General features: G+C 37.3%; 21 protein-coding genes, 3 long non-coding RNA genes and 1 pseudogene across 46 annotated transcripts in view; 14 read left to right on the top strand and 11 right to left on the bottom strand.

Moving 5' to 3' along the window:
• Positions 1-7,187, top strand: part of LOC139975567 (endothelin-converting enzyme 1-like) — a 45,116-nt gene extending 37,929 nt beyond the window's left edge. For both annotated transcript variants that reach the window (XM_071983577.1, XM_071983576.1), the window contains 2 exons: positions 1,739-1,803; positions 4,456-7,187. In XM_071983577.1, the coding sequence (XP_071839678.1) occupies positions 1,739-1,803; positions 4,456-4,579 (189 nt within the window). In that variant the 3' untranslated portion in view covers positions 4,580-7,187. The remainder of the gene's footprint in view (positions 1-1,738; positions 1,804-4,455) is intronic.
• Positions 7,188-8,467: 1,280 nt separating this feature from the next.
• LOC139976014 (neuronal acetylcholine receptor subunit alpha-10-like) lies at positions 8,468-142,866 on the top strand. 3 transcript variants are annotated; one of them, XM_071984390.1, is made up of 7 exons: positions 8,468-8,608; positions 41,041-41,418; positions 133,077-133,213; positions 135,011-135,055; positions 137,227-137,336; positions 139,610-140,157; positions 140,949-142,866. In XM_071984390.1, the coding sequence occupies exons 2-7, from the start codon at positions 41,178-41,180 to the stop codon at positions 141,593-141,595; spliced, it is 1,728 nt and encodes a 575-aa protein (XP_071840491.1). In that variant the 5' UTR covers positions 8,468-8,608; positions 41,041-41,177; the 3' UTR covers positions 141,596-142,866. The 3 variants fall into 3 exon arrangements, with proteins under 3 accessions (XP_071840491.1, XP_071840490.1, XP_071840492.1); XM_071984389.1 differs by lacking the exon at positions 8,468-8,608 and adding an exon at positions 19,789-21,186; XM_071984391.1 differs by lacking the exons at positions 8,468-8,608; positions 41,041-41,418 and adding an exon at positions 80,742-82,347.
• LOC139976015 (uncharacterized) lies at positions 141,902-165,580 on the bottom strand. Of its 6 annotated transcripts, none has more exons than XM_071984396.1 (16): positions 165,314-165,580; positions 164,288-164,372; positions 163,434-163,490; positions 161,991-162,117; positions 160,422-160,511; positions 159,536-159,738; positions 157,379-157,421; positions 154,840-154,945; positions 154,224-154,315; positions 152,622-152,805; positions 150,384-150,464; positions 149,716-149,821; positions 148,746-148,981; positions 148,104-148,169; positions 146,993-147,053; positions 141,902-145,859 (listed from the first exon to the last, which is right to left on the bottom strand). In XM_071984396.1, the coding sequence occupies exons 2-16, from the start codon at positions 164,358-164,360 to the stop codon at positions 145,687-145,689; spliced, it is 1,698 nt and encodes a 565-aa protein (XP_071840497.1). In that variant the 5' UTR covers positions 164,361-164,372; positions 165,314-165,580; the 3' UTR covers positions 141,902-145,686. The 6 variants fall into 6 exon arrangements, with proteins under 6 accessions (XP_071840497.1, XP_071840496.1, XP_071840495.1 ...); XM_071984395.1 differs by lacking the exon at positions 165,314-165,580 and adding an exon at positions 165,129-165,286; XM_071984394.1 differs by lacking the exon at positions 165,314-165,580 and adding an exon at positions 165,101-165,257.
• LOC139976017 (uncharacterized) lies at positions 151,849-152,614 on the bottom strand. Its single transcript, XR_011795976.1, has 2 exons — positions 152,103-152,614; positions 151,849-151,895 (listed from the first exon to the last, which is right to left on the bottom strand). It is a non-coding gene; the product is annotated as an uncharacterized lncRNA (long non-coding RNA).
• A 4,050-nt stretch (positions 165,581-169,630) lies between the features above and the next one.
• LOC139975946 (forkhead-associated domain-containing protein 1-like) lies at positions 169,631-198,649 on the top strand. 4 transcript variants are annotated; one of them, XM_071984247.1, is made up of 28 exons: positions 169,631-169,811; positions 170,552-170,702; positions 171,181-171,387; positions 172,643-173,003; positions 173,709-173,827; positions 176,410-176,646; positions 177,321-177,593; positions 178,370-178,447; positions 179,524-179,604; positions 181,093-181,197; positions 182,517-182,624; positions 183,432-183,680; positions 184,312-184,510; positions 184,979-185,167; positions 185,892-186,019; positions 187,026-187,115; positions 187,847-188,084; positions 189,310-189,451; positions 190,275-190,381; positions 191,012-191,171; positions 191,892-192,024; positions 192,555-192,693; positions 193,533-193,771; positions 194,371-194,643; positions 195,169-195,282; positions 196,166-196,249; positions 196,646-196,792; positions 198,332-198,649. In XM_071984247.1, the coding sequence occupies exons 2-28, from the start codon at positions 170,607-170,609 to the stop codon at positions 198,344-198,346; spliced, it is 4,311 nt and encodes a 1,436-aa protein (XP_071840348.1). In that variant the 5' UTR covers positions 169,631-169,811; positions 170,552-170,606; the 3' UTR covers positions 198,347-198,649. The 4 variants fall into 4 exon arrangements, with proteins under 4 accessions (XP_071840348.1, XP_071840349.1, XP_071840350.1 ...); XM_071984248.1 differs by lacking the exon at positions 178,370-178,447 and having other exon boundaries at positions 198,332-198,648; XM_071984249.1 differs by lacking the exon at positions 179,524-179,604 and having other exon boundaries at positions 198,332-198,648.
• Positions 198,650-210,265: 11,616 nt separating this feature from the next.
• Positions 210,266-223,158, top strand: LOC139975749 (EF-hand domain-containing protein D2-like). The gene is made up of 4 exons (XM_071983881.1): positions 210,266-210,698; positions 215,138-215,285; positions 216,823-216,957; positions 222,717-223,158. Exons 1-4 carry the CDS (start codon positions 210,538-210,540, stop codon positions 222,852-222,854), a joined length of 582 nt encoding a protein of 193 aa, XP_071839982.1. The 5' UTR covers positions 210,266-210,537; the 3' UTR covers positions 222,855-223,158.
• A 6,120-nt stretch (positions 223,159-229,278) lies between these two features.
• LOC139975662 (solute carrier family 25 member 36-A-like) lies at positions 229,279-251,401 on the bottom strand. 2 transcript variants are annotated; one of them, XM_071983754.1, is made up of 8 exons: positions 251,153-251,401; positions 249,928-250,020; positions 249,214-249,381; positions 247,668-247,745; positions 240,698-240,798; positions 239,822-239,888; positions 237,784-238,052; positions 229,279-236,340 (listed from the first exon to the last, which is right to left on the bottom strand). In XM_071983754.1, the coding sequence occupies exons 2-8, from the start codon at positions 249,975-249,977 to the stop codon at positions 236,144-236,146; spliced, it is 930 nt and encodes a 309-aa protein (XP_071839855.1). In that variant the 5' UTR covers positions 249,978-250,020; positions 251,153-251,401; the 3' UTR covers positions 229,279-236,143. The 2 variants fall into 2 exon arrangements, with proteins under 2 accessions (XP_071839855.1, XP_071839856.1); XM_071983755.1 differs by having other exon boundaries at positions 249,928-250,017.
• A 3,197-nt stretch (positions 251,402-254,598) lies between these two features.
• LOC139976189 (protein C3orf33-like) lies at positions 254,599-260,010 on the top strand. Its single transcript, XM_071984699.1, has 5 exons — positions 254,599-255,054; positions 256,319-256,378; positions 256,802-256,958; positions 257,873-258,033; positions 259,330-260,010. The coding sequence occupies exons 1-5, from the start codon at positions 254,935-254,937 to the stop codon at positions 259,636-259,638; spliced, it is 807 nt and encodes a 268-aa protein (XP_071840800.1). The 5' UTR covers positions 254,599-254,934; the 3' UTR covers positions 259,639-260,010.
• A 535-nt stretch (positions 260,011-260,545) lies between these two features.
• Positions 260,546-286,365, top strand: LOC139976088 (uncharacterized). The gene is made up of 3 exons (XM_071984524.1): positions 260,546-262,757; positions 277,729-279,043; positions 283,283-286,365. The coding sequence occupies exons 2-3, from the start codon at positions 277,782-277,784 to the stop codon at positions 283,443-283,445; spliced, it is 1,425 nt and encodes a 474-aa protein (XP_071840625.1). The 5' UTR covers positions 260,546-262,757; positions 277,729-277,781; the 3' UTR covers positions 283,446-286,365.
• A 2,621-nt stretch (positions 286,366-288,986) lies between these two features.
• Positions 288,987-299,048, top strand: LOC139976087 (alkaline phosphatase-like). The gene is made up of 9 exons (XM_071984523.1): positions 288,987-289,142; positions 290,575-290,810; positions 292,566-292,743; positions 294,084-294,259; positions 294,600-294,807; positions 295,928-296,068; positions 296,440-296,631; positions 297,202-297,339; positions 298,610-299,048. Exons 1-9 carry the CDS (start codon positions 289,064-289,066, stop codon positions 298,879-298,881), a joined length of 1,620 nt encoding a protein of 539 aa, XP_071840624.1. The 5' UTR covers positions 288,987-289,063; the 3' UTR covers positions 298,882-299,048.
• LOC139976575 (U2 spliceosomal RNA) lies at positions 293,681-293,757 on the top strand (annotated as a pseudogene).
• Positions 299,049-301,716: 2,668 nt separating the features above from the next.
• LOC139975958 (uncharacterized) lies at positions 301,717-307,257 on the top strand. The gene has a single exon (XM_071984267.1). The coding sequence runs from the start codon at positions 302,119-302,121 to the stop codon at positions 304,333-304,335; it is 2,217 nt and encodes a 738-aa protein (XP_071840368.1). The 5' UTR covers positions 301,717-302,118; the 3' UTR covers positions 304,336-307,257.
• A 10,679-nt stretch (positions 307,258-317,936) lies between these two features.
• On the bottom strand, positions 317,937-324,815 carry LOC139976109 (uncharacterized). 2 transcript variants are annotated; one of them, XR_011795995.1, is made up of 3 exons: positions 324,275-324,815; positions 323,107-323,245; positions 317,937-322,047 (listed from the first exon to the last, which is right to left on the bottom strand). It is a non-coding gene; the product is annotated as an uncharacterized lncRNA (long non-coding RNA). The 2 variants fall into 2 exon arrangements; XR_011795996.1 differs by having other exon boundaries at positions 324,338-324,810.
• Positions 324,816-330,363: 5,548 nt separating this feature from the next.
• Positions 330,364-337,340, bottom strand: LOC139975954 (uncharacterized). Its single transcript, XR_011795965.1, has 3 exons — positions 337,216-337,340; positions 331,589-333,943; positions 330,364-330,738 (listed from the first exon to the last, which is right to left on the bottom strand). It is a non-coding gene; the product is annotated as an uncharacterized lncRNA (long non-coding RNA).
• Positions 337,341-349,710: 12,370 nt separating this feature from the next.
• LOC139976150 (uncharacterized) lies at positions 349,711-359,705 on the bottom strand. Of its 2 annotated transcripts, none has more exons than XM_071984614.1 (7): positions 359,458-359,705; positions 358,359-358,456; positions 355,015-355,080; positions 354,456-354,521; positions 353,879-353,953; positions 353,303-353,377; positions 349,711-349,959 (listed from the first exon to the last, which is right to left on the bottom strand). In XM_071984614.1, exons 2-7 carry the CDS (start codon positions 358,450-358,452, stop codon positions 349,775-349,777), a joined length of 561 nt encoding a protein of 186 aa, XP_071840715.1. In that variant the 5' UTR covers positions 358,453-358,456; positions 359,458-359,705; the 3' UTR covers positions 349,711-349,774. The 2 variants fall into 2 exon arrangements, with proteins under 2 accessions (XP_071840715.1, XP_071840716.1); XM_071984615.1 differs by having other exon boundaries at positions 353,879-353,919; positions 354,488-354,521; positions 359,458-359,695.
• Positions 359,706-361,402: 1,697 nt separating this feature from the next.
• Positions 361,403-362,302, bottom strand: LOC139976413 (uncharacterized). The gene has a single exon (XM_071985124.1). It carries the CDS (start codon positions 362,300-362,302, stop codon positions 361,403-361,405), a length of 900 nt encoding a protein of 299 aa, XP_071841225.1.
• A 4,981-nt stretch (positions 362,303-367,283) lies between these two features.
• LOC139976144 (uncharacterized) lies at positions 367,284-401,642 on the top strand. Of its 3 annotated transcripts, none has more exons than XM_071984600.1 (17): positions 367,284-367,404; positions 375,365-376,081; positions 378,536-378,690; positions 379,051-379,170; positions 382,145-382,365; positions 383,231-383,332; positions 385,135-385,308; positions 386,555-390,177; positions 391,121-391,275; positions 392,562-392,684; positions 394,367-394,587; positions 394,968-395,069; positions 396,644-396,817; positions 398,024-398,353; positions 398,891-398,985; positions 399,535-399,724; positions 400,515-401,642. In XM_071984600.1, the coding sequence occupies exons 2-17, from the start codon at positions 375,588-375,590 to the stop codon at positions 400,803-400,805; spliced, it is 6,570 nt and encodes a 2,189-aa protein (XP_071840701.1). In that variant the 5' UTR covers positions 367,284-367,404; positions 375,365-375,587; the 3' UTR covers positions 400,806-401,642. The 3 variants fall into 3 exon arrangements, with proteins under 3 accessions (XP_071840701.1, XP_071840700.1, XP_071840699.1); XM_071984599.1 differs by lacking the exon at positions 367,284-367,404 and adding an exon at positions 368,978-369,188; XM_071984598.1 differs by lacking the exon at positions 367,284-367,404 and having other exon boundaries at positions 375,153-376,081.
• Positions 401,643-406,858: 5,216 nt separating this feature from the next.
• Positions 406,859-470,794, top strand: LOC139976147 (uncharacterized). 3 transcript variants are annotated; one of them, XM_071984609.1, is made up of 18 exons: positions 406,859-407,866; positions 409,854-409,988; positions 411,576-411,677; positions 412,495-412,668; positions 413,642-415,548; positions 415,953-416,107; positions 417,778-417,897; positions 418,328-418,548; positions 419,469-419,570; positions 421,870-422,043; positions 423,186-423,554; positions 424,635-424,729; positions 426,918-427,119; positions 429,364-429,650; positions 431,302-431,503; positions 431,768-431,896; positions 461,427-462,846; positions 468,566-470,794. In XM_071984609.1, the coding sequence occupies exons 2-15, from the start codon at positions 409,929-409,931 to the stop codon at positions 431,408-431,410; spliced, it is 4,077 nt and encodes a 1,358-aa protein (XP_071840710.1). In that variant the 5' UTR covers positions 406,859-407,866; positions 409,854-409,928; the 3' UTR covers positions 431,411-431,503; positions 431,768-431,896; positions 461,427-462,846; positions 468,566-470,794. The 3 variants fall into 3 exon arrangements, with proteins under 3 accessions (XP_071840710.1, XP_071840708.1, XP_071840711.1); XM_071984607.1 differs by lacking the exons at positions 461,427-462,846; positions 468,566-470,794 and having other exon boundaries at positions 431,768-433,133; XM_071984610.1 differs by lacking the exons at positions 431,302-431,503; positions 431,768-431,896; positions 461,427-462,846; positions 468,566-470,794 and having other exon boundaries at positions 406,864-407,866; positions 429,364-431,244.
• Positions 433,278-451,722, top strand: LOC139976145 (uncharacterized). Of its 4 annotated transcripts, none has more exons than XM_071984606.1 (14): positions 433,278-434,642; positions 436,022-436,123; positions 436,512-436,610; positions 437,093-437,266; positions 438,131-440,253; positions 441,006-441,160; positions 441,768-441,887; positions 442,333-442,553; positions 443,988-444,089; positions 444,569-444,742; positions 446,650-447,006; positions 448,058-448,158; positions 448,930-449,119; positions 449,808-451,722. In XM_071984606.1, the coding sequence occupies exons 2-14, from the start codon at positions 436,064-436,066 to the stop codon at positions 450,093-450,095; spliced, it is 4,164 nt and encodes a 1,387-aa protein (XP_071840707.1). In that variant the 5' UTR covers positions 433,278-434,642; positions 436,022-436,063; the 3' UTR covers positions 450,096-451,722. The 4 variants fall into 4 exon arrangements, with proteins under 4 accessions (XP_071840707.1, XP_071840705.1, XP_071840706.1 ...); XM_071984604.1 differs by having other exon boundaries at positions 436,509-436,610; XM_071984605.1 differs by lacking the exon at positions 433,278-434,642 and having other exon boundaries at positions 434,656-436,123.
• An 813-nt stretch (positions 470,795-471,607) lies between the features above and the next one.
• On the bottom strand, positions 471,608-491,744 carry LOC139976148 (DNA repair protein REV1-like). 2 transcript variants are annotated; one of them, XM_071984611.1, is made up of 15 exons: positions 491,518-491,744; positions 489,725-489,857; positions 488,728-488,896; positions 486,531-487,736; positions 484,846-485,000; positions 484,017-484,136; positions 483,005-483,225; positions 481,832-481,933; positions 481,279-481,452; positions 480,051-480,428; positions 479,652-479,752; positions 478,353-478,554; positions 477,283-477,814; positions 474,460-474,562; positions 471,608-473,174 (listed from the first exon to the last, which is right to left on the bottom strand). In XM_071984611.1, exons 1-15 carry the CDS (start codon positions 491,572-491,574, stop codon positions 473,060-473,062), a joined length of 3,768 nt encoding a protein of 1,255 aa, XP_071840712.1. In that variant the 5' UTR covers positions 491,575-491,744; the 3' UTR covers positions 471,608-473,059. The 2 variants fall into 2 exon arrangements, with proteins under 2 accessions (XP_071840712.1, XP_071840713.1); XM_071984612.1 differs by lacking the exon at positions 491,518-491,744 and adding an exon at positions 490,767-490,788.
• Positions 491,745-493,579: 1,835 nt separating this feature from the next.
• Positions 493,580-510,550, bottom strand: LOC139976149 (solute carrier family 22 member 13-like). The gene is made up of 10 exons (XM_071984613.1): positions 509,989-510,550; positions 504,272-504,375; positions 503,597-503,751; positions 502,511-502,679; positions 501,748-501,895; positions 499,417-499,499; positions 498,167-498,375; positions 497,818-497,926; positions 496,803-497,012; positions 493,580-495,781 (listed from the first exon to the last, which is right to left on the bottom strand). The coding sequence occupies exons 1-10, from the start codon at positions 510,409-510,411 to the stop codon at positions 495,697-495,699; spliced, it is 1,695 nt and encodes a 564-aa protein (XP_071840714.1). The 5' UTR covers positions 510,412-510,550; the 3' UTR covers positions 493,580-495,696.
• A 3,572-nt stretch (positions 510,551-514,122) lies between these two features.
• Positions 514,123-525,298, bottom strand: LOC139976437 (uncharacterized). The gene is made up of 9 exons (XM_071985160.1): positions 524,652-525,298; positions 523,625-523,751; positions 522,713-522,818; positions 521,489-521,715; positions 520,674-520,804; positions 519,853-520,036; positions 519,103-519,378; positions 517,090-517,322; positions 514,123-514,937 (listed from the first exon to the last, which is right to left on the bottom strand). The coding sequence occupies exons 1-9, from the start codon at positions 524,991-524,993 to the stop codon at positions 514,677-514,679; spliced, it is 1,887 nt and encodes a 628-aa protein (XP_071841261.1). The 5' UTR covers positions 524,994-525,298; the 3' UTR covers positions 514,123-514,676.
• Positions 525,299-527,193: 1,895 nt separating this feature from the next.
• Positions 527,194-544,043, top strand: LOC139975644 (uncharacterized). The gene is made up of 9 exons (XM_071983725.1): positions 527,194-527,448; positions 528,396-528,567; positions 530,202-530,359; positions 533,526-533,652; positions 534,389-534,447; positions 534,898-535,014; positions 535,595-535,681; positions 538,357-538,501; positions 540,266-544,043. Exons 1-9 carry the CDS (start codon positions 527,347-527,349, stop codon positions 540,334-540,336), a joined length of 1,038 nt encoding a protein of 345 aa, XP_071839826.1. The 5' UTR covers positions 527,194-527,346; the 3' UTR covers positions 540,337-544,043.
• Positions 543,257-574,171, bottom strand: LOC139975642 (solute carrier family 22 member 6-B-like). The gene is made up of 11 exons (XM_071983722.1): positions 574,077-574,171; positions 572,048-572,471; positions 570,963-571,066; positions 569,821-569,975; positions 569,054-569,222; positions 566,048-566,192; positions 565,229-565,320; positions 564,034-564,242; positions 546,505-546,613; positions 545,843-546,052; positions 543,257-545,064 (listed from the first exon to the last, which is right to left on the bottom strand). Exons 1-11 carry the CDS (start codon positions 574,157-574,159, stop codon positions 544,983-544,985), a joined length of 1,782 nt encoding a protein of 593 aa, XP_071839823.1. The 5' UTR covers positions 574,160-574,171; the 3' UTR covers positions 543,257-544,982.
• On the top strand, positions 550,890-562,501 carry LOC139975643 (sterile alpha motif domain-containing protein 3-like). Its single transcript, XM_071983724.1, has 9 exons — positions 550,890-551,048; positions 554,015-554,244; positions 554,885-554,993; positions 555,647-555,814; positions 556,833-556,926; positions 557,843-558,187; positions 558,863-559,043; positions 559,569-559,654; positions 560,498-562,501. Exons 1-9 carry the CDS (start codon positions 551,038-551,040, stop codon positions 560,780-560,782), a joined length of 1,509 nt encoding a protein of 502 aa, XP_071839825.1. The 5' UTR covers positions 550,890-551,037; the 3' UTR covers positions 560,783-562,501.
• Positions 574,172-576,716: the final 2,545 nt, after the last annotated feature.

The following is a 576,716-nucleotide window of genomic DNA, read 5'->3' as shown; positions in this document are numbered from 1 at the left end:
GCCCAGAGGTCCAAATCCGGTGAGGAATGTATAGCCACTCCACTGTATAGGCCTTGTGGTCTGTATCTTCTAAAGTTCATTACGCGTTGTTTCATCTCTTACCTTTTCACAGATCATCTACCCCCCCCCCCCCTCCTCTTCGTCTAAAAACAGAAGAAAAGTACAAATACAACTAACAAGAGACAAGGGAAAGATAAAAGAGACTTTGTGGCGTGGTGTTATAGCGTGAAGGACGAAAACCTGAATTTATCTTAAGGGATATCGTTTAAGGCATTTGCCCAATAAAATGATTTTTTAGAGGCCTATGAAAGGAAGGGAACTCGTAGATTATCGCCAGACTTTTGCTATCGGCATTTCAGTTGCGCAAGGTACTTAGATTTATCACTATCATAATCCTGCTGAATCGACGGGTGACTTGCCCCAATATGTTTTGTGGAAAACTTCACAGTGCCCATTTTTTTCATAAATTGTAAGTGCTCAGTTTGTAATAAATGGTCCCCTGTTTTTGTTTAAGTAAGAGGTCATTTTTGTTATTTACAAAATGCCATTTTGTTCGAGGAAAAAATGAAGAATATTGCCTAATTGAAAAGTGCCCTGTTTCTTTGGAAAATTAAATATTAAAATGCCATTAAAACGAAAATAATGAAAGTGTCCTTTTATTGAAAAGATTCAAATACTTGAAGCTTTGATACGGAATGCACACAAGATCTATTTTTTGGGACAGTTTGGTAGTAACTTTATTTAGTTTGCACCCTCACATCAAAGTGAGATGTCCCACTGTCCCTGGAAGGAAGTGTCCCCCGATTGGGCCCTCTTCCCCTGTCTCCTGGTCTTAACTTAACCGGTTGGCTTTACGCTAATACCGTTTACATGTGACGGGGGCTTTTCAAATGAATGTTTGCAAATTTGATATAAAAGAAAGGGTTCATCCATAGATGTCATGCACAGACAGATCTCTCTTAATTCCCCTTTTCGCAAAGATTGCAAGGCGTTACTTTCAGACGCTTGGTCACCTCAAAAAGGCCCTTGGAACCCGTAAGTTAAATTGAAAGAGGACAAAGATATGCGCATTGTGTACGAGTATAGGGAATGGAAATGCATAACCGTGACCATGAATGTTTTGTGTATGTAAACATTGACTGCATGTATATGTATGTTGTCATTGAGATGAATTTCATGCAAAAAAATCTCAATAGATCAGTAACGTCTGGTCCCAAATCTAGTAATGTAATTTGTATGCGTCCTTCTGTATAGTGTCAAGAAGAGGGTACGTGATGTTAAAGATGAAGAAGAAGATGAAGTAGTAAAGAAGAAATAACGGAGACAATATTATACACGACAACTACTTATCCGCATGTGTACGGCATAACTATACTTATTGCCATGCTCCGCGTTTCATGTCGATGAATAAACTATGTGTATAGTGTTGTATAGTACTCTGTATATTTGCTATGGAGGCTATACTGCATCACGCATCATGTTAACAGTGAACCTCAATAGTATTAATGCGGCGTTTTCCTAACTTTTTTGGGGGGGGGGCGGGGGGGGGGGGCAAAGTTTTATTACTCAAATGCCTATAGCAATGCAGTCAGTGATTAGATTGGAGTTATGGAACTATAAAAGTAGAGCACAAACAACTCCTCCTCAAACTCAAAGACTGCAGCTGGTATTTCATAGGATATCTAGTTATTAAATATCCTCTCTTATGAGGCTATTCTGATTTTGTATTTCTTTGCAGACGATGTGCGGTAACATGGCGGATCGGTATCTTGTTACAATATTGTACCCCCCTCCTAAATATAGGTATGTATTTGTATTTGTATGTATTTTAGATCCTCCTGCAAGCAGGAACTCGCGAACAAGCCATCCATCATTGGCTTATCAATGCCGCAAGCTGACCGAAGTCAGTCTCTTAGATTCATATTTAACGTCCATGATTATGAATTGTCAATTGTCAACGACTCTGTAACTGGACGACATACATTAATCTTGGAGTGACTCGAACTGGGGAACTGGGGACTCGAACTGGGTATGCCATTTGCTGGACACAGTTATTCTATTTGCTTGACAATGGTGTGCTATTTACTTTGGCATGGGTGTGCTATTTCCATGAAACGGGTGTGTTATTTGACTGACACAGTTGTGTTATTTGGTTCACGCAGTTATGCTATTCGCTTAACACGGGTCTGGTATATGCTTGACATAACTGTGCTATCTTCTTGACACGGGTGTGCTATTTGCTTGACACGGGTTTGCCATTTGCTTGGCACGGGTGTGCTATTTGCTTGACACGGGTGTGCTATTTGCCTGACACGGGTGTGCTATTAACTAGACACGGGTGTGCTATTTACTTGACACGGGTGTGCTATTTACTTGACACGGGTGTGCTATTTACTTGACACGGGTGTGGTATTTACTTGACACGGGTTTGCTATTTGCTTGGCACGGGTCTGGTATATGCTTGACGTAACTGTGCTATCTTCTTGACATGGGTGTGCTATTTACGTCACACGGATGTGCTATTTGCTTGACACGGGTTTGTCATTTGCTTGACACGGGTGTGCTATTTACTTGACACGGGTGTGCTATTTACTTGACACGGGTGTGCTATTTACCTGACACGGGTGTGGTATTTGCTTGACACGGGTGTGCTATTTACATGACACGGGTGTGCTATTTACTTGACATGTACGGGTGTGCTAGTTGCTTGACACGGGTGTGCTATTTGCTTGACACGGGTGTGCTATTTACTTGACACGGGGTGTGCTATTTACTTGACACGGGTGTGCTATTTACTTGACACGGGTGTGCTATTTGCAGGACACGGGTTTGCCATTTGCTTGGCACGGGTGTGCTATTTGTTTGGCACGGGTGTGCTATTTACTTGACACGGGTGTGCTATTTGCCTGACACGGGTGTTCTATTTACTTGACACGGGTGTGCTATTTACTTGACACGGGTGTGCTATTTGCTTGACACGGGTGTGGTATTTGCTTGACACGGGTGTGATATTTACCTGACACGGGTGTGCTATTTACTTGACACGGGTGTGCTATTTACTTGACACGGATGTGCTTTTTGCTTGACACGGGTTTGCCATTTGCTTGGCACGGGTGTGCTATTTGCTTGACACGGGTCTGCTATTTACTTGACACGGGTGTGATATTTGCTTGACACGGGTGTGCTATTTGCTGTCCACGGGGTTTGCTATTTACTTGACACGGGTGTTCTATTTGCTTGACACGGGTCTGGTATATGCTTGACATAGCTGTGCTATTTGCTTGACACGGGTGTGCTATTTGCTGTCCACGGGTTTGCTATTTGCTTGACACGGGTGTGCTATTTACTTGACACGGGTGTGCTGTTTGCTTGAAACGGGTGTGGTATATGCTTGACATAGCTGTGCTATTTGCCGTCCACGGGGTTTGCTATTTACTCGACACGGGTGTGCTATATGCTTGACACTGGCGTGCTATTTGCTTGACACATATGGGCTATTTACGTGAAATGGGTGTGTTTTATTTTGGACACGGGTTTGCTATTTATTTTACACGGACGTGTGATATGCTTGACTCAGGTGTGTAATTTCGGTTGACACAGTTATGTTTGTTACTTGACACGGGTATATATGCTCTTTACTTGACCCAGTTATGTTATAACTACTGGATGCAGGTATGTTATTTAGTTGGTACTGGTTTGTTATTTACTAGAGCGCTTATGATGTTTGTTTTGCCCAGTTACGCTATATATTTATTTGACAAATGCATGCTATGGTCATTAACACAGGTATGTTATATGCTTGACATGTAAGCTATGCTATTCATCGAAACAATATGAATACAGATCTGAGTAATCTGAAGTTTGTCGATGTTTACAACTTAAAAGAGAAGCAAGTCACTCCATCGTCCATAGTTAATATTATGTAGATACTAATGATGAACAATTTCCAAAAAGAGCTATGATTAATTTTGGTATCTGATTTGCTTTTTAATTTGATGATTTGGTATTCTAATGTACAAACTACTAGATAACAACAAGTGTTATCTTGTACAAATATCACAGTTATTCTATTTCATTTCACGATTTTCGAGGAAAGAAAAAAAATTCAACTTTGACTTTTCTATGTGATAACTTACACTAAAGTGAACAAAAATTGTCTGATATTGTCTGATTATTTCTTAAATTCTGTTAAATCAGTACTTAATCACTAATTGAAGATTTTTGTTTTAGTGAAAAGAAAGTCTTAAAGCCCGTTCGACTTACTTTCATTTAATTGTAATCTTACTTGTAGGTAGCTCGACATAGCCTGACCATTTTTGCATTTGTCAAATTTGCCAAAAACTTGAAGAAAAAAAATGGCCATCAGCAACATACAGCTGCGTTAAAGGCAGCTCATGTTTTGATATTAAAACTTCGACCTCAGTTCATATTTTTTAAATCTTTTTGCTTCCTTAGAGTCGACACCTCACTACGTAATTTGAAAGGGTTCGCCGACGCTTTTAGTTGTCCAGTTGGATCACCGATGAACCCGTCAAAGAAATGCACAATGTGGAATCAGGTGGCAATCGATATTAATTAATTACCGATTGAGCGGAATCTCTTTCCAAATATATTGTAGTCACCTTACAGGAATGTGAGAGCATTTCCTATGGAACGCCGTCGGATACATAGAAAAAAATGAAGGAAATTTATCGACTTCCTTTATTCTTTCAAAAATGAACGAAAGACAGAAATAAAAAACAAATCGAGGGCAACCGTGAATAATATACCACCAGCCCAAAAATGAACTTAGCGATCGTTTGGCTTACTTTATGCAGCAATCGTGTTTGCCAGAATTTTTTTCCAAATGTTTAATTACGGAGATAAAAAGAACTTGACATACCGTGGTTTGCGCCTGGATACGACTTGAGGGGCAAAAATGTCAATCGATGTGTCAGGTAAATTGGGGTCATTAGTATGGAGAGTGTGTGAGCTGTAAATGTCCTCTAATACAAAGCTTTCATTCAGTCTCGTATATATAACAAGTCAACCCCCCCAACCCCCACCCCACCCCCCAAAGTAAAGAGCTCATATACACTCATAGTTTAACTGATGTGATCACTTGACGTTATATACCAAATATTTCAGTTCGCATGTAGTATAAAAATGTAATTTATATTATCTTCCAGACTCGTAGAAAGCGCGTACTCATATTCATAAGTTAGCGTATATAGTTTCATGTGGTCGCCATTTTGGATTTGTACTCGGACTACAACCCAGGGCATTTTTGTACGTAGTCGTGGCCTACGTGTTTAGAGCCTTGTACTCTTATTCATATACCAAGAGAAATTCAACTGGTACTCTTACTCTTGCCGATGTACTGGCACTCAGGACGAAGCTAAACTTTACAAAAGTGAAGCTGATTTTATCTTATGTTAGAAATATCCTTATTTTTGTAACACAAAAATAGAGGATTGATAGTGTTAGGTTTCTTTTTCAATAAAATTTAGAAATTCTACTAATTTCGACAGGAATATCAGAAGTAATAAGTTTGAAAGCCAGAATAATGTACATTTTTATTTCCTTTCTTTGTTACAAGTTGACAGAATTTCCAACGTTAGAATTTTTACATGCACATTTCCAACTTTTGGATATTGTTTCCCAAGATTGGTGGCGGAGGGAAGGGGGGGGGGAGATTGGAATCGATGCTGTGTCAAACGAAAAAAACGTAATTGCAACATATTGGTAAATTGAACCAGAAAAAAAGAAGATACAATACCACACACGGCATTGAAATGAAACAGATAAAGGTTCAGTTTGCCTGTGGTTGTTGGGCCCAGATACTCGCCTGCAAGACTGTTCGTCTGATCGAAATCACTACCCCAGCAGATCTACGCCATTTCCCCCCCAGGAGTATGTTCTGAGCAGTCATATATATTGAACCCTGGAGAGCAAACTTGCATGAGATTTTTGATGTCAATATGAACACATTCATGGCGCCCTTTAATCATTTATACGTGTTTTAACTAATGTACAAGAACAGAACGGTTATCTACATAAAAATTAGTCGATCTGGTTAAATTGCAGCTTTTGAAAATCGTTTAAATTTTTTGATGTGAATATCATTGAGTTTATATGTTCTGTTTGTTACTGGCCGCCATCTTATTCCTGAAGATTAAGCATTGTTTTTTTGTTTTTTTTTAAATGATGAAATGATGACGTAACTCGGTATGTGGTGTAACTACAATGTATATAAATTTACACCAAATTTGGATTGGAAAAGGGTAAACAATGTCACAATCAATGAATTATAAACCATTCTTCCAGTATTGGATGCCTACATTGATTTAAAGGCCCACTTCGCCACAATGTATTGTAATGGCGATGTACAGGACCCTACAATGAAAAATAGGTATACATCTGCTTACACAATCTGTTACTCTATTCCACGAAACAGGACTACGGTAAAAAGAGGCAAGAAAATTTGAGCTATAAAATCTTTACTTTAGACTGTTGTGACACAACATTTTCTTTAATAAGCTGAATGAGGGAGCATATCTAGTGGTTAATTATAGAGATAACTTCGTTATATTGAGGGGGTCTCCAGTAAGGTTGGAATACCGGTATTATACACTAAACAAAGAAATACACCAACTCAAAATATCTTCTATTCAATATCTGGGAATAATTTTGGAGGAGCAAAACCTCGTAAGTCTATATTTGTAAAACGTTGAGCATGTATAGATTTGAAGCAATGGAGATAACCTGTACGCGTGTATTTCAGTCGTACGCATGCGCTGTATCTCTATAGCAACGTATAAGTGTGTATATATATATATACTGTATTTGAATTTCGTACTATGTGTAAGTATGTATGTACCATTTACACACCATAACTGATGTAAATATGTCAAAACACGTGCACCATATTTTCTACTTTCGTCTATACACGTAAAATCTTGCATGTTGAGAGTAATTACTCACCTATTTAATGTAAAGGAATTTGTGACAAAAGGTATAAACATATTGGAAATCGTCACACGTGCTTTTGTATGCTTGTATTTTTACCTATTAGGCTTCTCTTGTTTCATATTAACAGTATGCATATAATTTATAGGTTTTCCTAAGCCGGAAGTTATTTTTTATTTTGTTTTATTTTCAAATGCATTGTAAAGGAAATACAACATGTGAAAGATTTTTCTTCAAAAGACTTCTATGTTGTAATTTGTAGTTTCATTAGTAAATTGCACTTAAGATGTAGGTTGATTATTAAATGCACGGTGTCATGATATGGTGACAAATTAAAACTCATCAATGGACAGAGATATGAAAAAAAAAGAGATTTGAGATTATTTAACATTTCTACTGGCTCCGTAGTCGTTGTGGGTGGCATGTTATATATGTTCGTAGACACTGGGGAAATACAGTTAGAGACAATTCGGCATAAGATAAAGGTTTGCACAGGTTTGTAGACGTATTTTCAGAGAAGATAAAATATTCATAGTGTGGAGTGGAGGATGGGCGGAGGATGGGAAGCGTTCTGGTGGTGTGGGTATAAACCCCCTACCCTTCCCCACCCTCACCCTCTCACCATGTATTGAGACGCAACAGATGGCACACATATACCAACTGAGAGAAGATGTTAAGCATTACGGTACGGATAACTATGTAAAATGTCTGTGCCCAAGATTACCCACTCGCCCTCCTTTAATTCTTCCTCATCTGCTCCCCATCCCACCCCTTCAACAAAGTTTCGGAAACCTCGATGTTACCGGCGGCAATTGTTAACATTCAAGCTTTTTGTTTTTCCCTTTTTTAACACAGTAGGTGTTCTTCAAATTTAATTGGAATTAAAACTCAATCAATCTTGAGGTAGGCTATACGTGTAACTCTAAGTTTGTACTAGAAACACATTAGATAAAAAGAAATATGGAGGGTCGGGGGCCCGAACCCCGGGGGGGGGGTGGGGGTGCTGTGCCGTTGAGAAGAGGCCGGATGAATGCCTGGAGCCATAAACATGCATAACAATCTCTGTATTTCTAACAGCTGGTTGCTGAGGCAACGTTTCTCGTCATGCGACTTGCCTAAACTCGATATCTATAACACAAGGAATTCTTCAAAACCTATTGAATAATTCAATAGATATTACACATGTCCTATAGGCTATCATCGGTACGGTATACTTAAAGGGGGTGAAAACTTATTAGGCGAGCCGAAATCCTGCATAGTGTGTGCTTATGTAACAATGTAGTATATAGTAAGTTGCCTACATGTACAGGTGTTAAGTGCGATGGTATGTGAAATATGGATGTGTTAATTTAACCCCTAACAGAACGAAGTTTACGTACTTCGCTATACACTGTAACCGTATTTCAAGGCCCTAGTGTACGTAACGCCGTCACTTTGGCGTTACACCGTCGTGATCACATTTTTACAGTCTCAATGTAAGGGGACAGGGTGGAGGAGGGGGGGGTGACAGGGTTGAACGTGGATCAAATTTATTTGGTTTTTGTGCCCGGACTCTATCGTGGATGATTTTTCTAAGGCCCAGACCGCCGCATTAGAGGTAATGGTACCGGTACAGGCATTCGTCAGGTCAAATGTGGGCCATACAAATCCAGTGTACAAGGTTAGTTTCATTTCCACATGTGAGTAAACTACATCTTTCCTATCATCATATCGCAGGTGATGCAATTAGTTTTGGAAAGGGGGAGGGGAAGTGGAGGGTATGGAGGGAAAGAAGGTAGGGAGGGAGGGGAGCGAAAGGAGGTGGGGGAGGGAAATAAGTATATATGGAAGGTATTAATAATTTTACTGTAGATATTCTATAGAACAACGTTAATGTTAATGTTCCACAGATTTGTTCCCGGTATTAAGACGATTTATCAAATACGTCGTAATGAAGCGGTTGTACATGGATATTACAGGCATTTGCAATTGGCAAGCTAGTCGACATTTCTTTGTGTAAGCCTCCTGTTAGCGATATAAGTATAAATTGTATTGTACTCGGCATTGAATGCCGTGCCTACTTGCAACAATTTGAGAAATAAATAAAAATTACCGTTATTTTAGACAACCCGAGGCGGCTAAGCAAGACTAATTTCGGGGGCCAGTACTGAAGGTTCAAAGGAAATGATCGCTTCTGGAGATTAAAATCATATGCACTTAATTGGTTGAATTTTGCATGATACCCCTTTCGATTATAACTAAAGGAGCCGAGGGAATACTTTTTAATGGAATTAATATTCGTGTGATTAATCATAAAGTCTATAATGAACGGTACCTGGTTAGATTTAGGACTTTGCCCCTCTTATATCTAATATTTACGTTATATTTGGATAATCCTATATCAACGTAAGAGCTTAACTATGATTAAAGAATACAACAAAAGTTAAATATTGGTCTGTCGTACATTAACCCACCACATAAACTTAGACTGTTATCCATTCTACTCAAGCCCACTTATTCCAACCCACTTGAACGCGCTATACTTGCGCAACCCACGGAGCCAGCTTACGCATTGTCAATCAACCCACTATATCATTATAATATTGTTTTAAGTAATTCTCTTCAAGCCCACTTATTTCAACCCACTTTAAAGTCGCTATAATTAGCTCAATCATGCAGCCCTTTCACACATGATACTTCAACCCGCCATAAGTTATAATTACTGCTGTATTCCATAGGTTACTCAAACCCACTTATTCGAACCCACCCCAGCCCACTGTAACTCGCTATACTTACTCATACAGTATATGCACACACATCATACTTCTACACACCATAACTTGTAATTAATACTTTACTCCATAGGCTACCCATATTCGAACCCACCCCTAACCCACTGTAACTCGCTACAATTAACTAAACTCATACAGTATGCACATACATCATACTTCAACCCGCTATGAGTTATAATTTCAATTCAATTTCAATTTTTTCCTGATATGTTTGTTCAAGGTAAATACAATATAACATTACAGTAGGAAGGTTAACATATGAAGGACACTATAGAAAAACAGCTAGGCTGTTATCTCAGCTAGAGACCAAGAATAAATACTTTACCCTAAACTTCACAAATTTGCTTTCTCCGACCCACTTTCAGCCCACGTATTTGACTATAATGACCTGAGCCCATGTGCTCAATTCCTATCCCATACTTCAATCAACCTTATCAAACAATTTTTCGAATATAAATAATTTACTGTTAGAGCCTATATAGACATGTCACATACACTTGCTTATAGGTTGTGTAATGTCATGGCATTCGCCAGTACCATTTACACATGAAGCAACCACACACGACAACTAACACTTTGGCAGCGAAGGCAAAAAACATTAAAGTTTTTATATTTATTAGCAAAAAAACAATCTGAGCCGGAGGACACAATCGTGGCAGACTGCATTGAAGTAAGTCAATCCATCTGTTCTTGTAAAATAATGAATTTGATAGGAAACGAATGTTATGGCTAGAACCCTACAGCGTCAGAGTAGATTTACACAGGACGGTTCAAGAACCGCTATAGCCACGGTATAGTGATGTCAAAAACAAAAATGCAATTTACTTGTCAAACGTGATAACGACTGATATAGTCTTGTTTCATTGGTTATCTTTGCGTATAAATCTGTCTTGGTTTTGCAGGGTTGTACTGTGTATTGCTTTATTTACATTATCGAAGCTTCAATTATGTAGTTCTTTTCAGTGTACTCAAAATTCTTAATCGGATGAGAACGAGATGATAAAAAAAAAATTAAAAAAAATGAACAGGAAAGAAATATTTTGTTCTGATATCCTACGAACGATGCTTTTAGCTGCATAGCTCTTGAAATACTAACGCACTTTAAGTATCAACGAGTTGAAGATGTGATCTGAACCACAAATGCTCAACCCCCCCCCCTCTCCTAGATAGGAAATAACTAGAAATAACTAGTCTTTGACAATTGATCATATGAATATTTTGGTGGCAGAAGGAAGTTGTTTCACAAAATTGCTGGAAATTGTATTGCATCTTTAGATCAAAACTACATCCTTATAACATTTTATGTGGCAAAATATATATTATGTTTCTCTTTAATTTTGGTGACATTTTGTGATTGCATCTGGCAACAATATAGGATGAATGACGTCACCTTAATTGACAATTGAACTGAAACGAATTTTGTTGTTTATGATATTGAGATCAAATTATGTAACGATATATAAGATAATACTACTAGGCCTTGAAATTCTTAAAACAAAGGAAGTAAATATTGTAAAAGTAACAAATTTCAAGAAACATCTGCATCATAATTAAAAATTATAAAACTTTTGAATAATATTACATAATGCACCATCGAAACATCCGTTTAAAAATCAAGCTTGGGACACCTCTGAGTAAAGCTATTACCGTTGTGTTGGAAAATGTTTCGAAACACAACACGCTGCTGGAATACTCGGGAACTATCGAGAGGAACTCTAGATTTGCTAGAAATACTAAAAACAGAGGACATGTTTTAGTATCGTATATATATATATATATATATAAAGAGTATATATATATATATATATACGATACTAAAACATGCTCTGTGTCTGGACGACCGCAAAGTACCTTTAAGTTTAAATTTTACTCATTTGTTCAAGAAACATAATATCATTTCGTTAAGCTTAAGTTTAGGTAATACCTCAGGGCTGACTGAAGTGATCGCGTCTTCACACTAATTGCGGCGGCAACTTTTTATAATAATATATACTTTTCTTTTCCTCAAAAGAAATATAGAACTGCCCAAAGAGACTTGCAAATTGGCCTTATACTCTCTTGACAGGAATGAGAAGTAAAATGGCATCGTTTTCGAATCACAAGAGAGAAAAAAGGCAAATATATTTTTATAAAAAAATATGAAAATAGGTAGGTTCGTAAATCCCTGCAGTACGCGACCAAAGCAATTCATATTTGAATGATTGAACTGAGCAGCATATAGTATAATATAAGAATTATATACTTCATATTCTCATTTGTGAAAACGAAATACATAGAACTGTGTGACATGATTTTTATTTTGAATAATAACATTTTTTGTTTTAGTAATATTCAAGGGCAAGCTACGAGCTGTAGTCTCAGAGATTTTACTAATGCATTCGTTGGCTGAACAAAAACATCCTCCCTGAAAAATATACAATATTTCGGCAAGCTTTAACATGTGAAATAGTACAGGAAAACGTCGTCGTTCACTCAAATTATTAACGTTTTATCCTCTAAATATTGTCGATAAGGTAACTAAGTTTTGAATTTACTTAAATTCTTCTGATATTTTGCTTCAAGAATTGAAGAAAAAAATACATTTGGCAAAACAAAAATGCAATTGAATGACGTAATAATGAATTTTCTTACGTGACATATGAAATCAGTGTAAGACATGATTTATTCATGTCATAATGTTGCATTAATTATTATCTTGGTAATCATTTCATCGAGTATAAAACAATTGTCTTTGTTTTTTTAGAGAATATGGGCAATCTGTATTTTATCTCTAGTACTATATCTATAGTACTATACGTTTAGAGCAGGGTTGTCCAACCTACGGCCTGCGGGCCACAGTGCGGCCCGCCGCAAGGTCCCGTCCGGCCCGCCAACCTCATTAATTTACAAATGTACTTTTACCCAGGAATTCTTTTTTGATAAATTTCAGAGATCATTATATCTCAATATGAAGATTGTTTTGATACAGATCAGAAGGCTTGCGAAGTGTCATTTCCTGCAATCTGGGGGTCTTTTGGGCAATTTTTTTTTCTTGCACGCCACGCGCCAACCTACGGTGGCGCTCCGCTTGTATAGTAACTTCATTTCCCATACAGACCCCTAGCGGGGCCACTGAAATTTGCCGCTCTGGCACGAAACCCTGGATATGCCACAGGAGCTTGTAGGTTCATGCGGCCCCTCCTTTATCATAATCATTCGAGGTGGCCCTCCTCATCAAAAGGTTGGACAACCCTGGTTTAGAGTAAAGGCGTGTGTATGATAACAGTATTACATGTCATATAAAAAAAAATCAGACATTATTTTCTTTAAAGCTGCCTTTTTGTTATCTTTGGTCAACTTTTGATATCACTTGAATTCTAGTATAATTGAATTTGATATCATTTGATATTACTTGAATTCTAGAATCCCATTACAATACAGGTTATTAAATCCTCGAGTCAAGTTTCATTTCAAACAATGCAAGACAAAAGTTGCCCCCCCCCCCTTCCCGAAATTTGTGAGTTTCTCGGGGTAAAGTTTGAATATGGTGCTTGTGTGTGATTTACTATATTACAAAAATAAAGAAAAATATCCGGAAGATTCAGGATCGGATACAATAGTTGATTTAAGCTTCTTGGGAGTCCTTTACCTTGTTAAGCCTGAATTGGCTTTTTAGAGGACTTCCCTCCACATGTATATATTTATTATCTGTGGAAAATCAAAATAAATCAAATCAAAGCTAATTTACATTCTCTTACCCCGAGAATTCCAATTTGGTATTTTTCGTATTTTTTTCCCGAGTTCTCAACTCGTTTATTATCCGTTTGTTCATTTCATACAACAATATTTACATATCTCTTACTGTGACATAATGAACATAATATTTCTCGCATAATTATACAAACATGTATGTATGCAGTTTAGATCCTCCTGCAAGCAGGAACTCGCGAAGAAGCCTCATTGGCTTATCAAAGCCGCAAGCTGACCGAAGTCAGTCTCTTACATTCATATTTGACGTCCGTGATTATGAATTGTCAACAACTATGTAACTCGACGACATACATTAATCTTGGAGTGACTCGAACCGGAGACCTTATGATTGGAAGGCACCGGCGTTAACCACTGAGCTTACACCCCACAAGTGACAAATGTGACAGACATAGTAGTCTTTTTCTTCTTACTTCAACACACAATACATATAATCTGTGTCTTAATGTAATGAACTTATAGTTGAATGGAATAGGAGAAGCAAATTAATTAAACAGAAAGGGACTGTTCTTAAAAGATATCTAATAGTCATTGGAAGAAAACTGCTTACTGCTACCACCGCTAGCGATGCTCTTTTCAACTTGCAGGAGGAACTTGAACTTGTACAGAAACTCATATAAACTAGGAGGCTCTTATAGGTCAAATTTTTACTGAAGATATAATACTTCAGATGCAAGATTAAGAAATAATATGGTTATCAAACATTCCAAAGGTGTCAGGTCTCAAGGATAAATCAAGAATTAGAAGATTATAATTACAGCCCAAGTACAGCTTTTGAAGATCATTTACCCTCAAGCTGATGGAATAATTAAAATAATTTAAGGTTTAGCCAGTCCCAATATGTTACATTTATAAATCACCCATTTCTCGAGTTAGGGGCAAGATGTTGAATAGTGATTTTCATGTGATATATGTTTACAACATTTTTCTCCGCAAAATAAGTTTTGTATTGACTGCCACGAGAATTTTTATTTAAACCTTCTCCATTGAACAATTTTAACTTACACTTTGAGAGCAAGAGCCGTGCACTGAAATTGTTTCCTGTAATAGTATAATAACTATTAAACCTGCTTTAGAAAATATCTTTTAAAAATAAAATGTCATCGTTATAGGCCATTCAAAGACCCGATTGGCTGGTTATGTGTTATCGTCAGGTATATTTAATACATGCAATGGCATGGCAGTTCATGGCATGTACAAATAAGTAAATCTGAAAATTCGATAAAATTATCAACTGATGAGAAGCTAGTTTCTTCGAATAGTTATATCCCGGGGCGGAAATTAAATTGTCTTTATTGACACCGAAGTTCAATATAAGTAAAGATATTAGAGCCACTGACGAAACATGCTCAAGGTTAAGATTTTCAAGCACGTTTTGACCTTTAAAATAATTATTTCCGTTATTAAGGTTAACATTAATGTGTATATGCAGTCATGTACTATGTATAAACTGCATTAACAGCAAATTTGATGTATTAAAGAGTCATATCATATATGCATGGTTATGACTAATGCACGGTTATGAATAATGAAAAATATTGTCATAAACATATTTCGATAATTCTTACTTAAATATGCATTTTGAAAACATTTTACAACAGACGGGCTTCTGTATAGAAGATCACCAGTCACACACCATAGGATACCAACTCATGGTAAAAGATAATTAATCGTTTTAAGTGATGTTTGAAATGAACATGAAAATTGTAATTATGAGCAAAAAGAGATATTCTATCACTGACAGAGAAATTTACGCATCGTTTCAGGTAAACATTTTCTGAAGTAAATCAATCTCTTGTGCAGTTGGAATCGTTAGCGACTTCATATATCTGGGACTTTGCTGAAATTCCTCCTTGTGTATCGTTATGTCAACTATGATAAGTTTTTGAATTGAGACAATTGATGGACGTACGCAAATCAAGCTTGTGGACTGTAAACAAATATTCCAACACACTTAAAATAAAATAAATACTCCGACCTTCAAGCTTCTCCCATCCGAAACCACCCCCCCTCTCCTTCCCCTCCCCTAACCCAACGTATTTAATGATGTTACGCAATACGACGATGCGAAACAAGATCATGTCGAAGCAAAAATAGGCTTTATAGAGCTAAGCATATTTTATAGTTATAACTGGCTATCATCCTTCTTCTGTGTGTTATAAAGAAATGCTTATGAATGGTATACACTATGACATCATCAGGTGGTAGACAAACATATATTTTTAAGTTAAATCATCAGCCAAAATAAATGAGAAAAAAAAAGCAGGTCTGATTAAAGATCAAGTTATCTTGAAAAGAGAGGCGAATAGAAGAAACCGTGTCATTTCAATCCACCCAAAGAATACTCTTTTATACAGTTCTTTTTTGTCAGGGACAATTGCAAATTACAATTAAAATATAGGTCCGCTTGCATATCCGGAGCGTTCATGTCATATATAGGGATGATGTATAACTGTGCAATTATCATGATGTTTTAACCTAAGACATATGTAGGTAACAGGTATTTGACGAGGGTTGTGCAACTGATGAATAGGGTATATAGTGACTTAAAGTACATGTGAATAGGAGGGGGAGTGGGGGGGGGTGGGTACGACGGCTAAATACGAGGTGACAGATGTCACAGAATTAGAGAGGAATCATAGAAGTGGGAGGGGTGTGGATTGTGGTGAAGCATGTTAAGGGAACACGGCGGGGGGGGGGGGGTGGGGGTTGTAGAACAGAAACAGTTGCAAAAAATGTAAGGATTAAGGATCCTAGCAGGATCTTCTTCAGAGGTTAACTAAAACGGGAGACGAGGAAACAAGTTAATCAGACTGACAGACGAGGCATACGTTTGATTTAGAAACTGGAACAAATGAATTATATTGAACTATAGAAAGAAACAGGAATGGACAGTGACTAGTTCAAAGCCGATAGACGAAATCCTTTATTGAACAGAACTATATAAATATATTTTAGACAGAGAGTGAGAGAGGATGTTGATACAGAAAAAGAGGATGGGGGAGTGTAACAGGTATTAACGACAGAAAGCTTAGTACAGCAGAGACAGGGGAGAGAGGAAGGGGGTGAAAACTGTACACGAAGAGGGAAAATACTGTAATGCATTTGGATGTTATCAGTTTCATCCAAATCAACCTTTCAAGATTTTTATCACGTTATATTTATGGACAAGGCGTACAATTCTTCCATTGATTGCGTTTCACTCCGTTCCTGCATATATGTTAAACATCAGATACCATTGAAGTTATGCATGCTGATATATCCGCATGATAAACACGGGTCTATCAGCATCCGACATACCAAGACCAGTCAAAGAATGCCTACGTCTATCATCCTCCCCTCTTCCTAATATATTTAACTTCGGAAGCACTTTTAGTTATATTTTATTCTTTTAAAGATTCTCAGCAGTAAACTTTTAGAAAAGTTTGAGGAAGATAAAGTTGGTTTATTTGTGGCATATTCATTCAAATTTTCACTTAATTCAAATATTCCAATGATATTCTGATCATTGTTTTCTTTATCACCTTATTTGTTTATATTATTATTATTATTTTATTCTTCTTAATTGCACAACGACTCAAACTTGTAAGCTGTCAAATGATCGATTCAGTTAATTTGCATATCAATTTATTTTTGTATTCAATGAAAATTGTTTTTCATGATCACCTGCCAGTATCGTTCGCCACGTCAATATGATGGGTATCCCAACTGAGCGAATTACCCTAAAGTAATTAACCTATAGATGAATTAGAGTTTACCAAGAGTTTGAAAGTTTATTTTCCGTCTTTCTCTTTCGTTTCTGTTTTTCATTACCTTTTGTTTTTACCTTTCTTCACTAATTTATCTTGACCTATAGATAAGTTGTGAGAACTGTTTTTGTGCACCAAAAAAAAAGAAGAAAATTACAACAACCAGAAACAACAACAAAAAACGACAACTTACATTACTATATCATACGTTGCTGGTCCTTATAGTGAGTTCAATAGCCCTACTCAAACGTTTTTGTATTAGAATGAACCATCCATAAGCCCAAATTTATCGGAATAAATGCATTTATTTTCAACTTCCAGACACCTTTCACGATTTATGATGTATTGAAAATCTTTTAGGAAAAATATGATTGTTATTAAAGGTGTTAAAAAGTCCATACAAGGGTTTCTTTGGGTCCTAAGGAATTCATGTTGTCGTAAGGGAAATATATTCGGTAGGAAAATGTCACCGAATTTTGACATTTTCGACACCTGGTTTTGTGAAAAAATTGTCGCCGAGAAGAGTGAATGGCCTCTTCGTCTATGGCAATTAAAGGTTTTCAAAAACTTGCATTGAAAATAATGCTTTATCGTGTATCTTTATTTATATATGTCGGTACACTGTCACGGTACACATCAGGAGGAGGATTCATGACAGAAAACTCTCAATGACTTCTGGTCACAGTCGCTGGTTTACATCTATTATATTATAACAAACGTCCATTATAACACCAATGAGGCCAATGAGCCAATGAGGCTTGAGCCAATGAGCCAATGAGCAATGAGGCTTCTTCGCGAGTCCCTGCTTGCAGGAGGATCTAATATACATACATACATTCATACATACACACATACATACATACATACATAACAAGAGATTTATGTGAAGATTAAATTTGATATATATTTGATTATATATATATATATATATATATATATATATATATATATATATATATATATATATATTTATATATATATCAAATGCTTTCAGCGAAACATAGGTAGCCTTCCTTTTTTTTAAAAGGCATTGCCTTTATTCGGTTGTATTTGTTTTTAAAGAAAACCACCCTTTACTTGTACTTTTCTGCCTTTTATTCGTAATCCTAATCTATCCATATAACATCTCTAAACAAAGTACATCTATTTTTGTCAATAATATCAAGTAAGGACTCGGTGAGATTAAGATGAATGAATCTTCCACCTAGCTAGCCAATTATTTGAAGAGTTTTAACCTTTAAAAGAGCTGACATTATGTCCAAACCATCTGGCAAAGACATAAATCAAGAAGATCTCGTAATCTGTAAATCCATCCCTCCCCCTCCCTTCTTCTCTTCTCTTTCTCTGACAAAAGATTAAGCCATGTTCGAGACGGTAAAAGTATCTTTCTGTCTCTAAGTGAATGTTTCTTCAAATCATGACTTTCCCCTGCCTCTTTTTTCCTCTCTTTCTAGTTTTCACCTGACAGTAATTTACAGAAATTTCTCTCTCTATATATCTCATGTTAAGACCAAGATTCCTTTTCCTTACTTATCTTTGTCCGAGGTCTTCTATCTTTTGATTACTTTCTATTTTGTTCAGGCCTTTTTTTTCTCTCTCTTTTACATCCGGCAGTGAATCGTAAAACTGGCCTTAACCCTGACATAAAGATTGCCTTCACGCCCAGTGTTAGATATACGATGCAAAAAACACAGACAAATGCGAAATGAAAGTTAGAAAGAAGCCTTCTCTAGTCTGCCCATCGTGTTCGTACCGGCTCTGTGTGTAATTTCAATCAAAACTATAAACAACTTTACATACACACACACACACACACACACATATATATATATATATATATATATATATATACTGAAAATATGAGAAATAATATATATATATATATATATATATGTATATATATATACATATATATGTATATATATATATGTATATATATATATATATAAATATATATATATATATATATATATATATATGTAAGAATCCGATCAATATCCAGTGGTGTTGTGCAACCTATGGTCGAGGCCATGATCGCCGTTCCCCAACCACGGGGCCCTGCTACTACTAAATTGATACAATTTGTTTTATATATAAATGACTAAATCAAATAATTCTATTCCAAAAGAATGGGCAAATTTTGTGTTCCATGATGTCTCAAGAAATGTTTTTCAAACCATTGCAAAAGAAGCATCCAAAATCGACAGCTATGTACAAAATGAATTATTTCAACAGTATATATATATACACTATTCATTGTTCGCAATTGTTCTTTCTTGAGGCGTTGTTATACCATTGTTTTTTCGTCTCAAATGTCACTTTCCTTGCGTATATATATATATATATATATAATATATATATATATATATATATATATATATATATAAATATATATATATATATATATTTAGGCATGTATCGTGTCTTCAAGAACACCAATGACTTTCATTGTCGGTTCTAGCACAGCGCATGCGTATATCCTTTTCACCACCTGTATTGAAAATCGAAGCAAATACAAATTTCACGTTATTAACTGAAACAGTGACTTTTATTGTATCCTCTTTGTGAAGTCTTCACCGCGTTGACATCTGCCACGGAATGGAAGCGAAATTTTCAGCTCACAACTGGAAAAAAAAAATTCCCCATGAAGCCGTCAGTTGAACAGATCAATAGCGCGCATAATGAAGCCGGACACGATTATAATTGGTGCACGAACGCTGATCTTGGTTCGTGCTACACTCTGTTGCCTTTTTCTTGAGGTTTCTTTATAGTTTATAGTTTAAAAGCCATTGGTCGCTACCAGGGAGACTCAATCGTTGTGGAGCTACGAGTTCGTGGATAACCAATCCATCTATAAGGGATATTGTCTATACATACAGAGGGAGCAATCAACTAACAGGATTCCCCTTTGAGGAATGAAGCTAAGCGACGACGAGACAAATAAATTAATTTGCATCGAATAGGTGTCTTTATGGGGACACGTTAAATGAATATTTTCAACGAATTTTGAATTGATGAAAAGGGCAAGAACGACTAGAGACCATTCCTAGTCCACACGTCGGGATACACGTGTATAGTAAATAGGGTATTAGATATTGGTCGTAACGTAGTGACGCATTGACGCAACTCAATGGTGTGACAAATCTTAATGACCATACTATATGAAAGGTTAAAGGACCTGTAGTTAAAACTTTAAGATCATAATGTTCTTATGTGATAAAGAAGATGTTAACTTAAAGTGACGCTCGTCAAAAACCGAACAGGAATACAGAAGGGATATTCTGTGGCTCAACTCATCTCCTTCTTTATCATCGGATTCTGTCTCCTCTTGGTTGTTTATTTTGTAAAAGAAGTCAATTGGAAAAGAAAAGTTCGGAGCAAAATGAGATACAGAGCGAAAGAAAAGAATATTACTTCTAAGCCGAGAAACTGACCAAAAAGGATGCTCGTTATTTGAAAGGAAAAAAAAAAAAAACGAATCGAGCGTGTCAGAAAGAGAGAGAGAAAGAGAGGTGGAGAAAGATGATGATTCTGGTCTATTTCGCAAGTTGATTTTTACGTTTCTTCTCAAGAAAGAAGCTTCATCGTAAACTGAAGACAAGATTTAGCCTTTCCCCCTTGCTGTTCTCATGTTTATCAAGCTACGACCTTGCGAGCTTTTAATTACTTAGGCGTTTTCTGTGCCGTACAAGCCGAATCATTCATTTATTTTGGTGCTACTTACATCATGTAGATTATAACACGTGCTGCAGTGTGAGATTCATCCACATGTGATAATTACAAGCACACACACACACACAGAAACGGAAATCATCGGGAACGCACTTGTTTTCTGGAAATCGGATTTACGTTATTTTATAATTTACCGGATTTTTGTGTAAAAAAGAAATAAATAAACATGGGAACGACAAGGATTATCTGTTTTTTAGGGGTTTTTCCGTTCCTGTTGGGAATTTATTCTGATGCTTCAGGTAAGTTTACGTTTAAAGGAAGTGAAAACGTTTCGATTTTGACTTTTTAATTTTCAATCATTGTGTTTTAATTCCTCTCTGGCAGCATTGCCATTACATAAGTTTGTTTGGTTTAATTTTTATAAAAGCGTTCATCAAAATTGAACTATATTCAATTCAATATTTGATTATAATATTTTTGGTAATTCTCTTCATGAGTCAAGTTAAGCGTTGTCTCAGTCAGGTTCTGTTTCGTTTTTGAACGAAGATCTGCAAAAGTATTTAGGCTGCACAGAAACATTGTTTTAAGTATAGCAATGTATGAATGTGAAGTATAGGATTTGGTTGTGAGATGCCATCGGTTAATCAATTGATTGACTTAAAGCAGCCTTCCGAGTTAAAATTGATAAATATTTCAACGCTAATCCAGACAAGAATCTGATAATCAACTAACTCAAAATAGTCTGTAAAGTCTAATTTTCATTCCAAGTAAGTGCAGAAACAAGCCAAAATTTTTGAAATTGACCTTAACATGTATTTTTTCTATAATATTATGAAGTGTCCGACCGACAAAAATGTAAAGGATTGAAACAGAATTCATTAATTACTCACTCAAGTTACATTCATTGTGGATGACAAAAAAAAAAATATATTCTAGACAAATTTTTTTGTTTAGTAAATTGCAAATCTTATTTTAAGAAATGCTTAGATGCTTGGAAATATTTCCCACCAAACTCAAAAAGCTGCTTTAATTAAATCGTACGACCACCCACAGTGGCATTACAATAGTCAATGATTATCGTGTACTATATAAAGAAGCACAACTAACGTGAGTGCCAGTATAAAAGACGTTATAACTTAGTGACACGTTTAGTGATATGTATTGACTGAACGCATTCGTTCTTTCCTGTTTTTCCGGGGGCGGGGTGTCCAGGGGGAGACCCATCCAGGGGTCCATCTTCTGATGTTTTACCTAATTACCTTCGAACATTACTTTATTCAAATAAACACCCTGTTGCGGCAAATACTGTATATTTCACGTCCTGCTTTAAAGCACATGCTGATTGACAGTGATCAGAATTAAGATCACGATTCTATCAGATAACATGTTAGGAATTGTCATGTTGTCAGTACGAGTGGTCTGAAGCATGATATGAGAGGACAGTATAGAGTGGTACTATAGCATTAGAATCAGATAGAGGGTAGGAACTGTTCATACTGTCATTACGAGTGCTTTAAAGCATGATATGAGATGACAGTATATAGTGGTATTAGCATCAGAATGAGATCAAGGCTAGGAACTGTCCATACTGTCAGTACGAGTGTTTTAAAGCATGATATGCGAGGACAGTATAGAGTGGTATTAGCATTAGAAACTGCTCAACGTTGGCGATTACAATCAACTAGCAACTTTAATGTCGTTTCGTCTTCCTTGGGGTGAAGGTTGAGGGTGGGGTGGGGTGAAGTGGGTAGTGGGTAGTGCTGTGAAATATATATCAAACATCTGGCATAGGACAGTCCATGAACTAAGTCATAACTGAAACAATGCGTCATTTTATTGCCATTGTTACCGCACTATTTAAAAAAAAGTAGAGGTTTACGACTTTTTTGAGGCCAAGGCCCCCCTCACACGAGTTTGCAACTTAACCCCTGGTCATTGGTAACTTGTCACACCCACGCATCAAGGTTGATTATTGAATATTGTTGTAGATATCCGAATTACAGACAACATCTAAAAACAATTGACAGATATTGGAAGTGCCAGGGGAATCAAGCGAAACAGGAAACAGAGATATGAAGGGGGGGGGGGGTAGGCGGGGGGGGGGGGGGGGCATAGAACTATTGTTCAGTGCGTAAGCATTAAACATGTTATTTGTAGATAGATAACTTTAATCTTCAAACTACGTCTGAACATCCTCTTGGCCTGTTTCATTCACTTAAACAATAGATCCATTCTTCAGTGGGTAAACATTAAATATATCACTCACCCCCGCCCCCACCCCCCAAAGCTTAAATCGTTAAAACGACGTCTTACCATCTCCTTGGCCAGTATCATTCACTTAAACAATAGATCTATTGTCCAGTGCGTAAAAGTTTAATATATTATTCATAAAAAGATTACTTTAATATTCAAACGACGTCAAATGAAAACATTTTTCTCAATTACCTTTTAGAGCCGATTAAACAGTCTAATTTCTTTAGACTGTTTAATCGGCTTTGACTTTGCAAATTTAAGTAAAGCGAGTGCCTCTTATTTGCATATCATAAAAAAGTAGGAAATTATTATAAATACCGATGTTCTCAAAATTCTTGATCATCAACTTTGATAACCAATTCTGATTATTTATGATATCTATCTCAGCTAAGAACATTATGATTTTCTTTTAGCGTCTCCGATCTGTGTCAATTTACGACGCTTTATAACCGGAAAGAACCTTATTAACGGGCACTTGAAAGCACACAACATCAGTAACTTTTTGATTTTTTTTACGAGATACAAGGTATAAAAAAACAACCCTCAGTCATGTAGAGAACATACAGTTGATAGAATGTGTCATTTTAAAGTATTTTTTTTTTCGTCTTCACGAATTTTATTCTGTCATCTCGTATCATGGAAATTACACTCATTTGCAAGTCAAAGTTATGGGTCTGCAACGTCTGTTTCATAACAGCTACACAAAAAAAAAAAAAACATTTTTCTATAAATGACACGGGAAAAATGCCCGTCTCTGGAGTATTGGTGTGATATACACATTTATTTGAGGCTCTCGCTTTAACCTCAATCTTGCTCAGATTTATTCCAAATTTAAAAAATAAAGTGGGTGTATTTATATAAAAAAATTAAGTTTTCATCTTATTCTTTGACGTCACAACCGATAATGTTGCCTAATTTGCCTTCTATATATATAGATTGCGAAAATCATAAATATAGCAATTGTTTACCCCATGAAAGCTTTCTTAAACGAACTTTCATATTTCCACTTGTTATACATGGGATTCACTGACAAGTGATGTAAACACCTTTTTATTTTTGTCTAGTTCAATGCATGCAGTTATTCCAAAGGTTAGAATTGAGAAGCAGAAAATAATAGTTTGTTATAAATATGACATCTGTCACTATTTTTTTTTGTATTGCGTGTTTCATTAATGTGCATTTACTTACTTTTATTTAAAAATTAACAATTTAAAACAGAACTATTTCCAGATTTTCCCAAATCAATATTACTGTAATAATAGCCTACATGACGGAGGACAAAAGTATACCTTATATGTACGCATGCGTACTCAAGTATATCTTTCCCTTTAATGTTTTACCTCTAGTATCGCAAGTTTTGTGTTCCCTACCACGTGTAATCCCTTAGGCTTTATAACGTGAGGGCCTAACTCTCTAAGATGATACAATACACGACTTGCTTTTAGAGAGCACAACATAAAACCCCTGTCCTTCCCCAGCATACTTTCTCGTTGAACCTTGGAAAATTGTGGCTGGACTCTCAAAAAGTTTATTTAAATCTATTTCCTGCAACTAAAGGAATCTAATCCACAATGCGTAGTGTTTAAGCTGACAAAGAGCTTAAGGTTACTGAATTTAAGTCCTTAAAGTAAATAAAAGGACCTTGGGCGACCGTCAATGGGCTATTCAGGGCAAATGGGAGTGGGAAGAGGTGGGGAGGGGGGGGGGGGTGATAGAAGGGTGACATGATGGCCAATTGCTATAAGGGAACATGGACTGGATTTAGTGACATTTTAACCTCTCTCAGTATTTGCGGATCGTGAAATGGCGGTTCGGGATCAGGAATGGGATCTGAAAGGAACAATCTTGCCTCGAAAGTCATTGAATACTGATCCCTGAAAGGCCCACCAGTATTGTCGTAAATATGCTAGCAAGTCAGAAAATGGTCACCCAAGCTCAAATTTCGACACGCCACTTTAATGCCACGCTAGAAGCAGATACTCACAATGAGATTAATTATCTATTTTAACAATCCTTAATTTCTTGATAGAACCAGACCCTTCATGGAAGTATTTTCAAGACTTATGGCAGTTTTAAGCCTTCTGAAAATTTGAGGCCTATATCTGTTTATACTATATAAGGAATCCAATACAATTAAAGGTCGGGAGAAGGCTTGATAATGAGCCCGTGTTCTGCCACGATCATCTGTATATACTATATAAGGAATTCAATAACTGTTAAACGTCTGAAGAAGGCTTGATAATGGGCTCGTGTTCTGCCCCGATCATCTGCATGTATACATACTATATAAGGTATCCAATAAACGTTAAATTTATAATCAAAGAGTATAATAAATAAAGAATAATTCAATCTTGACCCATTTGGGATAATGAACAGTGACGTCACTACATTCTAACATTCATGAATCTCTAGACTGTGTATATAGGTTGAAATTTTCACTCTTATATTCGATTGAACGTTTCCTGTGACCTAACAGATAAAACATTTGGAAGACGAACCGACTTGAAGATGAAACCAATTTGTCTGCCGATATGATAATCCTCTACTAATAATAAAATCGATATCTGCTAGCAATGAAATTCGTCTTTCCAATCAATCAAATTAGATTGATTACAAAACACCTTTAACCGATACCAACATGGACTAAAATCATCAACGTATAGCTGTCTTCACACTGCATATGTTTTATATGTTCAAATGTTAGAATAAACCGTCGTAAAAGTCTATAATTCTGCTTTGAGATTCGTAATATCTGATTTCTTCATTAGGTTCCCTGCTGTCTCATTCTTCAAGAAGGAACGCTAAAGGTTTTACATTGTAAGCCTCGTTAATATATGTCTCACCAAGGACACTCTCCGACTTTGAGACCATATACAGCATAGATAAGAAAAAGTAAAGAGGAATGACAAAGTTATGCCTTCCTCGTGCATATATAACCATGAATATCTGTACCTCCGAGCGTTTTCTAGCTTCGAATAACGTTCCATGTCTGTAACTTTACATTACACAGAGGCCCTGAACATAAATACATATATATACATATATATATATATATATGTATATATATATGTATATCGGGTTCAAACAATCAAGTAATTTTGATAAGATCTAACTATTCTGAATTGTATGTGACAGGATCTTGATAAAATATACACAATTTGACTGATTCGTTTGAAACCGAACACTAAGACAATTTGAGGACCAGAAGGTAAAACATCAGTCGGTATATATTCATGCATAGAATCCGAGTTTGGTTTCTACATTCTAGAAAATTAGATTGGAAAAGGTAAAATTATTTACATCAGTCTTTATTTAATATTTATTTGTTGAAATATTGCGGATGGGAAACAATTCTACAGCCTGGGTCAGTGACCATTGCCCGGCATCCTTGAATAGTGTTTGATGGTGATCTTCTCATGCATATTAATTAGCTTCAGTTGAATATATAATTATTTCATTTGGATGAATCTAGTCAAGGGTTAATAGCCTTTATTATTTATCAATTTGACTTGTTTGATTCTTAAACTTTCTTGTAGAAAATAAATTAACGAAGTTCCTTAATATAAACTTGAACAATATTTGTAAATAAATAGATATAAAAATGCATTTTCAGTACTGTGTTTTAATAGGTCAAAATATGACTGACAGCATTATCGGATATTCCAAGAGGTAAAAAGCCCATAGTTATTTGCAATTACTGTAATTGTGAAGTATGTGATTTGTATGGTTTAGAGTGGCTAGGTTTTCGTACTTAACTGTCTTGTGCATGTCACGTGGTTCATTCTTCTTCTTTTTTTAATTATCTTTGAAACAATATTCTACGTGTGCACTTTACTATTTCCCTTACGCAACTAGTGCACTGTGAAAAGAAATACTATTTACGTTATGGAGTGAAACAAATTGCCCATAATAACGAATGATGTAATCAGTGCTCTCCGCGTATTACCACTACCAGTCAAACGTTTTATACATCTTTCTCTCCCCATCCAACTACCCCCCCCCCTCTCCCATCCCTTTCCTCTCACCATCACTTTAAATTGTCCCTATCCCAACTTCGCGGACTTACCTTGAGCACAATTACCAAACGCAAACAACATTCTTTTTTCTTGTTCTTTCTTTCCTCTCAACGTCACAATTTTTGGGAGAAAATGAAGTACTTCATGTGGTTCTTTATTGTTGTAAAAACTAATTTTATCAAATTGATTTCCAAGTGTGATGATATCATTTAAAGACATCACGCTTATTTAAATGAATCAAAACTGCATGAAAGATAAATCTTTACTCGTAGGAACTATGTATCATGGGCGGATAAAGAATTTAAAAAAGGAGGGCCGTGGAACTGGGTTCATTGATGCAAAGAGGGAGAGGAGGACCCGGGGGGGGTAGGGGTGGTCCTCCTCCCCCTAAAGATAATTCATTTTAGACGTCATATGGTTATGAGGCATGTTTAGACGGTGAATTAGGTCTATAATTAAATCTATAAGCAAGGTTGTGCAAAAACTGATTTGAATCTTGTGTTGAAATGGGGTCTGAAGGGGGGGGGGGTAGCCCGTACCCCTGGATCTCCGCACCTGTGTATTATAGCGGAAGATCAGCCATAGCATGTAATAGAATGTTGTTTATAGTTGTCCGTGGTCTGTGCAAAACAACTTGAAATAAGTGCGTGTACAAACTGAAAATTATGTCATGAACTCTTCAATCCTTAAATACGGTAAAATTCTTTCTATTTTTGACAGTCTTTGTATTACTTATTAACGTTTCTTTATACAACAATAAAAAATATCAAAAGTGGTTTATGTAATACACAAAACTGAAAACCATAGCTTGTGGTTTTGTAACGTATAACCATATAAGGTCTATACTTTCATTAGACTATGCCATCGACAGCGATAATTTTAATATTCAACGACATTACTGCAACGGATCGGAGATTAGACCATATGTCTTCGCCGTGATTTATTACGAGGCAGCTATAATTTGTCTCAATTTCACTAAGGCCTACTTGTTCTCATTTTTTATTAATTTCGTTATTTTTTTTTTTTTTTTGTTCTTTCTGGTGGTTCACCTTACATACTAAGCCCTAGATATTTCGTGACGACACAAAACTTAAATGGCATTCGGAAACGTTTACAAATCTCCATTAAAGAATCCTACTTTGTTTTTTATCACTCTAGCAGAAAGACTCCTGCATGATGGGGGACAACAGATTGAATTAAACAACTATAGTTTCCTCTCACGATTGGGTGTTGTAAAAAAATAATAAAGCACGTGATGAAATATTCTGATTAATTTCGTTAAGACCAACCCGTAAATTACCGTTCTCTGACAATATATGACTGAAGAAATAACCACAATTTTCTTTTTTATCGTAAATTGGTAAAAAAAAATCAAACTGCTTCTAAATTGGGTTTGCGAGAGAATAGGTAGATATAGATAAGAAACTGTTATTTGAAACAGGCCGCGAGACAGTGAGAGAGAGATGTGTGTTTAATATTGAAAAGAGAATGACAGAATCCGTTTCCTCTGAAATGAAGTGGTTGGATAAGTTTTCGTTCACAATTTAAACTACTCATGGCTACATGTCCTTAAGAAAGAAATCCCACCATCCTCTTATCTGTTGTGAATAAAATGTTTAAGCTATAAGTTATATCAAAATGTTCTCATTTCCCATGTCACATATCAGACTGCAGTTGAGTACCTCTCGAGTACCCTTCAGGACTGTACACTTAAGTTTTCAAGAATAATATTAACATCGACACGGAGTAGCTAGAAGTGCTTTAAATGTCATGTTGGTTAATATTAAGAGTCTTTAAGAGATACGGCTGTCGTATACGGTGTAAATCATACCCAAACGAAATAATTGCTCATCGATAAACCACATTTGCTATCGGATTGACTTCAAAAAGATGCGGTTTCAAAATCCTCTATATTTAATATGTGTGAAAACATGAACACATTATTGTGAATCATTAACATGCACATGCGAATAACAAGAAAAGGTTTAAATTGTGGCCCAAAAAAAAAGACTTTAGTAATTATAAAATTAGAATTTAATAGATATAGATAACAATTATTCAGAATGTATGATATTTTAAGTTTATAGATGAAAACAATTTACTTTTGGATACTGTTATATTACAGACTTACTACTTTCCATTTACTTCCAGGAACCCAAAAGTGTGTTTATCTGGCAAAGTATATAGCTCAAAATTCTTGGTTAGCATCATGATTGATCTCTACAGAAAAACAAAATATGTCACTAAAACAGGGCTAGCATTGTTCGATACAGGCGTCAAATGCCTATACAGTGGTATTACGACCTTCCTTACCGTTTTCGAACCTCTGGACATACAATCACCATCCATAGCCTAGCCTAGTAGTTAGGGTGCACGCATATACGACGCCGGAGGCTAGGGTTATATATATATATATATTTATATATATATATATATATATATATATATATATATATATATATTTATATATATATATATATATTTATATATATATATATATTTATATATATATATATATATATATATATATATATATATATATATATATATATATATGTGTGTGTTTTATATATACCATGTCGTAACATGCATTATATATAATTCAAATGCTTTGGATCAAGTTCTACTTTGCACTCGCTTTACGCTATGCACAAACAGTAAACTTTAATTAGCATATTAATGAATGGAGTATTCTGCTTTGCTTCTGTGCTCTTGGCTAAGTGTATAAAATATACAATAAAGTGAGTGTAGGGCAAGTACTTGATTTTTTTCAAAAGTTAATTTAATATTGCCTTGAGACAAAAGAGACCTTAAGACACATTCCGGAAAATTAAAGATAAATTGGGTCTACATTATCTTAGACTGCTAGCTTGATATTTGACAGACAGACAGACAGACAGACTTTTGTATGCACTTGATACTAAAATGGATATACTCGCAGAACGGAATAACTGCAGTATAATCGAATGGTTTTTGCATGCATGTTAAGATCATGTTTAGTATCTTGTCTCCGTAGTACCTACACAGAGATATTGTTGCACTTCTGGGAATGCTGCGCGTCATAAGACATTATAGATACAACAGCCTGATAATCACCTGCCTAAAGGGTCTTGGGATTTCGATGTAAAGAATTGGGGATATAGATACTATAAGTAATAACATGTTATATCACTAGTTTGTCTTGTTTTACCTTGACTGCGTCTTCATTGTTTGTTTGTGGGGTTCTTTTAGGAGGGGGCGGGGGAGGGGGAAATGTATTTTCATTTGTTTTTTCCTTTGAAATGCGTTCTGGTTTTAGGGTCTTTACGGATTTTTATAAATATCACGCATTATGTCGTTAGGTGGACACTACAATGTCTGTTTGCACTGTGAAAAGCCTTTCCATCCCAGCCTATAGAAGCGTCATCTAACTATCTGTCAACTTTGCCATAACTTAATCGTTGCATTGCCGTACTCAATTGCCCTATTCATGTTTTTGATCTTGTTTGTTTTTCTTGTTTTTTATTTTTATTTTTAAATAATACAGGACAAAGCTATCTTCTCCTCTCCTCTCCTCTCCTCTCCTCTCCTCTCCTCTCCTCTCCTCTCCTCTCCTCTCCTCTCCTCTCCTCTCCTCTCCTCTCCTCTCCTCTCCTCTCCTCTCCTCTCCTCTCCTCTCCTCTCCTCTCCTCTCCTCTCCTCTCCTCTCCTCTCCTCTCCTCTCCTCTCCTCTCCTCTCCTCTCCTCTCCTCTCCTCTCCTCTCCTCTCCTCTCCTCTCCTCTCCTCTCCTCTCCTCTCCTCTCCTCTCCTCTCCTCTCCTCTCCTCTCCTCTCCTCTCCTCTCCTCTCCTCTCCTCTCCTCTCCTCTCCTCTCCTCTCCTCTCCTCTCCTCTCCTCTCCTCTCCTCTCCTCTCCTCTCCTCTCCTCTCCTCTCCTCTCCTCTCCTCTCCTCTCCTCTCCTCTCCTCTCCTCTCCTCTCCTCTCCTCTCCTCTCCTCTCCTCTCCTCTCCTCTCCTCTCCTCTCCTCTCCTCTCCTCTCCTCTCCTCTCCTCTCCTCTCCTCTCCTCTCCTCTCCTCTCCTCTCCTCTCCTCTCCTCTCCTCTCCTCTCCTCTCCTCTCCTCTCCTCTCCTCTCCTCTCCTCTCCTCTCCTCTCCTCTCCTCTCCTCTCCTCTCCTCTCCTCTCCTCCCCTCCCCTCCCCTCCCCTCCCCTCCCCTCCCCTCCCCTCCCCTCCCCTCCCCTCCCCTCCCCTCCCCTCCCTTCCCCTCCCCTCCCCTCCCCTCCCCTCCCCTCCCTTCCCCTCCCCTCCCCTCCCCTCCCTTCCCCTCCCCTCACCTCCCCTCCCTTCCCCTCCCCTCACCTCCCCTCCCCTCCCCTCCCCTCCCCTCCCCTCTCCACTCCTCTCCTGCTCCTCCAAAGCTGTGCATGTTAATGAAACAGAATTAAAGCCGCTTATGTGCTCACTTCTAATCAAAAAATAACACAAGGCGCGTGTTGTTGGGCTTTTCTTCACTTCATTTTTTGTCCTATATGTTGAATATTCATCTACAAGACAAACAACATGCAAATGAGGGTTACAATCAATAGTTTTGAGAAACCCTTTTACTTTGTCTTTGAAGATTTGTTTATACACAAGTTTACGTGTGAAAATAGTTTTTGCAATCAATTTTCTGTGAAAATGTCAAGAGATTCTAACAGATATCAATGAAACTTTCTGTGAAAGATACAGGGCCACGCTTTCCAAGAAATCGACAGTTTACTTAGTAAAGTCCGTTAAATTGTTATTTTCTTTTAGCAGTACTTTTTTTCAGTACTTTCTTTATAATTATACTATTGCAGAATTGATCGACAACTTTTCGAGAAAATAGCGATCTCAACTGGGCTTTGCAGGGGAATTTTCACTTAAAAATAGATCTGTATAAACGGATGTGTAGAGGGGGGGGGGGGGGGGGTGGTAGGCAGTAGGGAGTCCGTGGACCTCTAAAATATAATAATGGATGCATATTCTACATGCACCATTCATATTACACCCAGTTTCGAAACCAGTTGGTCGAACTTTGCATGGAAAGGTTACATACACGCAGTCAATATCCCCCCAAAAACATCGTCAATCCACCCGATGGCTGAAAAGCAATAAACGCATGCATGGATACAACTTAAGCTACGTTATCAACCTAAGATACTGTTCTTTCTGGCTTTGATGTTAATATGCATAACTCGGGTATATGTGGTGCGAAAATTGAATCAGACTGGGCCAAATTTAGACCCTTTTGTGACTTTGGAGAGGCGAGTAAGGGACCAAACTTTTTTTCAAAATCTCTGAAAGCTTCAAGTTATTCGGGTCGTGATGTGGGAAATTGAAGGGAGTGATATGTCTGGTCAATGCGACAGCTATCAGTGAGGGGTAGGTTGTACCTAATGAAAACATTTTAGATTCAACATGCAAGTGTTGAGTGTGTACTGTGTAAGGTAATTTAGAATCATGGAGTATGTCACCTTGGAGTTACCAACACGATCAACACAATTGTGTTTATATTGAAGTCCAGGTCAGCAAATTGACTAAATAGAATGATGTTATGGTTCATTAACTACGGAGCTGTAATGAAAAGATAAATGAAAGAAACCAGAAATAAACACTAGGTTACAATAGACAACCTTACACACGTTTGTGCGTTGTTCATAAGGTATATATATATCTGAATATCTATCTATATATATATATATATATATATAGATATATATATATATATATATATTCAGATATATATATATATATATCTGAATATCTATCTATATATATATATATATATATATATATATATATATATAGATAGATAGATAGATATTCAGATATATATATATATATATGTATGTATATATATATATATATATATATATACCATGTTCTGTTCTATTTTCTCGAACCACCTTTCTCTGTCTTTCCATCTCTCGACATCAATTCCACCGAGTCGCTTCAGAACGGAACCTCACGGGGGTTACCCAACTCACTTAAATCAATAATCAAATGCACGGATCGACACATTTAATCCCCAAATCAAACTGGAGTTCACTAAAATAAATATAGCCTTTGGTTGAATGCGAGAAGAATTTGACGGGAAACAATCTTGTCAAACGGAAAGGAAAAGATCTCCTTACGAAGATCCGTTTAAGGAATAGGCAGAGGACGACTTCGCCGTAAAAGAAGAAGAAAAAATAGAAGACAAGCCATTGCACTTTCATTAGTTTTTCTTCGTTCCAAAACATCTGGGAATTTCTAGAGTCCTTCAATTTAGATTATAACGTGTTTTTTAAATAGAGTTGTAGGCTATACAAGATCTTCCCTAGTAACGGTATAATACGTAAGGTTATGATACTACATCAATAGTATATAGCCTACAACAAAATACGTTAGGCGTATACATCGCAAGTAAAACATATACAACATATTACGTTAGGGTATAATAGCCTACATCACAAGTAAAGCAAATACAACATAATACGATAGGCTATAATAGCCTACATCAAAAGTATAGTATATACAACAAAGTACGTTAGGCTATAATAGTACAACACAAGTAAAGCATATGCAACATAATGAGTTAGCCTATAATACTATATCACTGAAAGTCAGCATACAAAATTGATGATACAGCCGCCGGAAATAACACTAGGCTATGCAGTGACCCTCACATTTCCGTACATTCCACACGTGCTGGTGTTTTGAGGGCACTACAGTAAGTATATGTTTATTCATGAATTCATAGGCGTGTATCCATAAACATGTAGCCTACTTGTGACGTCATTGAATCATTAAAAATAACATTTAAACCCAAATTGAGCTAATATAAGAAGCGGTATTAAATGAATGATAAGATATGAAAAACATATTAGGTCTTACTGTGTCCCTATTCACTATACCCGGAAAATTCAAACAACGTGTGCCGACAATATTTTGCATTTTTGAATGACTGTTTCAATATTTATCTCTCTTCAGAATATTAGACCCTGCAGTTAGAGAAAATATGTCGGTAGCTTGCATTACCCTATGTATTATACTTTTTATTTTCTTAAATTGTATATTTGTTATTACTATTTGTACAATAAATATTAAATATTGTCAAGGAGCTTTCTTTTCTCGCACTTCAATAGTTTTGACTGTAACACAAGCTTGTAATAACTTATTGTTATAAATAATTATGCAGTCATAATGGCAAAGCAATAAAAAGGTAATATTTTCAACAACAAATATCTTAAATCTTATAATCTTCGAAAAAAGAGCAACTTAATAGCTTAAACGCTTAATTTCCATATTTTTTTTGTCTTGCACAAAACAATACACTCCACGTCATCGCCATATGTTCAGACAACCCTCAATTAATTAAGAGTGTAAAATGTATTGTGAATTTTGATTTAGCTAAAAAGATTGCAAAACAATCGGAAATTTTTCATAGAAAACACACATTTAGTCTTAGCTTATACGGATGTATGTCGCCCAATTCTTTTCTCTTTTATCGTACATACCTAATTAAGATAAAATAATGATTTATTTAAAACACGACGTATCAAATATTTGCTTGTCACGGTTGGCATAATTTGTCATTAATGAATATTAATGACTTATGTATAAATCATTGTGCTTAACAAGACTACAAGAGTATTCCTATAGAACAAATTTCAACAAAATAGCATATCATTTTCTGAGAAACTTCGGTTAGTTGTCAGCCCTCCGGGAATTACGAGGTGCCAAGTCTGTTTGTTTAAGATATCAACTCGAACTACTATGTCTTAAAATATTGATTAGCTCATTTTCAGACAAATTGGACAGCATATGGAACGTGTTATATGTACATGTTTATTGCAAAAAAAGGATTCCTAAAATATCTCATACAAATGACTATATATAAGAACGTAGATAACTTTGTAAACGCTTGTTCGTTACGTTGAGCTGACAGTGTAAAATAATGATTTTAAACGTATACATGGGACCATCGCCAAGTTTTACTTGGCTGATACTGATATTACTAATATATAAATTGAATTATTTTGGTCGGTCGATTTCATCACTAACTGCAATACAAACTCATTCTAAACTTCGCAATGTTTGTTGGACTTTTTTCTTCTTTATCGCATGCTAGGTCAAATAAAATAAGTATGATTTTGATAAATGGATTTATTTAAAAAATTAAAAAATAGGCTTAATATGTTTGTCATGTAGCTTTTGGTGACTTTTAATATTGTTTTTGTTTCATTTTCCCATGTGTTCAATCAATGGCTAAAATATTAAGACATTCTTGAGGTTCCATATCAGATTCTCTTGAAGATTATATCTAACTTTTAAACGGATAAAAATGTGAATGATTTAAAGAAGATGTTTATAATCGAAAACCTTCTGAAAATGGAATGGATCCAATTGCAGCTTCATAACTTGATAAAAATATATTGCAGTTTACTCGCATCATTTTGGAAGAGTACATTGCGCAATATTGTGTGACGTCACACATGGATAACAATAAAAATTGAAATAATTACATAACATTGAAATGTAATTGAAATATGCAAAAAAATTAAGTCTTTGTTTTTAAAGTCTAATCAATCTACGTCCTCAAACTTATAAAAGTGATATATATTGTGGACAGGTTCTAACCACATCAAGGGAACATAAAATTAAAGGCAGTTCATGTGTTGGTGCAAAAAGCTGTCAGACTTTGGTGGTATTCTTTGCAGCATTGTGCTGTATTTTCTTAGGATGTTAGACAAATATGTTACATTCCTCTCATATTATGAAGAGCACAATCAGAAGACACTCGACACTTGTAGCGAGCTATCACCGTCATTTATGAATAATTCATTTGGGGCGGAACTTGGATTTTAAGAAGGAGGAGGTGTGGCCGTGGGATGGTTGAAGCCAACTCCCATATATGTGGTATGTGGAGGTCCCCCCCCCCCCCCAAGAAAGGGACAGACGTCAAATGGTTCATCTTGATGGAATATTTACACGATAAAATTAGGTTTATAATTAGGTCTAAGTTAATGATTGTGCTACCTACTACTTTTGAGATTTGTGTGTGATTGAATTGGGGGGGGGGGGGGGGCGGGTGAGGAAGACACCCCAGCGCCCTGGGTCCGCGGCTGTTTCATGCTCGAACTTTTCTTTCCTCTGGTGGAGTATAATGATCGTAGCCTATATAGAGCTATTAATAGAAGCGTCACGTGTCTCATGTCGTATACGATCCTCAATTTTGGCGGGTAATTTTAGCTAATATGTCTGTCGAGTACGAGTCAAACTTAGATCACAATTGATAATGCAATAAAGCAGAAGTAGCCTACATACCAGTGGCGTAGGAAGGTACTTTTGAGTGGGGGGGGGGGCTGAAGACTGATGGCCGGCCTGGGGGAGGGGTCTAAGGGGAGGGGGTGTCCCCCTCCCCTTTGGAATTTTTTTGCATTTCCAGGTAGCCTCAGATGCAATTTGGTGCAATATAGCACACTTCAACACCCACTCCATTTTGTAAACTTAATTTTGTATTTTCACCAGGCCTTAGATGCAATTTGGTGCTCCAAATGAGATTTTTTTCTCATTTGGAAATGAAAAAGGGGTTTTCTGACTTGCGAAGCGGGGGGGGGGCGGAATGATACTTCGCCCCTCCACATTTTTCACTGGGGGGCTGGCGCCCCCCCCCCCCAGCCCCCGGTTCCTACGCCCTTGCTACATACTACATATCACCTAATAAACATCAATTAGCAAATAATTAAGAAATAATGAAGACAGAGTAATTAAGAAATAAAATTGAATTAAGAAATAGAAAAAAATGCTACTTGGGCATAACTCTCTAATCATTTACGTTTTATTATCCTGGAGTAACGAAGATTTTATCTGACAAGTCGTCGCACAGAAGCTGAAAATGTCGATAAGCGATGTTGCTTTATTGTAATTGTGTTTGATTTATTCTGCTAAAAAGGTATGTTTATTCGTTTCTGAATAACATGCTAGCTTTATTATGTTGTTTTTACGTTCCTTTAATTGGTAGTATGTATAGTTTAAATGCCAGTCCCGACTGGCTTCTCCAGCTCTTGATATCAAGTTCGTATCAATGTGTTCTTCGTTTGATGCCTTGTGTGTCATGGCGCAGTCACAAGTTCGCCCGAGAACATTATTCTCTATTATTCTCTGGGATGTAGTTCTAAATGTTTGAATTCCTGCAACGTTTGCTGTTGTCAGTAGCTATGGGAACTGTATCCATTCGTGGAACTGTTTTCCTCTCTGATATGTATGACAATATCTACATATCGAACCCGCTTTATAAACTGTCCGAAATTTGACCAATAGGTCGGAAGTATTCTTCAAAAAGCGTGAGATATAAAACCTAAATAAAATGATTGCATGTTCTCTGATGGTCTTTATTTATACCCATAGATGCAGTTAGGCTGTACAATCAAATCAATGCCAACCAAATAAAAGTTGACATCAAAGTAACATGGTCGGTCTTGTCAAATTCAAAACATCGAGATCATGACGCAGATGCTGGATGGCATTTCCTAAACAAATGTGAAATCACCCTCGGATGACGTCATTACTCACACAAATGTTTCAATTGGTCAAACAAGCGTATAAGTCAGGAAAATAAATACGTCATCACGTGACTTCTTAACCTCAATGAAAAATTACGTGTGTATTCCATCAACACACGCGCAGCTGTTTCCCGCGCTTATATATATATATAGTTGCCCCGCTCGTGTGTCGTCTGCTATCTCCGAAACTATTTAACAGAATTCTGTTTACGAATTGATGTTGCCAGAAAACGTGATACATTATTGACATTCTCCAACTCAATAACGAGGTCACGTGGGACAATATGAAATGGACGTATGGTCCTAAAAGGCAGTCCATTCCAGTTGAACGATTATAAAATACTATACTCGTCCTAGTTTTGTAGGTTAATTGCCCAAATGAAATTATGTAAAAGTGAAGCTACTATGCTGTTACTATTTCAGAAAGAAAAAAAATTGTGATACAGAGAGTTGGAGAGAGTGCAAAAAGTGACTTTGAAAATCAATATATTGACAACAGGATTTATTGGACTGAATGGTTTAAACTATCGAAATCTTAAAGGGCCGTCAAATATGGAAGTATATGTGACTCTTGCATTTCTCACTTGTTGAAGACTTGTATAATTTTTTTAATTTTTGGTTTTGATGATCAAGTTAAACATGTTTGCTAACTTCAACACAACTACTTCTGGTTATTGTGTAAACAAGACGAATCGTTGTTAATTGACGTTCGTAACTTGTAAATTAAGCGTATGTAGAAATCTTATATATTTATTCCATAACTGAGTTTTTATCTTTTATAAAGTCATGTATCCGCCCCTGTAAGAGGCAATAGAATAATTTTGAAACATCCTCACCTCCACCTCTCCCTCTCCCACCCTCACTCCCCACCCCCCCCCCCCCCATCCACACCACTTAACTTTAAAACAGTGTTACGTAATTGAATAAATTCAATCAAAATTTCTCGAAAATAATTTACTATTATGTTTTTGAATGAACTACTGTACGGTTGAACAATATAAAGTGTGGTAGTTACAAATTTGTCTATAATACAAAAAGAATGTCAAAATCATTACCTGAAAATATTTTATAATAACAGTGAGATGACTAAAAGGTGTAATCAACTAAGTATAGCCTTTACATATTTTTGATCGGTTTCAATTCAAAACGTTTCCGAACTTTTGAAGGACTACTTGCGCAGTAAAACATATACTTGTTCTAAAATATTCTTGCGCGCATCCTGGGAGGAAAGTTGTTAAAAGATATAGGCCTACCTCATGTTTAGATTCTTGCCTAATTTATATGGATGAAATTTAGGCCCGATTCACAGAAAAGGGGTGAAAATCGATACTTTCCCTGTGAAAGAGCAACTGTACTATCGTACTAATGTCATTTACAAACGAATTTCCCATGGGTATATGAAGCCGGATAACAGCAACAGTGCTAGCCGCAGCAACAACAACGATAACAACAACACTAACAGAACAATAGGAACTTCAAGCAGCAACACTATAACAAGAACAGTAGGAACAAGAGCAGAATTATACACAAATAACAATAGCAATAGCAAAGACAATTACCATAACCGTAGGAACAGCACTAGCAACAATAATACCAACAGTAGAAACACTAGCAAGAACAATATGAACAAGAGCGGAACGAACAGAAGTAACAACAACAATAGCAGTAGCAAAAACAATAACAAGAACATTGTAAAAAACAGTATCAACAATAACACCATCATCAGAAATTATCGCAAGGACAATAGGGACAACAGTAGCAACGACAGAAGTAACAATAATATTCACAGCAGCAACAACAGCAACAATAGCAATTACGTCAGCAACCATTACACCAACAGTAGCAACAGCAACGATAACAATAAGAACAACACCAGTAATAAGAAGACAGTCATAGCAATAACTTCAATACGAGCAATAACAACATCAAACAACATCAACAACAACAGCAATAACGTCAATCAACAACAACAACATAATGACAAACAGCAACAACATTAGCAACAGCAACAGCAATAGCCACAAAAGAGAAGAAGAACAACAATCGTAACACGGCCATTACTCTCATCTTTCATCGCGAACAATCGCAAGCAAAAACAGGCACTTCTCGTGTCCCTTCCCTCCCCTCGATTTTGAAAAGACAACTCTTCCAGAAGTTGACCTTCAAATAGTCATTTGTTTTTTGGTCCATGTAATAAATCCTAATTTTCTAGTTTTAAAAACTTATTTTGTAATGATCGAGGAATTCAATCGTCAATAAAAACATTTTGCTTGAAGTGACGCTTGGCTAACTTGAAAAGTCAAAACATATTTATATCATTTTTCCATTGGAATTTGTATACTCATAAGAAATCTTCGTCGAATATTTTCGATTAATAAATTCAGTCGCTCTATGATTACAAAAGCAGGTCTAAAAAGTACTGACAGGAGTACTGAAAATGCTTTCAAATTTTCACATTTTAAAACTTACACTTTTCTCCTTTAAATGTCAAATAGTGTGATATTAACTTATGCACCTCCAGTGACAAAAATTTAAATAATAGCGGTTTTTCTCAGTAGAAAGCTTTTGTGTTTTTAATTTCAAGCGGCTGCGGTATGGTGTAAAAACTGTCCCTGTAGACTATATCAAGGGGTGACTAGACTCCCTTGCCTTCTGCATAATCAATTTAGCCCATACCAAAGAGACAACGTTGTGATGTGTTCCTGTAATGAAACCGATAAGCCATTACAGTCCAGTTCTCTTTGATGGAAAAGAAAACGCAACTTCCAGAAAAATATGTAAAATTCAGATAGAACACTACAGAAAAGGAAAACTTGTGAAAGGGTTGCAATATTTTATTTATCGTGTTATATCTTGCAATCTTAAAGAGAATTTGTTCATCAATAGCTGTAAAATGTGTCATGTGTAGTAAAAAACGATTTTCATGATTAAACGAAAGTATATATGAAGGTAACGTGCACCCATGGAAATAGTCAGAAAAAGCGACTTGAGGATTTAAACGCACGTTGTGCCAAAAAAAAGCAACCTCATGTTATACATGTGTAAAGAAATGTGTTCATAAATAAAGTAAGATTGTAATACTGAAGAATATATAATTAATACTATATGAAAGCTATTGCACATGTTTATCCCCTCCTCCACCCATCTCCATCCCCCCCACGCGATCTGCTCCTGTTTACAATATAAAATGTACTCGTTCGGGGGATGTAATAATGTTATACAACTAACGAATAAAATGACTGCATTGTTCGTTCTGATTTGATTTTTTTTTTGTTTTGTTTCGTTTTGGATATTAATTGTTTTGTTTTTCTTTGTTTCTCCAAATTTCTTTCATCAGATGTCAAATGTAACGTCTCTAGATTATCAGCTACTGACCAGGTGTCTCTAACAAAACTCAATCTCACAGAGAAGCATCTCCCTCCAAGTTTGCCGTCTGACCTGGTCAGCTTTCAGATCGATACGAAAGGTGACATCATGAGGTTAAAGATCATTTCTCTGCCGGTGAACATCTACATCGCCTATAAGCGGAAAGACACAGACCTTATTCGTACGATAGATCATCAAGGTTTGCCTATGTTATATTCTAAGGATTACAACCACACAGTGGATTTTTGTGGTGACGAAGTAACAACGGTTATTGTGCTGACGTCACCGCATAGAGGTGAGGGCGCCATTGAAACAATTTTGAAGGAAAACATCGTAGCTACAGTCCAAGGTAAGTACTTATTTATAGTAATAAATTCGTTATAAACGTCTTGTTGTTGTAGTTTTGTCTCTCGAAATTATTCAATTTCGTTTGATATGAAGAAAGTTATAAATATGAATAATTATGGTAATGTATATTAAATTGTGTACTATAAATATCCCAATTTGAGATTAGCTATCATCGGTTGAATTGAAATTCTAGGAAACTAAACCTCACGTGACCTCTAAGGAACCACATCAAAAGATGGATTACATTGTAACATTCGATGATATATATATATATATATTTATATTCTGACTTTTTGTGGGAGTTATTTTGAAAACCTCATAATGACATAGAACTGAATTACCGTATATGAGAAATATGAATACCTTAATACATAGGGTGTAAAATACTTCAATACGTAGTATGATGGAAACCTCGCATTTGAGGTAGGCTAAATCATTGTGAGGTATAGCAAAATATACCGCATTTAGTGATGTTTATTGGGTCCTCTTAAAAAGAAAGATTGAGAAAAAAAGGATTTTCTCATCATAATGAATGAGGTATATGAAACATACCTCAAAGTAAGATTGTCAACCTCCAAGTTAACTGTGCATGTTTTAATCCCGTAAAGTTTCTATGATTTTTGTTTTGTTTCTAACCTGGATATCGACAATGTGGCTGAAATTATTAAATTATATTAACATGTACGGTCGGGACAATGTAAACGATTAATAATTTACCAACCAGTGTAATACATATGCACTTCTATTGCACTATCCTTCATAATTATCAACAAAAAAAAATTCATATTGTCATATTTTCTCACGAAATAAACTTTCTTCATATGTTTTGCCTTAATTAAAAAATGTTCGTCGTAAAGTAAAATATTTCTTTTCAACAGCTGGAAGTATGTAATTTATGTATATATGAGTCAATAAGAAAAAAGTTGCCTTGATATGTTTGGTATATACACTGCTCCTTTAAGTATATAAAAACCTTTGTTTTTGCAGAATTAAAACTTATGCTTTCACATTTTCATGATCTAATCACCCGTTTGATATAAAGTACGAATATCGCTAACAATATCCGAACCGAAATAAATAAGTAAGCGAGTTACACGAAAATACCTGATAACAAGGAATAACATAACTGAATGTGATATTTCTATAAACCTTAAAGTGGATCCCCGAAAAGTAATCACATTTTACAATTTAGCCGCGGCGACATGGACAAGATGGTTTTACTGGATTAAAGGGCTAATTCAATATTGTTGTTATGGTCAAGTTTATATCCACATCTGGTGCACAAACTCACATGAACTTTTCACAGTGTGTAACTTGTTTAACTTAATATATGGATGGAGCAAGCATGGTGCGCAACCACCTCATTGGGAGGGGAGGCCTATATATGATGTTAATTTGTCTCGGAAAGGTGTCTAAGTGGAGGAGCGCACCCTACCCCTACCCCTCCCCACCACCCACCCCCTTGATAAAGTTTGGTAAAATGTAGGGAGCTTGAATGCAAAGTGATGTTATATTTTGCAACTTTGGAAATTTGTTCGAATGGTTAGTTTGTATCGCAAATACATCTTATACATTTATGTACTTTACAGTAGAAATTGTTGTCTACCAGAAGTGGGAGGCGGGGTGTGGTATTGGTGGGGCTTGGGGTGGTGGTGGTAGTGGTGGGGGTGTTTGTGGGCGAGTCCCGTTGATTCTTTCTATGCGGGCCAAAGCTCCCCCCCCCCCGAAAATATACGTGATTGCACCCCAAGGGGTACGTTGCCAATCATAAATCATAATAGAAATAATAGAAAAGAGATAATATAAAACATGTCAATATCTTCAATAAGAAGATTTGATATTTCTTTGGTGAAAATTGTGATATTTGTGTAATAGAAATGTGCCCTGCAAATGGAAGTAACTATATAGATGTAAATTGCACCTATTGTACAGATTATGTCTGTAAGACATGCACTAAAGAGATGATATTTTGATGGATTGAACATATTGATGGATGAAGAAACTGATTGATCGATTGATATGAAAATGTTTAGTATAGAAGCAAAGCCGTGTAATAAAAAATGAAAAACAAAAATCTCAAGAGTATGTGGTCGATATGATTGGTTGATTGATTGGCTGATCAGTCTAATTGGTTTACTGACGTCAGAAACTCACCATAAGTTGAACGCTCTAATTTTTACAATTTATGAAGTAATGAATACTGGATCTGAAGACTAACCGTTAAATAAATTTAAATTTGATTGATTGATTAAGTTCCTCTATAAGTTTAGTAACTCCACAGAAATGCCAGGGGCGGATCCAGGGGGGGGGGCCGACCCGGCCCCCCCCCCCTTTTTGGAAATCAGTTGCGTTTTTTTTATATGGGAGTACTTCAAATTCCTAATAGGCATAACTTGGTGAAAGAAAAGCCTAATATATATTCAGCTGCTCTTCCCTGAAACGCGATAGTTTTTATTCCAAATGTGATACTAAGGCAATTATCAGGCCTACGCGACAATTAGATACGGCTCAGTACTATAGTGCTGACTATTACTGTCAGGGAAAATCAATGCACAGTTAGCAAGTATATCATAATTATCTGAATGAAAGGGGTGTAGGCGGTTTTACACTATCTAACGCAACGTAGTCGCCAAGAACCTGAAGTATTTTTAAGGGAGGGCCCGAGGAACATGAACTTATAGCATGCTCCTCGTGGTGAAACATAATTGCACCTATTAGGTGAATTGAGTGTACTGTTACTAGTAGGAGAGACTAGTGTAGGTTTTATGACCAACTAGACCGGTTTCTGCTCTCAAACTTTATAGGAGGAACTTCATCAGTGGTAGCCTCTGAATATTTTATATTCGGCCTGGGCGTCTCGTTCTCAAAATGCATCTATTTTCTGTGCAGGAGTTTTTATGGACTCATAGTGCAGCTATAAGAGCATCTATAAGAGCTTCGTGTGAACCTTGAGAGTCAGCTGATTCTTCGTTAGTATGAAACCTTGAGTTAACAAGTAAATCTTTGGGATTTTGGGCCCTTTTGTAGGCTAGAATCGGTTCTTTTGGAAACAGTTTGGATAATTCCGCGTGCAGGGGCGTAGCGAGCGGGGGGGGGGTGGGGGTGTCACACCCCCCAATAATTTGGTCGCTGTCGGCAAATTTTGTTTGGTCGCTGTCGGCAAATTTTGGGTGTGTCGGCAAAAGGAGAAAAGGTGAAGAGAGCGGAAGGGGAAGAAAGAAGGAAAGCTGAATAGAGAAAAGGAGAACGGGAGCTTTTTTATCGGTTATTTCGATTTTCCAGTTCTTCATCTGATAAAGTCATTCACCAATCCAATCACCCGACGCCTGCAAGTTAAAAACCTCTCGGCAAATAACTGATAATGTCATGACCGTCAGTATAGCTACTGTAGCCAGGCTCAGTTAGACGAGTGCCAGAATCGCCGGCAACTCAGTGAAAGAAATGGAATTAAAGGCTTCCGTACAGGCCGCAGCCCATGAGTCGTGCTATCGTGTGACAACGTGTTGTTATTAGCCTCTGTTCAGAATGACGTCATCGCAGATGTCATTCGTTCTCCGTGGAAAACTTAAGGACACGGCTCACGAATTGTACACAATTTTTAACGTTTCTCGCTTGTATATCAATGAATGTTGTTATTTCTCATTACCGGAAAGTTTTCTGAACATTTTCATCACGAAGTTTCACTATTTCAACGATCGGTGAAAGAGAAAACACAGTTCGATAATTGGTCCCAATTAATTCTTCTTCTGTCGCCTGCCATAAAAATCATATCGAAATGGAAATTCTACGGTGCCAAATTTGACTTAAAATATGCACCAGATTGCATCTAAGGATGTTTCAAAACTAAAAATTTTCCAAAGGGAAGGGGGACACCCCCTCCCCTTAGACCCCTCCCCCATTTCAGTCACCACTTCCAGATCCGTCGGCAAATCAAATCCTCCACCCCCCCCCCCAACCAAACAATAAAACCTTCGCTACGCCCCTGTCCGCGTGTTGCGAGATTAAGCGCCAGTGATTCAAAAGTATATTTTTCATATGCGTGGTTTTGATATGGGGTGTATAGGTAAGCTTGAATACCATTGGTGGTTCCTTTTGTTTAGGTTTGGTTGTGAGGTATTGCCCACGGTTTTCAAATTTTATGCCTTTCGTGACTGAGGCAATTTCCTCTTTCTTATAGTTACGGAGTAACAGTTTCTCTGTGAACGCATTCTTTTTCTTGAAGAAATCAGTCTCATTGTTACATAGACGTGCGTATCGTAAGACTTCCCTTTAATGAAGCCTTTAAAAGTGGCAAGTGGGTGTGCAGAGTTTGTGTCGAGGTATTGGAAGGTTTCCGTGGGTTTGGTGTAGACTTTGGTGTCTAATAACCCATTGGTTTCAAACCTTGGACCTTTGAAGATTTTCAAATCTAGGTATGTTACCTCGGTGTGTAATATTTCTACCGTAAACTTTAAGAAGCGGTGAATTTCATTCAACCTGTTTACTAGTTGTTCAAGTTCCTGAGGTGAACCGTCGTAAAGCAATAGAATTTCATCTCTATAGCGGAGCCATTTTAAGATTTTATTATCTGTCGGTAAAATCTGGTTTTCCAGTCTATGCATGACGATATCACAGATTTCCGGAGAGGCTTGGCTACCCATGGCGCAACCGATCTTTTGTAGATAGAATTGGTTATTGAACTCGAAACAGTTTCTTGTTAAAAATAAGTTCAATTAGTTTGCGCATGGATATGGATTTCATAGATCTTGACATATATCTAATGCCTCCTCTTGGGGAGTATTGGTATACATGGCGACGACATCGAGTGTAGCAAGTACTACTGCTTTTGGTAACGGTGTGGCTTCCACAATTTTCAGAATGTGATTTGTGTCTTTCACATAGGTGCTTTGTTTTAATACAATAGGAAGCAAGAAATAGTCCACAAATTCCGATATTTTTTCTGTCGGTGATCCGTTTCCGCTTATTATCGGGCCCTCCCTTAAAAATACTTCAGGATCATGGCGACTACGTTGCGTTAGATAGTGTAAAACCGCCTACTACCCCTTTCATTAATAAGTATATCATAATTATCTCATTGAATATATCTTGTTTTATGTTTTTTTCTTGGGGTGAATCTGGTGTCATAATTTTCGCGCAAAAGAAAAAACGAATCGACGCAATAATAGTGTATCCATTGTACATGCACTGTTGAGCGTTGTTAAATATGTGTCTATCGAGAAAAAATATGTGCACAAAAAAGCGTGTCTGCAACGTTTCTGGTTTTTCTAGTTTTTGGCGAAATGTTTCACCATTTTGCATCTAAGCACTCACAATTAACCAAAAATTTCCAAGGGGGGGGGGGGAACAACCCCTCCCCTAGACCCCTCCCCCAGGACGCAGATCACTAAAGTGCTACCATCGGGATGTCGGCCCCCCCTTTCTCAAAATCCTGGATCCGCCCCTGAATGCACATATAGGATTGAATATGTCAAGTTATGCAATCTAGTAGGTAATTGATGCATGATGTGGTGAGTTTGTGATTGTATGATAGATTGGGATTGATTGATGGATAAAATAGATGTATTGATAAAAAATATAAACTTTGCAGATTAAAGAAAGTTGGGAAAATGAGGTAAAAATTTAAAAAAGTAAAGAAACCTTAATATGAATATCAATTTGTTTGTGTCCGATCGAAAATTGAATGATGTGTTAATGGATATGTGGATTGATTGATATGCTCAGCTGTTTTAAAGTAGTGACGTCAGAGAACGGTGGGCGGAGTCAAAACCTAATGGTCCAAGTGGACTGCTGCAAAAAGATGTCAATTGCACTGGTACGATGAACAGTCCATTATGATAGGATGTTTAAAATGCAGAAGTTATGATTTGTTTTAATATGGTGAAGTTTAATGACTGCATCTGGCAACAATCACGTGATCATGGTAAATGAGTTGAACATGTCGAAAAGAACATACGGCATAATGACATCACAAACCTCCCAATGTGTTTCAATTCTGTTGAAAGGAGGGATAATACATCCGGCAAATATAAGAATTTTTTTTTTGTCTTTTGTCCATGTACAAGTGTGACAGAGTCTGCTCCTAGAATATCCCTTAAACATGTTAACGTAAACTATATAAACAATTACAAAAATTCACGTTATCTAACTCAAGCATGCCAACAAACCTCACGAAAAATCACGAATAGTAAGATAATAATTATTATTTTATCTGTGCCCCCCAAAGAGAAAACAAACTATGACATCAAATTGATTGAAATTGATTGAAATTTGAACATTATCGCGAGAATGCCGGCATTGATTTATAATTGACATATTCTAGTTTGATATCAGCAGGGACTAATCTAAAACTATACTTTGGTTTTCTTGCAAGGAAATTGAACATCGTGCAAGCAAACGCCGATTTTCTCTCTCAGTGAACACACAGTGCCTCTATATTTCTTATCTGCTTCGTTACTTCTTTCATAATTGGAAGAAGAAGCTAAAAAAAAAATGGACTTGATATTAATTTTTTCATATTCTCATTATAACTCTGCAGTATATAACGATAATAATAATAATGACAAAAAAAAATTAATTCAATATATGCCTAGATATTTATACAGGGCTCTCTTCACTGTAAAATGTAGGTTAAACCTACGAATGCGTAAATATTCGTAACATATCGCATTGCCGTTCCGTCATTTTCTTCTACTAATTGAATTTTATAGCCTTAAATTGATTTGACTTGTTTAAAGACGTTTTCCTATAGCAAACAGCACTCGATCGATACGGTCAATAAAACGTCTTACAAATTGTTCAATAATTTTTTTTTTAATTTGGTCTTGGGCCAAAAAAACAGGCTGACTTTGTAAAACTTGCGAGAAGATTTTGTTCTTATGTTTGGTAGAAAAAGTAAATCAATATCCAGTTACGCATTTTGCCTTTTTTTAAAATTCTTTCTCAGTTGTAGTCATTTATGGTGGAAAACTGTACAATTCTATCAGGTTGGGTATAGTACTGTACGATGTACGCTTATGTGTATGTCGTAAAGAAATTGTGCCAGAGAAGTCTTGCCATTTAAATTAACAATAAACCGATATATGATGTAATCATGTAACTATATCAGATAATAACATAGCCTTAACATGTAATGACATATCAGTTAGAGTAAAACCTAATCATATAATTATATCACTAAATAAGGTAATAACATAACTTTAAAATGTAATGACATATTAGTGAATATGAAACTAATCATGGAAATAATATCACTAAATAAGGTAATAGCATAACCTTAAAACGTTATAACAGATCAGTTACAATAAAACCTTTTCATGTAATTATGTCACTATGGTTAAAACATAACCTTAAAATGTAATGACATATCAGTTACATAACCATATAGAGTAAACACAAACAACACTTATAAGTGATTACCGTACATTATATGGTAACAACAATAGCGTAAGATAGCCCATACATATATGTACAATTTTGCCCTTACAGTGTAATGATGCAACCTTATAAGACAATACTAGTACATTATATGATAACATATAAGTTTGTTCACAAGAAGGTTCATGTATAAGTATTACATTGACAATATATACACGGTGGACCTGCAGGGAAGTCTGGATCCATTACAATAGAGGGGGGAGGGGTGGGTGTGGAGGCGGGGGATGGGGACGTGTACGTATCCACCGACCCCTTGCGCACTGCTCTGATACTTCGCAACAAACAGTACATCAAACTTGCCATCAACGCAACATTGTTTGGTTCAAGTTGTTACATATAAGCAAAGAGCAACCGTTTTTGTTTGAACCGAAACGTCGCTATATGTGATCATTGCATACAAACAGGGGGGGGGGGGTGAGGTTGAGGGATGAACTAACGGTGTGGTCGAATTGTAATAAATATTGAACTCGACCATCATGACACGGAGTCACTACTTGTTACTTGACCTCAGTTTCCGTCCAAATTTTTCCATCACACCATTTTTTGTGCTTTATATTTTTATTTCATTATAATCTGCAAAGTAGTATTTTCAGTAAAATCTAAAGTTTATTTTTAGACAAGAAAAAAGAAAGAAGAGAATAGCAATTCGAAAATACGTGACATAGAAAGAGACATGTATTGCCTCAAAATAGTTCGTGCTGACGTCATTGGAGGTAATATCACAATAGTTATCTTGACAGTTGGGTGCAGGGTGCTGAATCTACATTGTAAATTTGTACAACCTAAGTGAGTTGTCAGTTGCTTTTATTGTTTTTATGTGCTATATATTGGTAACATGTTGCAACGTGAGGTTATTTCGAGCGAAAATTACAAAAATGTTATGCCCCTCAGTATATATCTGTGCAAGTTAAACGTTTTTCATAATGTAAACTATACTGTAACTGATATGAGGTTCATGGAAGACGTATTATAAGCAAAGTTACCCCCAAGATAGAGCATGCGCACGAAAACCAAATAACTTGATCCACTCTTAACCCCTAGTCCAGATACACCGAGACTGTAAACGTGCTTATATATCAAGTGGTGTATCGCGAATAATGATGAGGTAACCTATTGCAAAAATGAGGTATTTCCGAAGGAGGTTCTTCGATTTCTCCCACCATATACCGACATGTACAATTTGTGTCAGTCACGTAATCAATGTTATGAGGTGAACAATGTACGGTAGCTTCACACAACCATCCATCACCAGCAAAATTGTAGTGTATATACCAACGATCGTAATGAACGGTATACGGATATATCAACCTACTGCAGGGTAAACCACAACAGTGTATTGTTCCTTAGATCAGTGACGTAGTAACACCCTCTGGAGTCCTAAGGCTCCAAGATGCATTCCCCTTCCTAATTAGGTTTCGCAGGGTACAACCTGAAAAAGAAGATTATTTTGTAATGCCTGGAAGCATTCACAGAGAACCATTTGACATTGGTGGCCCTTGACATTGGGGCACTTATACACCCTGGGCAACACGTGACTCGGGGTAAAAAAGGGGGGGGCTGGGTTACTGGCCTCACCTGTCATTCAAAAATGTTTAAGATCACTGGTTAGAATTCTTTTCTATAGCTAAACAAATTCTTTAATTGTACTATTGATATAACGGAGTTTTGCACAATTTTCTTAACATCTGAGATAGTTTCACATCTACGTCATTTCTAGCAGTAAATGTAATGATGGACTATTTTTGAGAACGCAAAACCAACTCGAGTCACAATTGCTAGCAGAACCTCAATCCATTCTGTGAAGCTGCAGTGAATGTTCTTCTTCTTCTTTTTTTGTCTCAAGCAAATACAACATGCACCCCGTTTATCACATGTAAAGTGTTTTTTTTTTTTGGAACAAAATAAAAATATTAGTTACTGTTATCTACAACTCTGTGACAGACAAACATACAAATGTTAAAAAGCCTCGCAAAAAATCTTTTAGGGAAACTCAAATGAAGTCACTGTTATCAATCGTATTTTATCAAAAGAAAGAAAGAAAGCGAGCGAGAGTCAAAATAATGAAGGACTAAATTTCCATATTTATGTAATTTGTATGTAAATTTATTTCGTATAATGGTACTGGTAACCGGGTGAAATTAATATAATGCTATAGAAAGCTATTTAATCAGAAATCAATCAGGTGTATGTAAAATAAAAAATATGATCATATTGTCAAAACATATCATTCTTACAAAATGGCGCTAAAGGGTGCAGTTTTCATGATTTAAATGTGACCTTGGATATAAATAATACGACGGTTGTTAAATCTGATATTTAGAATGCAGCATATGGACTTATCAGGGCGCAATCACAGTACTTATGTCAGCTGGAGAGCAGCTTTATGTCCCATACCGAGCTACGTTTGATTTATTGTGGCAAAGAAAATGTTATGACAGTTTGGCAGTGTTTAGTATGATACGACTGCATGCCGTTAAGGTCACGTGATGTGGTTGGGATACAGTGTAGTTTAAATATATATATATATATAGGCCTATATATATTGTAAAATTTCCCGAAACGTAAATGAAGCGTTAATTTAGTTGGATGTAATGATTTTGAATATAATTACTATGTTTCTCAACGTAAATACTATGTTTCTCGTACTATGTTTCTCGTACAATGTTTTCGTACAACATAATACTGTTACTCAACATAAATGTTTCTCAACGTAAATGAAGCGTTTATTTAGTTGGATGTAATGATTTTGAATATAAATACTATTTTTTCAACGTAAATACTATGTTTCTCGTACTATGTTTCTCGTACAATGTTTTCGTACAACATAATACTGTTACTCAACGTAAATGTTTCTCAACGTAAATGAAGCGTTACTTTATTAGGATGTAATGATTTTGATGTAAATACTATGTTTCTCACCGATACAGAAATATGACTGGTACAGAAGCCCCCTTTTGGGGAAATTAATTTTGGTAATTGGAATCATCCTTAGGTATCTGGCAACACTGTCTGTGTTCTGATATGTGTATATATTTTCATTAATATCATGATGGAATAGAAATTCTTGGACAATAATGTTTTAGAGATTGCACTTGTTAAAATTGGATTTCAACGAAAATCAGCTTACAATGTGTTTGAATATCTATTTACTTTAATTCCCAAGTGTATACATGACCTTGGTTTATAACTTCATGTTTATTTTTATTTTTGGTCTTAATATTATGTCTGCAGATCAATAACGATCAATTTAAAACCTGTTTGTCTTTTGGAACAAACCCTTGAAATATTGTTTTCAGTTTTTCCTAAATTATCCCGTTGAGCTCTGAATCAATATAAAAAAGAGGTTCGATGTCTTCGTGAAGTTAATCCAATAAATTCACGTAGAACAATATAAAAGTTCAAAATATGGTTTCATGCAAATGAGAAGAGAACTAAACATGAGGCTTGACAGTTATCCCACATTTTGTTGTAAGTCCGTCTACATGAGCAAACATAGGGGATAGGCAAGCTATATCAAATATGAACATTAAGTGGAAGTGTTTCGGTTCATAGTTTCTCAGAAGTTAAACTTATAGTTTTATTATTATAAGTTTCAGGTAATTACACTGGGCCAACATTAACCATGACAACGACCAGAGAATTGATGACGTCATAAGTAGTAGAAAAATATGACCTGTCAGTACACAACTGGTCTAGAAACGAAAAGAAAACGGTCAACATTGGTTCTGCGTATACTGTCAAACAATATTGATTAGCTTCTCATCTTTGCCTCACCTTTGCAACCAATAAAGCCAAAGATTTAATTTGTGAGTACCCTGGTTTGAGTCTACCGTTCCACTAACAGCCATCGATGAGATAAAAACCTAATAAAATTAGCGAATAAAAGGTTACTATTAAACCTTTAATCCTAAAAGGATTCTATATGAATTGCATTTCGTATCAGACTCTAGTTTAATTTTAACTTCACCTATTTTTTTTCCGGTCATTTGATCTGACCTTCCAGTTCATCCGGTGGTCACTACCACTTAGTAACCAGCCTTGTAGTGTTTGCTTCAAATAAACCGCCCTTGACTCTCGGTTTAATTAAGAACGGAGACTTAAATTCATTTTCTATTTTACCTTCCTTTTTTCTTGACCACTGAAGATTTGTAGGTCGTTTTGTTTTCAGGTGAGGTAATCTCACATATAGAGATTTATTTTCCACGACTAATCTTGAGGACAAAATGTGTTCTACCTTGAGCTATATATATATATATATATATATATATATATATATATATATATATATATATATATATATATATATATAAGTAAATGCCTTGGTAAGTACAGCTGTTACTCGGAGTTTCACGCCCTTAGGGTGGCGATCGTCAGACAACTGAACAAATACTCTCTGCGCGGATATATTCTATGGGGAACACGAACCCTATTTCTTACGTGCACGGTTCATTGGTTTGAGCCTATTGTGGCGACACTTGGAGATGAATTCAGATCTCTTATTGAGTAAATGCGGGTTTTTGGACAGGAGGATACAAAGCTTTTCATCAATACAGAGGTTACATTGACCGGATCTACGCATGCTGGTATTGGAATGCTTAAGTACGCTCCACTCAATAACGAAGGGGGCACCTTTACGCTTCAGGTCCCATATATGTTTGGAAAGCTCTGTTTCTTTCTCGTAACGCTCATGTCGGAATGACTTACTGTGGTTACTGTACCTTTGCTTAAAGGGGCCACTCGATAGCCCTATGTATGATTTGGTGTCATCACCAGTAGTAACATCGGCCCTATATATTACACTATATATATATATATATATATATATAAAACAATACGTTCTGTACACTTAATAGTACTTATAGTCGATTCATTCTATGCATCGGCAATGTGCGGTTCATCCGTTCTCATGGTCACATATCATTCTCAAAAAACAAAACTTGCTGTTAAAGTAGTCACAGATAACAAGGAATGGAGGCAACCTGAGGCCAACGCAGGGTGTCTTAAAAAATGCACGGGTGTTTTGGTTTCATCGTACAATTTTGCCACTATAGATATTCATGCCTACGGGTTTATAACATTTATCGTACAGGCTGTATGACAGACTGAAGTTATTACGGTAATGTATTTTAATTCCAAGCAATACCTTAAGTTAAGATCTGCTTTATTGGCTCCAATTATATCACCCTATGGCTAGGAAAGTTTTCTGATTATGTAATCGATCTGCCACGGTCGTAAATCGACCTCAGGCTCTACAGTTAGCCTGCATAACTTCTTAACAGCATTAGGCTCCTTGTGTAAACACTGTGTGGAAATATATTCATGTCTAAAGTGTAGTTAATCATACAGCGTTCACACAAGGACCCTCATGCAAAAAAAAAAATGTGACAGGCGTTGCAGACTAATTGGTAAAAAGAGGTCATTTCACGACCAAGACAGGTAGATTACATAATGTCAAGAAACTTTTTCATGATAGCGTGCTATAGTTGGGGTCTATACAGCAGACCTTTAAGTTTGGCCCTCCCCCATTGAGAAATGTAAGTGAAATGGGAGGTGTTGAAGGTTGCTTGTTGATGCAAAACGGTGGAAATGTAAACAATGTTGAAGAATTTTCGACTATGTAGGTTGTACCGGTTGTTAAACGGACGGACGAACGGACGCATGGATGGATGGGTGGATGGATGGAGGGATGGAATGATGGATGGATGGATGAATGGATGGATGGTTGGATGGATGGATGGATGGATGAATGGATGCATGGATGGATGGATGGGTGAATGGATGAATGTTTGGATGGATGGATGGGTGGATGGATACATGGATGGATGGATAAATGGATGAATAGATGCATGGATGAATGGATGGATGGATGTGGATAGATGGATGGATGGATGGATGGATGGATGGATGGATGGATGGATGCATGGATGCATGGATGCATGGATGGATGGATGGATGGATGGATGGATGGATGGATGGATGGATGGATGGATGGATGGATGGATGGATGGATGGATGCATGGATGCATGGATGGATGGATGGATGCATGGATGGATGGATGCATGGATGGATGGATGGATGGATGGATGGATGGATGGATGGATGGATGGATGGATGGATGCATGGATGCATGGATGCATGGATGGATGGATGGATGGATGGATGGATGGATGGATGGATGGATGGATGGATGGATGGATGGATGGATGGATGGATGGATGGATGGATGGATGGATGGATGGATGGATGGATGGATGGATGGATGGATGGATGGATGGATGGATGGATGGATGGATGGATGGATGGATGGATGGATGGATGGATGGATGGATGGATGGATGGATGGATGGATGGATGGATGGATGGATGGATGGATGGATGGATGGATGCATGGATGCATGGATGCATGGATGCATGGATGCATGGATGCATGGATGCATGGATGCATGGATGGATGGATGGATGGATGGATGGATGGATGGATGGATGGATGGATGGATGGATGGATGGATGGATGGATGGATGCATGGATGCATGGATGCATGGATGGATGGATGGATGGATGGATGGATGGATGGATGCATGGATGCATGGATGCATGGATGGATGCATGGATGGATGCATGGATGGATGCATGGATGGATGCATGGATGGATGCATGGATGGATGGATGCATGGATGGATGGTCTAAAGACAAACTTGTATCTTTACGTCGTTGTAGTTTTGATTCACTTAAACCTCCTTCTGAAGTAATCACAATAGTATACATTAAAATTAATTCTTTTTTAAGTGTTAAGTTAATAGGTTTGTGAAAATCAGGCCAAGACGAGGGCCATTTTTTTTTTATTTCCCGTCACTACATATGCCCTTTAATCATTGTGATCAACACACAGGAGAAAACCTCGTTGAATTGAAAAACGCTAGAAGATCAAGCTGAATGTTTGACGAAATAATGATCACCTCCGCAACCCCAGGGAAATCACAATCTGTCATATATTTTGGCTTTGAAGGTAACCATTTTTTGTATGATATCTGTTCGTATCCCATGTCAAAATGAATATTCATTTCATTTTATGACGTCATGGAACGCCAATCCATAGCATTGCTGATAGAAGTATAGTCAATACAAGGTGGGTCAGTTCAAAAGAGATCTTTTCGCTTTTTACAATAAAAATTGAAATGATTTCTTTTCGGTATTAACATTTTGAAATTATCATTGTGTTCTACATTTATGCATAAGTTGTTTTCTGCTGTTAAAAATAATGAAATAATTTCATCAGATTCTTTTTCAGTTTATGGTTCTGTGTCACGTGGTTCGTGATTGATGGAATTATGATATCATTAATTATTGAAGAAAAATCAGATCCATATTCCACCATGTGATCAGATCAGATTTCACTGCGTTTTTTTTTTCTTTTCTTAAAACTTACGAACCTTTTGATGATCTGATAACGATGTGTTATATATACATAATATGCTAAACTAATATATGATATATTAATACAATAAGAAATAATGTAATATATATTATATTATAATATTTTGTAAAATAACCAGGAATTTTCCAATAATAGGTACAAAATGACCAAGCGTCACAAAGTAAAGTAATACAATTCGCGATATATGGTCGGTACCCTATTTGCATGAATGGAATTTCATTGCATTGTTTACAATTACAGTAGTAACCATATGTTGTAGTTGAAATGCATTTTCTTAGATATGTTTCTAAATGGAACTAGATTATTTCATACATTATCGACATGAAATATTTTGTAGATTATCACCCCACAACCCTCCTACAAATCACCCCTTAATTCTACCTTACATCGTTACATAATATAGAACATCGCATCTTGTTATGTTGTGATTTAGTAAAATTTCTTTAGTATATCTATTAAGTTAAGAACTTAAACTATAAGTTTTCACAGTTCACTTCATTTGCACATATTGGCGCAGATTATCATCAAATTGAACTTTCAAACACACGTGTACTCAGATCAGATTTCATAGAAGGATTCTCAATGCGACCTTTTATAACCTCTAATATGCTTCAAATTTCTCGATTTTTTTTTTCCTTTTCGATTGCAGCGAGATAAAAATCGTGCAATATATAACAACAATATTTTATTGGATTTCGAGTTTGAATGCACTCGATTTCATTTTCAAATCAAATATATATATATATATATATATATATATATATATATATATATATATATATATATATAAAGGAAAGTGACATTTGAGACGAAAAAACAATGGTATAACAACGCCTCAAGAAACAATGTTTAACAGATACATATAAGAACAATGTAAATATGTTCAAACAATAACAATTACGCCTAAAAATTAAAGGAAGTTTCTAATAATTGAATGACACCAAAAGAGTACTGCAATTAAAATATTTAAAGAAAGGGAAAATGATACTACAATAGAGAGTGCTCTTAATCAATAACCTGTGAAGTAAGCCTCTTTAAAACATCGTTGCTACAACTGACCTATTTTAACTCTAGAGTCCATAAATGACGTTAGAGACAGGAGAGCCCTAGATAAAGTTGTTTCGCCTCGAGGGGTAAAGGAATAAATTTAATTTCGTACAGTTTGATAAGCATTCAAGATTGAACGGTGAAACTCAAAGATAAATATGTTTTACTTGGTAAAAGGTGAATGGTGACAGAAGCGTGCATTAGCCTGTATGAATGTAACGATAGGTGAATGTTATGTGTATATACGTGTGGCTCCCACCGCCAATCATACTGATATAGTTAGGCTTAAGCTATAGCATAGCCCCAAGACAGCTGGTTCTCTTAGCAAAGTTAAAGTCCCTGTTAATAAAATACACATGTACAAAATTTAATAATTAACCTTGTTTTCTTAGTAATGGTACAATAGACGCGTACCACCATCTGTAACTACATTACTACCTCATACAGGTATGACGAGGGGGTCGGGGAGGGGGAGGGGGTTACAGCAGCGGGGTCCGGGTAAAGTAAAGGGCCTCATGAAATATGGGATAGTGGATGGTGAATTATCATTTTCATATAAGATAAGCCCACGTAGGGAATATTTAAGATTTTACAAATGAGGTCACGGTGAAGTCATTCGTTCCGGCTCTCGACATCACTGACAGTATCGTACCAACACCTTGCCTAGGCCTAAAATTACTTTCAATATCAGAGGTAGCTAGTTATGAAATATTAATTGCATTATATAGATTAGGGGAAGATGTCGTTAATGCTCCACCGTAGGATTTTTATTCATACATAAAGGTTCTTTAACTATGGATCTGACATGTCAGATATATGACATGTTTAAATGCTTCAACTATAACTGCAAATGTTATAACTGCAAATCCAAAACCTGGCCGTATAGCTTTCCGGCAGTATGAAAACAAAATAATGCAATCACCCAAACAAGAAGAAGCCAAACAATATTCAATTTCATATCTATTATATATTTGCTTTATCACAACATTCAGGTGATAATAAAAGCACATATATAAGTAACAAAAATACAAAGAGTTGTGAAAAGGAAGTGCTTAGAAAACCCTTTACGAGCACTCCCTACATATACTTAACAGTTGAAAAAAATAGTGTGAATGGAATATCATTTCAGTTTCAGAAAATATATCAGTATATTATTTTATGATAACCTACAATTGAGAAACAGATGCCTTTGCGCCTAAATGTCTAATGGAGTAATTTTGAGTGTAAGAACCTTCATGAAGGTATTGTTAAGGAACTATATCTTGAATTATGTTCTTAATGTTTCTAAGATTTTTCTTTGACATATTTTGTCACACAATCCGTACCACCACCACCTCCCCACACCCTCCCCCACCCCATCCCCCACCCATCCCCACTCCCGCGATCACTCTGTACAGCGTGAGTCTATATTTTGTTTCCTTCTTCTTCTTCTTCTTTTTTCTTCTTTTCTTCGCAAAAACTCAAAAAGTCAATGGAAAGTCTTGAAGAATAGGTCTTCTTTGCTGCATAAAAGTTGGATAAAATCCCACAAGCAATCGAGATCAAACCTAATTTGACATCACATACGAACACATCGCAACGTTTCCGCCAAATTTTATTCATATGTAGTTCGAAACCAAATTGGCTTTTGACATCTTGACTCCGTGGGGGACTAGGAAACGGTTACCTCAGAATAATAATAATAATATAATTGCAAGTGTTATGTGGCACAGGAAAAATAACGAATAAGTTTAGGCTCTATCGACCTACCGCATTAAATATTAATCTAATGCACAGCCTTGTTAATCGAGTTTTTATATATATATAATTCAACGTGTAGTCTCAGCAGTATAAACAAACTGCATGGCTGGGCGTATATATATATATATATATATATATATATATATATATATATATATATATATATATATATAGTGAAACTGCTACATAAGTAAAATTGCACCATTTAATAATACAGAATAACGTCCAAATTATTCCTAAACCATCTCCAGCGTCACGTAGGTTATTTCTAACCGCTACTCAACCCCCCACTCCACCCAACCCCACCCCATGGCATGGAAAAGTAATGAAGTTTCTTACATATCATGCAAGTATATTATTACATGGTGCTTAAGTGAATTTGAAGTAAAATTGCCTCTGGAAATAATTTCTTTTGGTTAAATTTTAGTGTTAGTAGTGGAACAGATGAGGTTTGCAATCCTTCGGGTTGATATATAGAAAAGTTATATGTAATTTGTTAAGACTTGAGACACCAAGGGCGGCGGAACCGGGGAGGGCACAGGGGGCACGTGCCCCCCCCCACTTTTCCTCAGGTTAAAAATGTGCCCTTTTTCTACATAAAAATTGAGGTGTCTCAAGTTAGCAAGAGGCCAGGGAACCAGATGAACACTCAGGAAGGGCCGTTTCCGGCCATCTGAGGGGTTTGTAAAACCAAAAAATTTCTTGTACGCTCCGCGCCAACTGATGGTGGCGCTCCGCTCAGATAGTCGTGCATACAACTTTGCAAATCCTGGCTACGCCCCTGACTTTTAATGAATTTCTGTGGGTCAAACTCAAAGCTATTTCGAATGGAAAAAATTGGTTAAGATATTAACAAGAAATAAACTCTAATTCGGAAGATTCCTACATTAGCAACTAGCATGATTTCACCTCATTTTGTCTCAAAAGAAAACTTGTTCCTTGTTTCCCAATTTGCACATTGGATATTGCAGTGCTAGTATGCATTTTTCTTTGAGGGGGGGGGGGGGGGCGTTGATGGAGTGATGTGTATACGCAAATAAGATAATACAATAAGAGTTATAAAGGGTACTAAATATCAGGCTGCATCAGTTCAATCGAGTTTCTGCAAAGTGCCCTTTGATGTCGGTGCCCCCCCAGACAAGGGCGGCGGAACCGGGGGGGGCACAGGGGGCACATGCCCCCCCCACTTTTCCTCAGGTTAAAAATGTGCCCTTTTTCTACATAAAAATTGAGGTGTCTCAAGTTAGCAAGAGGCCAGGGAACCAGAATAAACACTCGGGAAGGGCCGTTTCCGGCCATCTGAGGGGTTTGTAAAACCAAAAATTTTCTTCTACGCTCCGCGCCAACTGATGGTGGCGCTCCGCTCAGATAGTCGTGCATACAACTTTGCCAATCCTGGCTACGCCCCTGACTTTTAATGAATTTCTGTGGGTCAAACTCAAAGCTATTTCGAATGGAAAAAAATTGTTAAGATATTAACAAGAAATAAAGTCTAATTCGGAAGATTCCTACATTAGCAACTAGCATGTTTTCACCTCATTTTGTCTCAAAAGAAAACTTGTTCCTTGTTTCCCAATTTGCACATTGGATATTGCAGTGCTAGTATGCATAATTACCTTGACGGGGGGGGGGGGGGGCGTTGGTGGAGTGATGTGTATACGCAAATAAGATCATACAATAAGAGTTAAAAAGGGTACTAAATATAAGGCTGCATCAGTCCAATCGAATTTCTGCAAAGTGCCCTTTGATGTCGGTGCCCCCCCCCCAGATTTAAAGTGCTTCCGCCGCCCTTGCCCCCAGATTAAAAGTGCTTCCGCCGCCCTTGTGAGACACTGTCAATTAAGTTAGACTTTGTATTATACTCTCATTCTCGTATATGTCTTTCACTTACTTCAGATTGAAAATTTCAGTCTAACCTTCGATTGAAAAATGTTTCAAGTCAATATTTTTAATTGACGGCGTATAGTATTTGCGAGAGAGTATATACCCGCTCCATTCTCATCTCTAGTTTCGCGGATCCCATCCCCAGCAGTGTTGTTGGGTGGGGTCTTCCGTGTACTCGGTATTTATAGTTGTGAAGAAGGGACATGTTCTGTTTGGTTCTGTTATTTGGTTTGATTCTATTGAACAACATCGTTCCACGAGGCTGTATACGCCAGTGTTGATGAATACATTGGATGCATCCTTCTAAGTCAGTATTTCAGGAAGACTTAGTGACCAGGATTCTGGGGTACACACTCCTCCGTGGTCGGATGGTGACGTTACTAGGCCGTGGTACATCCCTTGATTTCGTTTCATTCCGTGCAACTCAAAGAGGGAGGGGATAATATGTGAATGATAAATATGAAAATATTATTCTGAATGGATATTCAGTTGTCCCCACTTGCGATGCTGGTATATATGCTTAAATATTGGTAAAAATCTAACAGAAATCGGGTCCTTTTGCGTTATTGTACGAGGCTATGTTCTACCAATCAGAAATGTCGTACGAGAGACATTCTTGCGGCATACACGAAATTTCGGCGAATCAACCAATCACAACGTTTGTTAATATTGACAGAACAATTGTTCCGAAAACAAAAATGGCCGCGTTCAGTAGTGGAGGTGTTACACGAAAGTCGCTTCGAGAAAACTGTATTATACACGTTAAAGATTGCTCTAAATCAAAATTTATTGAACTGACAAGTAATTCATAAGAGAGATTTAAGAAATTTGCCTTGGAGTGGACACAATTTGATTGCAAGGAGGCAGAAATAGCCAGAAATTCCGCGACGGCGATCGGCCTAACGTTAACAATTCCAGAATGTGTTGGGGAAGTTTTACTACATCGAGACATATATGATGATACTGTACCACATTGAATGTTACAAACGGTTTTGCGACATAACTAAAGTCAAAAGGCAGGCAAAACTCGCTGAAAAACGCGCTGCAGGTATGTACTAGTATTTTTGTCAAAAGTGTGTAAGATTCTGTATTAATCCATTTTTTTCCCCAACCAGCCCCTTAATTTTAGTTAGGCCTAGGCGGCTAGGCCCTACCACTGTTTCCAAATTGCCCACTTGGAAAAGAAATGTATGTTCGGCGTAGAGCTCAGCCAATTTGACTAAACTTGGCGAATTTTAACGTACACAATATAACCACTATGCAAAGGTAATATAGCGATAGAAATATCTTGCTGGTGCAAGGCATAATATCTACTAGTAGTGGGCCTATGTAAATTTTACCCTAATTCAAATCTGGCTTTTCAAATTCAATCTGGACAGAAAAGATATGCTCACACACAGTATAAGGTCTATTAGTAAACAGTTTGACTGTGATGTAAACAACACCATTGACCAGCATATTTCTTTCAAATGTCTCAACTTGTGGGTTACACCAGGCTGACAAAGCAAATTACAGGTTTGATCAAAAACACTGCATATAGCCTACTGCATATAGCCTACATAGAGCATATTTTATCAGCAAAATTTAATTTTCTTGTTGTAATTTTCTTGTCATCGTTCAAACATGAGTCAATATACGTACTGTAGTCCTGATACACTGATGGTATGCATGTACTTCTTAGTTCATTATGACTTATGGGAATGGGCCCTCAATAGGAAGAAGACATATATAGATTAATTTTTTTGTTACAGCAAATACAGTAAACAAAATAAAAACAGTATTTACAAGAGTATATGCATTTTGAATTTGGAAATGTAACCTTTTCTGTCAACTTGTGTTAAGATTGCGAGGTACAGTAACTTTAAATGCCTTTAAGAAATTCAAAGATTTTGCTAGAGCATGTTGCTGAACATTGGCAATTTATTCTTCCTTCAAATTTTTAAACATAAAAGTTAAACTCTAAATATTATTTTCCTTTTTGATTATTGAATGATCCTAATGATTAGGGAGTGAAAGTTGGGGGCGAAATGCTTTGAATCTTAAGTAACAAAAACTGGAGGCAAATAATCCTTGCTCAAAATTTTAAAACTTACCTTCTTGTTGCAAAACATTATTTAACAGCTATTTTTTTTTTAAATTTTACTCATATAGAAACGGATGTAAACAAGCTGAATGATGACGCAGATGAAAACGAACCGCCGAGGAAACGCGCCCTCTGGTCCGACAATACAAGTGGTCCAAGAGAGTGGAGGGAACGCCACATGTTTCCGAATGAATGCTTCATTTGTCATTCCGTCAAAATGAAACCTTATAAGTTCACAGCGAAAAGACTGGTAGTGACACTTACAGTATGAGGTGTGAGATTGTTAATGGTGGAAAGGATATAAGAATTGTATACCCAGTTGGTTGCTCTACGGGGCCAAGCGGGCATGAAACCCATGAAATGGATATCAAACTCAAAGACGCTTTTAGAAGGGATTCCAAAGGAACATAGGGCTAAGTCAGTTCATAAAACTAGACAGAGGTTGCCGTCAACAAAGACCTTAGGATTGACTTGGCATGCAGAGTCAGACAAATTTCAACTTAAGAAGCCAGTAATGGTTAGTAATGTTGAAACCTTAACCAAGCAAATTGTTTTAAGCAAGCTATCATCAGTGTTTGACCCTCTTGGAATTATTGGGCCTATTATAGTAGTAGCTAATATTTGAATGCAAAATAATTGGGGAAAAAGGACTTGATTGGGATGATCCTAATGTAGGGGGTCTAGAATCTGAAATCAGAAGGTGGTTGGAAAATTTAGTTAATTTAGACAAAATTGATATTGGAATATGCTTGTGCCCAAAGGGTAACGCAGACCAAAGAATGCATGTGTTTTGTAATGCTTCGAGTGATGCATATGCAGCTGTGGTTTATTTAACAACCATGGGGGTAAATGGAATCAGGGTGCAGCTAGTAGCTTTAAAAGCAAAGGTGGCTCCTGTAAAAGCTATAAGCATGCCTATTTAGTTTAGAGTTGTTTATTTGAGAAACATTACAAAGATTTGTCGTGTGGAAATCCTAGATTAAGTTAAGTTTTTGTGGTAAAGTAAATTTTACTTAGAAGCGGTTATAAATTCCCTTCAGACTGTACACAGTCCAAGATCTATTGCATTTGTATCAGTGAATTTTGGTATAAGAACATACCATATAAGCATACATGTTTAATTTAAAAAAGTGTTTCCATGTGTTTGTGTCGAATGTAGACAGAAAGTGTTATATATAAGTTCAATATTATGTGATATAAATACTCCAAAAATATTTTACTGTACATAGATTTGCAGTAATGAAGAAAGATTCTTGATGGTTAATGTATGAGTAAAATGTATTAATTTTGTTTTGTTTTTTATACTTGAGGTAGAGTACCTCATGGAAGGGGAGAATGTTCTAGAGAGTAAAGTAGTCTAACAATTTTGCACCTGCTATGTTATGAAAATAGGCAAATGCTTTCAAAATGCCATCTATTGTTTGCCCAACCATTCTGTTTTTGTTTATGTAAAATTAGCATGTATTGTATTGAGTTACTGAATAGTGTGTTTTTAGAGACAGTGGTCAGTTGTAAACTGTTCTTCAGAGAGAAAGGTTGAGTGAGAAATGAGAATAAGACAAAACACAACTTGTAAAAGACTGAGTAAAAGAGAAAGAGAAAAAGAGAGAGATGAGCAACGAAATAAATTAGAGAACAAGCAAATTTCCTTTTGAGTATTATTTCACTTTGTCTGGTAAACAATCAGCCTTGGCAGTCATCAGGATGGGTAAGGATTTAATTTTTCCGAATGAACGAAATGCTCATGATCAAAGATTGGAAGTTTTTTGTTGTTGTAAATTACTAGAAAAAAATTGTATTTGGGATGATGTGGCCATATTTCAGGAAAATTGAGTATTTTACTTGGAGTGCTGTATCAGTCCCCACCCGGAAGTGTGGTACTTTTTTTTGTTTGTTTTGTATTTAATAGTGAATATTGTATTTGGAAGGATGTAAGCATTCTTTCAGGAAAATTGATGAAAGGGAGTCTTATTTTAGCAAAGCTTGGACTTAACTAGGAATGGTATCGTGTCGTCCAGCGGAGGTAGTATCTCTCATCTTCTTGCACCTCGAATAGAGTGGATAAGCATCTGTCTTTTGAGTCATCAGGCTTGGTAAAGTATTTCACTTTTGAATGAATAAAGTGCTCATAGTTTGAGTTGTAGTCAAATTTGGTTTGGGAGGGTATAGCATTCTTTCAAGGCGATTGAGAAAATCTTTATGTAAAGGAAGTCCATGTTACAACCTACTCAGTCCAACTTCTCTATATACAAACAAAGATGTGGATGAAGTTTTGAAGATTATTTGAAATTTCCTTCCTTTTTGTTTTCTACCATATATAATCAATCCTTTCAACTGATTAAAATGGCCTTAATTAACTGGCTAATAAATTAGTAGGATTTTTAATAATTAATGCATTAAGATAATTAACTAGTTAACAATGTTTTTTAACTAATTAATCTAATTAACCAATTGGTTAATTAGCTAACATATTTTAGCAGTCATAATTCATTTATGATTTCATGCAAGGTCTGAAATAAAAAAAAAATTGAGTGAACTCCCATGAAACTTGCAGTGTTAGTGTACTTTCTCACTTCAGTAAAACAGTAGTAGTGGAACTGGTATATGGGTTTTAAGTATGGTAATGTAACTCCCTTTTCCATGAATTTTCTTCTCGCTTAACCACAACCATACGTGGGGATAAAGCAATTTGTGATTAGCAACTCCGAATTCATCATTCTGTGATAAATTTAGCCCCTCCCTCGATCAGTTGCACGGAAATTGAAAACAGAGCACATAAATGCCCTATGTACCATGGCCTATACGTGTCTGTCCTACATGTGATCAAAAATGGAGATTGCATGTTACACGCCTGCCTCGTACTTCTTTCAACAACTCATCGAAGGCTTGATATAAAACACCTTTGTGTTTTTTTTTGAGTTTGTCTGTTATTACAGCGTATTGGTAGCTAAGTTGTTTCCCTTTAAGCCTCTCACCGTACATGTTACGTTGTCTTATATTTCTCCCAGTTCCTAACCATGAATTGTATAGCAAAAAAGGGGAAAAAATACATTAATCTGTTGGTTGCTTACAGCTATAAGCTATCAATCAAAGTTTAAAACCTCAGGTTGCAAATGTGTCTCGTATCACATAACGCATCCTCTCAAATACATCTTTGTAAAATTTGATACAAGCGTCTGTTTTCCTGTCTTATAGATATGTAGGAAGAAAATCTTAGATGACCTGCCCAGCAGCTTTTCTATCTTGTTTTCTTATCTTGTTGATGGTATTCTCTCTTTCAACCACACGTTGAATCTCATTTACATTGCTCTATCATAAACGACGTGTGCAGGAGAGATAAACTCTACTGAACCTTTACTAAAATTACATTAGTTTCTGCTTTGATTATATTTATCGAATCGGAATTTGATATTATAACAATTTTAAACGTACACGTATGTTTATATTTTCCAAAAGAAAATTCAAACAATAAAAAATAAATAAAAAAGACAAAATGATTGACAGAGTGAGTGAGAGTAGTATACGGGATATCAAAAATAGTCAAGGTTACTCCTGACGAGTTCTGACACCATGGATTTTGTTACTTTTGTGTATATCATGGACATAAATATTCAAAACCACACGTCACAATATGGGTGGATCTTCCTGCATTGATATTCACGCCAACCAGAATAGAAGTATGATCAGTATGAATATCATATGAATATCATATATATATATATATATAGAATATAAAAAGTAATAATAATAATCCTTCCGAAGATGGTTCCGGGACTCTTTGTACAGTTTATATTTTTCAATGCGTGCCAAACAGATAACGTAAGAGGCCCAAAGTGTTGTCTGGGTTTTTTTACCAGAAAAGAAGCGTCTTCTGCGCCTCTAGCAAGGATTGATGGTCTCCGCTCAAGAAATCTCTAAAAGCCGTAAAAACATTTCAACGCCAATTAACTTTCCTGTCAAAATTATCGAAACATCATATCTTTCAGAATGCTTCCGATGTCGGGAGAATTAAAATGCGCTCGAAGTTTCTAAAACACAAATTGCTTGTAGTTCTATATCTAAAACCTGCAAATGTCGATTCTATCTTTCGCTTCAGTTTTATCTGGAGGAAATACCAGCGGAGGTTTCGTAAGAGGCAAAAATGCCAATAACTAACAATTTTATAGTCTTTTTGAAAATCATTTCATGTTTCCTTTTTCTTCTTTTACCATCAGTTCATCATAAAGATATAAATCATTTTTTTCAAAAGCCCCGATAAAACCCTATAGCTAAACTTGGCTAGATACATTTTAATGTCATAGAAAGTGTAAAGAGTGATTTGATTTTCGTTTGGTATAGAATCAATCATGATTTTATAGCTGATAAACATGTAATACCTCTCGCATATATGGTTTTAAATGATTCATAGAACATTACTATAAAAATTTAAAATGCAGTTTCATTTTTTCCATTATGCCAGGTGCATACCAATTAGGATACACTAAATTAAGCTCCTTGCAGGGTTACAACTTAGAAAAATCATTTTGCATTCAGTTCAATATTGAAAAAAAAAATCGATATTATTATATACTCAAAATCCAATGGCAATGCAAATATATATGCTGTAAAATATCTAAATTTATCACTCAAATATAATGAAACAATAAAACAAGGTAGACATTTTGAAACATTTTTTCTCTTTCTTTTTGTTTTAGCCTAAGAAGTTTTTTTTTCAGGAAAGAAATAAAGAAACAACATTGCATCCACAGAGGCCCCAAAACAAATATTATGACATATCTGTAATGTCTCATTTACACATAGGCTTTTCATTCATATTGTAAAATTGTTCTAGTCAAAAGCACCATGTTTTATTTGATATTTGATATTTTCTGAATTCTTTTTGCAGCCTCTTTGGCTTTCTTCACTCCTAAAGTCACACCTTAACACTCTTGCTTTAATTTGTCGTCCAATTTAAAGATGTAACAGTTGACTTGACTCGTTCTGTACAACATACTTTTTTTTTCTTTTACCATTTTCTCTTATATGACACATATAGGTCATATCTATACTTCGTTATGCATGAAACATCCATAATGTCTGAAGGTGGTGAACGTTAACTAACTCCAGCCAAGCATTTAATCAGTTTTTGGGACGCTACAGCATAGCAATGTCTGTATACATATGCGAACGTAAATGCTCCGACAATCTCCACAACTTCAAACTATATATCACATGTGTATGGAACGCATAAAGAGTAAGAAAGGAGACTTTGGCTGTTTTCATTTGCCAAAATCGATAAGATTAGTGGAATGTCATCTTCTCGGGAGAGATGCCCTAGATTTGGAGATGTTTTCTCTGTAAACATATAGGGTATAAGCATATTGTATATATGTTAGTACCTTGAAGCACCTAACAGTGTTAAGTACAACCCTAAGCTGAAACCAGGTATATTTTAATAGCTGAAAATCGGATGGGGGTTTCTTACGTTCTTAATTTATTTTTTTCGTATTCGAATATTGTAAAAGAATATAGCCTGCAAGGATACAAATCCAGTGTTTAAAATCAGAGGATTGGGATGTAACACTCTTTTTTAGTATATTTAATTCAGTATGGCAAATTTTGCCAGCCAATACTGAGAATAATTTTAATGTACCACATACCGATAAATGTAACAAGGCCTATATTAAAGAGCTATTGATAACATTTATATAAAGATAATTAAATATCATGTCTGAAATTGCTTTGCTTCCAATTTCCCAAATTTTAATCAGAAAAATAATAGCGCAAGAATTTGAATTAACTTTCATCAATCAAAAGCTAAATTATTGTTTAACTTGAATATTGAAGTTACTTGTTATAGCTGTGATATATTAGTACAGAGACGAGCTACGTAGGTAATTCTTGGACAGGATTAACACAATAGTTACATTGTAGTACAGAGATGAGCTACGCATGCAACTCTTGGACAGGATTAACACAATATTTACATTGTAGTACAGAGACGAGCTACGCAGGCAACTCTTGGACAGGATTAACACAATAGTTACATTGTAGTACAGAGACGAGATACGCAGGCAATTCTTGGACAGAATGAACAACAGAACACTGTATCTACATTGTAGTACAGAGACGAGATACGCAGGCAATTCTTGGACAGCACTAACACAGTAGTTACATTGTAGTACAGAGACCAGTTACGCAGGCAATTGTTGGACAGAATTAACACAATAGTTACATTGCATAAATATTAGAGGGCCTGGTTGGTCCACATTATCATGATTCTACAACGTTGTTGAGTAAATCTGGCAGTAAGCTGACATTATTTAGTATTTATTTTCCCCTCGTAACATGTTACAATTCTTCTTTTTGTCATTGCATTATAGTTAAAATCATACGTTTTTACTACATTTAAGGAAGACTTAGGAAGTCAATTTGGCAGTGTGAAGAGGGAGGTGAGAGGGTGTGTGAAAACTCGCAAAGTTATGTTACGTTTGGGTTGGTTTCGATAAGAATATCAGAATTCTGTACGGTACTTCAAATCGTCTATCTGGAACATCGTTCATATCTATGTATGACTCTAAGTAAAATATCAAGGAACTGTAAGCGAGCAGACGGCTTTAGCTACAGAAAATATGGCAATAGAAAGATTGCAATATTCATATAGCCTATTTCGAACATAGTTCGGAAAGTAGGTACAACACTACACGAAAGCGTGAACGAGGGCTATGCAAGGTTCCCTTATACGCTGCTTCAAACGTTAAGGTATAAATAGAGGACGCTATCTTGAATTGTAAGATGATACTACAATAGTAAAACGCACTGGTTAACTGGAAACTGCATTTACAAGCAAACATAATGAAGCCTCGTGGATGGTTAGGGGAATACAAACTTAAAACTGTGAGGAACATATATGAAGGACTGCTGGTGACCAGTTAAAATATAAAGTATTTAATCTCATTATAGCAATGATTGATTGATCGTGGAGTTTTGATACTACATACAGATTTACATACCACGCTTTAAAGTATATTGGTATTTTAACTATTGTCAATCGTTAGATATTTGATTACTCTCCAACAATTAATGAAAGTTATATTAATTCTATTAAACTGGTCTGTAATATTTGTCGTTAACTTACCTTTTGCTTTGCATCTCGTCAGACAGATTATTGCGCGCAAATTATGGATGGCTATCATTACAGAATATTCCGTAGCACATGCAGCCACGTCTTTATATATTGCTCTGTTTCGCAATGCGTACTCCTCATGGTTATTTCTGTCTTGTCCGCCCTTTATGTGCGCTTGCTTCAAACAGGTACGGTTCCAGGATGCTACATATAGACAAGAGAAAGTGGCGCTACACAAATTTGGTGGCGACAAACAAATTCCAGATATAAAGTTGTTTTTCTGTTGCAATGTTGAAGAGGTACGAAAGTTAAAAATGCAAATTTCTAAAATGTAGGATAGTGTTTACTCAATACTCGCAAATCTTGTAAAGTTATTTTGGTATTGTAGACAATTAAACAATACTTACATCAGTGGAAAAAATATTCAGTCTAATGTACAGGAAAGCGGATTTTTGGTTACAAGAAAAAGTAGTCATTTGAACGAAATTATCATTACTTTTATGAAATAATGAAACAGGTATCGCAGAAGCACATTTTGGTCTTACTGGAAAGAGATTTCACAGCACCGTAGGTAATCAAACCGTGACTGTTTCCTTGAAATCGAAGTACTTAAAACTTCAATAATCTGCGTTACTCATGTCGCTACCTTAAAGGTAACATACTCCAGACACTTATCACATATTACTCACTAAATCGTTAACCTGATGTGGTATCAAAGGCCTAGAATACGTTTCATTAGGTTAAACCTCTATATATGCTCGTTGGCTATACATGGAATCTTAAATTTTCAGTATCAAAATTTCATTCAGTTCAAACGTTTGGCTCACAAAATCCAAATCTAATGTAGTTGCCTCCTCAAAGATGAAATATTCTTAAAGCAGCTTCCCAAAATTATCAAGAGGTCAACATGTGTGTTTTAATATCCCTCATATTTCGCACCATATTTACCGATTCTCTAAGCACTATATGGTAACAAAATAATAGGCACAAAAAGCCTAATATTGTTGAGGGCGCATGTCTTAAACATAAACGTAAATTCGAGTGAGGTATATGTATAGTACAGTACAGTAGCAGTTACCCTGAAAATGACAAGCACGTATAATTGTAGAGCGCCATCTATTAGTTATCATTATCGAACATGAACGTCCGTAACAACTATTGCACAATGAATGTCGGTGTGTATATATATATATATATATATATATATACATATATATATATATATATATATATATATATATATATATATATATATATATATATATATATATATATATATATATATATATACATATATATATAAATATAATATAAATCGTAATGAGTTGGAAAATCAAGAACAGTGAAAAATATATACATATATATATATATACATATATATTTATTTATATATCTATATATGTATACATATATACATACATATATAGTATATTATTCATACCGCGATGAATACAGAAAAGTTCACTGTATCATTAACTGGATACCTCTCTCAAGGCAGTTGCAACAGTGAACGGTTGGCTTTATATATTTGCAGCGTTCTATATAAATTGTCCCCTTCCCCCCCCCCCCCCCCCTCCCTAAACCAAGAATTCGATTTATCATCCTCAAAGCAAATATGTTTCCAATCTAAGGATGTTTGCTGAGACGCCGTGAAGCAAACATGATGCCTTGTAGCTACGTTGTGTGAAAGCCTTTTCGCGCATTTGAAATTTAGTTTGACAGTAATTAGGTCGAAATCCTTGCATAAGATGATCATGCAAATGCTTGAAATTCCCTCATCTCTCTCTAGTGAAAACCTGTCTACATCATTAATGGATGTTTTTTGTTTTTTCAGTGTTATTTTCCCTCTTTCCAATGTATCCATTTGATGATATTTTTGGCTTCTAAACTTCTCCGAGGGAATACAGAGCAGCGCGTACTTCATATTATATAAAACCAAAAGTACAAGTTTATTACTTGATAAGTAAAACAACAAAACCTAGCTTCCTGATAGCGAGACATTTGAAATTGACAGTAAAAGGCTCAGAGGCATTGAAGCAGATAGACAGAAGTACATGTGATGATAAACTTATAAACTTTGCTTACATGAATAAAGCTGAAGAAAACTACATTGAAATATAGGTTTAGGTGAAAATTGTCTTCAAAATAATTATAATTAACATTAAATCTACAAATTGGAATAGCGAATATAGAATCCAGGAATATTGATGAGAAAAAAAAAGGTTTGTAATCACCCAACCCATCACCACCCTTAAGAGCGTTAATGTTTTGATAAAAACAAACCTCTCAAAAGATAAAGGGATAAAAAGAGTTAAGTTTATCTGGCAAATTGCTTAGTTGAAATACATAGAAAGAAAGCAAAGTCGACTATAAAAAGTTAGCACTGCCTAGATTATATTCCCATTAAAATGGCTATATTGCTATATAACAACAGGGCTTTCTGACATATCTATAACGTAAGCATCCTTGACTCAGCGAATTTGTAAACAGTTTTTACATGGTGTTTTTTTTAAATAGTTTTTATTTTGCTGTTTCTCTCTCACTCTCTCTGCATTTCCTTTTTAACGTTAACCAAAACTTTCGGTTGTTTTTTTAGTTTCTTCTGTATTTTATAATACTACGTTTAATATAACACCCAATCACGTGACCTTCTTCAATTTCTACAAAGATAGTAAGCTTCAACAAGAGGATTTAACCAATTCATTTTGTAACCTTTATCTGAACCCTGCAGTTTAAGCGCCGAAAAAAAAAGAAGAAAATCTCTTGAAAATCCCTCAAAACTTCATTCAAGTGTGAAATTATCATTCGTATCGTAAACCCACAAAAATTAAGAAAAAACTCGTCTATCCTATTTAAGCTTTCCTCTTTTCATGTCAAAGTAACGATAAGATCCTATTAGTAAGGCACACTTAAATGAAGAGACCGTTTACAAGAATCCATTGCAAGGTTATACTTGAAGTATAAGTACAAGGTGAAACTATTGTTGTTCCATCGTAAAGATCTGTTTATAGAAAACTGTGACACCATTGTTTAAATTAAAAAAGAAAATATTGCACCAGAGTTTTTCTGTCAAATACAGTATAACAGTCAATAACATTATTTGGTACTTAGTTTTAAAGCTTGGTTCATATCTGAGTCAGAGTTAAAGACCCCAGGGCCACACCCCTTCCATTGTTAAATCCTTCATCGCCCTGACCCTTCCACAATGACTTAATCAAATCACCTCCAACCCCCTCCGCCCCCAAACAAAAACCCTCTCCTGCCCAACCACCCCACCGTCCCACCTTTGTAATCCTGCGCACGCCACTGTATCAAATAATACCGAATAATAAATGTATCAAATTTATGCTGCGTTAAATGGTCTAGATCAGATAACGTTATTCTTTTTAGTAGAATATATTTTGTCAGTTAAGATAAATTACCCAACGCTTATCGGAAATTAGCTTCACTGAATGATCGATACACAATCTCACAAGTTGATTTACTTAATCAATCTATATCGGCACCGAAAGAGATAACAATATTACACATGTGGTTTTTATTAGAAACAGCAAGAATCAAGAATATGCATAATTAGTTTTGCCTAAATTTAAAGAACAACCATTTAACTCAACCATCATCTTTAGCCTATATGTTAGAGAATCTTATGGTGACGATTTCCCCGACTGTATAAGGAAATTAATTGCTCCTTTATTTAAGAGAAATCCTGGTTGAAAAGTGACTTTTAGGGGGATACCCATTTCGTCAGTGTATGACGTCATAGTATCACCAAGAGTTTAAACAATTTACATTTCCCTGTGAAATTTCAATGAATGTAAACAGCAACGTTGTTGCAGCTGAAATTACATGCCAGTATCATGCACTGTTAGGAAATCCAAAAGTTATAATATTTGCATTTGCAAACTCACCCACCCACCCCTCTAAATGAAATACAAATATTGTAATAGATAAAGAAAACAAACCATTAAAATTGAATTATATGTGGTTTGACGATGTCATATTTAAACTTGCTAAACTGAAATACGGTATTTCAACAACAAAAGGACAGTCGATAAATTCTACAATTTTGTATCAAAAGTTGCAAAATACAGCACCATTTCCACCCTCCATTTTAGAACCCTCCCCCCTCCCGCCTTCCTTGCTATCAAAACCATACTATTGTATCCCCGGCACAATAATGGTGGTCGTGTCCCTGTTACATGCCATTTTGGGTATATGATTGAATACGCCCACGTTTTCGAACTAAACGAGATTTTACAAAGTGACTTCTAAACGTTGGCATAAGATGTTGGAGTTGGTTTTTATACTCCATTTGCTAACCAGAGAGCTTAGTTCCTTTATTGGTTCCAAATTTAAACCATAATATTAATAGACTCACCATATAAGTAGACCGACAATATTAATGGACCCACCATATTAATAGACCCATCATATTAATAGACCCACAATATTAAAAGACCCACAATATTAATATACCCACCATATTAAGAGACCCACAATATTAAAAGACCCACAATATTAATAGACCAACAATATTAATAGACCCAAATTATTAACAGACCCACGATATTAATAGACCCACAATATTAATAGACCCATAATATTAATAGACCCACAATATTAATAGACCCACAATATTAATAGACCCACAATATTAATAGACCCACAATATTAACAGACCCAAACTATCAAAAGACCCACAATATTAATAAACCCACAATATTAACAGACCCACAATATTAATAGACCCAAACTATTAACAGACCCACAATATTAACAGACAGCAATATAAATAGACCCACAATATTAATAGACCCAATATTAATAGACCCACAATATTAATATACCCACCATATTAATAGACCCAAACTATCAAAAGACCCACAATATTAATAAACCCACAATATTAACAGACAGCAATATAAATAGACCCACAATATTAATAAACCCACAATATTAACAGACCCACAATATTAATAGACCCAAACTATTAACAGACCCACAATATTAACAGACAGCAATATAAATAGACCCACAATATTAATAAACCCACAATATTAACAGACCCACAATATTAATAGACCCAAACTATTAACAGACCCACAATATTAACAGAAAGCAATATAAATAGACCCACAATATTAATAGACCCAATATTAATAGACCCACAATATTAATAGACGATAAGATTGGACACTTTACTTTTTACCCATCGTATTAACAGTCAAATGTCAGAATGGATTTACTACTAACATTTGACTTCATACAGTTGTTCAGTAGAATGACAAGAGTCGGTGATTGCTCAACAAAACGCACATCTAATTGGCATTTACAATACAACAGAACTGCACTGAATGCACCTTTCAGACGGTCGCTTGAGAAATAAAAACTTATAATGTTTACTAATGGAATGATTCCCTAACGGTTTTTTCTCCCCCATCTCTTGTATTTTTCTTTGTCTCAATTCATCGGGTATGGCTCTTTCATTGCCCATAGAATTGTGTTAGTATCTTCATGTAGTGTGAAGAAGATTGTTACTTTGAGTCACAATCCGATTAGCATGTCCACCCATTGGTCATTCCGACAGTCCACCCATTGGTCATTCCGACCGTCTTTGTACTGTGTATTATTTGATCAGTACCCCGATCGATAACTGAAGGACCATGTATTGTGTAAGTGAAGAGCGTAGTTAGCCCACTATACTCAACAACAAAATCAATCTATCCGTTATAACTTTGAATGGTTAGAATAGGGCAAAGAAAGGATGCTCGATGTGTTTATCGATTTTGTTGCCGCGTCAAATCAACGTGAGGGACAACGGCTGAGTGTACAGTGATAATGTCCGGATACGATACCATATTTTCATGATATTTGGAGTCAATTTTATAGTTTGACATTTAATGAAACGTATCATTAAACCAGTACTGTCACCAATCATCCGGTCCTGATGGACGGGTTGATTACAATCATCGTAACCACAACTCAATTTAATATTATTTTCTGTTCATTCCTTAAACTTGAGTCAGAATTTCATAACGCATGACTTTAGTATGCTAAATAGAAAGAGGAAAAAAAAGAAAAAAAAAAGGTGATTTGTAATTGATCTTGAGCTTTAATTTTTTTCATAAATGGCCCATCTAACAACTTTCTTCTAGGAACAACCAAAAGAAATGACTTCCGCACTGTCTGCGCCATGTGTAACTGGTTTCGTGCTAAAAACACTCAATATTTGTATTTGTATATTTATTTGTTTCATCACATTTTACAGTGTGAAGGGAAGTCTCCTATAAAGCCTGCAAGGCTTAACAAAGTAGGAGACTCCCCAAAAAGAAAAAAAGAGAGAAAAACTTAAGAAAAGAAAAAGAAAAGTTAATAGTAGCATCTACAATGATGAAAAATCGAATTGACGCTAATTGAAATTAATAATCTTAATAAACAATTCTAACAATCTTTATAATGATCTTAATCACAAACACACACAAGAATAAATCCATCAATAGTGAGAAATAATTTCAGTTTGGAGATTCCTTTTGAATACAGAGTAAGAAGGCTTATTCTTAACATTATCTTGGAGATTATTCCACGTTTTTATGGCACGAATACGAGGGCTTAAAGAACCCATAGTACTGCGATACACTTAAAGGTATTGAAGACTCTCCCCCAAACCGTGTGTCGCCCTCTGAAAAAGCTAACTTTCCGTTGCTTGCAAGTGAAGTTTTTTTCTTGTCGTTAAAAATGCAGACAGTAATGAAACGGGATATCTTGTAATCTTTTATCTAGACCTGAGATGTCCATCGCTGCTATGTACACTGTGTTGTGGGCATTGACCGTAGCTGCATGTATTGACTGAACACTAGCGTCTAATTACCGACGGTAGCAAGCTGTGTGTTTATTTTCTGGGATTGATGGTGGTATCTAACACTTGGGTTACACCTCATTCGAAACTAGGTCAGAATACCGGCATCAAACGTTTCTATGTGCGCGAGTCTTCACACCCTTTAAGACCCTGTAGCCACTTCCTGGTTGCTTCAGTGATATATTATACTGTTGTAGTCGTATACACATTGTAGTATAAATTTAGTCTCATGTTCTCGTACCGTCACTATTTGCGTTCAGGACTGGTAGACCGGGGGACCGGGCGACCGGGGACGGGGGGGGGGGCTAGGGAATGTAGCCATCTGGCCCAAGGACAATTAGGGAGCCTAGGAAAAAATGGGGGTCGAGAAAGGATACGATAAAGAAAAGGCTTAATGAAGAATGCGTAAAGGGGAACTGGTGACATAATAGCCGCTAGGTCGCTCATTGAACAATAGACAATAGTGATATGCCCACACCTAGTAACATATGTAGTCTTTTATGAAAGTCTTGTGATTCCGCGAGTGCTCAATTAACCGGTCATTCACATCACTTATTTGACATAACTCGCAAAAATCTTGCAATAACTGTCATTGTTGTTAATGTTTTGGTAAGTATCTGGAAAGCAATAAATACAAAGTTTTAGATGCCCTTAATGCATCACCATGCCCTTAATGCATCATGCACCAACGTCGCCCCCCCCCCACCTAACTCTCCACATGGCTACCCCCTTCTGATCTTCTGCTTCCATGGCCAGAGTTCTGATTGACAAAAATTATATCCGATGAAGTCGGGGTTCCTCTTTGCTAGATAAGCATAAGAAGATTTTTAAAGGGTGTATTGTAAGTCCGAAAGGAGCAGTATGAGTAAATTCAAAGACTATGTTGCAACTGCAATTCTGTGCTATGCGGATATTTAGTCTCTTGTGACTCTTACCAAATTAAATACTACTTACAAATTGCTGGATAATACCCCTCATTCTAACAAGGAAAAACACTTAGCTGGTTACTATTAAATAAGTGTTAACGTTTTGAATCCGATACAGAATATTCCAAAGTTTCTCAGAAATATAACAATATCGTTGTTTCATTTGTAAACTATTTTTGTTCAGTTGCATCTTTCCTTCTGAGATGTTAGTGGACTAAAATGACGCAATAAATCGTCAAACAGACCGGTAGTTGGAGTACAACAGCATGAGTACAAGTAAACAAATGAGTACATGCCTCATAATTCATCTGAGGACAAACAGACTGGTAGTTGGAGTACAACAACATGAGTACAAGTAAACGAATGAATACATGCCTTATAATTCTTCTGAGTACAAACAGACTGGTAGTTGGAGTACAGCAACATGAGTACAAGTAAACGAATGAGTACATAATTCATCTGAGGACAAACAGACTGGTAGTTGGAGTACAACAACATGAATACAAATAAACGAATGAGTACATGCCTTATAATTCATCTGAGGACAAAAAGACTGGTAGTTGGAGTACAACAACATGAGTACAGGTAAATAAATGAGTACATGCCTTATAATTCTTCTGAGTACAAACAGACTGGTAGTTGGAGTACAACAACATGAGTACAAGTAAACGAATGAGTACATGCCTTATAATTCATCTGAGGACAAAAAGACTGGTAGCTGGAGTACAACAACATGAATACAAGTAAACGAATGAGTACATGCCTTATAATTCATCTGAGGACAAAAAGACTGGTAGTTGGAGTACAACAACATAGGTACAAGTAAACGAATGAGTACATGCCTTATAATTCTTGTGAGTACAAACAGACTGGTAGTTGGAGTACAACAACATTAGTACAAGTAAACGAATGAGTATTAGCAGTATAATTCATCTGAGGACAAACAGACTGGTAGCTGGAGAACAACAACATGAGTACAAGTAAATAAATGAGTACTAGCCTTAGAACTCATCTCATTACATGCAGACCGGTAGCTGGAGTACAACGTACAACATGAGTACAAGTAAACGAATGAGTACAAGCCTTAGAATGCATCTGATTACAAGCATACTGGTAGCTGGAGAACAACAACATTAGTACAAGTAAACAAATGAGTACAAGCCTTGTAATTCATCTGAGTACAAACAGACTGGTAGCTGGAGTACAACAACATTAGTACAAGTAAACAAATGAGTACAAGCCTTGTAATTCATCTGAGGACAAACAGACTGGTAGTTGGAGTACAACAACATGAGTACAAGTAAACAAATGAGTACATGCCTTATAATTCTTCTGAGTACAAACAGACTGGTAGCTGATGTACAACAACATGAGTATAAGTAAACAAATGAGTATAAGCAATAGCATTCATCTTGGTGTGAGTAAACGTGCGAGTACATAAAACTTCAGGGTTACATTGCGCGTGTTGGCCTGCGAGTACTACGATACTAAATTCAACCGGCCCCAGTACAAAAACGAGTACAAATGAAAGAGTACTCATACTAGGACAGAGACTGTACAAGTATCTCATCGGGTACATTAGCTTCTCTTTAATCGTCGAATATCCGATCAGAAGATTTTTGTCAAGATTCAAGTCATATTGCCTCTTTAAAGAAATCATGCGTTGTTATAGGTTACCTGAAAGTAACTACCGGATGTTACTTGTCAAAGAGTAATGGAATGTATTTTTTTTTTTTTTTTTTTGCAAACAAAATAATTAAACTTTGGCATTTCAAACATATGAATATGATAACCCATGGACCATCGAATAATGCCCCATTCGAGGCTTGCTTTTCCGAGAAAATTATCTCCTAAACTATGCATCAAAATTAACCAATGAGAGGATAGTTTGCCACGTGACCCTTCGCGTGAACGTATCACACATCTACCATTCGTTTAGGGGGAAAATTCTGTCTAATCTATTCATGTGATCTGATCTATTTAAAATAAATGTTCTTGGAAATTGGCGTGAAAGATAATTGAAGTTCCATCAACACTCGTTAACTATTGTGAATTATGATATTGTTGACTCATAAAGGGTTAACCGATGATCTTTCATAATGTAACTTATCAACCACCGTAGTAATATGTGGTCTTAAAATCACTCACCAGGCAACCTTTTATCATAATCAAAATCGTTATTGATTTACGATACATTCGCTATCATTACCTTGTTATTATCTTCACGCATATAAACATCATCCGTTCACCCTATTGACGGCGCATCAGATAAGTTGTATTATCTGTTCCGTTTTACACGCCAAAAGAGCCAAAAAAAAAAAAAAATTAAAAAAATACAAACTTAGTTATCTTTTTCTCTGAAAGAGTGAGTTATTATTTACAAAATTCAATCATTGTAAAAGTGATACAAATCAATGAAATTTGCAACGCTTACTCCACAATCTGTCTTATTCTTCTTCTTTTTTTCGTAAAAAGAAAATCAACGACATAATTTACCTCTAAAAAGGGTAAAGCTAAAGGAAATATATATCCTTAGCTTCAATTATGCCGACGTTGATTTGACCTCAGAAAAACTTAATTGAAGACGATTTCTATTGTAAAGTCCATCCGAGTGTATCAATTTCATTTAGTTTAATAACATTATTTGGCGTCGAACAAATAAGCCCCGTCATTTCGCTTGACATCACCGAGGCCACCGCGTCGGTATAAACATATGTAGTAAGATAAGATAATTTGTCTAACAAGGCTCGAGCTACCTACCTTTGCATATAATATGGTTTCACGGCTTTAACTTTCCATATACATTGGCGGTGTGTGTGTGTGTGAGGCTGTATAACATATGAAAAGGAGTAGGTTAAAACGTCGATGGATATTAATTTTCTAACGGGAGCAGATTTAGGCACCTCCAGAGTTTTGGAATAATTACGTTTTTCTTCTTAAAAATTGTTGATTTGGCTTTATTGGAGATGTGTCAAAAGATGGTTTTCTTAGAAAAAACTTTGTAGCTGTCATTTGGAACGCGATTGGCTTTTTTTAGGGGGGGTTTGAAAATTGTCTGTTTTTCTCTTTGGAATAGTTTTGTCTAGAAAGGAAACCAGTGGTTATCAGTACCTCTGTTTACTTTCGGAACAGCCACTAAGCCTTCGAATTTTAATTAAATAATAAAAACAAAGAAACTGTACACTGGACTTACCTGCATAATTACTTCAGGCTTAGTAGCTACTCCGACGTTTTACTTTGCATAATCTTGAAGGTAGTAATCCTTCACATTTGGACGACAGATGATCCTTGTTTAGACTTTGTTTTATAAAGAAGAGAAAGGTGCTTTTATACGACGGGTGATCTGTTAAGGTTAAGTTTCATTATTTTGTTATTTCCACGGAAAAAATCTCTTGTGAAGAGATATATAATTTTCTTTTGGAGTTGTTTCTTGTTTTTGTCACTGGATCTTCGGAAACATAGCAGAGCAAAGTTTTCAACGGAAAAGGATTAGCATACCCCCCACTCCCGCTCCCTTTTTTGTAGTTTACCCCCCCCCCCCCCACTTCATTTCGTCACGGGATAAATCTTAAGGAATATAACTTTCTCTTAAACTTTTAGCAGAATTGCTACACAGTGACAAACCTAACACAACTGCGAGCTTTGTGGAACAATTTATCTTTCTCTTGTTTAGATATATTAATATTTAAGAAAGTGGGTGCGCAAATGATTAATTTATTATTATAATTAATTACCCCATAGTTTATCTGTGTTTACATAACATGACGTGACTACGTCGTTTGGAAACATGGGTATGTATGCCGGTATAGTCAACATTGCGTAACTATTTTCATATACGCACAAACAGTACAAAGACCTGTATATATAAATATATATATATATAAATATATATATATATAAATATATATGTATATATTGTACCTACACGCAACGCGGAATGTTTACAACACCTTATCTTGTAAAGATGTTCTTAGATTGGCGATCACATTTCGTAAACAGCGAGCAGCGGAAGAATGTTTTTAACCAAAGCTAGTGGAAAATATTTTAAAAAAGAGAGATTTGCCTAAGTTATTTATTCTCTTCCGCCCCCCCCCATTTTTCATTGAAAAAGATCAACTTGCATCGGTTTGGTTGGAGTCATCTTACAGAATAAAAAAAATTCCACAGGAGCGTGACAACTCTTGTTTTTATGATGGCAATGGTTAGTAATTGGACGAAACTTAATATTTACGGAGTTTTTATGATGTCTGTGATTTCAGTACTGTTGTGTAGAACGGTAAATAGTTCTTGCCAACAAGGTGAGGTCTTTGATCCTAACATTAAAAAGTGTGTTGACTGTACTCAAATATGTGAATTCGCGCCTGAGGATACGCTATGTTCAGATTGTAGAAAAGATGGGAACGCTCATACTGATTGGGGTAAGTCAAGAATTTTGCTCTAAACTTTTATATATGTTAAAGTCCGAAATGTTAAACATTTCAATTCAATCACGTTATAAGTTCCTCTAATCGCACGTTTGAACCAGTCCAATGTTAAATTATAGATCGTATCTGTCTTATATCTATGCGTGATACTATTCTAAAAGATAAGTATATTTTGGTCGTGTTGAATGTGTTATGTAATACCGGGTTCTTAGCCAGGCTGTGGCACGAATGTGTGGGTGATACCCGCATACAGACTAATGGAGCCCCCCTTCTCTCTCATTTGTTCCACCACCATTACATTGATCGTGCTCCAGCTGAGAATTCCTGACAACGAGCATTGTTATGCTTAACTTACACCTGAAAACAGTATAAATATTCTTGGCAGTCCAGTACGTATATAGAAGTGGATTTTGGAGGGTGGGGGTGGGTGGAGGGATGGACATGTCCCCCACTTCTGTTAAAAAGAGGACGCCAATCTACTTTACCCAAAGGCCTGGCTTGCGTTCATCGAAGAAGACATTGAAGAGAAATCGAATCACTGCTATAAGTAAATAATCTCCTAATATCATCGCCCACCCCCCCCCCCCCTGATATTGATACTATAAAGTACCCGTACTGGCGTTAGTGCCAGTGTATACTCGTACCCATGGGCCTACCAGGGCAAATTGTACTTACACTGGCACACATTTCGTTGTGTTAGTACCACAAGTATGAATTGTACTAACTCAAGGATCTACAAACGTTTAGGACTTAAAATAATTTCTTTGCAACTTGCTATGATCATGTCACTGTAACCGTATCAACTGCAATATGCACTGTTTACATTCCCGTACAGTTACTGTCGATGGTTCTACGAATTGATATCTAAATAGCCTAAATTATATTATAAATATATATATATATAAAAAATATATATATATATATATATGTTGAGACTAGTTGAACACTAGTAGTTGTAACTCGGAGTTTCACGCGTTGAGCGATCATCAGACAACTCTAAATATATATATATTTAGCCTTTACGTTTACAAAATCGCAGCGTTTGAAACCCTACAACACTTAAAAAGTGTCCCCTGGACACTGTGATTACCCCAAGGGGTGAGGACACAAGTTACCCGTTACCAATGTAACAAATGTGGATAGCAGCCTTTTGTATGTCCTATGACTTCAACGTATGTGTGTTATCTTAATAATGAATACTCTTCAGATCAGCTTCCCTTAACCCACCTCACCCCTTTCAGTATAAAGATAACTGAAACAGTAGATATATCATTGAGAAACCAGTCAGCTATTTACCTTTTCATTGTTATAATGTGGATAATGTTGGCCTATATGCTAATTACCAATTTAAAATTCACACACTATGTTATAAAGAAGGTATAACATTTAACCACCCTAATATATTTCATAAATATGTGATTTCTTATAAATTGTAATATTTCTCCCAATTCATGTCCAACCTATTGAACTATTTCCCTATACGGCTGTTTGTGATGTAGCTAAAATACAATGAATCATCGATAAATTGACAAAAATTAGCGACTGATAACTGAAGACGTCTTCCACTCTATAGTTTATTTAAATCCTGGTAAGAATAAGCTGCAAAAGAAGAAACCCACTTTGTTTATCGATGACGTATATGGAAACAAATTTCACGAGATATTTAAGCACAATTAGTTAAGGCAATGCTCCCAAATTTACAAGTTCATCATACTAAACTCTACCGCTGCAAGTCAAGCCAGAGCGTTCTTGAGACAAACTAATTAAGCAATTTTCTCCCATAAAAATGAATTCATTTTTACGATTTTGTTTTCCGAATGCTTTATGTTGTAGGCTTACAGTTACAAAGAACTCAATGAGAAGAATAAAACGCGGAAAAAATAAATAAAAATCTGACATCAAATCGGTAGCAGCAGTTTATCAAATTTTACGTCCAGAAATTTAAAACCTCAAATAGTTTACTCCACGATGTCATTGAGTTTATGGCAAATCTCAGATTACGTCTCGTAATTCGTTATATGACTGCTGTAAACTCTTCAGGCGATTACCGTATATGGTATTTTATGTATTACAACAACCCTTGCATACAAACAAGTTATATGTTGTATGTATTACAACAATCCCTGCATACAAACAAGATGTATGATTTATGTATAACGGCAATACCTGCATACAAACAAGTTATACGATTTATGTCTTACGTCAATCCCTGCATACAAACAAATTATATGAGTTATGTATTACGACAATTCCTGCGTAAAAACCAAGTTATACGATTTATGTATTACAAAAATTCCTGCAATACAAACAAGTTACATGATTTCATGCATTACGACAGTCCCTGCATACAAACAAGTAATATGATTTATGTATTACGACAATCCCTGCATACAAACAAGTTATATGATTTATGTATTACGACAATTCCTGTTATAACTGTATTCGTATAGCTCTATTTCCACACACGCACACATTAAAAATGCATCATTACTTTCCATATATAACTTCAGTTATTGTCATCTCATAACAATAAAGTCATTTAGCCTGACAAGTCAAAATTTAATTTCAAAAGATGAGAACAAAATGTTTAAAATCTTGGAAATTTCTGTGTTGATTGTTTTTTTTTTCATGTATATTAATAACTGTCTGGTTGAGAATCTGTTGGAATTCAGTTGGAAATGATCAATTTCTCCCTTAAGAAACGAACAATTTAGTGAAGAAGAAAAAAAAAGCAGCCGAAGGTGAAAGTTTAGATTAATATTCTCACATTATTGTCAAGTTTGATCGATCACCCTCTATCGTATATTGTACATCATAAATCGTATATATCGTACGTACATAGTATATTTATACTATATATGCTATATGTATATAGTATATATCGTATATATGGTATACATATAATATATATAGTATATATGCTAAATATAATATATATGGTATACATATGGTATATATAGTATATATCGTATACCGTATATCGTATATATATAATATATATAGTATATATACTAAATATAGTATATATGGTATATATATAGTATACATCGTATATATCGTAAATATGGTATACATATAATATATATATATAAACTATATATAATATATATCGTATATAGAATATATAATACATATATAGGATATATCTTACAACTTATCAATTACTGAATTGATTAATTTACACAGTAAACATCTGAATTGAAGGAAACCTTGAACAAATGTAAAAATTTTTGACTCATTATGCTTGTATTTTTGTTTTGTATCCGTCTTTTTTGGAGGAGGGTGCACTGGTAGTGCTTCTTTTCTTATGTGTGTTTTGGTTTACTGTTGCTTTCTATGTGTGCATTTATTTCATATATATATATATATATATATATATATATATAAGTCTGTTCAAAGTATCTCTTTCGAGATCCGGCTTTAGGAATCACAAATGATTTTCGAGTTGGTTAGCATCATGTTTGATCTCTAGAGTAAGGCAAAATATGTCACCAAAAACAGAACTAGTATTGTTCGATACAGGTGACAAACGCCTACAGTGGAATTACGATCTTCCTTACCGGTTTCGAACCTCTGGACATACAATCAGCGTCCATAGCCTAGTGGTTAGGGTGTCCGCGTACAGAGCGGGAGGCCCGTGGTTCGAATCCCGGTGGAGGCTGAAAGTTTTTCACTGTTCTTGATTTTCCAACTCATTACGATTTTCATTTATATCTATTCATTTGCCTTTGTCGTTTACCTCCATTGCATTATATATATATATATATATATATATATATATATATGGGACAAAGGATTAAGGTATTCAAAAATTTCAAAAAACTAATCAAAGGGAAAAAAAAAATAATAGTGTTTCACTTTCTTTAAGAGGTAATGACGTCACATATCATTACCCAATCTCATGTGCTCATAATTGTAGAACAGTGCATGCTATATTGTGAGCATGGGTGACCATAATTAGCCTTTCTAGCACATTGAAGTGACCAATAGTCATCCTCATTACTTCATAAGCTATAGTTTGTGTTGTAGCTTGAACTTACAAATATCTCTACTACTACTCCTCCCGGGCGCTATAATCTGTGTTTTCCGCTTTGTGACGTCATAGGTTCTTTCCGATATGACGTTAAAAATACTTTTAGTGTATTTTCAGTCGGGCGAAAATCAAATGGCGTTGCTAGGGTTACTTGATCCATCTATAGTTCAGCTGTCATAAGATAGTTCACCCATGCAGTATACGTGCCGTTATAGGCTGAATAACAGTGTGGGCCCCATGGTGTAGAATCCTGAGTCAGTTGTGCACTTTCTTCTCCACCCAGTTCTAATTTTTGTTCTCTTTCTCTCCACTCCTCCCCCCCCCCCTCGACCTGTCCCTCTACAATTTAATTGAAAGTAAGATGCCTTACATTACACCTACAACGAGACTCTGAAAACCGTGTAAAATTTATGACAATGCCCTGAGAGAGAAAGAACTAGAGGGTAATACAACATGAAAAAGAAGAAAAAAATCTGTCTATTTTAGAGTTCCTTAAATAGTCCGTTTTTTAAGCTTGAAAGTTTGATTCCGCAGTAAATTTTGAGCAGGATGGATGACAGTTTCTCTCGCGCTTCTCTCATGGTGTTGAATAAGTGTGACTGTGTCTTTCGAGAAGGGTGGGATTGCTTGGCAAGTAATAAACAAGAAAGGTCTTCTTCGGTTGTTTTGTTCCCCAGCCCAAAGGAGGCCATAAAAGGGACATTTTTCGTTCAAAATAATCCCCAGAGAATTTTTCAGCTTTTTGGTTTATGAGCTCAATGTGGAAAGCGAAGCAGACATTCAAGCGGTCTTCATTATTGCGGTGTCATTAATAGCGGTGCTTATACCCTCCCGATGATAAATGCATTATTAATTGCGGACAGGATGAAATACATGGAGGGAAAAATGTAAAATAAATCAACCAGCTTATACCGTTTATAGGTTTGTTTGTAAATGGACACTGTACAATGGACTATACATTAAGACAATCTACGGTATATATCTAATCAAGATGAATACACTCGGAATATAGTGAACTGGAATTAGGCAATGTTTTCAACAACTGTTGGTACTTAAATGAGAATAATCAATGGTACTAAAGATTAAACGTTTCCTTTCAAACAAATGTATGAAACCCCCCATTAAAATGCCCGAAGCGAATAGGAGGTAGAACTAAGTAGCAACCTTAAATGAAATGTCTGTTTGTGATAAGCTAAAACATTAGTATCTTATCTTATATACTGCACGGGATAAATTGTTAGAAAATTTCTTAGAAAAGAGGTTAGTTCTCATCTGGTATATTTATACTTCGGGACTAATACTGGAACCCCCCCCCCGTCCCTCCTGACGGTTCGCAGATGCATCGGAATAGTATCATGTGGAAGTGCTAACTGAGTCTCCTATAACAATGGAACCCTTTGTCCTTGGGCACTATTGGATAAATCCGATACTACGTCCATGACGTCATACTAGGACCCGAATTCGCGACAAAAATATAGACTCATGCTTGAATGTTGCCGAGTAGCAACATGTTATCTGGCATGGTTTGTTAACTGTAGAAGTAATCTGATATCTGGGTTGTGCGTTACTTTGGACACTATGTTATCTTGGTGCGTTATTGGCCGTGGTAGTTTGTTATTTTTCTCCTATCTGCTTTAGTGTGTTATTGGTATGTGTGTTTGCTGGGGAGGGGGTGGGGTCGGAGGGAGAGCGATTTTTACTTTACATTTTACGTATTTCGTGCAACATACATTTAGGCTATATTATAGCATTTTCGAGACGGGAAGGTGCATTTATTCAATACTGTGATATACTTGCCAAGTCTAATAAAAATTTGACTGCATCATACAGATTCATTTCTGTCTCCCTTTTAAAGTTGCTATCCAATCTCTTCAGTAATTATTTCTCGACGCCAATTTTACCGGTAACTTATATATTTTTCGAGAATTTGCCTCACAACCATCAATCCTAGTATTTACAAGTAATTTTGTCTTATTTACCACAATAATTCCAGATCATGATTAGCTGCACGATGCGTTATAACTCACAACAGTGGTATGACGTCATCAACTGAAGAAACTCAACAAATATTTGCGTTCTAACACGCAAACTATAATTTTCTACTGTTCCCTCTTGTTGACATCTGCATGTGCAAATTCGAAATTTACGCATGAAAAATTCTGAAACTCATTACATTTTTGCCTTTATTATTTGGTTTGTTTCACATATATTGTTTTATTGATGTGCATGATAACAACGAGATTTCACAGAGCATATGCCGACTTTATGATATAGATTAACCCAATATCTATTAATAGAAACGTAAGATCACATTTTCGACTTGCCACAAGTCGAATATATATGTATATATATATATATATATATATATATATATAAACCTTTCAAATCATGACAGACCGCGTTCTCTTCTAAATTACTCTTTTCCCGTTAAGAAATTGCTTCATTTCGAAGTCATTTTGTCAACATACCCCCCTTTTCTTTTTCTTTTTTTACTTTCCCTGTATCGATCTAAATTTTGATCTTCAGTTGCCAGTGCCATCCCTCACATACTCAAGTAATCATCATTTTAGTGTGAATTCTTCATCATTACAACTACTGCCCGGCAGGTCGTTAATTTATAGCGACCTGATCTTTTAGAGCAACACTCCCCGTACGCTATTAAAAACTCTCATCTTTCCTCTAAGAAGCACTTAAAACCCCTCAGAGGGGGAACCGATCGCTCTTAAAGATTTCCTGAGTGACATGAAAGCTGTCTGACGTGATATTAGCGTCAATTTAGTGATAATTTTTTAAGAATCTGATCTTAAAATTCCCGAAGGCTTGGTGGTACAATATACCTCTCTACAGTTTGTACTAGTAGATTTAAAACATTGCCAAGTGTAATTATATATTAGAAACCAAAAAAAAAAAAAAAAAAGAGTACAAAACTTTTTCTTCTTCGAAGGCATTCTAGAAAAAAACAAAATCAACTTACAAATAAATTGATTGAGCTTTCCCGGAATTGGATTTGTAGATAAATAAGTCGTTTCCCGTACATTTAAATCTAGCCATGGATTTGGGTCGCAGAAGTTGACAAAATCCATACGGGTCTATGATAGCCATCTTGGAATATACTTCGTGCATGGTTCTTGGAATGGAGTTATTCATTTTGTCAACAAAGGAGAGAAAATTATCTTACTTATCGTTTATTATGAATATTCCAGATGCTCCAAACGGTGCCCCATTTTCGTTCTTATAAGGCCGCCGTTTTACATCCATTATTCTATGACACACATACCCTGTCTCTCTCAGAACTTGAACCATTTTAGCTCTATCAGATCAAAACACTTGTTATTGGTTCACATGACATTCAAGTGTGTTTTCGAATTGTTTCATTTTTGTTGTTGTCAACAACAACATTTACTCCCTTCCAAGAAATCTCAACAACCATGTCAAGTAAAGGATCTAATTCTGACATTATTTTGTAACAAACAAGTTCTTTTTTATTATGACTATAGCACAGAACATTAATTTCGATATGGCCAAGAAAAAGCAATCTTTATACATATATATATATATATATATATATATATATATATATATATATATATATATATATATATATATATATATATATATATATATATATATATATATATATATATATTGAGGTTTCAAGATGTTTATCCTTCAAATACGCTAAATCTTTGGAACGTTCCTTTAAGGATTAAATTATGACGAACTGTAGGTTCCTCGGCGCAGTACAAATGTTAATGTTAATTCACTATCCTAACAAATGCTCATTCAAAACATGTTCTTTTAACTTCATATCAACAACGGAGCATCCTTGGATGATTATCAAAACTATTATACGGTACTTTTCCAATAGTTAATGCATTTTTTAACATGTTATTTGAGACCATATTAAATGCTGAGATTGATTGAATTATGTGTTGCCAACGGTGTTTGTAGACTAGGTATAGTCCAGTCACTTAAATTGATGAACCTCATCTGTTTAAAGGGACATTTATAAAAAGTGTTATAAAAATACAACCTACACTGACAGCAGTATTTATTTATTACTATGATCATTATTATTCTGAGGTGTACACCATATCAAAATTATTTGGTGCCCAAGTTATTGTTTAAACCCCTCCCCCCCCCAGTTTTACTGGTAATTTTTCTTACTCAATCTTTGTGCAGCAACGTACCGCAGCCTGATCATCATTATCCTATATCATATATATCTATTAATATCTTATACATTGCACTGACAATATAATAAGCTAACTATATACTCTTAAACATTCTATGTGCATCTCATCTGATTTATTTCATATCAATTAAGCAAACAAACATCCCCCAAAAATGCCATAATTGACCTTCTCACTGTTTTTTAATAATTTAGCCTTTTCCCCCTCTCCTTTTAATTATGAAATTGCAGAGATGAGTTATGATTAAATATGTTTGTTTAAAGTTCAACCATAATAGAAGACACACATGCACACACGCATAGTCAATATATAAATAACAAGCTCTGGGTCTTTCGTATATAGGCTTGGCCTATATGCGTTAAACATATAACATACTATACGTGGCAGTGATTTGTTTCTATATTTAGCTCGTATATAGCTAATCCTCCCTGCTACGGGAGACGGGGCAGCTGTGAATGAGCACACGTTTAGTTTGGGTCTAGTCATTAACAGTTTATTATTCACGCAACACATGATGGAGTAGAAGATGAAGATCACGAGGGTGTTGATGAAGATGAAGATGATGATGATTATAATGATGGAGGGAGAGAGGTAGCCACGGAAAAATAACTTTACATTGGTGGATTTATCATTTTGTTTTTCTCGTAGGTTTGGATATAGTCTGTTGGCATAAATCCAACGGTCGTTTTATTACGTGGAAACGGATTATGTAGATTGCAAAGTGAAGATTGTAAAATAAAAAAGTGCAATACAAAAAAGTGTACTACAAAAAAAAAAGGACAAATGAAGGAAAGAGATGAATATTAATCAGAATGGACCAGTGTTTTACCATGATTTTTTAAATAATATGCTATAATTAATTAATCATCGACTTTTAAGGGCAGGTCAAAATACGTCAAAGTACAATTTGTTAGTTCATATACATTACATATGTACTCACGTACACGAATGAACATAATTACAAATAGGAACGGGGTTAATAACATACCGTAAATTTATGATAAATATTGCAATTATTAGTATTTTTTTGTTGGGGGGGGGGGTATCCTTGTTGTTGTTGTTAAATTTTTTCTTCTTATTATTCTTGTTTATGTTACTGTTAGTGCTCTGCGATTACGGATGGCAGAGGTACCAAAGAGTTGGATTAAAAAAGTAAACAATTAAATTTCAGTTTTAAAGAAATAACCATAGTTTGATCCAACAAACAGCTACTGAATTGATCTATTTTAACATGCTTTAAAAGTATCTGACATTTTTTCTTAGATACCAAGTCTTAAAGTTGTATCACTCAACGTCAATCACAGTCAACGAATCGCTATAAATAGGGCCTCTGTACCCTTCCCTAGAAATATCTAAAAATACATACATGTGTGAAAGACATGGAGATGATTTAGGTTATTGTTTACTCTAAGATTACACCTTGGTCTTATTTTGTATGACTCATTCTTTCTTTGTCAATCCCCTATCATTTATTTCCAAGTTTCGATAATGTCAAAATGTAAATATTCCTTGAAATTCGACTCCTTACTACACGAGGACTTTGCCAACGGTGAGTATAAGACATAAATCACTCCTATTTTCCCTAAAAGACTCCTCCATCAGAAATCGAAAACAAATCTTCTTCCTTTCTCGCCAGTCCAAAATAACTTCTTAGCTCTTCAGAAATACGTGTGAAATTTTGCACTTATAAAATGTACTAATTTAAACTGCATACAGTATGTGTAATTTTAACAGCGAGGTAGTGACGTTTGTGTTCTAACGTGTAGTATATTACAAAAGTCAATATTGAAGCTTGGTCTGTTGTCAACATAAATGTATAGGCTTCATAGACTAACGAAGTAGTAACTAACGGCGGTGTAGTAATGTTTGTGTTCTAACGTGTAGTAGGCTATATTACAAAAGTCAATATTGAAGCTCGATCTATTGTCAACGTAAAGGCTTAATAGACTAATTAAGTAGAAACTAACAGCGGTGTAGTAACATTTTTGTTCTAACGTGTAGTATAATAAAAAAAAGTCAATATTGAAGCTTGGTCTGTTGTCAACGTGAATGTATAGGCTGTATAGACTAACGAAGTAGAAACTAAGAGCGGTGTAGTAACATTTGTGTTCTATACGTGTAGTATATTATACAAAAGTCAATATTGAAGCTTGGTCTGTTGTCAACATAAATGTAGGCTGCATAGACTAACAAATGGGGAAATCTGCATCATTTTGTCTGTGACAATTAGCTCTTTATTTGCTTACGTATATTTGTCTTGTACTAAATACTACTTCAATCCGATTAAGGCAAAACAGAATAAACTATATCCAGAATATTCATATTCCATATACATTATGACTCCAGAGGAATTGACGATCAGTCAGTTGACGACCCTGATGAAACCATATTCAATGCTGAATGCTCATTTTAATCCCGCATAGTTGCGATAAAATGTGTCGATATGAAACAATAAAATTGAATAATTTTTGCTCGATATAGCAAGTCAACTTCTCTTCACTTTTTCTCCGGATATTCTTTTAATTATATGCCTTGGGATATCAACTGATCATACTTATATCTGTTTATTTTCATTGAGTTGAGCCGAGAAAATTTTCAAGTATCTTAATTTCACGCGCCACTTACAGGCTATGGGACCAGACTTAAAGTAATGTAGCCGGCCTGTTGGGCTTGGCAACATTATTCTCCACTACTTAAAATAGTCTAATCCAATGTTTCAAACAATATTTTAGTGTAAAATGTGTTTCATTTCGTCAAACTTGTGTTATATATATGTATATCGATGACGTCAACGGTTACTGATATGAGCAATTTTATATTCTAGATTATTTTATGCAAAGCAGGCTAGATACCTCGTACCATGAGGAGTGACAGATCGATGATAAGTACTAGTGATTGACTTCAAATCTGTGCAAAAGGTCTCAGAAAGATAGCGTTTGTAAGATCTTCTCATGAGGATTAAAATGAAGCATGCTATTGAAATAAATAAAGTAATATATGCATTATATTAAGAAGATATGCCCCCGTGAAAAACTCAATATGGCATCCTAATTTGCATTCTTGCGTAAATAATTACAATAAACCTAAAACAAAAGCATATAAATTTGAAATTTACAATGTTTTACCTTTCTGTCAGTTAGTTTACAAGAAAGGATGCCCTGCACTAAACTCCATTTTTATTTATGAATAAGTCACCAAGCTAAAATGTTCCTGCCATAACTGTTTGTTCTCCGTTCGTTTATTTATTAAGTTAAAATCTTAGCGGTAGTTGTTTATAGATTTAGTGAGACTGTTGGAGTAAAATTTTGTTTGATATAAAGTGCTATCTGCAGATTGTAATATTCTATCCAACTTTTATTTACCAGTATTATTTCCATAAAGAAATATCAATAATGTAGATATACCGTCTCGATTAATCTCTCTATTTGTTACTTAAGAGTAATCACTCCCTTATCTCCGAAATTGTAAAAATGGATCATGAATAACGGAAAACCTATACTTTGAAGAATAAAGAAATGCGTACACGATGTATGCATATTGTAGTAATAAACGTCACATATAGCCTACGTTTTCTGTACAACATATTTCTCGAAATGTTTATTTCAATACGGATATTTACCAGAACAAATCATTTCGAATTTCTCTATGGCTGTGATTCATCTTATTTTTGAAAACAAGAGCATCTTTTCGTTATTTTATTACCGTTCTTCATTTGCACTTTCCCCCTGTATTTCTTCCTTTTTTTGTCCCTTTGATACCAAACAGACGGTAAGTCATTATCCTCAGTCGATAAGTAAGTTTTTGTGTCAAATGAAAAGGCCACATTTAAATGAATTTCCGGCGGTATAGCCTAAGGATATGTCATTGCATTGACATATCACGATAGGCTACGCGCACTCATCTTAGCATAGCCAACTCATTAATCTCGCTACGGAGAGTTGCCAATTATATATTTCTATACCAACAGCACGGAACTCCAACGGAGCACTTGAAACAATATTGTAATGAAAATCCCTACGTGATTGGTACCTCTCGTAACCACTCAAGCACCATTTCGGGTTTTATTAGATCGAGACGGAATTTTTCGCTTCTTAAGGATCTGATCTAGATACCGTTTATAGGAATCGTCGGTTCTGACCGCCCGAGGCAACTTGCCTCTCACGAACATTAAAGGAGAAGTCCAAAGATAAGTCGATCGAGTGTCTCATATTTTGCTTTTGGCCTTACTAATATTCTTGTCTTGTGTTGTCTCAAGTGGAGGTAAACGCTTTAGTTTCAATATTATAGTTATAGCAAGGTTATCAATAATTTAGGGATGTCTGTTCTCAAATGCTGTGAGTTGAAATATTATATGATCTGTAAAGTCACTGTTTGTCTCCGTTTTATGACGAAATAACTTATACTTTGCCTTATACACATACTTAGTAGCCACACATAGTATACACATGACAAACATAGTAAAACACATACTAAGCTTACATAGTAGACACACATAGTAGACACACATAGTACACAAACATAGTAAGACACATGCTAGACACACATAGTAGCCACACGTAGTAGCCACAGATAGTAGACACGTGCAGTAGACACATATAGTGAAACATATGCGAGCCATACACAGTGGACACCTACTAGACACACATAGTAGACAATCAGCACACTATACGTATATACTTTTTGTTCATATTGAATTAACATTTCTACTTTACTAATACTATCTTTGAACAACCACTTGTCTCCACATACCCAATTTCCCTTGTAGACTAGTTCATATATTCCTAGAGTCTGTTCGTTCTTAAAGAACTATGTTAAACATGATACATGACAGATATGCAAATTACTCTCAAAGTAATAGACAGTCTCCCCGTCATCCGGTAATCCTGAATCGTAATACTTCAACACTGGATTAAAATTTGATATTATATTAATTTCGAAGAATAAAAACGCATTTATGAAAATTCAAATATATTTTAAATTAAAACGGCTACTTCAAAATTACCATCCTTGTCAGACATTGGACAGCGGAAAATGTAACTGAAGATTGATACGACATTTCAATTTGTTATTTTGATTAAAAATATGTATTTATATTTCTATGAGGCCACAATTAGGGAGGATTTCTGATAAGATCTAAAAGCTATTTGTCTGTCTGACAATATTTTTTTTTTTATAGTTGTCATGTATATCTACAGTCGTTTCTTTTCAAGGTTGTTTGATCTGTAAAATATTGGATTAGCAACACTAATAGATAGATTGCTACTTTCCTGTCGTAAAGTTTTGTTCATCCCAAATGAAATACAGGAGTATAATGTTTCCCCTTTACTTTCGTAAGAAAGCGTTCTATTAAATTGGCGAATATTTTAGATAATAACGGAAGGTCAAAAATTCTGCAATGACAAACTCAAAAATATTTCTCCGTTATACAAATACTGAATACTTGAACCAAAACTGTCATTCTTTCATCTGCTTCATCTTCATCTTCATCATCATCTTCTTCTTCATCTTCTTCTTCTTTTCCCTTTTTGTATGTAACCTAGATCAACAGCTGTTTTTCTTGTTTTCGCTTCGCCAGTTTTTTTCAAGAAAAGATTAGATCTCGTTGTTCAACTTTGTCCTTGTCGTTATAAAATTGAACATAGCCTTTAAATTGCCCTCGTTTCGGTTACAACCGTCTCCATCAGATACATCTTATTACACCCTTGCGTCAAAACTGCCAACTTGCATGTTAGTTGGGGCTTTGTTCTGGGTTGAGATTTGAAAAGAATGCTCTCGGCGGTTATCTCTTGGATTGAAGGGATTCAAATCATGTCATACGAGACATCACGTCATTATATCTCCAGCCATCATCCCTACCCTTTTGAGGATTACATACATCAGAAAAAAGTTTTTCCTTTTCCTTTCTTTTCTTTCTTTCTTCCTTTCTTTAATCCACCCCTCCCCCCCCCACTCCCTAATTACCTAATTATTAACATTACCTAATTAAAAACTTTAAGAAAAGACGCTTTAACACCAGTGTTTATGTTTACCGACATCTAGGCCCCAACACTAAGAGTAATTTAATCTAAGTTAAATGATTTTGAATCGATTCCATGAATTGCCCAATAAGTTCCCCTTTATTGGTAACTAGGTTTTACTCTATATATATATCACGTGGTTTAAAAAAAATTATGTAACGAGGCTTTGATAGGTAGCTAATAAAAACCCGAATCCACAGCTTTTATATAAGGAAGAGGTTATGTTATGTCTGTGTACGGAAGATTGTAGTGTTCCTATATAAACGTTACAGTTTATCTGTATCGGACATTCTTTTTTAATGTGGTTCTTAATCTGATATCATTACTGCAAAACCTGCCAAGAGAAACGAGTATGAAAAATCAGTATATATTGTGAGCAATATTAATACGATATTTAATCGAATGATACGATACATGGACGCCACGATATAATTCGAAGATGAAGCGGTTCTATGGTGTCTAAAGTTTGAATACAGCTTGGTAAATTCCTTAATCAATTTCATATATAGCAATCACTCGGGTGGCAAACAGGGCTACTCGGGCTATACCTTATACCCATCCCCTTCCGTCCCTTGTATAACGTCCTCTTCTATCTATTTCTATACAAATTAACGATCGTGCTTATAGAATGATTTTCCAAGAAATTATAAGCGATAAAGTATTTCAGGTGATACAAATGTCATAAGAATGGAAGATAGTAATGTCAATCTAACAAATGAATGCAACTAATCTTTTCAATCATTTTAGATTACAAAGTCTTCACATTTACAACAATGTCACTCGCAGTACAGTTGAGATGGATAACCATGGGTAAAGATTTACCCTTAAACTTGGTGTGTCATCTAGTGACGTCACCCCGGCACCACCCCCCCCCACCCCCGCCCAGCTCTCTCACACAAACACACATATACCCCTTGAGTTAATTTGGCATCCGTTTTGAACATTAAATAGAGTAAGAACATTAAATAGTAAGAACGATCGGATCCAATTCGAGCTGTTTTTAACGGAAAGATATCAATGTTAAGGAAGTTTCACTACTAGCTAAACCGTAAATAGGGTCATTGGAAGTTTCAAGATGACGAGATGAAAGATGTTTATTGGAAAGGTCTTATGAGTCCTTGGATGTGACTTCTCTGTAAAAGCATTTTACAAGCTCCTGTTTAGTCAAAGTTGTTTCATTTCATTTGAAATATGAGCTTTTGAAATCTACCATTCAAGGGCAGACCTCATAAAATTCCAGAGGCCAAAGTTGTTCATGAAAAGAACATTTTGATGAGTTTTCTCTCTCTCCCTCTCCCCCGCTCTTCAATTTTTGTAAGTCTCTTTACAACATCGTAACCTACACCGTCTATATGAAGGGTTGCTGTTTTGTCCTGTAGATTAGCTCGTGTTGTAGCTGCCCATATTGCCGACAATTCTGTTAGGTAGGTAAAAAAAGGAACCAACTAATTGCAGATATGACACGTTGGTTGCGATTGTAAACCTGCATGTGAGTACTATACTCTGTTCAACCTGCGCATAGTTATTCTCATGTTATGCAAAGGTTTAGTCAATTGGAACAAGCGGTGATCATCTCCAGTAGATATAGCTTATACAGTGTATTTCTCGTTCTTACCTCCGTCAGACTTTAAAAAAAATGTGAAGCACAACCCTTGATTTCTTGATATCTATAATCATTTGATTTATTCAACAACACAAATATCAATGTGTGACGTCACTACACAACCAACGTACATATAAAGTCAGATTTGAAGTGAGTCCAATACCTGTACTATAGTATTTTAGCACATTAGTATGTACTCGTCCTTATGGACTTGAATTGGTATACTCATGGCATATAGTATATATAAGATACTAGTACAAGATTTAGTACTCGCCCGCCCCCTCTCCCCCACCCCACCCAACTTAGAGACTTTTACTCGTACTCGTACCAAGGAGGGGGGGGGGGCTCTACTTGTACTCGGTGTACTCATGTTGTACTTGCAACTAACAGTCAAGTTCAACAGTCGCTGGCGTGAGCGCTTGCAGTTAGAAGCAGTCTTTTGCTTGTGTATGACGTTGCTATGGGAAAGAAAATCCTTGCTTTCTTGTTGTTTTGACATTGGAGTACACGCAACATCTGAAAATGGAACTGTTTGTCAATTTTAAAGAACATTTTTCTTGTCATCGATATCATTATGACGTCGAAAAATCGACTCTTACATCTTAGGTGAACTAATAGAGTATATATTCCCATGCTCTCAGTATAGCCTATGTCCCATATAACGCACTAATAATACACGCGCGCATATATACACAATCAAATGTGTATGGTTAGTGTTATTTCAACGATAAAATGACAAAATGTGTTCTCTGTGCTCTGGGACAACATATCATCAATAAACCCGTTTCAGAAGAAGCTTGACTATTTCGCACTCTTTTCGCTCTAAGTATTCATTTGATGGAGAGTAAATCTTGTTACTTCGACTCAGGAATTGACAAAAATTCCTCGCACTTTGAGAATCGGTGTTGCAATTTGACATATCGGTCTTACTCAAAAGGTAGCAGCAATCTCTTGTCGTAAATGTTTTTGAGTCTAATGTGAAATTGGAAGTAGCGATTGTAAACGTCCAAGTATAAGAGACAATTTGGATGTTTGAATCTTTAATGCATTCCTTGGCTAAAGTGTATGTTCAGTTCACTCTCGACTGAATTATGCATAACGTATTAGTCGTAATACGGCAAAATCGGATTACAAGTAATCAACTCGTACAGTTTAAGTTACATTTACACCCTATATCTCTCTCTATCTCTGCAATTAAAGACTTAAGTTACAAAATATAATTTAGACTGATGACAAGCGAAATCACAAACGATGGTTCTATGTAAGCTAATGATATATGCCTAAATGCAACACAAAATGCACCCGGTATTGCTGTTATAATTGCACCGGGACAAATGCACACGTTATCAATTAGGTAAACTCACATTAATCAAGCACTTGTAGCAGTATCATGGTTAACACCCTCTGAAGCCATAGAAACCCATATGCTTGTCCCGCACCCGCACCGACCCCCACACACACACTTCCCGCCCAATATTTTGCAGGCTTATATCGGGGATGAAAGCTATTACGGTACGCTTCGGCTGGAAGTATTCACAGAGAAACTTAAACCTTGACCTTGAGGACCGTATAGGCAAGTTACATTATATGCATGCCTATTGGGTAATCCCACAGTGACTTAAAGTGTTAGTAAATTGTTGAACAATGCAGTAAAGCCAACATCTTACGAGATTCACGTTAGTAATTTTTTACAAGATAAAACCTGCATATAAAGTATCACGTGCGCCCTGACCATACTTACGGATTATCTTTGTTTTTCTTTTCCATTATAAACGTGTCTATATTAAATGTCATAAAAATTTCTATATAAAAAGGGGTAACTTTTCATGCTATTAGTAGGCATAATCTCTGGGGGTTTTCTTCATGAAAAAAAGGGTTTAAAAATAAAGGCTACACCTAATATCACTATTACATAGGCTACCTGACAGGCCTAAGTCTTGCTGTGTTCACTGTTCTTCTTCCTCTATATGATCAAACCCAACAAAAATCCCAACTATTATATTACGTCTTGTATCTAACCATTGCAAGAGTGTATGCACACTTTCCAATTGGTATCTATATACTGACATCCTTACGGCGTTCTATAGTTTACGTCTGTTTACATTCTACTCATAGTACTAATTGTTAGGACGTTTGGTCTTGCGGAAGTAACATTTTAAACTCTCATTATGTCCTCTAGTTAGACGTATATACACGCAGAAGCGAAGGTCATGTCCGTATCATTGATTTCTGGTTAGGTGTGATTTTCAGACATGAGGTTTATTAACCTACCACATTCGTTTCTACATAATAATTGAAGTGAAGGATACCTATATAGACCTTTTTGCATACCGGTAGCTGATAGCATAATATAATATACTTCAATGTATCTATATGTATATATATATACATATATTTATATATATATATATATGTTTTTATATATGTTTATATATATATATAAATATATATATATATATATATATATATATATATATATATATATATATATATATATATATGAACGAACAATTTGCCGTAAGCACATCATAATTTTCAATGTAGTAAATGTAGATTTATAACCATTTAATAAATTCTTTATTAATAACAATGATATAACCTTACTAAAAACCAGTAAACAAAATCGTTACAATTAGCTTACAAGGCCACATAGAACATGAGATTTTAAGCTGGCTTATTGGCGGGAAATATGTAACCTTTTCACCAGAATTAAGGCCATAAAATTGTATTAAAAAAGGCAGACGAAGATTGTATACGGAAATTGTGCAGCTTGTCCTTTTGCAAATTATCGAAATCATTTTATACACGAAGGCCAAAAAAAAACATTATCATTTGAATACTGAATTATAGCTCTATCAGCAGGAAACGTCGTTCGCAATATAAGATCATCATAAAAAAATATGACCAATTAAAAGAAAAATTATTTCACAGGAGATACCAATGACTTCTAAATGACGCTATTTTGTTCCACATTTCACTTATTTTCAAGCGACCTAGCCTATAAATAAGATACAGCCGAGATTTTTGGCATTAATATTCTCGATCTGGGCATGCGTACTTCAGTTTATCATTCATTATTCGTCTGTCCAATTAACTTTAAATACATACAAGTTACTTCTTTGTTTTTTGACGGGCCCCTGATTGTCAGGGTTATATGTATACTCTGTAGAATTTCCCTCTCTGGAAGCAACTAAACTAACCCTTTCAGGACCAGAGTTGGAAACACGTTGATGAAAACAATTTATTAGAATTGCCATGAGAAATAACCGTTCATATTACTTATGTATTTAAAGCCAGTTGAAAGAATCTCACACATCTGTCATTAATAGCATCTCCTTAATTTAACAGAATTAAAGGCCAAGGTTAATTCAATAGAGTCAGTATGAAGTCCCGTGGGTACATCAGTCTCTTAAAGTTATTTATTGGAACGATACGGCCATTCTAATTCACCTGTAAGATATGACAAAATTCGCGACTTTCGAAAAATATGAAATTGGTCGGTATACAAGATTCAAACACAAGAGACGTGAATTGATAGCACTCATGCATGTTGGCTTGTCATTTTCGAGTTCGTTTCCATGTGTATTAATGGAAATTAAATCAAAACGATTTGGATGGGAATTTCAAATAGGTGAAGAATTTATTTCCTTTCATATAAGTTTTATTAGAATAAAAAATGAATATGAAAAAATGCTATTTGCTGTATAACAAGAATTAATTCTTTTTTCTGCGATGAAATTGTCACGTAATATTTAAATCTTTAAAAAGCTAAAGTTTCATAGTTGCTTATATCACATTATTTTGATGATATTGTGTAATACGATGAATAACATTTTCGTTCGATTGGAAAATTTATTCCCCTCTGAAAGAGGTATAGTCTTGTAGTTTCTTCCAGAATGTACTTACGTAAACGCGTAGGAACACTATGATTGGTTAAAGTACGGTATTGAAACATGACGTCATATATAGTATGTGCTTCTAACATGTACAAGCGTAAATCTTTTTGTGAATAATTGGATCATCACATGCTACAAATGTCCTACATAGAAACAGAGTTTGGGAGAATTTTAGGTAGAAAATTTTGTCGGTCATGCATGGTAATATAGTCAGGCGTAACGAGAAGGTGCATGGTGAAGAGGGATGAGGTTCGGGGCCAATTAAGGGCCTCGGAAAATATGGGATAAAGAATATATATATTCTCATTTTTCATCACATATTTTTTTAAATTCAAAATGAAATCTTCAAAAGTGTCCCTAGCCCGTCCTGGCTAATGACGTCACTGAAAATAGTTAGGTCTGAAAAGCAATAAATTTAACACCATGCAATAGAAGGATTTACGGGGAAACTCTCTGTGAATCAGACGTCAGTTACATGGTGACGAATAATGATTAGATCTTTATGTATCTTTTTTTTTCCATCTCTTTTATTGTCCAATTCATCATTTGTAGAAACGGTAATCATATATACATTGCATTAATGAGCTTAATCAGAGAAAACAAAACAAATATTCATACGTTTTAATTTCAATTCCTGCATGCAGGTCTACTGATTTTGATTTATCAATATATCTATTTGATTAGTTTGAGTTAAAGAGTAAAACCTTTCCGTAAAATTACAAGGACACGTAGTGTAGTCTTTATATGTTATCATTGTAGTCTACGAACATATTAGTTAACAATGATCACCGAATGATATTGAGATAAATGTTCTTACTATAATACCGTTTATTTGCTCTTCTCAAAATCATGATTTTTTAACTTTGGACGGAATTCATGGAATAAGTCAAAATTATAAGGATAACTGATAGGTTTTTCCAATTATTAATAAACCTACCGTATTCCAAAACCCATCATACCCAGAATTATGAAACAAAGTTATCAATATGTATCCAATCCGAGGTTGATACCTTTCGAATCTACCAGCCGGGGTTCATCAATTCTCAGTTACATCAAGGTTTTGAGATCTAATTACATTGCTCACTAAAGTTGCTAGTTGGCTGAGCTAAAAACAAAGAATAACATTAAAGAACTATCAGAAGCAACATACAAATTCTAAAAGCGATTTGAGAATCTCTTAAAAGGAATGATGGATTAATTTCATATGTGTAGTATAGTTCGGAGTATAACATAATCTTCTATCAATGAAAACATTACGTATACTACATAGCGAGCTCCCTGGTTGAAGCAAACAAATTTGAGGGTTTTTTTTTCTTTTAAGTTTTACTATGTGGTTTATGTTTTGCTATGTTAAAGCATGACAATGGTTATATCAAGACAATTTCTATTTACACGGCAGTTCCCTGGATACATAGGAATCGCTACCAACTAAGGACTCAGTTGGTAAAACAATGACTTGTAATAGTGAGGCCAAATTAGGTCGAAATTGACCAACAATAAAAGCGATGTCGTTAAGCAGTTTTCTTTAAACTTCTAAGAGTTTTGCTCTTTTCACTACTTATTAGGTGAGGGCATGTATGATTGGGGGGTGGGGTGGGGGTGGGGAAGGGGCGTTCACCACAGACATCTCTATGATGTAAGGCAAAGATTAATATGGTAAGTCGAATCAGAAGTGTGACCGCGCCTAAGTATTTAACAAAGAGCTGAAGTAAAATTAACCCCCAAAAAATGCAATGCTCTACGTATAAATATCTTCATGTGAATGTAATCCATAAAGTATACAAGTATTTTCTTCTCTCAGTTCATCCTCCTTTGCAAACCGCTTTAATGCATAAATGGCCAGCCATAAAGTCTCCCCCCCCCCCCCCCCCAAGTTGCGTGCTATCGCATAATGCGTCAAGTAAATGCAAAATTTGGGTTTCCCCGGAGTAAATTGAAAAATCCATATCTCTCGAACATAGAGCGGTATGACCCAAGTGTCACCAACGGGATTCCTCTCTATAATAGTATTCCTGACAATATAACAATAGCTAATCTAACTGAACTATTGTCATCTCGTACTAACTTGACATTTATCACGTAGACCCCCTTAATGTTCCTCCATTAATCAATACAGGTAGCAGATTGGCCACTCAAATGTTTTTTCTCTCCCTAACTTTCCTTTCACGCCCTTTAAACAGCCGTTTTCATCTATTATTCTCCTATATGAAGGAGAATAGACGTCTCTGCAATATGTTTGCTTTGTTGGTATTCATGACCATAGATACGTTAAATCCTTGAAACTCTTCTTATCGATCCCTTAGAAGTAGACTTTCCATCTCGTCACGGATTCAAACTAAGGTGGACCAAAGTGGTTAGTTCCCCTTATACCAAATGGGCCATTGAGAAATCGATCAAAACCGTTCCGTTGCATTGTGAGAAACACATAACATAAACATAAAACACGTATGTACATTGTTAGTACTTACTACCTTATACCGTATGCATTATTTAAAAGAAATTGTCAGATGGCCATGCAATAAAATTATGGGAAAACTAACAGGGATGATAAATATTGAAAAAAAAAGAAAGAGAAATTTAATTTCACCTTAAATGGACATACAACTTGTGGAAATACGGGTAATTTAACAGTTTTACTTCTGTAACGATGTTGTTAATGTTATAGTATATCTACTGTATGCAATTACAATGATAGGATACTAAAGCCTACACGGTCATTCTACAGTGAAATATAACAATGATTACACGATCACTCATTATAATAATAAGCCTATAATATGCCTCCCTGTTTAGTTTGCCTCTTTCCTTTTCCATTTCTTGTATCTTACTTTGTAAATATCCTTTCGTTGAACTTCTTTGATTTTTTTTTTGATTTTTCGTTATGGTCACTAGTGCCCTTCATATTATGATGGTATTTTTATTCCTACTGTACTCAGTGTTATTTTTGTCTTCCTTTACAATAATATGATGATGTAATAGTACAGTAAAGCTATACAGTAACAATGTAGTAATACTGTAATCACGTTACCATACTATTACAGTGAACTACCGTATGCAGTAGTAATACAGTAATAATACAGTAATAATACAACATTGCTATACAATACTATACTGAAGTAACATGATTATAGTCATAACAGTAACATGTGAGGTAATGTAGAAATATTGCTTCTAAACTACGGTTGAATACTAATACTATAAAGATAATGTAAAGTTGCATGGTTGTATTGTATACAGATACCGGTACGTATACACTGTAGTAATACAATGATACTACATATTGAAGTTACTTTACATTCATAACAGTATGTGATAATAATAATAATAATAATAATTATATACGTTGTATGATTGTATTGTAGACAGATACCGGTACGTATACACTGTAGTAACACAATGATACTACATACTGAAGTTACTTTACATTCATAACAGTAATATCTGAGGTAATGTGGAAATACTGCATCTAAACTACGGTTTAATACTAACACTAGAATGATAATAATAACAATAATAATAATAATAATATACGTTGTATGATTGTATTGTAGACAGATACCGGTACGTATTCACTGTAGATACTACAGTACCTCTGAAGTTACTTTACATTCATAGCAGTAATGTATCTGAGGTAATGTAGACATATTGCCTTTGAACTATACCGTTTAATCCTTCCAAATTGCATCTAGGGGAATAGGGGTCTGGCGGGGGTTTCGTAAACTTTATATAATGGAATTTAGGTGCATATTTTTGTATTACGAGCTTTATATTATAAAAAAATTTGGTGAGAAATTGGGGATTTCAAATTGTCTGGCTTTATGATATATTATGCTAATTATGAATGCAAATATGTTAATGTCCTTAGGATTAGTTTTGCTGATATTGATGCAGGTATGACGTCAGTATAATTTACGGAACCCAAAGTGACGTCATCATACTTCATGCCTCACCGTTGTACGCTTTTAGTAGCCAGGACTTATGAATCACATTTCATAAAAGGTTAAAACCTTCTAGCGTTTGAACAATAACATGGAATAAATTATCCAAACAACTCCAACAGTTGACCTATAGAAAGTCATTAACTTTTGACTTCTTTATAAAAATGTGTTGAGTTGAAGGTAAAGTATTTAACACGTTCAACTCTTCAGATATTTCAAACGAACTAATATTTACACATCAAAATAGATAAAAGGTATAGAATTTGGACTGGGAGAGGAGGGTTTACACCCGGTCAGTAAAATAAGGCTCACTTGTTATACACATGCTTATCTTCAGTGATATATTCTGTGAAGACTTCCCCCTGAAGCACATTTTAACAGATCTATGCCTTAATATTGAAAATATTTCGTTCGAAAAGCTCTAAAGTTGATTTCGTCAGCTCGGTTCAGTACGGTATTCTATAAAAAAAAATATTTGAATTCTCATTATTATCATTTTCTATGTTTATTTCAACCTCATTCACGTATAGGCAATTTATGCGTATGTCCGACCTCCTCATGGGGTTACTTGAGAAATTGCTGGCACAAATATCTAACGCGTACACCACCCTTGTGGATTCCTCACTGTCAACGCTTACTACTTTAGTGCCACACTATTCAACCGTAAGAACAGGGAATAAATAAGAATCTTGACTTAGAAATAACAACAAATGTAACAAAGAATGGAAGAATAGTATAACAACTGTTGATGATGCTAACGTTTAATGGAGAGAAAATTTTAACATGTTTTGTTGTGTCCTTTGGGTTAGGTTTTGTTGTTAGGATAACAGTGTGTTATTTTTTCCTCGCTGCAGAATTCACTGATTAGAGATTCATATCATTGTAGCGTTGTTACAAACGTGAATAAAGTTACCTACTGTGTGGAAATTAGATTAATTCGTGTAATGACATCAACATACGCCATCGTGGATTATGTTTAGTAAGTTTTAAAAAGTAGGATTTCCTCTGTGTCGTAGAGTTTAATCTATCAAAAGAAAATAACTGTAAGATGTATTCTCGATTAACTTCATACATTATGCAGGAGTCGTCTTCAAGCTACATGGCTTCCATGAATACCATGTGATCTGTGTAGTGACTTTTTTGTGTGTAAAAATTTGATGAGAATCAGCTAAACTAGTAATCAGTATAAATTCTATTTATAATTCTCGCAAAATGGGAGTACTAAGATTAATTGATTTAACATACTTCACTCACCCTATAGTAACGGATAAGTAAATCTTTTTGTTTGTACAATGTATGCCGTGTCGGTCTGTTTGACCTGCAGGTCACAGGGCGCCTCCTCACTAAACAACTGTTAAGAGCATAGTAAAGGGTCAGGCCTCATGAAAGGATGGCCAGGGGAGCTAAAGTCACCGGTTCCAGGGTCCCGAATGTGGGGTCCAGCGAAAATGTGGTGGGGGCACACGGGAAAACATGGGATAAAGAATCATGTGTTCTTGTTTTCATAATATACTAAAAGGGATCCAGATGTCATAATTGTACCGGGCCCGACTAAGCTCTCGATGTCGCTGTTGATTGGTAATGTTCTACGTTTAAGAATACCGCCCTCTTCCCGTCTTTTCTTCCTTCTCCTTCCTTTTGCCATTTCCATTTTCAAATTCTTTTCCTCGTCCAGCATAATACTCTGGTTAGATTTAATCAGGTTTGCATCAATACATCCAAACAACGTTTTTCTTTGATTAATTCTGTCAAAATAAATGAAACCCTATTACCGCCACTAGAAGATGGGAGGGGGGGGCTTTCTTTTTATATTGCTCCTCTCTCCTACCACCCCACCACTACCTCAGTCCTTTTCCTGTTTTAAAGTTTGAGCTAAGCTGTGTCACATGTTGGTCTCGGTGTCAAAATACTTACAAACGTTGCCTGCTAGTTACGGTTGCTCTATCGTGCCATACGTTTGCCTCCCATAGGAGAGTACCACTTCCGTTTTGCCCAATCTTGTTTTGATTGCTCAGCCTAGTTTTAATACAACCCATCACCCACTGAAGCTATACCAAGAATCGTAATCGTACGAAGGTAATCTGATGTCAAAGCGCATAAACGGATTCTGTACGAAGACCATGCATCAGTCGGTTAGCACGGGTTAGTATTGTGCGAAGGTACATCCATGTACGCGAGGTATTAGTTTAGCGAAATGGATGGGAATAACAAAAACAACAACATATATTCCGTTAGAAAATTAAATTTTAGCCTTGTTACGTATAGGAGAGTTTGTCAAGAAATACCTCTCGCCGCTAGAAGCAAAGATGTACCCGCACCCATCCATCATATTAATATGATGTGTGTATATGCCTACAGAGTTGAACGTGAATAATTGGTAAGGAAAACTGACGATATTAAATTATGAATATATAATGTTGCTTTTAGAGGTGTGTAAAAACAAAGTCCGGGTATACGCAAGCAATTTCTAGTGATAGTGTGATTGAGATAAAGTACGTTCAGGGTTCCAACTGCCCTCCATTATGAACATTAATGTTTCGCCAGTCTCGGGCAATGGCATCAAAAATAGACATAAAAGGTGCAATAATAAATTAATTTTTCCATTGAAGCCTCAAGGAGTTCCAATTTTTTTTACATTTTTTTCTTTCTTATTGATAAGTCAATAACAGCTGCAGAAAGACAGAAAGAAAAATGAGGCGTTACGTCATTCAGCTCCAGTATATATATATATATATATATATATATATATATATATATATATATATATATATATATATATATATAATATATACATATATATGTTTAGGCTATATATACATATATAGATATATGTGTGTGTGTGTGTGTTTACGTATATAACATCATTTAGTGATATTTTATGATGAAGTGACGTCTTAAATCACGTCATAAAATATTTGATGAAGCTAAATCGATGACATTCTCCTTTCTGGGACTCAGATTTTATAGCTGCCTATTAAAGATAACATTATAGCAGGTGTGAAGACACGAAGAGAGTAATTGATTTACTTCTATGTGTGGAATGAAGTTGCCGACACATCACTAAACTAAATCACCTTAGGAGGACATTGAGATGAAAGCCAATGCCAGAAATAGCAGAAGATGCTGGTGTTAATACTGATATATATAAAAAAAGAGATAAAAACCTATACAGTCACTCGTGTCCACAGTTCATACTTTGTGTAACATTGCGCCCACGTCTTATGAATTAAGGTCATGTTGACCGAGTTATCCTGAAGAAGACTCTAGGCGTATTTTCATACTGCTTCTCTTTTCACGTCGGGCATGAAATCTGTGAAATATTGTCACGCATTTATTTTGAGAAATATACAAAACAGAGGTTCGTATCCGTGGAAGCGGAAGAGGGTTCAATCCGACCAGGTATAGAGGAAGGGGTGGGGTGGGGGGGGGGGAGGGGTTGTTAGATCTTGTTTGGAAATCAAATAATATATGTATAAGTGATATAACTACATGGAAACTATCTTATATTTATACGTATAGTGATTTTCGAGTTTTATTTTTAGATGAATGCAAAATTGATCGCAATGAGACAGAGCAGTGGTTCAGCTAGTTTATGTTTTCTTATAATGGGGGGGGGGGGGGAGAGTGGGTAGGACGAAGGAGGTGGGGTGAGGGGTGATGAAAGGTGGAAACGGGTATGGGAGAAGGGTGCAAAAATATGGGTGGGTGAGGTACAGAGGGTGGAGTAGAATATAATTTAAGGCTGAGAATGAGAATTGAGGATTGAGTGATAAGAGACAATAGATCTATAAGATACACCTAACAACATTTACGCCCCTCCCTTCTTCTTTTTACCACCATCTGTGATGAGTGCGCCATCATTAGTCTGCTGTGATGTCCCCGGAATCCAAAATAAATATGTTTTGATAAAACAAGACGAACAAATTCAGTTTTACGCAATATTCAATTGTTGAATTAGAAACATTTGCAAAAAAAATAATTGTCGTTATTGGACTTTCTTTTTCCCCCTATCTGAACAACGACACAAAGAAGAAGAAAAAAGGATGTCGTTAAAATCATCTTACTTCCCGAACGAAGTGAAGTCACATGAGGAAATAACCTCTCACCGTAAAACCAATTCTCAAACTTTTTGCTACTAACTTCCCATGAATTTTCCCCCCTCCAAGATTACTCACATTTCTCCATTATTATCGTCAACATTTATAATAGAAATCATCACCAAAGATTAATATTTCATATTTGTCACCAGTAATATTGCCCATCTGCTTTTCAAAATAAAGTTATACTTATGTGACTTTTCTTCAAATCTATTAAGTTCTTTGCAAGACCAGACAACGAATATCTCGACCGAAATAATTAGTATTACTTCCATGATAATAAGCACAATGAAAGAACACCCACGAAATTTATTCACATTTCCCTTCAATATTCGATATTCAGCACCTTTCTCCTTTTTATGCTGATGTTCTTTTGCTTCCTCTATTATTATTATTTATTTTTTTCATTTTTCTTTTGCTTTGTTCCGTTTTGGCCTTTATATTAAATTTAAAAAAATAAAAAAATCCCCAGAAGCCCTCCATCTTGACAAGCAATTATCATTTTGAACTATCAGTCGACACGTCACGTTATAGTTAAAATGTAACAGTGCACATGGCAGAATAAGTCGCCACTTAACAATATTACATATTAATTTTTTTCATTATGATTATAATTATTATTATTATTATTCAAAATTGGATTCAGGCCTCTATTGACGCATTGATATTGATTTTAATGTCTATCACAATATTTCATTTTATTTCATCTTATTCGATGAGGCAGGAACAGGAAGTATATAATTAAACAAAATGAAAACACAATTACCATGAGACTTTAAAGTCAATCCAACTTTGTAACACGTTACCTTAAGGTATGGAGATAAAGCTTTAACGAATATTTTCGGTGAATGACAGCCAAGACGATGGAAAAATGAATTTAATATGCAATTCTGACTAATCAAAGCAGGCAAGAAGAGTTACAAAAAAAATTGAACATGTTTAAAACCAGCAATAAATGGGGCAAGAAGGCTTTTGATGTATGCAATATATACATAGTGTATACAAGAAGGTACATATGTCAAATGTCAGTCATTATGTAAACACATATATATATATATATATAGCCTTTATATATATATATATATATATATATATATATATATATATATATATATACCGGAGCTATCGATTGCCAGTTGAAAGTGTCAATATGTAATGATTAATAATCACTATGAATATGCTAATTGCCTCGTGTCAATTTGCGATAAAGTGAAAAGCCTCCGGATCGTTGACGTCGGGGTAATCAGTTTTTTATAGCAAAGGGTGCGTGAGAGGGGTGTTCGCGAGTGCTGAACGGGAGTGGGTAATTCATGGGCAATTTTATGGGTAACATACTTGCGTACTCTGTTGCGGCGATCTGGTCGAGTAAGAATTTAGTGAAATCCAGCGAGTTTAACAAATTAAAGTCTAGAGAAACTTGTTGTAGCTGTAATTCATTATACTGTACTCAGACTAGTCACAGATAACTAGAACAATGACGTCATGACTCGATAATCAGAATTAATGAGCTGTGACGAACATTGTCAATAATGTTGAACCTTTTACAAAAAATGAAAGCATGAAAATGATTTTACTTTTAAAAAAGAAAATGGATTGATTTTACATCTGTCGCATGCAAAGTCATAGACCCACTTTACATAGACCCCTTACTCCCCCCCCCACTTCCTGACACTCCCAGGCCCCACCGGTCAGACTATTACATTATGTAACGTTCCTAGCCGAAACCGTTTGAGCAATTGAAGTCCCGTTTCTAAACTACTTCATCTGATGTATTTTACACTTTGCAGAAATAAAAGTCGGTCACTTTTGTATTTGAGGAGTGTTTTGGGAGTAGTACTAAGAATATTTCCACATGCGGTTGTTTACAATTCATGTCAGGAAACTTTATTCCTTATGAACAGAACCATACGTCTATAAACGTAATTAAGTCCTGCGCCCACTCCCCTCCCCCCCCCCCCCCACCCCACCCCTACACACCTCTCGCTTCTCTCTCTGTAGCCTTTCTGCCTTCTATTCATTTACATCTTCGTCATATTATTTCACCCACGTTTATATACTTCAAAACACCTCCCCTCTTATCTCCTTTCCCTCCTTTCTTTTATCCATCCATTTTTTGTTCCCCTCAAAAAAAAAAAAAGAAAAAGGCTCTTATTCATGGATCTTTAAGTTCGCAATAATTTACAACAATAGTAGACTCTATATATGAAAACAACAACTAGGGCAAATGAAAAGTTCAGATGCCAAATTTTAATTCTGCCCATCAAATATTTATTATAGAATTAATTGAACTGTCAAAAGAAAATTACACTTGTATAGGTAAAATTAAATTCAGTGCAAAGGTATACGGTTTCAATAGATAATCAAGTTTGGTTTTTTCTTTTAGTGAAAAGAAACTTGGCTGCATCATATATAACTCGGTATTAAGGCCTTATTTTGAAGCGATGATTGGCGTAGGTATGAAAAGTATGATACAGAGAATTCTGCTATCGATAGTCTATTATTATATTAGCCTTATTCATGTCACGGAGACAAGCCAATTACATTTTGTCATTGGAGAGATTACATAATTACGTAATTAAAAATAGATGCGAAAACAGTGAATAAATGACTTTCATAAAAAAAAAAAATTCAAAGTGATCAAAATTATTTTCATACTGTCAACGATTTATGTTAATAATGAGTTATTTTTACAATTAGTATTTTTTTTTTAAATAAATTTTATACTCATGCCCAAAGATAATGTTATACATTGTTAAAAGCGTTTCCTTCTTTAATCAATAACTTCTGGAAATTTCCAAGTCTCGTTTATGGTTACCAAAATAAGTTTGGCACTTCATGAAAAAAAAAAAAAAAAAAAACTTCCTGCATATTTCTTGGTTTGGCAAATTAATGTGAAATATCGAATCATGAAATAAATCCATTTGATTTTAAAATAAAGACAAATAGGAAATTTGAACATTGTGACATTTGTGTGCACTAGTTGAAACGAAAGTTGACTATTTAAGCCAATAAATTGTATTCCTTTTATCTGTGATATAGGATAGTTCTGTGTGTAAAGCTATGATATTTTAAAATGAGTGTAGGGAAGATAATATGGGGAGTTGTAGAACATAAACGATGGGCGGACAAGGCCATACCATACACACCCGTGATCCCATGTGCCGCAGGGGTCAGGGACTGATTTTACTGTTGGGCTAGATGGATCCATTGGTCCAGGGCCTAGGGTCCCCGATCTAGGAATTGCCAAAATAAGAGGACAAAAAAGGAGTACATTTTTGACATATATCAAACATTCACTGTATATCTTTAAATAATGAAAGCAAAACTTTTGTTCGCCTCTCTTGAAAGTGGTGTTAATGTCTCCTATAAACACGGAAACTAAATAATGTTAGCTCACTTTTGAAACCAGATATGGTATGATTTCAGCTTCTCTGCATATATATATATATATATATATATATATATATATTATATATATATTTTACAATATTCCGTAATGAAGATTTTACAAATACCGAACTAAAATATCGCAGTTATTTTATATTACCTAACCGTTAATATAAGAACAAAGCAATAAAGAGCAAGTAAAAGGGGTTTTAGGTTCTATAGTGGGGCTATGAAAACACATATTTACAAATAAAGACAGCTTCTGTTTATAAGGAGTTTGTTCTTTACAAGAACCTCTGTCATATGCAGGAAGATGGTACTTTTTAAGAAAAGTCACCAGGAAAGAACCTGGGCACGAAAACCAAACAACCGAACGACTGATCCGCTCTCAACCCAGTCCCCTGCACCGGGACTGTGCCTGTGTGATCAACTCGGGTGTGTATCACGATTCCCCTCGAAAGGGAACAGATGATCTTAGCCAAAAGGCCGAGAAGCGATCTAAGGAAGATGATTGGATTAATGTTCCCTTTAAATACCTAACTTTCAATGTGTAAGAGATCTCTTCATACTGTCCACTAAAACGCATGCTGTAGAACTTACCAACTCTACACCTGTTTCTTTCGTATAGTTCAATTCCTTTTAAACGGTCAATTTAGGTCGCTCTTTGCTGAAATGTGACATAATGGTGAGTGCCTTCTTTTGGCCTTCTGAATCAGAACGATTGCAAAGAGTTATCAGTAATTTGAATATCTCCTATTACCACTTCATACACTTCATACTAACATGTCTGGTCATATTCATAACGTCAATGACGTCACAAAGAAAAGCGATAAATCAGGTCGGAGAATTGAAGAACGGTTCGTCTGGGGACTCAAATCAAATCCTATCATTTGAGACAAGATTTTTTAGACGATTGAATATCTTTTGCAGGACAAAAAATGTATGTATATATATATATATATATATATATATATATATATATTTGTAGATATTTTGTAAATCACGTCAGCTTACAAACATGAATATTCATGAGGATACAAACGCCATTCATCTGCTCTCTTTACAAACTGGTAAAGAAATGGGAAACCAAAAATTCCCTGTGACTGCTTTCTCCGTTAATAATTGTTTTTCTTTTATTTTTTTTATCGAAATCAGTAGTTTAGTGTTTCACTAAATTCATCTCATCTTCAAACTACAGGTCACCAAACACATGTGCTTGATCAATATAGCCAACTATGCTTGATCAATTCGGCAAATCAGTACCAACGCCACCCCCACCCCCCTCCCCTCTTACGAATATAATGCTTTTTGTTTGTCCCTTCACCTACCTGTCTGCCTCCTGAATACAATTACCTCTCCCTGCGCTATACCTTCCTACTTTTACCTTACAAATACCAAATACTGATATAATCTAAAGCAAATTTTTCAATACCCTCTGTATATAACTATAAACTCCCAGGCGACTACGAGTGATTTTTTTTAAGTGGAGGGGGATGTGGGGGGGGGGGGTGGGGCATATTACTCAAAGGGTACTGATCTCTCAAGGAACTTATATATGTCTGATTGATTTCGTTTTGAAGTAGTGAAACACTCTTTAGAACTCAAGTACACGTATATTCTGGAAGAAGGCCTTAATTTTTTAGTTGCTTCCAACATTTTTAGTTTCTACGTGGAAGTATTTACCCCGACTACTTTCATTCATGGTTTCTAAAAGAACATTCAGCTGAAAGTGACGTAATTACCAGACTCATAATGTTACATTATGCCAAGATTCTCCATGTCTTCCTAAAACTGTTATCTTTTTTTCCACTTTGGTGTGCAGTTCTTCTAAATCTGTCTTGTATTTTTTCAAACCAAACAGACACTCTCTCTTAGATACATTATTTGAGGCCATAAAGTCTCTTGTTTTCCTATCCGGTTATTTGTTATATCTGAGCAACTGACCTAATTGTCTGTGTGTGTGCTATAGATTAAGTAGTCCAGTCACTTTAACTGATAAGCCACACATGCTTAAATAGTTAATATTTCGTATATAGATGTGACGCTACCGATGACAGTGGTTTTCTATAACGATCTATACAACATTATGAAAAATTCATTATTTTGCCTACAGTCATATTTTGTAAATATTACGTCAATTCCATGTAATATCAAAATCGTATAATTAACACGAAAATAGGCAAAATAACGAAACAGTATAGAAGTTCCGGAAATTACTTGTTTCAATTTTGAAAGTCAAATTTATGACTTTCGAATAACAAAAGGAAATGAGCAATTTGTTGCGTATTATATAGGAGTCATCGTTATATATATATATATATGTAGGTAATAACTCCCTGATATCCCCTAATTGTGTATATATGCTAGCATAGCCGATTGTCGTGCGATTTAGAAGGAATTACAAAATTGTAGTCGTTACAATATTAGCATGCGAACACTGTTAACTTAGTCATATGTGGGAACGACATAAATGAGCCTTGTTTAGGCGCACCAACTGTAGCCGGCAAGTTTAGCATGCTTAACATCGCTAAAACATTTTCAAACTTTATAAACGATCAGATATCTCTGTTACTTGCTAGTAAAGTTGGCAAAGTTAATATTCCGAAAACTGTTCTAAAATTATCTGCTGTTATCGTAGGCGGAAACGATCTCCTATCATGTTTCATTGGGGAAAAAATATTTACTTGTTTATTTTTTTTTACTATATTAGGCTTCTGGCAACAGCGCGTTGGAGTGACGTAATCTTGTCAATTAAGCTAAACTACATCTGGTTTGTCAAATCATATACCCCACAAAGTTAAATACCATTCTTAGATTTTTTGGGGGTAAAACTTTGGTTTTGAGAGTACATTGCCAACTATAGAAGAGAAACATCTCAATTGTATCACACATCCAATAAGTATCAACAACACTTTTGTTTTAATGTAAAGTCAAGCGGTTAGCAGAACATCTGCCATAATAACATCACAGGACTTCCACTTCAATCCATTTTCTAGGGTAATGACAAACGTAGGACACATTTTCTAACAAACATGACTTATATAGTGTTAGGGGAAAGCTATTGAAAAAGGAATTTGTCAACTGTGGCTGGGTTGCAATGCAACTTGCGTCTATTATATACAAAAAGTGTGTCCAATTATCTGCAACTAAATAAGTTGTGTCAAAACTGTTCCGTTTTATGTGTGTATATATATATGTGTGTAGGTATATGTATGTTAAATCGTTGCAATACTTCACCATTATGTGCATGGTTATAACAAATTCTGTACATAGACCTATATTGAAACGAAAAAAAAGGGAGGGAGAAAGAGAGAGAGTGGGTGGGGTGGGGGGGGGGGGTTGGGTGGGGTGGGGGTGGGGGGTAGGAGAAAACAACACTAACTGAATTACAATATGCTGCAATTGCAAATAATGTGAGACAATATATAAACGTTCATTGTATCAAACTGTTAGCGCAATAACAGTTTTTAAAATAGTACCAAATGATTCACCCCTCCAAAATCGATCCGGCCATTGAGAAGACCTTTCGTTAAACAATGGAATCTCCCATACCAGCCGATTCACTCATAGATTATAGTAACTACTGTAAATCTTAAAAGTGTACGTGTAACACAGTAAATACTGGATCGTGCTGACAAATCTGATTAATCTTAAGCATTTGCTATTAGGTTTACAGTAAGAACTGAGGTTAATGTGTAATCCCAACAAATGAATCAAACTGGATTTGTTGGAATTAATGCATATCCTCAGTTCTTACTGTATTCCTAATAGCACATGCTACCGATTTGTAGCACGATCCAGTTTTTACTTTGGTACAAAACTTTAAAGATTAACCAGTAGTAACTGTGTTTTCTGAGTGTATCGGGTGCCTGCTCACACTGGTGGGCTACACCCTGCTTGTTGACCATTAATTGAACTTTCTAGCCATATTTGTGTATCAGACGGATGGATGGCGCGCCATTAATATGGAAATTTTCTAATCAGCATTATTATCAAAGAATATACGTGGATCAAAGTCAACAGGTAAAATTTTGCATAGACATCGTCTATAATGTACAAACAAAAAAGACAAAAACGAATTACCAACGCACCCCCCCCCACCCTTCCCTTACCCTTCGCCCTCAACTTCCACCTCGTTGCATGTCCTCCGTAGGATTTACATCAATACAAAATTAAAAAATTGTTGGTAACTCTGGGAATTTATTTCATATATTAACGAAAATATTTATTTATTTTTCTTATTAATGTTTTTATCCTTTTAATTTTGCCCTCCCTGCAAACAAATGGTGTACCCTTCTACGTCATTATTTCTTTCTTATCTTTACGTTATAATGTCAAAGGTCAAACATCGTAAAATGATTGTCAATCGCGGTATTCTGCCTACCACCCCCCACCCCCCCCCCCTTGTCAGCTGTATATTAGTCAAGATCTACCGAACAAGTATCTTTATGTCACCTATTTTGCTTCTCATCAAAATCCAAAAATAAAATCTAAAACCGTTGTCCATATGGGGATGTGACCATTAAACGGGTTATTTCCTTAGAGTAGTAGCGTCGGTAACTCAATGACATCAAACTTCACATGCATGGTTAAAGGTTTAATCGGGTTTCATAACAAGAATAAACGGAACATAAACAGACGCCGGGTTACACTCAATTGAAAATATCGCAATTCCTCAATTTATTGCGCGTCACTTCTGCTCGTACCATACGGAATAATGTGGCATTTACGTCTGTATGTTATACAGCAAGATACCACATGTTAAGCATGAAGAGGTTGCACTGTAGTTGGCATCGCTGTAAGCGGTGCAAGAGATAAGGCTCAAATATCATTTCGGAAACTGATGAAGAAAGTTACGTTGGCCCAGAAGAGAGATTGAGCGGAAAACTAAATCGAATGATTAGTCAAAACTTCGAAAAAGTTCCAAAGTTTTGACTTTTTAAGGCATAAGGCAGACCTGGACTTAGCAATATATTTTATTTTTCTTTCAGTGTCTATTCTGAGCCACCGTAGAATGCTTATAAATTGTTTTCGTTGTGTTTTGCGCTCATTCTAGACAATATAATCCAATAAAATACAGTTGATTAGTGTAACTATATTCAAGTGTCAACTCACTGATGAAAAAAATAATTTTTGAAACATCCGACATGTATTTTGTAGTCTGTGAACTAGTTAATAAGGCTATATGTAAAGATCATGGAATTTTAAGAATTGAATGGAATAATTTATTCCTCGCTAATAGTTTCAAGATCATTATTTACAAAGAGTTCGAGATGGTTGCTAAAATGCCATGAATTGGTAATTTTTTACGAGTATACACATGATACGTATCTTTAACACGCAGAGCACATTACGAAACCTATTACAGCTGCAGCAAAATTACTGGAATTATCACTAGTATAGTTTTTGCCTTAGTTTGTCACCCTTATTAAGAGATGTACTCCTCCCCTCCCCTCTCTTTCTCCATATACCCTATCCCCTCCGCAGTATGCTACTGGGTAACCATCATCACCGAAGTTCGTACAATCTGGAGATAAAAAAAAAGAAACTTAAAGTTTTTACAAAACTGCTCCCGCGATATCTTCTGTCGATGTCATCAGACAGAAAAAAAAAACTCGTTTGACGAAATTGTTGATCACGTGATGGGTAATAAACCTAATCATGTCTCCTTTACGACACGGTATATATGGTTCACTCAAGACGGAGAGGGTGGGGGAGGGGCATTTATCAAATTATGCTCACCGAGAATGTTATAGTCTTGGTTTATATTGCTTTAAAAGGGTAAAATTGTTACTTTTTTTTGTTAATGTCCTAAGGCCGAAAATGGATGAGTGTTCTCAAGTATACCATAAGAACATGTCGATCTTATGGGAACAACACACGTCTATAGGCCAGTTACGTCAGTAAATTACATTACATCGCTTTCGTATTTGACAGAATAAGACACTGGCTTGCCTTTAGCGACTTGTATACTGGAATGACTATCTAAAAAAAAAAAGGAAAAACCAAATATGAAAGAAACGACTGTAGTAGACAGGCCAAGTTTTTTTTATATGATATAAAGCAATTAGACTAAGATTGTTCAAAATGCAACCAATTCAAAGTGACAATACTATGAATGGCGATGAACTACTTTTAACTTCTGACGACATGAAAATACCGAACCAAGAAACTAACCAGAAAAAAAGAAAGTAAGAAAAAACTATTTCAAATACAACAAGCTTAAAAAAGACAAAAAATTAAAAAGAGGGAAAAAAGGGATTATCTTTACATCAGAACATGATATGAAACTGTCAGATTTAAAGAAGAAAGTAGGTCCCGTATTATTAGTTTTTCTTTTTTTTTATGTATATATACATTGTATGAATATATCAGGGCGCATTTTGTTGTATAATTCCTCGAGGGTATGGTATCTTCTATTAAATACGACATGGATTTAATAAACTTTATAAACACGATCGATTGTTCTAAGAACAGGATGACACACTTGCTGACAGATTCACGGTTTCTGTCTCTGAAATCTCTTATCCTTGCATGCCATAGATTTGATGAGGTAGTTCTTCTGCGTCGTGGGTTACATACACACACACACACACACATATATATATATATATATATATATATATAGGAATAACGGAAAAACTGTTAAACAACTATGCTGCATTTAGAGAATATATATATATATTATAATTATTATTATAAATATTATATTATTATTACAATTGGATACGATATATTTAGTTATAATATTAGATCCCTAAGTACAAAGTAGACCAACTTTAAGCTAGGCTAACTTTCTTCCTGTCATAACAGTGTGGTAGGCTTCATACTTCATCTCATGATTGCTTTTAGAAGTGAGAAACGTTCTCAAGACTTTAAGCATCCAAGCTTGCAACATCTAAGCAACAAAACTAACTAATGTGATTTCTGTATACAAGCGTTATACTTGATGGCGGGCGACGATACACTCCAAGCACTTAAGGTTGTTTTATAATGCTGACTAACTGTTCAGTTCAACTATCTTTAAATTTCAATATTGTATATTTGTGCATGGTTGCGCATACGATTTCAGTAGAGTTAAGGCGTCGAGTGGTCTTGATGTTATTTTCTTTGATGTACGGATTGGGATTCAAACTTTAAACTTACAATCATATCTGACTGTTACCTGTGGAAGGCCCAAAGATTCTCTTAAGTTTCGGGAGGCCCGTCCACCATTCTGGAACAAGCTGACGAGTTCCCATTTGGGGTTTATCCATTTGTTGTATTCATTGATAGTGCTATTGTGACCTTTTCTAACATTTTGTAAAACAAGTTATTTTATTTGATCGCACGCACGCTTGCAGCTATTTACGGAAACGTTAAACAGAGGATTGGTCAAAAATACTTTTTTTCCAAACCGATTTGCTAATTGGGAAGGGAATCTATCATATCATATCCCGGAAAGATAACTGTAAATAACCAGTACTACGTTTCAATCAAAACTAAATTCACCATATGCTGCTTCAAGCATGTGTCTTAATGCGTCCTGGACACCCCCTCCCCCCTCTCCCTTTAGCCCATCGCCGTCATCTATTCTTGTTGTGCATATTTTACTCATATCCCACTATCTCCATTTTTTTAAATGTACCGGAAGGAAGAGCAAAATGTGTTGGTACGCCGATCTGAGAGAGCGCGCAGTTTAACATTGGGCTGCGCATCACTAACCACCAAAAAATATGTTACTCATTTTTTTTGTTTCTTATCTCTAATTGTAAAACATTTTGGCTTTCTAATTTTCCTTCTACGTGTACCCAAAATCGTCCCCCTGCCCGAGCAGTTGGTGCAGGGGTATATTCTCAACTATTAATGTCCTCTCCTTTCCCTTTGGTCCAATCACAAGACACTATACCGACGCGTGTAAGATAAGACTACAGTATAAAGGTATGCCATTGGTTCACACTATGCTATGTTATCAAGTATGTTAAGCACATATCGTACATAGGCCACAGTTAACGTGTTCAAACATATAAAACCAACATCGTCATCTCTTCGGCATAAATCCTCCAACGTGCGGTTTTTTTTTTCATTTCTCTTTCTGTGTATGTGCGATAAGTAATTACCTCAAATATGTATGTACGGGAAACCGTCAAGGTCATTTGCGCTTATCGCAGGCCTTCCTACGTCTAATAATATAATAGAGGTTACACAATTACCATACGATAAACGTACAGTAAGGTTTCGCTCTCGTAACGCGCATGCGCAGAACAATGATCTCAATGTCAGGGTTACGTCTGCTGGTGTTTTATTTTTTTTTTATTTTTCTCTTTAAATTTCATCGATTTTCTCAGAAAGCTTTCGAATCTCATCTAAACGAGGCATTTCGAAATTCTCGATAGGCCACCGTCATCAAAATCTGGGAATGAACAAGCATTAATCTGCCAAAATGTCTTACTAGTTTTTTTCAACTTGATTTAAATGAAGTATAAAGATTTCTGCTTCGGGGAAAAAGGAAATAATGGTTCGAGTGGTTTGGGTATTTTTCCCACAAAAGAAGAAGATGAAGATGAAAATACCAAAACAAAATGTTTGGAAAATCTGGGGAGAAGACAAGTTCGTCATTTCAAGAAGGGGAAGAAATTAATTCAGTTTCACATTTTTTAGAAAATTAATACTTTGCTTCCGATTGCTGCTATAGTATTCCCACTTTATTATTAGGAAAAAAAAAGGCGGGATTTTAGGTTGTCAGGTTATCAAACAAACTTGGATAATCAAGCGTCCCGTATTATAAAAGTGGCTTTATGCGATCATTGCTTCAGTATTGGAGACAAAAAGCCTATACAAAGAGAGCTTCACTGGTTTAGATGACAAAATCAAGTCTTTTTCATATAATATAATCTGAAATGCTGTACTTTGGTGACATATATGAGCAGTATTATAACACACAATATATCCTACAATTTGAAATGGTTGGATCTGAGATTTCGAGTATTCAGGATCCGGTTAAAAGAGGAACGGATTGTCAAAGGTTTGAAATACTTTCAAACGTTGAAAGAGTCAGAGGTTATACATCGTATAAACATAAGAGGTTATACAACAAATGCGAATGAAAAAAACACAGGATGATGGAGAGTACAATTCAAGCGTGTTTTATTGTTCTGCAATTTGATTCTTTAAACAGGGCCAATCAAAGAACTTCTTCGGTGGATTAAGCTCAATGGATTGTAGACAATCCCCCTTTTTGAGGTATTTAGAGCTCAATGTCTACACCTACTTTGATTGATTTCCGTGGGTGTTACCGTACACCTAATGGTTTAGTATCGACTCGACGTCTTCTAAACTAACAATAACACGGTCATTTCTTTTTAAGAAAAGCATTGACAGTATAGACTATATACAGGCGAGCTCTATAATAGCGATGATATCGATTAAAAATCAATAAGCCAAACTTCTCCATTATACAGATTTGTGTTTGCATGGTTAATCAAACGTTTCATGGTTAAAGCAACAGTTTATCTTCATATGAATATAGGTGCAGTATTATAACTCACTTAGCGGTCGGTATATAGGCTTGAAAAGCCTAACCATTTGTCATTTTAAATTAAGCAGCAAGGTTGTATATGTCTAGTCTCGTATAATTGCTTGAAGACTCGAAAGGCTTGCTGATGAATAAACCTTGTTAAATAAATTGATCATAGAAGACCCTAACGTGGCGCCGATTCAAATGGATGTCGATCGATTGTGATCAAGGTTTCTTTATACTGGTAAATGTCCCTGGTATGTATACAGGCGTGTCTGTGTTATGGTATCGGGTTTCATCATTTCTCGGGAAAGGTAACTCTGTGCGATGTTCCAGACATCTTTTAGGATGAATAATGAAATTAGTTTCCTCTAATTGAAATCTTCCTGTCTAGTTTGTTTATAAATATTAATAAAGAAGTTCAGAAAAATCTTGATATGAAAAAGAGTTATAATGTAAGCTACAGAATCATTTCGCATAAAGGGTGTCCCAGTCTAACAGGAAGTGAAATATGTCATTTCCATTTGTGCAGTGGTCTGGAGATATTAATATCTATATATAGGGCCGTTACACGAGTGAAGTTGATATAGTTGACAGTTCATAGTTTATAGTTGCCATAGCATGAATCAACGATGGTATGGTAATTAATACATACAGACATGCTACTAACATGTACGTTTTTATATATATCATTTCATATAGCAATATTAAAAGGGAGATACTCAAAAAGCATAATTGTTCGTCGCTTGTCACAAATTCGTGGACCAAAGTTTACCATGACGAGGTACTGTTGTACCCTCACTGATTATCATAGCCAAAACAGTCCCTAGGGACATTTTCTCATGCGGACTGCAAATACTGTGACACCGGAATAATGTGTGCTATATCGAAGAGAGAAAAAAAAAATTAACACTTTAAAAAGAGAACGTTGAAGACAAGCTGACGTGAATAGTCTTTTGTCTTGATACCTCTACATAGATTGCCACACATATCTTCACAACTCTACTTATTAATGAAATACCATGCTGAAATATACCGCCGCTAGTTTTGATTGCCACATGGAAAATAGACACAGGTAGAGTCAAATAATAACGGCTCGGTATAATTGCGCGATTGATGTGTGATGCTTCAATTAGTATACGTCAGAATATACGTACTTTTCTATACCTTGAAGATACCTTTGGAAGACATTAATGCTTCGTGACAAACAATACATATTGTTTAAATATGGTTGATGATATTACTGTCATTGTCGTTTGTTTTGTTTTGTGTTTTGTGTTTCGTAACGCTTTTTATTTGGAGGGGGGGGGCTTTTTTTTGTGATGTTGAGTTAAATATTTTATCAATACATTGCCCACACAGTGGCTGTCTCGATCGTCGGTTATTACAATGCAAATGATATGGGTGCTGACAAAATTATTCCATCTACAGAACGTGATTGAGCCAATGATATCAGATCAATGGTTATTGATACGTTTCCATCCAGATTTCCGTTACTTGATCTCATTACATGTATCCATATATTTTTTAAACTTTATCACAAAAGAACGTATAAGTATGAGGTTTCAGAGGATTCGCCCTCGAGTTCTATAATGGATTTGCCTTATTTAACCTCACTTTTGGCATTGATCTCCTTTGAATCATGAGAACTATACATCACTGAGTTAACCCTGAATTGAGGAAATCCGGGTGGGACAACCAAATTCTAAATTTTCCTCGTTGAGGTAGGGGATGAACGTAAACTAAATGGATCAGAGGCGAAGGGAGGATTTAATAAAGGAGGGGTAGGGCCCTGGGTCGTTGAAGCAGACGCCAATGTAGGAGTGCTAGGTGGTCTGCCCCCTCCCCACCCCATCCCCGATATACTTTAGACGTCAAATTCATGGCATTGCATTCTGAGGCATATTTAGACTTTGAATAAAAGTCTTATTTCAGCGCAAGGTTGTGCTAATATCTGTTATATTTGGATGAAACCAACACCCCGAGCAGTAGCTTAATCCGTCCCCGTATGAATGTAAAATTCTCGCGACTAATCCATTCTCCCCACCCGCCCCCCCCGCCCCCCCCCCCCCCGTTAGGTTGCGATTGACTTCTCGTCGATCCAAAATGAAGAGAATATGTTCACCTATAGTCACACACTGTAATACCTCACAAGAAATATGCTTTTGTTTTTACTATTACGTTGTCATATTGACAACAATCTAACCATGAAACATTATTGCCTGTGCTTATATAACGTATGAATGTTCTGTTAAGAAAAATGTCATTTTTTTTTCTTTTGGCTTTATGAAATCAACAGTTATATTTACTGAATTTTCCAGGGGAAAGGGAAATATGAAGCCACCATATTACTACCTTTGGGACTCTTCCTGTTTTTGGAAATATTTAGATGCTCAATCAGGCCATTAAATGGAGTTTATCTTTCAAATGTGCGTGCTAAAACATGAAGGCCTAAATGTTAAGATAATGGACCCGTTATTGTCATTGATGGGGGTACATGACAGGTGTTAAGTGACAAAAACAGATCAGGATTTTCGTCACTTAAGAGCCAGTCGTTTCTTTTGACAGACAAACCACATAGGGCTGTCCCACAAGCACCTCTCGCAATTTATACATTTGAAATAATATGGAGAGGTTTTCGGAAGGAGACATTTACTGGAACATTAATAAAGATGGTCTAATTCCAGACAGATTTTAAGTTAGTATGACTCATAATACGGCACGGTTTATTTGTTGAAACTTGCATCGTTCGTTCGTACTAGTATTACTATACGGGCGAAAAGTTTCGTATTGATCAAGACAACTTATCAAAGGGTCTGTTGTGTTTAATCAGTTGGTCTGATCTGTTTTACCTCCATGGTCTGATCAAAATTGACATTTTGCAAACACCTTAGCAACAGCAATTCCATTTCCCTCTTTTTGTGATTATTTTCCTGTACAAGAGTTGCAGCAATATCACAACGCTAACACTATTTACGCAACAATAACAATTTGTTTTCCCTTGTAAAGTAGTTGCAACAATTAAACCATGCATTTAAGTAGCGATCATTTGGAGGGAGGAGGGTGGAGGGGTTTGACCACAGTAACAATGTAACGGTGGAGTTTGATATAAACGTTACCTTTATAAATATACTTTTCTGTACATAAAATGTGTCATGTTGTTATGTTGTAATGTGTCATGTTGTAATGCATTAATAGGTACTTGAAACCATTATCTCGTGGCCCTCACGTGTATGGCAAGCCATGTGGGACAAACACTGAATAATATATCCGCGTATTAATTGGAATTTATACGCGTATGAATTGGAATATATACGCGTATATATTATTAGCCAATCATATGGCTTAAATATATCCGCGTATTAATTCGAATATATACACGTATTAATTCGAATATATACACGTATTAATTCGAATATATACACGTATTAAATAAAATATATATGGGGATTAAATCCAATATATGCACGGATTAATTAGAATATACACGAAAAAATACATTTCCGCTCTTGCTGTGTACATATACCAACGATAAATGTTTTGGCGGGCTCGCGAGATCGCTTCAAAAGCGAAACTTTACACATGTAGGCTACAACACATATATATTCGAATTAATACGCGTATATATTCGAATTAATACGCGGATATATTATGCAGTGTTTGTCCCACATGGCTTGCCATACACGTGCAGGCTACAACCAGGTAACCATGGTGATATTTGTACCGGACTATTTTTTGGTTCTGCCATGGGGTGTAATTACAAATATTCGACAGGGATAGCGACACAACATGTAGATTATAACTTGTAAATCTTATTTAGTCAAAGCTATCCACAAGATCAATGCACTTAATCTGTACACTCAAGGACTTAATGTTACAAATTAAACAAACTTTAACTAAAAAGTAAAGTTGTACGACTTATCTGGAACATCTCTCCGGGCAGGGTGTCGTCAAGTGTTAAACTTGTTCTTTCAGTCGTTCTCTTTAGTATCTCTATTTATAGCGAGACCAAGAAAGAATTCCCCCTGGAGTTGTACGTGAATACCAATCTTTAAACGCAAGGAGAAGTATTTCATTTTCGGTTTCTAGTACATTACATATAGTCCATCATGCCTTCAACTGCTGGACGCCCGCCGGTCAGTTAAATCATTGTTTACACGACTTCCAAAATACAACATTAAAAAACAATGAGATAAGATAAAGCAAAGACCATGAGTTTTATCCCGACGATATATCTATACTTACCGTTCTGTTTTCATCAATTGACATTCATCCCCAGGACAAAATGACGTCATAATGCTGTATTGTGTTATTTAAATTCATCACTAAGGAGTCAGCTTATTTTTTTTTTCTTCTTCATTAATTAAAATCCCCCGAAACTGTTTTTTGCGATAAGCTGATAACCTCCCGGCGTATCAGTTATATATATATATATATATATATATATATATATATATATATATATATATATATATATATATATATATATTTCTTCTAATTTTGTTGTTCTCAATGCTATGAATTGTCTCCCTAGCAGAGAATTACTATTCTAGCCTTTTCTCTCTTTCATCACGGTGTATATTATGTTGGCTTTTGGAACACCTTGAGCGGTAATTTTGATTCAAGTCCCCCAGCTATTTGAAAAAAAAAGAGGAGTAGGCCTATGTGTGTGAGAGGCAGAGAGTGAGCGAGTGAGTGAGAGAGAGAGACCTTTCACTTTTGGTTTGTTCATTAAACATCTTTGTCCGTGAAAAGAAAAAAAATAGCGCTGTATAAATGGCAGGAACTTAATTAAGCTGTGGTCTTTATTATATATTCACCGTTAACTTTATTATTTTCATTTGATGCTGCGGTCACTTTTCAAGACTTATTACAAACGGCCATTGCAAAAATATAAATTCATCTTAGGGCTAAAAATTAAGGACCTAAATTTCAAGTTTATTTTTATCAGACGGTGGTTTGAAGTGTGCTGGTAGTTCTCGGTGCTGGTATTATGTTTGACACTTTTTCATATTCGTTAATAAATAACAAATCCGTTTGTTGAATGTAAACAGAGCTGTACCGTAGAGAACAAAACATGAGGTCAAAGGTTAATTCAAGACAACACAAACAACAATATATGGGAGGATCCAGGATTTTATAAAAAATAAAATAAATAAATAAATTAGGAGTGTGGCTCTTTGGTTGTTGAAGCCGACTCCCATGGATGATGGACTTGCGGTTTTTCCCCATAAGTTAAACTTTGAACATCAAATGTTGAATTCGGAGGTTTATTTGCAATTTGGGGAGAGGGGAGAGGGGAGAGGGACGGGGCCGTAACCACAATTTTGCACCGAGAAGGGACGTTGGGGAGGCTAAGATGTAGTATCATCATAGGAGTAAAAGGGGGAGGGGTACATTTTTAAGGATAATTTGTATAAAATGGAGGGTGGATAAATGCAAAGGGGTGCTATGTTTGCAACTTTTTCTAAAATGTTGGAGAATTTTCACTGTTCAGGTTGCACCCTACAAACATGTTGCATGTATGGTTCTCGATGATATATTTGTATTGCGACGTGTGTCAAGAGGCGGGCTGAACCCTCTTCGTTTTATAGTGGGGTTAAGGCCCCAACCCTCCCACCCAACCCCGCCACCAGAAGTAAAACGTTTTTGCGGCCCTGGCTAAGGTCACAATAGTAGCTGCTGTTTTTTTAACAAGAAAGCCTTTACTTTGGAGATCGTAACCTTACTTCGTAATATGGTCACTATCAGTAATATTATTTTCATTACAAATAACGTAGTTTTAATCTGGGTGCCGGTGAAGGTGAAAGTAGAATAGACATATGTTTCTCTTCTACAAGTTGATGTATAAAAAACAAATTCTAGGTATTTCTTAATAAAAAACAAAAACAAAGTTATAGCCTGATCGCGAAAACCAAACGATTTAACTGATCCGCTCTAAAAACCCAATCCCCTTACATCGAGACTGTGACCGTGTGATTATCGTCAAATGTGAACCACGAGTCTTGTAAAGGGGAATGGACAAAAGGCCAAGAATCGATCATTTAATGCTAGTTATGTTTCTACAATACACATGTGTGCATAATAGTGTGACTACAAGGCTTCAAAATTCCATCATTCATTTCCATCATTTTAACGGTAGGAGAATGTGATATCATTGGAATTACTATTGCTCACGCATTGAACTGAAAACGTTGTATTTCATATAATATGTGTATTCCACCTCGTAAAATACTGTAATTTTCAGATCAAACTGAAAAAGATCAAAATATGTACGATGCGTATAGCCTTGAAGATAGCACAACCATTAGGTGACTCGATTATATTGACGTCAAACTGAACAATTGGTCAATGACCGACAAACGCCCTCTAAAGCGATTCCAGTCCTTTGTTGATTCAAACACAGGCATGAAATAAATGAGAGAGAAAAAAAAATATACATAATAAGAAATTCGTATTGTACCACGGCCGCGAGTCATATCTATCATTTATCAATAATATAATCATTGATTTTAGATAAAACCCTGAAATAATTGTGAAATAATTTTAAACTACAAACATGGAATAGTCGGTGAATGTTCATTACGGGCAATGATCGCAGGCTAGCCGGCCTGCGGGTGAACGAGAGAGACTTATGCGACAGGACATACGTGACGTCACGTGCATGTTTGAGCAATATTCAAGGGCGTTGTTGGAAGAGGATTCAATCTGGAGGTGGGGTGGAGAGGGGGGGGGGGGGCGGCATAAACTTCGAGAGGCAGTGGGAAATGTGAAGTAGATCTCATATTTTCCCACAAAAAAGATCTTTAGTGCATCTCGAACCACAATTTCTAGTATATTTAAATGGTTTCTAAATGAAAAAAGGATACCCTTTGTACCAAAAAGGGGTGTTTCCTTTCTATGAAAAGGGTTACTTTGATGGTTTCACAAAACTAAGGGGAGCGGGGGGGGGGGGTATGTCACCTCCATCATGTGTCTCCCTCCGTCGGCGCTATTGCAGCTTGTCATTCGTAGACTAGATAGGAGAGTCATATTATAATATATGCTTTGTTTAGCGGGTAGGGGAGTGGGGAAAATCTGTCAGGCATTGAAATTTAATGATGTGTTTAAAGCAATGTTCCTTGATTGGTTAGCAACTCTCGACAGCCGTCAGTTTTCTACATTTTATCGTAAGATACAAAATAAAGAACATATATGTACACTAAGAATCATGCGGCAGTTTTAATTAAGATCAATTTCATGAGCAAAACTCTTTTAATTGTATATATTTCATGATATTTATGTTTTCATTTAATACACATTTCCCTTCATTGTTACAAATTTAAGTGTTAAGGTTCTGTTATTTTTGTCTTTTATTTTCTACTTTTTATTTCTGATTCAAAAGAAGGCATTGCCGTCGAATAAAAACACATCAATTTACGTCTAATGTAGTATTTGCATATATATGCAGCCACATCTCTTTCTAGCACTACATCCATACAATTACTTTTGTAACTCCGTTAACAGCTTTGAATAGTCTGCGCTGAGAGATATATATATATTCCTACACACAATTATGACAAGCGTGTAAACCCAAGCCCCTGGATCAGTGTGTTTATTTATGGGAACGGAACTAAGATACATAAATATATTTTTGCCCATAACGACCTCGATATGAGTGACTTCCAGATATCATCGATATTAAAAAGGAAAAAAACAAGAAACAAGACAGAAAAAAGAAAGAATAGTAATCAGTGAAAGTTCATAAGGAGACTCTAAGGCGAGAAATGTTGCTTATGGCAAATAAAGCAGAATCATATAGTCTGTGTGGTATTTTTTGTTGTTAATTACGCGTAAATCATTTGAACAGATCAAACAGTATAGGTTTCATAAATTGTCTCTCATCAGCAGACGTCAAAAAGCCCGAATGTGTGAAGGGAGCGATAAACTCCGATCCTTCGTTAACCGATGCTGAGTGTGCTCTGTATAATACGATCATGATAAAGTATGACCGCTGGATCAGGGTCACTTTAACGCTTTAATCAAGGCTACTGGAAGTTGTCCAAGATTAGCCCATTTTTAGTGATGACGTCACACTTAAAACGCCACACTATGACGTCACACTTATGACGTCAATACACTTTGCACGCGAAGGAAAGTACCGTGCAGTGTTTCTGCACATTACTTTGGGTCGTTAAGATGTCCTTTATAAACTTCCGGACGTGTTGCTATGGGGATAGTATTATAGAAAGGTCCTATACAGAGTTCAAAGCCGTTTCCGAGAAAGACGAGGATAATATAGTATGGTGAAACAAAATGACGCCTAGCCTATTAATATGGTAGAAAGTTTACCACATACTATGTATCCTTTGTTTATGGTTTTGTTTATTTAATGTATGAAAGGCTTCGGAAATTAATTGTTAACAAAAAAAAAAAACATTCATGAGTGACTGGTGACGCAGGTAAAGAGAATTCTAATTATATCAGATTATTAAATCCTTCACTTGAAGTAAAAAGTTAATTATTCTTTCATTTCCAAAGTGAGGTCACGTGGTACCCTTCACATTCGATAAGTTCATTTACTGCTGTGAAATGTACACATCAGGGCAGAGTTTTTCCTTGTTTCGTGTTAGAAATCATCTTCATACTTTACCCAAACACCTGCATGATATCTGTAACACTCTACAGTCGCCATGGGGTGAATATGATACGTTAGGAAGGATCTCTTCTTTAACACTATACCAAAAGGGAAGATAGCGAACGCTATACAGACTTGCAGCTGCTTGGGATTATTGATAAAAATTAATTAATTACATTTCTTTCCTTGCCAACTTCGCTATTAATTTTTATTACAACAGCAATGGGTTCATGCATTGTCAAATTCAGAATTCAGATGCATCCAAGCCGGTAAAAAATGTCCTTCGTGTAGTTTTATTTCTCTGCAGTCCTATTTTAATTCCAAAATTAATATTGTCTTTTTTATTATTATTATTATTATTATTATATTTCACTTCCTTTTCCGTTTTTTGTTTTAACCGGAAATGTTTTGTGTAAAATTCGTTGATTATAAATAATAAATATTTGCAAGAGCACAGGGAAATGGTGTGTACATAGTTGCAATGTTTAGGGTTATAATTAAATTCATGTTAAATGTGTCGAGAACATAAACAGCTTCCCAATGAATGACGTCACAGTTTGTAAGACCGCTAAGTTGAATGTATTTTATCGTATTTATTCAGATTTTTTTGGGGGGGGGGGCTGGGGAATTTTCCTGTTTACTTTATGATTCATATGTTTTGGGACAATCCCGAAATATATGCTAGCAATTTATGTTTTATCTTACAAAGGTCAGTTTTTTTCAATAACCCGGTATTGCTTCCGCAGACTGAAATATTTCGATCGGAATTCAAATTGTCTTGTTCCTATAACCAGACTGTTGAAACGAGTATTATATAGCAGCCGTACATTGATAAGTAGAATTATCATCGTTATGAGTACGAGTGCAAGGTTGAAAGCACGAAAGCGAGCAGTGGCGTAGGAAGGTACTTTTGAGTGGGGGGGGGGGGGCTGAAGAGTGATGGCCGGCCTGGGGGAGGGGTCTAAGGGGAGGGGGTGTCCCCCTCCCCTTTGGATTTTTTTTGCATTTCCAGGTGGTATCAGATGCAATTTGGTGCAATATAGCACACTTCAACACCCACTCCATTTTGTAAAGAATTTTGCATTTTCACCTGGCCTTAGATGCAATTTGGTGCTTCAAATGACATTTTTTTCTCATTTGGAAATGAAAAAGGGGTTTTCTGACTTGCGGAGCGGGGGGGGCGGAACGATACTTCCGCCCCCCATGTTTTTCACTGGGGGGCTGGCGCCCCCCCAGCCCCCCCCCCCGGTTCCTACGCCCTTGAAAGCGAGTAGTTAATATCGTAGTAGAATTTATACTAGATTTGATTTTTTTGTGGAGGATCGGGGGGGGTCTAACTGCGCATGTCTGTTCCTCTGTATAGTGTACCGTAGTGAAAATGATGCAGGACACATTTTAGGCCCTTTTAGCGCCAATTTAATGTACTTCTTTATTGTATCTTTACAGCTTATCTCGGTGGCAATGAGCAAAGACTATACGGAAAGCTGTTCAGTGATTATAACATGAAAGTAAGACCTGTCTGGAATTCCTCAGATCCGGTCAATGTATCTCTACAGATAGCAGTCAACCAAATAGTCGAAATGGTAAATATCATCAAGTGTTTTTAATTTTAATTTCAATAATATTTTGGGTCATTATTTGCTATCTTTTGTAAAACACAGTATTTGCATCAAACGCAAATCTATTCCTGTTGAGGAAAGAAGATCGTCTGTTACGTAAACTGTTCATCCATCTACAGATGACGTCACGGAAATCATCCTCATTACCTTATAAGTTTGACTACATTTTGCAGGACAAATGGTATAGACTAAACTTGAGGAGCCACGACACCTGGGCACCATGCCACCCCCCCCCCCACCGTCCTCCAATATGTTTCACAGCGTTGATAACAAGCTGGCGTAATGTCGGCGACAAGGGACAAGGGAAATCGTCAAACCAGTGAACATTGGTCCTTCCTCATTCTTCCTTCAAAACAAGAAGGACCACATATTACAATATGCATATATATATATATATATATATATATATATAAGGTTAAGGTTAAGGTGGTAACACTTGGTAAAGCGCATATTACTGTAAAAACACTCAATGGCGCTGAACAACAAAACAATTATAAAAACGATTTCTTAAATAAATGAGTCTTTAAAGCAGCTTTAAAAGTTCTGATATATATATATAGTAGGCCTAATAGTAATAATAATAACTAAAATACAAAATGGCAGCCTTCCATTAATCATCATTAAACATTCATCTTTGGTTGTATCTAATAATTAAGAAAATGACAAGAGAATTGAAAACAAGTATTTAGACCTTCCTCTTCCAAATGACTACACTGTATTTCTTTTTCTTTTTCGATTTCTGTTTTTAGTTTTTCATATATATGTTTTTTTTTAGGATGACCGGATTTCTGTACTCATATATATATATATTAATTATTAATTATATATATTATTAAAATATATATGTGTAAAAATATCGAAGAAATTTTGAACTCTATAAGGCACCGTCAAATATTTTCTTACATCGGTATACATTTCCACAATGACATACATATAGTATACAGAACGGTCATGCACAATTTCGGCCTGCTTAGCGGACTTACTCGCAAAGAAACTATATAGTCCAACTGAAAATGAGTGATGGTGAGTTCTCTCATCAGATGGCGCCCGAGAAATCTCTGTCATCCGTCTAATAACCATTTTCATCTTCAAGTAAATCGAAAGATATATCTTTCCTTAGATAAATAAAAAGACAGAAAAAAAGGAAGAAAAAGCAACGGTTATTGTAACGTGAGTTATTAGGATTGCTACTTTTAATTCCATGTTATGCTGACAAAAGTGTAAATTTTCTCTAAGTCTAAATAAAAACCCTGAGAAATCATTCAATCTTTCAAGGGCTTTCGGTGAAGGTTTTGATGTCGGTCATTCATTTAGGTAAATGTATGATGAACCTCGGTTGGAACATCCGTGCGAAGGGGGGTCATCAATGTTAGGTGACCAGAATATATGCCAGCATATGGCTATAATTGAAAATCAGAAGCAGAATAGGATGTATAAAATATAGTAACGGTTAAGGTATCCTCCGGAAGGATTCACTTTGAGGTCGAAATGTTCGTATTTGGTGAAATATTATGATTGTTTCAGTCACAGAATAAGAATGAAGCACTAACAGACCTGACCGTGGAGGGGAACCGTGGAGGGGGGGGGGGGCATACAGACCCGAGGAACTATAACAAAAAGAATAATCATATACATAATTAAGGAAACATGCGTATGTTTGTTTTATGTTGAATATGCCACAAAATTATGGTATGATATTCAATCCATCTAGATATGCATTTAGTTTATCGAGTTTTTATGTTTTTACTTTCCTCATTGCAGGACGAACGGGAGCAAATCTTGACAACCAATCTATGGATTGAACAGGTAAGATTTATCTATAGCTAGGCTTTACGGACCTCTTCATATACTACTACTACTTATAATAATAACAATATTAAATCTAAACTAATACTAATACTACTACTACTAATAATAATAATAATACTAATAATACTACTACTAATAATACTGATAATGCTAATGATGATGATGACGACGACGACGACGACGACGACGACGATGATGATGATGATGATGATGATGATGATGACAGGCGCGTAGCCAAGGGGGGGGGGGCGAAGGGGGCGGCCGCCCCCCCCCTTGAGCATATTTTTGACAAATTTTTTTAAGGTTTTTATGATATCGCTAGTATTTTCAAAAGAGAAAATGCTACGATGCAACTAACAAGGCATGGGAAGTGCCATTTCCGGCGATCTGGGAGGCATTTACAGCCAAAATTTTCTTGTACGCTTCGCGCCAACTCATGGTAGCGCTACGCTTAGATAGTTTGCAATGCCGAATCTACAGTTTCGCCCCTCCCTTGGCAAATTCCTGGCTACGCGCCTGGATGATGATGATGATGATGATGATGATGATGATGATGATGATGATGATGATGATGATGATGATGATGATGATGATGATGATGATGATGATGATGATGATGATGATGATGATGATGATGATGATGATGATGATGAGGATGATGAGGATGATGATGATGATGATGATGATGATGATGATGATGATGATGATGATGATGATGATGATGATGATGATGATGATGATGATGATGATGATGATGATGATGATGATGATGTGAGCCGGCACTGTTTTAAGTATGGTTTAAACCACCTTGAAACAACTCCACATCAATTAAACTCTGTTTCCAATTTGGAAAGTAACTTTGTTAGGATTCACATGTGATATATTCATAGGCCTATAGATCCAAGTATCCCTCATATTACCCCCCTAAACGGCCGCCTTGTCTTCGTTCAGTTCCAAACCAAACTTTTTACAATCCGTTTTTACTACTTACAAGTATAGGCCTATTACGTACACGAGTGTTAAGTCAAGAAGATCACGGAGCTATTGTAACAATTCGAATTCTCCCTTTCAACCAGATAATGGAAGCACACATGCCATAGTCTTCGATTAATAATTATTGATCGATTCCATTATTCAGGTTGTGTGTAAGTTATAAACTGGTTGACTGGAGTCATTCTGTATTACATTCATTAATTCAATACCAGATTAAGTCCGGCAGTTTCCAGACCTGTCAAAGGGAGTAATAATAGTAGCATTGTTGACCTTTTTCAAACAGTTTTTGTTGCGATTGTTGTTTTTGCGTACTTGGTGTTTGTTTTCTTTCGATTGAGATTCCAGACAGCAACGTTCTTAAGAGAACTGCGTAGGGAGTGTAAAGTATGAATGGCGTCAGAATTACATAGATTGTAAAATGTCTGAAGGGCAGGCGTGTAGCCAAGGGGGGGCGAAGGGGGAAGCCGCCCCCCCCCCTTGAGCATATTTTTATTTTTTTTTATAAATATTTGTATGATATCGCTAGTATTTTCAAAAGAGAAAATGCTAAGATGCAACTTACAAGGCCTGGGAAGTGCCATTTCCAGCGATCTGGGAGGCATTTACAGCCAAAATTTTCTTGTCGCTTCGCGCCAACTCATGGTGGCGCTACGCTTAGATAGTTTGCAATGCCGAATCTACAGTTTCGCCCCTCTCTTGTCAAATTCCTGGCTACGCGCCTGCTGAAGGGTCTTCATGGTCGGAACATATAACATGGATGTTTGATTTTTACCATAGTGAAGCACTTACCTGTAACGGACGCACTTATTCGCTCTTCTCCTATGCGGTTGAATTGCTAATGTACCAATGGGCCAATACAATATACCAATATCAGTGACAGGCGGCAAAACATATACCATCAAAGGCTAAATATAAAAATGGTTACTTGCTGGCAGTTCTTTTCTGACCTGATAAAGACAAAACTTTAATAATCATAAACATGTTTACTCATCCCCCTTATTTTCTTCTTTTTTTTTGGTACCTTTGAATTCTACATAGATAAATTACTCACATATTGCAACTTTAAGTAATATATTCTATTGGTATTTCATTAAAATAAACATGGTACGGTTGCGGAGCAAGGACAACCCTTTTTCACTTTCGCCAAATATTTACTTGTTTCCTGCTCTTCACAGCACTGGACAGATCAGAAACTTGTCTGGGACGAGGATGACTTTGACGGCATAGAAGAAATGAGGATTCCAGCATCAGAAATATGGGTTCCTGACGTAACACTCTATGACAAGTAAGAAATAAGAGTGGCTGAACATCTATTTCACTATGTTTATATAAATATATATATATATATATATATATATATATATATATATATATATATATTGATACATATATATATATAGAGTATATCTCTAGAGTAAGGCAAAATATGTCACCAAAAACAGAACTAGTATTGTTCGATACAGGTGACAAACGCCTACAGTGGAATTACGACCTTCCTTACCGGTTTCGAACCTCTGGACATACAATCAGCGTCCATAGTGGTTAGGGTGTCCGCGTACAGAGCGGAAGGCCCGTGGTTCGAATCCCGGTGGAGGCTGAAAGTTTTTTCACTGTTCTTGATTTTCCAACTCATTACGATTTTCATATATATATATATATATATACATATTTATATGTGTGTGTGTTTGTATATATAGTGATGGACGTAGACCTAAATATAACATTTTGAAAATCATTTATTAGCAAATGATAATGGACAGGCTGGCTCCATATATGATATAACGTTCACTTCCCGGAGTCGTTTATGCCTCTTCCATGGAAATAACAAATTATGACTGACGAGGGAAATTTTGTTATTGTTGTGTTTTCATCGTCCTTGCTTTGATCTGAACTAAAACAACAAAGAGAGAGAGAGAGTCTTAGCTAACACCTCTATATAGTTTTATATGGAATTACATTTTACCTCCGAAAAAGGGCAATTCTCTTGCCTGCCTGGGGAAACTACCTTGGATTGTTGGCTAGGGTGAAAGCTGGTAAGCTCTTTCGGGAGATGCTTTGTAAAATTGCAGTACGGTTTGATCAAACGAAAAAAACGGGTACATCAAAGAGTTCATTAGTTTCTACTCTGAATACCTTACCATCACAGGCACAGACCAAACGGACAGAGTTCAGCCTCCGTTCAGCATCAATTTCATTTCCGTAAAGCATATTAGCTTGCATGCTTAAAGGCATTGAAGACTCGCCGCAAACAGCGTGCCGCCATCTTTAAAAAGGTAACTTTCCGTTGCTCGCAAGTGTAGTTTTTCTCCTGTCGCTACAAAAATGCAGACAGTAATGAAATGTGATACCTTGTTATCTTTAGCTGGACCTGAGATGTCCATCGCTGTATCGTTTGTACACTGTGCTGTGGGTATTGACTCCGCAGATGTATGTACTGACTGTACACTAGTGTCTAATTACCGACGGTAGCAAGCTGTGTGTATTTTCTGGGATCGATGGTGGTGTCTAACACTTCTGTTACACCTCATTCAAAACTAGGCCAGATTACCGGCATTAAACGTTTCTTTTTGCGCGAGTCTTCACACCCTTTAAAGTCTCAATGTGTGTTTGCCAAATTTATTTCCAGCTTACTGCATTTAAAGCTCAGTGAAAATAACACCGTTCTATGCAATTTTCATATTAATAATCATTATTTTTATTGAGTTATCTGTTGTTAAACATTTTGAGCTGAATAAAATTCGCCAGATTTTTAACGAGTCCGTAGATTCTAACTTCAATCAAAATTTGCAAGCCCCGCCAAACAGATCATGCGCCAATCAAATCTCTCTGTTTTGTTTACGATCGTTAGGCCTGTGTGATAGCCTGTGTTAGGTCCATATTTGAATAGTAACTTTCTTTCAGTCTTACCTAGCTTGCGAAATTGTGTCATTCCCTTCCATTGCAAGGAATAAAAAGGTGTTTTCAGACGTTTCCTCCGTGAAATTGAGTAAAGAAAGTCGAGTATACGAGTATATGTAAGTTACATTTGTGAAATGAACATGCTGATATGGGCAGTCGCAGTGATTTTACGGTAAATCGTTCGCGCCATAAGAGCAACAGAAAATAAATTTCTTTCTTTCGATTGCGACGGCTTTTCTCCATTAAACCCACCTGGAAAACTGCTTCGGAAGTTTGTTTTCCGAAAGGCCCGCTTTGAGTTGGGGGAGTCACACCAGCAATTAAGGAGGTTCACCAGCAATTTAAGAAGGGGTCAACACATTTTTTTGCCCGGTAACTTCTGAAGTTTTCATTTACATGCATGGTATATAGTGTCGCAAAGGCATGCGTGCATGGACACGGAAGTCTGTACGGAGTTAGATCAGGCCCAATTGCCGAATGATGTCTGTCATTTTGGCCACACAACTATAATGCCTTATCTATGTAATAACGTAGCCTTCTCACTTCAAAACAATTAATTTTGAAAGTCTTCTACAGGGATTTTCCCCATCAATCATTCATAAATGTTGTGGTGTTTCATCCGCTGACATTATACCTTTTGCGTTTCTCTTTCACATGCAGTGCGGACTCAAACGACTACGTGGCACACTCTCGTTCATCCAACGCAATCGTCAGCAGTAAAGGAAATGTGGATCTTTGGTCGAAACCAACACTGGTCAAGAGTACCTGTAAGATCAACGTGAAATACTTCCCTTTCGATATGCAAGAATGCACGATGAAGTTCGGTTCGTGGACATACACCAGCTTCCAAATGAACTTGAGCAAGTTTGCCAACGACCCGGATTTATCCGAGCTAGTCCCGAACGAACAATGGGACCTTAAGTACGCCACCACCAGACGACACAGCCAGAAATACACATGTTGCCCCGAAGAGTATCTAGACGTGACGTTCTACTTCGGACTGAAGCGGAAACCGCTCTACTATATCTATAATCTCTTGATGCCGTGCATGCTGTTGTCTGCTCTTTCCTTGCTCGGTTTTTTCATGCCGTATGATGTGGGCGTGGTTAAAGTGTCCTTGTCCATTACTCTCATCCTCTCTCTTACCGTGTTTCTGCTCTTGGTGGCTGAAATGATGCCGAGGACGTCAGAGGATGTACCACTTATAGGTAAACTATATTTTATCCGGGGTGGTGGTGGGTGGAGGGGGGGAGTTCTTTTGTTTGTTTTTTCTTTTAGATCATATTTCTACTGCAATATCGTCGGTGCTAGCTAGCTGCTAAACATATATTTTGCTAGAAATAAGTAAGTTATGGCCACTGTGTATCCCTGTCAGTCTCAAAGTACCTCTGTACTCGCTGACGTTTATGGTCTCATACAATACTCTTCAATGTCTGTAAGTTATTTGGAAAGTATCATTTTACGGAAGATACAGAGCCGCCCCACCCGACCCCACCCTCACTCATCTCCGCCACCCAATCCCTTTTCGGTCACATTTGGTACAGCTTCAGTTAAGAAAACATCTTTGAAATAAGGAGTTTAACAAAATGGTACCTCAAAACGTTCGGTCAGGACGTATGACGCGGATCGACTATATCTATCTTCTCAACCAGGGACCCGGGAATCCGTAAAATATATTTGGTGATCCATGAAAGTTCTGCAGAGGGACTCGAAAAAAATTGTGTACCGTGAAAGGCGCACAGGTCCATCAATATTTCACTGTCAGATATAGACCTATGTATACACGGTCGGCTACGCTTTCAATTTAACTGAATATACGCATTTCTACTGCAGCATAATGTCTCAAGTGCAGGTACGTGCATCATGGTTCTATATGCTATTGATGTGTTTCTTATAGTGAAACTCCCTGACCACTTTGACGACGATACTACATTCTTTTAAACACAATTATAACAATGTTGTTTGACTTATTTATCTCATTCTTTTCTCATCATACTAGGCCAGTATTATGCCGCTACTATGTTCATGATCTCAATTTCAACCGCTATGAACGTATTCGTCTTGAATATTAACGAGAAAGGTGGTCTAGTTCATTCGAGAGAAGTTCCAAGATGGCTGCGAACAATCGCCCTTGATTATCTGGCGGTGATTTTCTGGGTAGTACCCTGTCCGTGCAATAGACTAAAGAAGAAAGGCAGAGGTACTCACCACGAACACCACGAACTGCGCTACAAACCAGTCAAGAACCAAAATACTCACATTGTGACCTTTGACACCACCAGTCCACGCAACGGCGGTGGGACAAGTAACCACGTGGTTGACAACCGAGGCAGTCGTTATATGAACGGGCCAGCGCCCCAATATTTTGATACCGCAAGAGGTGATCAACATGAACATGATTCTGAGACTGTTAGTGAGCGAAGATTGGCCCGGATGGAGAAAATTACAGGCGAGATTTTAAAACACATGAAGGCGTTGGAGAGAAAGAAAGAAAAAGCCACACAGCTGAAAAAAGACTGGGCACTTGTAGCCAAGGTTCTTGACCGTCTGCTTCTTATAATATTTCTGTTTTCCACCGTAGCGACGACGATAAGTCTGTTATCGCAAAGGCCAGAGGATAAAGTTCCACCACCGTTAGATTCATAATTATGCAATCTCGACAATTTTTTGTTCGCACTTGTTTTTGTTTCCCCTGTAAATCCACAGTAACTTTGGGCAGGTTAATTTTGAAACATATCACGCTTATAGGAACATTTTAAAGCTGATTAGCTTGAAAAATAGGACTCCTCATTGTAGCACTCAAATGTTGCTCCTTCTTTACTTCACTGAACCAGGGACACGTAGACACCAAAAATTGTCTGTCTAAAGCGAACCTAGCTTGTTACTGTTTGGTATGGTTCGGCTTTCTATCAATATTGAGCGGAGAGTGAACGGTGGAAACTTTTATTGTTGGTAATTTTTTGTATGGGCCTAAAATAGCTTTCATTGGTTGCTGTGCGTTGTATTTTGTATAATGTGGAAGCAGATTTCTGAGTATAGGATCTGGTTAGGGATTTTTGATACTCAAATGAACCACAATGTAGTTAGTTCATCATCTGGACTGGTCAATTAACACTTCAAATAATGAGAAATTAGTTTACAAAATGACAAAATTGTTTTGCATGTAATGACTCATTTTAATATGGAAAGTGTAAGGGCGATAAAATGTTAAAAAGTCAGAGTTTATTACTATAAAGGATTTTTATTTATTTTATTTTTTTGGAAGGGCGGGCGGTTGAAATTTTGTATGTTTATTGTAATGTAATTTTTGTTAATAATTAGTATATCTATATATCTATCTACAATTATTATCTGCCATAGAGCAGATGTGGATATATAAGGGGGTGGGGGTTAGGTAAGAAAGCCCTGGAATTCAACCCCACCTAAAAGGTTCCTTACTTTTTACTCATTATGACGTGCAGCTTTAAATATGTGTTCACAGTTGACTGTATTCTTAACTGGTTTTTCTTTCTGATCTGTAGGAATAACGGAGTTGGCTGAAACTTAAGGGAAAAAAGAACCTTGAAAATGCTACATATACCATAGAGTTGTTTATATTCTTTTCTTTTAAATAAGAACAGCGCCTACAGCTGCTGTTTCGTACCTTTAAGCTTTGCTTTAATTGCTTTCTTAATCTTTTCTTTTTTTTCTTGTAAAATATTTGATTGATATTAAGACCAAAAACAGACAAGAACTAGAACAATTAGTACTAGTTTCCGAGCTCTAAGTAGAATTAAACATAAATGTAAAGTTTGAATGAAAACCATTCACCAGTTAACATCAAAGTTATCAACTGAAAGGGTGAATTTCCCTTTTTTCAATGCCGTACAATAATATAAGAGTTAAAAACTTGAACAATGTTTGAAAATAGCCCCCCCCCCCCTAAAAAGAGAACTGTAAATATAGATTTCGGTGAATGTATTGTCATAGGGTTTTGTCTGACCAAATTTGTACATATGGTTAATTTCCTGTAAGACCGTAAGTAATGAAATTTAGAAAATGCCTACAGGTTACTCACGGCTTTTAAGGGAGCTTGATATGTTTTAATGTCACGTACGGTTCATTTTCATGGTTTACTTTTGATTTAAAGAAAAAGAGAAAACTTGCGGAAAGTCTCATCTTTGTAAGAGATCCACCTCCCCCCCCCCACTCACCCACCCCTCCCCCTCGGTTAGCAGTTGTAGATATTTCATTGTTTGAATATAAATTGTCTGAAACTATTTTTGTTGTTGCAAACTCCGACAATGAAAGGGCTACTTCTAACCAAGGTGGTTTGTAGGGACAAGTGGGCTGCCCCTAAAGGATGACCTTTAGGCACAAAATGAATTTTGATAATTTTTAGACCGTTCCAAAACCATTCCTATCAGTGCATGTTGTGTTTCTATAACATATATGTATATATATATATATATGTGTATATAAATGTATATATAAATATATGTATATATATATACATATATATATATATATATATACATGTATGTATGCATATATATATATATACATACATGTATTTTATTTTGAGAAATGTTTCTTTAAACATCTGAGGATCAGTCATATTCAAGTTACAGGTTTCGTAATCCTGGCGCTCCCAAACACAAAGGCTCATTAATCACTGATAGGCAATACTACGGCACTACTTTAAAGTCCATACCATGAGGTTCATTACGTCAGTTACTCGGGTACAAGTCGAAGCCTCGACATGAAAACAAAGGAGGCTGTTTATTACCTCACAATAATAGCACATTTGACTATGCATTTCAATTTGTCACGAAATGGGTGGTTGAGTGAAAATTATCTAAGGGTGCTCTCAGTGTTGTATATATGAAGTTAAAAGAATAGGTTATGGTGAAGTTCTTAAAAATTGATTTAAAAAAATGGATTAACTTTAAGCATTCATGCTTGCACTGAGGGAGCTGACGTCATCCTCAAGTTAGCCTTAAAGGATCCTTCCGGGCATTCAGAATATTTTTTACAGGTGAATATCTTGAAATCTGGAACTAGCTGTAGCAAAATCAGTTGCAGCTCATTTTTTTCCCCTACTGTTTGGACTACGTTGAAATATCGAGTTTGATATTCTGCCTAAATGTCATCATTCTTCATTTGTTCTACCTATCGCATCAGCGATAATTAAAATATTTGAATTACTCTCTGTATTTTCAAAGTCGTGTGCAAGGCTGATGACACAACAAGCTCCTCAATAATCTGTAAAAGAACCCAAAGTTTTTCCAATTAAAATTGACCTTTTGTCTCTTTGCACAAAAGAGCTTCCTAAATAAGTGTTGATTAATTACATGTGTTTTGTAAAAGCTGCTTATATACCTGTAAGAGTGAATATACATGAGATGGCTGAAAACAAAATAATAGTAATAAACTGCTGTAAAGCATTGAAAATATATCACAAGAAATATTTTGCTTTTATTTCTTCTCCCCCCTGTTCTTTCTTAGGGGGGGGGGCGGTGAAGTTTACAGAGTTAACTGTGAGTTAAATGGTTCAAATTTGTACCTTGTATCGAGCCAAAGGCCCTCTAAAACGACTATTAACAACAGTTAATGCCAGGTCATTGATTATTTGTCACACCCACGCACCTATTCAAACAGACCCCATCTGGACCACTGCAGTGCATGATATTTGCATGTCTCCTTGGGTACATCTCATGGGGTGCAGCCACAATTGGGGTGCACCCTTGACACTATATTTACAAGTTACCCTTGCAGGTCCCCATTTAGGCACCTGACTTAGGGACGGGCAAATGGAGATTAAGTGCCAGCTTGCCCAAGGATATATTACAATGATCTACCCAGAACAGAGCAATGATCCATTGATTGCAAATCCCTTGCCTTATCCCTTATCGATCACATCATAAAACAAACTTGCACACATACATGAACATACATACCTAAATACCATCAAAATACCCAGAGCACTACATTACAATAAACTTGTTTCCTCACCATACCTTTAACACTCCTGATTTAGTTAATACTCTTTTTCTCTATTTTTTTTATTGTGCAAATATTTCAGAACGAATTATAATTTTTGTTGTTGTTTAAAGTCACAAACCAACATACAAACAAAATGGCTTTTCTCTCTATACTGTTGATTACTTTGAAACTTATCGAGTGGTTTTTATAAACAGTGAACTAGGCATTTTTTTTTTTTTTGTGTATCATTTCAACTGTAGATTCAACCAATCAGGAGTCAGAACTCCATCCATTCATTCAGACAAACTATCAACTAATTAACTATGGAATTCAAACACAAAAATAATTATAATTGTGTTCACCGTGCTCATTAACCTGTCTGTATTCTGTGCGTGTTTTTGTCCCCTCTGTTACTGTAACTTGTCATTTAGCCTCTGAAGAAGATCCTGCTAGGATCGAAACGTCAGGCCAACTTACTTTTACACAAAAATAATTAGAAAGGTTTTAAATGTATTTAATTACATTCTGCTCCTATTGTAACATATACATCTTTTCATATGATTCAGATATTAGCCAACACAGCATTTAATACGGATATCAACTTTATTATAGCTCTGACGTGGCAATAAACATCAAAACAAGGTAGAAGGAAAGACAAACATACTGATAATGAATTTCAATTCATCTAAGATAACAATAAAATGAAATGAAAGTCACATAAAGTGAGAAAAGTCTGTAGATAACGACATCCACAATCGAAGGCTGCAACAGATTCAGAATAATGAGAATGAAGTCCGATCTGTTTCCGCAGATGTGGAGGAGGGCGTGAAGTTGAACGAGAAAGCAGCGGACGCCTGTTCCTCTTGAGAGGCAGTTCCACCGACCTGCTGCTGGGAAGAAGGTCCAAACAACGACATGAAGTTATCCTCTGAGCTCTCACTGACCACTGGAATGAGAGGCAAGAAAGATAGAGGTCATCAGGTCACCTTAAAGGTCATCAGGATTGGTCCACTATATTTAGCATTTTCAAAATTTGAAAGAAGTTTTCAATGGTACTTTCCCTATAGGTTTTTCCAAATCAATTCAGCCGTTGAAGAAGTGTTAGAGTATCTCAGTGTGGATCACTTCACTTTAAGAGAGGCATGCAGTGAAATGCTTCTGGAAATTTGAACATAGGTGACCATTAATCTGACTTCTAGCACATTTGGGGGCAATGCTGGTGACGACCGACTCGCTGGTGTTATTTGATGTACTTACTTGGTTTGGTTGTCATGAATATATTCCACTACTTGCCAGGTTCAATCAAGTTGCTTTAGAAATGTTTCTTTGCTCCAGACATACTCTTCTTTTGTCACAAAAAGTCACAATTTTACTCTTGGTTACTAGTTCGGAACAATTTATGACATTGATGGCTACCTCTGGTCCTGTTATCTTTCGGGCATTCTTAAATAAGGCCAGGCTAGGTATCTATACTTCAAACATGTAGTAGAATAAGTCTACATGTTAATATTTGCTTTTTGAAAAGAAAAGGTTTTTTACTCGAGATTTTAAACGCTATGTTGTGCCATTATTGGACCAAACCAACAACATGGTTTCTCTTCTGAAATCATATACAATGTTGAGAGAATTAAGTTACATTGAGTACATCGACTGCCAAATTATTGACTTATTGAGAGACACAAAGATTTGTTCGAAAGCATCAGTAAAATGAGGGTACCTCCCAATTAACCTGAGCTAAAATATTGATATCTTTGCTATAAAATTATGCTAATAGATTGTAATATTCATGTTTAATTCTGTGAATTAACTATCAATGTGAGATAAGGCCTTACTCTCTATAAGTTACCATGACAGCGGCAAACAACCAGGGCATCATAATATAAAAACAGGACTAGCTAATACTTAGCAATATGAAGGATAATGAAAACCCTAGGATCACATTGTCCTAGTGTAATCAAAAGATAAAATGATGGCATAAACGTGATACTTGGGAGGCAAATGCCAACTTTCAGTTTCCGCAAAAACAAACAAAATCTAATAAACCCTCAATAATCAGTTTAATATAATATTGGGTTTTACCTGGACTTCCAAACATGCTCATGACGGAGTCAGTTGGTAAACTTGGAGATGCCGAGCCCGTCTGCAAAGAGAGAAAGCGATTAAACATTACTGTTACTCATGACGTATTTCACTCTTGGAAGTTTCTCTGCAAATCACTTCCCAGGCCGACACTTTCTAAGTTGTATCGAATGAAATTGAAGTGTGATATTCCTGGTTACGTGGTATGCAAAGTACAACATATGGCTTCTGATCGTCACCCCCAGCAAAGAGAGATGGCTATATATGGATCACCACCAACCAAGTGCTGGAGAGCTTGTCAGAGAGTGTTCAGAGATTTACGAGGCAGGTGTGTCATTGCTGCACCCGACCCTGCTCCCACGATAGCCTGCAGTTAACATTCCCATCTGACAGACAAACGTGTACCTCGTCCCAACCCCATCCAACAGACAAGCGTGTACCTCAGCATATCTCACCAACTTCTCAAATACGGAAGTAGGTGAAGGTGGCATCGCACTCATCATCACTGCAGTAAAGCCATGAGTGAACAAAATTAAGTTGTTTCAAAACCGTTTAAAGAACAAACCAAAGCACCCTTCGTTTCCCAATTTGCATTATCTGAAATACCAAATCCCTGGAAGGCTAGAATAAACGTCGCTTCACATCAGCAGTTTGAATAGGTCAAGAAAATCTGGTTCCTGAGACATTTTGAACCAAGCCTTCCCCTTTGTTTGACTCACTGAAAGAACCCATGAAAACTACACCACTAGTGGATCTGCAATGTCACAGTTAGAATTATTGACAAGTATTCAGTCTTTCATATCTATGAATATGAAATCTAAGAGTATCTATTTGACAGAATTTTATCGACAGAAGTTATTCACTAATTCCTCTCAGGTGTATTAATCGTGAAAATAATTCTTTATTTCATATTTCAATGTGATTGTTTATTTCATATCTAAGTGTGATTGTTTATTTCATATTTCAAAGTGATTGTTTATTGACCCAGTTCTTCAAGTAGTCTTTCAAATTCTGATCAATATAATTTGAAAGTTTGATGACTGGAACATTTTGAAAAAGCATGACAACTAGGGTTTCAAGAATAGAAGTCTTTAAATCTCAGCTTACATACCTGGCCAAAGAAACTGCTCAGAAATGTGTCCGATGCATTTTGTGCATTTTGAGTCGGTGAAAATGGCTGTTTGAAAAAACGAAGAAGAAACAGTTAAAAAGAATAGTGCGGAGAAAGCATCTCGAGGGGGAACAAAAATCTTGATGTGTACAACATATGCAGTAGGGAGTATGATGTAACGGCCAGCTTTAGCGCATACCCGCATTTTAGTGAGATAAATAAAGTTTATTGGGCATTGCATAATTATCTCTGATGTATCACCAGACAATAGCACATTAACAAATTTCTTGGTTTCATTTTAAAGTGTAAATGACTAAATTACTATGGGGAAATCAAACTTAATATTTAAAATGCGCCCTGCCGTAACAGTTTACCTGCCTCTGGCATTTTCATTGGCTCTCGCGGTAGATCTCGGGAAAATTGAGCTGTGCAAGTGACTTTTCCACGTTCATTTTCTTTGCTAGGCTTGGCGAATTAAATACGTAACACATAGGCTAATGTTCCAGGCTATCAACCTTGAAAGGAGCGGCCAGTGGCAAAACATGAACAGCAGTCTTACTAAAGTGCGGATTTTCAAACAATTCTGGCCTATCTGTATCTGCCATTCTCAGTGATAAATTTCAAATGCAAGGCAAGCTCTACCTGTTCTTCCTGCTGGTCATACATTGGCCTTCGGGCAAACTGGAAGCCGGGAGAACGAGGCAAATTACGAATCCTTTCTCGCATTTGACTGAGACTGAGCTCTTCTTGGGTCTGCGTGTCGTCAGTTCCCTTTGGATGTGGTGGAGGGTCAATGCCGGGTGTGGTAGGGGTAGAAGATGGGGTCTCTGGGATGTAACTCTGAGAGGAGTTTGCATCAGTTTCCATGGGTACCTCGTCTGCAGGAGTAAGGGTGATATGCTTGTTGGGACACCAAGTGAAAAATGCACTATCACAATTGAACAGAGAAAGGGGGAATGTGCTACCTGATTCATATAGAGAATTGATTGTACAGTGCCTGATTTCATATAGAGCAGGGGTGGGCAACTTTTTTGAATGAATGGGCTAGATATAAGGAGTGAAACATTGACTGGGCCACACCTAACCAACGACCTGCTGTTGATTTCAAACCTTTGATTCTGAGGACTTTCAAGCAATAGGTGTGTGTACTTAATCTGTAGTCACAAAAACATAATGTCAATACAGTACAGTTGATAATTAATAGGCCTACCTGACAGCATCATTAGTGCCGATAAATTCTTAGCAGCTAGCTTGTTTTTTGTGATGATGTAAAATATATTTTATTTCTTTTTCTTGAGACATCTCACAGGCCGCCAAAAAAGCACTATAGAGAATGGATAGTATGTTGCCTGATTCATATAGAGAATTTATTGTACAGTGCCTGATTCATATAGAGATTGGATAGTATGTTGCCTGATTCATATAGAGAAATCATCCTACGCTACCTGATCAGTATAAAGAGAATTGATAGTTAACTATAGCTGATTCATGGACAATATCCTATCCCACTCATACAGAGAATGTATGGATATACACAACCTGATTCAAGCAAAGAATGGTTAATACACTAAAATGATTCGTACAGACGTAGAATGAGTAGATTGATGCTGACCTGTTTCTTGAGTGAGGGCCTCCTGTTCTTCATCTATAGAAGGAGAATTGACCTCATGACCTTCTGTATGAGCCCCAAACATCGGTTGTTTCATCTGAGGAGGGTCCTAAATCAATTTAAAATTAACATTTAACAGTACTTTGGTAGTCACATACATGAGCAGGGGTGTGACATTGTATAATATAATGTAATATATCATAGTAAAATAAATATGTTAATGCACACTGAAGGACATTCATACAAAAATGAAAGAAAATTACATTAAGACGTTACAAAGAACTTCAAATGTGTCTAATGCCCACAAACCTTTACAAGAATAAACCAAAATGTAAACAATTATTCTTTGAGTGCTAAACATAGGAACACATTCATCATAGTGTACTGGTCAAATTTGCTTCCATTCCGACCAACTCTCTTCAAGACAGTTTCCGAATGAGATTCCACTGGCTGAATAAATATGGTTTGAAAGGCCTTGCAGCTGATCAGACCACAATAATTATGAATGCAGGCCACATTCTGCCCACATGGGATTTGCAGCAATTTTACCACCCCAACTTGCACCCCTATCCTTGGCAGCTCATTTCTGTTCTGAAATACTGTGGGCTTAAAACTTTCAACAAATCAGCTCCCTTGGAAGAAAAAGACCATTGCCTTCAAAGTTGACTCACCTTAGACAAGACAGGGAAATTCTTGATGAGGCTTGGAGGTTTGGTTAAAGTTGGAGTCTGAATAGTTGCGGCATTGAATCTCTGAAAAGATGGGGATAAAATTTAAACATGGCAACTGTGAAAGTTGCTGTAAACGTAGAAAGTTTGTGTGTGTGAATGTAGTTCACTGGAAGTTAACTTTAAGTCTTTGTCACATATTCATCAATAGCCAGGGAAATTCTTGGGAGTGATTTCTTGGTGCGTTACAACTTGTCATTGCTGCCAGTGTTTTTGTCTCCTAGGAATGTTGGTGACTAAATCAAACATTCAAACCTATGTCTTTCTTGAAGTAACTTTTTTGGTTTAAAAGCCAACATTTATTTAGTAACCTTTGCTAGATTTTAATCTAGATTTAACATCATTAATCATCTACAAAATTCAAAGCATTCAAGTGAAAGCATCTCTCGAGGTGGCAGCTTTTAAAAAGGACAAATAACATTTCATCTTGACAGAAATGGCAATACCATAAGCTGGGAAACTATTATAAAAGGTAAAACTATTATAAAAGTTATACCTTAGATGTATATATATTGCACATTCCTTTATTCTACAACCTAAATACACACTGAAGGTTTTTGTTAGCATCCGTTTAAGTTGAATAAGAAACATATCATCTCCTTTGATATGCACTCTGTTACTATATATTTGAGTGCACCCAGCTGTAAAAGCAAGTTAGCTCCCTGACAAATAGAGGAGATCACACACATGTATAGAGAAGATCACACACATATAAAGAGGAGATCACATACATATAGAGAGGAGAACACACATATATAGAGGAGACCACACACATATAAAGAGGAAATCACATACATATAGCGAGGAGAACACACATATATAGAGGAGACCACACACATGTAGAGGAGATCACATACATATAGAGAGGAGAACACACATATATAGAGGAGACCACACACATATACAGAGGAAATCACATACATATAGAGAGAACACACATATATAGAGAGGAGATCACAAACACACATATAAAGAGGAGATCACATACATATATAGAGGAGATCACACATATATAGAGGAGACCATACACATATAAAGAGGAGATCACATACATATTGAGAGGAGAACATACATATATAGAGGAGACCACCCACATATACAGAGGAGATCACATACATATTGAGAGGAGAACACACATATATAGAGGAGACCACACACATATACAGAGGAGATCACATACATATAGAGAGGAGAACACACATATATAGAGGAGACCACACACATATAAAGAGGAGATCACATACATATTGAGAGGAGAACATACATATATAGAGGAGACCACACACATATAAAAAGGAGATCACAAACACATATATAAAGAGGAGATCACATACATATTGAGAGGAGAACACACATATATAGAGGAGACCACACACATATACAGAGGAAATCACACACATATAGAGAGAACACACATATATAGAGGAGACCACACACATATAAAGAGGAAATCACCTACATATAGAGAGGAGAACACACATATATAGAGGAGACCACACACATATAAAGAGGAGAACACATACATATTGAGAGGAGAACACACATATATAGAGGAGACCACACACATATACAGAGGAGATCACAAAGACACATATTAAGAGATTACATACATATATAGAGGAGATCACACATAGAATCCCACACATATAAAGAGGAGATCACAAACACACATATTAAGAGATCACATACATATATAGAGGAGATCACACATAGAGGAGATCCCACACATATAAAGAGGAGATCACAAACACACATATAAAGAGGAGATCACATACATATATAGAGGAGATCACACATATATAGAGGAGATCACACACACATAGAGATCACACAGACATATATAGGAGATCACACGCATATAAAGGGGATCACAACCACATATAGAGGAGATCACACACACACAAATATAAAGAGATCACACACATGTGTAGAGATCACACACACACATATGAATAGAGATCACACACATATATAGAGCAGATCACACACACATAAAAAGATCACACAGATATATATATATATAGGAGATCACACACATATAGAGGAGATCACACACATATAGTACATTCTGTAACTCTTTGTAGTCTAGCATATCAGGCCGTGAATGTACCGTCGGCCAGCACCTATACTATGATGTAAACCTACTCAAACTGAGATAACGTTAAGGTACAAAATGTCTACTTGTGTAGCCTGTGGAATCTCAATGAACGTCCCAGGTGGAGGAGCAATGGGAGATGGGGCAGCCCTTGGGGTAGAGTTCTGGCTGATCAGTCTGGGTGACTGTGGAATAAACAACTGTGGAATCTTTAAACGGCGTCTAGGAGTAGACTCTGGCTGGCAGACGATGTTGGCAACTTTGGGGTTACTGGAGACAAAAAGAGAAATTCATTATTCAACATGATTCAAGATTGACCATTGAGTGTCTTTGTCCAAAAAAAAAAAATTGATAAATTCCTCAAGATAGAGAAATGTCGTTTATAAATTTTAACAACACTCAATCTGAAGTGTTCCATTTTGTTCCATGAATGACAGCAGTAATTGTCTCAATTTCATTTCAATCCATATTTCAAAGTGTGATTTGTCAACACACTGTTACTGCAATAACCTAGTACATCTTTTATGAACGGGGGGGGGGGGGTTAAATTTTAGGGTTTCGCATATTTATCATGAACAAAAGAGTATCACTTTGTTTCTCAGCCATTAATTCTTCACAAAGAAGAAGCATTTCCTATGGATATTGCGGCACAGATGTGTATAACTTGTCTTTTTCTTTTGTCCTTATTTGTCAATCGATTTGTAGTTTGCAGGAGAAATGTCATCAGTTCGGTCAATTTTTTTTTTTTTTTTTTTTTTTTTTTAAACTTTATTGATCCAATATGGAAATTCGTGTACTCGCACGTACTATAAAAATTTTCAAATGATAGAAAAAAAAAGAAAGAAAAAAATATGACTGTACAGATAATATGGTAAGAGGGGTAAGAAATTAACGTTGAAGATTGCTGTTGAAAAGTTGAATTGCACATGGGATGAATGAATTGCGGTGTCTGTTGGTTTTCAAGCATGGGAGTCTCAGTCTCCCACTGCCCCTACTCATGCAACTGTCATGGAGATGGTCATGGAGTGGGTGGGCACTGTCCCCCCACACAGTGTCAAGTTTACCCTGGAGTAAGCATTGATAAACTTCGTCTACCGTAGGCTGGGAAGTACCGATCACCTCTTCCGCTTTCTTTCTAATTCCATCGATACGATCTCTTTCCGAATTAACTACATTTCCACCCCAGCATATAAGACAATAACGCCAGACCCCACAAATTGTAGCATTATAAAACATTTCCAAAATTTCAGAGCGAACATTAAAGTTTGACATTTTCCTGAGGCAATAAAGTCGGGAATTCAATTTCTTAACAAGAGTATCAATATGTTCCCCCCATGATAAATCATTGTTCAAAGTCACGCCAAGGTATACATTTGACTCGACACGTTTGACTGGAGTTCCCTTAATAATGGCTGGTGGTTATTAAGGGAACTCCAGTCAAACGTGTCGAGTCAAATGTATACCTTGGCGTGGCTTTGAACAATGATTTATCATGGGGGGAACATATTTTTCACTAAAGCTGGCAAGGCCGAAGCCCTAATACTAAGATAAGTATGACATTGTCTAATATGTATATATACTACCATCTACATCTGTACTGCCAATTGTGAAAGTATTACCAATGGATCTGATGCTATTACTAATTAAAAACTCCTGCATAATTGGTAAAAACAATCACAAAAATTCACCTTGCGGCAGATTCGTCTACGTGAATAATCTCCTTCTCTTCCGTTGAGCCAAGCTGTCTCTCCTGAGCTTCTTTTGCTGCCCGTTCAGCTTCCTAAACAGAAAACCAAAAATCAAATCACGATCGAGATGTAAAATCATGACTGTCTTATATAAGAAATCAAGCTCTGAAGAAAGTACATGGGTTTGAAACTTTAAGCTGCATTTGCAATCAACTTTAAATTTGCAGAATTTGGGGCAGGGGCACTTAAAAACTTCGAAATGGCTGATTGGATACAACGCAGTTTGGGACCATAATCTGACTCCTTAGTTTATTTTAAAGGGCATGCACTAACGACCTTTAACCATCTAAGGCTCATCAGTGGAAGTGGCTGGACTACCTAGTCTAAAACAGAGAATTTAAACTGAGCTTACCAAAGCACAACAAGGTATGAACAAGATATGCAAAATTTGGAATCTATTCTAAAAGAAAAAAGTGATTTAACAAGTTTTCCATGGCAACCATCGATATAATATATTAGCAGCTAAAGGAAGATGTTTTTGACAATAGCATAGAAAGGATTTATCCAAAAAAAAAATTAAATTAAATACCGATTGTCAACTACAATTAAAACAAACCTTCTTTTGACGAGCTGCTTCTATTTCCTCTTTCAATTCTGTATTTCTCTTCTTAGTCAAGTCTGCCTCTTGCAGGGTCATGGATGCAGATACCTTCATCTTGGCTCTGAATATTCACCCTTGATAAGGAAATTATCTCCCTGATTGAGGGGGAGGTGAGGGGGGCGGGGATGGGGCAGGCATTGGAGGCTAATATATATATAAAAAAAAACATTATTAAAAAAAACGTTAATTACATAGCACCTGGAGGGAAAACAATGGTGCAAGGAGGGTGCAAGTAATAGCAAACTAAAACAATATTCTACACAGAAATCTATACGTGAAAAGGATAAGGTAAACACCATAGTGAATCATATAATTATTTTACAGGGAAAAAAAGTTTCCCATTCTGATCTCAAAGACAAAGCTGCAAACATGATGTTTGCATTGCTATCTGCCATATACATTAAATCGTGCACCATCTAAATATAACTGTGCATCATCTACACTAACCCATGCACCATCTAAATTTAACTGTGCATCATCTACATTAACCCGTTCACCATCTACATTAAACCGTGCACCATCTAAATATAAACTGTGCATCATCTACATTAAACTGTGCATCATCTACATTAAACCATGCACCATCTACATTAACCTGTGCACCATCTAAATATAACCGTGAACCATCTACATTAAACCGTGCACCTTCTAAATATAACTGTGCATCATCTACATTAAACCGTGCACCATCTACATTAAACCGTGCACCATCTAAATATAACCGTGCACCATCTACATTAAACCGTGCACCATCTAAATATAACCGTGCACCATCTAAATATAACCATGCATCATTTACATTTAACCGTGCACCATCTTAATATAACCGTGCATCATCTTCATTAACCCATGCACCATCTAAATATAACCTTGCATCATCTACATTAAACCGTGCACCATCTAAATATAACTGTGCATCATCTACATTAAACCATGCACCATCTACATTAAACGATGCACCATCTAAATATCACCGTGCATCATCTTCATTAACCCGTGCATCATCTACATTAAACCGTGCACCATCTAAATATAACTGTGCATCATCTACATTAAACCGTGCACCATATACATTAAACCATGCACCATCTAAATATAACCGTGCACCATCTTCATTAACCCGTGCATCATCTACATTAAACCGTGCACCATCTAAATATAACCGTGCACCATCTTCATTAAACCATGCACCATCTACATTAAGCCATGCACCATCTAAATATAACCGTACATCATCTTCATTAACCCGTGCATCATCTACATTAAACCGTGCACCATCTAAATATAACTGTGCATCATCTACATTAAACCGTGCACCATCTAAATATAACCGAACATCATCTACATTAAACCATGCACCATCTAAATATAACTGTGCATCATCTTCATTAACCCGTGCACCATCTAAATCTAACTGTGCATCATCTACATTAAACCGTGCACCATCTACATGAAACCATGCACCAGCTAAATATAACTGTGCATCATCTACATTAAATCATGCACCAGCTACATAAAACCATGCACCATCTAAATATAACCATGCATCATCTACATTAAACCATGCACCAGCTACATTAAACCATGCACCATCTAAATATAACTGTGCATCATCTACATTAAATCATGCACCAGCTACATTAAACCATGCACCATCTAAATATAACCGTGCACCAGCTACATTAAACCATGCACCATCTACATTAAAACCTGCACCATCTAAATATAACTGTGCATCATCTACATTAAATCATGCACCAGCTACATAAAACCATGCACCATCTAAATATAACCGTGCACCAGCTACATTAAACCATGCACCATCTACATTAAAACCTGCACCATCTAAATATAACTGTGCATCATCTACATTAAATCATGCACCAGCTACATAAAACCATGCACCATCTAAATATAACCATGCATCATCTACATTAAACCATGCACCATCTACATTAAAACCTGCACCATCTAAATATAACTGTGCATCATCTACATTAACCTGTGCACCATCTACATTAAACCGTGCACCATCTAAATATAACCGTGCACCAGCTACATAAAACCATGCACCATCTTAATATAACCGTGCACCATCTACATTAAACCGTGCACCATCTCAATATAACAGTGCATCAGCTACATTAAACCATGCACCATCTACATTAAACCGTGCACCATCTAAATATAACTGTGCATCATCTACATTATACCGTGCACCATCTACATTAAACCGTGCACCATCTAAATATAACAGTGCATCATCTACATTAAACCATGCACCAGCTACATAAAACCGTGCACCATCTAAATTTAGCCAGGCATCATCTATATTAAACCATGCACCATCTACAAATGTATAGCAAATGATGATTGGCATTTGATTTACAGTTACTTTATTTGCATAAAATTAGCACAAAACATATTTCTTTAGAATAACAAAATAGAGAGAGGAAATAAATAGCAATTTGAAAGTAATTCCAATAAAGGATACAATTCAATTATCCAGGTCTTCCAATTTTCCTTTTTCTCTGTAGCTGGATTTAGACATAAAGAGAAAAGAAAGAAACTGTAAATGAATATTCATATATAATAGCAGTATTTCTTAAAAGCAAATAAAAATTTAGCTCAAATTAGTTGACAGATTTATAGTCTTGTATCAAGGCAAAGACTTCTCGCAACAACTTTACAACAGTTTAAGGCCCTGCATGGTCATTCGAGGGTGACAATTATTAGCCACACCTCTTGAACAATTCAAGACAGTCTCTCCCAGGTCACTGCAGTGACTATAATATAGGAGCCCAGCCACAAATCGGCCCAGAAAACTCACAATAATTGAACAAGTCATTTCACAGGTCCCCATTTTATACACCTGGGCAAAGAGAGGAAATGTAAAGATTAAAGTGCCTTGCGCAACGACAAAACACAATCCCCTCGCCAGTATTATAACCTTAGATCACAAGGCCATTGCCTTGGTTCCTTTTTCCATGCGACGCTCCAAATATTCCGTCTCTCTCTTTCTTGTGTAATTTGTGGAGCAGTTCACCAATGTATTAGTCACTCTTTAACTTTGATGAAGTACTAACATAATCATACCAGGTCAAACTATGAAAGTAACATGGAGTGTTAGCTCCATGGAGTGTTAGTAAAGTGGAGTGTTAGCTCAGTGGTTAACACCGGTGCCTTTCAATCATAAGGTCCCCGGTTCGAGTCACTCCCAGATTAATGTATGTCGTCCAGTTACAGAGTTGTTGACAATTAACAATTCATAATCATGGCCGTTAAATATGAATATGAGAGACTGACTTCGGTCAGCTTGCGGCTTTAATAAGCCAATTAGGCTTCCTCGCGAGTTCCTGCTTGCAGGAGGATCTAATATACATACATACATACATACAACATATGCCTCGCAAGTTTTGAAATCATAATTTATCTTCATTTTAAAAGAAAACCCAAGAAGGAAAGAAAGCTATCGGTGGTGACTGGGTACCTACAAAACATTTACAGATTATTGTTCATATTAATTGGTCAGTAAAACAAACATGTTGGGTAACAATCTGGCAGGCCTTAGATACAAGGTGCACGCAACAGTTGACGACCAACCAACGGTAAAATCACTTCGGGGGAGCAGCCCAAACGAAATGTAATTAATTGTACCCAAGCTTGCTAGCATAGCTCCCCCCATCCCCCCTACCCTGACCTCCAGTGTAATGTGTCCTGTTAATAAAATTTATCCTTTGCCAGTTTGGCCCTGAAATAGATCCATCTAGAGTATAGGATGTTAGCCAGGTGACCATACTAGTCATTTAAGAAAATATCCCTTCTCCCAGGAAACTGAGTCACTCAGAAAAGCTCTTTTGAGTAATTATACCTAAATGTAGCATTACATGCAAGACTCCTCTACAGAAATAGTTGGTTTCAACAAACATGGCACACTCAATGCCTTACATTTCTCTCCTCTCCATTCCATAAGAAAGAAAGAACTAATGCAAAGTTGCAACAGACTGGTAAACATATCGAAATATGGTAACACAAGGAGATAATCGTCCCCCTCAAAAGTCTGCAGCCAGATGGGCACAATTTCTTAATGCTGGGTGTACCACTCTATGAAAGTCTGTCCTTTTCTATGGTTCCATCAAGAGCACTCTTATTGCAGACAGTATCAACAGTTTTTAACATTATAAAACTGCCAGAAAGAGGATAATAATAATAATAATATTTGCTTTTTATATAGCGCTTTATACCAGCGATAGGTCGCAAAGCGCTTTACAGACGTTATATTACCCCTGGTCAATGATCATAACCTGTCCCAGAGACAATCCCTCCAGTCGGCAGCATTTATAAACTGTGCCCAATGACAAGTTACCTCACAGGTACCCATTTAACCCCTGGGTGGAGAGAGGCAAGTGAGATAAAGCATCTTGCCCAAGGACACAACGTAATGAACTAGGCAGGAATCGAACCAGCAATCCTTGGATCACGAGTCCGACCCCTTAGCCAATTGGCCACCACGCTCTGCTACACTGCGCATACTGTCAGTATGAGTGCTTTTAAGTGGTATGTACATGACAGTACCAGATCAACTAAATTGACCCGACTGGCTGACAAAGTTGGTAGAGGGGTTATTAATCATTAATTAACAGATATTTACCAAGTTTCAGTTTTCTTTCCCCGTCTTCGATGGCCTCCGTCAGTTTCTTCACTGCATCAGCTTGCTCCATCAAGTCCCTGAGCCCATGCTCTGCCTCTTGGTGGCAGGATTTCCACCTCTGTGCTTGAGGAGAGGATTCGTACTTCTCCTGGTAGTTTCCCCAGATAGACTGGTAGTGATTCAGCTTGGTGGTACGTTCATCCCTTCCAAAGAGACAAAATTCAGATGCAAAACAAAAGAAGGATTCAACTATATATAGCTGTTCCTCCAACAAACTGTATATAACTGTTCCTAAACCACGCTTGAAGACCTATGGTTACAGAAGCTTCGAATACTCTGGCTCTTATCTCTGGAACAAGTTACCAGATCACATTCGAACATGCTCTAAACTTTGAAACATTCAAAAGTCTACTCAAGACTCATCTTTTCACTTGTTCTTTTGTAAATTAATCTGCTTTCTTTGTAAAGCGCCTTCAGTAGTGACTTTTGTCTACTGATTTGACGCTATATAAGTTGCATTTATTATTATTATTATTATTATATATCTCGTCTAACAACTGGCATTCTTGTAAATAGACAGTATGACTATGTATGAAAATGAAACGTGTCATAAAAATTTGTCGAGCTGTAAACTCATAAAACAGTAATCAGAACTTGTAGTAACCCCATTTCCAAAAGAATGGGACAGAAATACATTTCTTCAGGTTACATTCAAGTTTATTACGGAGTTTTAACGGACACTCTCATCTATCCCACAAATTTGAGGTGGGGTATGTCAAATAAAAGTACCCATTAAACCATGAGATATAGCCCTTAGCTCAACTTTACCAAAGGAAGTTGAACCCCTGACTGTGGATTTCTCAACTTGAACTATACTGCAACTGACCTGGCTATTTCAATTTTCTCCCGTACTTGCTGCAGCTTGATTTCCAGGGTATCGCCATGGCAACTCAGAACATCGGCATGTTTTCGCAAGCTGGGCAGAGACGATTGCAATATTTATAAAATTTGACATTATAAAATGAAATTATATCATATCTTCCTATAATGAACTTCGATAAGAATAAGAATGATACCTGAGGTAGAATTTCATAACTGCTCAGGCATTAAACGAAGTTCTAGGAATCAGGAACAGTGCTAGAATTATTTCTAACAAATGTCATTGATATATGAACAAACCAGTTACAGCACTGATTTGGTCTGCAGGGGTCCCCTCCGCAGAAGGAATATCATTTTTTTTTTGGTTAAATCTCCATCAGGGTCAACAGAAATGACATTTTCTTAAACATTGTGAAAATTCGGAGAACCAGTAATTTGTGTTCACAATATTTTAAATTTTTGACAGATAGTCCAGTTGATTGACGTTGTGCTAAAATTATCAAGCAGTGTGCAAATGTCTAAATATTTTTACACTATATACAGTTGACCTGTCAAATTTCCACAGGTGATTTAAGAATGTCCAACAACGATACTTTTCATCCAAAAGGATAAATGTGTAATGGAAGGAATTTGGCACATTTTACTTGTTTGTCCATCAGAAAGACACAAGTTTAATTTTTGATTGTTGGACAAGAAATGTTAGTCATTTCAGCTGAACAGCTAGCAACAACAGCTCAAACTAAGTCACAAACTTCAAACAAATACTGAAACCAAGCCTGATTTAATATGCAGTTTAAACCATGTCTATATTACATGCAACTTAACCTTTTGAGAGTCACAACTAGCCAAACAGGGTGAGTAGAAGATTAGTCTCTGTTTAATCTAGGCCCGTATTGAAATATAATCCTTTTACTTTAATATGTTCATTAACTTGCTCTTCCATCAAGAATAGATAAAAAGTTTCAAAGAGACAAATAATGGTCTATTGAAAGGAACCAAAACAGCTAAGACTACAAAAAAGTCATATTCCATTTTGGAGATATCACAGATTTAATGTTCTTTCACACACAAGTTGAAGACTGGATCAAGTCTAAATATGACATCATCGAGCTTTCCTGTGTTTCATTTTTGTCTATATTATTCTCTATTTATTATTATTTGTCATGGAGATGGGTTTTACTGTATTTATACATGAGCTAATGATGGCAGTGGTTGAAGTGTCAACATTTACACTGTTAACATTCAACCTCAGAAATATGAACGAGGAAAGGCAAAGAGAAAAGCCAAACGTATCAGACCCTAGTGGCATCACAACATCACAGTTATACAAAAACAATGACAGCTCCCAGACATGACTTTTAAACTAGCCGGCATATCGCCCAAAGAGCAAGATTTTTTCTTCTTAGTTATATTGGGGGGGGGGGGGTGTTCTTCACAAAGATCTATGTCTTATAATAAGTTGGATGACTGTTGGGTTTACTGTCTCCTTTATAAATCACAATCTAATACACCACAAACCATGAGTCAGTTCTCCATAAATATTTTGGGTATAATAATTTAAAATTTCTACTCCTACCTTTCGACATTCTCTTTATTCTGTCTGAATTGTTTATGTAAAGCCTTGGCATCTTCGTCGGCCTTGTCGAGCGCTTCGTTCATCCTCTGAATCCCATCTTGTTTCTCCTTATTTGTCTTCTCAAGAGCTGTTAAATGCAATCATGAAACATGATATCGAATGAACAGACCACATCAACAGTTTAATGATTTATTTCATTTGAAAACAAAAGGACAAACTTACTGTGTACAGTAGGATATAGATCTAATATACTAACTCAAACAACCTCTGTGCTTCTCTTTCCAGTGCATCACCCGCCCTCCTCCACCCCTACCCAACCCCACCCCACCCAACTTACACATAATTATAAAATTGCTAAAGGTTTCCAAAATCACACCCTTCTAAATGACTTGTAGAGACTGACCCTTCAAAATGACTTGTAGAGTTTGCGGAGGATAAAAGTCACAGATTTAATTATTTCAGTGATAGAAAACTGCTCTAAAGGAGGCAGACAAGTTGACCTTAACTCAAGAGTTCTTCACATGTTTATCTAGAATACTTGAGGGGCTCTATACTTGCCCTCTAGGAGGCTCTAAAGGGTACTAGAAAATGTGAAATGCAAAGTTGTCATGTATACTGTATATGATCTTTTCACTGACATCTTTTCTTGTTTCTTTCATATGAAGCACTTAGTATTATGAACTTGTGTCCCCAAGTTCTGGTTTCTGAAGCTGAAACAGAATTCTGGACTCCGGGATATTTATCAATGACACCTACCCTTCAAAGGAGCAGTGTTATTCACCAACAAAAATTACCAGCATCTCATGCACTGGCCCTGAACAGATAGCCTCTCATAAACAGTTTGGATCATAGGAATTGTCAAGAAATTTTATGTGGAAGCCCAAATGACAAAAAGTTAGCATGTTTGATTTTACAAAGCAAAATATTGCTTTGTAAGGTAACGGACAGTGAGTAAAGTCCACACCGATTTAGCCTGAAAGAATGCCATGGCATGCACTGTTTAAGTTGATGATACAAAATATCATGTGTTATCATACACATATCTTGTCCTACTGCAAATGTTAAATTGTGACAGCAGTTAATTAATAGTGAATGAATCTGGTCTAATGGGAGATTCTGTTGAAGGGCATCACTTTGCATGTATACATTTTTCTAACATAATTTTTATGGATGTCACCCCATTATTCTCAGAGATTGGTAAGTTTTACAGTAAAAATGTTCTTAGTGATGCATATATATCAGTTTGAGGGATGCTGTGAAATGCTGGTTGAAGACTGCGTATAACTGAATACTACTTAACTTTGTAGCATCAAGGGGGAAGGGGGAGAGGGAGTAGAGGAATGATACTAACTGACGATTGCTTTAGCAATTAACATTAATTGGTAGAGGGCCATAGATCATACTTCTAGGAAATTAATCAACAATTATTAGAAAATACTATACCAAGAATCTGTTGGTGCTCTTTCTCCAAAAGTTGAGATTCTTTTCTGTTATCTAATTCTATGAAAATGAAAATATAAAAATTAGTAAATAAACACATAAAATAATCTTAGCTACACACATCTACATTGCTTGAAGGTTTTAAATGTATATACATGAATTAAAAAAAAAAGAAGAGTTAATACTTGGAAAAATGTTCTCATTTCAACAGTCAAAAATAATATCCCATAGACTACCCTTTTTAAAATGAAACTGGCTCGTGTGTTTTTAATTAAGCTAACTTGAATCAAGCTAAATCGTCAAGAACATACAGCTCAGCAAGGCTGGGTTCCTCCAAGTTACCCTTCCCATCACCCATCCCACCCTTACCAACCCACATCTCTGGTGCTACAGTATAACCAAATGCTAAGTCTGACAGCTTTCAATTAAAGTGGATGGCACTGACTAATGAGGTTTATTTCATAGTAGGCCTACTTCGTCTGCATCTTGATCAGTCAAGAAGACATTGTTTGGGGTAACTCTTTAAACTCTTCAGTGCGGTGCAGGGAATAGTTTATCCAGTATTGCATCTTCACTTGCTTTACAAAATGGAGTCAAGTTTCATACTATACAAGTGTAAAGATGAATATAATAGCAGTTTTCTACAATGGAGCTATTCAGCATTCAATGAGCGAAAATGTTCAGAGCCTTTGAAAATGCAATACACAAAATTTCAACATTAAATTATTCTCTGGGGTAAGTTCCAGACGATTAATATTTCTTTTAAAAGTAACGTTTAATACCTAGGCTATGATGGTATAAGTACGTACATTGTTATGAACCAAGAATCATTGCTAATAATGTTTTAAAATACTCACCTAAGTTTTGGAGAATTTTATCCAACTCACTCAATCCTCCTTCAGGCTCAGGGGATCTATCCCGTAAAGACATAATGTAACCAACCTGTAAGTTAGAACAACAACAAAATTTAAGCAGAGAAAATACCTCATTGACTTAACGCCTCAAACAATAGAGTGAGCAATAAGTTTACATGTACAGTCCTTGGTCCAATATGATCTGAACTCCTATATCAGACGGAAAGAACTTTGCACAACAGGAAAAATAAAAAATAAAATCACAATAATCATCACTTCTAATGTAGGTCTTCCTAGGGAAAAGTGAAGATGGATGAAACTCATATAAAATGTCTTTCAGAATATATATTCATAAAACATGTCAATAAAAATCCTTGATGTCGCTATAGTTAGTGCCTGCAAGTTAGGCTATAGGCTAGGCCTAATAAACTTTACCAGTGTTAGTACTGTTAGTGTTACTATTTTTACTAGATGTCTAACCTTTGCCTGGCTTAACCATTGGCCAGCCTAACCTTTCGTCCATTCTCGTACTTTGTCGTAGGGTCATAATGCATCCTAGCGCATTAACGTGGACGACAGCCTAACATTATGTTATAGCCCATATGTAAAGCTGTATCAATATCACTATCAACTACTACTAGTGGAAGCCTAATGTTACTTAGACATGTATCGATATGGGATCCATGCCCACTCTAGGCCTAGCCAAAGTTAGGCAGGCGCTAACCTAAGTAGGACTAACTTAAGCCTATCCTAACTTAGTTCGAACTTCCACTACTCTGTCGTAATTTGATTATTTCCATGAGGAGCGAATATTACCATATGATGATAGATCTATAAAACGTGCCTTATTTGCCTATTCTGGCAAACTCAAACTGTTGCCTGTTGCTTCAGTTGTAGCCTACGTCATTCACAAGTTTGAGCGCAAGGTCAATCATGTCTCGCTATGCTCATTGCTTGGAAGTACACAATGGCACTTTTGATAGCATTTTTCTTTCTGATCACATTTCACTAGTCGATGGATGCACTTACCTTCAATTGCAGTCTTCAATACTTGTCTGAGAATTTTTATAGGCTGTGAAAGGTTATAGCATCCCGTATAGTTAGAGAGCGTATAGTTTCAAATGACCTGCCAATCACATGAATGAAAATAAAACGAATTAAAGCCAATTCCAAAAAGTACATTTTGGAATAGGGGCGCCGTAGCGGTATATCTGGAAGGTTCGTTGCTTGTCCATGTACTTGATCGCTCGATTGCTCTATATAATGGCTGAAAACAAGTAAATGGGACACAAACCTAACCATCATCTTTGGCTCATATGACAGAGATCTTTGTGAGGAACTCCCCCCCCCCCCACAAACCGCGATGTTTAAAAGTGAATGCTCTTAATCTTAATGAAACTTACTTCACATGTTCAAGGCAGAATACTGGCAATGTCACCAATGCCCTTATCACGTCATTTTTAAGAGCTTACATATATTCGGTACCGGTAAACCACAGTGTGTCGGAGAACACAGGGGGCCACCGGTTCGCAGCGTGCCGAGGCACGCCACAGTGTGCCAGGGCACACAGCGGGCCGCCGGTCCGCAGCGTGCCGAGGCACGCCACAATGTGCCTGGGAAAACAGGGGGCCACCGGTCGTGCCGAAGCACGCCACAGCTAGTGTGCCAGAGCACAGCGGGCCACCGGTCTGCAGCGTGCCGAGGCACGCCACAGTGTGCCAGGGAACACAGGGGGCCACCGGTCGTGCCGAGGCGCGCCACAGTGTGCCGGAGCGCACAGGGGCCGGTCAGCAGTCCACGGCCGTGCCGAGGCACGCCGTGGTGTACTGAGGCATACAGGGGGCCAGCGGTCCACGGCCGTGCCGTGGCACGCCACGGTATACTGAAGCATACAGTGGGCCACCAGTCCCACAGCGGGCTGAGGCACGCCACGTTGTACTGAAGCATACAGTGGGCCATTAGTCCAACAGCGTGCTGAGGCACGCCACGTTGTACTGAAGCATACAGGGGGCCATTAGTCCAACAGCGTGCTGAGGCACGCCACGGTGTACTGAAGCATACAGGGGGCCACCAGTCCCACAGCATGCTGAGGCACGCCACGGTTTACTGAAGCATACAGGGGGCCACCAGTCCCACAGCGTGCTGAGGCACGCCACGGTGTACTGAAGCATACAGGGGGTCACCAGTCCAGCAGCGTGCTGAGGCACGCCACGGTGTACTGAGGCATACAGGGGGTCACCAGTCCAAAGCGTGCAGAGGTACACCACAGCTATAGTGTACTGGTCGCATTTTTTGTTCCTTCAAGCCCAAGCAGGCTCGAGTGAGCATTATTACGTGTAGATTTCGTCCATAAGGGATGAATTAGACACTGATTTCGGGGATAATTTGTAAATATGTATAATAATTTGTAAATAAACACACTAGGGAAACCATTTCCACGGTCAATAAATAGCTATTACCGATCTGCTATAGGCAATTGCAGTGATTACGTCATCTATCCCAGGCGCGGATCCAGAGGGGGGGTCCAGGGGGTCCGGACCCCCCTGCTCTTGGCCCAAAAAAAAAAGAGAAAAAAAAAGAGAGAGAGAAAAAAATAATTTAATTAAACGCCAATTTTAAACATGTAGGACGTCAGAAGGGCGGTTTTCCTTACAAGTCAGCCATGCAGGTGTGTCTTTTCCGTCAAATGAACTATAGTGTGCATGCGTGCTACACGTGCCAAAAATGCCTAAAAATCTCAATTTTCAGACCGAAGAGTTTCAAAATTGAGGTGGTGTTCGAGAATTTCACAATGGATAGAGGGAATCCCACTCCCCTTAGACCCTAGGATCACTGGAGGCCAAATCCCTCACCCTTTCAGAATTCTGGATCCGGCCCTGCATCTAACAGTGGTGACGGAACAGGAGGGGGATTGGGGGCTAAAGGCATTATGATTTTTGTATCATCTCAACTCATCTGATATGTATTACCATATTTCATAGATTGTTTTTTTCTTATCAATTGAGAAATTGCAGATATGAGATCCATATTTTCAGGCTAGGTACATGCAGCTTAGAATACTCGGGAAGTGCCGTTTCCGGCCATCTGGGGGGGTTTGTAAAGCCAAAAATTTTCTTGTACGCTCCGCGCCAACCGATGGTGGCGCTCCGCTTAGATAGTCTTAGGTTCAGTCGCGGCTGGACCAGTCAGCCCCCCTTCCCCTGTCACAAATCCTGCATCCGCCCCTGTATCCCTCGTGTCGAAGTTATACAGTCGCCATAAGGGAGTGTTTCACGTGTAGATGATGTCTCAAGGCACGAAAACCAAACTACCGAACGACTGATCCGCTCACAACCCCAGTCCCCTTGCATCGAGACTAAGACTGGGTGATCATCGTCGGGTGTATATCACCATTCCCCTCGAAAGGGAACAGATACTACACATGATCTTAGCCAAGAGGCCGTGTGATCATCGTCGGGTGGTTATGATGGTTTCCCTAGAAGGGGATCATAATGATATGTTGATCCAACCTATAGTGTCACTTAACAACTTACAGTTATTTGTGCCACAAAAATAGCTTACTAAGTAAAACCTTCATCAAGATGGTTATTTCGACTATTTGCGAAGGTTTATTCACGACATTTACGATAAAAGTTAGAATTCTAATCTTAGATACATTCAAAAATAACATATTATCCGGTATAAGATATGCTTAGCACATTAAAAAACGATTGCTGTTTTGTGATTGGTTTATAATAACCGCTTAGAGTACATTTGCTTAAAACAGTGGCTGCTCAAAGAACCCTGTTGACAGGCTCGCATATTCATTATGATTAAATGGGTTGTACATCGACTTCGAGAACGTCCAGTTTGTGCAATATAATTACGACTATACACTCAGAGGAGTAGAAGGTTATTTCCGACTGTGTGCACTGTATAGTATTAGATGCATGGAATTGCGTGAAAGTGGTAGCATTTTCAGACAGTGCTTGTCTTTCAAAGCCGATTTTGAAGCACAAAAATAATTGCAGAAAAGGGGATTACTCTGAAATTGCAAAAATTTTGGGAATGAATTTCCTTCATTCTCTGTTAAGGCTTGTATTTTACCAATTTATTTAGAGGGTATACTTAACCCCATTACTCATACGTCAGTTCCTACTCCTCTCAGCGTGCTGTTCGAATAATATGAACTTGTTACCGTGCATGCAAAAAATTCCAATGAATGTAAAGTGCAATTTCATTTCAGGATGTTTTCGATCCCATATTCCGTGAACACAAACAGATGGCAAAACTAGATGTACTTATGATATCACCCTTACCTGGGAAAGTTAGGCGTAGGGGGGGGGGGGGGACAAAGAGCCAGCTTCACTTTTTTGGATCGACTTCTGGGGTGCGACACCCCGCCGTAAATCATTAATGGCTATAATTTATATCTCGAAATCTTTCTTTTCTAAACTATACACGAAAATAAAGGTATTTAACATCTTACGTCTGTAACTCTTGTAGAGTTACGTATTCTCATGATGAGCGAACAAACAAACCTAATAATAGAAATACCTTACACAATTGCTATACATGTTATTCTCTTAGCCTTTCCCGGAACGGTCGACAACTAGCAACAGCTTCCCAGTCGATATAACTTTAACCATTATGTTTTGAATGCAGCACACAATCAGTAAAAGGATTTTCACATAGCATACAAGTACGCTAATGTTCTCCAACTTGTGCAGGTAAAATTTGGCACGAAGAGTACTGCATCTAGTTTTACCTTACATTGTACTGGCAGACGGGTTGAAAGAGCCTGGTCTTTTGTTTCTCATGATATCATTTTGACTTCCGTCCAGAAAATTGTATTCGTTAAACTTTTTCTCAAATATGTTAAGCGGCTGAAAATTTACCTTTGAATGGTAACATTGGATCTCTTTAATGCGGCCGAATGGCAGGTGTACGTATCCGCAAAAGAATAACCAGCAGATTTGTAATGGCATTTTCCTTCACTGCGGTTTGCTTTGGAAACGGGTCGTAGTTATAGAGAAGATCGACCCCTATTAAGAGAGTAACGCCTCCTGTTAAGGGTAGTATAGCATCTCTTGTTTAGGGTAATAGCACCTTCTGTTTAGGGTAGAAACGCCTCCTGGTTAGGGTAGTAACACCTCCTGTAAAGGATAGCAACGCCACCTCAGGTCCTTTTGGCGTTCCATAAGTTTGTACAGATTTGTGTTCGCTTTCCAAAAATCGACTCCTAGCAAGTCGCATGGGTAAAATGTCTCCTGATTTTCACATATACTGTGAAACTGTACAGTGTGTACTCGGTCAGTAACACGTTATTCAAACGCATATATATCAGTGTTGTAAACAAACTCCTAATATGTTACCGTAGTTACCAGTTCAGAAGACATACGACAAGTGCATTCCTTTTATACATGGCTGTTTTAATAATTGTGTACATACAATTCACTGTTACCGGTATTTTAAATTCGATAACACAATAAATTCGTAATATATTTAGGACGACGTTACCGAATGCATGGTGTTAAAACCTGACGGAGTGAGTATGAAAAACTGGCAATTTAGTGATAATGAGATTGTCCTTACGTTTATCTCCATCCCTCCATCGTGTGTTATCCTATTGAGTATTTAAAACGGAGATAAATGCTAACATTAGGCCTAACGTTTCATTACTATTACTACTACTGTCACTTGTCAGTGGAAGGATTAAAGTTAGTGTAGACTAAGTTAGACTAGGCTAATATGAATTGAAACGAATGTAGATGGGCCTAAATTTGGCTAAGGGTTCTTAGGGTAAGGGTTATGCATTGCCGATACTAGCGTCATTGTGAAGTAATCCCTAAGTAACTAACTAATTAGTAAGATTGGCAATCTGTTTCAAACATTTCAGGCAATTAGTATCAGTAGTTATAATCACAACCATAAATGCTTTGGCATGAAGTTTAATTGAAGTTTCACAAATTTAAAATCAACATTGCAGTTGAATATGACTTGTGAGCAACATTTCTACATAGGCCTAGTCTAGTCCTAAGTCAGTAGGGTAATTGTAGTTAAAGCTTGCAATTTTTCCTGTGACTGTCAATGCAACTTTATAATGCGCATGCATTAAAATTGTATTATCCCAGTAGCCTAGGCCTAAAGTATGGGTAAATATTTCTGAAGGTGCTACCAAATATATAATTTTCAATGAGGTGAGAGTATAATCCAAATGGAGAGATGACCAATGATGTGTTACTGAGCATTCAACATAGTTGTATCTACATTGTTTCCTAAAATCAGATAAGCAAAGGTTGACAATTTCAACAGAGCTGCTTTTCGATGCTAAAAACTCAGAATGGTGAAGGGTTTTCTAAAGGGCACAGATGGTATTTTCCAGCTTTCCCCCAGCATTACTGTGGTCGGCCGAGAAAATTGTGACTTCTTGATACAGGTAAGAACATCAACCTTACTCAAACTAAAATTCAGTGATTGCTAAATTTCTTTCAGAAAAATTTTTAGCTTTGAAGAAACCTGCAAAACTTAAGCATCTAGGCCTAGTGTTGATTTCACTTTATTCTCAATATACAGTATGTGTTTTTGCCTCTTTAATAACATTTGAAAAATTATCATTTTACTTTCTTGAGCTCTATCAGTTGTGAAATGTATAATTTACAATGCCTCTCTTATGAACTTAGTTAATGTTAGAATGCTTGCAGTAAGCCAATGGCAAACAAATTCTCCCAACATGTTAGATGCCTGTTTCAAGTTTAATCTTTGACAGTTGCATGTAAATGGCCATCTTCTTTCATCCCTTTTCAAAGCTATTCCCAGCCTGGCTGTATCATTGGGTTGTCAAAGAACATGACTTTTGATCAAATGTTATTGTTATATGAAACTTTTGTCCACGTTAGTTTTCGATGTTGTTACAGTCACAAGCGGTGGAACCTCAACATGCAATTATTGAGTACAGCGAGCATGAGATATGCTTTGTTCTGCAAGACTTGAATACAGCCCACGGCACATACGTCAACGATTGTAGAGTACAGAATGCAGCTGTTCGTCTAGCACCAGGTGATGTCATCAGATTTGGCTACGCTGGAGTACCGCATGAACTAGTCATGGATGATACAATGCAGGTAACATCAATTTTTGGGTGAACTCCAAAGTTAAAGTCTCAATGTGTGTGTTTGCCAAATTTACACTTTGACCTTTCCAGCTAACTGCCTCTAGAAGCTCAGTAAATATAACACCTTTCTATGCAATTTTTATATTGATATTCATTATTTCTATCGATCTATCTGTCGTTAAACATTTTGAGGAGAATAAAATTTGCCAGATTTTTTTATAAGTCCGTAGATTCTACAAACTTCAATGAAACTTTGCAAGCCCCGCCCAACAGATGGTGCACCAATCAAATCTCTCTTTTTTGTTTAGGACCATTAGGCCTATTGTATTTTCACTTTCATGGCTATCCTGTGTTAGATCTCTTGAATAGTATCTTTCTTTCGGTCTTAGTGATGTAGCTTGCAAAATTGTGCCATTTCCTTTGATTGCAATGAAGAAACAGGTATTTTCAGAAGTTTCCTCCGTGGAATTGGGTAAAAAAAGTGGACAATACGAGTACATATATTGGTTACATTTGTGTAATGACCATGCTGATATGTGTGGTCACAGTGATTTTACAGTAAATCGTTCGCGCCATAAGGGCAACAGAAAATCAGTTTCTTTCTTTCAAATTGCGACAGCTTTTCTCCATTAAACCCACCTGGTCAGAGTGCTTTTAGATTTAGAAACATTGAATCTGCTTCGGAACTTTGTTTTCCGAAATTCATCAGCAAACACGTATTGAGACTTTAAAACAAATAAATGCATTTAATCTAAGCCAAAGCATGTAATGCATGCAGAAATTTGCTTTCAAACCTGAATATTCTGATCTTTTTTAGCCCTTCTTTTACCTTCTTCTTCTGATATTATTTGAAACACAGTTAAGGCTTTTTTCAAGATTCGAGAAAATATTTTTGATGCCTTATGTATTTAAGGTAGCGTAAATGGCCTTGGTACTTGTGGCATGAAAGGTATCCAGCCTGCTACCCTAATGTTATATGTATGTATGTATTTTAGATCCTCCTGCAAGCAGGAACTCGCAAAGAAGCTTATCAAAGCCGCAAGCTGACCGAAGTCAGTCTCTTACATTCATATTTAACGTCCATGATTATGAATTGCCAATTGTCAACAACTCTGTAACTGGAGGACATACATTAATCTTGGAGTGACTCAAACTTGGGACCTTATGATTGAGAGGCACCGGTGTTAATCACTGAGCTAACACTCCACAGTTATGGAGCTAACACTCCATATAGTTTGAATTAATTCATTTCTCTTTCTTCCCAGGTATCCTATCCTCCTGTGCAGCAGAGGCTTCCAGGACACACCTCCCTCACTCTTTTAAATAGTCATATTCCAGTTTCAGCAGCATCTACTCAATCTGAGTTCCCTTATCTCGGCAACCAGACAGATTTCATAACTTCGGCGCCACTATCACAATCTCAGTTGCCCCAGATCTCCTCTCTAAGCCAGCAGCAGCATCCACCAGTTCCATCGCATGCATGGGTCCAACATAGCACAGGGTCCAATGTTAAGCCACATCCGCCAAGACCTAGGCCTTCAAGTGCGGGAACCAGACGAGGTAGTGGGGACAGAGTTGGGGTGGCAGCTAACAGTCCATCTAACAGCCCCCTTCCTACAAGAAGAGGTACTTGAAATATTAATGGGTTTTGCTTATAATGTAATTAGGACAAGTACAAAATAATTTTGATATATATGCAGTGTATATATATATATTCTTCTCATTACGTTTTCATTTATATATATATATATATATATATATATATATATATATATATATATATATATATATATATATATATATATATATATATATATATAAATATATATATATTTAAAGAAGAATATTTCAAATGGACGAATAATTTCTGTCAACAAAATGTAACGTAACATCCAAGTTATTATGTTGTAATTCACTTAAACAAAATAACTGGTTTTGAATTTAAATTTCATTCAGCCAAGCAACATAAAATCAACTTTTATGCTCATGATTTAATCGAATCAGTGTTCATTTAGGTTTGGATGTTAGTAGATACATGTAATACAATGTCAGTTTCGACTGTTTAAGAAGAAGATACGTTACTTGAACTCTTCTTCATTATGGAAACCTTATTTTTCTCAAAATAGTCCATGCAAATATTTCAAAGGGACGAATAATTTCTGTCCACAAAATGTAACATCTTTAGTTATTATGTTGTAGTTCACTTAAACAAAATAACTGGTTTTGAATTTAAATTTCATTCAACCAAGCAACATAAAATCAACTTTTATAGTGCATAATTTTTATGAAATGACTTAATTTTCTTTTTTTGTTAAAATGATTGGAATTCAGTTACTGGTGGATGGGTGAGCTCAGTGGGTGCACGATCAGCGGTTACCAGTCATTATCAGTCAGATAGCCCTACTGGTCACGGATCTCCTGTGGCTGAGCTGAACATGATTCATGAAAAGGTGATATTTACTTTCACATCTTATGCCTGCTCTGTGTTAAAATATTTCACCCTATGTGTAGCCTTTTGCGACTGTGCTTCTAAGACTGGCGATGTACTTCAGGGTTTGAGGTATAGATTGGAAAATGACATAGGAGAGAAAAATGTCGGCAGGACACAACCGGCTCAGTGGAAATAATAATAATAATAATAATAATATTTGCTTTTTATATTCACCTGTATTCACCTGTATCCCACACCTCATCACTAAACAGATGTAGTGTGGGATGAAGAAGGGAGAGAGAGCACAGCTCTTGTAACTCCCCTACAATGCAGATGTCTGTCCAAAAGTCACTTGAACTGATTAATACTGGTAGCATCAATGGCAGACTGTGGAAGGGCATTCCATTCGGATACAACCCTGACCGAAAAAAATGTCTGCGTACATTCAATTTTGAATATTTTGCGCACAGTTTCATTGAATGGCCTCTAGTAAAAGAGATGGCGCTAAATTCAAACCATAATTGAGGGCTAGCTTTTACAAAACCTTTCATAATTTTAAAAGCTTCAATTAAATCTCCTCTTAGTCTTCTGGTGGATAATGTTGTGAGATTTAGAGCAGAAAGTCTTTCATTGTATGGCAAATGCTGCAAAACAGGTATCATCCTTGTAAATCTTCTCTGTACTTTTTCCAGATTTCATTTCATTTCATTTATTTTATTTGTTTTTCACAACATGCATTTAAACGTTTACAAATAACAAATAACAATAAGTAGTAGTGGATAATACATGAAGTGAAGGAAGCGGAACAAAAAACCCTTGCGGGCTTGACGGGGTGCTTCGCTCCCTAAAATACAGAGAAAGAGACCAATCAAAGTACAACAAAGCAAAATACACAATTTCAAACAATAGGACAAAAAGACCATAACAAAACAATAACAATAACACCCCCCCCCCCCGCAAAAAAAAACAATCCAGTGCATCTGAACACCTGAGTTTGTCCATACAACAAGTTGGAGTCTTTCAGTTACTTGTCAAGAGTTAGTGTTTGTTTAAATAATAATTACTTAAGTTATACCTAAAAGATTTTAAGCTAGGCTTGTCACTTATTGCCTTGGGTAATGAGTTCCAAAGATTAGTGGCACGATAACGAAGGCTTGAGTGGGAAGAAGTGCGATTTACAGTATGCAAAAGAAGCTGAGGATTCCGTGTATTGTAGTTATGAATGAGGGAATTGATTGTGAAAAAGTTAGAGAGAGCGTCTGGTAGCAGATTGTGTATGAAACGATACGTGATTGAAGCAGTTCCTAGATTGATTATGTCCTGAAGTTTCAATAAATTTAATGTTTTAAATAGAATATCAGTGTGATCACGGGGGCCACAATGACAAATATGTCGAACAGCTCGTTTCTGCAGAAGAAACAGACGATTCAAGTAAGACTGCCTGGTACACGACCATACAGTACTGCAATAAGTAAAGTGCGGATATATCAAAGTGAAGTACAAAGTGCGAAGAACGCTCTTTGGTAGTACATATTTAAGTCTACCAATAATACCGACTCCACTTGCAATTTGTGAGGATAAACTATGGATATGCTCTTGCCAATTGAGATTACAATCAATAATTACCCAGAGAAATTTAATCTTACTAATAGAATTCAGAGTGTGACCATTCATGTTAATGTTGAAACTATAATCGTTGTAATGCTTAAGTTTGTTAAATACCATGAAGTTTGTTTTGCTGATATTTAAGGATAGCTTATTAGCTGCAAACCAATCACAATAAGCTTTTAGTTCAGAACAAACAGTCCTCTCTAACCGTTTAGGGTTATCGTCTGAAAAGAAAATGTTCGTGTCGTCAGCAAAAAGAACTAATGAAGAATTTCGTGAGACAGACGATATGTCGTTTACATAAATAATAAATAGAAGTGGGCCAAGGATTGAACCTTGGGGAACCCCGCAACGGACAGTAGCCAGGTCAGAGTCTGTATTATTATAGTGAGTGTATTGTTGCCTGAGATTCAAGTAACTATCGAACCATTTGAGCGGAAGTCCCCTTATTCCATAGTGTGACAGTTTGCGTAGTAAAATGGTGTGGTCGACTGTGTCAAAAGCTTTGGATAAGTCTAAGAAGATTCCAATCGAAGTCTCTTTCTTCTCGGCAGCTTTGTTTAATTTGTCAATAGCATCTACAAGAGCAGTTTCGGTAGAATGACCTGGGCGGAATCCGTACTGACTGTTTGAAAGAACTTTGTGCTTGTCTAAAAAGTTTTGTACTCTGTTAAATGCTAGTCTTTCTATAATTTTTGAAAGGCAGGGCAATACAGAAATTGGACGATAGTTTATAAACTGAGTTTGGTCACCTTTCTTGAAAAGCGGAATAACTTTGGCGATCTATATCACCTTTTAAATATGGGTTCCAAGCTTGAATGGCAAATTCCAAGTGTTTATTTGAGGTTTTTATTATTTTTATTTATTTTCTTATGCGGTGAAATGTCATAAGATACTTTGCATTCCCTCTCCGAACGAATCGTAAGAGACACGATCTAACTCCACATTAGCAGTTAGATGTGAAATGTTGATCTCTCATTTCCCCCAAACTAGGACCAGAAGATTTTACGGATGGGAGATGAGATCAAACGTCTGGCTGCGTTTGAATCAGAGTCGACCCGTAAAGATGGTCTGATCAGCCAGTTGCGATACGACCTGGAGCAGTCGAGCACCGACATGCAGCAGGCTAACTACACGGGAGTCGGAGATAGCAAAGTGCAACTGAGGGTGATGGAACTGGAGAAGAATGCACAACTGAAACAGTTGGAGATAAATGCCCTGAAAGAGCAGGTAAGCTAGTGTTGCTAGAGAATACTACACACAGTGAAGTTATTATCAAATTTCAGTTTGATCGCTAAGAAATTTTTCAAAAATACAAAGAAACAGTTCTACAGTAGAAGATGCAAAAAATTTTTAAAACAGCAGCGAACAGAAAATTAGAACTTTTAAAATCTAGAACCAGAAAGATAATCACTAAAATAACAAAAGCAGAAAACAAACAAAACCAAATTTAAATACAATAGGCACTCTCGATGATCAAAGTGCATATCACATTACACATCATAACATAATTATCAATTCATATCAAAATCATAATAATATTGAGGATTTATAAATGCAGACATATCTACCAATAATAGTTCTCAAGGTGCATAACAATATTACCCTGGTCAATGATAACCTGTCAAACATAGAGGCAATCCCTCCACATGGTAGCAGTTAAACAGCGACCAACTGACAGATTATGTCACAGGTCCTTATTTATACAACTTCAGGGTGAAGAGAGGCAATGGACATAAAGTGCTTCGCCCAAGGACACAACGTAATGATCTGGCCAGGACTCAAACCTGCAAGCCTTATAACACAAGTCCACTGCCTTAACCTCCTGACCGCACCTGACTCAGCATATGAAGGTGTTATCCTTCGGTTTTTGAAAACTTAATGTTTTCCATTTTATACTACAGATGACTAAGATGAGACCGGAGAGCTCCGATCCTCTGGAAAATGTCGGCAATCTACGCAATCTTCTAAACCAGAAGGACCGTGAGCTGTTTGCCCTGAAACAGGATCTGGAGAAGGTTAAGAAAGAGAGAACAACCAGTCATGCTCTAGTCTCGACCCTGCAGAGAGATCTGTCCAATAAAGAAGCTCTTAACAAACGGATGAAGGGCGAAACAACCCTCTTAAGGAATCAATTAAGGGACAGAGAAGTCTCCTTGTCAGCAATGACAGCCAAGGTAAGTTTTTATTTTTCTTATCCTTGTTTCACATTTCTTTAATGAATTTGAACTTTGATAAGCTCACTTTTGAAGAAATGTCCTATAAGGATCAAAATGTTGCGCCATACTAGTTCCTTTACAATTTCTTTATCCTCTTCTTTTCCTAAAGTTGGCGCTTGTTGATAACATTTTTCTCTCTTTAAACTTTAACAGGTCATCAATATTGTATCTGCTAAGATAATTTCACCCATATTTAATTTCCAACAAGCATTTGCATGTTCTGTCATATGACATTGTACAGAAATTAAATTACATGGGTCAGAATGTCCAATAAGGTGTTATTCACCACTTGCAGTAATTTTAAAAACCTGCTAAACTATGAATCCAATATGGATGACCTTTGGTTAATCTTGTTTTTGTCTGTTCAGTAAAACTGGAAAAATGATCAGTAGAAAGCAAAATAGCGCTTTTTGCAATTTGCTTAAATTTTTTCAACGTAGTGGATTACTTAAAAAAACAAAATCCAGCGCAATTTCCTTCTTCTTTTGAATATGACTGTAAATGGAGAAATCTCTTATTAAATTAGGAATGATGTTATAGCTATTTATTGGAATGTTCCATCAGATAGAGGAGACTCTATGGGTGGTGAAGGGGGGGGGGAAGGTAGAGAGTGGTGGAAGCTGGCCTTTAAGAACCATTTTATTGTTCGATTACTTATTAAAAAATTAGCTATAATTGTTCAGTTGTCATATTTAAATACAATTTGCCTCTACCAATTCTTTCATTATAAATAGTTTGGTAGAGTAAAAGAATCTAAGAAACAGGAGGAGGAGCTGGCTTCAAAATCCAAAGAAGTAGTGTCACTAAAGAGTGTAAGTCCTCTGTGAAATAACAGACGTGGAAAATAATATGTGCTGCATTTGTTGTGATCACTAATATTCTATAAAGCAGGGTCAGAAATAACCTCTAGTTTCCACGGTAAACTTTTGTAGTTTTCGTCAAGCTCCCATTACCCCATCTGAACCCAGTTCCATATTTCTCACCCAGCAAAATTAATGAGTAATGTGGCTCCAACCTGCTGTAGAGGTTAATCAAACTCATAATGTTTCAAGCTCCCTTGGTGGTCCATTTTCATTCTGGCAATTCCAACAAGTTATTTCAAACCCTGCTACTGTGTGTGATAAAGTTGCTGTGTTGCTTCTGCTATTACTTTTCTCGTGAAATTTTTCATCTCACTCACTCTATTATGTGTTAATAAATGTCATTCTAAATGTCATTCTCGTCTCTAACGATGTTAGCGGGGTAGTATGCTGGCTGCTTATTGCTTAGCAACAATGATATTGTCTCGTCGGTTATGATCGGTGAAAGTCATGAAGAAAACAATAAAATCCAGAAAGACATATAGAGCAGAACAAAGTTGAAAGCACTGTTGTTGTCACAAATTATGTGAGTCAGCAATGGAAAAATCAAATATCTTTAAATGCATAAGAAAAAACCAAATATATTCATTTATTACAAACTTATTTACAAGAAAACTTGACATGTTGCAACAGAATTTGTTGAATATGCATTGGTTAGGTGCTTAAAACTTTTAAAGCCTAACTTGAAAAGATCTGGAGCAACTGCAGTTCCTTGATGCAGCATCTTGTTTTGCAATGTCTCACAATATGATACAACATCATATCTTCAAGAAATGAAACAATTTCAGACTCTTGAAATCTTGTAGAAGAAAAATGTGGCATCGTGCGGTGCTGCAACAGACTATATAACATAGTTCCGTTCTTGTGGCTCAATCTCTGTCACCACGACATGAGCAAATGTTATCATCAGCAGCCAGTATACTGCCCCCTTTCTCTTCCCAGTTTCTTTTAGTATTATTTCTTGCTTGTTCTTTCTGTGATTGTTTCTTCTTATTCTTTGCTTCTTTTCTATAATTAATTTTCTTCAGTCGGAAGAAATTAAGAAAGAAATAAAGGAACTCAAAGATCATTTCAACAAACGTGAACGAGACATCGTATCTCTTCAAAGAGTAAGTTTGCCGACGACGAGGGCAAGAGTTAATATTTCATAAATTTTCATGAATTATGTCGCTGTTCTGTTATCATCTCGGTCAGGTTAGCTAGAAATAGAACCACTAAGTTACTGCGGTTTCTGGTCAGCTTGGTCATTAAATCATTAAATGTAAAATTAATGTAAAATTTAATGTAAACTTAAATTTAAAATTAAATTTAAACTAAATGTAAAATTAAAATCATTAAATGTAAAATAAACTGCAGGACCGGTCAGTAATTATGGCCTAAGTAGATTCTTTCATGAGTCAGCAAGCTTTCTCCCATTTTCTTATCGCCCAAAACCATTTGCTGCCCAACAACTATTCTGTATAAACTGGTGATTATGTCCAAATTGAAAATGTTCTTTAAACCAAAAGCTTTAATATTTATAGCAAATGAACCACAGATTGAAATAATTTTGACCAAACTTATTCCTTAATATTAAAGAAAATATGAAAAATTGATCAAATACTGGCCAATAATAATGACATGATAAGCTACATGGGTTCTTGTATGAGTATGAGAGCTCCGATCCATCCCCTCCACTTTTGGGAACAACAACGGTGTTTTTTAAATTTATATTGTCTGATGAAAAATGAATATCAAAGTGCCTGTAAAGGCAAAGACTTCCAAATAAACCTCAGATTTAAAGATATTTAACCACAGTCACAAGTTTTATTGCACCAAGTTTGCTTTTCAATTGCACTATGAAACAGCTTCACATTGTAATTATGTAACTCTTTACCCTCTGCACAAAAGAAGCTGACCCTAACCCCTACCCACCTCTACACCCAACCACTAACAATAGCATGTTTAGGTTTCGACCTGGCTATGTCTCAGTTACCGAATCGTGGCAAGATTTTTTTTTCCATTTTATGTCATCTTATGTCAGTTTGGTCAAGTTCATGAAGTAATAAATTGGTCTTCTGGGCAATATTTTGATGTCATTTTACCGTAAAATCATATTTAGTTGATACTCTCCAGCCTTTATTTTTGTCACTTAATGCTTTTCGTCACTATCTTTGCTTCAAACTAAACATTGCTAAATGTTACTAACATTGATTACATATATATCATATTTGTAAACTTAATATTGAAGTTCCTCCATTTACTATTAATATTGTCCCCCTGTAAATGATATCATAAACCTTTTGTAAATTATGTCAACCATGACCTGCTGCTAACTGGTGGAGTGGTTTTGGTCAATCTATCTTCTATTTGAAATGTCAAACTAAATTTCAAGTGTGCTTATTGATCCTGTCACATATTGCAAGTTGGAACTTGGAAAAAACAAGTGGAAAAAAAAAGAAAAAAAAGGCAGTGGCAATTAATTCTGTAGAATGTGGAATCAATTGTAAGTAGGATATACATATATATATATCTTTCGATTTTCCATGCTTTTGCTATTTTTCTTGCATATATATTTGTGAATGACTCATTTTCTTTTCTGGTTACCATGGTTATAGAGGCTGAAGGGAATGGAGGCCAAAATATCTGACCAGACTGTAGAGTTGGCTAACAAGGCCGAAGAGATTGAGACACTAAATAAACAAGTGGAAGAGGACAGGAAGGTATGTACATCTAGCCCATGTCTCATGATGTGAGCCCGGTGCAAAAAGGGCTCGGGAAGTGGGTGGGGGAAGAGGGGAGTGGGAGAGGGGAAAGGGGGTGGGAGAGGGGAAACTAAATAAACAAGTGGAAGAAAACAGGAAGGTAGGTACATCTAGCCCGCGTCTTGATGTGAGCTCGTGCAAGGGGCTCGAGAAGTGTTAGGGGGGGTTGAAGAGGGGAAAGGGGGTGGGAGAGGGGGACACTAAATAAACAAGTTGAAGAAGACAGGAAGGTACGTACATCTAGCCCTCGTCTTGATGTGAGCCTGGTGCAAAAGGGGCTCGGGAAGTGGGTGGGGGGTGGGGGGAGGGGAAAGGGAGTAGGGGAGGGATAGACAGGGATGTATCAACTGAAAACAGCACATGTATGGAATCAATGCAGGGAAGGATGAGGGGAAGAAGGGATAATTTGACATTGTTTGTTTGTCTTTGTTGAAGGTAGATGTAGAAATCATGGTGCATATATTTTCATTTACTCTGAGTAGTCTTGTACACTTACGGAAACAAGATGGAGGTTTGAGATGCAATCAAACATCATTTAGAGCTGTGGTTCTCAAAGTGGTCCCTGCCACCCCCTGGGGGCATTGGGAAGTCTCAGGGGGGCACTACGGGGAGTAGGGGGGTGTTGGCACTGATTTTGGGGTCCCTTTCGATTACGACACAACACTGCAGCGATTTAGGGCACAGTAAGGCATCTAGTGGTTCTGGGAACCCAAAAAATAGCTATTGTTGAGAGAAAATTCATCATCTTGTAGGGAGTGTAGGCTATTTTTTAATTCCTATATGTATATCTTCGGACAGTCTGATTGCTCGCTTGAGCGGCCGACTATGAATGGTAGGTCGAGGGGAGGGGGTAGTGGGAGGGGGCATTGGGACAGTTCAAGGTGGTCGAAGGGGTCGCCTAAAAAAGTTTGAGAACCACTGATTTAGAGGCTTATGGCAAGCTTAGTGTTCAGTAATCAGATAAACTGGGTTTATCGGCTGATTAAAGTGGTTTATCCGTACTGGCCCCCAGATTCAGAAATGAGGCCTACAGAGTGGACTTTAGTCCATAGATTTCAGTCTGTGTAAAGTTTATTCTCACGTCACTACATGATACAGCAGCTTTGCTGCCGGTGTCCCAAGAACATCAGAGAAAATCATGAAATCGTAGGAAAAGTTTTGAAATTTGTAAGAAGTAAAGATAACGTGACTGCGGTATATTTTAATGACACGGGCCAACTGCTCGTAATTTTTGACATAATAATTGTAATTGTAATTGATGTTTTTTCATTTTTCAGCTTCAAGCAAAATATTTAACAGACAGAGACCAGTCAAAGAATAAATTTTTAGAATCTCAGAGGTCAGAAAAGGCAGCCAAAGTGGACATGGACCAAGCCTTAAAGAGGGTATGTATTGTTTTGTGAATAGCTTTGTTAGATTGTTATCTTTAATAGCTGCCATTCCATTATGTTACTGGTCTTTTAAATATTTATTCATATATCATTATTGTAATGGGTCTATCATTTTGGAAGACAATGTGAATTGTTTGGTCACTTCAGTAGAAATTTAAACCTATATAAATTTATATCTATATATATATATATATATAGATATATATCTATATATATATCTATATATATCTATATATATATATATATAGATATATATATATATATATATACATATATATATATTGTAATGTCTAGCATACAGTAGCAGTGTTAAGAACACATTAATTTATTTCCTCAAGAAAAAGAGGTATTTGGAATATTTCATTGTTTGTTTCTAGTTTACCTTCTATACATCTGTGACTGCCCATCTTGCTTTTGAGATGAAGTCTTATTCTTTGATCCCCTATGCCCCCCCCCCCCCCACTTCCCTGCCTTAGATTTCCCTTGCATTGCTCAGGATTAGCCATTGAATGATAAGCATTTTATTTTCTGGTCTTTATTGATGCACACAAGGCTAAAGTTTTATTGTTCATGGGGTAGGATGTTGATGTTAAGTGAGGGTAACCCCAGGACATTGTACTTTGATAGAACTTGTTCCATCCATACTGTCATTCTCATTGATGCCTGTCTATCACTGAATATCCCCTACAAGTTTAAGCTTATAGGACACCTGTCACCCTGTAATGTTCCTCTTAGTTTACCATGTGCTAATGATTCTACTGACAAGCGAACATAAAAACTGGATCCCTTGTTCTCCTTTAGCTGGAAAGGTTCCGGTCAAGGGTCATGCAGATTGCTTTCTCTGCTCCTGGCTTCAAAGTGCCCGAGGAGGATGGGGAGGATGTCAGTGACGATACCGTGGCGGAGTGTCTCAAGCACCTCATTGAGGAGAGGACTGAGGCCAAGAACAGACTACGAGATCTGAAAGAGTCAAACAAAAGTCTGGAGGCAAACATGAAGGAAACTAAGAGTAGTTCAAAAACCTTGAAAGGTAGTTTGGTGGCATTAGAGGTGAGGATTTGGGGGATGGTGTAAAATATCGTTCCAACTTATTATAATTGTAAAGATGTGCTAAGGATCTGTGTTTATCCTGTCTTCCCTTTATATTTAGACAGGCGCGTAGCCAAGGGGGAGCATTTTTGTTGTTGAATGTTTGTATGATATCGCTAGTAATTCCAAAGAGAAAATGCTAAGATGCAACTTACAAGGCCTGGGAAGTACCATTTCCAGTGATCTGGGAAGCATTTTCAGCCAAAATTTTTCTTGTGGGCTTCGCGCCAACTCATGGTGGCGCTACGCTTAGGTAGTTTGCAATGGCGTATTTATGGCTCTGAAAGTTTGCCTACATTTTGGCCCCTCCCTTGGCAAATTCCTTGCTACGCGCCTGTATTTAGACCTTTAGATGTAGAATTTGAGTAATAAAAAAAAAGAAAAGATGAATGGATGGAGGAGGGGTAAATAAGTAGGGGTGCACGGAAGTGTTTATCACTTGATGCTCTGGGCTGTGAAGAGGGTTTTCAAGGTTAACGTGACATAGCGCAATGGAGGTGGAGTTTTGTGTGCAATTTCCTCCAAGGTTATCTTCAGTCCCGAATATTGGTGTTTTATTAATTGTCCGTCTCTCTCGGTTTTATTTGTGCAGCAACGACTTGGACAGAGTGGCAGAACTTGCTCTCACCTCCGGGAGGAAATTCGTCTCCTGCAGTCGGTCACAGTCGATGAATCATTCCAAGGTGTAAAGGATACCGTTGCCATGATACTTCAAAATGAGTTGGCATGGCAACAAGAGTACGAGAAAGCCCTGGAGAAATGTGGCTTTGAAATCAAAGGAGCTGAGCAAGGTAGGAGATATTTCTTTCTTTTTTTCAAACAGTGGCTCGTTGACATCGGTTGTTATGTAGTAGTATCTGAATCGTCTGTACTTAGTGTTTCTCTTTTGCATCAATGCAATGAAAAATTTAATTCCTAATTTATCTATAAAATCATCTTTACTAAGTAAGTTATACCAAGCATATTTAGTTTATGCATTCACTGGTTTTCAACATATTTTGGTGGCATTAATTAAGCACATTCAAGCCCAATTGAAAACTCACACACTGAGGTCCAACATTTCAAAAAAAATTATAAGAATTTTCCATTTTTGTTGTGGAGATTTATTCAAGTGAGTTATGGAAAAGAGTATCATAACAGTATTCTTCATTGTAGAAGAAAAAAACAAGGAATATCATTTTTAAATGAAATTATAAAATGTTGGCAAAACAAAAACTGATAACATAACCTGTTTCCTCTGTCATTTACTTACTTTTCAGGCTTATCGAAATACATTGATGAAATACACTCGAGAGCTACGAAGGAAACGCAAGAGAAGGATGTCCTGAGTAAGAAATTGAGCCAGATAGAGGGCGACCTCAAACAGGAGATGGAGAAGGAATTAACCAGAGTGAAAACAGATCATGAAAATAAATTAAAAGACCATCTGGAGAAACTATCACTTGAAGGTAAACCATGTTTGAGATTGTTTAAGTACAGTGGACATTCATGTAATTAATGCATATATTTAATATCTTAATTAATTTGGTATGGTATGATGAAATGGCATGCACATGATTTCAAAGGTATTGACCAAATTATAAAATGAGGATACTTCACCCCACGCCCCCTGTATCACCTCCCGACAGAGTTCTGAGGTGGTCTAAATCCCCAACTGACTATAAACCCCCCTTTCCTGATGAGGTGAGGGCCATGTTCATAACTCCCCACCCCCTCACCCACTACCCTTGGGCACATCACTGGTATTATGAGATGTGAGATACATGTGATATGTGCTTTTGATATAATATGACATGAGATAAGATGAGATAAAGCAAATTGCATGCAAGAAAATGAGGTGAAATGGATTTGCTGCTGTTCTTATTGTGATATGTTATGAGAAGAGATACAGTGTTGATGTAAGGGGTATGATTTTTTGATGCAAATAGTTACATGTATCATGAAGGTCTGGTTCTGATGAACCAATCATGGCTGTCATTTAAGAGGTATAAAATGGTTTAAAATGTAAGCGATATGATTTTGATGTAAAAGATATGGTTTTCATGTAAGAAGGCTGATGTTGATGTACTAAACATAATTTTGATGTAAGAGATAAGAAAACGATGAGAGAAATTAATGTTAGAGATATTTTTTTTGAAGAGATTGATGAGTAAGTTACCTTCTTCAAATTAGGTGAGCAAAAACTACAGTCATCACTGGAAGAAGCTATAAAATCAGAGAGGGAATCACTGGGAACGATGCTAGAGGCTGAACGACAGAAAGTACAACAACAAGAGAACAGCCTAGAGGAACTAAGAAAGGTATTGGATATTATTTAAACGAAAACAAAACAAAAAGAAGATATGTAAAAGATATTAAGCAATAATAACCTACCCATGCCTACTTTTTTTTCCATTTCTGTTTAAATCATCTTTCTTTTTGGCAATTATGATTATTGTGACAGAATCTTAACAGAAAGGTCAAGCATTTGTGTTTCAATTCTTGTGACTTTAAAAAGTTGACAATCTATTATGAAAGTGGAAGCGATGGTTTGATTCCCAAATGCTGACATGTCAGTTCTGTGTATGTTTTTTTCTCACATTATATAAGTACCGTTTGCTTGCTTTATTACTTTAAAACCATACTTACGATAAACTGGGGAAATAGATTTAAGGTATTGATTTCTCGACTACAGTAAAAAAATTCATGATTGTTGAGCAGGGAACATTTGAGGTAACTTTTAACCGACTTGCATCTCCCGACCAGAGTCCCTGCTCTCCCTTGTTAAATACTCAGAAATATTACTAAATGCTAGTCCTTCAATATTTGTTTGTATTTTCTTTCTATGTTTGATATACTGTCTGTTTGTATTTTCTTTCCATGTTTGATATGCTGTCTTTTTTTTTTATTTCCATGTCTGATATGCTGCCTGTTTGTATTTTCTATCCAGGTCTGATATGCTGCCTGTTTGTTTGTTTTTTTTCATATCAGATTTATTGTCTTTTGTTTATTTGTATTTAATTTCCATGTTTGACATGCTGTCTGTTTGTATTTTCTTTACATGTCTGATATGCTGTCTATTTGCTGTATTTTAATTCCATGTCTGATATGCTGTCTGTTATTTTCTATACATGTCTGACATCTGTCTGTTTGTATGTATTTTCCATATCTGATATGTTGTCTTTTTGTTTATTTGTATTTTATTTCCATGTCTGATATGCTGTCTGTTTGTTCGTATTTTCTTTCCATGTCTGATATGCTATCTGCTTGGGTGTATTCTCTATCCATGACTGATATGCTGTCTGTTTGTTTGTATTTCCTTTCCAGGCTCTCACTGATAAAAATGCTGAGGACGACAAACATGCAGACTTTGAGAAAGAACTACGACAGAAAATTGATGAAATGAAGACAGTTGAGGTATAGTCTATTGACTAGATAAAAACCAAAGATACCCTCTGTAGAAGTTATAGAATTTAAAACCTCAAAGTTACTTGCTAGATCTTAAATAAACCAACTATACTTCGAGCGTTAGTAGGTCTCCCTCCTGAAATAAATATCATAACTTCAAGCTTCGTGGGACTAGAAAGGACGGAAAGGACAACACCCTCTGTAGATATTGGGCTTAGTTGAAGAGCCCCCCCATTTAAGATGGTGTGTAGAATACTCTAGAGGCTCTGTTTTATGTAGTGCGTGCATCTGATAACGGCTTGGTGTACAACAATCATGTAGCTACTTGTATTCATAGTATTAATCTTGCTAGTGTAACTTCTAATCACAATAAAGTAGGTCTACATCTTACCTATGTAGAAGCTTAGTCTCATTTTATGTTAGATTTAAAAAATATATATGGCAGTTTCAAAGATGGAATATTTCCTAAGGGGGTGGTAGTAAAACAAAAAATTATATAATAATATATCCAAAATACAAACTTTTAACAAGAGGTAATAATTTGATGTCTCCCAAGTTGTTGTCATTTGTTTTCATAATGAGTAATCAAGTTTATCATAGTTGATGTCTTTTTGCTTCATTTGAAATGATATCTTATACATAACAGTTACCATAGCAACACATTTCAGATGAATTATATGTCTGCGGATATTGGTCTCGCCTATTATTACGATAGTTTTTACACTTTTTCGTTTCCTTAGCAACAACTAAAGGAGCAATTAACATCACAGGAAGAGCAACATCGCTCGGCTTTGTCAACTATAGAAGAACAACTAGTCGAGACCTTGACACAGAAGGAGAAAGAGGCCACAGCACACAAGGCACAGCTGCACCAGCACTCCCTGACTATCGTCAACTTGGAGGAGAGGGTTACCCAGACAACCAAAGGAAGAGAGGCAAGTCAGCAACAAGTTATAGAACTGAGGAAGAAATTGGAAGGTAAGTTATCAAAATATTAGAGAACAAAGGTTGCATAAGGTTGAGTAGAATTTAATCTGTAGTGATAGCCACTTATGACTTAAATTGATGTGGTCTCATGCAACAGTCATTTCATTTTCATTTCATTTATTGAAACCAGTATAAATATAGCATATTTATAAAAAGGAGTACACATGTCAAACTCAAAAATAAATAAATATGAAAACCATGATAGTCTTTACTTTCGAAAAAAAAAGTAAAGATAGATTGCAATACCTATCTTAGAACCTGCTTGGATAATCACCGGCTAAACCTAAAATTGTTAAGTTACCATTTATTTATGTTGAACTGTGAATGAGTACAGTCTAGTATGCACATGATAAACTTGTTTTGTTGTGTAATCACATGATGTACTTTCTTGTGAAGTGGGCATGTGTCGTGTACCTAAGTTGTGCGTTTTAAGGTGTGTATAAAACACAACTGAGGACAAATCGTAGGCTTAAGAACTGGTTTTCCTCAGAAAAGAGTCCTTTAGTCAGACATTCTCTTCGTCAAAAAGTTGGTATCGCTTGCAGCAGATTTCATTGTATATTCCCCTTGTTCTCCAGATCATATTATTAATATAACTGTATTTTCTGATATATTTGGTTTCACTTAATAAATGTTTTGGTGGAGCTTGAATGTGTTGAAGACAATTTTTGATAAACTCTCAAACAAACTACACATGTGGTGTCATCCATAAACACAATCATTCGAAATACAGTGATGATTCATGTAAACACGCAACGCTGTATTCTGAAAAGAGATATTATTTTTCTATGTATATGACATAGAATGTGTAAAAGTAAGAGAGCCTGACATTTCGATCCTAGCAGGATCTTCTTCAGAGGCAAAATGACAAGTAACAGAAACAGAAGGGACAAATACATGCACAGAATACAGACAGGTTAATGAACAGGGTGAACACAAAGAGATGGATGTAAGGGGATTAGTAGACAAGGGATGAAGAGAAGAAAGAAAGAAACCAACAGGGGAAGAGGAGAGGTAGGAGATCAACTGTAGAGGGACAAAGAGAGGATGAAATAGAGTTAGATGTTTCACACCAATCAACAGGTTTGACATGTGAAGCAAACTTTACCTTACTAGCCATTGAAATCTCATGGCACTATTCTCCCCATGACCGAATGGTTGTCTGTAGTATTTTGTAGTTGATAATGTCTTAATGTATTCTACATCCACTAATCAGAGCAAGCCAAGCAGGCAGAGGAAGAACTACTCAAGGTGAAACTGAGAGCAGCGACAGCAGTGAGCGAGGCTTCTAAGCAAGCACCACTGGTAGAACCTAACCCCAACGTCAAAGCATTGGAACATATCATAAATATCATCAAGTAAGTATAGCCTATAATCCAATGCTTCTCTGAAGCAACCTCCACCGGTAAAACCTAACCCCAATGTCAAAGCATTGGAACATATCATAAATATCATCAAGTAAGTATCCCCTATAATCCCTTGCTTCTTTGAAGTTCACAAAGGGGGGAACAAAATAACTAATTGTACATTTGAAACTTTCCGTTAGTGAGATGGGGAGTATATGTTATGTGAAAGAAGTGATAACGTATTTGAAAACAACAAAAAGCAGAGGTTGAAAATATATCTAAAATTCAGGCTCTGCACTAACTGAGAAATTTTAAGCGTTCCTCTAAGTTTTTAAACAACTTTTGGAGGAACTGGTGGAGGAAATACCTTTAAACAATGCAGTTTACATAGCTTCAATAACCACATTCTGTTATAAAGAAATGAAGAAAAGGTAAAAGGTTTGGATACCTTGTGATTTTTATAATTTGTGTGTGATTAGTGCTAATATCAAATACTGTCTTGGGCATGAAGTGTTCACAGTTGAATGGAGTGAAAACATTAATAATCATTTTCATTTGATAAAGTAAAATGTGATGACATTTTCTTAGTCTGATCAACTGTCATCTTTGTTTCGAATAACAGCATGGCAGATTTGTTAGAACTGGCTAAATCACAAACTATAGCTTTTTGAAAGACAACAGCTCCAAGACTTGCAAAGTGTAATAAACTTACCAGCATGAAAAATTAAAGCCATCGCTTAAACAAGATACATATATTCCATATTAATTTAGTTTCATAGGTTGGCACTCAACAGCTTGTATTTCTTATATTTTTTTTTCGGTTGATTTTATCCAGGAGAGAAAACTCTGAACTTAAGAAAGAAGTTCAAGATCAGCAGGATGTGGTTTTAGGACTCAGAAGAGATTTGGCCGGGGCATCTGCTCGTCTTTCTGATATGACAGGTAAAGTTTACAGGTTCTTATTGGTTTCTTCATTCTAGCAGGATCTTCAGAGGCTAAATGACAAGTAACAGAAGGGACAAAAACACATACATAATACAGACAGGTTTAATGAGCATGGTGAACACAAAGAGATAGATGTAAGGGGATTAGTAGTCAAGGGTTGGAGAGAAGAAAGAAAGAAACCAACAGGGGAAGAGGAGAGGTAGGAGATAAACAGTGGAGGGACAAAGAGAGGATTAAGGGAAGGGGGTGAGGGATAAACCTTTACACTTTCTCTTACACACACTCTCTAGTGGATAAGCAGTTTGCTAACAGTTTTATTTTATTTTGGTTTCTTCATTATTAGTATCTTTGTGTTTTATTTTCTTTGGTGTCAAAAAAAGTGTTTCAAAAAGACTTTATAGCAAATTTTTTACCATATTCAAATTTGGGGCCAATAATTTTAAACATGATAACAGCCTGGAGGATTATCCTAGGTGGAAGTATGAGTCCCCTTAGAATTGTTTCTTAGAAATGTACGTAACTACGGGATTAGCAAATAATTATTTATTCAAGGTTTGCAATCATTCAAAATCTGAAGACCATCTTGAATGATGTTTTTTTTTTAATTCTTAAATTTGTTCCTTTTAGGTGAGCTGAGTGACCATCAGAAGGAGGAAATGGAGTTGATGAAGAGGCAGATTAAACAACAGGACGCAGAACTGACCACTCAGAGGCAGCAGTTGGTCAAACTCTCGGAGCTAGTCGATGACAAATCAAACAAAGTAAACTCTCTCACCAAACAAGTAGAGTAAGTCGTATAATTAATATTTAAAAACAACAGACGGACAGATAGACAGACAGATAGATAGACAGACAGACAGACAAAAATTATAAAGTTATATGGCCGATGATTTATGTGATAAAATGACTACCTTCTAACTGGATTATTTTTTTAAATATCGTTTTAGGTTCATTAAAATTGTTATGATTTTTGATATTTTATTTGGATAAAGTGACATTTTATTGAATAAACTTGGATAATATTTTGTTTTGGTGCATCCCTAATCGCAAATTACACAGTGTGTAGTCAAAGACTTTGTTGGTTGTTTCGGTTATCACAGGTGACAAGGAAAACAATGGTTTAGATTATAATTGTCACAGCAATACTCGTGTATTTTGGACTGTATGCTTAGTAGATAAAATTTGCTTGTAATGAAGCATTCCACACTTTGGCATGGAGATTAAATATAAGAAAGTGAATGAACACATGTTAACACTTACTAACTTTATGAAGTAAAGGAACAGAATTTTTTTCCAGAAATGGTACTGAACTTCATTTACAGATTAGTTTCCCTTAACCAATCTGGTCACCTCACCTGTGCTTCGATCTTCTTAGGTCTAAAACATTTCTGTGGTCGTTGATTTCTGTTGGTAACGTTGATGGTTGAAATATAGTTGAACAAGCAAACAAACAAACAAAACATTTCTCTATCGTTAATGGAAAGTTTGATTGATTCTTTCTGTTCAGGTCAGAAAAGGAGTCTGTTGTCAGGACAAAGAGAGAGTTAAATGCTCACAACAACGAAGTGAATCGATTAAAGAGTCTGCTAACATCATCGGAGGAAGAGAAGAAAGTAGCCATACGACAGGTTCAACAAGATGTAAGTTTACCTCCAGTAGTGATTGGTGCTTTATTACAGAGTTTTTATGTCTTAGAGAAAAGAAAACAGTAATTGTCTTAATCTTTTCCAAGGGTGTGCAAATACCTGAGTAGTAAAGATAAATCAAAAGATGTGACATATAGGCCATAAAAGTTCTGAAAAAAGTTATTAATTTCAAGAATTTGGAAATGTTTGAATAAGATAGCATTTGACAACTCGTTATCCAGATAGAAAATCCACATGAGGTAAATATATATTTGACCTGCTACTGATAATCTCTGACCTGCCCAGACAAATATATGTGTCCGGAAAGGTTTGAAAATGTTATGGCAGACATTATTCTGTCACAGCCTAATCACCTTATTCATGCTTGGTACCTCAATTCATTGCATTCTGGAGGTTATGTATACTGTTGGGAAAGTAATGTAGAAATATCATATATTATGAATTAGTCAAATTTATGGAATTTCAGAGTCAATTAATACCTGAAATGAACACATGTTATTGTTTGCTTTCCCTTCCACCCTCAGGGCATAATCACCAATGAATTATCGGGACTTGGTGCACAGTGTAGGGGTGAACGCCATGAACAGGTCATATCAAGACAGAGGGAAGCTCTGGCTGAACTAAGACAGAGAATTAAAGGACTTGAATCAAACAGACCACCATGTAAGCCAACCACCATGCCCTCACCCCTCCTCCCCTCCCCTCCCCTCACCTCACCCATCCCTTTCTCTCACCTCTTTCCATTCCTCACCCACCACCTGCCTAACCAAGCACAGATCCAGTATATTGTGATAACTAACTTAGTATACAAAGGGAAGATAGAGGGGATGCTGTTTTGCACAGGGAAAAAATTTAGTGTTAACATTTTGTGTGTAGCAGTTTAGAAGTTATTGAAACTTTTGATCTCAGAAAAATAGTGCAAAATACAAATGGTTTAGTGTGTACCAATCTGCTATGCATTTGTGTAGCCATTTGCCCAATTTGCAATACATTTTGCAATACTATACTAGGTAAATTTATTTACTGTATTATGTTGTATTGTATCCTATCATGTTGTAGTGTGTGTTAATATAACAAAATTCAATTTACTTTATGGTATAGTGTACCATTGCATTGTTGTATTGTATGTTAATATAACCAACTTTAATTAACTTTATGATATAGTGTACCATTGCATTTTTGTATTGTGTGTTAATATAACCAACTTTAATTTACTTTATGGTATAGTGTACCATTGCATTTTTGTATCGTGTCTAATGTTATTCGTCTTTAATTATGGATGACATTTTGCAAAATATTACATGAAATATGTCTGATCTTTTGAAACTTCCTTCCTTCATATTATTTGCACATGTCCCTCATTAAAAGTGCAATTACACTGACAAAATCTCTGATTTAGCAGTTTGAAACAAAATTTCTTTTCCTTGATGTAGAATTAGCATATAATACTTCAAGAATGAAAAATTATAATCATTTTTCTTCTTCTTTTTTTTCTATTGTAGTACCGACACACGATCAGGCTTTACAGCAAGTGATACTCTTAAAGAAAGAACTGGCAGAAATGAGAGCTAAACAGGCCCAACTTGCCACGGTCTCTGAACACCACAGGGACCCAGATGCGGTCCTGGAGCACGAGGTGGCTAAAGCCAGGGGTCAGATCTCCTCAGGGGTGTCCGATGCCGCTGTAGAGAGGAGCGCTAGAGTCGAAATGCAGGATGCCATGAACCTCAGTGAGAAAGCTGTAAGTTTATCTGTGGGCTGAAATCAGGAATTGAAACAATCACCTGTATTGTAGGACACAATGACCCAACCTTTAATGAACTGTCTTCTAGGATCTGTAGGAGAGACCAGTGTACTATATGAGCAATGCAAAAGAGTTTCTTGTTCCATGGGATTTAATGAATGTCTGAGATGACAATATCAGGACAAGGATTCTCCCCTTCCCCCTCCCTTCCTCTCCTCTCCCATTCCACCCTACAACTCTCCCCACCTTTGCTCTTTCACAACAGATTTAAACCAGAGTTAAACCAAACATTTTGGTAAGCAAAGGTACTTTCATCTATACGTTTTCTTATTGCAACGTTACTGCCCTCCTCCAACACTCAATGAAAGAGAAGTAAACTAGGAAATAAAATACATTTTACTAAGAGTAGTCTTTATAGACCCTTTCCACCACTCCCATCTCTCACACCCAAACAGGAATTTTCTCTGGAGTTGTGTTTAACAAGAATTCCTTATTTCAAATTTACAGCATAAAAATTTGGTACAAAGCATTCAAAGAATATTCCCGTCACCGTATATCAACATGTGACTGTATTTTGAATTTGCATTTTCTTGCAGTACATTGGCTTGACCCAAACGATATCCCGGGAACTCGGTCTCGGTGAAATACCAGGTCAAGAATCGTTCGCTCACCTTCCAAAGGATGAGAGAGGGCGTATCGACCAAGAGAGGCAGAACTCCATGGAGCTGATCACCAGCCGTCTGCGGACTCTGAACCAGAGACTGGAGAGGAAGGACGACTTACTCAGAGACTATGAGAAGGATTTAGAGAAGCTACGATTGGCTGAACAGATAGCCAATGAGAAAGCGGGACAAGTCGAAAGCTTAGCGGTAAGATCAAATTGTTGTTTATTCCCAGGAGCTGTTTGGTATGGCAAGTCCATTTTTTTCCCTGATCATCATTACAAACCAAACTGCTTCCATACTATGGAAGCATTCAAACTTGAATAACCTTCCCTCCCTCCCTACCCCACCCCCTCACCCTCCCCCTCTCCCTCTCTCTCCCCCAAACAGTGTACAAAGGTAATCACGTTTGATAGAGATCATGCTTGTGGCAAAGTGAAATCAGTCTTGGTCCTCCTACCATGTGGTGTACCCATGGTGACTTTTTCTTTGTCTAGAATCGATTGAAAAATTCAACCTTCTGCTTTGCTTGTGTTATTATTTTCTTGCTTGTTTGTTTATTTGTTTGTTTGTTTTTAAAGTACTATTTTAGAAAGAGTCTGATAACTTGACAAAATGAAAGACTCTAACAGCAAACTGTGAAAACATCTACTCCACCACATATTTGACAACATTACCTACTATATTTTGTAATTCCATTCCTACATATTTATATTTTCATTTTCAATATAGAATGATATCAGGGGTAAGACAGAGGAAGCTCACTACCTGAGAGAGACCCTTAGGAAAACTAGAGAAACACTGGACCAGGAAAGAAGGTTAAATAATGCCATCAAAAATAAAAAGGTTTGTTTCACAATATATATAGATATATGATTGCTTTCATCATTAGTTTAAATTCTTGATTCCATGATAGATTCAAAATCTTGTCGGTAGATTCACTTCTAACCTTTGAAATGTGATATTAATATATGGTATCATAAATTTGAAGTCAGCATTGGGTGGAGACACATTTGACACATCTCTGGATTATCAGGCAAGTTTACCAAAAAAAAACCTGGACCTAATATTGATAATGATGATTATTAAGTAGGGCAGATATTGTCCCTGTTTGGTTTCATCCTGTTGGGTAATAAAGTATCGCTCATATTTATACAAATAAAATTTGAATAAATTCCATTTTGTAGAGGTGATTTCTATCACATTCTGTAGTTATGTTTGGTGTTTGGGGTTATGTTGAAACTAGGGTAACACACAATCAGACCACTGGACATGACGTTATATGGGTCAGTCATGTGTCAGAAAATGTTAAAAGGGGTGAAAGAATAAAGCCCCAGTGGTTAGTCAAAAAATAAATAAAATTCTATCATCATGATAAGTCACATTTCTTAAATATTTCACATTATTTAATAAAATTCTGTTCAAAATTATCTTACTATGAATATCGAGGTAAGAAGGACACATAATAAAAGTGAACATGGCCTTAAAATCACAGCACAATCAAGCATGACCACAGCTTAACTTTGATGCATCATGACCAGAGTGCCATAAGTCAGACTTACCATTTTTGATAGATTGCATAATTGGTTAATTTCACTCACAAAACCAAGCAGCGCACTCTTTGGTTTCTATCATCACGGTATAAACCACTTGCAAATGTAGCTGCCGACACAGCCAATCATGTTACATGCATATATTAGTAGTCATTTCATTTCCTTTCATTTAACAGACATTCCATTTAGAGAATGATGATAAAGTCACCCAGAAGTGGCCAAAACATAAATGTTATGATGAGGAGGGTATTAAAGAAAAGGTAATTTTTTTTTGTTTTCAGTTCCTTCATGTTTCACAAAGTCAAATTATGGATATATACATGTTTTGATTATGATCATTTTATGTTTAAATTATACCGCACTATTGCGTTGAAAATGAAAGAAGCAAAGTCGAGCAAAAGCAAATCTTCTAGTTCTGTACGAACGAACGACCCAACGAATAAGTAAGTAAGTAAGAATTAAAATTCTTGGGTTCTGTAAGGTCGGATGGTGTTCTTTGCTATTAGTCAAATGCTTTCCATTTCATAAGGATGCAGAACCACTGCTTGGTGTCCAAATATTAAGAAGTATCTTTCCAAATTTTTCACTTTTATTATACTACTTTTTTAATGATATTTGTCGATAATTCGGGGACATTGTTGTTGCCCCTTTTTCAGGAAAAACAATCAAAGAAAACAAAAGCACAGAAGGATAGGATGGTGAAGAAGAATTACGAACTGGAAACAATCAAAGCAGAACTACAAGACAAGGATCAACAGCTGATAGAGACCACGGCGAAACTCATCAATCTGGAGAACGCCATTGTGAGTAAAAGATTGACCGAAGTAAAATATCATGTTAATAAAACTGCTTAATTGTGAGCAGCCCATGTTGACAAATGTTCAAACAGAGATAATTCCCAAGTGAATGCATTTGGTGTCAACTGGACCGCTGTAACATGGTAAATTTGTGAATTCTTGATTCGCAATTTGTGTGTGTGTGTGTGTTCTTCATACTGTAGGACTGATCCAAGATTTCGCCAGTTGTACAAGTTACTTCAACTCCAGTCGGGTAACTCAATATATCAGGGTTTCCCGACTGGGGGTGTGGCAGTGTGTTGTGATAATTCACGACAAAAACTGCCAACCTTCAACAAATGTAACCAATCGTGGGGAAATGATTTCTCATTTTGATATAAATGAAGCACCGGTTGTTAACAGAAAACAGGCATAATTTGCTCTCATCTGTGGTACAAATGCACCTAGATCAGTCATAAGACTCTTGGTCTTGACAGCTATGAGACACTAGGTTATGACAGTTGAGTCCGGGTCACGGTGTGACCATTAAATTCTGATTACATGGTGAGATCTTCTTCAGATACAGACTGACAACAATTATAGAGAGATACATATGACTAAAGACAGACCTATGAATAGTGACAGGGAAATGTATGGATAGAAGGATTCTATTGGAACTTCACAGATGATTTCAACAATGGTTTTATTGTTAATTGAGTCTGGTGTGTTAAAAGAGGAACAACAAATTAGCATAATATAAACAAATTCAAAGAGAACAATGACATGTACTAAAAATAGAGCCATAGGACTGTGAACTCTAATTAAAGTTTGAGGTTAATTTTGTTGGACACACAGGGATTAATATTTAATTATCAATCATATGCTTTGGTTTTACTGCAAAATATAATGGTGTAGTTATGACAATAATTGATTATTATTTACTTTCAAAATTTACTTTTATGGGATTTGATTGTCTTGTTTGCATTTCGATCAATCTATTGTCAAGTAATTTGTGACGGTGGTTAGTTTACCAAGAAAGAAACATTCAGAACTCTTGTAGATTTAATGTTTTAAATTATATACTTTTGATGTCTAATTCAACAAGGACATGTGACTTTGTTGCATTAACATAGTAAATGTGACTCACCTTTGGGTTGTGTGATTTTAGAAAACCATCCTTTGACCCCTGTCCACACCTTCCCCCTCTTCCCAACTTCCCACTTAACCATAGTTTCTAATGTTGTATGCATATTAATAAATATGACTCATATCTAAGACACTTGACGTGAGATACCCATCCTGTGAGCTCTCCCACCCATCCCCTCCCCCTTCCCCCTCCACATCTCATTTCAACGTTACATCAGATGATTGTGTACATTATCTGTCATGCTCAGGTGTTTCAATTGCATCTTTTGCAATCTCTGTTATCGATGTTACTAACATTCAGTAAAGAAATATTAACCTCTTCTTCATCTTCTATTGCTCTACTTAGTTTTCTAATGTTCAGAACCTATTGTTGTTTGCTCTAAATTAATGCTCTTCCATTGTTTTCTTTTGTCCAATCAGGGAATGACGAGTTGAGAGGTAGACTGTTGCAATGTTGAGGTGATTGAAGCAGAGAGAGGAGAAGGAAGAAGAAGAATCCTGCAGCCAGTAATAAATCAACATTTCAAAACATGAAATGAGTTTATACTAGAGAATGATTACAATGTAGGCTGTGGTTTGTACCAACATGTATGTAATATGTATTAGTAAAATATATGAGACCTCATTGAGGGGTTGGGGGGGGGGGTGGTGATAGGGATCTAGGGAGGTGTTGATGGAACAAGAGAGGGTAAGGGTATAGAAATGTCCCTATGAGTAACATCACCATGCACTTTGTGTTTTGCTTTATAATTAATTACAAGTGAGGTAGGTAATGGAGGGGGGGGGTGGGGCAGTTATAGCAATGTACTGGAGGGAGTTATACAACCTTTTGTGCACTTGAAGGTTTACATAAGAATAACTGGGATTGTGAATGGGGGTGGGGGAGGGGTGGGGATGACAATGTACCAGATGGTTATACCCCTCTTCATTTTGTACTTACCTGTTATCAGAAGACATAGTTAATTGGTTGTTTTGTAAAGTTCAATGTCCAGTTCATTTATGCTTTTCATCAGACAGAGAGATTTGCAGAAGTCTGTGCCAAAGAGGATATCTGGAAAGATTAATATTTACCAAAATGGAAATCATTTTTGGAAGAAATTTTCTCAAGACAATGCCTTAATTTAAATGTGACCAAAATGATGCAAAATTTGAGATAGTTATTTGCTTTATTCTAAAAATTATTCAATTATCGCTGTCTGGTTTTAGTTACATTTTTTGTTGATTAAGTGCATTCCATATTCTTCCCAGACAAAGTTCTTTCAAATATCCTTTGTAACATTAGTAATTCTATTGTGACTATGTTGATACTTTTTTTTGTAGAATAATGCTATAGAATTAAACCTTGAATACAGTGCTGACATTAGTTGGACAATCACGATGTTAAGTAAAGAGAAAAACAAATTTACTGCTTTAAATTCTTAACATGTTAAACTTTTTCACTGGGTGAATTTCTTGTAATATTTTATTTTAAAAGCTTATTATCTTTGTTAGCTATGTACTTTGCTTCAATAAAGTAGAACTTTCAAGCTTATGTGGAGTTGGTTGGGGTTTAATTAACTTATGTCCGTGCTGGTATTAGCATACATTTCATCAGAGATATTTTAGATTTTTTGTCAGAATAGAAACATTCCATTCATCGGTCGTGTATATTGGACACAGTTTCAAGGTCATTTCATATTTTTTTATATGTTAACAATGTGTGTGTTCATTAATATCAATGGTTGCCGTTTATACCCATAATGCATTTTTGTTTGAACCCAAAGGAGAGAATATGATTTTTAATTATTTAATTAATATGAAATTAGTAATTCATATCGGACACAATTTCACATCACTTCATAGATATATTTCTAAACAAACATACCTGAATTTATTTATTAATATCATATTCATAAATGAAAAGCTTGTTTGAACCCACAGAAAGTCCTGTCATATTTAATGTATACCATTTAAACGTAATTATATATATACATATGCATGTTAACTGCCATACATAAATTATGTTTCTATTCAGAAAAAGGGTTAACTTCACACTTGCTTTGATTTTGAGCTAGTCTGTGCTTACATTTTCTAAAGATTAATTCTGATGTGGAGACTAAGTTAACACTCATTCTAGGCATAATTGACCCATTATTGTAGAAGAAAGAAAATATTTGAATCAATATTGCAAAAATTACCCAATAATTGATGAAATGTATTGTGGATTAGTGTATTAAACATTTACGCCATATTTGTAGTAGGGTCGTTATAGGTGTTCTTTGGTCTTTTAAATATTTTTAAATAATATTATTTATTATATTAGATATTATTTTAGTTGCATTTGTCAACATTGGTCGATACCATCACCTTGTTATTGTTAATTATAAAATGTCCAAAAGACCTTTTCCTCACACCTTGAATGTCATAAATCTTGATGAAATTTTTTACTTTATGAACAAAATAATACTGATTTTTAAAACCATGTATTCAGTTATTTATTTGTGCTACAAATAATGTATGTAAAGATTGGTAAAATGTCTCTAATTTGACAGACATTATTTAGAGAGCATTCCATTATTTATACATGTGGTAGTTCCTAACATTTCTTGCTGAGATATGCTTTAATGTCATTTTGGTGTGTGGTGGTAATGTATGAGTTAGCTGGAAGAGGGGGTCAGCAGGAAGGGGCATAGTGTCTCCTGCTGTAACACCTTTGTTCTGTGTCCCTGAATAGAAAATTATGCTTGCATTAACATATTTGAAAACTGTATTATGTATTTTATTTAATAATAAACAAACAATAAATTAGCAGGGTTTTGTTCATGTATACAACAAAAATCATGGATAAAACAATGTCTGTTAGTGAAATTTGTTAGCTTGCATCTTGACTTGTTGGTAAAAGTTTTGTGAAACACTGTGAAAAGAACGTATGTACATATAAATAGATATTAAAACAAGAATACAGTTCTTTCTTCATTGTATAAACCAGTTTTTGTCTTCTTTTCCACGAGTCTTTGTAATAGATTGCAAATAATAATATGCTACAAACTATATTTCTAACCACCATGAGTATTAAGGGAGTGTTTACAACCCCCCCCCCCCTCCTCATCCCCTTAGTGGATGTAGCATTTTTGTTGATCGATTTAAGGTTCTTTTGATATAATTCGTACATAACAGTGTTTCAAAGAACTGCATCTAACCATAAGACCCATAGACATTAATCTTGGTCTGTGTTGTGCCTGGGCATGGGAGGTAGAGATTCAGAGACTTATGACGTCATAGGTTTAAGGTCAGAGGTCAAAATGCCATACAACAGCATTTTTAGCCATAACGTACAATGATAGTGACCGAACCCTGCAAACCCTTGTAAGCTATCAAACTCAAAAAGGCTGCATTGCAGCAACTAATGTAAACTGCTTAGGTCACATGATCAATGGGGGTCAAACGTTCCTACTTTGGCAATTCGTGCGCTTACATAAATGGTCGAGAATGTGTCGCAATCCTCTGGTAAATGTTTAAGTTGGTAACAAAATTGCTGGATATTTTTTGGTTTGGTCTTTTTTGGAAAAAAATTATGAGTTGAAAAATCAAGAACAGTGGAAAAAACTCCTTCTTTATATGCGGACACCCTAACCAGTTAGATCATGGACACTGATTGTATGTCCAGAAACCAATTAGGTAGGTTTTCATTCCACTTTAGGTATGTGTCTGTATTTGTATGTATTTTAGATCCTCCCTGCAAGCAGGAACTCGCAAAGAAGCCTCATTGGCTTATCAAAGCCGCAAGCTTGACCGAAGTCAGTCTTTTACATTCATATTTAACGTATCGAACATATTTAACTATATCGAACAATGCCAGTCCTGTTTTGGTGACATATGTTGCCTTACACAGAGATCATGATGAAAACCAACTCGAAATCATTGGTGAATCATAAGGCCGGATCTCGAAAGAGATACTTTGAACATACTCTGTTAAATGAAATGGAAATAAACGACCAAGGCAAATTAATGAATCTTTGTATTGTAACTTGATTTGCAGTTTTCACTTTTTGCCACTTGAAAATGTGATGTTTACTTTCTTTACGTGAACGACACACAATGAATGTTCCTGGTATAATGAACAATTACACACCTATAAAGGTGACGTAACTGCATTTTCTTTTTATACTTGGCTAATGTTTAAACTATATATGATGTATGTTCTGGGCAAATTGTTATTATAAAGGTGGGAAGATTACGTGTGATAATCATTAGAGATAAATCATCTTTCGCGATTAAGTTTGAATTTGGAACGTCGGATATGAAGTTATCTTTAAGTATAGTTTTATTATTCGAGCCTTACTCAAATAAGCACGATGGTTAATTCAGCGCTGCTAATGTGTTTTATCTTTCAAGCAGATTTTATTTTGCTGGTTTATGCGTTTGGTAATGGAACCATTCCTATAATATTGGCTGATTCACGTAACTGGGAACAACATTGTGCAGGGTGTAAACTCAGTGAAACTTTACAGCATGGAAGAGATCTCGATTGCAGTAAACTGATGCTGAAAGATTTTTCTATCAAAGGAAATTGCTCGTTAATGTTGTTAAATCTCTCTTCTAACTCGTTACAAGATATACCACGGTTAGGTACTTCTGTAAAACTAGATTGGTTCGACTTATCTTACAATAAAATCAAGATTCTACGGAGTCGTTCTGTTAAAAACTTGCGACATCTAGGACTAAAGGTTTTGTTATTAAATGGTAATGGGATCTTACGCATTCAAAGTTTTGAATTAATAAGTCAGGTATTATTGGAGCTTCAGGTCTTGGATCTGTCTGGTAATTCATTGGTATCTCTGGTTAACTTCGACGATGACTTTAAATGGGTCCATCACTGCAATGATAATAACTATGAAGAAGGTATTAACTGTGAAAAGGCAAGGTGCAGGAACTTGACCAAACGTACGACAGTTCTCTATAGGTCAGTCAATATAAGCTTTTATCCTTGCAGTTATTATTATGATACTTCTAATTTACAACATCAGTGTGAATATTATAAATCCATCATTCAATGTGTGGATAACGGCAGCCTTCAATGGCTTAATGATTCCACTGTTTCTCAAGAGTCGCAAAGTTTTGAGAGGTCCAAAGGAAATGGTCAATTGATCTGTAAGATGAATTCAGCAACTATGGCTTTGGAGCTATTTCAAGAGGAGGCGTCGACCCCGTCGACGAATATACCAAGTTACTCAAAAAGTTCCCACGTGACTTCTGGTGATTCATCTAGGGAAGACGGAAATATTGAAACAACCAGCACTTTCCCCTTAGATGCTTTTGCATCAACTTCAGAATTAGTTTACAGTTTAATCGGTCTGGTGGCATCAATTTCGATATGTGTGACGTTTTACTGTGGATGGAAATACTACAAGCCAAGAAGCATACGGTTAATTTACGACAAGTGGCTTGTTTCTTGTACTCGTAAGAATAGAAGAATAGGTAATGTTCCAGAAACATATGTCTCATACCCTTGGGGTGATCTCACACCTCCTGAAGATCAGGAAGATGATTTCATCGAAGTCGAAATAAAAACCGAGTGTTAAATTCTAGAAGTTTGCTACAAATTGTAGAATACAACGGAACTTGTCAAGAGCAAATATCCTATATGTATATTGTTCCTATAAGAGTATGTGATTTAAGGTGCCTTCCAATCATAAGGTCCCGGTTCGAGTCACAACAAGATTAATGTATGTCGTCCAGTTACAGAGTTGTTGACAATTGACAATTCATAATCATGGACGTTAAATATGAATGTAAGAGACTGACTTCGGTCAGCTTGCGACTTTGATAAGCCAATGAGGCTTCTTCGCGAATTCATGCTTGCAGGAGGATCTAAAATACATATATCCATACATACATACAAGATGCCGGGAAAGAAGAAAGAAAGAAAACTGAGGTCAAGGATCACCAGCTGGAAGTAGTTTAATTTAATTGTTTATTAATAAATTTTAGTGTTAATTCCAATCTTGTATTCACTTGCATTCAACACAAGTTTGTGTAATTGATTTCCTCTTGAGGAGCAAAATTAAAATGCTTGAATGTTTACGTTTCAAATGATATAAAAGTGCCTCAGAAAAGTATTTGCGTTTCCATATTCACCCAATCCAGTCTCACCAAGTAGTTTATTTTCCATCAAATCCGATGAATTGAACTTTCTTACTAGTGAAATTTTAAAAGCTCGATAAATTGACTATTAGGCCTACTCTGTGCAAATGTAAGCTGTTAAACAAATCCCAAGAAAATCGTTCAATTGTCTGAGTTTCTTTTCGATTTTTATTGGCGGGTTTGACTCAACTTATCAACTCCAACTAATTAATTTGTGTTCATGTTGACTTTTCTAATAAAGCTGTTAATTGCTACAAAAATCTGATCGGGCTGTACTGTACATGAAGGCAGGTGCGGACCCCGGATGTCAAACAGAAGGGGAGTTTCCCTCTGGCCATTAAACCCGACTTCCACTGCATAAGAAGTGTGGGGGTCATTCCTCAGAAATATAATAATAATACAAATTAAGACGAGAAATGGTTCATTCTGAGGCATCTTGAGGGTGTACAGCCCCTAGATGTGCACCTATATGGGAATGTATTATACTAGGCCTAAGTATTAAGAGGATGATTCTAAAATCGTATTTCCTTTTGTTTTTTAAGGCACCACTGACCTTCATAAAAGGCGATACATTTCTTGCGGTATTCCCCAAGACAGGTCTATATATCAAATATCAAGTTTAATCAAGCTTTACTTTTTGAGTTATTTTATTTACAAAACATTTATAATCTGACCTCTGTTTATACGTCCTAAACGACATTGGACCTAACTCAAACAACAGTGCGTTTATATACTTTTCTTGTGACAGCTTTACGTTCTAAATATGAAGTTTAACAACAGGGTTAATGTTCTTACTAAGGCAGGACTGACGACCAATATGTATTTTGAAATAAATATTACTTTTGAAGTTATCAATTTATAAATGTTTCCAGTCTTTGACCTCTGCTGATCTCAAGGGATGTTCAATCACTTAATAAAACACAATAAGGTAGACCTTCATGCCACTTATCTCGCTTACTAACCGAGCATTACTACTTTTGGAGTAGGCCTATGATGTTTACAAGATTTTCAAACTTCGGCCTATCCTGACCCTAAATGACCTTTGTTCTCCCTCAATATCTCTATGGCAGACCACTTACGACATCAGAAGTTTGACCAGGCTTTTTTATATTTTTTTATCATGTATCAGCTTCAAACTTTGCCCTATACCAGGTGCGTATCCAGGGGGGGGGGGGTTGGGGGCGCGCGCCCCCCGGGTAAGGAAAAGAGGAGAGGAAAAAAAAGAGAAGACAAAAGGGAAAAAGAGGGGAAAAAAGAAAAGGAGGAGAGGAAGGAAGGGAAAAGAAAAAGAAAAAAGAGAGAAAAAGGAGAAAAGGAGGGAGTAGAAGATAGCCAAGACCTCGGGAAGAGAAAGATCCCTATTATATACACAGGGTAGCCAGTGACAGATCAAGGATTACGGAGGGGGTGTGCGCCTCACCCTACCCCTTACCCCGACAACTCCATTTTTGACGTTTCCGTTTTTCCTCTCTCACTAATGTACTTGAACTCGACCGAGTCGTCGGGGAACATAACGCATTTCGGGAAGGGGGCGACCGCCCCCCCCCCCCGAGCAAATTTTCTTTATGACATCGCTAGTAATTTCAAAATAGACAATGCTTAGATGCAACTTACAAGGCCTGGGAAGTGTAATTTCCAGCGATCTGGGAGGCATTTTCGGCCAAAATTTTTCTTGTACGCTTCGCGCCAACTCATGGTGGCGCTTCGCTTAGATAGTTTGCCTACAGGCTTCGCCCTCCCTTGGCAATTACTCGCTACACGCCTGTTCGAATTTGTAAAGCAAAGAGCAGATATAAAATCATATCAATGAGCATTGAAATGCATGTTCCACGATGTACAGCCTCAAAAACTGTCAATGTGTGTAGTCAAAGGCGTAGGAGCCAGATTGGATTTGGGGGCTGTAATGACTTGCCCGAAAAAAAGCCAAAATTTTTCGCGCAAGAAGCGCGCATTCAACATGTCGATGCCAATATCATATAGGCAAGATCGCTCATTACATTGTATGGCATCGTGTACCGCACGGTCCGTCAAAGTTGCACAGTATACCGCCGGATGCTAATGTAAACAACCAAATGTCTTATGTAGATCGAGAAAAACCATACAGATCCATTTATGTCAAAACTCTCTTTTACAGTAGTAATGTCGGCCAAGCTTACAACTTTATTTCAATTACCAAGGAGACCATTTTAAGCTATTCATTGCTATTTATTTTTCTTTCAGTAGGTGCCCCCAAAAAATGGGAAAACAATTGGGGGGGGGGGCTGCAGCCTATGAGTGAAGTGTTCGGTTTCGATATACCTGATATCGGAAATATCTCCTATTTTTCTGTTCCTTCAACCAAGTTTTGTAAAAGCCATTATAAGAGGTTGCAATATTTCTACACCAATAAATTAACTGTGTCGGAATTTTCCAAAATTTCCTCACCAACATTCTTCATCATACTTTCCTCTACTCGTTCAATTTTGACCTGTCTGTTAGGGGTTCAAGGAGGTTTTTCTATATTGGTTGTCTATAGATTGAATTTTCTGCAACATTGTGGGTATGTTTTCAAGTGATTTTATTCACGAGAAAAGTGAATTTTCAAATTCTCAACAAGTAATGGGCTTAAAACCTTGAAAAGTGGGGCTTTCGGATATTGTGGGCCGTGACGTAGAATAACCTACAAAAGCAATGATCCATAGGACATGCAATGAGGTCGAACATGCTGTGTGACTGGTGACAATCTTCAAAAAGGTTATGGATGGAAAAAACTTTTGGGAAATACTTGGTTCTCAGGCAAAAGTGTACATCTGGTTGCTCATTTTCAAGCCCGAGAAGTGCCATTTCTGGTGATCTGGGGGGTATCAAAACCAAAAATTTTCTTGTACGCTCCGCGCCAACCGATGGTGGCGCTCCGCTTAGATAGTAATTCGCGCCCGCCGGGTTAGAAAATCCTGGATACGCGCCTGTATACTGACCCAAGCGACCTTTGACTTCACCCAAAATCAATAGGGTTCATTCACAATATGACAGTAACATATCGTATTGTTCAATAATAACGTGTTTTCAAACTAAGGGTGTCACACCATACATATTACACACACTTGAGCACGCACAAGCACAAGCAACACGCGAACGTCGACTTAGACGAATAGGTTCCGATGCCTGATAAAGCATTCATACGTTCATTGAGTTCTAATTAAGCCATATTTAATCTGCCGAAACGACCTTTGTTTTCGTGTTACCACTTAGATGGTTTGATATAATGGCTATGTATTAATCACAGATAGGTTTGTGGTGTACATAGGGTTCACAAGCAAACTTCCTCTTGGGCAAAACCTATTCCTTTGATCATGTCAATATGTTCGATCAGATAACATGGTTTTGAGCTTGTTGTTTACCTTATTAACCCAGCTGTTTGATCATATCAACTTCGTCTAAGCTTGTACTAAGTCAATCATACGACTCCATACATACTGACAAAATAACATACAGAGCTATTGACTTTCACCAGTCGTTCATAAATGTTGAAGAGCCTGACAGATGTTTTTATCCATAAATGTGTGATGATATTGATGCATGAGAAAAACAATAAAGAATGTTTATGATTCCTCTGACTTCCACGGCTTGCCGATGGAGGTATCGAACGATCGGCCGCTGTTGTTTCGCCATATATAAATTAAGAAATACCAAATTGTCATGTGAATGCATATTGCAAGATACCAATTATATAATGCACGGACGTGTAAGGCTCTCATGATGGTATGTAGGCTATATATAAGGCTTTCGTAATGGAACTATAGGCCTAAATATGTATGCAGCCAAATGCTGATTCTTGTCGGGGAAAAAATATTGTATTACTATGCAGGCTTTTCATATAGGCCTATAGGGACACACAGCGAATAAACTAGAAGGTTATAAATACAGGCGCGTAGCCAGGAATTTGCCAAGGAAGGGGCGAAAATGCAGACAAATTATTAGAGCCTTATTCGGCATTGCAAACTATCTAAGCGTAGCGCTACCATAAGTTGGCGCGAAGCGTACAAGAAAATTTTGGCTGAAAATGCCTCCCAGATCGCTGGAAATGGCACTTCCCAGGCCTTGTAAATTGCATCTTAGCACTTTCTTTTTTGAAATTACTAGCGATATCATAAAAACATATATATATTTTTTAAATATGCTCAAGAGGGGGGGGGGGGGGGGCTGCCCCTTCGCCCCTCCTTGGCTACGCGCCTGAATAAATAGTTTAATTGATGGCACTATAGAGATGTTATTCCATCATTCCGTCTCTGTAAATTATTATAAACAAACTTCAGTTAACCATCCACGCTGATGATATTACATATATTGACCAATCAGAACATTACTCAATACCCCAAGAATAGATCAGCCTGTGTTGGCACTTTAATTAATCATTGAAGATAGTAGTTAGGGATACAACGTTAAAGGGAAGTACATAAGTCGGGGTAAGCGTTCTCTTTTAAATTCCATTACCATCGGACCGTGGGAGTCAATGATTAGTAAGATGATGTGTTAGAATAAATGCACACAGACAGAAAGGCATGTATTGTTAGGCATCAGTGGGCGAGAGAGGATTGCCTCGTATGGGAAAAGCAGCCGCTTTGAAGGAGAGTAGTGAGACATCAAGGGCGGCGGAAGCACTTTTAATCTGGGGGGCACCAACGTCGAAGGGCACTTTGCAGAAATTCGATTGGACTGATGTAGCCTGATATTTAGTACCCTTCATAACTCTTATTGTATTATCTTATTTGCGTATACACATCAATCCATCAACGCCACCCCCCCCCCCCCCTCAAGGAAACAATGCATACTAGCACTGCAGTATCTAATGTGGAAATTGGGAAACAAGGAAAACGACAAAATGAGGTGAAATCATTATAAAGTCCAAGTCCCTGCACACGCGATCGATACATGCATGAAAGCAAATGAAATATGTGAAAATACTGAAAGAAAAGTAATTTTCTATGTGTTTTCAATGGTTAAACTGATATTATTCTGATCATTATTATTGTAACGACTTTTTGAATAATTCTAACCAATTTGGAAGGGTTATAACACGGAAAATGATTGTATGTTATTGGCATGCGATGTAATAACCGGTGCATGCATATATGATATGCAGATTAAGGTGTTGAACGCGCGCTATGCGCGCGAAAAATTTTGGTAATATTTTTCGGGCAAGTCGTTACAGCCCCCCAAATCAAATTGGGCTCCTACGCCTGTGGTAGTAAACATTTAAAACTTCCCGAAATATTTCATTCGACGTGGGTTTCGCTTTGTAAACTCTTTTTTGATTTAGAAATTTTTATGTAGAAAAAGGGCACATTTTTAATCTGAGGAAAAGTGGGGGGCACGTGCCCCCTGTGCCCCCCGGTTCCGCCGCCCTTGTGAGACATGCTTTTAATTTAGGTCTACTTCCCGAAAAACATATCTTAGCAAACGGGGCTGCTGATCGCCGTTTCGTTATACGTAACAGTCAGCTGGCAATTGTGACCCACGCGAAGAAATAAATTAGAGGTTAAATCTTTTCATTCAATATTGAAAATTTCTCAGCAATTAGTCACTAGGCCTACATGAACTTCGACGTTAAAAAAAATTGAAACTGTCACGTGACGCACAACAAGCGTCCCAGTCTAGCTTTCTCCATGTAGCCCTTTTCAGGAAAAGTCACTCAAGAAAGAACCTGGGCACGAAACCCAAACGATACAATTCCGACCTGATATAACTGATGCACTCTCAACCCCAGTCTCCTTGCATCGAGACCACGCTGACCGTGTGATAATCGTCACACATATACCACGAAGGAACAGATACGGCACATGATCTTAGCCAAAAGGCCGAGGTTATCCCATGGAGCTGTAAACAGAGCTCCATGGCCCTTCCACGCAAAGGTCATCACTATTGGACCCCATTAAATCACCGTCCAAGATGTTCAACATGAATGACAAGGTGTCGCAGCAGTAGTAAAATGGCCAGATAGCGATGTTTCATCGTAACTGGCCATTATAGCTAGCCTACTTAACATGCAATCATGACTTGCGGCAATATCAAAGATCTTAGGTCTTTGGCAATGTTGACAGCTTGCTTGATTTTGTATAAGAACACACGGTATATTTTCTGGCTACATACGTAGTGTTCCTTTAAAATTGACCTCTCACTAACCGAAGTACACTGCATGTACAGTGTGTGTTTCCCGGAAGAAACTTACTTCCTGGTTCGTATCGTGGGAAGCCAGTTAGTCACTCATGTAACAGCATATATGTACGATAAACAAGCACGGGTAATCCTACATGTGTAGTAGTCACGGGCCAAGGACTTGATAAATCATCAATCATCGCCAAGTGAGAAGCGCGAAAGAAAGAAACTTCGCTAATAAATAGTATTAGTAGAGATAACATTCTACCGTTTACAACTGGCTTGAAGCTTCTTTGAAGTTGGACATTTTCTTGACTAACGTCATTTTTGTGAGGTACTACCGTTATTAGCCTAACTTGTTAGCAACCATGAGTGAAACAGAAGAATTAGCAGCTAAGTTAGCACGTCGACAAGAACTAAACGAGAACGAAGATGCACCCAGGCACCATAGTACAGTTTTTAATCCTTATACAGAATTTAAAGAGTTTACAAGGAAGCAAATAAAAGAATTTGAACAGATGTTTAAGAAGTAAGTAAGAAATCCGAGGTACGTGGGTGTGGTGTAAGCACTGCTCGTTGGAGAGTAAGTAAGGTCTATTATACTATACACACAAGTACAGTAGGCCTATATGATTAACTTTTTTTTATAGTTAAACTGTTTATAGGATACAATGTTATTTATTGTTTAGGTCTAGTGACGATAGATAGTGTAGGCATGTAGGATTGTTAGCTGTTTGCTTGCTACTGCTAGGCACCGTATACTTTTGTTACATCATGTTGCCCACTGCAGAATGCACCCATTGGCTTGAGAATATTTGATCATAAAGTCAATGAAACATGTACTGTGGCCTCTAGTTGAACTGGCTCACATGACTTGGTGACTGTTTTTATGCAGTACTTATGACAAAGCTTTTAAGTACACCATGAACACTAAGTTTGATTTCTACTTCCATTACTTAAAGGTCATAATGTTTTAACTTCTTCACTCCACCCCATGCCCCCCCCCCTTGTTGCCAATGTTGTTCTAAAATCTTCCCTGGGGAGGTGCTGATTATCTCCTATATAGTGATACATGAAATGGGAAGGGGTTAAAGGCTGTTGGAAAGGGGAGGGGAGAATTTAATGATGTTAATCTTGCACTAGTTGGCTAATACTGACTTATCAGTCAAGTACTCCATGGTATTATTGTCCCCTACCTCCCACCCCCCCACCCCTACCCATGCATGCACACTTTCAATATGCCTACAGCTTCATCCATTTAGTCCATTCACTGATTGCTACTTTCTAAGTAGTAGCTAGAATCTGAAGAGAATGTTATTTCTGCTCAGAGTTAATTGCTTCATCAAAGATTGGTCAGTTAAGTGTTAAGACCTCTCTTGAAATCATGTATGTACACTGAAACAATAAAAGTTGTCTACCAAAACTAAAAGAAGCAAATCCATGGCATGCCTTCCTCATTCCAATGATGTCTCTATCTAAGTTACATACATAAAGAATACTTTTAAATACTTTATGCTCAATGTTTTACCCTTTATTTTAAATGCATAACTTTACAGCACTTGTATGTATCACGTAACTGGAGGTACAGTATTATCAGATTGTGGTATTGAATTACCAGAAGATTGTCACAGCTTCAAATTGGTATGAATTGAGAATAAATTTTTCCTACATATAATTCTGTATTACTCCTTTGATGAGCTGGTATTGTATATGTACAGGTACAGTATGCCCAATTGCATGCATTAACATTAAGATTTCAGTACAAGCATATTGTATGTATTTTAGATCCTCCTGCAAGCAGGAACTCGCGAAGAAGCCTCATTGGCTTATCAAGCCGAAAGCTAACCGTAGTCAGTCCCTTAGATTCATATTTAAAGTCCTTGATTATGAATTGTCAACAACTCTGTAACTGGACGACATACATTAATCATGGAGTGACTTGAACCGGGGACGTTATGATTGGAAGGCACCGGCGTTAACCACTGAGCTAACACTCCACAATTGTTTGTCTTGTTTGGCTTTCGGCAAAATGCAGGTCAACACATGTTGTACAGTCTAAGAATCTATACACTTCAAAGTGGGGACCAACCATGTACATACATGAGTAGGATAGTATACATGCCTTGGTGCAGGGCTGCAGGCTTTAATCTGGGAATTGTTAAGAGTGTGTTAACAGCTCCTTACATTGTCTAGTCAAATTCTTGCAGTTCAAGTGCAAGGTAAACAATGAGGTGACAATATAGATCAGACTATTGACAAAATGACAAGTTTAACTAACCAATGTTTACATTGCAGAGACTACAGTAGGTTTATAAATATCCATATATGTATTCCTTAATCTTTACAGCTTCTGCATGGTTTTGGTTTGATGAGCTTTTGTGGCTGGGGGAGGGAGGTGGATAGGTCGGCCCGGAGGGGCTCTGACTGTATAGAACCATCCGGGACAGTAATTCAAGACCTAAACCTACAGTAGTTCTCCACTGTAGCACTATGACAAATTATGAGACATTTCTATCAATTAAGCTAGGACGATATAAAAATGTCTGTAATGACCATAATGATGGTTACAGAACATTTTGTAATGTACAGTATATCATGTCCTATTTCTGTACAGGTTTGTTCATCTATGGGTATGAGGTCAAAAATTTGTTTATTTGAAAGTTGAAATTCAAGTTCAAAAGATTTGAAAAGCAACATTAAAACAAGAAAGCTTTCTGAGGAATGTTATTTTCGCTAACATTTGCAGTCTTCGTCTACTCTTGGTCAATGGCTAATTAAAACATACAGTAAAGAGCCTTTACGGATAACATTTTCGTTGAAGGAAAATTTTGCTTAATTTTCAGTGTTTTAAAACAATGCTTGCTCCTTACAGTAGTTGTTGACTTAAGTTAACCTTAAACTGTATTCAGTTTCTAGTATAGTACAGTATAAGTAAAATATTGTATGTCAGTATATATAAGGTGTGTATGATGTAGGTCTATTGCTTTGCCAAAGACTGCGTCGTCGAGGAAGTGATAAAGTTACCAACATATACCACAATTGGAATATGTATGTAAACAGACCTTGGCTGCATATCCGTTACAATCGGTGCAAGGGGTTTTACCCTCTTATTAGAATTTGGAACTGTTTGTATTTTGTATCGTTTGTATCTCCAAATTGCCTTAAGTGCCTCTGACCCGAGTGAATATTACTTCAGGAGTTACTCACATGAGTTGAAACTAATATTTATCAATGATAAGATAAGTCAGGGTTTAACTTCTGGCTGTTTTATTGTCCCCCATCACACTGTGAATGATACATATTCTGAATAATTGTATTACTATCTTTTAAAGAAGCAAGGCAAGATAATATCTTTGAACAGAAAAATTGGTTCATTAATCTTTTCATAAAGTTGGAACAATTGTAAATTATTAAAACATATGATTGTACATGTAATTACTTCTCAATGTTTAAGCCTTCATGAGACAACATGAATGTAACAAACGTTCGACATTTAATCTAATTTTAAGGTGTTTATGGAAAATGACATTAAATTCCAAAAGGTGGGATGGATAACAATCTTTATAGTGACCATCTTATTCACACAATCATTGCAAAATTTGTTACCTAGCCTCATTTCGTTTGCAAATACTGTATGATGTTTTTTTAAGGTCTACACACACCTATAAACGACATTGTCAGATAATAATCACTCAAATAGAAATCAGCTGCAAGTCCCATCACAGTCCATCAAAAATTGACCATTTTAGAAGACTTTCCTTTTTTCTAGTTTTATTGATGAATAAACATTAGCTAATTATGCACATTAATATGGTAAAGGGAGTGACTGCATTATGTTCTGTTAAATGTCATTCCTTTGTTTTTACAACATTCGTTTGAGGGACGCTGAACACAGGTTTGTGCCCTAAGGCAATTTTTTGAAATATTTTATTGTCTTCTTCGAAAAGAGGAACAACACGTTATTCAAATGATATGTAGGCGTGTAATTAGAGGTTAACCTAGTAAGGCCTAAAATAGGAAATTTTGGTGAGTGCAACACTCCACGTCATAGTTTGCATAATGAGTTTCCCAGATTATCAAAAACTTTCAACAGATTTTGAATGAGATTATCACATACAACAAATGTGTACTGAATGTGGGGCAAAATTGGCTAGATGTTCGTAGACCTTTAAAGAAAGCAGCTTTATCTAATAGCTATTTAAGCTTTAAAAGTTACAACAATCTGTGTTGTGTGGTGTTATTTAACTTCTGTACAACCACAGATTTATGTAACATGTAAGGCTTTGAAAGCTCAACGAGGAATTTAACTACTGTACATGTATGAGCTGTGTGTTATTTGATAGAATTGGATTGTTGTCTCTACTTTTCTCTTGTTTTATGGGTTTGTCTATCTCTCTGTCTACAGTATCTATCTATCTATCTATCTATCTATCTATCTATCTATCTATCTATCTATCTATCTATCTATCTATCTATCTATCTATCTATATATCTATCTATCTATCTATCTATCTATCTATCTATCTATCTATCTATCTATCTATCTATCTATCTATCTATCTATCTATCTATCTATCTGTCTATCTGTCTATCTGTCTATCTGTCTATCTGTCTATCTGTCTATCTGTCTATCTGTCTATCTGTCTATCTGTCTATCTGTCTATCTGTCTATCTGTCTATCTGTCTATCTGTCTATCTGTCTATCTGTCTATCTGTCTATCTGTCTATCTGTCTATCTGTCTATCTGTCTATCTGTCTATCTGTCTCTCTGTCTCTCTGTCTGTCTGTCTGTCTATCTGTCTGTCTGTCTTCTTATTCCTCAACAAATAGAATGTAAATAATTGGAGAATAATAGCTCTAGATGACACTGATGGCACAGAAATTGTTTGGCAACGCTCTTACAAGTCATTCTCAAATTATTTTCTCGGCCGTTGTGTTTAAATCCATTTCATTTCGATTCTTTGACAGGTATGATGTCAGCAACGACCACTTTATCGATTTTATGGAGCTGAAGTTGATGATGGAGGCATTAGGAGCTCCACAGACGCACTTGGGACTGAAGCAAATGATTAAGGAGGTCGATGAGGACAACGATGGTAAAATCAGCTTTAGAGAAGTGAGTGTTGTGATCAGAGGAGGGGACAGATCCCTGGGGCCATTTTATTTTTATTTTTGCAATTTCTCTTTATAAGTTTAGTTCTTCTTTTCGTCTCCTTTTCTTAGTTCTTTCCTTAATTCTTTGTTTTGTAAGTTATTTATGTACTCTATATACAGGGAGTGTAACACTAGATAAGCCCGCAAGGGTTTCTTGATACACTTCCTTTCACATTCCATAACTCTCTATATTCGCTACTTTTGTTGTATATATGTTGTGAAAAAACAAATAAATAAGCGGAAAAATTTTTTTTTTATCCGCGACGTTTTTCTTACTGTAGAACAAACTTGGGTCAAACGATTTGAAGATTAATTTGCCGGTAACTTAAATTGTTAAGTTTAATTATTTTTGTACCGAGCGATGGGTTAGTTACACCCAGCATACCGTAGGTCTGTTGGTGTTGCAGACTGTAGAGGTATGTCCTCTCTCTAGACTGTGCGTGGTGGGTGTGGACCGTGTGGCCTCTGATTTGTTCAATAATTTATTGGTGGAGTTTTCCATCACGACTCATTGACCACTTCCTTGAGTCAGTATCTTTCCATTAGTAATAACGTCTAGCACATCGTTGATGTGATTGGGTCTTGTAATGTACAGTACAGATCGTACCAGCATCATTGAGGAACCAGTTTATGTAATCTTCACTAAAGGTTGTTGTAGATTGTATAAGGGGATAGATTTCATGAGAATTTCTGTTGTCAGGGAGTGAATGAACCCTCAGTCCAAGTAAAGAGGTAATAACTCATAAACTAATGCATGCAGCCATACACTGCAGTGTTACCAATATACCAGCAAATCTCAAACTATAGGATATCATGAAATACAGATAACTTATGCACTCAAGCATTTAAAAAAATTTATATTCATTACCCCCCAAAAAAGGGGAGAAAAAAAAGGGGAGAAAAAAAATAAAAAATACATGTTTTGGCTCTACCTCATTACGTCTGAAAATGAAGAGCTGCGATACATTAATTTTTATTATTCTCTTCAAGATTCTTCAGTTTTAAGTTGAACTGCCTTTACACGTAAGAATAGGTCTGTGCAGAAAGTGGCAAAAGTGGAATTCATCTGGAAGCTTGAAAAGTTTTGCATTTCTGTCGTTTTGTGAGTTAAAGGGCATTAGAAAGAAATGTGAGGCATAAAGGAAAGGCATTTGGAAAGGAGGATCTGATCTTTGTGATATCAAAAAGTGAAAGGTAATTGGAAAAAAATTGGATCCAAATTACTGAGAGAGAGCAACGTACATTTACATTTCTGCTTCTTTTTTAGACTTAAAAACAAACATACGTGCAAGGAAAAGGAATATCTTTATGTTCTCTGAGAGACATGCAAAATATGAAAGAATAAGAGAGAGTTGTCCTGCCTCTTGTTCAGGTGGAGTAATTGGGATAATTACTTCACCTGCTAATCAAACTTTGTATTGTCTTTTTATGCTGGAATACTGTTGATAAAATACTAATGGAATTCTTTCTTTTTCGTCCCCACCTTTTCTTTAATTCAGTTTCTGTTGATATTCAGGAAAGCAGCTGCAGGGGAACTGGCGGAGGGCTCCGGTCTAAGCCAACTAGCTCAATTATCAGAGGTTGCCATCGAAGAAGTAGGAGTGAGTGGGGCCAAGGATTTCTTTGAAGCCAAAGTAAGTGTCCTCAGCTTGTTAATATATTTCAAGCAAACCCTGTCTTACCCTCCCCCCTCCATTAACCCCCCCCCTGTACCCATTACTCCATCCCTTCGAATTTTGCTGCTCTCTGATAGTGAAATGTGTAAAACATATGTGTCCTTCCTCAAAACTGTACAAGACGCTGTACAAGTCTTAGAGACAATACTGCTATACACTCTGTAGAATCTAATAAGGCCTTCCGTAGTGACGTGGGATAAACTTGATGCTTTCGGTTTTGGTTTCACTGACTATGGCAAAGAAACTTGTGTTATTGGTTAACAGGATTTGAGCTTGTACCTTAATACTTGGTCGTCAAATAAAAATTGCTTATTGAATTTGGTCAGCCTTCTATGTAGTACTATAATTTTATTGCACTGACTGAACTGTGTGTTCACAACAACATCCTGTATGTGATTCATCAAACTTGGAAAACCGAAAACACTTCAGCAATAAATTTATCACTGGCTTGTGAGAGGCTGACAAATGTCTAGGGGCCAGCAAAATTTTGGACTGACACGTTTCCTGACATTCCACGTACATGTTTGCCCATGTCCATTGCTGGTACTGTCACATATTGTTCCCAAGGTTTCCTGACATTGTTAACATAACTAACATTTATAATCTACCCAGAATGCATTGTACTTCTGTAATCACAAATTTTGCTTTGATGGTGAAATAATCACATACTGTATAGAGGAGCCCGAATACACACTCAATCATTAAAATCGTTAATCATTTCAAATTTATCGAATTCTTGGTTATGAACCTTTTCATGAATTATGGATCCAATCTGAGATTGCTTTGGTGTTTTGAGTAGATGCTATGCATCAGTAAACAATTCTTGGTGTAAATTAGAAACATCATCTACCTCAATCACAATGGACGAGTCTAAAAAAGATTGTTGAATATTTCTTAAATAGTGAGTCATCACTTGGTTAATTTCTGTTGACAATTAGTAAAAAATAAAATAGGTGCCACAAAGCAAGAGTCTCACTTTTTGAAAATAAACATAATTTGAAAATTAAAATTTAAGAAAGTTTTACGATCAAGTGAAATGTGAACGAATAAAATTTCCGACAACAAATTAAGATGTAACTCAATATGCTGCTTTAAGGTAGATACGTCTGTCAATATTATGTACAGTACTTGCTTTATTGACCTCTATCTTAGAGGACAGTGAAACTGAAAATCAATGTCCTCATTTAAATCAAATCTTGAAGATCATATATATAAATACAAATATAAAGCAGCTTTGTAACTGTGCCTCGGTCCACACATTGGCATGGTTTTTGAAATCCCGGCTAGATTTCCCGCAAACCTTTAAAGGAATATAGGCCCCAAATAATTGCACGCTATAATTGCTAGAAGTTTAAAAAAGTACTTTCCTGGAGGTCTTTACTCTCCAAATTGTTCTCAGACATTGTTAAGGAACACACAAAATGACTGAATGTCCCAGTGAGGAAAATTTCCTCAAAGGTTGTAATAAAAACAGATAAAGAATTTTGACCAAAGGTGACCATATTTGAATATCTAGCAAATTTTGGGCCAATACAGCATACCATTAAGGAGCTATGGTAGAACAGCGCAGTAAGTATACAGTGAGAATTATCGGTGTTACACTTTTAAATTAAATGCTAATATTGCTTCGCTACATGGGCGAGTCAGTTATTAGTATTGTATGCTTCCTTCTAGTGTGCCGTACATGAACGAAATGTGTGGGTTAGCAATGATTACAGTACCTGTGATTTGTGTTGGAATTCCCATACAAATTTATACAGACTTATAATGCTAAGGTTTCGTTTTACAACCCTCTTGGAGAAGTACATGTATCAGTGACAAATTAAAGTAATTTGTAACTAGTCTTGAGCAGCTAATTGGCAAGGACTTCTAATCTAAGCTTGCACATCAACTTAGGAAACAGGAACTGGCATTGTTGCGTATGTATCAGAGAGAACTAGTATAAAATTATTCATGATACTTTGTGCCTGAGTTCCTATAGACCCGAACTAAACAAAGCTGTTAGATCCAACTCTGCCCAAATAGAGTGATACAGTCATTAACCACACTTTGTAATAATTTATATTAGTACATAATAAAGTATCACCTGAGGTTCAATTGTCTCAGAAGGTCTTCTTAACCCTTCACTAACCTTGTCCTGAGAAACTAAACACTTAGTGATTACAGCTATGAAAGGTTGGTGTGAATTCCTTTCCACACCCACGCTGGTGATTTAATTTTCAACTCTCCCCGAGAAGCATATTTATTGAGGACACATTAATGATGTGTATGCTGCCATGCCTGTCTCGTAACTCTCTTAATAAATGAGAAGGGGTAATATAATAATATATTGATGGTGATCAAACCATATAAATCAAATGTTTAGTGTAGGCACTCAGTGATGGGAGGGCTTGTGAGTCAAACTCCAGAAGAAAAGTTGACATCTGGGGAACAGTCCAGCCACCGGGAAGGTAATTTTGTCTTCTTGTACGGCTAGGTACTCCTGGGAGGGTGGTATTGCCTAGGCTGGGGCAGCCTCCCAGTGAAGTCAGCTTCCACCATCCTCTGGCTGGCACAGCTCGATCGGTTAAAGTGTCTCGCATCTAGGCCGCATTTTTCCCAGGAGCAAATTTTACTTAGGCCTGCAAGGAAGCTTTCAAAACCCTGTCAATGTGGCCCCTTATGGCAACCTTTATAGCATGCAAAAATATGAAATATTTTAAATGTGGTTGGAGGGGGGTGGGGGGTGGAGAAGTTAGTCATGTGTAGTAAATATATTACAACACAACTGTTTGGTATAAAGCTTGTGCATACCATTTTGGCTCTTGTATTTCGCAGACCTGTAATATTTCTGTGGTTGTCATGGGTGTCGATACCTTCTTATTCTTTTGTTGCAGACTACAAATTGGGCACAAATTTTCACTGCAACCTCCATTAGCGATTTCATGCCCTTACCTGATTTGGAACAATTTCAAATCTTTTTTTTATACATGGATAGATAATATTTTTAATTATATTTTCGGATATTTTTTAACAGTAATTTTCATGGAGTTTTCATAGGTTGTCGGTGATGACTCCATTGGCTTTCAATGTTCTAAATTAACATTGGATAAAGGTGTCAATTTCAACAAGGCAGTGTTAAAGCTATTAATTTTATTGACACCTCCATGAATTATCTCTGAGCAATCTGCAGATGGGAACAATTCGCTAAATTGACTTTGATTGTAGAAATTTTCTGTCTGAATGGAGGCATTTCACAAAAGACTTCAACTTCAAATTAATATTTGGGAAATTATAACATGGTACTTAATATTTACACACGTGTTTGCATTGGAAAGAAGACCGTGTCAAATAGACAGTGTTGTAACTTGGAGGGACTGTATATAACAGACACGTTTTTTTAATAAAAAACTGATGATTTAATATGTATTGAAGATACAGTAAAGAAAGTACAAGCTGAAAACATTTGCGGCACCACGCAATGAAACGTTGATCATTTAAATATGTCGTCATACAATTTTATAGTTTGTTAAGTGTTGCATAAAAAGAAAGCCATAAATTTCCACCAACACCAGAGTCATAAATAACGTCATCATTTTTTTGTGGAACGTTTTGTATTTCATTTTAGAGTAATCATCTCTTAAACTTATTTGATTTTACAATCACCTTCAATAATAATAGCATACTTATAGGGAAATATTGTATAATGTATAGGCCCCAAATTGTAGGATGCTTTAATTGCTAGAATGTTCATAAAGTACTTTCCTGGAGGTATTTATTCTCCGAATTGTTCTCAGACATTCTTCATGAACCCACTGCATCTCCCAATGAGGTAAATTTTTCCCAGGGTGGTACTAAAACATGTAAAGAATTTGGACCAAAAGTGACCATATTTTGAAAATCTGGCATAAAGTAGGGTCAATACAGCCTGTATCCTTTAAAGTGTTTAAATCTTGTCTAGCAGTTTCAAAGGCTCTGATGTTTGTTCTCTTATAAAATAATATGGTTCCTCTGTTAAAACTGCTTTACATCTCTTTAATGCACTTGTACATGAATTTGGTAATTTTGTTCTGCTAAACCAGATAAAAAGTATTCTCCGTGCTTCCACAGCTTGCATTGTATGAGTACTATGTTGTAACACAGAATATTTATTCCATTCTTTGATACACATTGAGTACAGTCCTCTCATCACCTGATAAAATGACTTGTGAAACTAGAATGTTCTGTAACCCTCTTTGCAAACTCAAACTAAACTTATCTGTGGAACAAATGATTGTGTACGTTTTCGTTGAATTTTTTCTTACATTGTTGAAACTGTTTTATTGTTTGTTGGGGTGTATTGCCTAACATACCTGTTACACGTATACCTTGGTTTCCAATAGGTGTATGGGAAGACATCTCCCAGGGGGGGGGGGGAGAGGCAGAAGGTGCTTGCCTTGGAAGTTTGCCCTGATTGGCAAACAATCATGACATGAATTTTTGGTGAAATTCGCCCTGAAAAATTAAGTGCCAGTGCCCTGAAATTGGCAACTTTTTATGGGGGGGTTTATACAGGGGCCAGAGAGAGGTTGGAAAAAGCAGCAAGAGAGAACCACAATCTCATCATATTCCTAGAATGAGCCTTGGTAGGGTATTCAAGGCTTTAGGGGCTTGCCAACCCAATTAGTGCAATATCGTTGGCCGACTATTTTTACAGGCCGGACTGATATCTTTGACAGGCCCCGATTACATTACACCCATAGCACAGTACCGTATGTATGTCCAACTTTTAACTGTATGATGCCCTTCCCTGTGAACATTATGATATTTAATAATCAATAATGAAAAGGAATTTTATTATTGTGTGTGTTTTTTAATTGCATGCAGAGAATGCAGAGAATATTTCACTAATTTACTTCAGTGATATCTTCAGAGAAGGTCAAAAGACAGAAAAATCTCTCAAACAGCCTTCACTGATATTATGGATTGAAATTATGGTTTTTACTCTTCCCTTTCTTGTGGTTTATTCCAAGTTCATTGTTTTAATTAATTTATGGAAAATCTGAAGGCATTTCGTGAGCACTGTGTTTGCAGCTTTTTGCATTTTCACATGTTTCAATCAAAGTTAAACTTAACAGTCGATGACTCTGATCAGAACCAGAATTTCACAATTTCTAGCTCCTTGCTAATAAAAATATTCAACGGTTTAAAAAAATCTACTGGCTATAATCAAGTTCTCATGGGCATTTTATTGAATTAAAACACACATCAGTTACAAAACAGGCTTAAATGAGAGAAGTCTAATTAAATTTTGCTGATCATAGCGGCAATACAGGACTTGTGTTTGGTACTGCAATCATGCCGATATTTTGATGACTTACGATGATTGTCGACCAGATTACTTTGTTTTTAAAGTTCTTAATGTATACTGGCAGAAACAATACCAGTACCTTTTGTTTATTTCTGGCAACCAGTGAACGCCCACTGGAATTAAGCCAGTAATATAGCCGGAATTTTCGAGGTCTGCTAATGCGAGGAAACTAACTCGACCACGAAATCGTTGAACATGACCGAAACAGATGTTACTAGTCTGTTGTGTTTACTGTAAAGTGTCATATATGACTCACGGCATTGGGGAATCTCTGTGAAAACAAAAAGTCATTAAACAATGTTGTGTTTAGATCTATGCAAACATAAGACTGGCTCTGAATGTGTTCTCTCATTTCTGAGACCTCTTGTGCTTTTTTTTGGTTTTACAGGTTCAACAACTGAACTCATCCAGTAAATTTGAGGAGGAGATAAAAGCGGAACAAGAGGAGAGGAAGAAGCAGGCAGAGGAGGCCAAACTGAGGAAGCAAGCATTCAAAGAAAAACAAGCTGCATTCGGTGTCCAGTAATGGAAATAATCACATGGGTGGGGGAGGGGGGAGGGGTGATGGGGGTGTTGATTAGGGAGAGATTGGGAAAAGGTTAATGGGAGGAGGATGTGGAGGAGATTCATGTTGTGAAGGATATGAATAAACTCAAGTTATTTACTCCCATGATAAAACAACAAACACAAAAGCAAACCTTGGAACACTGAAACTGTGAACTGCTTTTCTTGTAAGTTTGAAGCTGTGATTTACATGTTGCAGATGTGGGAATGGAGATCATTGATACAGTTTTATACAAGAAGGAAAATAAACCTTGCATTTAAAACGAGCAGGATGCACTAATTATTGCTGTGGCTGTTCCAGTGATACTGTCATAGGAAAATCCACAAATGTTACAGTGACGTTTTCGTCTACAATAATCTGTAGAGCTTGCTATAAATTTAATCCATCATCTCGGAGCCTTTGTTCTTCCTTATTCCCTTTTGGCCATTTCTCGATCCTTCCTGTCGTAAAACTCATTCCTCATTCTTCAAAATTGAAAGAGATTGAGCATGAAACTAAAACTATGCAGAAATGAAGCTTTATTCCCATATTTTTCCTTTTTTTTAGTGTTTTATTTAAATTATGCTTTGCAAAGTCATCTTGCCTATTTTTTTGTCTAAACGAAACTGAAACATCCAAATAAACTTTTGCAAAAACTAACAAACAGTCCTGTAAGCTTTCTAAGTCTGTAAATGCTTCATTTAATAATTACAAAAAGGCCAGTGTTATGCAAATCTCACAGCTCGTTAACCAAACTGATCGTCACTGCAATAAGTCAGTAATTCAACTGTTAATTGACACCCACTCACTCACCAAAGTTGTCACAAACAATATGTCAAAATGCCTTAATTTCATTTCCCATGGTTTAAGTGAATTAAACGGATGTAGCATATGAATGTCCGAGTTCAACAGAACATTAAAGCGTTATATGCAAGAAAAACTAAAAGAATGGATGGTACAAAATATTAAAAATTGATTTAATTTTGTGATGCTCTTTGTTGGAAGTTTGGTGATACTGCAAAAGCTCTCTAGCTTACAGTAATTTTACTGATCTGGCTTAATTCATAGCTTCACTGATGGTCACACAGTCAGCCAGCTTTAGGTCAAATGTGGGTATGCACATCAATGTATGTTTGTCTGTGAGGTGGTGATATGCAAATGAGAGCTAGGCAGTCGATATGTAAACAAACGCATTATTAAAACTCAGCAAGCTTTAATCAATGGGGCACATATACAGTATTGTCGGTTTATTGATTTTAGCTTTAGTAGTACCTTAGTCTTTAACGCATTATTTTTGTCCTGGATATGCTGTGTATTTGCATTTACTAAATAAATAAAATTAGGAAAAATATAGCTTTAATCTGTGAAATGATCACTAATGTGAACAAGTAATGCAGTATCCATTGCAATCAATCACAAGTGTGTTTTGCTGATTTCCACTTTGCACTTGAAACAAATGATCTCGGCTGGGAAAATCCTGAGTAGCCGCTGTTATCAAATCAATGCAAACAGAAAAAGTATAATTTGTATTGAATCCATGACTGTATCATTGATTTGAACAATGCTGCAGTATCTATTGCTATAAGTACATCAACATAGGAACTGGCTTCTTCAAACAGGAAACTGTGTTGTCTTGTGATATTAGTGTGTCTGTTACGCTAGAAGCTAGAAATAGGAAATAGCTTATTGTGTTACTCATGTAAGAGGTTATAAAGTCAGATCGGTGTACGGAACATTGCACCTAATTTATGCGAGTAGATCAATTTGTCAACTTAACCACTACTGGTTTCCTTTAATTCTCTGAACTGAATGATATTATCTATCACCAATCGGGTAAGGAATTGGTTTAGACAGGAAGTTAATATCGTGTGATCTAAGCTTTCTTGGTACCAGCAGTCATTTTTGTGGCAAGGGGATGGGAGTATTTTCAACTTCAACTTAACCTTTTGATCTTTTATAAAGTGTCGCTAAATTTTGCACACTCAATTTATAACATTCCATGCTGATTGTTTGCCTTCTTCAGAGGAGAAATTACGTTATATCAAGGAAACTGGTTATGTATCTTACTTTTTTCCCAATTCCCACTACTCTGCTCTATACATTATTTCAGTCATTGTTTAGGGTTTTTTATGAACTTTTTCTTATCTAGAAAGGTGTACCAAACTAGCTAGTTTGTTAGTTTAGACAAAGTACCAACAAATTTATCTGTGATTCCTGTATGTAAATTAGGCTAGGCTTGGTATATCTATAATCAATGTGTGTGTTAGGTCAAAGGTAAATTTGAATGTTTGTTCTTTAAGCTGAAGCATCACAGATTTTAGTTATAGCTGTAGTCACGGTGACATAAATGCAACAGAACATATTCTGTGAAAATGTTATTGACAAAGAGAAGAGTTATTTGGCTAATGCAAGCATCATATACCCAGTGACCAGAATTGCATTGCAAAAATCTATGCCAAATGTGCAAATTGCTATGAAAGTGAAAACATGTATAGCAGTGTTTGTACACATGAAACACACAAGTGACTGCAGAGTCTTCAACTCTGCTCCACACAATTGATAATGCAATGACTTTTCAAGAATGAGATAATATAGAATAACGTGTCTTAAAAAATTGGAGTCATGTTAATTGGAGTCCGTTCAATAACGATCGTACAAGAAGCATTAAATGCATTAGATTAGGAGCAACCTAGCAAATTCTAATGTAGTACTCAGTATGATGTACCTCCCTTTATAAATTGGACAAAACCATTCCATAATGGAGTGCTTTCTTTTCCTTTTTTTTTAAAACATATTTCTCACGGTGACAAGTAAACTTATGCTGTCAGCCACTTTACCGTTTGGGTCTCCATATTGATCCATGATGTTTCAGCCAAAGCTGTATATGTTTTGTTCTGTACATTTTATGAGTTGATGAAAAAGGTAACATTTCTATTAATGTAAAGTATTAATAATGGCCCATAATTTCACATTTTGAAGTTACTTATTACTGTCCCACAGTCTGTTCCCATATTTGTGATAAAAGAGTTAAGAAACCCAGTCCCCCCCCCCAAAAAAAAAAAGGAATAATATGTTAACATATAAAAAAAAAATTGATTTCTTTGTGTAAAGAAACATGGTTGAATATTTTTACTTTTTCTCTTGAATTATAAAAATTGTTTTAAGATAAAAGCAACAGATTATGTCTTAAATTATGAATATTGTGTAAATACCTCATATGTTGCTTATTACTGTGAGGTGCGATTTTAAATTTACTTTAGTTTAACTTTATCTGTTTATTTAAGCAGCTGTGTGGGTATAAATCATGGAATTGAAGGGGGAAAACGCGAGGCGAGGGCAAATTGTACATTCCCATTGACGTTAGCTTCAACACTAGAAGGGGCATGTGTGCACTTTCAGACATGCCATCAAAGGTTTTGACTCTCCAAGGGTAACATTATCATTGAATATTAAAGAAGGCTGGTACATGTAACTCTAATAACCTGCCATATTGTTATATTAAATATTATAATTCTAAGACTGAAAACCTAGTCAGCTTTTGTGAAAGTAGCCCATCCCCAGCAACCATCACTATTAAATGCTCTTCACTTTTTCTTTTATTTCAATGCCTGCTCTTAGCCAAATCAAAAAGGAATTAGGGGAGGTGGTAGAAGGGGGTGGGGGAGGGTAAAGGGAGACCGAGGACCGAGACAATCTTGACAAGGAATTGTTGTTTTACTGTTGTGAATGAATGTGATTTGACCAGTCATTAAAACCTAACAAATTCTTGCTTCCCTAAATTCTTGCTAAAATTTTTGCATTAATGTTTTTGCCAGTAACTGATATTACATATTTATTAAAAGTGACATGTTTACTGTGGACTGTTTCATATACTCAAGATTTTGTAACCATAGCAACTACAATGTTGATGTAAATGATACAGGTAATTAATATATGAACACTTTTCTATTGCAAATTTTGGGACTTCCCAAAAGGTTCATATGAAAAAGAGGAATTTTCATCTTGTGTTTAGTCTAAACTATTCCCAATTTTACTTGAAAAGAGCAAAACAAATTGTGACAAGAACGTGATTCAAGCAATTACCTTATAGCCCTTTTCTCCATAACCGTTAGAGTGATCAATGGTTTGACAGTGACAAAAATCAAAGATTTTACTGTAAATTTTTTGGGACAAAAAACTTTCCTTGTGGGGCAGAGAGTTTCTGCATTTGGCAAAGATGGTTAGTAAGTCCCCAATTATGAGCATCTCAGTGGTTGTAGCCACGTAGATATCTTTGTTTATAGACTGAGGTAAATCCATTTATGTGTGAACAAGTGTGTTGAGTCAGTTTGGGCCCTGGGGTCATTTGTATTGTTCATATATTATATATTTTTCTGACCACCGCCAGATATTCCTGTGCCCCAAAATTGACCCCTGGCTCATCAGGCCTGTATTTTTTAAGAATGTTGTAGTAAGAATGATGCAAAATCTATAACCCAGATGGAAAGATGGCTTCATTGAAGAGATCACCTTATCCACTTTCTGGATTGAAGATAGAGAATTGGTCTGTTGTTGGTTTTTTCAACAAAAAAATAGACTCCAATATGACCTTTAGGAAAAGTATATTTACTATATTTGCTGCAAATATTTTACACAAAACTTTTTTGAGTTTTTCATTTCTTGATGTGCCAGTTTTTATTTAATTTAAAAAAATGCTGCATGTTTTAATCATCAAAGGTGCTGTGCTCGTTTATTCTCAAAAAATATATATCATGGTGCACAAAGGCAGACTGTTTAATTAAAAGGGAATCGCAAATTGGCGATATTCTGTATCATATCTTTTCTATAACTTTTGGTTAGCTGCTTTGCTGATATTCCGATTGTGTCTTTTAGATTTTTATTGTTTCAAAGTTATAATTTCAAACGTATCTTTTCAATTATGTTTCTCCATTTAAAGTGTAATTGCCTTTTTTTAATTCAGTGGTAATGGATTTAAGACAAATTATTACTTCTGATCAGCAACAATGCCAAGAGGGGTTACAATGAGGTTGGGGGAGGGCAGGGTGGTTGGGTTAGAAGGGAAGAAACATCTCCATTTCATCATTTGTCTTTGACAGGTGACACTCAATAGTGTTTTGTTAGGCACCCACATCTTTACACTTGGTCACCGACTTCGTTGGTCACAAGTGACCATTGTATCAGCGAAGTAATATGACAGAAATTAATTCTCAACTAATAATGTCAATGTGAATAGAATTGAAAATTTTTACAATTGTGGTTTGGTCACTTTCACAGGAACCACCATTCTTCAGATTATAGTGCACAAATGCAACAGGGGAACAGAATAAGCTGTTTTTTCATTTTCGCACATTGTTGCACAATGTTACAATTTACCATGCAATGCTAACAGTTTATAAGAGAAAATTTCAACATTTATTTTTTCTACTACAAATATTAGAGAATCAAAACAAATGTTTGCGTCACCATAGTGTAGTTTTAGAAGCATATTTGTAAAAGAAAAATTGCAGGTTATGGGGAAGATTTTTTGAATATATTGTCTATCAACAAAATACCATTGAATATTGTTTTATATTGTGTTGTGCAGAGCTCCTTATTCTTCCCTACAGATACAATCATTCATTCCCCTCACCTCCTCCCCCATTCCCCTCACCTCCTCCCCCCCCCCCCCCCCCCTTAGTCCTACTCTCCCCTACCCTTCCCAGATAAATGCTGAAACTCTTTGATTTTTAGCAACGAGGATGAAAATGGTGATGTACAACCCAAGGTTTGGTCTGTCCACTTACTGAAGTGATCCCTTGCTGAACATAAACACCACCCCCAACATCCCCCAACTGTCAGGGAGGTAAGGGAATGTTCACCATGCCCTACCCTGCCCCCTTGCAGAGGCCTCTGTCTTTGACCTAAGCAAAGAAGCCCAACTTAAGTTATAAAATTTACTTACATACAATTCAATACATGTTAATAATCGTCTTCAGTACCAACATCGTATTTTGGTGTCACGTCGCATTTTCTTCAAATGTTTAAGATACTTTTCAAACCAACTTTTCAGAATGATTTTAATGTCATCTAAAGACTTCTGCATGGAATATTTAGACCATGAAATAGGTCTTTAATTAAGTCTTAGGTCAAGGTTGTGAATATTGAATATGAATCTGCCTGCCATTTGTGGGAGACTGAAAAGTGCAGTTGGATACCCAACCAGAGGGTATAATCTAATTTCTTCCACAACTGAAATGTTAACTATCCAGTGACTGAATGTGTGTCCCCTGACGGAGATGAGGGAATGGACCCCTGGCTTCTGCCCCTCCCCATCTCTGCCCCTCCCCTCCTTCGGCCTTTCCCCTGCTTTGGCCCCTCCCCTGCTTTGCGTACACCACTGAACACATCAGACGATAGACAAGTTGACTCATTTTGTGATAATTTTTTATTTCTTTTTCTCTATTCCTTTCAGAAGCATGTAAGATCATTTGATATGTTTTTACAAAATATGTACATTATTAATCACAGTATATACAAGCATACAATTTCAAATAATCGTGAACTGCATCAAGAAACGAAAACAGAGCAGAAAATAGAAATAAGTTACCGGCGGTTTCTTGCAGAAAATGGCTTGAAAGGCAGTTAAAGTTCAGGCGATGACAAAGAAGGGGTATCCAAGTAGCTTGCTTATGGCAGATTATAAGTGCAAAGAATTGCAAAAACTATCTGATATTGCAAAAACCATAAACCATGTCTATTGTTATTTCAATCGTCCTGTGATAGGGTTGACACCTTCTAACACATCCTTTGTATATTTTTATGATTTTTATCCCTGAAATTTTATATTCCTATAATGTCCAAGGAAATTATAAGTGCATTGCTTGTACCTACCATGGTTATCAATCTCATGTAACTTGTGAAACGTGGTTCAAATACAACCTAGAACCAAGTAGAATTTATCATTTAGATATTTAAGAACTATTTTCTACCAGATTACTGCAAGTCATCCTTCCTACTGCGAAATCTGAATAGAGTAACAACCCCCGAACCCCCCCCCCCCCACCACCTCACCTCAAGACTGAGTAGAAACCAAAGAGACTTGTTTGGTATCTGATAAAGGTACATTGGATAATGGAGATAAAGAGGACCCATTCTCCAGCAACTTTTTCACTTTGTAAAGTGTTTCTTCATGTACTTCTATCTCATTAATTTCTACCAGAATGTCAAAGTACGACAAGGTCGAAATACAGACAGCATTCGTCCAATCTTACACAAGGGCTGACAATAACAAAAGCATTTTGGTCTTCAAGTTTGCAGCTAGCTTTTCTGTCATGGCATTGGACTATTTCAGACATGCATGAATATTCATCTTTTCCTTCTTTTTTTAAAAATTTTACTTTCATTCAAATGAGCTGACAATATTATAATATAATATATATTATTATAGTTGATAACATCTTAAAATTTAAAGAAAACAAACAAACAAATTTTGTAACAATTATGACTTCAAGGATAAAGCTTTACCAGTCACCTTTTCCAGGCAAATGTTTAGTATCAAAAATTGGAAATCTGTGAACCGCTAAAAATATAGTTTTAAGAAGAAACTCTACTTTGCTAACAAACATCCCATTCTACTACAGTCACATAATCTATCACCTTTAAGTTTCTATTTTCAAACTTAGGGGACAATATTTCCCCCACCCCCTCCCCCTTTTCTTTTCTCCTTTAATGTCTTCAAAATAAAGTAACTTGCCAGTTCAAATCAACAAAATCAAGTTCAAATTTAGTGGCAGAGACTACATTGATAATGACGTGACCCAAGTTGACCTCTTCTGGGTACTTCTACTTTCGAAGCCTCCAATTGACTTTATAAGATTGGTACAACATGGATATTCATTAAAAAGACACTTGGGATCAATTGATAAGACCTGTCAATACCAAGAACATCGACAATATTTACTTCACTTTGCGATCGAACTGCAAGTTTGAACACCTCGTCCTGTTTCCTCTTGGTTGGCATTTCTCATCAGACTCATCAATAAATGGCTGGGCATATTAAAATATGCATTTAACGTTTAACTACTGATGAGAAATCGATTCTGAATGTTATGTTAACGATCACATATTTTTCTGTTACCATTGGAAGTGTCTCTCTGGTACCGTTCCGTACACTCCGCTTACAGAGAAGAAATCATTTTGGAAAGAATTACTCAAAGACAGAGGTAAAACATCACCAAAAATTTGGAAGCCTATAAAATGGAATCAGTTTCTTCTTCGACTGGACAATAAACTGTGTTCCAGCCTTTCACAATTACACAAAACAAACTCAACCTGAAGTCTTTGTAGGTCAAAGTAAGTTACACCCAAGGTAAAGATACTACTTGAGTAGTATAAACAAGGCTAGGTTATCTTTTAAGGTTTGTCTGCAAAAATGTCAAAAATTTTCAAAAAGTTGTAATAACTTCCATTACCACCAAAATACTTTTCATTAAACTCAAACTAGCATGCTTTGACAGACCTTAGTGGTTTCCTTTATTCCAGAGACATGTTGACAATAAAAAAATTCTCATTTTCATATTTAACACAATATGACTGGAAAGGGTTGATGGAGGATAACCAACTACTCTCAAAATAGTTGACACAAAATATTCTGTAACATTTCCGAGAGACTTTCGCCAAGAAAATATACGAGTTTGAGAGAATAATGACCTGGCTACAGACGTAACCATTCTTACATATGATTGAATTTGCTTGATTCTTCAAGTTATTTTACCGCAACCAAAACACAAATGGTTGAAAATCACTTGCTATTATACACATTATAACATGAGAGTTTTTGAGACCTGTCTTTTTGGAATACTCATAAATGAGACAAAGGTGTAACAAGTTGATATTAAAAGTTTAAGTTGTACAAATGAAACTGAGTTTGGAAATTCAAATTGATATTATGCAAGGTGTCATGTTGTTATCAGAAAAATGGGATCTTTCTTAATAATTAAACAAGTAACTTTGGAAAGTACATTTCCTAATAAACAAACCATTACAACTCATTTCCTCTCACAGACTTGAAAGTGTTCATGAGAGCAGCATCAGTAATGTTTAATAATGGCCATTGTTGTACCACAATGTTGGAAGTAATTCAGAGGAAGAGTTGTTAACCTTTTGACCTTATGCTGTGATACGCACTCACGAACCTTGTCCAGCATAATTAATGGACATCCATTAAAGGGTGTGAAGACTCGCGCAAAAACAAAAGTCTAATGCCGGTTATCTGACCTAGTTTCGAATGAGGTGTAACAGAAGTGTTAGACACCACCATCGATCCCAGAAAATACACACACAGCTTGCTACCGTCTGTAATTAGACACTAGTGTACAGTCAGTACATACAGCTGCGGTCAATACCCACAGCACAGTGTACAAACAATACAGCGATGGACATCTCAGGTCCAGCTAAAGATAACAAGGCATCACGTTTCATTACTGTACTGTCTGCATTTTGTAGCGACACGAACAAAACGTCACTTGCAAGCAACAGAAAGTTAACTTTTTCAGATGGCCGCACGCGGTTTGGGGCGAGTCTTCAATGCCTTTAAGTAATAGGACTACAACACCCATACTGCGCCATTCTTTCTACCTTATGCTGTGATACACACTCACGAACCTAGTCCAGCACAATCATCGGACATTAATTAAACAATAGGACTAAAATACCCATACTGCGCCCTCTTAAGAGTACAAGAAGCTTTAATACAACATTTTATACACCCGAGAATTAAATATAACCAAGCGAGATTTTTGTCACATTTAAACTGATGCTCGGCAGTGGGCACTACATACTGCATGTTACTGTACATTATACATTGTTACATTATGTTTACAATTTAGTCCTTCTTAAACAGCAACATTGACATTCAGTTCCTGACAAGCAGGAAGAATTACTAACTCAAACAGACTCACATATTGTAAATATCTAGAGGGCCTGATGTTTTCCATTATAGCAGGATCTGCTTCAGAGGCTAACTGAAATGTAAACAAACTTAAAATAGGAACTGTGTGCTCACTTTGGTTTCATTTCAGTTAGCCTCTGAAGAATATCCTGCTAGGATCGAAATATTAGGCCCTCTAGAATTTAACACATTTACCTACACAGGTTGTTTACTGCAGTAGTTCAGCAGTTTGCTAACAGTATTTTTCCCTCTTTGCGACAAATTAAGTGATATGGAGCAAAGAGCTTGTCATTAGATGTAAGGTCCAGGTGACGAGGCAAAAGATAACCATGTAAAAGCTAAACAGGGTAACCATGAATAGGGCCCCTTCTGGTCATATTCTTTCTACTGTACATAATTTATCACTCTCCTTCTTTCCCACCAATAATGATACGATAAATAATATTTAATATTTTCAAGAGACAGTAATGTGTAAGTACACAAACACAAATTACATGTGTGTGTGTTGGAAACCTTAGATCATTTTGCCAACACTATGTACCAAGCACTCCTTTACTTAACATAATATACTAACATCTATTGGTCCTCTCTCATATGAAGACATTAGTTACTTTAATGTGTACATCATACTGATTATATGTCCTTGTGCCTATATGTCCCATTGACTATTCAAGAATGACAAACACACCCCCTACTACCCTCACCCCCCTTGCCTCCCTCCACCAATGAATAGTTTGCAAATAATATAAAAGAGAGAAAGAAAAAATGAATATGCATTGATATACTGCTTGATAGCATTTATATATGCTCTTATTGGATATATGTCATTTAAATATACCATCGTATGTCTTAGTACTGCTGTTCAGTTGTCTTCATAAAACAACATCCCTATCTCCACGTTTCCCATTTTTTTCTTTATTTTTTTTACTGACAGGTAAAAAAATTATTTTACCTGTTCTTTGTAATTTACCATGCAACTCATGCAGGAGTAATGCCTTGTTAGAAAACCTTAGGCCGGTCGCACAATGCCCAATCTGACCAAGCCCCAACACAAACCTCAACCATGGTGTTAATAGTAATCAAGTACCCCGTCCTACCAGGGCTGATGCCTGCACACTGAATGACTGGTGTGCAACCAAATAACTTATTTACTGTTAACCACCACTGCTCGGTTAGGTCACTTGCAAAATAATTTCCACGCGATAAGTTACATTCGTTGACACTAAGCGGTTTTAGTAGTGAACTACCGCACACTGCCAACTGCAAATCGTGAAAAAGCAACATGTTGAATTTCCCTGACTGCTGAAGACTATGTGACTTAAAACTGGCAAATTATTGATCAGTCGTAGCCATCAGCAGACACACACTACCCAACTATCCACCATTTTACATTTCAGGAAAGTGGCGGTGAGTCAGGTATCATAGAGTTGGGCAGCGTGCGGCCAGCTTTACACCTTCTGGTTCTATGACCTGCGATGTCCAAACCCATCACATCATATCACAACCCACTACATAACAACCCATTACATTTCAAGAATACAACCAGACTTTACACCTAACCCCTACTACCTGTAGTTCTTCCCAAGTCGGGCGAGCGGACAACCTGTTCACCACGTCTCAAATCTACGACTTATACCAGCCTAAAACACCATAACGACCCAGATCACTAGGCCACATACATCAATGTTGCAATGATTCCTGCAACTAACCACGAGCAGGAAAATGACTTTGAATGCAATACTTAATATCTATATATGGCAATAGATCTAATACATACATTAATGAAGTAATGGAATATTTCGAGAAGATGAAATTTCTGGAAAGATTTCTAACTTGACAAATGGTATGGAATGGTATTCCATTCACACTGGTGCTCATTCAGTTACTGTTGAAGTTGACATGGTTTTCTCTTTTTAAAACATTTTTTATTAATGTTCACCAACTATATGCAGTACGAATATGCAATGCCCTTCTAAAGGCCCGGTCACACTACAGCGATATTTTATCGGAATACGGTCCGATTTTTCCGATTTTAGGCCGAAGAGTGAGGTTTGTGGTAGTGAATGTAATGAATGCAGTGGAATATTCGAATACCTACTCCAAATCTGAGGGGTTCTGGAACTGACTACATTCTGAAGTGACGTCACATCGAAAAACGATAAAAATCGGAAGAGAAATCGGATAGCTATCCGATTAAAGGAAACAGAGTCAATATCAAAAGTTAGGAGAGGGCTATTCCACATCGGAATGGCTCAACAGATAGCAAATCAGGTCCTTTATCACTGTGGCTAGAAGACCCGAACGAAAAACAGGCTGTTTCGATTCCTCCGGGAAAATCGGATAGTATTCCGATAAAAAATCGGTATAGTGTGACCAGGCCTTTAACCTGCAAGTACCTCAATGGACAGGAATAATCATTCTACTTCAAGTATAACTTGCCACTGAAGCAACTTGGAAGTATATCCTACCAGTGGTGAAGCAGGGAGAGATTTCAGAATATGGTTGAGTTTAACAAATGTCGTCCACCATCCTGTCAGATTTAATCCCTTTAAAATCAACTTGTGGACTTTTGACAATAATAAAATGCAGCATATATCATCAAATGTAAATGTTAATTAAGATTTAGACAGGTACATATGCAATGGAGTTGTTGTTGTAGGTCATGGCTAGGTTGGTATTTTAATGTGAAAAGAAGTTAATATTTTCAAAACTATTGTCGAGCAAAGCCAGTCTGAGATCTAACAAAGTTTGTCACAGTTGTGGCTCAGACAAGCTGAATTTTCGTACGGTAGGCTAAATAGCACATACATCTTTACAACATGTTTTTGAGTAACTCAAGGGTCTGAGTGTCACCAAATGCATTCTTGGTAAATACACCAGTGAATTGTTCGAGCAACCTCAACAACAGGTTTGTTCAAAATGAACTAGAGCCTTCAGACCGACAGACAATCATTAAATATCAGCTGGCAGCTACAAACGACACAATTTAGCTTGATGATCTTGAAGACACTAAGGTATCTTGTAAAGCTTGGATGTTATCATCACACAGTTGTATAGAAATAATGGAATTTAATAACAAAGGCATTTCTCAAAAGACATTGGAATAAACTTTGCCCATTTCTCCATGAATTTTACATCCATCTGACCTTTCTTCTCATATGCATTGCGGAACTAGCCTTCCAAAATGTACTTCTGCTCTGACTTCTGTGTGCGAACATGCTCATAGGGTGTCCTTCCGTCGTTAGAAATTGGAAAGCATGATCCTCTCAACTCTCAAGTCCGTTTCTCCAAGCTCTGTCCTCGGCAAAAAAATGTCTCATCAGAATAAGCCATCTTGAGAGCTTCATAACTTATTTAGGGAATACACCACTAGTTCATATACTACCAAGACAATGGCAGTGTTTGGTATCTGTCTGGCTAGATGAGCTACCAGCCCACCATAACACCCTCTAAACCCTTCCTCTCGTAGAACGGTCGATAAAGTTTGAAAAAATGTCCTATATTTTGTTCCTTCCTCTCTTAACCTTGTCCTGGCAACCTCTGCAAATGAGAAAAAGAAGGAAAATAAATAAATACATGAAAGGTTAAACAAGAGTGTAGTTTTAAATGGATCAAATGGATTAAATGGATGAAATGGATGGTCTGATGACAAAATATTGTAAAACTAACGTTTGCAGGTTCATGTCCTGACTAGATCATTACGTTGTGTCCTTGGACAAGGCACTTTATCTCCATCGCCTCTCTTCACCAAGGTGCATATAAAGGGACTTGCAAGGCAACTTGTAATTATAGTTGCATGCCCCGGTTTGTGGCTGCATCCTATGGGAAGTCCCCCAGGATGTAGATGTGACAAGTTACCAATGACCAGGGGTTAAGTTGTAAAGCCGTGTGAGGGGGCCTTGGCCTCAAACAAGACTGTGAACATTCAACTTTAACTATTAAATGACTATAAAGCTTAAAACTAAGTACTAACATGTACAGTCCCTGTATTTCTCACAGATATTAGACCCTCCCAGTGGTAACTTGCTATATTATGCAAGCTGAATTTCTTAATGTAACTTTGGGCAATGACTTTGTTGTCAACTTTTGTACAGGATTGAATACTTACCTTTCAGAATGTTGCTGTTTTTATGAGGCTTACTAGCTAACTGTTGACTTACTGCACATCATAATAAGCTATGCAAATATGAACTTTGTTCCTTCAGTTAAGAGATAACAGCAAGCCACATGCCAAGGTTGACATATTTTGTCAACATTCTCCTTCCTGAGGTATGTAATGTTCTCAAAGTTAGGGAATATCACTCACACAGGCACATGACTTGACTGAATAGATATCAAAATACAAGCCTATTATGATGTAAACAGGGAGCCTGGTAAATGACCCTTGACCTACGATTCCTTCAACAAATATGGTACATTATCATAGCAAGTACAGGAACAATGTACACTACCCTTCTTGGTAGTTTGTGCTCAAGTGGTCTGTTAGAGTTTGGACTGTCCTGACCTCTGACCTCCCATCAAAAAGCAATATAGAATTTCTTTACCAAATATGGTACACCAACATCCACAGCATGTCAAAGTTAAGAAATGACATTTACTTTTCTTTTTGTGGGATTGTGTCTGAAACATTGTCACATTTACAAGTCATCTTGATATCCAATGACATTTGACCTCCAGGGTCAAATAACATTTGACCTCCAGGGACAAGAATAAGGCATCTTATTCACATCTTGCACCTGAACAGTGTCTGTCCAGTGACAATTTGAACATACATGAATACTACTCACTGTGTGGATATGCTATAGTTGCAGCAATACTTCATGTCCATTGACATTTGACCTCCAGGGTCAAATGTCCATTGACATTTGACCTCCAGGGTCAAATGACATTTGACCTCCAGGGACAAGAATTAGGGCATCTTATTCACATCTTGCACCCGAACAGTGTCTGTCCAGTGACAATTTGAACATGAATACTACTCACCGTGTGGATATGCTATAGTTGCAGCAATACTCTTGGATGTGGCAGCAGCTCCCATGAAGGTCAAGAAATCCTTGGGACTGAGAAGGTCAGAATTGTACGCCCTCTGCTCTCTCAAAAACTTCTTGATCCGTTCATAGATTACAAAATGGATCATGGTTTCGGATATTCCTACGTATGACGCTGTGACACCGCGGTAAAATCCCCGCAGCCCCTCGTGGCTATATACAGTCTTGATGGCTCGCCATGTGTTCGTATACCTTTTTCCGTTCCTGTGGCGGAGTGGCAAGAGAGAAATGAATATTTAAAAGCTAATCTAGCCGAGATCATATGACAGCTGTAGAGTCTGAAAATTCCTGATATTAACAGATTGTCTTACCTCACTATCGGCCTAAATCCAAGTTTGATGCAAATGTTGCACTTACATTGTTAGTTACCACTTACTGAAGAAGCAATAGTGACTTACACAAGGTCTACATAAGAAAATGTCACTGAAATTAGCAATTCCTAACCTGTATGGAAAGAAATGTTGACAAGGCAGCTACTAATCTGATACCAACCATACACAAGGTGTCATTCAAACATATAGCATGTACAGTAACAGGCAGGTAGTTTTTGCAACAGATACAGTTTGAAAGTAACACATTTTGTGAAAGTCACTTTCACTTCTGAATACATTAATGAAAAGAAAAAATTACAGCAGGAGAAAAAAAGAAATAAACCCTCCCCACTCCCCTCAAATGGGTAGTAAGATTGAATCTGGGAAGAAAAAGATCGTCAATTTAGGTACCTGGCAGAGAATAATTTTATCCAGTATCACAGTTACAAAATGCTATGCAAATTTAACACATTGCTTTACACAAGTGCAAAGATGTAGGCTTATATATCAGGTTTGTTTTGCACACAGGAACCATAGCATTTTGTTAGGGAATGATACACAAATTTGAGCGGTAAGATGATTCCCTGCCTGGATAACGACAGTTCTAACACTATCTTCCAAGACTGTAGACCATTATGCAAGATCATCCAAAGGTTAATACCTCCTGTGTATAATACAAAGGTTAATACCTCCTGCGTACAATACTGATTTCATCACAGACTGATGAGGCCATCATGGTGGACTTAGGCTCTCTTAAGAGTAACTTACTAACAAATCTCGGTATACTTCCTGACACAGATTTATAACTTAACCTAGATGGTGATTGTCACAGGGTGAAAGAAAACAAAGAAATGAACTTCAAGTAATTAAAAATATGGAGCAGCCATGGCGGTGCTTCTGCTTCGGAGGCCTAAGTTATGCCCCGAAGATTCTTTCTGACCGGTCAAGCAAATTCTGTTATCGGGAATTTGTCATCATCACCAAAGATTTATAAGTTCTAGAGATGTAACACAGACATGAGACAATGCTCCCAGAAAATTTTCTTAAGGTCAAATTAATCTACTGGGCCTGTGATATGTCTTTTTTTTTTTTTTTATGCACAGCGTTGTAAAGACCCACTCTCTTGGACTGAAAGTGCCAATCCTCTTTCATTCGATTAGTAAAGTTCAAACTTCAAGGCGATGGTGCCAAGCTGCAAACACTGATTTTATCTACTTTTAAATATTTGTTTTTAGAGCTCATTGTTTTTACATTATTGACCTTGTTTTCTAATCTCCATTCTTAGTTTGTCCCTTGCTTCATTTTTCCCCCTTTCTTTGTTTGGTTATTTCACATGTTTTCCCCTTCTCTCCTGTACCATGTCAAGTATTTGAGAGACTGTTTTATTGCACAGCATGATATCAATAATACATTATTGTAAGTATTAAGTTCCTTGCCCTGAATATCGTTTTCACCCTCCAATATATGATCAGTATCTTTAAGCTCACTTTTGTGTACATGTATGTTTATAATAACTGAATTCCTTGCACGATGCCCTATGCAAGGGGCATTTTAGTATTCCTAACATCCTATATTGTACCTTTATCTCCAAGCTGGAGACATGTATGCAACTTGTTGAAACGTGAAGAAAAATAATAGAGGAGAGAAATCATTGTGACTTACCTATGTTCTAATTGCAATCTTGTTTTGATGAGCCATATTGGATTTGTACACGTACTTGAGATGAATCCTGAAATGGAAGATGATAAATAGCATTCTTCTCTGGTGACATGAAGTAATTTTAGCAATTAATTTAGTGTTCTATATTTTGAATTAAAGATTTTATGGTCATTTCAACCATATCATTAACTAAACTTGAACTTCCACAGAAATCTCTCCAAAGCTTATCTTTCACATATCAACTCACAGGAAGTGGCAATTTTTCAAGAAAAAAAAATCTTTACAAATGTTGACAACAAATCACAAGCTTTATTTTCCCATTGGCAGGCTTGATGGCTAAACCAACAGCACCCAAAACAAAATGAAACTGGTACCATCTGTTTTGCAGGCATGATACTCAATCCCCATCCCACCAGTGTTACTGAATAGATGTGAAGAATTTTTAAGAAAGGTTCCAAATATATGTCATTTGCAGTCTCTTAGAGTCCAACCTATACTGAGGAATCCTGTTCAACCATACTTATGGTTGTAACCTCTTCTTTCACTCTATTTTCACAATTCAACACCTCACCATGAACCTTTGATTTGGAGTGGAGTGTTAGCTTTTATCATCACTTTTATCATGATATGGAGTGTTAGCTCAGTGGTTAATGCCGGTGCCTTTCAATCATAAGGTCCCCGGTTCGAGTTACTCCCAGATTAATGTATGTCGTCCAGTTACAGAGTTGTTGACAATTAACAATTCATAATCATGGACGTTATATATGAATGTAAGAGACTGACTTCGGTTAGCTTGCGGCTTTGATAAGCCAATGAGGCCAAGGAGGATCTAATATACATACATACATACACACATACATACATAACCTACAGACTCACCTCCTGAAGCTGCAGAGAGTAGATGGACCATGGAAGACTCTGGTTCAAGTTTGGTATTCAGAAAGTTTTTGGCACTTGCATAGGCTCCGAAATAGATTGCTCTATAAATGAAAACAAAAGAAATTAATCATTTTGATACCTTTAGATAGCAAAATGCATGCAAATTATGCTTCATTAAGGATTGATAGGAGGCATCAAGGCCACTGTTATCATTTAGTACAAGGTATGGTATTAGGACCATCATGACAGTTAATCTACTGTAGCACTTATGAGAATGTTGGTTCTTTTGACAGGCAGGGTCATGAATGCAACCTCATATGGCCAGTTAGAAGAGAAGGTACAGTAGGCCATTTCACATCCCACCAATACAGTATATTTTAGATAAAACTGCCCAAATAGCAGTCTCCGTTACATGTCTATGTAGAGTGTACGTGACTAAGGTTGAGTGTCTGCGGAGAAAAGGGATTTTCTTATAAAGTTTGTCTGTTAGCTGTCTGCTCTACAGGGGTTGAGTCTTTGAGGATTTACGGCTTTTCACACTAAATATAGTAGGAACAGCTACTGTCACTTGGTAGTCTGAAGTCACATGAAAACATGAAAAGTCTCTAATTGAGGACATGATTGTTGTTAATTGCTAATGGGATTACAGTAATTTTCAAAAGTATGAGGAGAGAAGCGTTAGACAACTGCCGACATTTAATGTACTTCTGATGTTCAACAACTTTATATCAGTGACATGAAATTATGTGTATGTTCCTAAGAGGAGTCACTGTACACACAACATTGATGAAACTGCTCTACAATGAAGTACTGTACATGTGTGATGAAATGAAAGTTCCACCAAGCTATATAAATAAGCTCTCAAGATTTAAACATCCCATGCAGGAAGGTAACAATGAATTCAATTTACTGTAAACAATTGACTTTCTCATTAGATTAATGAAAGCTCACTAGCTCAGTGTGCATGATCCCTTACTATTACAGGATATTTTGTGGCACTGTTGCTTCTGCAAGTTTCCTGCCTGTGAACCATAAACTTTCCTTCACATCCTACTCCACATCACAAATAATATATTGTTACCATACACTGAGAATGGCAAGGGGGAGATCAGGATCTTGCTTTCCCCCAGGGAGCTGACCTCAAACGGGTCTAAATTTGATTAATGATTGGTGAATCAAAAACCGAAGGAAAGAGCACCACTCAAGCATGAAAAGGACACAATGATTGTTTCGAATGAATTAGCTAGTTATAGTCATATAATATATAGCATTCACACTACAATCTCTATCACTTGCTCGTAAGGGGTCTTAGCAGGGTCTGATCCTGTGATTCCAGCCTTCGTACTCAAAGTGGCACTTCGGGTATCTGAGCACTCTTGAATTATCTAATGTGAACATGAGGCTATGATAAGTATGCTTCCCACAGCAACCACCTACATATAATTTCATTTATTTGTTTCTCCTCAATATATACATTTTAACAGTAAACAGATACTAACATATCATTCTAGTATGTGTGATGTTGTTTTCTTTTCTCACAACAGCAATCAATAAATTGGTAAACAACAACAGTGGGCAAAGTCTGTATCTTGGTTGTCATCATTTTTAATCTCTGATATTCTGATATCATGTTTAACTTTTTATACAGTTTTATTGGCAACGCTAAAGTCTACCACAGATAAGCTGCTAACTGTGTAAATAAGATGAAGTCTCCTCCTGACAGTTCTCCTAACTAATGTGAATGAGCAACACTATATTTGGGGGCACTCACACTGTCTGTTATAAGCTCTCCTTTACATAATTTTCCTTTACTTGCTTGTGAACAGTTCTGCACCTCACAAACACTACACGACCATTGCATGCTGCAAACATTTCCACAGTTGTGCACCTTTGGATATACTGTACCAATGTACACTCTGCTCTAATGTCAAATATTCACAGCAGCTATCCAACCATTATGAAACCTTTCCACTGTTTCCAATGAGTTACTGGGCAGACTGACCAAAGGTCACAGCTTCCATTTGCTTCATTAAAAAACGCCAGGGTATTAGTTGGTCCCTGGTAGAGTTTTAACTACACAAAGTGTCTATCAGGTAAAATTCCTCCAACACAAAGAGGGACAAGAGTAGTGAACCATTCTGACAGCAAGGTGGAAGGGGGTACACATTGTAGGCCTAGATATATTGTGAAATGTGTACATAGCTTAATCATAGCACATAAATGTACAGTAGTTATGTATAATACTGTAGCCTATGACTAGCCATGTTTTGGCAGCATTTCTGTCTTGGTATTTAATGTCCGACAGTAGCTCAGGAAAAAGGATACAATTTAGAGCTATTTAACTAGTTGTGCTTCAATAGCTACAGTACAACTAATATTCCTGTTTTCAAGATATTCATACATCAAATTTCCGGAATACTCCTTTATGGCCAACATTATGATGAGATTGGTACCTCAGTGCTAATCCATTGTCTTATGAGTGGCTAAAACAAAACATTCTTTCTAACTTCATGTCAACAACACAGCACCCTTGGATCACATCCAAACACCATTTGTCCTTCAAAAACCTTGTACTGCATCGTACACTTGAAGGCTTTGTTTTCCTATTGAGTAGCATCTGAAGTCACAAATGACATGACTTGTGGTCTGTGTATATAACAGACTAAGCAGTTCAGTCACTTTAATTGACGATCCTTGGAATGTTTAAAGGGTCACATCCCTTTGCTGAATGTATATTCGACAACGCTTACCTAAGTTCAGAGTAGAATCATGTTTAGTAAATGTATGGCAACTTATCGCTGTTGTAATTACTGGAGCATAAGACATTAAATTTCCTGCCCCCTCTTTGCCGTCAATGTAATTGATTTTTCTCGTTATTAATCTAATGCTTCCGTGAATAACACTTTTGAAGGGACTGGGTTACAACATGCAGGACTACTATCTCAAGGACTTTCTTAACATGTAAATGCACGACCACGTAGAACGAACAGGTTGCCATTTGTAGCACGGGTACAAAAAATAGGATTATCTTCAAGTTCATTCTTAAAGCCCTGTAGTAGATTGTCTATTTACTGAGCGAACAGAAAGTTTTAAATTTCCAGTGTGCATCTTCACATCTGATCTGCCTATAGATATTTTGCTATATATGTTGTTCAACACAATTGATAGATAATTTACTACATACTGATAAAAAGGTTTGTGGTTTTGCAACTTATCTCCTTCCTGCATTGAACAGTTAAAATGAATTCCTTATAACCAGTTGTGGGTATGAAGTCTAAATACAAGAAAAAGAAATAAAAATCTTTGGCACAAAATGATCCCTCATTTTGAAAGGATATACATATACAGTATATGCATCATTTTACTGCCAAAGTAAGCAACGTGCATGAATTGCAAACAACCAATAACCATGATACAAGTGACCTTTGACCAGCATTGGACATGAAGCTTACAAGTACAGACCATACAGTAATAAGTACACGGCAGGCGTTAGGTACTGTACCGTACTTTAATCACAACTTCTGTGTACAGCTCATATGTGTGATGCAGAGCTGATGTAGTATCAATTGATCAACTAATTCAGAAGTCAGTTGTCTTACCGAAGATTGAGAGACCGCAGGGTTTGGGGCACATTACAGGTGTACACATTACATTAGAGCTGTACAATGCATGTATACATGTTCAAATATCACATATGAAATTAAACTTGCAATATAGTATATTTCATTTTTTGTACTTTCTAGTTTCTCTGGTTGCAGACTTAGTTCTAGACCATGTATTCTAGACCATGTATTCTAGACCATACATGTATTCTAGACTAAGTTCTACTTCATGTATTTTACTGCTCTATGACACTTGAACTTGCTGGAAATATGCAATTAATGCAGTGAAATGAGTGATGTTTAATTGTCAAGCATTGTTTCCTAACTTAGATTGCCAACTTCATCATTTTCTCCCCCACTTCAGATCAGTTGGACATTGTGTCAGGGAATGCTTCATGCTGTAACCGCCAAAAAATTGCTATATAGAGACACAAAAATGCACAGTGGTGCGATTATTATAAACAGGATTCATAGTATTTTATATGACACAAAATTTGGAACATTCAAACCACCTACACAAAAATTTGACATTAAAAATTATTTCTCATGTATGACTATGGGTATGTTTTTCTTCCCAGTAGAGCATGCAAGCCATGCATGCCTGCCTGCATGCAAACCTTCTTCCTTATTACTGGGAATTCGAACCACAAAGGCCACAATTTCTGAAGAATTACAGAATGTTACCTCAGATGCCCCAAGAGAAATCCAATACAACTATGTCACAGTCCACTCACTGATATTTCACTATTCAATATAGTATATTATAAGTCTGTTATACTTTACACACGTCCACCATATCTAAGCAAACATTGTTCACAAGAGTACCCTACAGTGCTAGTCAAATTTACATGAAATTACCATATAATGATCATTATTAATATCAACAGATCTATATAAGTACACTATACTGTATGGTAATATAATTAACTAATATTGTCTTGATCAAGACTTGACCTCAAAACTTTGGTCAGCCAAATATGAAAACCTCAAACCAGTTTGTTTTGGGGTTTCCATAATCGATTTCAGAAGTTATCTTCTTTAACCGGACACAAACCCAAAGTATTACCACGAAGGTCATAAAGGACAAGAGTACTAAAAATTTATTAATTTCACAACAGGAATACCATGCAGGTCAAATTTGAAACGAACAATTGGTGACACTGAAAACGACAGGCTATAATTAACACAAGTTCAGGGTTGATATGTATCACACTGGCAACGCGTGATTTGACGAGCTTGACAGAACAGTATAAGATATTTTTGTCTCCTAATTATTGACTTGCAAATTTTGGATACTAATAAGTCTATGAAAAGCTGGTTGGTAACTTCAACAGTAACTTCTGAACCACACTGACAATGGCTACAGTATATATATACATGCAGTACACACTATCATTGTCTGTGAAGCTTACACAATACATGGAGTTGTTACTTTGGAGTGTTTTTTCTATTTCTCCAGTCTTCACTGCTTTTTTTCTAAGAACCAGATTTAAGTGATCTAGTCAAATTTCTTACAAGTAGCAAGGAAAATGTCAAACCAGAGTTACTATTCATTCAGATGTTTTCTCTTTTCTTGTACGAGTAGCGTACTTCCTAAAAACATGTAAAATTACAATATTTGTACTTTACATCAAGATTTGTTCCCCAAAGAGAGTTGGCACAAATAGCTACTTTATCAGAACAGGTTTCTGGTCACTAAATACTTTCCTTTTTCAAGTACTTGTTGCTTGATCTCTGGTAACCTTTCACAAATATTTTTGCCTATTTGTTTGAATCACCCCCGAATATAGACCAAATCATCAAAAAAAGTTCACTTAGTGCAAAAGTGCACTGCAAAAAAAAGTGCACCTGTTAAAAGTACGGTAGCACACTACTGAGGGGCTGCAGCATTCTGCAGCCAGGCTACTTAGGACATGTAAATATCTTTTATGGTCTGCAGTTTCACACAATAGACACTGCTGAAATATCTCTACTTTTTGATATTTTCATTTTGCCTTCCTGCAGGGAACTTTGCAGCTGCTGCAGCTTATATTTTTTTTGACACTGCCTAAGGTCTGAATTCAAAACAGCATTTGAGGCTCTAGTGGAGTAGAAATTAAGGGTTCAAAGTGCGATTTTTAATAGTCAAAACGTAAAAGAAATATGGATGAATTAATCTCCTGCCCTCCCCATTGTTTAAACAGTATAACAACACGTCAGAACAGACTACAAACTATTTACAATCAGCTAATATTTATCTCTGGCATAAAGACCTGCTTGACTTTGCACTGTCCTTGTCTGAACAAAAAAAATCAAGGCAAAACAAACATCACATGGGTAAAAAAATAAATGAATAAACCAAACTAATAAACAAACAGGATGATGATGATGATAATGAATTTGTAACAGAATGAAGAAAGCTCTGGCAAATGTAAACTTGGATTTTTGTTCCTCAAAATAACAACCTGTTTGTCATATGAGCACTGAATACCAATTGTGGCATTGCATTTTTGTAAAATGTAAATTAGCAAAATGATATCTTCGAGGTTATCGGCTGTGAATGTTTCATCGGTTTCTATGGATACTGCGCAATAATGCACTGAGGGAGCTGCAGCATAATACAGCTAGGCTGCATCCATAGGAAATAATCTTTTGTGCGCCTCAGCCTAACACAGTAGGCAATGCATTGACTGCATAGATAATCTATTACTTGATACTGATTGATTGTAGTTGAGCATGACTACTGTGGCTCTGCTACTAACTGAAAATGAAAAGATTTTCAGATATATACATGTGTGGGATTTACTGCATGCTGCATTGGATTCAACAACAGAATATGCAACTATTGATTTTACATGAGGAGCTTGTGTATAGCACTCCCTCACTATAATTATGAGGCTTTATAAATAATGAAATTGAGAACTGAAGAAACAACATTTACAGCATGCGTGGGCGACCCAAACCTGATTATGGTAATTCCAACTTGTGACACCGCATTTTTGTCGACCCTTTTATCGGTATCACAGACAGTTTCGGTGCTGGATTAAATTAACAGTCCAAAATTATACCAACCTTGTCTCAATAATGTGTGAGATTCACTGTGTGTTCTTTGCTTCACAACAGAAAGTGTCACTTGTGTTTGTAAATAAGCACTGAAAATCACTCATCAGCATTGTAAGCACTAAACATTTGCACCCATGAGCACTGTATCGCACTATGTGAAAACCAGTCTAACACTGTATCAAAATTCATTAACACCAGTGAAACACCATAAAACACAGTATGAACACCAGTATAACACTGCACACTGTATGAATGCACACCAGGTGTAAAACTATTGAGAAGGGAATTTTATAAACAGAACAAGAAAACAGAAATCGGTAACTCACCTCGATGGCGCAATCCCGACAAGGTTCGGTCCTAATCCTCTAAATAAAGCACTTCCTCCTTCTTCAATACAAATAGTTCTGAAAGAGGAAATACAACTGGTAAGGTGGATGACCCAAATACCTCAGCAGTGACACTGTACAGTCACAAGTTAATATTGTCATAAAACAGTTTCTTAATATTGTTTTTTTCTTCTCTACATAAATGAACACACATAAACCTTGAACCCATTCAAAAGCCCTTGCAGCACAAAATGGTCAACAGGAAACACAGAAAAGCAAATTATGCACACAGCAGTTAACAATCAGTTCATTTATATATCATATTTTCTTGCATATATATACTACATGTATGCAACTTCTACTAGCAGAGCTCGTACTATACAACAGGAAACTGGACAACTGAGAATTATTATGTAACCAACTAACTTAACAGGGTTAATTTATTTGTACTGCATAGCAAAATGTTACTTCACAAAACTAACAAAAATGCAATACAACTGCAAAGATGTATGGCAGTTTCAAGCACAGGAGCTATCATATTTTGTTAGCAACAACTGCTACACAAAGTTTGAACACTAAATTATTCTCTGAGCTAGGGGTCATGAAGTTACTGGTGATCCAGGCTTTAGGGCGACGGTCCACAACCTATTTGGTTCTTGCGGTCGCATAGGATGTTCCAAGGGTCTGTGGTATCCCTGTGTGCTAATCTCAGGAGTACAATATCGCCTCTTCAAACCAAGCTTGATGAACTTGTGGCAAGGAAGCAGCGCCAACCATCACACAAGCAACCATATTCCAACGACATCGTTCAAGGGGGAAGAAGGGCGATGGGTCGCAGCCAAATGCCACAATTATGACACACTCACTATTTACTTGAAAATGTGAAACACATGCCACCAATTTGCATATAATCACTGACAATCAATGCAAAAATTCCCAACAGTGGACACTCCCTTCCCCCATTAAAACCCCTTCCACATCCAGACAGCAAATTTGGATCCCCTACTCCTAGTTTCTGGCTATAGCACTACTGCCATCTGCTTTAACTATAAATCTACACTAGCTGTTGCTTGGACACACTCAAGGAATGTTTTGGTTGTCACCAAACACCACACAACTTAAAGGGTGTGAAGACTCGCGCAGAAAGAAACGTCTTATGCCGGCAATCTGACCAAGTTTCGAATGAGGTGTAACAGAAGTGTTAGACACCACCATCGATTCCAGAAAATATGCATACAGCTTTCTACCGTCGGTAATTAGACACTAGTGTACAGTCAGTACATACAGCTGCGGTCAATACCCACAGTACAGTGTACAAACGATACAGCGATGGATATCTCAGGTCCAGCTTAAGATAACAAGGTATCACGTTTTATTACTGTCTGTATTTTGTAGCAACAAGCAGAAAATTTCACTTGCAAGCAACGGAAAGTTAACTTTTTCAGAGAGCGGCACACGGTTTTGGGCGAGTCTTCAATGCCTTTAAGCAAGAAACTGATCAATATCTCTAAACAGTACAAGGATCTACCCGTCATATTTGACTCACTTCAGTGACTGGAAGACTCCCAACGAGCGTCTTGAAACATGAGTGACGGCACCGTCAGCATTTATGTTTGGAGTCGGAAGGAATTTGATAGAAGCCTTGGAAGATTGCAGCCTCGTTTTTACAACTTCCAAAGGACAAGTAATGACCGCACCAACTGTCCCACCACATCTGTAGGAAGAAACAATGTAGAAATATAAATACCAATGTAAAAAGAATGCTCCTAATTTACAGTAATTAATGTAACCTGGTTTAGACACACATGAAAACGTTTATCATCTATGTCTCGATCTTGCATTTTTCATTTGGAGATGCACTGGGTTTTTTTTCTTTTAGTTTAGAGCCAATTTATTTTTGTATTTAAGATTTAGTGTTGTGATGGGAGAAGACAGCTATGGGCCTAAGTTGACTGTCTATTTTGCTTACTGTAAACCTCATGTGCCACAAAATTCTACTTCTGAGGAACTGTATTGTCTTATTTTAACTTTCCTTTAGTACATTGTGTACAAGTTAATTGCCTCACTGGTTGTCACTGCTTTCATATTTCTTTACAGTATCTTTTTATTTGTGTTTTGGTGCTATGGCTGTTATGCCACCTCCTTGAAGCATGAGAAAAGTCAATAAAACAGCAACTTAAAGATACTACTAAAAAATCCTTTTCCTTTTGTAACAATTTGAAGCTAGATAGTCAACTGAAATATAAGTCAAGTTACTCACCCTCCTGCAACCAAATGTATAACCTGTGGTGAAATACTTTGGGAAATCATTTGTAGGCTTACATCTACAGTCTCTTGTAGTAGTGTGCCACTGCTGTCAAAGAAAAATTATGAGATAACAATTCAAAATACTATTTTTGGAATAAGATGATTCTAAAGTCCTGACATTTGACAGGCTTGGTACAAGAAGCTATTTCTGGAGACTTACAGTTTTATGGGATGCAAAACATTAGGCCTGTATGCTGTACATATTGATGGTGAACAGTAAGTTTGCAAATGATTAGGAATATAGATTTCCTGAAATCACCCTCAATTGATCAGTCTGTGAGATACCTGGCTAAACACAATCACATGACTGTTTCACTTTGCATGCTCATAGTATAAGCACAGTTACTGCCTTTAACTTGTTCTAACTGAACATCCCATACTCTCCCCCCCCCCCCCCCAATGTTTATTTAAGTTCATTGTCATAGAGTAAGAACTAGGCTAGTAAAGAGGCGATGCCAACTTAACCAAGGCTTTAGCATAAATAAATAAATTTAAGCACCCTGCCTTGGTCAAGTCTATGGCCTTCCTTTCTGTAAAATGAAGAAATGTTTTGTTCAATCAGCATCAGTAATACCATCATCATGCCATGACAATGAGCATGCCATTGGGTAGCTTAACAATACGCTATTGTCACAACTCACAACTAACCAGGCCCTAGCTTTGTTACACTTTAACTAGGCCTAGGATGAACATAATTATACTGCCACTGCCTACATGTACTAAGTTAGGCATGTTTACCAACATAAACAGAACTATAAGTAGCCTTAGCACTAATATGCTAAACATGGTAGCATTCGGTTTAAGGGTAGGCTGTGTTACTGTCATTGTATTACTTTTTAGGACTAGGCCAGGGCTTCAGTCACACTCACACAGGCAAAGTACTTTACATAACCTGTAGTATATGTTACTGGTACAGTGATACTGATATATAACTAAAGGCAATGTGCACGGTCTGAATACGATTTTGCACTTTGAAGGCAAGTAACACATTATACCACACGGGTTTGAGACTTACGCCATATACTCAAAGAAAAATCTCTCTGTTAGTGTTACAATGGATATTGCATACAACCTTGGAATGGGAGGGAAACACACGTTACGACATGTCAACACTTACTACTTAGGAGACCATAACATGACATAGGTTACAATTACCGTTAGTGTTACACTTGACTTACGCAATTCCACGATGAGTTTTGGACCTAAACTTGCCTTCTATGCCTTACTCTACAATAAAATACGGTTGTACACAAATGTTTTTACATAAGCATGGAACAGTTTTCCCTCTAACTTGGTTATTCCTTAAGAAATCGTTGATAACACTCGAACAGTTTCGCGAGATTTCACGCAGTTATATTCAACGTATGGTACACTTGATAAAATGCACGATTTGAGAACATGATGCTCTGTCAGGCCTTGTTTACACCCTGAGTTCTGCATGCTTTCCAAGCATGGTAAGGCGGGGCATAGTGAATAATCCTCGCATCTGATTGGATATTAGTCAGCGCGATTTCTTCCTACCAACTGACTGACTGAGTGATCATATGAAAAGAATTGTCTCTGCGTGAACTTGTTTCTTGGCAGTTAATCAAAACATTGTTGACAAAATTCCGGTTTGTACGGGATTCCCAATTACTAGACGAAGCTGAGGGTGGAACGTCCCTGGGATAAATTTATAAACAAAGATTGGAGGTGGACTCCATGTTTCTGAAGTAAGCGTATACCTGAGAAAATTTGGGTGCCACTCAGTCTTATAGGCAGACAATATTTCCAACAACTATGAGCACGCTAAAATTGCGCAGTAGAACAGTTTTGTAGTACCGTCATAGAAATATTCCTCTACCAGCGAACTGGCATTTGGAAAATCAAGATATTTAGGCTAGCTACCGTATAATGCGGATAACGGGCTTGGACAGTGGAGGATGCCATCAAACTTACTGTTGAAGTTCGAACACTTGAGATAACTATTTGAGTTTGTATCATATTTGGGGATCATGCTGAATATTTGAATCTGTAAATCTCACTTAGAACTTCTTTGATTGATATTTCAGTTGCTATCGATGTCAATCGTTGACTTTGTGGCTACCATAGGCTGTTTTCATGTGTGCTTACGTACATTACGGCAAGTTGAGCCAACATGACGATCGGGCGCTTCATCAACAAACTGCATTATCGATATCCCGCTTCCCTTTCCAACCTATATCCAGCAAACACAAAACAATATCATAACGTTTTTAAAAGAGCCTCTAAAATATGTTTTCATAACGTTAAATGTGGTGTTATGAAAACATCGGTATAACTTTTTTTATGGGATGTGATATTTTTCTCACATTTTGAAAACGTTATATAAATGTTTTAACGATACAACGTTTTGAAATAAAGCCTGAAAACGTTTTTGTGACATACTTATTACACCACAAATAACGTTATCAAAACAAAAGACCAAATATTTTCATAACGTTTTTAAAACGTTTTTGTGTAATTGCTGAGTAGCTAGAATAAGATGGACTAGCATAACTATCAAACCACCTGTATTTTTATTTACTCAGCGTTCTAGCATCATACCTCATGTTTAGTTTGATAACATGGTGTTCATGCATATATGGTCACTGTAGCCTATATATATATATATATATATATATATATAGGCTACATTATGCGACTGTCGATCAAAGTGGACGGGAGTTGGGGTCGCAGCAAGATTGCCGCAAATGATCATCACTCTACCCATCTCCATTGGATTTAAACTTGGAATAACTTCAATATGCAAAAATGAAAAATAAATATAAATTAAGGCCTTTGTAACATTTATCATGAGTAATCCGCATCAGTCCGCCTCGGATTAAATACGTTGTTGAAGATCCAGTTATAGCAGCTTTCCATTGCAAAAGTTGCAGGATTTCTGTTGAGTGCATGTTTCCTATAGGGTATTTTGCATGGCATTACCACAGAAATTACCAGTGAAAAAGACTACGTCGGAAATCATACATTCAGGGCCTGGGCGCTACAGCAAAATACTTTTTCTAAATCAACTGTGTGCTGAACATCTGAAAGATAGAAGTAGACGAGCGCCAACGTTTTGCCCTAAAAATTGATACCGCTATATATGATCCGTCTACCTTGATAGAAAAAAATATTTTGTGTGGTTATATGAATCACAGTAACGTGCGTGTGGCTACCTTTTATATAAGAACCCCGCGAATATACCATAATAATGATATATGGTGATTTCAATGAATTATCTGTTTTGAACCAAGGAATTGTTCAACTCCCTCTTAGTTCGAACAGACAGTTGCAATTTTACAATTTTCAGAAACGCCGTGGTATGCTGTTTTTACCAGTGTGCTACATACTTTGCGCTGTTGTTGTTTTGAACGGTTTGAAGCTAAGAGCAATTAAAGCAGCATTTTGCGTCCTTTTCTATGATTTTTCTCAACCTCACTGACTCCACTATGCCATAACGACATACATAACTAGCTTATCTATTTATATTTTACTTCAAATGGTGGCATAAAAGTCGAAAAAATTGCAACTTTCAACTTTGTTGTTCTCCAAGATATTTTCCGTTGGGAACCCAATAAACCTCGCCCATAATATGAATATTTAAACACTACGAACGTCATTGACAGATACGTAATATAACACCACGCTTGATTTGTGTACAGTCTATATGGCAGTTGTACCAGAGAGTTGCATAACAACTCCCTGGTTGTACCAACGCAAAGTCTTGAATCTATTTTTAGCAACGGCTCATAACTAAACCTGCATCTCTGATTGGTTGAATTCAAACTAGTGGGTTTGGGAACTGAATGCGATTAATTTTTTATGTGGAATACTCGCCAATTAACGTTTTTGGCAGGGAAAAACTTGGCTAATATCTTAATTTGCTGTTTTGTGATTTGATGTATGTAAAAAACTCGATGGACATGTCAAAACGTAGAAAACGGCGACCAAACGCAAAATGCTTATGAATAAATTTTTTTATTTTTAGCAACGGCTCATAACTAAACCTGCATCTCTGATTGGTTGAATTCAAACTAGTGGGTTTGGGAACTGAATGCGATTAATTTTTTATGTGGAATACTCGCCAATTAACGTTTTTGGCAGGGAAAAACTTGGCTAATATCTTAATTTGCTGTTTTGTGATTTGATGTATGTAAAAAACTCGATGGACATGTCAAAACGTAGAAAACGGCGACCAAACGCAAAATGCTTATGAATAAACATACTATTCACTGATTGGTGGAATTCAAACTAGTGGATTTGGAGATATGAAAACTTTGTCGAGGACACTTTTACTCGTTATCGACATAAATCGTTAATTACTCGCTAATTAACGCTCTTGGCAGGGTGAAACTTGGATGGCATCTTAGTTTGCTGTTTTATGATTGATACATGTAAAAAAATCGATGCACATGTTGAAAAGGTGGAAAAAAGCGACCCAACGCAAAATGCTGCTTTAAGAGCATCCACTAAAAGAAAAGACAAGACCATCAGCATCTTTCTCATGGTAAAAGGCCTCTATCGGTAAAACTGAGTGTTGCATGGTATGTGAAGTCCCAACCGAAAACTCATTGCACGACTTTGTACCAAAATAGCGGTAAACTGTTAATGGTCAGTTCTGTTCCAGAAATAACTTTTGTTTCCGATTGTGGAACCATAACACGTTTAAGCGGCGGGTTTCGTCTCCTGGTACATATCAGGCACCTCAAATACCCCCATAACTCGAGTTATTATTTTTTTTAATGATAAATATAAACAACTTCTTGCGTGATAAGTTGCATTTGCCCGTGTTGCCGCTGCTGAGGTGAACAGTTGGTGTGTTGGGTTGCCCTTTTCGTTGTTGTCTGCTGCTAGTGTATGTTGCTATATTCTGCTGATAATGGCTTGCTAGCTTCCGACAGGCGTTGTTTTGGTTGGTCGTGAGCACTGATCAGTGGTCGTGTGCCTCTTTGCAGCTATGGCCAGAAATGGTTCCCGGTTGCCCAACAGTCATCAAAGGGCAGAAAACGGAGATTCAGAGACCAATTTGTTGCAGAACTTTACGAATTTCATCGACAGGTACCAAAGTATTTTACAGGTAAGAACTGAACCTCTCACTTTCTCAGTCGAGTCGATAATTAGGTCTGCAGTAGGAGAACATGTAGGCCTAATTGCAGAGAACCGATTCTGCGAATATATATATTATCAGTCTCTGGTCAATTTTCTCATGGTTACAGGGTGATGTTAATGGCAATCTAACATTTTCGATAATCATCCCAGTTACATAACAAAGATACACGTGGTAAATGCCGCTATATATGGTGTTGCAGAATTGCAAATGCCTCACGATATTGGCTGCAGATACTCCATCCACTGCTGTTGAGAGCTTGAAACCATATGCTAGAACTTAGTTGTCAAAATTAATCAGGCTCCACTGTAGATACCATGATTGTGTATATTAAGTTCTTTAATCAATTTCAAAGTAGCATAACACAGAGGATAAATGACTTTCACATTTGCAGGGTCTTATTTTAATTTATTACTTGTGAAGAGAAGCATCCTTACTTCAAACATTCAAAACAAAAAATTTCATTCTGTGCTTGCTTAAGGGTATCATATTTCTTTGGGAACAGGGCAAACTCAGTCAGATGTTATTTTGATGTCCAGGTGTTAGTAAAAACAAAGTGGCTATTCTTACGACTATTCGTAAGAATAATTTCCGATTACGCATGCGCAGTTGCTATTTTTATGACAGGAGTACTATTTTTACGAGCAGGAGTAACAATAATTTCCGGTTAGGGTTAGTGTTAGGATTGGGGTTTAGGGTTAAAGTTAGGGTTACCCCTACTACATGCGCAGTTGCTTTATTTACTTTACTGCGCTTGAATTCGCCTTTGTCGTAAGAATAGTTTATAAATAATTATTACGACTAGTCGTAAGAATAGCCACGGCCTAGTAAAAAACTTTTTCAATAAATATATAAATTAAATTTATTAGACATTTTGAACATCTACAGAATGCCCGAACTGAGCAACTGGTCTGAATGATCCATATTAAGATCTTTAATTAGTATAAATAATGTTTTATCGAAACCACCTACAGGTAGTGCTTCAACTATATGCACAGAAAGTTGCCATATTTGAATAAAAGACAGTGGGTAGGAAGGGGGTTGAGGTTGGGGGACTTAAGCATATTGCACCATCCTTTGCCAACTCGTACAGGTATGTCACTGGCTTGAGAAATGTGAATTTGAAGCTTAAAATTGGTTTCCTTTTTGGTGTCCTAACAGTTCTATGTTTTATTTGTCAGCATGAATCACTTGTTCTTGTTCTTACTTGTTCCACTTTTACCTTCTCTTTCAGATTGCTGTTACAACAACTGCAATAGCAGGGGTACTGACCATTGGCAGAAGTGTACGTCTGGTGAGATATAGCAGCAAAAGTAATTTAAATTTGAACACTCTGTGTTTGATTAGTTTTCACTTTTATTCTTTAACACTTAGAGCTGGCTTTATTTTCATTCACAATATGATATTAGATGTTGGTACTCTGGTGGGAAAAGTTGTATTGTATTATTAAAGATATTTTGGAATAAAAACTGTTGAAAAGAGCGTTGAGAATCATTTTGAGTTCTAACAGATTTCATGCTCTTGAGACAGGAGAATTTAATACCTTTGAACCTTGATGTCATTTGAGAGCTATGAATAAACATTAATGTGATAAAAAAATACAGTCTGGTTTCTCTGGACACTAAATTTTAAATATTAATTATCATTTCTTCAAGTGTATGTTACACCGAAAGGGTTCATTTCCATTTTTTACGTTAGTTTTACGTCTTTTTCTCAGGTGACTACATTCAGAAATGCCAAAGATATTCCAAAGGGTTTTGTTCAGCGTCGAGTCCATTTACATGGTAGAGTTGAAAAAGTCGAAGATGGAGTGATAGAAGTTAGTCACTTACCAATTCTACCATTGCCATGGAAAATACAATCAAGTCAACGAGGTAAAACAAAAGTGCAAGTATTTGGATGTATCTCCTGTCGAACAATTTCTTATCACAGAAAAACTTGAAGATGAAATATCATTAGCGATCAGTATCAGTTAAATGCATGTGTTTTATATATTCTGAAAAACCCTCTTCATTTGTATGTTTAAGGAACAAATTTATCAAAAGATCAACTCAGGTTTATGTCATTGATAGTATTGGCCAGTCTGTTGTCTTTCTCCTCTATGGTCTCATTTGGTCTATGCGCACTTGACAGAATCAAACAGCTTACTAGGTTGCTATATTGGAGGCAGTACCTCAGGCCGGTTGCCAGGCCAGGACAAAAAGGGGACTGTGCCCCTGCGTGCAGAATACTGTGCCCCACCCCCACTCTTCTGTGCCACCGTTAAGTGTACAAAAACTTCACAAGTAAAAGGAAACAAATATTGTTCCCCCAACTGAATTTTGTGCCTTTGTGTCCACCGTTCCCGCCCCCCATTGGTTCCACTGTGTGAAGTGAGAAGTATCGTTTATGCTTTGTTTCTTTTAATACATGGCTGAATAGCACATTGTTCAGTATTCATGGCTGCAGGCACTGTACTGATGATGAACTGAGATGAACAGATGCCTTAAAATCTCTCAATATTTGGGAAAGTGGGCAAAGATGCTAGGGACACAATTTTTTGTTTCCTGACTTGACAGCAGAGGAAGATTGGGGAAGGAAGGCAGAAGGATCAAAGATTGGATTGTGATTTCTCCCTTTTGGTAGTAAGTTATAATAGCTAGCAGTAACAGCCTTATGAAAGTGAACCGTACATCATTCAAATATATATACTAATATTGTGCAGATATGAAATACCTGTCATATCTAACTTTGCAGTTCTTTCCTGACAATAAAATTTCTCCTTTGTTTTCTCTCTGTGTCCTGCTAGGTTCAAACAGCTACCTCCCTTTATATCTTGCTGGCGTCTCTCTGCAGTCAGAAGGCCAAGAGTTTTTAAAGGCTACTTTGAAGGAAAACCCTCTTATTTGGTTTCGACTCCTGTCTGTAAACAATGCTGGACAGATAGAAGTTGTGATAAAAATGCCAAAGGTACTCAAAGTAGAGAGATTCTGAATCTGGTAGAAAGTTGTTTGTTTATATCAGCAAACGATAGTTTACTACCCACTAGGTTCACCCAATGTACTAGTGCAATTGGACATTGTCAGTGATGTAAGACTGAAGGTCATGTTTGAAGGACATCAATATTGGAATGTGCTGTGCAGGACCCTAACTAGGCTCAGTTGTGAAGGACTGTGACAATCAGGACTTGAAAGTTCAGATAGAGACCAAAATGAGTCCCGCAAAACTATAACATGTTTTTTTTCAAAACTTACTTGCCCTGAATTAAATTTAAGAAGTTAAAAAGTATTACTAGGACTCAGAACAGAGGAGTAAAACTTAGATTCAGTCTTGATTTTGCTGTACTTGACTTCAGCACATGGTTGAGATGACTTCTCCTAATACACACCTGACCTGCCACTGCTTAATGTTCATTTTAGTATCCCAGAATCTATTAAATGTAAGGAACAAGATATCAAATTTGTATATTCCACTCTCAGTGTGAACTTTTTATCTCTCTGACTGTCAAACCCCTTGAATATTAATGAATCATAACCATATCCAGAGTTAATAAGAAAGAAGAAGGGATTCTCAACTACCAGTGTGGAACATTGATGTATTATCTGTCTCGCTATTTGCCAACAAACCATCCCTTTAATACCTTGCTTTTCAAGCTCATCTGTTTGCCCCACAAGTTTTTGGTTTCAATGATAATCGTAGCCTATGCATTCATGACGACGAATGCGTGTATGTATGTGTGAGTGCGTTTGTGACAGCCTGCTTGTAAACACGATATCTCAAAAATGGAAGGTCAGACAAACTTCATAGTTAGTGTAGAAGTACCACCTCAATTACAAGAAGCCTATTGGTTTTGGTGGAGGTCAAAGGTCATTTGGGATCACCAGAGGTCAAATTGTGAAAACTTTGTAAACACGATATTTCAAGAAGGGAAGGTCAAACCAACTTCATAGTAAGTGTGTAGAAGAACCACATTAATTACAAAAATCCTATTGTGTTTGGTGGAGATCAAAGATCATTTGGAGTCACCAGGGGTGAAAATTGTGAAAACCTTGTAAACATGCATTTTTGCATTCTGGTTCCAACCTTTTGCAAAAGTAATTTCTGAATCATTGTATTCCACCAGATTATCTTTTGAGACATTGAGCTATCTCCAATATGGTGTCTCGATGAAGTTAAGAAAAATCTTACATAACAGCAGTCTTGGTGATAGTAGACGACCAATTTTGATTTCTGTTCAATCTCGATCTCAATTTTCTTGCTTTCCAGCATTCTTTTTCATCCAAAAACTTGAATTTTGAAGTTCTTCGGCTTGGCCTGGGAAAGACGCAGGATCTGTTAGCTCCGTCATCACGGTACACTCGTTCGTTGACACAAAAATTACTGAAAGCTGAAATGTACTCAGAGAGGAAGAAGAGAGGCTTATGGAAAACTCCAAGCATGCGGGAGCAACTTTCAGAGGCAGTCTCGGTCAGAACAGAGGGAATCAGAGAGTGGGTAAATTTGTGTGGAAAACAAGTTTATCAATTTCCGAGAACACTTGCAACTTTCTGGAGAAGTTTTTTCAAAAGGAAATGAAGAGGATAATGAGCAATATGAACAATAATTTGAGGATTTTTTGGTCTACAGACTGCACAGAGTGGCTCAAAAACAGCTTTATAAGTTAATTTTGATAACTTTTTATTAAATAAATCAGGGTATGATTTACTCCTGATGCACTAAGAATTTTGCTCCTTGCCTATACAACATTGCTTGATAAATTAATGTAAATATTGTAAAAAAAATGTGTTTTGTGTAATTTCTCTTTTTAATAAGGAGCAGGCAAGTGGGAGGGGGAGGTAGGAAAGGGACAGCATATTTTGGTTTGTCACTCTTGTTTGTTATATAGTATGTATAGATATAGATATATATTAAATAATAAATATTAAATATAAATAAATATATATATATATATTAAATAATCAATATTAAATATAAATATATATATATATATATCCATATATATATATATATATATAAATGAAAACGTAATGAGAAGGAAAATCCAGAACAGTGAAAAACTTCCAGCCTCCACTGGGAATCGAAACCGGGCCTCCCACTTTATATATATATATATATATATATATATATATATATATATATATATATATATATATATATATATATATATATATATATATATATATAAATAAATAAATATATATGTATATGCCATTTAATTTGAGTTTGCTGTTTAATGTACAGGGTGCATAACATACTCTGAGATGTAATTACAACATTTTCTATAGGAAAACAACTAACTTACCAAGTCTCTTATGTTAGTTTTTTCTCGAAGTTTCGAAGGAGACAAGTGCATATGAACCAAGGCTCACATTTCTTCATAAGGGTCGGTGGAGGGGGGCGTGGGGGGGGTTACCTTGCTACCCTTACAAGAAGAGTATGCTGCAACATATACAGGGGCCATGGATAGGAAGATCGTCACTTCCATTAATGCATACTTAGTAATAACTCAGAGTCTTCGACCACGAATGTTCAAGATTTCAGACAACAGAGATGAGGGGCATTTCCTTTCTCCCTGGCCCTTCCCACCCGATTTCCTAATCACTCGCTACCCTTTCCCCAATCCAACAAGGCTACGGGACTCATACTTTCTGTTGCATGTCAGTCTAACGTTGCATTTACAGTGCAAACCTTGCTTGTTTATTTTTAGATATATTTAGCCAGATGTCATCACGAAGTACTGGATTTCTCGGAAACGTGCCGATGGCGCACTGGATTGTGGGGACCCTTTGGTGAACGTCTGCGTATAGATTAATGTTGCAATGCCCCTTACCTATACTTAGCAAACCCCTTTTTGTGCGAATTTGCCCTGTCTAGAGGTTAGTTTCGTTTAGTTACTTCAGCGAGGAAATAGCATCAAGATGGACATAAAGTCCCCTTGCAAAAGACAGAAACCTAATATCCTATTGCAATTCTGTAAATAACCTTCCAAAACATTCAGAAATTCATGCGTGGAGATTTTAAGACATGACAACGGACTCAAAGGCAAATCATTCCAATCCTTCACTTTACAAAAGCAGCAAAAAATGGTGGTTGCGCCAAATGGACGTAACACTGTATTAACTTGCAATATTAAAATTACGTCATATCTGTGTACACTGACAATGGTAGAGCGCCATCGATTAGATAATCCTATTTAAATTGACCGACAACTTACAAACTTGTCATTGTAATGATGGAGAGCGTCACACGTCGTTTCCGGTTTTGCAAAGTTATATATAGCCTAACTCTCAATTTTTATTTTATTTTATCGGAGCTCTTTACTTACAAGCGTAAATCAAGTTTGATTTTCTAGTGTGACAGAAATCCATCCGTTTTTCGCTCGCAGCTATATATATGTCGTTTTTGAAAGGATCTTGTCGCAGAATACAGTGTGAATTCTTTTACGGAGTATTTTGTTCTCATTCAGGGACATTTATCCCAATGTTCATATATAATAAGGTTATAGCAATATAGTCACGGTCAGAACTAATTCTTTCTAAGCTGAATCAACCAGAGAAATAATTTGATACGATTTTATATTTTTATTTTTTAAATCTCGTTAAAAACATTGAAGAATACTATGTGCGAATTAAGTTCTGATTGAGTTTGGATGGACAATCTTTTTTTTTTTCCAATTTAATAACCGTTGTCAGTTATACTTAATTCCACAAGGATTGAGTTTTCTCGAATCACAATCTCGCTTTGTAGTAGGGTCTACCTCTGTGCCAGTTACATGTTGACCTAGCCTATATTGTCATGACATTTTCTCGTCAAATCTGTCCTTTTCTACTTTGTTCAGTTTTGAAGTGTAATTAAAACTTGATACACGCGACAAGTCAGAAGGAAACTTTTAAAGACTCCGAATTCATTACATGGATTATATTCTTTGATCTATAGGAACGGTTGTGACCAAGGTCATCAAAATAATATATCTGATTTCAATTCAACTCTCAATATTAACTCTCAATATAAATAAGCTTCATTTCTCCATGGCAACAAAGATTTCTTTGCGAACGACTCATTAGAATCTCATTGAAATTCATTTCTAAAGGCATTGATGAATCAAATTCGTTAGCAGACTTTCCATTGAGGTGAATTCAGTATGTCAGATTAAAAACAGGATAGAAGAAAGTGATTGGCAGTTATACCTTCAAGACTTACTGAACATTCTCATATAAACGCTTGCAAATTTCTTTAAAGGTATTGACTTGAAGTTAGCAAGGGGACTACTGAGCTAAGTTGATTCAAGATTTTATATCGAACTATTCGTTACAAAGAACAGTGAACCTGGCAGTGGATAACTTCACATTACCCGTACCACAGAAGACCAATATTTTGGGCACCAATTGTTATCTTCTTTGCAATAAAAGGACCCTTCAGTCTACACAACGGAAAATAATATCTTAAAGTACGCGAGAGGACACCTTAACTACATCAGGGGGACATCGTGTGCGCACATAGGGTATGCAGGACGTCCCATGTACACGATTGAACACCTTGTTTGCACCAAAGGTCATCATATTGCACCAAATAATATCTTACGTATACAAGAGTTGGCCTATATATGTGTTATTAGCACCAGAGAACATTTTAATGACACCAAATTTCATCTTGACGGTTAATTACACCAGAAGGACTTCACAACCTGCTCCAAAGTAAGTCAATAATTTGCCTCACTTTTTTTTCATAGTCGGTTCGAAAGTGAAAGTTGGTAAATGAACAATACACAGGATATGATTAAGACAATAATAGGATAGGTGGAAGGATGCAGGCATGAACAAACAAAAAACAATGAATTTTATCAACATATATTTGCATAGCATAAATGGTATGCGTGTTACTTAATTTGCAATCCCCCCCCCCCCCAAAAAAAAACAGGTTTAACGGTCGACCGTACGATCAGGGGCGTCGTCGCACATACAGGCTAGTGCATAGCGAGACTTCGACTTTTTCGGGGGAGGGGGAGGGGGCACAAATGTTGGCTGATGTCCGTTGTGGGGAGGGGTCGAAGAGGAGGGGTGTAAGAAATGTTTGTTAGGGTAAGCTTGAACTGGATGCTTTGGTGAAATCATTTTAACCTACATTAACCTATATTATTAATTCTATATATTCTCTGGCCCCCTATTCGACCCCGGACCCCGGGACTGTAGCCCCTGACCTTCCCCTCTCGTCAGACCAAGCTATGGTATACCATCGTACTGTTCAAACACGTCCGTCCAAAAGCAACTCAGTGTATGGATTGTTGGGAGATGAAGTTCTTATCATTTCGACATAATGAAATACAATACTGCATGGTGTTTCTGCGTACATTGACGGAATGCAATACTGTTATTGCTGGTATAGGCCTATCGCTGAATGGTGACAATGAGTCATACCAGGACAAAAATTTAATTGGCCTTTCAAAGAAAACTAACAATTGATTAATACACGACATTGGGCAAAGACAACAGAGAACACAGAAAATAGCCATGAATGCGTGAAAGAAACAAAAACACGAAACAATAAATAATAAGAAACAAAAATTAAAGTTACAATTTACCCGACGTTACTCTTGAAATGATAGCCTAACCAGTAAAAAGTTGATGTTAGGTAAAAAAAAAGTAAAAAAAAAGAGTTAGATATGTAACAATCATTGAAGCAATATTCACCAGTAAATGAGTTACATTTTTACCCTCCCCCCTCCCCACAAAATGATTTTACCCACCTAGTAAGCCCACAAATTGCCAGGTTTACAAATAAATATACATACATATACATACACACAAACATACATACACAGGGGCGTATCCAGGATTTTCTAGCCCGGGGCGCGCGAATTACTATCTAAGCGGAGCGCCACCATCGGTTGGCGCGGAGCGTACAAGAAAATTTCTGGTTTTGATACCCACCAGATCACCGGAAATGGCACTTCTCGGGCTTGAAAATGACCAACCATTTTACATTTTTGCCTGAGAACCAAGTAGTTCCCAATAGTTTTTTTTCTCCATCCAACCTTTTGGAAGATTGTCACCAGTCACACATCATGTTCGACTTCATTGCATGTCCTGTGGATCATTCATTGCTCTTGTAGATGATTCTACGTCACGGCCCACAATATCCGAAAGCCCCACTTTTCAAGGTTTTAAGCCCATTATTTGTTCAGCATTTGAAAATTCACATTTCTCGTGAATAAAATCACTTCAAAACAGACCCATAATGTTGCACAAAATTCAATCTATGGACAATCAATATAGAAAAACCTCTTTCAACCCCTAACAGACAGGTCAAAATTGCACTAGTCGAAGGAAGTATGATGAAGAATGTTGGTGAGGAAATTTTCGAAAATTCAGACACAGTTAATTTATTGGTGTACAAATATTAAAACCTCTTATAACGGCTATTATAAAACTTGGTTGAAGGAAATGAAAAATACCAGATATTTCCGATATCAGATATTTCGAAACCGAACACTACACACATAGGCGTAGGAGGCGGGGCCGGGCAGGCTGCAGCCCCCCCCCCCCCCAACCAATTTTCCCCCTGAAAATTCGGGCAATATGCTGAGAATTTTCGGGACCTACTGAAAGAAAAATAAATAGCAATGTTGTAACTTAAGGAAATGAATAGTATAAAAATTATCTCCTTGGTAATTAAAATAAAGTTCTAAGCTTGGCAGACTAATTCGTCATTACTACTGTAAAAGAGAGTTTTGACATAATTGGATATGCTTTTTCTCCATCTACATAAGACATTTCGTTGTTTACATTAGCATCCCGCGGTATACTGCGCAACTTTCACGGACCGTACGGTACACGATGCCATGCGATGTAATGACCGATGCTTGCTTATATGATATTGACATTAACATGTTGGACGCGCGAGGAGCGCGCGAAAAATGTTGGTTATATTTTCTGGCAAGTCGTTACAGCCCCAAAATCCAATTGGGCTCTTACGCCTTTGACTACACACATAGACAGTTTTGAGGCTGTTCATCCTGGAACACGCATTTTCATTCTCACTGATATGATGTGATCTCTGCTCTTTGCTTTACAAATTCGAACAGGCGTGTAGCGAGTAATTTGCCAAGGGAGGGGCGAAGCCTGTAGGCAAACTATCTAAGCGTAGCGCCACAATGAGTTGGCGCGAATCGTGCAAGAAAATTTTGGCCGAAAATGCCAGTTCCCAGATCGCTGGAAATGATACTTCCCATGCCTTGTAAGTTGCATCTAATCATAGTCTATTTTGAAATTACTAGGGATATCATAAAGAAAATTTGTTCAGGGGGGGGGGGGGCGTCATGCGTCATGTTCCCCGACGACTCGGTTGAGTTCAAGACCAGCCACAGATAGACCATATATAGTATATATATATAGATACATTAGTGAGAGTGGAAATATGGAACGTCAAAAATGGAGTTGTCGGTGTAAGGGGTAGGGTGAGGCGCACGTCTCCTCCGTAATCCTCGATCTGTCACTGGCTACCCTGTGTATATAATAGCTATCAGCGCTGTTATTATATCTGTTCCTCTTTCTCTTCCCGAGGTCTTGGCGTTTATCTTCTACTCCCTCTTTTTCTCCCTTTTCTCTCTTTCTTCTTTTTCTTTTCCCTTCCTTCCTCTCCTCTTTTTCTTTCCTCCCCCCTCTTTTTACTTTTTTTCTTCTCTTTTTTTCTCTCCTTTTTTCCTTACCCGGGGGGCGCGCGCCCCCAACGCCCCCCCTGGATACGCGCCTGATACATGTTTACAGAAAATAGTATAAGTGTGCGCTGCTTGGATGATGTATACACGTGTCGAAAACACTCACTGCCTAGCTGTCGATCGCTGAACATTTTCGCCGAACACGTAGTCATACAAATACAGTAAATGCCTAATCCTTTGCCCACACTTGCAATCATTAAACTGGTATTTCAAATAAGTTAAGTTTTAATTACAGTCATGGACAGAAATCGAATGATATATGTTGATCACATTGAATACGCCCTTAAAAACTATGCCGTTATTATGAACAGAAGAACAGTGTCTATAAAGTGATACTGAGAATATGTTTAGTACAAAATAGCGATGTACTTCCCGCGAACCCGGTTTAGGCGTTTCCCAAGGTTTTCCAATCATGCCGCTATGCCTGGCGGGAGATAAAAGAATTGTCTGGTGGAAGATTTTGAGACAGTGTCCTTGTAGTTCTTATTTTTCTCTTTCTAACCATGTAAAAATTGTCTCCATTCGACGTTTTCTTCTTGTAGAAAAACTTTGCAGAATCGATGTCCGAGCAGAATGTAGTACCAAGAAGCTTAGGCTTCGCAGAACTGTCCGATTGTAAACGTTAGAGTAGCCTAATAGCTAGCGATATCATAAAAAATAAGCCCAAGTGGGAAGGGTGGTTGCCCTCTTCGTCCCTTGGCTACGCGCCTGCTCCCCTCCCCCCCCCCCCATAAAAAAGCGTGCACAACCCAAAAAATATTGCTCTAACATTCTTTCAACCTGCTTTCAAGAAAGGGAGCTTGATCCCAAGAACATGAATGTGACAATCATGCATGCTTGAAGAACAATTCTTAATCTTCATTAAAGCAAAAAAAAAAAAGAAAAAAAAATCACGACGTTTCAGCTATGACATCTATTTTACACATGGTTTAGCATCAGTATGTATGTTCTCATATTTATTGTAGGGCATGATGGGTTTTATCTTTTTGTTTCAGATCTTAATCTTGTCATATGTTTATTAGGGTGTTATTAAAACAACCGATCAGATTTAAACTAACTTCAACCTGATCTATAAAATGTTTCCACTTATGTGAATTTGATTTTTACGAACGAGAAGTAATACTAGTAGCCTACGCGATATGCACTTAAAATTTAATTTGTAAACTAGGGCAGCACAAACCATGCAATAAACAGCGTTGGCAAAATGAAAAAAAAATAATATATAAAAACGAAATTTCAAAAAGAAAATTCGCGGAACCGAAAAAAAATGCCGTTTTTACCTTCAAAGCAGTTTATCGATAATGTTGTTTTATTTAAGGACGATTTGGTACAAAACTAAAAAAAGAAATAGCCTGACTTTATAGGAAGGATTTTTCTATAAATATTAAAGACAATTATAGGATATTTAGAAGTGAAATTTGTTTTTTACATAAACGATTAATAGGCAAGAGCCCGGTCGATGAATATGCAGCACTATATAGGGACAATACCTGCCAGTTGGGACAATGTCCAAATGCTAATACCTTTCAAAACTGTACGCCAGCATCATGCTTCAAACAGTTCCTAACCTTGATATGATAGAAACATGATATGCATACTGCTGGTAATGACATTACGAGTGCTCTACAAGCGGGACATGGCACTACAGTATAGAAAAAAAACTGTCCCAATTGGGTGGACAATACAGTACAGCACAGAACAGTACGAAAAAAAGGGGGAAATGATCTGATATAAGTTGATCAATTATACAAATTTTCAAATGGTGAGATCTCACTCTTTAAGAGTGTCCAGGTTCAATAACGTAAGGAGTGAATTTCACTCTTATCAAAGAATGGCTTCACACCAAAGGCGCTCAAATTATATTTGTGTAGAATGTGTAGAATTTCAATCTTCAAAAGCAGTTCCATAAAAAAGATGGCATCGCTATAAATGAGAAAACACTAAAGATTGAAATAGAGCCACATACAAACATGTGCATGTATGGCATGATGCGGCATTGCACGACGATGGTATATGTATAATTATTGATATATGACAAGCACTGTAATATTTCGTTATTAGTAATAACACTACGAAATATATGGTATTTTCGTATTGACGTGTTTGTTGTTGTATAACGATGACAATGCCTGACCACAAATCCTGCCTGTAACTATATAGGATATGCATTGTTTTTGTTTACTTGAATTGCATATCCTTTCGGTTAAACCCTTCAAATTATACCTAACCATGCAAGGTATAACTTATGGAGTGAATTTCACTCTATATCAATGAATGGCTTCACACCAAAGCAGCTCAAATTATTATACCTAACCATGCAAGGACGCCTACAGCACGGGGGCAACTTCACTTGAGCTCATAGCAGGACTATAAGGAGGGGGGGGGGGGGGGGCAAAAAGGGCCCTTAATTATAGTGTGGCAGGAAGTGCCTTTCCTCTAAAGATTGAGCTAAATGTTGATTAAATTACCATAAGATATTGGTATTTGCGTCCCAGAAAGGCCAGAAAATGTCTCACGAAAGTACTTAATTGCAAGAGCTTCCAGGGAATTCTTTCACTTATAGACCCCATATACCGAGGCTTCGCACCAGGATCCCACGCTAAAGCGTGCGCGGTGAAGCCAGAGGCTTCTCAGAACTTTGTCATTAATAGGATAATCAAGTTAATTAAGCATCCAATTCACTGTTATAGTGTTTTCGCATAATCAGCGTGCAGCAAGATAATTAAAATTTGCTAACTAAACTGAACTCGATATGTGCCGTTGAGAACGCATAGACCATTATTATGTTTAGTCACAGAGTAAGCACCGGATTGTCAGTCATATTTCGCATTACACACCAAAAACACGAAAGTTCCAGTTTTTCTTGTTGTTATAGTCAAGAAAAACACAAATGCACAGTAAACGTATTGCTGGGTTTTATTAAACTGATCTTTGCAATTTGCTGGGGAGATATGAATGGTAATAAATGAAAAACGGGCCAAACAAAACTGAGAACATAACACTTGTATTGGTCTCTTAGGTGAAATTCGTATCAAATGCCGTGGGCGCGGTTTTACAGCCTGAGTACATAGTTAATATAACCATAAAACATAGCAATAAACAAATGCGGAAACTTTGGGCGAAGTCTTTTTTTTTATTATAGTTTTCTAGTCTATCTTTGGTAAATGTTCAATAAACCTGGCGAGGTGATGAGACTCTTGGGAAATACTGTAGATTTTCCAAATGTCGTTTGGTGAGGAAACGATCATTAAGGTATAGAGAGTGAGAAACAATGTAACTTAATCAGCATGTTTTACCATCCCATCAATATGAAGATATTGATCATTAAAATAAAAATGAGCTGGTTCAACACCTACCAGCATATAGTATTTTTTTGCCGGATGAAAGACGAGTCCTTAGTTAATACAGAGCCTTTATTGAACTTATGATATACTCATATCAATTTGAACATGTTTATCTCACGTTGGGGGTATAATTAAACGTACGGCGTTCCATAGAGTATACTCCCTGTACATTGTAAACCCGTATAATGAAGCGAAGTTACGTGCACATACGTGCATACAAACTTCTTATTTTACCACTTTTGACATAAAGAAGAAAGAAAAAGAAAAGCAAATCACCTTCTTCCAGTACAGGGATCAATCGACGGGGTGAGCCATCTGAACCTCAATAAAGGGGACAATTTTGACAAATATCAAAAATTGTTCTCGTGTTTATATACAATTGGCTTGTAGACAAATCAATAAACAGATTGGTTAGTTATTGACTGGGAACTTGTATGCACGCTGTGTACCGTGTACTTACCAAGGTCATTGCGGTGGTATTTCGTGTCGGTTTTATTTTTATATATATATATATATATATATATATATATTTTTTTTTTTAACGTCTTACAGTGTTCATAAGCTTGATTGAATTGAGTTGCTCCGGTTTGGTAAAATAAATTAACATCAAGAAGAGGGCACTAGATTAATAGCAGGATGACTTTACAAAGGTATTTTGTTAAAACGGTTCTCTCTTTGCTCACTAATATCGGTGATCAATGCTGTTTTGCGACCTCCAAATTAAAGTTACACATATCGCGTGAACGCTCTCGGCAAGCATGTGGACACAGTTTAGATGCAAGTGGGGTGGGGGGGGGGGGTTGAGAGTGGATTATGTTAAAGGTAGTCAGTATAGGACTCAAATTATAGCACGCTATAATTGCTAGAAGTTTTCAGAAAGTACTCTCCAAATTGTTCTCAGATACTTTAAGGGAACACAGAAGATGACTGAATGTCCCAGTGAGGAAAATTCCCTCGAAGAGCAGTAATAAGAACAGTTTAAGAATTTTGAATATTTAGCATACTTGGGGCCAATACAGCATACCTTTAAGTCGTTTGGTTTTCATACCCAGACTCTACATGTCTTGGGTGACTGATAATACCTGATGAAGCAGAGATATGTTACAGTGCTATGAGAAACCTTTGGGAGGAACTTGTGCACAGACCCGCTGATGGGTAGTTGAACTTTTTTTTGTTATACACACGTTAAGTTACTATAGTAAGACAATTAGTTTGAATTTATACTTCGAAATTATGTTTCGAAAGATCTCTTCTTCAGTAAGTATACGAACGAATTTGTATATACGAATGATCATCTCATGTAACCGTTACGATCTTCCTTGCCAATTTTCACGGAATTCAGATAGGACCTAGAGTTCCTTTACACCAAATGGAAACAAAATGGCGTCCAAATTCGAGTTCTCGCAGTTCTCGCATGTATAAAGGAACTCTAATAGTACCCAGCGTTCCTTTATATAAAGGAAATCTAATAGTACCGATATGACAGCGCCCTCTATTTATTTTGGGCCTGGCTGGAGAGCCCGGCCCAATGTGTCCTTTTGAAATGCTAAACACACTCCCTTCAACCTCTACAGTGATACAGTTGATCACTCTTTTACTTCGAACAATTTAACCCTGGATGGCTGATGTAGCTTTGATTCATGTAAAATAATAATAGAAATGTCTGCCAATTGCAACTTTTTTTTTTCGATCGCATTTTTTTCATCAATCTACAATTAATACAAGACCAGACCAACTTTGTCATTCATAGATATTTTTGATTGCCATTTTATCCTTGTAATATTTCTTGTGAAAGCGATATAGCCAACACCACCAGTGCTCACAAGACACACAAAAACTATTTAAAAAAAAATGCACCGGTTTCCACGAAACATTTAAAGAATCATCGGTAGAGAGAGATAGGTCCCTGCATCATAGCGTCACGTATACTCAGCACGCATGGGCATATAAGAAGGTCGTAGTTTAAAATCAAATTTCGTCGCCATCAGACACGATAAAGCCTTTTTTTTATGACCATAATAAACACACCCTTCGTTATATTACTTTTTTATTTTTAAAATAGAAGCATATATCACAATGGGCGTCTGTGACGTCATCCCCAGAAGTTATTCCCCAAAATATTTTATTTTCCATTGGGTAATACTTCAATGTTGCGTTCATATATTTCTCATAAAATGTAATATAAACCTTTGGAATATTTGGTTTTAGCTATTGATGTATGTATATATATATATATATATATATATATATATATATATATATATATATATATGTATACATATACATCCGGTTGAAAGAAATTATCAAGGCTTCAGATTATACTGAAATGATATATTGACTTGTATAAATTCCAATCCTTCACTGTAGCTAAACAACTTATTTGAACATTGCGAGCTAAGGCAATCAAAGACATTTGCTTCATATTAGTTACCGTGATGACGTCATCATCCCTGCAGTCTGCATTTTGTTGCCAGGATACGTTAGTTCAATTTCACGGATCGTTAAGAAAATCATAACTATATATGAACCATGTATCATGTATGCACATTTCAAAGATAATACGGCCTTTTCGTCATCATTATCATGACGTCACGGACCACACTCTATAATTTTGGTTTGTTTTGTCATTTTTTTTTAAGATAGATCGTATCAATGACATTAAATTATTAACTATCAAATAAAATGATATTTACAGTATATATGACCAACAAGAACATTGGTAATACGGCGTCGAAACTTTAATCTAGCAACATGTGTGCAATATATAACTTTTATCAATTTCTCTGAGTGCCTGCCTGCGGAGAGAATGGTAAACATAATCCATTCAAAGTACATTGCCAAGTCAAAGGAAACAACACCTGTACATATAATGTGCATACGGTTTATTACACAAACTGTATACATTAAAGTAAGTTGTCGTTGACCATTTCAGTCATCCTGAAATGACACATGACACGACTACCCACTCGCATCACTCGAATTACCATACAATGCTGTAACCGGAACTAACAATGAACAAGAAGTATTTCCTCACTCACCTCCTCCTCCCCACTCCAAAACCCAAAATAGCTGGTAAGTTATTCTTCTTCGTCACCAAAGGCATAACGACAGATAATATTAACAACAACCTTTGAACGTGTATGGCAAGCTATGTGGGACAAACACCGCATACTATATCATCGTATTAATTTGAATATATACGCGTATTAATTCGAATATATATACGCGTATATATTATTAGCCAATCATAAGGTTTAATTAATATCCGCGTATTAATTCGAATATAGACACGTAATAATTCGAATATATACATGTATTAAATTCAACATATCCGCACTAATTCGAATACATATGGGGCTTAAATCCAACATATGCACGGATTCATTCAAATATACACGTGTTTATCGTCCTACTTATCCGATTGGCTGAAATAATCCGCCTAAATTTTCTAATTAATCTGCATATATATTCGAATTAATTCACGTATATACTCGAATAAGTACGAGGATATATTGGTTTTTATACGCGTATATATTCGAAATAATATATATATATATATATTCGAATTAATACGCGTATATATATAAACAATATGATTAGATAATAATATACTCGCGGATATATTCGAATGATTACGCGTATATATTCGTATTAATACGAGGATATATATTATGCAGTGTTTGTCCCATACGGCTTGCCATAAACGTAATATTCTGCGCAAGCGTATTTGCACATGTCACGTAATACGTCATACATTGAAAATGTAGTCGCATGTTTTCAAAAGGATAAAGTTTCGTTGATTGTGCAGTAGTTTTAACCATCATATCAACGCACAGCTAATGTTTAGGTAATGTCACCATTGACCTTCCCATACCCTGCACAAGTCTACATCATTCGCTTGTGAGTGTCACGTGCACAACATGATGCGGTCTGCATAACGCTTGTCGTTGGATGAACCTGATGACCATTGGCGATTATTAGTGACGTCATCCATCATACGACAATATCAATTCCTCCCCCTCCTTAAAAGATGACCTTAGGTAGAAATTTTAGTCTTCATATGTTATAGACCAAGAAAAGCAGAGAAAAAATGAGTGCTTCTTAATGTTTCTGTATATATACTATCGAAGTTTTCAAGCTATACTCACCCTTAAAAATATGATAAAACTCTGGAATGCTCTTTGAAGGTTTAAAAGGATGGTGACATCGAATCCTTAGTGCAGATATTAATGTTTAATTTTAACCCATTGTTTTATCAAATCTAATCACGCAATCAAAATATGTTCCTTCATCTCCATAACAGAACATCTTTCAACTACATTTATCCTTGGCAAACAATAATTGTTTAATGTATTGTAAACACTTCATTTCCGGGCATGAAAAGTCTTATGTTTTCCTATTATATTTTTGAGATGCATTCGAGGAACTGACCTAATTTTCTGTGTATTAGACTAAATAGTCCAGTCACTTTATATAATGAACCTCACTTCTTTAAAGGGTTCATTTCTCAAAAGTTGAAAATGTTATAGGAATCGAAACCTGGGCTGAAAACAGTGTGTCTTGAATGACCAAATCTAATTTTGTGCCCAGAGTCACCCTTGAATACCTTCTTTCGTAACTATTTGAGTGATGTGATATGATACACTTTGTCAAGTTACCACGCGATCGACGTTTGTCATAAACCCTACATATTTCAAGATTTAACCCATGTTCACAGAGTACATGGACACAGACCATTGCAGCCCTTTTTTTAAAATATTGCGTCTCCTAACTTTTCTTTTAACACCTTTCAATTATCTTTGCCCTGACACTTTCAACCGTGAAGGATTGCCAGATGGAAAAAGCAAAACATAAAATAAAATAAATTTTAAAAAAAAGAGAGAAAAAAGGAGAGAAGAGAAAAATGCTGAATGATGAGAATAAGTCAGTTAGAATAGTCTCGTCAATTGTTGGAAAATAATTTGAAGATGACATATTTCGGCGTTCCTTGACCTTTTCGCTATGCATTATTGACTAGCATTGGTTATATTGCTTTCAGTATACAATGACAAATAGTTTTTGTAAATGTTGAAATTTCAGTTCGGCGTTTTTTTTTTTGAGACTGTTTACGATGCTGTTGTATATATACAAAAATAATCAAACATAAATAAAAACATACTTCTTATCCATAATTAACATCGGTTTCAGTACATTGGTCATATCTCACAAAGATCATGTAGGCTAACATTTGTAAGGAATACAAGAAGAAAATAAAAAATATGCGATTTTTGTAAATGGTGATACAGTAACAAAACTTGACCTGTTATTCACAGACACTTGATATTTAGTTTACTTATTGTGTTTACTTCTTGCATGATACCGAACACAAGTATGAGCATTTCCTCACTTTCTGTCTCGGCCTCGGAGTTCATAATACTACTTTCGTTTTCGCCTGTTAATTTGCTTTTTCCATTTACTTTCAGTTTTATTTGTTTTACTCTTATTCAAATATTTGTACATCGCAGCGTCAGCTACAAAACAAATGAAATAAACAAGACAGATAGATTGATGTATATAATATAGGTATAAACGACACCGAAGAAGTTAATATAAACACGGTTCAAGTTATACAAGGCTTTACAAGCCTACACTTTTGTACTTCCTGTTTTACACTCGTAAAGTAACTTGTAAAGCACATGTATCCTAACGTGACGTTGATGGATTACCACCTGCTGTATAATTTTTTTCTCGACATTGGCTCCTCACTTCAGTTAATTGCCTTTCCTTTATTATTAAATCTCATCTACACCAGGGAGAGGATATTGAAACAGACAGATGTTATCAACAATTTTTTTAAAGGAACAATCGGTTGTATTTTCAATGTTTCGTCTATAGCTCTTTATCTCTCATTCTGACTTGCGAAGGGCGAGTTCCCCCCCCCCCCGCCCCCCTGAACGTTCAGTCGGGGTATTTTTGAAATTCAATGGGAAATTATTAGACCATTCCTCGGGGCCCAGGATGCATTTCCATAACGTTTATGCCCCTATACCTAACCCAGTTGGTGGCAATTTAGAATCCTCCCTCCCTCCGGCCCACCATACCGTTGAAATCATGTGCAAGTTCAATGCTATGCATTACATGAACAGAGAATCACATTTTGAATCTATTTTATTAGTAGTTCTTGCATCAGATATTTAATTTCCCCAAGAACGCAACTTACTTTTCATGACCGTTCTTTTTCATTTACGCAGCCAAATATCGGTTGTGTCGGAATAGCCAATAAAAAAATATATAAAAAAAAGATCCCAGGATTTTTTTTTTTCTGTTGGCTGCAACAGATGGCCCATATAGACTCCCGTAACAGGTGGGACTTCCATTACGTCAAGCGTAGATAATAGATAACAGATTTCCTGACTACGTTTGACATTTAAAAGCTTGTACTGTAGGCACAAAATGAATTCTGATATGTTGTACACCGTTACGAAATCATTGCTATCACTCCAGGTTGTAATGTACCGTACTATTTTTCTTATTAGAAATGGCCCTTTAAAACATTGGAGGCTCGTTCATATAAGTGACTGGATTCTTTAGTCTATCGTACAGGTGACTCGATCAGTTCATCGGGTGCAACACACACCTCAAAAGGAAAACTCAAGACTTGTTAACAGTGTAATTTGTCTAGGAGACTTAACGTTGTCTGCCAGTTATAAGAGTGCTTGACGGGTTCATATGAGATTAGAAAAGCACATGTCTTTTTGAGAATGTGAGGCTTCACAAAACAATGGACTGTAACATTTATAACCAGTGGACCGTGAAAACGCATCCATTAAACCTTAAAGGAGCGTTCCAGACAAGTATTATGGCTCGTACCCTTCCAAAAAAAATCGTGCCCCCCAGGTGCCCCCAGATGCGATTTGTAGTGTTAAAAAATACTCAAAACAAAACCTTTATTTACCTCAATTAAAAACATAAATATCGGACAGACTCAGCCCGACGATTCTTGAACATAAAGATATACTTCAAGTTGCAAAATATAGCAACAGATTGCATCTAAGGACCCTTAATTAATTAAAATTTCTGGAAGGGGAGGGGGCAACCTTAGATCCCTCCCCCAGGACGGCATTCACCAATAAATATGGTGCCCCTCTCCTAAGGAAGTGCTGTGCCCCCAAGAGTGAAATGTCTGGCGACGCCACTGGGCTCCCACAAAAGTTTCCTTCGATATATATTTAACCTAGAAAGCTGTTGCAAAGAAGGAATTTCAAGAGAAGCCAAAGGTTTTTTTTTTTCGTTTTTTTCCACCTAATATGTATCAATGAAGAAAAAGTATTAAAAACGGAGTAAAAGCAATGAGTTCTCCTTAAAATTGATAATTAATTGTCACGCTTTCCTTCTCATCACTGTCGAGACATATGGGATCTTATCGCCTGGTTTAGTTTCACTGAGTAGCCCAGTTTAATGTTATTTTAATTAAACCATCGTTCATCGTCACATATATTGCAACTCAAAAATTGAACAATCGAACTATAAAAAAAGTCCGTTTAAAACACTTTTTTTCTTCAAGCAGAATTGTGTTATTGGAACATTGTTTAGCCCATAACGAAAGCACATGAAAGAAAATCATATATATGTAATGTTTTGTTGTTACAATTTTTGGCCTCAAATATTGAAAGATTCATACCATTATTATTCGTATTGTTTATATAGTAAATTATATAACGTCACTTTTTATTCGTCGTTTCTACTTTCGCTTTATTAACCTGAAGGGGTAAGAAAGCAATTATGAACTGGTGGGGTAACGAGGAGAGGGAGGTGGTGGGGGGTAGGGGGTTGTAGTTAAAGGAAGACGGGTATAGCTGTTGGGTGTTCGATACATTGGATAATGTTAATAATATAATTAATATTTATGTGTGATATAGGCCATTAGGAAAACTTCCACTATGATATAACCATAACATTTTTTTCACTTTTCACTTTTTATTAAAAGAAAATATCATAAGATCAGAAGCTATAAATAAAAGTATGTATACATGCATAGATACATACACAGTAAATTTAAATCTAAATATTTACCTACGAAACACTGAAATTATTTTTCGTTGCTGTTATTAATTATTATTATTATTATAAATATTATTATTATTATTATTAATATTATTATTATTATTATTTATTTTTTGGGGGTCTTATTGTGACGACAACCATAACAAGAACTTAAAATGCCACACAGAAGGTTAAAATTGGCAACATATGTAAAGTATTCGTTTTTAGAGTAATTTATTTTAGTATTTCAAACAGATTACGGTGATTTTAATTATAAGTTCAACATAAATAGAACTGCCGTACCATCATTGTAGGGAAGCCAGAGCAGTATGATATCCCTATTGGCAAGACATTAAACTGAACCCTAATCGACCACCACAAAAGTCCATCCCAGAATTTCTGGAAGAGAACCTCTGCTGGTCTACCTCCTTTCACCTACCCCTAACCATACTCGCTAACCCTCTACCCATCTCGAATGCCCCCCCCCCCCTTCTAATCTCAGTTAAATATTATTTTCTGACAAAGTTATAAAAAAAAATATAAAAAAATCAATACATTTCAAATTTTTCTTTTTCTCTTTTCAAGCATCAACTACCAGTTACAAGGAATTTAATTAGTGCAATAGAAAGGAGGAAAAAATGGAATCTGTCGAAAGCAGAAATACTTCATGGTACGACAAGGATAGCGAGGAGAAACTTGACGCACCTGATGACATGCTAGAGCCACAAAGGGAAGCCCCACCAAAGCCTTGGCTTCTGTTGTGGAGTCTTCACTATTACATTCTTGGACTGGTCTATTTCTGTTTGGCGTGCTACGCCCTCTATTCCATCTCGCTCTATTTTAGGCGTAGTTCAGCCCCTAAGAAAGTCTCCAACATCCAGTCATGTATCCTCGCGATTAAGATACTGCTTTTTATCCTCGGCTTTTCAAGAACACTATACATGTATCTTTATCTACAGTTCTGGTACGATACCGGTGTACCGTGGAAAATCATCGAGAATATTCTATCCAATTTGGCATACCCGTGTCTAACCGGGGGTTTCGGCTTGATGTGCCTGATTCTATACGAAGCGAGTAGACTCAAAGCGAGATCTTCGTCAAAAGTATTGCACAATAAAATCGTATTAATCTTCATTATAATCGTTCATTTCATAGCCGTGATAATCGCGGTTACTTTGATTGAGATATTGGATAGTTTTGTGCTGATGTTGCTTATCTGTCACGGTTTTTTCGTCCTTTGGGGAGTTTTACTGATCTTCACCTTCATCATTTTTGCGACGAAACTGACAAAAGCGGAGAGGAAATCGTCTGGAGTTTTAGCGGAAATGAAAGAGAAAGAGAGTGTTAGCTACGGTGTTTCAACCGTTGTGACGACGGTAGGGGCGGTTAATTATCAGAATTTCAGCAATCAATCGACGCCGCAGCAATCTGTAAAGGACGTTCCCGGTAGAGGAGATCCTCAACGACCGACTGTCCTCGACGATGTTGACAAATCGGTATCGATCGACAATGAAAATGAGACATCGCGATGTGATGAAAATGTAGCAGAAAATGGAACTTTAACCGATTCTGCCGGTATTCAGATGGGAAAGAAATCTGCTGAAGAATGCGGTGAGGATGGATTCGAGAAGAAATATGAATCTCAAGAAAGTGGGATATCCCGGTTACGATCTAAAGTTCTCAATCGATTTACAACTACGAAATCAGAGGCTAACACCACTCGACTAGCTTTCCGAGTCAAGTTAACAAGGAAAGTGTTAAGGATCGCCAAAATCACCGCATTTTTGAATGCAATCTGCGTGGTTTTAAACACATTCGTCATAATTAGAGGGCTCATGATCTATTACTGCGAATGGAGAATGACTGCCACCGCTATCTATATATTCAACACTTGCTTCAGGTGTGTATTGATTTTTTTTATCTGCTTATAAAATTTATCTTTTAATTAAACCAATCATGTACTTTAGTATTCATATATAAATTGAATTAATATTTTCTAATAAAGTCAAATTTCTTTCATATTTATCGTAATTACTTCAAAACACACACACACACACACACACGCACACCGTCACAAACAACATTACCTCAGAGCAAACATGCGCTAAATTCATTTCATGGATTGACAGGAATTGACCTAACGCCCCCTCCCCTCCCCCTTCACCAAAGAAATTAGTACGTATACATAGCTGCGACATTACAGATTCCCGTTGCCTGCAGCCCCCCTCCTTTATAAAATCCTTCATGCGCCTCTGGCCATGCCACAAATGACCATCCCCCATACCTTAAACAGTCGGGGAATGCTTCCATCCCCCCTCAACCTTTGATATCATGTGCACGCCACTGGACTGTTTGGTCAGTTACCTCAACCGACGTTTTTTTCTGGCTTTTGTAGAAAATTAATTGAAAACCCTTTGAATTTATCTTAGTATTTTTTAAAAATTTTTAGCTTAGCTGATAGCTTATCATACAGAGTTTAAAGGCCAGATTTCGTCTCTCAAATGACAAAGTATTTTTATTTTCAATTTTTTGATTGGTTGAAAGAGTTGCTAACGGAAATGGATTTCCTCTCACATGGGTCATGGGTAAAATTTACTAAAACATATGGTGGTGATTGTAATACCCGGTTAAACCCCCTCCCCATTTTTCTGGGGGGGGGGGGCTATTCATACTTATATATTCGATTATATAATATATATAGATAAAAGAAACAAGAGCACATCGGCGTGTAAAGTGGCGCGGAGGTTAATCTTTCATATCTTATTACATTCTTCATATAACCTAAGAAACTTTAAAATTGTCAAATTTCTTTTATTAACCTTTAAACTTTACCAATATAAACCACATGTTTGACATTGATTTGGTCGGCGAAGTTTATATAAAATGCTCGGTTGCCTAATTTCTATAATACTAATTGCTTTAAGAACAAACTCTGTGTTTAAAAATTGTCCTAATCAACCGTTAAAATATTAAAACTAAAATTCGATTGCCTTCTGTATGACGTAACTTTGACGACACAATCTAATAAAGAAAATTTGTATTCCACTGTAAATGTTAAACATATCACCTGAAAGACTTAAAAATCTGAAACTTTCTTTTAATTTTCCCCAAAAATCAGTGGCATGGAATGAAATATATATCAATGGTTAATGTATTGCTTTGTTTTATTCCATATATGTTTGACAGGTTCTTAATTTGGTTAACTTTGTCCTTCAACACCTAAATCGACGAACTTATTGGTTGCCGATATTAAATTAAAAGGATATTTCCTTTTTTGTCTTGGAAATTTAACATTTCTTTTAGTTCTTATAGATGTACGATTCTTTCCATTTTAAAATGAAAAGAAAAACTAGAGTTATTTAAAAAACGAAATTACCATTAAAGGCAACCCTAACATAATTATCTAGGTCTTTGCCATGTTGTGGTCATTTATGAGTTAATTGTTATTCAGATAAGACTTGGTTAAGTCGTTTTCAGAGTATTCATTCTTCCGCAACGTATGTTATAGTGTCTGTGGACGTTGAGGGAAAGTCAAGCCACAGACAACAGTGAAACCAGGTCAGAAATGAACAAGAAGAAGGAGACAAGCAAAAAGAGATCTGATAAAATATTCAGAGATTTTAAACAGGTCTCCTCTACAATTACTCCGAAATATGTTAGAAAGATTAAAACTGGTCAGGTCTGTGATAACTTTAACACAACACATTAAGTGATTTATATTTGTGTTCCTTAGTTAAGATCTCATTATCTCTCACCCACTTCAGCATCATGGAGGGTGGGACGGAAGGAGGGGGGGGGGGGGTAGGGACGGAGGGAGGGGTGAGGAGAGAGAGAGAGAAAGGAATAACCAAAATAGGCAAAAACTTTAAACATTACATAAACTTGATGGGGCACATAATTTATTATTATCTTTTGAAATCGGGTAATATTTTGAGTACATTACGAGCCAGTCAAATGTGTTTGTGCTGATTCGATTTTCTTAGATCGGTTTTGTGTCTAACATTTTTCTTGGTCAGAACGACACGTGATATAACATTTTTGAACCATTGGTGGGGCTCGAAATTGGTTCAGTGGCGTGTCGCAATGAAACTTTGGGCCAGTATCCCGGAAGCGCCGTAACACTTTTAAGATGTACCGTACCGACTCCCGTGGTACATTGGACATACGTGATAATTGAGGGATCAACTGGCTCTGCGCGGTGGTGACCAGCTGTTAAAGTTGAAATCACAATATATACAAACTCTCCATGCTAAATATGCCTGTCTGCCAATGTCTTCCAATCTAAGGCCGTCTGGGTCGCGTAAACTTTTTGTCCTAGTGCCGCACACGACCCGCGGGCAACACGTTGCCCACCTGTGTTATAAACCAAAGCAAACTGCAGCTATTAAGTACTGATATTTCTGTTTTGAAACGTCTTTTCGCATATTTTTACCGCAACGATGTAACACTAGATATAACGTGTACTTCAAGCGTATGCCCAACGGATCAGAACTTAACCCGCCAAACGTTATTAACACTCAGATTGGGCAACGTATGTTGCTAAGTGCATGAAATATGTAAATATATCTACTATTCGAGAGAAAGACAGACAGACGAGAAGTGGTGAACGCACATGACAAGTTGTAAACATGTGAACCAATCACACATAAAGAAATTATTCCAAACGTAAAATATCTATACTCGAACTGAATATTATATAGACAAAATGATCTTTCCCCTACTATTGTTTACATTGATATCTCCATAGCAACTGTTACTTCGAAAACGTGTAGAATATAGGTTCACTTAAATAGAATTCAGTTTCACTCAAGTCAAATAGTATTATACTTCAGCCGAATTCAATTCAACTTAATTAGAACTCAATTCTACTTAATTGGAATTCTATTTCAGTAAAATATAGGCCATATTGTTGACTTAAATAAAATGCCATTTCACTTAAGTAGAATTCAATTAAGCTGAAGTGAAATTATATCCTACCCTTAGTGATATACAATTCTACTTAAGTGAAATGGCATTCCACTTAAGAAAAAAGAACATTTGTATTCTACTTTAAGTGGAAATTCTATTTCACTTAAGTGAAATACATTTTACTTAAGTCGAATTCTATTTCACTTAAATTTAAGTAGAGTATATTACCCTTAAGTAGAATTGGGAGGTAAAATGTTAAAACGGCTTAAAACGGCATCCCCCCTCCTCCCGCTAGAAACTGACAGGACCTGCCCCACCCCCACCCACACCCCTTCCATCAATCACTTTTATGTGGAAACAAAAGGTTGTTGCAGCGGATGTGAGCTTGACGAAGAAGAAAGTTTTTCTATTATCATTTCACAATTGTTAATTTCTGCAAGTAAATTGATAAGAATCATATTCTGCTTTGTTTAATCAGCCACAAAAAAACACAAATTGTTTACTCAATGGATTGTTGTTTTATATATATATATATATATATATATATATATATATATATATATATATATATATATATATATATATATATATATATTAAATCCCCATGGAAACACAGCACGATGGTATTTACATTTACAAGGACATTCTCGGCTCCAAACGGCTTTAGTTTTTGTTAACGATTTAAAACATGACTAATTATATTAAATCAATAATATCCAACAGATGGCGTAACAAAAATCTTTCCAATTATGCTCGTAAACGTCATTTCAAGGATAAAACATGATATAATAGTTGATTTTAATTCCATAAGACTTTGTCAGGCAAAGCCAAACGTGAGAGAAAATATCAAGAGAAAGAAAAAAGCAAATGTAACAAAGAACCAGCAAAAATTAAAATGGCTAAAAACAAGAGAGAGAAGGAGAGAATAATGATTTGATTCATGAAATGTAGGTCGCTAGAGACATTTTAGAAGCAAGATTATGACTGAATTATTAAAAACAAAAAGATCTGTAGTATTGTAAAACTTGCAGAATTCAATGATGTTGTAAAAGTTTGTTCCCTTCTCTTCCCCTACCCTCCCTTCCGTTTCTTTCCCTTCCCAGACAAAGCTTGGAAAACCGTAAATCGTTTCGCTTTTCCAGTATGTTTTCTTTCCTCTTCCGAGGCTGATAAAGGATTTTAATTTTCTCTATGCCAATTCACTTTTGTTTTTTCTCTTGTCTTTCAACAGGTTGATAGAACTTGGGCAAGGATTTACAATGGCGTACTTTACCACTCAATCAATACAGAAACATTCGAATAACAAAGAGGGGTTCAAGAAGAAGGAAAAGAAAAGGAAAAACACACCGTTCGTTTCAAAAGAGCTTGTGACCAGTAAAACGGGCAACATCTAAATGTTTAATGTAATAATGTTATCATTAATGTTTAAAGTAAAGCAAGGGAGAGAGAGAGGGGGGGGGGGTGGGTGGGTGGAGGACGTGGGTGAGGAGGTGAGATGGAGAAAGCCGAATTAGAAGGGAACGTAAAGGAAATAACAGCAACTAGTAGTATATTAATGCAGAGGGCAACACCGAGGTTCGTTAAGACACGTATACGGTATATATGAATGAATGAAATACTGCAGTCATTTTATTACCCTCTTCGTTGCTCACATATATACAGAATGCAGTGTTGATGGGCAGAGTGTGTGTGGAGGGGTAAGGGGGGGGGGGGAGGTGGAGTGGTTGAACAAACGTGTTTTCCTCTTTGTTTCGAACAATGATAATTAAAAATATTTATTCTTTCTTGCCAAAAGTCAAATTTGCCGAATCACAAACTAAGAACTAAAATTATAGTTATTAATAATAAAATGTGAAAGAACAAATTGCCGATATTTTATTTCTTCAAATTACATGTACCAGAAAAGGCGATCTGATCTATTTATTTAATCAAGTTATCAAGATGGCATTTGATTTCCTTAACAATTCCTAGTACTAGCTTAAATCCACTTTGCAACTAGGCACCTTTATTCATATTAAATAAAATCCTAATGTATAGAATGGACTGGGGAAACATCCTCCCCGTAGCCCCTTTCCCCAGACCACGACACCCCTCCCCCACTTGAGTGTCCCCAAGGTCATAAAGGTGGAAAGTGGGCCACCAATTAAGCAAATATGATTGAATACTAAGCTTTTAGAGTTACCATCATAATAAACTCTAATCCCTCTCTCTATCTATATATGATATTTACCGCTATTGTGATATTTATGCTCAGTTAGAATCATACAGTACATATTTGCATTTTCGACATTTTCCTCGTCCTTCCCCCTCCCCACCCCTCCCCACCCCTCCCCTCCCCAACAGCCTTTCTATACCCTTTTATATAGAATTACCTCCCCTCAGCACAACATGGGACAAAACTATATATATTCCCTTCCCTAAGTGCATATAGTGCCGTATAATTGTTTATGTTCAGAAAGTTCTTAAATACTATATACTTAATATAGCTATATGTATAACTTGCATATTGTTGTTTTCTCATTTAACTCTTATCTCTATTTTGATGTTGTTGTTGTTTTTTTGTTTTCTCTTTGTTTATTGTTTTATTTGTTTTGTCTTTTTCCTATTTATGCATAATTAAATATCATATTTATAAGGTCACATGACCTTCTGTTATGTTCCTCCCAAAGTCTGAACTCTTTCTCGTACAAATCGACTGTTGTGTTGATTTAAATAAATATCTTCAAATAAATGTGTTCAATAATAAATGTACTATGATTATAAATATATCTTTGCGCATTTATACATCGGCGATAATACTTAATTGCTCTGACGAGGATGTCCTTCTAATGTCATCAGTGACGTAACAAGGCTGGTGCGAACTCTCTGGGCTTCAGGGACCGGTTTTAAGAACCGAAAAAATAGGACCACTGATCGGCTGAAGAAAGTTTTAAACTCATGCAGAAGATTTTATTAATTTTCTATTTATGTCTTAAATACTGTTCAAATACAGGTTCTAAAAGTTCTCTCCCGTTCCTCACCTAAATGAGAATACAAACGAAACGGTTGTTAATTACTTCTTTTTTTTTATTTTCATTTTTATTTTCTTTGTTCTTTTCCTCTATTGTTGTGTTATGCTTATCTGTATTGTGTAACTTGATTAAGGGGGACTGCTCGTACACGCTAATGCTGTTTGAATCCTCCTCCAACACCTTGTTTTATCTTGACTCTGTACTACTCCACTCTAATTGTGGAAATATACACAAACACAAACTCAAAGCATGAGAGTGTCAGATCTGCGAGTCTACAGGTGCTGAATATAAAAAAGAACTCCTCACCCAAGCCCAAACCATAACTGGGCATGGTTAAATGTCGATTCTCCTTTGGGAGCCCATTTCTATTTCTGCATCAGGGCCAAGTTGCTTATTATACATTACCGACTGTTACATATCGTTGCCTAAATCACGCATAATTCATACGATACGTTATCTATGCTGAAGAAAGGAAAAGGTCTATAGTAATACTATTTAATTAGCGTTATCATACGAACCTAAATATCACTAAGTTTGACCCCAAAAGTTGATCGAATTCAGTGAAAAACAACATAATTAAATCTTCGTTTTTTAGTGTTTATTTGTGTTCAAGATTTCTTATATATCAAATCATATCGACTGCTGTCAACAAATATCAGAAATAATTATGTTTGCAATTTTACAAATTTAGGACCGTAACTTTGTGTAAAAGAATATTTTTATCAAATATGTAGAGAAGATGTGCCGCTAGTATATAATTATGTGGTAATATCTTAGTTTACGTTATTCGTTATATAAATCTTAAATGATGTAAATGCAATTTTAATTTTAGCTTTAAAGTGTGTCGCAAGCAAACTGAAAATGTTATCTGTATCTTTATATATATATTATTAAAACTAAAATCTGTCGACTGAAAGAGATGTTTTCATTGTGTTATTCTGTCATAGGTTGAAATGAATTTACCGGGTGCATATGGGAGGGGGGGGGGGGGGGAGGGAGCAGGGTGTTAGTAGGTTCACCAGGAAAAATAAGAAACAGGTAGAGCTGGCCGGGAGAACATAATTCACTTTCTCATATACAGCGGTCCCATTAAATCATTTTATATTCATATATCATATCATATCATATCTTTTGTCTTTTCTTTTAAAGAAAATGATATAAAAGTAACATCGGATAATATTGGAAACCTGTTAGTTAGTATTGTGTTTAAACTTGTCTTACATAATTTTTGTTAAGTGTAAAGGTACCTTTGAGGCAATAAACTAGTTGTGACGTCACACGCTTTTCCGAATAATGATTATTTCATTTCATTTGATTTCATTTATTTTTGTTCTATCACAACATAAGTATGACATATAACATATAGAAGGAGATAAGAAAACAAAACTTGTGTAAGGAAGTGTAGTAAAAAAAACCTATAGGGCTTGTTGGGTAGTGACACTCCCTGAAAAGAAACAGAACTTTTCAATTATAAAAGAGAACCAAAGAAACAAACAGAACCCTCCCTTCCTCTCCCTTCCCTCACCCCTCCCTCCCCAGTTATAATAAGTGCAAACATAAATTGAGTAGAATTATGTGTTTAAACGTTGGTCGATACGATCGTCTGTTTGCTTTCTGGTCACTTCGCCCAACAACCATTTCGCCCAACTGCCATTTCGCCCAACTAGCATGGTCATTTCGCCCAACCTTGTTGGTCATTCCGACCAACCATTTCACCAGTTAGGTGTTAATCTTGTTGTACAGTGTTAATCTAATTTGATACAAACAAATGGGAATCGGTCTCCATAAAAACTTATCAAACCTTACCCCTAAAACACATCCATCCTACCGACTGTAACCAAGACTTAGTAAGGTTGGTCGAAATGGCAGTTGGGCAAAATGGTTGTTGGGCGAAGTGACCAGCTTCCGTCTGTTTGAATTGGCTTCACAGTAATCGCTAAATCGATGAACGAAAGTATTCAAGTATGACCAATATTCCAGTTTTAATAAAACGAAGATAACAGGAAATGACAAGTATAGTGTCTCTAAACTGAGTAAAAACCTTTCCCAAAATAGAAATCAGGGGCAACACTATGATATCCACTGCCCCTGCTTTACCCCCACCCGCTAAAAAGTAATACGATTTTCAACGCGATTGCAAAAATTGATTGCATTCGTTTATCTAACGATACTTGTTTTGGGGGCCACCACTTCCGCGAAATCCTAGATCCGCGGAGGTAGCTTCTCGGCCTTTTGGCTAAGATCATTTGTAGTATCTGTTAGTCAGTCTGTTGATCGCTTCTCGGCCTTTGGCTAAGATCATGTGTGGTATTTGTTCCCTTTCGAGGGGAATGGTGATACACACCCGACGATGATCACACAGTCACAGTCTCGATGCAAGGGGACTGGGGTTGAGAGCGGATCAGCCGTTCGGTAGTTTGGTTTTCGAGCCCAGGTTCTTTCCTGGATGACTTTTCTTAAAAAGTATCCCTTAAATTTAGGTGGGATAATAAATTTACGAGAAATCAACGTCAACTTTTCCACTGACACTTTTCTAATAAGCATAACACTGCCCCCGCCCCCGCCCCTATCCCCAGGTTCGTATTCCGTGACCTCTATCGAACGCTACCTGGAGATACATCCCGTAATTTCACAAGCTGGATTCTTGGGACTTTTTGCCGTGATTCCATTTCTTTATGCATGTAGTGTTATACAACAATAAATAGAGGGATAAGTTGAAACAGCATAGCAAACTAGGGAATTTTATTACCACACCTTTCTTTATTTTGGATGGGATGGAATGTTACAGATATTTAAGTGCATTTGTCACAACATGTGAGGAGTCGGTGTTTTGGTAACTAATATTCAATAATATGGAATTTCTTTTGTATTAATCTCGTAATTTCTTGATGTCTTACATCTTACGTCATCGGTCTTTTTGTGAGAAAACTGTTTGCCTAGAACTTCATGGATATTTTTCTTTAAAAAAAAATGTGTAAAAGTAAGTAGGCCTGACGTTTCGATCCTAGCAGGATCTTCTTCAGAGGCTGAATGACAAGGTAATAACAGTAACAGAAGGACAAATACAAGCACAGAATACAGACAGGTTAATGAGCAGGGTTAACACAAAAGAGATAGATGTAAGATGATTAGTAGACAAAGGATGGAGAGAAGAAAGAAACCAACAGAGGGAAGAGGAGAGGTAGGATATAAAGTGTAGAGGGACATGGACAGGAAAGTGTGGAGAATAAAGGGGGAAGAGTGCTAGGAGAACAGGTGTTACAGAGGGGCAAACAAGGGGAGATGGAGGGGGGGGCGGAGCAGAAGAAAGGTTAGTCATGAAAGAAACCAACAGAGGGAAGAGGAGAGGTAGGAAATAAACTGCAGAGGGACAAAGGCAGGAAAGTGTGGAGAATAAAGGGGGAAGAGTGCTAGGAGAACAGGTGGGGCAAACAAGGGGAGATGGAGGGGGGGGGGAGCAGAAGAAAGGTTAGTCATGTCCTTCCTGAATGTTGAGATCATGAGGTTGAATTGTGTGGTGGCGTTGCGTCCACAGTCTCTCTCTGCTGAGTCGTACTAGGTCAGGACGGCTAAAGAATGCAGAGCAGGTATCGCGATTGAAAACCGCCAATATTTGTCCGTTGGAAACCATCCATTGTTATCGGTTTTTCGTTACGTAAGTTCGGAGGCGTAATCAAAATTAAATTCCTGAGTTAAAGTACTCTGCATGCTAGGTAAGGTGTCTGTAGAGGGATTAGCATACATCTTACTTCTATGATACCGTTAAGAGGACGTCTCATAACTCGTGAATTGGGGAGGTTGCTTGGCAACCCCATTTCAACTGGAATAGAATATGTTCAACCGACCGTGGCTAAGAATGAAGTTATGTAAACAAGCTTTCCATAACAAGACCAAAGTCAATTAGTTTATTCTTTGATGAAAGTTTATTCACTGAGACACGGTAGTAAAAACCCTTGACACTTATAGTTGAAGGATCCAGGTACTAACACCAAAAAAAGAAGATGGAAGAAAATACTTCCTTTTGGAATTCTTTCAAATATTTACGACGATACATTTTATTGATTTTGTTCCTACCATCTTGTAAGTAAATACATCTCTTTGATTTACACTGTCTTTATAACAAATGTAAGTTATCAACTTTTAATTCCGAGTTTGATAGATGAATCTCTCTTTGATGGGAGAGTTCCTGCCGGGAGATCATTTTATTATTGATCAATAGTGTAATATCACTTCAACTTCTGGGAGGGAGGGGTTGGTCAGGAAGCTAAAGACCCTGATTCAGGGGTCAAACCGGAAGAGGCACAAGAACACAAAGCGAGGGCCCGGGAAAATAGGAGATACAGGAATAATGTATTCTCAGTTTCATAATATTTATACTTCAAGGAAAATAAAGAGTGCAAAATATGGACCCGGTGGCAAAATTGTCCCGGGGACCGACCCTGGCTTTTGACGCATTTTAACCCCCAGAGTATATAAAATATGGTAGCATCCCTGATTCTTGGTAAATGCGGTCACCCGAAATCATTTGCTGACGCCTGAAGCTTATCTGAAACATAAACGCAAAACAAAAGGCAAACGCAACTATATGCCCTTTGTATAGATCGCCATATATGGTTGTATACTTGATACTTGAATATGTCATAATCCAAGAACAAATAAGAATACAGAGTAGCTTCAAGTTTTTTTTGCAAGATATTCATCTTTAAACAAGTTATACAAAATTTCTTGAAATGGTCCTTTAAGGCTAAATTTCATGATGACATCGTCTCCTCAGTGCAAACCTAAACGGTACTGTTAATTAGCAGTTTTTATTAATTGTATAGCAACAGCAAACAAACATGATTTCTCTTTTAAACTTCATATAAACAACAGAGAATCCAGGGAGCTTGAAATACGTTGGAAACTGTTATGTTACTCGAGGCCACGAAAGTTTGTTTTTTTCTATTGAGTTTTCGCCTTACATCAGAACATCTGTCACTGAAATTAAAAGCCACTTATATATATATATATATATATATATATATATATATATATATATATGTGTGTGTATATATATATATATATATATATATATATATATATAAATTATGAAATCATTCTTTAAAGATCATCGATATCCCCCAACCCTCCCTCTTTCTTTGTTATTATTATTATTATTTTCAAAAAAATTGAAAATTTTTAGAAAAAAATTACATGACAATATTCTGAAAACCTTCCAAATATTTTTTTTTACTGTTTAAACAAAAAAAATTCAAAAGACGTTCCTACAGTTTTGCACAAACATAAAATGCTTTTATTGTAACACTATACCGTGACGCGTTTATTAGCTAGTCACATGTCATTGGCAAAATTCGGAACCTAAGTTTAGATCAATTTGATCTCGCCGTCGACTATAATTTAAAACCTTTTATACAAATTTAACACACTTTTCCACTGATCTAATTAAGCTAAAACAAAGGAACAAAGGAATTTCTGATACTGAGATTCTAAAATGTATTCTTTCTTTTTGTAGTTGTACTTACCCAGCCAGCAGAGCACTGGAGGAACCTGGGGAAAATTGCACTGAATAACGCCTTGAATAATAATTTGAACGAAAACAAAGCGAAAAATGTAATTTTATTTTTGGGTGACGGTCTCGATATCCATACATCCACTGCCAGTAGAATATACAAAGGACAACTTGTTGGGAAAACTGGCGAAGAAGGCTGTCTGATGTGGGAGACATTCCCGCACGTCGCCCTCTCAAAGGTTTGTTAAAGAATTTTTAAACACAGTATATATAGAAGACCAGTGGCGTGCACTGAGGATTTCAAGGGGTAAATGAGGGGGGGGGGGGGGGTAAATGAGGTGTCCAGGGCGGCAAAGTCTAATTCCGACTGATTTTGGTAACGGTTGAACCGATATTGAAGGGGTCAGAGGCGAATAAAGAATTTGTTAAAGGAATGGTGTGGTCTTGGGGTAGTTAAAGCCGACTTCCATGTAGGGTTTTGCAGGTAGTCAGCTACCACAGAAAAATATCATGCATTCTGAAGAATATTTAGACTATAAATTAGGACTGTAATTAGGTACAAATGCAATATTGTGATAATTAATACTCTAAAAACAAACAAAAAATCACCCGATTAAACAATTCCCCGATCGACGAGGGTAGGGCATGCCTCCTGCCCCGCCCCTTTGCACACGCCACTGTAGGAGACACACACTCAATCACCAGTATTGGTATATGAGATGGTGATAATTGTGGTGTATAAGGAACAGATTGTCCAAACAGCTAAGAAAAAACATTATTCCATACGGGAAATATTACAGATTTAATGTTCTTTAAAACAAAATTTAACATCATAATCACTTATAATATTCTCTCCATCCATTGCAAAGATACCTAATAATTAGATATATGTTAATTATCATATGATCATACTATCTATATTAATCATATTCAACACAAAGAGTGCATAACTTATGATAATCAAAACAACAGGTGTTAATCCTATTATTCATGGTACTCACACTGGTACTTAAATTTATGCATATTCATGTTAATATGTTAACCATAATGTGCATATATAGCCAGCTAATCGCAATAAATACAACAAATATAATATTTTTACCACCATGGTGGTAATCCCCCCGACATAAATCTATATTTTGTAGATGCTACTGTGGACCATATGGGACATAAAAAATGTCATTATGTTTATCTCCGAATTGCTACCTTGCTTTTCGGCCTTTTGGCTAAGATCATGTGTAGTATCTGTTCCCTTTCGAGGGGAATGGTGATATACACCCGACGATGATCACACAGTCGCAGTCCCGATGCAAGGGGACTGGCGTTGAGAGCGGATCAGTCGTTCGGTTGTTTGGTTTTTCGTGCCCAGGTTCTTTCCTGGGTGACTTTTCTTAAAAAGTACCTTGTCTAAAATGTATAAATTTGTGTTGCATCGATATGTTGGCATGTGATATCATAACCTACGATTTTCTGTTGACATTTGAAGGAAAAATCAAACGAGGAGAAGAAATATTCTGTTTAACACTTTTTTAAGTGGGGTGCAGGTGGGGGTGGGGTGGGTTGGGGTGGGTGCGAATCTCTCTGTCATAGTTCCTATACGTGTAGGTATTTATACAATCACATGCAAAATGAACATATCAAAATAATAATGAAACAATACTATGAATTATACAATTAATAATTATACTAATGTTTACTAATCAATTGAATCATTGTAGTCCTGCTAATCAGTTCTATACAAAAAAAAATGAATTACAATATTCGAAGCAAAGACAGTATTCGTACTAATCAAAATAACCATGTTGATCACGTCAATTAAATAAATAAAAACATAAAAAAATTGCCTTTCATAAGTTGTTTTTGGAGTATAAGCCATATCGAAAAATGTGTTCCAATCTCACATGAAGATTAAAATAAATGTACAATGATCAAGACTGATTCGTGCCATTTATGAGAGAAATTTACATTTATTTTGTTTTCGTTTTCTTTATAAGACCTATAACACGAACTCTCAAGTTGCCGACTCTGCCGGTACAGCGACAGCATTTCTTTCCGGAGTTAAAACTAAACTTGGCGTTCTCGGATACGATGACAATATCATACCATCTGACTGCTCTTCCGAAGCAACAGCGGAGAAACTCTCCACTATTTTGGATGACGCAATCACAGCGGGTAAGTTTTATTATAAGGAGGGCGGCATTTGAGTAAAACTAAGTAGTTGGGATGGTAAAGGTATACTAACTTATCAAAAGTGCACATGAAACGAGATGAGAATAAATAAAGACAAAGTGATGTGAGGAAAACTTAGTTAACAGAAATGCAAAACAAACATCCGTAGAACACCTAATCTTAACCTTTTTATAAGACAGATTTGAAGACGTACCTTTTTAGCTGTTTTTAAACTGTCATTATACTTCTTAACCTGGTTTAACTGTTTATGCTCCTTTTTACTTATTTTTTATTGTACAGCGCTTCATGATTTCTGGGAGGTGCTATATAAGTATTACGTATTATTATTAAAATGGTCTGCTGCCACTTCTTAACAGTTTGTCTATCTGTCTGTCTATCTATCTGTCTGTATGTCTGTTGTATTATGGCACTGGAGCATGAGACCAGTGATGAGCCTATCCCACTCCCTGACCCCAGAATAAACAAATGAATCTCTCTGTTATATACAGTAGCTGCCAGTTTTCATAGCCATATTTCACATCTCACCACTTGTCATCGTCAACTTACGTATGTAAGGTTATTTGTTATTAGAGTTATTAAGGTTATCTGGGGTTATTGGTTAGTTACGTCACTCCTCTCTTAACTGTTTCCATACGACAAATGAAGTTTAATTTACCCAAATTGGTAACGTTTTCAGAATTCCCCCTCTATTGACCTACTTCCAGGTGACCCCTACTTCCTCTTCCTTAGTACTCCTTTCATGTAGTCAATAGCACCGTTTCAAATTGAAAGAACATGTTCCCGTTCATAGCGAAAGAAATAACCAGCTATTAGAAGATATCAAACGTCGTTCTACTTGTATTAGCTATGTTTAACCAAAGCTCTACCCTTCCTGGCAAGAACACAGACGCTAGTTTCACGTAACATATTCAAATTGGTAATCGCTTCTCGGCCTTTTGGCTAAGATCATGTGTAATATCTGTTCCCTTTCGAGGGGAATGGTGATGCACACCTGACGATGATCACACAGTCACAGTCCCGATGCAAGGGGATTGGGGCTGAGAGCGGATCAGTCGTTTGGTAGTTTGGTTTTCGTGCCCAGGTTCTTTCCTGGGCAACTTTTCCTTAAAAAAGTATCTTCAAATTGATAATCGTTCACATTATTCACATACAATGGCACAGACGGAGCAAGGCTTTGACTGACGATTTGGTACACTAAACAACTAATGCACCTTTCTTAATTTATGATCACTTTTAATATTAATTAACTACAAATCACCAAGGAGAGAACATATATGAAAATGAAAAAAAGCATTTATCCGTTATTTGGGTTACCATGATAGGCAAATCAACCGGTATTGTGACTACGACAAGGTTAACTCACGCTACTCCGGCAGCAGGCTATGCTCATTCCGCTAGCAGAAATTGGGAAAGTGACGTAAATCTTCCCGACGAGGCCAAAGAAAACGGCTGCATTGACATCGCTGCTCAACTGATCGACTTCGATTTGGGATTAAAGGTACTTTCTTACCCTCTCCATTCTACATAGCACTGTTAACAACCTAGCTTACAAAATTTGGTATCATTTTAGCATTGCGCCCTCATTCACCTACTTCAGGTAAACGATCCAGGATTAAAGGTATCAGCAATATGCCATGTTACATCAATCGAATGCAATAACTTACTATATGTATTTCTAGTAATGCTTAAGTGTGCGCACTTATATACGTGCGCGCTTACGCGCTTACGTGTGCGCTAATTCTTACGTGTGCGCGCCTTACAACAATTACACTTCTTTTACTCTTCAGTGTTTTTTTCTTACTTATTATTTCTTTGGTTACTTTGTTATTGACCATCAGGTGGCGATGGGTGGAGGAAGAAGAAACTTCATTCCAGTGACGTCAGCCGACCCAGAATACCCGGATGCAACCGGTTCTAGACAAGATGGTAGAAACTTGACGGATGAATGGCTAGAGGCTAGAATCTCCGCTGATCTAAACGCAGAGTATGTCTGGAAACTTGATGACTTCAATGCTATTGACCCGGAAGTGACGGATGCTCTACTAGGTCAGTTAGGGTCATTCGCAGCTGGGGTCAAGTTTAAATTCGTATCGATATTGTATTGAATCCTTTCGCTTTGTGGGTATCGTACCAATCCTTTAAAGGGAAATAAAAAACTGGTCAATGAAAAATAATGACATCGAAATCGTAACAGGAACAATGAATTTAGACATAACAACTCAAATTATTCCAACATGAAATAATAGAGGAATCTACGGAGTTGCGTATATATCTCATCGCAAAAAGCATTCACTGAACAAATGATTATGAATGGCCTACAAAATTGCCACAACCATAATTCATACACTCCTTTTACACCTTGAGCTTTGACCTCAGTCGCCATGGTAATTATGTACTTTGATAATACTTAACTTGTGCAGGTTGCAACTTTATCCAATGTTTGACTTTGTATTCAGAGCAAAAAGTCACTGTTTTGCTTCATTCGACCTTTGACATCTGACCTTCATTCCGAAGGTTTTCAAGACCTTCCTATCCAATTAGGAGGTTATTGGTCGACTGGTTAAGGAGACCTTTACATTTATAATCACATTATTACATTTGACCTTTGACATCAGTTACCATGATACGTATATAATAGTTTGTATGGTACTTGGAATACCCATTACAGCTGTGAAGTCGTAATTAAATGTTACCCCTTGCCGTTATAGGCCCAAGATCACATTTTCTTCACTCGACATCATTATTTAACATTTCGTTGACTTCAGTTACCATGGTAAGAACATATTGTGATACTATTCTTTGATTAATTTGACCTATTGACCTTTCGTTCGGAGTGTTTTCTCATCACAAGTTCCCATCTCGGGCACCTTCCTTCGAAGTTTGAAGACAATCAGGGGTGCTTTGACATAAATTTCGACTGAAGGTATATATTTGACCTTTCACCGCGTGACCTTGGACCTCAGTTAGCATGCCCACCACATACTGTAGTTTGATAGCACAGGATTATAACAAAAAATTAATTTCAAATATGGCTTACGTAATTTATGGGTACCCGTTAACTATGATTATGGTTATGGTGATGTTTTTTCTGATGAAGAAAAGAAATGCTTCAATATGATTTATTATATTAAAATGTCATGCTAATATTAGCTGATTTTTTCGACAGGATTATTTGATAGAAGTCACATGCAGTACGAGAAGAACAGGGCTAGTGACGGGGCAGGGGAGCCCTCTATCGCCGAGATGACAGAGAAAGCGATCCAGATACTCAGTAAAGATGACGATGGTTTCTTTCTCTTGGTAGAATGTAAGTAGTTACCACCAGTAACATGGTGGAAGGCGGGGGGTGGGGAGAGGGGGGGGGGGGCGAGCGATTCAGATACTCAGTAAAGACCAAGATGTTTTTTTTTCTCTCTCGGTAGAATGTAAGTGCTTACCATCAGTTACATGGCGGAAGGGTGAGGGGGAGGGTGGGGGGGGGGTGAAAAGAAAGCGATTCAGTAAACAAACAAGCTGAATGTCGCGTCATCATATACCAGTCACATCACGGTCCAATCTGAATCTGACGTCACAAGACGCGAACACACATTACCTGTGGTCTATTAGGTTACCCAAAACTGTTTATTATTTATTCATACCATGAAATTCCCATACGATCGTTCTAATTTCCTTTTCTAGCTGGTCGTATCGACCATGGTCATCACAACGGTATTGCACACAGCGCCCTCACAGAGACATTGGCTTTTGATGAGGCCGTGAAAAGAGCCTTGGAACTTGTCGATACAGATGACACGTTGGTTATCGTCACCGCTGATCATGGTCACGTGATGTCTATGGCCGGATACCCCTCAAGAGGAAACCCAATCCTTGGTAGGCTCACGATGTATATATGAACATTTTCCTTTATTATACCTATGAATTTCTAACACATTTAGCTGTTTCATCCAAACAGTACCAACAAGGACACATAAATATGAATGTATGTGTATTCTATATGATTCAAGGGAACGTGTATGGTCCCCTACCCGCAAAAATCATTTTCATCATCTGAAATTATGTACTTTCCCATCTATCTAACTTGCCAAAATAGATATCGTTTTAGCACATCGCCCCGCTGATCAACCTCCGGTTCATCAGCCACTTGCTCTATATTCCCAGATACTTGAGGAACCTTCTCATCCTATTTCTTTCGATCAACAAAATAACGCGGGCAGAAGCAAGACAAAAATATTCGCCATAGAAGAAAAAAAACCTCTAGTTGAAATACGGCAATAATAGCGTCATTCTGTCCAGTATCCATTTACTGTCGCTACATGATGACTTCACACGATGACTACTCAAATAAATTCATAACATTTTACCACTACACACCCCTACAACCCCGCTCAGGAACAACGCCCACTCTTTTTCTTCCTTTCCTACTTTTCTTGATAAATTCAGGCCTGGTTGATGGAATCAAAGGATCGGATGATCTTCCGTATACGACTCTTGGTTACATGAATGGCTATGGATTTAGAAGAGTGAACCAATCCTTCCATGAAACCGGGAAAAGATCAAACTTAACCGATGTAGATACTGGTAAGCATTAGCCACCGGCGGAGAGACGGATAGCCCCTCCCCCCCCCGCATCAAATATCTGTCACCCCAACAAAATTGTCAGCAAAAATGTTAGAAAATTTGTCATGCCTAACCCTTGAAAAGCTATGGGCCACTTTAAAAACAGTAGTCTATAATTACGGCGGCCCTACTGGTAAGCCAACTTTTCAATCTAACTCGTGTATTTGATTTGATATAGATTCGAGTCGCCCTGTTTCTTGACACGGTGTCGACATCATACATTTCATATGTTGAGGTCTGTTGAGCATTCAGAATTAGTCAATAGCAATACATAGGTCAAACGTAAGTCAGACTTGAGATATAGTTACCTAAAGTACATAAGTCAGATATAAGACTGATCAGTGGCGTAGGAAGGTACTTTTGAGTGGGGGGGGGGGGGGGGCTGAAGACTGATGGCAGGCCTGGGGAGGGGTCTAAGGGAGGGGGTGTCCCCCTCCCCTTTGGATTTTCTTGCATTTCCAGGTGGCCTCAGATGAAATTTGGTGCAGTATAGCCCACTTCAACACCCACTCCATTTTGTAAACTTAATTTTGTATTTTCACCTGGCCTTAGATGCAATTTGGTGCTCCAAATGAGATTTTTGTTCTCATTTGGATATGAAAAAGGGGTTTTCTGACTTGCGAAGCGGGGGGGGGGGGCGGAATGATACTTCCGCCCCTCCACATTTTTCACTGGGGGGGGGGGCTGGCGCCCCCGCCCCCCCGGTTCCTACGCCCTTGAGACTGATACACGTTTGAAGTCAGTGGTAAACAACTCGACATATATCAGCTCGCCTGAGTCACAGCCTCCTCATGTGTGTAGAAGATTTTTTCACTATCGAGTCGAAAATATTTCTTGTAAAAAGTTTGAAACATTCCAGGTCGTTCTTAAAAAGTTTCGCAAAACACATCAGCAATCTGTAGTTTGTTTGTCAACATTGGGACAGTTTCGATTTTTATTGAAGTTGTCAAGAAAGTCTTTGTCACTACTAGATACTAGCAACTGAAGAACGTAAAACATGACTGGGAAATTATAGAGAATGGAAAAGAACAAAGAAATTAACGACTAGAACGGGATGCGCTGGCCCTGTAACCAAGATGTTACTGGTTCGAATCCTGTTCTAGTCGTAAATTTTCTTTGGTCCTGTTAGGGATAACGACACATCATCGTATCATAGGCCGTATAGATCAAGACAATATGAAATTATTTGTCTTTTCTTTTCTTGTCTTGTCTTGTTTCTCTATCTCTTCAGAGGATCCATCTTTTGCCCAGGACGCCCTCGTACCTTTAAACAGTGAAACTCACGGAGGACAAGATGTAGCGATTTATGCTCTTGGACCCATGGCTCACCTCTTTCACGGTGTTCAAGAACAAAGTTATATAGCACATGCGATGAAGTATGCGTCATGTGTAGGCGAAAATAAAGACCATTGTATTTATGGTACAAACAGAGGGGGGAACATAAAAGTTATATCATATCTCGCTTTAGCTTTGATTATACTCAAGAGGATTTTCATTCAGTAAGCATCGCAACTCTTGGAAGGCCATATCAGTTATATTGCACCTTTTCATCCTCGTTATTTGCTTATATTATTACTGTTTGCTTGAAACTATAACATTGCGAATCTATATCTTTGTAATCTCAGTATCATCAAAAGATTATCATTATATATAAAGACATAAATAACTGAATTTATATTTTTCATGTTCTCTTAAACACCTTGGTTTTTTGCTATTTTTTTTTGCTGTTATTTTCACAATCCATCTTCGTCCGTTCCTCAACCGCACCTCTTCCTTTCCGTCCACTAACTCTCCCCTCCCCCTCCCCACAAACATACACACCACGCCCTTTGATTATAGGAAACTGGAATTCTACTCCTTTTTCGAGTTCGAAGCAAGATTCAAGCTTGTGTTTAAAACTTCCAATGAAATGTCATCTTTCTGCAACATTTAACTATAGATGAACTTGATGAACCATCAACATGAGCGAATTTTGCTAATTTTGCTAATTGCTCTCCAGATTTCCCTTTGCCCCCCCCCGTTGCCCTCTCATCAATCAGATCTGCTACTTATCCAAAAGATATAGAATGACTAGGCTAATCGTTTGTGTTTGAAACAGCTTCCAATGCAATGCATTAATGTGCAGCATTGTCAACTGATAGCACAATTTTGCGTCTAAATCACTTTCCTTGTATAGAAAGATTCCCAAAGGGGAGAGGACACACGCTTAGACCCCTGCCACATATCAATGTTATATCCCACACACCCCAAAAAGATGCCTTGCCCCTAGTCCCCCCCCCCCCCCATATTGCCTTGGCTGGTGCCGCCGCTGATGTTGAATACCGGTATGCATCTGAATCCGATCCAATGATGAATTGCGTCTTGTCATGCTGGTTCAACTATCTAAATAAACACTTAATATACTATCAGTTTAGGCTGTATTTTAGACACAGAACCCAAACATTATCATCGCTTGAGATAGAGTTAACTGTCATGAACAAGTCCCCCAAACAGCTAAGTAAACCATTTTGATATCACAGATTTCATGTTTCTCAACAGGCATGTCGGAAGACTTGATCAAGTCTAAATATGACATCATCGGTGCTTCAATTTGTATTAAGTTATTCGAATATTTATTTTTTTATAATGGAGAAGGGTTTTGCAAATGATGAATCTAAAAAGCTGTAGGTTACATGACCAGATGATGACGTTGGTTTCAGGGTCAAAAACAGTTAATATTCCACATTGAAAATATGAAAAGAAAAACAAAGAGCTTGTAACCAGGTGTCAGATCATATATAGAGTGGAATGACTATGACAAATTTACAACGAGGGTATCTCTCACACGGAACAAGATATTTCTTAGCTGTTTCAGGGAGTTGTTCCACACAAAGGTTTCTGTCATACTGAAGATGACGGTGGGGGTTGTGTCTCTATTACGTTAACATCTCAGAAGCAGCTTAAAGGTATGTTGTATGGACCACAACTATAGCACGCTATAATGGTAAAGTTTCTTGAGATTACATAATCGACCTGCCGTCTTCGTAAAATGACCTCTTTCTATCAATTAGTCTGCAACGCCTGCCACATATTTGTTCTTGTATGAGGGTCTTTGTGTGAACGCTGTATGATTAACTACACTGTAAACATGAACACATTTCCACACAGTGTTTACACAAAGAGCCTATAATGGTGTTAAGAAGCTATGCAGGCTAATTGTTGAGCCTGAGGTCGAGTTACGACCGTGGCAGGTCGAGTTACGTAATCACAAAACTTTCCTAGCTATAGCGTGCTATAATTGGAGCCAATAAAGCATATCTTTAAAACCCAATATGAAAGCATAAGACTTTTATGGAGTCCATTAAACTGTTTACGATATAATATACGTTGTTTCCATTGATGATGTTGTATGCCATCCTGTAGTTCATATATGAAGTTAATTGAACCTGCTTTGATTGAGTTATTAGAATTGATTCAACAGAGAATCAATAATAACATTAAAAGGCCTGCAGGAGCATTTCATCGATTTAACATATTTTAAAATTGATTACATTGAAACCAGGTACGACTATTTGAACCATTTAATATGTAGCACTTATTTTGTTTTTCGTTTTTCATTTTTGGTTTTCATTGGACTGTAACAAATCGGGACAAACTTTCTGGATTAAAATCACCTTCAATAACTTTAGATGTTAGTGTACAGTGTACTGTTGCACGTGTTTGTCGCCTTATAGTTTATATGACTCGTAATAAGCAAATTGCTAAATACAAATATGAGCGTAACAAATATTATTCTATTGTAATATCAAGAGCTAAATATGGAAACGTTACTAAATCTGTTATTAATTGTTCAGATAAAATGTTAACACTTAGCACGAAAATGACAAATTCATTGAATCTAATATGTGAGGAATTTTAACATTTTTTGGCTGCAAAAAAAATATTAGTTATCAAATGTCGTTAACATTTTGCAGCAAACTCATAAATTACAGCAAAGTTGTTTCCATAGGTAAACCGTACCATAGAAAACTAACATTGATTAAACTAGTTATGCTTGTTGAAAAGTACCTTCTTTTACCGACATACTATACTGACAAGAATCTCATACTACACTTATCAAACCTATTCAAATAATGAGTAGATCAACTCTCCAAATGAGCTCTCCAATGAGCTGTATACAGCTCATTGAGAAGTCGTGGGAAGTACAATTTCTATGGGTATACCACACTTTGTACTTCCCACGACTTCTCATTATACATATCATTTACAAATGTCAATACAGCCTTCAAGAGGCTCTCTGATCTTTTGACCTATTCCCACGCACCCCTGTATTATGACGTCATTTATAGCCCTTCCACAGGTACCCAAATGGTTCCTATTGCGTGTAGTGGAAACACCTTTGTATTGCAAATATACAGCACGTACGTACATTGTGTATGTAGTACTCACTGTATGACATATTGTGTATAGGCGTATATGAGTTGGGTATACTCTGGAATACACACCAGGCTGAGGCGAGAGTCTTGTCAACAGGATTAAACAGGTACGGTACTGTCCGTTATTCATGTACTCGTTCCTGTCAGCGTGGTTAAATGTCTCTATAAAGACAATTCGACTTATTAATTGTCATTTGAAGCAAATATACACCTGATATTAGAGTTCTTTCGTGGGCAGTTATAACTCTGTATGCTGAGTGAGGTACTTCCGTACACCGTGCAATAATTGTTTACTCGCAACTTTTTTTCCCCGGTTCATGTCAGGATGGCTGCTTCACATGGCGGTAGAGTGTCTTGTTTATCTTGTCAATTCGGATATTTCATCGCAATCATTTTCTTCGGGTTGTTGTCAACCTGTAAGACGCAGCAGGTTGACAATTTTGACTCCGTCACTACTTCTGTATACAGCGATGGTATGTGTACATTCAATGTCTCCGAAGATAGTATATCTAACCTAAACGAAACCTTAGAAGAAGGTAACTTTTTCATCTACTTAAATTTAAAGTTCCCTGAGCCCTTTTCTGGCCCTAACGCTTACCTGGAAGAAGATACTAATATTATAAACCCGCTGACATGGGTGTTTGCTGCCAGAGGTAAAGGGAATCTACTGCTTGCCCTTCCATTTGACTTTATTCAGTTGAGTATGGGTACACTCTTGCCAGGGGTGGATGATCTAACCGTAACGATTGAAACGGACCCAGAGTGCTTCCAGGACAGAAACGAGAGTGATGTCTTGCAAGAACTTGCGGAAATGATTTTTACCTTCTCATCTATGGCTTCCCAAGAATCCGACGATTTCTCAATTTGCATCGAGAGACAACTGACTCAAAGTGAACTTGACAAAACATTAAGCTTCTTCCTTCCGGGTTCATCCTACATATTATTCCAGACATCAACTATATATGACTGCTGGGCAAGTATCGGTAACGATGTGATACGTGAGAGTCCGGTAGTTTTATCCAAGTACCGTAGTCTTATCTACAGTGTATATTTCATCGGTATTATTTTAGCCCTATACTCACCTCTCGCGGGTTTATTCTTCGTTAGGATACGCCCCTCTCCGCCAATTGCAGAAACCAACGAAAATACCATAGCTATACACGCTGACCTTCCTCTCGGATTCAAGTACAACGTCATGTTTTCTGGAAATGATAATAGGTGGGTTAGACTACTTCGCTGGATCGTAATCATACTCCTGTTTGGGATAATCCCATACATACCGTACATAACATGGGCAGCTACTGGGCAACTTGGCAGGCGAATGGCTGTGATAGACCAAGCAGGGGTATTGTCGTACGCCGAGATCTACGGGTTGCACTTATTAATTGAGTTTGCCTATTACATAACTATCGCCTCCATACTTGTATTTACCTTCGAAAGTTACGATAAATTTACTGAACGTATGAGAGTACAGGAAGTTGACCGCGTCTATTTCTGCCTCGTAGAACTGGAGGAGGAATTGCAGATACCTCAGAGTGTCGAAATCGATAATTCCATACCAGAACGCCGAATATACGGCTTCTTTGAGGCTATGATGTTTCGTAGCTTTGGAATCGTCAACAGCGGTCTTTATACCTACTTTTTCGGTTCCCCTTACGTATGGTTACACGACAAGCTATTAGGGCGGCACCTTGCACCAGGAGTGATCGCTACAACAATCACTACCATCCTGTACCTTATAGCTCTGCCTGTCATATTCATATATTTTGTATTTAGTATGACATTTTACGCAATTCCGCTTGGGGATATTCTGCTATTTTTATTTCGAAAATGTTATAGCAACAATATCGACGCACGTGAAGTGTTGACCGGTATTGGAATCGTTCTGTTGGCCATTTCCATGTTTTTCAAGATAATCGCGGTGTTCGTTTATATCGGAGAATTAATCGGATTTACATTCGTCGGTTTTTTACTTCATACCGAGACTGTTGGAGAATATGTGATGGTCGGTGTTCTATTTGCCGGTATTTTACTCAACGCGATAACCGGATATTACGACAGCTATTGTACATTGCTTCATCGAGTTTTCCAACTTGCGGAGGCGAGAGACGCAAGGATACAGAAAGATACACAAACCATTGCCGGAACATCCGATGGAAACCTTACTTTTAACAAACTTGTTTTCTCCAATGATCAAGGAGTGCCATTCATCAAAGTCGATTTATTTGAAAGAGTGATAAAAAAGTATCAACCGATCAAAACAGAGATTTTTAAAATCTTAGCCCAGTTCTTTTTCATCGGTCTTTTCGTTTTATTGGGTCTTTCAATCATTAAGACAATCGACGGTTTTAGCGATATTCCCGCGACGGTTGAATTCTTTGCGACGGTAATAGTAGCCGGTGTTCTACCGGTTCTAGTCCTCGTACTGCGGTCACCGGGAAAGACGGAATGCCTAGATGACAGTAAATGGCGACAGCTAGAAACTGACTTGGACTGTTACGTAATCGATGGTAAATTCGAGAAAGATTTTTTGCAGTATTAGTTGTATACTGTAGGCTACATAAATAGAGGGAGACATTGTGCAACGCCGTATGTTACTAGGTATATTCAGGGGATTTCTGGTGATAAGCAATCTAACATGGGTACTTATACGGTGGATGTTTCTCTGGTTTATAGAAAAGAAAATGTTCCGATGTTAGCTGAACCTTATCTACGTACCGCATGTTGTTTTACAGTGCCACCCCCCCATACACTCCCTATAATTTTAACAAACAAATCCTTTTTTTACTCCAAGTTCTGATATGATTCGCAGTGAGTGTTGGTGTAATGTGATGTCATCAACGCGCATCTTCTGTAATAGCTTATACTCCATTATAATATTTGTATTTATCGTCGATGTCTCCTGACAAAAATCAAACGTTTATACATCGGAATGCTACAGATGTAGATGTATATATGTTATAGTGCTATGTTTTAAAGAAAAAAACTACGGATGAGGATAAGATCTGGTACAAAGAGAATAAGAGGAAATAATTAGTTTAGATGCTGTGCCAGCGCATTCCACCATTTTAGGTACATTAGAAAAAGTATTCATAATAAAAAGTGCCTTAGTTAACTGTACTAATGTAAACAAATGTGCTATTTTTAGGAATGAGAATGTGTTCCATGTTCTACTTCTTCAAAGAATGTTGCGTATTATTTGAATATCAAGTTTTAATTCACATTAATTAGACTGAAATGCCCCCTTCCCATTCGCTTGCAGTGTGACCCTTTCAATAAATATATGAGAAATATTTGTACTTTTTCTTTTCATGTATAAACGGATATTTCATGTATTCATATGTTTATGTGTTCATTTTCATTATGATATTATTGTTTTGATCTTTATAGGTTACAAGTTTGAATATTATTAGTATTCAATTTTTAATATTTTTTATTTTTTTTTATTTTGGTGAGGCTGTATATAATTTGTAATTCTTTTCTTGAGGCTTACGAGTTTTTCTTCTAAGATGTTCATGTTGCACGTATGAACAGTGTGAAGCCTACTCTACTGAAATCAATTAATTCGTGGCCTATATGCATATGTTTTTTATATTTTCAAACACCAACCGGGATATTCTTTCCTATCATATTACCATTATCAATTTCAGTTAGTCATTAAAGCAGAATTTTTCTCTTAATTCTTTATCTTACGATATGTATTCATGATCCAGCTTCCTCATATATAGTTCTCATTACAGTTTGTTTGGTTTTACAATATCACGCTTCACATGGATATTATAAGCTACCGTAGTACTTATATACTTATACCTCATACTGTCACGATGTGTACAGGATTTTGCTTGTTTAGCCTTTCATTAGATGTTAATGTTTTCAGAACATTTTATGTTAATGTTTTCAGAACATTTTATAGACACAGATGTCACAATTGGGTGGGATGAGAACAGTACTCTATAGAGATGTGACCTTACGCTATCGCGGTGTGCAGGGATATGCTTATGTAGCCTTTCATTAGATATGACAGTTTTCAGAATATTTCACAGGCTCAGAATGATGTCACTGTTTATAGGGATATAAACAGCATTCTACTTGTAACCTAGCCTTACACTATCGCGTTGTGCAGGGATATGCTTATGTAGCCTTTCATTAGCTATGACAGTTTTCAGAATATTTCACAGGCTCAGAATGATGTCACTGTTTATAGGGATATAAACAGCATTCTACTTGTAACCTACTGTAGCATAACGCTATCGCGGTGGAAGGGATATGCTTATAGTTAGCCTTTCATTAGATATATATGGTTTTAGAATATTCACACGCTCAGAATGATGTCACTGTTTATAGGGATATAAACAGCATTCTACTTTTAACTTAGCCTTACACTATCGCAGTGTGTAGGGATATGTTTATGTAGCCTTTCATTAGATATGACAGTTTTCAGAATATTTCACAGTCTCAGAATGATGTCACTGTTTATAGGGATATAAACAGCATTCTACTTTTAACTTAGCCTTACACTATCGCAGTGTGTAGGCATATGCTTAGTTAGCCTTTCATTAGATATTACATTTTTCAAAAAATTTCACATGCTCAGAATGATGTCACTGTTTATAGGGATAAACAGCATTCTACTGTAACCTATAGCCTTACACTATAGCGGTATGCAGGGATATGCTTATGTAGCCTTTCATTAGATATATATGGTTTCAGAATATTTTACACGCTCAGAATGATGTCACTGCTTATAGGGATATAAACAGCATTCTACTTGTAACTTAGTCTTACACTATCGCAGTGTGCAGGGATATGCTTAGTTAGCCTTTCATTAGATATTACAATTTTCAGAATATTTCACAGGCTCAGAATGATGTTAGTGTTTATAGGGATATAAACAGCATTCTATACTTGTATCTTAGTCTTACACTATCGCAGTTTGCAGGGATATGCTTAGTTAGCCTTCATTAGAATATTACCATTTTCAGAATATTTCACAGTCTCAGAATGATGTCACTGTTTCTATGGATCTAAACAGCATTCTACTGTAACCTAGCCTAACACTATCTCGGTGTGAAGGGATATGCTTAGTTAGCCTTTCATTAGATATGACAATTTTCAGAATATTTCACAGGCTCAGAATGATGCCACTGTTTATATGGATATAAACAGCATTCTACTTGTAACTTAGCCTTACACTATCGCGGTGTGCGTGCAAATGCTTAGCCAGCCTTTCATTAGTGTTTTTTTTTGTCAGAATTATATACATATTCAAATCTTACGGTTTCATATACAGCACTTGATCTAGTAACTTAGCCTTATATACTTTCTCCTAGTGCAGGGATATGCGTATTTAGCCTTTCATCAGATATTATAGTTTTCAAACTGTTGTACAATTTCATATACAAGTACATTCTTATTTCAACTAAGGTATGGTCGCTGGTATGCTTTAATAAAGTTAGAACATTTACCGATCTAGTTTGCATTTTATACACATGTCTGTTCTGTTAATAATAATATCGTTTTACTCTCTTAGATGCCAACCAGTTGGAATCAAACAATTGATTCAGTGTGGAAAGTAGTTTCCATTCACCATGGCAACCGGAGTCACACAATGTGTGAACAATTAAGTCCAATGAGAACCGTAGGTGTCTTTTCTGTTGAATAAGTTTCCATCAATGCAGTTAGCAAAGTTTTCTTGTTCACTTGAAAGCCTCCGCCCCCAAATATAAGGCCTTTTGTCAAAACGTGGGTGTGATGAACCCAATTTCTCTTATGAGATTAAGGTCAAACACGTTTTTTCCCTTACTACCAATCAGTTCTTATACGCTTGCGTTAGCTGCTTACAAAATGTAAACTAAGTAAGCCAACCCTCTTTCCGTAGTTTAAACCGTTCAGCTGCCTTTATAAAGGACAGACAGTCACATGAGCCTCACAACTAACACAGTGGCGGGTTCAGGATTTTATGAAGGAGGGGGTTAGGCCCGGGGTATGCTTGGTTGCGATGTATTACGTGAGCTTTGTCTTGTATAGATTAATTAAGAAGAAGAATACCTTTAAAATAAAAGCATCACATTTCCAGTCATTATAATCTTAAAATTCCTTTCAACATATTCGCGTCAAGTTTGTACCCTTCTCGTCCCATGTGTCCCATAAGATGTAATGTACAGTGATTAGTATCACGGCGCTTGGGTCTTGAAACAAGAGACGTATTCTGTCCTGCTCCTTCTGTTTTTACCTCCAAGGTTCACCAAATCGAACGATTATCACCAACCAGGCTCAGATCTTTGTTTGATCTTCCTTTGTCCAATATAATCTTTGGCAATTTATTTGCGTTATTACTATAGTGGAGCTCCTGATATGGGTAACAACTGACTGGTGAAGGCCAACCGACAAGGCGTAGATTATAGCTAAATCTGTTAATTAATGGCGCTTTAAAACCCTTGGCCTCAGTACATGGTGTTTCATTATATAGTATAACAACTCCTGATACACTGATATGGGCAAACAACTAGAGTAACGCTTGTTTAATATTGCCTACCACGCTCGGTGAGCATAAGCCTTTGATTTGAGGTGAACCTGTTGACAAGTTCTATTAGGTTAAACAAAAAATCTTTTGAGAGTTCTTTTTCCACAACAATCGATGAACTTTGCACAAAAACAACATTGTCTGTACAGGGAGTTGTAACACGATCCATCGTCTTTGGAATTTAACACTCAAAGCCAATTAAGTGTTTCCTATTATCGAAATCAGTCTAGGGTTTTGTCAATGTTTGATCTACTTTTCTCAATCCTCCTTCCCCTTTTCAAGGCCAGTTGTAAAAACAAAAAAGGACGTATAAGACATAGCACGACATAACAATACATAGCAAGACATAGCAAGACACAGCAAGACATAGCAAGACATAGCAACAAGACATATAATCGTTTCTCCACAGCAAAGAACAGTATAGCGTTTTCCGTATCATCTATCACGATACCGTCGGGATATTGGATCGCTGCATACCGTCTGTTTCCCTGGCGACTCATTAACTGTACTCTAAAGCATTTGTGAAAGGAATAAGAAAATAATATAAACGAACTTTACCCTTAACCCCTCGAACTCCATTATCTTAGTTATACGATAGAAATAAACAATCAGTTGAAAGGGATTTTTTGTTTGTTTCTCTAAGAAATAATTACGGAGTGTTCTCATAGCCTATATGGTGTGAACGAGCAATGTTTTCAGAGCTCACTGGTGTGTTTTTCATGTACAAACTTGTCTTCACAGTGACATGGCATAACGCAATACACTGTTTAATTGTCAGTGTACGTTAACTTATATGGCCAATATACCGAATTGTACACCAACATACCTAGCACTCTAAAATGTGTTGCTTATATCCTGACACTATTACCTTACTTATTGACCTGTGCGGCGAAGGTAAAGGGCATAATATACTTGCGAGGATGAATGTGTGTGTGTGTGGGGGGGGGGGGCGGGGGTGTATATCCAACATTAATTATATCTTACTTAAGTGTATGGTTTGTCTCCAACACTCCAATTATAAAATATAGCACTAACTTAATTATCCTATGGTTTTCTTCATGTTTAATATTGGTATGTTCTTCATTATCAACAGGCAGCTATAAATCAAAACATTGAATTCATCATTCTAGTCTCCTTTATGTTCCAAATGAAATTATGAAACCAGTAAGGCGCGCCATGCGTTCCAGATATATTCCAAAGTGCCAATAGCCTAAATCATGTCGAAACTGATATGAGTATATCAAAGCCGTTATTAACATGTCGAAGAAAATAAAAATATGGAAACTGAGTCGATATGAGTAATCAAAACATATCATAGACCTAATTTACTGTTGGCTGAAAACACGTGGAATCGCATGCCGTTGAACAGTGTTGCTACGGCAAAGCGGTACGCACGGTCCCGTAGGCCTACACTTACCTCGATTTCGACATATTTAGAACTGGTGACAGTCCAGAAGGTACAACATAGCCATACATATAACACTTTTGGAGTGTTCAGCCACAGATTCGAATCGACATGTTTAACTTTGTTCCATGCGTAGGTTATATGTAGGCCTATATTATGTGAAAACAGTTTTTATCTATTTTGATTTACATCTAACATATTGACATTACGATGTTTCGATATACTCATATCGACATCGGTGTATCTATATTATTTTCGACATGTTCATAACGGCTTTAACATCAGTTTAAAAATATTCATCTTATTGTGCAGGTATTACTATCACGTATGGCGTTCCCCAGAACACAAATAGAAACTTCATTGTAGGTACTTTAATGTTCAAGATACAACTGTAAATTACTAACTTACCTTTAAGGATGGAAAATTACTCTCATGGTTCATAACTTCATAATGTAAACGCCTTCACCGAGTTATGGCGTGTAGATAATGTCTCAAAGCTGCGAGTTACATGCGATCGCCGCACATTTGTTCCTTCGAACCCAATTAGGCTCGAGAGCATTATTACGTATATTATATTGCGTCTTTAAGGGACGAACTAGACGCTGTTTTGGGGGCTAATTAGTAAATATGTATATTTGACCTATGTATTTAACAATTATAGAAAAATTTTACTAATAATATCATTATAAAAGATATTTGACAATTGTTGACCATTGTAACTAACGATTTTACTATTAGCTAACGACACGCACAATAGCAACATTACGAATCTATTGTTGAAACGTTTGGCTGGCCACTCATACATAAGGATATTCGCTATTAGGGACCGGCTAGATGGTGGCGCCTTTCTACAGCACAAATCTAAAGTATGATGGCTCAAAGACGGACCTCTCACCATTATTACGTGACGATTTTCTCTATTAGCGACTTAAAAACTCGAGATATCTTGCTAATCTTCTGTGTGATGGTTCAAAGTTCACCCTGCTCATTGCTATAAACGATTTTCTCTATTAGCTAACGAAACGCACCTTGGCAACATAACGAATCTAGTTTTGATACGTTTGTCTGGCCACTCTTACAATAAAGGTATCCGCTATTAGCGACCGGCTTGGAGGCGGCGCTCTTTCTTCAGCACAAATCTATTATATGATGGTCCGAATAGATAGATGGTTCGCCACATCTACATAAAGGCATTATCAAGCCTCTACCACATGACGCCATTGATACAACTCAGGCGTATTGTTTGATGTTTTGAAGAGCACGTTTGATAAATATTACATATTGGATCAAAGAAAGACTCCATAAAACCTTATATAAACAAACAACAGCTTTAAAACCCATTTTCGACACTGTTGAATTAAATCTGATTTCAAATTGTGTTACTGCTATTAGCCTTATCTGACCATTACTCGTTCCTTATTGACCTAAAGATGACAGTATATAGGCCTATATTGATTTTCGAATCATGTCGTTTTTGCACTGCTACAACATAAATCTATGGTGTGATGGTTCAAAAAGTTACAGATACCCTTAGGTTTGTGTGGATTTGTAGAAACAGAGCAGGCTTCGTGGTAGAACATTTGACATTGTAAACATTTTAGGAGATTCTACTTAGGTAATCACCTACCCATACATAGTACAAAACAATCTAACAGTAAGATACAAAAAAAAAAAAGCTAACAGCTCAGCTTCAAGAGCCCATTAAAAAATGCTATTTAAATTACGTTCAAGAGTAATGCCCGAAGTTCTACTCGACCATTCTTTTCCCCTAACGATACATGTTGGTTCTTACTTAATTTGCATAATTACATGGCATCATTGAAAGGGTGAAGTAGAAGTCATAGTTAAATGTTGCACTTGGGTTTCTTTAGAAGGACATAATGTAGGCTTATGTAGGGGAATAAGACATGGAATGATAACAAGGCGGCCCTTTAAATTGTATGTATGTATGTATGTATTTTTTTTTGTAGATCCCCCTGCAAGCAGGAACTCGCGAAGAAGCCTCATTGGCTTATCAAAGCCGCAAGCTGGCCGAAGTCAGTCTCTTAGATTCATATCTCACGTCCATGATTATGAATTGTTATGACCGCCATCACTAAAGAAATGCCCACAACACAATAGGACGAGAGAAAGGAAACGGCACAACAACTTTGACGGAGAATGAGGAGGATGTTACTGTGTTAGTGCATGTTTGACCTAGAATGACAGAACGGAATAAACCAAAATTCTCCAAAAGATTCTTTGCGAAGTAGAAAATTGGTCTGCATTTGTTAGATGCGCGTTGTATATAAACTAATAGTTGATAGTGTGAACCGGAAACAAACTTAAAGTAATATGACAGTAGTACATTACAAAGAATTAAAAAGAAGTATCAGTCTTCTGAACATACATATGCTTGATCAATCGATATCAGAAATAAACTTAAATTGATACTTTTTTTATTAAGAAAAGTCACCCAAGATGGAGCATTGGCATGAAATCATAACAACTCGATCCATCACACGTTAAAATGAACGCATAACACATTGTCAGAGGCACAAAGCGAAAGGCACAAAACTATACACAATAATCAGAAACACTCAGAAACAAGCATTAAATTAAACGGATAATACATGCACTACTATGAACGGCAAAACTCTATACGCTTTAATCATAAACACTTATAGAAACAAGCATTAAATTATATATAATAATGATAAATATACATCGCCTTATAACCTATATAGTACTCTTGATTGACCTTTAGCCGGTGTTTCGGATTACATCGAATATCGGATTAAGTGGTTAATCGGATTACATGGTATATCGGATTATATCGGTGGCATGGTGTATGCGTTCAACGATTGGCAACGCCATGATTGCTAGCCGCTAACAATGTTCAATTCGCACCACGGCCAGGATCATTATTGGGGTGCAATAAAAGCCCGATAGACAGCACTGCTGCAATAAGTAATAATATAATTGATATTGATAAAGGCCAGATAAACCCTTTTTGTTTTTCTGCAGTATCACTTGCTTCTTTCAAATTTTGAGTAGCCTTACCATAACCAGTCATAATTCTACCATGAGTACCGTTTTGGAATCGACAGGAGATATTTATGGATATGGCCTCCAGAGAAGAGGTGTCCAAAGTGATATCATTTTTACAACTAATCGTGTTTTGATTACCACTGATCAAGAATTCGATTGGGCTATTTCTCTTGCGACTGACCTGAATAACAGAGTCATTACCAAATATTGTCGTGGCGTTTTCTATCTTGATGATGCAGTCCAAATTAAGAGCAGTCAACTTGTTGTTTCTCAAGTCGATCTGGGAGATCGTCAAGTTCTTCATGTCGCCCAAACAAGAAAGGACAGTTATATTGTTGTTAGGAAATTCTGCTACTTTCAACTGTCGAAGATCACGAAACATATCGGTAGGTATTTTCCCGATTTGATTTGATCCAAAGGATATTCTAGTTAGGCTTCCCAATCTATGAAAGGCTCCTTCCAGTGAAATGATCAAATTGTTATCCATTTGCAAGTAATGCAGATCAGCGAGACCAGCGAGGGCTCGAGTTGGAACTTGAGGATACTGATTGAAACTTAAATCGATTTCGTTAAGATTTGGTAGACAGTTTGCTAAATTGGTAGCAAGATCCTTTAAAGAATTGTGAGATAAGTTTACACATCTAATCTGTTCATCATTTGGAAAGTAATCAAAGCAGTCATTTATTTCATCGACATGTTTATCTAAGGTACGGCAAGTTGGACCGGGGACATCCATTGGAGACATAACAGGAACGTGACATAACATGAAGACCATAAATCCTATTGAAAGGCTTCGGTGTTTGGTGAACATCATAATGAGGTCGGTCTCTGTCCACACAGAATAGTTCCTTTATGAGTAAAATAAAATCAATGAAAACATGCCATTTATAAAAGATTTACGTATAGCGTAGCTTAAAGTTTAGTAGAAAACGATATTATCTAATCATCACTGTTGCAAGGCATAACATGTGAGCCAAAATCACCTCGGACCTACATTGCTCTATCAACTTAACCCTCAAGAACCACATAAGTACTATTTTAAATATTTGTCCCATTATCCTCTACATATCTTGTGGTTAATAACTTTTTACAACATACTGACAGTCAGATAATGGCTAAAAACAAAGATCTGGGGTATTTGACCTTTGAACTTTCATCTATGACATATCCAATCACACAGGCACGAGTTTTCATGGCCAGCATGTTGAACGTGATCGAACTCACTCACAATTCTGATGTGTTTTATGCAGGCTTACCAGTTTCATTGTTAGCCCCTTTATCAGAGCCCCAATGTTTTAATTATGAGGTACAGTCCCCTACACGGCCTACCCTACTAAGTTCACCCCTCCCCCATAGGTCCCATTTTGGCATGTAAAACAAACAATGATAATACAAACTTAACAAATTAATTTACACCTTAATTACCCATATGGCTTACCTTTATATATATATATATATATACATATATATATATAGGCCTATATATATATATATATATATATATATAGGCCTATATATATAGGCCTATATATATATATAGGCCTATATATATATATATATATATATATATATATATATATATATATATATATATATATGTATATGTATCCGAGCATGCTTTACATCTTTAATTACGTATGTAAAACAATGAATAAAGCAGAGCTTATATAAAGAAACGTTAATTCATATTATCCCCTACAAAGTGACTTTAACGAATCAATAAAATATTTCTAATTTACCCTTCTTCGGAAGTGTAAATTCTTAAGACTTGAGATTTCATATCAAAGAATGTTTGGTTGCATCTTACAAGGCCGGGGAAGTGCCATTTCAACGGTTACATACCGTTGATTAAATGTCTTATACGTTAACAGTCGACCCTCGGACGGCTTAACATCTTACTGCATCCCTGTAAAATCAATCTTGTTGCGGCCCTGATACGAATAACCTATATAACAAAAGGTATGGGCTGTTAAGGGTATCTAGCAAAGGCCTATTATTATCATACAGTACCTCTTTCTTTGCAACTGAATGTTGGAGACTTCCACCCAGACCGAAAGGACTTCCTCTGCTTTCAAAGCGTATACTTATACTGTATGTACGTAGGCTATATGCACATTACCACCATGCTTACTACATACCAGAGCTGTATTACATAGAGATGTCTCTGAAAAAAACGTAGGGAATCAGCAATACTGCATACCGCGAAAGCACGGTTAAACTTTCACAACCCACCCATAAACAGTATTGAACGAGGGCAAAGTACGCTCCACACACTTCAGGCTCGATTTACTTTCCGTTGCCATGGGAAACGCATTATATAGTCTGAAGTGCTTCATAATCCAGTCATAACAAATCCAAACTCCACTAGGTATTACAGCAAACTAACTAAATGAAACGGTTTAGTTTTCACTATATTCTCTTGCATTATGTGTTGATTTTATGTAAGATTTCATCCAAGTTTACGTTGTTGTGTACTCTGCTGTTGTCAAACGCTGTTATCGTTCGATTAAAATGAATTTCTATAATAATTAGTCATCAGTTCGTGCTCTCTTAAACTTTGTCTAGTGATCGCGCTGTCCCTTTCAGTATCTCATCTCCGGTCCTTGAGAGTTTCAACTAGGACTGATAAGAGAGAAAAAAAACATGGAGTGATATGGCGGAAATATATTTAAGAAACTGCGGCGGATAAGATAAAAATTACACAAATTAAACAACAATTTTGGAAACTTGGAGAGATCAATAACTAGAGTATGAGATGTTTCCCGAAAGGCAATGAGAGGTACTTTTTAGGAAAAGTCACCCAGGAAAGAAACTGGGCACGAAAACCAAGCTACCGAACGACTAATCCGCGCTCAACCCCAGTCCCCTTGCATCGGGACTGTGACTGTGTGATCATCGTCGGGTGTGCATCACCATTCCCCTCGAAAGGGAACAGATACTACTCATGATCTTAGCCAAAAAATTAGAGTGGTATTGAAGGACTCAGTATGCATAGACTCCAGATGTGTAACCTGAGTAATTCACTTTTGATTTCGGCTTCGAGCTTATTGTTTCTGTATGCTGCCATTTTGAACGAATCTATAAACGTAATATATATCCGCGTTATAGTAATTACCGATCCACGTTATAGTCATTGCCGACTTTGCAATCCGCGGTCCCCTTCCCAATTTTGCAAGGTCGGTAAGAGTGACTCCATAGTTTTCCCTTTCGGGAAACCAAAAATGGAGAAAATACTAACATACGAAGCGAGCTTTAATAACGGGCTGGTAGTCTGCAGAGTTCCAATTGGGGTGAGGGAAGGGGGGGGGGGTGGTGGGGAACAAATGTTGATTAATGTCCGTCATTTACGTGGAGGGTTGTAAGGGGAATCCCTACCCCTTCCACATAAGTAACAATACTTAGGGTAAGAAACTTAAGTACAAGATGGTGCTTTATCCTTTCCTCGATTTTATAACTACATTTGTGTAGGAACAAAATTCCATCTTTAAGCGTGTGTTTGTTATTCATTTGAAAGAAAAAATGTCTCATAGTATATTATATCGACGATGTCGTCAGCTCCCTAGTCAGGCAGTGCAGACCTTATGTTAATCCATTGTTTTATAAATTTAATGAACTCAATTAAACAAGAAACACGACACTTGGCTAAACAATGTATCATTTATTCTTTACAAATTTGTCAGCCATTGTGAACATATTATTTGAATCCATAAATGTTTCCTGTTCTTCTTTTGCAGTCTTTGTTGTTTCTGATCACGTTATATTTCCATATTTTAAACATGATATGATTATATGCAACTGTGTGATGGCATATTATCTTAATATGTTTGGTATACTAATCAAGGGGCTATACATTCAAAACAAACTCCAAAGTTCCAATAAAGGGGGAGGGGGTTGGGGTTGGGTTGGGGTTGTACCTAATTCATATACAGCTACAATAAAATTAAACTGATAGTGTCAGGTGTTGGCCATGTATTGATTTAGTTTGGCGATGTTTTAATTTCTTTCTTTTTGTCTCAGAAATGAACAAATTATTAAGTGGAATTTGGGCCAATGTGCTTCTTGTTCTTACTCTCTATATATAACATGTTTCATGAATGTATAATATTTAATATTTCCCTGTATTGCACGAGATAAGTAATAATGTTTATAATATTCGTACACCAGTTTCAGGATATTGCTTCTGCTATGAATGTTTTAAAATCATGTGACAAATTCAATCGCATTGAGAACAGCATTTTACTAGAAATTAAGCATGTATAGTACTGACCTAAAAAATTATCGAAGGCTAACATTTTACTTGCCATCATATATTTGTTTTGACCCAGCGAATGATTCCCACACATTGATCAGGATTAAATTACGTATTGACTTAATGACGAGAAATTCGGCAATGGAGGAGGGAGGGGGGGGGGGGTGATAGGTGTGTGGAGAGGGGCTCAACGAGGTAAAAGTGTATTACGAAGTTCAAATCAAGTGATATATCGCTTACAATTAGAAACGAAAAAAAAAAAAACATTCTACAACCCCGTCCGAAGAAATTAGCCTCACATCAGAAGATGGGAGCTATATATGTATGCTGAATTTCGAAACAAATTTTCAAAAAAGAGAAAGTGAAAAAAAAAAACGGTTCGATAGAATAAAATGATTGTATAGTGAAAGGGGTCTTACAGTGGTGGTCATAATTTATCGTTCAGTAATAATTATTATTGGAATAATCTTCATTTTCATTATTCCGTTCTGCTTTTTTTTTTGCTTTTTATCTCAGTGTCCCTTCTTTCCGCAAATATCAGTTCTACTTCTGTTTGCATCCTCTTTTACTCTGTTGCGATTAATATCTTTGGTAGGGAGGAGGACGGTTTATCGTACACTACTGGCCAATCGGATGTATGAAATGGTTCGGATTCCGAAGTGTATATACGAGTCAACCCGAGAGGGAAACATGAGACGAAATTTGACTAATGTAGACACATATTAGTCAACAAGACTTATATGTACTATACTTGCATATTCGCTAAGATTAAAGTACGAGTCAAACATATATGATAGCTACAGAATCACAAGGATTTCATTCTAACTAATCTATAAGCTACGCAGGTGGGACAATATGAGTTATATAGTGTCACGCGTACGAGGATATACGAGAGGTAAACATACACGAAACAATAACTAAAGCCAAGTCGAAGTATACTGAGGGTCACTCTCCGTTTATTGCATTCCGCTTTGTATTCCAAACATTGCCTATTCCTCTCTGCCCTCTTTCATTACCATTTAAACGAAACATACAAAATATATACCAAATATACAAAATAGACATTTGAATTATGCGTAGAATACAAAGGCAAGCATACTGATTGCATCGCAAGATTGCATACCATGTATGCATGGAAGTAGATACACCCTGTAATAATAGCCAGCACAGTTAAAGTACTTATACGTATACACTCAAGTTACATTGAGTTTAGTTGCATCAATCTAAATCACTGCCTTGCGCGAGCCTCTACTAGGAGACGGGTGGGTGGGGGGGGGGGGGATTGGGGCTGCAACCCAAACAAGACATTTACGTGGAAATTCGGGCAGTATGCTGATGTTTCGGGCACCCCCCCAAAAAAAATAAACTTAAAAAAATCTTGTTTGAGGGGTCTCAGTGGTTCCGTAATAAAACGCAGCCACAGGCAAAGGGGGGGGGGGGGGTTGTAGTCATGGATACCAATAACTTTTACAATAATAATTTTTTTATTTGGCTTGTTGCCGCCGAAAGGCGTAATTTCAACACCACTGAACATAGGTCTGGCTCCTGCCACCCTACCCCTCCCCGGTCTGAGTCCTGTCACCCCACCCCTCCCCACTAAATCTGAAGCCCATGTCAGGGTCCCTGGACTAATTGATAAATCGAATAACTTTACAAGCACTGTCTCCTCTAAAGGTTCAATCCAGTCACCAACAAAACCAGCTACAGCTACTATATACATTAGTTAATAACATATTAACAAATATTGATGAAAATTGTTTAATATAAGGATGCCATAAGTCAAATACTTCTTTTGTTTATGATTATGACTCAACTCCACCAAATTATACAGGAAAACTATAAGAGTACATATTGTGAACGGAAAAAAACTTAAAGTAACATGACAGTAGTATATTATAAAGAATAAAGAAATAATTATCAATCTTTTTAAAATGATAAAATCATGATAAATATTCATCGCTTAACAAACTATATAGTACTATTGATTGACTTTTATCCGGTGTTCAGTTTACCCACTCCCATATTTATGAATATACTTACATTTACATATCATTGTAGAGCAACCTATTCATGAACATGGAAATTTTACGTTACATTATTCTTTGTTGTCTTTTTTGCTCCGATGACTGCCCTCACAATGCAACGCATACTAACAGAGTAAACAGAGATTTAAATAGAATTTCCACATTGAACGTGTTTGTTGCCAATAACTAACGGAATGGGAATGGAGGTTTATTTGAAGAAAAAAATCAATAAACGAAATCTGAAGTCCTCGTTGTAAATTGGAAGTCTCTTGATGTGCATAAATGATCTTTCCTAGCAGACATTACATGACGAAAGGGGGTAAGGAGGGTGGTAGGGAGGGGGTAGTGCTCTTAAAATAGCTCAATCAAAAAAATCTTCTGTTAACGTTCCACACCGATGGTCCTTGACAAATTTGGAATAATATAGAGGAAAATGTTATTTGAGGTCATAACATTTCTATGATTTCCAATTGAGTTTTGTCACTTTGCCACTTTAATTAATGAACATCATAGAGAAAGTGTGATTTTCCCAAAAGTTAAAAATATTAACAAATATTGGAAAGCAAGCTGATACCACTATACATTAAGTCTATAATTTAGCTGTAAAAAGGAATATTGTGTTAACAATATTTAAATACTTGATTTTTGTTGTGTGAGGATGATAAAGAGGTGGACACTCGTATCAGTTGTATATTTTTACCCGCCAGTATATAAAAAAAAATCCACTCGAATGCCAATTGAAGTTTGGGAACCACCCCCCCCCCCCCCCCTTCTTGCATGCAACATTACGTTGGAATTCGTCACTTCCCAATTCCACTATTGCGTAGATAGAGGTTTTCAACTGGAATCATCCTGCCCACTGTACAGTATAGTTGATGCCTTGTATATATAATGCGCATTTCCAAAATTCATACCATACACAGGGATGTGCCCACGCTGGGCGGCCCCTTGGCGGCCCCGCCCAGCACTAAAAATTAACGCCCAGCACTGTCTTAAAAATCGTGAATCCCGCCAACACTATTTTCATCTAAAATACCGACATTCCTAACAATATATTTCACACAAAAAATTAACATGTAAATTGTTAGCAAAATTAGGGTATGTGCTTAAAAAGCCACACAAGTGCCAGCACTTGGCATCTGAACACCTTCAAAAATCGAAACATTTCTCAAAGGGGACACCTCCTCCACCTTAGACCCTCCCCCAGAACGGCGATCAGTATACCCGGCACTCAGGTAATCTTGGGCACATCCCTCCATTCAGATTTTGAACAAGAAGAGATGAGAGAGCGGTCATAGCATATGATACCTTCTCCAATCAATGTGTCAGCTATATCGCTGTTTGAATTTCCTGTTTCAAAAAACGTATTTCATTCAATCCTCCTGATAACAGACCATCAGAAGCTTATTTGACCCTCTTCAACATCCAAAATATGCCCCGCCCCCTCCCAAATATACTAACAAAAATTAAATAAATAGAAAATAAAGTATAGAAGAAAATAGAGGTAGAAAGAAAAGAAAGGTTCACTTCGATAAGAACATTTGGGTCTTTAAAAGTTTGTCCAAGAAAGGCTTTAAGGTTCAGGGGATGCAAGTCATTGTTCTCAATTGTGGCATGGTATAACAGAATAATAATGATAATAATATTTGCTTTTTATATAGCGTTTTATACCAGCGATAGGTCTCAAAGCGCTTTACAGACGTTATATTACCCCTGGTCAATGATAACCTGTCCCAGAGACAATCCCTCCAGTCGGCAGCAGTTATATACTGCGCCCAATGACAAGTTACCTCACAGGTACCCATTTAACCCCTGGGTGGAGAGAGGCAAGTGAGATAAAGCATCTTGCCCAAGGACACAACGTAATGAACTATGCAGGAATCGAACCAGCAATCCTTGAATCACGAGTCCGACGCCTTAACCAATTGTCCACCACGCTCTCGAATACATGGTATATCGGATGACATCGGTGGCATGGTATATGAGTTTTTTTGGCGACGCCATGATTGCCAGCCGCTGACATTGTTCAATTCGCACCGGCCAGGATCATTATTGGGTTGCATTAAAAGCCAGATTAGCGGCATTGCTACATAACTAATGATATAATTATTATTAATATAGGCAAGATGAAACATTTTTGTTTTTCTGCAGTATCACTTGCTTCTTTCAAATTTTGAGTAGCCGTAACATAACCAGTCACAATTCTACCATAAGTACCGTTTTGGAATCGACAGGAGATATTTATGGATATGAACTCCAGAGAAGAGGTGTCCAAAGTGATATCATTTTCACAACTAATCGTGTTTTGATTACCACTGATCAAGAATTCGATTGGGCTATTTCTCTTGCGACTGACCTGAATAACAGAGTCATTACCAAATATTGCCGTGGCGTTTTCTATCTTGATGATGCAGTCCAAATTAAGAGCAGTCAACGTGTTGTTTCTCAAGTCGATCTGGGAGATCGTCAAGTTCTTCATGTCGGCCAAACAAGGAAGGACATTTATATTGTTGTTAGGAAATTCTGCTACTTTCAACTGTCGAAGATCACGAAACATATCGGTAGGTATTTTCCTGATTTGATTTGATCCAAAGGATATTCTAGTTAGGCTTCCCAATCTATCAAAGGCTCCTTCCAGTGAAATGATCAAATTGTTATCCATATGCAAGTAATGCGGATCTGCGAGACCAGCGAGGGCTTGATTTGGAACTTGAAGATACTGATTGAAACTTAAATCAATTTCGTTTAGATTTAGTAGACAGTTTGCTAAATTTGTAGCAAGATCCTTTAAAGAATTGTGAGATAAGTTTACACATCTAATATGTTCATCATTTGGAAAGTGATCAAAGCAGTCATCTATTTCATCGACAGGTATATCTAAGGTAAGGCAAGTTGGATCGGTGACATCCACTTGAGACATAACAGGAATGTGACATAACATGAAGACGATAAATCCTATTGAAAAGTTTCGGTGTTTGGTGAACATCATAATGAGGTAGGTCGCTGTCCACACAGAATCGTTCCTTTATGAGTAAAATAAAATCAATGAAAACATGCCATTTATAAAAGATTTACGTATAGCATAGCTTAAAGTTTAGTAGAAAACGATATTATCTAATCATCACTGCTGCAAGGTATACAATTTGAGCCAAAATCACCTTGGACCTACATTGCTCTAATAACTTAACCCTCAAGAACCACATAAGTACTATTTAAATATTTGTCCCATTATCCTCTACATATCTTGTGGTTAATAACTTTTTACAACATACTGACAGGCAGATAATGGCTAAAAACAAAGATCTGGGGTATTTGACCTTTGAACTTTCATCTATGACATATCCAATCACACAGGCACGAGTTTTCATGGTCAGCATGTTGACGTGATCGAACTCACTCACTCACAATTCTGACGTGCTTTATGCAGGCTTATCAGTTTCATTGTTAGCCCCTTTATCAGTGCCCCAATGTTTTAATTATGAGGTACAGTCCCCTACACGGCCTACCCTACTAAGTTCACCCCTCCCCCCATAGGTCCCATTTTGGCATGTAAAACAAATAATGATAATACAAACCAAAAAATTAATTTACACCTTAATTACCCATATGGCTTCCCTTTAGCATATATATATATATATATATATATATATATATATATGCTACCATTATAAGGCCGAGCATGCTTTATATCTTAAATTACTTATGTATTACAATGAATAAAGCAGAGCTTATATAAAGTAAAGTTAAGTCATATTTTCCCCTACAAAGTGATTATAACGAATCAAGAAAAATATTTCTAATTTACCCTTTTTCTGAAGTGTAAATTTTTAAGACTTGAGATTTCATATCAAAGAATGTTTGGTTGCATCTTACAAGGCCGGGGAAGTGCTATTTCAATGGTTGTGTACTGTGATTAAATGTCTTACGTAAACAGTCGACCCCTATACTACCATGGACGGCTTAACATCTTACTGCATCTCTCTCTCTGTAAAATCAAACTTGTTGCGGCACTGGTACGAATGACTAAATGACAAAAGGTATGGGCTGTTAAGGGTATATAACAAAGCCTATTATTATCATACCTGTTTCTTTACAACTGAATGTTGGAGACTTCCACCCAGACCGAAAGGACTGCCTCTGCTTTCAAAGCGTATACTTATACTGTCTGTACATACATGCACAACTACCTGATACCAGAGCCGTATCAGATAGAGACGTCTCCTAAAAAAAAAAAGTAACGGAATCAGCAATACTGCATACTGCATATCGCGAAAGCACGGTTAAACTTTCACAACCCGCCCACAGTGTTACCAGCAACAGATGCCAAAAACGCTAGATTTGCAAAAGTAAAACCTCAGAAATCGCTAGATATAGATTTTCATGAACATATGTAATGTAGCCTTTTACCTTCCATCACAAGTTGCACTTATTCATATGATAGACAGTTTGATGGTAACTTTAACAAATCTCAAGTCATAATGGTTCAGAATCATAACAAAACAACTGTAGAGTCAACAAAATTCCAACTAATTCAGACCCAATTTAACTGCAAGAAACGATTCTTGTCTCAATCCGCGGTAAGGCTGTGTACGTAGTGTGTACATGAACTCACACAATGGCCCACAGTTCCGCTCCTCACGTTTACTACATGCAAACATGCGTCTCAGCTGTACGTACGTTCTGCATTATTAATAATAATTCATAAATGCCTAAACCAACTTTCTGTATACTGGACCAGTCTCGAATGCAATTCGAGACTGGTCGAGTGTATAGAGAGGAGAATTGCTTCAGGATCGAAATGTTAGACAAATACTGGTTTGTTGCCATGGCAATCATGAAGTCATAATTAAAAGAAATGAAGACATGCCATGAGTATATGCATATATGTTTATGGGCAAAGAAATGTTCCAAATTGCAAAAGGATACTGTACAGTATATACAGCCTACTTGCAATTAGTAACAACAGTAGTACTCTATATGTTTTCACACACACCGAGTCTGAATACACACTGTACATACTTCTTAAATCATCCAGCTAAATACTTCGAGTAACATGAATCACTGAGGGATTAATTGTAGCTTAATTTTGCGCTAGAGTCAATGTCAGCAACCTTATCGAGGTGCTTCAACGCAGAACCGAAGCGTCAAGCGTCCAATGTTGACACTATAACTAAGTATAACAGAAGAAACCTTGTCGATAAGCCTAACAATAACGTAAGCACTACTACTAGCAGTAACGGCATGACTGACCAGGGACTAGGCCTAGCGATCTTTCAGACTCGCAATAACACTGCGGTTACTACAAGTCCAAACCTGTCGAACAATGGGGCTCGGAACCTCTTCAAAAACTGCTCATTCTCAGGCCCAGTAAACGTTTATTTGAACGGTTCATCTACCGACCAGGGATGGATGAGTTCTACTCAAAAGAATGCTAGCTTCAGGCAACGTTGCTATAGCCTAACTGTTGTAGCGTTTACGGACTTTCCAAGACACACACAACTCAGCATCTGTTTATTGCGCAATTTGACCTGGTAGGTCAAAAAAAAGTTTGAAAAGGTTATTTTTAGAAATTTGTTCATCTGTTCTTATTAAATTGTCATTTCCCTCCAATTTTTAGCTCATACCAGCACGCTGGTGTGAGCTATTGTTACAGTGCAGCGTCTATCATTCTATCACTCTATCACTCTATCCGTCAACAATTGGTAAAACCGCTCCCACTCGCACAGTGTTTGATGGAATTTCATGAAACTTGGACACAAGGACCATTGGGTATAGGGCCATGAGAGATGGTCCGACATTTGGGGTCAAAGGTCACCTGTGGGCCGTAATGGGCCATTTTGTGGAAATACGCAAAATGGCTTCTTCTCCTACAGATTCCATCATTTCCATGGTACAATGTTGAGGGTTTGTCACGATAGTACTATGGAAGTTTTACCTTCAGGGTGTTCATGAATTTGAGATCAAAAATCAACTAGGGGTCTTTTGTGGCCCGGGCCGCGGCCCTATATTTTAAAATTGCTCCTGTTCGTACAATGTATGGCCAGTTGTAATGAAACTTGGTCACAACGTTCCTCGGGATGAGAGTTACAAGGGGTGTTCGGAAAATTGAAATCAAATGTCATTTAGGGGGTCATCGGGGGTCATTCTTTGAAATATTTTCAAATATCTCAATCTCCTCAAGATTTTGTTGGATCATATTCAAAGTTGAACTGATGATTGTTGGATTGTGTATGAATAAGGTGATGCCTAATAATTTTTGGTCAAAAGTTAATTAATTACAATTAATACCCATTGTTTAAAAAAAATCTGAGCCTTCACCTTTTGCCAAAGCTCCTTTAATTTGTCTCCCAGTCTCTGCAGTGTTTGTTTACATTTGTGGTTAAGCTCTGCAGAGGCTGTTAGTGGAATTAAAGCAGGACTGGGAGTTGTTATTAACTGTTGAACTGTAAGCATGAGAGCCCTATAGCCAATCAGCACTTGCCGATTCTTAGAAGTCTTTGAGCCTGAGGTATGTAGGCAGCCAGCCAAAATTTTGGCAAGGAGTGCTTCCGGTCTGCTCAGGTACAGTAGAGGGGAGAAAGTTTAATAGGGTAGGTCAGTGGTATTGTTTGAGAGAGTGGGTAAAATAGGATTTAAAGGGGGAAAATAGGAATTATAGCCAGTGGTGTGGCCAGGATTCGCTAACGGAGGGGAGGGGGGTTATCCCTCATGGGCCCAAAATTGGTGGAATCTGAAAAATGGCCTGAAATTTGGTGGGCCATAAGTTTTGTGGGCCCTACATTTTTAAGCTCGAAAAGGTATGAGCTTCTGCACCATTGGTGCTCTAGTTAGTGTTTGAAGTGATTAAAGTACCAAAATTTAAGACCAAACGACACTGCTTCATTCGTATTTTTTTCACACTTAATGTTCGTGGGAAGAAAATGTTGTTTTACATGAGGTGACTATTACGTCATTCAGGAAAAAGATCAAGGGAGGCATAAGGAGAATTAAATACAGATCAGCAAAAGTTAGCGAAAATGCCGTTTTCTAAAATTTGTGAGGGTCATTTATGAATGAGGATAAAAACGAGGGTACCCGGTCTTAAATTTGATTTGAGACCTCTGATGACGTCATCGAGAAGGGCAGCGGACCTCGGCTATCGCCTCGGTCCGCTCAGCCTCCTCGATGACGTCATCATCGGTCTCAAATCCGGTTCCCCTCGTATTTATCCAAATATATATCGACCGCGATAACATTGTGTAAAAGTAACATATAAATAGGCTCAGTGTGTTGCCAAGCAGTACTTTCACCTCGAATGTTTCGGATACGTAACATTTATTTGTGAACCATCAAGTTCGGGCAAAAAACGCTAGATTTGGCCAATTTTGAACGCCAGAAAGTATAAAAACGATAAATCTAGTGTAAAAACGCTAACGCTGGTACACTGCCCGCCCATAAACAGTATGGAACGAGGGCAAAGTACGCTTCACACACTTCAGGCTTTATTTACTTTCCGTTGCATCTATAAATGTAATATATAACAGCGTTATAGTAATTACCGATCCACGTTATAGTCATTGCCGACTTTGCAATCCGCGGTCCCCCTTCACAATTTTAAAAGGTCTGTAAGAGTGACTTCATAGATTCCCCTTTCGGGAAACCAAAAATGGAGAAAACACTAACGTACAAAGCAAGCTTTAATAACGGGCTGGTAGCCAGAGTTCCAATTGGGGGTGAGGGAAGGGGGGGGGGTGGGGAACAAATGTTGATTAATGTCCGTCATTTACGGGGAGGGGTGTAAGGGGAATCCCTTCCCCTTCCACATAAGTAACAATACTTAGGGTAAGAAACTTGAATACAAGATGGTGCAATATCCTTTCCTCGATTTTATAACTACATTTGTGTAGGAACAAAATTCCATCTTTAAGCGTGTGTTTGTTATTCATTTGAAAGAAAAAATGTCTCATAGTACATTATATCGACGATGTCGTCAGCTCCTTAGTCATGCAGTGCAAACCTAATGTTAATCCATTGTTTTATAAATTTAATGGTCTCAATTAAACAAGAAACACGACATGGCACTTGGCTAAACAATGTATCATTTATTCTTTGCAAATTTGTCAACCATTGTGAACATATTATTTGAATCCACAAATGTTTCATGTTCTTCTGTTGCAGTCTTTGTTGTTTCTGATCACGTTATATTTTCATATTTTAAACATGGCATGATTATATGCAACTGTGTGATGGCATATTATCTTAATATAATTGGTAAACTAATTAAGGGACTGCATTAAAAACAAACTCCTCAGTTCCAAAGGAGGGGGAGGGGTTGGGGTGGGTGTCAATTGTACCTTCATATACAGCTACAATAAACCTTAAACTGACAGTTTCAGGTGTTGGCCATGTATTGATGTAGTTTTGACGATGTTTTAATTTCTTCCTTTTTTTTTGTCTCAGAAATGTACAAATTATCAAGTGGAATTTTGGCCAATGTGCTTCTTTTCCTTACTCATCTCTATATATTACATATTTCATGAATGTATAATATTTAATATTTCCCTGTATTGCACGAGATAAGTAATAATGTTTATAATATGCGTACACCAGTTTCATGATATTGCTTCTGCTATGAATGTTTTAAAATCATGTGACAAATTCAATCGCACTGAGTACAGCATTTTACTAGAAAGTATAAGCATGTACAGTACTGACCTAAAAAAATTATCGAAGGCTAACATTATACTTGCCATCATATATTTGTTTTGACCCAGCGAATGATTCCCACACATTGATCAGGATTAAATTACGTATTGACTTAATGACGAGAAATTCGGCAATGGAGGAGGGAGGGAGGGAGGGAGGGGCGGGTGATAGGTGTGTGGAGAGGGGCTAAATGGGGGTTAAAGTTTATTACGAAGTTCAAATCAAGTGATATATCTCTTACAATTAGAGACGAAAAAAACCCTTCTACAACCCCGTCCGAAGAACCTTAGACACATCAGAAGATGGGAGCTACTTATGTATGCTGAATTTGGAAACAAATTTTCAAAAAAAAGAAAGTGAAAAAACCCCCGGTTCGATAGAGTAAAATGATTGTATAGTGAAAGGGGTCTTACAGTGGTGGTCATAATTTATCGTTCAGTAATAATTACTATTGGAATAACCTTCATTTTCATTATTCTGTTCTGCTTTTTTTCTTTTTACCTCAGTGTCCCCAAATATCAGTTCTACTTCTGTTTCATCCTCTTTTACTCTGTTGCGATTAATATCTTTGGTAGGGAGGAGGATGGTTTATCGTACACTACTGGCCAATCGGATGTATGAAATGGTTCGGATTCCGAAGTGTATATACGAGTCAACCCGAGAGGGAAACATGAGACGAAATTTGACTAATGTAGACACATATTAGTCAACAAGACTTATATGTACTATACTTGCATATTCGCTAAGATTAAAGTACGAGTCAAACATATATGATAGCTACAGAATCACAAGGATTTCATTCTAACTAATGTATAAGCTACGCACATCAGGTGGGACAATATTAGTCATATAGTGTCACGCGTACGAGGATATACGAGAGGTAAACATACTGAGGGTCACTCTCCGTTTATTGCATTCCGCTTTGTTTACCAAACACCGCCTCTTTCTCTCTGCCCTCTTTAGATAAATAGATAGATGATTTATTCAGCCACATGTATAAAAATACAATGGAAATTGTTCAAACTCAAGAGCTCTAAAACAGACATGAAATCGAAAACGCATAACGATGAAACACATATAAAAGTGATATTGCATGAGTAATAAATACCGGTAGGCTATCGACGATGGTATAAAAACATTGCGATAAAAGTGACGATGTAAAAAAGTACGAATGATGAGAAATATGTACGGCATGAACCATCTAATGTATACTTGTACGATCAACAGAGAGCTAATTCATAAAAACAGAATTCAGAACAAATAAGACATAAGATACAGGGAGTGATAAATAAGTTAGCGACTATGATGCGACTTTTATTACCATTTAAACGAAACATACAAAATATATACCAAATATACAAAATAGACATTTGAATTATGCGTAGAATACAAAGGTAAGCAAACTGATTGCATCGCAAGATTACATACCGTGTATGCATGGCTGTAGATACACCCTGTAATAATAGCCAGCACAGTTAAAGGTTAAAGTACGTAACATACGTATACACTAAAGTTACATTGAGTTCAGTTGCATCAATCTAAATCACTGCCTTGCGCGAGCCTCTACTAGGAGACGGGTGTGTGGGGTGGGGGATTGGGGCTGCAACCCAAACAAGACATTTACGTGGAAATTCGGGCAGTATGCTGATATGTTTCGGGCACTCCCCCCCCCCACCCAAAAATACAACAATAAACTGAAATAATCTTGTTTGAGGAGTGTCAGTGGTTCCGTAATAAAACGCAGCCACATGCAATGGGGGGGGGGGGGTTGTAGTCATGGATACCAATAACTTTTACAATAATATATTTTTTTATTTGGCTTGTTGCCGCCGAAAGGCGTAATTTCAACAACACTGAACATAGGTCTAACTCCTGCCACCCTACCCCTCCCCGGTCTCAGTCCTGTCACCCCACCCCTCCCCACTAAATCTGAAGCCCATGTCAGGGTTCCTGGACTAATTGATAAATGAAATAACTTTACAAGCACTGTCTCCTCTAAAGGTGTCTACTCAGTCACCAACAAAAAAACAACTACAGCTACTACATTAATTGATAACATATTAATAAATATTGATGAAAATTGTTTAATATAAGGATGCTTTAAGTAAAATGTTTCTTTTGTTTATAATTATGACTCAACTCCACCAACAAAACAGGAAAACTAATAGAGTTTATAGTGTGAACCCGGAAACAACCTTAAAGTAACATTACAGTAGTACAATATAAAGAATAAAGAAATAATTATCAATCTTTTGAATATACTTTTGCTTGATCAATCGATATCAGAAATAAATTTAAATTGATACTTTGTTTTAAGAAAAGTCACCCAAGATGGAGCATTAGCACGAAATCCTAACAATTCGATCCATCACACGTTAAATTGAACGCATAACACATTGTCAGAGGCACAAAGCTACTGTGTACACAATACTACTGTCAAATGCACAAAACTATACACAATAATCTTAAACACTTAGAAACAAGCATTAAATGAAACGCGTAATGTATACACCTGTGTAAGGCACAAAACTATACACAATAATCTTAAACACTTAGAAACAAGCATTAAATTAAACATGATGCACTACTGTGAAAGGCACAAAACTATACACAATAATCAAATTCACTTAGAAACAAGCATTAAATTAAACACGTAATGCACTACTGTGAAAGGCACAAAACTATACACAATAATCATAAACACTTAGAAACAAGTATTAAATTAAACACGTAATGTGCTACTGTGAAAGGCACAAAACTATACACAATTATCTTAAACACTTAGAAACAAGCATTAAATAAAACACGTAATGCACTACTGTGAAAGGCACAAAACTATACACAATAATCATAAACACTTAGAAACAAGCATTAAAATTAAACACGTAATGTACTTCTGTGAAAGGCACAAAACTGTACACAATTATCATTAACACTTAGAAACGATGATTAAGTTAAACACATAGTGTGCAATTTTCAAAGGCACACAACTATATACAATAGTCATAAATAGGCCTATACTTAGAAAGCTTTCTAGTCACTTCGCCCAACAACCATTTCGCCCAACTGCCATTTCGCCCAACCAGCCTGGTCATTTCGCCCAACCAGCCTGGTCATTTCGCCCAACCAGCATGGTCATTTCGCCCAACCATCATAGTCATTTCGCCCAACCAGCATGGTCATTTCGCCCAACCGTGTTGGTCATTTCGCCCAACCTTATTTTTACTAATATTCAGCCAGAATAATATTACTTTTTCTATTCCACTAGTTCAATTTGATTTATTTTGGGTTAGGTTACTTCGTAATAGGTAAATAAAAAAGTGAGGTCCGCTCGATATCGATCGGAGTCTGAGCAGTTATTTCGGGTATAATGGGAGGATTACACTACTTTAGGCGTTTACGCATACAATGGAAGTTATATTATTATACAAACACAGGGAAATTGGTCTTCATAAAAACCTATCAAACCTAACCCCTAAAACACTGATCCATCCTATTGACTAACAATTCCCGAACGTTTCCTTATTAAATTGAAAAAAAAAATATAAAACCCGTCCGTAATATTGAATTATTATATTTAATCAATGTAACCACTTTATCAATGTAACCACATATGTAATCACATATATAATCAATTTAACCACGACTTCAAGTTTCCTTAATACTCGGTTCGTATCCTGTAACGTTAACAATTCCGAACGTTTCCTTTTGAAATATCATATTTAATCAAGGTTGGGCGAAATGACCAGACTGGTTGGGCGAAATGACCAGGCTGGTTGGGCGAAATGACCAGGCTGGTTGGGCGAAATGGTAAGGTTGGGCGAAATGGCAGTTGGGCGAAATGGTTGTTGGGCGAAGTGTCCTGCTTCCCTTAGAAACATGCATCGCTTAACTATCTATATCCTACGCTTGATTGAGTTTTAGCCGGTGTTTAGCTTATATCCACGCCACAGAGCAACCTATTTTAATTGGTAATATGAAAAGACGTGTTCCAATGTTTGCTTCTCTAAACCACATAATGTGAAGAGATCGATAACCCTTATTATTAATACAATAAAAATCGTTGCTGCCAGCAATATTGTACAGATATAAAAACTAAAAGTATACTGCGTGTTTAGTCCCACAATGCTATGGGCAGCCATCGGGGCAAAAAAAGACAACACTGCGAGAATTAGTTTACATTCAACAGGATTAATTTAGGCCGAAGAGGAAAGTAGATTATTGAAAATAGTTTTCACATGGCAACTATAGTAAACAGAAAACTTTAATTTAAATAACTTAAATATTTTAATTTCCCAAAATTGTAATGACTTGAAACTTTAAATTAAAGTCAACGGAATATATATGACATGCCGGTTCTTTAAAACTTTAAATAACTTTAGACAACAACTTGAAAATAAATTAATCTTTGTTGTCTTTTTTTTTGCCCCGATGACTGCCCTAACAATGCAACGCATACTGAAGAGTAAAAATAGCTTTCAATGAATTGAATTTCCACATGAAATTTGTTTCTTTCCAATTACTATAACGGATCTGGGAATGGAGGTTTATTTGAAGAAAGAAATCAATAAACGAAATCTATAGTCCTTGATGTAAATTGAGAATCTCTAGATGTGCATAAATTAAGTTTCCTAGCAGACATCACATGACGAGAGGGGCGAGGGTGGGGTAGTGGTCTTAAAATAAGTCAACCAAAGCATCTCTTGTTAACATTCAACACCGTTTGTCCTTGACAATTGTAGAATGCTTGGGGGGGGGGGGGGGAGAATGTTATTTAAGGTCATAAAATGTCTTTGATTAAATATAGTTTGGTATCGCATCTGTGAAACTGACCAGAAGTCCAGCTTCTATAGATACATGGTAGCTGATGCCTTGTCGTATGTATCATGCACACTTCCAAGTTTCATACAATTCAGAGTTTCAACAAGACCAGGTGAGAGAGCGGTTAGCATCTGAGAACTCTCCCTATATATAGGGATTAAATATTCCCTGCAACAAAAACTGTTTAAAATTCTCATTCATGCCAAAAACACTAATAGACTGGAACGCCCTCCCACAACACATCAAAGAAATCGAGGACAAGGATAACTTCAAAGCGGCTGTCGCCCAACACTACAGCCAGAAACCAATCACAGCTTAAACAAGTCTGCACCACCCTACTCGTTTTACCCCTTTTAGGGGAGTTGAGTATAGTATCACTCCAGATCCAGATCCAGATATCAATGTGTCAGCTACCGCTGTTTGATCTTCCTGTTTCAACAAACGGATTTCAAAACCGATCATATGACCTTTACAATACCTAATAATATAATTGATATTAATAAAGGCCAGATAAACCCTCTTTGTTTTTCGTCAGTATCACTTTTTTCTTTCAAATTTTGATAACTTTTCATAATTCTACCATGAGTACCGTTTTGGAATCGACAGGAGATGTTTATGGATATGAACTCCAAAAAAGAGGTGTCCAAAGTGATATCATTTTCACAACTTATCGTGTTTTGATTACCACTGATCCAGAATTCTGCTATTGTGCTATTGCTCTTGTCTCTGACCTGAATAACAGTGTCATTACCAAATATTGTTGTGGCGTTTTCTATTTTGATGATGCAGTCCAAATTAAGAGCAGTCAACGTGTTGTTTCTCAAGTCGACCTGGGAGATCGTCAAGTTCTTCATGTCGCCCAAACAAGGAAGGACAGTTATATTGTTATTAGGAAATTCTGCTCCTTTCAACTGTCGAAGATCACGAAACATATCGGTAGGTATTTTCCCGATTTGATTTGATCCAAAGGATATTCTAGTTAGGTTTCCCAATTCATGAAAGGCTCCTTCCAGTGAAATGATCAAATTGTTATCCATATGCAAGTAATGCAGATTAGCGAGACCAGCGAGGGCTCGAGTTGGAACTTGAGGATACTGATTGAAACTTAAATCAATTTCGTTTAGATTTGGTAGACAGTCACTTAAATTGGTAGCAGGATCCTTTAAAGAATTGTGAGATAAGTTTACACATCTAATCTGTTCATGATTTTGAAAGTAATCAGAGCAGTTATTTATTTCATCGATAGGTTTATTTGGGGTAGGGCAAGTTGGATCGGTGGCATCCACTTGAGTCATAACAGGAAACAGAAAGAATATGTGACATAACATGAAGACGATACATCCTATTGAAAGGTTTTGGTGTTTGGTGAACATCATAATGAGGTCGGTCGCCGCTGTCCACACCTAATCGTTCCTTTATGAGTAAAATAAAATGAAATGAAAACATGCTGTTTATAGAAGATGAATGTAGAATTTAAGTCATTGCAGAGAGCAGAAGGTATTTAGTAATATGATGAGATGTTTCTATAAGACTCCTATAACATCACAACAGCGTCGTCTAGTAGCATGCAATGCATGTAATGACTCGGAGACATAATTAAACGAGTGGGAAATCCATGGAGATGCAGACCTAATCTCCATGATGGAAGTTGTTTTTGGTCACTGCTGAATGCATCTGGTTGCCATTTATAATAATAGGCTGGTATCCAGTTTTTTAACGTATATAGTGTATAGCAAAAAGTTTAGTAGAAAACGATATTACCTATACCGTCACTGTTGTTTCATGCATGCAAGACATCAAAGCTGGGCGAATTTCACCTCTGACCGAAACATTGCCATTTTAACCCTCAACAACCACATTATTACTTCTTTTTAAATTTGTCTCATTATTCTCTACACAAATATTGTGGGTTAGTAGTTATTTACAACATAATGACAAGCAGGTAATGGCTAAAAACCAAGATTTTGGGTATTTGACCTTTGACCTATGACATCTCTAATCACAAAGACAAGAGTTTTCATGGTCATTAAGTTTGAACGCTCACTCACTCACTCACTCACTCACTCACTCACTCACTCACTCACTCACTCACTCACTCACTCACTCACTCACTCACTCACTCACTCACTCACTCACTCACTCACTCACTCACTCACTCACTCACTCACTCACTCACTCACTCACTCACTCACTCACTCACTCACTCACTCACTCACTCACTCACTCACTCACTCACTCACTCACTCACTCACTCACTCACTCACTCACTCACTCACTCACTCACTCACTCACTCACTCACTCACTCACTCACTCACTCACTCACTCACTCACTCACTCACTCACTCACTCACTCACTCACTCACTCACTCACTCACTCACTCACTCACTCACTCACTCACTCACTCACTCACTCACTCACTCACTCACTCACTCACTCACTCACTCACTCACTCACTCACTCACTCACTCACTCACTCACTCACTCACTCACTCACTCACTCACTCACTCACTCACTCACTCACTCACTCACTCACTCACTCACTCACTTACTCATTCACTCACTCATTACTCACTCACTCACTCACTCATTACTCACTCACTCATTACTCACTCACTCATTACTTTCTCACTCATTACTCACTCACTCACTCACTCATTACTCACTCACTCATTACTCACTCACTCATTACTCACTCATTACTCACTCATCACTCACTCATCGCTCACTCACTCACTCACTCACTCACTCACTCACTCACTCACTCACTCACTCACTCACTCACTCACTCACTCACTCACTCACTCACTCACTCACTCACTCACTCACTCACTCACTCACTCACTCACTCACTCACTCACTCACTCACTCACTCACTCACTCACTCACTCACTCACTCACTCACTCACTCACTCACTCACTCACTCACTCACTCACTCACTCACTCACTCACTCACTCACTCACTCACTCACTCACTCACTCATCACTCATCACTCACTCACTCACTCACTCACTCACTCACTCACTCACTCACTCACTCACTCACTCACTCACATTTCTGATGTGGGGTGAAGTCTCCTCTCCCGATATATTATATGCAGGAAGAGATAATTATTGACTTTTAGCGAAATTATTCACATCATTTCAATAGTCAGCCAGTGTGCAACTTCAAGATTCTACACACGTATTGTAGGAATAACTTTCCAAAAAAAATACAAGGTTTATTTTAACCGCTCGTCACGTATTATGCACGATCAGGGGTGTGATGACCTTGCCTTTGTGTTGGTTTTCACTAGTATTTTTTTTTATAGAATAATGATAAAACGTATAGAGAGAGCTCCTAAGATGTAACCCGTGTGAACAGTGTAGCAGCCTCATACGAAACTACGGTTCATAAATATATTTACGACTGTGTTTTGTGTAGGCTTATCAGTTTCATTGCTGCTATATCAGTGTCCCGATGTTTTAAATATTGAGGTACTATGAAAATACATGTACTAGGGCCTTTTTAACATACTAACTAGGGGGCCGTGGTCCCCCAGTCCCCTACACTGCCTATCCACTCAGCCCCCCCCCCCACCTATTCATAGGTCTCATTTGGCATGTATCAAACAAATAACACCTTAACTCCCCATATGGCTTTCCCTCAGCATATATAGGCTAACATCAGAATGCCCTAACATGTTTATAAATCTTAAATTACCTTTGTAAAACACTGAATAAAGCAGAGCTTATAAAATAACGTTAATTTATCCCCCCCCCCCTTAGAAAGTGATTTTAACGAATAAAATATTTCTAATTACCCTTGTTTTTCGGAATTGTAAATTTCTAAAACATGAGATCTCATAATAAAGAATGTTTAGATGCAACTTACTAGGCCGGGGGAAATGCCATTTTCATCAAGCTATAGGAGGCAGTTTTAGCAAACAATTTCTTGCTACGCTTAAGCGCCAACTGATGCTAGCGCTCTGCTTAAAGAATGCCATGATGATACCTTTTGGGAAATGGCCACCCACTAAAAATGTCTTCAGAAAATCTCTGGTATTTAAACACCTCTACATAAGCTCTATGTAACATTTGCAGGAGGATATATAATGTTTCTCGATGTTACTCAATTCGCCAGTAAAATGGATTGTACCCAGGCTACGGCCCTGCATAATTATATAACATGTATTTACGGTACGACTTAAACAGTCGACAATTCTTCAACATTGTTTCAGTGATTGTAACATGCAAGCGCGTAGCCAGAAATTTGCCAAGGGAGGGGCGAACCTGTAGGCAAACTATAAGAGAGCCGTAGATTCTGCATTGAAAACTATCTAAGCGTAGCGCCACAAGAAAATTTTGACTGAAAATACCTCCCAGATCGCTGGAAATGGCACTTCCCAGGCCTCGTAAGTTGCATCTAAGCTTGAAATCACTAGCGATATCATAAGAAAAATATGCTTAAGGGGGGGGGGGGGCGGTCGCCCGTCCCCAACCCCTTTGGCTACGCGCCTGGTAAAATGTTGATTAAATGTCTTTAACGTAAACAGTCGACCATTACCCTTGACGACTTAACATCTTACTGCATCCTTGTAAAATCTAACTTGTTGCGCGGCCAGGCTGTTAAAAATTCTTATATGCCAAATGGTATAGGGTGTTTAAGGATATATAACAAAGGCCTATTATAATCATACCGTACCTGTTTCTTTGTTAACTGTTGGAGACTTCGTCCAGGCCGAAAGGACTTCGTTGTTTTCAAAGCTTACTTCTACACGCACGTCACGAATGTAACCACAATGTTTACTACATATTATAACCCACAGCCTTATATATAGAGACGGCTCTGTTGAAACACAGTGCAACGTATAGCAATAATGATACTGCATGGTATCGATCGCTTATCGAAAACGACATAGTAAAAGGAACGGCATATCATCTTAATATGTTTGGTATAATAATCAAGGGACTGCATAATGGCAAAAATCCAATTGAGGGGGTTGGGGAGTATTTATACAGCAACAATAAAACTTAAAATGAACATTTCAGGTGTTGATCATGTATTGATGTAGTTTTGAAGATGTTTTAATTTCTTTCTTTCTTATCACAGAAATGAAAAAAAAAATTATCAAGTGGAATTTGAGCCAATGTATTTCTTTTTCTTACTCTGTATATATTACATGTTTCATGAATGTAATATTTAATATTTCCCTGAACTGCACGAGATAATTAATAATGTTTATAATTTGCGTACATCAGTTTCAGGCTATTACTTCTGCTATGAATGTTTAAAAATCCTGGGACAAATTCAATGGTTAAGTATACAATCGGCAGCAGTGAAACTCTCGATTTTTTTTTTAAATAAGAGTTTTTTTAACTTACTTCGACAGTCATTCTCCAGATTCTTGTATAGTTAACCTTCAGTTCTTTATGCTCCCGTATCTTTCCTCCAAGTTTTCTAAAAATAATACAATTAAACATAACAGTAAGCTCCATGCATACTCAGTGGAAGGCTTTTTCTATTGGCATAAAATATTAGTCTTTATATGTTGTTCTCTGATTACAATTAAACGTTAAATTTAAAGGTTTACAGTCTTGTTCAAGGCCAAGGCTCCCTCACACGACTTTTACAACATTTTAATTATGTATATACGTATATCAATCGACAACTCTTAATTAATACTTTTGCAATTAAAATTGACATAAATCAACAACATTTGACATATTAACTTGATATATTATTGATTTCGAGAGCTTAATTTGACAGCTCACGATAACCACACTTGTTACTCAACAGAAATGACATTTTAAAACATAGTATACATGTATTTAGTTTTTACATTAATAAGCAATGTAAATAAATGTCATGTATGTTCATAACAGGTGAAACATAATCAGAAACAGTTTGCATTACCTGTTATGCAAAGATTGAGGGAAAACTAAGTCCATACTGTTTATCTAATGTTTTGTTCCCTCTACGTTTACTCGATTCTTGTCCAGTGGTCCAATTTATCTAGCTTTGATGGTATATCTATAGTGACTCAAGTTGATCGTTTAGCAAAATTACTGATAATTTACTGAATCTGTAGGAGAAAACCGCATCCTCGTAGCATTTTGCATTGGGAACATACGAATTTTTAAAGTTTTTTAATATTTTGTTAATGCATCTGGCAATAGCAGAATGGGTGATTTTATCAGTGCAATTCAGCTGAAAATCTCTTTGTTTTCCTTTAGTATTTGCCATTCATTTACCCACAGAGAACTAGAATATTTCTATGAAAATGATACATTTTCCTGAATTCTAAATACAGAGAATTTTGACAGCTAAGCAAACATTTCAAAAATATCAGGTTTCAGGGATAAATATACAAGACGATTATAAGAGTCTACGTAAAGCTTTTGAAGAGCATTTGCCCAGATGACGTCACATACACCCCGGCCCCCCCGTCCTACTGTGATCCAACATCCTGGAGTAGTTGAAGGTTCAGCCAATCAATATATGTTGCATTCAATAAGCCATAGTTCGAGGTAGGGCGGCATGATATTGAGATTGGGGTTGCAATTAGCAATGTGGAATATTTTTCTCTTCAATATATATAGGCCTAGGCCTAAGTCACATTGTTAACCACCCAAAAATTTGTTTAATGTGCCCTTTAATTGTTTTCGTTTTCGTCAGAACCGTGGGCGGCGATCCGTACTTTCGAGTGGGGGATATGACCTTGTTGAATGTTGACTATCTAAGCGTAGCGCCACCATGAGTTGGCGCGAAGCGTACAAGAAAATTTTGGTATTTACAAACCCTCTAGATGGCCGGAAACGGCACTTCCCGAGGTTTCCAAGCGGCATATACCCAACTTTAGAATAGGGATATCATAACCGAAATATCTCATAATCAGGATCCAAAATACTTTTTATTTTTATTTCGGGTGTTATTTTGGGAAAATTGCCCCTGTCAATCTTGTTTCAGGCGCTACGTTAGAATGTTCGAGAGCTCTTTTATATTATTCGATGAAGAAAATGGCCTCATGCAGGCTTTTATAGGCCTCAACACATGCAATACACAATTACACATAGTTACATTCCTAGATACCGATTGCTAGGGCATCCAGGTGAAACGTACGTGTATTAAGCATTACCCTGGTAACATGAGATTCTCAGCTGTTCGAGGGAACATGTACGTGTGTAGGCCTACTATAGGGCCTATATGAATCAACGAGGTAAATGAATCTGGAGAAACTATCACACAGTAAAAAAGCGCGTACGCGCGTACCATGTATGGAGGGTCATGTGATGTGTTCCAGAGTGGTACTAATATACTACTCTCCCTATTACGCATGATGATTTCACCCAACTAGTGCGTAAATGTGTTTGTGTGCTTAGAGCAGCAGACGACACCCGTTACCTAGCAATAACCGTGCCTATAGCCTAACGTGATAGCTATATTCCTGTCGAGTAGCATTAGGCTCTGTTCCATGGAGAATTCCGTGGTTGCATTGAACTAAACATTTCCCCACATTTCCCATTTCTACATTCACTTATAGCGTGTAGTAATAACGTTAGGCCATATGAGACAAAGCTTGCCCCTAGAGCTGTATTAATAAGTAAGATTATGTAGAAAGCCTGCCTTCATTCAAGAGAATAAGGTTGAACGTTAGCATATTAGCACTATTTCGTAGGCCTGAAGTACCAGTACCTTCTTATGCCGTTAGTTCCCATGTCCGAGCCGACCAATCTTTCAAGAAGTCAATAACACTGTTCTCGAACTGCTACAGAGAAATATCAGTATAGTACCACCCTGGAACACATCACATGACCCTCCATACATGGTACGCGCGCACCCAATTGACATGAATCCTCCAGATTCATTTACCTCGTTGATATGAATACTATGAGGGTGCATATATGTACTATATCAATACCGTGGGCGCAATAATACATTTTGTTGTTATAGGGCCAATGGAGCCTACAGTCAACTATTCTTGCTTTATAAAGACGGTTTATTTGAAAAGATCGCACTGCGTTTATGGTAGGCGAGAAATGAAGCTAAAAAAGAGCCGTACATTCACGATGATGCATAAATGTAGGCATGAAAATATTCTTATCCCTGGCATTTGGTGGAGGGGATATGGTGTATTACATCCCCTCCACCCATTTTCATGGGGGGATATATCCCCCCCCCCCCCCCCCCCCCCTCCCAGGATCGCCGCCCATGGTCAGAACATAAAACTAAATTTTAACATTTTCTATTATTTGTTATCAAGGATGAAAAGCATAAAAACAACACATGAAACTTACTATTTATTCCTCCAACTCTTTTTAAGTATTAATATTTACGAGTGTTCATATTTTACACATTAAAGTAATATTGACCAGCCTGTTACTGTATATAAAGTCGCTGCTTCGCGACATAGTGCCTCAACTACCATGAAGAATACATTTTGTTGAAATTTTTTTCGAAATTAGCATAAAAGATTACATTATTTTGCTTTTATTGGGTGCATGGGAGCGGCACGTGAATTCGATGAAAATAAAGTCAAGGGTGGACGGAACCAATTCTATATGAAGGTACAGGTCAAATTTAGAAATATTAAAAATTAAAAACACAAATTTACATTTATTTGATATCAGAACGAGTTTGGAACAGTGGAAAAACAAATTACTTCTGTCATACAAAAACTAAGATGCGACAAATCCCTTCCCTCAGGTTCATCTAAGAAGGAAAATGTAGAGACACATTGTGTCACACCGCCGTCATCAACTAATCTTCAGTGTATCGGACGTACAACAGTATAATGCCAGTATAAAACTGACAATCTGTGTGAGTACAAGTATAGAACTAGAACTGCATTTGCACGCACATATACGCAGTATTGTAGTGCGCGCGGCGTGCTTACAGTATTAGGAGGAACTGTTTGGGCGGACAACACACCATGGAGTAAGGTCATGCAGGTACCTACAAAGTGAGGGCGCTCGTGAGCTCCGCGACAGGCTCAGAATAAGTTGCCTACGCAGAAAGCCTCTGAAATTGCAAATGTACAGAGACTATATGAAACTTTAAGTTTCAATAAGGGGTTAATCAACGGTCTAGCGTGCGTTACTTACAGGATTAATGCACGATCGGGGGATAATGCAAGCGATGCACGAGGGCGGAGCCCGAGTGCATCCAGCGATAGCATTAACACCCGGAGTGCATTAATCATGTGAGTAACGCACGCTAGACCGCTGATTAATCCCGTTCATTCATACACTACCATTTGTGTGGGGGAATATCATAAAACAAAACATTTTTGGTTACATATAACCAAAGATTTATTAAAGTGATGCCCCGTAATTTTACCGTGCGTTACTCACAGGATTAACCACGGTCAGCTGACCTGAATGGACCAATAGGATTTAGGAATCTTTACTAAGTATGAATGAACGTCCATTCATGTAGGTATAGTTCACTTGGCACTGGCCAGTGATGCCAATATTGTAGCGAGCACGCGCACTACAACAATTCCCCTTTGAAATAACTATACGATAGAATATGAGAATACGGGGTCTCTATAAAAGTCTGCACGGTAGTAAAAAAAAAAGAAAGAGTGGGACTTATTTAATAAATGAGCATTAACGTTATACTCCACCCGAAATATATGCTGGTGTTTCTCAGGCAAGACGTCCTAATATTTGTGGCTTTTGTACATATATAAATACAAAAATACAAGTAAGACACGTTATAGGTAAATATATTTATTCCATTCGTTTCTTTTAAACTAGGACTTTGACCTCCACAACAACATATCAGAAGATTATAAGTTACTTATAACTAGGGGCCAACTAGGGGTACTGGGAAATATGCACGAATGGGATGAAGAATAGCATATTTCTAAGTTTGATTTTATAGACAATTTCTTCTGATTTTATTGTGAATAATATTATGTTCAGTGAGTTCTCTTTTTCTGTGTCCAATAGTCATGCTAATGCGTGTGTACATTGCACTTACAGCAACGAGTTATCAGAGGCTCAACAACCTTTGTGTTTGTACTGAAGAGGTTAAAACGTTAAGGGGCATGGGGACTACGACGGATGGGGTGCCCCTCTCAGTTGAGAAAGTTTGGTAAAAATGGTAGGTACCTAGATGCAAATGATACTATGTACAAATTGTGACGTTGATAGTTCAATCTTTTAAAAACGTTGCTGAGCCAGTCCCAGTTGGTCCCAGCAGTTGGTCCGCCCCCCCCAAAAAAAAGCTTAGTGGTCTTAATATCGATATACGGTACACCCCCATGAGGAGACGATCTTATCAGGTTGCTTCAAGTGGCTTCATATACAAACTTTTTCCTTTAAGCCTCAGCCTATTCGAGAAGATAAGAGGCGATTACGCCCCCCCCCCCCTTTCACTCGGGACACACCACTAAGCGACTATTGATTCAATTTGCAATTTTGTTGTTGCTGTATTTACAAATGATATTTGTGTCGACCACTACTGTTTATTGTACTTCTGTTTCTCGATAATGTTAGTGTAGGAACATAGCACAATTTGCATACGTGTAAAGTTGCGCTGATGCGACGGCTCGGCTCTGGGCCAATACGCCTCTGCATAATATTTTGCATTACAAAGCCGCGTTCGAGGCCATTATTCTCGTTTCTTATTATACATAAATTATAATCTTACTTTACCACCCCTGGATAGGCCTACCCTAAGTATTTTTTTTTTCCAGATTGACAAAGATAATATCTTTTTACATCCTACGCAAAGAGCTTTATACACTTAATCCGTGACTCACGTATTCAGCAACTTTCGTGAACTCGATGTACAGACTAATAGTTTGTTTAATACCTACTGCCCTGCAAAGATCCATACTCAACGGAGCGCAACGAAAATCCAGAAACTTCTTTTGTAGAAAGCTTACAGTAAACAGTATTTAGTGGCAAAATTGCCTCTTTAAGTGACCCCCAGAAAGGTTGAGAGGAAATGGTTTTGTAAATAAGGGGATTCGGAACTTGGTTGCGTTTCACGTGTTTGCAGTGTTACAGTAATTCAATTGCAAACTATAGGCCGAGGTTAATTTGTGTTCGTTAAATACACTGGTGTGCTGGTATTCTCATTGTGAGCACATGTGAGTATATGCATATATATATATATTTGTATAGCCTACATTGTTGTGAAAGTAGATATTTCTGTCATGGTAGACTGCAAACGGTACAATGGTTAACATTAGAAGTAGGCCTGTAGCCTACATAATACGTGGTTCTGTTTTATACGTTGACTATATGCTGTTAGCTGTTGCAGGCCGTATGCATCAGTTCACGAATTCGCTACCAATCTTTGACCTACCTGTATCACGTACGAATCTAACACAGTTGGTATATATGCTACGGGTTTCTTCGCTCAATCATTCATCACTGATATTTCAGTATAAGAAAGCCTAGTTACAAACGCCCGTAAATATATAACGCAAAAGCAGTTTCCAATGCGGGGCATTGCTGAGTGGTGCATGGAGTTGACTTAATATGGTCTTTTTTCATTGTTTCCTTAACATGAACGTAGCTAGACTTCTGTTTTTTATTGGGGGGGGGGGGGAGGGGCGGTGTTTAGGCTAAGGCCTTCAGGCAGACCCATTTTGCTAGGAGAGACAGAAAATCCTGAAATTTTTCTGGGGTCTTAAAGAGAATCTATGCATTTTATTGGAGTGAGGGGGGGGGGGCAGACCCCTCGATTCCACCCCTGTGACAGATACAACACTAGCGTGTACGGTATTGTAGTAGCCCAATATTGAGAGTATGAAAATGGCAAATCTACGCAACCATATTGTGATGTTACTGCATGCTGTTCCTTATTGTTAAATTTGATATTCACCATTAAATCTTATGGAATGTTTCTTTAAGCTGTTAAGGCTAAATCGATGATGACGTCGGCTCCTCATTCCACTCCCAAATGATATTAAATACATTGTTCTATAAGTAGATATAGGCCTAGCCTATTAACTCAACTATACCCAAACTTTGATGCTATTGTATCTTCGCACGAACAACAGAGAAAAAAAAAAAAATGTTGTGTGTTCCTAGTCTGAGGAGCCGACGGTTTGGATTGTATACTAAATTCAACATATATAACTAGTAGTGGTATGTGGAAATACTATAAACAGAGTATACTTCTCAACTTATAAGTGGTTATATATCACAAATGTGTACGCATGCTGTTGACCTTTGAATCATGATATCATATAACCGGGTGCGTCTTATACGGTTGGTTACAGGCGCGTAGCCAGGAATTTGCCTAGGGAGGGGCGAAAATGTAGGCAAACTATCAGAGCCGTAGATACGGCATCGCAAACTATCTATACGTTGCGCCACCATGAGTTGGCGCGAAGCATACAAGAAAATTGTGGCTGAAAATGCCTCCCAGATCGCAGGAAATGGCACTTCCCAGGCCTTAAGTTGTAAGTTGCATCTTAGCATTTTCTCTTTTGAAATTACTAGCGATATCAAAAAAACATTAAAAAAAATATATGCTCAAGGGGGGAGGGGGGGGGGAAGCTGCCCCCTTCGCCCCCCTGTCTACGCGCTGGTTGGTTATTATCATGATTTTAACTTTAATCAATACAATTTGATGTATTATCCACCACGTTTAACTATTGCATTGAATAGATTAAAACTAAGCTGTTTCTTATGGGGGGGGGGTGGGTTAATTGTAATTTGTTGCATTCGTCTGATCGCATGCCAAGTCAATTTCTTAACCTCATCAATTCCCCTGTTTTTCGTCCGCTTCCTATTCTGTCAACCACTTTGACATGTACGTCAGCCACTCTTCTCGATGTAATACCCACAAATAGTGTAGCCTCTCTTTCGAATATCAAATGTGTCCTGTTGGTGCCCCTTTGATGAAGAACTGTCTTCTGGATATCTTAAGCCTTTGTTAATTTTAATATTTTATTTTAATTATTTATTTTTTAGTCTAAACATGCTAAGGATTTAACCGAGGTTGCTAAAGACTTTCGTTCAAGGAATGAACACAGGGGGATTTTTTTGGGAAAGTTCTAAATTATGGATGGACAGAAGTACAGATGTAGGTTGATAGAGTCACGTGCACCATAATAGTAGTGATATAGCATACTAACACATATATATTTAAGTGACATGGCCGGTGTGTATCGGTTTATAGCATAACGAGTGGTGGTTGTAGAATGAGAAAGTGCCCCTCTGATGTTGTGCCCCCCCCCCAACATTTTGGAAGCTTCCTACCCCGCTGCTAATGTGGTTTATTCCAAAAGTGACTGAAATAAAGTTCTTATAATGAAAAGTAATTTCAATATATGCAAATTAAGTAGAAAACCTCTCTGATTGTTGATAAGTGAACATGTGATAGTAAAGTGTGTAAACTTTTTCAGCAACGTGTTCATTCTAGTTTTATACGGCAGAGCTGTCTAAGAGCTCCGTTTTTTTGAACATTGACAGCTAAAAATAATCGCTCATGAATGCTTTGAGCCTTTGTTCTTGCATCTCTACGTTCCTCGTAACGCCACCAAACATATAAATTAAGCATTACTGGACCCGAGTCGGGCGATACAAACTACGTTGGCCAGCCACTTTAGTTTATGAGCCTCTGATTAAACGGTGTCGTATATATGGGCAGTCTCTTATAAAGCCTACAATATCGGTACATATATAATGCACGTTTATCATCCATTGTACAAATAACTCTGTTTCCTTTACATACACAGGACGCTATCACTGTTGTGACGGAACGTCTCTCGTCCTGTCTAACGCCTCCGTCATTTGCCAGACACAGACTACGGAAAATGGCGAAGATATTAATCGGTTTGACGATAATTTCTACCGTTATCATCCACCAATGCAATGCTAGCTATACGCTTCTATTTGAAAACGTGAATTCCAATTCGATCAACGTCACTGTACAATGGCAACTAACCGAGCAAACCAAAACTGATTTTGTTGTTCTTCAGCTTGATCAAGTGGTTTTTTCAGAGATGGTTTCAAACAATACACCGACAGAGGTAAACAGTCTAACTCCAAACACGCAGTATTGTGTGTGCGTTAATCTAACCAGTGACGCGCAGCCTCAATGCGTCGCAACAGGTGACCAGGAATCTGGCTTCTTATGCCAAAACGTCACTACGGTACGCGGCAGGTTATTTGCGTTGGCTGTGGGAAGCGCGATTTTTCTCGCCGTTTCATTCATTGTTGTTGTCATTGCTGACGTCATTTGGCAGAAGACTCAAAAGGTTTCCAAACAGCATCGTTTTGACGACTTAATTAAAATCGGTCGTCAGGAGTATCATCGACAAACAACTAGAGCCGGAAATGTAAGGTCAAATGTCACATAGCCGACTGAATATCGAGATATGAGAAGTACACACTATAAGCAAGTAGTATATTCATTCTTGAGTTTCAGGGATAAAGTTTATTTCTTGCCGGTGGCTGAAGTTTATTTCTTAACGAAACGATATGTTACAATATTGCACAAAAAATGATAAAAGATTGTTGGATATGTATATAGTTTGCGCCATACACAACTCTTTTTTATTTCACTAAGTCAACCTATCTTTAACAAAAAACAAATCTCCAAAGTGTACATTCAAGTGCTGCATGAACTTGATTATAAAATGGAATTTCGTATTGAAAAAAAATTATTGATTGTAGGCTACTGTGCTTTGGTTATATAGATCCTTCAATTGCAGTAATTTTTGGTATATATTTTTTTATTCAAACAATATTTATACTCATATTTATGTCAGTAGCCATTGTATATATGAACTATGTAAAAAGGTGGATCTTAGTAACGCCTTTGCAATACGAAAATTATTTTATGAAATGATAAATGTTCATGCATCGAAATCACAGGCATGAGGCGAACCGGAGGCGTAAGGAAAAATGAGGAGAGTCTGAGGCTCATCATAGATGAATCTCTTACAAGCCAATACTTTATAACGTTATAATGATAGATTTCATACAGATTTGGAATGTATACGGGCACTTTATGTTACATTACCTTTCATGATACAATAATTTGTGCTACATGGTAATCACGCATTAGGAGGAAATTCACCCTTAAACACATGGAATCATGTGACGGATACAGAGAGAGGCCTGGTGGCCCGGGCCGAATCCTCTTCTAACTCGTTTTGTAACTAACAAAACAGCTATCACCATAACTACAAGTTCAAAACAAGGTACCGTAAAGTGTGAACATTTATAAAAAGGATTGTCTGGTGGCCCAAAGAAGTTAGCTTAAAAAATAGTAAATAATTTTCGAAACATGTTGTCAAAGTATGAGAACGCTAATGTTGCGTTTGACAGAGAAACGATTTTTTAATCGTTATGGATAGACATTTCAAATATGATTTGAACAGTACAATACGTGACGTCAGCTCTGCCATAGCAGATTACGTCATAACCCACCCTCCGCACAGTACCTATACGGTAATCACAACAAAAACAGCGTTTGTATACAGATAAATTTCTTCCTTAATTTCCGGTGAAATTTCTTAAAATTAGGTATGTTTTCAAAAACTCCTTAAGCCGCCATGTACTTGATCGGTGGTTCCGTGGTCTTTGTGTAACACAAGGTAAATTTTAACAGCAGACTCTGAGTTGTTCAGGCTATACATCGCGCTATCCAGCTCCAACGCGAAAAATGTTCGCATGTAGGCTATACTCAAACGTTGACAATCGGACAGTTCTGCGAAGCCTAAGCTTCTCATTGCTACATTCTGCTCTGACAACGATTCGATCAATTTCTTCAATAATTTCCGGTGAAATTTCTTATAAATTAGATATGATTTAAAAAACTCCTTAAGCCGCCATATATGTAGTAGATCGGTGGTTTCGTGGTCTTTGTGAAACACAAGATAAGTTTTAACAGCAGGCTCTTCGTTGTTTACACATCGCGGTATCCAGCTCCAGCGCGAAGAATGTTCGCGTGTATAGGCTACTCTAACGTTTACAATCGGACAGTTCTGCGATGACATCGATTCCGCCAAGTTTCATCTTTCGGTTTAACGAATACTTTACAAGTTTCCTTTTACTGTTAATTTGATCCGTGAATTTTATTTCAGCGATTTCGAAGAACAGTTAATGAACTGTGGTTTGAGTGTGAGTGTACTATGTGTAACGCTATACAAGTACACCAACAGAGCATCGTAGTATATACGTTCGCGAGTATGTACGTTATATATATGAGGCAATCCAATGTGCTTACACGTGAGTTTATTTGCTGCGGAATTGGGAGTGCTAACTTCAAGTCGCCTGTTTTGCCTATCTGCAACCACTACGTCAATCACTATATTGAAGCGTTCGAACAAACGGTACTTTTGGTGAGAAACTGGTGAATTTGAAAACCAGATTTCTACAAGAAGAAAACGTCGAATGGGGACAATTTTTACATGGTTAGAAAGAGAAAAATAATAACTACAAAGACAATGTATCAAAATCTTCCACCAGACAATTCCTTTTAGTGGTCTACCGTAAAGTGGGAACGTTTAGTACTGCCAAGTGGGAACATTTAGTACCGTAAAGTGGGAACATTTAGTACTGTAAAGTGGGAACATTTAGTACCGTAAAGTGGGCACATTTAGCACGTTTCTCACGGGGCTATACTCTCCTTTTTCCGAGAAGTCCATGATTCATCACTGCTATATAGTGGTTTATAGGCCTATCCCATAAACAATATAGTGTAAGCTATAAGATACATTTTGTATAATTTTCATATTCTAGTAGTTCAAATTATTTCGGACAAAAGTCCCATTTAAAGCTATACATACTCCGAGATCGTAATAAACTCTCTATGTGTCCAACTAAAATACCGCACATGACATTTTTTACTTTTGTTCTGATCGACGGGGTGAATTGAACTGCAGGATTTCGTTTCGTTTATTTGTTTTTCTACGATATTAAATAGTACAAATGCAAACATAATATGCACAGCAATGCAGTGAGAAGCAAAACTAAAAACTAAAAAAAAAAAACGAGGGGCGTGTCGAAGAGTTTCACTCCCTAAAAATTCAAATTAGAAATATATAGCAAAAACAATGAAAGTAAACAAAAGTAAAACTTATTAAATTGGGTTCGCGGCCAATTCGCTATATATGATTTCAGATATGTCTTGTTTCTTGAACACTGCACATAGCAGTAGAAACGAAAAACGAAAGCATGATGTAAGCACAAAAAAAAAAAAGCTTTTAAATAAAAAATATTTTAATCTTTAATATTTTAATTAATCTTTGAATAATGATAAATCATTAACAAATGCTATTATTTCAGAAGATTTCTTTGACTCTTTTGTTTGTTCGGGTTCGGTAAAACTGTTCCATCATACGTTGTATCCTCTCTCGGTAGCTGTGGTGGCAAAATAAATCTCTCCTTATGTCACTGATGATTTGAGAGGCTTCTTGACTAAGTTGTTGATCGCCAAGTTGTAGCTGCTCGATGTCTCTGACGAGATCTGAAGCAAGATATAAATGGTTTAGAAGTATATTACGTTATGAGACGCTAAGGCTTCTCAATCTCTCCTCGTGGGAGCTTGCCTAAGTTTTGAAAGTTTGTTGAGATTCAAGTCGTTATCCAGCAAATGTATATGAAGGATAAAGAAGTAACATCTTCACCTGTAACAATTCATGTAACAAATTACGTAATTCGATCTAAATCCAGTATCATACGGTCAACGTTTTTCCGATGTTGGGTTTGGCGTTTAAGTGCGAAGAGATATCCATAATGTATGTCAAACCGCGCCATGACCCGCGGACTGCCCGACACCTACGCTGCTAGTCATGAATGGTGCGCAACCCTAGCGCGGCCATGTGTTTCATGTATCTATGTACAGTATATAAACTAGTGTAAGTACGATATGAGAACTATACCTCTTAACCTTACACTTTCTGTATGTCTGCTGTCCGGCTTGAGTTGTGTACCCCCCCCCCCCCGCCTCTGACCTTCCCCGCCCCTTCGATTGGTTCCGAGACAGGAGGTTCCCCACACCAGGACGTTGGCAGCGTTACACTATGATACCTGTGCACAAAACAGCGACACATCTTTACATTTGCATAGCAAATTGTCCATTTTGCGTAGCATTTAGCGATGCAACGCCGGATAAGTTATTCCCTGGATTAGGTTTAAATCTACGAAATTCACTTGCCGGCCTTTTGGCTAAGATCAGATGGTAGCATACTCGATATTATTGTCCCATTGACATTAAAATACAGTAATGTGGTCTCTAAGTCCTTGTAGAATTTCTCACTGGCTAAACCCGAAGCCCCTCCCCCAATGGATAGGTAAATACGTTTCATGGCAACTTCAGTTTTCTGTATCATGAACCATTGAAATTTTCAGTTTGAGATCCAACAGTGTTTTCGTAACTTGTAAGCAAAGCCTCTTTGGAAGCTGTTCCGCATGAAGGCTTACAATAATGGCGTTTATGATCGCGTCAAATGACCCATTTTTTTGGGCATAACCCTGTACTGCACTGTTTGTACCAGTCTGAGGTCTAAGCCAAACCAAAAAGATCCTGTATGAGAGCACATCGAAAAAAATGCTGCTTTTCGTCACTTTTTTAAATATGAAATCGATTTGGAGTAGGCCACGAAATAAAGTTTATCTCTTCTCGACCAAACACACAGTACACAGTAACTCGATCACAATATGGAATACTTTCGGTCGGATCAAACCCAGTTAGTCGGATCGGTTTAAGGTCATATATAGTATCTATACCCTTTCTAAGGGACTCATAACAAAGGCTGGAGGGGGGGGGGGGGGGGCTGTAGACTGCAGTGGCTGAAAATCCAACTGGATGAGTTTTGAAGCCAGCAAATTCTGGCTGCTGCCTTGTACCCACCCCACCCCCCCCCGGCAGCGAATTTTTTTTCCCAAACAGGTTCTCAATTACGGAGTTTTCAGCCAATCAGATTGCTCGTGACGTCAGCATCAAACGCTTGGTAGTTCGAAGACATACACTGAGTTACACACTGACACTTAGTAAAGTCTTGTTACGCGGTTTCCCTGCAAACGCCCTAATATTTACTTTTAATGCTTGGATAACACGTTGACCTCACTTATGATACATACGCTACATTCTATCGGTTTCGTGTTTACGTTATCCACGATTCGGGAGCCGTTCTATTGAAATCGGAATTCGTTTCGTGGAATGGGTAGGCCTACACCAAAATCAACTTCACGACGCGAGTTCAGCCTTGAATGAATATACGCAAAACAGTTTAGTGTATTCAAGGCTTCATAATTGACGCACCCCCGTAATTGACGCACCTTCAATTATTACTAGCAACGATGCAGCAGGCCACCTAAACTTTTTGCAGTCAAGCAGAATTACATATTTCATGAGTTTGAATCCATTTCAGCTATTTGATGAACAAATTGTGGAATTTTTAAGCTTTTAACACCCTTCCCCCCAGTTTTGTACGTTTTTTGGGCCTTTGGAAATCTTGCACCCTAAAAATAACCAACAAATTCTCAATATCATGGACAACACTGCTCTCTGGAACCTGATCTGTCTAAGCTTAGAGGCTCAAAGTATATAGCAAACAGCATCTAAAGTCAATGGATGTATACTAAAGCCTTCACTACAGTTAACTTATCGACGAATGTGTCAATTAAGGGGTAAAAAAGAACTTGACACGGCAGATATTTTGTGGTCAAGTTCTGCTCAATTGTACGTTGCATATGCACAGAACAATAAATATTTTGAGATCATTACATTTCTGAGGAACCATTCATATGAAAAACACATAGTTGAGTGATTTTGATTTTTCCTTGATAGAAAACGTTGATCAATACCTTAATTAAGTGCGTCAATTATGAGCCCACCATGCTACGGTATGATGTATTTCCGTCACTGCACTGTGTACACAGTTATAATACACATAGGCCTATATCGCATGTGTGATGTACCCTGTACGAAACTTTCACTGTGCGATGTTATCGATAAATGCCTTCACAGAAATCTTCGATCAAAGTAGATCATACAATACTAGTGTGCACATTATGTCTAAACCAATTCCAAACACATCTACATATATTTACGAAAAGCTGCGGGTAATTTTGAACGGGTATATCTTCGTTGCAACGAATGGATGCAGACATTTTGATAACCTCGAAGTGAAGGGTTTTATTGTTATGACGTAACTTTTCCGACCAATCATGAGCGACTATTTATACACAATTGAGAACCTGTTTGGGAAAAAAAAATTCGCCCCCCGGCAAAATCAGTACATAAATAAACCGAATTGAAGCTGGCGAACGTTGTACGGTAGTTCCATAAGCATATTTTTAGAGTATTCAAAACCATACAAAGATTTGTATGGTGGAGTATAAGGATCGCGAGATACTTTTTCTCTAAGTGGCAAGGAAAACGTGGTAAATGGTCAAGTTTGACCGAAATTTTTAGTTTAGGTCATTCACAATCACAGAAATATATGAATAGGCCTAGGTAAGTTAGAGTGCGACAGTCGGAAATTCCGACTGTCGCACTCCAATTTTCCAACTACTTTCAGTTTTACCAAGTTGTGGGGGGGGGGGGGAGGGGGATGAGACACCCCACATCCCGCTCTAGCAACGTCCCTGCAAAGACGTGGACTAGGGTTGTAGGCCTAAGTGAATCAAGTTTTTTATACCCGGAGGCTCTAAATCAATTTTCTTAAAAAGTGTCAATTGCTTAGCACGTAAACTTCATACATCCCATATTTTCCTGGACCTTGCATATTTTCCTGGGCCTGTGTGTACTCTTTGACCCTGAACTTCAGCCCATTGACATCCCGCTCTAGTCTGACCTGACTTACCGGATCTCATGGCTAGCACTTTGTAGTGCTCCTCGCGTAGATCTTCCAGCTTTGCTTCAGTATTTTTCAGTTCGGCTGCATTTTATGAAGAAAGACAACACTCGTGTAATTCCTACTAATGTAAACTTGAATGGACTGCACTTGTCTGAAAGTACGCCCATGCCCTCTAAATACTTAGCCTGAAACATGGAAGATCTTGCTTGGACCCTGCACTGCATATAACTTAATATCAGTTGAAGGTATTGTTCCAGTTAATAAGTAAGACCATTGTCGCACTCCAATTTTCAAACTATCGTCAGTTTTATCAAGTTGGGCGGGGTGGGGGAGGGGGATGAGACACCCCACATCCCCCTCTAGCAACGTCCCTGCATGGAAGTGGACTAGGGTTGAGAGTGAATCAAGTTTCTGTACCCGGAGGCTCTAAATCAATTTTCTTAAAAAGTGTCAATTGCTTAGCACGTAAACTTCATACATCCCATAGTTTCCTGGACCTTGCATATTTTCCTGGGCCTGTGTGTACTCTTTGACCCTGAACTTCAGCCCATTGACATCCCGCTCTGGTCTGACCTGACTTACCGGATATCATGGCTAGCACTTTGTTGTGTTCCTCCCGTAGAGCGTCCAGCTTTGCTTCAGTATTTTTCAGTTCGGCTGCATTTTATGAAGAAAGACAACACTCGTGTAATTCCTACTAATGTAAACTTGAATGGACTGCACTTGTCTGAAAGTACGTCCATGCCCTCTAAATACTTAGCCCTGAAACATGGAAGATCTTGCTTGGACCCTGCACTGCATATAACTTAATATCAGTTGAAGGTATTGTTCCAGTTAATAAATAAGACCATTGTCGCACTCCAATTTTCAAACTATCGTCAGTTTTATCAAGTTGGGCGGGGTGGGGGAAAGGGATGAGACACCCCACATCCCCCTCTAGCAACGTCCCTGCATGGAAGTGGACTAGGGTTGAGAGTGAATCAAGTTTCTTTACCCGGAGGCTCTAAATCAATTTTCTTAAAAAGTGTCAATTGCTTAGCACGTAAACTTCATACATCCCATAGTTTCCTGGACCTTGCATATTTTCCTGGGCCTGTGTGTACTCTGTGACCATGAACTTCAGCCCATTGACATCCCGCTCTGGTCTGACCTGACTTACCGGATCTCATGGCTATCACTTCCTTCCGTAGATCTTCCAGCTCCGCTTTACAATTTTTCAGTTCGGCTGCATTTTATGAAGAAAGACAACATTCGTGTAATTCCTACTAATGTAAACTGGAATGGACTGCACTTGTCTGAAAGTACGTCCATGCCCTCTAAATACTTAGCCCTGAAACACGGAAGATCTTGCTTGGACCCTGCACTGCATATAACTTGATATCAGTTGAAGGTATTGTTCCAGTTAATGAATAAGACCATTGTCGCACTCCAATTTTCCAACTATCGTCAGTTTTATCAAGTTGGGGGGAGGGGATGAGACACCCCACACCCCCCTCTAGCAATGTCCCTGCAGGGAAGTGGACTAAGGTTGAGAGTGAATCAAGTTTTTTTTTACCCGGAGGCTCTAAATCAATTTTCTTAAAAAGTGTCAATTGCTTAGCACGTAAACTTCATACATCCCATAGTTTCCTGGACCTTCCATATTCCTGGGCCTGTGTGTACTCTTTGACCCTGAACTTCAGCCCATTGACATCCCACTCTGGTCTGACCTGACTTACCGGATCTCATGGCTGCCAGTTCCTTGCGTGAATCTTCCAGCTTTGCTTCAGTATTTTTCAGTTTGGCTGCATTTTATGAAGAAAGACAACATTCGTGTAATTCCTACTAATGTAAACTGGAATGGACTGCACTTGTCTGAAAGTACGTCGATGCCCTCTAAATACTTACCCCTGAAACATGGAAGATCTTGCTTGGACCCTGCACTGCATATAACTTGATATCAGTTGAAGGTATTGTTCCAGTTAATATATAAGACCATTTTATTTTTAATGAATACACCAAATCGGATTTCAATTATCTATATGTCAGGGAAAAGCTTGAACTACATATTTGTTTGGTTTCCCACAATTGTTGAAGTTCGTCTTCTACGGAAGCTTACACTCAGGACTCACACATGGTAAAAAAAAGTAGAAGGAGGAGGAGGAAGAGGAGGAGGAGGAGGAGGAAAAGGAAGAGGAGGAGGAGGAGAAGAAGGAAAAGAAGAAGGAGCATTGTGTGAGATGCTTAATTTAAAGCTGATAATTATGATTCTGAAAAAAATGAAAGAATTGCTCTAAACCTTCATTGCAGTTAACATCTGAAAATTAGAAATTTGCACTTTGTACTATTTTTACAAAAACAAATGGCAATTTTCACAGGATTTGACGTATTGTGCGCAAAATGGCAACTTTTCTGTTTTTATGGCATAACATGTCATCAAAACTTGTCTTTTATCAATTTTGTCAAATTGGAATGATTGTACTAATTTTTCACACTTTTTCTACCAAATTTGGACATCTTGCCAATGCACCAAATGATAATTTAAATTACCACTTTGCCGAGATATAGTTTATCGTTAACACTGTTTTCCAAACTTTTGACGATGCGAAGATTGGTATGCAATGATAATTTTCCGCATTTTAACTCCCTTCCACCGATGTCAATTCTCCTCAAACCGTCATTATACCGCCAAATGTGGAAAACGAAAAGTTCAGCATTTTTATGTTTTTTTTTCTTCGTGAAATTGGTAAAGTTAATGTCCTCTCTAACGATTCATTGTTGAGCTTTATATGAATAAGTCAATGTCCATGTGATCTTCATGCGGAGTTCCAATGTACAGAATGATATACACTGTAGAATTGACAAAAAAATCTTCCCCAAACAAGATGAAAATGTATCATTATACCTAAAGCTTGATAAATGCATGCATTTTAATAAATAAGCTGTCATATTGCAGTATTATTTCCCCCTTTAAAAATCAGAATTTTTTATTTACTACGAGCAAAAATATGTTATATGACACAAAACAATTTGGTCAAACAATGTTTCACTGTAGAGAAAAAAGGACACCAAGATATACAGAAAGATACATCCACTTGGGTACTTAACCAGTACAAACAAGTTGTGCAAGATGGTATAAACAGATACGAGACTTAGGGGGCAGACTTATCGAACCAGAAAGCCAGTTAGCTTTGTGATTCCTTCTCTACAATTTGCTCAAAATTCAAACTAACTATCTGACTAATGTAGAACAAGTGAGTTAAATTTGTCCAAGAATTAAGTTAGAACCAGAAAAGATTTGTAGCAATCCCTTGCGGGCATCAACCATGTCATTACTTCATAAGGATTTTACAGTATGGAATTTATAGTACAGGTATATATAATATAAGAACAGTCTTCCTATGTGAAATATAGACAAATGTTACCAATTTTGAGCTAGGAAATCCTTTTGAATAATTGTTGAGAGTTACATATGATATTGTTTATACACTGTGGAATATTTTTGAGAAAATGGCAAATTTTTCCACCATTTCAGATTACCTTTTGACCCCTTGAGCCAGTTTGTGCCCATATGAGATAACCCGTTGACACCCTTACAGCTCAGAGGCTGAACACTGATAGGAGGTTTAAGGCATGTTAAAACAAGAGTATGATCTCTGAAGCAGATTTCATTACCTGGTTGCCTGGTAGGTTTTGTTGAAGACATATACAGCGCCCTCGCAGAACTAAAATGAAGTGAATTTGACCAAAGTATGTTCACCAAAAGAAAATCATAGCATTGGAGAATTCTCAGTTTAATTGTAGCTTTAATTTTAGAGTTATTATGTTTAAAGGTATTCAGACTTTGATGCCTGTTGACCTCATGTGACCATTGACTTCTACCAATTTCAATAGGATCCTTGCACTCACCAAGCTGGATCTAGATACTAAGTATACAGTTCAAGAAAGATGCACTTCTTGTGCTATCATGTTTACAAGGTTTTCAGACTTTCACGTAAATGTTGACCACTGAAGACCATTGAACTTAACAGAAAACAATAGGCATCTTGTACTTGTGTAATAACACGGATCCACACACCATGTTAGAAGTTAATCCACCACTTTTTACAAGCAAGTGTCATATACAAATACACACACAAACCCACACCATCACCATGGCATAGATTCCTTTTGCCTCTGGCAAGGAGTCAAAACCTGAAATTCACCACATAGCTGGTTACAAATTTTACAAGCTGCCGTGGTGGATTAATGTAACGGTATTTAGTTGAAGGACTAGCTGAATTGCCACTACCATCTGAAGCCTGGAATCAAAGTTGAGGACTTGCTCTAATTATTGAAGTAACAAAAGATAGCTTTGTGGAGAGCCATAGCACTCTATACTTTGGACATGTGAAAGACACATGTTTCCTTTAGCACTGTATTCTGTTCAAATATGGCCAGTTCGGCAGAGTAAACACAGTTTTCAGTATTAACACATGATTTCATTGTTCAAAATTGTTGATCCACATGTATATTTTCAAGAGAGTTCTAATATGAGAATGCTTTTTAAATTTTTTTTTTAGACAATCAGGATTTATTGATGAACAAATTGGTTTTGGGAACTTTTTCACATTAAGATATCATGTTTGTTACCGTGATCGCTGTTCCGTTCAGCTTTGAGATCCTCTGCTTTGCCAAATCTGTTGATTTGTCAAAAAGAGAATGTAAAGAAATAGTTCTTGATTGATTGATTCACTCATTCATTCATTTATACTTTATTGTTTTTGCAATTTCCAGTGAATCATACAATTAGAAGACCACACCTACCAGACCACTTAGTCTACTGAGATATATTATCTCATTGATTTTATATATTTCAAACATTTGCATATATAGTTCCTGATGATTTTTTGGGAATTTTTGACTTCAATGAACAGGATAGTGCATTGCATGGCTACCTGATTTTAGGCCTATAAATGACATAAATGTTGAAATACCATTTTTGACTTCCTACATTTTATGATTTCTTCTTCCATATTTAGATGAGAACATGAATTTGGTTCTAGAAACTGAGCGAAAAAGAAAAACAAAAGGAGAAACTTACAAAATGCTGTCACTGTCGCGATCACAACGATCATTCCAGCAACAACCCAACCTCTTCTATCTCCTGCCATGTTTGCTTGTGGTCTTTGTATCATTATTCTAAAACATTATCAGACAATAGAAAAGATTAAATTGAATTAAGAGACAAAAGCCTGTTTTTATTATATTTAAAAAAAAATTAAGATACCGTACTGTCCATCTTTATGGAGAGAGACATTTTTGAGATAATTTCACAAAATGGGAGAATGCTGTTAAGTGGGGGCTGCATTTTGCAGTGGTGTCCATAGGATTTCAAAAGTGGCGGTTGGGGACTGATTTAGGTTGTGGCAGGAAGCTTTATGGATGGGCCAGAGATGGATCCAGGAGTTAGTAAAGAGGGGACGTGTTGACTCCCATAGATCTGGGTCTGGGGTTCAAAGTGACTGCCAATGGTGCATTCTCAGGCATTTTAAGCATAACTTCGATCTTAATGCACAATTTGTGTGTTAGGCATATACCCTCCTCCACACCCTCTGGATCTCTGGCTGAGGGCATCCTGTGCAGGGTTGGGGGCGGGGCTGGTCAGCTAACGCTTCCCCATCTGAAAAATCCCCCCGACTGACAGTGGAATTAGTGGCTGGTCGCCCCTTGGGCACATGCTTGATGGATTTGTGCCCTATACTCTGTCGACCCTGGCTGTAAATGGCTGCCTGTAGATTTGACCGATTTTAATGTTTCTTCTTTAAATGAACTTATATATAGTTTGTTGTATATTTGCATATATAGATTACATTTGGTACTAGTTTGAAATAGATTCTAGCAGTTTTTGTGTGATATCTTGCAACCGAATTTGATTTGTGACACTGACGCAGTTAGTATTAATTAAAGACCATTCTCTATCTTGGACTCTCTATCTTGGTCATTAGCAAATGAGGGTGGGGAAGGCCGCCTATTCGAATGTACAGAATCTGATGGCTTTTGGCATTGGATCCAGTACCGTGAGACACTGTGTATCTCTTTACCAGCCTAACCTAAATTAGGATGCCACATAAAACCGACATTTTACCCGTTGATCTATCATTATTTATATCTTACACAAGTTGTAATTAAGCGTTATATACCTTGACTTCTTTGCTAATCCAATCCAGTTCAAAACTTCAATCAGTTTACAAGTATTATGCAGGTGGTTAATTATTACAGGTCTCCGAAATGGCTGCTGCAACAGTTTCTTGGTTAGCTATGAACAGCCGGATTTCTCTTCTTCAGGAAACGCGCTAAATACTAATAAGTGTGTCGTTAACAAAATGAGTGAAGTACTGGTACTAACACACTTTTCCAATGGGGGTAACCAAGCTGGCTGGATTTTACACCCGGACAGTTTCATAGTCAGCTGTGAACAATAGGTGTTATAGTTGGCTGAATTGGTTGTTTGAGAACCAAAATAGAACACTAGACGATAGGGTTGGGCGATATTTGCTTTTTACAGTCACGATAAATAGTTCAAACATTATCGCGATATTTCGATAATTTTTCTCCTAACAGAATTAGCGTTAATGTCGGGCTTTGAGTAGACGGAGAAAGAGAGATATATGGAGGGGACATTCAAAGAGAATATCTGAAAAACCTTATATTTTTCACAAATAAACGAGCCGCCCCGAAATTCGCTCCGCTTACGTAAATCTTCTATATATATATAACACGTGGAAAAACCCGAGTTTTTACACACATAATTCCGACAGACATTGGTCACAGAACATAAGTAGGTCATCGACATTCGAACTTGCCCAAGTTCATCGCACCATAGGAATGACACAACACATTGAGCATGATGTTACATTTTCCCGCCATCTGGACGCCGAGTGTAAATTTTGGTGTAATATGCAAATTATGAATGGTACTGTGCTGCGCGGTTAAAACTTAACCTATTGCGACACATACACATTATTGGGAAGCTGTTGTGCTGTTGTGTTATAACAGACGGTTTTCCTCAGGTGGTAGGGAAAAGGGGTGTTTCGGTGAACTCAATCTCTTTGTATAGTATTTGGATACTTAAAATGACCATATACATGCAGTTTCTATTTCTCTTTAGTAAGCTCTGTATACTTAGCATTTTTATCCTTTGTGGATCTTTATTGGAATAAATACGAAATTTATTATTTGACGCCAGTACTTAACGGTAAGCATTTCTTAAATTGTTGACTGAGCTTCAAATCCATTTTCAAAAAAGTATGTTTTCATGAAGGTTTTATAAAAACGACATATAGCTAGGAAAATATTAACTTATCAACGAAAGTTGTTCTATAATCCAAATAAAATACATGTTTCTCCTACTGAGATCTGAAGAAAAAAAAACGGGCGGCCATTTTTCTTCTTTTCATGCGCTAACACTAGTTTGGAATATGTGGCAACCTTTACAAAATAATTTTTAAGGATAATTTAGATTTCTTGTAATCCGAATACAGACTCGGGAATCAGTATATCGATATATCGCCCAACCCTACTAGACGATGATCGTGCACGTTGTGCTGGTAGCCATCTTTGTTCAACTCTGACCTCTGTCAACAAGCTAATACGTCACTCATTGGTGAGGTGCATTTAACTTATAAAAGGTGCAATAAGTGTATGTGTAACATCTCCCTTCTTTTGGAAGAGCTGAAAACTCCGGAAACATAAGAAAGTGAGGCCAAAATACAACTGCTATCAAAATGTTAGTGATATCTTGATTGATGCAATCAGATGAGTAGAAATAGAACGAGAACATGGACTGATGAGATAAATGAAAATAAACTTGAACTTTGATGACATTAAATGAACACACAACTTCAATTTAGTGTCCTTTGTCATATATCAATAACCATCTTGCCTAAGATTTACTGTTCAGAATATAGTCTTTGTATCTTTGTGGCATTGCTATGTTGCCCCTGGTCCTGGTAGAGCTGCCTGTTGAACGTGTGTCGTATTGCTTTGCCTAGCTGTTTGATTTGCTTCACTTGGCTTATTTGTGTCCTTTCGCTGTTTCGCTTCGCTTTGCTGTTTCGCTTCGCTTCGCTTTGCTGTGCCGCTTCGCTACGCTCTTTCGCTGTTTCGCTTTGCTATGCTCGTTCGATTCCTTTTGCTGATCTGCTTCGTTCTTTTATTTGTTATTGCTGCTCTTAGTGCTGCTCGGTTTCTGCGATAAACTCTGTGGTCGGGTGTCTCTACCAGATACGATCTGGGACCAACCTTTGCTTTACATGTTGCATCAACCCATGGATTTGTCTTACTGTTGGTTTGTACCTTTACAGGCCGACCTATCACAAGTTGTGGTAAGTCCTTGGCATGCGCGTCATACTCCTTCTTTGATTGTCGCTTTCTGTGAAGGATGTTTTCTGACACATCCTGTACAACATGTGGCTCTAGTTGCGCTTCTGTGTTGGGCATCAGGTTTCGCGTTCGTCTTTGCAAAAGTTTCTGCCCAGGGCTGTTTCCATTTGTGTCTGGGGTGTTTCGCCAGTCTAATACTGCAAGATGAAAATCTGAGCCCTCTTTGAGAGTTTTCTTTAACAGTTTCGTAGCAATCTTTACAGCACTCTCAGCTTTGCCATTTCCTTTTGGGCGATAGGGAGAGCTTGTGTTGTGCTCAAACTCATACTCTTTGGCAAAAATGACAAACTCTTCACTTACATATTGGGGTCCATTGTCTGAGTTAAAAATATCACATATGCCATGAAGGGCAAAGTGTTTCTTGGTTGCTGTGACAATTTCATGAGCAGAGGTGCTTTGCATTTCATCCATTAACCACATATCACTGTAGTGATCTACCGTTACTAAGTATTCCTTACCTTTGTGGCTCATGAGATCCTGACTAACAATTTCCCAGGGTCTGCTTGGTATGGGATGGGATAGCATTGTTTCTTTTTGGTGTTTGTTTACAAATGCTTGACAGGTCTCACAGTTTTCAACTTTCGCTGTGATGTCTGCTGCCATGCTTGGCCAGAATAGTGAGTCGCGTGCTCTGCGAAAACTAGCTTCGATTCCTTGATGTGATGAATGAGAACGCTCGATTAGCATCTGTCGCATTTCTTTTGGCGCAAGATTCGCTGTCCCTTGAAAATGACTCCGTTCTGCACAGTCATTTCTTCGAGGAAGTTAAAGAACTCACGAATTGGTATCGGGACTTCATCCCTGCTGTTGGGCCAGCCATTCTTTATCACCATTGCCAGATGCTGGCACTGGCTATCTGTCGCCGTGGCACCCTGTATTAGTGCCTGCGTTGGTTTGCTTACGTTCGCGAAGTCAAGTGCATTAATGTTTTCAACTTCATCAAAGATTTTGCGCGTTGGTGTCAACGGTAAGTACGCGCGACTTAGCCAGTTTGCGATGAACATTTTTGATCCTTGGAGATATTCTATTGTGATATCGTATTTCTGAAGTCTGAGTATCATTCGCTGTAGACGTTTTGGAGCCTGGATTATTGCTGTGTTGTGTATTGTGACCAGTGGTTTGTGATCGGTGTTATCTAGTACTCTCTTTGCATATATGTACTCGTCGAACCGCTCGCATGCAAAGAGGATAGCTAGAAGCTCCTTCTCGATTTGGGCCTAGTTCCTTTCTGTTTTTGTTAACACTCGCGAGGCAAAGTTGTCTGGCCTTCCTTGTTGGAGCAGCGTGGCTCCAAGACCGGATTCTGATGCATCACATTGTATGACTGCATCCTCATTGAGATCAAAGTATTTCAACACTGGTGCGGTAGATATTGCTTGCTTGATCTTCATGAATGCTTCTGCATGGTGGGGTAGCCAGTCAACATGTGCTTCCTTATCCGTGAACCTCCTTGGTAGCTCTGCTGTTTCCGAAAGGTTTGGCATAAATTTGGACAGATAGGTCACACACCCTATTAGCCGTTGCACACCCTTTTTGTCCGTTGGCTCCGACATTTGCGTGACGGCGTCTAACTTTGCCGGATCAGGTTTCACGCCTTGGGAGGTCAAGACGTATCCCATATATTTTACTTCAGTCAGTCGAAGACGCATCTTGCTTTCATTTAGTTTCAAGTTGGTTTGGCGTGCTTTGTCGAGGAATGATGCTTGTCGTGATCAAGTGTTGCCTCCTCAGTTGTCTCGCCGAAGACATAGATTAAGAAGTCATCTGCTATATTTGTGACATTGTCAAATCCTTCAATCATTTCATGCTGCCGTCTCTGGAATTCCCCAGTCGCGGTGTTTATACCACATGGCAGTCGTAACCAACGATACCTGCCAAATGGTGTTGCCATGGTGGTAAGGTAGCTGCTTTCCTTGTCTAGTTTGATTTGCCAGAAAGCTTCTTTGGCGTCCATGACACTGAATATCTTGGCATTCGCGAGCTCAGGTAGTATTGATTCGATAGTTGGTATCGGATAATGCGGACGCTTTAATGCTTTGTTTAGGTCTCGCGGATCAATGCAGATGCGAAGTTTTTGTGACGCGTTTGACGATGCCCCTTTTTTCCATCTCATGAAGTTGCTCTTTGAGTTGTTGCTTAAGTGCGATGGGTACTCTCCTAACACCTTGTTTGACAGGTGTGACATTATCCTTGATTTCAATGTGGTACTCACCAGGCAAACAGCCCAGTCCTGTGAAAAGGTCACTATACTGAATCTTAACTTCGTTTTCATAGCTTGTTTGTGACGTGTGGCTATCGATTTCGTGTACTTCTGGCGCTAGTGTGATCAGATACATTTTTATCGCAGCTCGACGTGACAGAAGGGGTGCTTGATTTGTTTCAAGGACCTTGAAGGTAAGTATGTATCGCTCGTTTTGATGGGTACACTGTAGGTCTACTTCCCCTTATATCTTCAGTAGTGCCCACTGTACATTTTTACATGTGGTTGCGATGGTGGTTTCAAGTTCACATCAGGAGCTATAGAGTCAAGGACCTGTGGCGATATTGCACAAACGTCCGATCCTGTGTCAATTTCAAAGTCAACGTTCGCTGCATGTGCCTTGTATTCTATGTTTAGCTTGATCATTAGCTTACTTTTGCCATCGTGCGTTTGAATCATGTACATTGAGTCATCCGAGTCGCTTGTGGTCCCATCAATGTGGCGTGTGCGTTTGCTTTCTTTGTCGCATTTGTGTTTGTGGGTACGCGGTGTTGTGTATGGTTGCTTTGGTTGTCCTTAGATCGACATACTTTCTCATAGTGATTCCGTCAGCCACAGGAACAAAGGTTCCCCAGGCAGGACATTTTCTGCGCTGGTGTTTTTGTCCACAATTTCTACAACCTATCTTTTCATGCTTGGTGTGATCACGTTTTTTGTTGTCAGCTGTCGCTTTTGATTTGACGAAGTTCACACTTGCTTCATTTGCTGACTGCTGTTTTCCTAACTCTTGTAGTTGCTTGTTTGTTGTTTCATCAACTTTGAACATTTCAATGGCGTCTGCTAGCGTCGCTATTTGCTTTTGCCTGAACAATCAAGCTCGTGCGTTATTGTCTTTAGCACCTAGTATGAGTCGATCCCTGATCATTTCATCTTCATATGACGTTGTTACTACTGCATTGTCAGCACCGGTGCGATTTGTCTTAAAATTGCACGTTTTAGCGAGGTGTCTTAATCTGTCAACGAATTGTTCAATTGTTTCATTTGGCTGCTGTGATGCTTGATTGAATTGAAATCTTTAGAAGATTACATTTGTTTTCTTTACAAATTGATTATCAAAGGCTTCGATAATCTTGGCTGGATCTTTGAGATCCGCTTCAGATAATGTCAAGTTCGCCAGACACGCTTGCAGTCTAATCCCATTGTGCTCTTCAATGTAGCTGCCTCAATCGCCGTTGACTTTTTGTCCAACTCTGTCGCGATTCTTGATTAATGAACATCCTCATAAGCAAACTTGCTGTCCCGGATGTGTAACTTAACCCTGGTCATTGGTACCTTGTCACGCCTACACACCAAAGTGTGCACAATTCAAACAATCTCTCCTGGGCACCACAGCCACGTGTCCCCTGGGGGACTTCCCATAGGGTGCAGCCACAAACCGGCACACGCAACTGTATTTACAAGTCACCTCGCAGGTCCCCATTTATACACCTGCCAGTGGATGAATAAGGCAATGGAGATAAAGTGCCTTCCCCAAGGACACAACGCAGTGATCTGGCCAGAGCTCGAACCTGTAATCCTTAGATCACAAGTCCACTGCCTTAACCACTTGCGCACAACGCCCTTACGATGCCAAAATTTGTAAATGCATCTTTAAATTCTTTCCAGTTTAATTCAGTGTTGCCAGACATTTGCATCGCTTTAGGTGGTGGAATCAAGGCATTATTAGCCATTTTGTGTGAGAATTCAGTACAGTTACTCACCGGAATTCGTAACTTGCGTTGTTTTTTCGCGGAATTAGGCTTATGCAAGCTGCGTGTGTGTCCGCTCATCACGTGTGGTAACTTGGTAAGCTACGGTAAGTGTGGATGCGAAAAAACGACGTGTTTTGTTCGTTACAGTGGTTCGTCGCTAAACAATCTTCACGTTTCGTGGTTGGAAATTCGATTGTTCAGAAACCGCTTCTGACACCATGTTATGGTTGGCTGAGTTGGTTGTTTGAGAACCAAAATAGAACACTAGACGATGATCGTGCACGTTGTGCTGGTAGCCATTTTTGTTCAACTCTGACCTCTCTCAACAAGCTAATCACTGACCTCTACCACTGGCAGAGGTCAGTGAAGCTTTTACGTTACTCACATCGAGTTTAATAAATCTGGAGAAACTATCACACAGTAAATACGCGCGTACGCGCGTACCATGCATGGAGGGTCATGTGATGTATTCCAGGGTGGTACTAATATATTACTCTTCCCATTACGCATGATGATTTCACCCAACTAGTACGTAAATATGTATGCGTGCTTAGAGCAGCAGACGACACCCGTTACCTAGCAATAACCGTGCCTGTAGCCTAACGTGATAGCTATATTCCCGTCGAGCAGCATTAGGCTCTGTTCAATGGAGAATTCCGTGGTTGCACTGAACTAAACATTTCCCCACAGCACCAAACGCTAATGTTACTGTTAGGCAGTAGGCACTATCTGCATGTGTGTGCAGTTAAGTCAGGTCTACCGAAACACTTTCTCTTAACTTCTCTTAAATATAGGCAAACTATCAGAGCCGTTGATTCGGCATTGCAAACTATCTAAGCGTAGCGCCACCATGACTGAAAATGCCTCCCAGATCGCTGGAAATGGCACTTAGTTGCATCTTAGCATTTTTTCTTTTGAAATTACTAGCGACATCATAAAAAGATTTAATTAAAAAAAATATATATGCTCAAGGGGGGGGGGGCGGATGCCCCGTTCGCCCCCCCTTGGCTACGCGCCTGGATCTAGGGAGTATCTTTACTCAAAAAAATTCTGTACGCTCCGCGCCAACCTGTGGTGGCGCTCCGCTTAGATAGTATCGAACGCGCCCCTACAGACCATTCTCGCCCCCTCTGACCAAGACCCCTAGCTCCGCCACTTGACACCGTCCAGTTCAACAATCCTTTTCGACAAAAAATCGTTCTTGAAATACAATTCAGACATCGACATTTCCCGCTGGAAGCCCAATGTATCTGTACTTGTTCTGTGCCAGCATGTCTAACGTTAGCATATTTCGTAGGCCTGAAGTACCAGTACCTTCTTACGCCGTTAGTTCCCATGTCCGATCCGTCTTGGTGCAAATCTTTCACGAAGTCACTAACACTATTCTCGAACTGCTACAGAGAAATATCAGTTTGGTACCACTCTGGAACACATCACATGACCCTCCATGCATAGTACGCGCGCCCCCCCAATTGACATGAATCCTCCAGATTTATTAAACTCGATGGTTGCTCATTGGTGAGGTGCATTTAACTTATAAAAGGTGCAATAAGTGTATGTGTAACAATAGGGAGTTCCTCTTTTCAAGAAACGCTCTCTAATTGGCTAACACGTAACAAACTGAGTGACGTAATGTTTAGAACAAATGTCTGGCCAAAATCTGTTGCAGCAGCCATTTCCGGAGTATCAAACCATCATTTTTGTCGTTCTTATGTAACTGGTTGTCGCTAGATAAGATTGAAGAAGAAATTAAGGTAAGGCTTTCTCGTGCAAGACGCTTTTATGTCGTACCCTAACGTAAATTGGGCTGATGTTGATAAGAGACTTAGCCTACCGTGTCCCACACCGAACCGGACGCGTATTTTTTTTCCCAGGACGAACGTGGGCATCGGCCAATCAAATCCCTGGATTCCAAACATGTGACGCTTTTTCCAAAAACATGTTCTGAATCTTTTTTCCTAGTTTTGACCCCAGATTATGAACGACAATCCTGCACTTTCGTAGAAACTGTATCCTTAACCCACTTTCATAACCCTAACTCTGATTTCAAACGAATTTGTAAATTCCTGAAAAACCTGAAACCCACGTTCGTCCTGGGGAAAAAAAAAAACGCGAACCGGACCGTGTCCCTCACCGAAAATAGGAGTATAGTAAAGGCTTCATAATTGACGCACCCCCGTAATTGACGCACCTTAATTATTACTAGCAACGATACAGCAGGCCACGTAAACTTCTTGCAGTCAAGCAGAATTACATATTTCATGAGTTTGAATCCATTTCAGCTATTTGCTGACCAATTGTGGTATTTTTTAAGCTTTTAACACCCTCCCCCAGTTTTGCACTTTTTTGGGGGCATTTGGAAATCTTACATCCTAAAAATAACCAACATTATCTCAATATGATAACACTACTCTCTGGAACCTGACCTGTCTGAGCTTAGAGGCTCAGAGCAATGCAAACAGCATCTAAAGTCAATGGTTGTATACTAAGGCCTGTACAGTTAGCTTATCGACGGATGTGCCAATTTAGGGGTATGAAAGAACTTGACACGGCAGACATTTTATGGTCAAATTCTGCTCAATTGTACGCTGCATAAGCACAGAACCTTAAATATTTTGAGATCATAACATTTCTGAGGAACTACACATATATAAAACACATACAGTTGAGTGATTTGAATTTTTCCTTGATAGACATCGTTGATCAAATCCTACTAAGTGCGTCAATTATGAGCCCACCATGCTAGGACTAGCCTAGGCCTATAGGTCAACGTACCTCAGTGCATATACTGTAGATCTAGATTATCGGCATACAGAAACTGGACCAACTACTTTCATTAGCTATAATAGAGACAACAACCATGGAGGGTCAGGTGACAAGCATGCTACCACATTCCAGATGATATATGCTAACATTGGAATCTAGCACTAGGCTCAGTGGTACATTTTTTCAACACTCACTGCAATATTCAATTTTAAGTATTTTCTATCAAACAATTGACCTGCACCTGGAACATACATTGTATCAAGATCTGTTGTTCTTTAGCATGATATATAGTCTCCTTGCCTTTTTTTCTTCACAAAAAAAGTGCATAACATGGTAGCCGTGATTGCCCTTAGCAACCTCTAGTCTAAGACTCTGACATTAGATGCTCAAAAGTAGTCAGGGCCCATTCATATTTGACACAGAGAAAGTAAATCTCAACATCATTATCATACAAACCTAACTTTTGCAACTTCTCAATTTTACCATAAAGGCCCATATTAGAGTGGCATTTGGTGAATTCAAACAGACAAAGGGATAAATGATATGTCAGCAGCACCTAGGAGCAGGTCACATGACCCTACATGGTTGGTAAACATGTATACCTATTCCTACTGTGTAGGGAGACTTCCATAACAGTTTATGTATATTTTGATGACCTGGATGTGTTACACCACTTAGTACAGCAGTTGTGCTACATTTGATTGTGTTTCCCTAAAAAATCATCGAACCCAGAAGAAATATGCATATCCCGGCCTACCACAGCACAACAAAGGTAATATGCTATTAACAAATTTGTAGGTTTGCCACATCTTTTGCCCAGCATCGTGAGGAATAAGTGATAAACCTAATGTTTAGTGCCCTTTCTATTCATCTGGCTGTCTGGCAGATAACATGACCGGTTCCTTGTGCCCCTGGTACCTGGGGATGCATGCTGAAGGACCCCCATGTTCTGTAGTAGGCTATAGGTATAATTGTTCAAAAAACAACCTATATTTAGTATTTGAATACATGGGCAGATTATAAAAGCTAGTTGAGAGAGATGGTCATGAAAAAGGCACCTTCAAATAAGGAGAGTTGATTAATTCTCATCACCTTTGTTTTAAGTTGTAGCTGTGGTTGATCTTGTGCAGGCGCGTAGCCAAGGGGGGGGGGGCGAAGGGGGCAGCCGCCCCCTTTGAGCATATTTTTAAATTTTTGTTTTAATGTTTTTATGATATCGCTAGTATTTTCAAAAGAGAAAATGCTAAAATGCAACTTACAAGGCCTGGGAAGTGCCATTTCCAGCGATCTGGGAGGCATTTACAGCCAAAATTTTCTTGTACGCTTCGCGCCAACCATGGCGGCGCTCCGCTTAGATAGTTTGCAATGCCGAATCTACAGTTTCGCCCCTCCCTTGGCTACGCGCCTGATCTTCTCCCCAAATGATGCCAAGCATTAGTGTATTGGTTATCTAGACCATTGTGGAACTTCATTGAATGACCTGTTATTGACCCGACGGTTTCAATAAAATGTAATATGAATAAAGATAGCATGAAACCTAATCGCATGGCACTTCATCAGCAAGTGTGGAAATGATGTTACCAGCTTGCACCTTCTATAATGCTCTGTGCTTGATCTGTTTGTTTAATTTAACTGTCGGACGAATCGTCGCAAAGCTTTTAATTTCCAAGTTTCAAACTCTGTTTTAAATAAGGATTTCACTCTTGTATATTTGTGAGTCATTATAGGACATTAAATGCTTTATGCTTGGGTATTCATTCACAATATATATACTGCTCTTTCTGTGGCTTCCACTAGCCAACTCCCATTTTCCATTTGAACTACATTTCTCTCTCTGTCTCTCCTCTGACACATAGGCCATAGAAAAACATACTGAAACAAGTTTAGACTATTAGATAAACTCCTTAAGAAGAGAGGTGAGCTTAGGGCATGATCAGAAAGTTAACACTCTAGCCATTAAGTCCTGTAAGCTATTAGTACACAACAGAGAAACTTATGCCATAACCCAAAACAGCACTGTACACCTTATACAATACAACAATATCACATTAGCAATAAGGGTCTTATATTATAAAATACTATGCAAAAACAGGTGACTACAACATATATGCAAAGTACACATAACACGCATAAGAATGAGTAAACTATGTGATTAAAAAGGCATAGAGCAGATATTATAGAGAAGTGATACAGCGTCGGTACCCTTAAAGTACAACCTTACTATATGATTTGTACTTTACATATGTGGTCTTTCTTTTTTTTAAATTAAGTTTCAATAAAGACCAGCTTCAAAAGCAAACTAACTACAAACTAGCTAGACAACTTCGAAAAAGGAATGCCAGGATATAAAAGTGTCTGGTTGATGAATTTCTAATAAGTGTGACATATGTCCAGTCAATGCATGGGTACAATAGCATCACATACATGTCCAGTCATTGCACGAGTATAATAGCATCACATATCCAGCCAACACAGGGGTGTAATAACATCACATGTCCAGTCAATGCAGGGGAATAATAGCATCATATGTCCAGTCAAGGCAGGGATATATAATAGCATCACATGTCCAGTCAGTGCAGGGGTACAATAGCATCACATGTCCAGTCAATGCAGGGGTATATAATAGCATCACAAGTTCTAGTCAAGGCAGGGGTATAATAGTGTCGCATGTCCAGTCAGTGCAGGGGTACAATAGCATCACATGTCCAGTCAATGCAGTGGTATATAATAGCATCACATGTCCAGTCAATGCAGTGGTGTATAATAGCATCACATGTCCAGTCAGTGCAGGGGTACAATAGCATCACATATCCAGTCAATGCAGGGGTATATAATAGCATCACAAGTTCTAGTCAAGGCAGGGGTATAATAGTGTCGCATGTCCAGTCAGTGCAGGGGTACAAGAGCATCACATGTCCAGTCAATGCAGGGGTACATAATAGCATCACAAGTTCTAGTCAAGGCAGGGGTATAATAGTGTCGCATCTCCAGTCAATGCAGGGATATAATTTAGCATCACATGTCCAGTCAATGCAGGGGTACATAATAGCATCACAAGTTCTAGTCAAGGCAGGGGTATAATAGTGTCGCATCTCCAGTCAATGCAGGGATATAATTTAGCATCACATGTCCAGTCAATGCAGGGGTATATAATAGCATCACAAGTTCTAGTCAAGGCAGGGGTATAATAGTGTCGCATCGCCAGTCAATGCAGGGATATAATTTAGCATCACATGTCCAGTCAATGCAGGGGTATATATTAGCATCACATGTCCAGTCAATGCAGTGGTATATAATAGCATCACATGTCCAGTCAGTGCAGGGGAATAATAGCATCACATGTCCAGTCAATGCAAGGGTATAATAGCATCACATGTCCAGTCAATGCAGTGGTATATAATAGCATCACATGTCCAGTCAATGCAGTGGTATATAATAGCATCACATGTCCAGTCAATGCAGGGGTATATAATAGCATACATGCCAAGTGGATTATTATGTTAACAAGAAAGAGTTTTGGTTTAGAAACTTGGCGCAGGGACTCAGAACCTATGCAGCCTCTGTGAGAGGAAGGTCTCGAGTGTTAACCAGGTTAAGAGAAGAGTTCTGCCTGATTTTTACTGATAGACATTGCCTACCTGTAGCTGTGTTATACATCCTTGTTGAGGGAGCGGTCGCCTGTTCGACCTGGAGATGTGGTGCTCAATTATGGCGGATGATATAGCTTGGCCTGTGAGGCCCCTATGCAATTATTTCCAGACTGTGCATATTGTAAATACTGAAACGAGAAAAGGGAAAAAGACTTTTTTTGTGAATTTATCTTTGTTCATCCTCACTCCAGGCACAGACCGACAAAAGAACCCAGACACCTCCCGACAATGAAGTCATGAATCATTTATAATTTACTCATATTGTCATAACTAGTATAAAACTGAACATAAATGTTAAAAATTGTGCATGGGTTATTACAGGGATCACAAACTTTCTTGAGTATTGCCCCCTCTATGGAATTCTTGATCCTTCTCTGAACCCTGATCCTACACTGGATTTAGAATATGAACATTTTGAGAACAGAGTTTTATAATGTACAGCAGGAAACAAACGTTACGCTTTTCCGTTCTATTTAGCCACTGTAATAATAAATAAGTCATGATAAACATTTCCTGTAATTGTCAACTTTGTACACCAAGTACTGTACTTAATACTGAGTAAAAAATTTTATTAAGACTTCCTTCTTTATAATGGATGTTAATTGTCAACCATTAAGATAATTGACCCCCCCAGCAGACTGACCCTGGGGATTGCCATTTCTTATCCAAAATTGCTAGGGTCCGATATCGACCGCTTGGAGAACCCCCTTGTGTGATGAACGCTGTATTAAGGTGAAGGGTTTGATAAAATTGGTAACACAAGGAAGAAACAAAGAAAGAATCAAAACTACATTAGAAATGGTTCCCTGAAAGGTATAATGAGGGCCGTATTGAAGAACTTGCATAGACTCTGGATGTGTGACCTGATTAATTCACTTTGTCTCTGACTTTGTTGTGTGCAATGTTTCTGTATGCTGCCGAATCTAATCGTAATTAGTAATTTTAGCGACTTTGTGGTCCGTGTTAAAGTCATTGTCAACTTTACACTCCACGAGTCCCCCCCCCCCCTATCAATTTTGCAAGGACGGGAAGAGTGACTCCATAGTTTTCCCTTTCGGAAAACCAAAACATTTATGAAGTAGTAAATGGTACATTCAAGCCGTATGGACAAACTTAAAGATCATCATATTCAGCCCCAATAAATAAATTTAACATTTAGGTGTTTTTAGGTCTCCCAAATTTCATTGATGATTGGTAAAAGAGACAATTAAATGTCTCAGTGTAGATTTAACTATTGTACTTTTGAAGTGGTAGTAAACTATGACATAATGATATTTGTTAATATTATATTTCATCTTGTTTTTGGAAGGGACCAGGTCACTAGAAATGCTTCTGCTTATTCTGGTCCCTCTACCAACCACTCTCATTGTATGTTGGAATTTATTCTGGAGACAAAATCACTTGCTAAGTGTTTAATATTGAAATCCTTATGAAAATGATTTTCTGTATTATCTACTGCAATATTTGCAACTAACAATATGTTGGAGAGTCAAAAAACACTCTAAGAATGAGAATGACACAACATAGTTCATTCAATTGAGAATTTGCGTGTTATTGCCATTGACCAGAACGATTCTTGGACAGATAAATCTAGGAAAGGAAAAGAAAATTTCTGGGAAATAAACCTAAAGACCTCGGCACCATTCGGTTTAAATATCAGAAACGATTTGCCGTCCCAGGTAAACCAAAACAATTCCTTTGCAATTACGACGGAATCGGATTAAAATAATCCCACACGGATTAAAATAATCCGAATTTCTAAAACTTCTGCTAAATCCAGCAGAAATCAGTAAGTCGCTTTGACTTCACAACCATGCCGACACTCTTCTCTAAAATAGTTTCAGTTCCTGCTACTCCTTGTCACTTTCGGTGATCATGCACCAGTTGACAAAGAGCTAGTTTTGCTCGAAAGCTCTGCAAAAACCAAACATTGGCTGTTTTACCTCCAATCACTTACATATTTATATTTATAGCAACTTGCCAACTTATGTATGGTATAACACAGAACCACAGTAATCTCAGTATTTTATAAGAAACAAACTGCTATGTAAAAGAGTGAACTTTAAATTATTCCCACTTAGCATAAAATACTGTAGGAGTTTGTGTAATTCAGATCAGAATGAAGTTTGATATTATTTAAAAAAAAAATCCTGTTTATTATTTTGTGCTTAATTTTTTTAATTTAAAAATGAAAATGACATCTTGACTGGAAAGACTACAGTAACTTACAAACTCTTGCCAAAAATGTACAATCAGAATGAATAGATGACGTTGTCTATCGGATGGGCTGAACAGACATTGGTTTTCCTGTTTACACTCAATATTACTTATTTTTTTGTTGATTGAATCCAAATTTCTTTAAAGATAGGATAAACACTATATTTTCATGACATAAACTTTTGTAAAATAGGAAGTTTAAAGAACAAGCAACAAATTGCAACAGTAACAAATTTTTGATAACATTTTTCAAGGAAACTGTAATAAACTTTCAGAGACCACATTACAACTCTCTGTGGCTCTCTTTTCCAAGATATTTATATATTATTTAACATCTTAATAAAAGTAATATACTTTCAACTATTGCCAGTGTGGCAACTAGGGAACCTTACTTATTAAGTGGTTTCTCATTGTGCAACACAGTAACTTTAGGAACAACTTTTGTCATCTCTCAAATCTTTGTATCACTCGATCGTGGTCTGCTGCTAACCTCTGAATGGAATCCCCTTAAACTTATATCTAATTATCCATTGGACATATAACAAAAAGAAGAGCTTTCTGCAGGCACATGTCCAAGCAGTTATAGGTTAACTTTCCAGAATTAATTTAACTAGTATAAGCTCAGGAAGGGTCTGGCAGCCAAAAATAATAAGGCAAAGACGTCAGCGACTTCCTATGGAGCCCTCCCTGTCATGCATTGTAAGTTTTTCCATTGTTTTCAAATAAATGGGAATTTTATGCTTTAAAATCTATCACGGTCTATGTGTATTTAGGACGTAGAGGAATTGTATGTAAATTAAGCTTTACCTTTTATAGCACGAGAATAATTTGGCAGGAAACTGAAGAAGGTATTTTTAAAATCCCTGTTGAGCATAGAAAAGGCAGTTGGAATTGGCTAACTCTATTTTATGTTTTTACAACTAGTTTCTGACCATTCACCAGGTCATGGTAATAGCTGTTCATTTGATATTTTGGGGCAATTAAGGGGCTTACATGGTATGGCAAACAGTGGCCCATATCAGTACAGTGGTTGCTACTTTCCAAAATCTTCTGATCCAAACTTTCTGTCAATTTTTTATAGCCATTCTCGCCTCCACCATCTTACCACATGGAAGGCAAAGCACAAAGCATTCGTGAGGAAACTCCAGGAGAGTGGGGACCGAACATTTCCCGGTCTCCAACATTTGAAGAGGTTGATCGAGGCAAAGAGGCGAAATGGAGAAGGAATCCGTAGCCCGGATGAGGTCGAGGGCCGAGAAAATGAAAGTTGCCAAAAGGCGATCAGTTTTCAGGAAAATGCGATAATGCATATCGACATGGATTGCTTCTTTGTAGCCGTGAGTCTAATAAAGTACCCAGAGCTGAGGGGTAAGCCGGTCGCAGTTGCCCATTATGCATGGAAGTCTGAATCCAGTGAACAGGAAATGAATCGCAAGAAGGAATGTCAAGAGAGGAAAATCTGGGCGAAGGATGAAAAAGATGATAACGAAGAGAGTAAGAAGAAGAAGAAGAAGACCCCCTTGTCAGATGATACAGATGATGATGAAGATAAAAGCAAAGGACTTCCAGAAAATGGCGACGACGGAAAATCTGACCTGGGAGTGAAAGCGTCCGAAAGGGACAATTTTTGGTCACTGGCGGAGATTGCGTCTTGCAGTTACGAAGCTCGAGATGCGGGCGTTAAGAATGGCATGATAATGAGGAACGCCAAGGAACTCTGCCCAGAACTGCGCACCATCCCGTACGACTTTGATGGCTACTACAAGGTGTCCAAACTTCTGTATGAAACTGTAGCTCGGTGAGTAAACCAACTGATTGACAATTAGGGATAAAATACTTTAAAGGAAAGAGAATATCAAAGTCAAAAATGTGTAAGATGTGCTGAGCAAAGTTTAACCCCAGAAATGTTCCTAGGTAATGTGAAAAGTGGCAAATAAAGAGAAAAATCAAACAAAATTGCATGCTCCTCAAAGTTTAATGTGAAAGATCTCTAGGAAGTTAGCATACCTTTCCTATTCTACATGAATGATAAAATACGTGAATGATAAAAATAAATGAACCTCTGGAAATTTGTTTATAATATAAATGTTCAACTGTTTGCACACATGTTTGATGAAGTTGCTTTTGATATTTAAACCAATTTTCAGTTACTTGTAAAAACAGTTTTGGGTGGGACATGAATGGAAGTGCACTATTCCCATGCAATTGTTTTGTTTTAGAAATATTAAAGGTCAAAAGATAATAAACAAAATGAAAATACTTTAGTAGTCTCTGATCTAAGCTTGTTTCCCAGCCAACTGAGCATTCAATGAGCCTTTAGACAGTTTAATATGTAAAAACTAGTGAAAAATTGGTGTGTAAATGTAACCTGCACATAGTTTCTTTTGTTTTGAAACTTTTACCTAGATTTTCATCTTGGTTTTTTATGCAGGATTTTGTAACTTTTTAGATAAAATTTATGTATTTTTATTTCTGGCAAAAACTTTTGTCATTTTTGTTTTTACTTCTATCAAGAAATAATCTTTTGGTTCTAGGTCGGCAGAGCTGGGGTAGAGGATGGCAGGGGATGGTGGTATGGGGAACGAGGGGCATATTCCTCCAAGTTTTGTGGGGGAAATAAAAACTTGACTGTTTTTCATGTATGTCACATGTGCCCTTTTCCTGCAATTTCCCTACTACCCCAGACCCACTCCAGATCAAGCTCTCTGCCATGGCCTCTGGTTTGCTTATTGAATACATATCAGGGATGTGCTCAAGATTTCCTGAGTGCTGGGTATACTGATCGCCATCCTGGGGGAGGGATCAAGGGGAGGGGGTGTCCCCCTCTCCTTTGAGAAATTTTTCGATTTTTGAAGGTGCTCAGATGCCAAATGCTGGCAGTTGTGTAGCTTTTTAAGCACATACACTAGTTTTGTAGTTTTGCTAACAATAAAATTTCTTAATTTTTTTTAGTGAAATATATTACGTACCTGGTAAAAGTTGTTAGTTTGTTTCAAAGAGATTTTACAAGGGAACGATTGAGAACCGTAAGTAATGTTTCTAGCATGCGTAACTGATGCATTATTAGCCTGTCAGATTTTGGCATAGGCTAGGCCCAATTTATGTTGAATATATTGTTAGGAATGTCAGGATTTTAGATGAAAATAGTGCTGGGCGGGATTCACGATTTTTAAGACAGTGCTGGGCGGTAATTTTTAGTGCTAGGCGGGGCCCCCCAGTGCCGCCCAGTGAAAAATGTGCAAGATGTGCTGAGCAAAATTTTACCCCAGAAATGTAATGTGAAAAAGTGGCAAATAAAGAGAAAAATAAAACAAAAATGCATGCTCCTCAAAGTGTAATGTGAAAGATCTCTAGGAAGTTATCATACCTTTCCTATTCTACATGAATGATAAAATACATGAATGATAAAAAATAAATGAACCTCCGGAAATTTGTTTATATAAATGTTCAATTGTTTACACACATGTTTGATGAAGTTGCTTTTGATATTTAAACCAATTTTCAGTTACTTGTCAAAACAGTGGGTGGGACATGAATGGAAGTGCACTATTCCCGTGCAATTGTTTTCTTTTTAGAAATATTAAAGATAATAAACAAAATGAAAATACTGTAGTAGTCTCTGATCTAAGGTTGTTTCCCAGCCAACTGAGCATTCAATGAGCCTTTAGACAGTTTAATATGTATATACAAACTAGTGAAAAATTGGTGTGTAAATGTAACCTGCACATAGTTTCTTTTGTTTTGAAACTTTTACCTAGATTTTCATCTTGGTTTTTTATGCATCATTTTGTAACTTTTCAGATAAAATGTATGTATTTTTATTTCTGGCAAAAGCTTTTTCTCCTTTTTGTTTTTACTTCTATCAAGAAATCGATTGGTTCTAGGTTGGCAGAGCTGGGGTAGAGGATGGTAGGGGATGGTGGTAAGGGGAATGAGGGGCCTATTCCTCCAAGTTTTGTGACCAAAAAAATAAATCAAAATTGACTGTTTTTCAAAAATCAAATCACAGGTGCCCTTTTATCTGCAATTTCCTTCCCCCCACCCCACCTCTCCAGATTGAGCCCTTCGGCCACAGCCTCTGCAGTGGCTTGCTTATTGGATTCATATAGAACTACTAACAACATTAGTCACCCACATATTTTCCCTGTTATAGATTTGGTACATTGATCTGTAACAAGTATTGTAACAAGTAAGTGATTTACTGTAACAAGTACTGTTTCATAGACCATTACAATACAATTGATGTTTGCAGATACACTCACGACATCGAGGCATGCAGTTGCGACGAATTACTCGTGGACATCACCAAAATATTGCAAGAGACGGGAGCAACACCATTAGAATTTGCTCAAGTTTTGAGGGGTGAAATCCATGAAAAGACACAGTGCACAGCATCTGCAGGTTTAGGTACGTAATTTCACCTCAAATGAGCAACATTATATATTCCTCATTAATATGCTAGAAAGTCACATACAGTAATGGTCACGCTTGTCCAAACTTCAAGAAACATGTCACTGCCAGACTCGAAGCATTTGCCCTGAAATGTTTTATTAGATAAGAAATAACCTCCGAAAATTTCCTAAAAAATTTCCAAATCAGGAAATCAGCATTCCTGTCTACTGCCCTCTACTTTTTCTACATTCTTAATTAAGGACTTGAAAGTGAGCTTTTTAACCAGAATCTAAATCTCTGAAATATTAGCCAACCAATCAAGTTCTTTTGGCATTGTCATCTACATGATAATGTCTTAATTCATTCTCTTGGCAGCCCCAACCGCCGTTTTAGCGAGACTCGGTACGAGAGTGGCTAAGCCTAATGGAGTGTACCAGCTAGTGCCTGGGAAAGAGGGGGAGCTGTTAAATAGTCTTCCAGTCAGAGAACTTCCAGGTACATGTTGTATGTACACTAGTAGTAGTGTTTATACAACACCTTATTATATTCCGGCCATTTGATTGGTCAATTGCTCGTCGATTGCATGCAAAATCTGCTCTATTGCACTCTATGAAATAGAACCATGTGTTATACTTTTTTGATAGCACTTTTTTCAATGGTAAGAGAGCACAGAAACCTGTCTGTTCAAAACAATCTGTTGCATGAGTGCATTTTACATCCAATTATATCCAAATTTGAAGGTGTTGTATAAAACAAATAATGAATGGTTTCCATCCGTGCAATGGTTGAAAGATGTAATTTGTTCCATTCAACCCGGCTGCGCCTCTTTGATTGGAACATTCCATCTTTCAACTCATGAAATATTTGCACTATTGCACTCATAACCATTTATTATTTGTATAATATCGGTTCTTTCCATATAATGAACACTGTACATGATTTGCAATATAATACTAATTAGTTCATTCTGTTGTTCATGTGTAAGTTCAAATCATTTGCTCATTAGTCAGTTCATTCATGCTCATTAGTCATTAATTTGTTAGTTCAATCAATTGTTCATTGGTTAGTTCTTCATTTGTTAGTTCAGTCATTAGTTCATTCATTTGTAAGTTCAATCCTTTGCTCATTGGTCAGTTCATTCATTTGTAAGTTCAATCCTTTGCTCATTGGTCAGTTCATTCATTTGTAAGTTCAAATCATTTGCTCATTGGTCAGTTTTTTCATTTGTTAGTTCAATCATTTGTTCATTTGTTAGTTTATTCATTTGTAAGTTCAAATCATTTGCTCATTGGTCAGTTCATTCATTTGTAAGTTCAAATCATTTGCTCATTGGTTAGTTCTTCATTTGTAAGTTCAATCCTTTGCTCATTGGTCAGTTCATTCATTTGTAAGTTCAATCATTTGTTCATTGTTCAGTTCATTGATTTGTAAGTTCAATCATTTGTTCATTGGTTAGTTCATTCATTTGTTAGTTCAATCATTAGTTCATTTGTTAGTTCATTAATTGGTTCGTTCAGATGCTGGTTGGTTCAAACCCTGTCTCCATCATCATAGTACCAAGTAATCGTTTGTTTCACTAGTTCCTCAAAGGCAGTGACTATCCACGTCAGTTTACTTTAAATGGTCCGTCATCAAATAAGCCGCAAACTGTCTTTTCCATAATAAAACAATATTTATGTACTGTAGCCCATGTGACATCAAAACCAAAGCACTTTACATGAGACTAGAGTAAAAATCAAATTCACATTGTCATAGACAGACAAGTTCATAGGTTAATGGACCATGTTTATCATTCATATTTCATACAATTGTCAGTGGTCCAAGTTGTTGCAGATGGTCCAAATTTTCATTATGGAACATAATTATCATGTTGGATTATGTCATCATTGATGATCCCTTACTATCGATGGTCCATGTTGTCACAGATATGTTCTGTGTTGTAAGAGGTCCATGTTTTAATTGATGCTCAAAATTTGTGATAGATGGTCCACATTTTCATTGATGATGCATATTGTCATTGATGATGCGTAAGATCAAAGGCCTGTATATAGTCACTGATGGTCCACGTTACCATGTAGGACCATTTCTTATACATGGATATTGTGCATATCATGACAGATTTGCATTGTAATCATTGCATCATGGTGGACCATATCGTTATGGACGATCCCTAAGATCAAAGGCCTGTATATAGTCACTGATGGTCCACGTTACCATGGTGGACCATTTCTTACAGATCTATGGATATGGCCCATATCATGACCGATTTGCATTGTAATCATTGCATCATGGTGGACCATATCGTTATGGACGATCCCTAAGATCAAAGGCCTGTATATAGTCACTGATGGTCCACGTTACAATGGTGGACCATTTTTTACAGATCTATGGATATGGCCCATATCATGACCGATTTGCATTGTAATCATTGCATCATGGTGGACCATATCGTTATGGACGATCCGTAAGATCAAAGGCCTGTATATAGTCACTGATGGTCCACGTTACAATGGTGGACCATTTCTTACAGATCTATGGATATGGCCCATATCATGACCGATTTGCATTGTAATCATTGCATCATGGTGGACCATAAGGTTATGGACGATCCCTAAGATCAAAGGCCCGTATATTGTTATTGATGGTCCACGTTTCCATGGTGAACCATTTCTTACAGATCTATGGATATGGTCCATATCATGACAGATTTGCATTGTTATCATTGCATCATGGTGGACCATATCGTTATGGATAATCAGTAAGATCAAAGGCCCGTATATTGTCATTGATGGTCCACGTTACCATGGTGGACCATTTCTTATAGATGGATATGTTCCATATCATGACAGATTTACTTTGTAATCATTGCATCATGGTGGACCATATCATTATGGATGATCCATAAGATCAAAGGCCTGTATATTGTCATTGAAGGTCCACGTTACCATGGTGGACCATTTCTTATAGATGGATATGGTCCATATCATGACAGATTTACTTTGTAATCATTGCATCATGGTGGACCATATCATTATGGATAATCAGTAAGATCAAAGGCCCGTATATTGTCATTGATGGCCCACGTTACCATGTAGGACCATTTCTTATTGATGGATATGGTCCATATCATGACAGATTTGCATTGTGATCATTGCATCATGGTGGACCATATCGTTATGGTCGATCCATAAGATCAAAGGCCTGTATATAGTCACTGATGGTCCACGTTACAATGGTGGACCATTTCTAATAGAAGGATATGGTCCATATCATGACAGATTTATATATAAGTAATCATTGCATCATGGTTGACCATAGCTTTATGGACGGTCCCTAAGATCAAAGGCCCGTATATTGTCATTGATGGTCCACGTTTTCATAGACAGTGAACCTTGTTTATGATGGACAGCCCATAACTGTTAATTGCAATTATTATATCTCCATCTTTTGAATCACTTTGTCTGAGCAGGTGTTGGAGGGTCCATAAGCAAGAAACTTCAGACCATGGGCATTCACACCTGTGCTGATCTGCAGCAGCTGACGTTAGATAATTTGCAAACACAGTTCGGCAGTAAGACAGGACACATCATCTACCAACACTGTAGAGGGGAGGACGATCGACCAATCAGGATGGAGAAAGAAAGGAAATACGTTTCTGTCGAGGTGAACTATGGCATACGCTTTAAAGTCGTGAGTTCTCTTTGTTTTGTGTTCATTGTCCTGCTTATGAAAACAAAAGAAACGTTCGTATATGGCTGCTATTCAACGAATATAGGAGTTTCTTAATTCTGTAGTAAAAGCAAATTACTTCCTTCTCTTCGTTGTCTGGTTGCTAAGAATGAGTCATTACTAGCTTAAAAAACGTTTAAGTTTGTGAACTTTGTGTGTGAGTAATTAAAATAACAGCTCCAGTTGAAGTGAAGCTATAAATTAAGCTTATGTCAAATAGACCGGTATTGCCATGGGTTTATTAGTCATCAGTTAGACATTTGATGCAGGTGCCACCTTCCCCCCCCCCCCACCCTCACCCCAAGAAGTGGTAATTGAATGACTCATTATTGTAAAGAAATACGTTATTGACGTTTTAAAGTTGTCAAGAAGAATTTTACTAATTGATATCATATGATTTGACAGGTGTTGAATATATCGAATTGTTTAGTAAACCATGTCACTGAACTATCTAGATTAAATATGAAAGAATTTAGCATATTGGATTATATTTTCTTTTTGGGTGAGAAAGGATGAGGGTTGGGAAGGCCCAACTTCTGTCAATAAACTTTGTGAACCCTCAGCCCTCTTAGCGTTTGGGGACCAATTACATGATCATTTCATTCCTTTCCTTTTCTAATATGATGTGCTGTGTTTTATCACTAACCTCTCACAGCTCAAATACTGTAGTACATTTCTGTATTCTGGGCCTGTGTACTTTATTCAGCCTAGCAACTTTTGACTACTGTCACTTATTACATTCTAGACCCATGAAAGACTGTTGAACTTATAATACAGAATGTAACATCTTGTCATCCTTTTCTTTTTTTCTTAATTTCCCTTCCAGGAAGCAGACGTGTTAAATTTCATATTTCGTCTCTCTCAGGAACTCCATAAGAGGTTGCACGATTTGGAGATGGCTGGACGTACTTTGACTGTTAAGTTAAAGGTTAGATTCTGCCATAGAATTCGTAAACAGTATTCTTTTAAAAGTCAGTTCTCTGCCATGAAACGTCCTGAGTCAACTCATGTCAGAGAAATGCAACCAAAATTTGTTTGAGTCTTTCCATTTCGATTTTGTCTTTTGAAAATTGAGACATGACATGTTGAAACACTGATTAATTTTGATGTATGTAGATATCAACATTTCACCTTTGTCAAATTTTGACCACTATCTAGAGTGGTATTTATTGTGTGTGATCCAACTAAGAAAACCAAGTGAAAGTTCAATGAGTGAGTTAAATAATTGTTTTTTTATTCTAATAAAATGCAGAAGTTTTTCGAACTTACAGTTCTTTATTCGAAATGAAACGTAACTAACCTAATGACATAGTGTATTTTCCTGCCCTACATTAATGGGCCACACATCCAACCCAACCATATATCCCTCAGGAGCAGTCTGGTCCAAACATATTAGATACACTCTCTGAATAATTTTCTGCCCGTCTGGTCTAGCTATTAGTTGATCCTCCCTTTATCTTCACAATTTTACATTCGGTTTGGCCTGTGGGCTTGTGCACAATCCACTTCAATTGCATCATAAGAGGCCAATTAGTTGCACATTTAAGCTTCACGATATATTTAAAAATAGATCCTAGCTGATTTAGCTGGAGATTTGGTCTTGTGGTCAGCAGGGACAAAAATCATGTAATTATTAACTGTGATGGTCAGCTGTCAGAGTGGGGGGTGCACCTACTGTAGCTTGGCTAACTTTTGCCCCAGATTTCCTTGTAGGGGCCAAACATCACTGTGGAGGTTTGACTATGAAATAGCATCAACAAAAATGATAAAAGATCAACTCAAAGTAACTGTTTTTATTACCTCATGAGGTCAAATGAGGTCCTGTTCCTCATGAAAGTTTTTTGAAACCTTATGTACAATATTTCCATATGGAGCCTAGTCAACACTTTCAAAGAAGATTTGATTTCACTTGTAACACTGTAGGATCAAGAATGCATGTCAAGTTGCTTCTCAAAGTGGGGTTTGGGGAGAAATGGTAAACTGTCAATTTTTAGAAAAAAGAGTTTATTAAACTGGCTTCATCCTGGGGATGGGTCTAAGGACAGGTGGGAAAAATGCGGCCAGCCTACAAGCCCCATTTACGAGTGTTTGTAAAATGCTGTTTTTGATCAAAAGAGAGGGGAACAGTTCTTTAGTGACCTTCCCTCACATTAAAGGTCTTAAACCCCAAATTGGTGGGGCGAGGAGTGAAATGCGTTAGTCCCCCTTCCCCTCCATCCCAAAATACTTAAAGATGTGATTGTCACCTTGTTACTGTCAGTATATTGTATCAGTATTGTATTGTATCAGTATTTTGAAAAAAAAATCTTCATATGGTTTGTATTAACTAATTCACAAGTAATGTGAGTAAAATAAACAGTTCACGTGGTGTATAATACCTGCACCAGCTGCTTTAATTTAATAAAACAAAACAAAAAACTCGAAAATTAATAATAATAAAAAAAAAAAGTTGCATGTAAATCTTATGTCATGTACCTAATTTCATGCATGACCTAGGATTTTTGTTCATTTTATCTATTGTTTAAATAGTCTAACAAGCTGTGACGTCTGTGTATTAAAGAATGTTCCGTAATATTTAATATTTCAAGTAATTTCTCTTATCACATATTAAACTATAATAGTGATTTCCTTATTGCTTGGCATATAGTTTGTTGTTCGATCCTTTGTCAGATAAATATCATAACAGGAAATTGAACTGTTCCAACAGTTGCCAATAATTTATCTTGGCAGGTAAGGAGAGCCGGTACGCCAAAGGAGGATACTAAGTTCATGGGCTATGGCGTGTACGATAACAAAATACGAAGCGCCACGCTCCCGCAGGAAACTGATGACTTGGGTACCATAAGGAGGGAATATAGGAACATCCTATTGCAGATGAACGCAACCCCTACGGACATTCGTGGCGTAAGTCAAAAACTTTTCAAGTCGTTCCATCACTCCTACTTTTTTTTTGTTGGGATAATTATATGTTTATTTGACTTTTAATACTCAATGTAAATATGAAACGGTATTGTATTCTGACAGATTTAACGTACATTAGAAACTTACGTATTGTAATTGTATGGGTGTGAAGGCAGTTTAGATGGGTAAGAAGAATTTGGAAAAGAAACATGGCAATTCACTAGTTTTATTGGATATTTGAGTAATGTAGTATTGTGCTTCTTAGCCTCCATGGATCCTTAACTGTGTGTAGTAACGGTCTAGCCAAGAGAACAGGGCACAGGGTAGGCCTTAATATCCTGGTATGAATGTGTTCGCTAAAGTTGGTACTCCCAATTGTAGCATTGTTATAGATCTTTGATCATTGGTATTGCACAGGATTTCAACAGGTGGGGAAGGGCAAATTTAGAACTTACGTCGACTGATTGGGGTAGAGGCATAAACCTTTATGGGAGAGCCAGAGGTGAATCAAGGATTTTATAAAGGAGAGGTGCGGTCATGGGGTCATTGAAGTTGACCCCCATGAAGTGCATTTTGGGGTCATCCCTCAGAAGAAAATTAAATGTTTAGAACTTAAATGGAGCATTCTGAGGCTTATTTTAGACTATAAATTTGGTCTATATTAATTGGTCTAAACCAGTGGTGGGCAACCTACGGCCCGCGGGCCACATGCGGCCCGCCAGTGATTTTTTTGTGGCCTGTGAGATGTCTCAGGAAAAAGAAAAAAAATCAGTCTATTTTACATCATCACCAAAAAAAGAGCTAGCTGCTTAGAATTTATCGGCACTAATGATGCTGTCGGGTAGGCCTATTATCCCCATTAATTATCAACTTTACTGTATTGACATTATGTTTTTGTGAATACAGATTAAGTACACACACCTATTGCTTGAAAGGTTTGAAATCAACAGCAGGTCGTTGGTTAGGTGCGGCCCAGTCAATTTTTCACTCCTTATATCTGGCCCATTCATCCAAAAAGGTTGCCCACCCCTGGTCTAAACAAAAGGTTGTGCTAATTAATATTACTTTGTGTGAGGTAGAGATGAGGGGTGCACAGTGGTCTTATTCTTCCTAGGCTAATGTGAAAATCTCCCCGATTTTACCATTTTGCCCCAATCATTTTTGGGAGGCAGGAGGGAGGGGGATATGGCCCACTGATCTTGATTAAATTTTCAGTTTAATTAGTACGAATCTGTTTCTCCATTTCTAGGTTGGTGTTCAGATCAGCAGACTGAAAAAGGCTTCTTGCTCTTCGAAATTATCCAAATCGTTGGAAGATTTGCTGGTTGTTAAATCTGATGCCGCAAAGAAGAAAGCCGTCAGGAACATTCGTGAAGATTCTGCAAATTCGGGCTCATCTCTCAGCAGCGGAAAGAAAAGAGGCAAATCCTACTCACTGCTTAATTTTATCAAACCAAAGAAACGAATACTTGCCAAAAAATTACCTTCAAGATCAGACAATATTTTCAAAAGAGAGAGGAAATTTCCTTTGAATATGTTATCAGGTGCAACTATTACACCAGAACCTCATAGTAATAGAAACTTGGATGTTAAAGCTAATGATTCAAATGGTTCATTGATGAAAGATACTTCTAGGTCAAAGGTCATCAGTGTTGCTAAGGAAGGTGGTATTATGGCAAATTTCTTAGGTGCCAAACTCACAGAAAACAGTTCATGTGGCACAGAGGATGAAATTCAGATCTGTGAACATGTGTTGGAGGAGACCAAAGATGAATCTGAATGCCAAAAAGGTAGAGAGAAAAATGTTTTTGTGGGAAAGGAAAACAAAGATGAAGGTTTTTGCGCCGACTTAAGTGGAGAAACACAGAAAGTGGAGGACAACTCTGTGTTTGGCATGGTGCCAAATACACCAAGATATCATAAACACATTTTACCTGAGACAAGTCAAAAAGGAATTGCAAGGCATGATAATCATGAGAAGGATCATGTCTTGCAGGGTGATCCGAAACCTTCAGATGGATCCAAGACTGAATCTAGCAGTGCTTCTTTGGATTGTAAACAAAATGGTAATAATGGCAGAGACACCTTGCAAAGTTATTGGAAATCTTCAGATGGATCCAAAACTGGATCTAGTCATGCCTCATTGGAGTGCAAACCACCTGATGATCGGGAAGATGATGATGTCTCGCAGGTTGATCCGGAATGTTCAGATGGATCCAAGGAGGTTCCAGGTAGTCCCATTTTGAAGTGCAAGTCACATGATAATCACCACAAGGTTTCTGTCTCGTTCAATGATCCATACTGCTCAGATGGATCCAAGACTGATTCTGACTCTACTTCTGAGGAGTGCACATCAGATAACAATGGCCTTAGAGATGCGATCCCACACTGTGATCCAAATTATATAGGTGGATCAGAAATTGACAATGAGAGCATTTCAAAAGAAGATGAAATACGTTCAGATGCATCATTAAAGAATGATCCCGGTGTAGTAATGTCTGGCACCGACAACTCCAACATGTTGGTTAGATCAGAGGCTACTGATAGTGTGGAGAAATCGTTGATACCAAATGATAAACATCAACCTGGGATTCAGGTATACAGTAGCAAATCAGATAAGGTTACCAGTGAGAGGAAAGCTGTCCAATCGAGGTCAAACAGGGTCAAGTATCTAAGCATGCCATTGGCCAATGCTGATGACTTGAAAGTAATAGCTGGAATTCAGGAAGATAACTCTCAAATTGAGTTACACCTTGAGGCTAAAGAAGTAGAAGAAGATGATGGAAATCCTCCAGAAGTTGAGAGCTTGAAGAATCAGGATGTAGAGGCACCTAGGGAAGATGGATATACCTTGGAGACTACTTCTGAATCTATGTCAGAAGATGCTGCTCAATTACGTGACAATTTCTGTCACAAGTTGGAGGAATATAAGGATGGCTCGCATACACATCAACCAAAAATAAGCACAGATCAGGTTTTGATACCAAGTGATGATTTAAACATTGCGCTTAAGGCTTTTAAAGTTGATAATATTAATTGTAAAATCCTTAATAAGAAAGTAACAACATCCAGTAGTACAGATGAATGCTCAGATATTACATTGTCAAAATTTGGCTTCAGTCCAAGGAGGTCCCGAGAATATGCATCCCAAGGAGAGTCACACGGCGATGTCAATTCAAGCTGTCAGAAAGAAGACATAAATTCGAGAAGTTCACAAGAATGTTCAGTTTTCAGAAGCACACAGGATGGTTCAAATCCTCAAAGATTTCAGGAGTCTTTTAAATCCAGATGCTCACAAGACAGTTTGAAATACAACCACTCACAAGATGTTTCCACTTCCAAAAGCTCTCAAGATATTACATATCTGAGTAATCATCAAAAAGATACAAATCTAAGAAACCAACAAGAAGACCCAAATGGCCCAAAAATCTTTGAAGGACGTTCAATTCCCGGAAGCTCTCAAGTAGCTTCAAAGCTCAGCGGTTCTCTAGATGGAGCCTATTACAGCAGTGTACAAGGTAGTACCAGTTCCACAAGTTCTCAGAAAGGCTCATATCCCAGTGGATCTCAGGACAATTCAATTTTTAGTGACTCGCAAGGAGATTTAGCCTCTAGAGATTCTCAAGGGGACTCAAATCCCAATAACTCACAGCTAGGATCAAGTACTGGACCTTCGCTAGAAGGTTTCTCTCCCAGTCGTACATCAGATCCTCGTATCTTTCAAAGAAGTGCAGATCAGAGAGGTTCACAAGCAGGCTCAAATATCAACAATTCACAGGAAAATTTAAACCTCATGAGCCCAGGAGAGGACGAAAATGGCATTTTGTCTGAAGAAGAATCAGATCGTACTTCATCGCGAGGAAGTTCAACGAAACTCTCTCTCTCAACAGGAGTTTCATCTTCGAAAAAATCAAAACCTTTTTCACACACCTCGGATCCCGAATTTCTTGCGGACTTCTACAACCATTCCAGGTATCACCATATGGCCACTTGGCGTGTGGAACACAAAAATTTTGTCAATGACTTGCAGAAGAAAGTTGAGGTGAGGAAGTTGCCAGGGAAGGAAAAACTTCAGGTTTTAATGAACGCTAGCGATAAGGAAGAAGATTTAGAAGAAAGGTCCGACGGTTTCATCCCAGCGGGCTACTCGTTGCCATCGCAGAGTCAGGTCATCCAGGAAAGAGGATACAACTGTAAGAGGTTATTTGAAGAAAAGAGTGTGATTATGCATATTGATATGGACTGTTTCTTTGTGGCTGTGAGTCTACTTAAGTTTCCAGAGCTGAGAGGCAAAGCTCTGGCCGTGGCTCATTCGACAGTTAATACATCGCCGAGGATGGATACGTGGCTGGAAGATTTTGAGAGAGCTTATCTAGAAAAGAAGATGTGGACTTGTCCAACAGCTAAAACTATTGATACTAATTCTGACGATGAAAATAGTCACAAGGAGGAAATAAGTGGAAGAGAAGTGAGCGGCGTAGCAGCAGAGGAACAAGGAATGAGTGAGCAGCGAGTAAACAGTGAGGAGAGTATGAAGATTAGACAGAATATAGATACTGACCATCACGTCAGCAGCCAGTGTAAGAAAGACGATCTGAATAAGGAGTCGGGAATCAAGGGTTTGACCGATACGTCGGACGGAGAAGAGCGCACTAGTAAGGATGTCAAGATGGAGATATCGGTCGGGAGTTGTCTGCAACATAATCCGTTGGCGGAGATTGCATCCTGCAGTTACGAGGCGAGAGCTTTTGGCGTAGAGAAGGGAATGATACTATCAAGGGCGAAGGAATTGTGTCCACATATTGTGACCATACCGTATGACTTTGAGAACTATCACAGGGTGTCAAGAATACTCTATGAAACCGTTGCCAGGTAGGATAAGTTTTGATTTGATTTCATTGAATTTTTTAGGATATAAAATTTAAAAAAAATAAATAAAAAATGTCAAAATGTAGGAGGATTCATGATTTTTCTCTACTTCCCAAAACGTCACTATTGCTTGTTACATGACATTTCATGAGCAGCCTTATACATATGACATTACTAGACAATGAGGTAATTAAATGCCACATTCACTATACTTTGTCTGGACATTAGAAATGAGTTATAATTCATAATTTTTATCTATAATTTTTTTTTTTGGTTGGGGGGTAGGGGTGTGGAGGGGTTAATTGGCAATACTTTCTTTAAAACGTTCTATTTTCTTTACACCTTAAAAGAAATGTCACATTTTGTGGTAAAGGTTAGAAGTAGAACAATAAACTATACATATATGAGTTTGGAGTCAGAGGTTCCATTTTGGAAATTAACACATCCTTGTGGAAGCATCCACCAGTGATGGAGTGATGTCACCTTGTTGTATACACAGTTTCAGTGATGTTGCCAGAACGTTGCAACATTACCACTTTATTTTATCAATTTTATAAGGAGTTGCAGACAGCTCCAAAATAACTTACTGTGTGCTCACAATATCTACAAATAAATTTGTCTTTCCTATAAAAATATCAAAATAAAATAAAACTGTTAGCAAACTGCTTATCCACTAGAGAGCCTGTGTAATAGAATGTGTAAAAGTCAGTTGGCCTGACGTTTCGATCCTAGCAGGATCTTCTTCAGAGGCTAAATGACTGTAAAAATATCCATAGAATTGACTGAATTGAAAAAAGCAAATGTTTCAAAATATATTTGGTAGAAAGCTCATACAAGATGCTGCAGTGCTTCAGTTGATATAATGCTGTAATTTGGGTGTGTTTGAGTGCTATAATGTTATTCATATTTGAATATATATTTATATATTTCCTCTGCATAAATTTAGTTTCACCAATGAGATTGAAGCAGTCAGTTGTGACGAGATGTTTGTTGATGTCACTAAAACTTTAAGGGATACAGGTGCTTCACCGGTCGAGTTTGCACAGCTTGTCCTGGATGAGGTGTTTGCCAAGACTCAGTGTATTGCATCTGTAGGTATAGGTAAGGTCATCTTCTTTGTTCACTTATTTCTAAAGTCATGAAGCATTTCCTGAAGAGTTCAGCAATACTATTTTTGCAAACAAAGGAAAGAGGTATTAATTCTGAACCATCCAGGGCAAATTTTTAATGGACGCCTGGTCATCTGAGACTTCTAAATTTCTGTGCAGAGGACCAAAACCAGCTTTGGAGGTCGTCTGGTGGAGGACAAGTGATTAACATCAAAATTCAGATTTAATACACTCAAGTTGATAGTGTCATAGATTGGTACCATTGTCCATCAATTTGGAGAGCATACGTGGTGGCCAATTGGCTAAGGCGTCGGACTCGTGCTCCAAGGATTGCTGGTTTGATTCCTGCCTAGTTCATTACATTGTGTCCTTGGGCAAGATGCTTTATCTCACTTGCCTCTCTCCACCCAGGGATTAAATGGGTACCGGTGAGGTAACTTGTCATTGGGCGCAGTATATAACTGCTGCCGATTGGAGGGATTGTCTCTGGGACACGTTATCATTGACTAGGGGTCATATAAAATCTGTAAAGCGCTTTGAGACCTATCGCTGGTGTAAAGTGCTAAATAAAAAGCAAATATTATTATTAAATATTGGAGATATTGCATAGCAAATGTTGGCCCCTAGGAAGTCTGGGCCAAAAGTTAGCCAAGCTAGGTGACATCAATAGTCCTCTCATCTTCCACTCTGGCAGCTTACCATCACAATGTTAATCATGTGATTTTTTCTCCCTGCTGACCACTAGACCAAATCTCCAGCTACATCTGCTTAAATCTATTGTGTAGAATCAATGAAGAGTAAATAAATTGTGAAGCTTAATTCAGCAACTAACTGGCCTCTAATAAGAAACTTGATGCTTTGTAGTGGAATGTACACACAGGCCAAACCGAACGTGAAATCGTGAAGATAAAGGGTGGATCAAGTTAGCTAAGTCAGGTTCAGACATACAAACTCTGTCAACTTTAAATATATGTTCTACAGAATGTCTTGCCCGGAGGAAAATTGTTCAGATGGCGTATCTAATATGTTTGGACCCAACTGCTCAGGCATACATGGTCGGGTTGGACGTGTGCCCTGTTGGCTTAGGGCAGGAAATTACGCTATGAATGAAGTAAGAGTAACAGCAAAGTATTAATTTTGTTGTAGTATAATCTCCACCACATCAGCAGGGAGAAAATCAAGTACTTAACTGTGATGATCAGCTGTCAGAGTGAGAGATAAGAGGGATAAAAAGTTGCTATGTTTTCAGCCCTTTCTTCATTCCTTCTACCTTTTTAGCCTCCAATACTTTACTGGCAAGGCTCTGTACTAGAGTAGCTAAACCAAATGGAATTTACATGCTGATGGATGACGACAAGGTGGAAGAATTTATGAAGAACATACCTGTCAGAGAATTACCCGGTAATTGAAAGCAGTAATGTTTACAAAGTTTATAAATTCAAAGAGATCTTAAAGGCATTGAAGATTCGCCCCAAACCGAGTGCGGCCATCTGAAAAAGTTAACTTTCTGTTGCTTGAAAGTGACGTTTTGTTTGTGTCGCTACAAAATGCAAACGGTAATGAAATGTGATACCTTGTTATCTTTAGCTGGACCTGAGATGTCCATTGCTGTATCGTTTATACACTGTGCTGTGGGTATTGACCGCAGCTGTATGTACTGACTGTACACTAGTGTCTAATTATCGACGGTAGCAAGCTGTGTGTGTATTTTCTGGGATCGATGGTGGTGTCTAACACTTCTGTTACACCTCATTCAAAACTAGGTCAGATTACCGGCTTTAGACATTTCTTTTTGCACGAGTCTTCACACCCTTTAAAAGCTGTTGTGAAAATACTTTTCTATTGCAAAAAGGCTCAGTGTGTAGGCAAATATATATACTGTATGTAAAGTTTAGAGGGTCTGACATTTCGATCCTAGCAGGCAGGGCCGGAATAATATAGTGTTCAAATTTTGTCTAGCAGTTTTTAAGGCTCTGATTTTGGTTCCTGTTATTCATCTTTGGACTGGTATAGCAATTAAACCATTTTGCATAACATTTTGCTATGACAAACTGGATAAATTATTCCCTGGCAGGATCTTCTTCAAAGGTCAAAGGTTTGACTTTGAAGAAGGATCTGCTTGAATCAAAATGTCAGGCTTGCTTTACAGACTACTTTTAGATGAGTGATCTCTTTCATGTCATGAGTTGTATTTTCATGTTAAACACTTTGACTGACAAAAGGTGGTATTTATTACTTTAGGGTTAGGATTAGGATTAGGGTTACAAAATGTGGTATGTAGTACTTTAGGGTTAGGCTTAGGGTTAGGGTTACAAAAGGTGGTATATATTACTTTAGGATTAGGCTTAGGGTTAGGGTTACAAAGGCCTACAGAAGGTTGTCGTTATAAATACAAAAGGTGTATTATATACCTTACAGAAATTGGACTTACAAAAGGTGGTATTTATCATCATGGTCAGTTTACAGACCCCTTCTTTCCACCTCAAATCATGCTATACAAGCTTGCATTTCCCCTTCCCCTAACCACCTTGCCCCCTTTATCCCTTCCGCCTGCCCCTGGCTAAAGCCAGAAGCATAAAGTAAGGGTTCCAGTTTGTGACATGGCCGGGTGTTTAATCAGTGATACAGGGGTGTACATGCACCATCGTCTTGGCTAAATTTTCTTGGATTGTGAGTGCCTATTAAGCAAAATAGTGGTTTTTTTTCCCCAGCTTTTCAAACAGATGGAGCTGCATTCATTTCCCATTAGTATCTCGGGCAGTCTTTATTGGATGGTTGAACCATTTTAACAAGATGTCTCAACAGAGTGACACAAATAGTGTGCATTACTGAAAGTTTTTTTACATGTGTGCCACATATGTCATTTGCAAATTTTTTTAATTCTATACATATTCGGTTCAATGGACAATTATATATGTACATCTCTTAGATTAAGACTGCTTCAAGGTTGGCAGTAAAAGGGCTAAGAAGTTGGAACTTGATTAAAACATCTCTATTTTGACTTTCATATTTGAGGGAAGTAGTGAGACTGTTAAGTCCTACAACAAGATTACATTATTTGAGGACAATTCATTTGATTTCAGGGGTTGGAAGAGCAACCAGTCAGAAGCTGATGCATCTAGGTATCACAACTTGTTCAGATCTTCAAGAGTTGTCCCTATCTGCTCTCCAGTGTCAGTTTGGCCAGAAACCAGGCCATGATCTCTTTCATCGCTGCAGGGGTAAAAATGACCAGCCGGTCCGGATGGAGAGACAACAGAAGTTAGTCTCGTCAACAGTGAACTATGGCATCCGATTCAAAGGGGTACGTTTTGGTATTGTTTGCAATGGATTCAGGATATGGTGAAGTGCGAGGGAACGATCCCACACGTGATCACGGTCAAGCCTGCTTATAGTAAAACAGTCCTACTTCAAATTAACTCGAGCATTAACAATTTGTCATTTGATAGCGTAAACTACCCCAAGTACTGTCATAAGGGCCTTGTTCAGACTTAAGAACGCACCTGTACTTCAAGTCTGCAAGGGCGATTAATTCCCTTAAATGTCACTTAAAACAAATGTTTCATAACTCGGAAAGTGAATAAAGCATGAAAAATGCATGGGGTGTGTATGTGTGGACATTTAGTGAGCGTTGCATGTTAATGTGTTAAATTTAATGTCTTTCTTTACAATTCTTTGATTTAGAATGCAGAAGCTCTGAAGTTTGTAGCTGATCTAGCAGAGGTAGTCCACAAGAAACTGAAAAAAACTGGCATGGCAGGAAGGACAATCATGCTAAAAGCAAAGGTAGGAGAAATTCTCTCAAATTGATATGTGAAAGGCATTTTAAGTTATACATGATGCTTAGATAGTTGATGCTTAGATATTAGAGAAAAGAAAGGTATTGCTTTCTGCTTCACTTTTCAGGCGCAAACTTGCTGGCTTTGTTTGTGTGCATACATATATATATATATGTAACAGTGTTTTACAATTAAGTGCTGTGGTCGAGTGGATAAAGGCATGGGATTTGAAGCAATGAGGTTTAGCAATCAGGAGGTTCGGGGTTCGATTCCCAGCTGGGTCATAGTAAGGTGGGTTTTGCATCCAAGAGCAGTCTATGGTTTCCCCTCTAAGAGCAATCTATGGTTTTCCCATCTGAAATGACTTTCTCAGTTGGAAAGATTCCAAATTTGAGTTAAAATGTTCAATTGGAAGCCACTCGACGTGTAAGTTGTAATCCTTAAGCCCTTGCAGGTTTCTCCCACATTTGTGGTTGCTTAAGCGTCATAAAGATAACTGCTGATTATTGTTATTATTATTGTATGTATAGTTTTCAATCTTGCATATCTTGTGAATTTGTGAATGGCATTCAATCACACTGTTGTGCTTATACATTTGTGAAGAACAAAATACAAAATATCATTGCATGTCAAGAGAATTCAGCATTGAAAGACGGTCACACTCGGTAACCCGAAAGTGGGTCACACACTCCCCAACTAAGAGTAACCCGAAAGCCAGTTACACACTCCCCAACCAAGAGTAACCCGTAAGCTGGTCACACACTCCCCAACTAAGAGTAACCCAAAAGCCGGTCACACACTCCCCAAGCAAGAGTAACCCAAAATACCGGTCACACACTCCCCAAGCAAGAGTAACCCGAAAGCCGGTCACACACTCCTCAACCAAGAGTAACCCGAAAGCCCGGTCACACACTCCTCAACTAAGAGGAACCTGAAAGCCGGTCACACACTCCCCAACCAAGAGTAACCCGAAAGCCGGTCACACACTCCCCAACTAAGAGTAACCTGAAAGCCGGTCACACACTCCCCAACCAAGAGTAACCTGACTCAATGTGATGGTTGTAACATGGTAAGTTCTGAATAATCTTACAGTATGTGCTCTGTCCTCAGGACGACTACTAATCAAGATTTTGCCATTCGCTGAAGTCGTGTTAGCTAATTCACTCAGCATTCGGGCATGCACTTGACTGGCAGTTGCCAGTGTCCATCTGATTACAAATACAACTGTCCAGTCTGAAGAAATGTTACCCATTAATCTGGAAGTAAGTTTGCATGTGACCGAATAGAGCTCCGGTGTTCACAGTAAACTGCCGTTGTGTCCTCTCTAGTGGTTCAGTGTGCACCGTTCGTTTCTATGACCGTGGATCTCGGCGACTATCAGAGGAGGTCACAACCTTTGAGTTGAGTTGGGTCAATGCTCATCAGGAGCAATGAGTGGTGGGGTTATAGGAGTAAGAGTTGTCGATGTGGTATTTTTATTCAACAGTCTGCAATTATTGTCACCTCATACAGTAAAAGTTTCTCATAGCTGCTACTGCAGAAAAATTCTCTTAAATTTTTTATTTAAATCCTCTCTTTCAGATTCGTAAGAGAGGTTCAGCCGAAGACAATAAAAAGTTGTTTGGACACGGAATTTGTGACAACAGGAGCCGGACATTGACTTTCACACAAGAAACCGATGACCTGGCTATAATCCAAAAAGAATGTCAGAATCTTCTACTCCAGCTGAAAGCCTCCCCCAGAGATATACGAGGGGTAAGCCAAAGTGTTTGTTGAGTGTCATGAAGCAAGGTTACGATCGATGTTTCCTTGTTCTTGTCATGACGATAACTAATAAACATTTTAATTTACAAAATAGCATCAGAATAGGAAAGTAGCTTTGAGAATTTTGTGACTATTGTATAGGCTGACAGGGTAAATGTCACTGGGTGTTAGGATATAGGCTCTCCGAACAGGCTAAGAGTTTAATACTCTGAATCTGTTACAACTGTCATTGTGTTAAAGGGTGTGAAGGCTCCTGCAAAAAGAAACGTCTAAACCGGTAATCTGTCCTAGTTTCGAATGAGGTGTAACAGAAGTGTTAGACACCACCATCGATCCCAGAAAATACACACACAGCTTGCTTCCGTCGGTAATTAGACGCTAGTGTACAGTCAGTACATACAGCTGCGGTCAGTACCCACAGCACAGTGTAAAAAAGATACAGCGATGGACATCTCAGGTCCAGGTAAAGATAACAAGGTATCACGTTTCATTACTGTCTGCATTTTGTAGCGACACGAACAAAACGTCACTTTCAAGCAACAGAAAGTTAACTTTTTCAGATGGCCCATCATGGCCGCATGCGGTTTAGGGCGAGTCTTCAATGCCTTTAAGCACTCTGTCAAATATAGGATGCTGAGGGGGCTGCAAACTGCCATGCAGCCAGGCTGTGTGTAAGATATTCTATTGTGCTACACAGTTCCATACCATAGGCACGTGTTATATGGAACTGCAGTACTGTAGGTGTGCAGGTGTAATTCCCATCATTTAGTATTTGATTCATCACAGCTGAGCAGGGCTTTTATTGCTGCTGTAGCTCTTTTTTTTTTTGACATGGGTGTCTCTTGTAAGGAGCGTTTTACATGCCAGCATTTATTTGTTATGGTGGGGTGGGTGGGGTGCGATTGTACTTATTTTTCAGAGTAGGTTGACAGCATTGTGTACAATGTATTTTGAGCATTCTGAGGGGTGGTGGTCTGCTGGGTCGTGAATCTGTCCTCTTGGAACTAAATCATGGACCGTGGACGTAAAAATTTTGGACAACTGAATTGAAAGACATCATTTTCACCTGGTTGACATGGAATGTACAATTGACATTATGGTTACTAAACTAGCTACATCCATTGATTTCTATGGTATACAAGTATACATTAAGTACTTTGAGTTATTGATTAATTAATTAATTAATTAATTTTTCAGGTTGGGATCCATATATCTCGCCTCAAGAGAGCCAGCAAGTCGTCAAATTCTGCAAAATCATTGAAGGATATGCTGGTCAAGAAAGGGTCGTCAGAGGTCACAAAAACTTCAGAGTTGACTAAGAAGAGGTCAGAGGTCACAGAGTCATCAAAGCTAAATGTGACAAAATCATTGAAGGATATGCTAATTAAGAAGAGGTCAGAGGTTGCACAGCCCTCAGAGTTGGTGTCTAAGAGAACAGAAGCAAAGAATTTTCAACCATCCACAGCGCAGTTTGCTAACATCGATACAAACTTTTTGCCGCTTATCAAAGCTGAACCAGAGCCTGAAGTGAGTGGAGAAAACTCTAAACAAAAGTTTTAAAGCACAATTTTAAAGGACAACAGACTCACAGGAAACTCTCAAAATAATTTCTCTACAAGTTTTTTTTTAACGAAGATAAACTTGGGTCCAAGCAATATTGAAAGGAAATACACGTAAAGTAAATTAGTTTATTTTCTGTGATGGAATTGTTTTATTCATGACTGGTTTTTTCCTACTAATTAATGTCATCTGTATATATATTTATGCATGCATTGCACCATAAATTGCACCATAATTTGCACCATAGCATGCACCATACCTTGCCGTACTTGTTCACTGTTATAGTAATCCCAAAGCAATAATGTATTTATTGTATTTTTGAATTAGCTGAGAGTTTGTCACATCAAACATTATTGACACCGGACAATGTTGCTTTTCAAATGAAGCCTCTGTTATTAATTCTATTTGAATGTTACTATTGTGGAATGTTATAGCCATATCTCAGCTAGTAAGGAAAAGGAGACAAAGTTTACAGTATTTCCAATTTTATTTTTTATTTTGCAGGCTGAAACCCCTTCATCACCAGTCTTTTCTCAGGATGGAGCCTTGGCACCTTTCTTAAAACCTGTCAGCATGTTTGGGCCAAAGCCAAATATGAGGTGAGAGTCATGGCTGCTGTACTTGTTTATGGTGTGGTAACTTTTTGTGTTTAATTTGAATTTTTATTATATATAATATTTGACACTTAAATTCAGGGCAACAACAGAATTGTTTAGCTTCCAGAATTTTTGAAGTGTCATCTCAGACGAAGAAGTCAAACATGTTTACTTAGCTTTTATGTAAAGGGAATGTATTATGGTAATGACCCTGAGTAGAATATTTTGTAGGATGCCATGGAATCATTAATAACCTTGCTAAAAGTATTTTTTGATGAAACAATCTGAAAGTTTTCTTTGGTTGATCAACTGCAGTCTTATTATAATTAACAATTAATGTGTTTGGTAAGCAATGTCAGAAGTTCTCTGTTCTCTGTGTCTGACGACACATTGGTTGCTATGTGAACATCTCAGTTGAACTCTTCCAAAGATAACTTTGTCCCATATAGCTGGTATGAAAACTAGAGTGTTTTGTGAACTTTCTTGCTTTTTCATGTGACAGGAAAAATAATTGTAATATTCAGAATTGAGTTTATTCCTTGACACTTGTAGCAAGAGGAGGGTGCTCTCTACTGGAGATTTGCCGTTGGATTATCCCAGCTGTTTGGACCCAGACGTACTAAAAGAACTCCCTCCTGATATTCTGAAGGAAGTTCTAGAAGAAGAGAGATTGAAAGTGAGAAAAGCTGAAAATCTAGTCGAGACCCTTGGCCATGTGGATGACCTTCCTTCATTTTCGGAGGTAAGTAACGAGCCGCCTAGTACGAGTACAACACCACGAGTACGAGTGCAACACCACGAGTAGGAGTACAACACCATGAGTATGAGTATAACACCATGAGTATGAGTACAACACTATGAGTATGAGTATAACACCATGAGTATGAATACAACACCATGAGCATGAATACAGCACTATGAGTAAGATGTAACACCGCGAGTATGAGTACAACACCATGAGTACAATCACAACACCACAAGTACGAGTACAACACCATGAGTATAAGTAAAACACTATGAGTATTAATACAACACCATGAGTATGAATATAGCACTATGAGTATGATGCAACACCACAAGTACGAGTACAACACCATGAGTATGAATATAGCACTATGAGTATGATGCAACACCATGATTATGAGTACAACACCATGAGTACAACATGAGTAGAAGTAGAATTCCTAAATGGTGTGAGTATGAGTGCATGGGCCTAAGCATGAGTTAGTTTACATAATCTTACACCACTGACAATAATTCTTCTCCCACAAACACAACTTCAAAAATGTCTCTGGTAAAATACTGGTGAATGGTGGGGTGTGTGGGGGAGACAGGTGGGGGATTGTTAGTGCCCTATCCTTATACAAAAAGGTGGTTTGCTGTCTGTTGTATCATTCTATTCCTGATGTCTTCTCACCCCTCAAAATACTTTATTTCTCTCCTCTAGATGATTTATTGTGAATGAACTTCTTACGTATATTTTCACCTGTTGACTAACTTGATGATTTTGAAAGATATATGGTTCCTTTTAGATTGACCCAACCTGCTTGGATGCCTTGCCCACAGACATACAGGGCGAACTGCTATCAGCTTATAGAAGGCGGTCTTCCAACACATCAGAGATGACGCCTGAAAAAATACCGGAGGTAACTACTCCCGAGAAACGGGTAATTGAGGAGGACCTTAAAGTCAAGAAGAAGAAAAGACGAAGAGATGGTTCGCAGAGTGGCAGCGGAAGATCATCGGTACAAAGGAATCTGTTTGAGGTCATGAATATTCAACAGCCTAAAGGAAAAGCACGAAGACATTCCGCCTTGTATTGATCGGTAATTATTCATGAGCCTGTGAGAGAAGTCCAAAGTTGAAAATGACGTTCAGCCTTCTTTTTTTTTTATCATTTAGCCAGTGATTGAGAGAGATTCCTCAAAGTTGCCTTAAGCTTTTTATCCCCATTTCATCTGATGTTCCATTCAGAGTTCATGGTCTGAAACTTCAGAGGTAATTGTTGTGCCCAGCAAAATGGCAGTATATGGCAAAATGGAGAACAAGTCGTTGTTGCTTTAGTTGTGGAGGTTTTGTAGGCTTGACGTTGGTCAACAATAGCCATAATTGGGGCAGCAGTAATTTATTAATTATTATATTGATACAATGCTGGATACTTTATGCTGGAGTGGATGAGCCATTACCACAGCTAGACTCAGTCTTGCTCTTGATATGTGACTAGTATTGTTCTCAATCTGTCCATCAAAAATAATAACATAAACACAGCATCCTGTCTCGGTATTTGAATTTATTATCTCAGATGACTTCAGGAGATTTTATGTTATGCTAAATGTTATGCTAACTTTTGGAATGTTGCTTTTTGAGGAAAGTAGAATGTCAAGAAGTGTGAAAGGGCATTGGTTTGTCAAGAAAGTTAGTAAAGTGGTTGGATTTTACCTCTGGAAGCTGCAATGGGCCTGGTCATTTAATTTGGCCCACAGCCCATACTGTTTTACGTAAATCCCAGGAATGATGTACATAAGGGTAAACACCCTTCACAGGTGCCATTTATACCCAAGACGTGATTTTTTTAAAATCAATTATTTGTGGTGAAAGAGCAGAATTGCTGCAGGGAAAGAAAGTGTCCTCCATGAACAAATAAATGTTTAATATCAGTATTCTGATCTCTGTCATATCATTCTTTATTATTTTTGTCTCAGTTCAGCTATTAGTAGTCGCAGTACATAGCCATGAAGGTATAGCCAGAGTAGTATTGGGGGAAGGAGTAGGAGAAGAAGAGAGGATTCGATGGTACTGTTCACATTGTCAAAATCTGTATCACCCACTAAATGTTATAATCAGCACTTCATTATGTAATACTAACCACTGAAATGTAATGAAACTCACCCAATAATGTAACACCACTAATGTAAAGGATAAAAGGTAAACGTACACATTGCTATGCCATTCAGCACTTCAAAAGGGCAAAGGCTTGGTTCAGCGGTTAGAGTGTCGGCCTCCTAATCCTTAGGTTCCAGGACCAAAAATCTGCCAGGAACCAGATTCTCTTGACTTATGCAAAAATCGCTGCAGTGCAGTGGTGATGTGCGGAGTCTTCCGTGGATTGGTATTTCTGGTTTGTGAACTTGGGAAAAGGGGTTTGTTTCTGTTCTTCACTTGGTTTCGAAACAACTTTGTTCGTCATGGCTGCACTGCAGTTATGTTGAATGGGGTGCCTTTGCCTACCTCAGTATTTGAGAGAAGTGGTCAGATGCTGGGGCATACACTCTCGTCCATCGGATGGGGACGTTAAATGTCGGTCCTCGGAGCAGGAATGGGAGCGAATTCACACCCCTGCCTCGTTATCCTCTGAACACTTATTATCGAAAAGAGAAGGCTTGAATAAAGCCGGTGTTCATCCACGATCTAACACGGCTGATAGGGTCTCAAATAAGCCACTGTAAGGCTTCCTGATCCTTGGGTCTCCAAACTAAACTAAACTAAATGTGGTGGATATTAATGAACAATGAAACATGCAATCAAAAAGAAATACCAAGTGCTTAATTGTGACAAACAATTCTTGATTGTGAGGCTGTCCTTCGATGTGAGACACAGCTGAATTACTGTATTCAAAAGAGGATAGATCTTGAGAAAACTTATGCAAAAATATTATATCGCTTGGTGTTGTGATGAATGACAGTAAGTGTAGACTTAATATTTATAGACATTTATGTACGTTTATGAAGACTGCCATCTATTAAGATGAACTGCTCTGTTGGGTAGTTATGGTCATATGCTACTGTAGATCAAAATTGTAATATGAAGGTTTAGCATATAGAAACAAGTCATTTCAGTAAGGAGTACTCAGTTACCTCTGCAAGTGGATAGAATTTCATCTTCATGAGGACCAATGCCTTAGTCTTGTCTTGAACTTATCCAATTTATCAAGTTGCAATCAGTAAATATTGGAAAACACCCTCTTCCCTACCCCCACCCCACCCCAACCCCTCACCCTATGATATTGTCAAAAGACACACTCAGCAAATATATCATGCTACATTTCTTGACTGTCAAAACTGTGTAAATTTGAGAGCAAAAGCCTTGAGCTTTGAAATATGCTCTGATGAAAATACAAATACTGACAGAATTTAAATTACAGAAGAGAGAAATAAAGCACATCCACATACAAAACCAAAAACTCAAAACAAAAAAATATATACAAAGGAAATAAAAGATGGATTAATAATTGTAAATGGATAGGACTTTAACAAGCCCAAGGGCATGGAGATATAATGATATAGAGGTCACAAAAGTTCATGTCTGGTCTTAACAAAGATTCAGCCAACAAGGATTGAAATCTTACTGCAAATCCTCTTCACTATGTTACATTTTCACTTACTGTGAAAACTGCTATCAATTAAAATACATGGCAGTTTTAATTTTTCATCCTTTATCTCCACAATCTCTTTGATTGTTAAAAATGAGTAAGCTTTAAAGAACCTGAATTTACTGAGAAAAAGATCAGACACTTAACTTTGATATGGGGGATTCCTCCATGAAGTGGTCTTGAATCTATTTGTGAATCACATGACCTACTACTGGCCAATCAGGCAGCCTCTGATTCTGATCTTGTCATATACGACATGAATGATGTGTATGGTAATATATGCAGTGAATATTTCATGTGTTAACCTCGGCTTTTCCTGTATAGGATAGCCTGGTCTGGCTGACAGAAGTAATGAGAAAGAAAGGAAAAGAAATGTTAGTCCTCATTAGACTTCCTGTATGATGCAAGATTCTGCAAGTCTCTCATCAGATGTTATTTATTGTTTCAATAAATGAAAATTATTTCAATAATGAAAATTATTTAACTATCATAATATATAACAGGATCACTTTGAGGGTGTGATTAAGATTACTAGAGAAGGTTTTTAGCAAACATTAATAATCTATCCTTTTTCAATAAATGGAATCATGTATAATTGAACCATAAGTCAGGATCACCATGATCTTGGTGTGTTTAGTGTTTAGTATGATAACTACAGAAATTTATGTGTAACATCAATCTATTCTATATCCTCAGCATTATATTATTATACTTTTGACAGGGAAATGTCAGAACTCTGTTTAGATCCAAGCTGGCCATTCAAAAATGTGACATTTTTGCAATTAAATTGGCTTTCTTCTGAATCATTGTCCTGTTCATAGGTATATAGGAAATTTGCACTGGCGGATCCAAGGGGGGGCCAACGGGGGCCATGGCCCCCCCAAAGGTGAGCCAAAAAGTGTTTCCGAACATTCGCTAAATCATATGATTGGAAATTAAAAAAATCGAGAGGATTAGCAGTGGTAGACTAGTCTAAACCTTTTTCGTTTTCTGGTTTAAAATTAAATGTATGAGCATGAGGATTTACAGTTTATCACCATTTTGCAGTTACAGGCTGGTTGTAAGAAATTTATAACCTATGAAAAATAAAATTTCTTGAGAAAGATGATCCCAACTTTTTTATATAAATATTTTAGAAAATTTTAACATCACCATTGTACACTTTTGTCGCACCAAATTGCATCTGAGGGCATTCAGCAATAGAAAATTTTCCAAAGGGGAGGGGGGCACCCCCTCCCCTTAGACCCCTCTCCCATATCACTCTAACGCCACTCCCTCCCAAACAAAGGCCCTGGATCCGCCAGTGGAAATTTGTGAAATATTTTAGACTTAGTTTCCAATTTTTTTTATTTAAGAGTCAATACTATATGATGGTTTTTCATATTGGCAAAAAATGGCCCACTGCCATAAAAAGAATGGTCGTTGGAAAAATTGTCTGATCCAAAAGTTTGTAAATTACTGTATGTCTTTACAGCTAACAGGGGAACAGCTTAAGTGTCATTTTCAAACATAATAAAATTTTGTTTGTGAAGAGTCATAAGCAGGAAACAGACTATGTACAGTTTTTAAAATTTGAAGACATTTGGTGGATATTTTAAAAGGAAGTGCAAATAAGGCAATTTTAATTCTGATGAGGTCAAGGGTCAATAACATTAATGGTACTTGTGAAATTGAATTTGGCCTTAGTTTAGAAAGTGACCGTAATTATAGACATTGATGTGAAATTGCCTTACTACAGCTGTAAATTTGAAAATTATACCCAGAAATTGAACTGTAGTCACACAATATCTCGCTATGCATAGAAATATGAAAATTATGGAGAAGGATGTCAGGAGGGACAAAAATATGAAGGCGAGGAGGGAGGGGGGCACAGAGGAGGAGGAGAAAGATGGGGGTTGGAGAGGAGGGAAATGTTACAAAATTGGATGGTGAGGAGATAGAGGGAAACAGAAGGGGTACAGAGGAAGAGGAGGATGGGGGTTGGAGAGGAGGGATATGTTAAAATATTAGATGGTGAGGAGGAAGAGGGACACAGAAGGGGTACAGAGGAACAGGAGGAGGAGGATGGGGAAAGGAGAGGAAGAGAATGCTAAAAAAAATAGATGGTGAGGAGGAAGAGGGACACAGGAGGGGTACAGAGGAGGAGGATGCGAGTTGGAGAGGAAGAAAATGTTAAAAAATTAGATGGTGGGGAGAAAGAGGGAAACAGAAGGGGTACAGAGGAAGAGGAGGATGGGGGTTGGAGAGGAGGGATATGTTAAAATATTAGATGGTGAGGAGGAAGAGGGACACAGAAAGGGTACAGAGGAACAGGAGGACGGGGATGGGGAAAGGAGAGGAAGAGAATGCTAAAAAAAATAGATGGTGAGGAGGAAGAGGGACACAGGAGGGGTACAGAGGAGGAGGATGCGAGTTGGAGAGGAAGAAAGTGTTAAAAAATTAGATGGTGGGGAGAAAGAGGGAAACGGAAGGGGTACAGAGGAACAGGAGGAGAAGGATGGGGGTAGGAGAGGAAGAGAATGCTAAAAAATTAGATGGTGAGGAGGAAGAGGCAAACAGAAGGGGTACAGAGGAGGAGGATGCGGGTTGGAGAGGAGGAAAATGTTAAAAAATTGGATGGTGGGGAGGAGAGAGAAACAGAAGGGGTACAGAGGAACAGGAGGAGAAGGATGGGGGTAGGAGAGGAAGAGAATGCTAAAAAATTAGATGGTGAGGAGGAAGAGGCAAACAGAAGGGGTACAGAGGAGGAGGATGCGGGTTGGAGAGGAGGAAAATGTTAAAAAATTAGATGGTGGGGAGGAGAGAGAAACAGAAGGGGTACAGAGGAGGCAGAGGATTGGGTAGGAGAGGAAGAGAAGGATTTCACATGTTATCGACCTTGGTGAGTATTATAATAATGTTCCTATCAACAATACTGTGATCTATAATTTTAATAAAAGGTTATTGTGTTATTATGGCATAATTTTAATGCATGCATGGTATCAAATAATGGCCATGACCACAACAAGTATATTAGTATATAATTGCCACTCGTGTTGCAGCTTCAACCAGCATGATGGTGCCACCCCTTACAAAAGAAACCTGTGGCAACTGCCACCTGTTTTGGGGACAAATTATTTTACAGTTAAAACCGCATGCTTTCATGTTTCATGTGTTTCGACGTGCATCTAAAACATGTGAAAATGTCAAAACCAGTGGACACTGGCAAAGTGTGAAAACTGTGTGTTTTAAGGTGTGGCAAGCCTGTGACAATCCAATGCAAGCATCAAAGTAAAAATTTCAAAATTCTGTGTCACGCAAACTCCTGTGTTTCATTGTGGCTCATTCACACATTTTCACCCATTGGATTTAGATCTTGCCACATGTAATCACACATTCCTGCGTCCACCTGTGTTCTGGGGTTTCCACACATTTTCTCATGAAATGTGTTTTTGGAACATGTGCCACAGGTTTTCTTGTAATTAGACTAAAAAAAAAAAAAAAAAATAATGAAAAATATTTTCCTCCTCATTGGATCATTTCAGTTGAGCCCATGGTCAGTGAACAGAACTGTAGGTTCATGAGAAGCCCTCAGTGTATTCTATGAAGTAAAAACTGAAAAGATGTTTAAAAGCAATCTGCACTGTTAATTTTTTTTTAAATGTTTTGCTGCAGAAAAGACAAAATAATTCTGGCCAATACCTCGTGTTAATAGTATAATTATGTAGCAGTCAAGCAGTAACTGCAGATTTAGTTAAAAACAGTTTTTTTCACTCTCAGCTTTTAGTCAATGATTTATAAAGCCAAATTGTTCAATGATTGTACAAAATTTCATATGCCAACATTTTTGGGGCCAGGCAGAATCGAACCAGTGACCTTAGACAAACAATTAAGACTGCTGTGTTTGACTAATTTAGCTTGCCAGCTCTTAAAGATTGTTGGGTAATCATATTCTTTGACTAAGATTAGTGTTGTCAACACTGCATTATGGTCTGAATGTCCAAATTGTTGATAGAGTGAAAAACTGGTGCTCAATAGCAGTGTGCACTAACAGTGTGGTTATATGAACAGCATGACCTTGACTTCCTGCAATATGATAACTGGGGGAGGAGCTTGTGGATCGTTAGTAATTTCAACTCTTTTTCTAATTAGAAATACGATGTTTTCTCAACAATTCAGCTGATGAATGAATTAAGTAGTGTTTAATTTTGCTATGATTGATTGGTGACATTTATATGTGAGGATATGTAAACAACATTAACCTCCCACATGTTGTAATTAAGTTACCTATAGGAAGGGCTTGATGCTTACATATTTCGTCACAAGTTTTATATGTAAAGCATTCGCGTCAATTCCCAGGTCGCAAGAGTTAAGTATAGCTATGTAATTATAGAAATTTGTTGTTACAGGTTATTATAACATACAGACGCCTGCTATAGTGCTATTGGGTCGCACTCTGCTCTTCGTTAACTTTAAGAAGCCACAGACTCTTTAGGATTTGTAAAAGTCCCTTATCCAGCATCAGAAGAATTATAGGTAGGTAAATTTATCAGATAATCAGAAAATAGCTAAAATCAATAGGCCAATTAGGAACATTAAAGAGCCCAAGAAGTCCAGACATGCGATTACCGTTAGGTAATACATTGGTCTGCGTTATCTGTGTTAATTATATATATATGCATATACATATCTATATATATTGCAATACATTGGTTAACTGAAAAAATGTTCCAAGCAAGCAGTAATGCTCAGCTGTTTGCATGGCAATTTGCTTTTCGTTGGCTTACAAATTAATTAAGCCATGTTAAGAATTTATTTGTTGCAAATGAATTATCTGTTTGTTTCAGGTCTCTTGACCAAATGTGTATTGACGTGGTCAAACTATAACAGAATGTCAATAAGTCATGGAATTGTTACAAACTGCATATTAAATTAATAATTTCAATGATTTAAAGGAAATTACAGATATTTATGTATACTGTAAGTAATATAGAGTTTGGTGACAGGGATTAATTTATTGCTTTAATTGTGTTGCAGTTTGGAAGGCCCTGGAATTTGTCTCTTGTAAACTACTATGTGTTATATGCATCTTTGTACACTTGTATAGCAATTTGCCCATTTTGCATAAGATTTTGCGATGCTATACCAGATAAATGATTCCCTTTGGTGACCATTTTGAATGATCCATGTTCGATAATAGTAGACTGCATACTGGTAGTATCCATCTGCTAATCACTATGGCAACTCAAAATATGGCAGCAAAAAGACAATATTCATATCATATTCCACATATCTTATGACAGTACCTTATTAATGTTCATTTCTCATGTTAAGATTGAGCTTTACCGTTTCAAATCTGATGTACACATCCATTTTGATGGACCTATAAATATCTATAAATATAATACACATAAAATATACTTTTTTTCACAATTGGAAATGGGAACCACCCCCCTTCCCCCCTCCCCTCAACTTCTACCCCATTCCCAGGCCTTGATAAGTTGTCCCTCCTTTCCAGATTGGTTGAATTGATCCATGTTGTCATAGAATAAGATGGGGAATCATTTTAGTCCATACAGTTTTGCAAAATTTTGAAAATTTTTCATGTCTTTAATTTTGTTTAACTTATATAGTACTGCACTAATTGTGTATGGCATCATGTACATAAAACTACTAAACATTTCTCCATTTGTTGTTTCTAAAGCAGTGTTTGATATTTGCATGGCATTTTGCTGGTCTTGATTTTGATGTTCTGGTTTTAATGGTCCACTTTGTCATAGGGGTCTATGCTATCATAGATAGTCCTTCCTCATATAATAGGTGGTGGTCCATGTTGTTCTGGATACTAGTGGTCCATAATTTCATAGATGGTCCACATTGTCATGGATGGTAGTCCATGATGTCTTGAATATTGAATGGTCCATTATATTTAACAGATGGTCCACATTGTAATGGATGGTGGTCCATTTTGTCTTGGATACTAATGGTCCATAATATAGAATAAAGATGGTTCACATTACAATGGATGGTGGTCCATCAAGTCCTGGAAATTAAATGGTCCATTTTATTTAACAGATGGTCCACATTGTAATAGATGGTGGTCCATGATGTCCTGAGTATTAAATGGTCCATTATATTTAACAGATGGTCCACATTGTAATAGATGGTGGTCCATGATGTCCTGAGTATTAAATGGTCCATTATATTTAACAGATGGTCCAAATTGTAATAGATGGTGGTCCATGATATCCTGGATCTGAATGGTCCATAATGGATGGTCCAGTATTGTAATGGATAATGGTCAGTGCTGTCATTGATAATGTTACATATTATCAAGGATCGATGATCCACATTGTAATGCATGATCATCCATGTTAATTTTCTTGGATATGAATGGCCCATACTATCATGGATATTCCTTATTGCAACATGTTGTGGTCCATACATGGACAGTTCATTTGACAACATGAAATAAATTTGCAATTTTGTTTACTCGTAATTTGCTCTCTACTTATTTTGTCAGAGTTGTTATCATCTGTTGGTCCAAGAGCTGTTGATTTTGGGCGTTTCCACCTGTACTATCGATCGACCAATCAGCATGGGGAGAGATAGGCAGTACATCTCTGTGGAGGTCAATAGTGGAGTATGCTTCAAAGTTGTGAGTTTTTTGTTTTGTGTTTTTTAGTCTTCCTTGTTTATCTAATATTCCAAGGGTTGCAATTTAATTAAGCATATTTACATTCTTCTATGAAACTATGATTATACTTCCTTCTCTTAATCAGAACTTGTATTAATTAAAACATTTATTTATCTTGGAATGAAGCTTGGAATGTGAGATGAGAACATCAAAGTTGTGTTTTGTGTTGGGTTGCACCATTGTTCATTGTTCAACTTATTTATTATTCCTCATTCCCAGTCAGACTAAGAAATGTTCTGAATGTGCTTCAAACCATTTAGCTACAGCAGCCCAAAACTATGGAGTTATTATCATTGAGGTCCACAGAAAAAAAAATCCAGATGGGGAGGGGGGAAGTGGGGGTTGGTGGGTGTAATTTCAGGTTTCGATAACCAGTTAATTGTCCAAAGAAAATTGACCCGTTAACAGGTTTACACTAAAATAAAATAAACGGTTCACCATCAAAATTAAATCTGTTAAAGCCTATCTTTTATAATGATAGTGTTTGGTTCATTCAAAATTCATTTCCACTCCCTGGAAAAGTTTAGAAATGCAACAGATAAACAAATTCAGTAGACGTGATTGAGTATTTGCCCTGGAAATGAGAAAAATATGTCAATAATGGCCAATTTATAGCAAACGTCTACTAGAATTCCAGAAGCAACATGGGAGAAATTTTATTTCCCTTTCTGTGGCATATCTTATCTTAAATTTCACCCTACTCAATGTCTAGACATACTTTTGAGAATTAGAAACCTTTAGGAAAGATCTTTTGAGAAAATTTAGTCCCTGTGACATTTATTGCAAAAGATTTAATCAAACTCAGAAGTATTTTATTTTAAATATCTGATATTGGTTCAGTTAAATTTAGCCACAAAACAGTTTCTTGAACATATACAGTAGCATACATGCTTTGCAATGATAATAATGTGTACACTTGGTATTGCGCCGGTATCCGTCCGAAGACACTCATGGAGCAGTGCCTATAACCAACCGTCTATTATCATTCCATAACCGTTCTCAAGTCACTGTGGACTATACCAATGAACTGCCACAAAGGGCGTTAAATCATATTTACCGATCAGACACACATATTCCCCCACTCCATACTTATATGCTGAGCACCAAGCAAGATGGCAGTAGGTCCCATTTTTAAAGTCTTTGGTATGACTCGGCCTGGAGACGAACCCTGAACCTTCCGGCTGATTAGTGGATGCTCTAACCACTAGGCTAACCAGTCGGTATATATATTGGTATATTTCAACACAAGTCTAAATGCAGAATGAAACAAGATTGCAAGCGCACAAAGTGCCAGAGCCCGCACAGGGTCCAGACTGAAGCGAAGACCTGCATAGTCTGATCCAGGCCAGGGTACAGAGATCAGCAGACGGACCAGTGATTTCATGTGACTTATTGAAAGAAGCCATCTCAGATGTTTATATTATTGTTGCCACTTCATTTCTTGATTGTCAATTTAGTTTCTTGATTGTCAAGTTAGTTTCTTGATTATCAATGATTGTCAAAATATTTGTTTTGTTTCTCAATTTTTATTCATTTTTTTGTGTGCAGAAATCAGAGATGATTAATTTTACGATTGGTCTCTGTAAGGAGCTCCACAAGAAGTTAAAGGCTTTGGAGATGACTGGTCGTACATTGGCAGTAAAATTACAGGTTAGGTTTAATTTGGTAAATGATATCAGCTGTCTGAAAATGGATGCATGAAGAAATCTTATTCCATGAAATTCATGACCAATAAAATGTATTCCAGGTAGCTGCAGGCCTAAGATGTGTAACATACTGTGTTTCTTTCCTGACTTGATCGCACACTACAAATCGTTATATTTTAAATATGTAATTTGTTGTATTTCTGTCAAATTATTAATTAATTAATTAAAAATTAAAAGTTATAAATTCTAATTTATTATAAATATAAATTAATTATAAATTAATCTAGCTGTTGCATAATTATGAAAAAAAGAAATATACTTCCCATTAAGTCTTTCTCTAAAACACTGTTATAGGAAATGTACATGAAAAAGCAAATTGTCTAATCAGCATTTTATTACTTTAATTTAACTGAGTCACGGATGATCGGTTCCTTATCAGTGCACAGAGTAAATTTTTACTAGTATCTTCAGTGAACTGAAGGGATCTATCTTAAACTATTTCTATACTGTTCGATTTTACAGACCTATTCTCATTCATGACATATGATAGATATAGTCAAAGATACACAGAGCTATTTCTTTCGAGTTAATACATTGTTCAAAATGTCATATTGTAATTAAAATACAATGCTTTGTTTTATTCGATATTCAAGTTACGATTGTGTTAAATATAAACAGTATATTATGGAGTCACAATGATTATATTTCCTTAATTAATAGAGGAGAAATAATTGCAGTTTGGCCATTGTTTGGCAAAGCCATTCATAACAGGAAGTGTCTTGTTTTCATTAACTTGTTGACTGTAATTTCAACTTTCACAGATTACAAGAGCAGGCATGCCAAAACCGGATCGTGAGTTCACAGGCCACGCTCTGTACGATAACAAAATACAGAGTGTCACGTTCCCCCAGCATACAGATGACCTGGGCATGTTTTGCAGACAATGTCGGAAAATGTTGCTACAATTGAGGGTCCCCCCTACTGACATTCGAGGGGTAATGTAAAACCTTACTAAACCCCTTATTCCATTGAATTTGAACGCTAACTGTTTCTTACTATGGGATAATAACAAGTAAAATCGTTTTTATGACTTATTAATTAGCTTTGAATTCTTTCAAAGAGAATGTCTCTGTTAATGATGTGAAGTTTTGAGAGCCTCCAAAGCTCCTTATTTACTAACCATTCAAAGAAATTCACTGGAGGTAGCCATACTGTCTGATATTTGTTGTATGGCTTACATTGGACTCTCTATTAAACAAATATGGAGGAAACTTGGATTTCAAACATCACTCTTTATTGACTTAGGACCAATCTACCTTAGGACTACCTTAGGACCAATTCTGTTCTATAATTTTGTGTTCCATTTGTTCCAGTTCCGAAAACTTCACAAATTTAACCTTTGCATGATCCAGTGATTAGTTTAAAGGCAGGACAATCAAATGAACAAATGATTGATTGAATGAATGAATGAATGATAAATGAATGATGAATGATGAACAAGTAAATGAATGAATGAATGATTAAATTAGTGAATGATGAATGAATGATGAATGAGTAAATGAATGGATGATGAATGAGTGAATGATAAATGAGTAACTGAATAGATGGTGAATGAATGAGTGAATGAATGAATTAATGAATGAGTTAATGAATGAATTAATGAGTAAGTGAAAGATGAATGAGTTAATGAATGAAGGAATTAATGAATGAGTGATGAATGAATGATGAATGATGAATGAATGAATGAGTGATGAATGAATAAGTTAATTAATTAATTATGAATGAATGAACAAACAAACAAAAACACTGAAATTAAGAAAGAGTAAGAAAACTTAAAGGACAATCTTACAAAGTAAAAAAAGATATGAATTATAAACATTATAAGAGAAACTATGGGAATATTCATACAATTTGGCTTACCACTGTTGCTGAGATTAGGTCATATTAATCCCCTTAATCTCATTATAGGTTGGTGTCCAACTGAGCACGTTGCAGAGTGCGTCTGGCTGTCCAGACTTATCCACATCTTTCAAAGATTTACTCAAGTCTGGTGCAGCAAACAAGAAGGCCAGCAATAGCCTTGGACGAGACTCTGCCAATTCCGTCCCATCTCTCAGCACCGGAAAACATTACCCTTTGCTCAATTTCGTCAAACCGAAGAAGAGAGTACTTTCCACAAATTATCCGACTGATCCGGGCAGTAGCAGAAGCAAAAAGAAGGTTCCAAGTTCCAATAACCTGTCTGGTCAAACATCAGTCTTCAAATCACCTTGTATCAGAAATTTTCATGATGAGGTTGATGGTAGTCCAAAGGCTTCAGACAGAATTAAGAACGTATTTCACCAAGATTCTACCTCTAATCATAGTAAAGATAAATTATCACATAAATTTTCCAGATATACTGTCGCATCTATGAAAGAATGCTGCAGTGATAAGGACACGCCAAAGTCTCAACAGTATCACAGCAAGACAGTGAGTCTTAGTAATGATCAAGAAGGTGCTAGTGCTAAAAACTCTGCAAGAGATTCAAATCCCTCAAACTCAAAGGAAGGGTTAACTTTCAGCAGATCTCCAGAAACTGCCCGTGACAGAAACAAGCAAGATATTTCAAGATCCACAAACCTTTGGAAAAGTGCAAAACCCAGGAGTTTTCAAGAAAGTTCAAGTCCTAGTCGCACCTCTCAAGGAGGCTCAATTCCTAGAATTCCTTCACAAGGTTGGAATCCTAGCTCACAAAGCGGCAGTTCACCAGAAGGTGTACCTTCCTGTAAATCCAGAGAGGAGAGTACCCAGCGGAGAAGTTCTCCAGAATGTTCGAATTTCATTGAAACCTCACAAAACTTTTGTTCAATTCCCGGACAGTCACAACCAGGATCAGATCCCACTTTCTCGCAGAAAGAATCAAATTTAAACAGCTCAGATGGAAACTGCACCAAATCGTCTGATGTGGCAAGCCATAAAATAAAGAGACATTCTTGGCAAGCCAATGACCCTACATTTTTATCTGCTTTCTACAGCAGATCCACTTATCATCATTTGTCTACTTGGCGAATGGAACACCAAAAGTTTGTCAACGGTTTACAGAAAGTCGAGGAGAGGAAATTCCCCGGAAAGCAAAAATTACATGTGTTAATGGAATCTTGTAATACCGAAGCGGGATCGGGTAAAGATACCAAACATCCAATCCCCAGTGGCTACTCGCTGCCGACTACGAATTTAGTCGTACAGGAAAGAGGCATAAATTGTAAAAAGATGTTTGAAGAAAAGAGTGTGATTATGCATATTGATATGGATTGCTTCTTTGTAGCAGTGAGCTTACTGGAATATCCAGAACTAAGAGGCAAACCTGTGGCTGTCACCGGCCACTCGGCCGCGATGAGGACACCAGTAAAGGTGGATATGCCGGATAATTTTGATCGAGCCCACTTAGAAAAGAAGAGTTGGAATTGTCCAACCGCCAAGTTGATAAAAAGTAAATCCAGAAAGGAAACCACTGAACAAACTAGTCTCACAGGAGACGTAACTGGAAGAACAGTGAACAACACAACAGAGCAGCAAGGGAGCAATGGGCAACAGGCGAGCAGCAGGCAGAGTGTCAACGTTGAGCGGAATAAAGGCTGTAAGGAGCCGGCGAGCAACCAAGAGAAGAAAGGCAACATGGATTCTGTAACCGTGGAGACACCTGCAGGGAATTGGCTACTGTTCAATCCATTGGCAGAGATTGCATCCTGCAGTTACGAGGCAAGAGCATTCGGTGTAGGGAAGGGAATGCTGCTCTCGAAAGGTTTGGAACTGTGCCCTCATCTCAAAACCGTGCCGTACGACTTTGAGAGCTATCACAGGGTGTCGAGAATCCTCTACGAGACCGTGGCCAGGTATGTGAGGAAACGTTCTGTCCTTTTCAATGACTCTCATGACTCTCTTCATGTTGTATATTTGAAAGGAAATTGAACATTGTGTATTGAGAAGAACATGTTTGAGCTTTCTGTTGCTGGAATTTATTTGAAGAATTTGTAGGAAAATAGTGATAGATACCTGGTGATGAATAAACATGTTGTTTATACATTTGTTAATGACAATGTCATCATGTTGCAACATGCTGATTGGAAAATAATAACATAGCTAGCATAAAGCTGTATGAATTTTGATCATTGTAACAAATTTTAGGTCCTGCTTCTAGTCCAGAGTGCAGGATTTATAAAACGTTCATTTTCAGTGTGTTAGCCTGCATGATAGCGATATATTTTTTGCATGTACATTTCATTTGTTTTCCTCAAAGTTTCACCAACGAGATTGGAGCCATCAGCTGTGATGACATGTTTGTCGACGTCACCAAGACCTTGCGGGATACGACAGCTTCACCACTTGAGTTCGCTCAGCTTGTTCAGGATGAAATATTCTCCAAGACACAGTGTACTGCCTCTATAGGTATAGGTAAGTCCAAGTTTCCGACTGCATAACATTGATATATATCGATAGGGTCAATTATTGTCTAATAGGCAAACTATAGGTCCCTAACCCAGGGCAGCAAAATTTGGGGTAGGCAAACCCGCAAATTGCTACAAACAGAAGGTTGTGAAGAAATTGGATAAATAATCTACCTCCAGTAAGAAATCTAATATCCCAAGATCATTTTCTTGAAATTATCCGGGATAATATGTATAGCAATGCACACAGAAAGGTGCAGATGGCTGTGTGTGTATGCGTGTATGTATGTATGTATTTTAGATCCTCCTATATGCAAATGCAAATGGTGGAGCTGTCTATGTGTTTCGTGACCGATGTTGCGTATATATACCAGTGGTATTCACAAGGAGGAGTCATTAACAATCTACATCACTTTAGAATTTCTCCCCGTCCATTCCTCACCATCGAAATCCAGTCTCTCTAGCAACAACTTCTTGCAATTTTGTTGTAAGCTGGAAGCGCTCCAGATGAATCAGGGATGTGCCCACGCTGGGCGGCACTGGGCGGCCCTGCCCAGCACTAAAAATTACCGCCCAGCACTGTCTTAAAAATCGTGAATCCCGCCCAGCACTATTTTCATCTGAAATCCCGACATTCCTAACAATATATTCAACATAAATTGGGCCTAGCCATATGCCAAAATCATACAGACTAATAATGCATCAGTTACGCATGCAAGAAACATTACTTACGGCTCTCAATCGGTCACTTGTAAAATCTCTTTGAAACAAACTAATTACTTTTACCAGGTACGTAATATATTTCATTAAAAAAAAAATTAAAAATGTAAATTGTTAGCAAAACTAGTGTATGTGCTTAAAAAGCTACACAAGTGCCAGCATTTGGCATCTGAGCACCTTCAAAAATCGAAAAATATCTCAACACCCCCTCCCCATTAGACTCCTCCCCCAGGACAGCGATCAGTGTACCCGGAACTCAGGAAATCCCGGGCACATCCCTGTGAATGATGCCCAAGGCCTTGAAACCCTGGAGCCAGCACCCTGTTCATGGCTTGTACTTTGTAAAACATTGTAAGAAGCTTAATTATCATGAAACTTCAATAATGGAATCAGTACAACAATGTCTGTGTCATGTTTAAATAAGTCAAATTTCATGTGTTTTTTTTGTTTCTTCACAACTTTACAAGAGAAAAACAAAGAATATATAGCAATGAATGAAAGCACTGTACAAAATAAAGCTATGGAAAGCTCTCTAGTGTGTTTCTATCTCAAATTATGACTTTCCAAATAAACATTGTTCGGTAGCAATCATATTCGATTGGGTTGGTATTATGAAGGTTAAGAAACCCTGGTGGGCTTAACAAAGTAAGACACTCCCTTGTACGGAGAGAAACATCAACATCATAACAATTAATAATAATTATAATTATTATATATTTATTATATAATTTATATAATTATATTATTTTTATTATTATTATTTTTTAAATATTCTTTTAAAATTTTATTTGTTTAATTTTTTTTATTGATTATATTAAATTATATTATAATAATTATTATATATGATAAGTATGTGAATATTCTACATCTGAACTGTTGAAACCTCATCAGTTTTGTCTCCTCAAGTACGCTATACTTTCATATGTACATTTTAATTCCCCCCTTTTGTATTCTTAGCCTCCAATACCTTACTGGCAAAGCTCTGCACAAAGAAAGCCAAACCAAATGGAATTTACCAGCTAGAGGAAGACAAGGTGGATGAATTTATGCAGACTGTACCAGTTAAAGAATTACCAGGTATTAGTCAAATAGTTCAGCAATTCTTCTTCTGAAAATGTGAGATTTGTCCAAATTTTAATGTGAAGGGGTGTGGGAGGGTGGGGGAGGGGGATTGGTTGTGGGGGCAAGAAAACGTTTGGTTTCCCATAAATTTTTAATAAATTGAGCTGGGTTGAAACTATTGATAATAAGAAAGCAAACCTTTCAATTTGAATTTTACTTAATTTTTGAAGGTAGCATAGTGCGCCACCCTGTCCACTCCCATGTACATTCCCCACCCAAGCAAAGAGCAAGTGAATATATATATGTATCCTGTTAATTAAATATTCAGTTGAGCAGGTTCAATGTTCAAAAGTTTCTTGTTCACTTAATCAGAAGTTAACAAATATAAGTTTTTTGCAAATATTAAGATTAATAATCATAGAAAATTTGTTTTTCATCTAATCAGGGGTCGGGAACGCGACAAATCAAAAGCTTAAGAATCTAGGCATCACAACTTGCTCGCAACTTCAACAGATGTCTCTTTCTGCTCTGCAGTCCCGGTTTGGCAAAAAGCAAGGTCAAGACCTCTTTGAAAACTGCAGGGGTGAGAGTGATCAACCAATCAGGATAGAGAAAGAGCAAAAGGTGGTCTCCTCAACAGTCAACTTTGGCATTCGTTTCTTTGAGGTAAAGGTATTATCAGTGCCTGCTATGATGATATGCGCTTGTTTTAACAGTCGTTATCGACTCCAAGCTTAATATCTGCATTGCTTCAAATTTTGGTATATGTCATGTCAAAATTTGTCAAAAGTAATTAAAACAGGTTTTAACCCATAATTTATGTACAAACAGAATATTTTAGAAAAATGCCACAAATGGCCTTATAGACAGACACCCAAAACAAATGTGGTGTAATCAACATTAAATGGTACTTTAAGAGACCAAACATTTAGGTGCAGTGTCCCATAGAAAAATTCAATTCTGAATCAAGAACAAGACAGGTTTTTCTAAGGTTTTAAATACAAACAAGAAACATGTTACAACATTTATGTAAGGAAACCTGTCAAAGTCTGAAGCTTTCATAGTGAATTTTTGCCCCCCGGAAATCTGGCGCAAAAGTTAGCCAAGCTAGGTGACATCAATACCCCTCTTATCTCCCACTCTGACAGTTAATAATTACATGATTTGTCTCTCTGCTGACCATAAGACCAAATCTCCAGCTCTGCTTAGATCTATTGTGTGGAATCCATGAATTGTAAATAAATTGTGAAGCTTAAATGTGTAGCTAACTGGCCTCTATTGGATCTTGATGCTTTGTAGTGGAATGTACGCACAGGCCAAACCGAATGTGAAATCGTGAAGATAAAGGGCGAACCAAGTTAGCTAGGCCAGGCTGGTAGGAAATTGTTCAGACAGTGCATCTAATATATGTTTGGACCCAACTGCTAAGGCATACATGGTCGGGTTAAAGGTGTGCTCCATTAGCTTAGGGCTGGTAAATACGCTATGATGGATTTTGATATGGTTATGTGGATCTGGATGTGACTTTTGTATGTTAACGGTTTGCTTCAGGTTTTTTTTGTTTTTTGGATTACATCATTGGTTAGAAAGCAGAGACTGAAAAGTTTGTGTCTGATCTGGCAGAGGTGGTCGTCAAGAAACTGAAAAGGACCGGCGTGGCAGGGAGAACAATAACAGTGAAATTAAAGGTATGAAGAATAATGAAAGAAATGCTTTCTGAGTTTACGTGTCATAAGTTATTTTGATAGCCTTAAGGAAAAAAATCTGTCTGCAGACAAACTTATTCATGTGTGATTAACTGTTAGTTAATTTAAGTTATCGTTGAATACTCATCTCTTTTTAATCACCATCAGCATAAATAAAACATGTTGTGTCTATTTACGCATATTATTAAAGGCATTGAAGACTCGCCCCAAACCGTGTGTGGCCATCTGATAAAGTTAACTTTCTGTTGCTTGCAAATGACGTTTTGTTTGTGTCGCTACAAAATGCAGACAGTAATGAAACGTGATACCTTAATTGTTATCTTTAGCTGGACCTGAGATGTCCATCGCTGTACCGTTTGTATACTGTGCTGTGGGTATTGACCGCAGCTGTATGTACTGACTGTACACTAGTGTCTAATTACCGACGGTAGCAAGCTGTGTGTGTATTTTCTGGGATCGATGGTGGTGTTTAACACTTCTGTTACACCTCATTCGAAACTAGGTCAGATTACCGGCATTAGAAGTTTCTTTTTGCACGAGTCTTCACACCCTTTAAGGAATATGCATGAATATTTGACACTTAAGTGTGACATGTCTGTGGCAGCTTGCAGTGGCGTCACCAGACTTTTCAGTCTGGGGGGGGGCACAGGGGGGGCACCAGCATTTGATGGGGGGGCACTTAGGTGGATACGGATCGCCGCCCTGGGGGAGGGGTCTAAGGGGAGGGGGTGCTCCCTCCAGGCGCGGCGGAACGGGAAAATCATTGGGGGGGCTAATGTGTAGAGACTATCTAAGCGGAGCACCACCATCGGTTGGCGCGGAGCGTACAAGAAAATTTTGGGTTTTTCAAACCCCCAGATGGCCGGAAACGGCACTTCCCGAGTGTTTTATGCTGCGAATAACTAGCCCTAAAATATGGGTCTCAAGCCTGCAATTTCTCAGATTGCACGTAAAAGTCTGTAGAAACATTGTAATTTGTATATTCGATGGTGTTTTAAGAGAGTAGCTATTACTCGTAGTGTACTCGCAAAGACGTTTTTGAGTGTAGTAAGGGGATGTTGTTGGCCTAAGACGAAGTTGTGTTGCGCTTACCGGTACTCACACTCACTGCTTCCACTTTTCACGGGGCGTGAAGACGCGGTTGGGGTGACAATGTGGTCTATAGCCAGGGGACTGGCCGAGGGTCCCCCCAGCATTTACTAAAATTATTACACCTATATAGTATACGTGTGCATCGGACAGATCGACAAGTATGCATTGAAAAATGGGCAGATGCACGCTTCGGAGCCTTGGTAAATATTGGGGGGGGGGCTTATCATGCATTTGCCCCTCAACTTTTTCATTGGGGGCTGAGCCACATTTGATGCTAAATTCGATCTGAAGATATCTCCAGAAATTGCTATTTTTGAGGTAATGATTTTAACAAGGCGCAGAATTTTGCAGAGGATATGAACCACATGCTGTTGATATTATGCCTAACCCTATATCAATAGAACCTAAATTTGTTGAATTAATGTGTGCATGACCCCGACTCCTTTCTTGTCCTTCTCGTTTTCGCCCATTATCTATTAAGATGTAACAGGTTCCAGCATCGTTATTGGCTCCTATCAGGGATCTCACCATGCAATTCAAAGTTTGATCACACATCGAGTATGGCTCAGTATGCAGGTGTGAACATTCGCCATTTGTTCTTACAAGCATCTGACCTCAAATGACCTCTGCACCCCATACACAATAGCATTAATATATGGGTCCACAAATATAGGCAAGTATGGTGCCTGCGGACCCTCACATTTCGTCAGCTCCTAACCTGTCAACCTCAGACCAAGGCAACATATTGCAGTACCCTCCCTTCTCACAGTCATGTAGATCGCGAAGCGGACATGTATATCCGCTGGTATGGCGTGAGCACTGACACATTCAATGTAAATATCGACACCTGTTGTGATGGCGCGGGTTATGACTTCGATACCAGACGTTCCAGGATAAACTTTTTCATTTGTTCGCAGCTCATTTGAAGAAAATACGAATTACTGTGCTTCTTTGTCCTTATGAAAAACCAACTCAGATGATGGGAGTTGAATATAACAAAATATATATATATTTTTTTACCAACCCAAATCTCAGATGGGGGGGCACACGGGGGGCACTAGGTTTTCCAGGGGGGGCACGTGCCCCCCCTGGCCCCCCCCTTGGCGACGCCACTGGCAGCTTGTGCTGATGTAATTCAGCCTTACATTAATATATGCAGCTGTATATTTATTGTTCATATAATTTTCAGATACGTAAGACAAATCTACCAACTGAGAACCAAACATTCCTCGGACATGGGTTTTGTGACAATAGATGTCGATCAAATACCTTGAAACAAGAAACAGACGATCTTTCTATCATTCAAAAGGAATGTCAGAAACTTTTGCTCGTAATGAAACCGTGCGCCACGGATATACGCGGGGTAAGTAAACTTAGGTTTCTGACGCAGATATCATATCTCGAGAAAGAGGTGGTCGTTCTCTCTCATCTGTCTGAGATTAGATGAATACTGAAATTTAATTATTTCTGATGGATGCAGAATCATTTGAAAATCCGCCCTTTCGTAAGACTGCTGTTCATTTTTTGCCACTGGCCACTTCTGCACCTTTCAAGGTTATCAGTCTGGAATATTAGCCTGTGTGTTACGTTATCAATTCGCCAAGCCTAGCAAAGAGAACGAGCATGGAAAGTCACGGTCTACTGCAAGAGCCTATTGAAATGCCCGAGGCAGGTAAACTGTTATGGCAGTGGTATTAAAAGGTGCATTTTCAAATGCTAACTAGTTGGAGAAGTTGTTACGTCAATCTATTATAGGCTAGGAAAAATGTTGAATGTTCTTTGAGACGACCAAAATCAGCTTTGTAGATCGTCTGGCCAACGACTTGTTATTTACATCAAATTCAGATTGAATTGTTTCTAAATATCCCCATATATAAGTAAAATGATAAATTGGTATCACCTTCCATCACTTTGGTGATACTGGAATAAAACGCAAATACAGCCCGATAGGTCTTACGATCCTCTCAAAGGTGGGTTTGATTATGACCCAAAGCTGGTGTTCTTATCACCAAACAGAAACATTCGGCGGTCTACAGCTAGTGTACTGATTAATCACTCTTAGTTACATTGCCAGGTACAACACACCAGTCCAAGGGACAACCAGAATATACAGTATATACCCAAACATTTGCCCTGATATGTATTAACAATTGTATGTTTATATCTACACTTTAATACTTCTCTGTTGATTGCTAAAATATAAAATAAGTGTATGAAAGAAATTCCTGCATTTAACATATCTTGCAACAATACAGGAATGTTCCTTTCAAATATTTGAACATAATTCTTTTTTCAAAATACAAAATCTGGTTATGGTCTGACCGAATTTTCCATCCACTTTTTCTGAAAGAAACTATTGCAAGTCCAGCTTTTCTGAAACCAGAAAAGGTTATTGAAGCAGGCATGAACTGTAAAATCTTCCTTTTTTGGGGTAAATTAATAATAGAAAAATGAAGTTTTTGCCTTAAGATAGTATTTATTGACAGCATAAAATCTTTCATCTAGGTCGGCATCCAGATTTCTCGACTCAAGAAAGTAAGCAAGTCGTCACATGCTTCAAAATCTTTGAAGGATATGATGGTCAAGAAAGAACCAAATGTCACAAAATCTCCAGAACTCGTTAAAAAGAGGTCAGAGGTCACAAAGTCATCAAAGCTAAATGTGACAAAAACATTGCAGGATGTGCTGGTCAAGAAAGGGTCAGAGGTCACTAAAACTCCAGTGTTGGTTAAGAAGAGTTTAGAGTTCACGGAGCCATCAAAAGTGGTAACCAAGATAACAGAAGCAAGGTCTGTTCCTGTTATGGATTCTGAACCAGCTTCGGACATGGGAGAACAAGACTCTGTGAAGAGTCCTAACAAATATTCGAATAAGGTATGCTATAGGACCATGGTCCACAAACTAAAGGGCAAATCCCAGCAATGGGGTCATTAAATTTTTGTTGCGTCACAAAATTTTTCCAGACATTCAGAAATTTATGTACAGTTCATGGGGAACTTGCCAACGAAGGTGAAATAAGTTTTTTTTTGAGATCCATGCCCACTTACATGCATGGTAAACATTGAATCTGAGGGGTGGGGGGGGGGTCTGATGGGTCTTGGGTCAGTGCTCATAGAAGATCCTGGGATTTACCTAATAGTTTGCAGACTGCATCTATCAGAGGTGTAGAAAAATGTGACAAGAATTTGTATACAGGGAAATTAGTTGAAAATTAATTTAAGCGACATACTGGGTAATTTGTATTGAAAAACTTCTTCCACTAAGTTCCAGCTGGGAAAAGAACAAGTTAATAGATATCATTGTACTGTTTGATGTAATACAAGCAAGGGATTTAAAATTGTATTTATAGCATCTTATGTAAATATACAAGTTTAAACAGACAATCCATAAAACTAGATGTAAGAAAACAAGAGTTTGCAACGAAATTTAGACTGCATCATAAAGAATACATGAGTGGTTTGATAACATTATATAACATTTCATGTGTAATGAGAAACTTTTACCAAAGCAAGATAGTTTAGATGGCAGAACATTTACTCCAGAATCTTGGTGCATAAATGCAACTAACCCTTTTCACTTAATATGAAAAATCTCTGCTCTACAAATGTCACACATAGTTATATATGAATATTCACGCCTATTCCCTTGCTCATATTCATTACTTGCTGAGCTGTTACTCTATTAGTCTTTACATACTGATACAGTGATCAGTTGGTCTTAATGTGATTGAGCTCATCACAGAATGTGATCTCGATAATGTTCCATATCCATACCCATAACGGAGTCATTATTAACATTATATCAATGTTCGATTGTTATCAAACATTGATGATCACAATTTTGAGTTTGCATGGTCTTAGTGTGAAATTTGATCAGACTATTGCATGGATCAGGTTAAATTACTTTCATGAGAAAAAGTGTCAAGTTTAAATCATGACACATTTTATCCCACAGTCTGCAGCTACTGATTCAGCTGCTGTCACTCGTAAAGGAGGCCTCACTGCATTCTTGAAACCTGCCAGCATGTGCAAACCAAAGCTAGATGTGAGGTAAGGGTGATGGAGTATTTAGAAATTCCTATACTTTAAAACAACTCTTTAAAAAGTACTTAACATTCTAGGAAAATTATATTATTCAGAAAGTATGTAAAACACAATGACATATTTACATCTGCTCTGCAGGCATATATGTATGCATGCTCCTTTAGTGTACTTTGCATGTTCTATTAGCTGTGTACGGCCCTGCCTATAGCCTATGAAACTCACCTGCATACACATCCAGCATATTGCCTGATGTTACTCATCATAACCTGGAGTGTGCTTCGAGTACCAAGATATCTACACAGTCAGCATACAGCTGTTTTGCTAAGTCAGTATACCTGCATACTCGGACCTCACACCTGCATGCTCTGTCAGCATACCTGCATTCTCGGTTGGTCCTCACACCTGCATACACATCCAGCATATTGCCTGATGTTACTCATCATAACCTGGAGTGTGCTTCGAGTACCAAGATATCTACACAGTCAGCATACAGCTGTTTTGCTAAGTCAGTATACCTGCATACTCGGACCTCACACCTGCATGCTCTGTCAGCATACCTGCATTCTCGGTTGGTCCTCACACCTGCATGCTCAGTCAGCATACCTGCATTCTCAGTTAGTCCTCACACCTGCATGCTCAGTCAGCATACCTGCATCCTCAGTTAGTCCTCACATCTGCATGCTCTGTCAGCATACCTGCATTCTCAGTTGGTCTTCACACCTGCATGCTCAGTCAGCATACCTGCATTCTCAGTTAGTCCTCACACCTGCATGCTCAGTCAGCATACCTGCATCCTCAGTTAGTCCTCACACCTGCATGCTCAGTCAGCATACCTGCATCCTCAGTTAGTCCTCACACCTGCATGCTCTGTCAGCATACCTGCATTTTCGGTTGGTCCTCAAACCTGCATGCTCTGTCAGCATACCTGCATTCTCGGTTGGTCCTCAAACCTGCATGCTCAGTCAGCATACCTGCATTCTCAGTTAGTCCTCACACGTGCATGCTCTGTCAGCATACCTGCATTCTCAGTTGGTCCTCAAGCCTGCATGCTCTGTCAGCATACCTGCATTCTCAGTTAGTCCTCACACCTGCCTGCTCTGTCAGCATACCTGCATTCTCAGTTGGTCTTCACACCTGCATGCTCAGTCAGCATACCTGCATTCTCAGTTCGTCCTCACACCTGCATGCTCAGCCAGCATACCTGCATTCTCAGTTAGTCCTCACACCTGCATGCTCTGTCAGCATACCTGCATTCTCAGTTGGTCCTCAAACCTGCATGCTCTGTCAGCATACCTGCATTCTCAGTTAGTCCTCACACCTGCATGCTCTGTCAGCATACCTGCATTCTCAGTTGGTCTTCACACCTGCATGCTCAGTCAGCATACTTGTATTCTCAGTTGGACCTCACACCTGCATGCTCAGTCAGTTTACCTGCATTCTCAGTTGGACCTCACACGTGCATCAGTCAGCATACCTGCATCCTCAGTTAGTCCTCACACCTGCATGCTCAGTCAGCAAACCTGCACTCTCAGTTAGTCCTCACATCTGCATGCTCAGTCAGCCTCACAAGATAAAAGCAAGTGTTGAGTTGAGGGACTCAGTTAGTCCCCTGCCCCATCTCAAAATCAAGAAAATGTGACACATCATCTTGTTGGTTGTTCCATTTTGCTGCACACACCATTGATAATACTCTCCTCTTGACCAGTCCGAGCCCAAAGCAGATCCCCCCTGCTGTCATTCTGCCCCTAACATGAGGTCTAACTCTCCCCTCACAGCTTTTCTGTCCAATCTCTTATTTAGTTCCTTCCGAATAATTATCTGGACCAACAACCAATATATTTGTTAATATCAAAAACTGTCTGAGGTAGTGTGCTTTGTAACCACAAGCCAGTAATTTAGATAAAGATATAATCTGTTAGAATTACAGTCAAGTTCATGCATTTATGTGTTCATTTATGAGTGGAATGTATTCAAGTTGGCAGGCTCTAAACCACAAGAGATGATGAGGGAGATGCTAAAGACAGTTTTAGAGGTGTAATCTATTTAGGCTCATTAAACGTATGCTTGATGAAATAAACATGCAGAAATGGGGTATTATCCAGTCTACTGGATGAGCTTTTATACAAGTGACAGAGACAGTAATGTAGCTCCCCCACCTAAAATACAAATTGTAATAAATAACCTCATTCTCTAGCTTAAAATCTTCTAGCAAGAGGAGGGTTCTTTCCACTGGTGACTTGCCGTCAGAATATCGCAGCAGTTTGGACCCAGACGTGCTCAAAGAACTCCCTCCTGACATTCTGAAAGAAGTTCTGGAAGAGGAGAGATCCACAGCTGGAAAAACTACAGCTGTGGAAACCCTTGGCCATGTGGATGACCTTCCATCATTTCAAGAGGTAAATTAAAACCAGAGTTTAGGAGATATCAACCAAACCATAATATTGCACTTTTGTGAAGGAATTAAATGTCTGTTTTTACATGATCAAAGTGAATGGAAGATAGTAGGTAAAATAAAAATGAGCCTATTGATGATAGATCGGCATTACCATATCTAACATTTTATTGGTAGGGTCTGTGTTTGATCTTGAAAACTTACAGGTACATAGTGGTAGTATTTAACTATATCTGGTGTTTTCAATGAACTTTAGTGGCCAGGTTGTTTTCTATAGGATCCGTACAAGTACACTGTGATGTGAGTATACTAGGGATATTGTATAAGAAAGGCCGCCCCCCTTCCCCCTTCCCCCATACCCTTACAACCCCTTCCCTCTATTCTCATATTTTGTATCATTGACCAATAATCACATCTTTTCCCTCTGCTTGATCCTTTCCATAAATCATAATCCAATGAACCAATAAGCATAGTATAGTTAATTTTGCATACTTTACAGTACCTCTGTGTACATGCTGTGAAAGTGCCCCTTACAGAAATTAACACTCTTGAATTCCCGATATATGGGCCACAGGTTGGGTTTTCAGCAGAAAGTTTATACTTGAGTTCACACCTCCAGCTGTAGAGCTGGATGCTTATCACTCTTGTGTACACCATCAAACTGCATGGCCTGGCAAAACCACTGCATATTACACTTGAACAACTTCAGTGTTGGCTTCTTTTGCAGAATGCTTAAATATTATGTTACTGTTCCAAAGAAAGATAATCTTCTTAGACAGATAAGACTCATAGCCAGGAAATCAGAGACACTGGTTTGTTTGAATCAAACCATTATCATTGGACGCAAGGCTGCACAATTTCTGTCAATTTCTGTGAAGGGCATTTCACGTCCTAAGTGTTAGCTCAGTGGTTAACACCGGTGCCTTTCAATCATAAGGTCCTGAGTTTGAGTCACTCCAAGATTAATGTATGTCGTCCAGTTACAGAGTTGTGGACAATTGACAAATCATAATCATGGACATTAAATATGAATCTAAGAGACTGACTTTTGTCAGCTTGGGGCAAGGGCGGCGGAAGCACTTTTAATCTGGGGGGGGGGGGCACCAATGTCGAAGGGCACTTTGCAGAAATTCGATTGGACTGATGCAGCCTGATATTTAGTACCCTTTACAACTCTTATTGTATCATCTTATTTGCGTATACACATCACTCCATCAACGCCCCCCCCCCCCTCAAGGAAACAATGCATACTAGCACTGCAATATCTAATGTGCAAATTGGGAAACAAGGAACAAGTTTTCTTTTGAGACAAAATGAGGTGAAATCATTATAAAGTCCAAGTCCCTGCACACGCGATCGATACATGCACGAAAGCAAATGAAATATGTCAAAATACGAAAGGATGGGGTAGGTTAAGGGATATTAAAACTATACTCATTATTCATAGTAGGCTATAAATGGCTTCTGCTTACTACAAAGTCACAATGTAATATAGCAAGGCATTTTTGGAAATGCATTAGGATTTTGTTGGCAAATTGAATATGCATAATGGCACTCACCAGAATGTTAGAAGCCTTGTGGTAGTAAACATAGGTGTAGAAGGCGGGGGGGGGGGGGGGGGCCAACCCAAAAATGTTGTGAAAGTTCGGGCAATATGCTGAGAATTTTTCGGGCACCTACTGAAAGAAAAATAATTTGCTATGTGTTTTTCAATAGTTAAACTGATATAATTATGATCATTATTATTGTAACAACTTTCCCAATAATTCTAACCAATATGGAAGGGTAATAACACGGCAAATGATTGTATGTTTTTGGCATGCGATGTAATAACCGACGCATGCCTATTTGATATGCAAATATGAAAAATTTTGGTAATATTTTCGGGCAAGTCGTTACAGCCCCCAAAATCAAATTGGGCTCCTACGCCTATGGTAGTAAACATTTAAAACTTCCCGAAATATTTCATTTGACGTGGGTTTTGGCTTTGTAAACTCTTTTTTTATTTAGAAATTTTTATGTAGAAAAAGGGCACATTTTTAACCTGAGGAAAAGTGGGGGGGCACGTGCCCCCTGTTCCCCCCTGGTTCCGCCGCCCTTGGCTTGGGGCTTTCATAAGCCAATGACGGCTTCTTCGCGAGTTCCTGCTTGCAGGAGGATCTAAAATACATACAAACATGTCATGTAATTCTTTACAGTTAAGTGACTTGATGATGAAATCTTTCATTCTCCCTGGCTTTCCCTTCAGATCGACCAAGCTTCCTTTCAAGCCTTGCCCACAGAGATCCAAGGTGAGCTGTTATCAGCATATAGAAGGAAAGTTTCTCATATGTCAGAAAAGACACCAGAGAAGAAAAGTCCAGAGAAGCGGGGATTTCAGGAAGAGCTTCGAGACATAAATGGAGCGAAAAAGAAGAAGAAATATTTGAAGGATGGCTCTCAGAGTGGCAGCGGAAAATTGTCCGTACAAAGGAGTCTTTTTGAAGTCATGAATATTCAGACATCAAAAGTAAAAGCCAGGAGACATTCTGCTCTGTAAGCAGTTGGAGTGACTGTCATGATGCATCAAGAATTTTAGTTGGGGAGGGGAGGGGGACCTACTTTCCTCGGGGCTTAGCTCTACAGTATTTATCTTGAATCAGGGAATTAGTTCTATTTTCTGCTGATTTTGTTGGTCCATGCTGTGGCACTCAGTGGCATACCCACGGGGGGGGGGGGGGCGTGGAATCGCCCACCCCCTACCTCCAATTGTCACGTGGGAAAAAATGGTTCAGTCAGGATTCTTTCATTCACCCGGGTATAACTGGACCACTACTACGGATGTATCCACCCCGCCCCCACTTTTTGTCCAACCTCACATAAAGAATTAATTAGTAAATCCTTGTGATTAGGGCTACGTTACGATACGATATGTCTTGTAATAAGCTGTTTCTTAAGTTAAGTTGCTTCAGCGGGTTGGGGGCGAAAGCCCCTGGCCGATAATAGGGTTTCTACTTATGTAGACCTAATCTATAGTGTAATATGACTCAGAATGCTCCATTTGATGGTAAAAATTTAATCATTTTTTTTATCTGGCAGAGGACCCATTAGCCCTCTACAGAGGGATCAGCTTTAATGACCCCAGTTCAGCCCCCCCCCCCCACCCTTTATAAAATCCTTTATTCGCTTATTTTCAATTTGGTTCCCTCACCTTTGAAATCCTGTGCCATGCCACTGGTGGCACTTAACTTTTAAAAATCCTACCCATGATATTCCATCCGCACAACAGATGGTGGGATAGTTCGGCACATGAATATGGCATATGAAAGCATCAAACTGAATACATTCATTGGGTCTGACAAACTGTAAACATTCTGAAATGAATTATTATTCATGTCATACTCCGAATATTCAATTCATAAACTGGAAATCCTTAGTTTGAAAAGCTACAAAATTATTTGATGCATATTCTTTACTCAGAATTTGTTTAGGTTTGACCAGTGTTCAATTCACCATGTTAATGTTTGGCACAGTCAAAAATGTTTGTCCATGTCATAGGTCAGTCAGCAAGTGCTCATGCATATTCAATATTCAGATGGTTATGCCACCAAGACTCAAGTTTTTTTTGCATCTCTCTAGACACATTTTAATGTGACGAGTTCCATTGCCTCAAGAAGTACGATTTACACGATACTACATGTGATGCAGTATTTCTCAGGTTAGGGTTAACCCTAGGGGTTAACCCTAACATAGGGTTTTACTGGCCCACAATATACGTCATTCATTGGGCTGTATCATGCATGATGACATTGCTCGACATATTAAACTGTGTACAAAACCGTTTTGGCTGGTTATGCCAAGTAACAAAATTTACATTTGAATATCTAGTATCAGAGCAGGAAGGCGTATCAGATAAAACAGAAACTGACGCTAGGAACTTCCTGCAATCCTGTGAAGTTATCGAGCACGACTAGATTGTTCCATTGTTTCAGTTACAACACATTCTATTATCAAAATATCAAGTGTATTACAAACATGGAAAAGAATATTGTTTACAAAGTTGCTTTTGTTTGTAATATAATTGTTTTTGGCAGAGACTCAAGTGTTTCTATAAAGCCATGAAGAATACACTGAGTAGAAAATAACAGTTTCCTAAAGTTGACGACCTCTTCTTTACTAATTTTGTTTTTTTTTCTAATATCTTAAGGTCAGGTCATAGGTGCAGAAAAAATTGCCCAAAGTTGGTGAACAGTGGTCATATGCTCTCCAAAATGTCAATTTTTTTCGACACGTTTATCTGTACAGTGTGGAGATAAGGAACAGGAGATTGCCAAAACTCAACAAATGAAGAATTTGGTTGATTTGAAGGGTAAAAGGCAAAATGGACCCCCAAAAAACAAACAAGGAATGTAATTATGGATAGGGAAAGAAGAGTGTGGGTGGGGGAGGGAGGGAATAATAAAGGGGAGGGTGGGGGTGGGGGTAGGATAAAGAGGAGGAGCTCAAAATTCAGATGCCCGAATGTGCCAATGGAATTGGAGCAGGTCTTGAAGACAGAAAATCAGTAATTGGTCATCAGAAGTAAAAAATGTTAAACTGGAATGGCAATAATTTGACCATTGCTGGTGGAGAATACAACCTGTGGTTACAAAGCTTGACATTTGTGCCGGCAGCATCAGAAACAGACTGAGTAGAGTTATGAGGAAAATAGAGGAGCTTTGCAGAAGATGGCAGACCGTTCCATGTGAGTTTGATGTATACTACAAGGTCTCCAGACATGTTGTGTATGATACTGTTGCCTGGTAAGTTTTATTTTAATGTTATCAATGGTAACCTTTATTTGCATTGAAACTAACAACATGTATAATCATACTGTCAGGAAATAAGTAGCAATATGAATAGCAAATATTAACAAAAATTACATAATGGGGTGACATTATGCAACTGATGATCCATATCAGACATTAACTGTTGAAACCATACTCATTCTGTAAAAATTCCCACCCTTTACCCAATACCTAACCCTTGCCCATTTCCCTTGTCCATTACTCTACCCCTTGCCTGTTAACCTATCCATTCCAATTACCCTGTCCTTGCCTTTTACCCATCCCAAACCCCTTGCCCTTCCCAATTACCTTCCAACTTACCTTCCCAATTACCTTCCCAATCACCTTCCCCATAACTTTTCTCCTTTCCTTGTTACCTTATCACTCCTTACCTTTTGCTTTACCTACCTCTTCCCTTACCCCTCCTTAACCCTACCCTACCCCACCGTACCCCCACTCCACCCACCTTACCCACCCCACCTTAGCCCTCCCCAACTACCCCAACCCAACTCACCCCTCGATCCCCACCTAAGCCCTACCCACCTGGCCCCTACCCCATCTCATCCATACCCAACTTGCCCCTTTTCCTACCCTACCCTTGTCCCTTCCCTCTGCCCTTCCCCCAATTCCTGCTTCACCCTACTGCTCCCCACTCCTACCCATTCCCCTGTCTTTACCCCAATTACTGTCTGAGTGGTTATGATGAGAAGTCAGTTATGTAATTATAAAAGGTAGCCAGGAAGCTGCTATGCAGAATAGAAGTTCCCTTCTTTAACATATGCTTTCATGTTGCCATTACGAACTTGAATAAGCGACCTCATCATATCAAGAGACTTCACCATATTACCTCAGCATGTCAAAAGACCTCACCAAAGAAAGGACCTCATCATATCAAAGGACCTCATCATATCAAAAGACCTTACCATATTAAAGGACCTCATGTCAAGAGGCCTCACCATATCAAAGTTCCTCATCATATCAAACTGACCTCACTATATTAAAGGACCTCGCCATATCATAGAACCCCATCATGTCAAAAGACCTCACCATTTCAAAGGACCTCATCATGTCAGAAGACCTCACCATATCAAAGGCCCTCACCATATCAAAGGACCTCACCATATCACAGACGCTCGACAACCTATCGAAGAAACACACAAGAAAAGACCTCAGCCAGCATATCAAGAGACCTCAGCATATCAAAGGACCTCACCATATGAATGGACCGCACATGTCAAGGTACCTCACTGTATCAAAAAATCCCATCTTATAAACAAATATATATCACCATTCGTGTAATGTTACATATATCGCTCTTCCAGTAGCAACAATCACCTAATCAATTTTGCAGAAATTGATTACCGTCCAAGAGTATCGTCATCCTCCCAATCCAATAAGGCATAATTAAGTCAAATTTAGTAGTGTTTTGCTGTTCTTGAAGTGGCCAACTTGCGTCATTAGGAAATGGGAAGTAATTACGAACTAATTAAATTGCGTAAAATGTGAGTAATATTAGTTCAAGGACGATGAGGCGACATTTTGTTATCTAGTAGCTACCGCTGCATAGTGTATATACATGACAACTCTGCTAGCAGACTAGATGTATCATACCACATATAAAGTTTTATCTTTCCATACCAGTGCCTACAGAAAGATATAAGGCTATCCAAAACTTATTAGGCCTATAGATCTAGCAAAAATAAAAGAATATCGAGGAAAATGGTAATTCTAGAAAACCTATTGATATGTCTGTATCATCTCGATTGATCAAATACAAATCTAGTTTGACTAGTATACGTGGCTCTAGATATGTCTGCCATCATCAGAGGATACTTTCCCACCTGTCCGCAACTCTGTACTTTTATCCCTTACAACCCCATCCCATTGCCTTTCTTGTTCTCAAACAAACGACTGGCACCCTTGTGTATCACAATTATTTGGCAGTGTTGGAATTGACGTGTCCGCATGCTTTATAGCTTTTACTGTTTAGTACCATTTCGTGAATAATACATTTAGTATTGATTATATCAGAACGGCAGGGTCAAATACGTAGAGATCACGTTCATTATCCCACCCCACCCCCGCGACAACCCGACGAGGATGTTTCCGATGACTTTCAAATTGTTGAATCACATATTTAAAAAAGATTTACCCCATTTCATTACACACTGATGATATGGCTGAGGAGCTGTTTCTGTTAGTTTTCTCCTACCTACGGTAATCTCAGTGTAATTGGAGCGCCGAATTGCTGTAATTTGTAGCGCTTATATCTCAGCTACGCTCAACATTTCGTACATGTGCAGTTGAGAACACGAAAAAGCTTTATTGTTGCCAAGAATCAAGGTTTGCACGAAGTATGTACGGTTAGTTTTTCTTCCTTTGTTCTTTCATTTTGGTGCCAAAGTAAACAAAAGGTTATTGTCAAACGGCTGCACTCGACGCGCGCGCGTAAACCTGTCAACAATGCTTACGCTAGCCCTCCTAAACAATGCTAACGCTAGACAGGGGACGCGCTTATCAGTTGGTTGCTCATGTCATCGATTTTACAGGTTATAGCATTCGAAGTTTGGATTGCTTCAGGTGTGGAATGACTGAAGCAAGGACCAGCAGTTGGGCCTAAGACTCAACTTACTACTTTTAACGTAGGCCTACATGGGCCAATCCGAGTGAAACTAGCTACGGGAAGATCCCTTTTCACTTTGCACAACTTTACAAGGCGAAGGTATGTACAATAATTGATAAGGCTAGCTAGCGTATAGGCCCGACTTAATTGCAAAAAGTAACTTCAGCCATGAATTCTCATTTATAAACTAATGACCATGACGTTAATAATTATTCGCATCAATTTTATTTGAATTTGATTCAAGTTTAACTTTTAAGAAGTATAACGTATATAGGTCATCCTAGAGTAACTGTTACACTGATTTTTACACATATTTGTATTTTAAGTCATTGTACGTATGAAGTAACTCACGATAAAAAGTAAAACCATGTTTTAACGTTAGTCCTACAGTCGTAACCCGCGGCATTACTGCCAAGTAAAAGTTTAACTTACCACTGCATTGCTCTTCCTTAGTGAATAAACTATTAAGTCTTTCTTGTCGAATTTGTAAAAGGATACGTACCTCATCATCCCCTACCTGGCAGACACTTCTAAGCAAGACAAAAATAAAATAAAAGTTCCACGCTGCTAATCGAAAAATTGCCGGATCTTACACTCTCGTACGAAAATTGCATTTTTACAAACTTAAACGTGGAAGTGAAAGTTATCATTAAAACGAGGAAATGTATCACGGTGAATGTCCCACCATGGGATGGTGGCAAATAATATGTTCTTAACAGTCATTTACTTTACATTGATGTCATTATGTTCAAGGGCTAATATTTCCGTGAAATATGTGTTAAGCATTTGAAATGTCTGCGTAGATGCCAATGCTCAAACGTCAAGACTTTTAATCAAATGTAACTTCGTCATTTGCATCCGCGCAGCATCTTTCTTTAGGGTAAACGATTTATACTGTAATTAAAACAAAAAGACACATTTTCAGTTCATTTCATCGACGTCTTTCAATCTTGCTTTTGTTAGCAAAACAAGTCACAAATTAAAATTAGTCAATAGTCACCACTACCTGAAGTAATTTGTAGGTCTATGCGTCAGGTGTTAAAATTTCAGGCAAACTAGGAGCCGCGTGCCTTGACCCCCACCCTTCCCCAATAAAAGTGATGTTGTTTGCTAACCTTAGCTTAGGACAGAAGTGGGCTCAATCGCCTGGCTACAACACTTGTGCCATGTGAACCGACCCCCGTGACGAAAGCCTAAGGATGAAGGGCGCTGGTTCAATAGTAACCTGAGTAACCTGAAACCAAGCTACGCCACTTACTGCATTTTGCCCACTTGTGGGTCAATAATGGTTTGATATTTCATAGTGTTGTAATGAACTTACAATAGCCCCCAACCTCATGATTGTAGCACATGCTGGTAGCCTACACTGAGTTCGAATTTTGCCACATGTTCAGTGCTGAAAGTCGATGGATAATTTGTCAAAATGTCACTATTTAACATTACTCTATTGATGGAATCTTATTAATGAATATCCATAGTAACGCTACAGAGAGAAGGACCTGCGACCACTCAGAGTCAAAATGGAGAAGGAAAGGAAGTACGTCTCTGTTGAGGTGAAATATGGCATCCACCTCAAAGTGGTAAGTTTTGTGTAAGTTACTGTAGGGTTCATTGACCTCCTTACAAATTAGATACGACCAAATCTGACAACGAATTAAACACATAAGTGGAAGTTTATAGTTGATGATATATTTGCTATTATATAGAGGTGATAACTTCCCTTGAGCTAAAATGATAGGAATGATTAGCAATTTAGTTCTCCTTTGTGAAGCCCTAAGTGAAAGGTGAGCACATCTCAGAAAATAACAGGGGTTCGGGGCAATGTCTAACCCTCTGTGCTACCTTGTTAAGTCTTATTTTTACTACATTGATATAATTAATCCGCCATCTCTGCAGTTTCGCAAACTTTGACTCTGTTATCTTCCCGACCAATTAAGAACTATTTCAATATTATGTTAATTCCAGCAGGCAGATGTGAGGGATTTCATGTACGGACTCTGTCTGGAGCTCCATAAGAGGTTGCAAAAGTTGGCGATGACTGGTCGAACTTTGACAATTAAGTTGAAGGTTTGTTGACTATTGTTTTAATTTGATGCCTGCTCCATTGCTTGGTAATATAAGGATTGACAAACACTTTTAATCAACAATTTGTGTTTACAGTGTAAAATTTCCTTTCAAACAAACACTTCAGCAGAAATTCAGGAAAAAGTTAGCTGGTGTTATTTAGCAGTCATGCTTGAATATTACAACACAGGTATAGGTTTTGCATCATTGGTGGATTAAAGGTGCATTTGTACACTGAAAACTAACATTTCTAAACAAATAAGAACATTTAATGTTATATTGTAGGTCGTTTCCATAGCCGTTGCACTATCATAACAGGATATAGATTTGAAAGTATGCATAGTCTTACTGTACTTTCAAAATCGACCTAATTTGTGTAAACAACAATTGTTTCCGTGTTATCAGAGACGTTTTTTTGTCTTTTTCATTGTCAGTAGAGAGATCCATTCCTAACAGGATATTATGAGTTTGAATTTTTTTCATAGGTAAGAAAAGCCGGAACTCCAAGGGAGGATCCTAAATCCATGGGCTATGGCATGTACCATAATAAAATACGAAGTGCGACGCTCTCACAGGAAACTGATGATTTGGATGAGATTTATAAAGAATGTATGAACATATTATTGCAGATGGATGCCCTCCCTACTGATATTCAAGGGGTAAATGAAATTTCTTAAATGTTTCTATTCAAGATTTGTGTGTGTTTGTGTTATTACTTTAACAGGCCAGCATGAAAAACAACTAGCATGTAATTTTGATCTTTAATTGGCTTTGAAACTTTGCAAAGATGCATCTTGAACAAGTTCCAAACCCTTTAATGTGACTAAGAACTGCAAGCCAGTATACTGCGGAATAAACAAGTTCAGAGGTGGAAATGCTGGAATTATATTGTCCTCTGAATGTTGGTTCGTTTCTTCCAACTTATTCGCAACTCATTCACATATGGAAACAATGCAGTGTCTTTGTTCTTCAATTTATGAATTTATGATAGAATTATTAGCTGGTGGTACGTTTAATTGCAAAAAAAGTATTTGGTGATTATCAAATTCACCCTTGTGACGAAGAATTAATTAAAATACATGAAAGTGAGGTTGAGCAATAATTAGCATCACTCACTTTACACTGTTCTGGTGCCTTTGCAAATTTGCAGTGGCATAGGTAACTGTATTATATGATGATACAATTTAAGAGCTGTTTCATGTACACAATTTCTTCCCTATGTCATTTTTGTCCATCCCTACCACTCCCCCTTTCTGTAGTGAATTCCATAATGTGCCAAATACTGCAATGACAAACAGAACTCATATACTAGACTTTGTAAAACTTGACTAAATTAAAACATGAAACTTGCAACAGACAATAAAGAGGTAAAGCTAAAAATGAACAGCAGAAAAAATTCCAATAATAACTTAAATTAATGAGTTAAACCTACCATGTAGAGTAATGCTAAATTCATGGAATGTTTGTGAAATAACTAAATAATCAATTCAGTTCATAATCATCATGCATTTCTCATGATACAGGTCGGCGTTCAAATCAGCAGACTGGAGAAGCGCATTGACAATTCTTGTACGGATTCAACTCCAAATTTAAGTCTTCAGAATGATGCAGACACAAAAAGCAGTTCAAAATCTACAAATGGACTTCGGACAGTTTCCCCAGAAGGTTTTAACTTGGAACTACCATCAACTGACAATGGTCACAGCTCAGTTTTTGACAGGAAGAAGAAACCATTAATACTTAATAGTCCGCATGACACTGGAGTTCAGACTAACTGCAGCAAGTCAAATGAGGTAAGAAGTAACATGATATTTGTCGGAAATGAGACAAATGAGGGTAAATCTCTTCAAGTGCAAAATACACAGGATGACTTGAAGGAGGTGGCAAGAACACAGGAAGGCAATTCTCAGATACTAGTGCCTCAGGGGCCCCTTGAATATCGGTTACCCAGGCCGCAGGTACCATTTGACCTTATACCAGCAAATGACCATGTTGATGGTTCTCCATATGTTAGGAGCTTGACGAATCACGGCAAAGAGGAAGCGGCAGATGGTGGATATAACTTGGAGAAGAAAGGTACATCTGAAATTCCATCTGCTGATGCTGGTATGTTATGTGGAAGTTCCTTCCAAGATTTAGGGAATTACATGGAAGACTCACCACGATGCCAACTGCAATTCCATTCAAATGATAGTTTGGAGTCAAATCATGATGATTTACAAAATTCTTCAAAGAATTTTGATCTTGCTGTGATAAATGATACAAATTCCAAAATTTCGCAAGGAAACTCAAGTCTTCAAAGGTCCAAAGATGATTCAAACTCCCAGAGATTACAAGAGGCTTCAAAACCTGGATGCTTACAACAATATTCAAAAAGTAGTAGTTCAGAAGATGTTTTATCTGTAACAGATTCTCAACCATGTCTCAGTTTAAGTTGTCAAGATGGTTTAAATGAAAGAAATTCACAAGGAGATTCAAATTACAGCAGCTCTCCAACAGATGCCATTTACAGAAGCTCACACGACAATTCTTCTAGTAGCTCGCAAGAATTGTCCATTCTCAGAAATTTTCAGGACAGTTCTAATAACAGATGTTCCCAAGTAGATTCAAATTTCATAAGTTCACAAAGAAATGGAAGAGAATCGCCTCATCTGACGCGTCTTCCTCTTCGGAAAAGATCAAAACATCTTTGGCGTAACGTCCATCCCGAATTTTTACCCGATTTCTGGCGCAAGTCAAGATACCACCATTTGTCCACGTGGCGCTTGGAACACAAACAGTTTGTCAATAGCTTGCAGAAAGATAAACAGAGGAGATTGCCAGGAAAGGAAAAACTGCGTGCTTTGATGAAAACTGCTGAAATGCAAGAAGACCTTCAAGAAAGGAATGAACATACCAACTCATGCTGCAGCTCGCTGCCTTCACAAACCTCAATCATCCCAGAAAGAGATGTTAACAGTGAAAAGTTACCCAAAGAAAGGAATGTGATTATGCACATCGATATAGACTGTTTCTTTGTGGCAGTGAGTCTTCTTAACCGTCCAGACCTTATAGGCAAACCTTTGGCTGTCACTGGCCCTGCATCAGTGCAGAGACCTCGAGGGATGGATACATGGTTGGAAGATTCGAAGGGAGCTTACTTGGAAAAAGGAATTTTGACTTGTGCAAAAGCCAATTCTATTGTAAACAGTTCAAGAGAGGAAATTTGTCAGCAAATTTCTCTCTCTCAAAGAATAAGAGAAGATGAGGAGAGCGGTACATCTGAGCATCAAGTGAGAAATGGACAGTTTGTGAGTAAAGAGCAGAGACTACACATTGGGAAGAACATCGACAGTGAGCAGCATTTATGTAACCAATGGAAGGAAAACAACATAGAGATGGAGGATGGAGCCAAATGTCGAAAAGATATGACAGACGGTGCTCGTAATGAAGATGACGTTAGTATGGTAGTATCGGTCGGAAGTTGTCAACTATTCAATCCATTGGCAGAGATTGCATCCTGCAGTTACGAGGCGAGAGAGTTCGGTGTAGGGAAAGGAATGCTCCTTTCAAAGGCAAAGGAACTTTGTCCTCATCTTCACACTGTGGCGTATGACTTTGAGGGCTATCATAGGGTGTCTAAACTTTTCTACGAAACTGTGGCTAGGTGAGTACATTTCTTCGACATTGAATGAAATGAAAGAGACTAAGCTCTGTGTTTCATAAAACTGATGCAAGCATTCCACAAGTTACAGTTACTATTTGAGAAACTCACTAAAGGCTTTTATATATACATTCCTCAATAACGATGCCATCATACTTCAACATGTCCATATGATAGCTAGGATCATGCAATTTCAACTTGTTAAGATTTGAACAAGGTTCCACTCTTTCATCCGAAAAGTTCACATGATTTATTTTGGCTTTACCGTCATAGCAGAAGTACCTGTGTTTCCCTTGTATTGTTGTACATGAGGTACGTTACATGTGGTATATCTTCCCAAATATATATCCTGTGCCATCTCTTATCTTAGATGTCTACTTGATTAAACATAGCCCATGCCAAAGATAAGTACTTTTCTGACTAATGAAGCAAAAACCACAAGACTGTAAAACTGTATAATCCCATTAACCTTGGTGGTTGAGAGGGATTCATTGCATAGTGTAGGAGCTATACTAATACGTCATTGATTATCATTGACTGTTTCACAAGTGCAAATGGCCGAGGAAGATAAATGAGTGAAACGCAACACCGATAGCAAAATGAGCTAGTTACTTGCATTATTTCAGGGAGGCTGACTTGTATCCGCAGAATTTGGCAATCTTGCAGCTTACTGGACCAGCTTTCAATTCAAAGACTTTCACATTATAAATTTATGCAGTTTGTTTTAATTACTTTTTTTGTCTTTGCCATTACAGTTTTACCAGTAATATTGAAGCGATCAGCTGCGATGAGCTGTACATTGATGTAACAAAGACACTAATGGAAACAGGAGCTTCTCCGCTTGAATTTGCGCAGCTTGTTAAGGATGAAATTTTTGCCAAGACACAGTGTACTGCATCTGTAGGTATAGGTACGTAGATGTAGGCATCTTGGTGCAATTCGTTCACCATATATCCTTTTTCCAAGCAGGTACACCTCAAAGTGTCTAGATCGAAATCATAACATTTCCATGAAATTGTTTCCTTGCATTTTTTCTGGCTAAAGAAATGGAGGTAATTACCGTAGGCTGCCAATGAATGTTAGCACTTAATAGCAATCACAAGATCCAACAGATAGAATGGGCTAGTCTGGTTAATGTACATTAACTGAGATTGAGGTCGCTACAACACCATTTTCAAAGCGTTTGAAAACACATGCCTTAAAAATTTCATCTTGTTTTAACTCTGTCTTGGCGTACCCACCCCCTCCCTCCCAAACAGTCTGATATCTCTTATAGACCACAATGTTCAGCATATGGCATGTTTGAAATAAGAAATATAAAGTTACTCTGAGATACCAACTTTAGGATAGGCCCTGCAAGTTTCCATATATCGTCTTGTAATACAATGTATCATACTTGTTTGGTTGGTGAAAGGTTGCATATCTTTTTGTTTTGAAGTCCATTGCAGTCATGATCAACCTGGTTATAGATACGTCTTTTTCTTAGTTTCAATTTCTTCCTAATTTAATCTGTTTAGGCTCCAATACCTTACTGGCAAAGATCTGCACTCAGAGGGCTAAACCAAACGGAATTTACCTGCTAGAGGAAGACAAGGTGGATGAATTTATGAAACGCCTCCCAGTAACAGAATTAAAAGGTAATTTAATCACGTTGCAGATCTATGTTAGCTGACGGTCCCGAAACAATGGGATGCGACCCCAAAATGGTTCCAATGGAATTTTTAGATGTCTGAAAAAGTTTTGAAGCTTGTTAATAAGATTGATAATTTCAGTTATTTTCTGAACCAAGTCCATCATCCAATGCATTCTGAGCATCGATTCTGATGGGGTGGGGGGGGGGGGGGGGGGATTTTTGGTGGGTCTTGGCTCAGTCGTCATGGAAGATCATGTGTTTTAGGCCTAAATATCTTGGGACCTTGGATGTAAACAATTCTTTTCAATACGTTGTCAGGATTTATTATAATTTCAATTATGAATTTTCATCTGGTAAAATTAATGATGACACCTAATTTTAACCAAGTGGTCAAATGAACTACGTTAAGTTTTGAAATTAATATCAATGAATAATTTGTTTTACTACAGGGGTTGGAGAAGTAACGAATAACAAGCTCAAGAGTTTAGGTATCTCAACTTGTGCAGAGCTGCAAAGGTTATCGCTACCGGCTCTCCAGTTTCATTTTGGCCAAAAGATAGGCCAAGACCTTTACGAACACTGCAGGGGTCAAAGAGATCAGCCAATCAGGGTAGAGAGAAAACAGAAGGTAGTCTCTGCGACAATCAACTATGGTATCCGATTCTCTGGGGTATGCTTTTCACCATTTCATGCTTTACTTAGGTATTATGCAGTTGTGACTAAATAGGATCTGTCTGTATAACTTATTTCAATATAATAAATATTGTTTCAGTTTTACGTTACATAGCTTGTCAAAGTTATCAAAATAGATTAAAAAATGTCCTATACAGACTACAAGAACCATGTTAGAAGATGATGAGGACATTGGAACATATTTTGTTTATATATTATAACCATTAACAAAAAAACATTGTAACCAATTTTTGTGACATCTTTTCGCTGTTATTTCTATTTTTCACCAGCTTCTGTTTGTTTTTGCTTTGTTTTTGCAGCAAGTGCTCTGTGTTTCTTGTTTTAATTATTCAGAAAACTGTTATTTTTGGGGTAAGGCAAAGAATATGCATACACACACATCAATAGTACACATTTTGAGCTAAAGAGACCAAAATGGTTCAAAGCTGAGATCACGGCTGACTCATCTATCTGTTAATTAGAAAAAATTAAACACAATGACAACAAATGGTAGGGATTTATTCAAAGTTAGAAGCATTATAATGATTAGTTCTCTTTTTGAGACGTTAGAGTTGCTCCATTGCCATGCAGTGAATCACACATTTTAATTACTTTTAAAGTATTGCAGCTGAAACAATACATGGAACTTGACTCATTAAATTTCTTGAAGCAAAGCTAGGTATAGGTCGATGCCGGTGGTCAGAAATGAAGTATATTTTGGCTATATAATGTGATATTGAGCATGGAGCTATCTGAGTCAGTTAATATACAACATATTAAAAGTTACTAAAAATGAATCCGTTGATAGATAGATTTTGACTCACCAAATTAAGTATTTTCTGGTTTTAGGCTTCTTTAAGCCCTAGCAGTTTACCAATCACCTTTTGAAGACATGGCAGTTTCAGTTTAGTCCAGAATAAATTACATGCAATTCATAAATAGGAAGCACAGCAGTAAATTTTGAGAAAGGAATTAAAAAAATTAAAAAAATATATAAATCAAGAAATTGCAGTCATAGTAAGTAAAGAAAAGTTGTAAAAGAAACATCTAAGGTTAAAACAATAGAAATATTATAACAAAAGGTAAATTATAATTTATGCAGCTTCATCGACTTTATTTAAAAATTAAACGGTTGTCAAGTTTGAATTTTTTTGGCATAATACTTCAGAAACTTTCTTACTCTGTTCTTATCTTTAACATGTTAAAAATAATACCATCAAAAAACAGTATATAACCATGAGCAGTAAAATGGTTGCAGTCAAAAACATGTTTCCCTTGTAAATTAAGAGGACTCTATGGAGCAGTATATGATAAAGATTAGGCAATATATAGTAAGCTTTAGCCAGAAACCTTTGAAATTCATAGTAAATATACGACGTGGACGATATACGTTAATGGTTTGGGTTTCATTCCTTTCCATAATCACGGATAGTTTGCAGAAGCTCTCAAGTTTGTATCTAATCTCGCCGAGGCAGTCCAGAAGAAACTGAAAAAGTCTGGCCTTGCAGGAAGGACAATAACATTAAAACTAAAGGTACGGGAAAAGATTCTTTGAATTCCCAAAAGGCCATTATGTTTCTGTTTTTTGGAAGCCTGTGTGCCTTCATGCGAATCAAAATGAATTATTTGCTGTTAAAACTCCCTGATTTATCAGACTTTCCCCCAAAGAGTCACGGTATTTCAATCTTTACTTTGGTATGCCTAAAGCATTTTAGGCAACTGTATTTGCATATTACATGAAAATAGGGTTTTGAAAGTTAAATACGTAACAAGAAAATGTTTGTAGCAGCACAAAATTATTGTTTTTCCTTGTTTCCCTTTGAATTGCTTTGAGCTACAGCCTGTCAAATATTACATCATACAAGTCTAGGGTTAGGAGGAAGGGTATTTAATTGGAGGGGGATTTCCAGATAGTAGTGTACCAAGTTTGTATCTTTCACAAATATATCACATTGTTACCCGATTGGGAAATCCTGTCATTATGATCTGTTCCATTTTATTCGTATCTCTCAGGTTCGTAAGAAAGATGCACCAGATTTGGACCCAAGGTATCTTGGATACGGAGAATGCGACAATAAAAGTCGAGCAAAAACTTTAAGACAAGAAACAGATGATCTTTGTATTATCCAAAGAGAGACCCAGAATCTTTTACTGCAGTCGAAAGCCTCCCCCAGAGATATACGAGGGGTAGGTAAACTGTAAGAAGACTTTAAAGAAAGATACGGTACCTGCATAGAAAATAATCTGTACCCCTCGACCCCATCCTTCTATAAATAAAAAGGGATGACATAGTACCAGTGAGAGCGTGGTGGCCAATTGGCTAAGTCGTCGGACTCGTGATGCTGGTTCGATTCCTGCTTAGTTCATTACATTGTGTCTTTGGGCAAGATGCTTTATCTCACTTGCCTCTCTCCATGGATTCCTGTGAGGTAACTTGACATTGGGCGCTGCTGCCGACTCGAGAGATTGTCTCTGGGACAGGTTATCATTGACTAGGGCAATATAACGTTTGTAAAGCGCTTTGACACCTATCGCTGGTTATAAAGCGCTATATAACAATCAAATAGTATTATTATTATTATTATTACCAGATATATAGTACCAGGGAGAATAATGCATAGTTATTGAAAATGAAATGTTATTACATTTTTTATAGTTGTCTGTACTGGAGTGAAAAGTTAGTAGCTCTCTACTGGGACAAGCGATAGAACCCCTACAGCTCTACATTGTTGTGATGATCCTTGACTCAAGCCAACAAACCTTTCAAATAAAGTGACTGCAAAATGTTTCTCAACTTTTTACCCGAAGAGATAAACAGTGTTTTGAGTCTGTCACTTGACTTGAGTTAGGAAATAATTGCTGCCAACGATTCGGCTTGACCAACAATTGGAGCTACTAAGAACAATTCTGCCCAATAAATCTTTGGTATCTTTAAATATTCCATGGATTCGTCAAAATGACAACTTGCTGAAGCAATGCCTACTTTTATTCCTGTACTGACTTAAGATATTGAAAGTTTAAAATGGCTTCAACTCCAACGTCTCAAATGTTATTGGTCTAAATTTTGTTGAATATATACAATTTAGTTGTGACTATAGAAGACAAAAACCCAGCCATCATCTTTAGATAAAGATATTTGCACCCAAACAGCTTATCAAAATCTTGTTCCATTTGAGGGATATTATAACTTAAGGGCTATTATACTTTAAAAGTCATATATGATTTTAAAAGTCATATAATGCCACTAAAATCTGAAACATTTTACTTTCTCTTTGTTTTGATTATCATAATTTTCAATGTAGAATGTTAACAGTGTTGACACTGAAACCAATATCATCATTAGGTCACGTCATGACGTTCTATATTTTAGACTCAGCCCCAGCTACCAAACCTCAAGTAATCTCAATTACAGACGATAAAGATAGTAAGAAATAAAGGAAAACGTACAGAATTGAAGCGTAAGAGGCTTGATGATGTCATCTCATTCCTTGATCAAGTTTTCAGCCTTATCTGTTAAAAGCATTTTTTTTTCCTTAGCGGTTTGGGGAGTTTGTCCATGACATTAATCTCTGTCACAAGTATTGATAATAATGGTTGGGCTTGTGAGTTCTTAAAAACAGCATCATGTACGGTTGGTGAACAATTTTACAAAATCCTGCTGATGAGTATATTACGTAATTGCAGATGATGCTCACACAGAATCACCTCCCTACGTTTTGGCACCGGAAGAATTTTAACGAGCAACTAATTAATGATTCCATTTATTCCTAAACTTTTTTGTCACCTAGACAGTAGCCTATTTCAATTAACTATTCATCACATGCAATACACACACAAATATAAAATATCCAACCTAATGATTTGAAGTGAACACTGACTAGTCAGTTACTAAACAAAGTTGTTACATAATACGGAGAGAAGTTAAAGAGTGACCAAAGTCCACATGCATAGCTGCTTTAAAATTTTTTGGTAGCAAATGTTACCTTCATTACATATCTCCCTTTCTTGTTTCTTTCTTTTTTTCAGTTTTTCTTACTCTTAAGTTTGTATAATTTGTTTTTTTTTTAATATTTTATTTTCCATCAACATTTCAGGTTGCAGTCCTCATGTCCCTTCTCAAGAAAGTAAGCAGCTCATCAAAACGTATCAAGTCATTGAAGGATATGCTGATCAAGAAAGGGTCAGAGGTCAAAAAGACACCAAGCCTGATTGCGGAGAGGTCAGAGGTCACAGAACCTTCAGAAATGGTGGCTAGGAAAGCAGAAGCAAAGCATTTTCCTTCTTCGGCTGAGAAGTCCTCCACCTATACGAACGTTACAACAGTTTTCCAGACAGAGCAACCGTCATCTGTACTTCATGATACTGCAAATGGAAAGCTTGAACCTGTGAAGAGTCCGAACAAAACTTTACAGCTGGAATCAGGCTTTGACCAACAGTTTGGACACGATCATGTACGTAGCTCATATATTGTAAGATGTTATAAAACTAGAAATATCGTAGAATTGTATCATTTCATCGTAATTGACTTCATGATCTATAAGAGTTTATTCAGAGAATATATACATAGATGCCAAGCAGTCGATAACTAGTAAATCGGGGCCATGAAAGTTTCATTGCAAGAAAGTAAAAGTTTCAACAAACACAGTTGAAATTCAATACATCATGCTGCTGTTATGCTTGCAGTTAGCTGCAACGATTTAACAAATTTGCTTAACTTAAAAAAACTAGTCCGAAATACCATGACATTAGATAGATAAATGTTTGCACGTCTAGTTTTGCAAGTTCATGTATACCTGCTGGTACTAATGACTGAAATAACTGTTGTGTGTAATCTAGCCATGGTCTTATGATGTGTCAATTACAAGTGAAATAGAGCAAAAATGTAAAGGAATGAACAAAAAATATCAGTTAATTAATTGCAGTTTATCCCAACTTGTTCCTTAGAATACTTTCGTATCTAGGACTAAATCCATACAAATTGAGGTTATGTATACTGGCTAGATGCCAATGGCGTTTGCTGTTTGTCAGTAGTAAAAAAATATTTTCTGCGGGTATAGAACACATGTTTGCTTTTGTCTTTATTCAAGGAAAATGCTGGAAATTGATTCTTGCAAACAGATAATTTTATGGACTGGTATTTGTGTAGCAAGTGGCTAACATTTTGAAATTCTAGGCCTGAAAGCATGACTCAGTTGAATGATAAGGAAGGTTTTCCAGATTAGTTCAAGTCCGATAAAAATCGGATAAAGTATCTCTTTCCCAGGCCAGAATCAATACCTTGTTTTGAGAGAACATGAATTATAGTCCAAAGGTTGAAAACAATGTTAAGGCTCATATGAATTTGGCAATTAATTGTATTCTAAGACGATTATACCGTTGACTGAATTGAAAAATGGGTAATTTGTTCATGACATTTGGATCAGCTCATTAAGACTCTGCCTCTTAAGATAACATAGTAAAAACTGAAGTAAATAAACAATGTAAACATTCTTCACTTTTAAGCCACAGCCTGCATCCCCCTCCTCCGCAGTCGTAACTCAAGATGGATTATCCTCTCCTTTGTTGAAACCTCTCACTATGTTCAGTCCGAAGCCAGATACAAGGTGAGTGCTGGCTGCATATAACTGAGAAACAATTGTTACTCTGCTTGACATATGTAGTAGGTGCACAATAGTATATTCAACAAACAGGGATCATTTACAGTGATACCAATTGAGTTTTAAAGGATGAGTATTTACACAACATTGGTGTTCACATTATTTATCAGTCCCGGTTGTATATCTAGTATCCCAATTTTGATTTTTGTGAAATGCCCCTTTAAACATCAGAGTGTCATCAGTGAAAATGGCAGGACTACTTAGTCTAACACAGAGACTATGACGTCAGTTCCTCAGATGCAGCGCCAAACTCAATGGGAAAACGTTTATAGCTTATGACCTCAAAAGACATGTTTACGATGCATAACAAATGTTAAGACCAAATGGTGTTGAATGTCATCCAAGAATTCTCTGTTGTTTGTGTTTAGGAAACATGTTTTGATTGAGTTATCAGAGTTTATAAGACAATCCATAGACAAAATTTTTTAGAACTGCAACGAAGAGCTGACATTATCTTCAATTTATCCTTGAAGGAGCATTACAAGGACTTAGCAAACTTGAAGGTTAAATTTCTTACAGCAATAGAAACATTGCTGTCACTCAATTTCTTTTTGCTCTTGGCTTTGAATGGAATGGTTAGACATCAAGCCCACATTGCAAGCTAGCTTTCAAGCATTCTGAACATCGATGCAGGTAAAAACCCACGTCTTCCTGTAGTGCAAAGTTAAATGACTAGAATGCTGTAAATATTTTAATCTTCTCCTTTGCATATTCTAGCAAGAGGAGGAATCTCTCTACTGGAGATTTGCCGACGGAAAATTCCAGCAGTTTGGACCCAGACGTACTAAAAGAACTCCCGCCTGATATTCTGAGAGAGGTTCTGGAAGAAGAGAGATCGAAAGTGAAAAAAGCTGAAAATCTAGTAAAGACGTTTGGTCATGTTGACGACCTTCCTTCTTTTACAGAGGTAAGTAATTATCATCAGATTTATATATTTATGTGTGTGTGTGGCAGAGGAGGAAGTTGGGGGGGGGGGGTTGGAGGATGGAAGCAGAAAGGGTTGGTGAGAGGAAAATTAAACCCAAACAAGCAGCTGAAATTTCAATGAAACAAAAACAAACCATGGCGTGAGCAAAACTTCAAGAAAAATGCTTTTTTGGTTTGAACACACTTTTTCGTGGGAGAAAATTAACACTTTACTGAGAGATAGAAGCAATTTTGCTTAGAGCAGCATCAGGTCTCCCTTAACTAATGGGGATGGGTAACACCCCTTAATAATATTTATAGCTGCAGTCATTTACAAGTGCAGGGTATTTTGCTACTACTTGCAATTTTAAACTTGATCTTTTCTGAGTTGATTTTGAACATTTTGTTGTAATACTTATCAACCCCCCATCACTGTATAAATTCATAACCTTCAGTCGACTAATCTAATTTCAAACAGTGGAATTAATTTAAACAAGTATTTATCTTTTTTAATTATCATGTTACATATGCACCACATAATACCCACCCCCTCCCTTCACCCTCCTACCTGTCCAATCATATCCTTGTCAACATACACAGTCCTGAATGTCTCTGCATATTTCCTTCTTTGTTCTATGTCTTAATAGAGAAGACTTAATTCTTGTCCACATGTTATATATCCTTTTAAGATTGACCCAACCTGCTTGGATGCATTGCCCGCAGAGATTTTGGGCGAACTGTTATCAGCCTACAGAAGAAGAGTTCTTGCATCGGAGAAAACGCCGAAAAAATCTCCACAGAATATGTTTGAGATATATAAATTGCGAGAGAAGCAGAGGGAGTTGAGCAGAGCGAGGAAGGTCAGGAAATGTGTAAAGAACAGCAGAGGAAAATCATCTGTTCAAAGGAGTCTTTTCGAAGTCATGAATATTCAGTCAGCGAAAGTTAAATTGAGACGACACTCCGCCTTATGCTGATTGCAAAATCATTAATGGACATGCGCAAGTACTTAAGGGAAGAATGAGATCATTCTTTTTATGACACAGTTTATATTAGTTTAGCTGGCTATTTTCATTGGTTAGGAAATTCTACGGAAGATCATTTGAAATGCTATCGCTCTGACGATATTGAATGAACACTGGCTTATTTAAATCAAACCTTAAGGTTAAGAAAATTCTCCTTTTGATGAGTGGGGAACAAGCCGTGAATTTACTTGTCAGCGTTTTGTAGAGCTGTAAATATAAGATTTAGCTGCCAAGCAAAATCGATCTAAAATAGCACATTTTTTAATCCTGAAGACACTCGTAGATTACACTGCCCAAAAGACCGGCACAGTGTTAAAAAAGAAGAAAAACAAAGTGGATGTTGATAGGTGACAATTATTCAGAACTGCTGTATTACTGTGCCGATGAAATCAGTGTCACTTTCTGAAAGCAAGCTTGTAGAGTTCAGCAGTATGTGATACCAGTGTTTAAAAGGACTAATTTAGGTGTGAAGCTTCAAGATACGTCACTTTAATTGTTTTAATATCTCTTGCTCAGTTTGTGACAGTGAAGCTGTGTGGACATGACCAGAACTTCTCTTTTAATAATTGTCAGTGCGAACAATTCCATCAGAATTAGACTAAAAATAGAAAGCAATTTGCCGATATTCCTTCATCTGACAATTTATAATTTACGTAACTTAGTCAGCAGTGCAAGAAAGTTGTGAAAAGTGGCATAGCCAAAGTATCTTGGGGTGGGGCTGAAATTTTCAGGGAGAAAATAGGGGACGTCCAAAAGTTGCACATGCACCCAAAGTTGCACATACACTAGCCAATATAGGAAATGATAGCACCATTTTGCATCTAAGCCCCCTAATTACTGAAGCAAAAGTTCCCAAGAAACAGACATCAGCTAATGTGTCCCACCCCCCTCCCCTCACCCCACCAAAATTCAAATTTCATAACTGCGGGGTAAAGCCTGTATGGTGTCATGGAAAGTAACAATGTAAACATAAATTAAACTTAAATTCCATGAAACTTTAAATGGTGGGCACGGAGGCTGACTGTAAACCTGCTTGTGACACTTGTAAAAGAAAAATTAAAGCATCAATGAAACAACGATAATATGTTAAAAGTGTTTTTATAACACACTTCTCAGTGCTGATGGAGTGTAACCAATACAGACTTTAAGAATGATACAAACTTGTTTCAATGTGATGTCCAAACACATGTACAGTTGCACACGCTGACTAAAAACGGCGGGGTATGGCAATGCATAGCTTGTTTCAGCAGGTGCAAATTAACACTCAAAGGAATGAATACAATGTTTTATTGACAACATTGGCCGATTGTCTGCATGCATCGTAAGAATTTTATTAAATTAGAACCAACATTTTCATTCAATTATGGTCTCATCTTGACAGTGTTTGGCTATTAATTTGTTTTTAATGAAACCTAACATTATGAGGCATGAAGTTTAAATAGTGTGTACATTAGGTTATGATATAAATGCTTTGTTGGGTGATATCTACCTGCACATATCTTAAACACTCATATGCTTTGTAGAATTATTGACGGTAGAATAAACAAACTGTTTGGTCAAATTTATTGAAGTCTTATTCGTCTATTGTTTTGAGTAGCAATTGCCACAAGATGTGGAGTGGGTATAGGGGATAATTACTATTGAACACAGATAGTGGTTGGTTTACAATATACATCATTTGCAACTTGCTCTTATGGCTGGATAACAACCATGTATCATTATCCAGCAGTACAACTAGAGATTGGTAGAATAAGGAAATCCTTCTCCTTCCCCTCCCCTCCCCTCCCATTCCCCCTTCCCACCTCTCTTTGTTGGTATGAAAATGATTTCACTGTGAATGTTAAAGTTAGAGTCCTGTCATGAAAACTTGATGTAAGTCTTTCGTATGTTCCATTTTCTTGTTTTGCATTTGTTTGGGTATGGGAATTAGAGAGAGATATATCATCATAAGCTGACCGGGCACTTTATTTTGTTGTGCATCCATTGAATGTGCACTTCCCAAATTTGTTTCTGTTTATTTCTTTGTCGATGACACAAACATTTTAATTTCTGATAAGAGCTGCGATCAATAAATATCTATTGTTGCGATGAAGCGATTAAGTGATGGGTTCAATTCTAATAAACTGACCCTAGATGTAGGAAATATAAACTTAAAATCTTTTCAACTTAATATTTTTTTCAAACACTTTTCCTGTTGCCGAAGCTTTGTTTTTGAAGGTATAATGTCTTTAAGTACTCTCTATTTGAGTTTGTTGTTGCTGTTTCATCACCATAGAGACATTCTGCCCGTAACGTTATACAGATTAATTACAATCATATACTCAATGTTAATTACTGGGAGTTCATACCAGCAAATCAGCTGCAGTATTTCATCTCGATTCAGAATTTACACAGACTATCAGGGCCTACTGATATAATTGCCTTGGTAGTACCGTATTCAATCATCGCCGTAATTTTATGCACTGATACACCAATTGAAAGTTATCCTGGACGTTTTTCATTTTGTTAAATTATCCTCTCAAAAAATTGTCGCCACATTGCACATCATATCGTCAGTAACACATCACACAGGGGCGTATTTAGGATTTTCCAATAGGGGGGGGGGGGCGCCAGGCATGAATGATCGCCGTCCTGGGGGATGGGTCTAAGGGGAGGGGTGTACAATTTTTGCTTTCAAAGAAGGGCTGAAATGCAAAATGGTGTCATATGCATGGGCGGCGATCCGTACTTCCGAGTGGGAGGGGGGGGGGGGGATATGACCTTGTTGACTATCTAAGCGTAGCGCCACCATCAGTTGGCGCGAAGCGTACAAGAAAATTTTGGGATTAACAAACCCTCTAGATGGCCGGAAACGGCACTTCCCGAGGTTTCCAAGCGGCATATACCCAACTTTAAAATAGGGATGTCATGTCCGAAATATCTCATAATCAGGATCCAAAATACTTTTTTTTTAAATTTCGGGTGTTATTTTGGGAAAATTGCCCCTGTCAATCTTGTTTCAGGCGCAACGTTAGAATGTTCGAGAGCTCTGTTATATTATTCGATGAAGAAAATGGCCTCATGCAGGCTATTATAGGCCTATACACATGCAATACACAATTACACATAGTTACATTCCTAGGTACCGATTGCTAGGGCATCCAGGTGAAACGTGTATTACGCATTACCCTGGTTACATGAGATTCTCAGCTGTTCGAGGGAACATGTACGTGTGTAGGCCTACTATAGGGCCTATATGAATACTATGAGGGTGCATATATGTACTATATCAATACCGTGGGCGCAATAATACATTTTGTTGTTATAGGGCCAATGAAGCCTACAGTCAACTATTTTTGCTTTATAAAGACGCTTTATTTGAAAAGATCGCACTGCGTTTATCCTAGGCGAGAAATGAAGCTAAAAAAGAGCCGTACATTAACGAAGATGCATAAATGTAGGCATGAAAATATTCTTATCCCTGGCATTTGCTGGGGGGGGGGGGATATGGTGCATTACATCCCCTCCACCCATTTTCATGGGGGGTATATCCCCCCTCCACCCAGGATCGCCGCCCATGGCCATATGTGATCCATTTTTCGACCTTAATAATAAGCAACATTTCCAGTAAATATGGACACAAAATGCACAATTTAGTATGGCTGGCATGTCATTTAGTGTTTATAGTGATAATACAAACATAATTACCATCTATGTTTCTAAAACTATTATGCCGCCGAACTTCGCCAGAACCTTTTTTTGGCAAACAAAAAATAAAGCATACGGGAGGGGGGGGGGTTGAGCGATCACCGACATCTCACATAAAAGTCGTCATCAATTTTTGTTTTTTGTTTTGCTAAACTTTTTTTTTTTGGTGACGGCCAATAGGGGGGGCGCGCGCCTGTTGCGCCCCCCTGGATACGCCCCTGCATCACAGACCAATTTATGGTAAAATTATTACAACCCAATTGGTAGAATAATATCTAGCATAGGCTACTCGAGTCCCTAACCAGTACACACTTAACTATATGGCCTATACTCTCAGAAGATTTCAAAATAATGTCAAAATGCGTAACCTCTAAATAGTTACAGTCACGTTGTTTGCAATTCACGTTTTACGTATTTATAACTACCTTTGTTATCTACTTCATTTTTATTCCTTTTCTTCCAGTTATTTTTTCTTTTTTTTAACTTTGATAATGTATGTATGTTTTAGATCCTCCTGCAAGCAGGAACTCGCGAAGAAGCCATCATTGGCTTATGAAAGCCGAAAGCTGACCGAAGTCAGTCTCTTAGATTCATATTTAACGTCCATGATGATGAATTGTCAATTGTGAACAACTCTGTAACTGGACGACATACATTTATCTTGGAGTGACTCGCACTCGGGACCTTATGATTGGAAGACAACGGCGTTAACCAATGAGCTAGCACTCCTGGTAATCAACCTGATCTAGGGTTCGTTTTGCAAAGCATGCTTACTACCATCGACCACCCTGGAGAGTAAAGTGTGTACATGTGAGAAACGAAACTTGAATAGACAATCGAACGTAATAATTCAACGTAGGCCTATTGGGACTGTCGTAGGTTCGGCCAGTTCTGGACTCTAGCTACGATATCAAAATTTACCATTTTTTTTCAAGATTTAATTTTTTTTTATTATTTTATTTTATAATCCAAATTTTATTTTAAGGGACACCGTATATAAAACGTATTAGATACTAACCATTTCAGTGTTACAATGAAAAGGAGACACACACCCTTCCATCAATATCACGATTTACGATTTACCGATCCTAGATGATAAATGTGTAACTATATTGAACATTTGTAATGGTATCAAAGACTTGCTTTGTTAACATGCTCAAAACCCGAAAAAGGGTAGGTACGTGGCCCGACGGCAAATAATTTGTGGAGTTACTAGCCGCCCCCATCTCCGCACCCCCTTTATTAACGCCCCTGCCTGTAGACATGACTCTGAATATTTTACCATGGATTAAATGGAAATATTAAGTTTGAATATACCCTTCATTTTTCCCACTAAAATTTGCAGAAGCTGTGGGTAATGAACGATATTTAAAACACGATTATGTACCACTGGGGTCCACCCAGTAAACTAGAAAGTGACCACTGGATGGCAAGAGGATCCAATTTGGTCACCTAGTCAATTATTCTTATTTCTCTTCGTCCATTAACTTGCCAGCAAATACTTGGGAACTAATTCCAGATATGGCGTTAACATCCGGGCGTCAAATGTTACGGTTCACTTCACTACGATATGTTTTGTAATAAATCATGCGTGCTTTCATATGTCGGTGTACGGTACAGAAATGCAAATATTTAAACACATGCATGGTGAATTCATTTATTTTCAGCTATAGGAGTTGTTGCAATTAACATTTGAATGAGCTGCGCTATCAGGGGACGGCTCTTAGATTTAGTTAATAATAGTCTAAACAGTCTGGAATGCAACTTGTACAAATCACTGAGTACATGAACAGTATATCTGCGTCCTGTTCGTGTGATTTGATTGAAACCGGTATAGGCCTAACTTTGAGTCGACGCTCCAGGGCTTGGTACAGTACAGTAGCCTGGGTAGCTGGCAATGTTGAACCACTGAGCCACTATATGCCTATCTTCACAAGCTCACGGAGTGGACAAATCAAGGCAAGTGTTGAGTTTATAAAGTATAGGAAAGGTCTAAAAGTCACCTGTGTCAAGAATATACAAGCAAGGCTAAATCAATTCATAATATGCACTCGCTTGTGAAGCAAAATGACATACTGTATGCCTAGCTTACATCAGTCAACTTAAAGGGTGACTTTAATAAAGGAAGGATTTTAGCTTTTGATATCAAGAGCTATATTCGAAGAAAAACAAATTTAATACTAGTAATAGTCATGTCTCTATTACAGCTTTACCAGTTATCAAGATATTCAGCTTTAAAATAGGGCTTACATTATGCTTCATCTCTGAAATGATGCTTTAAGGATAAATTGTCAGTTCCGCAGTGCAGGTCTGGTCAAATATTATCTATTGTATGAGTTCTAATTACTTATAAAGCCAAAACATAGTCTATAACATGATACAAGTTACAGAGCACCCTAAGAAGTATGACATACAATACTATTTGCCCATATTGTAGTTTACAAATTTGTTGTGCACTGTAAGCATATTATGTGAGGCCATTAGTCACATGTCTTTTTTCCTATTAAGCTAAATTTTGTTGCGAGATGCTTTATGTATTCAATGTTAATTTTAATTTCTTCGTTTGTATTCTGTATTCTTTCATATCCCACCAGAAGTTTAACTTGTTACCGAATCTAAGATTTGCAATGTCATTCTTCACCAGATGTGGAGTATGTTGAAGTTCTACCTCTTCTAAAACTTATTGTTTGCTTGGAAAACCATGAAATAAGCACTTTCTGAAAATTTGAGTCGTATAGCTTAAAACTTGGACAATTTATCACAATTTGAAATTCCGCAATTCGTCGCCACCGTGCTGGCATTTTGACATTTTCTTAATTTTTGAGGTCTGATATCTCAGCAATTAAAGAACCCTATTACCTTTTATTACAGAAGCCCATAGAAATGGAAAATAACAAACTAAAGGTGTGAAAGCATTGTCTCGTGGAGTTAAGTCAACTAAAAAGTGACAAAATATTCAATTGTAGTATTTTTTTGATAACAACGATGCTATTTTTAAGTGACAAATTGCTCCTAAACTGTTTCGCCAAGATATGCCTACTTGATTCTTTCAGAGGTTATTACGTCCAGTCCAAACAATAACAAATAATGAATACAATGCTTTCCTGTTATATGTTTGTAAGTTTGGATGGATTGAATTTTCAAGGGTGCATGTATATCATATTTTTTAGAGACAGCCATTCAAATCAGAATGCCATCTTTAATAATTCTCAGCCAATCAGAGCATTTCGAGTACAGAAAGCCCGAGCATATCCTTGCGTGGATAAGAATTATGATGTGAACAGAGTTCTCTTGGGCAGGACAAATTGATTTGTTTCTAAGCCTCTCATTATTTAGCCCACTGGGCCAATTTTATCTGCGTTTGTTTTTATGAATGAATGTCTTCACCCAATATATCTTTACTTTCTGCTGGAGCTCCTAAATTTGTCGTAGTCATATTGTCTGTGAACTATGTTTGAACGTTCTTCATATTTCATGACCGTTATCCTGTGACGCTACCATTCCAAATCCCCAAATGCTGTTCCTATATATTGATTATAAGAAACTGACTGAAAGTGGTCTGTTTGCTTTGACTAAGAAATCCCGTCAATTTTATTAATGAGTAACAGATGTTTAGAGGGTCATTTTCTCAAAACTAAAAGTGTTATACAAAAATGATAAAACTTCAAGTGATATGGTATTAATTTTTAACAGATTCCTTCGAATGATCTACAGCATACCAAAGTTGCTTTTATGCCTATAGTTTCTTCATTTGAGGTTCAGTTCTTAATCTCTTCTTATAATACTATAAATTACCAAGTGGGGATCCTGAAAAACGACAAAAGGTCACTTTCCGTGCAAGGGATCAAACTTCAAAACTTGACAACAGATTTAGAAGAAATTGCAATACAGTTGATCCGTGAAGAAAGGTACACAGTTCGAGCAGCGTTACGGATGGGCAACAGGCACCGTTTCTTCATATCTCAGCTGTATTTTGGACAATCATTTGCTGGAAGATATTGGCATTTGATTTACCCATAGCCTGTATAATTGCTTACCCTTGGGCTAGCATTTTATTTCTTGCCATGACGCATGTGTTTCTCAACTATAGTCATATAGGAGAGGTACATTCTGAAGAAAGAGGTATGATGTGGGTCGCTATGGATCTTACAAAAAATCCTCCAGAGGTCGTTGGTATGGTTGGAATCAAACCCTTGTCACCTACTCTCGCAAAGTTGGTAAGATTAATGGTGAGAAGACCTTATCAAGGTAGGGGGATAGGCAGAGCATTATTGGATACTGCCCTGCAATTTGCCACTGATATGAATTATGTGGCAGTTAATGCAGGAACATTGGACGTGGCAACAGAATTTAAACTCTTTCCATTGTATGCTAGACGAGGATTTCAATTACACCGTACTTCATGGGCGCCATCCTTCTGGTGGCCTATGTACAAGTCTCAACTTTTGATAAAAGATTTGAACTGAAGCATACAACTTGGACCTGGGCAGTTTCCCCGAACAGAAATGTTAATATCGCTGATCGAGGCACTGAGTCGTACGAGCTTTGTTATTAAACTGAATCTTTATTCCAATGGATTCTGCTTCATTTGACCTTATATCAGGAATCTGCACCTGTTTACCAAATTATTGTAATCCTCAAATAGAAGAGGATTCAATCTAGGGAGTGGGAACCGGGCAGGGGAAGAGACTTCACAAGTCAGTGGGACTTGTTACTCTGGTATGAGGAAGTAAGTTACCGCAGCATTGCCTTAAAACTGTGTACATCTTTTTATATATATATATATATATATATATATATATATATATCTTTCTTTGAGCCAAGAAAGGGGCGGGGGGGGGGGGGGGAGGAGGCCACTAGGAGTCACAAGCAGCTTTCAGACAAAATTTCTCAGGGATCTAAGGGGCTGTTTTGCAAGTGATATGAGGATAATTCAGCCTACCGCATATATTTTCTTATTCACCTGTATTTGCCTAGAACCAATTGAATGATACCATTTGGGTTTTTCAATATCGACACAACAAATTTTGGATAGTTTGTATTTCAACCTTCTCTGGTCTTATCATGCAAGGAGGATGGTAATGTTTTTGAGAGGGTCAAGCAACAGCTATCTTGTGTTTAATTATTGTGTTCTCATTGATACACCTGATTCACACCCGCTGATGATCACACATTCATTCATATTTAGTAAAGATTCCTAAATCCTATTGGTCCATTCAGGTCAGCTGACCGTGGTTAATCCTGTGAGTAACGCACGGTAAAATTACGGGGCATCACTTTAATAAATCTTTGGTTATATGTAACCAAAAATGTTTTGTTTTATGATTTTCCCCCACACAAATGGTAGTGTATGAATGAACGGGGTTAATCAACGGTCTAGCGTGCGTTACTCACATGATTAATGCACTCTTAAACCCCTCCCCTAGGATAGCATTCACAAATACACATTGTGCAAGCTAACTAAGTGATGTGCCCTCCCCGTGTCCACCCCCCCCCCCCCCCCGATTGAATTGTCTGGCGATGCCAGTGTCTACAACAAAGAGCAATAGCTCATGAGCAAGAACGAGCATATCCTTGGGCATATATATACATATAGTCATTACACTGAACTGAGTACAGAAGTTTTCACACGCCATCGGTGAGAACGTTTTTCGTGAGTAGACTTTCTCGCAAGAAGCCTTAACTAAACAGACGGATTTTAAATAGACTGACACTAGTGAAATCTCGGTTTATGGTAAGTTATTGAAAAGGACATCAACCGTCTTACTTTATTTATGCTGAACACTTCGGCACTCACTCATTATCAAACTACATGGTGCTAGAGCCTAGGTAGCTAGCAATACTCAAAGCAATTAATTTTTGTATTTACCGTCTAGGCTTGGCCTTAATGTCAATTGTGTCAAAAATAGACACGAAAGGTTATATCATCTCATGATAATATTAATATGCACTCACTGGTGAAGAAAAATGACACACCGTATGCCTAACTTACATCAGTCAACTTAAAGGGTGACTTTAATAAAGGCAGCATTTTGGCTTTGATATCAAGTGCTGTATTTGAAGAAAAAGAAATTTAATTCTAATAGTAGTAATGTCTCTGCAGCTATACCAGTTACAAAAATATTTAGCTTTAAAATAGGGCCTATATTATGCTTAATCTCTGAAATGGTGCTATAATTATAAATTGTTAGATCCTCAGTGCACCTGGCTTGGGCAAATATCAATATATTGTATGAGTTATAAATAACTTATGAAGTCAAAACATAATCTTTAACATCATACAAGTTACAGAGCACCCTCAGAAGTATGACATTCAATACTATAAGCCCATATTGTAGTTTAAAATTTGTTGTGCGCTGTAAGCCAATAATATATTAGGCCATTGGTAGTATGTTTTTTATCCTATTGAGTTAAATTTTGTTGATGTGAGATGCTTTCGGTTTTATTGAGTTAACGATAATTTCTTTGTTTGCAGTCTGAATTCTTTTATGTACTTGTTCCCAATTGATAATATTTGCAATGACAATCCCAATTAGATCCTGATATTTTCTATTGATAATCCTGGAACTCAGTCAACTGGGTCAATCCTTATCAAATCACCAGATTTTGGAGTATGTTGCTTCAAAATTGGACAATTTATCACACTTTGAAATTCTGCAATATGTCGCTCCTATATGGCATTTCTTGATTTTGGGGGTTCCGATTTCTCAGCAATTACACATCTTACTATAGTACCTTGCTAATACAGAAGTCCATAGATTACATCCCATAAGAATAAAAAAATAACAAAATTTGGCTATTAAAGCACTTTACTATGGAATTAGGTCAACTTAAAAGTGCCAAAATATTCAATTGTGGTATTTTTTCGCCAAAAAGTGAAATTTTCATTGCTCAATTGCTCCTAAACTATTGCTCCAGGATATTTGATTCTTTCAGAGGAAATAATGGCCAGTCCAAACAATAAAATATATTGTTTAAAAAACTCTTCTTTACATTAATGTATTTGAAAGTTGTGAGGGATTGAATATTTCCACATGTGCATCAAGCTCATAATCAGAGCACATCGAGTACAGTAAGCCGTGCATACACTATAATTGCGTGGATTAGAATTAAGATTTGAACAGAGTTCTCTTGGGCAGGACAAATTCATTGTTTCTCTCATTTTTATGTATAATTGGGCCAATTATATCTGTTTTTGATGTAATAAATATCTTCAATCCATAAATCTTTACTTTCTGTTGGAACTTCTAAAGTGATTTGTTGTATTTAACTTAATATGTGAAGTTTGTTTGAAGGTTCTTTATATTTTGAGGCATTTATCCTACAGTAGGTGTGAACGCTACCAGATCAAATCCCCAAACCCTGTTCCTATGTATCGATTATGAGAAACTGACTTAAAGTGGTCTGCATGTTTGACTAAGTAATCCAGCCACCGAGGGTCATGTCTTTAAAATTGGAAAGTGTTATAGATAAAATTATACTTGTAACTTCAACTGATATAACTTTATTGAGCAGGTTTTTTTTAATGATCTACAACATATCAATGATGATTTTATAATGATAGTTTTTCTTATTCTCCTCATATTCATACTACAGATTACAAAATGGGGATCCCGAGAAACGACAAAAAGTCACTTGCCGAGCAAGGGATCAAAATTCAAAACTTTACACCAGAGTTAGAAGAAATTGCAATACAGTTGAACCGTGAAGAAAGATACACATTTCGAGCAGCGTTACGGATGGGCCTGGAGGCACCATTTCTTCATATCTCAGCTGTATTTTGGACAATCATAGGCTGGAAGGTATTGGGATTTGATTTACCCATAGCCTGTATAATTGCTTACCCTTGGGCTAGCATTTTATTTCTTGCCATGACGCATGTGTTACTCACGACAAAACTAACTCACTATGGTCATATAGGAGAGGTACATTCTGAAGAAAGAGGTATGATGTGGGTCGCTATGGATCTTACAAAAGATCCCCCAGAGGTCGTTGGAATGGTTGGAATCAAACCCCTGTCACCTACTCTCGCAAAGTTGGTAAGATTAATGGTGAGAAGACCTTATCAAGGTAAGGGGATAGGCAGAGCATTATTGGATACTGCCCTGCAATTTGCCACTGATATGAATTATGAGGCAGTTAATGCAGTAACATTGGACGTGGCAACAGAATTTAAACTCTTTCCATTGTATGCTAGACGAGGATTTCAATTACACCGTACTTCATGGGAGCCATCCTTCTGGTGGCCTATGTACAAGTCTCAAAGTTTGATAAAACATTTGAATTGGGCAGTTTTCTCGAACAGAAGTGTTAATATCGCTGATCGAGACACGGAGTGGTACGAACTTTGTCCACCAGATTTATAACAGGAGAAGCTAAGAATTACTGTTCGATAAATATAAGATTCAGTTTATTAAACTGAATCTTTATCAAAATGGATTCTGCTTCTTCCGACCTTAAATCAGGCATCTGCAGCTGTTAACAAAATTGTTGTAATCATCAAAACAGAGGTGACGGAAGAGAGTTCAATCTGAGGAGGGTGCCCGGGGCAACTGGGAGTGTAAACAAACTTCAGAGGGCAGATTTTGGAGGGTTTGAATTTCAACCTGCTCTAGTGTTTTCATGCAAGGATGGTGGTATTTTTTTAGAGGCTCAAGGAACAGCCATCTTTTGGCTACGATCATGTGTAGCATAATATGTTCCCCTTGTAGGAGAATCGTGATACATACCTGACGATGATCACACAGTCACAGTGTCGATGCAAGAGAACTGGGGGTGGGAGTAGATCAGTCGATCGGTTCTTTCCTGTAAGACTTTTCTTAAAGACAGCCATCTGCAATTCGACATGGAATGAACAATAAATAAAGTCTGTACGTTAAGTCTAAGAACTGAATATGGTGAGGTAAACAGATAATCTGAGGCTAACTCGCTGTTAGTCTTGATATATGTCACTGTCCAACAAAGAAGACAAATTGGAGTGCAAATAATATTTCTGTGCCTGTTTTTGATCTTGACGGTACGGTATGTTCACATTCTTAATCTGATAATGTTTGGAAAGTTAAGCCATTTCATGTTTAGTGGTATGAGGGCTCCTTCATGTCAGTAATGAAAGGCTATATCAAGTCAGCAATGAGGCTCCATCATCTGGCTTGGTTTTTTAAATGATTTGTCCATTATGGCACATGTGCATAATACTATCATAATCGTTTTATTGTTGTATTTTCCTATTATTCAAAACTGTGATGAGCATGCAAATAACATCCCCTAATATCAGTCTGTCTCGAACAACCTGATATGGTAGTTCTTGCAGTTAGCCGAGTGTGATTAAACTTCATCAATTTTCTATGGGCGAGTCGACATTGATCGACCCAAGAATGAGATAATGATTAAGTGCACAAAATTAACGTGAAGTTTTTCATCACTAACGAGCCATCAGGAAAGGTTCCACATTCTGTACCCTCTGTCTGACACAACCAGGAAGATAGGGGACTAATGATCTGTTTATCAGACTGGTACGTGCAGCCAATAGCATGTGCAAAAGAGCGGAATGAATCGCAATTGTTTTATAACGGATTTGGTTCTCCTGTTTATGGGTCACCCGTATTTATTGTTTACAAATAAGCTACATTTCAGTAAAATGGTCCCCCAGTAACAAAAGTTTGATACATAATATTTGACTGCTAATTGGAAAACAAAGTTTCTACAGTGGCTTAGTTTTTATAATAGAGTAATTCAAATAACTAATGGATAACACTGAGGAACTATACAGTTGACATGGTTGAAGGCACTCGCGAGTGTCTATACATTAAAAAACAAGTAAATGTTTTTTGTTAAATATCGTCTATAACTAAATATTTCTACACTAAAGTATTTCTGTAAATAGGTGTTCTGTTCGCTACATCATGCTTGTAAGCTTGAAGACTTTCATATTCTGTTATAACTTGTCCTCAGTGGCACATGTGCATCATATTATCATAATTGTTTTTTGTAGTATATTCCTATTATTCAAGACAGTGACGAGCATGCAAATAACATCCCCTAAGATCGGTTTGTTTCGAACAGCCTGATATGGTAGTTGTTGTATTTGGCACAGGATTTGAAAATTTCCGAATTGGGGTTCATGTCCTGACGTCAAATGTGTGTGTGTGTGTGTGATTTTTTTCTCTTCACAATATGTTGTCATAATTGCGTTGAGAGTATCTGCTGGCGATCAGCGCAAATTTTACAGAAATATGAAGTACATGGTACTTCATTTGCAGTTCAGTAGGCTTGTTGGACTTGCATGTGAATACAGTGTTTCCCATGACTACCCACGATTTAATTATATACTCAAACGGTTCACTTTGAACATGAAGCAAATTTTTTAACTATTTGTTGTAATAGGTTATGTGTGCATTCATGTATTGGTACACAGTCGGTACATGCAGGTAGGTATTCAAACACATAGGCCTACATGATAAATACATTTATTTTTAACGGGGAGTTGTTGCAAAACTAAAATTTGAATGAACTGAGCTATCAGTGGACGGCTCAGTCTAGAATTAGTTAGTAATATTCTAAATAGTCTGGAATGCAACTTGTACAACGTAATGACATGAGCAGTGTACCTGCAGATTGTTGAGGAATTTTCTGGAATTGTGATTTAATTGAAACCGGTATATGCCTAACTTGGGTTCGACGCTCCCTGGCTTGGTGCAGTATACAAACGAGTAACGTCAACAACCTTGTAAAGCAGACGGATTTTAAGCAGACTGTTTGTAGTGGAGTCTCGGTTTATGGTAAGTAATTGCAAAGGTCATCAACCGTCAAACTTTATTAGGCTGAACACTTCGGCACTCACTTATTATTAAACTAATGTCTTAAATAAAAGAAATATTAGATCTGTTATTTTGATCGAGATATCTAAATGGAATAGCACATATACAACATTCCACCATGGATGAATTGTTATTTGGCAAAGTGGCTGAGTTGGTATTAAAATTTAAATGTAAATGTTAATAACATGATTGTGTTGTTACAGAACTTTGTTTCAAATTGAGTAAGTTATCTGGCAATAATCAGGCAGTGACATCATCATGCCAAATGAACTGTGCAAATCAGGACAATCATTGATCTGAAAAGAAAGGGGAGGGGCCGGTTGAGTAAGGGTTATCACACGTCCGGAATTTCCCCCATCAGATAGCCCTCATTGTTTTTGTACTCCATCTTTCATGAGCAATATTTTGGACTTACAAACTGTCCTGGTTGTCTGCATAGTCCTGACAAAGTAATAATTAAAAAAAAATTAAAACACAATTTGACAGTGAATTAGCCATCTGACTAATCTCCAACTAGAAAACAGAAAGACAAATTTTAAATAATCTTAACTGATTAAAAGTCTTCAGCCGTTCCATTTCTTACATTTTTGTGTGCTTAATACGTCCAATCCTACCATATTTGTTTCAGACTGTACCTTGGGAACCTTTGACACAAGCTTTCAGTAGTCCTCTTTAGGTCATTGAAGACTCGCCCCAAACCGCGTGCCGCCCTCTGAAAAAAAGGTAACTTTCCGTTGCCTGCAAGTGAAGTTTTTTCTTGTCGCTACATAATGCAGACAGAAATGAAACATGATACCTTGTTATCTTTTATCTGGACCTGAGATGTCCATCGCTGCTATGTACACTGTGTTGTGGGTATTGACCGTAGCTGCATGTATTGACTGTACACTAGTGTCTAAATACCGACAGTAGCAAGCTGTGTGTGTATTTTCTGGCATCGATGCATGGTGTCTAACACTTCTGTTACACCTCATTCGAAACTAGGTCAGATTAGCGGCATTAGATGTTTCTTTGTGCGCGAGTCTTCACTCCCTTTAAGGTTCTCTCTTTCTTTCAACTCTATAGCAGAATATATTTATGCATTTTATCTACTTCTAAGTTTAGTGTTTCATTATATATTTGCTAATGAAAAATTCGTTTTTGTGGATATACGGTAACTTGAAATTATTGTACACATTTTATGACAAGAAGAAAATAAATTATGGGAACAAACAAACATTGGGATTGAGCTTTTCAAATCTGCAGGTGCCACTTTCATGTAGGTAAATACGAAAGCCCATTATTGCCCTTTAAAGTAAAAAAGTTCGGTGTATCTGGTGTTTCTTTCGAGAAATATATTTTGGTGATGCTGCCTTTTTTCAAGAAATTTATTTTGGCTTGTCTGTTTTTTAAATATACATTTTGGCATCACTTTTTTTCGATTAATATATTGTAGGTATTTCAAGATATATTTTGGGTTCTCTGGTTTTCGCTAAATTGAATTTGGCTTGCCTATTTACCGCATATTTATGCCTATTTATTCCAAATATATTTCCAATGGGAAAATATTTTGGAAACAGTAAAATGTATTTCTCGAAATATCAGACAAGCCAAAAATATCTGTTTTTAAAGATGTCCTTCAAAGTGGTGAAAGAGACTTTGATACAATGAAATAAAGTTAAATTTAACACAGACGTCAAATAATATCTATATATCATTTAATTAGTCCTTAAGTCTCTACCTGAAATCTTCGTTCACTCCAGATATAAAACTGCCTTGCTTTTCTAACATATGGTCAAACATATGGTTTGGTGTATTCAACTATTTTCAAATAAAAAATCGTAATGATTTTCGTGACAAGCTGCGAGGTAGTGGCCCGACGGCAAATAATTCGTGGAGTAACTAGCCGCCCCCATCTCCGTAGGCCTACCCCCGCCTGTGGTTATGACTCTGAATATTGTATCATGGATTAAATGAAAATATTTAGTTGTGAAAATATTCTTCATCCCCCCTCACCCCCCCCCCCCAAATATATCAAAGCTGTGGTTTCCTGATGGATGTTGAACACACGATTAAATAATGTACCATTGGTGTCCACCCAGTAAACTGGAGAGTAGCCACTGGGTGGGCAAAAGAAATCCAAGCTGTCCCCCAGTCAGTTATCCTTATTTCCCTCTTCCATTCGCTCACGTACCAGCTAACCCTTGGGAACTAATTCCAGATACGGCGTTAACATCCGGACGTCAAATGTTTGCTTTTTGCAATATGTTGTCGTAATTGCGTTCATATGGAAACTGCTGGCGATCAGCGCAAATTTTCCAGACAGAATAAGTACTTTGTAAGTTATTTGCGGTTCAGTGGGTAGGAGTAATGCACTTGCATGTGAATACAGTGTTCCCCACTTTTAGACATGTGTAGTGTACACAAACGGTTCTCGTCACTGTGAAACTATTTGTTGTAATATCTGGTCATGTGTGCATTCATATTTGGTACACGTTACAGAAATGCAGGTATTTAAACTCATGCACGGTGAATACGGTTTATTTGCAGCGGGGAGATTGTGCAAAAATAAATCAGTGGACGGCTTCTGATTGAGTTAATAATATGCTAAACAGTCTGGAAAGCAATTTATACTGACATGAACAGTATACCTGCAGAGTGTTAAATACTTTTTTTTTTGTGATTTGATTGAAACCGGTATAGTGCGTAACTTTTGGTCGATGCTCCCTGGCTTGTGCAGTAATAATCTGTAACGTCAACAAACTAGCGAAGCAGACGGATTTTAAATAGACGGTCACCGGTGGAATCTCGGCTTATGGTAATTTAATGAAGAGGTCATGTATGTATGTATGTATATGTGATCTTCCCGCAAGCAGGAACTCGCGAAAGAAGCCATGGAGGCTTGTAGACTCGCAAGCTGACCGAAGCCAATCTCTCGGCACACATCCATTTAACGTCCATGTCGGGAAGTTGCTATTGAACAACACCCTTGCCAGACGACACACATTGCTGTCGGCGGGGAATCGAACCGGGGATCTCATGACTGGGAGACGCCGGCGTTAACCACTAGGCTATACACTCCGTCATCACAACCGTGTGGGCCAATTGGATCTAACTTGTATTAGGGCTGGGCACTAACTTATTATTAACCTACAAGGTGCTAGAGCCTATGTACCTAGCAATAGTCGAATCAAGTTTTCATGTATACAGTATAGGATAGGCCTAACTGTCACTTGTGTCAAGAATATACAAACAAGACTAGGCTATATCAATTTACAATATGCACTCGCTGGTGAAGAAAATTGACATACTGCATGCCTAGCTTACATCAGTCAACTTAAAGGGTGACTTTAAAGTTGAGGAAGGATTTGGGCTTTATGGTTACTTTGATATCAAGTGCTTTATTTGTAGGGGGAAAAAAGCGAACTTGTAGTACTACTAGTAGTAGTAGTGTAGAAGTCACTGGTTCTGTGACTGCTTGTATAATTTAACCATTATTGTAATGATGCATGCCTGAGTGAATTTCCAATCCAGGTGCTCACTACTATGCGATAGGGACATAGCATGAAGCCTCGAGAGTTACTGTAAATACATTCAGTAGCACACAGACCTCCTTCCTGTTAAGTAGTTTATTTGTCTTTTGTGTTCAAGTTAAGAGTTAAGAATTATCTTGTCTGTGTTTGCAGGTTCTTCATATTTTTCGAGGCCAGACTGCATGTTTGACTAAGTATTAATCCAGCCACTTTAATTGATAAGTCTAAAATGTTTAAAGGGTCATGTCTTTAAAATTGGAAAGTGTTATAGATAAAATTATAGTTGTACTGTAACTTCAACTAATATAACTTTAATGAGCAGGTTTTTTTTTTAATGATCTACACCATATCAAAGTTGATTTTATGATGATAGTTTTGCATATTTTCCTTATATTCATAACTACAGATTACAAAATGGGGATCCCAAGGAACAACAAAAAGTCACTAGCCGAGCAAGGCATCGAAATTCAAAACTTTACACCGGATTTAGAGGAAATTGCATTACAGTTGAACCGTGACGAAAGGTACACATTTCGATCAGCATTACAGAGGGGCCTGGAGGCACCATTTCTTCATATCTCAGCTGTATTTTGGACAATCATAGGCTGGAAGGTATTGGCATTGGATTTACCCATAGCCTGTATAATCGCTTACCCTTGGGCTAGCATTTTATTTCTTGCCATGACGCATGTGTTACTCACAACAAAACTAACTTACTATGGTCATATAGGAGAGGTACATTCTGAAGAAAGAGGGATGATGAGGGTGGCTATGGATGTTACAAAAAATCCTCCAGAGTTTGTTGGTATGGTTGGAATCAAACCCCTTTCACCTACTCTCGCAGAATTGGTAAGATTAATGGTTAGAAGACCTTATCAAGGTAGGGGGATAGGCAGAGCATTATTGGATACTGCCCTGCAATTTGCCACTGATATGAATTATGAGGCAGTTGATGCAGAAACATGGGATGTGGCATCTGAATTTAAAGTCTTCCCAGTATATGCTAGGCGAGGATTTCATCTACACAGTACATCATGGGCGCCATCCTTCTGGTGGCCTATGTTCAAGTCTCAAATTTTGATAAAAGATTTAAATTGAAGCATATAAATTGACCTGGGCAGTTTTTTGGAACAGAAGTTTTAATATAGCTGATCGTGACACGGAGTGGTACAAACTATGTCCATTAAATTGAAGGCTTTATTAAAAATGATCCTGTTTCCTCCGACCTTATATCAGGCATCTGCAGCTGTTAACCAAATTGTTATAACCAACAAAACAGAGGCGACGGAAGGGGTTTCAGTCTGGGGAGGGGGCCCCCGGGGAGGGGGATCAGACTTCAGAGGGCAGTAGAACATGTGACTGGTATGAGGAAGCACGTTACCGCAAAATTGCCTTAAAACAGCCCACAAAGTAGGACCCTCTGTACATACCACAATTCCAGTATGTGAATGTTTTTTTATAAAAAGATCAAGGGCACTTTTTAAATTTTAATGTATGAATGGCACTTGCAAGGTTTTTCACAGGATGAATGCATTTATTTACCTCAGCTTATCATGCAAGGAGGGTGGTTATTTTTGGAAGGGTCAAGCAACAGCCATCGTTTGGCTAAGATCATGTGTGGCATTATGTTCCCCTTGTAGGGGAATTGTGATACATACCTGACGATGATCACACAGTCACAGTCTCGATCTAAGGGGACTGGGGTTGAGAGCAGATCGCTTGTTTGGTTTTTGTGCCCAGGTTCTTTCCTGGGTGACTTTTCTTAAAAAACAGCAATCTGTGATTTGACACGGAATGAACAAATACATAAAGTCTGTACATTAAGTCCAAGAACTGCATATGGTGTGGTTCACTGATGATTTCAGGCAAACATTTAGTCTTGATATCAGTGACTGTCTAAGAAAGAAGACATTATAGTCTAGTGTAAGTAATGTTTCTGTGTCTGTTTTGATCTTCAAGGTACAGTATGTCCACCTTCTAAATCTGATAATGTCTGGAAAGTTAAGCTATTTCATGTTAAGTTGTATGAGGCTTCTTCATGTCAGTTATGAAAGGCTATTTCAAGTCAGCAGTGAGGCTTCATCATCTGGCTTAGTTTTTATGATAGATTTATTCTAAGAGTAACTTATTCATGGATAACTCTGAGGAACTGTAGAGTTGAGGTTGTTGAAAGTACATGCAAGTACATGAAAGTGCCCAGCACTATAAAGATTGTTTTTGTAAATATTGTTTATCTATTACTTAATATTTCTACAATAAGGGTTTCTGTAAATAGTTGTTCTGTTTGCTACTGCATGCTAATAAGTGAAGCCTACATGAAACATGTGTGCATTATATTATCATAACTATTTTTGTAGTATATTCCTGTTTTTCAAAACAGTGATGAGTATGCAAATAGCATACCCTGATATCAGTCTGTCTCGAACAGCCTGATATGGTAGTTCTTGCAGTTAGCCCAGGCTTTGAAAATCTCCGAATTGTTGCTGGAATTGGAAGGTCTAAAAATCATTATTCTTCAAATGCCAGGCAGCCAGAGAAATGCTCTATTGGTGTGATTGAACTTCATCAGTTTTCTATGAGCAAGTCGACATTGATTGACCCAAGATTGAGATAATAAATAAGTGCACAAAATGAATATGAAGTTTTTCATCTTCTCTTTGAATCCTGATGTTGTATGTTATGTTCACTGAAGAGCCCCCAGGGAAGATACATTCTGCACCCTCTGTCTGATACATCCAGGAAGATACGACATGAATGATCTGTTTACCAGACTGGTGTAGCCAATGGCATGTTCAAAGAGAAGAGGGGGGGGGAGGGGCCAAATTTAAAATTATCTGATGGTTCAACCTTGGTTTGGACCCAATTATTGACCGATTTATTAAGCTAAATATGCCTCAGAATGTACCATTTGATATCCCAAGTTCTGGATTTTTTCTTGGGAAGGAACACCAGACTCCTCTACGAGGGAGCTGCAGCATCCAGTGACCCAACAGTTTCACCTCTCATCTACCATCTGCCCATAAAGGTTCACCTCTTAAAATATCAGTCTGGGAATTTTTCACAATCCCCACCCATGAAATCCATTGCCCACCCAAGCCTCATAGTCTGTAAATGACAGAACCACAAATTTTCATAACTGCTATGGTTCTATGTATAGCTTATCCACATGAAACGCTCATAAATAAGCTAGAAAATCAATAAAATGGTCACCCATAGACAGAATTTTGATACCTAATGTTTGACTGCTAATTGGAGAACAATGTTCCTACAGTGATGGTCAATTCTAAAAACAAGTTCAACTGATAAAAACCCAGCAGTGCAGACTTCTCAAAAATTTGGATATTTAGAAAATAAATTCGTAAGGATTTCTGCACAAATGGATTTTTTTTAACTGATCATGACCTTTGACATGGTTAAAGATCAGTAATAATAGGCATGATAAGCAATACAAGTTTCATCATCTTTTATTTTACATACATTATTATTTCAAAGAACAAATCGTATATAATGCTACATTATACGCTGGGTTGTAGATGCTTCAATGCACATGTGCATAAGTAGTTAATATACAAGTTTAAGCATCATCTTAAAATAAAATAAATTTAGACCTATTATTTTCGGTCGAGATATCTAAATAGAATAGCAGTACAACATTCCACTATGGATGGACTGTCACTTGGCAAAAAGTGGCAGAGCTGGTATAAATCAAAAATAAATATAAATTGTAAATAACATGACTGTTATTACAGAAGTTTGTTCAAATTTAGAAAGTTATCTAGCATTATACAACACCTAATTATATTCCGGCCATTTGATTGATCAATTGCTTGTCTATTGCATGCAAAATCCGCTCTATTGCACGCTACGAAATAGAACCATGTGTTATACTTTTTTGATAGCATTTTTTCAATGGTAAGAGAGCAGAGAAACCTGTCTGTACAAAACAATCTGTTGCATGAGTGCAATTTACATCCAATTATATCCAAATTTGAAGGTGTTGTATAAAACAAATAATGAATGGTTTCCATTCGTGCAATAGTGCAAATATTTCATTCGTTGAAAGATGTAATTTGTTCCATTCAACTCGGCTGCGCCTTGTTGAATGGAACATTCCATCTTTCAACTCATGAAATATTTGCACTATTGCACTCATAACCATTCATTATGTGTATAACAATCAGGCAGTGACATCATAATGCGAGATGAACAAATGAACCAGGACGCCAAACTTGTTTTTGAAAAAAATATTTGAATTTAAAGAGGGTTACATAGCAAATGGTTGCATATTTACCAGTTTGACTGTACAGCATAAACTAGCTTAAACTTTCGTTTCTACCAGAGTTTGTCCTAGGGACAAATGGAAGGTAACTAGTGTAGTTTAGCTAAAGATGATGATCTATTATATTCAACTCAACCCACTTCTGTAATCGACAGTTTTCAGACAGTTCTGATTAATTGGGACGCATGGTAACCTGATCCTTACATCAGGTTTTAGGATTAAAGGGTGTGAAGACTTGCGCACAAAGAAACGTCTCATGCCGGTAATCTGACATAGTTTCGAATGATGTGTAACAGAAGTGTTAGACACCACCATCGATCCCAGAAAATACACACACAGCTTGCTACCGTCGGTAATTAGACACTAGTCTACAGTCAGTACATACAGCTACGGTCAATACCCACAACACAGTGCACATAGCAGCGATGGACATTTCAGGTCTAGATAAAAGATAACAAGGTATCACGTTTCATTATTGTAGGCATTTTGTAGCGACAAGAAAAAAACGTCACTTGCAAGCAACTGAAAGTTAACTTTTTCAAAGAGTGGGTCGCAGTTTGGGGCGAGTCTTCAATGCCTTTAACCTAATATTCTGTGACTGAAGGCACATCCAGTGATGATCTATAATTCAAATTTCAGACTAGCTCCATAAATCTGCTCCACCGTGTTCTGTACCCTTCCTGTGATGACTCTGCAGGCTTCCGTCCACTCTTTGCTCTGACTCCTCGTGACAATTCTGTGTGCAAACAAACAGAATGAACACCATCTTTAATAGTCAATCTCTTTTCTTTTCAAATATTTATGAAACAATATCAAGTTTTCACACGTCTGGAAATAAACCAGGACCCACCAAGGATTCTTCACAAATTGCTTTCGGATAGCACCCGATAATTTACCGACTGTCGAAGTAGAAGCAAATTTAAACTTTCAGCTTTAAAATGATCATGTCTCAAATCAAGCATCTGTGAAAGTGTAAACATGAACATCTAACAGTGTAATCTCGTCACACTACAATCATTCACAGTAGGAGCATTCCACAAAATAGAATTGAAGGACAATTTCCTTATCCTAGTACCGGTGGCATCGCCAGACATTTCGAAATAGAGGATGTGGGGGTGGGGCACAGCAAATTGAGAGCAGCATGGGGGGAGGGCGGTGCCTGGGGTGTATGACAGAATGTGGGTAGTGCAAACTGGTGCCTGAAGCCTAGCTGTGAGGGCAAAGACATCGGGACATGGGGTGCCAGAGGTCTTCTTTTGTATTTCCAGAACTTCCATTAGCTTTGAAATCAGCAGAATTTTAAAGGTAGTAGACGTTAATAAATTATAGTCAGTTGAAGTCAAAAGATGTGTAACTTCTTACCTAAGTTTAATTTTGTTGGACATGGCAAATTTCATTTTGGGCAAGAGGGAACCCAACATCTGGAGGTGAAATGACACCCCCACTCCCCCCCCCCCCCCGATACCACTGGCTAGTACTACTCCACACCGTACCGTCATGGCACACTTCAAAGCATTTGTGGCAGGCGCGTAGCCAGGAATTTGCCAAGGGAGGGGCGAAACTGTAGATTCGGCATTGCAAACTATCTAAGCGTAGCGCCACCATGGTTGGCGCAGAGCGTACAAGAAAATTTTGGCTGAAAATGCCTCCCAGATTGCTGGAAAAGGCACTTCCCAGGCCTTGTAAGTTGCATCTTAGCATTTTCTCTTTTCAAAATACTAGCGATATCATAAAAACATTAAAAATTTTTTTTAAAAATATGCTCAATGGGGGGCCGCTGCCCCCTTCGCCCCCCCCCCCTTGGCTACGCGTCTGATTTGTGGTGACAAGATGAACAGTTCCAAACCTTGATCGAATAGAAACAGGTTATCCATACTATCACTATACTACGAGTGCTTTGAAGCATGACATGAAAAACTGGTACCTATCAGAATTGCCCAAAGTGTGTGAGGTATTATAACTACATGATACTGATGCAAAAAAACAGGTTATTAAATACACCAAGAGGGGTACATACATACCTCTTAAGACCTCTGAGGACGTGGTGAACCATCTCCAGGTTTTTCTCCAGGATAAGTTCCCTCAAGTATTGCACCACCATCCCAATATCGTCCTCAAGTGGGTCTACATTGGGATGAAAACAGAAATTTGTAACATTAACACAGTTGCTACCATTGGATACCATATTTAAGAAACCAGAAGAGCCAAGAGGCTTATTGATTCCATTCTGCATTCATATTGGGAAAATTGAGTGGAAAAGTGTACACAAGGTTCTTGTACTTACTAAGGTGCATCTAACTTCAAGTATGATGTTCATTCAAGCTTTACCCTTGGGAGCTATTACAAGGTTTTCAAATTTTGACCAATGGTGACCTCCAATGACCTTTGAACACCATGAAAATCAACAGGGTTCTTTTCACTCTCTAAGTTGACTACACATATCAAGTATGAAATTCATCCAAATTTGCTACAGAAGTTATCAAGTTTGCAAGGTTATCAGACTTTAACCTCTGGTGACCTCAAATGATCTTGAACCTCTTTGAAAACCAGTAGGTTCCTTGTACTCACGAAGTCTGATCAAAATTACAAGTATGATGTACATCCAAGCATTGCTTTAAAATGCATCAAGTTTTAGACTGTCAATTCTGGTGACCTCAAATGACCTTTATGAACGACTATAGGGTTCTAGCACTTGTTTAGATGGATCCACATGCAGTTCATTAAAACTTTCCTTTTGAAGTGAAAGAGTTTACAAAGTTTTCTATTTAGCTCTGCTTTAGTCTGAAATGTCATTGGCCCTATTTTCCATTCTTCTCATTGCTTAAAAATACCAAATTATGAAATATCCAGATAGATATTAAACAAGATATTGAAGTTGACCAATACTATACTTATCAGCAGGCACCTTGCACTTATGGATGTGGACCTACCTATCTAGTATAAAGTTTATCCAAGCTATAGATACTAAGTATAAAGCAGGGTTGCTAGTTTCATGTCCTAAATGCAATTGTATTTGAAAAGTTTGGTATTTATCATATTTCATTGGTCAGAGGCATATAAAAGGTCCCTCCAGCAACCAGCAATTTGGATGGGTTTTTCTTGTTTTCTTGGGGGAAAGGGCATTTTTTTACTGGCCTTACAATTTAAGATAAATAGTACAGTTAAAGCTATTGCATAACTCCCCCAAAGAACATAAGTTTTCAACCATTTCATCGTGGTCAGTCTGTGCCTTGGTAATAACATTGGAATGTTTTACTACGTTGCACTCTTTAAAGGATTGGTTCAGTTTTCATACATATTTATGTTATATGAAAGAGGACAATAAAAGAAACACAGTGGTGAAAAAAATGTACAAATATCTTTTTCGGTTAAAGAGACATTCAAGTGTAAAGTTTTATCAGATTGTGTAGAAACTGCTGAAATCTGACTAGCTGTGATGTCACATCCTCACATTCCTGAAAAGTCTTTGTTTTTTTCTCTAAATATTTTGTGAGATTTCATGACTTTAAACCAAAAGATATGTCAGGAGATCTCATATTTGTCAAAGGAAGTATTTGAGATTAAACACCTGAAGAATTTTTGATTATATTAATTTCAAATGTGTTAAAAAATGTAAATAATTTTTAAAGAAATATATTCACAAATATTAAGGAAGTGAGGATGTGACATCACACCCTCACAGTGGGTCTTTCTACACCAGTCGTTTTCAAAGAAATTTTGATATCTTTAAAGTGTCATATCTCCTTAACAGAGCATGCTATCATGGTAGTTTCTTCACTGTTCTTTTTGTCTTTTTGTGCTCTTTCATACAAAATAGACATGTCAAACACCTGAACCAATCCTTTAAGTTCAGCTAAGCGACCCCAATTGCAAAGACCCAGAGACAGGGTCAAATATCACAACAAATCAGCATTCTTATTTGGCTTTTTTTCACCTAATTTTGGCAACCAAAGTGTTCTTATGATTGCACAATTACAGACTTTGAATTCTGTTGACCAAAAATGACCTTTGACCTCCACAGAACACAATAGAACTTTTGTACTTAGGTGGATCTACATGAGAAGTGTGACGCTAAGTTTAGTCGTGTTCACAAGGTTTTCAGACTTTGACCTGTGTTGACCTTACATGATCTTTGTCCTTCACAGAAGAGGTGATACTTTTTGTACTCAAAAAGGTGGATCTACATACCACATATGAACAACAAAAAAAGTTTTTACCTTTTGATTTACCATGTTAACAAGGTTTAAAACATTGACATATCTTGACCTCAGATGACATTTGACCTCCACTATTTTCAATAGGGATCTAAAAATAACCATCATGTGGAAGAAACATACCAAATATGGACTTAACCAATGGGTACTTTTTGAGTTATTTTAATTTGACCTCAGTTGACCTTAACCTCCAACAATTTCAAATTTTGCTCCCATAGGGTATTGAGATACCAAATAGTGAACTTCAACCAAGCTGTACTTTTTTTTATTGTGTTTACAAGCATACACACACACCCACATGCATGCCTTGCATAGCTTCCTCTTGCCTCTGGCAAAAAATAAAAAAGTCGTCAGGGTGTGTATCTGTCCATGCCAACAGTAAATTATTCAGTCAACATTGAAGACCCGTTTAACTCGCACATCAGATTAGTGATACAAAGTCCGCCATGGAGAAGCATCTCTCTTCATTAAATATTTTGATCTCTGACGGTCTGACTTTTCATTCCGATGGTCTCCAAGATATTTAATAAAAAAATACATAGACCCTGTTATAAAAATATTACAGTAAAAATCTAAATGTTACAATAAATAGTAAAAACAGTACAGTAAAAATGGAACCAAAATAATTACTCTGAAAGGTGCCCGTCCATTCTCTGAGTAATGCTTTCACATCCTTCAGAGTCACTGCACCTCCAAGACTAACAGCTTTTTGTTCCCCTGAATCGAGTTTCACATTCTCATTCCTATCCTGGGCTTCCATGTCTCTGCTACTCTCTTGCACCCCCTTGGTGTTGTCAGACCTTACATCTTGCCTCTCCCTTACCCCTTCATCAATTTCGCTGTTTCCGTTTCCCGGTTTGAGCTGGAAGACATCCTCGTCGTCATCAACAGCTCTTTCCATCGATCCCGCTTTGGTAGGAGACTCTTGAATATGCAACGCCTCAAGAATATTTCGTTGCCACGGCAATTTCTGATTGGCTATTTTACTTGGACTTCCCTTTCTAGGTCTTCCTTTCCTCTTGGATATTTTCAATGGACTGAGCTGCTTTCTGGGTGATGGGCTTTTCTTTGCAGCGGGTTTCACCTTCAACTTCCTCTGGTAAGCTGTGTTCAATTCGTTTCTAACATCTTCTGGGAGAGCCTCCAAACAAGATGGGTCAATCTAGGATAAGTAAAGAGATACAATTCTATTCCAGAGTGAGTAAAAGAATAATTACTTTTAATTAGAATAATAAGCAGGATAAGTCATAAATAGCATGTAACTTTAAAACAATTTTTCTTTTCATGGTTTATCATTGTTCTTCACCCCCCCCCCCACTCTGCCGCCTCCTGCCCCACAGAAATTTACTGTATTTAAAAATTACTGCAAATTCTGCACGCTTCTTAAGCCAATTCTCGGTGATTGTTTGCATACAATTAGTTTTAATACTGAATGACAATCACAAATGTCTTGTTTCTTCTTTATGCCCAGTAGGTTAGTCCTAAATACAATCACACATACTATACATACAAGTGTCACCAAAGTGTTGTTATCTAGTCAACTTGTTAATGGTGGTTTTAAATACAAAATTTTTACACTGTGTTCTGTGAATCTAATTCAATATCAATACAACAGACTGCTGATACAATTTATTCCGACTTAAATAGAGATGATGGATTTATCAATGCACCAAGCCGAGCTTTAAAGAATTCTTGTTCACCTGAGAGAAAGAAGGCAGTTCTTCTACACGACCGAGATTCTCGACAATTTTTGGAGTTGGTTTTCGCTTTCGCTTAACAACCTGCTTCCCCTCATTCTCCAGAACCTCTTGTAGGATATCTGGTGGGAGATGCTGGAGCACGTCCTGGTCGAGGTCAGAGGTGATCCCCGTCGATGTACTGGCTTGGTCGATACGATGCAATCTTAGGAAAGAAAAATACAAAATATAATACTGCATCAAGCTGATAATTTAAAGCAGCCCTTTGCATTTTCTCTGCAATTTAGGAAGTGTACTAAACAATACTCAAACTAGGATTGCAAGTTGGCCAAACTGGGACATAATTCTGGATCTTGTTGAGACCCTATGAGAGCTTAATGAGCATACATGGATAATTTGATCTGATAATCAACATTTTGTCAACAAGACATATATTAATATTAGTATTAATCCCACCCTTCCATGACCCATTGTCCCCCCCCCCGTCTCTCCTCTTCTCATAGCTCTCTTCAACCCTTTTTACTCCACACCTTTCTGTCTTTGTCCTTCTCTAGTCTATTCCCTACCCCCTTCTCTTAATCCTCTCTTTGTTCCTCCACTGTTTATCTCCCACCTTTCCTCTCCCCTGTTGGTTTCTTTCTTTCTACTCTCCATCCCTTGTCTACTAATCCCCTTCCATCTATCTCTTTGTGTTCACCATGCATGCTCATTAACCTGTCTGTATTCTGTGCATGTTTTGGTCCCTTCTGTTACTGTATCTTATTTGTCATTCAGCCTCTGAAGAAGATCCTGCTAGGATCAAAACATCAGGCCAACTTACTTTTACACATAGCATTAATCTTAACAGAACTTGTGCACGAAAATTAATTTTTTTTCCAAGTATGACCTTTATTAACTAACAACCTTGACAAGTCAAACTATTAAGACCTACATTGTGAGGGCTTTTTATATCGAATGGTGTCAAACACTTTTTGGGCTAATTTGACTTCTTACTTTTTAATCCTCTTTAAGACCATACTATCTCAAACAATGTCCAAGTTTTCTGAAAAATCTTCCAGTGTTTTTGATATGACAATATCAGAAGAATGTAAGCAAGTTATCAAGAGAAAAGGTAACTTGGAAACTGTCCAAGGGAGAATCACGGAGGGCAGCGAAAAGAAATTTTCTTTATTCTTTGAAAGTTTCCAATCGCAATTGATGTAATGATGATGCAAGCAGCTGTTAGTACTCGAATAGCCATCAACGCCAACGCAAAAATGAATAAATATTGGATATTAAGGATAAACTCTTTTGAAAACCTACCTTACTTGTGGTTGTCTTTTGAAAATATCAGTATGTCTGTATTCCTTTAATATTTGACTGCGAAGATCGGGCGGTAGAGAGTCCAGGACAGACAAGTCCAGCTACAAAGAGAGACGTGATAAACGTACAGGTACAGGTGGAACAAAAAACACTATTATGGAGGCCAAGTCACAACTATTGTAATTTCTAAAAGTTGACCTTTGACCTACAAAGTAAGGATCACCGAAATATAGGGTATTGTTGGTCCAGGAATCGTGTATCTGTTATATCTAAGTAAATGATTTTCTCACGTGTGAGGGAGAAGGTTGGCCTTTGACCTACAAAGTAAGGATCACAGAAATATAGGGTATTGTTGGTCCAGGAATCATTTATCTGTTATCTAAGAAATGATTTTCTCACCTGTGACGGAGAGGGTAGGTGGTATTTTGACCGTGGGCCAGCTTTTGCTGCCACCTTCGCCTCAACCTCATTCTGGCTGGCTGGAGGTGACTCTAGGGTGGGTAAACGTGGCAGAGCAGTTTCTTTCGTCGGTGAAATTTTGTTATTAGCTTTGTTTTTCGACGGACTATCTTTGCTTTGCTTTGTCACAAAATTAAGAAGAGACGATGTCTTTGGTTTAAGTTTTGATTCGTTCATCGTCTGGGTTTCTACAGTGTCTGGATTAATTCTCTGAACAGCCTTTGGTACATCTGCTCTTTTGGGAAACATGTCGACTATGGACTTGCTTGTAACTGGTTGGTCACTTTTACTTTTCAAACGGCTTATCTGAATTCCAACCTGAGACAGAAAGAGAAAAAAAACACTTTTTAAGAGATGTGAGATTGTAAGTAGAACACTATAGGACCTTGCAGAACTGGAACAACCGGAATGTAATTGAACAGACTTCTATGTCTGACAGGCTCCGCAAAGACCATTTAAAGTTGGAGATTCTTTTAAATACCAATGCTGATTAATAATTATTTCTCTACCGCTGACAAAAGGTTAGTGTCTCTTTCCACTTTTTCACAAGTAATTTCAGGATATTGTAATCAGATTTGCAAATTCCAACACAGTGCTGCTGAACGAAAAATGATATTCTACAATAAAATAAGAGTGTGTGTGTGTGTTGGGATACAGTATCTATGATCCCAATTCCCAAAAGGTAAGAGTTAAAAACTAAAAATCCGTACAGGCTTATAGTACTGGTACAGGCAACTATGCCAGGATACAAAGACCGGTATGGCCCCACTACGTGTCTGTTCTCAGGCAAGCTTGAATAATTAACCCTCCTGGTGCATTAAGCTGATTGCCTTGCAAAATTGCTGAGCATGTCGTAAATCTTAAAGAGATAGGTAGACAAAGGTTTGCAGGAACAAGATCTTAAAATAGAATTTTCAGCTAAAATTGTGGAAAGGTTTCTGTGCATTATATGTAGTACAAAGTCTGCCACAGGAAAAATGCTTTTATATCTGAGAGTAAGATTGAAAGTTAAAGTTCTTTTGGACAATGTTGTCAACTATAGCATGCTCAAATTTGGTAGCAACACAGACTTTTATTGCTTATCATACCAGTCAGATGAAATCATTCCAGTATCACAGGATATTTGATTAAAATTTTCAAGATTTGGAGTTATCTTCTATTCCCTTACCCCTCTCACATCTCCAGGGGGTACCCTCATTTGTAGGAAGAGTCCTTTGCTTTCCCTCTGAACAATGGACAAATCATCCGTCTCCTGTCCCAGTGTGATGGACCGGGCTTTGTCATCACAAACTCCGTGCCCCATGAACTTAGACGTCTCCTTTGGGGCTCCAGCCTGCCTCACCTTCGATAAAAATGAAAGGCAAAGGTGTTTATCGATACAACTCAAACTGTGCAGCAGATTTCAAAAACATCCGTGCTGGAAAACAATAGATTACGATTGTTGCTGTACTCTTGCAGCGACAATTAGATAACTCTTAAATGTCAGTGTTGGCAGGAGAGAAGAATCTTGGAATGGTTACAGCTACTTTGAAACACCAAGAAGCTATAACTAATGATTATTCATGAGCACAGTTGCACAGTTAGGTTTGGTCAAATTGCCGACCAAAAATGCTAAAAGCTGCTTTAAAGAGATAAAAAATGATTGTCCACGAAATTCTCCATTCTTCAACTGTATTTCCCCACTCTCATCAACATAAGAGAAAATACTGAAAATTACTTACCTTTAACTTAACCGTTATGGTCCGACCAACCATATTCAAGTTTCGCAGTCTCTTGTGAACCTCACCAGCAAGTTCCAAAATGAACTGGATTGATTCATCTTCCTAAAAATCCCAAAAATATACAAATAAAGTATGAAGCAGAAGTTTCCCTCTACGATAAAGCAAACTACAACACCATACTGGCTTTTCATGACCAGATTTGCATTGCGCATCATCTTAACATAACCCTAAATATTACCGAGGTAACATAACATGTGGTGTGAACTTGAACCTGGCATTTGTGGTATCATTTCAGCACGTGGATGATCAACATTGTAGATAGTGCCGCAAATCAGTTTCTTTGAACAGAAAATAATTCAGTACTTAAACAAACACAGCAGTTGTGAGGGTTTCAAATATTGTTCTCTTAAGAAAGTACTGAAAAAAGTATGGTCCTGCTGTACAACTGTACATAATGTGAGCAGCAATTTGCCCCAATCGCACAGCATTTTGCTACTGTATGTGATACGGGACAATTAATTATAGCTGAAACATATACAGGCCTGATGAAAGGTGGATATGAGAGGTGAGGGGGGCGGGGGGTGGGTGGGGGATACAGCCCAGGCACCTAACTAACCTAAGGCAGCCTATGGGCATATGGTATAATGAATAATTTGTTTTTTCTCGTTTAAGGAAACATGAAAACTTCAGCAAGAGGGCAAGATGACATACTTGTCCCCGGGCCCAATCTGGCTCTCCCTGTCTTCGAAGATACCTAAGCAGCTGCTTATCATTGTCAAATGTCTAGCATATGTGCAGACCACTGGTTATGAAACATTTCTTCTTGGTGAACCGAGTTTCCTTCTGCATCATGTTGGCGACCTTCCAGTGGTGGATGCTATGGCCTGAGGAGAGCCAGTCTACAGGAGAAGGTATCCCTCTCCCCCCACCCACTTCCCCCAACCTTGAGAAATTCTTATTTGATTAAGGGTGCTTATAGTTGCAAAATGTTGTTACATTTTGCAAATTTTAAAATAATTTATATATTCAAAATTTCTCCTCTTTTTTTTGAGACAACTATCGTTTCTTCCAAATTTTGGGGACCGCTCCACAATTTATTTTGGACGACCCTAGAAAGGTTCAGCGACCCACACTTTGAATACTAAGAACAAAGACAATAGACAATCAACTCACTCCTTTGAAACGTATCCCATAATTCACTTCTGCTGAGACGGACTTCCTCTCCCTTTCCATTCTGATTGGACGATCGTCTTTGCCTCTACAGTAGGAGTAGAGTTGCTGCCCAGTTTTAGGTCCAAACTCCTTCTGCAGTGTTGTGAGAGACAACAACTGAAGATGTCCACAGTTAGACACCCCCATTTCCTGTAATTTTCTGTTCATGGACCACCCCACCCCTGCAACAAAAATGCAGAAATGAAGCCAATGTACGTATGAAACGAAAATGCGATCTGCCACTTCTGGGTTCTAGGGGATGATTTCACAACTTACTCTACGATCAGACAGAATCATAAAACAAAAATTGTTTTGAGATAACTGAATCAAACCCCATTTAACAATTCAATAACCAGAAATACCAGATCCACAGAAGGTTCAGCTCAACAACACTGCAAAAGCAGCAATTTTGCATAGGCCACAAGAATCTGGTTCCTGGTACAGATTGGAAACAGAAACTAATAGTAACTGAACATTGAACATTCCATAACAAATTCCTCAGGAGAGTGCTAGGGATAAGATGGCAAGAAGGGGTTAGCACAAAGGGACTGCTAAAGAGAGCACAAATGGGACCACTAAGCATCGAATTTAAGAAAAGAAGATGAAAATTCATTGGGCATATATATTGCGCCAAAACCCAAACAACGACAGCAACATCAGCATGACTTGGGCACCAGAGGGCAGGAGAAAGAGAGGGCAACCAAAAACAACAATATGGGCCCAGGACAGTGGACAAAGAGAGAGAGGGCTGGTTGGCGATCCTGGAATGAGGCCAGAAACGCAGCTGCCGACCGAGACGAATGGAAACACTCTGTGGAGGCCTTATTTGCCTCTAGGCAAAAAGAAGACAGATGAGATGAGATTGAACAGACACTCAAAATACTACACAATTTGACAGCATGCATTCACAGTTTTAGGACCAAGGTATTCTTTTATGACAAAGACTTCAACTCTACGATCATTTGGTACATACCTGGTAAATCTCTCACTGATTTGGTCTTCATAAATTCTTCCACATTTTCATCCTTCATATAGAACATGCCATTTGGTTTAGCAACCTTTGTGCTCATTCTTGCTAATAGGATATTAGAAGCTAGTTGTGAAAGACGAGAATATGCATTGTTAGCTCAGTTCGTAATTCCTCACTTTATCTTCAAAGCAAGTTGAAAGAGCTTTTCAAAGATGAGCAGATGCTTTAAGATGAGTCATTAAACATTAGCATCATCATCATCATTAACCATTTCAAAAATAATTAAGAATAAGTGCCTTCCCTTCATAGCTAAAGATAGACTAACTACAGCAAATAAAAACATAAATGCTATTTGAATAAAACCCGCTTTTCTTCCTGTGACATTTTTATTGATGGAACATCATATATGTTATTTATTGTAAACTTTTCTTTGCAAGGACATCCTAGCTGTATAACATGATAACAGCATATGCTTGTTGGAGCAGTCCAAATTGAAATTTGTTTTGCAAACTCTGTTTGGTGATATTCATGTAACAAAGACTTGAATAAAAATGAACAAGCAATGCTTTCAAGGTTCACAACTCACACCGGTGCTACACCATTTTATTTTCTAACTTAATAAATATTTTATATTTTTATATTTTCTAACTTAATTAATAAATATTCATATGAAAAAAATCTGTAGGGGTAAACGTGACGCCTAGGTCTTACAGAATTTCCTAAACTGCAACAATGCCATTAGTATGACACATGTAGTCACTTTTTGAAACTGGGGCATTGGGGAGGAAAGGAGTGATATTTAAACAATTAATGGGATAAGATTTATACAGACCCAAGCCTGTTGAAGCATGACACTCGGTCTTGGCGTAAACCTCTTCCCTCAAGATGTCTGCAAATTCCAACGGTTGAACGCCGGTGTCGTTCAGAACGTTTGAGATATCTACAAGCATTTCGTCACAACTGACCGCTTCAATGTCGTGAGTATAACTGGTGCAGATAAGAAAAGGAAAAGCAGAGAAATGAATCTACAATATGGCAAAGAATTTGGTTACACAAAATATGCAACCGATTTGTCAAAAACACCAAAGTTTATATCAAGGCCTTCAATGATGGATCCAGTAATGTGTATATGTAGAGATTTGGGGTTTTTAGATAATAATAATATTTATTTACTTTGGGATTTATTTTTATATCTATTACTCTCCTGAGGGCAGCATGCAGCAGCTAAGAACTGTGCATAATAATAATTTACAAGTTAATTTGACCAACATTATATAATTCAAGTATATCATAACCTACCAAGTCATATTATCTAGTCTGGTATAGCAAAGATCACAGAATAACGCATAATTTACCTGGTACAGCATATGTAGCAGCCTGCTAAACCAATCAACCAACTTGAGAAACACAACCTCACAGATATATACAGTATCTACAGGCCTTTTGCTTTTCTTACGGATTTACCCACACACAGCAAAATATTTATTTTTATTTCCATTCAGTCCATGCTTACTTGTGTCTAACGTGTGTGATATAGATTCCCTCAAAGTGCCTGGATTGTAGTTAGATTTACAGAAAATGTTGGAACATCATGCCATATATGTACCCTACGTGGAATGTTAGCTCAGTGGTTGACGCCGCTGCCTTTCAATCATAAGGTCCCCGGTTCAAGTCACTCCAAGATTAATGTATGTCATCCAGTTACAGAGTTGTTGACAATTGACAATTCATACTCATGGACGTTAAATATGAATCTAAGAGACTGACTTCGGTCAGCTTGCGGCTTTGATAAGCCAATCAGGCTTCTTCACAAGTTCCTGCTTGCAGGAGGATCAAAAATACATACATACATACATACACCACAACGGCAATCGAAACCCACACACCAGATTTAAACAGCATCCTTGACTATTTTGAGGAGTGTGATTTTCAACAGCGATTTACCTACAGCTTTCAATTTCTTGAGTGCCATTTTTAGCACCCCCGGGAATTTTTAAAATACCAAAGTCTGCATATAGCTGTGTTTATACAGGTACCCTAAGTCTACTATTTATACAATTTTGTGACTGGCACTGCAAAATTGTAAGAAATAATTAGTTATATTATTTAACATTACTTTGCGGAAGATTCTGATAGTATCGATATTGCATGAGTTGAGTAGTTTGTGAACAGCAGTTTCTACTGTAAATCACAGTCGTTTCTCTTGTAAAATTTGATACCCTAAAGTTGCCTGGTCTCACTATGGCTTCAATAAAGTTTGACTTCATTTTCCTCCAATTCAGCATCGCAATACAAAATGGTTGAATTGCTATCCAAGCCAGAAGGTGTATCACTCTTTTCTACACAGGAATAATAATATTTGTTTTATTATAAGAGACAAAATTCATAGCCTTCAAATCTGCTGCACAAAAATTTGAACAATTAAATATTCCCTGCAGGTCCCACTTTCCTGTTTTACTTTGTTGAATCAGCTAAAACCAAATAGCTCAAAAATCATTCATAGATCTCATGACCTACCTGGCCACCGTCTCGTACAGACAGCGAGAGACCCTCTGGTAACCCTCAAAGTCATATGGTATCGTCTGCAGTTCTGGACAAAGTTCTTTGGCCCTACCCATAAACATCCCATTCTTCACCCCGGCTTTACGGGCTTCGTAGCTGCAGGATGCTATCTCCGCCATAGAATTGAAAGCAGATTTATTCTCCTTGGAGGACCTGCTGGTATCTCCCGAAGCGGTTTGTTTTCCCTCAGCCGTCTCTGCAAGACACGTGGTTGTTTCTTTAGCACCTGTGCTTGCCTCTTTCTCCCCACTCATCTCGTCGTGCTTCGAAAATCCCTCCATGGTACCCCTTTTCTTTGTATAGTGCGCTCTTTCGTACTCCCTACTTTCTTGGTTTGTCTCCGGCATCGACTTACCCTTGGAGTGAGTGACTGCCACCGGTTTCCCACGTAACTCTGGATATTTCAATAGACTCACAGAGACGAAGAAACAGTCCATGTCAATGTGCATGATCACTCTGTCGTCGTCGTTCTTACGACCTTTGACATTCGACGACCAAGAGTTCACTCTTCCCTCGTCGTCACCGTGTTCATCCTGCTCCAGGTCTCTGTCTTCTCGTACCAGTTCCCTCAACCTCTTCCTTCCAGGGAAGGATCGGTCTCCGGTCTTTTGCAGTTCGTTCACGAACGCCTTGTACTCCGCACCCCAAGTCGAGATGTAGTGGAGCCTAGAATGGCTGTAAAATTCGGAAAGGAACGATGCATCGTTTGACTTTGGAAAGCCACCTGCGGCGCTCTGATTGGTTGAAGCTAACCCAGGTGACACTTCTGTCCCAAGTAACTTCTTGGCTTCTTTTTCACTTGGAGAGGGTTCCACTAAGATATCTGTTGATTCAGGGATTTTGACCTTAGAAGGAAACTCTGCATTATCTCTTTCATCGCACAGAGAAGTAGAACTTCTTTCAAAGTGACTCGAATCAGACTGGGAGGAAGAGCCCGGCTCCAATTCCAAAGTTATATCTTTCCTAATTTTATCACCAGAGGAGAAGTTTTCTGCTTTGGTAGAAACACTCCCACGATATTCTTTATCTACAGCACCTGTTTCGGAGGCACCTGACTCATCTGGCAAACTGGTAGATGCATATCGATGTATGGTCTGGTTGGAAGCCTTGGGGCGGTAAAGTAGGTATGAGGCATGCGGCAACAGCTTCCCAGCCTTTATGCTGTTAGAATAAAATAGTCAAGAACAAACTGTTTCAGAAGGAATCAGGGATTTAAGTCAGTTCTGAGAAAAAGTATGCCAAGAAGCAAGCACATGGATGACACCATCAAAATACAAAGTACAAATGTATTATCTTTATTCCAATCACCAAAACCTTTTAGAAGCGAACTGGAAAAGTTGCATTGTAAAAAAAATTTATCATTTATTTATGAACAAGACATTAAAAAATCGTTGTTACTTTGTTAATGCTTTTTAAGGCCACCAAAAAGGCAAATTGGGTTTATTTCCCAAGTTTCCTTGCAACAATAAAAAACCTGAAGAAGAAATAAAGACACCAGCAATGTTTTGTAATGTTTATTCTAAATGCCATTGATAAATTTCATCTTGAATTATAGAGCCATTTATATTTTCATGATTGAGAAGGTGTTTCACCCAGTACATTGGCTCATTGCTGGGTAAACTTGCCTAAAGTTACCTTTTTGAAAAAATATTCTTTATAGAATACAGGATAAAGAAATTACTGTGTCTTGAATAGATATCGAGTACTGTATCAATACTGCATTGGAGTGTGAAATCTTTTGACAAAAAGAATTTTAATTAAAAAACTCAAAACTGCTGTACAAAAGAATAAACACAAAAATTCCATGACATAATAATCATTCATAAACATGATTGTACTACTGTAGATGGATTCATAACATTGAAAAGGATAATGGTATCCACTATACTATAAGACTTACTGTGATTCTGTACTCTTACTTGTATTCTACTACGGTTGCCTGTACAAGACCTTGAAATTCAGGGAATCTACTGGCTACCTGCCAGTGGAATCCGCTGTTTGTAAGTCATCTCAGCTGATTAAGCACTCATAATTGTGCTTGAACCTTGACCTTGTGTGTACTCACGCCTGTCCCAAGGGGTACTCTACTTGTACTCTTTAATCATGTCACTAGAATTTCACCTACTGTTTAAGTCATCTCAGCTGGTCTTACCTATCAGTAATCCAATCAGGTGTTACCACCTTTTCATTCTTGAGTTCTTTGATCTTGGTGTAGGCTAAGTTGCTTGCAACGATGTGAGTAGTGTTAGTCTTGTTAGGATAGTAAATATAACGTCCTCCGTGAGTCATCATTAGCTGTTTAAGCTTCACGGCTGGTGGATCTGTTAAAACAGAAGAAATAAAACTAAGTTCTTAACTTTGTCACTTGCACTCTTATATTATTTTATGATCTCGGTACCACACAACATAATCATTGGAAGGAGGGTGGGGGTGTAGAGGACCAAGTTGGTTACAAAAAATACTTTAACGCAACTTTCAATACAAACACAATCACTTGTTTTTAATTTGTCAAAATTTCAGGTCAGATCAATTTTAAACAGAGCGTTGAAGCATGGATTCATAAGAACGTGAAAATATGATCAGAGCCATTCTTTCAAAAGAAACAAAACTTAGATTAACACTTTGTATATACTTTAACCAGACAAAGTGTTGCATAAATAACAGTTCTTGGACAGAACAACAAATTAGTATCTGAGCAACTGTAGTTGGAAGTATTTGTATTTCAGGAATGATGATTATTTAAAGGCAGCATCAAAAACATGGTGCAATACCACTACAGTAACTTTTAGGGTGTCCTATGTGTAGTCTGTAATCAGGGTTCTCAATTTAATTTTCTAGAAGAGGTGGAGAGAAAAATATGGGTTGGAGCAAAGGGTTATAGACAGGATAAAAATCTTGATTTACATAGCTTGAACAATGTGCAAGGAACAGGCTAGTAGGGTGCTAAAGTTGGTTTTAGCTGATTAACTTTTCATCATCAACTTTCTACAAACATGAACCTTCCAAGGCATCAGATTAACCCAGCAACTTCTTGCAATGACTAATATTATGAACTCAACACAGTCCTGAAGATGATTCAGGAAACTGCTTTTATATATATCACCATCATACTGTACATAGCAGCTTAAGTTTACATCACTATAACTTACTTGTGTAGCCATTGACATAGATTGATACACCCTTGAAAATAGTGGACGATGATCCTGCCTTCTCAATGTTCCTTGGGGCATCCTGGTGAAACTGATGCTCCAGTTTCATTGTTTTAGCTCTCATATAGCCACCCTTGAACAAATTAAAAAAAGTGTGCAGAAAATAGAAAATGACTTTTAAATTGCCAAGGGTTCCAATCATTAATTCTTGAGGGATCATTAGTTTATAGGACTGTGAGGAATAAAAGTAAAGAAGGGGACAAGAAAAGAGGGGTGAAGGGGGCGGGGGGGAGAGAAGTGAAAAGAATAAAGCTAACTATGAAAAAACTCAAGAAATTGAAACTCAACTGTTCAAGCATTATCATAAAAAGAAACAAATGTGACTAAGAACAGTGCTGTTACACGATAAAGCTTAATTTAATGAACCTATATAGTGGCACAATAATTGCTAGATATGCTAAAATGGTTACAAAGATAAAAAAAAATGAAAAAAAAACTTTTATGACTTTGTGGAAAAATCAATTTGAAAGTTTGTATGTAATTCAAATACATTTGAATATATCTAACTACACACAAGTTTCATTATGACATATTTAAACATTAGTGAATTATCATAATGCAATGTTTTTTCATTCCACACTTTTGAGTCCATCCAGTCAATGCTAACAATTCACTGCGATGGTCTTTAGACACTTATTAACAAGCACTGTCTTCCCCTCCTACACCCCCCCCCCCCCCACTCCAAAGACAAACAAAACTTACAGTAGGCCTGTACACTACTGTACAGTACAATAGCCTACAAAGCATAACAACAGGTGGATCATGCCAATAATAAAATACATAAGCCTACCAGTACAATCAGTTAACCTAGTTACAATGTCTAGGTTAGCCATCTGACTAGTGGATTAAGTTGTATTCTGAGCATGATTATGAAAGCAACTAGAAGGCAGAAACACACTTTCAGATCATTTCTTGGCATGGAAACTTTGAATTTCAATGAATACCAAAGCATTGTCAACCATACTGGAAAGTACTGTACAACCTTTCACACAAAGATCTTTGGCGTATGGAAATGTACTCCAATAAATTTGGCGTACGGCATACATTACTGTCCCAGGGAAAAGTACGACAGTTGGCGTGGCGTGGCGTATCGCGTAAGCGTGGAGGAATATTCAGCCGCAACACTGCAAGTGATCGACGCAACATGGTTCATACCATTAAGTTTAATAAATCTGGAGAAACTATCACACAGTAAATACGCGCGTACCATGCATGGAGGGTCATGTGATGTGTTCCAGGGTGGTACTAATATATTACTATCCCCATTGGGCATGATGATTTCACCCAACTAGTACATAAATGTGTATGCGTGCTAAGAGCAGCAGACGACACCTGTTACCTAGCAATAACCGTGCCTGTATTGTAGCCTAACGTGATAGCTGTATTCCCGTCGAGCAGCATTAGGCTCTGTTCCATGGAGAATTCCGTGGTTGCACTGAACTTAACATTTCCCCACAGCATGCACCATGTGAAAATAAATTGAAAAAAATCCATCCGTTTCTTCGGTCTTCTTTTCATCCCAGTGCCAAATTTTCATTACATGAAACCTCCAAATATACAATTACAGATGTAAGTTATAGGGTCCGGGAAGTGCCATTTCCTGCGATCTGGGAGGCATTATTGACCAATTTTTTTTTTTACGCTCCGCGCCAACCGATGGTGGCGCTCCGCTTAGATAGTTAGGTAGTTAGGACTAGCCTAACGTTATGTTCGCCAAGCCCACAAAAACTTACCATTCCTCCCCAGCCATCGTCAGGAAAGGCTCGTTTTCCGGACCTCCCTCTACTCATTCTGCTTCAGTGTGAACCTATTCAGAACGCCCTTTCTTATATCTAAACGTTCAGAGACACCTTATGATTCTAACGACCTAACCGCTAAATTTGTGGTAAATACGATTCGTGGGACAGACGGCAAGTTGAGACTGGAAATGTAGTGAAACACTGTAATTGAGGGTGCATGACAGTATTTAAACTTACGAAACATTAAATGTAATAATTGAGACACAATGTCATATGCGGATGCTAAATTCACGAACTAAGATAAGGCAATGATCAACATTTTGGTTAAAGTGGTTCAATCCGAGCCCTAGTTATTAATTTTGTTCCCAAATGTGTGTAACCTATCAAATGTCCCATTCCTTTTGTATAAGAAATCGCAAATGAGCACCTCGTAGGATTTTCCACCCAAACAAATTGTACCGGCCCCATCATGGTAAATATACGTGAATGAATTAGAACATGGTTCCACCTGCATATTTCCCTATACCCATGACTATAACTATAACTATAACTACTTTTTTGAGTTCAGTTTTGTGCAAGGTACGTTGGAATGGTGGGGTGGGGGCGGGGTAATGTGCAAACCCCACCCACCCTAAACCCTGGACCTGCGCCGGTCACCGTTTGTGCTATTATATATAATTAATCTAGGCCTATGGATGAATGATGAATGTGCATTTAAGTTGGAAGGAGTCGCCTTCAACCAGTGGCGGCGGAACCGGGGGGGGGGGGGGGGGCTTGGGGGGGCTCAGCCCCCCCCCCCCCAATGAAAAAGTTGAGGGGGCAAATGCATGATAAGCCCCCCCAATATTTACCAAGGCTCCGAAACGTGCATCTGCCCATTTTTCAATGCATACTTGTCGATCTGTCCGATGCACACTTATACTATATAGGTGTAGTAATTTTAGTAATTGCTGGGGGACCCTCGGCCCGTCCCCTGGCTATAGACCACATTGTCACCCCAACCGCGTCTTCACGACCCGTGAAAAGTGGAAGCAGTGAGTGTGAGTACCGGTAAGCGTAACACAACTTCGTCTTAGGCCAACGACTTGCCTCATTTCAGCCAGTTCTCCAGCATCCCCTTACTTAGTGGCGGAGCGTCCATATATACAGTCAGGGGCGGATGCCCCCCCCCCCTGACGGACTCAAATGGACTGCTGGCGCCCTTTTCAGCTTTTCACTACTTTTTACTTATTCGCGATTATTTACTATTTTATTGCGCTCTCATATACCTATTGACATTCGTCATATTCTGTTGGTGTAATTTCCCGACAAAATGGCGAAGACACCTAATTATTCTCCGTTTATCTGCAAATTAGCAAGGCCCGGAAAGGGTCATTTCCTGCAATCTACGGAGTATCTTTACTCAAAAAATTTCTGTACGCTCCGCGCCAACCTGTGGTGGCGCTCCGCTTAAATAGTGTCGAAAGCGCCCCTACAGACCATTCTTGCCCCCCCCCCGACCAATACCCCTAGCTCCGCCACTGCCCTTACTACACTCAAAAACGTCTTTGCGAGTACACTACGAGTAATAGCTACTCTCTTAAAACACCATCGAATATACAAATTACAATGTTTTTACAGACTTTTACGTGCAATCTGAGAAATTGCACCGGGCTTGAGACCCATATTTTAGGGCTAGGTATTCGCAGCATAAAACACTCGGGAAGTGCCGTTTCCGGCCATCTGGGGGGTTTGAAAAAACCCCAAATTTTCTTGTACGCTCCGCGCCAACCGATGGTGGCGCTCCGCTTAGATAGTCTCCACACATTAGCCCCCCAATAATTTTTCCGTTCCGCCGCGCCTGCCTTCAACGACCCAATAGCCACAAGTCCGGAGCTACCGGTCTAACCCAGCTCCTCTAACATTATGAAAATACGCAGATAATTGTTTGATTAATTGATTGATTGATAAGTTATTGATTAGTATGCCGTACGTTTGATCCTCAGAAGCCTAGTAACTGATAAATGAACAAATCATGCTATAGCCTACATAATAATTACTACTATAGAATCTCAGGCAATGTTTGGCTAAAGCGGTGTTAAACTGGTCCAACTCTGTATAAAACCCTCTCGCCAGCTGCGGACAACTCCATATGGGACATCATTTTGAAACTTTAAACTTGCAAAAAATGGTATAATATAACATCTTCACGATTATAATTTCAAACTAGGTAAATATATGATTTTTCTCACCAGTTGATTATTGCAATTCATAAATAACCTCCATACAACAATGCCACCAGGTATAACACATGCAACAAGTATTACAAAAAAGGAAGGAAGAAAGGAATAAAAGAAAGAAAGAAAGAAAAATAAATTAAATAATAAACAAATAAACAAATGAACAATTGGCAAAGGGATTGAAATGAAAGTAGCTTTTATGCATTTTGTTAATATTTTTTTTCAAACCAACCACTTAACTTAACTTGAAATTTGAATTTATTTAACTGAAATAACTTAAAAATTATATTGCAATGAATGAATACACCCATCGCTTTTGATGACTGAGCTATAATCATCGATGATGATCATTGATGATGATGATGATGATGATGACGACGATGACGATGGCGACGACGACTACGATGATGTCGGTTCCCCATTGCAGGCATAAATGTTAATGTTAGTTGATTGTTTTATAAATTATATAACTCAAAGACAAATATATATATATACATATATATTTATATATATATATCCGATATATATATATATATATATATATATATATATATATCCGATATATATATATATCCGACGCGGATTAAAATAATCCGAATTTCTAAAACTTCTGCTCAATTCAGCAGAAATCAGTAAGCCTTTACAACCATGCCGACATCTTCTCTATAAAATAGTTTCAATTCCTGCTACTTCTTGTCACTTTCGGTGATCATGCACTGAAGAAGAGCTAGTTTTGCTCGAAAGCTCTGCAAAAACCAAACATTGGCTGTTTACTTCCAATCACTTACCTAATTCAATTATTCTATCTCACTCGAGATCCAGCCTTTCTCTAAATGCAGCATAGTTGTTTAACAGTTTTTCCGTTATTCCTATATATATATATATATATATATATATATATATATATATATATATATATATATATATATATATATATATATATATATATATATATATATATATATATATATATATATATATATATATATATATATATATATATAAATATATACATGATATACAACAAAGCACCTTCAGATGGCATCCAACACCGTTTAGTCTTTGACAAATTTGCAATGCATTGTAATTATGTCAATTACTGCCATGCAAAGTTTTATGTATTCCTAATGAGTTTTATGTTGCTACTAAGGAAATAGCATATATACTGGTCTGTTATTTAGACTACAGTGATGAGACACACATGTTTAAATAGTAATTAGTTCCCAAATATTTAAAGTTGTTCAGAAATACAACCTGGACCACAGCTGTGCTTTTAACGGTCTAAAAACAACATACCCAACAAGTAACTTTTTCTTAGACCACCCTATTAACACAAGATTCCGACCAATAGAAAATGGACACTTTGCAATGCAGATTGCATAAATCAGTAAATATGGACCAATTTTCTTCCTGAATTTGCTGAAATCTCTATAACCAAGCACAAACTATACTGCTCTAATGCCCCAAGATTGAGAGAACCTTCTTAAACCTATATTAGCTAAAATCATGCGAATTTATCTTTCCTTTATTCAGATAGGGCACATGACAGTTCACCGCGGTTCGCTTACCAACCTTTATATTACCCTAATCCTGTTTACATAGCTAACGGGACATTTGATAGGATACTCCCTTGACGTGAGATCGCCATGGTGAAACTGTTAAAGTCTCGATGTAAGGGGACTGTGTATGGTTGAGACACGTGGATCAACTTCTTTGGATTTTCGTGTCCCGCCAGTCCCTATGCATTGGGTAACTTTCCATCTAAAGTAACTCTCTCTGGTTGTGGTTTAAATGTAAGAGTTTTTGTAGTGAATGTATCTATCAATTGGTCATTCTACAGTTTCCGATTGTAAACGCTAACACGCATTTAGTCATTGCTGATTTAGGTTATATATGCATCACTACTTTAAATTACACACGATCCCGACCACCAAATTCGAGGTACTCTTTTAATCTAAGCAACCGCTGGCTTCTCTGATACGTTTGAAGGAGTCCCATTGTTCTGTTCTTCATCACCGTCATCGGCTTTCTTGGCTTTCCTGTGAGAGGGAGAGAACAACGTTGGATAATATGTTTAAAGGTATTGTTCCTGACGGAAGAAGAAGATGTATTCGAAGCGATATAAGGCCGTAGCCACAGTAGGGGCATGGGGCCAACCCCCCCCCCCCCCAAGAAAAACAACAAAATGTTTTCGAAAAAGTTTACATTTAATAGCACACGCTAGGAATGTACATGCGTATACCATACAGTTTAAAATGATAAAGGGCTATAGCACAAGTTTGAATCTAAGCCCTCTGACGTTAAACGAAAATTCTCATGTAGAATGTGAAATTACTATACCCTTATCAACCCTATCTCCAGGACAGGCGCCAGCCATCATTTATGGAGAAAACAGGGAGAGAGTAAAAGCAAAACATATGAGTATAATACTTATTGCTTCGGCTTTGCTTGCTTAATTATTTTGTTTATGAACTGGAAATTCAGTATAAGATTAACAGCCTGCATTTTTTTCGAAACGGATGAGGGATTGTTCCGGTACACTAAACGCAGTTTGATACGAAATTGACAACCAATCATTATATCTCGATGACTTTAGTATAATTTAGTTAAACCCACTTGTTTCTGATTTTATATTGGATGTAGAACAAAGTATTCTTGGAGCGCAATTTGTTTTTAAGCTAGATATATATATTTTTTTTTTGGGGGGGGGGGCTATAATTTTCTTTTAAGCCACCCATACAATTTTCATAATTTTCACTTGAAGCAGTACATATTTAGTAATAAAATAAAAAATACCTACATTGAATGAATTTTAAAATAAATTTAGGTTTATTCTGCAAGTGTAAAAAGGTCTTAAAAATTCAATGATATACCGATAAATATTGTATGATAAGCTTTGTATTGCTTTTACAAATTGTCACGTTTTATTTGAATTAATTATTTAAGGACATATTGTATATATCAGAATGCTTCATGTTTACCATATATATGTCTATCGTGAATAAATGAGATGAAAAAAATATAAAAAATAAGCAAAAAAATAAACAAAAATAAACCCACTTGTAAAGTGCTTTGGTATCGTCTACAGAAGAAGGAAGAGGTTTTCCCTTCGTTTCTGGCAACAACAGACAGAGTAAACCAGCAGTGAGAGCAAATGATCCAAAGATTAGGTAAGGAAGACTCCCCCAAAGTTCCTCCAGAAGCAAGATTAAAGGAGCCACAATACTTCCAATACGAGAAATGAGAGAAAAAAGGCCAAGACCACTACTCCTGTTGATGAAAGATGAAAATGACGTCACAGAAAGTCAGGACAATTCAAACACTGTCTTTCCATCACCCCATCGACCCTCCCCTGCCCTGCCCTGCCCTGCCCCACCCCACTCCATCCACCCCAAAAAGTAAGTGAAGCTAGACTACTTTATTGTTGAAAGTTAAAAAAACGAGAACTTACTGAATATATCTTGCAAGTTCCGAATAATATGAATACAGTGATTCCGGAATAGGTGTGAGATGGGGAGGTGGAGGGGAAGGGGAAGGGGAGGGGGAAGGGAGAAGTGATTCGAATGTCCAGTGCTTCTTGAAATTGTCATATATGGCGGCACCGTAGGCCCGCGTAAACTTCGATGCTTTGAGAGATGTTGGGGTTACCCTCCACCTCTCTCCAGGCGCGTAGCGAGAAATTTGCCAAGGGAGGGGCGAACTTGTAGGCAAAGTATTAGAGCCATAAATTCGGCATTGGAAAATATCTAAATGATAGTGCCCCCATGATTTGGCGCGAAGCGTACAAGAAAATTTTGGCCTCCCAGATCGCTGGAAATGGCACTTCCCAGGCCTTGCAAGTTGCATCTAAGCATTTTCTATTGAAATTACTATAGCGATATCATAGAAACGTGAAAGAAAGTATACTCAAGGGTGGGGGCGATCTCCCCCTTCGCCCCCCTTTGGCTACGTGCCTGCCCCTCTCCACCCGCTCCCTGGGATATGGAATATTGTTGCATAAGTCGTCTTAACTCCCTAAGTTGTAGTGTACATATAAGTAACTTCATTAATTAGCCAACGTATTTCACAATACTACCTGAGGGGGGTAGGCATCAATTCTGCGGCCCAAGTGTAGACGATTGAATACGACATGGTGATGAAGAACTTGCCTCCCATAGCAACCGCTGCTCTGGATATGCCAATTGCTGGGGATTGTAAAATATCAAACGTTAATTTTTTAGTATGATATGATTCATACTGCATAAATACTGATATTTCGGATTTTATATTAAATGAAACCGTAAAAAAAAACCGTATCTTGTATCCTAACTCGTGCATTAGTTAAAATAGACTTATAGCTGTCACTGTTGAATCTCTCTAAAGTTACACCAGAAATTAATAATAATAATATTAAATAGCATGAAGGAAAATTCAAGTACACTTACGAATCAACGCCGTAGAGCAGCAACAAAGTCCACCCAGAAGCATCGTTACAACGGTTGATACCTTTCTGCCAGACCACTGAGCGACAAATATACAGCAGATGTAAGCTGGTATCTCGACAAACCCCGAGAAGATGAAGGAAAGATATGGATCTATTCCCAAGGAGGACGTACTCAGCGACAGTCCATAAAACACCAGATTCTGAACCATCCTATTAAGGAAAATAAAAAGACGATATTGACTTTGTTTCTCAGTGTGGTCTATTTTAGTGTAAGGTATACACCGTCATCGGATAATACATATCAGCACAAAATTACGTTTGGGAAAATTTGTAGCCTCAGAATGAACCTTTTTTTTTGGGGGGGGGGGATTTTTTTCCGACGGAGGAAACCTATAACCCCCCTCTATATACAACAACCCCACCGCCATATCCATTGCTTCCTCGTTCCCCCCTCCCCCCGGCTTTTTATATGACAAAGAAACGATTCTACAAACTGATATCGCAAAATTTCGTATAGGCCTAAATCGTAAATGAATCATATATAGATAAAATGCCTGCAAACATTATGTAGATACTTTTAATAGCAAGATATAGCGAGATATATGAGTTGTGTTTAAGCCTCGTATCAGTCATTGGTTAACATGTTGCATTATTGCTCAGATTACATTAGAAACAACAATTCATTAGAGATATTAGCTAAACTACAATACAGTACACCATTATTTTGGCAATAGAAGGGAGACATGAACGAATTAACGGTAACAATGTGCAGTAAGTTGATTTTCGCTATTTTCATTGAACGACTGGTATAAAAGACTACGGTTCTGTCGATGATGGGTGACCAGATTCAAATATATATCTCGTCGGCTAAATAAGTCATAATACATTTTGAACGTGAAGTATTTTGGTTTGAATTATTCAAACTTACTACTATAATTTGGACTGACATTAACATTTAGGTATGAAGAGATGACGTCATCGTCCATTAAGCCTTAAAGGAGCAGTCCAGACAATCGGTACTCTTTTTAAAGGTGAATATACTATGAAAACCGTACTATTGGTATTGAGAAAAATACTTTCACAAATACTGTCATTTTTTCTTTTCTTTTTTGGACTATATCATGTCAACATCAAGCTTCTACCTAAAGTCACACATTAAAAATTGCAATTAGGTGATGTAGACTGAAGTATCTGACAGAAAATAAAATACTCAATTACGATTTACAAAGTTGTCCCGTGTTCAGAACTTACCAATTGAAAGACATGTTGACTACAATTAGAACAATTGCTGGAGTTCGAATTAACTCTTTTAGGTTGTCAAAGGTTGCGTTATTCTAAAAGAGAGGAATAAGAAAATATTTAAAATAAAATATAAAAAAATAGTCAGCAAGTTTTCAACACTAATAAAAATACAGCATTGAGTTAAAGATAACTAAAAGTAAGGAAAAGAAAAAAATGAAAGAGACACGTTGAGTCCCTCTGGTTAATTACTATTTCACATTATACCCTCCCACAGAGCGAGAAAATATGTTTGATAATATTCCTGAAAACACTTTCAATGATTCTTATAGGTAGAGCGTTGTAAACATATGGAAGGCTTAATTGTATTCCGTATATTAATGACGCCATATGTTTCACTGATGATGAGATTCTGCATGGTGCTATAGGGAGGAAGGAAGGAACGTTACTACCGAACCATCGTGGGTGTGCATCGAGGGTACAGATGGAAGAGTTAGGTAATAAAATAATATCATAAATGTTTTAAAAGTATGCAAAACAGTATTATGACATTTGTATAATTTAACTTCATACCCCCTCCCCCTACCACCACTACCACCACCATCGCCATCGTCAAGCTTCTACGTCATCTTCATCAACATTGTCATCGTTATCATTATCGCCATCGTCTGCACCATGATCGCCATCGCCATCATCAAAGCCACCCTTCTTTTTTGTTTATTATATATTTATCACTATCATCATGGTTTTATGTTTCAACGCGAAAAATACCGTTCATGCACCTTAGATGTTCACATTTTAAAGCAGTGATTCAAACCCACAAGAGATACCTTACTATCACGTTATGTCTTATGTATACGATTGTCTTATACGTCTGTATGTTTATGAATATGCAGCCGACATTTAAAGCATACGGCGGATGAATATCGATAAAGCTTTGAGGTTTCATGATCATTTGGTATATTATTATCGCTACAAGAGATGTAGGATTTTGTTTTTCACTTCGATGTGGTTTTCTCTTTTTTATCATATGGTCGTGATATATCATCACATGTTTAAACCAGTAGACGAAGGATGGAAGTAATCACATCACAGACAGACAATTCATTATTAAATGATGTATTTTCCATTCCCATCGACCAGTTTAAAAATATTAATTTCTTCGCCATGTGACGGAAACAATCAAGTGTAATCGTCGATTGCTGTAATTGTGTGTTCAAAGGGTCGGAATAGGAAGTTGTGAATTGTTAACAACTTGTTCTAAGAGAACTCGAAGGACAGAAAGTGGAATATTTACACCAAGTCATGGATTAGATCGCACAGTGTAGGAGTGCTAGCTCAGTGGTTATCGCCGGTGCCTTTCAATCATAAGGTCCCGAGTTCGAGTCACTCCAAGATTAATGTATGTCGTTCAGTTACAGAGTTGTTGACAATTGACAATTCATAATCGTGGACGTTAAATATGAATCTAAGAGACTGACTTCGTTCAGCTGAGGCTTTGATAAGCCAATGATGGCTTCTTCGAGAGTTCCTGCTTGCAGGAGGATCTCAATACATACATGCATACAACAGTGTAAAGTATCATTTGCAAACTGCTTTGTTGATCTCGTACACGTGAGTTGCCACCGTCTTCGTTGAAACGACAATCATTCCACTATTACTTGATAGTACCACAGGCCCGCAATCCAGTCCGGGGCTTAGAAGCCGGTTCCAAGCCCCCACCCCCTCCCACCACCCCCACCCACCACCATCATCTGTGCCACCATCATGAGTGAAAGATATTCACACCTTGAGTGACAGGACATTTGTATCTTGCTTCTCCTTAAAATGTTGGTCCCCTACCAACTCAGTGTTTCTGGCTCTGATGGGCCCTGATTAGCACCAGTATACACCAGCTATAGTTGTATACTATACCATTATAATGGTATCTCATCTTTGCCATTCATATTGCTATATATGGTAAAGATGAGATACCAGAGATGACTCAACTCTACAGGGTGAACCAAAATTCCCTGCAGGGAAGATACTAAAAAGACTCAAGCATTTGTAGGTTGATGATGTCATATTTAGACTTGATCAAGTCACCACTGAGTGTTGTGAATGAAGGAACATCGAAACTGTGGCATCTGTCAAATGGAATAAAATGTTTTGTAAACTGTTTTTCAGTTATTTCATTATCGCAGGCGTTTATATCACATAAATCAACGTCGTTATAATAATTGGGTTTACTTTTCATTTCAGCTAAGGCGATCATACATTATTTGAAAGCTATGTATGAGCGTTGTCAAGGTAACGCACTGATAAGATGTACTGGCCATGATATCCGCTAATTAGTACCCTCACCTCAGAGATATCAGGATTACCTCGGCTTACAACCTCTTCGTCTGGAGCGGATCTCCGATTTATAGATGCAATCTTTGTCAACACTTGCTGTGTTTTAACGCTGTCATTTCTTAATAGCAGCCATCTCGGTGATTCTTGTAGGAAGAAGCTGTATTAGATGATAATGAAAACATTTTATGACGACTTAAAGTGTCACAACTATAACAACAAACTTTAATAAAATAACAAATGTCAAGAATTCCCAAATGTTGTAAAAATTTCAAATCAATAAATAAGAATTTGAAAATTGATGAAACAATCTAAAATTTACTAATGTAAGAGAAATTTCAAAAAATTCATAAAATTAAATAATTAAACAAAAATTAAACAAATGATTCAGAAATAATGTCTGATCCTGAATTATCCGGATACGAAACCAAACCTTATTCTATGTTACTCGGACTATATATGTATCGCCACTTCATTCCAGGCTCAAAATGGCATCACACAGCACACTTGGTTTCTCATTACGTTAAAAAAAGCACCCTTTGTACAACCCCCCCCCCCACACGCACACCCGTACAGCTGTGACTGTTGCGACGTTACTGTATTGTTTTTAACTCTATGTGAAAGACATGCTATCGTGCGAACAGAGAAAAGAGCAAATTCTACAATATCAAAATAACCTTTGTTCACGAAAATCGAGGTTTAAAACTCAAAAGGCTGAAAAAACTTCTAATCTTTTCAAATTAAAACGTATCCAAGTTTAAAGCAATATACTTACAACAAGATAACCAACAATACTATGTACGGAAGAGTTAGTATCAGTGATAAGAGACGCCAATTTGCAATCAGTTTTGCCATCCCAGAAAGAACAAAATATCCTATTGCGAAGAATATCCACAAGACATTACCGACTAGGATTCGCTTTGATGGTGAAACCACTTCAGTTACTGTAAAAGAAAGTGGATTTAAACATGGTATGAAGTTAACGTTGGACCGTTAACTTGAATGATATTGGTGTTCGATTCGTCGTTTTGAGACACATAAGAAACATATGTAAACGAGTAAATTTTCTCCTTTTCCTTTCATTGATAAAGCACAGTCTGTCGTATATTATCGAATAATTTGCATAGAACAAGATTTACAAGAACAATAGCCAATGTTAACACGCTGCAGCCTACAGGCGTTTGCCTCCTTGCTTCACGCTAGGGTTCATTCCCCTTGCGAGCCGTCTCCGACGACAACAGTGTACTCTGAAACAGAAATCAACCCCCCCCCCCCCCTTATGAAGACACTCGGTTATGGTGCAATGATAGGTCAATGCATGGAAACAATGGCAAATATGTTCATGTATTACTAATAAGTACAATGAAAATTTTGAAAAGATTGTACTACTAATGTTACTGCTGATACCATGACAACTTCTACAACTACTACTACCAATACTACTACTATTGTTACTATTAATATTCCCGCCACAACTACTACTAATGTAACTACTACTATTACTAATGTTACTATTGCTAATGTAACTACTACTATACTATTACTATTACTGCTACTACTATACCAACACTACTGCTACCACTACAACTATATGCTACTAGTACTACCACAACAACTACCAGTGCTAACACTACTATTATTACCACTACTATACTGCTACAACTAATACCGCTACAACTGCCACTGTCACATAACTACTACCATATACCTCTTACTATATAGTGGTTTCACTTAATGTTGCTACAGTTTTCGTCGCATGAGATATGTTGAGATAAACTACTTTCTGAATATCTACTTGCATGACGACGGTGTGATGACCAGACACGTTATTCATGTTCCGTGATCAAATTGATCAACTTACTCGACACAAAACAGATGAGTCCGATACCCTTTGCGGCCACGGCCATGAGGAACCTTAAAGCTATGAAGATACCAATGTTTGGTGTGAACATGGTGACTAGACCAACAGCAAATGCAGCTGTAACATTAAGAAGTAGAGAAACTCTACGACCAACACTGAAAATAAACAAGCAAATAAAAACAAAATGTCTAAAAGAATTGGAGTTTCAGAAACAGCAATACATTCGTCAAAAAATTAAGTCACGTGGTCTAATAAAAGTGGACGATATAACTAATTAAAGGTAGTTATGGTAATTATCGTTACAAAATCTGATCGTGTGTTGTTGTAGAAGAATGTACATTACCATGATAGTGGGAACTGAAAATATCGTAACCAGGTCTCGTATTTAGATGTTTAAAATATGTATGTTATGATTAACTGATATCATTCCGATAACAATGTCATGACTAGGCAGTATGTTTATGGGACATATAAAGAAAAACAAACGAAGATTGAGATTATGTTATTATTATAATTATAGTCATCTTTTATGAGGGTAGTCCTGCTCAGTGCAGAAGCACTGCTTTCCAGAGGAGCCCTCAAGATAAAGTATATGCGATAATTGTAAAGTGTTAGCGTGTAACATCGTTACGCCTAATATATTATCTGTCTGAGTACTCAATGAATTTAACTTACACGTCCGCAGCTAGACCCGCGATAGCACTTCCAACGAGGTAACCAACAAAATAAGCAGACTGGGCAATGTTTGGTAGGTAGGACTTCCCGCAAACCAGCTCAAACTGTATGACAGAGAGAGAGAGGAGGGGTGGGGGGGGGGTATGAAGAGGAGAATAATTAATGTTAATTGCATATAGGAAGAGTGAGAGGGGGTGGGGGTATGAATAGGAGAACAATTAATGTCATTTGCACATAGGAATACTGGGGAAAAGTGAACATGGGTTCAGAAGTGGTTTGGTGAAGGATGGAACATGAATTATGACGTCAACGGGGATACATACGAAGATTACTCATATCTAAACGTGTCCTGAAAAATGATGAATGTTTATTGTATCATATAATGCACGAGTTACAAATTATGTCTGTAAGAAACATTATTGATGTATGTAAAAACAATGGTATTCGAGAATCAGAGGCATAATTGTCTTGAATCAATGAACAAAACAGTCACGTGAGAGAAAGCTCATCGTTTACAAGAGTTATAGTATTAGCACTAGTACAAGTACAAGTATGGCATGCGTACGCACGCCTAAGTGTACAAGGTTTTCAAGCGCAAGTACGATTACCTAATCTTGCACAATAACTATAGGCTATATATAAACGGGGTTTCCAAAACATCAGGCATCAGTGGACTTGTGATCTAAGGATTGGAGGTTCAAGTCCTGGCCAGAGCCTTGCGTTGTGTCCTTGGGCAAGGCACTTAATCTTGCCTCTCTTCACCAGGTGGATAAACGGGGACTTGCGAGGTAACTTGTAAATATAGCTGCGTGCGCCGGTGTGTGGCTGCACCCTATGGGAAGTCCCCCGGGGACACGTGGTTGTGGTGCACTGTGGTACCCCAGGAGAGATTGATTGAATTGTGCACACTTTGGTGTGTGGGTGTGACAAGTTACCAATGACCAGGGGTTAAGTTGGGCAGTCGTGTGAGGAGGCCTTAGCCTCATACAAGACTGTAAGCCTTCAACTTTAACTTAACTTTAACTTTATACAAATCCTTAAGAAAGAATTGAGAGTATACAGGTACTCTTTCGAATAAAAGTCACCCAAGACTAGATCCTTGGCACGAAAACCGAGAGACTTAACAGATCCACTCTCTACCCCAGTCCTCTTGCATCGACACTTTGACGATGTAACGTCAACTGTTTATCACGAGTCCACTGGAAAGGGATTTGTATTCTGAATTAAAAGCGTGAATGGAAGTACAAGTAGGCTATTGCAGAAACTGGTTACATTGAGGCAATTTCAGACTACTAAGTGTAGATCTTCAAAATACAGAGTTGGAAATGTGTTTATAGTTGATCAAGAAAGTGTGATGTTTATTAATGACGAAAGCTAATGGCTACCAAAATCGTGGTCACAATATACAGAAAATTGGAAGGCGCCATGAGTGACCAACCGGTCCGTGTCATCAGCTATCCAGTGAAGCCTTCATCATTTACTTAACAAAAACAGAAGGTTTCTTCAAGGACTTCTACACCACACTACTTCGATTTATGTAATTAGTGTGTAAGTCAATTGGGACATTATGTGATGTATGCTTTTATATACATCTCTGGACTCAGAACCGGGGTCTCTACGTACAGCTCTTTCAGGACATTTATAACAGCGCCTTCTCCACAAGTCCTACACCGTCATCAACGTGTTTTCAATAACGGTGTTTACATATCACCATAGCAACCGGTAATATGAAGGCCCTATTGTTTTATCGTCACACTTCCCTATACGTTGCAGGTAATATAACGCCGTAACTTTTTGGATGGTACTTTTCATTAATATTAATCTACTTGACGTGTTTTTCATTTTCAACATGTTTATCTCTTCACAATTTAACCGGTATCAAGATTAGGTGCAGCTCGCAATATACAATTTTATTGTTAGTGGCACTTCTAACCCATATAGTTATCTTATTTTATTTAAGATAAATCATATTTATTTAATTATTTAACCGTAGCAGATCTGTACTTTTCTTGTTTACTTTGTATTATATCTATAATGGTTAATTTTTTTATTATATAACAACCATATACAGGCGCGTATCCAGGATTTTCTAACCCGGGGGGCGCGAATTACTATCTAAGCGGAGCGCCACCATCGGTTGGCGCGGAGCGTACAAGAAAATTTCTTGTTTTGATACCCCCCAGATCACCGGAAATGGCACTTCTCGGGCTTGAAAATGTCCAACCAGATGTACACTTTTGCCTGAGAACCAAGTAGTTCCCAAAAGTTTTTTTTTCCATCCATAACCTTTTTGAAGATTGTCACCAGTCACACATCATGTTCGACCTGATTGCATGTCCTATGGATCATTGCTTTTGTAGGTGATTCTACGTCACGGCCCACAATATCCGAAAGCCCCACTTTTCAAGGTTTTAAGCCCATTATTTGTTGAGAATTTGAAAATTCACATTTCTCGTGAATAAAAATCACTTCAAAACATACCCATAATGTTACACAAAATTCAATCTATGGACAACCAATATAGAAAAACTCCTTGAACCCCTAATATACAGGTCAAAATTGCACGAGTAGAGGAAGTATGATGAAGAATGTTGGTCAGGAAATTTTCGAAAATTCCGACACAGTTAATTTATTGGTGTAGAAATATTAAAACCCCTTATAATGGCTATTATGAAACTTCGTTGAAGGAAATGAAAAATAGCAGATATTTCCGATATCAGGTATATCGAAACCGAGCACTACACACATAGGCGTAGGTCCCATAGGAGGCGGGGCTGCAGCCCCCCCCCCCCCCCCCGCAACCAAATTTTTCCCATTTTCGGGCACCTACTGCATGAAAGAAAAATAAATAGCAAGGAATAGCTTAAAAATGATCTCCTTGGTAATTAAAATAAAGTTCTAAGCTTGGCCGACATTACTACTGTAAAAGAGAGTTTTGACATAGATGGATCTGTATGCTTTTTCTCTATCTACATAAGACATTTGGTTGTTTACATTAGCATCCGGCGGTATACTGTGCAACTTTCACGGACCGTAAGGTACACGATGCCATGCAATGTAATGACCGATGCTTGCTTATGTGATATTGGCATCGATATGTTGGACGCGCGCGAAGCGCGTGAAAAATTTTGGCTTTTTTTTCGGGCGAGTCATTACAGCCCCCAAATCCAATTGGGCTCCTACGCCTTTGACTACACACATAGACAGTTTTTTAGGCTGTTCATCGTGGAACTTGCATTTCAATGCTCACTGATATGATGTTATATCTGCTCTTTGCTTTACAAATTCGAACAGGAGTGTAGCGAGTAATTGCCAAGGGAGGGTTGAAGCCTATAGGCAAACTATCTAAGCGAAGCGCCACCATAAGTTGGCGCGAAGCGTACAAGAAAAATTTTGGCCGAAAATGCCTCCCAGATCGCTGGAAATGACACTTCCCAGGCCTTGTAAGTTGCATCTAAGCATTGTCTATTTTGAAATTACTAGCGATGTTATAAAGAAAATTTGCTCGGGGGGGGGAGTGCGGTTGCCCCCTTCCCGAAATGCGTCATGTTCCCCCACGACTCGGTCGAGTTCAAGACCAGCCACAGTTGGTTCCATATAGCACAATTGAACAATTGTTTAAGGCGTCCATACAAACACGCGTTATGATAGACCATATATAGTATTTATATAGATACATTAGTGAGAGAGGAAAAATGGAAACGTCAAAAATGGAGTTGTCGGTGTAAGGGGTAGGGTGAGGCGCACACCGCTCCGTAATCCTTGATCTGTCGCTGGCTACCCTGTGTATATAATAGGGATCAGCGCTTTAAATATGACTGTTCCTCTTTCTCTTCCCGAGGTCTTGGCTATCTTCTACTCCCTCCTTTTCTCCTTTTTCTCTCTTTTTTCTTTTTCTTTTCCCTTCCTTTCTCTCCTCCTTTTCTCTTTTCCCCCTCCTTTTCCCTTTTTTCTTCTCTTTTTTTCTCCTCTTTTCCTTACCCGGGGGGCGCGCGCCCCCAACGCCCCCCCCCTGGATACGCACCTGATATAGTCATATGATAACAGACGAAATTTTATACGGGTTCGTATATACTTCCCACGTTTGATATACAATCACTGTTTTATACGGATGATGGAATCATGGCGTGTTAAACTTGCATGCTGGATTTCAAGCATTTAAATAAAATATTATTCTTGTAAAAAATGCCGGTTTACCATTTTCATGCTTTGATTTGAGAAGCTCAGTTATACTTATTAAAATTGGTATCATGGGAATTGAGAGATGAAAATGCCTAAGGTCGATTAAGGGACCCTGGGAAATGTATTCTCAATGAAAAAATAAAGGGCCCAGTGACATGGTTAAGTTCCGCTCCCGACGTGGCCCTCTACTGCCACGATCGTAGTTTTTGTATTGTATACTCATTTCCAATTAAAGGACTGGTTCAGGTATTTGACATGTCTATTTCGCATGAAAGAGCACAAAAAGACAAAAAGAACAGTGAAGAAACTACCATGATAGCATGCTCTGTTAAGGAGAAATGACAATTTAAAGATATCAAAATTTCTTTGAAAACGACTGGTGTAGAAAGACTTACTGTGAGGGTGTGACGTCACGTCCTCACTTTTTTACACATTTGAAAATAATATAATCAAAAATTCTTCAGATGTTTAATCTCACATACTTCCTTTGACAAATGTGAGATCTCCTGACATATCTTTTGGTTGAAAGTCATGAAATCTCACAAAATATTTAGAGAAAAAAAACAAACACTTTTCAGGAATGTGAGGATGTGACATCACAGCTAGCCAGATTTCAGCAGTTTCTACACAATCTGATAAAACTTTACACTTGAATATCTCTTTAACCCATAAAGATATTTGAACAGTTTTTTTCACCAGTGTGTTTCTTTTAATGTCCTCCTTCATATAACATAAACATGTATGACAACTGAACCAATCCTACAAAATGCATTTCTGATCATTTTTTTTTTGGAAATGGAGCAAAGGAGAACCGGAGGACTAAAAGTCTCAAAAAGTATTACCTTTTAGTAGCGTTTAAGGCAATTTTATAGTGCCATTAAGACGAATGCTCTGTAAAGACATGACTTTGTAGCAACGTAATGCAGTCATTTAGCGATAGCTTCATAATTACGTCATTATAACGTTTATTTTTATACGTTTTTACAAAGCAATATCCTACATGAGAACGAAAAAAGTTGCTAACGAACATTTTTAAAGAACGTTAATTGAGCGAACATGTTTCAAAGAATTGTTAATGTATAATATGTGTGTTCGTCAAGATGATATTGGTTACGTCACTGCTTAGTCTTTTTATAAACTAATGAATACTATAGGAGAAACATGAATAACAACTAGGCCTGTGTGTTGATCTCATTAAAATCATGAAAGTACATATTAGAAAGAGGAGAGGCGTGATTTCAAAATATAAGTTTACATATTACATACTTACTTTGGATTATAATAAAACCAGGAACCTTGAAGTTCCTAAGTTCTCACATTGTTTTATATCTAAAGGCTGCAATATAAAATATTCCCATCAATTTCACATTATAATATTTATGAAAGAAGGGTTAACAAAAATAATATCTTAAGTTTTAGATTTCTGTTTTGGCGAGATAGGTAGGCTTAATATTTAAAATTGTCATGTGTGTCATGCCTACACACACACCAGCACACACAAAAACAAAACACAAACGCTTTTATATCAAACTTACATCCTGTATAATGGTACTCGGAAATGTGCTCCGGTCGTACTCCCATCCTTCATCGCAAGGGATCACGTCTAGCTTCGTGACGTCATCACCAAGATCTATCGCTGTTTGGAGGTCGATACCGCTGACGTTGTATTTCGTACATTGATCGTACCCACCACTCCCGTTGTTAACCTCCCCATTGTTTGTCTTCGGAATAGATAGCCTTCTCTTCAAATCCTCACAGTTGTCAGGATTAGAAATAACTAAATTAGAACAATCATCGCTTGGCCAAGATTTACACCAATGAACGTCTTTGCCTGAGCTGAATACTTGTATATAGAGATGTGTCGTGTTTACAAGAATCAATAAACTGAAAAGAAGTAACACACACTTTTGATACCGTCCAAAGGGGCCTACCTCTTTTAGAATAGCTTCAAAATCCATCTTTACAGACACAGGGTATTATTGTTACTCACAATTAACAAGGTATACTTTATTGTTGTTACCAAAAATATCGCTAGAGCTAAATGTGCTTGTTGTTACAAGAATAACGTCAGAGCTTTAACTAGTGGCAACAGTCAGTTAAACTCAACTTTATTTCATATAAATGTGACTTCATCTATACCATCGTCCTTACAGTATAACAAAGTGTGGCGCTCTTCATCTTTCCAAACAAGGGTTGTCTAAGAGTAGTTAGCATGCACCAGCTACAAGGGTACTGTACGGTCATTTTTGCTATGGTGTGTGAGTATGTAAGGGGGTTAGTTTATGTTTGTATGTTGAGTTAGTTGCGGGTGTGTATGTGGGTCAAATAGTGTTCACCACTACCCCTACCACTACCACTACCCCCCCCCCCCCCCTTCAACCTTCTTTCTTTAGCAGTTGAATAAGACTTGACTATTTAGTCGAGTTATTGAGCTGAGCTCATTGTTGTAGTATTTTTAGTATTTGACAGTATCGAAATATATTTAACCAAACTTAACACAAATTGCTACTCTAAAAGCTAGAAGCGAAAATGAGAGATACAATATTTTTCTTACTATTATTATTATTTTGAGAGGGGGGGGGGGGGGTTAGAATGGCAAAATTGCTGCTCTTGTGTAGGTCAGGCAGAGGAATGTACTTAACACGAAAATATCACGGTTCCTTTTGAAAAGTTAAATAAAAAACGCCATCGGTAAGCGAAAATGAAAACGAAAAGATTAGTTGTATATGAAGATTTGTTCATATCACCCAGCAGGGTAATGAAACCAATCGAGAGAAAAATAGGGCACGGGGAATACCTTCACAAAACAAAATATCCGACAGTTACTGAATATATGGTTGTGTGTGTATATCAGTATATGGCCATTGAGGCGATGATTCCGTTGCATAGAACACCAAACACAGATTAAAGTCTCAATGTGTGTTTGTTGATGAATTTCGGAAAATAAACTTCCGAAGCAGATTCAATGTTTCTTATTCTAAATGCTCTCTGACCAGGTGGGTTTAATGGAGAAACGCTGTCGCAATCGAAAGAAATTTATTTTCTGTTGCCCTTATGGTGCGAACGATTTACCGTAAAATCACTGCGACCGCCCATCTCAGCATGTTCATTACACAAAATGTAACCTATATATACTCGTAAGTACTATGCCTAACGGTCGTAAACAAAACAGACATATTTGATTGGCGCATGATCTGTTGGGCGGGGCTCTCAAATTTGAATGAAGTATGTAGAATCTACGGACTCGTTAACAAATCTGGGGAATTTTATTCAGCTCAAAATGTTTAACGACTGCAGATAACTAAAAAAACATAATGATTATTAATATGAAAATTGCATAGAACGATATTATTTTCACTGATCTTTTATTAGGGCAGTAAACTTAAGAGGTCGAAGTCAAAATTTGGCAAACACACATTGAGACTTTAAGTACCCGATAAATGAGTTTTATTAAGTCTAAATAGACCAATCCTTCACTTACAATGCTTCCCACAAGTAGTACATGTAAAGTCTCCATTTTGAAACAGTAGGACTATCAGCTCTCGTCATCCTTCTTGCTTTCGCTCATCGTGGTGCTTCATTCGGTTTCCTTCGAGAGTGATCAAACTCTTTTTTATTTGGGGGGGGGGGGGGAGGGGTAGTGCTTCGCCACTTGGCCCTGTCATGGGCCAGCTCTAAGTTCCATTGATATTACACTATTTGAGGTTTTGTTTTAGATTGTCTCTGTGTCGTCTGTGCTGCCCTCCCTGCTCCCTTTCTCCTTCAGCCAACTCTGAATACAGTAGCTGCTTTGATAGGCGATCATCATCCATACGAACTACGTGATCGGCGTTCCGTGAAAGGGTTGCCTTGGTAACTAGTGCCTCAACACTGAGTGAATCTGCATGTTGAAGCAGCACTTCATTGATTGTATGACGGTCGGTCTTGCCATTCGGTGTTGAGGATTTGTCGAAGCTTTCTCTGGTGGAAGTGCTCAAGAGACTTTAAATGTTCTCTGTATAGTGTCCATGTCTCACAAGCGTATAAAAATGTTGGGATAACAACTGCCTTATAGACTTTGATTTTTGTGTCTTTAGTTAGGGTCTTTGCAGTCAAACACACTGGAGCCTTTCGGGGAAGCATTTCAAAGTTCAGGGGTCGATATTGGCCTGTTGATGATTGCTTTGAATAACTTTTCATGGAAATAACAGATTCAGTTAAATATTAAGATCACTGCACTACGGTGAAATGTACATCTTTTAGGGGAACAAAATCTGACATCTGTTCCACATGCGATCCCTTCAGTATATAAAGGGCTCAATTAAATTAGATGAAAAAGAGCAGCATTTTTATGATGGCATAAAATGTGTAACTTACCGTTCACCCTGCGCCGTCTGAGTCACACAAACTCAGGAATTGCATGGATTTTATGCGATCTATACTGTATCTGGGTTATTTTTTACTATATGCTAGCTACGTACGTATACGAACGAAGTTAACGTATAGCTAGCCGGTCGGCCCAAAGCGTAACGTTATACTGTAGAGGGCGGGCTACTCAAAATAGATGGCGGGCTACTCAATATAGATGGCGGGCTACTCAAAATAGAGGGCGGGCTACTCATCGGTAATATAAGATATCGTACACTGCAATATTGGCAATATATCTGCATTTTCTTGATTTTTTTCTTAAAAGGAGCTAATTTATTCTTACTTTCTGTAATATGTATTAAATCCGTGATTTTGTACTAAAATGTACACATTTACTTAGAAATGGCCGATATCCCAATGTATCCTGAATAACCATACTGTATTTACTGTACGCAAATAACATTCTATATCAGAATGCATATCTTTAATGCACCCTGTGTTATCTACGTTTTTACAAACATTTCTCATCCCATCCTTTTCCGCTCCCTTCTTACAATATTTGCAGAATGTATAACTCTATCGTTCCAAATTTAAAGGCAGAACTTAGGGCGAAAATATAGGCCCATGTATGTCGCCCTAAGTCAAATGTGCCCGTAAGTGCTTTAATTATTAGATGAAACGTCGCCTAAAGGTCTGATTGATATATAGAGATAGATATACACACATATGTGTTATGTTTCAATTTCTAAGCTTGCTCTTTGTCTCATATTGTTATCTCTCGAGAGATAACAATATGAGACAAAGAGCAAGCTTAGAAATTGAAATGAGATCTCATTTTTCTTCTCTTCATGAAAGTAGAAAAATTAATCTTGAATCTTGAAGTAACAAATTAACTGTTGCAGGCTTTACTACAAGACTTGTGATGAGATTTCAGACTATTTTACATTGTTTATATACATTGTATGTATACTGCTACTTCATGAGCTTGGAGAACGTATAACGCCCCTAACTACGTTGACGTTAGCCTACACTGTGTAACAGATAATTCAGAGCACCAGCAAGATATTATAATTGTTGCAATTGAGGGCGCTAAACTTAATTACATATCATTACACACTGGGTGCGGCATCACGTGAGTACGGAAGCGTAGAAAGGACATTGCATTGACGAGTTACCGGCTTGACAATCTTCTTCGTACTGTTTACATAACATCATCAAAATGCAGAGACGTCGCTCAAGTGAATGCGGGATTGGACGGGAGGGTGCATGAGATTGATGAGGATATTGAAAATGATATATAAAGGGACGAATTGTCGATGTAATTTATTATATCGAACTGAAGCTTTACGGAATATACGGTGTTGATTTAGTCTTTGGCAGCGTCGTTTAAGATATTGACTCTCTCAAGCTGAAAGCCTCCCTTGAAACAATCGAAATAATTAAACAAAATTTAATATATTGTTTACTAATTTACAATGTTTATGTATCAACCAATCGGTGTCCGTTTCATTAAATCGAAGACAATATAATAATCAAATTATGGAAAGATCTTTTACTTAAAACTAAGAAATAACTTAACTCGAAGTGATTTTAATTGAACTGAACTTGGAGGATAATCTGGAAATACATATCACATGAATCATAAAAAATATAAAACTAGATCAAACAAGACAAGAAAACTATAAACCTTTCCTTAACCCGTAAACAGAACGAGAATTCACATATCATTGGGCGCCCAGGATAATATCATTTTGCTAGTAATTTACATATGCATATGCAAATTAATTTACAATATAACTCCCTCGATAAATTATCATTTGGGCGTTTGTCCTCAAACCACCAGACAATTAATGAATTATTCATCGCCGCCTCATTTTCAGATCCATTTGTAGATATTAAGTGTGGTGTTTGAATACGTTCCTTCAGTGTTGTGACGAGAAGACTGTACCAAGTAAAGGTCATTATTTCGTTCGTAGGTCTGCCAATCCCAATTGTCTATGCCTTCCACGGTCCTGTAAGCAACGAACTTTGAACCTTCCATGATGTAAAAGGTGTTGGAAATTTGGTATTCGTCCGTAGATGTTACGCTCGGATTTTGTCGTAGGTTGCTGGTCACCATTATAACTCTTCCACCCCTCTGTAAAAATGGTAAAGCAAGAAAAAAAAAACACCAAAAAAACAAGCTATATTAATATGCACACAATGTCGATGGTAATAATTAATATATGAGGGAAATATGCATATAGATAAACATTCGTTAGTGCCAACGGCTTTAAAATGTTGCAATTGAAATAAACTAAGAAAACATATTACAAGCAGACTGAGTGAGGTTTAAATTTTAAAGACATTTTTTAATTAATATTTAAAATTGAAGCTGAACAGACAGATAGTCCTCTGTATAAGGAAGAATAAAAAACGGAATCCTATACGTTTAGTATCACGATCAGAGATTATACGCCTAACCTTTTGATTTGCACTATAACCCTGTACAAGTTTTCAATATAAGGCGACTATAGGGGAGTGGATCAACTATGTCATTTGGTTTTCGTGACCCTGCAGGCTTCTATTCTATTTCTAAGGTGACTTTTCTTCGAAAATACTCAACACAAGGATACCTTTTATTTTGAACAAGAATTGCCACGATTGTGAACCAGTGGTAACGCCCATGTCCCAAAATATTTGATAGGACATTGTGTAATATAAATATAATTGATATCACCAAGTTCACGAGGTCAGATTCATAATGTAAGATACCCGTTTGAGACTGAGGACAAAGCCAGTTGGACAATAAGACGTGACAACTTTTTATGTTCCATCTATAAAACACACTTTAATAATTAAATTAATCTGACTTTATATGGATTAACTTAGTGATAATGATCTGCAGGGTTTATATGTGCAAGGCCATGAAGGTTCAATAAAACCAGATATGGTCAAATATAATGCCATAAATAGATCTTGAGTAAAGGGCAAAGGCTGTCCCGAATGAGGATTCTTTCCAACTCGCTTATAAAAGTCGTTGAAAATTATAAGGGCTGCATATATATAGTTCACTTTGTATTGAACATCAGTTGTCATGTCATTTTTCTGTTGTTGATTTTGCTAATATATTCAAATGTTACTAGCGGCTAGCCTATATTCTCTCGTATAACATCGCACTGGTTGAAAATGATTCTGAAAAGTCTAAAGTTTAAAGATCGTAGCAAATTATAATATCTAACATAACTGCTACATTAGAGTCGGTAATGGAAATGATAATATAATTGTATGTAGCGGGACCTAGTGATATTCTATCAATTCCAAGAAAAAATTCATTCTTAGGGAGTGATCATAATATCTTAACCATAATCATATAAGTGTTTATAATAATCACTTTTCTTTAGTGGAGTGGATTCAGTCTTCCCCTTAAGATTGAATTCTAGCAACTTTAACTCTTAAAAGAGTAAAAGCATTCACTCTTTGCAGAACTAAAAATTGAAATGTAGCCACTCTTATCAAAGAGTGACTTCCCTCCTCTCTATAAGTGGCCATTCTGATCAACTCTCAAAACGTGCATTCACGCTCTGAAAGCGTCTCATTAGGTATCGTTACTTATAACTTTAGTATTACGCCTATCCGCAATCTTAGATTTTATAATTTGTTATACTATCAAGTTATAAGACTTTTGACTATTCTTTCCCAACCATTGCGATGCTATCAGAAAACAGAAACACCAAAGCTATCACCATTTACGTCTTTGCATTTAAACCAGTAGCATAGGAAGGTACTTTTGAGTGGGGGGGGGGGGATGAAGACTGATGGCCGGCCTGGGGGAGGGGTCTTAAGGGGAGTGGAGGGGGACACCCCTTCCCCTTTGGATTTTTTTGGCATTTCCAGGTGGCCTCAGATGCAATTTGGTGCAATATAGCACACTTCAACCAACCCACTCCATTTTGTATATAATTTTGCATTTCACCTGGCCTTAGATGCAATTTGGTGCTCCAAATGAGATTTTTTTCTCATTTGGAAATGAAAAAGGGGTTTTCTGACTTGCGAAGCGGGGGGGGGGGGGCGGAATGATACTTCCGCCCCTCCATATTTTTCACTGGGGGGGGGCTGGCGCCCCCAGCCCCCCGGTTCCTACGCCCTTGATTTAAACTATCGAGATCAGTGGAGATAAGCTAAATACAGAACCTCTGATGAAGAAGGAAAGAACGAAAGACATAAGGCACACAACATATGACCTTCAAGTGTCTTGCTATATACATTATAACATACATTGACTATAATGTATAGAAAAGTTCCATTACCTTGAAAACTACAGCATCGATTGGGCAGTATGAAACAGAGAGCCTTTGATGGACCTCAAACTCTTCCGTATCTGAATTCCAAGCGAAAATGATCGTATCGTGGGTGCAGGTGATTGAGTCGTGGTGTTGCACCATCACCAAGTAGTCTACACCGGAATGGTTGAAATGGACAGCGCCGGTGGATCCAGCCAAATTGGTGTCGGGCAGGTCTTGAAGTAAACTCCAGGATGGTGCTATAAAGTGATAATAACCGAGCTCACGTTAGTCATGCATACTGCTGATATCTATTCTTGTAAAAGTCAATGATAGTGCGTGCGTTCTTTACAACCTGGACACATTACTTAGGGCAGCAGTCCGTAAACTTTTCGGACCACGACCCAGGGCCTTCTATAATGACTCAGCAACGACCTCAGACCTCGGCATCGATCCTCGGAATGCATGAAAGCTACGGCTTAGACTATGCATGGGTTCATCAGGTTGTGAATTTTCACTCTCATCAAAGTAAAGTAACGAAAAGGACTTGCAAATTTGTTCTCATATTCTGACAGAATTGTACACTAACAATGGTTTCGTCATTTCATCCAGATTTCGTCATGTAATCATATATAGGCTACCGGTCATTAACGTTTCATCATATAGGCATAATCTTGTATACACATCACTTTAAATACATTACAGTCATCCCATACAATGTATGCCAATGCATGATATTACAATTCAGCATCATTAACGTAACCAATTACATTTGAATTAAAGGTTGTGAAGACTGGTGCAAAAAAAGAAACGTCTAATGCTGGTAATCTGACCTAGTTTCGAATGAGATGTAACAGAACTGTTATAGACACCACCGTCGATCCCAGAAAATACACTCACAGCTTATTACCCTGGGTAATTAGACACTAGTGTACAGTCAGTACATACAGCTGCGGTCAATACCCACAGCACAGTGTACAATCAATACAGCGATGGACATCTCAGGTCCAGCTAAAGATAACAAGGTATCACGTTTCATTACTGTCTGCATTTAGCGACAAGAGAAAAACTTCACTCGCAAGCAACGGAAAGTTAAGTTTTTAAAGATGGCGGCACGCTGTTTTGGGGCGAGTCTTCAATGCCTTTAAGGACTATGTGTAGAACGAGAAAATGGGTAGACATATAATGAGGGCCCCGTGATCTTTGCCAATTATCAGAGGGCCAAGGTAGAGATAATATTACACCTTTGAATAGTGCCACATTTGTGGGCCTGGTTTATATCGGAACACACCATGCATGAAAGATAAAGTGTTAAAGTCTCAATGTGTGTTTGTTGATGAATTTTGAAAAAACAAACTTCCGAAGCAGATTCAGTGTTTCTTATTCTCTCTGCACTCTGACCAGGTGGGTTTAATGGAGAAAAGCTGTCGCAATCGAAAGAAAGAAATTTATTTTCTGTTGCCCTTATGGTGCGAACGATTGATCGTAAAATCACTGCGACCGCCCATATCAGCATATGTTCATTACACAAATGTAACCTATATATACTCGTATCGTCCACTTTTTTGGACCCAATTTCAAGGAGGAAACGTCTGAAAACACCTGTTTATTCCTTGCAATGGAAGGAAATGACACAATTTCCGGCGCAAGCTACATCGTAGGACCGGGACAGTCCGGGAGAAAGATAGGTACTATTCAAGAGAATGGACCTAACACAGGCTAGCACACAGGCCTAACGATCGTAAACAAAACAGACAGATTTGATTGGCGCATGATCTGTTGGGCGGGGCTTGCAAATTTTTGAATTAATTTTGTAGAATCTACGGACTCGTTAAAAAATCTGGCGAATTTGTTTCAGCTCAAAACGTTTAACGACAGATAACTCAATACAAATAATGATTATTAATATGAAAATTGCATAGAACGGTATTATTCTCACTGAGCTTTTAGGGACAAAAAGCTGGAAAAGTCGAAGTTAACATTGGGCAAACACACATTGAGATAATATACCATTGCAAGACGTGAAGTACATATACTTACACACTGAGTAAACTGAATTTCTCCAGGACCCTCCACAATATTGGCCACTGTTTCCTGTGCATTGACTGGTACATTCTGAATCGGATGTCAGATCATACACAGAATAGTTGTCATCCCCACAGAAGCATTGTGACGCGGATTGCAACCCGGCGAAGGGGTAGTCTAACTCCCTACAATAATCAACACATGTCTGAATAGTCATCCCAGAAGAATCACTGTAGCTGGGTCCCGACAGCGCACGTGTTGAGTCATCTTTGTAGCAACCCATGTAACTATCTGAAAGAAGAGTAAATTCGTCAGTCGGGTGATATGGTTCTGTCGGTTTTTTTCTACTTTCAGTCGGGTAGGAATTAGACCATTCCTACACCGATGTATAGGCCTATATACCCCTCGTCTTTCACACACACGCGCGCCCACATACACACAACAGCAATTCATTAACTTGCTCATCAAAACACCTATACATGGGAGTCGGCTTCAACAACCCAAGGCCACGCCCCCTCCTTTCTGAAATCCTCCATCCACCTCTTTTTCTGCCATAAATATTCATGCCTTGCATAAGTCAGTCGGGAAAATATAGAATCCTCCTCCCCTCCCCATCCCCCCTCACCTCCCCTCACCTCCCCCTCCCCCTCTCCGTCTCCGTCTCCGTCTTTGAAATCCTGTACCATATAATCATAAATAACACCGGGTATCAATCAAAACCGGAAAATCGAAGAATATTGATATTTATACATCGCGATTACTGACCGTAAGTTGTCGATTGTTTCCACACTTGGCTGTAAACGTTGAAACTTGCACTAGTACTCCGGTAAAATGGCACAGCCAGGTAAACCTCTCCATTCATTTCAAACATGGACGATGAGCAAGCACCGTATGTTGAAATACCCTGGACTTTGAAGAACTTCTCGAAACGTGGACACCATTTGAAGATCTGCCAAAGAAGGAGACAACGTGTTAGCTCAGTGGTTAACGCCGGTGCCTTTCAATCATAAGGTCCCCGGTTCGAGTCACTCCCAGATTAATGTATGCATGTCGTCCAGTAACAGAGCTGTCGACAATTAACAATTCATAATCATGGACGTTAAATATGAATGTAAGAGACTGACTTCGGTCAGCTTGCGGCTTTGATAAGCCAATGAGGCTCCTTCGCGAGTTCCTGCTTGTAGGAGGATCTAAAATAAATACTTACATACAAACACACATACATACATACAAAATGACAGATTTTGTCTTTAGTTGTGTATATAGGCAGAAATGGAGACACAGTAATTTATTAAGAAATACAAAATACCTAAATTGAACAGTACTTTTAAACTAACTTCATAATAATGAATACGAACAACTTTTACGTTGTTATTATTGTCTAGGGAGCAACGCTGCGGTAATGTGGTAATGTTCCCGTCATTACTGTACACAACTAAGCTGTCAAGTTTGCAGTATGTAGATTGGCCTCGACCCCCCCCCCCCCCGCGTCTCCTACGTGAAAATGTATTCAGAGGTTTTTGTCTATACAATCACGTATTACATCAAAGTAAACATAATCATTTGTAAATTCAATGTGACCTTACCTCAGAGGTTTCGTCATAATTGTCGCCATAGTGATAAGCAAGAAACATAAAAAAGTCTCCGGCCGTTGTTCTTTTGGTATACGCACCCCATATACCATATGTCGCAAAGGTCTGGTGTATCTCAAACGAATCTAAAAAAAAACATTAAAACAAGTCACGTAATATTTTATCAAATAAAAGAAAAAAAAACGTGATCATAAGAATATTTATGATACGGTAGAAAAATGTTAAGCACGCTTCGCGCGCGTGTATTGCTGGCTTTCATTGATGATTTCACCGAGTGACGCAATACTATTTTGAGACAAATTTTGGTGTTCTGTCGAAACTAGCCACCCACTGCCCTCTCACTTTACAAGATATCCATAAATGCCGCCACCTATACTTGCGTGTTAGAGCTTCCTTTTTTTTGCAATGCTGCGGGGAACTATCAAAAGGTGAAGGGGGGGGGGGGGTGCAGGTGTGTAAATGCTACGGTGGCCAAATTTCTACTTTTACTATGCTGCATGCACGAATTTTATTGTTGCATCGAGATTTGACTATTCCTGTCAGAAGTTTAATTTTTTTGTTGTCGAAAACAAACCGAAGATTAGACGCATCATGAAGTATTGGAAACTAAAACTGAACACTTTATTGTAGGGTATTTCTATTGCTAATATACAAAAGGTCCATCCGTACCTAGTTTTAAACGTACTTTGCTCCTGTCCCCCACGTTGGAAGGCATGTTGCAACGGCCCTTCTACCCCTCCTATACATGTACCTACGCCTATATAGTAACTGCAAATAGAATTTATTTAAAAAATAGCATGTTTACCAACCTGTTGCATTTTGATACACAAACAGGGATGAGTTTGTGATCTTAGATCCACCGAACACCTGGTAAGTTGATACAAATAGATACTGCTTCCCAGAAAGGACAAAGTTAGATAGTTTAAGTGTTATTTCTGTATTTGTCAGCTCTTGGAAAAGTTCAAACTTATCTTCGTCTTCGTTGTATCTGTAGATAGAAGTTGGGGCTTCGACGCTGGATGGATTTGAATCGTAACTGTGTGAAAAAAATGAAACTTTTCTAATGGCTATTATGTACATGCCAACGAGAAAAGACCTGAAAGTTTCGTAGCCATAAGTAAGTATATACAATGACTGTTTGAATCAACTTTATGAATGTTTAGATCGGTTTTAACACAAAATGCCAAAGGTCAAGCGGTCAATTTAAAATGCAAGGCTAATGTTCTCCAAACTTAGTGAGTAAGAGGGATGACCTCATAGTGGTCATATAACCAAATTTTGGAATGAGATCTGCCACGCAATTGTATTTATTATTATTATTATTATTATTTTTTTTTTGGGGGGGGGGGGAGTTGCGTCATGTGACAATACATATAGTGCGTTTAAACGCATTCTAGCAGCTGTAGACTACCCCCTGTAGGCGAAACGAAAAATATTTTCTAAGAACAAACCGAAGAAGCAAGGTATACTAGCCGTTTTAAGGAAAGTCACCAAAGATAGAGACTGTGAAAATAAAACCAAACAACTTGATCCACCCTCAACCCTTGTCCTCTTACACCGAAACTGAAAATAAGGGGAGGGGGGGGGGTGAAGAACCCAACTTGAATTGTTTACACATGCTCTTATCAAACAATGTAACATATTTGGGAATATTTTTCAATTTTAAAGGGACCACAAATATTAATCTTAGCTTTTTACTATTCATCGGCATTAGATATAGGTTCAACTCGTATAAAAGTTATACTATACCGTGAATGGCTATTTTCGACTTGTACGTCATGTAACACTACATACTGTACTGTTTTAACAAGCATTCTGCCAGCTATGACGATCCCAGACTATATGTTCACGCCACACTCAGTGCGGCGTGAACATATAGAGAACATATAGAGATGGCATCTCTTAGAGATTTTGTAGCACAAAAATATCTAAGAAACAACCGTTCAGTACCGTTGTTTCATCTTATCTGTCGGCTCATTATACACAATTCAAACACACTTTTGGACACCGTTTTTCATGGTCCATATACTCACAATCCACCCACGGCGATGTAAAGCCTGTTGTTAAAAGTGAACGCAGTTGTACCACGTGAGGATGGCACCAAGAATGAATCAACCCATATGACGTCGTGTTCGTATGCTAAGAAAATGGGTAAAAAAGAAGAAGAAGAAAACAAATGTGTCTGAAACGTGTTAACAATTCCTTATTCAACTTTTCTACAACAATGCAGCGAAGTCGTATTTAAAGGGAGTGAAGACTCGCGCACAAAGAAACGTCTGATACCGGTAATCTGACCTAGTTTCGAATGAGGTGTAACAGAAGTGTTAGACACCACCATCGATCCCAAAAAAAATACATACACAGCTTGCTACCGTCGGTAACCAGACACTAGTGTACAGTCAATACATACAGCTGCGGTCAATACCCACAACACAGTGTACATAGCAGCGCTGGACATCTCAGGTCCAGATAAAGATGACAAGGTATCACGTTTCAGTGCTGTCTGCATTTTGTAGCAACAAGTAGAAAACTTCACTTGCAAGCAACGGAAAGTTAACTTTTTTTCAAAGGGCGACACGTGGTTTGGGGCAAGCCTTCAATGCCTTTAAATCTTGTAAACGATCACATGGGCAGTTGAGCTGTGACGTCACATCCCAAGCAGATCGCATCACATGCATGGAGAAGAAGAGAAGAATTTGTTTCTAGGGGGTGGGGTGGGGGTGGGGTGGGTGGGGGTGGGGTGCGGAGGGAACCTAAATTTTGTTAGTTTCTGATGCCATGATTCATATTGTTTTGCCAATCATTCCAACATTCCACAAATGACACATATCGGGCAAGCAAACGGACAAAGTGTAGTGAAATTTTGATACTAAATTAGAGCTGCGTATGAAAAGACGTGTTATCCTAACGTGAAATCAATATAGGCCTACACTATATATACCTACCACTTTCACAAAATTCTCCCCTGTAGCCCTCGGCACACACGCAGTAGAATCCGCTAGCTGAGCAATCATTGAGGCATGAGCCGCCGTTTAAGCATTTTTTGTTGGACTTACAAGCCCTAGTGTAATCCTGCAGTATATAGACAGACAAAAAGTACATCTGTTACCATGCATGCGTATCAACGTTAAAAAAAATAGTAAAGCTGAAATTTGGTATAAATCAGAAAAAAAAGTTTGACATTTGTTTGAATATGCAATGTGATGAGAGTTTGCCTTCATTTGGCAAAATATTAAACTGTTTCGAAATATTTATCTTTCGGCATCTAACTGTGTTAACAAATCGTATAGCATGCATACCGTGAGCCATAAACAATACACGCTATACAGCTGGTTGTGTGAAATAAATAGTTCATTTTTTCATCAGATTCACACACATTAGGTCTGCTATTTCAAGGCATTTAAATATTATTAAAACAATTCATTATTTTACATCGCAAACTGTTAAATAAGCTTGCAGTTTTCTTTAAGTGGTCCAATCCCGATATAAAAAGTAGTTTAGATAAATCTAATGTGAAAGGTATTTTGAAATGATAACTATTGGCGTAATTCTGAAATCAACCGACTGACTTATGTGGTGGTTGCACAATTATGGAAGCACCAGAATCGAATGAAGGATTTTTCCTTGCCATGTAAAATTGGGGGGGGGGGGGGAGGGAAGGATCTGTAGTTCCTTTCCCAGAGAACAATTAAGCATTTATAATTCAAATGGTGTATTCTAAGGCTTACTTAGACCACAAGTTCTATGAGGTCTATAATTTGCCCCAAATCTAACATTTCTGCTACTAGATACTTTCGATTTTTGTTGTGTGTGGTTGAAAAGGACGCTACACATGCAGCAGTGATCTAATATCTTCCCCAGCTGAATGTAAGCCCCCCCCCCCCTCGAGCGGTGTCTATTGGAGGGGGATCCCCGGACCTTAAACGCAAAAGAAACGTTCCATGTTATACTTGTGTTGTTTTGTATACTTACACGGTGGTTTGTCCATCTGTTGACCATATCGTAATAAGTATATCCTCCCCTCTCCGTCAAATATTCCGGAGTTGTCTCGCTGTCGAACTCAAATAACTGGCACTCCTCCGAATATGAAGAATAACTGTACGACAAACACGTCACTTCCTGCCGACAAGAACGCGCGCAATCGTAAATCGTAATATTCTGATACTCCAATACGGGGTATTGCATAGATGTATTCAACTGTCCATAGAATTGTGCTCTCGAAAGGTCGCTCTTATCTAGTTCACAGAGTACTTTCGATGAGACTAAGGAGTAGCACAACGATAATAGCACAAACAAAGCTAACTTTAACCCCATAGTTGCCAGTTGATATTAAAGACAGTACCTTTGTGATCGATCCAAGAGATCTTTTACTTCTTTTTTTGGTTTTTATGAGAAATGTTCCTTTCATGTACTGGACAGTTCAACGATCTAGTTCGTCATGACATCCAGTGAACAACTTGAATCCAACATACGCTTGCAGTTAAATGCCAACATAACATAACGGAAGGTTCATTGTAGAACACAAATGCACGGGACCCTGTATAAATCGTGGGCTCCTTGATCGATAATTGTTTTCACAGGTTATGATGAAAATCAATATTTTAGAAAAGAAACTGTCGTCTTAAAGAGTCGTGAATTATTGACTTTCTGTGTAGTAGGTGTACAGTTAGGAGGTTGTGGGATGTCCAGGTGTGTTAAAATACCCCCCCCCCCCCTCTCCTTCATTGCACCAAAGGATTTAGATGTATAACTCCCTGTCACCGAAACTTAAGGCTTTTAATATTCAAGAATCAATTGGTTCGTTATTATACGGCAGTATATACCTTATACAATATCCCCATAAAGATTTACACAGTTAATCTTCAGAGTATAACGTGGTCTCTATGTCGTTGTAATTACAAAGACATAGCGTTTAAACGCAACCTCTATATACACCATTCACTGGATAGATGACACGTTAGCCAGTCATGGTACCTTCAATATTTCGTATTATTACCGTGTAGGTGTTTAGCTATATGTATGAGATGCATAGGTTTTCGTCAATTGTGAATCAACCCATTGTACTCACAGTTAAACAAATTTCCTGCCCATTTGATGTAGCATCACCTCAAGTCTGCGATATGCATATTTGAAAGGTTCTAATTTTTCCCGACTGAGTTATATTATATAGAGGGCATGGACCTGTATTGAAGCCATAGGGCCAGAGGAGATCTATGCAAGACTATACATGCAGAAGAAGGGTGTGGCTGTTGGGGCTGAGGGCGACTTTTAGGATATATGATGTCAGGGAGTACTCCCCAAGACAAAATTCAAAGTTAAAAATTTAAAGAGGTCAAATGGTAAAATGGTAAACACTTTTCGCCAGCCATTACAGTTAAACAAACTACAGCTGCATTATGGATGACAATTACAACGTCAAATTTGACGTACCGTATATATACGAAATGTTCACGTTCACAATTTTTTGGCCAACCTCCGGTACCAATGTTTCCCGATAATCTAGGTTTGACTAAACATACGTTTACTGGGACCAGACATAGGTTTGAGATTGGGAGGGGGGGGGGGGAGGGGTGGGCAGCAAAACAATATGCTTAGTGGCGGAACCACTCCCGCGTTAAAATCATTGCTATCGAAATTATTGGGGAACTTGTACTGTGGTCGGGCTGTATTTTAGCTGTAAAAGATAGCGCTGTGTTCTCCAAAATGACTATTTATAGATATCCTGTAAGACGCCCTCTTATCGGCTAAGTTGAGTCATGATTATTTTTGGGAAAAGGTGTGAAATAATTTTACTGCAGTTTTCTGGAATATGATGTTTCGTTATTCGTATAGCAACGTGACCCAGCACATTTACTGAGCTTTCGTTTCGGACAAACGTAGTCCCCCGGCCCGGGCACCCCCCCCCCCTTACACAGTAGCGGAGCTAGGGGTATTGGTCAGGAGGGGCGAGAATGGTCTGTAGGGGCGCTTTCGACACTATCTAAGCGGAGCGCCACCACAGGTTGGCGCGTAGCGTACAGAAATCTTTTGAGTAAAGATACTCCCTAGATCGCCGGAAATGACCCTTTCCGGGCCTGGCTAATTTGCAGATAAACGAAGAATAAGGTGTCATCGCCAAATTACACCAACAAAATGTAACAAATGTCAATAGGTAGATGAGAGCGCAATAAAAAAGTCAATGATCGCGAATAAGTAAAATGTGGTAAAGAGCTGAAAAGGGCGCCAGCAGTCCATTTGAGTCCGCCAGGGGGGCATCCGCCCCCCCCCCCCCTGACTGTATGGACGCTCCGCCACTGCCCTTACACACTTACACACTGAGTCCCCCCACCGGCCCGATCCTCTCTTCCGGACGTTTACCAAATAGTACTGGCATGAAAAACACAACAGCTAATGGTCACTAATGCCACTTTTTTTTTATAGATGGAGATCGTACACTGTCATCACGGCATGATCAACCTTGACTACGTGTTTACATGACTTCCGCTTTTACAATTGTTTATGTCATGTGCACCTTGTGATGTGAACCTTGTTTCAATGAAACCCACTAAACAGCTGCAGCATAGCCTAGGCTGCGAATATTACTGTTATACGAAAAGCGTAGTTTAGGCGACCGCGGCCCATCGCTACAACTTACAAATACAACTGGCTGGGCCAGTGCAAAGGGGAAATGGACGATTCCCAATCGTCACAACCGGCAACATTTGAAGATCTTGGAATTCCTTCAAGCGAGAGAGAAAATTCACAGCCTGTTAACACAGTACTTGGTCAGGTAGCCTCAATGAAACTGAAATTATCGTTACTGTAACATGGTTAGGCTAAAGTTAGGCAGTGGCCTACTGTTAGTGATAGTGTTACTCTTAAAATACTAGTCTTACTAATCTTATGAGTAAATGTCTGGAGATCTCGTACGTTAGTTACTTTGATTTGACTGGTAACATTACCTGCTTATTAGCAACAAATTATTGAGCCCTAGGCCACAACATATTTTGATAGAGAATTAAAGATACTCCATTTTGAAGAGTACAGATACAAAGATAGGTCTAGGCAAACGAGAGGGGGCTATAGCGCTTTCGAGGGCTAAATCTCTTCGGAAACGACTAAGTCTGTGATCACTGAGAAGTTTCCGCCCCCCACAAGAAGACGCAACATCCTTTCGCTCCCAAATTCATGCAACATGAAGAGGGTGTACATACGAAATTTATCATTTATTATTTGTGGGATGTTGTCATGGTAAATTATGTATTCATAACTCTCTCTTTTGTCTGTTAGCGTGGAAAATGGAACAGTCTGATGAAGTTGCACAAAAATAAGATGCTTCAATGCCAACTTTTTATGACTATTGTATAGCTACAGTACAGATACAACACTTGTTAAACCATACAAAGCTGGTCTTACTGTACAACTGACATATGTTCAAAGAAGAATATTGAACTATGTAGCAGTGCATTGTAAATGTTGCAAGTACAGCAATATGGGCTAGGGCATAGTGTAATGAATCCAGTTTGTTATACCTAGAAACATGAAGTGAATCTTGATGTATTTAGGGGAAAAAATACTTTAAGTATACATCACAGGTACCAACTCTCATCCATATTGTGATTCACATTACAGTAGTATCCCATTATTCTACAAGATGGATACACATCTCAGACTTTCTATTTGTGGGATGTTGTCTTGGTAAATTATGTATTCATAACTCTCTCTTTTGTCTGTTAGCGTCGAAAATGGAACAGTCTGACGAAGTTGGAGGTTGCCTTCCTTATTATAGCCATATTGAGTATTATGAGTGCCTTGGGACTGACGGTTGAGCGACTTGTGGACATTGTGTCTGACAGTGACGCGAACTCTGTTGACTTCACTTTTGCAATCGTGCTGCTCATCAATACAGGTGAGTTCAATGAATAACTAAGAATTACTGTAGGTACAGTACTTTACATAAATTACAAGATAGCATTCCATGGCTGTGAAAGATAATTTTAAATAAATCGCTGAATATCATTTTTCAAATTAAAATGCACTAGAAACAAGGAGAGTCAAGACTCCAGGCACTTGTTCCCCAAAATTAACAAAAGATTAATAAAAGTCATTTCGTAGTAGATTTGGGTCACTCAGGTAAGTGACTCCGTAGTGACTCAAATCGACAGAATGCTGCATAGGGACTGCAGATTCAAAAGACTGAGTATTTCCCCAAAAATATTTCTAATCTTGTGATTTGGTTGTCCTGTAACCATGCATCAACCTCAAGAATCTGTGTAAAGAAGAGATGTATGTATGTGTGTATTTTAGATCTCCTGCAAGCAGGAACTCGCGAAGAATCCTCATTGGCTTATCAAAGCCGCAAGCTGACCATAGTCAGTCTCTTAGATTCATATTTAACGTCCATGATTATGAATTGTCAATTGTCAGCAACTCTGACTGTGACTGGACGACATACATTAATCTTGGAGTGACTCGAACCGGGGACCTTATAATTGGAAGGCACCGGCGTTAACCACTGAGCTAGCACTCCACAATAATACAGATAATACACATAGATAATACATAGATAATACACATGACTGCTCATTTTGTGAGTTACTAGTCAGTTAATGTTCAGTATTGAAACTTTTGTGTCCCACAAACATATGTGGAATTTTTCAGTGCAGGGGGACACCTGTTGTTCTTGGTGGAGGTCTGTGTAATGCCACGTGCAGTACAGTAGACTGACCTGTGTTTATCATTCCATAGTGTCATTGTACATAAAAATATTGGTTCAGGATATTTATATATATTTAAGATCAATTTCTGATGAACAAGTAGAAGTCTAATGTCATGAAGTCATCGAAACCTCCATGCATTTAAGCATTCCAGTTCAGAAACATAATTTGCAAAGTAACAAAAATTGGAAAAGCAAAAACTTGAAAACAAAATGTCTTCATAATTTAAAGGCATTAAAGACTTGTCCCAAACCGCATGCGGCCATCTGAAAAAGTTAACTTTCCTTGCTTGCAATTGAAGTTTTGTTCATGTTGCTACAAAATGCAGACAGTACCATAATGAAACGTGATACCTTGTTATCTTTAGCTGGACCTGAGATGTCCATCGCTGTATTGCTTGTACACTGTGCTGTGGGTATTGACTGCAGCTGTATGTACTGACTGTACGCTAGTGTCTAATTACCGATGGTAGCAAACTGTGTGTGTGTGTGTGTATTTTCTGGGATTGATGGTGGTGTCTAACACTTCTGTTACACCTCATTCGAAACTAGGTCAGATTATCTCCATTAGACGTTTCTTTTTGCGTGAGTCTTCACACCCTTTAATGTGTAGCATACCTACTAGACATGTTAAATGTGAACTGCTGTATATATATTGCACAAAATTCCCAACATCTCTTCAAAGTTTCCTTCCGACTATGTAGCTCAAAATATAGTAGACATATATACAGTAACTTCAAGCTTTACCAAAGCTATGAAGAATGTATTTATAAAAAACTTTTAATCTAACTAAGTCTGGCATTTTTTGATTCATTTTCTTTGAACAGGCTTTTGCCTTTTCTACATCGTGAATGGTGTTTTTGGAGAAAGGGCCTTTGAACTGCTGGTTTTTATTGCCGGGGTCCTCACCTTGCTGATTTACTGCATCTTGAACTTTACACAGACAACAAAAAGCACAGATCAGACCTCATGGATTATCAAACTGGTAAGTAGATCTTGTTCACTAGTGGCTGGTTTAAAGGCATTGAAGACTCGCCCCAAACTGTGTGCCGCGCTCTGAAAAGTTAACTTTCCGCTGCTTGCAAATTACGTTTTTTTCTTGTCGCTACAAAATGCAGGCAGTAATGAAACATGATACCTTGTTATCTTTTATCTAGACCTGAGATGTCCACGCTGCTATGTACACTGTGTTGTGGGTATTGACTGTAGCTGTATGTATTGACTGTACACTAGTGTCTAATTACCGACGGTAGCAAGCTTTGTGTATTTTCTGGGATCGATGGTGGTGTCTAACACTTCTGTTACCCATTCAAAACTAGGTCAGATTACCGGCATTAGACGTTTCTTTGTACACGAGTCTTCACACCCTTTAAAGGTAGGAGAGGTCGAAAGTGGGGAATTGGAGAAAGTAAGGGGTATAGCGGGAAGGGGTGATAAGTAACTGGCATAGGCAGGTGAGACTCATGTTTGAACAGGTTTTGTCTTAAAAAGAAATGACCCTGAAAAGTAATCCAAGTATCTTTAGATGCTGTTAGCTCTCTATATTTATTCCTATATATTGAATGGTCCTCATTTTAAACTCAAGTAGCGCAAGACTGTTAACTTTATACCAGGCATAGTTGTTAACAAGTAAAACTTGCCAGTTTTAACAAATGTAGCCAATCACAGGGAAATAGTTTAGATAGTCAACAGTCCTTTAATAAACTAATTTTTGTAGTGAGCCTGCTTTTGTTTTGACATAGTGAGCCTGCTTTGATTTTTACACAGTGAGCCTGCTTGTTTTTACATAGTGAGCTGGTTTTTGTTTTTACACAGTGAGTCTGCCTATTTATTACATAGTGAACAGCCATGAAGCAACAGCCAATTGTAGACCAAGACAAAAATAAAGCCTCTCTTTTCTTTTGTGAAGCTTCCTAGTTTGTCATACTGACAAAGTGATACCTTAAACTTCACCGTGTAGAGCTATGGAAGGTTAACAGTTGAAATGCAATCTGTGGGGACAAATATAAAATCGGCTGGGTTTGTGAGGGGTCATTAACAGCTGTGCTTGGTTGGGGTGCAGCATTGCTGGTCATTGGTACCCCTCTGACTGGTGACCTTAAAAAATTTGTTTCCTTTTCACTGCTTTTTAACCGATTTAAAAAGTGGCATTATGTTGTTGTGCATAATTCAAGGAGGAAGTGATTTCTGGGATGGTCTGCCTGTCCGTACATTTCCTTAACTTTCATAACTAGCGAATGGAAACCAATTTCAGATGAAGTGCAGTAAAACACAAGTTTCCTAATTACTGAAAGTGAAGGCATTCACACGTTATGAATTATTGTAAAGCAAAATAGAAACTAAAATGAGCTTTGGAAACACTCGAGTTTGCATGTAGTACATTTTTGTGTCGCTGACCTAAAAAAAAAAATAAAAAAAAAAATAAAAAAATAAAAAAAAACCCTATTTGGATGATTTGAATGCAAATAAGTTTACAAGGTTTTGAAAGAGCAAAAAAATCATTGGTCACAAGCAGGATTATTTAAAAAAAAAATGCCCTCTTTTCCTGACTATAAATCTTTGTCTTCATCAAAATGAGCTAACCAGCCCTAAATTGATCCCTGGTTAGACTACATATATCGCTGACGAGAGTGCCAGTCAGAAACCACAGCATCTTGGGATACTTTGTAACATAAGCGACATCCCAAGTATCATTGATACAGCCTACAATGTACTAGGAGCTTTAGGGATATCAAAAGAAATTCTCCTCTGTTTGTCAGACAGCGGATACTTTGTGACATTTCATTGATAGGTTGAGTGGAGTCTTTTACCAGTGTTTGTATGACTAGTGATACAGTTTAATCAAGTCTGTGTTTATCTCTGTGAAAGATAAGGTTTACTCAGTCATAACAACGCTACAACAATGTGGGATACATTAGTTGATACAGTTGAGCATAAGACAGGTAGATTGCAGGTCATTGTTTTCAAGTAAAGTCTGTTAAAAAGATCACCCATGTCCTCCACATCCCCCCCACAAACAAAAATAATGCAGTGTTGGTGTGTATTGTATTTGCCAATTTAACTTCTTAGAGCATCGTGCAGTATTTTGTCAGTCAGGCAGATCTGAGAAACTGGTTGTTTGGTTAATTAAACCTGGTGTTAGAATGTACACTTTAGGCCTACATATATCAGTAATATATACTGCAGACTGTACATTATGTAAGTATACTGAAGAATGTATACTTTACATTATGTAAGTATACTGAAGAATGTATACTGTACTTTGCGTAAGTATTATGAAAAATGAATATTATATTGTAAGTATATACTGAAGAAGTATGCTAAGCCATACTGAAGAATGTATATACTACATAGTAAGTATACTGCAGAATGTACACTGCACATCACGTAAGTATACCGAAGATTGTATATACTTTACGTTACGTAAGTATACTGAAGCATGTATACTACATAGTAAGTATACCTAAGAAACTATGCTACATAGTAAGTATACTGAAACATGTATACTACATAGTAAGTATACTGAAGAGTCTATGCTACATAGTAAGTATACTGAAGCATGTATACTAAATAGTTAGTATACTGAAGCATGTATGTATTACATAGTAAGTATACTGAAGCATGTTTACTTCATAGTAAGTATACTGAAGCATGTATGTACTACATAGTACTTAACTATACTGAAGCATGAATGCTACATGTATGTATAGTAAGTATACTGAAGCATGAATGCTACCTGTACATAGCAAGTATATTGATGCATGTATGCACTACATTGTAAGTATACTGAAGCATGTATACTACATAGTAAGTATACTGAAACATTTATACTACTGTACATAGTAAGTATACTGATGCATGTATACTACATAGTAAGTATACTGAAGCATACATACTACGTATATTAAAGAATCTATAAGTGCATAGTACTGAAGAATGTATACTATGTAGTAAGTATACAGAAGAATCTATACTAAGTAGTCAGTATAGTGAAGAAAGTATTCATTGCAAACTGTACATATTATTTAAATATACTGCATATAGTATATACTCTGTACATATGTACGTTCTGTAAGTAGATCGAGTCACCTGCTTTGTATGACTGTTTGTCATAATTTATGCTGAATATAGTTTTCCCTATCCTTATTCAGGTCAGGCTGATATTGGTGGGCATCTTTGGTCCTGTTGATATCGTCTTGGGCTTACTAATAGCCAAGCAGTACTACCAGTCGGGCAATCTAATATTCCGAACGGTCGGGGCTAATCTTGTTCTTCAAAGTGAGTAGTAGTACTCGATGGGAGATCTCGATTCAAATTGCTCATACTTTGTAATCTTTCTTTGAAAAGTGCTATCTTTCTTTCTTTCTTTCTTTGGATGCGAGAGCCGGAAACCCTGTTCGCCCTGACAACAGGTCCTACTGTACTATTACATTATTAGATTTGACAGTCAGAAAAGGTTCTTCACTTGAGGTGAATTGGGTTGTCGTACTCGCTACTAAAATATCAGTTTTGTGTGACAATGTCCGATAATTCATATTAAATTTAATATTGGGTTTAGTGTGCTTCTCTCTCACCTCAAAACATGGACTTTCCCATTTTCCTGGTGTTCACAAAAGGAAGTATATTGTGGACTACCACTGCACCCTTTGAATATAATACTTGAAGGAATAATGGCAACTGCTGGCATATTGCTCAACTAAAACTCCAGGAAGATATTAAATTATGTCTGAACAGCACAGATGCCATCATATTACCCAGTACAATTTTACTTACCACCGATGATCTTACATGTATCATGGTGATATGAGTAAAGATATTGGGGCTTTCTCTGGTCATAGTATAGTTGTAACAATACCATAAGGCTCTCTCCTTTCCCTCCCATCCCCTCCCCCCTTTCACCTACCCTTCTTCTTTAAATTTATTTCAGAGTAGACCCTTTCATTTCCTCAATGTATTAGGAAAATGAGAACAGGAAGAAACGTTACTTTGTGTGTATTCATTTTGTCTCCTGTAGGATTATACAGAAATATGAACCTCTGCGAAAGCCTGCTCAAATTTGATTTACAACTCCAGGTACGTATAAATCTCTTGAGTCTGATCTCCTGAACTGTCCTGTAGAAGAAAAAAAAGGGTGTGGGGGAAATAAAAAATAAATAAAATAAAAAAATGTTATTGCCTTTCAAATTGCTATTCAAACATGGGGAACAATTTTGTGCACATGATAACCACATGTGTGAGAGTATTTATAAGGTTTTATGAGAGATGAAAAACTTCATAAACCTTTAAAACTGCTAATTACAAAAATGTGAACACAAACTTAAATTCCCTGTATGCAATATGGTACAGTCCTAAGGATCATGCATATTCAATTCTCCAACTTTATCCATGCTAGGAAATGTTCTTATTTGTGAATGAGATATACGGTATGCATAGGATATGTGTTGTTCTGTCGTTCACATCCTTACAATATAGTATGATTGATCTGCGATCACAATACGGTGCTTTTATCTCTGTATTTGCCAGATTACGTTGGTGGTTCTTATCCTGAAGGACGGTAAAAGCCTTGAAACGCTGGAGATTCTGGTCCTATCAATCGGGATTCCTTTTAGTATCATCTATGCATTGTTGGGTTGGTTAGCTGTAAGTTTGTATCAAGTTACAAATTAATATTATTAATATTATTCTGTTTTTGAGTTGAAATGTTCAAAAAGACAAATTTCTGTTGAAATCTCTGCTCTGTTTGATTCCTGCTTTGTATTGCATGATACTATAATATGTCCCATGGATTAATAATATACAAATTAATATTAGTGGCTTCTTACTGGTACCCATAGGGAGGACTTTAGAAGTAATGAGGTATTACCTGCGCAGCATAGGAAATGTACTTCTGAGGTCACTGGGTTTATTCCTTTCCTCTTTCAAGAAAGTGTTTTGTGTTGAATTTCTGAATGTTTTTCTAGAAGAAACGTAGTAATTTTTCATTGCTTCAAAGTCACGCAATTCACATGCTCAATACACATGTATTGTATCATGAGGCAATGTAATACAATGTGTAAACCTATCCGTCTGTCCGTCCGGCTGTCCGTCCAATTCGATGTACCATTGCCTGACAGATCAACATTTCCAGTTCACACATTTGAATACCAAAAGTGAACTTGAAGCAAACAGGGATGATGTGGTCTTTTAAAGAAACAACCTTTCTTTTCTTTCTTCTTCCCAGCTACGGATTGAAAGTAAAGTGTGCTCTATTATTTTCTTACTTGCAAGTTTGGCTGAGCCTGCATACATTATTTACAAAATAGTCAATGTGAGTATAACAGCTTGTAAAAAAATTATCCAGAAAACTGTTTTTGGGTCCTTGCTTTTTGCAAAGCAAGGAACCTATGCGTTCAACTTGGCGTGTATGTGTGTGTGTGTGTGTATGTGACGCTTGGCTTGTGTACACGATATCTCAATAAGGAAATGATGTATCATGATCAAACTTGGTGGGTGGATAGCCCATAGTAAGAGGAAGATCCCTATTGTTTTTGGTGCCGGCAAAGGTCACCAAAGGCCAGTTAGATGCCGAAAACCAATATATTAAAAACAGCAATAACTCCCATTGACAGGGTTCGACATGGTTGATATTTTGAGAGTAGTTGTGAATGGGGTAAGGGATCATTTCAAACATAATGGTAAAGGGATCGAAGGTCACCAAAGGTCAATTTATGGTAAAAAACTAGTATTTTTGCGATAACTTGATAACGAAACGTCCGTTAGGGTTGGGAGTTGCTTTAATGTAATCCAATTGTCGACCCGCATCTGGGTGACCCTTGACCTCAATTTGACCTCTGGTGGCCTTTTCGTGTTTTGGGGATTTTTACAGTTTGGATGCTATTTTCAGATGTTAAAGGTACCTTCTGATCATAAATGTCAATGGGTTGACCCCCGTGTGACCTTCGTGTACGAAGTTATACGAGGTCAAAGTTAATTTTCAGACATTTAATGCAATAACTCCCAGTTCCAAGGTGTGATATGGTTGATATTTTTGGACAAGTTGCAAATGGTATCGGGGAATATTTTCAAACTTTTAAACGGTCATGTGATCCGAGGTCACCAAAGGTCAATTAATGTTAAAAACTAGTATTTTGGGGGGAGAAAATGGGCAAAGATAAAAATTTGTGAATTTGTATAGTTTGATGCACTATTTAGGTCTCACCGATCAAAAATGTCATTAAGTTGACCCAAGGTGACCTTTGTATGTTAAGTTATATAAGGTCAAAGTTAATCTTCAGACATTTAGTGTAATAACTCCCAGTGCCAAGGTGTTACATGGTTGATATTTTGGGACAAGTTGCAAATGGTATAGAGGAATATTTTCAAACTTAACGTTATGTGATCCAAGGTCATCAAAGGTCAATTAATGGTAAAAAACTAGTATTTTTGCGATAACTTGATAACGAAATGTCCGTTAGGGTTGGGAGTTGCTTTAATGTAATCCAATTGTCGACCTGCATCTGGGTAACCCTTGACCTCAATTTGACCTCTTGTGACCTTTTCGTGTTTTGGGGATTTTTACAGTTTGGATGCTATTTTCAGATGTTAAAGGTACCTTCTGATCATAAATGTCAATAGGTTGACCCCCGGATGAGCTTTGTGTGGGAAGTTATAGGAGGTCAAAGTTAATTTTCAGACATTTAATGCAATAACTCCCAATGCCAAGTGTGACAAGGTTGATTTTTTTTGGACAAGTTGCGAATGGTATTGGGGAATATTTTCAAACTTAGCGGTCATGTGATCCAAGGTTACCAAAGGTCAGCTAATTTAAAAAAAACTTGTATTTTGGGGGGAGAAAATGGGCAAAGAAGAAATGTTTGAATTTTTACAGTTTTGATGCTCTATTTAGGTCTCGCCGATCAAAAAATGTCAGTTGGTTGACATCCGGGTGACCTTTGTGTGTGAAGTTATGTATACAAGTTCAAAGTTAATTTTTAGACATTTAATGCAATGAAATCCCAATGCCAAGGTGTGACACGGTTGATATTTTGGGACAAGTTGTGAATGGGGTGGTGGAACATTTTCAAACTCAAAGGTCATGTCATCTGAGGTCACCAATGTTATCATATCTGCTGACCCGCTTGTAGGTGACCTTATATTTCTTACATTTTCGACGCCATATTTAGATCTCAAAAGTGCCTTTTGATCAAAATCCGATCACATTTTGTGATCACAAAAGTGTTGGCTATAGTGTTGGTTACTTTATGGGTACATGTAGGACCACAATTACTTGGACTATTTGAGCCCAATCTTGCTTGATAATATTATGTGTATTGTCATATACCCCAAGCAAGGAACCACAGTGACCTTGGGCTCTTGTTATAAATATTTTAGGTTTGATGAGAAATGTCTTTGGCTAGACATTACTTTTGCTCTATTTTAAACCATGTTTTAATATTTCTTCCTCACTTTGTCTTTATTTTTTAACATTCATGAATTAAAATATGGGTTGGAGAGTCATCCTATTAATTAATATTTCCTACCCTGTTGTGTGCCAAGTTTGTAGTTGGTCACTTCCAAAAGTCCAAATTCCTGGCAAAGAAATTGTTAGTAACTAATTAAACAAGCAAACTCCTCAGGACTTATCTGGAGGTCAGAGACATGATTTCGTAGGGGAAAGTTTATTTAACTTTTGCAACTCTTGACAGAGATGGTCAGTTTTGAAAATAATCTTGTGGAAGCTATGTCACAAATGTTTAGGAAATGTTATTTAATCAACAAACAGCAAATTAAAACAAAAAAAAACGTTTTCATCCACAAGATATTATTAAGCTTGGGAATGAGCACAGGAGTCTGTTAGAGTATCTGTTTCGAATTTTTTTTTTTTTGGACAAACTGATAATTTCTATTGCTCTTTCAAAGCAGTGAAGGTTTTTTGAAAGTTTCAACAACAGGCATATCTAGCTATGCATATTTCAGTTTGCTATCATTACTGCTTCATACTAGGTAAGCAAGAATTGGTCGGAGGAGGACCTGCTGATACAGATGACAATAATTGTGGCTTCTTGGGCGGGGCTCGGTGTTCGCATTCTTCTCAGCGTAGCTTTCTTCAGGTCGTTCAAGAATTTTGGAAAAGGATTAAAAGACAAAGGTAAGGATTACATTTAAATGATTGTCTCTCAGTTTGAACTTCATATACATCAATCAAAGAAGTATTTTGGAATATGGAAATGATTTAATGCATAATTGTGTTTTAAGAGGTGAGAGGGGTGGGGGGGGGGGTGGAAAAGATATTAATTTTCCACTAGGCAAGAAACCTTTAATTTCCAGCTAATTTGCCCACTCCCTGCTCTTCAGTTTGGGGTTAAAAATTTGCAAAAAATTTCTACTTGGCAATATCCTTCCAGCTGGAGCTGGAAAATTAAAGCTGGCATGTAAAGTGAGTCAAACCTCACAACAGTCATGTTGTTAAATTACTTCAGGAAATGATGGCTGTGTTGTATAGAGCATTGTGGTCAAGTGGTTAAGGCAATGGACTGGTGATCTAAGGATTGCAGGTTCGGGTTCTATCATTACATGGTGTCCTTGACTCCTCAGGCAAGGCATGTTATTTCCATCCCCTCTCCTCACCCAGATGTAAAAAAAAGGGGACTTGTGAGGTAACTGGTAAATATATTTGAATGTGCCTTTCTCTGGCTGCACCTATGGGAAGTCCCCCAGGGGACCTGTGCACTGTAGTGCCCAAGGAGAGATTGTTTGAGTTGTGCACACTTTAGTGTGTGGGTGTGACATGCTACCAATGACCAGGGGTTAAGTTGCAACCTTCAACTTATTTAACTTAACTAATAGAAAAGTTTTTAGAATCTCTTGATTGGCAAATTATCTGATTTGAAGCATTTTTGGGGAGGTTAATGAAATGGAATAATCCTCCTTTGATTTTCTGTAAAACTTGTCCAGCATGTCAAAGGTGCATTGATGGATGTGTTTTTTGCATTGCAAATACAGTTTTCACCTTTTGGTATGGGCATCATTCTTTTTCCTACAAAGGTAGGCAGCAGCAAATTTCTTCATCTTGCAATTAGCAGGACTAAGTCCACTGGGTTCTCTCTTAATAACTTCTTTCGTACGGAAATGCCCACAGTTATCTGCAGTTTACCTTATTATACAGTTATTGACAAGAGTGGCTTCAGCATTTTTTTATATGCAAAATAGGGTTTTTGGATGTGGATATATACAATTCTAATAAAAGTGTGAAGGGGTCAGCCTAGGTGATGCTTTTGTTTGAGAAAGAAATAGTAAAGACCATCTTTCCAAAGCTGTTTAAGTAATGTCTTGACTAATTAACTAATTTAACGTGCAAGTCAGTAAATTGTATCATTGTTTCTCCTTCATATTTTTGTATGTATTTTTTGTATTTTATTTGTATTTCATGTATTTTTTATGTATTTTATTTGTATTTCATGTATTTTTTGTATTTTATTTGTATTTCATGTATTTTTTATGTATTTTATTTGTATTTCATGTATTTTTATGTATTTTATTTGTATTTCATGTATTTTTTGTATTTTATTTGTATTTCATGTATTTTTTATGTATTTTATTTGTATTTCATGTATTTTTTGTATTTTATTTGTATTTCATGTATTTTTTATGTATTTTATTTGTATTTCATGTATTTTTTATGTATTTTATTTGTATTTCATGTATTTTTTATGTATTTTATTTGTATTTCATGTATTTTTTGTATTTTATTTGTATTTCATGTATTTTTTATGTATTTTATTTGTATTTCATGTATTTTTTATGTATTTTATTTGTATTTCATGTATTTTTGTATTTTATTTGTATTTCATGTATTTTTTATGTATTTTATTTGTATTTCATGTATTTTTTATGTATTTATTTTCATGCGCAGTCTATGGGGAAAAGCAGAACCCCAGGCGAGCAGTACCCAGGGAAACCAGCTCATATCAGACCCTAGAGTGAAACCGCCATCCCTTCATCACGAAAGAGGGAAATTTCTGGAAATATGGCAAAAACATGGCATGTTGGAAGTATATGGTGACCTGTATTACCACTTTGACAACCAGAGACAATGGTTCCTACCAAGGTAGTTGATTCTATTGATAGTCGTATCACAAAACAGGTTATTATACCTCCATAACTAAGTTATGAGTGTCTGGTGATAATTTTTAATCGACATTGCATAACAAGTTATTTTATGTAAGCCTGCTGTAATTTTTTCGGAGGGCTGGTTGTTTGCAAACACTACGTAGCTCCCCAGGGTTAAACGTTGACTTAGGTTTTGATGATTTGCGCATGTGTAGTTGAAACTCCTAAGTTTGAACAGGCCTGTGCACATACAGTAGTGAACTTTGTAGAATTTAGCGAGAGATATGCACTCTGTGGTATGGGGATTTTTGAAAAGTTTCTTGTGACTGCAAGGTCAAAGCATGTAGCTACTATGGTGTGTTGGTGAGTAGAGAAGTAAAAGGGTGGTTGAAAAAGGGCTGCGTGATGGAAATTGGTTAAAAGGGCAGGGCCGGCAAAAAGGGGGCGGATGGGCCGCCCCTGTAAAATAGCGAAGCTGGGGCACTGAGCCATCTGTCCTATATATTGTATAGAATATTTACAAAGTATCGGCAGTGATACGATTGCATCTGTACAACTACACTAATAAAGTAGGTCATACCATAAACGCAAAATTTGGTGTTCAATTGCGACACAAGCTTTGCTTTCCCGTGATGCAGAAAATTTTGTTACGTCCCTGGGTCAAACTTTTTCCTCTAGTGACATTATTGAGTGAAGTAGTGTGATAATGGTAGGGAGAGTGAGTGGGGGTGAGTGGAGTGATTGGGTAAGGTATGTTCATCTCTCACGCCCTTTTCCTGGAAGACCACCCTAATAAACCTTTCTTTTCTATGACAAAATTCCGTTTTCATGAGGATTTTACTCCCTTCTTCTTTCCCTGATGCCTGTCGTGGTAATTACTGTATTGAACGGTGGCTGTTGGATAGACTCATTACTTCGTTTTCAAATTGTTATTGCCAATTCAAGGGGGATTTCAAACTATTTGCATTCAAAAGTATAAAAATCACATATAATCAAGTCAAACTTTTGAGTCAATGGCAGAACGGTGATCTTAATTAAAAAAAAAACTTTATTAAGTCAAAATTGTGGTGTTTAAGTTAGTAATGATCCATTTGTCTGTTCAGATATATTTAGTTGAATTCTCATTCCACCTCTGTTCTTGCATGTTTCATCTTTCACTGTTTCTGTACGTCGTTATACATATTGCAAGCCACTTCAAAATTAAGAATTCACAAAACTAGGAAACTTTTGGAATCTTATTCCGGGTAAATGCTGTTCAATGTCAGCCAGAGTGTAAATTAAATGTATGATAAATACACAAAAGTTATATGATTTAATATTAAGTGAGTTAATATTAAATAAACAAATATTATTAAATACACAAATATTTTTCAAAGCAGAAAGCAATTTATCAATCTCGTCTTACTAGTGCTATGGAAAGGTTGCCTGGGTTTAATATCTAATTAACCCATAACTAGTATGCTTACAGTACTAAATCAAGTTATGGTAGTGACTGACCTCAACTGTGTTTTATGCTAAGGGGCAAACCTTCAACAAATTATGTTGATTTTCTATCATTTTGGAAAATGGATAACTGTTAGTAATTGCAAAAGCACTTGTTTTTAGCATTTTCTGAAATTTGTTTTTTTTTTCTTCCTTTTTTTCTGTTTTCGTAGATTCGAACCATCCATAGGTTGACTAAATTTGGTTTAATCACAATAAACATGTAATAAAAAAATTCCTTTTATTTACTATGGTCAAGTTTTATTTTTACAAAATACCGATTAATGTGACTGAATGGTTTGTTTTCGAACATCGTGTAATATTACACATATTACATTGCATCATGGGCCGTGAAAGAAGCAATGTGAATTACAAAGTTAATTTTTTTTTTTCAGTGCAGTCATTCACTAGAATTACAAGATCACATATCAACACACTCCGTTACAGTATTCAGTCACTGATTTGTTTACATCACATTGCTTCCCTGTGATGTATAATGCAGGTATGAGCTTTTTCCGCGAATTCGTGGAATAGCCGTGATTTTTTCTCAACCTCGGGGACAAAAAATATTATCCTAACACACTGTAGCATACGCAAACTGGAGCCTATACCGCAATTTTGGCAAAGTTCCGTGATTTTTTAACCCCAGGCTCATCCCTGACAATGTCACGTGGTGACAGCTCCCTGGTTATGTAAAGTATCCCCTGAAATATATATCACAGAGGCTTGGCTTCCATCTTTCATCGCCATATCACAAAATATTGCTCGAATCGGCCATTCTAATCTCAAATGTAGTTCTTTGTAAATATAGTAGATCTTTGATATATTCTAATAATCAATGCACATCGCTTCAATATTACCAATAACCAAGAAAATAAGGTGAAGTATTCTGAAAAGCAAGCTCTCTTATGGGACTTTTTGCCCTTGACTTGAATTGGTTTACTTCCTTTAACGCAGTTTCTATATCCTTTCTTGTTTTGGGCGGACAATCATTTCTCTAGAATCCAAAACAAAGCCCAAAGAAGTTAACTTGTGATTTGGTTTGAACACCGATTTTCTCTGGGTGTATGACAAATCCCAATCTTTTGAAAAAGTATGCTGATACCAAATTCAATATTGTATCCTCCAACATAACTTAAACCCAGTAGATAAGAAAACTTTGCAATCTACCAACAGTGAAATGTTCTACTTGTTCATTAAGTGATGTTATTAAATCCAGATGATAACATACCCCACCTGAGCTTAATTTGGTAGTGTTGTATTGCATTTTGTCGTTTCGAGACGCCTGTTTGCATTGGCGATGGCCTAAAAAAGGGCTTATATCGGTCGAATGGACGTCCCCTATCTTTTCCTATACAATAAGCAGCGTGGGCCGAATTACCTCACCCTCTCATAGATGAGGTAGCTAACATGCTCATTCTGTTAGCCTCAGTGCTATCACAGACTTGGACTTCCCCTCCCACCCCCCCCCCCCCATTCCTCCTTCCAATCCCAACCATGAAAATTGGCTCAACATTCTAATGACCAGAATTGATAAAAGGCTAGAAATGAGTTGCTGCTATAATTGTCTTTCAAAAGGAGAGTAACTTTTCATTTTATTTCAAGTAAGCTCATTCTCGCCAAAAATCGACTCAAAATTATTTGTAAAACAAATTCAGAATATCAGCACGGTGTCATGATTATAGTCACTCTGATCTTAATTTGTTTTCATTTTCTATCTTTTTATGGGTTATAATGCTTTATTAAACACCACCGAGTTGTACTATATATTAGATTGTATCGGAAAAAGTTTTATTAATTTGTTGAAATTTATTAAATTGTAAAAATCCTAAGTTCGAGAATTTTACATATTAAGTTGTAGATAGTGATGATTTATTTGAGATATTTTATGACTGTATGTTAATGTGATCTAATTTTGTTGTTCAAAATTATCTTTAAAATTTCACTTTAATCGGTTTCCTTTGTTATTACGTGCATTATATATTTCATTGATTCCAAAAGGTCGTCCAAATTTGTAAAGCATTATATGTAATGGCTTTAAACGAATGATATGGATACAGTGCATGTCACATAAAGAAAGAAAACGCAACCTCAACAAATATCCTACGGTTTGTGTCCTTGTCTTTCGTTGGTTTTCCCTCATTTTAAAAGCATCTTTTCAACTATTTCATATAAGGCAGGGGTGGGCAACCTTTTTGAATGAATTGGCCAGATATAAGGGGTGAAAAAATGATTGGGCGGCACCTAACCAACGACCTGCTGCTGTTGATTCCGATTCCCGATTGACCTTTGATTCCGAGGACTTTCAAGCAATAGGTGTGTGTACTCTATCTGTATTCACAAAAGCATAATGTCAATACAGTACAGTTGATAATTAATAGGCCTACCTGACAGCATCATTAGTGCCGATAAATTCTAAGCAGCTAGCTCGTTTTTTGTGATGATGTCAAATATATTGTTTTCTTTTTCTTTTTCTTGAGACATCTCACGGGCCGCAAAAAAAAATCACTGGCGGGCCGCATGTGGCTCGCATGCCGGTGGTTGCCCACCCCTGATCTAAGGGATAGTCTTGGGCTGTTGCATTGCAAACAATGAGAGTGACAAGAGTGTGAACGATTGCTGTTTTCTACTGTGCAAAGAAGAAAAAACGTAGGTAAAGTACTTTGGAGCAAGCGAGGAATATTACCCGACGCAATTGCAGAGTTCACATCTTACAGTGTTGACTACTTTGTGTACACTTGTGAATGAAAGGGGGGGTGGTTGTGTGTGGGGGGGGGCAGGTTAGAAAAGGTTATCAGCAACAGAAGTTAAAGACCATAGTGAATTCATTCGGAACAAGGACATGTTTTATTGGCATGTTATATGAATCAAGTATTTAAAACCGACACTGAGATGGCAAAAATGTCAAAGACTAATTATATACAGTGTCACCATCCGACGAGTCCCCGACCGCCCCTACCTCCACCGCTTGTCATTATGCTTACTGCCAACACCTGTTAATGTTAATCGATATTTTACAACCGTGGTCCTCGTAACTTCTAAACGACATTCTTGGAATTAGGCTGGGAGTCGGTAGTCTCTTTCTCAGGCGCTTGTTTCATTTCCACGGGTTGCGAATTCCTGGGAATAGAAGCGGAAACATTTCTGAAGAGCACTTTCTTCGTTTTTTGTTTCAAATTTGAATTCAATCACTTTTCAAACGGTTAGGCTAACCTTCACACGACATAAAAATATGTCCGGTTACGTACAAGTTGGTTTACTAAAATCAAGCCAAATTAGTTACACAAATTAATAAGAAATTAACACCAAAGGAAATATACAAATAGAACGACAAGATCAGACAAAGGTGAACGCCTTCGTTAATTTGATGACGTCACTCACTCTCGGTGATGCCACGTTGACTCTCAGTGAGTGACGTCACGACGGACTCGTCATCGAGAGAGAGTTGTAAAGGGTCACTTCAGGTTTGGGTTGAGTCGAATCGAGTCATTACCGAGAGATTTTACTATTATCTCTATGGGGAAAATCCAAACTTGCAAGTCACATTAGTTGATAATTTAGTGACTCGAGTCATGACTGCTGACAACGCTGTATTGAGTCACTTCAGTTTAAGGTAAAGTCGAGTCATTACCGAGTTATTTTACTGAGGACTCGAATCGAGTCACCGACTCGAGTCACTGTATTATCTCTATGGGGAAAATCCAAAACTTCATGTGAGTCACATCACATTTGAAATTTAGTGACTCGAGTCATGAAAAGATTACATAACAATTGAGAAATTTCAGCAAGTGACCCATCAAAAGTGCAATCCAGCAGGGCAAAACTCCAGCTATTCGCTATCAAATTTACCATGAAACCATGAAATTTTGAACTTTTGTTTTCATAAAGTATACCTTACCTGTACAAAGCCTTAGTATCCTGTATGGTGTTAGGAAGGGGTTTTCCCTTCGTTTCTGGCATGACGAGACAGAATATTCCAGCAAGTATTGAGCATGCGCCAAAGACGAGGACTGGTAGATTGGGCCAGACATTCTCAAGGAGGAGGATGATAGGTGCGGTAATGGACCCGACTCGTGAGATCATGGAAAAGAAACCCATACCACTGCTCCTGTGTGTTTTAGTGTGTGTAAAATGTTGAAAAGTTGTCAGTAGTTGGCATCATGGAAAACACAAAATACCATCAAATATATATATAAAGTATTAATTATGTAATTAAAGAGAGCAATTACCTCACATCATTTCCATACAAAGTGAGATATGTCACCATAAGTCATGTGACGTCAGCATGACGTAAGTTAGCCTAAACCAGAGCGAAATGTGAGCTAGTAAATTAAGGTTAATCTAATTTACGGTTTTAAGATCAGCTTAACTTGTCCTTCGTTTTATTGACATAGTAATAACTATCACATAATATTTGCATACATAAACCATGTCCAAACTTGAAAAGTCCCCCAAAAATTCTATAGCGCGGAAACGCGTTATGCGTCATTAGCCAAAGTGCTGTCCACACGTAGCGCAACAAACCTGCGTACAGAACTTTGGTCATTGTCGCGTACTTACCTTATTGTTGTAGGTAGTAGCTCTGAGCCCCAGTTGTACACAACGGAGAATGAGATAGTAATGAAAAACTTCCCCGACATAGCAACCAAAGCCCGCCATATTCCAAGTGCTGCGATTAAAACATTTTTTTCTTATCATGAAGGGAAGTTCGAAAAAGGTATGCACAATCAACAAAGATATACTAGCACTTGTTCTTGACTATAACAACTTTATAAATATTCATGAGATTTATGCGTATACCTATCGCTTACACTATTTACCGCGTTAAAATTGCTAGAAATTGCTAAAAAATAGTGATATAAATTTTCTCGTGGAGATTATGGCCATCCATATTAATGCAAGACGTTTGACGAAATTAAAATTAAATCCGAGGATATAAATGGAAAAAAAAATCAGCAACATTATTTGAGATTTGTAGTAAAATGTTTGCTGAACGTTGATTTACCATTAATTGACACTCTGACATATTTGCCGGACCAATACTGATGGCTGTTATACAAATATTTGGCTACACTATGAACAATCATAAAATAGAGTAATAGAATTATGTTTTCATTATTTTTAACATTGAATATCACTGAGAATTAATTGGCATAGTGAGCTTCGCAACTGAGTACTGGTTTTATGTACACGAACTGGTACTCAGATGATACTCGTACTCATGTCGTCGGGTACTACGGTATTCGATTTAAAAATAGGCTTGACTCGTGTGAGTACATTTTTAGCGGTATAGATAATACGAAAACATTTATCATTATACCGGTAAATTATAATGTGACATCATCTAATATTTAAAAATAATTTAACCAACTGTTTTTATGTTGTTGTTGTTGCTGTTGTTGTTGTGTTCGCATCTTTCAAAAGTTAGAATCAAGAGAAATTGTATGAATAAATATGCCATCGAAAGTACTCGAAGCGGTTTCTCGAATACGACTCGAGTACATACTCGTTAAGAATAGGCATAGGCGTAGGAGCCTAATTTGATGGGGGGGGGGGGGGCTGTAACGACTTGCCCGAAAAATATAACCAAAATTTTTCGCGCGCTCTGCGCACGTTCAACATGTTAATGTCCATATCATATAGGCATTCATTGGTTAATACATCACATGCCAATAACATACAATCATTTTTCCGCGTTATTACCCTTCCATATTGGTTATAATTATAGGGAAAGTCGTTACAATAATAATGATAATAATAATATTAGTTTAACCATCGAAAAACACATTGCAAATCATTCTTCTTTCAGTAGGTGCCTTTAAAAATTCTCAGCATATTACCCGAATTTTCACCCCCAAAAATGGTTGGAGGCTGCAGCCCCCCAGCCCGTGCCTAGCTCCTAAGCCTATGTCCCCAAGTATACTCTATTTAATTATTTGAGTTTATAGCACTAAAGGTATTAATACAATGTGATATTTCAAATTCTAAAATTGCTCTAAACTTTTAAGATTATACTTTGTTTCGATAGCTAATCCAGATTTAAATATTCTGCTTTAAAAAGGCTAAATTATTAGAATATCCCCTTTAATGCTCAGTGCTTGCCGAACTGGCATATTGTTAGTCCATTACGTTATATATTCTAATACATCAAGCAAAATATGTTTTTTTTTTTATTGACATCATGCAAACAAAATAGTTTACTCTTAGTCGACATTCAACACCAATTGTCCTTGTCGAATGTTAATACACATGGTACACATGGCATTGATGCAATACTTGTTATAGTGTTTCTCGTATTGAGTTGTGTGTTGCATCTAAGGAACAGACGCAATGGTCTGTGTATTTGAGTAGGTAATCCAGCCGTTTTAACCGATATAACTGATATTTTTAAAGGGACATTCTCCAAAACAAATGTATATTTAGTATGGATGTACAGCCTGGACTGATGGGCAATGGGTTCATTAACGGTCTGCAAACATATCACAAGTTTATGCTTAGACAGATAATATGACCTTGTTCTATAAATCCCTCATTCAAAGTATTTTGATGTAGGCATACAACATAATTTTTTTACTTTGCCTATGGTACAAGAACCGATGTGAAGATGCTTGAGCAATCTAGGAGAGTTGCTCAGCGGGAATCGGTGCTCACTTACCTTCGTTAGAGTGCTTGTATCATGAGAGGGTCTGCAATAAATTGAAACATATCATGCAAGACCCAACACACCCTTTTTTGAGCACTATACGTTTACAACCGCTCTACACTCTAAAAAATAAACGGGTAGTTCTACACTGTTGTCAGGTATTTTAACACATGGATTGTTATTAAACACTGGAAAAGTGTATAATAAACATCCACAATGTAGTTATACCATCACAAAGTGTAAACATAACCATTGCCTTGGCCATTACCCGATTAACGTGTACATATACCCCGAGGTAAAGCCGGTTTGTGTATTTCTGATCTTTGTGGGTAAATTTACATACTGTGCGTGTAATAAGACACAATGATTTATGTACATTTACACATTTACAGTGCTTATTTTACACTCACTTTTCAAAAAAGTACCCTTTTTAACCAATAGGGTAATTTTACCCACATAACATGTACTTTGCACGAATAATGTATACCTTAGTAACAAGGTGTAAAATAACCCTTCTTAGTATGTTGTTTTAAATCAAAAAGGGTATAACACCAACAACACTTATTTTGAAGTATCGTAAGAGGGTAGAATCACACAAGATAAGAGCTATTTATACACTTCATGTGGTTGTGTTTGTTCTATACACTTGTGATTAGTTTAAAATGCCACCCTGGGGGAATAATCACCCAGTATTTATGTACTGAAGTATAAATTTACTCGTTCATGGGTTAATATATATCACTACCAGTATTTTCGGGTCTTAGCCCGTCATTATTTGTATGCACCCTATAGTACCCTACATGTACATTTTGGAACACAGAGCTGCCCCGGCGACTATAAGCCCAATTTCTAAAGTCCCAACAACCAATGCAAATTACTGTCAAAAGGAATTGGGGCGACAATAGGCCAGCTGTTTAGCTTGACATTTATTTATTAATAGCCTATATCGTGTTATAAATATACGGCAAACTGTACAGATATATGGAGTATCCCCGAATTTCCCCGTGGAAATGTCTGCATGGTTATTAGTAAAATAATAACTGTTTCTTATGTGGGGGTGAGAGGATATGAATGGAGTCGTAGGATAGGCCTATATGAAGTTTCGTGAAAGTTTAATAAGGCAAGACTAACTAATACAGTCAAAATAGCAAATGATCCTGAGGTAATGAACAGATAAGGAGCGGCGCCCAACCTATAAATACCAACACCTGATTAAGGGGTGCAGACAATTATCTATAAGATCTACATAGGTCTAACCATGGGCGCGTATGAGACGGGGTGAAGGTTTGCAACCCATCGATCAGAAGGTACCCTTTTCTTCAGACCAGCCGCTCTTTTTCGAGCATGCTAGCTTGTGTTGCGTCAGACCAACCCCCCCCCCCCCCTCAACGAAGGTAGTCCCGTACGCTTATGTACATAACAAAACAACGGAAAGTATATAAGCTACTGCGATCATTTTCTCGAAACACTGAATCCCTCCCCTTCTGGATTGGCCCATGAAGACGGTTTGACTCACAATTCAAACTGATAGAGCCTAAACGTGAGTATTTCTCGAGACACTTGTTTACAAAATATTCTTAGAAGTACAGCTTGTGCTAGCTGGAACAATATTTTTGTCATGATTGTGTACGTTTAAGTGTTTTGTGCTTTTTCGGACGGCCAGCATACATTTATCCCCACAACGGATGATAACAATGCCTGGCCCTTAAACGTCGACCATAGCTGAAACATTTTTTTCATTGTGACTTCTATAGAATTTTCTACAATGATGTACTCATTAGTAGTAGTAGTAAGTTGAGTCTCGTCTATTCGACATGCTCAGTGATTAACCTCCGCCACGTATCACGATCTTGCGCAAGGTTTATTGCTTCCTCGAAACTGTTAATATTAATGTCCTTGAATTGCGACTTTATTTTTCCATTCGTACTAGAAATAAAAGTTACGTTTGCAGCCAGGCCGCGCCGAGAGAATAATGACAGATTATACGTCTCAGAAGTGTTCTTACTTCTCATTGGTTAAAAACAAATTTCCTAAAACACTACTTTACATTAATTCACTGAATACAGCCTTTCAAGAATGTGGATGTGGTAATAAATATTGGTAAAAATGTAAAAGATTCAAAGTTGGTATTCCAGAAAATGGGTGCATATCTGAAAAATTAGAAAGAACCCCACATAATATCAAATGAAAGATTCAAACTTTAAGCCAATGACAAGTTTTCTTTCACAAAAGGTGGTTCGTTCGCGCTTGGCGCTTGGCGCTAACACAATGCCTTAGACCTACGTACGTACAGTACAGTATACTGTCATCACTGCACTGCTTGGCGACCAATCCTAGTATTTCATAGTTTGTTCCCGCAGAAGCGCTTCGCCGTCACATTTGACGAGACTTGACACGACTGGACTTCACCTTCAACGGCCGCTTGTATTTTTATATGAATCTAAAGCAACATGTCACAAGTGTAAGTTGACGTTAAGCCCTTGAAAGAGTTGTTTGGTTTATAAAAGTACAGATTAAATAACTGTTATGCCTAGGCTTTACTAGCCTAACTGTTCTGCTACTTATTCGCCTATATAAGATTAGAAGACTTTATAACTAAGCCTAGGCTATGTCTTACAAGTAACAGCCACTAGTACAATGCAGGGCCTACACTGTGGCCTACCATTGTATCAAAGTTTATATGCCTAGCTAGCGCAGGCCAAGACTGAACTATTAAAACTGAGTGTGCATTAATGCTGTGAGGTTTGTCCAGTTTATATGCCAAGCCATCCTAATAAAGCCTAGCCAAGGTTTTGTTAGATTAGGCCTTATGGCATCCTTGCAGATGCAAAGTTGCTCAATATGTAACACTTTCAGGACCATTATTTTCAAAAAGTTGTTACATCACATAAGATTCTCACATAGTATTGAACCCAACTTCTCCATAAGATGTGGAATAGATGGTTGTGAAAGAAAATATCGGGTGTTCAGCACGTTTTATTCCCATCTGCGGAAATTTCATAAAAGAGTGTTCGATGTTAACATAAGGCATGACAGTAACTCTGGTGGGCATGAGGATACTGAAGTAGGCACAAGTCTAGTGACGGAAAACATTGGTTTATTCGCATAAAAATAGTCTTGCAGAATCCACTGGAATAAGTGCTATCGATGCTGCTGCTCTGGGTGATGGATCACACATCAGAGAAATCGGTGAAAGATCCACGGAAAGAGACTTTGCTCTTTTCATCTTAGGCATGAAAGAGAAGCATAAACTACCACTTACTGTTACAAATAGCATAATATTAGAGCTATCTGAACTCATCTATAACAGTTCAAGGGATGATAGCACAGAGATCAAAGAAAAACTTTCAGCTTCTGGTTTCACAGTGGCTAAAAATCCTGATATCTTTAACTTTATCGATGAAAAGTTTGAAAAGAAAAATAACATCTTTGAAAAGTTGGCCTCAGACTATAAACAGACAGCTTTTTATAAGGAGCATTTTGGTTTAGTTGAGCCAGTTGAACATGTGCTAGGTTCCACCTGTGGGAAAGATGATACATTCATTTATGTACCGTTGCTTGATACTCTAAAAAGTCTTTTAAGTCATGATGATATTTTAGCAGAAGTTCTGAAGTCCCGTTCTAGACATGGGGACAAGCGATATGAGGATTACTGTGATGGTGAAGCATTTCAAAATCATCCCCTATTCTCTTTGGAGCCACATGCACTCCAAGTTCATTTTTATTATGATGATTTTGGTGTGGTGAACCCACTTAGAAATAAAGCTAACAGCTACAAAGTTGCTGCATTTTATTTTGTTCTTGGAAATTTATCCCCAAAGTTTCGGTCAAAATTGTCATCAATTCAGCTTGTTTGCCTCTGCTGTACAAGATTAATAAAACAGTATGGCTTTGGGAAAGTGCTCAAACCGCTTCTTGAGGATGTTAAAGTCTTAGAAAGTAAGGGGGTGACAATAACAACTTTAAACCAGGAGGAGTTTACATTCAAGGGTTGCATTAGTTTGGTTTCCATGGATAACTTGGCAGCACATCAATTAGGAGGCTTTCAGCAACATTTTCATGCTGGTAGAATATGTAGATTTTGCATGGCAAGTAGTAATGACATTCAAGATCATTTTGATTCATCCAGTTTAATCGAAAGAACAAGTGTTGGTCACAAACATCAGGTGCAGTTAGTTATGGAAAATCAAGGTCTTAGGCATGTTTATGGAGTAGCTTCTAAATCTGTTTTGTCAGATTTGCAATACTTTGATGTAATCAGTTGTCTACCACCTGATCCAGCTCATGATTTGCTCAAAGGACTTGTTCCAGAATTAATGACGAAGGTTGTGACAACATTTATTCAGGATGGCTTTTTCACTTTGGAATCTTTTAACAGTGCTTTGAAACTTTTTCCCTTTGGAAAAAGTGATCAGAAAAGCAAACCAACTTGCAATACCACTGCTAACCTGGGAAGTTTCAAAATCAAACAAACAGCATCTCAAACATGGTGCCTGATGAGATTATTGCCGTTAATCATAGGAAGCTCAATTCCAGAGGGAAATGAATACTGGGAACTATTTTTGTCACTTATGGATATTTGTGAAATTACATTTGCTCCCTCTATACCGTGTGAAATGGTTGCATACTTGGAATATTTGGTGCATGGATTTCTGGTTGCTCTGAAAGAGCTCTTTCCTGAAAATAGAATTAAACCCAAAAGTCATTACTTATTGCATTACCCTCGTTCAATATTGAAATATGGACCTCTTGTTCACTGCTGGACAATGAGGTTTGAAGCTAAACATGCATATTTCAAAGAAATTGCCAATAGGCAGAAAAACAGGCGGAATTTGTGTAAGACATTGGCAAGGCGTCATCAATTACTTATGTGCTATTATGGAGCTGGTCAGAATTTTTTGGATGACAAAATGACATCCAACTCAGGAGGGGACATTCAAAAGTTACATCAGTTTTGTGATGGGATTCAGAGAGCTTTGAAAAGTCAATTTCCAAGCATTGAAGAAGTGCATACATTAGCTTTTGTTGAATTACACAGTTCATTGTATGCAAAAGGTTGTTGCATGGTTCTAGAGGCAAGAGAAAATAGGTTGCATGAATTTGGCAAAATAGATGCAATCTTTATCAAAGGTGGTAAAGTGTATTTTTTTTTTGATGGTTTTGCACACTATTGGTTACAGTCAACATTTCCATAGCTATGTATTGTGTTTTCAACAAAAATGGGTCATATTTGCTTATGAAGATTTTGCTTGTCATTTACCCTTATCAATTTACACAAATCAAAATCAGAGAATGGTAACACTTAAGTACTTTGTTTAGAGAAACATTAATACTTAAAATAGAGCATCTCATTCCTTATCATTGTTACTTTGAACTTCAAAGGTTAGAAGAAACAACTTTTTAGTTTCTATATATTTGTGTCTTCAGTGAAGCACTTAAACGGTACCATGTAACTTATGGATCCAGAAAAAGGGTTTTCTTATGTAGTGCAAGTGATGTAGAACCAGAAATCAAATCTCAATTTGGGATAAAGAAATTTCGGCTTCAGGTCTTTGATAAAGACTTTGACGACTGGGTGGACATTGACGGTGATATAGAAGAAGAGCAGATGGAAGATAAAGCAGTTAAACTGAATGTGATTGGTGAAAGGGATGAAGGTAAGTATAAATGCTTCTTGTACACGATTGCAAAAAGATTGTTGTCCAGAAAAATTTGCCTATCAGCAGCATGTTTATTACCATTTCATGAAGGAGCCTTATTGGCATAATGTGATGTGTGAACCCCATTTGGAACTTATTGGTACTTGGGTAGTTCCAAGGATAATATATGCACATAAAACATTCTTGTATGAATGCATGTACATTGTCATAACCTCTCCTCATGGCTTTCCCCCTACAGTAGTGGAAAGTTTTGGGATATTTGACAGGAGGAAGTCACTATAGTATTCATATTTGAAATTTCAGGGAAGCTTTAAGATAAGAAATTATCACAGTCTGAAGGTATTCTGCAAGGGACAAATTGGTATGCCAAAGTTGAATAGTACTTCAAATTTTCATTGTAACAGTTTACAGTTTGCAATATCAATCAAAAAGCATTACTGTCTAATGAAAGTGCTAATCAATATCAAATTGGTTAGCAGTTGAAGATTTAATAGTAAGTAGCAAATTGCAATGCAAATCCAGTTATTTTGTTTCTTGTACTTATGAGCAACACATATTTAATCTTTACATTCTGGGGTTTTGCAAATTAGAAAAATAATTTATAATACATATTTTGGACACTCCTTTCCTTTGTCAGTTGCATGCCTCAGTGCCAGTTCATTTACAAGCTCTTCAAGTTCAGATGACACCGTTATATTGGCTGGAAATGAAAGAGATGTACCTTGTACCAGTGATGTTTCAGACAGGTAAGACATGTAACATTTCATGTTTGAATTATTATCCTACCTTGACAGAAGCAAAAAAGAGCTTATTTAAGGGAATAAGCAGTTGCCCCAAACTAATTTGCAATATCAGCTAAACCTTGCAAATTTCTGGTGCTGACCTTACAATTATATTTTATGGCATTTTAGAACATAAATATTGCATATAAAAGACAAATCTAAGAGTTATGGTGAATGAATTCAACAATTCAGTAACAAATACATTGTCACATGAGTAGGAAGAGCCATAATAGAAATATTATACTACAGTATACTAATTCAAATCAGGGTGACTGCATTTTCTCTTTAAGCTATCACTACAATATATTAGGGTATGGGGGGTGGGGGGTTGGTGGAACTTGGTTGGTTAACAGTAAGTCCCACACATTCCCTAAAGAAGTTCAGTACAAAGCCCCTTATTTGAAGAGGCCATTTAATATGAAGTCACATTTTGCTAAGTACTGACATGCATGTTCAACAACTTACAGCTGAAGTAGTGAAAATCAAGCTGTTCAACCTGTGTCAAAGTATAATCTGTATTGTTCATGTAAAATTTGTTTAGGGTCACTTTATTGAAAGTGCTAATTCTATACATATTGCTAATAAAGTTTTGTTTACCCTTTTTGCATGCTTGATAGTTTTCATGAAGAAGAAAAGTTCTTGCCATGGCCAAACAAGTTTGAGCTGCATCAAGATGATGTTAGGAGAGACATCTTGGTAGAACTATTAAAAGGGGGACCTGTCAGCAACAGAATTAAATCTGCTGTAATCCAAGCTACATTTGACAAAATGTGCTTGTTTACTGTGTAAGTACCTTTCCCTATTTGAATATTAATATTTTGTCTTTTCAATCACTAATGCTAAACCAGTGTAAATTTTTGCCTTCAAATGTCATACGCATGCATAATGCACAAGTCTTTGGAATCTTGACTTTTCAACATCTCAGAATTACTAGCTTTGAAATATGTCAATGTGTAAGTATGCCATCTTTGAAATTGTGGTGTTATTTAACCTGGAACAATAACACCTTTGGAAGCCTGTATTTTCGCATTTGATTTTTTGCATATAAAGACGTCATGTGTCAATTACCTACAGATTTTAATATTGTGGAACCTTGGAATGATGTGGTTACAACTTTGTTAAAGTTCTGTTCATATTTTAACTTCAGATGGGGATATCCACATTACCAAAACAAACAAGCTCAGGCAGCGACCTCAAATATAAAATCATAGCCTTTTAGCTGACTCAGCCTGTCTGGGGGGAATGGGGGTGCTAGGTAAGGTACTTAGTACAAGCAGGACTTGATGGTTAGTGGGTAAATGGGTGAACTTTTCACTGTTATTATTAAGTTGCAAAATAAGTTGTTGATATTATTTTAAAAATGTAATTTTTGGTGTTTGTGTGTGTAAGGTTTATTTCACTCCCAGATCAACATCAGACTAAAACAAGGAATTAAGAATTACATAGTAAAAACAAAACAATTTAGACAATATATCTTCAAGAATGATACAAGAGACCACTATAGAGATAGTCCGCAGTATCCCGTAACATAAGAAATTTCTATTATGGGAGATCATTGGGCCTGTATGAGTCTCACCCAACCAAGCCCTGTCCTGCTGATATGAAGGTTAAAAACTGGAGCTTTTGGAGCCCCAGACAGTACCATCTTTTCCTTTCACTCCACATTTTAAAAAGGCTCCCCCAATATACTAAATCCCCCCCAAAAGAGTTGGTCAAGTGGGTAATTGCCCCCCCCTCCTAAATTTTACAGCTGGCACTAACCCTGTATGTGAATCAACTATAAAGTGATATTCTTTTTTGTAGGTATCCTACTACAGATCAATACAATACAGCAGCTAAAGCAGTCATAAAGTCCTTTCCAAACTTGGCAATCAAATTACCATTCTGTGAGCCTTATGTAAGTATATGATTAAGCTCTTCATTTATTATCTAGAAGGTGGGCGTATATGTACATATAAAAAGCACCTGACTAGATTGTGTAATTTCGACTACTTTGTACAAAACTACCACTACTAATGGTATCAGTCAAATTGGTGCTATTCAGGTAGACAGGAGACTATTTTCACTGTATTTGCTTAATTGTCAAAAGCCATTTTTATATCCAGTAGCTGGTGCTAGTGAAGAACTATGTACAGCTGGATCTTTTTAATAAAGACATCAAATGATGGGGCATTCAAAACTAGATTGTTTGTCCTGCCATTTCAAGGGCAAAATCTTACATCCACTGTAGATTAATTTTGCTGTTGGTTTGTAAAAGTACTTTTCAGTTTGAGGGAACTTAACTGGGTGGATGCAAGGGTTGAACTGCTGCAGCACAGGGTGGGTGGGGGAGGGGGGGATATTGTAGTCTGGGGTCTTGTATATGTTTGCACATTAGCCCCCTCCTGTGACATATATGTATACATACATATTCATATAATTTACTGGCCTACCCGAGAAGATGCATGAACCAGTACACATTGTGCATGCATCTGACATGAATGTCCAGATGTGCATACTTGTAAGATCAAGGTGTCTACTCTTTAAAATGGGTGAGGTGACATGATGAAACATGTGCATAAATTACATTGTGAGGTTGCCGAGTTTTATACCTAACAATAGTGTTGAAGTTTAATTTGAATTGTTCAGCTGTTTTTAAGACCTTGTAACAAAATTACAATATACTTTGTGTTCAAGTGTTCATCACAATTTCATAGCTCTTTAAATTACAAGTCCAGACTGAAGAAAGGTATTTTAACAGAATATGTAACATTGATATCAGATTATCTCATCATACTGCTGCTTCCATTCATTTTTGCATCTTGGTTTTGTAGGATGCATTGAAAAATGCACTCAAAGATAAGTTCAGAAATGAGAGGAGACACATGATGAGGGATGTAGTTGTGAAGAAGAGGAAGACATCTACACATGCAACAACTGACGAGGGAGAACGAAAAGAGGGAGCTGATTGGACTCTACCTGAGGGTGAAACAGAGGAGACTATCAAACTGCACATTAAGGAACTACAAAAGGAATCAACAAAGAAAAAACAAGACAAGAACAAAATTAAGTCATTAATGGCACTGACATTTGGAGAGAGAAGGAGACTTGTACTTGAGGAGAAACCACCAATAGCAGAAATCAGAGGCAAATTTCCTACTCTATTTTGTGCAGAACAGGTAATTTCAAACAAATGATTCCTAATTATTAAGACTTATGATTATAATGTTCTACACTGGAAATTGTTGGTTTGACGAAATCATAAGCCAATGTTAAGGCTTGTGTATGTAAGGGTGAATGAACTTGTGTTCATGCTGCATAGCTTGCTCTCAGGATTTCTCAGGAAGGGAAGCTTCCTTGAATCATAGCTGATATTCATGAAACACAGTGCAATACGTGGAAAAATTGTCAGTTACTGGCTTCTTAAAAATCCCTTAGAATGTTGATTGCATTTGGTTAGTAGATGATTCCTACCTTTTTTAGTTCAAGAATCATTTGAGGTAGACAAAGTTCAAGGAAAAGGGTCATGAGTGTATTTTGCCACAAATTAACCTGCCAAGTGAGCTAATCATAGCTGTTTTATTTACCATGGAAGAAACACATTGTTAGCTTTGACAGGGATTTTCAAAAAAGTAGGTGAATCTAAATACCATGGATGATATGTAAGAGTATTTGAATGTTTAGAATTTCTACTAAAATAGAGGTTTCACTGAAGAAAATCATGAATAACTGCCAAAACAAGATTCTTGTACTGACTTAATGATCTAACACGAATACTTGGCTGAAAGTTCCTGTTTGAAAGTTGTTTATTAATACAATGTCATTATCATCCTTTTTATTACCTTAATTCATAGATCATAGAAGATTTTTCAGCCATCATCAGTTGGGATGCAGTGTCGGAGATGTTCTACAAAAATCTTGATGACATTGCAGCAAAGATCATCACCTACAACACAAATCACTCAAAGGGCACTCTTCGATTCCTTGTTGAATACAACAACTTTATTCAGCAATTGACAGAAAAAGACAAAAGGGGTAAGTTAACATCTCAAAGTGCTGAGTTAATTACCAAAAATAATAAAAAAGTTTACTATTATGTAGACTAGGAGATATGTCTTAACAGTTTCAGTTGAGACAAGCATTTTGTCAGCTTCTTAAAATATAAATTAGTTAAACTGATGGCAGATGTTTGAAAACTTAAAAAAAAATCCAAGGTCTTTCAAGATAATGAAGAAAAATGTGGCCAATCCTGTTTCATATATACAGGATAATCTGAGCAAGGAGACAAGTTGTGACCATATGAGGCAAAGTAGCAACAGTGTCGTCATTGGATGAATTAGATGGTTTACTGAATCCTGCAATAAAACATTAATTAAGGAACACTTCAATGTAGTTATTTTTAAGAGTGCAGAGATAAAACTGCATTGATACACTACATCAACTTACTAAATCATTATGTTATTTTCAGGAAATCAGCATGAAATTTTTTACTGTTGTGTTACATTTTACATTCATTTACACTGAATGAAGACAATAACTTCTGTGTTTATTCTGCTACAGATGCTACATGGACCGCAGCTCTCTGGATACTACCTGGCTTCCTGAAAGAAGATCGCAACTTTCTGTTTATAAACAGTGATGATGATGTAAGCTTCCCATTTTAATAACCCTTTCATTAGTTGGTGTATTATTTGTAAACTTGCAAAAGATGTAAAGAGTAATATGTCGATAACCCTTCTAAGGCCAAAGAAATCTATGCAATGCTGATCGGGGTGTGTGTGAGGCCTCGGTTTGTAAACACTATACCTCAAGAAGTGAAAGATGGTTTGCACTTCAAGAGTAATATGTAGATAGCCCTGGTGAGCAGATGATCCCTATTTTTTCTTTGAATTAAAAGATAACACAAGGTAACCCTTGGTGAGTAGGTGGTTCTTCCTGTTTTTGATTGTGGTCAGAGGTCATTTGAGATCAACAAACATGAAAACCTGAACCCTTTAATTACCACCACATATCATGAATTGAATTTAGGTAGCATTTGGTAAGTAGCAAATCCCGAATGTTTTGTATGGAGGTCACAGTTCACTTGTCTTCAATTAGAGCCAAGTCTTAATAAAGTTGATCGCTGAAGAAATGATAGTTGGTTTCAAATTCAATCTTCTTATATAGGCACCTATTATTCGATACTCTAAGGCCAATGGCACTTCTGGTGATATCAGGTCAGCACGGTGGAAGTTGGAAAATCTGCCATCTAATGTTGCTTCATAATGGCAAGGAATCACTAAGTTATTTGACATTCTGGTTTATATATACCCTGAGTTATAGAAACATTCGCAATATTCATTTATAGCTAGAAATGATGCTTATTCAAATCAGCTCCCAAGTAATATTATCAAATGCAAGTTTAGTGTATGTGATTCTGAAGAAGCTGGATTACCTTTGAAAATGTGTTATCAGGAATTAATCATCCTATTTATTTCATTGTTTGATAGGTTAGCTCGGATGTTGAAATCAACACACCGGTCATAACATACACTGGGGATCCGCTGGACCCATCAAACATAACAATCATTGCAGAAAACGAAAAATGCAGTACTGCAGCATCTTTCCCTGAGGCAGTTCTAATCCTGCTGGCAACATATTATGTTTTCAACATACAGTATAACGGCAAAGTAAAAGGAACACTGACATTTCTGCAAAATGTTCTGCTGCAATGCAAAGACAAGGGGAAATTGCCTCAAAAGATCATTTCATTAATTGCAAAACTTCAAGCATGATTTATTTCATTTTGTGACTTTTCTTCAAGTTCTATTGTTTTTCTGTTATTTGTTGACCCAGAATTATTGTTAGTTATGTTTTTCAGATTGTTTGCTGGATTTGCATAGTGTTGTTTTCAGGGATTTAGTTTGTTAGCATAATTTTACAAGACAAATAATGTGTAAAATGATAATTTGGGTAATTCTTAATACACTTAAATGATATATAATACTAAACATTACAATATTGGTGAAACAGTGAGATCAGGGGCAACTACAAGTTTGAAGTGCTGTGACATGCCTTGTTATGACGAAGAGCAAAGTTGGGGGCGAAAATTTAGTTGGAACACTAATGCAACTTTATAAAAGGTGTCATATAGTAAAGTCAATAATAAGCTGTTAATACAATTAGAACTGGGTGTAATAAGAAGGCCAAACAGCAATTAGTTGATATTAAGCAAATTATCTAAGCCAGTAAATTTTTTATACATTCAAACCAAGATTGATGAGCATTAAGAATAGCAAATTGTGTACAGTAATATTTTGTGATAAATTGTGGGGTCTACAATAAACATAGAGGGGTATAGTGATTAAGGTTTAACGTTCAGCCTAGTTGAAGCAAGCTTAGTGTAGACTAATTGTATGCTAGTCTTCCTCAGTTAGCCTCGGTTACACTCAACACAGATGGTTAATGGTGATCATTCACAATCATAGGCCTAAACTTAAGCATCACCGTATCTTTGCTCGATTTGATTTTGTTTTTGTCAATTTATACCAAGACCAGGAAGTTGTTATCGATAATCTTTGTAATGCTTGATGCACATATAAATAAAATCATGGAGACAATTGCTGGAACAATTAGATCAGTGACAAGAAAGTTCCATATATTGTGGCTTGTTCTGTCACAACAAAATTTGGTTGGTGGGGTGGGGGTGGTGCACATAAACATGCACCACTCTAATGCAACTTTTTGAGTGTACTGTTGTATTCAAGATAAATCAACATGAAATGTTAAAGCACTAAGAACTGTATTAATTAATCATACATTAGAGTTAAGGTATGTTTTAGAGTTATTAATTTACAACTTAGTAACATACAGGTCTTATCATGTAAACCTTTATTGTGTTGATGCAACATTCATGGTCAGTGAGAACTGATGGGTTTGATCATAAACAAAAGCATGTTGATGTACCAGCATTGATTTGCAAAGTTAGTTGTTTACATACAAATTGTTTTTATTAGTAAGTTATTATTGTTTATCTTAATATTCTCCAAGTTTCTCAATTTTTTGCTGAGCCATTTTATAAAAGTGGGAGTTATGGTCTTTTTTACCAATGTTATGCCAAAGTAATGCACTTTTTGAGTGATACCAGATTTTTAAGGTGACAGTGATACAGCATAATCATAACAGACAACCTGAAAGTAATATTTGTGGTCAATAGAGATTTATGTTAATGTTAAAAGATTGGCACACCTTAATTTTACAAATGTATTCATCGATGTAAATGAAAATTGTTACATGGTTTAATACCTGACATGCCTTGTAATGGGTTGTGGCAGTTTCTAATTGTTGAGAAAATGTGATCATACATTAGTAAATGTAACATTTTTTAGTCAAGGTTTCACTAGTATACACATATGTTACCAACTTTAAGTGTTGCTTCACCATATTGTACATTATGCATGAATATTCCTAGATTGATATAAACATGCTATTGCATTGATTATTCATATCACGTTTATGCAGTGTAGTATTCATGTTTGAAGTTTCTAGTTTTCTCCTAATTTAACATTCTTACCCATTATATTAATTCAAGAATCTGCACAATTAAATTGCATTGTGTTATGTAGCCCAATGAAGGTATGCTGTGTTGGCCAAATATGGTCACCTTTGCTTAAAATTCTGAACTGTTTTTATTACCACTCTTGAGGAAATTTTTCTCACTGAGACATTCAGTCATCTTGTGTGCTCAATGTAGAATGTCTGTGAACCATTGGAGGGTAGTGACCTCCAGGAAAGTATTCTTTGAAAACATCTAGCGATTATAGCATGCTATAATTTTGGGCCAATACAGAATACCTTTAATATAATTGTAAATTATGTGCAGCAGCATCAAAGAGGTAGTTGTACATCTTAAGCATAATAGTACCAAAAGATCTAATGGAATAATCCCACACATCAACACAACTAAGTCATAAATTTACACCTATATTGTTTAAAAGTAACCAAATAGTGGGTAAATGTGAGTCTTGCTTAGCAACTCAAATAATGGTAAATTGACACCTAAATTGTGTTAAAGTAACCAAATAGTGGGTAAATGTAAATCCTGCATAGCAACACAAATATGGGCAAATTCACACCTAAGTTGTGTTAAAGTAACCAAATAGTGGGTAAATGTAAATCCTGCATAGCAACACAAATATGGGTAAATCCACACCTAAATTGTGTTAAAGTAACCAAATAGCGGGTAAATGTAAATCCTGCTAAGCAACACAAATATGGGTAAATTCACACCTAAATTGTGTTAAAGTAACCAAATAGTGGGTAAATGTAAATCCTGCATAGCAACACAAATATGGGTAAATTCACACCTAAATTGTGTTAAAGTAACCAAATAGTGGGTAAATGTAAATCCTGCATAGCAACACAAATATGGGTAAATTCACACCTAAATTGTGTTAAAGTAACCAAATAGTGGGTAAATGTAAATCCTGCATAGCAACACAATAAAGGGTAAACTTACAAATAAATTGTGTAAAAGTAACCAAAAAGTGGGTAAATGTAAATCCTGCATAGCAACACAATAATGGGTAAATTCACACCTAAATTGTGTAAAAGAAACCAAATAGTGGGTAAATGTAAATCCTGCATAGCGACACAATAAAGGGTAAATGCACATCTAAATGTGGTTATAAATACCCATACTTTGTGTCCACATGCGGGATTTACATTTACCCTATTTTGGGGTAAATAAACCCTTTTAGTTTTTACAGTGTAGACTGCGTTTATGCCCACCGCGTACACTTAGGGCCGGCTTCATAAACTCACTGTGCCTAAATCTATCCATATATTTAATTCACAAGTGAGAAGATAAGTTTCTTATTTGTAGGACTTGCTGTATATATGTTTGTATTACTGTATGTGTATCGCAGTCTATTGATACTTATACTATTGTTTGTTTTTTTCTTCTTTTTTTCGCTTACGACCTGTGTAAGCCGAATTTCCGATGGTGGGACAATAAATTCAATTCAAATATAAATATGTATCTTACGTATCAATGGAGTCACGCAACAGCAAACACCAGCAGCAACCATCGTTACTGAAGTCGACAATTTTCTTCCGAACCATTCGGGTATGAACATACAGAGGATGTATGCTGGTATCTCTATGGTACCAGATATACAAAACGCTATATAGGGATCAACGCCTAACGATGAGGTACTCAGCGACAGCCCATAATATACCAGACTTTGAACGATCCTAAAGATAAAAAGTGAGAAAGTGAGGGTTGTTTGTAGTAAGAATGAACCATGCACTCACTGACTTAGGCCTGTACTAAACAACAGCACATTATCTCTAATTGAAAACTTTTGACTTTTATGAGCGATTCTATAGAGAGGGACAAATACGGCAAGAATATAGGTTTCGTAGGTTGTGTTACTCAATGATAGCCAATAGGTACTATGACTTTAAACGATGTAATACATACACACACTGTGTTGTTATAGGATCAGCTAGCATATATGAAGTGAGGTAGGCCTATACTGTTCCCAGTAACAGGCAATAGACCTCTAAACCAGGGTTGTCCAACCTTTTGCAAAGGAGGGCCACATGGAATGATTATGATGAAGGAGGGGGCCGCATGAACCCTACGCTCGATTTTTTGCCCGAAGCCCAAGGCAACAAAATGTGAGCACAGCGCGTGGAGCGCACTGATTTATTTTCCTTCCTGATAAAACAGATGAATAAAGTCCAGCTGCCCCCCCCCCCCTCCGTTGAGAGAGTGTCACATAAATTGACCTGTATGCAGTTTTTTTTTGACCCAAAAGGTTCGAATGATTGATTATATAGCTTCAAATTGTTATCAATATATCTGCTCACTAAAATTTCGCACCGTAGAGCATTTCTGGCGGGCCGGACTGTGGCCCGCGGGCCGTATGTTGGACAACCCTGCTCTAAACGAGCCCTACACATAAACAAAGTAGGGTATGTAACGATCGACGACCAGAGCTGAAGTACTGAGTGACAATTTACAGTAAACTATAGACTATTAAACTCACGAGTTACCATGAGTATTTTTCTAATATTTTGCCATTGAATGAAGATAAAAGTTAGATTCGTATATGCTGCCTGGATGTTGTGAGTATACGTTAAATGAAGTAATTTACTCATATGTTTAATTAGCACACATGAAGTATAATTACGTTGTAGTTAAGAAAACATTGATCATACGACCTGAAACTTACCAGTTTAAGTTCATGTTGACTGTTATAAGCAGGAGTGTCCTACTGCCAAGAAGTTGACGAATAACAGTTTTGATTCCACTCTGCTCATTGTCCTAAACAGGTTAAATAAAAGAAGAAAATGTTTCTTTTATATTTATAATCTGAATATATTTGAATCACGTGACCTAGTAGTTTCATGAAATGATTCCGGAAAGTAGGAAAAGACATAGGTAATACTGAAACATGCTTTGTCCATCAGAGACGCGATCACGGACGGTTGGCGGAGGGGGTGGGGCGGCATACGAGGCAGGACTCCCCTTCCCTTCACATTTTGATAGCTTACATAAAACAATTAACTGACTGAACTTAGTCTATACGCAAGGTTCTACTAATAACTACAGTACTTGTTAACATTTTTGAGTGGGGTTGAAAAGGGGGGGGGCGGGGTGGGTTTACAACCCCACACCCCTGGATCCGCGTCTGGTTACATCTGATCGCATCGGACAATCTTCTATTTCTACAAAAGTTATTTATTCAGTCGATATCCACCCTAAAAAATGGTGGATTGGACACTTCTTTACAGTAGTAATAAAACTTTTAACTTAAACCAGAAAATTTAAAAAAGATTGTCAAACTTTTTCTAGAGTATTTGAAATGAGCTGTGACTATATAAACTTATAAATAGTTATTGTATTTTATCGCATAGCATCGAAAATGTTTATCAAAAGCAGCTACAAAACTGGTTTAAATCTATGAACCATTATGTGGAGTATATCCCTCTGTATAAAGTCTGTCAAACTATTTGTATGCAATTTCCTATAATGTTGTTTAAAGTCTTACATTTTCGTTGCAACTTGAAATTTCTTTCGAAAAGTTTTCAGGAAGTTCCTTTCCATTGAACTTCGCCATTCTTCTTAAGATTTTTTCAGCCGATGCAAACCGTTGCTTTGAAAGCAACCATCTCGGAGTTTCGGGTAAAAATATTCTACAAAGAACGTAAAACGATATTGATAGTTGATTATTTCACTTGAAGTTAAGTAGTTTATGACAGAATCGAGACAATTGGTATAAATTGAGCGATTATAAGTACTAACTATCATGGCAACTTTAATGAGACACAAAGCCAATAATAACTGGTAAACGCGCTTATGAACAACGTCTCTAAAAGGGTATAAAAAACAAAACATATTCCCACTCGGAACATATGAAAATCTGTCCCTTCACACATAACGCTCAAGACTTGGTCAAGTCTAAATATATTATAACTATAAAGCCACGTGTGATACAAGTTTGTATTTGTATTTTGTATTTCGTATTTTGTACTTTGTATTTCTTTATTTGTTACAATGTTGGTTTTCTGTTTTGGAGATGGGTTTTGTAACTGCCGAATCTGACAAATATTGAAATTCTTAATATTATATTATTATATTTAGATAACGTATATTATTTATATGACCTATAATGATGACATTGGTTTCAGTATCAACACTGTTAACGTCCAATATCTTGAAAATATGAAAAGACAAAGAGCGAGGATGTAATAGCTGTCAGATATTATGACGCCACTGATTTAGAAAATGACAGGTCCTCAGAAGTAACATTTAATTTAGGATATATCCCAAACGGAGCGAAACTTCATATTTACACATATATATATATATATATATATATATATATATATATATATATATGTATATATATATATATATATATATATATATATATATATATATATATATATATATATATATATATATAATATACGCCCCCACTGAAGTGACCAATCTTTAAAGTTCACGGATGACGTGCCTTATTGTCATCATAGATGCAATAATCGGTCACAGAAATCCGCAGGCACCCTCATTTAAATGAAATAAGAATGCTGGAGCCGTGCCAGGTGAAACTATTTCATGGTCGACGACTGCACGTTACACGATATTACCTGTAGGTATACCGTACCACAATTAGAGTAGTGTACGTCAGCCTGAAAGGTTAACCATTGTCGGAAAATAAGCGTAAATTGACCTCCTTAGTTAATTTTAGGCATTTTCTGAGGCATCGTCATTTGTATTTTCATGCTTGACATATGTCGATTTTTTTTTCAAATATGCCGTTTTCTTCCAATCAGAGGACTAGGAAATAACATGTGACAATGATCGTCCAATGAGAGTACGAAAAACCGACATATATCAATTGAAGTTTTACATATTTTGATATCTTCCAATCAAAGCGTTAGAAAACAACTTGCGCCACTGGTCGTCCAATGAGAGAAAACCGACATATGTCACTTTAATTTGACGTATGTCGATTTCAGGACTTAGGCACACTATAGGGCGCACCATAAATACATGTATATTGTAACCTCTAAACGGAGGCCATTTATTACCTTTCGGTTCGTTAGGGCTGCCCACACCTTGGAATACCTCGGCAGCAAAAGGGGAAACCTCTGAAGGCGTACTATAGACTGATATATTGTAGCCATCAAACAAAGAATAATTAGTGATATTTTTTTGGATGGTTTGTAAAAATAATTATTTTCCCTTTAAAGGCCACATACTGTCTGTCCTGTTGCTGTATACTTTACCTCCTTTTTCTCTTCGAAATATTTAAAATAAGGTAAAATTTCAGGTAAACATAAGGTGGGCTATGATCCATCTCAGCGTTTCATAGAACAAGAGTAACATGATTTAGGTGATATTTACAGCAGGAGATTTGCCTTTTAGAAGACATTTAAGTTTTTGGAATCTAATAAATAAGCATAGATTGTTTTGCATATTGAAACATTGGCCCATTCACATAACAAGAAAAACGTGTTTTATTCTTCATTTGTGAGAAAGAAAAAGAGGTACTACAGGGGGAGAGAATTAACTGATGAGGTCAACCACACTACACTCCCCGCACCCTCTTATCATCGCCCAAGCTCGGACAATCTTTCACTCAGACCACAATTATTGGTCACCAAAGTATGTCATATATATCTTTGATCTTCTTAATCGCAGAGAAGGCTATTTCTTCTTTTCTTTTTTTTTACTAATTTGTGCTACTTTTCGCTTCAAGAATGGATGTAAAACTGTTTACAGTTCAAGAGTATGCACGAAAGTTCCTCAGTGTAAATTGTAAAAAGTAGAGCTATTTTTATAGCATATCCAAACAAAATAAAAAGGCTTGAATCATCTTTAAGTCTCACTCAGAGATAAAAAGAAAGAAAAATGTAGATAAGAGAACAAAAAAAGGATAACAAATACATGATGTCTTATCAGTGACAAGTTTTGTTTAGTACCGCGTGTACCAGCAACCTGCTGAATTATATACATCACCGAATTTTCAAGGTGACTAGCTTATCGAACTGCCTATCCGGAATGATAATGGTGTGTGTATTATGTTGTTATGCAGGCGTTTACCTTTTACTCGATAGTTGGTAGTTGATATTTGGTAATAAATTATTCTGAAAAACCTTTCTTATCTTTCAAATAGATAAAGGATGTTTTGTGGCGTATATGACACGACTTACACATGTGACAAGGTGTGACCAGGTCGTGCATGTGCATGCAGAGGCGGCGGCAAAAAGGGTGGGGAGGGGGGACGAGACGGGACGGGACAGAAATTTCGACCAACAATGTAACAGGTGAATTTGATTTGAGGAAGCAACACCATTCTGTACCAACGATTCCAGTATTTCAATGCCTTACAGAAGGGTACTCTTCACATACATAAAGAGGCACTTCTAATTGACGAAAAGGTGCCCAGTTTGGTGGTTTCACCAAAGTGGGTCATGTGCGCATCCCCTCCCGGCTCCGCCGCCCCTGTAAACATGGCATAACGAACAACCCGCAGAGATATACTTACATCGCCAGAACCAATATTGGTAAATATGGTATGGATACTACCAGCTGCAAGATTCGCCAGTTTGGAATGGTCTTAGCCAAGGCAGCAAGGGCGAAATATGCGACAGCGAAGGCAACCCACATTAAGTTGCTGACCATAACTCGCTTACTTGGAGCCACAATCTCGACAACTACACACGGAGAGAGAGAGGGAGAGATAAAGATGGTCGTGAAGGTGGAGAGAGGTGGGGGGGGGGGTGTAGAGAGAGAGGTGGAGAGAGAGGGGGTAGAGAGAGAGGGGCGGAGAGAGAGGGGGTAGAGAGGGAGGTGGAGGGAGTGGGAGGGTGGAGTGAAGGGAGAGGGACATTCAGGTGGAGAGCGAGAGAGAAAGACAGAGGTGATGGGAGGGTGAGGGAGAAAGATTGTTATGGATATGTGTTAATACAAAATGGTATATGTACTGCCAATTAGGACTTTTTCATTGCTAATACGTACGTCGTAGTACCAACCTCTGATATCGTGCTTCAAAGCATTCGTAACGACACTATGAACAGCCCCTAACCTCGCTATATACCTATATATGTTATTATTATTATTATTAATAATCTAATAGAGAATTAATATTCATACTGCCCCAATGGCTGAGTATACTAGTGTTCTGGAGTGCGACATGACAGTATCGTTGATACAATTGTCCCATCTGGATGAAGTCATAGAATGGAATGAGAAGTCAAAACAAATTTGTCAACATAAAACGGAATAGAAAAGACATTAGACGTTGACTCTTACCGATTATAAAACAGACAAGGTTTATTCCCTTCCCAAAGACGGCTGTTAAAAACCTAAGTGCTATGAACATCCAAACATTCAAGGAGAACGTGTTTGCGATACCGGTCAGTGTAATAAAAGATGCACAGAGGAGGAACGTCCACCGTCGGCCGATTCTATTGAAAGGAGGTCAAAGTTTGTAGAGTAGACTTTAGTCGGCCGCATACCCACAGATTGGAATAGTATAACATGCATGGGTTTTGAAGATTTAAAAAGAATACCCTCAATAAAAACCGGCAGAAAATTCCTCCATGATTTACAATCGCTTTCCCACTTTGCAGCAATAACATGAAACACTTGGTATACTACAAGTCATTCAGAGATGTTTTTTATAGCTCTTTTAACTGGGGAGTTTATTGTTTATTTCATTTTCTACAGATGGTTACCGATCCGTAATCACATATAGTTCGTGAAATATTGAATGAAGCATTAAACTTTCATACTAATTTTGCAATTTCACAAGCTCAATATAGAACAGGGGTAACGGTTTCCCATTGGCATATACTACCTGTCATATATATAATAGCTGGCTTGGCGTATCATTATGCACGTACATATCCAGACCAACCATGACTGCTTAAATGTTACGATAGAAGAGGCGCAAATCTTAGCAAACTCAAAAATCAAATCCGTCTGTACTTTGACCTATATGCTTTTGAACATATTCAAGTAGAAAATGATATGGAATATATATATACCAGCACAATTATACAGCTCTTCCCGTGAATTTTTCTTTATGTTGCTATAGGGACAAATGTAGCTTGGTAATATCATTCTTTTTGCGTATGAATAATATATTTGCATACGGTTATCGCTACCGTATAGAAAATCACATCTCTGCAATAAAAACTTTGCCTATAAATTTAACGTCGGTGGTAGTATGATCATCTGATATAGGCTACGGTACTGAGCCTGGGCTCTTTGGAACAAAGTCATATTAATTGCTGGATTAAAATTTTCTGGTTATAAGTTAATCAATATATATATATATATATATATATATATATATATATATATCTATATATATATATATATATATATATATATATATATATATATATATATATATATGGTTTCGATGTAAAGATCACGTGATAACTCACAAATCTGCCGTCACACCTGGTAAGGCACTCCCTACCATGTACCCGACAAAGTAAACGGACTGAGCGATGTTTGGTAAGTATGACATACCACAGACCAGCTCGAACTGTTGACGTATGGAAATATAAATATAAACAATATACATATTATACAACACACGTGAATAAAATGTCTAACCATTCAATGGTGAAGCTGCAGACAATTCGCGCTCGGTTATTTAAGAGAGTTACATTATTTTGTTCCTTGTTGTTTGGTTTCTACAGCGGTGGATGCAAAATCGACAGTCTTGTCATTTAAACCGTTCGGCAAAACACCTGACAGTTCTCATTATGATATTGGCAAGGTTTGTTTTCATGGATCGGAAACACTAAATCATCATCTCCGTATGGTGTTTAATGTTAATTAATACGGGGATTGAAGTGGTGATTGGGGCTAACTATACAGGCAGTACCCGTGAACCTGATATACATGATGTGTGGGCTTTGTTCATGTTGAATACGATAGTGAAGTATGACCGGAAGGTGAAACTTGCACCCTTCACAGGACACCTGTACTGTTGTCCTGCCTGGGACTCGCACATTGTAATTTTGTATCAACATGCGTCAGGTCCCAAATTTTCTTACTAGCTGATGAAATTGAATACTTCCATCTTATATCAATTTTTTTTGGACACATACAGGCGGTGTGACACCGTAACTGCAAAACTTCGCGAACTCTGCTAAAATAGTTTGACCTATGATCATCACGCAACAAACTAAAGAGACAATTTCTTTCCACACAGGGGAATGGAGAGCCGGGTAGGGCCGGGGAAAATAGTATGCCCCGCCTCTATTTTCCTAACTACTTTACAAAAGTGAGAATTGATATATTCTTTATCCCATATTTTACTGGGAACACCATTAACCCGGTGCTCAGGTATGATGATTCCCTTCTTACATCTCTCTTAAGACATGACTTTTATAATGGAAGAATCTCCACATCATGAATGACCAGTTGCTTTATAGTAACAGTTACATTAATCAACATTCGTGAAAGTATGGAAATAAAAAAAAGTTCCTTTTCAAATGTTCCTATATTATGTACTTACATCCTGTATAATGGTACTCGGAAATGTACTCCGGTCGTACTCCCATCCTTCATCACAAGGGATCACTTCTAGCTTCGTGACGTCATCACCAAGATCTATCGCTGTTTGGAGGTCGATACCGCTTACGTCGTATTTCGTACATTGATCGTATTTCGTCGAGTTGTACTCATCGATTATGATCGGAATGGACATACTTTTCTTAAAATCCTCGCAGTTGAAATCAACATCATCTAATAAGTCAGTCGGACAATCATCGTTCACCCAAGATTTACACCAATGGTCGCTCTTTCCAGCTGCAAACACCTGTAGGTATACGTGACAAGTGGCCAGAAAAATCGGAAGACACAGTAGTGCCACAATCAGTTTTTGGTACCGACCAAGACTTCCTACGTGGCTTAGAATTTCTTCAGGGTCCATCGTGCATCTGTCGTTAGAGGACGAAAGAAGACGAGATGAACGCAGTCAAAGTTATGTACAATCCCAAAATCTATGGCTTTTCCTTTTAAGTTATTCTTAAAATCGGTAAGTTAAGAGTATGTATACGTCATCTTCATTGTTACAACGGAATGAAAGAAATTGTTCTAATATAAACAAATTATAATATAAGAAAGTTCTCATAAAAATAAATACATCAATAACGACACGGAGCAAAAACTCTTTATATCAGTCATCTTCCTAATAAGGAATATTCATAATGTTGATTGGCATTTTTACATCAAATATTATATATTAACACATGATTGTTTTTCGCGCACGCGCAACACAAAATCAATATTTAAACTGATTAAAAATTCGTTCAATTAAAAAGAAAAATATATTTCAAAATCAAGTTTTGTATACGTTACGTCATTGCGCCCTCAGAGAAAACGACAAGAGAACATTCTATAAACTTAACGCGGTAGACATTTTATTCATCTACACCCTTGAAAAGTGCGATTTTCGCTCGCTTGCATATCAATAGTGGGTTTTTCGAGACAGTTTGATTAAGACAAATTAATTAAAAAAATCATAAAAAATCTTTAAAAATCATTTTATTCTATACCCTCTTGTAAAGTGAGATTGTCGCTCTCCTGCAGATTTATAGTAGGTTTTTCGAAGACAGTTTGATTCAGATAAATTAATTAAAAACATCATAAAAAAATCTTGAAAAAAATCATTTTATTCTACACACTCTTGTAAAGTGAGATTGTCGCTCTCTTGCACATCTATAGTGGGTTTTTCGAGACAGTTTGAATTAGATATATTAATTAAAAAAATCTTAGAAAAATCTTTAAAATATCATTTTATTCTATACACTCTTGAAAAGTGATATTGTCGCTCTCTTGCACATCTATAGTAGGTTTTTCGCACACAGTTTGATCAAAACAAATTAATTTTAAAAAAATCATAAAAAAATCTTTAAAAAATCATTTTATTCTACACACTCTTGCAAAGTGAGTTTGTCGTTCTCTTGCATATCTATAGTGGGATTTTCGAGACAGTTTGATTAAGACAAATTAATAAAAAAAAATAAAAAATTTAAAAATCATTTTTTCTATCCCCTATTGAAAAGTGAGATTGTCGCTCTCCTGCATATTTATAGTAGGTTTTTCGAAGACAGTTTGATTCAGATAAATTAATTAAAAAATCATAAAAAAATCTTGAAAAAAAATCATTTTATTCTATACACTCTTGTAAAGTGAGATTGTCGCTCTCTTGCACATCTATAGTGGGTTTTTTGAAGACAGTTTGATTAAGACTAATTAATTAAAAAAATCTTAAAAAATCATTTAATTCTATACACTCTTGAAAAGTGATATTGTCGCTCTCTTGCACATTTATATAGTGGGTTTTTTCGAAGACAGTTTGATAAGGACAAATGAGTTATAAATAATATCTGCCGACTTTTGTAAACGTAACTTTCAAATAGATCAAATTATCACACTTTAATCCAAAATATTCCGATTTACTTATTTATCTTCTTAAGAATAATGAACTAATTTGTTTTATCACTATTGTTTTCTCGAAAAATGAGACTTTTGGAGCTCACCTGCAGGATATTTTCAGGGTTCCTTCAAAAACGTAAGAAAAGACACCTTTCTTCACGACTTTAGAATTCGGTTTGTGGTTCATGCAGGGCTGATGTGTGAGAAAACTGCCTGGTACCAGTAGGTTTGCGATTCTCTTTTGGGATTTTTGAATATACCAATAATTTAAGGGTAAAATAAAAGCTGTCCCCTTACACAATCTAGAGAGGTTTTTACCGCTCTTCTTAGTGCCTAGAAATATTGTTTCAATTGTGTGCATCTTACACAAATAATCGTGGGGCCTGTTTATTAATACATTTATAAATCAAACAAAGAACCTTGAATGTAATGCGTTGCTCAATGGGGAACCAATGTAAAGCGAAACGACAGTCCCTGGTACTGTCATATTTTCTTCTGCACAGAATCAATTTTGCAGCTTGGTTTTGTTTGGAGTGTAAGGGAAGCAGGGTAGAGGCAGGTAAACCGATCAGTAACGCATCACAATAGTCAAGATGAGATATTACGAGACCCAAGACCACAGATTTAGAAAATTCACAGTCAAGGAACTTACGAATCTGTCTGATTTTCTTAAGGTTGCCACTAGCAATCCTGCATTTCTCAGAATTATGTTGTTTTCTGAGACAAGTTAGTGTCAAGCTGAACCCTCAATAGTTTAACAGAGTCAACAACGTGAACGTTAGTATCACCAACCAAAATATAACTTGTCACTATTACAAATATTAACGACCTATACTGCCTTTATGTTAAGTAAGGCTGTCTTCATTTTACGACGAAACTTTGGTTAGAATAAATGACATAAATAGTCAGGTCTTATCTATGGGCGGTTCAATCCGATAGGTGGGAGGGTATGTTCCATCATCAATCTGAAAACGTGGCCACTTTATTCTACGATACAATATTTAGATGTCTATGTATATTCGGATGGTGGGTATTCAAAAGTAACAGGGCTATAACATACAGACAAGCATGGGCGGCGATCCTGGGGGGGGGGAAGGGGGGATATATCCCCCCATGAAAATGGGTGGAGGGGATGTAATACACCATATCCCCCCCACCAAATGCCAGGGATAAGAATATTTTCATGCCTACATTTATGCATCATCGTGAATGTACGGCTCTTTTTTAGCTTCATTTCTCGCCTACCATAAACGCAGTGCGATCTTTTCAAATAAACCGTCTTTATAAAGCAAAAATAGTTGACTGTAGGCTTCATTGGCCCTATAACAACAAAATGTATTATTGCGCCCACGGTATTGATATAGTACATATATGCACCCTCATAGTATTCATATAGGCCCTATAGTAGGCCTACACACGTACATGTTCCCTCGAACAGCTGAGAATCTCATGTTACCAGGGTAATGCTTAATACACGTTTCACCTGGATGCCCTAGCAATCGGTACCTAGGAATGTAACTATGTGTAATTGTGTATTGCATGTATATAGGCCTATAATAGCCTGCATGAGGCCATTTTCTTCATCGAATAATATAAAAGAGCTATCGAACATTCTAACGTAGCGCCTGAAACAAGATTGACAGGGGCAATTTTCCCAAAATAACACCCGAAATTAAAAAAAAAGTATTTTGGATCCTGATTATGAGATATTTCGGACATGATATCCCTATTTTAAAGTTTGGTATATGCCGCTTGGAAACCTCGGGAAGTGCCGTTTCCGGCCATCTAGAGGGTTTGTAAGTCCCAAAATTTTCATGTACGCTTCGCGCCAACTCATGGTGGCGCTACGCTTAGATAGTCAACAAGGTCATATCCCCCCCCCCCCCCCACTCGGAAGTACGGATCGCCGCCCATGCAGACAAGCGAAAACCCTTGGATATGATGTTATAAAAATGCAGGTGTACTTCATATCCTTGAGTTTGTGTTCGTCGGTTCAGAACGAAAGAGAAAAAAGAACTGTTTTATTGTTTGTTGCTCACGGTATGTGTCTCCACCCTTGATATTTTTAATATACCTTGAGATTATTTACATGTAGTTACTCGCTCCATCGGTACGGTATCATCTTCAATTGATAATGGTGTTAGAACCACTCTCGCCTTTCACATGTTGTTTTCTGTGTTCAAGCCTCTGGGACGTCGAAATACTGAGTATTGAATCAAATTTAATGAAGTACTCGCTTTTTAATCTTCACTTGGTGACGAACGATCTAAGAGAGTGTCGTATACTGGGATCAATTATGATCTCATTTTGAGTAATAATTCATTCCTTTGGTAAACGGAGACTTTTCTGTTTCCAAATTCTTCACATATGAATCTTGAGATACAAGCCATTTATTTTTATACCCTGCCTTAAATCAAATGTTATATACAATGTATTAACTGAATGACAGACCGCGCAAAATATATCACAAGATCAATTCGTTTCCACACCGGTGAATCATACTAACGTATAAGTATGCTGGGATTTCAATTGTTCCGGAAATAAGAAACGCAATGTAAGGATCAATACCGAGAGAAGATGTACTTAAGGAGAGTCCATAGTAAACCAAACTCTGTACGATCCTGTTAAGAGAACAAATAAGATGTCAAAGATGATGTGTAGGCACAACAGCCTCTACTTATCACCCCAGAAGAGCCCTTGACCAGCATGAAGACCATGCCTTTGATATAAATCCTAAATTTGAA

This window comes from Apostichopus japonicus, chromosome 11 (assembly GCF_037975245.1).
Source record: "Apostichopus japonicus isolate 1M-3 chromosome 11, ASM3797524v1, whole genome shotgun sequence".
Lineage (NCBI taxonomy): Eukaryota > Metazoa > Echinodermata > Holothuroidea > Aspidochirotida > Stichopodidae > Apostichopus > Apostichopus japonicus.
The sequence above is the reverse complement of the archived record's forward strand: the minus strand, read 5'-3'. Positions and strand labels throughout refer to the sequence as shown.

Coding starts and splice junctions, on each gene's coding strand:
- LOC139976014 (XM_071984389.1), top strand. CDS start 21,114: ATGGGAACGACAAGGATTATCTGTTTTTTAGGGGTTTTTCCGTTCCTG. Junction 41,419..133,076: donor CATCGTAGCTACAGTCCAAG/GTAAGTACTTAT, acceptor GTATCTTTACAG/CTTATCTCGGTGGCAATGAG. Junction 133,214..135,010: donor TCAACCAAATAGTCGAAATG/GTAAATATCATC, acceptor TCCTCATTGCAG/GACGAACGGGAGCAAATCTT.
- LOC139976015 (XM_071984392.1), bottom strand. CDS start 164,838: ATGCATTATGACCCTACGACAAAGTACGAGAATGGACGAAAG. Junction 162,118..163,433: donor AGAGCACCAACAGATTCTTG/GTATAGTATTTT, acceptor TGCATTTAACAG/CTCTTGAGAAGACAAATAAG. Junction 147,054..148,103: donor TGAGCAGTTTCTTTGGCCAG/GTATGTAAGCTG, acceptor CTCTCTTTGCAG/ACGGGCTCGGCATCTCCAAG.
- LOC139975946 (XM_071984247.1), top strand. CDS start 170,607: ATGGTGAAGGGTTTTCTAAAGGGCACAGATGGTATTTTCCAGCTTTCC. Junction 176,647..177,320: donor TAAATGCCCTGAAAGAGCAG/GTAAGCTAGTGT, acceptor TTTATACTACAG/ATGACTAAGATGAGACCGGA. Junction 182,625..183,431: donor TGGACCAAGCCTTAAAGAGG/GTATGTATTGTT, acceptor GTTCTCCTTTAG/CTGGAAAGGTTCCGGTCAAG.
- LOC139975749 (XM_071983881.1), top strand. CDS start 210,538: ATGAGTGAAACAGAAGAATTAGCAGCTAAGTTAGCACGTCGACAAGAA. Junction 210,699..215,137: donor TTTGAACAGATGTTTAAGAA/GTAAGTAAGAAA, acceptor ATTCTTTGACAG/GTATGATGTCAGCAACGACC. Junction 215,286..216,822: donor GTAAAATCAGCTTTAGAGAA/GTGAGTGTTGTG, acceptor TCTTTAATTCAG/TTTCTGTTGATATTCAGGAA.
- LOC139975662 (XM_071983754.1), bottom strand. CDS start 249,977: ATGATTTCCCAAAGTATTTCACCACAGGTTATACATTTGGTTGCAGGA. Junction 240,799..247,667: donor GTCGGGATTGCGCCATCGAG/GTGAGTTACCGA, acceptor TTTCATTTATAG/AGCAATCTATTTCGGAGCCT. Junction 236,341..237,783: donor AACTATAGCATATCCACACG/GTGAGTAGTATT, acceptor TCTCATTTGCAG/AGGTTGCCAGGACAAGGTTA.
- LOC139976189 (XM_071984699.1), top strand. CDS start 254,935: ATGGCCAGAAATGGTTCCCGGTTGCCCAACAGTCATCAAAGGGCAGAA. Junction 255,055..256,318: donor GGTACCAAAGTATTTTACAG/GTAAGAACTGAA, acceptor CTTCTCTTTCAG/ATTGCTGTTACAACAACTGC. Junction 256,959..257,872: donor AATACAATCAAGTCAACGAG/GTAAAACAAAAG, acceptor GTGTCCTGCTAG/GTTCAAACAGCTACCTCCCT.
- LOC139976088 (XM_071984524.1), top strand. CDS start 277,782: ATGGAATCTGTCGAAAGCAGAAATACTTCATGGTACGACAAGGATAGC. Junction 279,044..283,282: donor ATATTCAACACTTGCTTCAG/GTGTGTATTGAT, acceptor GTCTTTCAACAG/GTTGATAGAACTTGGGCAAG.
- LOC139976087 (XM_071984523.1), top strand. CDS start 289,064: ATGGAAGAAAATACTTCCTTTTGGAATTCTTTCAAATATTTACGACGA. Junction 290,811..292,565: donor CGCACGTCGCCCTCTCAAAG/GTTTGTTAAAGA, acceptor TTTCTTTATAAG/ACCTATAACACGAACTCTCA. Junction 294,808..295,927: donor AGTGACGGATGCTCTACTAG/GTCAGTTAGGGT, acceptor TTTTTTCGACAG/GATTATTTGATAGAAGTCAC.
- LOC139975958 (XM_071984267.1), top strand. CDS start 302,119: ATGGCTGCTTCACATGGCGGTAGAGTGTCTTGTTTATCTTGTCAATTC.
- LOC139976150 (XM_071984614.1), bottom strand. CDS start 358,452: ATGATACAAAGACCACAAGCAAACATGGCAGGAGATAGAAGAGGTTGG. Junction 355,081..358,358: donor CGCGACAGTGACAGCATTTT/GTAAGTTTCTCC, acceptor CATAAAATGCAG/CCAAACTGAAAAATACTGAA. Junction 354,522..355,014: donor ACTGGCAGCCATGAGATCCG/GTAAGTCAGGTC, acceptor CATAAAATGCAG/CCGAACTGAAAAATTGTAAA.
- LOC139976413 (XM_071985124.1), bottom strand. CDS start 362,302: ATGGCAGCAGACATCACAGCGAAAGTTGAAAACTGTGAGACCTGTCAA.
- LOC139976144 (XM_071984598.1), top strand. CDS start 375,192: ATGTTTTTACAACTAGTTTCTGACCATTCACCAGGTCATGGTAATAGC. Junction 390,178..391,120: donor CTCTATGAAACCGTTGCCAG/GTAGGATAAGTT, acceptor GCATAAATTTAG/TTTCACCAATGAGATTGAAG. Junction 395,070..396,643: donor CAATCATGCTAAAAGCAAAG/GTAGGAGAAATT, acceptor CCTCTCTTTCAG/ATTCGTAAGAGAGGTTCAGC.
- LOC139976147 (XM_071984609.1), top strand. CDS start 409,929: ATGGGGAGAGATAGGCAGTACATCTCTGTGGAGGTCAATAGTGGAGTA. Junction 409,989..411,575: donor GTGGAGTATGCTTCAAAGTT/GTGAGTTTTTTG, acceptor TTTTGTGTGCAG/AAATCAGAGATGATTAATTT. Junction 415,549..415,952: donor CTCTACGAGACCGTGGCCAG/GTATGTGAGGAA, acceptor TTTTCCTCAAAG/TTTCACCAACGAGATTGGAG.
- LOC139976145 (XM_071984604.1), top strand. CDS start 436,064: ATGGAGAAGGAAAGGAAGTACGTCTCTGTTGAGGTGAAATATGGCATC. Junction 442,554..443,987: donor ATGGTATCCGATTCTCTGGG/GTATGCTTTTCA, acceptor AATCACGGATAG/TTTGCAGAAGCTCTCAAGTT. Junction 448,159..448,929: donor AGTCCGAAGCCAGATACAAG/GTGAGTGCTGGC, acceptor TGCATATTCTAG/CAAGAGGAGGAATCTCTCTA.
- LOC139976148 (XM_071984611.1), bottom strand. CDS start 491,574: ATGAGTAGAGGGAGGTCCGGAAAACGAGCCTTTCCTGACGATGGCTGG. Junction 489,858..491,517: donor ACGATGGCTGGGGAGGAATG/GTAAGTTTTTGT, acceptor AATTTGTTCAAG/GGTGGCTATATGAGAGCTAA. Junction 480,429..481,278: donor CCCCTGGAGATGTGAGAGGG/GTAAGGGAATAG, acceptor TTTCTGTCTCAG/GTTGGAATTCAGATAAGCCG.
- LOC139976149 (XM_071984613.1), bottom strand. CDS start 510,411: ATGGATTTTGAAGCTATTCTAAAAGAGGTAGGCCCCTTTGGACGGTAT. Junction 497,013..497,817: donor TTGATGCCTACCCCCCTCAG/GTAGTATTGTGA, acceptor TTTCATCAACAG/GAGTAGTGGTCTTGGCCTTT. Junction 495,782..496,802: donor GATACCAAAGCACTTTACAA/GTGGGTTTATTT, acceptor TCCCTCTCACAG/GAAAGCCAAGAAAGCCGATG.
- LOC139976437 (XM_071985160.1), bottom strand. CDS start 524,993: ATGGGGTTAAAGTTAGCTTTGTTTGTGCTATTATCGTTGTGCTACTCC. Junction 517,323..519,102: donor AAATTCAGTTTACTCAGTGT/GTAAGTATATGT, acceptor ATCACTTTATAG/CACCATCCTGGAGTTTACTT. Junction 514,938..517,089: donor TCGATGCTGTAGTTTTCAAG/GTAATGGAACTT, acceptor CCATTTTTACAG/AGGGGTGGAAGAGTTATAAT.
- LOC139975644 (XM_071983725.1), top strand. CDS start 527,347: ATGGACGATTCCCAATCGTCACAACCGGCAACATTTGAAGATCTTGGA. Junction 535,015..535,594: donor CATTGTTGGGTTGGTTAGCT/GTAAGTTTGTAT, acceptor TCTTCTTCCCAG/CTACGGATTGAAAGTAAAGT. Junction 538,502..540,265: donor AAAAGGATTAAAAGACAAAG/GTAAGGATTACA, acceptor TTTCATGCGCAG/TCTATGGGGAAAAGCAGAAC.
- LOC139975643 (XM_071983724.1), top strand. Junction 556,927..557,842: donor TACCATTCTGTGAGCCTTAT/GTAAGTATATGA, acceptor TTGGTTTTGTAG/GATGCATTGAAAAATGCACT. Junction 559,044..559,568: donor GACAGAAAAAGACAAAAGGG/GTAAGTTAACAT, acceptor ATTCTGCTACAG/ATGCTACATGGACCGCAGCT.
- LOC139975642 (XM_071983722.1), bottom strand. CDS start 574,159: ATGAACCACAAACCGAATTCTAAAGTCGTGAAGAAAGGTGTCTTTTCT. Junction 564,243..565,228: donor GTCAACATGAACTTAAACTG/GTAAGTTTCAGG, acceptor TTTTATCTTTAG/GATCGTTCAAAGTCTGGTAT. Junction 546,614..564,033: donor TTGCGTGACTCCATTGATAC/GTAAGATACATA, acceptor TTTTAATCGCAG/CACTTGGAATATGGCGGGCT.